This window comes from Ambystoma mexicanum, chromosome 2p, assembly GCF_040938575.1.
Source record: "Ambystoma mexicanum isolate Mex_15411 chromosome 2p, UKY_AmexF1_1, whole genome shotgun sequence".
In the NCBI taxonomy this organism is placed as follows: domain Eukaryota; kingdom Metazoa; phylum Chordata; class Amphibia; order Caudata; family Ambystomatidae; genus Ambystoma; species Ambystoma mexicanum.
Genome location: NC_090923.1, coordinates 7,202,272 through 7,778,987, shown reverse-complemented (window position 1 = coordinate 7,778,987; position 576,716 = coordinate 7,202,272). Strand labels below are relative to the sequence as shown.

Below are 576,716 nucleotides of genomic sequence, written 5' to 3'. Positions count from 1 at the left end.
TCCTGAGGAGAAGAGTGTTCCACTAGAGAGAGGCAATAGTGTAATACACTAGAGGGGGTCCTGAGGAGAAGAGTGTTCCACTAGAGAGAGGCAATAGTGTAATACACTAGAGGGGGTCCTGAGGAGAAGAGTGTTCCACTAGAGACAGGCAATAGTGTAATACACTAGAGGGGGTCCTGAGGAGAAGAGTGTTCCACTAGAGACAGGCAATAGTGTAATACACTAGAGGGGGTTCTGAGGGGAAGTGTGTTCCACTAGAGACAGGCAATAGTGTAATACACTAGAGGGGATCCTGAGGAGAAGACTGTTCCACTAGAGAGAGGCAATAGTGTAATACACTAGAGGGGGTCCTGAGGAGAAAAGTGTTCCACTAGAGAGAGGCAATAGTGTAATACACTAGAGGGGGTCCTGAGGAGAAGAGTGTTCCACTAGAGAGAGGCAACAGTGTAATACACTAGAGGGGGTCCTGAGGAGAAGAGTGTTCCACTAGAGACAGGCAATAGTGTAATACACTAGAGGGGGTGCTGAGGGGAAGTGTGTTCCACTAGAGACAGGCAATAGAGTAATACGCTAGAGGGGATCCTGAGGAGAAGAGTGTTCCACTAGAGACAGGCAATAGTGTAATACACCAGAGGGGATCCTGAGGAGAAGAGTGTTCCACTAGAGACGGGCAACAGTGTAATACACTAGAGGGGATCCTGAGAAGAAGAGTGTTCCACTAGAGAGAGGCAACAGTGTAATACACTAGAGGGGATCCTGAGAAGAAGAGTGTTCTACCAGAGATGGGCAACAGTGTAATACACCAGAGGGGATCCTGAGAAGAAGAGTGTTCCACTGAAGATAGGCAACAGTGTAATACACTAGAGGGGATCCTGAGGAGAAGAGTGTTCCACTAGAGATCGGCAATAGTGTAATACACCAGAGGGGATCCTGAGGGGAAGAATGTTCCACTAGAGATAGGCAATAGTGTAATACACTAGAGGGGGTCCTGAGGAGAAAAGTGTTCCACTAGAGATAGGCAATAGTGTAATACACTAGAGGGGATCCTGAGGAGAAGAGTGTTCAGAGATAGGCAATAGTGTAATACACTAGAGGGGATCCTGAGGAGAAGAGTGTTCCACTGAAGATAGGCAATAGTGTAATACACTAGAGGGGATCCTGAGGAGAAGAGTGTTCCACTAGAGATAGGCAATAGTGTAATACACTAGAGGGGATCCTGAGGGGAAGAGTGTTCCACTAGAGATAGGCAATAGTGTAATACACTAGAGGGGATCCTGAGGAGAACAGTGTTCCACTAGAGATAGGCAATAGTGTAATACACTAGAGGGGATCCTGAGGAGAAGAGTGTTCCATTGAAGATAGGCAATAGTGTAATACACTAGAGGGGATCCTGAGGAGAAGAGTGTTCCACTAGAGGGGATCCTGAGGAGAAGAGTGTTCCACTGAAGATAGGCAATAGTGTAATACACTAGAGGGGGTCCTGAGGAGAAGAGTGTTCCACTAGAGAGAGGCAACAGTGTAATACACTAGAGGGGGTCCTGAGGAGAAGAGTGTTCCACTAGAGACAGGCAATAGTGTAATACACTAGAGGGGGTGCTGAGGGGAAGTGTGTTCCACTAGAGACAGGCAATAGAGTAATACGCTAGAGGGGATCCTGAGGAGAAGAGTGTTCCACTAGAGACAGGCAATAGTGTAATACACCAGAGGGGATCCTGAGGAGAAGAGTGTTCCACTAGAGACGGGCAACAGTGTAATACACTAGAGGGGATCCTGAGAAGAAGAGTGTTCCACTAGAGAGAGGCAACAGTGTCATACACTAGAGGGGATCCTGAGAAGAAGAGTGTTCTACCAGAGATGGGCAACAGTGTAATACACCAGAGGGGATCCTGAGAAGAAGAGTGTTCCACTGAAGATAGGCAACAGTGTAATACACTAGAGGGGATCCTGAGGAGAAGAGTGTTCCACTAGAGATCGGCAATAGTGTAATACACCAGAGGGGATCCTGAGGGGAAGAATGTTCCACTAGAGATAGGCAATAGTGTAATACACTAGAGGGGGTCCTGAGGAGAAAAGTGTTCCACTAGAGATAGGCAATAGTGTAATACACTAGAGGGGATCCTGAGGAGAAGAGTGTTCAGAGATAGGCAATAGTGTAATACACTAGAGGGGATCCTGAGGAGAAGAGTGTTCCACTGAAGATAGGCAATAGTGTAATACACTAGAGGGGATCCTGAGGAGAAGAGTGTTCCACTAGAGATAGGCAATAGTGTAATACACTAGAGGGGATCCTGAGGGGAAGAGTGTTCCACTAGAGATAGGCAATAGTGTAATACACTAGAGGGGATCCTGAGGAGAACAGTGTTCCACTAGAGATAGGCAATAGTGTAATACACTAGAGGGGATCCTGAGGAGAAGAGTGTTCCATTGAAGATAGGCAATAGTGTAATACACTAGAGGGGATCCTGAGGAGAAGAGTGTTCCACTAGAGATAGGCTCTAGTGTAATACACTAGAGGGGATCCTGAGGAGAAGAGTGTTCCACTGAAGATAGGCAATAGTGTAATACACTAGAGGGGATCCTGAGGAGAAGAGTGTTCCACTAGAGATAGGCAATAGTGTAATACACTAGAGGGGATCCTGAGGAGAAGAGTGTTCCACTAGAGATAGGCAATAGTGTAATACACTAGAGGGGATCCTGAGGAGAAGAGTGTTCCACTAGAGATAGGCAATAGTGTAATACACTATAGGGGATCCTGAGGAGAAGAGTGTTCCACTAGAGATAGGCAATAGTGTAATACACTAGAGGGGGTCCTGAGGAGAAGAGTGTTCCACTAGAGATGGGCAACAGTGTATCACACTAGAGAGAGTCCTGAGGAGAAGAGTGTTCCACTAGAGATGGGCAACAGTGTAATACACTAGAGGGGATCCTGAGGGGAAGAGTGTTCCACTAGAGATAGGCAACAGTGTAATGCACTAGAGAGGATCCTGAGGAGAAGAGTGTTCCACTAGAGAGAGGCAACAGTGTAATACACTAGAGGGGGTCCTGAGGAGAAGAGTGTTCCACTAGAGAGAGGCAACAGTGTAATACACTAGAGGGGGTCCTGAGGAGAAGAGTGTTCCACTAGAGAGAGGCAACAGTGTAATACACTAGAGGGGGTCCTGAGGAGAAGAGTGTTCCACTAGAGAGAGGCAACAGTGTAATACACTAGAGGGGGTCCTGAGGAGAAGAGTGTTCCACTAGAGAGAGGCAATAGTGTAATACACTAGAGGGGGTCCTGAGGAGAAGAGTGTTCCACTAGAGAGAGGCAATAGTGTAATACACTAGAGGGGGTCCTGAGGAGAAGAGTGTTCCACTAGAGACAGGCAATAGTGTAATACACTAGAGGGGGTCCTGAGGGGAAGTGTGTTCCACTAGAGACAGGCAATAGTGTAATACACTAGAGGGGATCCTGAGGAGAAGAGTGTTCCACTAGAGAGAGGCAATAGTGTAATACACTAGAGGGGGTCCTGAGGAGAAAAGTGTTCCACTAGAGAGAGGCAATAGTGTAATACACTAGAGGGGGTCCTGAGGAGAAGAATGTTCCACTAGAGAGAGGCAATAGTGTAATACACTAGAGGGGGTCCTGAGGAGAAGAGTGTTCCACTAGAGACGGGCAATAGTGTAATACACTAGAGGGGGTGCTGAGGGGAAATGTGTTCCACTAGAGACGGGCAATAGTGTAATACACTAGAGGGGATCCTGAGGAGAAGAGTGTTCCACTAGAGACGGGCAATAGTGTAATACACTAGAGGGGATCCTGAGGAGAAGAGTGTTCCACTAGAGACGGGCAATAGTGTAATACACTAGAGGGGATCCTGAGGAGAAGAGTGTTCCACTAGAGACGGGCAATAGTGTAATACACTAGAGGGGGTCCTGAGGAGACGAGTGTTCCACTAAAGACGGGCAATAGTGTAATACACCAGAGGGGTTCCTGAGGAGAAGAGTGTTCCACTAGAGAGAGGCAACAGTGTAATACACCAGAGGGGATCCTGAGAAGAAAATTGATCTACTAGAGATGGGCAACAGTGTAATACACTAGAGGGGATCCTGAGGAGAAGAGTGTTCCACTAGAGACGGGCAATAGTGTAATACACTAGAGGGGGTCCTGAGGAGAAGAGTGTTCCACTAGAGACGGGCAATAGTGTAATACACTAGAGGGGGTCCTGAGGAGAAGAGTGTTCCACTAGAGACGGGCAATAGTGTAATACACCAGAGGGGTTCCTGAGGAGAAGAGTGTTCCACTAGAGAGAGGCAACAGTGTAATACACTAGAGGGGATCCTGAGAAGAAAATTGATCTACTAGAGATGGGCAATAGTGTAATACACCAGAGGGGATCCTGAGGAGAAGAGTGTTCCACTAGAGATGGGCAACAGTGTAATACACTAGAGGGGATCCTGAGGGGAAGAGTGTTCCACTAGAGATAGGCAACAGTGTAATGCACTAGAGGGGATCCTGAGGAGAAGAGTGTTCCACTAGAGAGAGGCAATAGTGTAATACACTAGAGGGGGTCCTGAGGAGAAGAGTGTTCCACTAGAGAGAGGCAATAGTGTAATACACTAGAGGGGGTCCTGAGGAGAAGAGTGTTCCACTAGAGACAGGCAATAGTGTAATACACTAGAGGGGGTCCTGAGGGGAAGGGTGTTCCACTAGAGACAGGCAATAGTGTAATACACTAGAGGGGGTCCTGAGGAGAAGAGTGTTCCACTAGAGAGAGGCCATAGTGTAATACACTAGAGGGGGTCCTGAGGAGAAAAGTGTTCCACTAGAGAGAGGCCATAGTGTAATACACTAGAGGGGGTCCTGAGGAGAAGAATGTTCCACTAGAGACGGGCAATAGTGTAATACACTAGAGGGGGTCCTGAGGAGAAGAGTGTTCCACTAGAGACAGGCAATAGTGTAATACACTAGAGGGGGTGCTGAGGGGAAATGTGTTCCACTAGAGACGGGCAATAGTGTAATACACTAGAGGGGATCCTGAGGAGAAGAGTGTTCCACTAGAGACGGGCAATAGTGTAATACACTAGAGGGGGTCCTGAGGAGAAGAGTGTTCCACTAGAGACGGGCAATAGTGTAATACACTAGAGGGGGTCCTGAGGAGAAGAGTGTTCCACTAGAGACGGGCAATAGTGTAATACACCAGAGGGGTTCCTGAGGAGAAGAGTGTTCCACTAGAGAGAGGCAACAGTGTAATACACTAGAGGGGATCCTGAGAAGAAAATTGATCTACTAGAGATGGGCAATAGTGTAATACACCAGAGGGGATCCTGAGGAGAAGAGTGTTCCACTAGAGATGGGCAATAGTGTAATACACCAGAGGGGGTCCTGAGGAGAAGAGTGTTTCACTAGAGATGGGCAATAGTGTAATACACCAGAGGGGTTCCTGAGGAGAAGAGTGTTCCACTAGAGAGAGGCAACAGTGTAATACACCAGAGGGGATCCTGAGAAGAAGAGTGTTCTACTAGAGATGGGCAATAGTGTAATACACTAGAGGGGTTCCTGAGGAGAAGAGTGTTCCACTAGAGAGAGGCAACAGTGTAATACACTAGAGGGGATCCTGAGAAGAAGAGTGTTCACTAGAGATGGGCAATAGTGTAATACACCAGAGGGGATCCTGAGAAGAAGAGTGTTCCACTGAAGATAGGCAATAGTGTAATACACCAGAGGGGATCCTGAGGAGAAGAGTGTTCCACTAGAGATCGGCAATAGTGTAATACACCAGAGGGGATCCTGAGGGGAAGAGTGTTCCACTAGAGATAGGCAATAGTGTAATACACCAGAGGGGGTCCTGAGGAGAAAAGTGTTCCACTAGAGATAGGCATTAGTGTAATACACTAGAGGGGATCCTGAGGAGAAGAGTGTTCCACTAGAGATAGGCAATAGTGTAATACACTAGAGGGGATCCTGAGGAGAAGAGTGTTCCACTGAAGATAGGCAATAGAGGGGATCCTGAGGGGAAGAGTGTTCCACTAGAGATAGGCAATAGTGTAATACACTAGAGGGGATCCTGAGGAGAAGAGTGTTCCACTAGAGATAGGCAATAGAGTAATACACTAGAGGGGATCCTGAGGAGAAGAGTGTTCCACTAGAGATAGGCAATAGTGTAATACACTAGAGGGGATCCTGAGGGGAAGAGTGTTCCACTAGAGATAGGCAATAGTGTAATACACTAGAGGGGATCCTGAGGAGAAGAGTGTTCCACTAGAGATAGGCAATAGTGTAATACACTAGAGGGGATCCTGAGGAGAAGAGTGTTCCACTAGAGATAGGCAATAGTGTAATACACTAGAGGGGATCCTGAGGAGAAGAGTGTTCCACTAGAGATAGGCAATAGTGTAATACACTAGAGGGGGTCCTGAGGAGAAGAGTGTTCCACTAGAGATAGGCAACAGTGTATCACACTAGAGGGGGTCCTGAGGCGAAGAGTGTTCCACTAGAGATGGGCAACAGTGTAATACACTAGAGGGGATCCTGAGGGGAAGAGTGTTCCACTAGAGATAGGCAACAGTGTAATACACTAGAGGGGATCCTGAGGAGAAGAGTGTTCCACTAGAGAGAGGCAACAGTGTAATACACTAGAGGGGGTCCTGAGGAGAAGAGTGTTCCACTAGAGACAGGCAATAGTGTAATACACTAGAGGGGGTCCTGAGGAGAAGAGGGTTCCACTAGAGACAGGCAATAGTGTAATACACTAGAGGGGGTGCTGAGGGGAAGTGTGTTCCACTAGAGACAGGCAACAGAGTATCACACTAGAGATTTATATACGTATGAATAGTATGCATAATTAATCATCCCAGGATGCGCGCGCCACCGTCTGTCCGTCAGATAGTCAGTCCTAGGTTATTTATTATGCGACAGAATATACGAAAAACTATGAGCATTCCAGTATGGGGGACAAACACCAGTGTGGGGGAGAGTGGGGATAAGGGGGTTATCGACTTCCCGGGGGGTTGGTGGGGTAGTGAAACCCACACCAGAAGTTTGACAATTCCAGACTTTGAAGGCACACAAAATCGGCTGAAAGAAATCTGTCTTTTTGCATTCGACCTTCAAAATGCAGTAATATCACATAAAACCCACTTTTCTGAATGACAAGATGGACAAACCAGCCCTTTTGTGTGAGCGCTGCCACATCCTGAGTGGATAATCCCTAGAAGACATCCTCCTTTGATCTGTTCTCAGGTGTTGGGAGGAAGGGGGGTCGGTGCAGGTTCACTTGAGATCTCCATTTTGGCAAGAATATAATCGGGTCTAAGCATCTAAATGTATGAAGCTTTTAAGAGATGGTATATATGAAGTCCAAATCATAGTATACAATAAGCGGCGAGCAGTCTAGATGAACCCCTCAATGCTCACACCAGAGAGAATTTGCTGCTCTAGGGAAAAAGGCCCAACACACCTTTTGCGAGCGAAGCAATAATTTTTTTTCGCCAGAAATGAAGATGCGCCAGCAAAAAGCTCTGCTGTAAGCTGAACATTCTGCAAAGATAGACAGAAGAAACTCATTAAAAAGGCATACACCTTCATCAATGATGTAATCATATATAGTACAAATCCAAGTGGCCAGTTGGTGCGACCCTACACATAGGCTCCCTGCTCCATAGGGGATACCAGGCCATTGGTCCAAACCTCTTCTGTTCATCTTCTTCCAGGTGGGCTCTTCATCAGACGTCATTAAACATGAAGTTGCAATCAATTACTTTTATAAACAAAGAAACACTACATTCCATTTGTGCACCAGGTATTACAGACATGAGCTAAATGAAGAGTTCAAGTTCACTACATTTTACAAACCCCAGTTTGATTCCAGATGCCTCAGGGATTAACTGGTACATTGGAATTTAGGGGGCCTGGGACGATGAACATCTGAGGGGCCATAACCTTTGACTGGGACTGGTGAAGGCCGGAGGCTCGTGCCCTCCCCTCTCTTGGGACAACAGCTCACGAGAGGCTTGCGGCGGTAATGTAAAACAATTAGAGGATCATAACTAGTCCAGCCCTACATTCACACGTTTAAATCTATATTTGCAAGGTTGGGCTTACTTGCAACAGCTGCATACCACTGCGCCTAGCTTCTAAATGGCTGCCATATCTAAGATGGCACTCAGCCTCCTTCCCACCAGCAGTCTGTACCTGTACAGCCACCCCCTACCCGCTACAGTCTCCTTTGATACCTACATAACACTTCTAGGCCTTTGCTGCATCCAAAATGTTGTGGTAGTCTGGGACGATTGCCCTGGTCTCCCAACAGTCCCCCCTATCATTAATCCTAAATTAACAAACTCCCCTGCTCCTTACATACAGATCTTAAACCTTCCCCTGCTTGCACATACTGCTCTGGTGTACGTGTCATATATGTGTACCTCCTATCAGCTGGAAGATCCACCCAGTATTCTGTATAATTTGCAGGATCAGAGGGAGGGGAAGTAGTAGTGCCTGGGGGTTGGAGGTAATCTAACCATGCATGGTTGAATGGGGTCATCAGTCTGTACTCCACTTTCTTTTGTACTAAGAGGTGCCCAATTGAAACCATCATCATGGCGGTGCTAGGCATTGCTTTTTCACAACATCAGAGTCCCAACTGGCACGTGCAGAACATCACTAATACAACCCCGATCACTGGAACCAGCAGTTTTACTGTAACTCCCATCCACGATGGCGCCCCAGAGAAAAGTTTGTCAAACCAGTGTTGTGTCTGTATTAGGGCTTCAGTTTGCATGTGGGTGCCAAGAGTGTGCAGGGCCTGTATTATGTTTGAAAGGAATCCATTGTCAGCATCGCTAGGACATACGTACGTGCAACAGGACTCCCCTATTTGTTTGCAGACTCCTCTTTCCATGACAGTAAGTAGATCCAGTAGAACATAGCAGTTCTGTAATGGAGCCGGATCGCCCGCATTTCCATTTTTATAGTGTTAAGTCCTTGCTCTGTATCATTCGCCAACTGTATCATCTCCGAACAGATGGTTTGAAGCCACTTTGCATTAGCAGCTACTTGTACACTGGGCAAGAGGAAGGAAGCGAAAACTGTTTCGTCCTTGTTGAACAGTCTATATTGATCAGGTATCTCCTTGAGCAATTGTGATGAATCTTGTGAAAGATAGACCTTTTCCAGCATCTCTCTTCCTTCTTCTGCCCTGGCAGGTTACGAATTATGGGTGGGTGATACTGGGATTACAGTGGGGGCTTTTGCACCAGGCACTATTGTTGGGCCCAACATGCCCTGGCATCCCACTATTAAGTGTGCTTCAGGGATCATGAGGAGAACTGAGTGAAGTGTGGTCAGCAAGCAAATGCCCCTTCATGACGGTGGGAGGTGAAAAAACACCTGCTGGCCACGCATCCAGTAATTGGCCATCACTGCTGTCGTGCCCTTTTTAAGATCTGGAACATGCACTTGCAGTTGGCCCCCACTGAAACACGTCCTTCATTATTGCGAAAACAAAGTTCATATTCTTCCTTTTTATGCACGTTCAATGGCTTTTCCAATCGGCTTCATTCACGTCAATTTTGCCATGTTGTTATTCCAATGTTGTCTAAACACTTCATTCACATTAGCAAGGTTCTATTCATCCAACCCCATGAGAGACCCTGCCATGCAGCTCATTGTAGTCTCCTGAAACCTGAGTGTCGTACATTTCACACCACTTTCAGCTAAGGTCTTTGCGAACACTGGATGCTTGTAGGATTAGGACATTGCAACTCATCAGGGCCCATAGTCTCTACCGGTATGCTTCGTGCTTCACAACCTGCACAATGCCAAATGAACTAAACACTGTGCCTACAAAATCGGAGTTTTGAGCGGCATTAATACCTTAGGGGCACCCGATGCATGGGGTATCAGAGAACATACATAAGACCCCCCTTACCCTTCTCCCTCCCTACTGAAATCATGCCTATACGCCAACTGTAACTCAATTCTGGATGGTGCACATCCTGCATTACATCGAACCCCAGCCCTTGATACTGAGCATATTTCATTCTTTTGATTTGTCTTTTAATGCGTTTCAATCCATGCTCGTGTGACATAACATTCATATTTGATGACATATTAGGAATTAAAGATAATGGGCCTCATTCCGAGTATGGCGGTAAGGGATACCGGTCACCGTTAACGAGACCGGTGCCGGTAATCCCTTACCGCCACATTCTGAGTTCCCTTTGCGCCCTCGTCCTTAACGCCTGCTTTTAGCAGGCGTTAGGGACAAGGGCGCAAAGGGGCTTTTAAGCCAATAACGGTGACCGTAAAGTACGGTCACCGTTATTTGCAATTTCCACATTCCCATTGAGCCCTATGGGGGCTCATTTGGGAATGGGGAAGAGCCGTGGGGAATGGGAAATTACCGCCCTGGTCAACTCGGAATAGTGCGGTAATTTCTCATTCCACCAGGGCGGTGCCGGTACGGGTCCGGCGCCGACCAAGGCGCTAATAGCGCCATTGGTTAGCGCCAGACTCGGAATGAGGCCCAATGTGAGTAATTTAACAACCGTTGTCATATTTTGAAAAGTAACAGGTGTACGATTAGAGGTTACATTACTCTTTACATTGTAAAAGCAAAAGGAAATATCGATGCTGAGTACCCAAAAGAAAATACACCAAACGCGGGCTTACAAAGATACACAGATCTTTATTCAATAACTGAACAGTTTTCAAAGGACAAAGTATCAGATAGCTATCTGTCCCTCAGTACATCGCAGCGAATACCAGCCTGTTCGGTGTGAGAAGTGAGTGGGACTGTACATCAGAACATTCGCTCTTTTATACAATTCTTAACATGATGTCCAGCCCATTTACAGGCTAACCATTCCTCGGGCTAGGGGGTTGTGCCGAGTTCACTTCTAATCTATTCATCTATAGGCATATGGATTACTCCTAGTATATTCATAAATAGGTCACAACGGCAACAGTGTATTCTTTGGATTTAACATTTAAGCCTTCGTACATGTTTTATACAATGTAGTTCAACAAGTTTTCACATTCAGTATTTAAACAACATTGTGCTTAATATATGCTCGCAGATCAGTTTTGTTGGCATAGGTAATCCTTGATCTACAGGTCAACGAAGGACAAGGTCTCATTACATGACGCTAACATTTGGATTAACGGCAGTTTACACATTAACTTGCATGTAGGGGTCAAGACGGCCAAGTTACAAGCAGAAGAACACTGTCCACCATTTTAGAACACAGGGTGACTTTGGAGTGAGAATCAAAATGACAGACAAACCTAAAATGGCGGCTAAATCGATCTAAGGTCAGAACCTTGCAACACGGATTTCTTAGCAGAGCGACTGGGCTTAGGCCAATATATACAATAAAGGAGGCACAATATGATATCCCGTCTAAAAAACCCTCCTTTTGGCCTAAGCCAAGCGCTAAACTACTTCTAGTCACTTTACGAGTAACTCCACGTCTCAATGTCCATACATCCTGAATTACTGTTGGAGATATCAATTGGCATGAGATCAGATACTAAGATTTTTTTCAGCACATATTCATTGGAGCTCTTCTCTGGGGCGTATACTTTGTGTCCTAATGTACCCATCGCTTGTGCACAACATCCCCCTAGCATCGAACACATACCAGGAAAACATTGTATACAACAGCAAAGAAACAACAGAATACCTAAAATAATCAGCAAGACCGAAAGTAGTTTCCATCCCCAAGATTGCAAGAAGTCCCAGAACCAAGCGCTAAGATCCCAGTTTCCCTTGGGAATATGCACTTCTGAACTAAGGACGTGCAGATTCTGTATTGCCTTGAAGATAGTTGGGGAGGAATCTGGCACGAAAACACAGCAAGTGGACCCCACTAATTTACATACCCCACCACGTTCAGCCAGGATGACATCTAATGGCATCCGGTTCTGAAGTGCTACTAACCTTATTGCTTTCTGTTCTAGAGTGATATTATAGAGTATGTCAGTGGTCCGGTTGATGGTCCTCTCCAGTACTCTCGCTAGTCTCCTGATATCTTTAGAGTTAATTATTTGCCCCCAAAATTGCACAAAGGATTTAGGGATTGTTGTTTATCTGAGTTAGGATACTCAGAATTTGGAAAAGTGTTAAAGCCATTTGTGTGTTTTTGTGCTGTTCTTTTACTATTGTATGTGGTTATATGTATGTGAATTTTGTGATTTGAATTGCCTTTACACCATGCTGTGTTGTATTGGGTCATACTCATACAGAACATTTTTATGAGCATTTTATCATTGTGTAAAACTTTATTAAAACCATTTTTGATACTGTGCATAAGTAACACGTACTTGGTCTATTTATTTAAGGCTAGAGGTACTGGAGGCTTTTTTGTTCATCAGACAATCTGCATAAGATCAGTAAAATTCATACTTTGTGTAACTGTCTCCTTGATATATAAACAGTTGTGGTCACTGACTGTGTGAGAGAGGGAGTATTCTAAAGGGGTACTTTGGCCTTTTATAAGGTTGACAAAGGATTTAGCTACATCGCCTAGAATTTGTGCTGAAGTGTCACCATTCTCGTCTCGCCGTGGACGAGCCTTTAAAATTTCTACAGTACTGGATATGAATTCCCCCGGGTAACAGTATCCCTAAATAACAAGTTCCCTGCCAATCCCTGGGTAACCATGGACATGCTACATTACCGTAAACAAAGTAGACAGGTTCGCCTACATACAAAGGTCTGTCCTCGCCAGTCAAATTCGCAACGTTGACGCAACCTTTAAAATCACCCATTGACTGAGTACCATTCCTTTGTATGCAGAAAGAAACTGAATCGGGGCTATGATTAGCAGTGTAGGAAGGAGGCGTGTTGTCCTTATTGCCTATAGGAGCCATCTTGAAAGAGATCAGAGATTGAAAAGGATGGGACAGTCTATCAGAAGGCCTAATAGAAACAACATTAAGCTTACTCTTATTTGCAAAGAGCGCGCATCCCAGGGGCGTCAGAACACGTTTTTCGAACTCGTTCAGGTTAGCCCCATCGAAGTTCCCCGAGATGCTATCGTTCCATGTGCCAAAGAATAGTGCTCTAAGAGAAGCATAGCATGCAGTTGTCAAAGGTAGAGGATGAATATACCAGCCTAGCTCCTTATCTCCGTGTTACAGTAAATGTGAACAGATCCAAAAATTAGATTTATTAAAAATGGCATGTGTAGCATTCATGATAAGTAAAAGTGTGTTGATGTGCTGAGAGTCTCTAGGAGATAGAGGGTGCAGATGCACGGAAGGAGTAGAAACAGTAGGTATATTTTCAGTAGGTAACAGATTCTCAAGCGGGTGTACTTCTTCTAGATACCAGAAACCTAAGACAATGACTATTGTGAAACCAATTAACATTATCACAAGACAGCAATACGTTTTCGGGGCCCACATATCAGATTGTCCATTTTCGCAGCTGGTCACACGTTCTCTTATCAGTTCTGTATGAGAAGAAGCGGTTGCAGGCATTGTAGTCTTCAAACGACGAGCGTTTTCTTAGTCCTTCCACAAACCCTAGCCAACAGAATTCCCTTATGTACAAATGATCAGGCCAAAAAGACAAGCCCTTCGATGATTTTTCCTCGATGGCACAGCCGAACCGTGCAGTAAGTCTATTTCCTCGGACGCAGATCGTACCTTGTGGTCCCTGGTACTGAGTGATCTGTGAACAAGGTGTCGCCACTTCCCACTGGAAGTGGCGAATGATCAGAAGCAAGATCAGAGACACGATTAGGGACAACTGGTTTCCCCAGACCTCATGGGCTCAGGGAGAGTCTCCGATGCACTCTCCATGCTGGTTGCTGCTTCGTGATCGTTGGTGTTAGGGAGAATTCTCTGTTAAGGCTAATTTCCCAAACCTAGTGAGTCCCCCACCAGCTTTGCTGGATTTTTGGGGTTTATTGTTTTCTCCTGCTAAGAGTGAGACTCTTTTTCTCCCACTCTTAGACATGATTTGAGATATCCTTTGCCTTGGTGATGTGTTTTATGGGCTATGGGGTATTTTACTCCATAGGGTTTCATGTGGTTTTTGGTAAGTGTGTTACACAGCACCCTCAGTGCAGTAACACAGGGGTGTCATAGTGACCCCCAAACATAGACTCCATACCCTGGGACTGACTACTGTCTCCCAGGGCATGTAAAGTCACCATTGACTTTACTAGTCTTAAATTGGGAACAGAACCAGTACAAACCATCATATTGTGGAAGTACTGGTAGGGGTAATTGGATTGCCCGTGGGTCTGTTTTTCGAGGGGGCACTGTGCAGTCCCCCCTCGTCGAGTTTCTGGCTGGTGGCAGTGGTTACCACGCAAAATATTACTTAAGAATATTTACTATGGGATTTTCCCATTCATTTTAAACACACCACTTTTTGGTGCAATGTTAAAGATACTGCTGGGTTATTTATTTGATATTAATTCCCCGGTTGGGTCTCTTCGCCAGGACTCGGTTTTAAAATGGCGTTTGTGTTCGCCTCTGTAACTCCAACCCACGTCGAGCCCTTTGTTCCACTTTTTGGCAGGCTTCTACACAGAAGCCTCCAAAAGTGGTCCACTCTGTCTGGGTATACCGGATGTGTGGGAGGGGGGTTTGGGCACACTGGACTGAGTTGCCTCGGCAACTCAAGTCACACTCTTATGTGATTGGCCCGGTGGTGAGCCGCCCGGCTCACCACTTAGCATGTTTGAGTGACAGCTAGGACTGATGAATGGGGGTTTTCTGCATAAAAGCAGGGCTTTGCGGACTGGGACTTCAGACGTCGCCACAGGACCAAAGAATCCGAAGAGGGAGAAGCTGAGCCGACCTGCAACGACAGCACCACCGGTGGAGCCCTGCTGAACCGACTCACCACTTCTTCCAACGACAGAGGAGATCTTCATTCCGAAGAGTCTTCTTCCTTTGACTGGTGGGGATAACCAGTTTGCCTGCCTTTTCGCCTTCCCGGATCATCTCGTGGCCGCCTTGCCTGTGCCAAGCACCTCGGCAACCGGGATACCACGTTTTTCCACTACCGCGAATAAAAGGGTACTACCTTTTAACCGGAGAACTCTGCGGCTGGTTTCTTCCCTGGCAGTGCAACGACCTTCAGCTTTCCTCCACGTCGAGATTATCTCTTCCTCTGGACGATGCCGCGACTTGCATCCACTGCCAGGAACAACTGCCCCCGCTGGAGGATTCTCTCCACTTTCAAGGTACTGTGACCGCCTGACCTCCCTCGCAACGGTCTGTGTGGGGTGTCTCGTAAATCCTCATCTTACCACTTGGGTTGGCCCTAGGCTGGCTAACTGAACTTTTCTGAGCTGAACTGATTCCTTTTTAAACTCTCTGCAAGACTTTCCAAGCCTTCCAAGTGCTTCTAAAGTATTGTGTTATGTGCTGTTCCTAATTTCTATCTTTTCCCTCCATTTTTCTTACCTTATTGGAGTGCCCTCTTTAGTTAAGCGCTCACCTCTGTCTGGAAATAAGTGGTGTTAACTAAGACTTGTCTAATAAGGAATAAGGGATGTATATATATTAATAGTGACTGTGTTTTTGAACTTGCTTACAATAATAGTGCTAGGGTGTTTCTAAGTGTGTCTTTAAATAAATAATTATATACTTGATACCAAAGCTCCGGTCAGTGTTTGCTTGTGCTACTGTATTTTGGTACCTATCTTGTATACTCTATATACTGTATAACTCTTCTTGAGAGAAGTCTGGCTGCTCAGCCACAGCTACCAGGTAAATCTGGGTGGTGCAGACTGCTACCAATTGGGTTTACTGCCAACACCTGTAGTCTTAAGCCTTTTGCAGTGGTCCCTAAGGGAACTGCACAGGTTTCTGCTAATAGTTGGTTACAGCATTGGTGAGGGGTTCTGCTTCTTCTGTATCGTGTGGCACTGGGTGTGGAATCCTCTTGGTATGCGACGTATGTATCCAATTCTTCCGGCCTGCTACCCGCACAGTAGTCTGTGTGACCAGCAAAACTTGGAAGGGGCCCCTGCCAACGAGGTGCGAGGTAGGAAGATCGCTCAAATGATTTGGTGAGGATCCACTCCCCCGGTCATATGCTGTGACCAGGACCCTTGTACCATACAGGTAAAGCCTCTCGCACCTGGTGATAAATCAAATACAAGTTTTTAGTTAACTGGCCACAGTAATCAGAGAGAATTACATTTTCGACGTCTCATAACGAACGAGACTTCGGAACATTCCAAATATTAGCAGGCCTCCCCATAACCACCTCAAAGGGAGAGAGCCCAGTCTTAGTTTGAGGGGTTGTTCGCATAGATAACAACACGATCGGTAAGGCGTCCGGCCATTTTAGTTTGGTGCCGGCACACGTTTTAGGGAGCTTGTTCCTGATGATGCTTTTGTGTCTTTCCACTAGTCCAGCACTCTGAGCGTGTCTAGCCGAATGGAACCATTTATCGAACTGTAATCCCGCACATATCTGCAGAATTACAGCAGCGATAAAGTGTGGACCATTGTCCGACCAGATGACTCTTGGTAACCCAAATCTTGGAAAATATTCCTTTAACATAGCCTTTGCCGTGGTCATAGCTGTGGCATCTTTGACGGGAAAAGCCGCAACCCATTTGCTAAAAGCACAGATGACGACTAATACATACTTGAAATTGTTGCAATGCTCCATCTCAATAAAATCAAAATGAATAACATCAAAAGGGACAGAAGGTGGACCAAAACTACCCCTAGGAGTTGATGTGCCCTTTCCCACATTATGCTGCAAACAAATCATGCATCCCTGAACAAAGCATTCAGCCACTTTAGGAATTTTGTCATTTACCCACACATTTTGCAACATTTTAGTAATTTTACGAGCACATACATGGGTGGGACCATGAGCGATAACAACCATCATCATAATATATGCGTCAGGCAGTAACCATTTCCCTTCAACTTTGTCCACCCAACACCCATCTTCATCCAGTTTCCTCAAGCCCTCAGCCCATTTCTTAGACTCTTCTAACGTGGCATCGGCTTGGATATCCCTTACAGAATCAATACCCTCATCCAAAGTAGAGACATTTGTGGCTTCCCTTGAAGTATACATTTCTGAAGAGAGATCAGTGGCAGTCTGTTTGGCTATCTGGTCAGCAAAAGCGTTCCCTTTTCCTACATTATCTACAATATTCTGATGCGCTGCGCATTTTATGATAGCTAACTGAGTAGGGAGTGCAAGTGCTGAGAGTAACCGTACTATCAAGGAGCCATGTTGAATTTGTGTACCATGTGAAGTCAAGAAACCTCTTTCTGACCAAAGCCTACCAAAGTTGTTAAGCACCCCTAAAGCATACTGACTTTCAGTATATATGTTCACTGTAAACCCTCTGGAAAGTTCACTAGCTCGGGTCAATGCTATAATCTCTGCGGCCTGTGCGGAGTTATGCGCGATTCGCTTGGTTTCCACGACGGTGCTCAATGTAGTGATTGCATAAGCAGCTGTGGATGTACCATCCGGGAGTTTAAAGCAGGAGCCATCGCAAAACAGCTCCCCTTGTGGATTGTTCAAAGGAGTATCCTTCAGATCGATTCTACCCTTTGTCTCTTGTTCGGTAGTGTAAAGGCAGTCATGTGACTCTTCGTCACTGGAAGAAGTACCTTGCGGGAAAGGTAAAAGTTCAGCCGGATTAAGAACACAACACCTCTTAATTTGTATGTGCGGCGCAAACAAGATCAATTCATATCTTGTTAATCGTGCGGAGGTGAGGTGCTGCATTTGTGTTTTGTTCAGTAGAACATCTACAGAGTGAGGTACCATCAGGGTTAAACTTAGGTTACAACGATCCTCATGACTCGCCAGCATCCTCCATTGCCAATGCCCTTTGCGAGCAGAACTACATTCAATTCAACTCCCTACCCACACATCAGAAAGGCAGAACCCTGGACTGGCTTGCTGCCCACAACTGCAACATTACCTGCAAAGACCCCCCCCCAAACACTCATTTGGTCCGATCACCTCCTACTGTCATTCGACATCAGCACCAATAACCCACTCCACATACAGTGCCCACCTGCACCAGCATGTCTGACGAGAAATAAGCAGAATATCACCGCTGAAGCCCTTATCCCACTGGTTCTACCCACCCTAAACATGATACCGAATTCATTGGACCCTAACTTGTCAGTAGACATCTACAATAACGCCATGACCAAAGCTATCGACCTTGTTGCCCCTCTCAAACTACGCAAAGGTAAACCCAAAGCTCACCTCAACGCCTGGTACACACCTGAACTTAAAATATTAAGAAATATAAAGTCCAAATTGGAAGCCCTCTGGAAAATGAACCCTACAGAGGAACACAAAACCAATCTTACCAATGCATCCTCCCATTACAAAAAGGAAATAATTTGCACAAAAAAGGAAACCTACAACACAAGAATAAGTAATGCTAGTTCCAGTACCAAAGAATTATTATCCATCCTGAAAGAGTTAGAAAATCCTAATCCACCCACGGACACATCCGTGAAGGACCAACGCTGGTGCACTAGCATCCAAGATGCCCTGGCGAATAAAATCACTGGACTTCAAACTAAAATTGAAAATAAAAGACTACAATTGTCCAACAGTAGCCCCACACCTAGCCCCCCTAACCTTAGCCTACCCACTACACCTAATGCTAACCATGGCTTCACCTTCAAAAAAGTAACCGTATTAGAAGTGCAAAAAATCATAACCTCCCTCAAACCATCAAACTGTAAAGGGGATAGTTGCCCTGCACATATTATAAAGGATGCAGCCAGAGACCTCGCCCCCTTCATTTCCAAGCTCATAAACGTGTCATTCTCTACTAACTCGGTACCCGACAATCTGAAACAGTAATGGGTCCTCCCGCTTCTAAAAAAGCAAACCCTGGACCCAGCCATCCCTACAAATTACAGGCCCATCACAACTGTCCCCTTCTTGTTAAAAATCCTTGACAGAGTGGCCTATTTGCAAATTCAGCATAACCTAGAGGGCAACCAACTACTTGGATTACGCCAGTCTGGCTTCCGGCCACAGCATGGAACAGAAACGGCCCTTGTTGATCTTAAAAGTCAGATTGACGAAATCAAAGATAAGGGCAAGGCTGCTATCTTACTCCTTCTAGATCTCTCAGCAGCCTTCGACCTGGTTGACCACAAGATACTCTGCAACCACCTCTCGTCTGCCGCCCACTTCTCTTCATCGGCTGTCTCGTGGATCCAGTCCTTCCTGGCCAACAGAACCATGAGGGTCTTTTCCTCCATGGCAGCAGCAGACCCCATCCCTATCACCTGTGGTGTCCCACAAGGCTCATGTGTCCCCCCGCCCCTATACAACATCTTTACAAAGCCTCTCTTTGACAAACTGGACTGTCTGGGTGTCACCTAGACAAACTACGCGGATGACACCCAGATACTCCTCACTATCTCGGGCAACTACATCACCGATGTAGCTAGGATCAACGAAATCTTCTCTGTCATTCAGGCATGGATGACCACACATGGCCTCTTCCTGAATGACGAGAAGACTGAACTGCTCATTGTTGGTGCACCAAATAACCTACAAAAACTCAGTCCCAACTATTCCAATATCATAATTGATGGCAATACTATCCCGATCGCCAAAAGTGTGAAAACACTCGGTTTCTACCTTGACGCTAACACAAACCTTACTAAACAAGTCAATTTGATCGCCTCAGCCACTGCCTACACAGGAAAACTAATCAGAGCCTGCAGACCATTTCTTTCCCCTAACAGCTGCCTCACGCTAGCTAGAGCTCTTATACAATCCAAGTTAGACTACTGCAACAGCCTCTACTTAGGTGCCAACCAAGCGATAATCAGCAAACTCCAAGTCCTTCAAAATAATGCGCTACGAGCAGCGCTAAACATCCCTAGGCGTGAGCACATCTCAGCTACCAGAACCACATGCAAATGGCTTACTATCCAACATAAAATCGATCTAAAATCCCTCTGCCTCACCTACAAAGCTCTTAACCACTTAGCCCCCCCTACCTTACTAACAAACTCACCATGAGAACCTCCATTAGAACCACGAGATCGTCCAATACCCTATGTCTCACAGTACCCAGATTTACTTCCAAAAGAGCCGGTGGCTCAAGCTTCACTGTCCTCGCCTCCCAACTCTGGAACTCCTTGCCACTGAATATCAAGGAATCCAAATCCTTCCAGTCGTTCAGGAAACAAGCCATTGGGTGGCTCCTGTCAAAAAGCAAACCTTAAGTCTGAATCAGTTCAAACTGCATATAAACTGCACATGTCTCTTTTATTATTTCTGCTTGCTATTACTCCCATTTCTGTATACTCTGTATATACTTGCTACCTTACGATTATTGTTTCCATTGTACTGTACCAGTAACCTGTACCTGTAACCTGTACCAAGCGCCCACATACTCCTGGGTCCGGAGCGCTATAGAAATAAATTAACATAACATAACATAACATGGCCTAGGATCATTCCCTCGCTCTGTTTTACAGATGCAGCAGCAGCGGCAACCGCTCGCAAACATCTTGGCAAAGCGCATGCTACAGGATCAAGGGTGGAAGAAAAGTAGCCGCACGGCCTATTCTTCCCTCCATGTTCCTGCGTTAATACAACCAAAGCACATCCATCACATTCATGCACATACAACACAAAGGGCCTCATTACGAACCAGGCGGAGGACCATGGTGCTACTAGCACCATGGTCCATGCCGGTGTCCGCCATGGCGGAATGGGGAATTACCACCCCATTCCGAGGTTGGCGGGGCGGTAATTCCTCATGCCGCCATGGCCCTTCCCCATTCCCATTTTTGCCCCATAGGGCTCAATGGGAATGGGGAAGGCGCTAATAACGGTACCGCAAATTGTGGTACCGTTATTAGCACCAAAGTCCCTTTGCGGGTCCCTACTTTAACGGCTGGAAAAAACGGCCGTTAAGGTCGGGTTCCGCAAAGGGACCTCGTAATCAGGCGTTAAGGGTTTAACGGCACCAACACCTTTTACGGCGCCGTTAAACCCTTAACGCAAGGGTCGTAATGAGGTCCAAAGGCCTTTTTGTAGTGCCCAAAACCTGTGCCGAGCACAATGCAGTCTTGAGCAAATCAAATGCTTGCTGGTGTTCCAAGTTCCATGGCAATGGCGAAGAAATGCCCTTCTTCGTCAAAGCCAACATTGGTTTAATCACTAGTGAGAAATTAGGTATCCACTGCCTACAGTAAGAAGCCATTCCTATCAAGGCTCTAACTTCTTTCTGCGTAATTTGGGACAGACATGCTAGAAATGAGTTTTATCCGTTCAGGTGTCAACCTTCTTCCCTCCTTTGACAGGAGATAGCCTAAATAGGCGACCTCCTGACAACAGTATTGACATTTTGTAAGCAAAGCTTTGTGCCCATGTTTAGCCAAATGAATAAGCAACAACACATTGCCCTCCTTACAAGCGCTCTCTGAGTCAGCAGCTAAAAGCAAGTCATCAACATATTGAAGCAGTGTACAAGTAGAGGGCAACTCAAGGGTATCAAGCTGCTCTTTCAAAGCCCTACTATATATGCTCGGACTTTCCGTGTAACCTTGCGGTGCACGGGTGAAGGTAAACGAACGTCCCCCTAAGGTGAACGCGAACAGGTATCCACTATCTTTGTGTATAGGAATACTAAAGAAAGCAATATTTAGATCCACAACACTAAAATGAGTAGCTGAAGCCGGGATCATAGTTAATATTGTCGTCACATCAGGCACAATCAGAAATTGTGGAGCAACAATATTATTGATGGCACGTAGATCAATTATGAAACGAAAAGGAATTGCATTATTGCCTTTTTTGTACACGGGCAAAATCGGACATTGAACAAACTACCTGCAATTTCCTCAATAACCCCTCGATGCACAAAATCGGAGACTATGCATTTCAAAGCTTGCTCACCATCGACCGAAATTTTATACTGTGGAATACGTGGCAGCTTTACTCCATGTTTCAAGACAATTTTAAAAAAAGCTCAATTTGCAAAACACCGACATCGTTATCATCGATAGCCCACAAACACTCCAGAACATCACTAAATTCCAGCAGCAAAGGTTTGGTCAAGAATTGAGAGACAGAAAGTTGATGTGGTGAAATCGTCAAACACACTCCGTGAGGAGACCAATGAATTACCTCATTTAATTCCTTCAACAGATTCAACCCCAACAAATTCTCTCCACAATTCGTAGTCAAAAGGAATGGACAGTGGTCCGTAAAGGGACCCAAAGAAATAGGTACCGGCGAAGAAACCGGACAGACAACCGGTGTAACAGAAAACCCTACAGAAACATTGGTTTGCCCTGACAGTGGAATGTTTGGAACCTGTGAATGATCAATGGATCACTTCTGTGCCCCTGCATCTGTCAAGAATAGATGTTTCCTATTTCCCATTAACATTTCAACGTAGGAGCCTTTCTGATTAACGGGAATAGGCATTGGTTCCAGACCCTGCTTCGGGCAATCCTAGCGAAACAGAATGTCGTCAAAAGGAAGTTCTTCAGATAGGTAAGCAGCAGAAGGATGATCCAAAATGTTTCTACTATCCACACTCGATGCCTGTTTGTCCTGCGAAAAAGGTTGCTGTGAATCCTGTGAAAACTGACCTCTACCAGGACCCCCTACATCTGGGCGACCTCTGTATCGTCTACCCATATTCCCAAATGCGTTATTCGACCTTTGTTGGAGGATCGGCCATTGCGCACGCCAATGACCCTCTTGTCTGCAATAAGCACACTGGTTAATGTTTACGGGACCCAAGGGCACGTTACCCTGTGGCACATACTGATCTCTAAATTGCGTACTACCCCCTCTAGGGCCTCTAACAATTTGTTGCAATAGTACTTTGGTCTTCAAGTCACCTTTTCTCTTTTCGACTCTTTCCTTTTCGTTATTGAAACGATGCTCATAGTACTGAGCCATGTGCAGTACTTCTGACTGAGATTTCGCTCTCGTGGACATAATTTGCGACTGGATGTCAGGTAGCAAGCCACGCACAAATTTTTCCACGAACAATCTTTTCCCAGACTCTATGCCTAAGTCTTGTCCACTGAAATCTGAAATACCTGTTCGAACCGATTAAAGAACTCGGTAGCACCCTCAGATTTCCCTTGGACAGAGGCAGGTAAGCTTGTCCCAAATAATTCTCTTTTCAGGAATTAAAGTTTTCAATTTCGTGACTATTCTGTCAGGTAAAGTTAGCATCACCTGAGGCAGTCTTTCGCCAGCTGGCCTTTCTCCATCAAGTCTAACCATATTAGTCCATGTATCTCCTAGCCCTGGTATATCATCTATAGTTCTAATCTGCTTCCACAGATCAACAGGCAGGAGTACAGGAAATAACAAATCAATATCACTTAGAGTGAATACCGATGATTGCAAAACAGACTCTATTTCTTTGAAGAACCCCGTCGGATTCTTCCTAATGTCGGGAATAGATTGTGTGATGGTGTTCACTTCCTGTCTCGAGAACGGGACGTTAATGAACTGCGACACACAATGTGCAGGAATTTCATAGGCTTGTCTACCTGCTACAGCATTAGCTGGAACCTTGACTTTTGGGACAAATGTCAGAGGGCCCTCTCTCATAGGCAACTGAGAAGTAGGCAACTCTGAGCGCTTACTAAGCAACAGAGCCAGATCGAGCGCTAAATCAGCTGAAGAAGTGTCAAACGAAAAAGCTCTCTTATAAATACAATAACTCTGCGGGCCAACAAATCTTCTTTTTTAGACACTCATCCTGTAGGTACTCTACCAATACCTGTATCACTTTCCTCTGCATTTCTGGCTTATACTGACTATACGTGTCATATACTTCAACAGGAGTTATCGACGTGTCTGAGATCCATCTAATCACATCTTTCAGGCAAATCGGCGTTTCCTCAGTTATCGATTTACAACAAGAAAGGAACCGTTTCTGTATGTACATATCATCCAAACTATCACCATCTTCATCTTCATTCCGTAACCTTTCCAGCTCCCTTCTATACTCAAGAACCCTCTCAACATGCTCTTGCACTTTCTCCGCAGTCTCTCTAGAAAATGCTAAAGTATTCAAATCCCTCAACCCTTGTGTGAGATCTATATCATTTAGCCTGTTCCACATTACACATAAATGAATTCCTAATCCTTCAATAAAAACGTTTTTCTCAGGAAAATTGTCTATATTAGAAAGTGTGGCTAAAACATTAGCTTGTTCATCCCTCTCCATGCAATGCTTAACCCACGCAGTTAACTCACGCTTTTTCTCTGAATATACAGTATTACGAGTTACAACCCTCGATCCTGCTCCCTGATCTACTACAAGCGGTATAGAACCACTTGGAAGAGAGAGAGTAGGCAAGTTTTGAACATCAGGGAACAGAGATCCTATTACTGGTACAGCAGGCAAAGGTGGAGGAACGGGTGGAGAAGCAATGACAAGAGGAGGAACAATGACTGCAGGAAGAGGAACAGCAGGAGGAACGACAGGAGGAGGAGGAACTATAGGAGGAGGAATAACAGCAGGGAGAGGCAAAGCAGCAGGAAGAGGAACATACAGAGGTGTCGCAGTGGCACCAGGCCTTCGTTCATTTAACAGTTTATCGATAAGTTCATCAGAAACATGAAAGTCTTTAGAAGGATAGATCTTCTGGATACCAAGTGAGAAAGTCCTATCCATATTCCTAGCTGACTCAGACTGTCTGTTCTGGTCATACAACAACGCTTTTTCGGCGTTCGTCAAATGACGGCACGCATGCTTTTCTCTACTCTTGAGCTGCTGCAAAGCTTCTTTCTTCCAATTCTCTAATACATCAAATGCTGCAGTTCTAGCCTTTTTATTCAATAATATAGATTCTAAGTATTCAATATGAGGGATTTCAAAACTACCATTGATTGGCCACTGAAATTCGGAAGCATGTCTAGTTTGTCTGTGCCAAATATCATTAAATACAATACTACCAAAGCCGTGTTTAAAGAACATAGTAAATGCCGGCGACCCCTCCATTGGCGCTGGACGGCCAAATTCCAAAGATTGTCTGTCCTTGCGGAATAATGCCCTGAAGCAGACAGACAATTTCCCAGGCATATCACAATACTGGTGTTACCTGGTCAATAATTGAACTCGCTAGTGCAAAACGCCAAAACAAATTATCAGGATACTTAAGAATCGGGTCACGACTCACCTGATCAAATCCTAAGGAGGTCCGATCGGATACAAAGTTTTCTAACAAAGATTTCCTCGTGTTTGGTGATTTCGGCAAATTTGCCCGCCTCGATATATGGACCCTGGTCAAGAAGCCGTCTCGGACCGCGTGCTCACTGTCCAGGGATCGGGTCATGCAGCGCTGCTGAGTTGTCGCGTCTCATCCAAGAAAGGGGCCCCTTTAAACTGTCCGATCCCGGTCTGATAGCCGCGTCAACCTTCAACAAGCTGGCATCAATCTTGAGGGTCCCTATTCGGGCGCCATCTGTAACAGCAAAAGGAAATTTCGAGGCTGAGTACCCAAAAGGAAATACACCAAACGCGGGCTTACAAAGATACACAGATCTTTATTCAATAACTGAACAGTTTTCAAAGGACAAAGTATCAGATAGCTATCAGGCCCTCAGTACATCACAGCGAATACCAGCCCGTTCGGTGTGAGAAGTGAGTGCGACTGTACATCAGTACATTCGCTCTTTTATACAATTCTTAACATGATGTCCAGCCCATTTACAGGTTAACCATTCCTCGGGTTAGGGGTTTGTGCGAGTTCACTTCTAATCTATTCATCTATAGGCATATAGATTATTCCTAGTATATTCAGATATAGGTTCCAATGGCAACAATGTATTCTTTGGATTTAACATTTAAGCCTTCGTACATGTTTTATACAATGTAGTTCAACAAGTGTTCACATTCAGTGTGCTTAATATATGCTCGCGGATCAGTTTTGTTGGCACAGGTAATCCTTGATCTACAGGTCAACGGAGGACAAGGTCTAATTACATGACCCTAACATTTGGCCTACGGGCAGTTTACACATTAACTTGCATGTAGGGGTCAAGACTGTCGAGTTACAAGCAGAAGAACACTGTCCACCATTTTAGAACAAAGGGTGACTTTGGAGTGAGAATCAAAATGGCGGACAAACCTAAAATGGCGGCTAAATCGATCTAAGGTCAGAACCTTGCAAGGCGGATTTCTTCGCAGAGCGACTGGGCTTAGGCCAATGTATACAATAAAGGAGGCACAATATGATATCCCGTCTAAAAACATTAGGGATAGTAGCCGCTGTATCATTAACTCCAGATACTGTTCCTGTATTTGATAGTGAAACATTTATAGTGTTGTCCACTTTGCCATATATGAAAAAAAATATGAATGCTATTTGTGTGTATACTTCCCCCCCTTGTATATGTCCACCTCATATAAAACTGTAGATTAGATTACCCCCAAACAAAAACACTGCAAACAATAAGCAAGTTATACAATACAAAACACAAAAGCACAATGAAAAACATTCTGATACATGAGAAAATTGCTGCACCCGAAAATTGTTATATTTGTGACTGGCCCCATAAAGGGGCCAATTCATAGAATCTGGTGCAGGAGCAGCGCAAGCGCCTCACGCAGAGAGGGAACCTGCGGCAAGCATGCGCCAGCCGTGGCGAAAAACAGCATTTCCGCGCACCGCTTATTCATGTATTTCCCGAGCCATTACCACCCGTGGCGCAGTGAACATCCAGCAGCGCCAGTTACGCCCTCAAAACCGCCCCTTGCGCAGGAAAAAGCCATCGAAATCCCCAATACGGCGCAAGGCCCCGCGCTATCCTTGGGCCAGCACACAGCCCCCCTCCATTGTTATTGCGTGAAAAATCAGAGCGTACCCCGCTTGCGACAGCCAAACCGCGTGAAAATGGCCTCACGTACACTTGCGAAATCCCATACCCCGCTCGCGCCAGTCAAATCGCTTGAAAAGGGCCTTGCATAACCCCACAAATTCACGTACCCCGGACTTGGGGGGTCCCCTGTAATGTGGGCTGCCTGCGGGGTATGGTAATGTGTGCTGGGGGTACCCTGTGGTGTGGGCTGCCTGCGGGGCATGGTCATAGGTGTTGGGGTCCCCTGTGGTGTCGGCTGCCTGTGAGGTATGGTCACAAGTGATGGGCTGCCTGCAGGGCATGGTCACGGGTGTTGGGGGCTCCTCTGTGGTGTGGGCTCCCTGCAGGGCATGGTCATGTGTGTTGGGGGCTCCCTTGTGATGTGGGCTGCCTGTGGGGAATGGCCATGGGTGATGGGGGGTCCCATGTGGTGTGGTATGCCTAGAGGGTGTGCTCACGGGTGTTGGGGTGTCCCCCGTGGTGTGGGCTGCCTGCGGGGTATGGTCACGGGTGTTGGAGGTCCCTTGTGATGTGCCCACTCGACTCCAGACGGAGCAGCAACTCCAAGACCTGGGCATGCAGCACTGGGTCGATGCGCTCCAGGACCCTCATCTGATGGTTGGACAACCAGCCTCTGTGCCCCACTCCATCACAAAATGCGACGAGGCACTGGGCCTTGTGGAGGGTCCTGGACCTGAAATCTTTCCAGCGCTTCAGGACATGTTTGTAGTCGTGGGGTGCCACCCCCTCTGCGTAGATGGCACCCACAATGTCCACCCAGATCTTACGCCGTCCTTCCTTGTCGAGTCGCGATGGTCCAGGGAAGAGTGCATCATAATGCCCCAGGACTTGCTCCCCAGGATGCCAACTTCTTTGCAGGAGAAGCTGGCAGCCCTCTGTCTCTCTGCTGGGGGGTTGCCACTTGGCCCAGGTGTTGCTTGGTCTGACATGGCAACCCCAAAGTTAGGTGTGGGTGGGCAACTGGGTTCTGGGACTGGGCTGTGGAGCGATGGAATGGCAGTCGGGAGTCTTCTGTGTCAGCAGAGGTGGTCTCAGCAACAGGATCTCTGGAAATGGCTTCGGTGCAGGCACCAAATTGAAGTGCACGTAGGCAGCAAGCACACAGAGTGGGCTGGCAGCAACAGATGGCTCGTAGGAGGAAGCTTGGGGCGTCTGGTGCAAGTAACTGGTCTTGTGGGCAGGAGCGTGGGTCTCCCGTTTGCTTTCACGTGGCCAGCCAAATGCAGAGTGACTCTGCACGTGCAAAAACAGCACGTTAGCGTGGAAACAGAGGAAAGGCCACAAAGACACAGACCATTGAAGATCTGAGTGCCAGCCATGGTCGAGTCCTGATTGCCGACGCCAGCACTGACACCCGCTGCCGGGCGACGTTCTTCATCAAATCTGCTTTGCAGCAGTGAACTCTTGTTATCGAGGTGCACCACATGCCTCGCCTTCGCAGACGTCCACGATTGATCGTCGACGAGCATTGCAAGGACCGAAACTGCTGTCTCAACGACAGGGTTCCCATTTTCTTCAAGGAATCTCAAAGCCCCGTGGCTCCTTTATCAAAGGGAGTCCACCCTTGAGCGATCTGTCGACAAACCATTTGAGAAACTCTGCTAAACTCAGGTACATTGGGGTAGTAGAATATTTTTAGCAGGAAACAAGACTATTTTAAACATATATGGACTGGGCTTGTTGATACACTTTATTACAGGTTGCCCAGGTGGGGGATCCTCAACCAGAACTGTGTCTTCGTAGCTAAAGAAACATTCTGCCATTGTTTAACTTAACTTGTCTTCCTTCCCATGTCTTATGCTGTTACACTTTACTGTTGGATGTGTATGCCATTAGAACTGTCAGCAGTTGGTGCATTTTAAAGGAGTCAAAAGTTAAGAGTGGTATCACATAGACAGTGTTATTAATTGATGTATATATATAGAACCTTATTTTTATATAAAGAACGGTGTTAGCACATAACATAGTGTATGGACATTCCTTTGTGGGGGGGCTTGATGACTACACTGTACTTAAGAACCAGCCTGCATCACCTCCTGAGAGCTTAAGCCTTGGTTGCTCATCCATTGCTACCGCATAGAGAACTTTGTATGGGGTGCTCTGTGCTTCTACTCTGCCATATTGAGGCCAGGAGTACAGATAAACCCCCTACAGTCTTTACAGTCAGATGAAGCAAAAGCCGACATTATGAAAATCACAAATGACCATATTAAGAATCCAATGGATTTGTAATGTAAACACAATATAAAAGTGCACATTAGGCCACAGGACATACAAAACAATTAACACTAATGGACAACGTGTAAAGAAAAAACAAAGAGAATAAATAATAAAACATGAGCAAAACCTCAGCACAGCGTATTCTGAACAGTGGTTCAATACAAGCAAATGATCATTTCTAATACCTTACTTTCGTTCCGTTATAGAAAATGTGCAGCCTATTTGCAAGCATGCCAAGGATAGAGTGAGCCTATCTTTTGCTATGGTCTGAGTTACAAAGACCTTATAATAAATATGTCTATATTTTTGATATAACACCTGTCTGGGAGTATTTTTTAAGTGCCCTTTCTTTGTGTGCTCATTGAGGTCTTTCAGTCACCCTCACCCCTCCTGAGACTTAGGGCCTCTTTACGACCCTGGCGTTATGGGGTTAACGGTGCTGGTAGAGCTGCCAGCACCGTTAACCCCATAACGCCTCATTACAAGGTCCGCTCGTGGGACCCGCTCAGGACGACTGGTTTTACCAGACATCCTTAGCGGGTCCCACGAGCGGCCCAGCATGCTAACAATGAGCCTGTCATTAACGGGCCGTTGTTAGCATGCTCCCCACTCCCATTGAGCCCTAGGGGGCTCAAATGGGAATGGGGATGTACCAGGTCCGGGTTCCCTGGATGGGGAAATACCGGGCCCTCCTATGTCGGAATGGCCCAATATTTCTCCATTCAGGGAATCCAGACCCAAATTTGGGGGCATGGCTACCTCCAAACTCATAATGAGGCCCCAAGTCTTGACGGCCTGCCATAGCTATCTTGATGGGTCTGGCTTGTCCAGAGGTTAGCCTGTTCCAAGAAAATAGGCTGGCCTTCTGAACCTCTGCCAATCAGGTCAGAGTTCAGAACTCCATCTTAACAAAGTACCCTCGAAGCCAGTCCCGAAAACGCTTGACGACCGGAGAAGGGATCCACCAAGAATCTTGAAGTGAAGCACCAGGACATAGAGGCTATTGAAGTCCATTGCCGTCGACCGGGGTTCGGAAGATTTCCGTAACGGCTGAAAAGCCAGTCAAGTCGTGTTTCCCAGAAGCGAGGACAGCTTGACACTGTACTGCTTGACGAATGGAGCTGCAACGCTCCACGTTGCTTTAGTACATTCAACAAAGGGCTCCCTTTCCATCACCGTCGACTGCTTTGTCCCGCCGGAGAAAGTTGAGGTCGTCGGCTACTGAGGAAAGTCTACCGGTGGGTTTACAGCCACCAGAAGCTGACAAAGATGCCCCGAGGACATTGACGATGTGAAGATCCAAAGTGCAGCTCGTGGTCGACTCCCGATAGGTATGTGCTGCTGCTGTACCGACATGCCAGAGGACCGCCAAAGCATCGCCCGGCACCCGACACCTGACACCCGACACCCGCTACCGGGCCTACATCCATCACTCTTTTCATCGATGTGGACCATACGCCTCAACTTCACAGGACTTCCACGATCGATCGTCGAAGAGTACCACGAAGGTCAAAGCTGATGTCTCAACACAAGTGTTCATCTTTCTTCGAGGAATCTCAACACCCTGTGGCTCCTGCTTTAAAGGGAGTCCACTCTCGAGGTATCCGTTGATGGACCATTGAAGAAACCCATCTATCTAAGGTACATCAGGGTGGTTGAACATTTTAAGCAGGAAACAAGACTATTTAAACATTAATGGACTGGGCTTGTTAATACTCTCTATTACAGGTTGCCCAGGTGGGGGATCCTCACTCAGAACGGCATTTTAGTAGCTAAAGAAGGCATTCTGCCATTGTTTAACCTAACTTGCCTGCCTTCCTATATCTATGCTGTTACCCAGTACTGTATGCCATAGGCATTGAACATCATCATAAGTTCATCGTAAGCTACCGGCACCGTTGCAACCGGACCGGCAAACTACGAGATCTGCGGGCGGGTGCCCTCCCGCCCACCAGGTCTGACCTGGCGCGCACACCGGCACCCGCCCGCAGACACTGATGGTAGCACGGGCACCATTCTGAATGGTGCCAGTGCTACTGTCCTCCCCATTCCCATTGAGCCCTATAGGGCTCAAAGGGAATGGGGACTAATAATTACCGGCACCCGGAAATGGGCAATTACCGAGTCCGGCAAGGCCGGAATGCATTGGTAATTTTCCATTGCAGGTAAATTCATGACTCCGGTATTTACCGGCACGGCTGCCGCCAGGGTCTGAATGTGGCCCATTGTATTTATTTGCCATATTAGAATTGCCAGAGTACAAAGTGTATTATTAATTGATGTATATATATATTGAACCCTTTTTATATAAAGAACTGTGTTAGCACATAACATAGTGTGCGTACATTCCTTTGTGGGGGGATTTGGGACTCACTGTACTTAAGAACCAGCCTGCATCCCCTCCTGAGAGCTTAAGCCTTGGTTGCTCGTCCAAGCTACCAAATAGAGACCCTTGGCTGGGGTGCTCTGTGCTTCTACTCTGCCATATAGAGAGTTGGAGTACAGATATCCCCCCTCCCGTCTTTACAATCATAATGTTGGCTTTTGCTTGATCTGACCCATCTGAATGAATTTCGTGCTGATTGCGTCTCTTGGACTTGATATACATGTTGTTGCAATGATAACTTAACTTGATTTCACTATTGTGATTTTGATATATTGACCGTTGCTTAATTTGTATGACCTGATGACTTGTTTATGCTCTGAAGGACTTATATTAGTCCAAAATGCATCAGTGATTGGTGCATCTGAATTTAACGTTTAGTTAATAAAATGTAAGCTAAATTTTAGCAAACATGTGCGAAGAAAACCTTTTTTTATGATGTTTATTGAGCTCCTATTTAAGATATGATAACAGAAACACATGATCCCTAACCACATAGTCTATGTTAGGGTGTCCAGCCCACACCGAAGGCTAGAGAACCTTGGTCCTTCTTCATCACAATTATTTTGTATGCCCGACACAGAGGCATGTATCATTGGTTTGCACCACACTCACATATTTGAGCAAAAATTACTTCATATGAACTCATGCTCAAATGAAGCAAGCAGAGCTGTGCCCCTTTTGAGACTTAAATCCTTCTCTGCACTTGGACCACTACCCTGTAACTCAATCAAGTATGCAATCTGCAATGAATTATATGACGTTGGTAGCTGTTCCTACTCAGTGCTGGTACTGGATATTCTGAAACCTGTGGTACTGGAAGATATGCTGCTTGTTTGGCTGCTGCTTCTGCGGGAGCATTACCAAGTGAGACCCTGTCTGTATCATTAATATGGGCAGTGCATTTCACCACCACCACAATAGATGGTTGGGATAAAGCTTCAATAGGTTTATCCAACAATAATGCATGCTGTGCCGGAGATCCATCAGTCCTCCTGAACCCCCTTCTTTTCCAACGTGCCAGTCCTGAATGTACTGTGGTGGTAACATAGGCCGAGTCAGAGTAAATCATCACCTCGCCCACTTGGGACACTTGTAATGCCCCAATGAGTGCTACGAGCTCCACTGCTTTGGCCAGAAAATGCATGGGCTGTCTCTTCTGCACTATTACCTCGTACACACCATTTACTAGATGGACAACCCTCAGGTCAGTCCCTTGGTCTATTGTTTTTGACCCATAAACAAACAGAATCCTCCTACCCTTGAGGGTGCTGTCTTTTGTCTTTGGAATTTCGTCCTCCTCTCCTTCAAATATCAAACAGTCATGCCCTGCCATTTCTTTAACAGAGCATATCTCAATCAAAAACGTTGCCGGGTTCACTGTTTTACACCGCAGTCCAAACATATCCATGTTTGGACTGGACAAAATAACCTAACATGCTGACGTCCGTTGCGTAGTTAGGGTACTTTTGAGTGCTCCAAAATAGCAAAAACGTCATGTTCCACATATAGCATTACTGAACAACCCATGATGATCTGGGAACTCTTTTCTATTGCAAAAGCAGCAGCAGCCAGTGCCTGTTCACACGGAAACCGGCATTGCATCACTGAGTCCAATACCCCGCTGTAATAGGCCAATGGCTTGTGGCTCATCCCCTCGGACCCCACAGCAAACGGCGAAGCCCCAATTGTGATAAAAATTGACACAAAAAAACATGTGACTGGCTAGCCGAGACCCTAGTCCCTAAAAAAAAGTCACTAGACCGAATGCCCAGATGTCATAAAAAACCAGCGGATAGCTTCATGGAACACACAAGGTTTTCAAGACCTGTTTGAACAAATACATGTCGAGCTATTGACAACAGATATCATATGCATTCAAGAATGCTGGCTTTTAGAGACTCCAACTATGAATGGGGCCACATGCTTTTTGAACCAAGCATACAAAGGACAGAAAGGAAAACCATCAGCAGGCCTGTTAACCATCGTAAAGATTGATTATAAAGGCAACATCATTCGGGTTGTGACTCCCTCACCTCTCATACAAATAATAATAACTCAAGAGGAAAAAGGTGGTACAACACAATATGAAAAGAAGACGCAAATAATAACTAATCTTTACTGGAAGACCAAAGCTAAAGACGGAGACCAATTTCTGGACACATTGACGATTTAAAAACAGAATATCGAAACTCCTCAATAATTATTTGCGGCGATCTAAACATAGACTGCAGAAAGAGGAAACATCATGACGGACAAATAAGTCAAAAACAACAGAAAAATGGCTGACAGAGATGAAATATCGGGATCTCCTACAGGTGAACGGAAATGTAACAGGTGACCTACAAGGAAAACCGACTTGGATCTCACATACTCTGAGCACAACCTTGGACTACTTTTTTTGTCAATCGCGAAACATTGAACTCAATTTCTTCTTTGAACATAATATCGACAACAAAAAGCAATCACAAAATACTTCTTCTCACATGCTCACATCCACATAATAAACATGAAAATGGTCTGGAACGACAAGAAACCTGGACTCATAAGATTGAGGTGAACAATGTCCTAAACAGACTGAGATTGGCAGCAAATATGGTTCCGACTCTTAAACAAGCAATAGAGAGTTGGCAATCAGCGTCCAATACAGGTGTAGAATATGAAGCCTGCCTTACCATCTTCAAAGAAATAAAAGGCCAAAATACAAAATACAAAATAGTCAGATGACATAAATATAATCCTGAACTAGCTGAAAAAATATCTCAACTCACAGTGAAGCCCAGTGCACTTAAATAGCAGAACACCGAGTGAGCAATTAAGGAAATAACATTAAAAAAAGCGTATCAAAACTGGATCAAATCTCATAGAGCCCAATTGTTTAAAAAGACTCTGAACAAATGCTGATAGCATCTAACAACAAAAATGCCAAATTCATGTGGGCACTTTTGAACCAGAATATCGAATTACAGGGAGCGGAACAGATTAATCCCACCCATGAGGGAAAATGGACACAACATTTCCAAGACATCTACAGCGAGCCCTCAAATGAAGACGACTGCAAAGGAAACTCCAACAAGGCCACGTGGAACATACCATTTGAGAAGTCTGAAATGATGCTCCTAATTAATAAAGCCAGCAATGCTCGGGCCACCGGACCCGATGGTGTGTCTAACGACATACTAAAACAAGCCCAGGAAGTGTGGGCGAACATGTGTCATGTACTCTTTACCAGAATCTTCAAAAACAAACAAATTCCAGAAACATGGAACAAGGCAATATTCATTCCAATACATAAAAAGGGGGACAGAGCCAGGCCTGAAAACTACCGTCCTATATCACTACTTGATGTGATAGGCAAAATCTTTGCCGGCATCATCCTAAAAAATTTGAAAGAATGGATTGAACTGTCAGGAAATTATGATATCAGGCATGCAGGGTTCATCGAGAAAGTCGACTGTGGCCTAAATCTACTCCTACTTAATCTGTTGAAGGCAAAAACCATCTGTGAAAATGAGAAGCTATACCTTGCGTGTACAGTCATGGCTGCCGCTTTTGATAGAGTGGACAGACTAATACTGTAGGCCAAGATGGAGCAGAAAGGATGCCCAACAGACGTAGTGGCAGCAATTAAAGCCCTTCATACCGATACATCTATACAAGTGCAGTTAAATCAAAAGAGCAACTTAACTAAGGCTATTCCAACAAAACGAGGCCTGAAACAAGGGTGCCCCTTGGCGGCCATCCTCTAATTTCTACATCTTGGAAATAAAAGATCGGTTTGAACCAACAAGAGCTTGTTTGCCAAAGATAGGCACCACTGCAATAGGCCACTTATTGCATGCAGATGACTTGATCATATTGGACAAGACCCCCATTGGTCTGCAGAAGAAGCTTGAAGCCCTGGACGTTTACGTCAAAGAAAATAAACAAAAAATAAATCCTGACAAATCAGAAATCCTAATAATCAAAAAACCGAGAGCAAGAGACCAAAAACCCTTTAAATGGTGGGTTGACAATAAGCCCATACCGACAACAACGAGCTCGAAATATCTGGGAGCAATGATAAGTGCTGATTGGAACGACCAGCCATGGATAGAACATCTCTACCACAAAATGGACCAGTTTATGGCACAAGCACTAGTCCTGAAAAGAAGATATGGCAAGTTTTTGATCAACCTAACAGTGGACTTTTACAACGTAAAGGTAATCCCATCAATAATTTACGCTGGTGACACAGCGCTCAGAATTCCGTGGGATACCTGGGACAAGATCGAAGCCAGGTTCTGGAAAAAAATCCTGAGACTTCCGTCATGCATTCCAATGAGTATAATACGGCATGAACTAGGCCTTCACTCCATGCAGGTCTCGTGGTATGGAAAGCATTGTCAACATTTAGAAAGACACTTGTAAAAGATTGCCCTCCACAATATGCAATCTTAAAAGTGGAAAACGAAAAAGCTCCATTCTGGCCTTTGAGCATCTGGAAAAGAAATGTAATGAGATTTTACTAAATTTGCACGTAACAAAAGATACTCTATGCAACAACCCCAAGAGAGTAAAGACCCTGCTCCTGTCCATTGACTGGACCCAAACAGAAAGTGCCTGTGCAACCTCCAAATTCCATACACTTTCAGTAAGATCTACCACAGTACCAAAAAGCCTGCCTGGCTACTTGAAAAAAAGTGCAAACCCTACTCATCGAGATCTAATCTTACGATTTAGACTAAATATCCTAAGAACAAAAATAAATCTTAAGAAATATGGAATAGTAAGGGATACCACATGTCGCCTCTGCAATCAGGATGAAGAATCATTACAACACTTGATACTGTACTGTACTGAGTTAAGATCAGCAGGAGGAAAATTGTTACAGCCAACGTTAATGCCGGCATGTGATCTAGATCTGGACTTGTGGTGGTCAGCTCTGTACGACAACCCAAATCAAAAATCTACAAGAGGTATTGGAATGTTCCTTCAGACAATGTTAACCAGACTAGAAAAGAACCAACTGATTCCACAATAAAAGCAAAAGGACTCTTTTTCGGTGGAGACTGCTTGATGTGATGTTTGTGTCAAAGACCAAGCCAAACCATGGAGACAAAAATTTAAACACACGTACCAGAATGACTTAGGAATAAAAGGAATGATTGTGTCGATGGTTTGACTACAGCAAGCGAGACACACATTTTATTTTTTCATTTAAACTAAAAGTTTGTATTTATTTACGCTAAATACATAATACATTTTTTAAAATTGTGCTGTTCTGTGTGAGCACTGCAGTCATCAGTTGACCATTAAAATGGGAAAATATGTACAATTCTTGCATGTAATCAGGGGTTTCTAGCAATGGGGCAGTAGAAATCACTGCCTAAGATCATTAACATTGGTCCTCATGTCCTCTGTCCATGTACATTTACCGTTATTCTTTTGCGCCCAGTATATGCTGTGTAATCCAGAATCCATGCTCGGCAGTAATTACACAATCCTAGAAACATCTGCATTTCCTTGACAGTCTTAGGTTTAGGGACACTGCACACAGATGTGGCATGGTGGGGCATAATTTTCTTCCCATGTACTAATATGAACTGTCTTAAGTACAATACCTCTGGAAGATAGTACTGCAATTTTGCCTAATCTACCTTGTACCCTTGTATGGGAGCGAGGGGCCCCCAGGCCCCCTCGCGCCATACACTCATCAGTACGGGACTTGGACCACGTGCCTCTGGTAGTGGGGTTGCCCCTTGCCCTTATGTAAAGTTAACCACGGTTGACCGCTACATAGATGGGACTACTGAGCAGGACACGGGGCATCCATCTTTTGTGCCCGCTTTCGACTCCATCTTGGGTAAACAGGCCTCACTGCGATAGTACAGCAATGCTCAGCTCCCCTTCCACTGCAATAGCCAAGGACAGAAACACACACACAAGGCGAGCAGGCAGCTGGCTGGCCCCCACCCTTGCACTCCCCCTGCGAAGGAAAGCTCCACGCTCCCATTCTCACGCTGAAGCTGGAGAAAGTTGCAATAACCAATATGATACAGTTTTCTTCCTCTGAGATCACTGTTAGCATAAGAACCAGCATGTGAACCAGGATGAGCTAAGCACTTTCTGCTCATTCGTCCCCATAAACGTGCAAAAGCCATCCACCCCCATTTAGAGCAATTTATTGCCATCCTGACCCTGCGCTCCCTGTAAGGTATTTCTTTCAAGTGCCAGACCCTCGCCTGCGCTGCGAAACCCACCCAACACATCCGTTACCAACCTTAAGCACTTTGCCACAATATATGTTTTTACTTATACCAATAGGTCTAAAGCTTAGGAGATATGACTCTTTTTACATGCACAATAGAGGTCAAGGCCTCCAATTAAAGCCACAAATGACCCAATTGTACTGACAATAAATACTATGTGTGATTTGTGTAGAAATATGAAAAGTAGCATAAAATGTTTAGATCATTTGTTATTTAGTGTTTTACGAATGCAACATATTAGCTTAGGTAGTGACCACAGTGACCGGACCCTGACCTGCATGGAGCACAAGATATTTGACGTCCATCATCTCGTCAGCCACTCAGCCAATCAGGAGGAAGAGATGCCACCCACACCTACAGCACCACAACGCCAATCAGGTCCATTTAGCATTTTTTGTTAGAGTTACTTTAATTGATATATATATGGCTCATGATGTAAATGGGAGTGGGCATTTTTTTGGGTTATTTCCTAGCTGGAGAAATAAATCATCCTTTGAACTCTTGCAGCCGGGTCTCAGTGCCTTCTTCCCCGAAAGGGGATGTGTTGGTTATTTTATTTTCTCTTACACGTAGTAAGCCGGCGAAAGGCACCTACATTTTTGGTGACCACCGCAACATGATTTGGAGAGGTGCCTCGAGGCCTGCACCGCCTGGCAGCGAGATCCAGGACGCCCCCAGCAAGACCATTGCCTCTGCGGTTGACCAGACTGTGCACATCAAGAAGAAAGGGTCAAGGGTTCCCGGTTGACGAATACCCGATCGAAAAGGCTGCTCGCCAAGGCAGGCCACGGCTTGGTTGGGGGACGGACCTGAGCGAGGTCCGGCCGTGAGCGGCGACCCTCGGAGTACCTGACTGAACACGTGGTGTCCCGGTTGCAAAGACCCCAAAGGAAGGTAAGGGGAAATACGGGAAGAAGGGAATTAGCAACAAAGGGAAGGTAGTTAAGAATAGGGTCTGTGTGAGTGACGGCAAGGCTTTTCTGATCTATCCTTTATATGGCCATTAGGTGTTCTAAGAAGTGAGAAGAAGAGAAGTGGTATCCTAGCCCGTACGGGGTAGAAGGCGGCGCCGTGTAGAATTTGTCCCGACCAAGTGCAGAATAGAGATAAAGAGAAAATAGTAGGGGTCTCGTATATTGAGTAGACTCAGAGTAGTTTTAGAATATTCTTTTTCCGTGGAGGTAAGAAATCTTGAGACATAATAAGGTGAAAGAGGTGGGGAGTGAATGCGAAATAGTAGGTAGAATAGGGAAGAAGAAAAACCAGGGACAGTAACGGGAATAGGGAAAGAACAAACGCGCACAGGCAGTGCATGTGTATGTTGCATGATTATATGTTTGTTGGTCTGCTTTGTGTATATGTCCTGTTGAACACGCCAAAGTATTTCAGTACAAGTAACTTATTGATTAATGAATAATAGGCAAAGAAATAAATTGTGAGAGGTGACCAGGTAGCACCTCTCAGAAAGAACAGCTAATGTGATCTACCATAATTGCGAGCATTGATAAAGAACGTATTTTCACATATTGTAACTGACATACCAAGTGAGAGGTGGGAAGGGACTCAAGGGTACCAGAACACACAAGAAAGGAAAACAAGCATTGCCATGGGGGGAGTAACGCCACTAGCACATATTTGCCAGCACCTTCCACTATATAGCGACAGGATACAGAAGTATCACGATCAGTGGATCACTGAGATAAAAGGAGATGGGGTTATACCAATTTGGCCAAAAGGAGGGTCATTCGACAAAAGAGTGTTGGACCTAGTATCAACACATTTGCTAGCATGATACAAAGGGAAACAATTACAGAACCAGAGAGAAGTTTTAGATTTATGGGGAATGTTCGAGATAGTTACCCCCACGGCAGAGGTAGGTACAAGCCGAATGATAGAAAAGCAGAAAATACCTGACAAATTAAGCAGGACACCAAAAGGGGAGTGCTCAACAACTACAACAGAGAATGAAGTAACAAAAATCTATCCCTTAATGACCAGGCCAGCAGTAGGGTTTAGTGAGCCCCTGTATATACCACCCACCCCCACTGCTCAGTGTGGGGCAACAGCCCCTGAACCCCCACCATATGACAAAGGAGGCCTGTACGGCCCCACAAGTGTGCCTCCTGTGAACATAGCACGTTTAACAGGCAATTTAAATCGCCAGCTAGCACACGCACAAATGGAAATAACACGGTTAAGAGCTCTATGCGACAAGGGGCAAATGCTGCCAGGGGGAGGGGAGGTACCCCCGCTGTCACTGGTAGATCTCACACCTCCGGTAGGGGCAGCAAGCAATGCAACCCCAGCAGTCTCAGTATCAGGACAATCTATAGCATCACAAGGGACGTCATCACAGCAAAGACAAGAACAAGAGTGGCAGTCAGGACAGTTCCTGTTCCAATTGAATAACAAGCCAGTGAGAATTATACGCCCAGATACACCAGAGAGTCAACAAAGTGGAGATCAGGGTGAAAGACAAGGAGGTGAACCCAAGGAAAACTGGGAGGATAATAACGAACCAGAGTCAGAGATAGAAGAAGTATGGGATGATTTAGATGAATACGAAGAGGCAGGTGCCGCAGAGGGTTCCCCACTGCCAAACTGCCGTTACCCAGAAACACTATCACCACCATTATGGCAGGGTAGATTAAGACAACGAACAGGGAGGACAGGGAACATACTGGTAAGTAAAACAAAAAAAGGGAGAACGAGCAAAACAGGAAAGAAACATAAACTACAAATGCCACTAATACATAAAGGAGCAGGTAGGCCAAACTTTATCCCGTGGGCCCAAATGGACAAAAACAACCTGTTAAAACTCCTCCCCCCGCTGACGGGAGGAGCAGGTAAGTGGATACATGTATTTGAGAAGAACACAGCATTATTCATTAATCAAGTGCCGTTAGCTATAGGTGATGTGAAAAGTTTATTAGTATCAGCAATCGGGACCAAGCAGACACAATCTGGGAAAGGGCAGGGTTCCCGGGAGTAACAATGAGCTGTGATCGCCACGATGGATCACCATTCAACAATGTTCGAGCACAAGTGTGGGATGCATTGCGGCGTGCATTTCCAGATGTTCCAGATTTACATGCAGTGATGCAGTGCACGATGGAGGAGAACGAGGATCCTGCGCAATTCATTTTGCGAGTGCAAGACTTATGGAGAAGCGAAACTGGTACGGCATGGAATCAATCAACAGCCTTATTCTATTTTATCATTAAAAAGGGGTTGCCGAAAGAAGTGCAGAAGGCCTTGGACAAAATAGCTGGGATCGAAGCCAAAGGGTGGCCTGAAATTCAGAGCATAATTGTACACCATTGGAGGAGGATCAAAGAGAAGGAAAAGGAGGCCACACAAAAGAGGCTGGCTGACGAAGCGAAATTAGTACAGACGAAATTAGTGAAGGTCGCCGCCATTACTGCCAGTGCAACAGCAGACAGAGGAAACGAAGGAGAGGAAAACGCGGGAGGAAGGCCCGCTGGGATAGCAGCGCAGTGGGTTGGAGAGGACCAAGGACAGTGGAACGGAGAGGAACAGCCATGCCAAGGATCACAGTGGCAGAACAGGCCGGCCCAAGGAAGAGGTGGGTACCGTGGGCAGAGGGGAGGATACGGAGGAATGGGAAACAGAGGGTATGGTGGGCAAGGACCAAGAGGAGGACAACAGTGGTCATGTTGGAATTGTGGAAGGTGGGGACATTATTGACAAGATTGTAGAATGCGACCATCAGGTTATTTTCAGGGGCAGCAGCAGCCCATGAACAATGAACAGGGGTGGGGCTGCCCACACCCAGGTAGCCCTTTTGGAGCTCCAATGGGGAGGGGGGGCAACAAGATCAGTACTGCTATGACCCCCAAATGCAACAAAGACAGCCAGCCCCACAACAGCAGCAGCCACAACAGCAAAACGCACTACAGCCTATGGCAAGACAAAACTCAGTAGGGAACATAAACAATAACCCTTTTGCAGCTGCTGCAAACGGTGCCCTTGCACCATTCCGTGGCGTAACGGTCGGAGGTGACAACGTTTTTTCAGTGCCAGGTCAGCAAAGATACCAAGACTAGAACAGCCCACAGGGAGTACTTGCGTGTCCAGTCCTATCCACCACACAAAGTGCAAATGACGAACCACTAGTGGCGGCAGAGATAGGAAACAAGCAGTTTATCTTTATGGTAGACTCTGGAGCAGAGAAATCATGTCTCACAGAAGGGCAGTTTCATCTCTCGGGAAGAAATTTGGAAACGCAGGGGTTCTCTGGGGCTATTTTAAAAGTTCCTTACACAAAAGATCTTGATGTAACAGTAGGGGGAAAAACAGTGCGCACACAATTATTGTATTACGAAGACGTGCCAATCAATTTGATGGGACGAGACTTGCTCAGTAAGTTAAACATGACCATAGCTTTTACTGAAAGAGGGATAGTGTGCTCGACGCCAGGGGTATGCCCAGTACGAGCACTCCTGATAATAAGCACGATTACAAAGGAAGTTGCAGTAAGAGGGATCCCCATTGACATGGACATGTTCGTCTATGGAATACAGGCATTAGCCCGAGTAGTGCCTGAAATAACATAAAAATAGTGGACAATACCATCAGACTTCATATTCTGCCCAATCACACCAACAGATGTAGTGCCAGGCACAATTATATCTATAGACATTGAGGCAGTTCAAGTTTCCAACAGACGCATTGTAGTCATAGGCCTGGACGCACAGGGACGCGAGTGGAGAAGTGTACTATGCATAGAGCCGAACATAATGCTAAAAGATATAGCTGATGAAGAATTGTTTACCGATTACGAGGGGGATGGAGAAATAATAATGGAAATAAGCATACCATGTGACATTAAGATCCAATACAGAGAAATACACAACCCACTCATGGCTAACATAAAGGCCCCACTGACAATATTTGAGGAAGACATGGCCAGGGTAGCACCTGAAATTTGGACAACAGGGCCGCACGATGTGGGATTGTTGCATGAGGTGACTCCCATAAAGATAAAACTGAAACCAGGTGCCCTCCAACCCAGAGTGAAACAATACCCAATATCCAAAGAAGCAGAGGAAGGTATTAGAGAAACAGAGAATGCATTCCTAAGCCAAGGTATCTTAGTGCCATCAACTTCCCCATGCAACACAGTGATTTTTCCGATTAAAAAAGAGAAAGGAGGGGCATGGAGAATGGTCCAGGATCTCCGCCCACTCAATGACGTCATCCAAAAAGAGTTCCCATTAGTGCCTAACCCGGCATCAATATTGTGCAGTATACCAAAAGAGGCAACTTGCTTCACTGTCATTGATTTGAAAAATGTTTTTTTCTCTGTGCCACTCGCACCAGAGTCGCAGTACCTTACAGCCTTTACATTAGGAAACAGCAGATATGAACACCGCAGACTCCCACAGGGGTATTGCGAGGGCCCAAGCATTTTCAACAGAGTACTAAGAGAAGACATCGACAACATAGATGTAGGGAGCACCATTATACAGTACGTAGACGATTTACTCATCTGCAGCAAAACAGAAGAAGAGTGTAGAGAAGACTCGATAATACTGCTTAATGTATTGGCTGCCAAGGGATACAAAGTGGACAAAGGAAAGTTACAATACTGCCTTGCAGACGTTGTATATCTCGGCCAGCAAATATCTAAAGATGGAAAAAGAATACTACCAGACAGAGCAGCTGCCATTCGACACATTATCATACCAAAAACAGTAAAGGACATGCAGAAATTTCTTGGCATATGTAACTATTGCCGAGCATGGATCCTCGATTATGCAGCATACACACGGCCCATGCTACAAGCACTGAAAGAAGCACAGAAGAACAGGGCCCCAATAAAATGGACACATGAGACAATTGCCCAATACTCCCGATTAAAAGACCTTATTGCAGACGCCCCAGTCCTTGCAAATCCAGATTATGAAAGGGAATTATTCCTGTTTTCACACAGCAATGGAACATTGATGACAGCAGTATTGACACAAAAGACATAGCTAGGCCACAAACCATTAGCGTACTAGAGTGGAATATTAGACCCAGTAATGCAGGGACATTTCACTTGCGAACAGGCACTCGCTGCAGCGGCCTTCGCCATTGAGAAAAGTGCCACGATCGTAATGGGATGTTCAGTGACGCTATATGACGAACACTCATTATTTGCTATCTTGGAGAGATCAAAATCTACTGTCACAACACAGAGAGCCTCTGCTTATGAAATAATAATATCCAGTCCAAATGTACACATGGTCAGATGCAAGACAGTGAACCCAGCCACATTCATTACAGAGCCATGCACAACTGAAGATTTACAGGAACACGATTGTAGCATGTATGAGGGAGAGGGCGATGACATTCCCAAAGCAAGAGAAAATTCCCTTACAGAAGGAGAAATCTATTTCATAGACGGGTCAGCATCCATAAACTCAGAGACAGGAGAGAAACATGTGGGGATGGCAGTAGTGCGCATGGAAGAAGACACATACGAAGTGATTGTTCAAAAGCACCTCCCCTCACACTACTCTGCACAAGCAGCCAAACTGACTGCACTAATCAGTGCATTACACACAGCCAAAGATTGTGCAGTAACAATATATTCAGACTCAGCTTACGCCACCACCACAGTTCACTCAGGGCTATCACGTTGGCGAAGGAGAGGGTTCAGAAGAGCAGACGGGTCCCCCGTACAACATGCCACGTTGCTAAATTAACTAATAGAAGCTTTAGCAGAGCCATCGGTAGTGGCAGTGGTTAAATGCCAAGATCATACCAATAACACAGACGATGTCTCATTGGGGAACGCAGCAGCCGACACAGCAGCGAAGGAGGCCTCGTACTTCAATACTATGCATATGGTCTTTCCCCTTCTGTAATGGCTTGGCAGGCGAAGAACGATGGTCTGGAGGGTTGCCCCGAGCAATGCCAGTGTTTAAGATTCAGTCTAAACCTTCCAGCCATCACCTCTTTGTTTTGCTTTGTCACCCCGAGTGGGACGGGTATGCCCAGACATGGGTCCCGTGCCTGCTGGGCATAGAGACCCAAGCTACTCCTCACTGATGAGCCCCAACAAGGGTGAAACATGTTTGGGGATGCTTGTGGTCTCGTGCAGAAGGGATGCGACCTAGCAGTTCGGGCTGGACTTCCCCTTTTGGGGTGGGGCAAAGCCTGATTTGCATATGGTCTTTCCCCTTCTGCAATGGCTTGGCAGGCAAAGAACGATGGTCTGGAGAGTTGCCCCGAGCAATGCCAGTGGTTAAGATTCAGTCTAAACCTTCCAGCCATCACCTCTTTGTTTTTGCTTTGTCACCCCGAGTGGGACGGGTATGCCCAGACGTGGGTCCCGTGCCTGCTGGGCCTAGAGACCCAAGCTACTCCTCACTGATGAGCCCCAACAAGGGTGAAACATGTTTGGGGATGCTTGTGGTCTCGTGCAGAAGGGATGTGACCTAGCAGTTCGGGCTGGACTTCCCCTTTTGGGGTGGGGCCAAGCCTGATTTGCATATGGTCTTTCCCCTTCTGTAATGGCTTGGCAGGTGAAGAACGATGGTCTGGAGGGTTGCTCCGAGCAATGCCAGTGGTTAAGATTCAATCTAAACCTTCCAGCCATCACCTCTTTGTTTTTGCTCATACTTCAATAAGACACCAACATCAGAGTACGTTGTAAAAACAGACACAGCAGAACAACCAGCAGAAGCATACAGTAACAACCCCATAGCACAATTGATAGAACTCCAGAGAAGGGCCCCACCGGAAGAGCAGGAGTTGTGGGGCAAACAAGGGTGTAAACAATCAGCCACAGATCTCATTTGGAGACAGGAAACGACAGGCAAGGTAGTGATGCCTGTAGAATTATTAGAAGTAGCGTTCCAACAACTGAAATTCCCAGCTCACGTTGCAAAACAACACATCGCCTCAGACATTCAGGAGGATTGGTTTGTTCCCAATCTGCACGAATACATGTCTAAATTTGTGATTGAATGTACTACATGCCAAACTTACAATTCAGGAATGACATTACGAACTCTGCGTGGCACTTTGCCACGCCCTACAGGTCCATTCAGAGAACTACATATCGACTACGCGATATGGGAGAAAGATGTAATGGAGCGAGTTACTTGATTGTGGTGGTATGCCCTTTTTCACGGTGGGTGGAAGCGGGCCCCTGTCCCCATCCTGATGCAAAATGCGCTGCCAAGTTCCCTGTGCGAGAAGTATTCTCGCGGTGGGGAATCTGTGACGTGATCCGTTCAGACAACAGCACACACTTTGTGAATGATCTTTTCAAAGAAGTAACCTCCCTTCTGGGGGTGAAACATAAACTATGTTCGATTTATCATCCAATGGCCAATGGAGTTGTGGAGAGGATCAACGGGCTGCTCAAAAGCAATTTATCGAAAATATGCAGCACGTTGAAAAAAAATGGGATATATGGTCTGCCCCTAGCACTGTTCCAACTCAGAAATCAACCATGCAAGGATCACCATTTGAGCCCCCACAAAATCGTGACGGGAGAAGAATGCACACTCCACTCTCTCCTGTTAGGAGGGCATCTGATGCACACAGGGCTGCCACAGTGCTGGGGGAAGAGTTTAAGGAATACCTAGCACAGCTAACGCGCGCAGTACGCAGCATAGCAAAACAAATTGCTCCACCATTTACTGAAGATGTAGCAACAGACACTTCCATGCCAGCAGCAGATAGCCCGGAGGGGCCATTAATGCCAGGGGAACACATCTATGTTAGAAGTATTGTAAGAAGGTGGAATTCACCAAAATTTCATGGTCCATACACAGTGGTGTACAGTACCCCAACTGCAGTTAAAGTGAATGGACTGAAATACTGGGTGCACCTCTCGGACGTGATAAGGGCGCACAGTGTCGCACTCCCCCAAAATGAAACAGACTGTGTGGATGGCAGCTAACACAGTCTGACATGATGAAAACTGCAACTAAGACAGGGAAAGTATTGTGAAAAAGCAAAATGTTTTTTTTTACATATTCAGTCTTTTTCTCTCTCTCTCTCTTTCTTTTTTCTCTCTTATTCCCATATGAATCGTGTTATTTCTCCTATTTTTCATCATTGTTTTTATGATAAATGGAAAGAAATTGTTAAATGCCTAAACTAAGCAAAAGATGAAAAAGAATGAACAATTGCAAATAGGTTTCTTTTTATAATGACTTAACGAATTTGTCTCGCCCGCATAGGTTCAACATGAGCCAATGCGATGAAACGGCTGAGCAGGCTGAGATGTTAGATAGAAATAGGGATGCCACTAGGGCCAGTAGATTGAGCAATGTGGAATGCGTTATAAAATATGCTGCCATATTATTTGCAATAATGATGTTTTATTTTATTTGGTATAACGTTGTCTTATTTGTGGCAAATGAAATGAACAAAGGGGGGACTGGGGCTAACATGACAAAACCAGGGTCTAAACTAATATGGACTGGAGCAACAACCATTTGGAAGGACACTTATAACGTTGAATCGAATAGTATAAATGCAACGCCACCCTATAACCAATTGCATGTGAACAAAACTGCTATTCCATGCCTTCCTCAAGGAGACGTCGACCTGCTGGGAACTGCCTGACACGGGGCGCCTTGCAACTTGTGCGCCGTGCCAGACTGGTAGTCACAACCTACCCACCTCTGAAGGAAGTAGAGGGGCCACAACACCCTCATTATCTGCCTGCACCCTCGGAGATCCCAACAGAAATACAGCCATAGAACCACGGCTGCCAGGCCGGGCTGAGACCATGGGCAAAGAAAAGACGAGGAAGTCCACTATGCAGAACAGGATTGAGCAATACACTGTTCCTTCGTCACAGATTGTGGATCCTCCACCGCAACACTTCGAGGACACGGACACTGAACACACACTTTCCCTCAAGGATGTTATGGCCGCCATTGCGGACTCCCGCTCATCCATGGAGCAAAAGATAGACCGGATAAGCCTAGATGTCTCCCTCCTCAGACACGATCTGCAGAAATTGTCCGCACGCACTGGGGAAGCGCAGCAGCGCATTTCAACAATGGAGGACGGCCTCTGCAATGTGCAACACCAACTCCACGGCGGCTCGGCTACACTCAAGACCCTGGAAGCCAGGGTAGAGGAGAGCGAAGGAAGGTCCAGGCGGAACAACGTCCGCATTCTTGGTATCCCTGAGAAAGAAGAGGGACCCTCCATGGAACTCTTCCTTGAACAATTACTGACAGACCTGTTCGACCTACAGTCTTTTTCGAAACGCCCGGCGCCCTCCACGCACTGTAATAGCGAGATTTCTGAACTATCGGGATCGAGATGCCCTGGTACAGCTCGCCAGAACCAAAGGCACGATCACCTTTAATGGGTCCAGACTGGCCTTCTTTCCCAACTATACGAAGGAGGTACAGAAGGCGAGACAATCCATTGGGAAGCTTAAAAAGCAACTGCAGTCGCTTGGAGTCAAATATGGGCTGCTCTTTCCCGCCCAACTGAAAATTTACCATAAAGGGACAACGGTCCACTTTGATGACCCCAGTGAGGCATGGCGCTGGGCGGAGCAGCACATCGAGGGGGACTGGTCCACACCCCGGAGCAGCAGGAATGGAAATCCCAGGCCACCGTCGGACCGTCGCCGCAGGCCGGACCAACCACCGCTAGCGGACCCACCAATAAATGGACTCGATCTACTCCCCGCCTGGACTGGGGCAGGAACTACTTGATGACCTGACCAGCCTTATGGACAAACATCAGCCTGATAAGTAGTTCTTAGGTGGGGACTTTAACAATGTCATGTGTAACACCTTAGACCGCTCCCACCTTAGACAACGCAACCCGCACCTCCCCACAAAACTGTCCAATTTTGTGTCTGCCCTGGGTCTCTGTGATGTATGGCGGGAACTGCACCCCGGGACCAGGGGTTATTCGTTTCACTCCGGGGCACACGCCTCCCTCTCCAGGCTTGATTACCTATTCGTACCTCACACGGATCTCTATAAGATCCTCTTGGCGGACCTTCTCCCCCCAGGAATCTCGGATCACTCACCCCTGTTGGTGGAGTCTTGATTGCAGGGACTGAACCCCCTAGTACGTGGCGGCTGAACACCTATTATCTGGGCCTCCCGGAACTCGTTGAGCACCTCACGGAAGTCTCGACCGAATACTTTGAGATGAATAATACCAGCGATAACGACCCAATAGTGTTGTGGGAGGCCTATAAGACCGTGCTGCGGGGGGAAATAATCTCCTGGACGGCGGGTAGGAGGAGGGAGAGGCTCCGGAAGATAACTGAGGCGGAGACAGAGGTAACTCGCCGAGAAAACGAACACACTCTTAATCCTACCCCACAGACCCACATGTCCCTTAAACGTGCCACTGAATGCCTCCGAAACCTAATGCTAGATAACGCCAAACAGGCCCACTGGGAAACCAAAGCTAGGGTATACAAGCTGGGGGAGAAAGCGGGGAAAATGCTGGCGTGGCTAGAGAAGAGAGATGAGGGGCAGCGCTGTGTCCGGGAGATTATCACCCCTTTGGGTGAGACATGCCGGTCGGATGCTAAGATAGCGGAGGCCTTTGCCCAATTTTATGCTACACTATACCAAGCCCCTACTTTACCCCTGGATCCATCCTTCCTGGACGGCGTGGAAACCCCCACTCTGTCGATTCAACAAAGGGAGATGCTGGACTCTGAGCTTTCGGAGGCTGAAATATTAGAAGCCCTTGGACAACTGCAGCCCGGAAAACCCCGGGCCCGAACGGGTTCCCGGTTGAAACCTGGCAGAAGCTTGGGGGTAAGAGCACAGCACCTCCCCTGCATCAGATATTGTTGGCCGCCCAAGACATAGGTTCCCTCCCAGATGATCTGTGTAGAGCGACCATAGTGGTCATCCCCAAACCTGACAAGCCCCAGGAGCAAAGCGCCTCCTATAGGCCAATTTCGCTCATCAACGGAGAAGCCAAAGTCCTGGCCAAACTCTTAGCCAATCGGCTCCAACTGGTAGCGGACACGCTGATACACCCCGATCAGTGTGGCTTTATGCCCCACAAATCCACCCAAAATGAACTTGCACCAACTCCATCAGGCGCTCGAGCGGGCCCCTATTCTCGATGCCCCGCTCGCCCTGCTGGCTATAGATTTTGAAAAGGCATTTGATTCAATCCGATGGGACAGCCTCTGGGAAATCATGACCCGTATAAGGTTCAGAGAGAGCTTTCTAGGGTGGGTTAAACTGTTATATACTAACATTCCAGCAGAAGTTAAGGTGAATGGGTGGACCTCCCTTTCCTTCCCTCTGGGCAGAGGCACGCGACAAGGGTGCCCCCTCTCCCCCCTCCTCTTCGCCCTTGCGATTGAACCGCTAACATTGTGGCTTCACCAAAGCGGGGCATGGACGGGATTCAGATGGCCCGAGGGACATGAGGACCGTGTCTCTCTCTATGCTGATGACCTCTTTCTATACCTGGCTGAGCCGGCCCGGAGCTGCCCCACAGTAACCCAGATGCTCATCACCTACGGGGAATTTAGCAGGTTAAGAATTAACTGGAGGAAATCGGTACTTTTCCCGGTGAAAGGGGGTGAGCGGGTTGACTCCACGAGATGTCCGTACCGGTTTGATACACAGGGCTTTAAATAACTGGGGTTATGGATAACATCTGATCTAACCAAATATGTAACGCACAACCTCCATCCGATTGTGGACAGGTTCGCTAGGGACGTCACCACTGGAAACTCCTCCCTCTGACCCTTATGGGGCGTGCCGCACTCTTCAAAATTATGTCACTACCAAGATTCTTATATGTTCTGCAGAACGCCCCACTCATGATCCCCACCCCCGAATTCACCTGCACCGAAACCCTTCTTAGAGAACTCATATGGGGGGGTGGTCAGTCACACGTGGCATTAACCACTCTGCAGAGGTCGGTCTAGGAGGGAGGGATTGGTGTTCCCCGCCTCCAAACCTACTACTGGGCCTCACTACTAGCGATAGTTAATGACCTGCTTCATGGGGATAGAGCACTGCCTCACATCCGGGCTGACGTGGAACCTATGCAGGGCACAGACCCGTTTCAGATACTATACCAGCCCCCGAGGAGACCGCCCCTGCCCACAATCGAGACTCACATCACCACTTTCTGGAGAAAGGCACATATGTTCGTTGGGTGGGGAAATAAAATAACTGCAGTGCAACCTCTATGGCGAAACAGTAATCTCCAAGAAATTGAGAAACTTGAACCATGGCCGCGATGGGTGAGGGCAGGGATCCTGAAGGTTGGAGATATCCTCAAGGACGGGAAATTGACATCGTTTGAGGACATGCAATGCAAATTCCAACTGCCCACAATGGAACAATATCATTTTATGCGGCTGACCCATGCCCTGCGGACCTGTGTACCTTCGGATGGCACGGTCCCTGACTATACACCAATAGAACACAATATTATCCCTGCGCACATCCCTAGTAAATACACATCCATTCTATACAACGCCATCACATCATTCGCTACCCCCAAGCTATCGAGACTAAAAACTAGGTGGGAAAGAGATGTGGGGGTGATAGATCCAGAGGATTGGATCCAGGTCCTAATGCATCCGCGAGAGGTGGCCATCTCCTCTAGGCTCAGACTTGTACAGCTCAAAATCCTCCATAGAGTATACTACCCTCGAACAGCACTATATGGTTGGCGTCAAATCCAAAACTGTCTCCGCTGTGGGGAAGAGGAGGGCACCTTCTATCATATCCTGTGGTCATGCCCCCGGATCCGCACCTACTGGATGGCCTGTTGCGCGGAACTGTCTAGGGCACTCACCTGCACCATTGAACTTGATCCGAAAGTTCTAATCTTGGGCGTACCTGACACATCTGACTTTAATAAATGGGAAAAACTTATTGAACAATGCAGCGGCCCTGATGAAGCGCAACATTGCACAAAAATGGGGTGTGCCCGACCCCCCGACACTTGAACAATGGATACTTGACATGGACTCATGTGCCATGATGGAGCACCGGGTTTACGGCGCACGAGGATGCCCGGCCAAGGCATCCAAGATATGGGGGAAATGGGAAGAGACTGGACCTTGACAACCTGACTCAATGGTGATCATAATGGAAGTGGTTGGTTGGGGGAACCAAGGGCGAACGGACCATGGTGGATTGTGTTACTGAAAACATTATGTGTACTTGCAGTTGATGGTGCTGGCTTGGAGTGCTTCTAAAACATCTAATTTTGTGTACTTTACCTTACGGGTGTTTTGTTACCACCCCCTTGTCTTGTGGTTGTTTTGTTCATGTCAGAAACAATAAAATGTTTTATCAAAACTGCTTTTCCATTGTTGAGTAATACCATGGCCAAAGAAATAGAGCCTGGATGGGATGTAAATGACGATTATTATTGGTTGACTAACTCCAGAAATACAAGCACGAACACACACGCGGCACCAGAAACCACTACTGAATACACACGTCACCATGAACAACATTGATGATGCATGGTCCAGAATATTCCTGCTGCAATATCAACGAGTTGGTACCCAATTAAAAAACAAAATAAGGAGGAGAAAAAGGGGGGCGGGAAAAAACAGATATGATATTTATCATAACCTGGGGTTAGATGAAATAGAGGACCCCCGACACCCTGACCAACCAAATAAATGGTATTCAGACATGAGCACCGCAGCAAAGCAGGCAAGTAATGAAAGTTGCTACGTGTGCTCACTTATTCCTCATGCAACTGGAACCCCAAAAATGTTAATCCCACAGGAAGTACCATTGTCTGAGGCCCAATGTTTGATTAATCTGATGCTGTGTAGAATAAAAAAGACATTTCAGGCACACACAGTCACCATGGAAAAATTGGAAAACGAACAAACATGCACCAAGAGACGACAAGGAGTAATTTGCCTCCAAGAGCCATTTTTCATCATAAAAGGGACAAGGTATGCAGAGGACAAGTGGCATGATGAAACGATTGAATGCAAAGCTGAGGGGCTTCGAGGGCTACCAGACGAAACATACGAGTGGGCAAAAGAAACGTGCATCCCCATCTGGTCACAGCATATCACCAAGCTGACATGGGTCACACCACTGCAGAGACCCATAAAGATTCAAAGGGAAATACCGCACGAACTTTGCTTCCATGGAGAAGGGAAGGTGAATATGGGAACCGCACAGCAGTGCAATAAGACTTTAATAATACCAGATATGAAAAAAGGCACTACCGCATTAATGGACATATACTGTATCTGTGGCAAACGAGTTTACCTGCATCTCCCAGCATCCCGGAGGGGCCCTTGTGCCCTAGCCACACTTCACTCAGCACTAATGGTGATACCAGAGAGCCACGTTCAGTTTACAGCAAGACCTTCGGCTGACAATTCGACAGCAGGCCAATCGCCTGACATATCGGCAGCAGGGCAATCGGCTGAACCATCGACAGCGCCCGATGAGACAATCACGGAGCCCCCAGCATACGAACTATTGTCAGAAGAAACATTGAGAACCAAGTTGTCACGCATCAAAAGATCCAATTATATTTTGTTCAAATCGTCAGAACTCCTTGCTGAAATCCCGCAGCAGTACAAGCTTTTCTCATATGCAGAGACATTTTTTGCATCATTTCTAGCACCAGGCTTAACAATCACTAAAATTTATTTTTAAAAAGTCAAGTATGGAAAGCTATAGCCAGGAGACCCTTTTTGTAAATACTGCTGATTATTTAAGGGATCTGTGCAGAGAGAAAAGTCTTCCTGTCAAAGGCAAGAAATCAGAGATACTAGAAAGATTGTTAGAAAACCAAAGTCCTGAGAGTGGAGCTGTAGTGCCTACTTCTCCAGCAAATGTAGCAAACATTGAGGATGATAATGTTTGATGAGGAAGAGGAGGCTGATAATGTAACCCCCTCTGGACTTCTGTCATGACCTACAGAACGCGCCTTTTTTGGACTTCGTGGTCCTTGTCTCAACAGGGCTTGCACTCCCTGGTACTCCCAACATGGCCGTCCAGCGTGAAACACCTTCCTCGCTCTACACGTTGGATGTAGCGTATTCTATTAATAGACCACGCCCTCCACGGCTCAGCGCGTCTTAATGCTATTGCGAAGTAGCAACCAGACGTGTGCTCCGTAGCTCGCGGTATTGCTTCCCTAATTCTGTCCCTACTAACTCCATTCCTAGTCCCTCTCCTTTCTTTCTTACTTCCTGGACTAATTTCCCGGATTCCTGGATCGTTGCATCCCGGAACTTTGAACGCACGCTGGAGTCGGAAGAGACTCGTGCAGCCTTATTTAAGAACCGATCCGTCCGCAAGAAGGCATCGACCAAGAAATCCAGCAAAGATCGGACTCAGGTGAGAAGGGGGGGTACTCCTTGACAGTTTGAGATGCCACCCGACCAAACTCGATATGGACATGGAAGCGGCCGTTCAGGACCTGATGCGTGGCATGCAAGAACTAACAACCGAGGTACAGAATCTAAAGGCGGAAAACGCCGCTCTCAAACAATTAGTTCTATCCCGTGATTCTGTCACAAAAGAAAGTGTGTTGCTGGGCGGCATAGTTGACAAATACGATGGGTCGGCAAAAACCCTTCGTGGATTCCTGGATTCATGTTTGGTCCACTTTACTTTTAAGCCCTACTACTTTTCGACTCCCAGGGCTAAGGTGGGTTTCATAATTTCTCACCTTTCAGGAAATGCCTTAACCTGGGCTACGCCGCTCGTTAATTCCGGCGATGCTCTCCTAGATGACTATGATGGGTTCATAAAGGCCCTTAAAACCATGTTTGACCACCCAGAGCAGGTCTATAGTGCCCAGGAACGCCTGTTAGACTTTCAGCAGGGATCCCAGGATATGCTCAACTTTATAACCCGATTCAAGCAATTAGCCAAGGAAGCTGATTGGTCTCCTGAGGCAAGTTTTACCCTTTTCAGGAGAGGACTGAATGAGGAGATTAAGGATGAGTTGGCCAGAGTGGCTCGCTCAAACTCATTCCAGGCACTAATGGACCTTGCCATGCAAATAGACTTCCGTATCCAGGAAAGGAAGGCAGAAAAGAAGAAATCCAGAGGAAATCCTCCGAAAGTGTCCTTTGAGAGCACCACCAAGACGGACACAAGCCCAGGCTCAGTCACTGAACCAGAACCCATGCAGATAGGAGCCTTCCGTGGACCTATATCCCCGCAAGAAAGGATGAGAAGGATCCATACGGGGTTGTGCATGTATTGTGCCTCAGATAAACATTTGGTTAGGGAATGTCCTCTAGCCCCCCCTCGGTGTTCGGGAAATGCCAGCTCCCAAACCTAGATGGAGCAAGGCTTCGGGAGAGAGATGTTTGCTCCACATCAATTCCATCCTTAAACTCTCCTGGACAAAATAATTTGGTGATACTGCAGGCCTTCCTATCGCCCTCCAAGAATAAGACCTATTCCATTTTGGCCTTGGTAGACTGCGGAGCTATGGGAATATTCATTGATCAAGATTGGGTTGTTAGTCATCACATTCCATACGAGATACGAAGCACCATGCAGCCGGTGGAAGCAATCGACGGAAGACCCCTCACTTCAGGGCCCATAAGCCTGCAGACTAAAGAGATCCAGCTTTCTATAAACCATCATCAAGAGCGGATTAGATTCGACATCATTAAGTCAGCTCATTACCCCATGGTATTGGGTATGCCCTGGTTACAGAAGCACAATCCGTACATCAATTGGACAGCAGGATCACTATTCCTAGGCCCAGAGTTTTGTATGTCTCACTGTCTATTCCTGGATCCCTCCTTGACACCCCCTAAAGAACCACCAAGAGACCAGCAAACACCACTCATGGTTTCCAATATTATACAAGTCCCTGAAGCCTATCAGGGATATGCTGATGTATTTTCAACTGCCATAGTCCAGGTCTTACCCCCTCACAGACCTGAAGACTGCGCCATAGATACAGATCCCTCAGCAGTGATTCCCTTCGGCAGGATGTTCATCCTTTCCGAACCTGAGAAAAAGGCCCTCCGTGTCATGATGCCTACCCCCGGGGACCCAGACCAAGTCCAGCAACCCCGGAAGCAGGCATCAAGTTACCCCAAGCAAGTCCAACAACGCCCGCTAGGGGCTATTTGCGTGCAGTCCTGGCGCCTATGGCGCCATGCTCATATGGAGAGTCAGTACTGGCGCCATATGCACCAGGCTCATAGATTAAAACTTACCTGATGCAGACCATGCTGCAAATTTACCTGATGCAGACCATGCTGCAAGAGCTCCAAGCCAAACGAGGCTTGGAAGGGACTATTTTACCTAGGGACTATTTTTTTACTTGGGTGGGGGGCTGGGGAGGTATACTTACCTGGGACTACTTTGGAGGCTATTTAAACCACGCCCGAAGAGCAGCACACGCTTTGCGTTATACTGCATCCAGCAGCGTAAAGCTCACCGTGCCTGCAAGTCTGCATCCAGTCTTCTGCCACGCCCGCCTCGAGTTTGGAGCTCCTAGAAACAAGAAGAAAGAAGGATAAAAGGTTAGAATAAGAGCAATACCTTTGATCCTTACCTGAATTCCTGATCCATCGCGCCTTTGAGCTGGAAGAAAGAAGTTATTTTATGCGCGTCGCCTCGCCTGCTGCAGCGCCGCGCTGAACTCACCGGCCTTCGCAGCATCTTCACATTTCACTGCATCCTCCTGCATGTTACCGCCGCACTCCAGCACCTAAGGAGAAGACAAGAACAGCAAGGTGAGCCAAGGGAATACACAGAGGAATACCCCCCATAGACTTACCTGATTTTACCACCGGAGGTACTATTCTTCTTCACGGGTTGGCGCAGCTTCCACTGAATCCTAGCCGAACCCCGGCCCCTAAGGGGAAACAAAAGGACAGCAAGGTGAAACAAGGTACTAACCAGGGGACCCCTCCTCACCACAAAAGACTTACTTGATTTTACCGCCGGAGGCATTATTCCCCGAGTCTTCATACTTTCTCTCAGCGCCTGAATAAGGGAGAAAGCAACAGGTTACATATGGACATTATTTTATCGAACTGTGTTGGATAATACAAACCCTTACCAGAACATTACCGGTTGTCACGAGGAACTCTTCAGTAGGGTCAAGCTGCAACCTGCAAGGAATCGGACAAGAGTGAAAGTCAGGCATTTGAACTCTTACGAACTACATACTTACGGCGTCTTACTGGGAATAGCGGAGCAAAAACAGTGATTAAGATTCATTCTAAACCTTCCAGCCATCACCTCTTTGTTTTTGCTTTGTCACCCCGAGTGGGATGGGTATGCCCAGACATGGGTCCTGTGACTGCTGGGCCTAGAGACCCAAGCTACTCCTCACTGATGAGCTCCAACAAGGGAGAAACATGTTTGGGGATGCTTGTGGTCTCGTGCAGAAGGGATGTAACCTAGCAGTTTGGGCTGGACTGCCGCTTTTGGGGTGGGGCCAAGCCCGATTTGCATATGGTCTTTCCCCTTCTGTAATGGCTTGGCAGGCAAAGAACGGTGGTCTGGAGGGTTGCCCAGAGCAATGCCAGTGGTTAAGATTAATTCTAAACCTTCCAGCCATCACCTCTTTGTTTTTGCTTTGTCACCCCGAGTGGGACGGGTATGCCCAGACGTGGGTCCCGTGCCTGCTGGGCCTAGAGACCCAAGCTACTCCTCACTGATGAGCTCCAACAAGGGCGAAACATGTTTGGGGATGCTCGTGCAGAAGGGATGTAACCTAGCAGTTCGGGCTGGACTGCCCCTTTTGGGGTGGGGCCAAGCCTGATTTTCATATGGTCTTTCCCCTTCTGTAATGGCTTGGCAGGCAAAGAACGGTGGTCTGGACGGTTGCCCAGAGCATTGCCAGTGGTTAAGATTCATTCTAAACCTTCCCGCCATCACCTCTTTGTTTTTGCTTTGTCACCCCGAGTGGGACGGGTATGCCCAGACGTGGGTCCCGTGCCTGCTGGGCCTAGAGACCCAAGCTACTCCTCACTGATGAGCCCCAACAAGGGCGAAACATGTTTGGGGATGCTTGTGGTCTCGTGCAGAAGGGATGTAACCTAGCAGTTTGGGCTGGACTGCCGCTTTTGGGGTGGGGCCAAGCCTGATTTGCATATGGTCTTTCCCCTTCTGTAATGGCTTGGCAGGCAAAGAACGGTGGTCTGGAGGGTTGCCCAGAGCATTGCCAGTGGTTAAGATTCATTCTAAACCTTCCAGCCATCACCTCTTTGTTTTTGCTGAGACTCCAAGGTGATCAGTGGGGAGAACAGCGGGGTGGGGGGATTTACGCTCAACTCCACGGGTGGTTAATTCCCTTTCTCCACTTGCAGAAGAATATTCCTACGTGCCAAGCAAACAAAGCTAGGTGGGCCAGTCCAGTCCGTCATCTCGGCCCTACGCGTCACATTGGTGGAGACCGCAGCAGTCCAGATCGACACCTCTGTGGGAGCCAGGTGAGCGTAACACTCCGAGAATACCTGGATACCAACCTTGAAAATGACACCATAAAACCTTCAAAATTTCCAGCGGGTGCTACGTTGTTCTTTGTTCCCAAGAAGGACACCAAGGAACTCAGACCTTACCTCGACTATCGTGGCTTAAATCAATGCACCCTCAAAGACCGGTACCCATTGCCCTTGATCTCGGATATCCTGGAAGCTGTGAGAGGCGCCGTAATATTCACGAAGTTGGATCTCCGGGGTGCCTACCATTTGATCCGTGTCCGGGAAGGAGACAAATGGAAAACAGCCTTTAGAACACCCTTTGGTCACTACGAATATCTAGTCATGCCCTTTGGACTAGCTAATGCCCCCGCAGTTTTTCAACGTTTCATGGATAGGGTGTTCTCTGACATGTTATTCCTCTTCGTCATTGTCTATCTGGACGACATATTGATCTTTTCCAAGGACCTTCTAAAGCATGAAGAACATGTAAAGGCAGTATTACAACGACTCTGTGAACACAAACTTTTAGCCAAACCCGAAAAATGCTTGTTTCACGTTACTTCTGTTCACTACCTAGGATTCATCCTTAGCCCAGAAGCAATTGGTATGGACTCTTCAAAGGTAAAGGCCATACTGGCATGGCCCGCTCCCACATCCGTGAAACAAGTTCAATCCTTCCTGGGGCTTGCCAACTTCTACCGGAAGTTCATGTCCACCTTTTCCGAGATCGTTCAGCCGATCTTTGCTCTCTTGAAGAAAGACACCCCCTTTATCTGGTCTACACCGCAAGATAAGGCATTCCAATGTTTAAAGGCAGAGTTCACGCAAGCCCCCACCTTAGCCCAACCCAACATAAATCGACCATTCCTAGTGGAAACGGATGCCTCTAACTACGCCATAGGAGCGGTGTTGAAGCAGAAATTTGAGCATAAACTGGAACACCCCATTGCTTACCTTTCACGAACCCTGACTCCCAGTGAGACACACTACTCCATCCTGGAAAAGGAACTGTTAGCCATCTGCCAAGCCTTCACTGAATGGCGACATCTGAATGGCCGCACGGACCATCGGAACCTTCAAATTCTACAGTCATTGGAGTGTAGAACAGTGGTCAGTCGCGTTGGGCCTACTTCTTTGCACAGTACCAGTTCCACATCACTCATGTTCCTGGATCACAAAACCTGATTGCTGACACCTTATCTCAACGTCCTGACTATGTCACTACTGAAGATAGGGCCTACCCTAAGATGTTTCCCCACACGATCTTTGTAACTCAAGCAGTCAATCTCCTGGAAGAAATTCGAGTGCAAACCCAATCCTCTGATCTGTGAAAGGATATTTCAAGGAAGAATCAATGGAATCTAAGAGTCAAGGAAGGATATTTATTCAAGGACAATGCACTGGTCATTCCCCCACAGAAATTACAACAAAGAATAATAAACCTCTGTCATGATACCCTTCACTCCGGACATTGTGGCGTAACCAACACCATCCGCCTCATACAAAGACAGTTTTGATGGCCTAGAATGAAGACCGACGTACAGCAGTACATCCAAGCTTGTGCTATCTGTAGTCAAAATAAACATGATAACAAGAGACCGGCGGGTCTTCTACTGCAACCTACACTGCCAACAAGGCCATGGGAATTCATGGTTACCATTGACTTGTTCACTCGTATGGCTCATTTTACACCCCTCTGTAATCTACCATCCTCGTCCGAACTTGCTGGAATCTTTCTGGAACACATATTACGTGTGCATGGACTTCCTTCCAAGATCATATCTGATTGAGGACCTCAATACGTATCACAATTCTGGAAACATCTCTGTCACATTTTGGGAATCCAACGCGCCCTTTCATCAGGTTACCATCCCCAAACCAACGAGGCCACAGAACGTGCTAATCAGACGCTGGAACAGTATCTTTAATGTTTCGCCACCAAGGTTCAGTATGACTGGTCGCTCCTAATACCCGTGGCTGAATTCACCTACAACAATTCCGATCATTCAGCACTTAAGACCAATCCCTTTTATTGTAGCCAAGGTTTCCATCCATCGGTTCTACCCGCTGTTCTCCCTCATCCCACACCGGTACCTACTGTCGACTCCTGGATCAAAACCCTCATCAACGTACACCAGCAGGCCAAAGAAAACTTAGAGAAGGTCAAAACACAGACTAAGAGGTATGCGGATTCCAAAAGAAGACCAGGGCCTTCATATGCAATTGGTGATCAAGTCTGGTTGTCCTCGAAATGACTACCCCGACATCTAATGCCAAACAAATTGGCCCCTCGGTACTATGGTCCATTTCCCATCAAGGAAATTATAAATCCAGTCTCATACCGAATCAAACTACCAGACTCCTGGAAGAAAATTCACCCAGTTTTTCACACATCCTTATTAAAACCCTACATCCAATCCTCCCAGAAATCCTGCAGACCCCCTCCTCTGCTGGTCGACAACCAACTGGAATATGAAGTGTCCCGAATATGCGACTCCATGTATGAACGAGGTCAGCTTCAATACCTGGTTGAATGGAAGGGATATCCTCCTAGTGAAAGAACAAGGGAACCACTTTCTAATCTCAAGGCCCCTCGACTGCTCAGAATATTTCACCTCATACACCCGGGCAAACCTGGAGGAACGGGTCTTCGGAGGAGGCATGCTGTCATGACCTACAGAACGCGCCCCTTTTGGACTTCCTGGTCCTTGTCTCAACGGGGCTTGCACTCCCTGGTACTCCCAACATGGCCATACAGCGTGAAACACCTTCCTCGCTCTACACGTTGGACGTAGCGTGTTCTATTAATAGACCACACACCCCCGCGGCTCAGCGCGTCTCAATGCTATTGCAAAGTAGCGACCAGACGTGTGCTCCGTAGCTCGTGGTATTGCTTCCCTGATTCTGTCCCTACTAACTCCATTCCTAGTCCCTCTCCTTTCTTTCTTACTTCCTGGACTCATGTGCTGAGTAGTGCACTTTCTTAATTTCCCGGATTCTTGGATCGTTGCATCCCGGACCTTTGAACGCACGCTGGAGTCGGAAGAGACTCGTGCAGCCTTATTCAAGATCCGATCTGTCCGCAAGAGGGCATTGACCAAGAAATCTAGCAAAGATCGGACTCAGGTGAGAAGGGGGGAACTCCTTGACAGCTTCTACCTGCTCAAAGGCCTCCACCTGTGGCTACTGGACCTTTGTCAGGTCCCACATTAAGTCCTTAATTTATCACTCTAGAAAAAATGAGACTTGAACTTGAATTCAAAAGAATTAGTGCCCAAACTGAACAGAAACATCAAGATATAAGGCTCAAAGAAATTGAGCTCAATCATGAGCTAGAGATGAAGAAATTGGCTTTGGAAAATGCTTCTCTCCCCGAATCCTCTAGATCCTCCAGTCCAAAAAGACCCCGGATGCCTAAAGAGATTGTGGGTATGTATGAACCTAAGTTGGATGTATTAGATTGGCTTGCTATGTTTGAATATAATCATGGGCTCCAGGATATCACAGGGAATCAGTTGATCCCCTGGTTATTCTCTAGGCTCCCCCTTGTTGCATATGATGAGGTAATGGAGTTGGGGGAGGTGAATAGGATGGATTATGAATGTGTGAAGCTAGCTTTAATAACTAGATTTGGGAAGACTCCTTCCCAGTACCTTAAGAGGTTTAGGACCCTCAGAAAGCATGATAATACCCCTTGGGCTACTTGGGTGAATGAGTGTTTGAAAAACTTAGAGGGATGGATTAAGGGTTACAGAGTGAACACTTATGAAGGAATGAGAAATCTTGTCATGTTGGAGTCTATCTATGATGCCTGCTCTCCTGAGCTCAGACAGCACTTGGCTGATTCAAAAGAACTAGATTCCAAGGAGCTAGCTAAGGCTGCTGACTTGTGGGTTGCCAGCAGGGCTACTCACAAGGATTCAGGGGTCACTCAGAAAAAGGATGAGGGAAAGCAGCCTAATAAAGAAAACAAAGAAAATTCAAATAATTCCAATTCCAAAGAGAGCCACAAACAAAATTCTAAGGGTAAGCACCATGTGAAAAAGAATCAGGCTAGTGTACCTTCTGGTCCCAGACCAGAAGGGGGTCAGATCAAACCACCATTCATAAAGAAATTTGGAAAATGTTATGATTGTGGTTCAACTGACCATGTGAAAGGGTATCCCAGGTTAAAGGGTAAACCTTCAGGGATCCACACGGTCTCCTTAGCCTTCACTCTAGATGAGGAAGTACCAATGACCAGTGGAAACTTTCAACTACTAGCTGAAGACCCCATCCGAGTCTCAGCTAGTGTATCTTTAGTATCCTTGGGGTTGTGGGAACAACAGAATTTAGATGTGTATAATTCTATCCCAAATAATACTAAAGAGTATTATAAGGACAGTGTCCTAGTGAATGGTCAGGAAACCCCTGCCATTAGAGACACTAGGTCCAACATAACTGTGGTGGATGAATCTTTTTCCAAGGTAGAGGATGTTGCTAAGGCACCCAAATGCCTCACCAAGTTAGCTGGAGGGCCTGTGCAGATGCTTCCCCAGTTACCAGCTCTCATCCAGTGCAATGACATGACTGTCAGAATACCTGTTAGTATCCAATCTGAAGTACCTGGAAGGGTGTTGTTGGGTGTTGTTGGGCAATGATCTGAAAGATCCTGGAGTAGTGTCAAGTACTCCCAGACCTCCTAGTAAGAGATTACCGGAGCTCACTAGACATGCAAGGTAGAGGACCTTGAGAGGCTTTCCTGAGGAGATGATGGAAAAGGAAATCACTCCTACTCCACTGGAGTTACTAACTGCAATTTCTAACCAACCAGAAGCAAAGGGGAAACTCAAGACTTCCAAGAAGAAACCAGCAGGAAGCACTCCAGTGCTGCTAACCAAAAAATCTCCTAGGTTAGCAAAAATCACACCTGTGATTCCACCTCCAGCTGAGACTGAGAGGGAGGTACCACCCTGTGTGGTTGAACTAGAGCCTGAGGATTCGGATCTAGTAGGAGGCCAGGATCTTATTGGAGATCTGGGTGGCCCCAACAGGGCAGACTTCAGTAGGGGACAAAGAGAATGTCCAACTCTGGAAGGGCTTCGCCACCAGGCAGCTTCACAGCTTGAAGGGCAAGAGCCTGGGAAGTATAGGTTACACTGGGAAGATGGCCTCTTCTATAGTGAACCAACTGAGTCAACACCTGGAGACTACAAGAGACTTGTAGTGCCCCTAGAGAACAGACTCCAATTCTTGCAATTAGCCCATGAGATACCTTTGGCTGGTCACTTGAGTTTCAAGAAGACCAAGGAAAGGCTCTCTCTCTACTTTTATTGGCCTAAAATGGGGGCTGAGGTAGATAAGTATTGCAAGAGTTGCCACACCTGCCAAACTTCTGGTAAGAGTGACTCCAAGAATGTGGCACCTTTAATGCCTCTCCCTGTGGTGGCAGTACCATTTGAGAGGGTGGGAATCGACATTGTCGGTCCTCTTGACCCTCCAACCTCTTCAGGCAACAGGTTCATCCTTGTTGTAGTAGACCATGCTACTAGGTACCGTGAAGCAATTCCTATGAGGACTGTTACAGCTCAGGCTGTGGCTAAGGCCCTCCTTGGTATTTTTACCAGGGTTGGGTTTCCTAAGGAGGTAATATCGACAGGGGGTCAAATTTTATGTCCCACTACATGAAGGCCATGTGGAAAAACTGTGGAGCTACCTACAAGTTCTCAACAGCATACCACCCTCAGACAAATGGGTTGGTAGAAAGGTTTAACAGAACCATGAAGAGCGCGATAGGGGCTTTAGAAGACCCCCTTAAGAAAAAGTGCAATCTTCTACTGTCATGCCTTCTCTTTGCATATAGAGAAGTCCCTCAGGAGGGAGTGGGTTACAGTCCCTTTGAACTTCTCTATGGCCATCCGGTCAGAGGTCCATTGGCCCTGATCAAGGAGGGGTTGGCGAGTGCTCCATCACCCAAGCCAGCCAGAGTGACTGACTATGTGATAGGACTCCGGAGGAGAATGTCACACATGATGGCTGAGGCAAGTGTTAACTTGAAAGCAGGTCAGGCTCTGGTTAAGCATTGGCATGACCAGAAGGCCAACATGGATGAGTTCACTCAAGACCAGCTAGTTCTTGTTATGGTGCCAACAAGGTAGAGGGCCTTGCAGGACAAGTGGATAGGAACCTTCAAGATTGTGGGAAAACCTGGAGAGGTGAACTATCTGGTGGACTTTGGCAATCCTAAGGAGGCTCCCAGAGTCTTTCACACCAACCGTCTAAAAGCTTATGTCTCGAGACCAGAACTGGGAGCTTTGCTTCTAGCTTCAGCTCAAGAGGTGGAGGAGAGTGAACCTCTGCCTGACCTTCTCAGAGGCAAACCTTTAGATGAACAAATAGAAGGAGTCAAACTCTCTTCTAATCTGACTTCTGAACAACAGGAGGAGTGCAAAGTTTTGTTAAATCAATTTGCCCCCTTGTTTTCACTTTCACCAGGCTTAACCCCTTGAGGCAAGCATGACATAAACACTGGTGACTGTTTACCTGTCAAATGCAGGGGCTACAGAATTTCAGAGAATGTCAGAACCCACATCAAAGGAGAGGTCAACAAGATGCTTGATCTCGGAGTAAAAGAACCCTCTACTAGTCCATGGTCTAGCCCAGTTGTGTTAGTACCAAAGGCAGGATCCAAAGAGTTGAGATTCTGTGTGGACTATAGAGCTCTAAATGCAGTCACCAAGACTGGTGCCCATCCTTTGCCAAGGACAGATGAGCTGGTGGATAGACTTGGTGCAGCCAAGTACCTCAGTACATTTGATCTGACGTCAGGCTATTGGCAAATAGCCCTGACAGACATTGCCATGGAGAAAACTGTATTCTCCACCCCAGTTGGCTTATACCAGTTTAAGGCTATGCCTTTTGGCATAAAGAATGCACCTGCTACATTCCAAAGGATGGTTAATCAGGTTCTGAATGGGATGGAGCACTTCTGCATGGCATACTTGGATGACATTGCAGTGTTCAGCCCTACTTGGAAAGAACATGTTGACCACCTAGGATATGTTTTGCAGGCTCTTGTGCAGGCCCAACTGACCATAAAGGCAAGCAAATGTCAAATTAGTCAGAGTAAAGTGGTCTACCTTGGACATGAGGTAGAAGGTGGTGAAATAAGGCCTTTGCTCAGCAAGATAGAAGCTGTGCAAAATTGGACAACACCTACTACTCAAACCCAGGTGAGAGTCTTCTTAGGTCTCACTGGGTATTACAGGAATTTCATTGAGAACTATGGGACCATAGCTTCTCCACTGAATGTAATCTCATCTTCTAAGTTCCCTAAAAAGGTCAAATGGAATGAAGAGTGCAATCGGGCCTTTGAAAGCCTAAAAAGAGCCCTTTGTCAAGCTCCAGTTCTAAGAGCTCCTAACTACCACTAACCCTTGTTAGGCAGAAACTTGTGCAGTTCCCTCTGGGACCACTGCAAAAGATTTAAGACTACAGGTGTTTGGCAATAAACCCACTTGGTAACAGTCCGCACCACACAGATTCACCTGGTAGCTGTGGCTGAGCAGTCCGACTTCCCTCAAGAAGAGTTAGGCAGTATACAGAGTATTCACAATAGGTCAAGAGAACACAATAGAACAAGTAAACACTGACCAGGGCTTGGTGTAAAAGAGATATAATTATGTATTTGAAACCACATCTAGAAAAACACACAGGCACTAATATCAAGCAGTTCAAAAACACGGTCACTAAAAGATATACACTCCCTTCAATGATTAGTTAGATAAGTCTTAAGTAAAGCAACACTTATTTTCAGACAGCGGTGAGCGCTTAACAAAGATGGCACTCTAATCAATCGATTTAAAAGGGAGAGAAAGCAGAGCAAAGATAGAAACAGATCCCAACACTTTCGGAAGAACACAGTAGGATAAGAAGGCAGGTTAAAACCGCAAAGTCAAAGTTAACAAGGCCGGACCCACTTTAAGAGGCTCCGGTTGAAATGTGTCCAAGGTCACACGGTTCAAAGTGCCAAAAAGTCTCGCAATCAGTTTGGAAAGAGTTGGACCAAAAGAAAGAGACCAGTTAGATGGTCAAGGCGGCCAGCCCAGTCCAGAAGGTTAAGGGATTATTATGACCTTGTAGCAATCTTTAGAAAGGGAGGCCTGACGGACATGGTACCTTAAAGTGGTGAGAACACTCCAGCGGTGGCAGTTGTTCCTGGCAGCGGATGCAAGTCTGTGCTTCGTCTGGGGGAAGAGAGGATCTCGTCGTGGAGGAAGACAGGAGTCCGTTGCATTGCCAGGGAAGTAACCAGCCGCGGAGTTTCTCAGGTACAAGGAGCGGTCCGTTGATTCGCGGTTCAGTTGTGAGTGGCTATCTGGCCGCCGGGGTGCTTGGCACGGGCAGTTCGACCACAAACCGGTCTGGGGTGCGAAGAAAGAAGGTAAAACTGGTTGTGCCCACCAGTCAGGGGAAGAAGCCTCTCCAGCCGGGAGATCTTCTCTGTCGTCGGGAAGTGGTGAGTCGGTTCTGCAGGGCTCCACCGGTGGTGTCGTCGTGGAGGTCGGCTCAGCTTCTCCCTCGTCGGATTCTCAGGTCCTGTGGCGACTTCTGAAGTTCCAGTCTCAGTCACCCGCAGCATACCCCCATTCACTAAGCCTAGCTGTCAATCAAACATGCTAAGTGGTGAGCCGGCCGGCTCACCACTTGGGCCAATCACACAAGAGTGCGACTTGAGTTACCAAGGTAACTCAGTCCAGGGTGCCTAAACCCCCTCCCACACCTCCTGTGGTACCCAGACAGAGTGGCACCACTTTTGGAGGCTTCTGTGGAGAAGCCCGCCAAAAAGTGGAACAAAGGGCTCGACTTGGGTTGGTGTCACAGAAGAGAACACAAACGCCATTTTAGAATCGAGTCTTGGCAAAAAATACCAACCGGCGAATTAATATTAATAAATTAAACCGGCGGTATGTTCGAGGCTATGAGAATTAAATAATTAAAGTTGGTAGCCTCGAACAATAGGAAAATCCCATAGGAAAATATTTGCGGTCGAATATTAAAAGTAGTTTCCACTGCCACCAGCTAAAACTCGATCAGGGGGGATGGAGACGTGCCCCCTCGACTAACAGACCCCGGGGCAATCGAATTGCCCTGACCAGTACGTCCACAATATGATGGTTTCTACTGGTTTCTGTTAATAATTTGGGACTAGTAAAGCCAATGGTGACTTTACATGCCCTGGGAGACAGTAGTCTGTCCCAGGGTATGGAGTCTATGGTGGGGTGTGACTATGACAGCCCTGTGTTACTGCAAGGAGGGTGCTGAGTTACACACATAGTAAAAACACATGAAACCCTATGGAGTAAAGGACCCCATAGCCCATAAAACACATTAACAGTCAAAGGAACACCATAAATCATGTCCAAGAGTGGGAGAAAAAGAGTCTCACTCTTGGCAGGAGAAAAAAACAAACTCCAGAAATCCAGCAAAGCTGCTGGGGGACTCACTAGGTTAGGAAATTCAGCCTAAACAGAGAATTCTCCCTAACACTTGCCCCCCCCCAGACTAAGGGACAGGAGGATTTAATCCACTCCTGGATGAATCTAATACCTCTAGTCGATGACATACATCCTAGAGAGACCATCAGCATTTTGGTGGTGACACCCTGACCTGTGCTCAATGGTGAAATCAAACCCTTGCAGGCAGATTGACCATCTCAATAGTTTTGGGTTTTCCCCTTTCATTTGCATTAACCATAGCAAGGGTTGGTGGTCAGTCTGAATGACAAAAGTAGAACCATACAAGTATGGCCTAAACTTCTTCAGAGCCCACACAATAGCAAAACACTCTCGTTCAATGGTTGCCCACCTTGTTTCAGGATCCTTCAGTTTTCTACTGATGAAGCAAATGGGGTGCTCCCTCCCTTTCCCATCCAGTTGACTGAGGACTGCACCTATCCCTACATTTGAAGCATCTGTCTGCACAATTAAAGTTTGGTGATAGTCAGGAGCTCTGAGGACTGGGGCTTGGCAAAGAGCATTTTTCAGGGTTTCAAAGCCTGATTGCATTCCTAATTCCACCTAACCTTTTTAGGGAATTTAGGAGAGGAAATGACATTCAGTGGAGAAGCTATGGACCCATAGTTCTCAATGAAATTCCTGTAATACCCAGTGAGACCTAAGAAGGCTCTCACCTGGGTGTGAGTAGTAGGTGTTGTCCAATTTTGCACAGCTTCAATCTTACTGGGCAAAGGCCTTATTTCTCCACCTCCTACCTCATGTCCAAGGTAGACCACTTTACTCTGTCCAATCTGGCATTTACTTGCCTTTATGGTCAGATTGGCCTTTCCAAGAGCCTGCAAAACATCTCTTAGGTGGTCCACATGCTCTTCCCAGGAATTGCTGAACACTGCTATGTCATCCAAGTATGCCATGCAGAAGTCCTCCATCCCATTCAAAACCTGGTTTACCATCCTTTGAAACGTAGCAGGTGCATTTTTCAATCCAAAAGGCATAACCTTAAACTGGTATAAGCCAACTGGGGTAGAAAATGCAGTTTCCTCCTTGGCATGGTCTGTCAGGGCTATTTGCCAATAGCCTGACGTCAAGTCAAATGTGCTGAGGAACTTGGCTGCACCAAGTCTATCCACCAACTCATCTGTCCTTGACAAAGGGTGGGCATCAGTCTTAGTGACTGCATTAAGGGCTCTGTAATCCACACACAATCTAAGTTCTTTAGATCCTGCCTTTGGTACTAACACAACTGGGCTAGACCATGGACTAGTAGAGGGCTCTATTACCCCCGAGATCAAGCATCTTGTTGACCTCACCTTTGATGTGGGTTCTTACATTTTCTGACATTCGATATCCTCTGCTTTTGACTGGCAGACAGTCACCAGTGAGTATGTCATGCTGTCCCTAAGGGGTCAAGCCTGGTGAAAGTGAGAACAGAGAGGCAAACTGATTTAACATAGATTTGTACTCTTCCTGTTGCTCAGGTGTCAGATATGAAGAGAGATTTACTCCTTCAATCTTTTCGTCTAAAGGTAAGCCTCTGAGGAGATCAGGAAGAGCTTCACTCTCTTCTTCTTCCTCTGATGATGCTAGAAGCAAAGCTCCTACATCAGGTCTGGAGACATACACTTTCAGCCTGTTGGTGTGGAAGACTTTCGGAGCCTCCTTGGGGTTGCCCAAGTCCACCAGATAGTTGACCTCTCCAATTTTACCCACAACTTTGAAGGGTCCCATCCATTTGTCTTGCAAGGCCCTCTGCCTTGTTGGAATCATAACGAGAACTAGCTGGTCCTGAGTAAACTCGACCATGTTAGCCTTTTGGTCATGCCAGTGCTTGACCAATGCTTGTCCAGCTTTCAAGTTATCACTTGATTCTGCCATCATTTGTGACATTCTCCTCCAGAGACCTATCACATAGTCAGTCACTCTGACTGGTTTGGGGGAAGGAGCACTCTCCAAACCCTCCTTGATCAGGGCCAATGGACCTCTGACCGGATGACCATAAAGAAGTTCAAAGGGAGAATAACCTACTCCCTCCTGAGGGACTTCTCTATAAGCAAAGAGAAGGCATGGCAGTAGAAGGTCCCCCTTTCTTTTAAGGGGATCCTCTAAAGCACCTATCATGCTCTTCATGGTTCTGTTGAACCTTTCAACCAACCCATTTGTCTGAGGGTGGTATGCGGTTGAGAACTTGTAAGTAACTCTGCAGGTTTTCCACATGGCCTTCATGTAATGGGACATAAAATTTGACCCCCTGTCAGAGATTACTTCCTTAGGAAACCCAACCCTGCTAAAAATACCAAGGAGGGCCTTAGCCACAGCCGGAGCTGTAACAGTCCTCATAGGAATTGCCTCAGGGTATCTAGTAGCATGGTCTACTACAACAAGTATAAACCTGTTGCCTGAGGAAGTTGGAGGATCAAGGGGACCAACAATTTCAATCCCTACTCTCTCAAATGGCACTCCCACTACAGGGAGAGGCACTAAAGGTGCCACATTCTTGGAGCCAACCTTACCAGAAGTCTGGCAGATGTAGCAGCTCCTGCAGTATTTATCTACTTCAGCCCCCATCTTTGGCCAGTAAAAGTAGAGTGAGAGCCTTTCCTTAGTCTTCTTGAAACTCAAGTGACCAGCCAAAGGAATCTCATGGGCTAACTGCAAGAACTGTGGTCTGTTCTCTTGGGGTACTACAAGTCGTTTGTTGTCCACAGGTGCAGACTCGGTTGGTTCACTGTAGACGAGGCCATCTTCCCAGTGTAACCTATATTTCCCAGGCTCTTGCCCTTCAGCCTGAGCATCTGCCTGGTGGCGAAGACCTTCCAGAGTTGGACATTCTCTCTGTCCCTTACTGAAGTCTGCCCTGTTGGGTCCACCTTCTGCCAGTAAAGACTGCAGCTCAGGATGGTCAACAGGATCCAGATCTCCAATGAGTTCCTGGCCTTCCACTAGCTCTTCTTCAGATTCTAGTTCAAACACACAGGGTTGTACCTCCCTCTCAGCCTCGCTGGAGGGGGAGTTACTGGTGTAACTTTGGAAAACCTAGGGGAAGTCCTTGTTGGCTGCACTGGAGTGCTGGCTGTGAGGTTCTTTTTAGAAGTTTTAGGTTTCCCTTTTTCTTCGATTTTCTTAGAGACAGCAGCTGACATCTCCAGTGGAGCAGGAGTGATCTCTTTCTTCATCATCTCCTTGGGAGTACCTCTCATGGTTCTCTCCCTTGCAGGTCTGGTGAGCTCCTGTAACCTTTTACTAGGAGGTCTGGGGGTGTGTGCCACTACTCCAAGAGTTTTCAAGTCATTACCGAGCAGAACCCTTCCTGGCACCTCACTTTGTATGCTGACAGGTATCTTCACAGTCATGTCATTAAACTGGATGAGAACTGGTAATTGGGAAGCATCTGCACAGGCCCTGCAGCTAACTTGGTGAGGCGTTTGGGTGCCTTAGCAACATCCTCAGCCTGAAAAAACGATTTGTCCACCACAGTTATGCTGGCCCCAGTGTCCCAAATGGCAGGAGTCTCCTGACCATTCACCTGGACACTGTCCTTATAATACTCTTTAGTATTATCTGGGATAGAATTATAGACATCTAAGTTCTGTTGTTCCCACAAACCCAGAGACACTAAAGAAACACTGGCTGAGACTCCCATGGGTTCATCAGCCAGTAATAGAAAGTTTCCACTTGCCATTTGTACTTCCTCCTCTGGAGCGAAGGCTAAGGAGACAAGCTGGACCCCTGAAGGTTTACCCTTACATCTGGGATCTCCTTTCACATGGTCAGTAGAGCCACAAACAAAGCATTTACCAAATGCTTTCTGGAATGGTGGCTTGTTCTGACCTCCTTCTGGTTTGGCACCAGGAGGTACACTAGCCTGATTTGGTTTCCCTGGTTGCTTACCCTTTTGGTTCTGTTTGGGGCCCTCTTTGCAATTGGAATTATTAGAATTCTCTTTGGAGTCCTTTTTTGGCTGTTTTCCCTCATCCTTTTTCTGAGTACCCCCAGAATCCTTGTGAGTGGCCCTGTTGGCAACCCACAAGTCAGCAGCCTTAGCTAACTTCCTGGGATCTTATTTCTTTGAATCGGCCAAGTGCTGTCTGAGCTCAGGAGAGCAGGCATCATAAATTGACTCCAACATTACAAGATTCTTCATTCCTTCATAAGTGTTAACTCTGTAACCCTTAATCCATCCCTCTACGTTTTTCAAACTGTCACTCACCCAGGTAGCCCAAGGGGTACCATCATGCTTTTTGAGGGTCCTAAACCTCTTAAGGTACTGGGAAGGGGTCTTCCCAAATCTAGCTATCAAAGCTAGTTTCACACATTCATAATCCTTCTTATCCACCTCCCCCAACTCCATTACCACATCAGTTGCAACAGGGGGAAGCCTATAGAACAACCAGGGAAGTAACTAATTCCCCGTGATGTCTTGGAGCCCATGATTATATTCAAACATTTTCAACCAATCCAACACATCCAATCTAGGTTCATACATACCCACTAATTCCTTAGGCATCCGGGGTCTTTTGGGACTGGAACTCCTAGAAGAACCATAGGAGAGAGAAGCATTTTCCACAGACAACTTTTTCATTTCTAATTCATGATTAAGCTCTATTTCTCTGAGTCTTAACTCAGCTTGCTTCTGCTCAGCCTGGGCATTCATTCTTCTGAACTCTAGCTCTTGGTTTCTTCCAGATTGAGCAATAAAACATTTGTACTCTAATTCAAGCTTCATTTCTTCAAGTTCAAAATAAGCAGGGTTACATGTAGGACCTGGTATAGGCCCAGCAGGTACAGTAGGTAAGGCAGACAGAGGCTCAAAGTGGCTAACTTCATTAGGTTCACTTCTCTCTTCTGACTCATTATCAAGACTTTGATTCAGATCAATACCATCACTGTTTTCTACATTTGCTGGGGGGGGGTAGATTCCTCTGTACCACCCAGACTTTGGTTTTCTAACAATCTTTCTATAAGTTCCACTTTCTTGCCCTTCTCCGAGAGATTCTTATGTCTACACAATACTTTTAAGCAATCAGCAGTTTTGGCAGACAATGATTCTATGGTATAACTCTCCATAGCAGACATAGTTAGAAAATCAGCTTTTTAGTGCTAAGCTCTGTGGTTAGTTGTCCTAAAGTGTCCAACAAGCACTCTAAAGTGTATACTCAATACAAATCCCATCGCTGTACACCAATGTTAGCCAGAAACCTGTGCAGTTCCCTCTGGGACCACTGCAAAAGATTTAAGACTACAGGTGTTTGGCAGTAAACCCACTTGGTAGCAGTCTGCACCACACAGATTCACTTGGTAGCTGTGGCTGAGCAGTCAGACTTCCCTCAAGAAGAGTTAGGCTGTATACAGAGTATTCCCAATAGGTCAAGAGAACACAATAGAACAAGTAAACACTGACCAGGGCTTGGTGTAAAAGAGATATCATTATTTATTTGAAACCACATCTAGAAAAACACACAGGCACTTATATCAAGCAGTTCAAAAACACGGTCGCTAAAAGATATACACTCCCTTCAACGATTAGTTAGACAAGTCTTAAGTAAAGCAACACTTATTTTCAGACAGCGGTGAGCGCTTAACGAAGATGGCACTCTAATCAATCGGTTTAAAAGGGAGAGAAAGGCAGAGCAAAGATAGAAACAGATCCCAACACTTTCGGAAGAACACAGTAGGAGAAGAAGGCAGGTTAAAACCGTAAAGTCAAAGTTAACAAGGCCGGACCCACTTTAAGAGGCTCCGGTCGAAATGTGTCCAAGGTCACACGGTTCAAAGTGCTAAAAAGTCTCGCAATCAGTTCGAAAAGAGTTGGACCAAAAGAAAGGGACCAGTTAGATGGTCAAGGCGGCCAGCCCAGTCCAGAAGGTTAAGGGATTATTATTACCTTGTAGCAATCTTTAGAAAGGGAGGCCTGGCGGACACGGTACCTTAAAGTGGTGAGAACACTCCAGCGGGGGCAGTTGTTCCTGGCAGCGGATGCAAGTCGGTGCTTCGTCTGGGGGAAGAGAGGATCTCATTGTGAGGAAGACAGGAGTCCGTTGCACTGCCAGGGAAGAAACCAGCCGCAGAGTTTCTCAGGTACAATGAGCGGTCCCTTGATCTGCGGTTCAGTGGCGAGTGGCTATCCGGCCGCCAGGGTGCTTGGCATGGGCAGTTCGACCACAAACCGGGCTTGGGTTGCGAAGAAAGAAGGTAAAACAGGTTGTGCCCACCAGTTAGGGGAAGAAGCCTCTCCAGCTGGGAGATCTTCTCTGTCGTCGGGAAGTGGTGAGTCGGTTCTGCAGGGCTCCACCGGTGGTGTCGTCATGGTAGGTCGGCTCAGCTTCTCCCTCGTCGGATTCTCAAGTCCTGTGGCGACTTCTGAAGTTCCAGTCCCCAAAGCCCTGCTTTTATGCAGCATACCCCCATTCACTCAGCCTAGCTGTCAATCAAACATGCTAAGTGGTGAGCCAGACGGCTTGCCACTTGGGCCAATCACACAAGAGTGCGACTTGAGTTACCAAGGTAACTCAGTCCAGGGTGCCTAAATCCCCTCCCACACCCCCTGTGGTACCCAGACAGAGTGGCACCTCTTTTGGAGGCTTCTGTGGAGAAGCCCGCCAAAAAGTGGAACAAAGGGCTCGACTTGGGTTGGAGTCACAGAAGAGAACACAAACGCCATTTTAGAATCGAGTCTTGGCAAAAAAAATACCAACCGGCAAATTAATATCAATTAAATAAACCAGCGGTATGTTCGAGGCTATGAGAATTAAATAATTAAAGTTGGTAGCCTTGAACAATGGGAAAATCCCATAGGAAAATATTCGGGGTCGAATATTAAAAGTAGTTTCCACTGCCACCAGCCAAAACTCGAACAGGGGGGACGGAGACGTGCCCCCTCGACTAACAGACCCCGGGGCAATCCAATTGCCCCGACCAGTACATCCACAATATGATGATTTTTACTGGTTTCTGTTAATAATATGGGAATAGTAAAGCCAATGGTGACTTTACATGCCCTTGGAGACAGTAGTCTGTCCCAGGGTATGGAGTCTATGGTGGGGTGTCACTATGACATCCCTGTGTTACTGCACGGAGGGTGCTGTGTAACACACATAGTAAAAAAAGAGTCTGATTCTTGGCAGGATGGAAAAAAACAAACTCCAGAAATCCAGCAAAGCTGCTGGGGGACTCACTAGGTTAGGAAATTCAACCTAAAGAGATAATTCTCCCTAACAATCCTTCATTGTGCAAACAGATGCTTCCAATACAGGTATAGGTGCAGTCCTTAGTCAACTGGATGAGAAAGGTAGGGAGCACCCTATTTGCTTCATCAGTAGGAAACTGAAGGAACCTGAGACAAGGTGGGCAACTAATTAGAGAGAATGTTTTTCCATTGTGTGGGCTTTGAAGAGGTTTAGACCATACTTGTATGGTTCTACTTTCACCATTCAAACAGACCACCAACCCTTGAGATGGTTGATACAAATGAAAGGGGAAAACCCAAAACTGTTAAAATGGTTAATCTGCCTCCCAGGGTTTGATTTTACCATTGAGCACAGGTCAGGATGTCACCACCAAAATGCTGATGGTCTCTCTAGGATGTTTTTAACTGACTAGAGGTAAGAGACGCATCCAGGAGTGGATTAGATCCTCCTGTCCCTTAGTCTGGGTGGGGGGCGAGTGTTAGGGAGAATTCTCTTCAAAGGCTAATTTCCCTTACCTATAGAGTCCCCCAGCAGCTTTGCTGGATTTGAAGGGTTTATTTTTTTCTCCTGCTAAGAGTGAGGCCCTTTTTTCCCACTCTTAGACAGATTGCTAGTGTGTGTTTTAGGCTATCTTGTGTGCTTCTGTTCTATGGGGTTTTCTCACCCTCATAGGAATCATCTTTTTAACATGTGTGGTACACAGCACCCTCCGTGCCCTACAACAGGGGTGTCATAGTGACCCCCAAACATAGACTCCATACCCTGGGGCTGACTACTGTCTCCCAGGGCATGTAAAGTCCCCATTGACTTTACTAGTCAATTATTATGAACAAAACCAGTACAACCCATCTTACTATGAAGGTACTAGGAAGGGTTAATAGTTTTCCCTAGTGTTCATTTTCGAGGGGGTACCGTACAGTCCCTCTCTCAAAAGTTTCTGGCTGGTGGCAGTGGTTACTACCATAAATATTCGACCGCAAATATTTCTCTATGGGATTTTCCCATTGTTCGAGGCTACCACTTTTACTGACAGCCTCTAACATACCGCCGGTTTATTTTTATATTAACTTTACTCCGGTAGGTTTTTATTGCCAGAACTTTAATAATATTTCTTTCTCGTGTCTTCCTCTGTAATCCTAACCCAGGTCGGGGATCCTTTGTTCGTCCTTTTGGGGGCTTCTGCACAGAAGCCCTCCTCGCGGCGCCACTGAGTTTGGGGTAGACAGGATGGGTGGGAGGGGAATAGGCACCCTGGACCGGGTTGCCTACGCAAGCCAAGTCGCACTCTGCTCTGATAGGCTGGGGGGGGTTCTCCCGCCAGGAGAGCCACCCCACTGTGTGAGTGACAGCTAGGCTGTATGAATTGGGGTCTTGCTGCATAAAAGCAGGGTCCTGAGGACTGGAGGACAAGACATCACCACTGGAACTAAGAAACCGAAGAGGAGAGAAGCTAAAGACATCTGCAACGACTGAACCACCGGTGAAGCCCTGCTGCAGTTCCTAACCACTTTTCTCCAACGACTTGAGAAGATCTTCCTCTGCAAGAGTCTTCTTCCCTTGGGCTGGTGGAGCCAACCAGTTCGCCAATCGCCTTCTAGGACCTGCCTTGGTCGAATCGACAGTGCCAAGCACCACGAGACCGGATAGCCAGGCACCCGTCCACCAGGACCGCGCTTTAAAGGAGCGCACCTTTTATTTGTTTTGGCAGCACCGCGGTTGGTTTCATCCCTGGGCAGTGCAGTAACTCGAACCTTCCTCCACGACGAGAGTCTCTCTTCCTCTGCTGGATCTCCCGAACTGCAGGAACTGCCAGGAACTACTGCCACCGCAGGAGCCTCTTCCACTTTTAAGGTACATTGTTCCGCCAGGCCTCCCGTTTCATTGGGTACTGCTAAAGGTGTTTTAAATCCTTTACTTACCTACTTGGTTGGCCGCCCCTATCATCTAACATTGTCTTTCACCTTCTGCAACTGCCTTTTCGAATTGTTAAACAAAGACTTGACTACAGCTACTAGAAAATTTTGCACCCAAGGCGCTTCGCCTTGTACTATTGACACTGGCACAGGCCTATTGACTCTGGTTAAATCTGTTACAACTGCCTTCTCTAGATTGCTTCTCACCTAGAAATGTGTTGGTTCACCTAACTCTTATAACCACCCTTTCCTTCCCTCTTTATGAAGTGCCATTTTGCTCGGTGTTCACCTCAGTATTGTACCTGCTAAAGTACTGTCTTGCCTAACTTGTTCACAATCTACTTGGGAAGTGTTGCTGGTGTGTTAAAGAGTCTAACCCTGTATAACTTGTCCTTTCCCTCACTTTTGAGAAATTGATAGAGTGCCATGTTTGCTTGGTTTTCACTGTGCCGTTTTGCTCAGTTTTCACTCTTGCTCAAACTTGTCTACAATTTAAATAGGGAGTTGTGTATACTTTTCAAGACTGTTTTAACTTAATTTATGAATAGTGATTTGTGTGTGAACATCAGAGTGTGTAAAATAAATATATGTATTCTTTTTGATACAAAGTTTTGGTCAGTGTTTCATTGTTCCATAGTATTGTAGTCCTATTGTGTAAACCCTGAATACTGCTCATCTCCCTCTTGAGATAAGTCTGACTGCTCAGCCACAGCTACCAACTAAATCTTTGTGGTACAGACTGATACCAAAGGGGATCTATTGCATATACCTGTAGTCCTTATCTTCTGTAGTGCTCCCTAAGGGAACTGCACAGGATTCTGCCTAACAGCAACCTCCACTAAGTGACGCTGGGGTGGCCGGTTCTAACTAAGTGCAAATAGGAATGGCATCATGGGCTTGCAGGTACAGTCCATAGTGTGTGGTGGGCCCAGAGACAGTGCATGGAGCTACTGGTCATAAGGCAACCTGGTCCCCATAAGGTTCACCGGGTGGACAGGTAACCAGTTAGTGCAGCAGAACGATAACATCAGCAGAGGAGAGAGAGAAAGCAGAAGCATAAAGGAAAGTCTGAAATTACTTCCAGACCCTGAGCTGTTCCAGAGGGACTCACCAGCCGAGGAGAGAAATCTAACCCCCCACACTCTGTACCTTCAGAGAGATGAGGTGGATGAGCGAAGGGCACAAGAAGAAAAATACTTAGCTAGATAGAGTTGCATGCAGTGAAGGCCCTGGCCCCTGAAAGCCTTGTGAATAATGCAGAGGGTCCTGACGTGATCCTTGCCGCTACCAATTGGAGCCAGTGTAGAGATATCAGGACTGGAGATATATCATCCCTTGGCTTAAGGCCGAGGACAAGTCTTGCAGTCCTGCTCTGAATACAGTGGGCTTCAGGGGGGAAAAATGACAAAGGCAAGAATAACTCTCAGTAGGTGCAGCTGGAAGTGGGACTTATTAAAGACGTCCGCATGTAAGGACAGAAGGAGAGGGTGGAGTCAAAGATGACACCATGGTTTTTTCCTCACCGGAAGGCACAGGCATACGACCCAAGGAGGACAGCCAGAGTGAACGCGGGAAAGCAGTAGCAGGGATCCAATAAGAATGATCTCAGTCTTACAGGCATTAAGGCAGACATTGGTGGAGACTTTGAGAAACCTGAAGGTGTCTCCCTGGTTAGTCCCCGGGTATCTGTCATCCAGGGGCCAGGACACGGCCATCGCTATTGGATCCAGTTCCTGCGGGTGGACCAGTGAGGGAGAATCACCTGGATGGCGATGACAGGTCCTTGGGGATTGGGAATGGCATGCTGATGGGCGAAACGCAGCCTTCCCCTTCTTTCAACACCCTTTCCCCATCCTACTACGGAGGATATACCAAAACACTGCCTTCCCCCCTTTTCCGACACAAACACTTTCACACAACACGGAAGACAAGGGACTAAAACCAGAGACGTTTACCTGACATGTCCCAATACAAGGGTCAGGCAAAGTCAGGCAATTGACCAGAATCACACACACCTGATGGCCCTTTCCCTTCCCCACAAGGATAAAAGGTGGAGCACAAGACGAGCAAGGCAGACAGCACGATGTGAGAGCTAACTCAGCACGGCAGTGCAAGAGAAGGCGACAGACGGCGAATACCGAGAGGGTGCCAAGGAGAGAAGTAACTTTTCCCTTTCCATTCAAGGCCCGTGAAGCCTCTGCAGATGGAAACATAAGACAGCGGATGTTAGTCAGCGTGTGTTGCAGCAGATGTCAACGGTACACAAGATCCTCCTCTGCTGATAACCAAGCTGGCGAAGGACGCTGGTCTCAGTGGTACCAACCTTGACTCCAACGATAAAGAAAGGCAAGTGGTTCATCACAGCCGGTGAGTCGAGGGGAGATTCGGTAATAAAACAAACAGTGTCGAGCAAAAAGTAGCCAACAGTTAATTTTAACTTTGAAAGGCTTAAAGATATGATTGAGGAACGAGGGGTAAAACCAGCAACAGAGGAGGCCGGCACCATGTGGGTGTGCAGGCAGAAACTTCTGGGCAATTACCTGATAGTAGAAACTACTGGAACCAGGAGCCCTTGGGAAGAGGTGAAAAGAGGTCAAAGTGGTCATACAGGGGTCTTGTAAAATCCTCTGTACCGTCGAAAGTCTTTCACATACAGATGATTGCGAAACTAAGGGAAATGAATTCCACTTGGTGAAATGAACATATGCACAGTGTGGTAAAGTTGGCAAGAAGTCACCCCGGCAGACGGATGCTAACGAGATGGGACGAAGACTAAAGTCCCATAGTAAACTGTATGGAAAAAGGTTGGCAAGAGTGAACCCGGCGGAAGGATGCTAATGAAAAGGGGCGAAGTCCAAAGTCCTGAAGTACAGTGAACTGTTTGTAGAAAGCTGGCGAGGGTGAACCCGGAAGAGGGAAGCCGACAATCAGAGTCTAAGCCTGAAGTACTGTTTAAAAAGACATTAAGACTTGTGATAGTAAGAGGTATTGAAAGCCCAAGGGAAGTGAATTGTCTCCCTTGTCAAGTGGATTCGAGCTCGGTCGAGGGAGATCCAGAAGTGAAAAGTCATCACCCAAAGTTCATTGAGAAAAGAACTGTTCAATTGATTGGTTGAATACGGTACAAGAGGGTCGGCACCCGGAAGAGGGGGACCCAGGGGTGAAGCCATCACCCAATGTGGAAAGAACTTTCTGTTTGTGTTTGTTTGTTGAATACATCAGGCCTCAAAGGCAAGAGACTTTTAATGCAAAGAAACTTTACCATCGAAGAACCTGCTAGCTGGAACGGAACTGTCGGCTCGTGCTGAGAAAGCTTGAGCGTGTTCTGTGCTAGCTGGAACGGAACTGTCGGCTCATGCTGAGAAAGCTTGAGCGTGTTCTGTGCTAGCTGGAACGGAACTGCCAGCTTGTGGTGAGAAAGCTTGAGCGTGTTCTGTGCTAGCTGGAACGGAACTGCCAGCTTGTGCTGAGAAAGCTTGAGCGTGTTCTGTGCTAGCTGGAACGGAACTGCCAGCTTGTGCTGAGAAAGCTTGAGCGTGTTCTGTGCTAGCTGGAACGGAACTGCCGGCTTGTGATGAGAAAGCTTGAGCGTGTTCTGTGCTAGCTGGAACGGAACTGCCGGCTTGTGCTGAGAAAGCTTGAGCGTGTTCTGTGCTAGCTGGAACGGAACTGTCGGCTCGTGCTGAGAAAGCTTGAGCGTGTTCTGTGCTAGCTGGAACGGAACTGTCGGCTCGTGCTGAGAAAGCTTGAGCGTGTTCTGTGCTAGCTGGAACGGAACTGCCAGCTTGTGCTGAGAAAGCTTGAGCGTGTTCTGTGCTAGCTGGAACGGAACTGCCAGCTTGTGCTGAGAAAGCTTGAGCGTGTTCTGTGCTAGCTGGAACGGAACTGCCAGCTTGTGATGAGAAAGCTTGAGCGTGTTCTGTGCTAGCTGGAACGGAACTGCCAGCTTGTGCTGAGAAAGCTTGAGCGTGTTCTGTGCTTGCTGGAACGGAACTGCCAGATTGTGCTGAGAAAGCTTGAGCGTGTTCTGTGGTAGCTGGAACGGAACTGCCAGCTTGTGCTGAGAAAGCTTGAGCATGTTCTGTGCAAGCTGGAACGGAACTGTCGGCTCGTGCTGAGAAAACTCAAGTGTGTGCTGTGCTCCAAGGTATAACCTTGTCCTGTGCTGAAAACGTGAGGAAGGGAGACCCCTGGCAATCACATTCTGACTTATTATACAATTCTTTTCTTTATTTGAAACCATATCCCACACTCTTTCTGTAATTAGTTGTAAGGAATTGGCAATAGGTTGTTTTCTTAGTATAGGCCCCTTTTATTTTGACACAATGCCACTAGGACTGCCTTGTTTTTCATTTGATGGTCGACGCTTGCTCCCATCTTAGAATTAGGTCTAGGTTAGGTGTTTTCCACCCTGCATTCATTGTTCAATAAACAACCTTGAACTGTGATCACTTGTATCTGTCTTTACTGTTGCCACCAACTGTTCTTTACAAGGCACAACATTCCTGAATCGCACATACAGTCAGCTATAACCGAGAGAGAAGAGGGTGCTGCACACAGGTTGAAGGAGAGCTGAGTGTTATCCGCATAATACTAAAGGTTAGAAGAAATGTAGAGATTATGTGCGCTAGAGGTGCCAAATAAAGGATGAAGAGACACAGTGAGATATGCGGTCCCTGGTCTTCAGACCAATGTCAAGTCTTGCTCCTTATTTCAGATTATCTGGAGGGGGCCGAGAGAGAAAGCGGGTAGATTAAAGAAGAGGCTGTTGCAATAGGACAGCCTAGAAAGTACCAGATCTCTGCAGACGTTGAGTTTCTAGATAAAAGTGAGAGGGGGAGGATACGGATTGGTAAAGCGCGATATGCCCAGGACAATGTTCAAGGGACACATACATATGTTCATTGCAGGAACAGGATTTTGTAAGGGGAGTCTGGAGACACCGGGACTGTCGTGGCCATTTGAACAGTAGTCACAGTGCACAAGATGCCGTTGAGGTGCACATTGTGTACTGCACCTTGAGCGTCCCCATCCACCCAGCCCTGTGCGAGCGCACGATCACAGGTGCCATGGATACTGGAGGGGGTATATAAAGATGAGGCGAGCGCAATGGCCAATGCTCACCAATATATAATGATACACTTATATGTTGGAATGTGTAGTGCACTTACAAAACTTTCACACAACTGTTTACCTTGAATTATATTTAATGTATTTATTTTGGTAAGGTGAATTCCAATGACAGTACAGGCACCATCCCGACGTCTGCCCAGATGCACCTCAAACCACCACCACCACCACCACCCTGCAAATGGCCCGGCAGGATACTCCAAGGCGGAGGACCGGACCCACTCCACCCCACCACACCACACCAGTGCCTCACCATCTCAGCACCCACATTCCAGCAGGGGCACCCCACCTCGGCCTCCACAATCCATCAGGCGCTCCCCACCTTGGTGCCCACAAGCCATGAGGGCTGCCTCACCAAGCCCATCCCAAGCCACCGTAGGCTCACAGGATGTAAAAGTAGCCACAATAGCAACCACCCCAGACGAGGGTGCCTCTTCCGGTGGAGAGCAGCATGCTTCACCTCTGATCGCGGCAATACATAGTCCAGTGCAGCAAATGGACTCACCCGAAGGGACCCCTGAGCATGTGGAGACTCCCAGCCACAGGCCACATGTCCGTGCACGCCGCCACTACTGACACACACACACCAGTGGCAGATGAGGACACTCCGTCATATGGGTCATCTGCTGAAAGCCCCTCCATCCACGGCAGCCTCACCAGACAGCCCAGAACCACAAGCAACAGCAGCCCGAACACCCCGCTGAGACCTGCCAGGCACAGAAGCACCACCACCCTGCGGAGGTCTGCCAGGCACAGCAGCCCTGCACAATATACATGCAGTCATGGCACGCCTAGATGTGATGGAGGCACGCCAGATGAAGATAGAAGGCATGGCCAGTGAACACAACCACCACATCAAGGCCATTAGCAATGCCATTAGGTGGGCTGCAAAAAACATGGTGTGCGACAATGCCCGCACACGGACGGTTGTAGAGGGATGCACTGCGGCCAGCGAGTACGCGAATGATGTGAGGTGCAATCAGCGCATGCCCACCAGATGCATGAGGCAAATCGCCAGCAGCTGCAGTTGGACGCATCAGTGCCATATCCCTACAGCGGTCTCCCTGGCGTAGGTCTCTGCGTCATTCACAGTGGCACTCACCTGAAGGCGGAGCACGTGGGAAGCGACAACGTCCCTGTTAGATGGACAATGGACTGTTGGCTTGAGCGCCGGCACATGGACCTATATGGACTGTTTTGGGGGAGGGTGGTATGTGTGCTGGGAAGTTGGTGGGGGAGAGGGGAACGTGACAGAAAGCAAGGACATTCATGAATGTGTACAAGTGCAATTTATTCGTGACATGTGCCCTTCCACCAAATCAGAAGAAATCCTCAATCAGCGCCTGTCTGGCCAACCTCCTCTCCCTCACCTCATGCCTGTGTGCATTAGCCCCGGACACGGGCACGTGGTCATCGCCACTCCCATCCCCTGGGTGTTGCCCGTCTGCATCAGGGGGTAGTGCATATTCCTGCGGCATGGCACAGGTGAGTCCAATGTTTCCATCTTTATCTGGCGCGTACATCTGTGCCCCTCCGGTACGGCCCAGGCACCAGAACCGTGCCTTCAACAAAACAAATGTCCTTTCTACACATATGCAGGTCCTACTGTGGGCATTGTTGTATGCCAGCTCTGCAGAGTTTATGGGTTCCGCACAGGGGTGAACAGCCATGTGAGCTGCGGGTGTCCTGAATCGCCTGCATGGGTGAAATGTGTACATGAGGCCTTAGGTCGCTTCACTGTGTGTGCAAGGGCTAAGCATCAATGCACTATGCACTATGGTCATCGTTGTGTGCAACAGGGACATGCACTGTGATTGGCTGGTTGGTATACATCCATCATCTTTCAGGACATGCATCATCGGACCCGTACATGCACCCTGTGTGATTGAGTGGCCTGCCCTGTGGAAGATTACATTTCCCTGCACTTGGGATTACTGGACTCGCAGCAGTGGATGATGACCTATGTGTATGGGATTGTGTGGGACACTCATGCTCAACAAATACCGTCATGTAAACACTTGCCGTTTGAATATAGTGTATTCATATTCCACGGGTTTGCTCTGCAATGTGCGCCATGTCCCTTGTAGTCCACTTTCAACATGCACCACTCCCTTGGTGTGGTTGGCACAGTGGTGCATCCATGACGTCAGGATCAGGATCCCGTCATAACTACCTGTTCAGTGTTCATTTGCATCTGGTTGTGGCTGTCTCAGTGGATGGTGGGACTTTAGCTACATGGCACAAATGTTCTTCTTTTTTTAAACATGCATCCACAGCACTCTGAAGAAAATTCGACCGGTATAGGGACGGTGTCCAGGTGTCTTGCAAGTTGGTTGTTCCCCCCAAACTCAAGGGAAGAAGTTAACCTTGAAGGGCTTCTCTGTCGATGGAGTTTCAGGCCATTCGGACCTGCAGCAGGGCTTCACCGGAGTCCAGGAGTTGCAGCAGTCCTCTTCCTTCAGCTCGTCTTCGGTTCTTTCGTTCCAGTGGTCGACTCTGATTTCCAAGTCCCAGAGACCTGCTTTTAAACAGTTTTCCCCCATTAATTCCAGCCTGGCTGTCACTCACACAGCAGGGTGGCAGTCCTTGCAGGACAGCCAGCCAGCCACTCACGCCAGAGTACATTCAGGTCTCCTAGGAGACTAAGCAGAGGGAGTTTCCGGCACCTCCCTCACATCCTCTCCACCCCAGACACTCAGGCGCCAGAGGAGGGCTTCAGCACTGAAGCTCGCCATAGGCCAACAAACAAAGGGACCAAACCTGGTTTGGCGCGCAGAGACAAACACAAGATGGACCTTTCCTAAAAGAAATGGCAAAAAAAGTCAACCGGGGTCTGTTTTTACAGATAGGTCTTGGGCGCCATAGTGGAAAACATGGATTACCCGATTTTTAGCTACCGGTGTTCGCGGTCGGGTAAAATCATGGTAGTTTGTTTAAAGCCACTGCCACCAGCCATTTGAAGTGGGACAGGGTAATATTTAACTGTTACATGAGTGTTTAGACTCAGGGGAAGCTAGGCAACCCCTCCAGCACTCTATAGGAAGATAGTGTGTGCTGGGCCTATAAATTTAAAAAGACTAGTAAAGTCAATTTACCTTTACATGCTCTGGGAGAAGGCAGTTAGTCCCAGAGAAGGTATTTAAACCTTGGGGAGTCTGAAAGACACCCCTGTGGCACTGCACTGAGGTGCTGTGTGACACACAGAAAAAGATGATGCCTATGGAGTTGTTTTAGAACACAAAGTGAAACGATCAAAGTCCCAAAATATAACAAAAGAGATGGAGGGCTCTAAAATAGAGGGAATTTAGCACTTGGATGAGAAATCTCCCTAACAACAAGAAAGGAATGCACCCAGCCGGTGAGTTGGCGAGCAAGATGAAAGACCGGTGTGTGTTAAGGAAAGACAGAAGTGGCACCAATATATTTTACAATTGAAGGCTGCATGCGTGTGGAAGAGACACAAAGAAAGGCAGATCTGTGGTGAACCTTAAATAACCGATGACTGTGAAGCCAGTGATACAGAGTAGCAGAGTGGTCCGGCGAAAGCCAGGAAGTGAATGAACTTTAAAAAGCATGATGATCAAGATTGACCCCGGCAAAAGGGGAAGTAGAAAGTGAACAATGAACTTGTGTGCTTATGATATGGAACTACATAGGCCGAGAAACACTGGGGCAAATAACACAAGAGTGTGAGTTGAAGGGAAAATCAACGTGGTCCTGCGGAGGTCTATAGTAAAAGCCTTTGCCATTCGAAAGTCTTCGACAACAAGAAAAGGTCTGAGCCTGAGTGAGATAAACCAGAAGTATGATAAGTTAGGGGAAGGGAACCCCTAACAAATGTGAATAAAGCTTGGGGAAGGTAGCCCCTACAAGTGCTGTGATTGAGAGGTCCGAGCCCGACATAGGGAGACCTACGTGAACTTTTACTTTGAGAAGGTCCGAGCCCTATAGAGGGAGACCTACTTGAACGTTTGGTTGAACTGTGAACCCATTTGTTGAACTATGAAGAAACTTTTGGAACGCTGGAAAAGTGACCTTAACGTGGAAGGCCAGGCAGGTGTCGATCCATGTTTTGAACTGCTTTGTTTTGAGAACCTGACCAGATTGTGTCATCTTGTCTACTGGGACTTACTCCATGCTGTCTAATGTGACTCAGCCCCTTTGATTCTTTATATTCTAACACTGATTTTCCTTTGCATGCTTATTACCTTTTGCACACTTTTTGTATAAGAGATAGGGCAGGCATTAGGTTTTTGTTAGTACAGGCCATTTTGATTTGACACAGATTGACTAGGAATGCGTTTTCTTTATTATTTGATGGTAGAGACTACCAAAACAATGCCAAACAAAATGCCACATTGCATCACACAACATCAATGCTGCCAGTACCACAGCCAAGTACCCCTGTAAACTCAGGCCGCAATGCCGACCCAATGCCCCCAGAAGTCTAGTGATGGCCACATGCACGAGAGCAATACACTGCCACAAGACATCCACCATGGCATCATTGACATGGAACCGACAGACACAAGACGTAACATCTGGTGCAAGGGATCTGGGTGCATGTGCAGTAAATACAATGCATGATGCGAGGGACACAACATGCACAATCATAGAAAAGACACATACCACGCAATGAAGGCTCGTTTGCATGCACATGATGACCATTGCCCTGATGCCGTGAAAGCCCCGCCCCAGACAATACACTGCAACTCATGGCTTTGCCTCTCTCCATGCAGGTGACACCAAATGCACCCTCACCCTAGCGGAAACGGTACAACCTGTTAAAATGTTACTCTTATGCGCTTAACCCTTGTTATTTTATATGCATTGTATCAACTACTGTAAGTGACCACTGTTTTTCTGTGTTAGCCTGTGTCAGGCATTGTAACTAAGTTTCGAGTCCTCTTGTACTGCTGCGCCCAGATGCCCACGGGCTCGGAGCGCATTACCAAATAAATAAACAAACAAACAAACAAACAAATACTCGCAGCTGCCCTGGCTCATGAAACTGGTGCGTGAGCCACAAACACCGCAGGATATTGCCTACAATGATGCTACAAGCAGGACCCATGCGCGCACCTTTGGCCCGCTGAAGGGCGGTTTTCGGTGCATCGACCGTACAGGGTGGGCCCTGATGTACACCAGAAAAAGTGGGGAAACTAGTGCTTGTGTGTGCCATGCTGCACAACATCTGCCTCAAGCGGAATGTTCCTCTAACCCCAGATGTAGACATGCCGCCCCCAGAGGATGATGGTAAGTGCTGATGCCAGTGGCGTCTGCACGTTTTGCCAGAGAAGACCTCAGGGATGGGCGACTGGATCGCCAGGAACTAATTGACCATTTGTTTCTGAGACAGTCACATGGCACATGTCATGCACCACTGTGTGACACCACTTCAAAAAAACACAACCATGACACAATGAGGAATGTGCTTGCACTGATGAAGCTCAACTATTATATTGTATTTGGTGCACTAACATCCCCCTCAACCCTCCCGCCACCAACACCCCCACACACTAACCCCCTCCCACCACCAACACCCCCACACACTATCCCCCTCCCACCAACATCAACACCCCCACACACTATCCCCCTCCCCCTCTTACCACCACACAATATCCTAGTCAAACCAGTCTGATTGGATCTAGAGAAACATTGGAGCACAGTAATCAGCGCAGGATAATTAAACTGGTTAACAACACAATATTAAGACAAGAAATTAGAGAGAATACGTTGGGGTCAGATCCAGCAACTAAAGGTCAGAGAAAAAGAAGTTTCATAGCAGAAGGGAGGCACTGTCCCATTCCTGAGACTACCCCACCACTGCTAAACCTCCCCCAAAGACATGCTGGTGACTCTGGCACACTGAGTCATAGCCAGGGTGCAGGGGGCTCTAGACACACTACTTCCCATGATCAGAAAAACAGACTCTAAAAATGTTAAATATCCTTCTCAGGGAATGTGGTACCCAAGGAAAAACCAGAAGAACCCACATAAATGCTACAGATAAGAAGAGTTAATCAGTGATCATCAACGCTCGGGGTCTCCTTGGTGGACTTTTCACAAAAATACTATTTTCTAATCCTACACTTGCCTGTGGCTGGAGGATTATGTCTGGGAGCCTCAAATAGTTCAACAAACACAGTATCTCACAAAAAAGGCTACACAGGGACCTAAGGGAACCAGACCTAGACTACTAGTGTATTGCTGTTTCTGTAAGGTGGTGGTGCTGGAAAGAATGTCCTGTGTATTAGTAGTAAATTGCCAGATCAGCATTCTGCTCAGCATGTACACATGATCTGTTAATTTTGAGTAGCTCTGTAAGGAGGCCCCTCTGCATATCAGTCATTCTATCATCCACTGATCCATCCTTCAGTCTCGGGCCTTCCATTTTGCTGCCATATCCTCTACGTATGCTATGGCATGTGCATCCTCCATTTTGGCGCCATGTCCTCTGCTTATGCTATGGTATGTGCATCTTCCATGTTGCTGCCATATCCTCTTCTTATGCTATGGCATGTGCATCTTACATGTTGCTGCCATATCCTCTACTTATGCTATGGTATATACATCTTCCATGTTGCTGCCATATCCTCTACTTATGCTATGGCATGTGCATCTTCCATGTTGCTGCCATATCCTCTACTAATGCTACGGTATGTGCATCTTCCATGTTGCTGCCATATCCTCTACTTATGCTATGGCATGTGCATCTTACATGTTGCTGCCATATCCTCTACTTATGCTATAGTATATACATCTTCCATGTTGCTGCCATATCCTCTACCTATGCTATGGTATATGCATTTTCCATGTTGCTTCCATATCCTCTAATTATGCTATTGTATATGCATTTTCCATGTTGCTGCCATATCCTCTACTTATGCTATGGCATATGCATCTTCCATGTTGCGCCATATCCGCTACTTATGCTATGGCACGTGCATCTTCCATGTTGCTGCCATATCCTCTACTCATGCTACTGTATGTGCATCATCCATGTTGCTGCCATATCCTCTACTTATGCTGGTATGTGGATATTCCATGTTGCTGTCATGTCCTATGTTTATGCTATTGTATGTGCATCCTCCATGTTGCTGCCATATCCTCTACTTATGCTGGTATGTGGATATTCCATGTTGCTGTCATGTCCTATGTTTATGCTATTGTATGTGCATCGTCTATGTTGCTGCCATATCCTCTACTTATGCTATGGCATGTGCATCTTCCATGTTGCTGCCATATCCTCTACTAATGCTACGGTATATGCATCTTCCATGTTGCTGCCATATCCTCTACTTATGCTATGGTATATGCATCTTCCATGTTGCTGCCATATCCTCTACTTATGCTATGGCACGTGCATCTTCCATGTTGCTGCCATATCCTCTACTCATGCTACTGTATGTGCATCATCCATGTTGCTGCCATATCCTCTACTTATGCTGGTATGTGGATATTCCATGTTGCTGTCATGTCCTATGTTTATGCTATTGTATGTGCATCCTCCATGTTGCTGCCATATCCTCTACTTATGCTACGTTATGTGCATCTTCCATGTTGCTGCCATATCCTCTACTTATGCTATGGCATGTGCATCGTCCATGTTACTGCCATATCCTCTACTTATGCTATGGTATATGCATCTTCCATGTTGCTGCCATATCCTCTACTTATGCTATGGTATGTGCTATCTTCCATGTTGCTGCCATATCCTCTGCTTATGCTATGGCATGTGCATCCTCCATGTTGCTGCCATATCCTCTGCATATGCTATGGCACGTGCATCTTACATGTTGCTGCCATATCCTCTACTTATGCTATGGCACGTGCATCTTCCATGTTGCTGCCATATCCTCTACTTATGCTATGGCACGTGCATCTTCCATGTTGCTGCCATATCCTCTACTTATGCTATGGCACGTGCATCTTCCATGTTGCTGCCATATCCTCTACTTATGCTATGGTATGTGCATCTTCCATGTTGCTGCCATACCCTCTACTTATGCTATGGCATGTGCATCTTCCATGTTGCTGCCGTGTCCTCTACTTATGCTATGGCATGTGCATCTTCCATGTTGCTGCCATATCCTCTACTTATGCTATGGCATGTGCATCTTCCATGTTGCTGCCATATCCTCTACTTATGCTATGGCACGTGCATCTTCCATGTTGCTGCCATATCCTCTACTTATGCTATGGCATGTGCATCTTCCATGTTGCTGCCATATCCTCTACTTATGCTATGGCACATGCATGTTCCATGTTGCTGCCATATCCTCTACTTATGCTATGGCATGTGCATCTTCCATGTTGCTGCCATATCCTCTACTTATGCTATGGTACATGCATCTTCCATGTTGCTGCCATATCCTCTACTTATGCTATGGCAAGTGCATCGTCCATGTTGCTGCCATATCCTCTGCGTATGCTATGGCATGTGCATCTTCCATGTTGCTGCCATATGTTCTACTTATGCTATGGCATGTGCATCTTCCATGTTGCTGCCATATCCTCTACTTATGCTATGGTATGTGTTTCTTCCATGTTGCTGCCATATCCTCTACTTATGCTATGTCATGTGCATCCTCCATGTTGCTGCCATATCCTCTACTTATGCTATGGCATGTGCATCCTCCATGTCGATGCCATATCCTCTACTTATGCTATGGCACGTGCATCTTCCATGTTGATGCCATATCCTCTACTTATGCTATGGCATGTGCATCTTCCATGTTGCTGCCATATCCTCTACTTATGCTATGCATGTGCATCTTCCATGTTGCTGCCATATCCTCTACATATGCTATGGCACGTGCATCTTCCATGTTGCTGCCATATCCTCTACTTATGCTATGGTATGTGCATCTTCCATGTTGCTGCCATAGCCTCTACTTATGCTATGGCATGTGTATCCTCCATGTTGCTGCCATATCCTCTACATATGCTATTATATGTGCATCGTCCATGTTGCTGCCATATCCTCTACTTATGCTATGACATGTGCATCTTCCATGTTGCTGCCATATCCTCTACATATGCTATTATATGTGCATCGTCCATGTTGCTGCCATATCTTCTACTTATGCTATGGCACGTGCATCTTCCATGTTGATGCCATATCATCTACTTATGCTATGGCACGTGCATCTTCCATGTTGATGCCATATCCTCCACTTATGCTATGGCATGTGCATCTTCCATGTTGCTGTCATATCCTCTACTTATGCTATGGCACGTGCATCTTCCATGTTGCTGCCATATCCTCTACTTATGCTATGGGACGTGCATCTTCCATGTTGCTGCCATAGCCTCTACCTATGCTATGGCATGTGCATCCTCCATGTTGCTGCCATATCCTCTACATATGCTATTATATGTGCATTGTCCATGTTGCTGCCATATCCTCTACTTATGCTATGGCATGTGCATCTTCCATGTTGCTGCCATATCCTCTACTTATGCTATGGTATATGCATCTTCCATGTTGCTGCCATATCCTCTACTTATGCTATTGTATGTGCATCTTCCATGTTGCTGCCATATCCTCTACTTATGCTATGGCACGTGCATCTTACATGTTGCTGCCATATCCTCTACTTATGCTATGGTATGTGCTATCTTCCATGTTGCTGCCATATCCTCTACTTATGCTATGGCACGTGCATCTTCCATGTTGATGCCATATCCTCTACTTATGCTATGGCATGTGCATCCTCCATGTTGCTGCCATATCCTCTACATATGCTATGGCATGTGTTCTCTTTCATGTTGCTGCCATATCCTCTACTTATGCTACGGTATGTGCATCTTCCATGTTGCTGCCATATCCTCTACATATGCTATTATATGTGCATCGTCCATGTTGCTGCCATATCCTCGACTTATGCTATGGCATGTGCATCGTCCATGTTGCTGCCATATCCTCTACGTATGCTATGGCATGTGCATCCTCCATGTCGCTGCCATATCCTCTACATATTCTATTGTATGTGCATCATCTATGTTGCTGCCATAGCCTCTACTTATGCTATGGCACGTGCATCTTCCATGTTGCTGCCATATCCTCTACTTATGCTATGGTATGTGCTATCTTGCATGTTGCTGCCATAGCCTCTACTTATGCTATGGCATGTGTATCTTCCATGTTGCTGCCATATCCTCTACGTATCCTATGGCATGTGCATCCTCCATGTTGCTGCCATATCCTCTACGTATGCTATGGCATGTGCATCTTCCATGTTGCTGCCATATCCTCTACGTATCCTATGGCATGTGCATCCTCCATGTTGCTGCCATATCCTCTACGTATCCTATGGCATGTGCATCCTCCATGTTGCTGCCATATCCTCTACGTATGCTATGGCATGTGCATCTTCCATGTTCTGCCATATCCTCTACGTATGCTATGGCATGTGCATCCTCCATGTTGCTGCCATATCCTCTACATATGCTATTATATGTGCATCTTCCATGTTGCTGCCATATCCTCTACTTATGCTATGGCACGTGCATCTTCCATGTTGCTGCCATATCCTCTACCTATGCTATGGTATGTGCTATCTTCCATGTTACTGCCATATCCTCTACTTATGCATTGGCATGTGCATCTTCCATGTTGCTGCCATATCCTCTACATTTGCTATTGTATGTGCATCTTCCATGTTGCTGCCATATCCTCTGCTTATGCTATGGCATGTGCATCCTCCATGTTGCTGCCATATCCTCTGCATATGCTATGGCACGTGCATCTTCTATGTCGCTGCCATATCCTCTACTTATGCTATTGTATGTGCTATCTTCCATGTTGCTGCCATATCCTCTCCTTATGCTATGGTATGTGCTATCTTCCATGTTGCTGCCATATCCTCTACTTATGCTGTGGCATGTGCATCCTCCATGTTGCTGCCATATCCTCTACTTATGCTATGGGATGTGCATCTTCCATGCTGCTGCCATATCCTCTACTTATGCTATGGTATGTGTTTCTTCCATGTTGCTGCCATATCCTTTACTTATGCTATGGCATGTGCATCCTCCATGTCGCTGCCATATCCTCTACTTATGCTATGGCATGTGCATCTTCCATGCTGCTGCCATATCCTCTACTTATGCTATGGTATGTGTTTCTTCCATGTTGCTGCCATATCCTCTACTTATGCTATGGCACGTGCATCTTCCATGTTGCTGTCATATCCTCTACTTATGCTATGGCATGTGCATCACCCATGTTGCTGCCACTTTGTCTCCTTTGTCCACGCTTGGGAACTTAACCATTCCATGAGGCCGGGTCCTGTGCCTGTGCTGGGGTAGATGTACCTGCTCTGTGCCCTACAGCCATTCTACAGCCCATACACGTGCCTCACACCTGCTATTATTAGACCGGGTCCGGTGCCTATGCTGGGGTAGGTGTACCTGCTCTGTGCCCTGCAGCTGGGGTAGATGTACCTGCTCTGGGCCCTACAGCTGGGGTAGATGTACCTGCTCTGGGCCCTGCAGCTGGGGTAGATGTACCTGCTCTGTGCCCTGCAGCTGGGGTAGATGTACCTGCTCTGTGCCCTACAGCTGGGGGAGATGTACCCGCTCTGTGCCCTACAGCTGGGGTAGATGTACCCGCTCTGTGCCCTACAGCTGGGGTAGATGTACCTGCTCTGTGCCCTGCAGCTGGGGTAGATGTACCCGCTCTGTGCCCTGCAGCTGGGGTGGATGTACCTGCTCTGTGCCCTGCAGCTGGGGTAGATGTACCCGCTCTGTGCCCTGCAGCTGGGGTAGATGTACCTGCTCTGGGCCCTGCAGCTGGGGTAGATGTACCTGCCCTGTGCCCTGCAGCTGGGGTAGATGTACCTGCTCTGTGCCCTGCAGCTGGGGTAGATGTACCTGCTCTGTGCCCTGCAGCTGGGGTAGATGTACCTGCTCTGTGCCCTGCAGCTGGGGTAGATGTACCTGCTCTGTGCCCTGCAGCTGGGGTAGATGTACCTGCCCTGTGCCCTGCAGCTGGGGTAGATGTACCTGCTCTGTGCCCTGCAGCTGGGGTAGATGTACCTGCTCTGTGCCCTGCAGCTGGGGTAGATGTACCTGCTCTGTGCCCTGCAGCTGGGGTAGATGTACCTGCTCTGTGCTCTGCAGCTGGGGTAGATGTTCCTGCTCTGTGCCCTGCAGCTGGGGTAGATGTATCTGCTCTGTGCCCTGCAGCTGGGGTAGATGTACCTGCTCTGTGCCTATGCTGGGGTAGATGTACCTGCCCTGTGCCCTGCAGCTGGGGTAGATGTACCTGCTCTGTGCCCTGCAGCTGGGGTAGATGTACCTGCTCTGTGCCCTGCAGCTGGGGTAGATGTACCTGCTCGGTGCCCTGCAGCTGGGGTAGATGTACCTGCTCTGTGCCCTGCAGCTGGGGTAGATGTACCTGCTCTGTGCCCTGCAGCTGGGGTAGATGTACCTGCTCTGTGCTCTGCAGCTGGGGTAGATGTTCCTGCTCTGTGCCCTACAGCTGGGGTAGATGTATCTGCTCTGTGCCCTGCAGCTGGGGTAGATGTACCTGCTCTGTGCCCTGCAGCTGGGGTAGATGTACCTGCTCTGTGCCCTACAGCTGGGGGAGATGTACCTGCTCTGTGCCTATGCTGGGGTAGATGTACCTGCCCTGTGCCCTGCAGCTGGGGTAGATGTACCTGCTCTGTGCCCTGCAGCTGGGGTAGATGTACCTGCCCTGTGCCCTGCAGCTGGGGGAGATGTACCTGCTCTGTGCCCTACAGCTGGGGTAGATGTACCTGCTCTGTGCCCTGCAGCTGGGGTAGATGTACCTGCTCTGTGCCTATGCTGGGGTAGAAGTACCTGCCCTGTGCCCTACAGCTGGGGTAGATGTACCTGCTCTGTGCCCTACAGCTGGGGGAGATGTACCTGCTCTGTGCCTATGCTGGGGTAGATGTACCTGCCCTGTGCCCTGCAGCTGGGGTAGATGTACCTGCTCTGTGCCCTGCAGCTGGGGTAGATGTACCTGCCCTGTGCCCTGCAGCTGGGGGAGATGTACCTGCTCTGTGCCCTACAGCTGGGGTAGATGTACCTGCTCTGTGCCCTGCAGCTGGGGTAGATGTACCTGCTCTGTGCCTATGCTGGGGTAGAAGTACCTGCCCTGTGCCCTACAGCTGGGGTAGATGTACCTGCTCTGTGCCCTGTAGCTGGGGTAGATGTACCTGCTCTGTGCCCTGCAGCTGGGGCAGATGTACCTGCTCTGTGCCCAACAGCTGGGGTAGATGTACCTGCTCTGTGCCCTAAAGCTATACTACAGCCTATACACGTGCCTCACACCTGCTATTATTAGACCGAGTGCTGCCCCTATGGTGGGGCAGATGTACCTGCTCTGTGCCCTGCAGCTGGGGTAGATGTACCTGCTATGTGCCCTGCAGCTGGGGTAGATGTACCTGCTCTGTGCCCTACAGCTGGGGTAGATGTACCTGCTCTGTGCCCTACAGCTGGGGTAGATGTACCTGCTCTGTGCCCTGCAGCTGGGGTAGATGTACCTGCTCTGGGCCCTACAGCTGGGGTAGATGTACCTGCTCTGTGCCCTACAGCTGGGGTAGATGTACCTGCTCTGGGCCCTGCAGCTGGGGTAGATGTACCTGCCCTGTGCCCTGCAGCTGGGGTAGATGTACCTGCTCTGTGCCCTGCAGCTGGGGTAGATGTACCTGCTCTGTGCCCTGCAGCTGGGGTAGATGTACCTGCTCTGTGCCCTGCAGCTGGGGTAGATGTACCCGCTCTGTGCCCTACAGCTGAGGTAGATGTACCCGCTCTGTGCCCTGCAGCTGGGGTAGATGTACCTGCTCTGTGCCCTGCAGCTGGGGTAGATGTACCCGCTCTGTGCCCTGCAGCTGGGGTAGATGTACCTGCTCTGTGCCCTGCAGCTGGGGTAGATGTACCCGCTCTGTGCCCTGCAGCTGGGGTAGATGTACCCGCTCTGTGCCCTGCAGCTGGGGTAGATGTACCCGCTCTGTGCCCTGCAGCTGGGGTAGATGTACCCGCTCTGGGCCCTACAGCTGGGGTAGATGTACCTGCCCTGTGCCCTACAGCTGGGGTAGATGTACCCGCTCTGTGCCCTGCAGCTGGGGTAGATGTACCTGCTCTGTGCCCTGCAGCTGGGGTAGATGTACCTGCTCTGTGCCTATGCTGGGGTAGAAGTACCTGCCCTGTGCCCTACAGCTGGGGTAGATGTACCTGCTCTGTGCCCTGTAGCTGGGGTAGATGTACCTGCTCTGTGCCCTGCAGCTGGGGCAGATGTACCTGCTCTGTGCCCAACAGCTGGGGTAGATGTACCTGCTCTGTGCCCTAAAGCTATACTACAGCCTATACACGTGCCTCACACCTGCTATTATTAGACCGAGTGCTGCCCCTATGGTGGGGCAGATGTACCTGCTCTGTGCCCTGCAGCTGGGGTAGATGTACCTGCTATGTGCCCTGCAGCTGGGGTAGATGTACCTGCTCTGGGCCCTACAGCTGGGGTAGATGTACCTGCTCTGTGCCCTACAGCTGGGGTAGATGTACCTGCTCTGGGCCCTGCAGCTGGGGTAGATGTACCTGCCCTGTGCCCTGCAGCTGGGGTAGATGTACCTGCTCTGTGCCCTGCAGCTGGGGTAGATGTACCTGCTCTGTGCCCTGCAGCTGGGGTAGATGTACCTGCTCTGTGCCCTGCAGCTGGGGTAGATGTACCTGCTCTGTGCCCTGCAGCTGGGGTAGATGTACCTGCTCTGTGCCCTGCAGCTGGGGTAGATGTACCCGCTCTGTGCCCTACAGCTGAGGTAGATGTACCCGCTCTGTGCCCTGCAGCTGGGGTAGATGTACCTGCTCTGTGCCCTGCAGCTGGGGTAGATGTACCCGCTCTGTGCCCTGCAGCTGGGGTAGATGTACCTGCTCTGTGCCCTGCAGCTGGGGTAGATGTACCCGCTCTGTGCCCTGCAGCTGGGGTAGATGTACCTGCTCTGTGCCCTGCAGCTGGGGTAGATGTACACGCTCTGTGCCCTGCAGCTGGGGTAGATGTACCCGCTCTGTGCCCTGCAGCTGGGGTAGATGTACCCGCTCTGGGCCCTACAGCTGGGGTAGATGTACCTGCCCTGTGCCCTACAGCTGGGGTAGATGTACCCGCTCTGTGCCCTGCAGCTGGGGTAGATGTACCTGCTCTGGGCCCTACAGCTGGGGTAGATGTACCTGCCCTGTGCCCTGCAGCTGGGGTAGATGTACCTGCTCTGTGCCCTGCAGCTGGGGTAGATGTACCTGCTCTGTGCCCTGCAGCTGGGGTAGATGTACCTGCTCTGGGCCCTACAGCTGGGGTAGATGTACCTGCCCTGTGCCCTACAGCTGGGGTAGATGTACCCGCTCTGTGCCCTGCAGCTGGGGTAGATGTACCCGCTCTGTGCCCTGCAGCTGGGGTAGATGTACCTGCTCTGAGCCCTACAGCTGGGGTAGATGTACCTGCTCTGTGCCTATGCTGGGGTAGAAGTACCTGCCCTGTGCCCTACAGCTGGGGTAGATGTACCTGCTCTGTGCCCTGCAGCTGGGGTAGATGTACCTGCTCTGTGCCCTGCAGCTGGGGCAGATGTACCTGCTCTGTGCCCAACAGCTGGGGTAGATGTACCTGCTCTGTGCCCTACAGCTATACTACAGCCTATACACGTGCCTCACACCCGCTATGATTAGCCCGAGTGCTGCCCCTATGCTGGGGTAGATGTACCTGCTCTGTGCCCTGCAGCTGGGGTAGATGTACCTGCTCTGTGCCCTGCAGCTGGGGTAGATGTACCTGCTCTGTGCCCTGCAGAAGGGGTAGATGTACCTGCTCTGTGCCCTGCAGCTGGGGTAGATGTACCTGCTCTGTGCCCTGCAGCTGGGGTAGATGTACCTGCTCTGTGCCCTGCAGCTAGGGTAGATGTACCTGCTCTGTTCCCTACAGCTGGGGTAGATGCACCTGCTCAGTGCCCTGCAGCTGGGGTAGATGTACCTGCTCTGTACCTGCAGCTGGGGTAGATGTACCGGCCCTGTGCCCTGCAGCTGGGGGAGATGTACCTGCTCTGTGCCCTACAGCTGGGGTAGATGTACCTGCTCTGTGCCCTGCAGCTGGGGTAGATGTACCTGCTCTGTGCCTATGCTGGGGTAGAAGTACCTGCCCTGTGCCCTACTGCTGGGGTAGATGTACCTGCTCTGTGCCCTGCAGCTGGGGTAGATGTACCTGCTCTGTGCCCTGCAGCTGGGGCAGATGTACCTGCTCTGTGCCCAACAGCTGGGGTAGATGTACCTGCTCTGTGCCCTACAGCTATACTACAGCCTATACACGTGCCTCACACCTGCTATTATTAGACCGAGTGCTGCCCCTATGGTGGGGCAGATGTACCTGCTCTGTGCCCTACAGCTGGGGTAGATGTACCTGCTCTGTGCCCTGCAGCTGGGGTAGATGTACCTGCTATGTGCCCTGCAGCTGGGGTAGATGTACCTGCTCTGTGCCCTACAGCTGGGGTAGATGTACCTGCTCTGTGCCCTACAGCTGGGGTAGATGTACCTGCTCTGTGCCCTGCAGCTGGGGTAGATGTACCTGCCCTGTGCCCTACAGCTGGGGTAGATGTACCTGCTCTGGGCCCTACAGCTGGGGTAGATGTACCTGCTCTGTGCCCTGCAGCTGGGGTAGATGTACCCGCTCTGTGCCCTGCAGCTGGGGTAGATGTACCTGCTCTGTGCCCTGCAGCTGGGGTAGATGTACCCGCTCTGTGCCCTGCAGCTGGGGTAGATGTACCTGCTCTGTGCCCTGCAACTGGGGTAGATGTACCCGCTCTGTTCCCTGCAGCTGGGGTAGATGTACCTGCTCTGTGCCCTGCAGCTGGGGTAGATGTACCCGCTCTGGGCCCTACAGCTGGGGTAGATGTACCTGCCCTGTGCCCTACAGCTGGGGTAGATGTACCTGCTCTGTGCCCTACAGCTGGGGTAGATGTACCTGCTCTGTGCCCTGCAGCTGGGGTAGATGTACCTGCTCTGGGCCCTACAGCTGGGGTAGATGTACCTGCCCTGTGCCCTGCAGCTGGGGTAGATGTACCTGCTCTGTGCCCTGCAGCTGGGGTAGATGTACCTGCTCTGTGCCCTGCAGCTGGGGTAGATGTACCTGCTCTGGGCCCTACAGCTGGGGTAGATGTACCTGCCCTGTGCCCTACAGCTGGGGTAGATGTACCCGCTCAGTGCCCTGCAGCTGGGGTAGATGTACCCGCTCTGTGCCCTGCAGCTGGGGTAGATGTACCCGCTCTGGGCCCTACAGCTGGGGTAGATGTACCTTCTCTGTGCCTATGCTGGGGTAGAAGTACCTACCCTGTGCCCTACAGCTGGGGTAGATGTACCTGCTCTGTGCCCTGCAGCTGGGGTAGATGTACCTGCTCTTTGCCCTGCAGCTGGGGCAGATGTACCTGCTCTGTGCCCAACAGCTGGGGTAGATGTACCTGCTCTGTGCCCCACAGCTATACTACAGCCTATACACGTGCCTCACACCCGCTATGATTAGCCCGAGTGCTGCCCCTATGGTGGGGCAGATGTACCTGCTCTGTGCCCTAGAGCTGGGGTAGATGTACCTGCTCTGTGCCCTGCAGCTGGGGTAGATGTACCTGCTCTGTGCCCTGCAGCTGGGGTAGATGTACCTGCTCTGTGCCCTGCAGCTGGGGTAGATGTACCTGCTCTGTGCCCTACAACTGGGGTAGATGCACCTGCTCAGTGCCCTGCAGCTGGGGTAGATGTACCTGCTCTGTGCCCTGCAGCTGGGGTAGATGTACCTGCTCTGTGCCCTGCAGCTGGGGTAGATGTACCTGCTCTGGGCCCTGCAGCTGGGGTAGATGTACCTGCCCTGTGCCCTGCAGCTGGGGTAGATGTACCTGCTCTGTGCCCTGCTCTGGGCCCTACAGCTGGGGTAGATGTACCTGCCCTGTGCCCTACAGCTGGGGTAAATGTACCTGCTCTGTGCCCTACAGCTGGGGTAGATGTACCTGCTCTGTGCCCTGCAGCTGGGGTAGATGTACCTGCTCTGTGCCCTGCAGCTGGGGTAGATGTACCTGCTCTGGGCCCTACAGCTGGGGTAGATGTACCTGCTCTGGGCCCTACAGCTGGGGTAGATGTACCTGCCCTGTGCCCTACAGCTGGGGTAAATGTACCTGCTCTGTGCCCTACAGCTGGGGTAGATGTACCTGCTCTGGGCCCTACAGCTGGGGTAGATTTACCTGCCCTGTGCCCTGCAGCTGGGGTAGATGTACCTGCTCTGTGCCCTGCAGCTGGGGTAGATGTACCTGCTCTGTGCCCTGCAGCTGGGGTAGATGTACCTGCTCTGTGCCCTGCAGCTGGGGTAGATGTACCTGCTCTGGGCCCTACAGCTGGGGGAGATGTACCTGCTCTGTGCCTATGCTGGGGTAGAAGTACCTGCCCTGTGCCCTACAGCTGGGGTAGATGTACCTGCTCTGTGCCCTGCAGCTGGGGTAGATGTACCTGCTCTGTGCCCTGCAGCTGGGGCAGATGTACCTGCTCTGTGCCCAACAGCTGGGGTAGATGTACCTGCTCTGTGCCCTACAGCTATACTACAGCCTATACACGTGCCTCACACCCGCTATGATTAGCCCGAGTTCTGCCCCTATGGTGGGGCAGATGTACCTGCTCTGTGCCCTACAGCTGGGGTAGATGTACCTGCTCTGTGCCCTGCAGCTGGGGTAGATGTACCTGCTCTGTGCCCTGCAGCTGGGGTAGATGTACCTGCTCTGTGCCCTGCAGCTGGGGTAGATGTACCTGCTCTGTGCCCTGCAGCTGGGGTAGATGTACCTGCTCTGTGCCCTGCAGCTGGGGTAGATGCACCTGCTCAGGGCCCTGCAGCTGGGGTAGATGCACCTGCTCTGTGCCCTGCAGCTGGGGTAGATGCACCTGCTCTGGGCCCTGCAGCTGGGGTAGATGTACCTGCTCTGTGCCCTGCAGCTGGGGTAGATGCACCTGCTCTGTGCCCTGCAGCTGGGGTAGATGTACCTGCTCTGTGCCCTGCAGCTGGGGTAGATGTACCTGCCCTGTGCCCTGCAGCTGGGGTAAATGTACCTGCTCTGTGCCCTACAGCTGGGGTAGATGTACCTGCCCTGTGCCCTGCAGCTGGGGTAGATGTACCTGCCCTGTGCCCTGCAGCTGGGGTAGATGTACCTGCTCTGTGCCCTGCAGCTGGGGTAGATGTACCTGCTCTGTACCTGCTCTGGGCCCTGCAGCTGGGGTAGGGGGGTAGATGTACCTGCTCTGGGCCCTACAGCTGGGGTAGATGTACCTGCCCTGTGCCCTGCAGCTGGGGTAGATGTACCTGCTCTGTGCCCTGCAGCTGGGGCAGATGTACCTGCTCTGTGCCCTGCAGCTGGGGCAGATGTACCTGCTCTGTGCCCTGCAGCTGGGGTAGATGTACCTGCTCTGTGCCCTGCAGCTGGGGCAGATGTACCTGCTCTGTGCCCTGCAGCTGGGGTAGATGTACCTGCTCTGTGCCCTGCAGCTGCGGTAGATGTACCTGCTCTGTGCCCTACAGCTGGGGTAGATGTACCTGCTCTGGGCCCTACAGCTGGGGTAGATGTACCTGCCCTGTGCCCTGCAGCTGGGGTAGATGTACCTGCTCTGTGCCCTACAGCTGGGGCAGATGTACCTGCCCTGTGCCCTGCAGCTGGGGTAGATGTACCTGCTCTGGGCCCTACAGCTGGGGTAGATGTACCTGCTCTGTGCCCTGCAGCTGGGGTAGATGTACCTGCTCTGTGCCCTGCAGCTGGGGTAGATGTACCTGTTCTGTGCCCTGCAGCTGGGGTAGATGTACCTGCTCTGTGCCCTACAGCTGGGGTAGAAGTACCTGCTCTGTGCCCTACACCTATACTACAGCCCATACACATGCCTCATACCTGCTATTGTTAGACCGGGTCCTGTGCCCTACAGCTGGGGTAGATGTACCCGCTCTGTGCCCTGCAGCTGGGGTAGATGTACCTGCTCTGTGCCCTACAGCTGGGGTAGATGTACCTGCTCTGTGCCCTACAACCATACTACTGCCCGTACACGTGTGGAAAGCTAACCGTGCTCTTGAAAAGTCACCTGTTCTTTATTCTTTGCCCAGCATGGATGAGGGTTTTCAGGGGACTTCCATGGAGTTGGTTGTGATTGCTGCCACGTCAGCTTATCAAGCAAAGGGTTGTGACAGGTGCGAAGGAGATGGGGAGCAGAAATGTCTACATTGCCTTTGATTGGATAAAAAGACAAATTTTTCTGCACAGGGGCCCCTAAAATCTGTTGAAAAAGTTAAAAACATTATTTTTTAACCACTATAAAATGCAAACTTCTACCCTCATCCAAACGCTCTGTGGGGGTGCTGGGATGGCTCGCTATCCTTCTTTGCTCCGCGCAACATAGGGGCCATTTACACAACTTATTACAGGGCCACTTGGGTTCCTACTCCACCCCTGGGCACGAAGGGAGGAATACACTCAATTTAAATCCAGAAAGGGGAGAGGGGACAGGGAGGGCACGGGTACGCACGTCAAGAGATAGAAGCAAAGAACAGGGTGTGCAGAGAGTCATCTATATATCACAGCAGTCATTTACCTTGTGTAGCCTTTTCTCCTTACTCTTTGCTGAACACGACCAAACACCAATAATGTATTCAGGTCTGGAGAAAGGAAACATTATCGTATGATTAAATAATCTACAATAAGAGCTATCTAAATTAAATACTACAAGTATTTATACAGCATCCAGAGATGTTATGTCTAAAGAAGGAGCTGCCAATCTACCCCAACGCCATGCCCACCCACCCTGGACCTCACGGCCCACTGTCAAACAAGCTTTGGCCAGGCCAACAGTTTGGGCTTTTGTGTAGGCATGAGAAAGGCACTTTCCAGGCACAGCCATAGTGACATGATATGATATGGCATTTATAACGCGCCTAAACACCAGTGTTCCAAGTGCATTAACTGGCCACTGATTGTACCGGGTGTAAAATGGTGTGAGTACCCGGGCATCTAATAGCAGTTCCTGTCAAATTACAAATACTACACACAAGCCAAAACTGTTGGCTTTTCCAATGCTTGTTTTTAATAGGACTTCAGTGAAGGACAGGCATAGTGCTTTCAAAGTCGAGTGGCTGAAGGCAGATCTGGGTAAGACATTTTTATTACACCAGTAGCAGGTTCACAGCTCCAATTAAGTAATTAACTCTCAAAGACTGGCAGGCACTTCAAGAACAGAGTTTGATGGTAAGGCTTGATTAAAGCGAGCTCATAGAGAAACGTGGAGGTGATGTTTTGGGTTGGAAGGGGTAGCAAAAAGCCATAGGAATGATATGATATGGCATTTATAACGCGCCTATACACAAGTGTTTCAAGGTGCGACGAGGCAAGGAATGAAGAACCGAGAGAAGATAGAGACAACGATGTTACTATATGCCGAGTGACATTGAGATCGCGCAAGTGCAGGGGCAGGGGGAATGGGACATGGCCATGGACAGTCAATGGGTGGGTAAATAACCAACACCTACAAGCTGCGTGCCCCTCCTCATTTGCCATTTCTCCCACATACACAGGAGAAAGGCTTAATGGAAGGTTAGGCAGCCCTCTCCCCGCCCCCAACATCATTACCCCCCTCCATCCCATACACAGGAGAAAGGCTTAATGGAAGGTTAGGCAGCCCCCTCCCCCCACCAGCATAACCCCCCCCCATCCCATACATAGGAGAAAGGCTTAATGGGAGGTTAGGCAGCCCCCCCCACCAGCACCACCCGCCCTCCATCCCATACACAGGAGAAAGGCTTAATGGAAGGTTAGGCAGCCCCCTCCCCTGCCCCACCAGCATCACCCACCCTCCATCCCATACACAGGAGAAAGGCTTAATGGAAGGTTAGGCAGCCCTCTCCCCGCCCCCAACATCATTACCCCCCTCTATCCCATACACAGGAGAAAGGCTTAATGGAAGGTTAGGCAGCCCCCTTCCCCCCCCACCAGCATCACCACCCCATCCCATACACAGGAGAAAGGCTTAATGGGAGGTTAGGCAGCCCCCCCCCCCCACCAGCATCACCCGCCCTCCATCCCATACACAGGAGAAAGGCTTAATGGAAGGTTAGGCAGCCCCCTCCCCTGCCCCACCAGCATCACCCACCCTCCATCCCATACACAGGAGAAAGGCTTAATGGAAGGTTAGGCTGCCCCCTCCCCGCCCCCACCCCATACACAGGAGAAAGGCTTAATGGAAGGTTAGGCAGCCCTCTCCCCGCCCCCAACATCATTACCCCCCTCTATCCCATACACAGAAGAAAGGCTTAATGGAAGGTTAGTGAAAGAAAAGCAGAGACAAGTCAACATTTCCCCTAAGAAGACTCTTCTCACTGCAAGAGAGTGGAGCAGCTGCAGGTCACTCACCTGCAGGAAATTATGCCATTATTACTGCTACATCCTTTGGGGGGCGTCTTCCATTCCAAAATATAGGACTTGAGATGTAAAGGAGCAGGAGACAGGGAGGGGGTCCCAGGAACGCGACCCCCACCGCTCAAAGCCTCCCACAGTGACTGAGGATGGCTGAGCTGTCAGTCCTTATCAGTGGAGCCGGCTGCAGAGCCTCCCAGAGTGACTGAGGATGGCTGAGTTGTCAGTCCTCATCAGTGGAGCCGGCTGTAGAGCCTCCCAGAGTGACTGAGGATGGCTGGGCTGTCAGTCCTCATCAGTGGAGCCGGCTGCAGAGCCTCCCAGAGTGACTGAGGCTGGCTGAGCTGTCAGTCCTCATCAGTGGAGCCGGCTGTAGATCCTCCCAGAGTGACTGAGGCTGGCTGAGCTGTCAGTCCTCATCAGTGGAGCCTCCCAGAGTGACTGAGGATGCCTGAGCTGTCAGTCCTCATCAGTGGAGCCTGCTGTGCTGCAGAGCCTCCCAGAGTGACTGAGGATGGCTGGGCTGTCAGTCCTCATCAGTGGAGCCGGCTGCAGAGCCTCCCAGAGTGACTGAGGCTGGCTGAGCTGTCAGTCCTCATCAGTGGAGCCGGCTGTAGATCCTCCCAGAGTGACTGAGGATGGCTGAGCTGTCAGTACTCATCAGTGGAGCCTCCCAGAGTGACTGAGGATGCCTGAGCTGTCAGTCCTCATCAGTGGAGCCTGCTGTAGAGCCTCCCAGAGTGACTGAGGATGACTGAGCTGTCAGTCCTTATCAGTGGAGCCGGCTGCAGAGCCTCCCAGAGTGACTGAGGAGGGCTGAGTTGTCAGTCCTCATCAGTGGAGCCGGCTGCAGAGCCTCCCAGAGTGACTGAGGATGGCTGGGCTGTCAGTCCTCGTCAGTGGAGCCGCTGCAGAGCTTCCCAGAGTGACTGAGGATGGCTGAGCTGTCAGTCCTCATCAGTGGAGCCGCTGCAGAGCTTCCCAGAGTGACTGAGGATGGCTGAGTTGTCAGTCCTCATCAGTGGAGCCGCTGCAGAGCTTCCCAGAGTGACTGAGGATGGCTGAGCTGTCAGTCCTCATCAGTGGAGCTGGGCTGCAGAGCCTCACAGAGTGACTGAGGATGGCTGGGCTGTCAGTCCTCATCAGTGGAGCCGGCTGCAGAGCCTCCCAGAGTGACTGAGGCTGGCTGAGCTGTCAGTCCTCATCAGTGGAGCCGGCTGTAGATCCTCCCAGAGTGACTGAGGCTGGCTGAGCTGTCAGTCCTCATCAGTGGAGCCTCCCAGAGTGACTGAGGATGCCTGAGCTGTCAGTCCTCATCAGTGGAGCCTGCTGTAGAGCCTCCCAGAGTGACTGAGGATGACTGAGCTGTCAGTCCTTATCAGTGGAGCCGGCTGCAGAGCCTCCCAGAGTGACTGAGGAGGGCTGAGTTGTCAGTCCTCATCAGTGGAGCCGGCTGCAGAGCCTCCCAGAGTGACTGAGGATGGCTGGGCTGTCAGTCCTCATCAGTGGAGCCGGCTGCAGAGCCTCCCAGAGTGACTGAGGCTGGCTGAGCTGTCAGTCCTCATCAGTGGAGCCGGCTGTAGATCCTCCCAGAGTGACTGAGGCTGGCTGAGCTGTCAGTCCTCATCAGTGGAGCCTCCCAGAGTGACTGAGGATGCCTGAGCTGTCAGTCCTCATCAGTGGAGCCTGCTGTAGAGCCTCCCAGAGTGACTGAGGATGACTGAGCTGTCAGTCCTTATCAGTGGAGCCGGCTGCAGAGCCTCCCAGAGTGACTGAGGATGGCTGAGCTGTCAGTTCTCATCAGTGGAGCCGCTGCAGAGCTTCCCAGAGTGACTGAGGATGGCTGGGCTGTCAGTCCTCGTCAGTGGAGCCGCTGCAGAGCTTCCCAGAGTGACTGAGGATGGCTGAGTTGTCAGTCCTCATCAGTGGAGCCGGCTGCAGAGCCTCCCAGAGTGACTGAGGATGGCTGGGCTGTCAGTCCTCATCAGTGGAGCCGGCTGCAGAGCCTCCCAGAGTGACTGAGGCTGGCTGGGCTGTCAGTCCTCATCAGTGGAGCCGGCTGTAGATCCTCCCAGAGTGACTGGGGATGGCTGAGCTGTCAGTCCTCATCAGTGGAGCCTCCCAGAGTGACTGCGGATGGCTGAGCTGTCAGTCCTCATCAGTGGAGGGGCTGCAGAGCCTCCCAGAGTGACTGAGGATGGCTGAGCTGTCAGTCCTCATCAGTGGAGGGGCTGCAGAGCCTCCCAGAGTGACTGGGGATGGCTGAGCTGTCAGTCCTCATCAGTGGAGCCGGCTGCAGAGCCTCCCAGAGTGACTGAGGCTGGCTGGGCTGTCAGTCCTCATCAGTGGAGCCGGCTGTAGATCCTCCCAGAGTGACTGGGGATGGCTGAGCTGTCAGTCCTCATCAGTGGAGCCTCCCAGAGTGACTGAGGATGCCTGAGCTGTCAGTCCTCATCAGTGGAGCGGCTGCAGAGCCTCCCAGAGTGACTGAGGCTGGCTGAGCTGTCAGTCCTCATCAGTGGAGCCGGCTGTAGATCCTCCCAGAGTGACTGAGGCTGGCAGAGCTGTCAGTCCTCATCAGTGGAGCCTCCCAGAGTGACTGAGGATGCCTGAGCTGTCAGTCCTCATCAGTGGAGCCTGCTGTAGAGCCTCCCAGAGTGACTGAGGATGACTGAGCTGTCAGTCCTTATCAGTGGAGCCGGCTGCAGAGCCTCCCAGAGTGACTGAGGATGGCTGAGCTGTCAGTTCTCATCAGTGGAGCCGCTGCAGAGCTTCCCAGAGTGACTGAGGATGGCTGGGCTGTCAGTCCTCGTCAGTGGAGCCGCTGCAGAGCTTCCCAGAGTGACTGAGGATGGCTGAGTTGTCAGTCCTCATCAGTGGAGCCGGCTGCAGAGCCTCCCAGAGTGACTGAGGATGGCTGGGCTGTCAGTCCTCATCAGTGGAGCCGGCTGCAGAGCCTCCCAGAGTGACTGAGGCTGGCTGGGCTGTCAGTCCTCATCAGTGGAGCCGGCTGTAGATCCTCCCAGAGTGACTGGGGATGGCTGAGCTGTCAGTCCTCATCAGTGGAGCCTCCCAGAGTGACTGCGGATGGCTGAGCTGTCAGTCCTCATCAGTGGAGGGGCTGCAGAGCCTCCCAGAGTGACTGAGGATGGCTGAGCTGTCAGTCCTCATCAGTGGAGGGGCTGCAGAGCCTCCCAGAGTGACTGGGGATGGCTGAGCTGTCAGTCCTCATCAGTGGAGCCGGCTGCAGAGCCTCCCAGAGTGACTGAGGCTGGCTGGGCTGTCAGTCCTCATCAGTGGAGCCGGCTGTAGATCCTCCCAGAGTGACTGGGGATGGCTGAGCTGTCAGTCCTCATCAGTGGAGCCTCCCAGAGTGACTGAGGATGCCTGAGCTGTCAGTCCTCATCAGTGGAGCCGCTGCAGAGCTTCCCAGAGTGACTGAGGATGCCTGAGCTGTCAGTCCTCATCAGTGGAGCCGCTGCAGAGCCTCCCAGAGTGACTGAGGATGCCTGAGCTGTCAATCCTCATCAGTGGAGCCTGCTGTAGAGCCTCCCAGAGTGACTGAGGATGGCTGAGCTGTCAGTCCTCATCAGTGGAGTCGGATGCAGAGCTGGTAGGCACGCTCAGTGCTGAGACGCTGATCACTGAGCATGCGCAGAAAGGAGATACAGAAAGGAACATGCCCTAAAGGGAATTCTGTGAGGACCTACTCCCTAGATAGACCCGGAAATCTGTAAATAAAGAGACACAAATTCAGTACAAGAATGCTCAGATTATTTACCAGTAATCTGTATTACTCTTAGTCCTACTCTTCCTCGTTTCAGTACTCAACATTTATCTCCTCCCGCCTGTTGTGGGGGGCCAGCCCCTTGTGGGTTCTATTGGACACCAGCATCACAGAGGCCCAGTGCCTCAGGGGGGTTGCCGGGGACCACCCAGTTTTAGTCTGATGGCCAGGAGGACACCACCCAGCGCATGCAGACACTTGCCACCTGGCTTGTGAGAGAGCCTCATGGCAACACATAGCTCCCAACCTTTTCTGTCACCAAGGCGGGTGTACACACGCGATTTTCTTTTTGCCGGGTGACAGCCCTTAGAAGTGAATGGGCGTATGAGCATAGCTCTCAACTAACACGCTTTTGGCGGGTGTCACCCGCCTTGTAAAGGGCTGACTCACCCGCCAAGCCTCCTGCACACCCATTCATTCCAATGGGCGTCTCACCTGCCAAAAACAAAGTCAGGTGATTTCACCCGCCTTGGCAACACAAATGGTTGAGAGCTATGCATGAGGATCTTGGCGGGTGATACAGCTGTTTGCAAGGCGGGTGACACCCGCCAAAAGCGGGTATGTTGAAAGCTATGGCAACATGACCTGCAGGCCCGTGCTCACATGGTGTGGGCCTGCAGGCCTAAATGAGAGGCGGACTCAGGCATTCCTCTTTGGGAGTCTGCAGCTGTTCTCTTGCACGTGATTGCAGGGGCTCCTTTTATTAGTTTGGGCCATGACACAGTCATGGACCATCTTAAAAGCATACATGCCAACATTCAGATGCACCTGGGAGGGAGATTTCCACAGGGAAATCGGGAGACACATATTTCCCCATAGGAATAGCAATATTTTTCACCTAAAAACCGGGAGTCTCCCGCCTAAATCGGGAGGGTTGGCATGTATGTAAAAGGGCTATACACATCGGGGGGATAGATCACATAGAAAATGCAACACACGTGGGAGGGCCACAACACAAGACTCCTCATTTTTCATAACAAACAAATAAATGTTTCTGAACCATACATGACCCTCCTCCCGCGTTACAGAACGACAATACGTACATCACTTGAAATTGAGGGGTAAACAACAAGTAGGATGTGCCACTGCTACACACCTGGGGACTCGCATACACAAGACCATGTCAACACACTCTAAATATGATCAGCAGGTTACGGTTGACGCTGGCGAACCGCCGGTGGAAATGTTGGCAGTTCTACCACCTCTCTCAAGACCTTTTATTGATCCGGGGTAAGTGGGCTTTCCCCACTGAATGACGCATTGCTAGCTGCTGGCACCATTTAGTGCATGCCTACAAACAACGGGAGCACAGCTTCACATCCATTGAACTGGGACAACTTTAAGCACATAACTTACACGCAGGCTCACACCATCTAAACATATATTTCATGTGTCTTCTCTGACCACTTGCAGCCTTGCAGGAGACCAGTTCACTTGGCTTCAGCGTCCATTCAGGATCGTCCTTACCACGGGTCTCGGTCCATTGATGGTACAGGTCACAAACCGGCAAAGCCACACCTGGGGATCCGAGGGGCCACACCGGGTTAGACCCATGTGCCGGCCTGTAGCGCTGCATATTTTCCCACCGCTCCGCAGCCCGAGTGATTAACGAGGGCACAGTTTCTGAAACTATGATGTCAGGATCACTTTTTGTTTCCGTCCCAGGTCAAGCAGTTCACTGCCGGGAGCCAGGGATATGCAGAGGGCCACCTGCAGCTTCCTTCCACAGTAGGCAGTCTCTGCCAGGGCAAGATCTTTCCTTGTACCTGCGCTGGTGTGCAGCGTTACTCTTTCCTCACCGACTGACGGTTAGGGCTAGGGTTAGGGTCTGACGGCCCGGGATCTATAATTGGATGCCGCCTTTTCTATGCTCCGGCGTGGAGCGCATTCTATTCCTTTCACCGGCAGTGGCCCGCTATTACTGCAGATGGGGAAGCCGGCTAGCAGAGTGCTGCCCCATAGTCGGGGTGGGCGCTGGCAGCCTCTTTACGCCAGCATGGAGCGCTACCCTTTTTCCTTGTTCCAGAACAGAGAATACATTGTTCACTGGCAGAGCCCCGAGACCTTCAGGGGGCCACTTGCCTGTGTTTGTACTGGGCCAGTAGTCCCTTTCACCAAGCGAACTTGCATGGCCGCTCCCTGTTCCGACCTTGTAAATCACTGAGTTAGCACCTGCTGTCTGAACTTGCCGGATCTCCTTTTACCTCCCGGAAAGGTCTTCTTTTGTTTTCAGGTGGCAGTACTGCGCCTAATATGATTAGGGCAGCTGTTGCAGCATCCAAGGTCACATGATTTTGGAGAGGCAACACACACCCCGGGCACATTCCTTCCTTCTTTGGTTCCAGCCACCTCACCCCTGATGGGCCCAGAATCAACCACTTTCTGTCCCAGGCTGATGCCACTGGGAGAGGGGGCGCTGTGGGCACACCCCACCCTGGACGCGGCCAGCGGGGATCTGCTGGCAGGGTGCCAGGCGCTGCGTTATATGATATGGTATGATCTGGCATTTTTAACGTGCCACTACACAAGTCTTTCAAGGTGAGGGAGGGAAAACAGAGGGAGGACAAAAGCGAACGATCTTACTAGGCCTAGTGACTATGAGATTGCGCAAGTGCAGGAGAGCGGGGACGGGGAGAAGTGCAACGGGGGGTGGATAAGTGCAGGACAAGAAATCAACACAGGCAGTGCAGCCAGCAGGTGGCAAGTGTGAGTGTTAACATTGTAGACAACAGGTGTCTAATAAGTACAGGAACGGGGGCTGTAGTTTTACAGATACAGACCACAAGTACCGGGAGTGCCAGGAGGCAGTGCAGGTGTGCAGCTGGTCGGGCAGGGACCTGGGCCCGAATTCAGAGAGTAGCCAGGTGACCAGTGCAAGTATAAGACAGGAGATTAGCAGAGGAGAGAAAAAGAGAAGCCAGAAGCAAAGAGGAAGGTCTTGAGGTACTACAGGAACTGGAGATGGTTCTGCTCAAGTTTCAGAGAGGCAGGGAGGCTGTTCCAGAGAGAGGCACCAGCCGATGAAAGAGATCTACCCCAACATGTTGCTTGGAGAAGCGACTGACCCTCCATGAGTTGGAGGTGGAGGAGCAAACAGTTCAAGTAGGAAGATATTTCCGTAGAGAGAGTTGGAGGTATTGTGGTTCCAGGCCCCAGAAGGCCTTGTGAACAATGCAGAGGGTCTTGAACTTGATCCTCACAGCCACTGGGAGCCAATGGAGAGATTTCAGAGCTTGATGAGAAACGAACCCTGGGCTTGAGGCCAAGGACAAGTCTTGCAGTCCTGTTCTGGATGAGTTGTAGAGGACGGAGAGTAGAGGCAGGCAGATTTAGAAACTGGCTGTTGCAATAGTCCAGCCTAGAGAGAACCAGAGCTCTGGAGACAGTGAGCTTCTGGGGAAAGTGAGGAAAGGAAGAATACCTCTGAGCAGGTGCAGCTGGTAATTTGACTTCTTAGAGATGACAGAGATGTGAGGAGAGAAGGAGAGTGTGCAGGTGAAGATTGTTAGGGAAACTTCTCATTTATGGCTAATTTCCCTTACCTAGTGAGTGCCTCAGCAGCTTTGCTGGATTTCTGGGGTTTATTTCTTTCCACCTAGTAAGAGTGTGAACCTTTTTCCCAATCTTACATATGTTCTGCCATGTGTATTTCTACTGTTTGTGTGATCTTGGGCTCTGGAGCCACACCACTCCATGAGCCCAACTCTTTGTGTGTGTTACACACAACCTTCAGTGCAGTGACACAGGGATGTCTCTAAGACTTCCCCCTGACTCCATTATTCTGGGGCTGACTACTGTCCCCCAGAAACAGGTAAGGTTGCCATTTACTTTATGTAGTCATTTAAACTGCAGACCCAATACACCCCATCTTACATGGAGGATTGGAAAGGGTTAATTCCTACTCCTTTTTGTCTGCGCCTCTTGGAGCTTTGTTTCGCTCCCTTAAACACTAAGACTTGGCTGATGGCAGTGGTACCTACATACATGCCAACCCTAACGATTTAGCCGGGAGACTCCCGACTTTTTGTGAAAATATATTGCTATTTTTCACGTTCTCCCGCCTAAAATACTTCTAGCCCCAATGCATCCCTATGGGAAAATGTGTGACTGCCGATTTCTCGGATGAAATCTCCCGCCCAGCTGAGTCAGAATGTTGCCATGTCTGTACCTACCCTATCTTTTCTACCGCGATCATAGTGTATAAACGTGGTACTGTTTTAGGCTATTGTATTAGCCTCGAACTTAAACCTGCTTGACCAAATACTTTTTACTTTGGCTCCGGTCAGGTTTTATCGCCATTTCTTTTTGTTAAAATCCTTCTTGTGTTTTACTTTGCACGACAAACCAGGTTTGCCTTCTTTTTTTGCCGGCCTTTGGCGGGCTTCTGTCCAGAAGCCCTCCTTTGGCATCTGGGTGTTTAGGTGGGCTGAATGTGAGGGAGGGGTTTAGTCACCCCCTGCACAGGGTCTCCTTGGAGACCCAAGTCACACTTTGTGTCGTTTGGCTGAGGTGGTTGTCCGGGCCGGACAACGCCCCCAGCTGAGTGATTGATAGCCAGGCTGTGTGAATGGGGGATTTTGGCATAAAAGGCAGGACTCTTGGGCTGGAAGTGAGAATCACCACTGGAACGGCAAAGAACCGAAGAGAAGCGGAGAAGAAGGCGGCTGCTGCAACTCCCGAGTCCTGGTGAAGCCCTGCTGCAGTCCTGAGCTATCTACCCTTAAACGACAAGAGAAGATCCAGTCCGGAGTGTTCTTCCCTTGAGCCTGGTGGGATCAACCAGCTCACCTTCCACAGCCAGAGGATTCTCTTCTTGGTAGGAATCGCTGCACACAGCTGTAGTGGTCCGGATAGCCATCTGAAGAGCCTCTCCTGTTTTAAAGGAGCGCACCTTTTATTCACTGTTGCTTCGCTGCTGCTGGCCTCATCCCTGGGTAGTGCAGATCGCTCCAGACGTCCTCCTTCTCGTCCCCACGACTGAAGCTCCAGGAAACGTGAGTCTGCAGGAACTACCAGGAACAACTACTGTAGCACCAGCTTTTCTTCAAACGAATAAGGTACTGTGTCCAGCTTCGAGGAATTGAGGTGAACCCTTTCTCCTCACCCAAGGCTTATCCTTGTCTTCCTTCCCTCTTAAAACTTTTGCTTCCCTTTTGACAATATACAAGTACTCCTGGCAATCTCGAATTGTGAACTGTTCTAACCTTGTGATCCTCGACAACAGGGCCCTGTCCCATTTGCCACTGGCGCAGGTCTGTTGACTTTACGTTTTAGAAAGTGTCCTCTGATTCTAGCTGCCTTGACAAAAGTATTGCCTGTGATTTTTATCCCCTATTCTCTTGTGTTAATTCATGTGCTAAGTGTGTTTGACTTCGGTAACATGTCTTCTCACGGGTACGTCTCTCTTTCGTAAGTCCGAACTGTCATTACTGTCAAAAAGTGATCGCGTAATAACCCACGGTAACGTCTATGTTTCACAACACCAGTCTGTCAAATCCTAATGTACTTACCTTGAATTGATCTGCACAAGGGGAATTGGTTGTGTGCAGTATATTTGAAGTGTGGTTTTAATTTAGTAGAAGTGAAGTGTTTTGTGAACAGATGGTCTAGAAATAAATGTACTTTTACTTTTTAACCAGAAACCTTGAGTCAGTGTTTGCTTGAGTCACAGTAATTTTAGTCCTGACTACTGCTCATATACTCTTGAGATAAGCCTGGCTGCTCCGCTACTGCTACCACTCTAACTGTGTAGTGCAGGCTTGTACCAAAGGTGAAATTATACTACCATTTGTATTCTTAATTGTGTGTAGTGGTCCCTACGGGCACTGCACATGATTCTGCCTAACTCAGATGACCCCAAGGTTCTTAGCCTCACAGATGTGTGGCCAGAGAGTGACAGGAAAGAAAGGTTCTGGTGAGCCAATGAGGAGGATCTCTGTTTTACTGGCATTAAGGCAGAGATTGTTGGTGGCAGACAACTCCAGGATTGCAGAAAGACATTCCAGGATGAGAGAGGGAGAAGAGGCGGCTGAGGGGAGCCTGAAAGCGAGCTGAGTGTCATCCGCATAGCACTGAAAGTTGGAGCAGAGAGCAGCAATGCGGTGGGCAAGAGGTGCCAGCTATTTTGGTTGAACAGCTAGTGAGAGAGGTGACCCCAGGGGAACACCACAGGTAGAGAGTGAGATAGAGGAAAGGAAAGACACAAGTTGGACTTGGGAGGGCCGGTCAGAGTGAAAGGAGGTCGGCCAGGGCCTGATCAGTGATACCCAGGTTATTGCGGAGCCGGCTGAGCAGGATGGCATGGTTGACAGTATCCAAAGCAGAAGAGAGATTGAGTAGGATTAGGACAGAGGGGTGGTTAGTATCTAGGCAAGTCTTCATGGATGTTCAGGAGAGCAGTTTCTGTGCTTCTGGCCGCTCTGAAGCCAGCCTGATGGTCATGGAGACAATCAACAGATTTGGTGTTAAGGTGAAGCTGGTAGATGGCCAGCATTTCCAGGAGTTTGCCCAGAAAAAGAGTAATGGAGATCCCGCAATAGTTAGCTTGACAGGAGGGGTCGGCTGAGAAGAGGCTGCACAAGAGAGTGCTTCAGGGGGGATGGGAAGATTCCAGGGGCGAAAGAGTGGTTACAAAAGTTGGCCAAAGCTGGAGCAAGGTTGTCAATGTGGTCCTTGATGGTTTGGGATGAACAGGGAAGAACCTATTTTGACGAGACTTTCATAGATCAGACTTGTCTAGAAACCTCGTCAGCAGAAAAAAGGAAAGGAAGAGAAGGGTGTAGGAGAGGCGGCTGCAGGAAGGCCAGACTTAGCGGAAAGAGTAGAGGAGAGCAAGAGAGGGTAGACAGGATGTCCTGGGTTTTCGAGATAAAATGTGAAGCCAAGGACAGGAGAGGTAGAGACTGCAGCAGGATTGGCCAGCTCCTTGTAGATTTTAAAGAGTTCGGCCGAGTTGTTAGATGCTGCAGAGACGCGGCCTTGGATGTGAGCTCTATTCTTAGTGTGGACAGAGAGTTGGTACTGCCTTTAGAGCAGGGGGCAGGCCGTTTGTCAGAGGGTGCACAAGATGCCCGCCATTTCCTCTCAGCCACCCTGCACTTGGGTTTAAGGGCGACGCGGTCTGAGTCATACCAATTGTTGCACTGGCTTTGGGCTTCAAGTGAATCCTCATGACAGGGGCAGGTACATCAAGAGTGTCAGAGATAGAAGAATGGGGTCTGGAAAGGGCTGTGTCAGGATGTGAGTCAGCCAAAGGTGCAAGAAGGGGAGAGAAAGTGGTAGCAAAAGCCTCTGCTGATACACGCTTCATGGGTCGGATGACTGAGAAGGTGGGTGGCAGTGCAGGGGTTGGCTCAGTCTGAGGGGTAGAGAGAGAGAGAGATTAGAGGAGAGGAGAAAGTGGTCACTCCAGGAGAGAGGAGTGGTGAGAGGGTTAGAGAGGGGGAGGTCCGAGGCGATCAGAACCTCCAGGGCGTGCCCTGCAGAGTGAATCGGACCAGAGGGAAGAAAAGAGAGAGAAGAAGAATCACAGAGTTTGAGAAAGAGTACAGAGGAGGGACAGGAAGCATCCAGGTGTATGTTGAGGTCTACGAGGAGGAGGAGTTGATTTGTCGAGGCCAGGAGGGAGGAGGAGAGAACTGCCCACTCAGAGAGGAAGGAGGTAACCTGACCAGGTGGCCGGTAGATAGTGGCCAGGAGAGAGAGAGAGCCTGCAGACCAGGCATTCGAAAGAGGATTAGGCCTGCGTAAGAATGGCTCCTTCACGGACGATGTCACTTCCACCTTGTCTGCCAACACAAAACCTAATTCCCAGGTACTGATATTAGGTGACCTCAATCTCGGCCTTTCTGATCCCAAGGATCACATGGCTACCGAAGTTGCCGCTCCCATCACCACCCTAGGGTTCCAGCAGCGTATTCATGATCCTACCCATAACAAGGGTAGAACGCTAGACTGGATAGCAGACTTCAACTGTAATACCACTGTCAGCTCTGATACTGCCTGCGCTTGGTCTGACCATCACGTCATTACCTTCCTCATGCCAGCCACCAACCCTCAGCCCACACCTACTATAGCCCCGGCTATACCCACTAGAAATAAAAAGGATATTACCAGGGAGAAACTGCTTCCTCTCATCCTCCCTATTCTGAACACATGTGCCCTGTTGCACAGGGACCCCACTGTCCTAGTAGATACTTTCAACAGTACTCTGCTCAAAGCTATTGAGACCAAACAACAAGCTCACCTGAACTCCTGGTTCACACCGAAGCTTAACAACCTACGCAAAGAAAAGCGTAAGGCCGAAGCACTCTGGAAAAGTCATCCCAGTGCGACCAATAAAGCCTCCCTCCTGATCACCTCACTGAACTACAAGGAAGCCATCCTTCAAGCCAAGAAAGAGACTTACAACCTCCGCATATCCCAAACAGAATCCAGCACAAGAGAACTCTTCAAAATGCTCAAAGAACTAGAATCCCCATCACCTACCCCCGACATATGCACCAAAGACAGCACCTGGTGCAACAATATACAAAATGCACTTCTCAACAAAATAACCACTCTGCAACGTAAAATCAATGATAAACAAAATTCTCTCCACACGCCCCTCTCAAGCAAAACCATGCCACCCATGACTACCACCCTAGACCCTCCCTTCCCTACGGGCCTGGTTTGCGCTATACAAATATAATAAATACAAATACAAATACAAATACAGAGGCAGGGATCCACTCTGGGAAGATCAAGGCTACACCCCCAAAAGGATGGTTAGATCTGGGTGCAGAGAGGATCTTGTAGCCATCAGGGAGGAGAGTGTCAAAACTCGTGATCGATCTGGCCGTGTATCATGTTCCGGGAAGACAGAGAACATCAGGGTTGAGTTCTTGCAGGAGACAGCAGATGTCAGAGGAGTGTTTGACAGCTGAGCCAGAGTTGAGAGTGGCAATGTGGAGAAGGTTGTCACTATTGAAAGACTTCTGTGGAGTGGTACAGGTCACAGGTATGCCCTGCAGAAGTGTATAAGTAGCCCGAGGGTGGGCAGAGGAGGGCGGAGGAGAGGGCAAGGTAGCCAAGGAGGAGGATGAAGACAGACACCATAGAGGGGAAAGAAAGGAAGTTGATGATGTAAAGAAAGCATCTATCAAAGAGGAGGAGGCTCGCCTGAGGGTCTTGGACTAAGACGGTGCCATTTAGGTAAACATTAATGATGGTCTTAGAGGAGTGTTAGGGAGAATTCTCATAAATGGTTGATTTCCCTCACCTAATGAGTCCCTCAGCAGCTTTGCTGGATTTCTAGGATTTTTCTTTTTTTTACCTGGTAAGTGTGTGAGTCTTTTTTCCCACTATTACATGTGTTTTGCTATGTGTGTTTCTACTTTTTGTGTGATCTTGGGCACTAGAGCCTCACCTACTTCAGGGCACCACATTTTTCATGTGTGTTACACATCACCTTCAGTGCAGTGACACAGGGTTGTCTTTTAGACTTCCCACCGACTCCATTTTCTAGGGCTGACTACAGTCCCCCAGAAAAGGGTAAAGTTGCCATTAACTTTACCTTAGTCACTTTAAACCACAGACCAGTACACCCCATCTTCCATGGAGTATTGGAAAGGGTTAATTCTTATCCCATTTTGTCTGTGCCTCTTGGGGCATTGTTTCGCTCCCTTTACATTAAGACTTGGCTGGTGGCAGTGGTATCTACCCTAACTTTTCTACCGCGATTATCTTATATACACGTGGTAATGTTTTAGGCTATTATATTAGCCTCAAACATAAACCCGCTTGACCAAATACATTATATTTTGGCTCCGGCCATGTTTATTTGCCATTTCTTTTTGTTAAAGTCTTTCTCGTGTTTTACTCTGCACACCAAACCAGGTTTGGTCCCTTTGTTCATCGCTTTTTCACGGGCTTCCACACAGAAGCCCTCCTTTAGGCGCCTGAGAGTCTGGGTAGGCAGGATGAGAGGGAGGGGTTTTAGGAACCCTGCCATGGGTTCCCTTGGTAACCCAAGTCGCACTCCTATCTGATTGGCTAAGGGGATGTGGTCTTGCCAGGCCAGACACCCTGCTGTGTGATTGACAGCCAGGCTGTATGAATGTTAGAAAACTGCATAAAAAGCAGGTCTCTGGGATTGGAAGAGCAGAGTCGCCATTGGAACAAAAGAACCAATGAGGAACTGGAAGAAGAGGACCCCTACAACGACTGAACTGCCCGGTGAAGCCCTGCTGCAGGTCCGAATCTCCGGAATACAACGACAGAGAAGATCCTCCAGGAAACTTCTTCCCTTGAGCTGGTGGGACCAAACAGTTTACCCAAACTGCAAGCCAGGATCCCTCCTCTGGTCAAATTCGCTGTATAGAGCTACAGTGGGCCGATAGCCAGGAAGGTCGGACCCTGCTTGGGTTTTAAAGAGCACACCTTTTATTCATTGTTTGGCGCTGCTGCTGGTTTCTTCCCTGGGTAGTGCAGGACCCTCCAGTCCTCCTACTTTTGATCAGTCCGACAGTCGCTTCGGGAACCGTGAGCCTGCAGGAACTACCAGGAACTTCTGCCTCAGCTACAGTTCCCTCTCCGTTTTAAGGTACTGTGCAAATCCGGTTGTGCGTTTCGTTCAGCCGCGGTGAAAGTGTTAGATATATTTCTCCAATCCGAGGGCTTGTTCTTCTCTTCTCTTTCAACTAACTTTTCGACCAACCAACCTCGTCCGGAAACCGGGCCACCAACTTTACAGCGAACTACCCTGAACTGTATTATCTTGAGCAAAAGACTTTTGAACCATTGACTTTGGCCCTAAGCCTTTTCTATCTGATTTTATCATTGTAGTCTCTCTTGTTCGCTTGTCCTGAGTACTTACCTGTTGGTGTGGATCCATTTCTGTTAACTTTGTCTTTCCCTCCCTTTTAAATTGCTGGAGTGCCATTTTGCTCCCACTTCATTTTGTGAGCTTAACTTGTCTGGAATTTAAGGGAAGTGGTGTGGTGTATTAAGAGTGGGATTTTTAGACTGCTTATAATAGTGTAATGTTATACAACTGAAGAGTGAAATAAATGATATTCTTTTACTTGAAAACCTTGAGTCAGTGTTTGCCTGAATCATAGTAATTGCTGTCCTTTGTGTAACTATTTGTACTGCTCACTTACTCTTGAGATAAGTCTGGCTCCTCTGCTACTGCTACCACTTTAACTGTGTAGTACAGCCTTGTACCAAAGGTGAACTTGTATTACCAATTGTAGTCTTAATTGTGTGTGGTGTTCCCAAAGGGTAGTGCATATAATTCTGCCTAACAAGGAGTGCCACCATTAATGGGAGAGGAGGAAAAAGGAGCGAGCACAGAGACCATATGAAGAGTCTATAGGCAAGGCGAAGGAACGACAAAGAGGATGTTGGTGAGGGTCTGTCTGGAGGAAGCTCTGGTGTAGGGAGGCCAGGGTTGGAGACCAGGATATCCCTTTGAACTTCTTCCTTCCAGACTTAATAAGAAGAACAGGATAATCAATAGAGCAGCAGTCAGAGAAGATAGGACAAACAGAGAGCACCAGCGAGAATGCAGAGGGAGGGGAGCGGGGAGAAAGTGGGGTCCATGCTCTTCCATCGGGCGACACAGCGGCTGCGGCCGGCCCCAACCCTCCCTCCTTTCCTTCACCATTCTCACTGATCTGTAAACATGACGGGAGAGCAGGGGATGGGGCGCATTGCAGTGTTCTTCTCCTTCATCGCCATTATTGTGGGGGCCGGCCATTGCCATTAGGCTGGTCCCCTGGGGGTGCTATGGGGCACTAGCACCACGGAGGCCTAGTGCCTCAGAGGGTTGTGGGGAACACCCGGTCTTAGTCGGCAGGGCGGACCCCACTAGGCACATGCGGACCCTTGCCACCTGGCTGGTGAGAGGACCCCATGGCAATATGTCCTACAGGCCATGCTCAGGCCTAAATGAGAGACGCACTCAGGCATTCCTCTTTGGGAGTCTGCAGACGTTCTCCTGCACGTGCCTGCGGGGGATCCTTTTATTAGCTTGGGCCATGACAGAGTCATGTTCCATCTTAAAAGGGCAATACACATGGGAGGGAAACGTCACATTAAAAGAGCAACACACGTAGGAGGGCAACAACACAACAACGCCCTCATAGGAACTCTATTTCCAAGCTTTCTTCCTCTGGCTCCTCCCATCGCAGGCGATATAACCTCCCACTTACCCACAACCATACATGCCAACCCTCCTGATTATCACATTCTCCCACCTAATGCATTCCTATGGGAAAATACATTTCTTCCGATTTCCCTTACAGAATTACACTCCTAGGTGTTTTAGAATGTTGGCATGTACATACTTGTCAACATGACCCATTCCAATCTGTAGGTGCTGTTAGGGAGAATTCTCTGGTTAGGCTGAATTTCCCTACCTAGTGAGTCCCCCAGCAGCTTTGCTGGATTTCTGGGGTTATTTTTTTTCTCCTGCCAAGAGTGAGACTCTTTTACCCTCACTCTTGGACATGTTGAAGTGTGTTTTCTTGGTTAAACCTTGTGTTGAATGGGCTATGGGGTCTTTTACTCCATAGGGCCTCATGTATTTTTGTGATGTGGGTCACACAGCACCCTCTGTGCCGTGACCCAGGGGTGTCCTAGGGACTCCCCAACATAGACTCCATACCCTGGGACTGACTACTGTCTCCCAGGGCATGTAAAGTCACCAAAGACTTTGCTAGTCTTGAATCCTGAACAGAACCAGTACAAACCATCATATTGTGGACGTACTGGCTGGGGCAATTCGATTGCCCCAGGGTCTGTTAGTCGAGGGGGCACGTCTCCGTCCCCCCTGATCGAGTTTTGGCTGGTGGCAGTGGAAACTACTTTTTATATTCGACCGCGAATATTTCCCTATGGGATTTCCCATTGTTTTAGGCTAACACATTTAATTATTTATTTACGGTAGCCTTAAACATACCGCCGGTTTATATATTTATTTTTATAACTCCGGTTGGGACTTTTTGCCAAAACTTGATTCTAAAATGGCGTTGGTGTTCGCCTCTGTAACTCTGACCCAAAGTGGAGCCCTTTGTTCCACTTTTGGCGGGCTTCTCCACAGAAGCCCTCCAAAGTGGTGCCACTCTGTCTGGGGTACTTAGGAGGGGTGGAGGGGGATTTAGGCACCCTGGACTGAGTTACCTTGGTAACTCAAGTCGCACTCCGTCCTGATTGGCCCAAGTGGTGAGCCGCCCGGCTCACCACTTAGCATGTTTGAGTGACAGCTAGGCTGGGTGAATGGGGGTTTGCTGCATAAAAGCAGGGCTTTGGGGACTGGGACTTCAGAAGTCGCCACAGGACCAAGAATCCGACGAGGGAAGAGCTGAGCCGACCTGCTTCGACGACACCACCCGGTGGAGCCCTGCTGAACCGTCTCACCACTTTTTCCCGACGACCGAGGAGAACTCTTAACGGAGTGGCTCCTTCCCTTGACTGGTGGGGACAACCAGTTTTCGCCTTCTTTCCGTCCTTTTGAGGTATCTCGTGGCCGCCTTGCCTGTGCCAAGCACCCCGGCATCCGGAATACCACACTTTACCCCCATACCGCGAAAGTCGGTACCAACCCTTTAACCGGAGGACTCCGCGGCTGGTTTCTTCCCGGGCAGTGCTACGACCTTTCTCTTCTGCTCTTCAGCGAGATATTCTTCTCCCCTGACCGACGTCGAGCCTTGCTGTCGCTGCCTGGAACAACTGCCCCCGCTGGAGGATCCTTTCCGCTTAAGGTACTGTGTTCCGCCTGGCTTCCCTTGCTACCGACTGTACGGGGTAGATTTAGTCCCCGGCTTTCGAACCTGGGAGTGCCTGGGACACTTTGGCTAAACTTTCTGAGCCACTCTAAACTCTTTTTGACTCTTTGCAAGACTTTGAATCTCTAACTAACAGTGTGATCTTGGGCACATTTTCGCTCCGGCTACTCTAAGAGTGGGCCCTGCCTAGTGACTTTTGCTCACCTGTGACTTGATTCTTCTTTAAGCCTATTGCAAGTGTTCTGGACCTTAGAGTGGTGTGTCTAACCTATTTCTGCTTTTTCTCTCCCTTTCTTGGAAACTACTAGAGTGTCATCTAACGTTAAGCACTCACCTCTGTTTTAATTAAGTGGTGTTAACCTAGAGTTGTCTAGATAGGAGAAAGGATTGAATTTACTTTCAGTATAACTGTGTTGAAGTGCTTTTACTATATTTTTGCTAGAGTGTTTTTAACTTATGTGTATTTTAAATAAATAACTATATACTTTTGAAACCAAGCTCTGGTCAGTGTTTGCTTGTGCTATTGTGTTTTGGTACATATTGTGTATACTTTACATACTGCCTAACTCTTCTTGAGAGAAGTCTGACTGCTCAGCCACAGCTACCAGGTAAATCTGGGTGGTACAGACTGCTACCAAAGGGGTTTACTGCTCTACCTGTAGTCTTAAATCTTTTGCAGTGTTCCCCAAGGGAACTGCACAGGTTTCTGCCTAACACTGGTGTACAGCGGTGGGATTTGTATTGAGTATACATTTTATTGTGCTTTAGATACCTTAGTGCAACTAACCACAAAGCTTAGCACTGAAAAAGTAAAACCTCTAACATGTCAGTTATAGAAAGCTATAGTCAAGAGTCCCTTGCAGCCAAAACTGCTGATTGTTTAAGAGTACTCTGTAAACATAAGGATCTCCTGACTAAGGGCAAGAAAATGGAGCTGATTGAAAGATTGTTAGCTAACCAAAGTCTGGGTGATGGTTCAGAGGAACCTACCACTCCAGCAACTGTAGATGACAGTGTTGAAGTTAACATGGAGCAAAATGTTGATGATTCTGAGGAAGAGTCAGAAGAGGAGGGTGAGGCTGTTGTAACTGTCCCCCCTAGGCCTCTGCCTGCTCTACCTGCTGTGCCTACTGGACCTTTACCAGGTCCCACATTTAGTCCTCAGTACTTTGAACTAGAGAAAATGAAGCTAGAATTGGAGTATAAGAAACTTAATGCTCAAACTGACAAAGAACTAAGGCTAAGGGAAATGGAGCTCAAGTATGACTTAGAAATGAAGAAATTATCTGTTGAGAATGTTTCTCTCTCTGGCTCCTCTAGAAGTTCCAGTCCTAAAAGACCCCGGATGCCTAAAAAATTGGTTGGTATGTATGAGCCTAAGTTGGATGTGTTGGATTGGTTGTCTCTGTTTGAATATAATCATGGGCTCCAGAACATCACAGGAAATGACTTACTCACCTGGTTGTTCTCTAGGCTTCCCCCTGTTGCAACTGATGTGGTAATGGAGATGGGGGAGGAGGATAGGAAGGACTATGAATGTGTGAAACTAGCTTTGATAGCTAGGTTTGGGAAGACCCCTTCCCAGTATCTTAAGAGGTTTAGGAGCCTCAAAAAGCATGATGGTACCCCTTGGGCTACCTGGGTGAGTGAATGTTTGAAAAACTTAGAGGGATGGATTAAGGGTTACAAGGTGAACACTTATGAAGGTATGAAGAATTTGTTTATGTTGGAGACTATTTATGATGCCTGCTCTCCTGAGCTCAGACAACACTTGGCTGATTCCAAGGAATTAGATTCCCGGAAACTAGCTAAGGCTGCTGACTTGTGGGTTGCCAACAGGGCCACTCACAAGGATTCTGGGGTAACTCAGAAGAAGGATGGGGAGAAACAGCCTAAAAAAGACTCCAAAGAGAATTCTAATAATTCCTATCCCAAAGAGGGCCCCAAACCACAAAATAACCAGGGTAAGCCACATGGGAAACCTAGTCAGGCTACTGTACCTTCTGGCCACAAGCCAGAAGGAGGTCAGAACAAGCCACCCTTCCAGAGAGCATTTGGACAATGCTATGTCTGTCAGGGTACTGACCATATCAAAGGAGATCCCAAGTGCAAGGGTAAACCTGCAGGGATCAGCACAGTCTCCTTAGCCTTCACTCCTGAGGATGAAGTACAGATGGCTAGTGCCCACTTTGAACTCTTTGCTGAAGAACCCTTGGGTCTTCAAGCAACTGTAAACTTAGAGCCTATGGGTCTGGTTAGTCCCCAGAATAGGGTTGTGTATAACTCCCTACCTGTTAACTCTAAGGTGTATTATGTGGACAGTGTTCTTGTCAATGGCCAGGATACTCCTGCCAGGAGAGACACTGGGGCCAGCAGAACAGTAGTGGATGAAAGCTTCTTTCAACCTGAGGATGTGGCCAAAGCACCCAAAGGTCCCACTAAGATGTCTGGAGGCCCTGTCCAAATGGTTCCTATCCTACCAGCCCTCATTCAGTGTAACAACATGACAGTGAGGATCCCTGTCAGTGTTCAGACTGAGGTACCTGGGAAGGTCCTGTTGGGGAATGACCTAAGAACTCTAGGAGTAGTGTCACATACCCCCAGGCCTCCCAGTATGGAGAAGCAGAACTTAACCAAATTGGCTAGACAGGCTACCTTGAAGGACCCTTCTAAGCCTGTGGGACCCTCTACTGAGAACCCCACTACAAGCCCTGGTGTTAGTAAGTTGACCTCTAACCCAGGCACATTTCAGGATAGTATGCTAGGAACATGGGAGCCCCAACCAAGCTCCATCATTGTTCCCCTAGTCTCAGAGTCTCTGACTCCCCCTGCTTCTGAGGAAGAGGTGGATAGACCAACTAGGCCCCTATCTGGACCTGAGAGAACTGGTAATTCTCAGTGCTGGTGGAAAACCAGAAAAGAAAAGTCTAAGGCCAAAAACCTTCAGACTGTTGGACCTTCTACTGAAGACCCCAACTCAAATCCTAATATTAGGGGGGAAACTCCTAAAATAGGTAAGGGTAGATCTAAGAGGAAGGGGAAGCAGGTACATTGCCTAACCCCAACCCCTCCAACCAAGAGGCCTAAGACCCAACCTGCTCCCACAAGAGAGGTGGTGAGGAACCTTGGAGGCCCCTCTAGATCTAAGGGAATCCTTTATAAGGACCCCTTGAAAAAGCCTAACATAGGTTCAGAAGTTGTACCAACTTCTGAGGGACTGGTCAACCAGATCCCCGATAACAAAAAGACTGATGTTCCTCAAAGGGTCTGTAGGTCCGTTAGCTTGCAAAAGAAAACCTTTGAGTTCTCCATTGAACATAGGTCAAGGTGTCACCATCAAAATGCTGATGGACTCTCTAGGATGTATATCATCGACTAGAGGTATGAGGTTCATCCAGGAGTGGATTAAATCCTCCTGTCCCTTAGTCTGGGGGGGGCGAGTGTTAGGGAGAATTCTCTGGTTAGGCTGAATTTCCCTACCTAGTGAGTCCCCCAGCAGCTTTGCTGGATTTCTGGGGTTATTTTTTTTCTCCTGCCAAGAGTGAGACTCTTTTACCCTCACTCTTGGACATGTTGAAGTGTGTTTTCTTGGTTAAACCTTGTGTTGAATGGGCTATGGGGTCTTTTACTCCATAGGGCCTCATGTATTTTTGTGATGTGGGTCACACAGCACCCTCTGTGCCGTGACCCAGGGGTGTCCTAGGGACTCCCCAACATAGACTCCATACCCTGGGACTGACTACTGTCTCCCAGGGCATGTAAAGTCACCAAAGACTTTGCTAGTCTTGAATCCTGAACAGAACCAGTACAAACCATCATATTGTGGACGTACTGGCTGGGGCAATTCGATTGCCCCAGGGTCTGTTAGTCGAGGGGGCACGTCTCCGTCCCCCCTGATCGAGTTTTGGCTGGTGGCAGTGGAAACTACTTTTTATATTCGACCGCGAATATTTCCCTATGGGATTTCCCATTGTTTTAGGCTAACACATTTAATTATTTATTTACGGTAGCCTTAAACATACCGCCGGTTTATATATTTATTTTTATAACTCCGGTTGGGACTTTTTGCCAAAACTTGATTCTAAAATGGCGTTGGTGTTCGCCTCTGTAACTCTGACCCAAAGTGGAGCCCTTTGTTCCACTTTTGGCGGGCTTCTCCACAGAAGCCCTCCAAAGTGGTGCCACTCTGTCTGGGGTACTTAGGAGGGGTGGAGGGGGATTTAGGCACCCTGGACTGAGTTACCTTGGTAACTCAAGTCGCACTCCGTCCTGATTGGCCCAAGTGGTGAGCCGCCCGGCTCACCACTTAGCATGTTTGAGTGACAGCTAGGCTGGGTGAATGGGGGTTTGCTGCATAAAAGCAGGGCTTTGGGGACTGGGACTTCAGAAGTCGCCACAGGACCAAGAATCCGACGAGGGAAGAGCTGAGCCGACCTGCTTCGACGACACCACCCGGTGGAGCCCTGCTGAACCGTCTCACCACTTTTTCCCGACGACCGAGGAGAACTCTTAACGGAGTGGCTCCTTCCCTTGACTGGTGGGGACAACCAGTTTTCGCCTTCTTTCCGTCCTTTTGAGGTATCTCGTGGCCGCCTTGCCTGTGCCAAGCACCCCGGCATCCGGAATACCACACTTTACCCCCATACCGCGAAAGTCGGTACCAACCCTTTAACCGGAGGACTCCGCGGCTGGTTTCTTCCCGGGCAGTGCTACGACCTTTCTCTTCTGCTCTTCAGCGAGATATTCTTCTCCCCTGACCGACGTCGAGCCTTGCTGTCGCTGCCTGGAACAACTGCCCCCGCTGGAGGATCCTTTCCGCTTAAGGTACTGTGTTCCGCCTGGCTTCCCTTGCTACCGACTGTACGGGGTAGATTTAGTCCCCGGCTTTCGAACCTGGGAGTGCCTGGGACACTTTGGCTAAACTTTCTGAGCCACTCTAAACTCTTTTTGACTCTTTGCAAGACTTTGAATCTCTAACTAACAGTGTGATCTTGGGCACATTTTCGCTCCGGCTACTCTAAGAGTGGGCCCTGCCTAGTGACTTTTGCTCACCTGTGACTTGATTCTTCTTTAAGCCTATTGCAAGTGTTCTGGACCTTAGAGTGGTGTGTCTAACCTATTTCTGCTTTTTCTCTCCCTTTCTTGGAAACTACTAGAGTGTCATCTAACGTTAAGCACTCACCTCTGTTTTAATTAAGTGGTGTTAACCTAGAGTTGTCTAGATAGGAGAAAGGATTGAATTTACTTTCAGTATAACTGTGTTGAAGTGCTTTTACTATATTTTTGCTAGAGTGTTTTTAACTTATGTGTATTTTAAATAAATAACTATATACTTTTGAAACCAAGCTCTGGTCAGTGTTTGCTTGTGCTATTGTGTTTTGGTACATATTGTGTATACTTTACATACTGCCTAACTCTTCTTGAGAGAAGTCTGACTGCTCAGCCACAGCTACCAGGTAAATCTGGGTGGTACAGACTGCTACCAAAGGGGTTTACTGCTCTACCTGTAGTCTTAAATCTTTTGCAGTGTTCCCCAAGGGAACTGCACAGGTTTCTGCCTAACAGGTGCTTATCCAACCCTGTTTTTTTCATCTGCATTCTGGGACTTGTAGACCGAGTTTCATAATGGGAAAAGTGGAACTACAAGTTCCAGAATGCAAGAAAAAAACAGGACTGGATAAGCACCTACAGATTGGAATGGGTCATGTTGGCAAGTAAGCATGTATGCCACAACTCCTCAGTAAATCCAAAGCAGAGACGCACTTTCACCACCAGAGCAGGAGAGGAAGGACGTCCGTACTGGGACGAGGAACACTAGCGCTAAGAGTAATGAAAATTACCGGTCAGTAATCCAAGCATTACCTCCACGTACCTCTTCCTCATCCCAGTACTTACCTTTGAGATGGACCAAAGCTAAAGCAAAGGAAGGTACCCCATGCCCTCCGCAAAAGCCACAGACACCAAGGGTAATGCTCCACCAACACCCACGCCCTCGCACTCCAAAATAGACTTAATGCCTAAAACGCTGTGGTCCATGCGCTTGTAGTATAATCTGTTCATTTGATCCTCTGTTGCACCTCTTGATCGCATAAGTGTCACCAACTAGTAGAAAACCGCCCTATGACTGATGTGTATGCTCCACTCCTTTCATATGACCTCCTTTGAACTAGCACCCTGCAGACCAGCAAACCAAACTCTGGCCAATGATAGTGCTTTAACCATCTGTACTGCTAACTACACCTATCCCATGCATATTACTTGCCACTTATGGCACATGACACCGTGATAGACCAGTCCTACATGCAAGTAAACAATATGTGGTTTTAAGAAGTGTCATTCTAGCATGTTTCAGCCTACTATCTTGCATTAGTGACTCTGCACCTAGCATCTTCTTTGTCCCTTCCGACCTTTGCTGATAGGAAACACCCCTGCTAGCCCGTTCTTGCTCCCACCACTCCTGTCATTGTACGTACTGCCTCGATGTGTTCCATGTACCCGCCTACACCCGCCTAGCATATAACCCCAGCTGCTACCGCACGGCATTTATTTGTATTCAAATCTAGGCACTACCTCATTGTAACCTAGCCCAAGTGTGCACCAGATTTGCATTGCGCAGCTGCGCGTCCAGACCATGATCTCCTGGCTCACTCTCACTCTCACCATGTTCCCTTTCTGCATCATACCAGACAATGTACACTGTACCAGCAATATCTTCATAACCGTCAACAACGGCTTAGCCAATCTAGGTTGCCCTAGGCACTACCCGATCCCCTGCCCCACGCCCTTCCTACCCTCCCAGCCGCCTTTTCCACCTAATCACCACTCTCACCGCACCTCCTCCGTAGACAACCGCTCCCCTGCAAATACTACCCCTAACAAAACTCCCAATCACAGTACACTTAGTGCTCCATGTCTCTCGGTGGCACCCGCACGAAAATCTCCAGAACCCCTACGTTCTATCAACCCTGAACTCTCTGCCCGCAACAACAGACTAGGCACTAGGCTGCCCCTTACAATTAGCATCCACCCAGCCAAACTCAAAACCAAAGCCAAAAAGAAATTAAAGACCCCTAATGAGCCCGTCCCACTCCCCCTAAAAGGAGCTTTACTCAATACCAGATCCCTGCCCGCTCACCCCACAGAAATTGCCGACACCATTCTAACATATGATCTTGACTTCCTTGCCCTAACGGAAACATGGCTACACGAGGTCTCAGGACCGCACTTGTCGTTAGCCATTCCTGACAACTACTCCATCCTCAGAGCCGACAGACCCAATGGTAAAGGAGGAGGCGTAGCGTTCATCTCAAAATCGCCGCTAGGCTGTAGATTAGTATCCACCATTTCACTTAAATCCTGCGAGTTACTCACAATCAAGTTACAAACTTCCCCCACAAGTACGATCACACTACACCTTATATACAGACCCCCAGGCCCTCCAGGAACTTTTGAAGAAGACATTGCAGCGCTCATCACTGAAAATTCCAAGCCACTAGCACAAACCATCATCCTCGGCGACTTCAATCTGGGGTATGACGTCCCCAAGGACGCACCAGCCGCATCCTTAGCAAACGCCCTCACTGAGCACGGTTTCGCACAACTTAGTATCTCACCGACCCACCAGAAAGGCAGGATTCTCGACTGGGTAGCAACTCTCAACTGCAACACCACCTGCAAGGCCCCCCAACCACTTACATGGACAGATCACTACCTTATCCCACTCGAAATTCACACCAACCGGGCCACGCCTAAGAAACGCCCCCTGGCTCCAGCCTGCCCAACCAGAAACAAGCGCAACATTACCCCCGAAGCCTTACTACCTCTGGTCCTACCCACCCTTAACGCTCTACCGGACAAGGCTGACCTTAACCTACTAGTTGACACCTTCAACAATTCCATGGCTACCGCCATTGATACCATTGCCCCTTTGAAACTACGCAAAAGCAAACCAATGAACCACCTGAACTCGTGGTACACTCCCGAACTCAAACTACTCAGGAAAAAGAAAGCTAAACTAGAGCTACTATGGAAAACCAACCCATCACCTGAAAACAAATCCAATCTCAAAAACATCTCCACGCTATACAAAAGCGAGATAATTTGTACCAAAAAAGATGCCTATAACGTCAGGATTGACCAGGCAAGCTCCTCCACCAAAGAACTATTTAAAATTCTAAAGGAGCTAGAAAACCCCAATCCCCCTCCAGAAAACTGCTCAAAAGATAAACCCTGGTGCAGCAGCATCCAGAATGCCCTCAACAATAAAATCACAGGGCTCCAGACCAAAATTGAGAACAAACTTCAACAACTCCTCAGCAACAAAACCACCAACCCCAGTTTAAGCCCACCGACACCCAACAAAGCCAACATAGACTTCACCTTTAAGAAAGTGACTAGCCTAGAAGTCCAAAAAATCATTACTTCCCTAAAACCTTCTAATTGCAAAGGGGACAGTTGCCCTGCCCAAATAATAAAAGACGCGGCCAGAGACCTCTCCCCTTTTATCACCAAGCTAATCAACCTCTCATTCGATAACAATTCTGTCCCCAACAACCTAAAACAATCCTGGGTACTCCCTCTCCTAAAAAAACAATCCCTAGACCCAGCCATACCAACTAATTATAGACCAATCACCACTGTCCCTTTTCTGCTAAAAATCTTGGACAGAGTCGCCTACATCCAGATTCAGGAGTACCTGGAATCTAACCAACTGCTAGGTATGCGTCAATCTGGCTTCAGACCTCAACATGGTACTGAAACCGCTCTGGTTGACCTCAAAAGTCAGATTGATGAAATCAAAGACAAAGGCAATGCAGCAATCCTACTTCTTTTAGATCTCTCAGCGGCCTTCGATTTAGTCGACCACGAAATACTATGCAACCACCTATCTATCGCAGCCCACTTCTCCTCCTCTGCCTCTGCATGGATACAATCCTTCCTAGCAAATAGAACCATGCGAGTTTTCTCCACCACAGCTGCTGCTGACCCGATCCCCATCACCTGCGGAGTCCCACAAGGCTCCTGTGTCTCCCCCACCCTGTATAATATATTTACGAAGCCTCTATTTGACATATTGGACCGTCTGGGTGTCACCTACACCAACTATGCAGATGACACCCAGATTCTCCTCACCATCTCAGGCAACTACAATGCGGACGTCATCCGGATCAACGAAATCTTCTCCATCATTCAGGCATGGATGGCCACCCACGGCCTCTGCCTGAATGATGAGAAGACGGAGCTTCTATTGGTCGGCTCTCCCAATAACCTGTCCAAACTCAGTCCCAGCTACAAGAACATTATCATAGACGGTAACACCATCCCTAGTGCTAAAAGTGTGAAAACCTTAGGCTTCCACCTTGATGCCAACTCCAACCTCTCCAAACAAATCAACTCAACTGCCTCGGCCACTGCCTATACGGGTAAGCTAATCAGGGCTAGCAGACCCTTCCTATCCCCCGACAGCTGCCTCACTCTGGCCAGAGCTCTCATTCAATCCAAACTAGACTATTGCAACAGCTTGTACCTTGGAGCCAACCAAGCCGTAACCAACAAACTCCAGGTTCTCCAAAACAATGCTCTACGCGCAGCACTCAACATCCCAAGGCGTGAGCACATCTCCACAACCAGGAAAGCGTGCAAATGGCTCTCCATACAGCAAAAAATTGACCTCAAAACTATCTGCCTCACTTACAAGGCATTAAACAATCTAGCCCCACCGTACATCTCCAACAAATTCACCTTAAAACCTACATCTAGAACCACTAGATCGTCCAACTCCTTATGCCTGCTAGTGCCCAGATTTGCCTTAAAAAGAGCAGGAGGCACGAGCTTCACTGTGCTAGCCTCCCAACTCTGGAACACCATACCACTCATAATTAAAACCAATGAATCCTTCCCGATCTTTAGGAAACTTGTTATTGGCTGGTTACTGAACAATGAGTAGCATTTACCCCCACCTCTAATAAGCTAACAGCCGCAACCATACTTGTATTATATGTAAATTGTTGTATGTAAACCCTTGCTTTGTAAATTATTGTACTTTGTAAATGTAATGTATATGTTATGCCTGTAACCGCCTTCTTAAGCGCCCTTCTACCCACGGGTCCGGAGCGCTCTACAAATAAATAAAACAAACAAACAAACAAACCCACGTTATTGTGCAACAGCAGGAAGCAGGCAGAAAACAAATGACCCACAACGATGGTACTGGGAGGAGACCTTCGGAACAAAGGAAGGGTCGCATTTCAGAACCAGACCCTCCTCCCTGACCACCAGAAATGGGGGCCTGTACAAAAGGGCCACAATTCACCCAAGCACTCAGCCAAAGTCGTCTTCAGAGTCGACCACTTCTGTTCGATACTCTCAAGGGATTCAAAGGGAGGCTTATGCAACATAGACAGGACCAGAGGGAGGTCCCACGGAGGATCCCCACAGGACCCAAAGGACGAGACCCTGACACCCCTTCAAAAGCCTTGAGACCAGCGCCCCACCCCTCACCACCACTGGAGGAGACCAGGCAACCCAAAATGGAAATCTCACCCAACACTGGAAACACCCTGCTGAGTCTGTGGTAGTACTGCCCACCCCCGTACATGGACCACCTGCAGGGAGACCAAGTGTGACTCGGTCCAGGTGCCAATGGACAATACCAGGTCCTCCAGGGACTGGGATCCTGTTCCCCCCATGATAATTCACACAGGACAGGGCAGTGGAATGTCAGTCTGAACCAGAACAGGCCTACCCTGGATCGATTTCCAGAAGAACAACAATGCCCTCTGGAAGGCGCTAGTTCATTCCAATTGGAGGACTGTCTTTTGTCCTACAGAGTCCACTGAACCCAATAACACAGGGCCCAGAGAGTGGCACTTCCAGGGATAAGACCCCCTATTTCAGGAGATGAGACCTGAAGGACCACCAGTGGAGAGCCATCCACAGGGCAGCCGTGATTGGGAGCAAGGAGCCAAACACACGGGACACAGGGCTCCAAAGGGTTAATATCTGGCAAAGCAACGGTCTCAAATGCAGCCATGCACAAGGGACCACAATGACGCAGGAAGCCATATTGCCCTGGAGACACAACAGTTCCCTGACCGTGGTCCAGTTCTTGTGCAAAATGCCACACAACAGTTTCTGAAGCCAGTTTCCTGAGAGACGAAATCTTCCCCTCCCGAGTGCAGAACTGGGCGCCGATGAACTGCAACGTCTGAGAAGGAGACAGGTGGGACTTTGAGAGATGGATCAGGAATACCCACCTTGTCAGAGCCCAACACACCTTCTGAAGATGGACGAGCGCCAGGTTCCAGGAACAGACCTTAACTGACCAATTGTCCAAGAAGGGGTAACCCGGAATTCTGGCCAAAGCAGATTTGTGAACACCCTGGGAACATATTTGAGTCTGAAGGGGAGAACCAGGAACTGACAATGTCCCTTCCCATGGCGAACTGCAGGAATCATTGATGGCGCTGGTAGATGGTTATATGGTATTTGGCATCCTGCAGGATGATCAACACCATCCAGTCCCCCAGGAGTACAGCCGGGTTGATGTTCTGCAGGGTTTCCACCCTGAATCGTCATGCTCAGAGAATGGCATCCAAACCCCTCAGATTGAGTATGAACCGGAGGAAAGACCCCTGGGTTTGGGAACCAGAAACAGCCTGGAGTAGAACCCCTTCCCCTTCTACACCGTGGGTACCAGGATGATAGCCCTCTTTTGAAGAAAGTATTGAAGGGACATGTGCATTGCTGAATGCTGACAGATGTCCCTTGGCAGAGGTGTCACCCGGAGCCCAGACTCCGGAGGAGGTGAAGCATAGTCCAGCCTGTACCCCAGGCGAACTGTACAACAGGCCCCAGTGTGGAGGCTAAGCAGTCACAGACCCGACAAAAGTGAACCATGCTTCCCCCCACCAGCCAGCTATGATTGCCAGGACTTCTGAGGTTTGGGTGGAGATCTAGGGCATCAGACGGGCCCCGGGAGCCTGTTTTCTTGCGACCAGCCCGAGACCACGGGGTGTGCAGGAATTATGGAGAGGCCGAAAGCCCCAGCAGAAGTAGGCACTGGCTTTTTCCTCAATTTGCCTGCATGTTTATCTGCCTTAAACACTCTGCACTTTGGACTCCAGTGCTTTTCTGAACAACTTCTGGCCTTCAAAGGGAAGCTTCAGAGCTGCCGGCTTCTGTGACCCCTCCGCCTTCCAGTTTCTGAGACACAAATGACACCTACCAGAGATCCTTGAACCAATGACCATGTCTGTGCCATGGGCTCCATCATAAAAAAAGGTCTGATATTAACTTGGTCTGCTGCTCCATGTCCACAAGGAGCTGGGAGCAATCTGTGCCATCATCCAGGGACTGCTTCAGTTTCCTAAACCCATCCAACACTGTGTTCACTGCAAAGGACCAATAGGTGATGGACCGTAAAGCCAAATGAGACCCCATGCAGGATTTCTTGAGAGCCGAATCCACAAATTTGCCAACTGGGTGCCTGACCACCACCTCTTCAGCTGACATGGATGAACGTCCAACCAGGCTTGCCAGAATATCACCCACACCTCTCCCTTGGAAGGGTACAATTTCACCATAAAGCAGGGCATGGAAATATGCTCCAGGTTAGTCATCTCCCGCATAATCTTACTTCGAATGTCAGAGATCAGAGGGAGGCCCAACTTTGGGGTATGCTTATATTGGCAAAACTTGGGATTGAAAGCCTGCTCCACCTCCATCTGTTCCTTGAATCTCATGGATAAATATGTTATCCACCGCCATCTGTTCCAGGACCAGTTGGACATCTTCCCTGTCCAGGTACCTCCCTGTGGCACTCTCATCATCAGAAGAGCAGTCTGCATCAGAAGAAGAAGTGGAAGAGGAAGGCACTGTGGCTGCCCATGACTTGGCGTCCCTGCCTTTGGAGCTTGGCTGTCCAGGAATTCCTTAAAAAGAACCTTGAAGTCCTTTTTAGAAACCCCAACATAAGCAGCAGCAGCAGACTGATTCCTCTTAGCTGGTCTTGAGAAAGAGCCTGCGTCCATATCCAAGGCCGGGTCAGTAAGGGGGAGGGAGCCCACACTGGAAGGATCCCACCCTACCCAAACTTGTGTCTGTGTGTAGGCATGTCCCATCCCAACCCTCCTTACCGGCAGCAACGGTGGCCTCGGGGCCACAACAGCAGAATACTGGTAATCACGAGGCAGCGGCGGCATCCCGTTCACAGAGGCTGCCAAGCTTCACAGCACTGGCAAGGGAATGGGAAAAGGGAAGCGCAGTACCAAAGGGGTTCCATGCTAATTCACAACACCGGCCAGCAAAGGAGCGCGGTTCCAGCTGACAGAAACATGCAGAAACGCTGCCACTAACCCACAAGGGATTTATTATTAAAAATTAAAGGCCACATGAGGACTTGACCCACTAAACCACCAGGGATTCTAATTAAGGGCCTGGTGAGTTCCAGCATCCCGGGACTCCAGCAGGGCCCATGTTGGAAAAGGGGTAGGGCTCACTAGCCCTTTCAAGCCGTGCCTTGGCCATCCCCTGTCACAGCACCTGCAGCCAGGTAAGCTATTGGTTAAGGTAAGCGATAATTCCTAGCCTGTGTGACTGTGCAAGTGTGGGTTAGTTGGGGGAGGACAGGAGAAGATGGACGATGTCCGAGAGACCTGTGAAGGTGATAGCGTTTTGGAGTGCACAGGATATTGTTAAGAAGGGGGTCTGTGGAGTGTTTTTGTGAGAGAGGACTGCGAGCAGTAGTGGTAGAGTGGGAGTTCATAGGAGAATGGTGAACAGGGCACCACATCCCTGGGCGAGCAAGGCACCATATCCCTGGGAGTCCCTGAGGGTTAAACAGGGGCTAGTACAGAAGGTGAGCAGGTCACCATATCCCTGGGTGTCCCTGAGGGTTAAACAGGGGCTATTACAGAAGGTGAGCAAGGCACCATATCCCTGGGAGTCCCTGAGGGTTAAACAGGGGCTAGTACAGAAGGTGAGCAGGGCACCATATCTCTGGGAGTCCCTGAGTGTCAAACAGGGGCTAGTACAGAAGGTGAGCAGGGCACCATATCCCTGGGAGTCCCTGAGGGTCAAACGAGGGCTAGTACAGAAGGTGAGCAAGGCACTATATCCCTGGGAGTCCCTGAGGGTCAAACAGGGGCTAGTACAGAAGGTGAGCAGGGCACCATATCCCTGGGAGTCCCTGAGGGTCAAACGAGGGCTAGTACAGAAGGTGAGCAGGGCACCATATCCCTGGGAGTCCCTGAGGGTCAAACGAGGGCTAGTACAGAAGGTGAGCAAGGCACTATATCCCTGGGCGAGCAAGGCACCATATCTCTGGGAGTCCCTGAGGGTCAAACAGGGGCTAGTACAGAAGGTGAGCAGGGCACCATATCCCTGGGAGTCCCTGAGGGTCAAACGAGGGCTAGTACAGAAGGTGAGCCAGGCACCATATCCCTGGGAGTCCCTGAGGGTCAAACAGGGGCTAGTACAGAAGGTGAGCAGGGCATCACATCCCTGGGAGTCCCTGAGGGTCAAACAGGGGCTAGTACAGAAGGTGAGCCAGGCACCATATCCCTGGAAGTCCCCGAGGGTCAAACAGGGGCTAGTACAGTAGGTGAGCAGGGCACAGTATCACTGGGAGTCCCTGAGGGTCAAACAGTGGCTAGTACAGAAGGTGAGCAGGGCATCACATCCCTAGGAGTCCCTGAGGGTCAAGCAGGGGCTAGTACAGAAGGTGAGCAGGGCATCACATCCCTAGGAGTCCCTGAGGGTCAAACAGGGGCTAGTACAGAAGGTGAGCAGGGCACCGTATCACTGGGAGTCCATGAGGGTCAAACAGTGGCTAGTACAGAAGGTGAGCAGGGCATCACATCCCTAGGAGTCCCTGAGGGTCAAACAGGGGCTAGTACAGAAGGTGAGCAGGGCACCATATCCCTGGGAGTCCCTGAGGGTCAAACAGAGGCTAGTACAGAAGGTGAACAGGGCACCATATCACTGGGAGTCCCTGAGTGTCAAACAGTGGCTAGTACAGAAGGTGAGCAGGACATCACATCCCTAGGAGTCCCTGAGGGTCAAACAGGGGCTAGTACAGAAGGTGAGCAAGACATCACATCCCTAGGAGTCCCTGAGGGTCAAACAGGGGCTAGTACAGAAGGTGAGCAGGGCACCATATCCCTGGGAGTCCCTGAGGGTCAAACAGGGGCTAGTACAGAAGGAGAGCCGGGCACCATATCCGTGGGAGTCCCTGAGGGTCAAACAGGGGCTAGTACAGAAGGTGAGCTGGGGACCATATCCCTGGGAGTCCCTGGGGGTCAAACAGGGGCTAGTACAGAAGGTGAGCAGGGCACCATATCCCTGGGAGTCCCTGAGGGTCAAACAGGGGCTAGTACAGAAGGAGAGCCGGGCACCATATCCCTGGGAGTCCTTGAGGGTGAAACAGGGGCTAGTACAGAAGGTGAGCAGGGCACCATATCCCTGGGAGTCCCTGAGGGTTAAATGGGGGCTAGTACAGAAGGTGAGCCGGTAAACAATATTCCTAGGAGTCCCTGAGGGTCAAACACGGACTAGTACAGGAGGTGAGCAGGTCACCATATCCCTGGGAGTCCCTGAGGGTCAAACAGGGGCTAGTACAGGAGGTGAGCAGGTCACCATATCCCTGGGAGTCCCTGAGGGTCAAACAGGGGCTAGTACAGAAGGAGAGCCGGGCACCATATCCCTGGGAGTCCTTGAGGGTGAAACAGGGGCTAGTACAGAAGGTGAGCAGGGCACCATATCCCTGGGAGTCCCTGAGGGTTAAATGGGGGCTAGTACAGAAGGTGAGCCGGTAAACAATATTCCTAGGAGTCCCTGAGGGTCAAACACGGACTAGTACAGGAGGTGAGCAGGTCACCATATCCCTGGGAGTCCCTGAGGGTCAAACAGGGGCTAGTACAGAAGGTGAGCAGGGCACCATATTCCTGGTAGTGCCTGAGGGTCAAACAGGGGCTATTACAGAAGGTGAGCAGGGCACCATATCCCTGGATGAGCAGGGCACTATATCTCTGGGAGTCCCTGAGGGTTAAACATGGGCTAGTACAGAAGGTGAGCAGGGCACCATATCCCTGGGAGTCCCTGAGGGTTAAATGGGGGCTAGTACAGAAGGTGAGCAGGGCACCATATCCCTGGGAGTCCCTGAGGGTTAAATGGGGGCTAGTACAGAAGGTGAGCAGGGCACCATATCCCTGGGATTCCCTGAGGGTCAAACACGGGCTAGTACAGAAGGTGAGCAGGGCACCATATCCCTGGGAGTCCCTGAGGGTTAAATGGGGGCTAGTACAGAAGGTGAGCAGGGCACCATATCCCTGGGTGTCCCTGAGGGTTAAACAGGGGCTAGTACAGAAGGTGAGCAGGGCACCATATCGCTGGGTGAGCAGGGCACCATATCCCTGGGAGTCCCTGAGGGTTAAACAGGGGCTAGTACAGAAGGTGAGCAGGGCACCATATCCCTGGGTGAGCAGGGCACCATATCCCTGGGAGTCCCTGAGGGTTAAACAGGGGCTAGTACAGAAGGGGAGCAGTCCCTTAAAACCCCAAGAGAAGAGAAAAGCAGCTATCCTGTCAAACTATTTTAAATAAACACCCTTGAACTGATGTTCGAGAGTCAGCGTGGTTCTTTGAAGCGTGCCGCCCGTCACAATATACTATAATCTTCCTGCGTCTTTCTCCATAGTAACAGCAGACAAGACCTGCAGCGAGTCCCCTACAAGAACTCCTGCAGCCATTTATGCTGCACAGTCTGGTAAAGACCACAGAAGGAATCCCGGTTGCCTGGCAACTGGGACACATAACCGATGAGTCCCAAAAGCCCAAGAGAGCGGGAGAAGCCACACCCCAGGCCGTGACACTCCTGCCCTCTCGTCCATGTTTAGAGCCAACGTGACCGAAGCAGGCTAAACCCCTGGGAGCAGGCCGAGCGCCACAGCCCCATCAAAGCCTCAGGGAAGGGCGCGGAGGCCCCTTAACCAGGCCTCCCCAAAACATGCAGCTGCGACGCAGGACCTCACCATACACCCGGGGCGGGATACAGATCCCCTGCTCTTGGAAGCAGCTCATTCCCACTGTTCTACAACCTCACCAGCAGCACACCCCATGTCCATTGGCCAACCTCCGCCTGACCCCGCAGCAACACAATAATTAGTCTGTCTATACAGTGGACTGGTAGGTGATTACCTTGATTGCACTCAGACCAATCCACTGAACCCTTAGGCAAACCAGCAGTGAAAGCAAGTGGCAGAGTGTAACACCATCACCCAGCATCTGCTGACAATTTGGTGTTAGCATTCCGAATTATACATTTTTAACATTTCAACATCTTTTCATGTTGTGCTGTTTGTATGTTTTGTATTTTCCTGTGATGTCATTGTTATGGGAATTATTATTTTTCAAACTTGAAAAATCCTACATCTTTTTGGTCACAGAATGTTGGCAAGTATGTGATGATTGCCCTGGAGGCCTTTGCAGCTTCTTATATTCTAAGTGTCGGGGTCCCAGACCCATGATTCTTGTTTCTTTCGAGGTTCCCAGCTTCTATACCATTATCTTGGGCCCTTTTCACCTTCCGTCACACCCGGGTACCTGTCTATTTGGTCCACGGTAGTAAGGTTTCTGTGATGTTTCTGGCCCACCTCTGTGCTTGATTACCAGTCAGCGTTCACCTGTTTCTTGTGGCAGCTCCACAAGGAAAACTTTCTTTCAAAAGGTTGTGCTTCTCTCTCTGCATGTCTGCAGTCTCTGCAGGACACCAGGAGCTTCGTTCTCGTTATTCAAGGAGCAGTCCTTCCACACCAGAACCTCCTTGTGGCAGCTTGCTCACTTTGTGGCATCCCAGTCTGCCTTCTCTCCACTGCCTTCTTCTCTGAACTCTTGGTTCCTCCAGGGAGGGCTCGACTTGGGTTTGAGTCCTTCCTCAGTTTTCATACACACATAAGGTTCATATTGACTATACTGCTCTTGCACCATCTGTGCAGTGCTCTTCATCATTCCTCGCCTCTTCCTCGTCACAGTATACTTGCTGCTCTTTCCTTTTAGGTTGTTCTTACTCTTCTTCGTCTCAGTTTTAGAATGTGGTTCACATGGACAGTCCCTACTTTTGTTATTAGGTAGTGTGTGTTGTAACATTCTTCCTCAAAGGCATACATATAAAGGGTAATATAGTCCCCCATAGCTCTATGTATGTCTTCAAGGTAAAGAGGGTGAGGGAGGTTAGTAAAGGGGGTTTGTTGGATACCCTATTTTCCCTGGATGATCATCCCTCATCCCATAAGGCCTTCCCGTCCCCATGTGACCCCCCCCACAGTGCACCACCCCAAGGGGGATTATTGGACTGTGGCCACACCGCCCCAGGCCCATGGGAAGGGTCCTCCCCTATGGGAGAAGGTTTGACATCCAAGCATTCATCACAGTAAGTAGGAGGTAATACCTCCTGGGAGGGGAGGAGGCAGAGGAAGAAAGCTTGGAAAAAGAGCTGCTGAGAGGGTGGCACGCACTCAAAGGTAAGTACTGGGACGAGGAAGAGGGACGTGGAGGTACTGCAGTATTTGCATTACTAAAAAGACAAGCATTAGCAATGCCTACAGCATGGGCCTTTGTGCAGAATCGAGTATACAGAGTCCACCTAAAATCCCAATCTGATCATTACCACACTTTGCTTTTGCTGAATGTATAGCACAGACCTGTCTGGCAACATCCCAGTACACGTCCAGGATGTGCAATCTGAGTGTACTCTCAGATGGACAGTCAGAGTACACTCCCAGTACAAGTCCTGGATGGGCAATCCTGGTGTACTCTCAGATGGACAGTCAGAGTACACTCCCAGTACAAGTCCTGGATGGGCAATCCTGGTGTACTCTCAGATGGACAGAGTACACTCCCAGTACACGTCCAGAACGGACAATCTCAGTGTACTCTCAGATGGACAGTCAGAGTACACTCCCAGTACACGTCCAGAACGGGCAATCTCAGTGTACTCTCAGATGGACAGTCAGAGTACACTCCCAGTACACGTCCAGAACGGGCAATCTCAGTGTACTCGCAGATGGACAGTCAAAGTACACTCCCAGTACACGTCAAGGATGTGCAATCTGAGTGTACTCTCAGATGGACAGTCAGAGTACACTCCCAGTACACGTCCAGAGCGGGCAATCTCAGTGTACTCTCAGATGGGCAGTCAAAGTTCAATCCCAGTAAATTTCCAGGATACATAGGAATTCAACCGCCCCCCCCCTTTTCCAACACAAACACTATCTCATGGACAGTTCACCATGAGCGACAACGGACTAACACCAGAGCTGTATACCTGACATGTCCCAACACCATGGACCGGCAAGGTCAGGCAATTACGAATTATTACTCACACCTAACTTCATTCATGCTTCCCCACACAGATTAAAGGCAGTGCACAAAGCACACTCTGAGCGAGGCAAACCACACCAGGAAACAGCAGTTCCAAGATGGCGGTTTAATACAAGGAGAAAGATGGCAAGACCAGAGAGAGTCACAAGGAGGGAAGTACCCATAACCTCTAAAGACCGTTATTTTCATGAGCCTTAGAAAGTAAGAAACTGAAGACCAGGAACCACGGCTGATCAAACCTGTGCGGTATGTCAGAGGTACCCGGGGCTCTCCCTCGTCGATAACCAAGGCAGGGAGGAGCAATTGCCGTGGTGGTACTGTCCTTGCCTCCTACAGCAAATCAGCATCAGAAAAGACAGCACAGCCGGTGAGTCAGGGAGACTGATATCAAACCAGCTTGTGTATTGAACCAAGGTTGTAAGCGGCAACATTGTACAAAGAGAACAATGTGTGAGGCGTTTGCAAAGAGCAAGGTGACCAAAGGCGTAATTGAACTTTACATTTTGAACTTTGTGATGCCAACAAAAGATACCATACACAGAGTGGTCCGGCACCTTGTGGGCGCTTATTTGAAAGTCTCTGTCAGCTATCCAACTGATGCTGAGTGTGAGAAAAAGGAATAACTTGGAGACTTGAAGGACACAGAAGCAACAGTAAGATCCTTCCCACCTAAATTAGGACAGATGAAAATCAGTTGTTTAATGTATGCCGATGATTTAATCTTGTTTGATCATACACCTATTGCCTCCAGCGGCAACTGAACAGTTTACAACAGTACATGTCTGAAAACAACTTAGAAATTAACAAAGAGAAAAATAAAATCATGACAATAGAATCATCCAGCAGGAAGCTGGAAAAACTTAAATTGCGATTGGAAGACCAAGTGATTGGAAAAGTTAGGGCCTTTAAGTACTTAGGAGTGACACTCGACAGTTCAAAACAAGATACAGCTATGCAATGGCTACTGCAAGAAAACATTAAAAAACTTGTCGGCACAAGGCAAAGCAATTGATAGGAAATGTGGTTGCTTTTCTATGATCCCAGTGATCAACTTCTACAATAGGAAGGTCATTCCAACTGTGACCTATGGTGTTGAAGCAATGCCTAACATACCGCAGTCAATATGGCCGAGAATTGAGGCTTACTTCTGGAGGTCGCTTCTGGGACTACCAATCTCCACCCCCGTAGCGTCAATCAGATGTGAACTAGGTTTAAAGAGGGATCTGAGACCAGAAGAGGGGGATCTTACTTGGAACTTATGAAAAGGATCTGAGCCCGGCTGAGGGGAATCCAGGGAGAACATCCAACTTTGAATACATTTGAAAGGAAAATAATGTTTACTTATTGTTTTTGCACAGCAGGTCCTTTTGAGTCTAGACACATACATGTAGTAAAGGAGCTTCTATGCAGAAGGTCCTGAACTGTGAAGATTTATCTGAAACCATGTGCCAGAGAAGCCAGAGTGTGCGCTTTGCTCGAGTGAACTGCCTTGCCCTGTGCTGAAAACACGGGGAAGGGAGGCCAACGGCCCTATTATTCGGATTCATCATTTTGTGAACACTTCTTTCTTTTTCATGAACTTCACCCCACACCATTTGTATTTAGAAGTAAGGATTGGCAATAGGTTTTTTAGTATAGGCCCTTTTATTTTGACAAGACTCCACTAGGACTGCATTATTATTATTTGATGGTTGTAGCTTGCTCCCATCCTTAGATTTAGGTTTAGATAGACATTTATCATACCCTTGTTGAAGTTTAATAAACACCCTGGAACTGTGTTCAGTTGTTTCTGTCATACTGTTGATACCATGCCTTCCTTACACAGTCCAAGTGCACCCCCAGTACACGTCCAGGATGGGCAATCTCAGTGTACTCTCAGATGGACAGTCAAAGTACAATCCCAGTACATGTCCAGGACGGGCAATCTCGGTGTCCTCTCAAATGGACAGTCAAAGTGCAATCCCAGTACACTCCCAGTATGTGCAATCCTAGTCTACTCACTGGTTAACAGTGTACTCGCCAACTACTCCTGACCATATAAAAAGAGACAGGTACTCTCACATGCTCTTCAGTACCTCTGTAGGTGTATCCAGCCGCCATTACAGCATAATCCTAGTTCACTAGGACACAAGTCCACCACACGGCTAGTGTCACAAATGTCACTATGCTTTCTTTCCAAAGTTCTGCAATTCCAGCATACTCCTAGTTTACAAAAGGCCACAATATTTAGAATCTACTGACACCCAGTGTGCTCTCAGTCTGAGAAGAAAAGACAGTTAATGCTACATTACAAACTCCCTGCGGCATTTCTCCAGTTGGGCAGCCCCAAGGGAATCCCCCATTTTGCTGAATGCCAATGAACTCTCAGATTGACTAAATGGTTAATAATTACTGGGGTCTGACAGTCTAGGTATAGTCCCATAAGAAATGTACATACTGAGCTTTATATCCAAGGCTACTCACAGTTTTATAATGTTGGTAGGCTTTTAGTATGGCAATCACAGTACACATCCAGACTGACAACCCCACATATATCCCGCGTACACAATGCCAGTATATAGGATTAGCATGTTTCATTCCAGGCGTGTCTTGCTTTTCGGCGCTGTAAATATAGCTATTATCCAATGTAATGTTCTGAATTTATCTGGCACTGCCATGATTCGAACCTGGCACACGCAGGCTGGGCACATGTCAGAGGCTAGTGCTTGACAATGGAGCTATCCGGCTGGAAATACTGTGCAGCGCAGAACGGAAGACATCTCTTCTCACTATACTCCACAGAATGCACTGCAGGTAGCTTTACTTATCACACTGAAACATGCTTTTCCACCAACTCAATCACAAGAGAACATATCATTTTCTAATGTTTCAACTGGCCTAAAAATCGGAAGACCTTTGTAACCAGTAAATATCAACACTCTTCCATTGAAAGAAAATACAATATTAAAAAACAAGGGTGAACCTGGGGTCTGGTTAGGAATAGGCGGCATGTTACAGGCAGGCAGGTAGGAGGACAGCTCAATGAGTAAGAGCACTTTCTGCATCGATCTTACTGATCGTCAACCGCAGACCATGAACACCACCCAGCTCTCCCCCACCTCAATGCTTCCGGATATTTTATTGGCTTAATGAAAGTATATCTATTTGTATAGTCCTTGATTGGACATTCCTGTGTTTTGGACTGATGTACTATTGCTGTTTGGGCTAATAGTGATATCATAATCACGCCCCTCTTAAGAGTAAAGCCTGCCCTCAACCCACGTTGGTACGAAATTCAAAGGAGGTATATGCAATCAGCCACTCTTTAGCACTTGGTAAGAGCAGAATATTCCATACGAGTCCACTGTAAATTGTGCTCCTTAGCACTTGGTAAGAACAGAGGATTCCATATGAATCAATTGTAAATCCAGCTCCTTTGCACATGTTAAGAGCAGAATATTCCACATGAAACCATTGTATATGCTGCTCTTTAGCAGTTGTTAAGGGCAGAAAATTCCATATGAATCCATTGTAAATGCTGCTCTTTAGCACTTGGTAAGAGGAGAAGATTCCATTTGAGTCCATTGTAAATTCTGGTCCTTAGCACTTGGTAAGAGCAGAGGATTCCATATGAATCCATTATAAATGCTGGTCTTTAGCAATTGGTAAGAGCAGAAGATTCCATATGAATCCATTATAAATGCAGCTCCTTTGCACATGGTAAGAAGAGAAGATTCCATATGAAACCATTATAAATGCTGCTCTTTAGCAGTTGGTAAGGGCAGACAATTCCATATGAATCCATTGTAAATGCTGCTCTTTAGCACTTGTTAAGAGGAGAAGATTCCATTTGAGTCCATTGTAAATTGTGGTCCTTAGCACTTGGTAAGAGCAGAGGATTCCATATGAATCCATTATAATTTGTGCTCCTTAACACTTGGTAAGAGCAGAAGATTCCGAATTAATCAATTGTAAATGCTGCTCTTTAGCACATGGTATGAGCAGAAGATTCCATATGAACCCATTGTAAATTGTGCTCCTTAGTACTTGGTAAGAGCAGAGGATTCCATGTGAATCCATTGTAAATGGTGCTCTTTAGCACTTGGTAAGAGCAGAAGGATTCCATATTAATACATTGTAAATAAGGTAAGTAATGGGGGCTCGGGGAAGCGGGTGGTCCGAAATGGCCATGGGAGAGAACACCGAAAGTTATTTTAAAAAAAATAATGTTTTTTTTTCTCCCTCAGTGTTACGTTAACCTGGTCTCTGGGGAGACGTTGAGGCACGGTTGGAGCCCTCCCTGGACTTGGCTACCCTGGATCGGTTTTCTCCTCCAGCTGCTGTAATGTGGACTGATCCGGTTGCTGGTACTGCCTCTGATTTCTTGTAAGGATGAGCTCTCCGTCCTGCTTCTCATTAGCAGGGGCGCCTTGGATGGACCTAGTTGCTTTACTGGTCTGTGGATGTGGCGGCCCAGACCGGCTGCAACCGACCACTTGGAAGGTAAGAGTCTTTTAACAATGATTATTGTCCGTGTTCTAATGCAATGTTGTTTTTGCCATGATTATAGTTCGTAAATTCTTGCAATGTCTTTTCTATCCCCTATAGGTGTGAAGATGACTGCACAGAGTCGCGGTGTTTAGAGCGAGCTCCAATGAAGCCCAAGAGAATGGCGAAGCTCCCAAGTAGGTGGTAGGTTGGCTTTCAGGGAAGAACGCAAGACTCAGGTGTTGTGCGGACAAGCGTAAGTTATTTATGCAGTTTCTAACCTTGTGTGTTCTTTTCTCTTGCAGGGATGGCCTGGCGACGTAAAGCGGGATGCGGCTGTCCAAAGGTCTGTCTGCGTTTGTAGGATTGAAGACTCAGTGAAGAGGGTGGATGGAAGAAGCTCCCGCGTAGCTGGATGTCCGGAACAGGTAAGGAATGCGCTCCAACTCTGATGACTATGGAACCAGGTAAGATGCGATGCGCTTCAGGCGATGGTGTAGCTGGAGACATGTAATGCGCTTTCATCGATGGTGTAGCCGGACCAAAGTAAGATGCGCTTTCAGCGATGGTGTAGCTGGAGCCAGGTAAGATGCGCTTTCAGGGATGTTGTAGCTGGAGCCAGGTAATGCGCTTTCATCGATGGTGTAGCCGGACCCAAGTAAGATGCGCTTTCAGCGATGGTGTAGCTGGAGCCAGGTAGGATGCGCTTTCAGCGATGGTGTAGCTGGAGCCGGGTAAGACACACTTCGGGGTGATGAGCTGGAAAACAGGTAAGGACTCTGCAGGCAGCGGTAAGCGTTATGCTGCAGAAAGCAAACTAACGCGAAGCGCAAGGATGCGGGCGGGTTGGCCTTAAATAGGCTGCCCCGGCCCCTCCCTTTGGCCCTGGTTTGTGGCTCCACCTTGCCACACACAGAGGTTCTTGCACGTGCTCCCCAATGTTCTCCTATTGCCACGCCCGGCCTGGATGCATGTGCCTTAGGAATAAAGTGTGCCAAGCACACTTTTGCATGAGCCTGCTGCCAGAGGCGCCAGGACTGGATCCATTTGGACCCTGTAGTTGGCAGAAACATGGGCCCTTGTCCAGTGGCCATGACACTCAGTCATTTTGTATTCGTACAGATCTCGGTAAACCAACCCACCGAGGCTGAACCTGGTGCAGTCAAGAGGTTGGTGGTACCCAAGGTTTACAGGCCCTTCCTGTTACAGGTGGCACATGAGGTGCCCTTAGCTGGTCATCTTGGCACTAAGAAGACCAAGCAAAGGCTCTCAGCCCACTTTTATTGGCCTCGGATGGGAGTCAAAGTGGAAGCCCACTGCAAAACCTGTCCCACTTGTCACTTGTCTGACAAGACTGGATGCAGTGTCATTGCCCCACTGCAACCTATGCCAGTGGTTGGCACAATATTTTAGAGGGTGGGCATTGACATTGTTGGTCCCCTTGACCCTATAACATCAGGTAGACACAGGTTCATTGTGGTGCTGGTTGATCATGCCACCAGGTACCCTGAGGCTATACCCCCTTTGGACCATAACTGCCAAGGTGGTTAGCAGGGTTCTCCTGGGCATTTTCACCAAAGTTGGCTTTCCTAAGGAAGTGATTTCTGACAGACAAACCAACTTCATGTCTAGTACAGGCAAACACTGTGGAAGGAATGTGTTGTAGCTTATACGTTCTGAACTTTCTACCATCCTCAGACCAATGGTCTGGTTGAGATATTTAACAAAAGTCTCAAAGGCATTTTGGGTGCTTTGGAAGAGCCCCTAAGCAGTAAATGAGATCTCCTCCTGCCATGCCTGCTGTTTGCCTATAGAGAGGTGCCTCAGGAGGGTGTTGGTTTAAGCATCTTTGAGCTGCTCTTTGGACATCCCATGAGGGGGCCCCTTGCCTCAGGCAGAATAGATTTGGAAACCACACCTGGTTGTATAAGACTGAGCTGCTCTTCGTTGGCTCACCCAACAACCTGTTGAAACTAAGTCCTAACTACAGTTGCATCCTCATTGATTGGAATAATATTCCCATAGGCAATAATGTAAAAACTCTCGGTTTTTACTTCAATGCTAATACTAATCTAACCAAACAGATCAATATGACTGCCTCAGCTACCGCCTACACTGGCAAGCTGATCCGGGCTTGCAGACCACTACTGTCTTCCAATAGATTAAAACTTGAAAAACTGGGCTTCTTGTTACAGCTGTTCAGTTAGGCGACTCCTTACGTATTTAATTCAAACGCGGTCGTTTGTATCCAAGTGTAAATTGGGGACAAGAATAACCGCTTATTTCCAAAACATATAGAAAAAATCTTGTCACAGGTCACTGGATAGACGGTAAGCCAAGGTAAACCTGTCATAAACTATGATAGAAATATGCCAAAGCATAGAAAAAGATCCAGGACAATGTTGTGAAACGTTGTTTGTATTTTATTAATTTCCAGACTTGAAAAATCCAAAATAAACATTCGCCCTTGATAACACGTGTTTCGGCCCTATGTGGCCTTTCTCAAATCAGGGCTAGTGTGATCATACCACACCAGTAGCCTCTTAAGATACAAGTGTATTGGGCCAAATCCCATTTATTTGTAATCATCCGAAAAGAACAGAAATCCTTCACGTCGGCTTCGTACTAGGCTTCCAATAGATGCTTCACACTGGCCCGAGCACTTATGCAGTCCAAACTGGACTACTGCTATGGCCTATAACTAGGAGCTAACAAATCCATAAATCACAAACTACAGGTCATGCAAAATAATGCGCTCAGAGCCGCATTAAATATACCAAGAAGAAAGCATATTTCGGCTAAAAGAAAGCTTTGGAAATGGCTCTCCATACAAGAATAAATTGACCTAAAAAACTTCTGCCTCACCTAAAAAGCTCTGAACCACCACGTCCCACCATATCTCACGGACAAATTCACTCTGAAACGGTAAGCCAGAATCACAAGATCTACCAACACTTCCAGCCTGGTGGTGCCCCGGTACAACCTAAAAAGAGCTGGCGGAACTAGTTTCCCAGTTCTAGCCTGTTAGGCAGAATTACCTACGGTACCCTTTGGGAACACTACATGCAATTAGGACTACAAGTGTAAGCACAATTTCACCTTTGGTACAAGCCTGTACTACACAGAAAAGTGGTAGCAATGGCTGAGCAGCCAAACTTATCTCAAGAGTTTAAGTGAGCAGTAGAGCAAGTTACACAAAGGACCAACACATACAGTGATTCAAGTAAACGCTTACTCAAGGTTTCTGGGTAAAAGAATATACATTTATTTACTCAGTCAGTTCGAAAACATTACACTAGCAAGAGCAGCTCAATATCACACACTAATACACCACAAAAATCCAACTGGTAAGTAACTGAACAGGTTTAGCTCCAAAATGAAGTGAGAGCAAAATGGCACTTCAGATACTTAATAAGGGAGGGAAAAGACAAGGTTGTAAGAATAGACAGCCCAAATACATTCATAGGCAGGGCAAAGGGTGTCAGTTAAATACAACCAGCAATTCTTCTCAATAGGCCTGGGCCAAAGTCAATTGTTCAGAGTATTTTGTATAGAATAGCACAGTTCTGGTAGATAACGGTTAAGCCTTTGCCACAGAGATTAGAAGAATTTTGCTAGGCGAAAAGTTTGACGAATGTTTAGGGAAGGACACGCCTTCGTAGTTGAGGAAAGTTTCACGCACTTTCTCGATGGACAAAAAGATTTCCGGACTGCGTTTGCACAGTACCTTTGTATGGAAGAAGAGCTGTAGCTGAGGCAGTTGTTCCTGGCAGTACAAGCATATCTTGTTGTTCCTGAGCTTCAGTCGTAGGGACAAGGAGGAGGATGTCAGGAGGTTCCTGCACTGCCCAGGGATGAGGCCAAAAGCTTTAGCAAGACGTCGGTTTAAGGTGTGAGTGCCTTAAAGTCCACAAGCTGGTTTCCTTCCCTCTGGCTATCCAGTTTTCAACAGCACTCTTATGAGAATTCGACCAGATAGGGACAGTGTCCAGGTGGCTTGCGAGTTGATTGTTCCCACCAAACTCAAGGGAAGAAGTTAAGCTTGAAGGGCTTCTCTGTCGTCGGAGTTTCAGGCAATTCAGACCTGCAGCAGGGCTTCACCGGTCATCAAGGAGTTGCAGGAGTCCTCTTCCTTCCTCTTCTCTTCGGTTTGTTCATTCCAGTGGTCGACTCTGCTTTCCAAGTCCCAGAGACCTGCTTTTAAACACTTTTCCCCCATTCATTCCAGCCTGGCTGTCAATCACACAGCGAGGGAGGCTGTCCTTGCCGGACAGCCAGCCGGACAATCACGCCAGAGTGCATTCAGGTTTCCTAGGAGACTAAGCACAGGGAGTTTCAGACACCTCCCTCACATCCTATCCACCCCAGACACTCAGGCGCCAGAGGAGGGCTTCAGCACTGACGCCCGCCAAAGGCCAACAAACAAAGGGGCCAAACCTGCTTTGGTGCACAGAGACAAACACAAGAAGGACCTTTCCTAAAGGAAATGGGGAAAAAAGATGGCCAGAGTCTGTTTTTACAGATAGTTCTTGGGCGCCATATTGAAAAACATGGCTGTCCCGATTTTTATCTACCAATGTTAGCGGTCGGGAAAAATCAAGGTAGTTGATATAAACCACTGCCATCCGCCATTTAAAGTAGATTAGGGTAACATTTTACTGTTACGTGAGAGTTTTGACTCAGGGGAAGCTAAGCAACCCCTCCAGCACTCTATAGGAAGATAGTGTGTGCTGGGTCAGTAAATCTATAGAGACTAGTAAAGTCAATTTAACTTTACATGCTCTGGTAGACAGTAGTCAGTCCCAGAGAAGGTGTTTAAACCTTGGGGAGTCTGAAAGACACCCCTGTGCCACTGCACAGAAGGTGCTGTGTGACACACACAGAAAACGATGATGCCACTGGAGTTTGTTTAAAACTCCATTACCAAAGAACACAAAAGTAAAACACACATCAAAATATGTGAAAGAGTGGGAAAAGAAAAGGCTAACACTCTTTCCAGGTAAAAAAATAAAATCCTAGAAATCCAGAAAGTTACTGGGGGTCTCAAAAGGTAAGGGAGATTAGCACATATTGAGAATCCTCCCTAACACTCGCCTCCCCAAACTAAGGGACAGGAGGATTTAATCCACTCCTGGATTAATCTCCTTACTCCAGTCAGTCAAACATCCTGGAGAGCCCATCAGCATTTTGGTGGTGACACCCTGACCTGTGTTCAATTATGAAATCGAACCCTTGCAAGCTGATTGACCATCAAAAGTAGATCTATACAAGTATGGCCTAAACTTCTTCAGTGACCACACAATAGCAAAGCACTCACGCTCTACGGTTGCCCACCTTGTTTCTGGTTCCTTCAGCTTCCTGCTGATGAAGCAAATGGGGTGCTCCATACCTTTCTCTTCCAGTTGACTAAGGACTGCACCTATACCTGTATTTAAAGCATCTGTCTGCACAATGAAGGGTTGGTGGTAGTCAGGAGCTTGACAAACGGCTTTTTTTAGGCCTTCAAATGCTTGCGTGCACTCCTCATTTCACCTGACCTTTTTAGGGAATTTGGGAGAGGAGATCACATTCAAGGGAGAAGCTATGGTCCCATAGTTCTCAATGAAGTTCCGATATTACCCAGTGAGGCCTAGGAAGGCTCTCACTTGGGTTTGAGTAGTAGGGGTGGCCCAGTTCTGTACAGTGTGTACCTTGCTAGGCAATAACCTGATTTTACCTCCTCCTACCTCATGACCAAGGTAGACCACTTTACTCTGACCAATTTGACACTTACTCGTCTTTATAGACAGATGGGCCTGCTCAAGAGCCTGCAAAACATATCCTAAGTGGTCAACATGTTCTTTCCAAGTAGGGCTGAACACTGCAATGTCATCCAAGTATGCCATGCAGAAGTCCTCCATCCCATTCAGAACTTCAGATTAACCATCCTTTGGAATGTAGCAGGTGCATTCTTTAATCCAAAAGGCATCACCTTAAACTGGCAGGGGTTCAGAATGCAGTTTTCTCCTTGGCATGGTCTGTCAGGGCTATTTGCCAACAGCCTGACGTTAGGTCAAATGTGCTGAGGTACTTGGCTGCACCAAGTTTGTCCACCAGCTCATATCTGTCCTTGGCAAAGGATGGGCATCAGTCTTTGTGACTGCATTTAGAGCGCTATAGTCCACACAGAATCTCAACTCCTTGGATCCTGCCTTTGCTACTAGAACAACTGGACTAGACCATGTACTAGTAGAGGGCTCAATTACCCCGAGATAAAGCATCATGTTGACCTCTTCCTTTATATGTGATCTTACATGATCTGACATCCTGTAACCTCTGTTTTTAACAGGTAAACAGTCACCAGTTTGAATATCATGCTGGTCCTAAGGGGTCAAGCCTGGTGATAGTGAAAACAGTGAGGCAAACTGATTTAACAGAAGCTTGCACTCCTCCTGTTGTTCAGGTGTCAAATTAGAAGAGAGGTTAACTCCTTCTATTTTCTCATCCAAAGGTTGGCCTCTGAGGAGGTCAGGTAGAGGTTCACTCTCCTCCTCCTGAGCTGAAGCTAGAAGCAAAGCTCCCACTTCTGGTCTTGAGACATGAGCTTTTAGACGGTTGGTGTGAAAGGCTCTGGGAGCCTCCTTAGGGTTGCCTAAATCCACCATATAGTTGTCAAGACACGAAGATCGCGTGAAGTATGAATACCTCCATCCCTAAGCAACCAACAGCAAGATAGTAACAACTCGCTGTTCGAGGATTAGGGCCACAGGTGGCAGGAACAGGAACACCAGGCCCTCCGGGTGGCTGCTGTGGAGAAATGGGCAGGTTAAGTTAATCCCAAAACAATCTAAGTGCAGTGAGCTAATGAGTTAAAAACAGAAGAAACACCTACCAACAGATGGTATGCAGGTTGCTGTGTTGGGAGGTGCCTGAAAAGTGTCAGGAAGTTCAGGGATGTCTATCCTGTTCCCTCAGTGGTTAAGCAGCAGAACACGGAGAATGCCTGTAAGGGCAGATTGTAGTTACCTCACTGGAAGCACCTGTGGATGCAGAACTTGAGAACTTGAGGCAAGAACTGAGAGTAACCTCAGCGGAATGCATGGATTCCAAACAGGAATAAACATTGAAGTCCGAGTGCAATATGCCAGAGGGAAAAAACAGGAGCAGTCCGTAAGAAGTATCCGAGGTCGATTTTAGGAATAGTCCATAGATGTAGCCGAGTAGCAGGTAAGGGCAAGGCAAAAGGAAGTCCAAATAACGTGATCCGAGGTCAGTATTCAAGGTAGACAAGATTCGAAACACAAAACACCATACGCTGATTGTCACAGCTGAGAAGCAATGCTCAGCGTTAGCACAGCTGTTTTAAAGCCTAACGGCCCCCAAGTCACGTGATCTTGAAACGAATGTCACGTTCCGGTGTCTGGAAGAGTGATGATGGGCCTGGCGTGCCGAATACCGTGAGGCTGTGTCACGTGCCTGCAACAAAAGATTCTTCAACATGCGTTGTGTTGTCATGGCAACACATGAATGTTTTCTACGTTCCGAAAGGCGCCATGGGAACTGCCATCTCCTCCAGTGACCCAGCCGTATTGTGTACCTCTGTGCATCAGCCCGTGAACCAGACCTCTGTAGCTGCTAGTGGGTGACATGATGTCCATCCCTGAATGAAGTCAGTGGCCTAGGGAATGTGCCTAAACGTGCGTGCATGACAACCAGTCAACAAGATAATACAATTGACCCCATGAAACACGGGAACCGAGGATGGTATTAACCTCATATTCCCCGGACCCATCCTGCACGACGGGAGATGGGGGCAGTTTTAATCTCATGAAAGTGGGGCATGGCTTAAGGAGGGAAGAGTGGAAGACAGGGTGTATGTGCCAAGTAGACGGAAGGGACAAACGGAAAGCCACCGGATAAACAATTCTGGTAATCTTGTACGGCCCAACAAATCGGGGGAGGAGTTTACGGGAACCGGGCAAATGGAGATGACTAGTGGACAACCACACTTTGTCTCCTGGCACGTAAGGCAGAACTGGAGAGCGCTTCTGGTTAGCGACGTTCAGCATTCCCTCTTGAGCTTCACGAAGGTGGGTAAGTGTTTGTGAATGGACCAGGGATAGATCCCAAACACAAGCCGAGGAAACAGGGGTTTGGGATATTGAGAGGTCAGGGATAGAAAGGGTGCGGGGGTGCTGCCCATACAAAGAGTAGAATGGGGAAAAGCCAGTATAGGAATGGGGAGCATTATTGTAGGCAAATTCGGCCAGGTGTAGCAGCTGATACCAAGACTGTTGATTCTGAAGGGACAGACAATGTAAGTATTGTTCAATAACCTGGTTTAAGCGTTCGGTTTGCCCATCCGTCTCAGGGTGATATGAGGAAGAAAACCTGGCATCTATGCCTTACAACTTGGTGAGAGCCCTTCAGAATTTTGACGTGAATTGGGATCCCCGATCGGATATGAGAACTGTGGGAAGTCCAAACAAACAAAAGACCTCCAGGAAGAACAACCCTGCCAGTTTAGGGGCAGTGGGAATACCCGCACAAGGAATGAAACGGGCAATTTTTTGTAAAAGAATCAACAATCACCCATACTGTGTCAAACCCCTTTGCCCTTGATAAGTCTGTAACAAAATCCATGGTAAGAGTGTGCCATGGTCTTGGTGGTGGGGGCAAGCGCTGGAGTAAGCAAGAGGGCGTCCTTTCCTGTTCTTACACTGAGCACATATTGAGCATGTATTGACATTGGCGATGACATCCTTCTGCATCGAAGGCCTCCAACACCAACGATGAAGTAAGCCTAATGTGCGTTTTTGGCCCAGATGGCTGTTGACTGGAGCATCATGGGACCACTCTAGAGCCTGACTATGAGTGTCTGGGGTGGGAAGGAACAAGCTCTCTTGAAAGTAAGGCAGTTCTTCTCGCAAGACTAAATCCCAGTTTGACAGCAGCTCAGGATGGGTAGTAGTCCAGAATCGGATGGACTTCAGTAAGTCAGGTGAGGGTGTGCATAAACAGACCAGGTGTGATTTATTTAGTATTGTTTCAGGATATGTTGGCAGCGAACCACCACCCCCCCCGGGGAATGGGATAGGGCGTCGGATTTCCCGTGTGTGACTCCAGGCCTGTGCCTAATGACAAAGTCATAAGCAGAGAAAAACAGATGCCGCTGCATTTGCCTACTATTGACACATTTCATGGATGGCAGGTCTTGCAGGTTACGGTGGTAAATGTAAACTGTGGTCTGGTGATTTGTTCCCAAGAGATGATGCCTCCAGATCTGAAAGGCCTCTTTTATAGCTACTAGTTCATTTTCCGTAACTGTGTAATGTGTCTCTGCCGTAGTGAATTTGCGTGAGTGAAAAGCCACAGGGTGCAAGCGACCAGTTGTCTGGCAGGTGTTTGACAGAACCGCGCCCATAGCATAAGAGGATGCGTCTGCCTCCACAACAAATGGGAGGTTGGGGTGTTGTAACACTGGCGCGGAAGTAAAGGCAGCTTTCATTTTTTCGAAGGTGTCTTGTTGCACCGCCGTACATAGGAAAGGAACCCAAGGGCTGGTGAGAGAAGTAAGTGGGCCTGTGATGGAGGAAAACCTGACATGTATCGTCTGTAAAAATTGGCAAAGCTAAGGAATGACTGTTCCTGAGCTTCAGTTGTGGGGACAAGAAGGAGGACGTCGTGAGGTTCCTGCACTGCCCAGGGAAGAAGCCAAAAGCTTTAGCAAGACGTCAGTTTAAGGTGTGAGTTCCGTAAAGTCCACAATCTGGCTTCCTTCCCTCTGGCTATCTGGTTTTCAACAGCACTCTAATGAAAATTCAGCCAGATGGGGACGGTGTCCAGGTGGTTTATGAGTTGGTTGTTCCCACCAAACTGAAGGGAAGAAGTTAACCTTGAAGGGCTTCTCTGTCGATGGAGTTTCAGGCAATTCGGACCTGCAGCAGGGCTTCAGCAGTCGTCCAGGAGTTGCAGCAGTCCTCTTCCTTCAGCTCATCTTTGGTTCTTTCATTCCAGTGGTCGATTCTGCTTTCCAAGTCCCAGAGACCTGCTTTTAAACAGTTTTCCTCCATTAATTCCAGCCTGGTTGTCACTCACACAGCAGGGTTGCTGTCCTTGCTGGCCAATCACACCAGAGTGCATTCAGGTCTCCTAGGAGACTAAGCACAGGGAGTTTCGGGCACCTCCCTAACATGCTGTCCACCCTAGCGCCAGAGGAGGTCTTCAGCACTGAAGCCCACCAGAGGCCAACAAACAAAGGGACCAAACCTGGTTTGGCGCATAGAGACAAACACAAGAAAGACCTTTCCTAAAAGAAATGGCAAAAAAAGTCGACCAGAGTCTGTTTTTACAGATAGGTCTTGAGAGCCATTTTGAAAAACATGGCTGACCTGATTTTTAGCTGCCGTTGTTAGCGGTCGGGAAAAATCATGGTAGTTTAATCTAAACCACTGCCACCAGCCATTTAAAGTAGGAAAGGGTAACATTTGACGTTACATGAGTGTTTTGATTCAGGGGAAGCTAGAGAACCCCTCCAGCACTCTATAGGAAGATAGTGTGTGCTGGGTCAGCAGTAAATATAAAGAGACTAGTGAAGTCAATTTAACTTTACATGCTCTGGGAGACAGTAGTCAGTCCCAGAGAAGGTATTTAAACATTGGGGAGTGTGAAAGACACCCCTGTGCCACTGCACTGAAGTGTGCTGTGTGACACACAGAAAAAGATGATGCCAGGGAGTTTGTTTAAAACACCATAACCAAAGAACACAAAAGTAAATCACACATCAAAATACATGGAAGAGTGGGAAAAAAGGCTGTCACCCTTCCCAGGTAGAAAAATCAAATCCTAGAAACCCAGCACAGTTGCTGGGGGTCTCAAAAGGTAAGGGAAGTTAGTACATTTTGAGAATTCTCCCACAAAGTTTCTCACAACCAGAAGCAAACAAAGTCATCCCAAGAATCCAGACCTGATGAAGGGTCGTGGTCCACTGAGTCCATGTTCTCAGAAGCCATCCAGAGGTCTGTGCTACAGCTGCAGCACCGAAGAACCAAAAGTCATAAACCATGTAATCTAAAATCCAGCACCAAAAGTGACCTATGCACCCATCGCTGCTAGGGGTCATACAAGGTGGCCAAGGGTCTTGTCTTCATGGTCCAAGCCTTTCAGGATCCCACAGCAAGTTTCACCTTCCCTGGACGTCTACAGCCGGAGTAGCAATTGTCCAAAGCAGAGCACCGTGAAGACTGAAACTGCTGCCTTTACGAACGTACTTGGATCCTTCTTTTCTTCTTGATCACAGCACCTCAGTGACTCCTTCTAAAGGGGGATCCATCCTCGAGGATCCTGTCGAGTAAAGGTGAGACCATTGCCAATTTGCCACTTCGCCTGACAAGACACCCAAAGGACTGTGGCGCGGAAGAGCACATTCCCGCCTCAGGAGTCACCCAGAGGTCCCAGATTCATCTGGGATCCTGTACTCCTGCGGCATCTCCGGTTCTTTGGAGTGGTAGAATCTTTTTAAAAAAGCACATCATTATTTGAACATTTTTGGACTAGGCTGTAAAAGACAAGATAAGGTACTCCCTAACTTTTCCATTACAGGTTGACCAGGTGGGGGGATCCTCACACAGAATTGTCTATCTATTCTAAAGAAAGCATTCTGCCACTGTTCACACCTAACCTGCCTTTCTTCCTTAATCTATGCTGTTACACCTTGCGGAAGAATGCTCCTGTCTATTTAAGACTGCCTGCAGTTGGGACAATTATTACTGAATTTAAGTATTGTGTGGTACCACATACAGTGCATATATTTACCCTTATCTGTGTAGTATTTCAAAAGTACAAAGTGTTATTATGTATGTATATGCGGCAGCAACCTTAATTTGTAAAAAGAAGCTGTTTTATCACCTAACATAGTGTGTGGACATTCATTTGTGTTGGTGTTACGCTCACCTGGTTCCCACAGGGGTGTCGATCTGAACTGGCCAGCTGTTGTTTCCACCAGTGAGATGCGTAGTGCCGAGATGATGGACTGGACTGGCCAGCTGTTGTTTCCACCAGTGAGATGCGTAGTGCCGAGATGATGGACTGGACTGGCCCACCCAGCTTCGTTTGTTTGACTCATAGGAATATCCTTCTGTAATGGAGAAAGGGAATTAATTACCTGTGGAGTTCGAGCGCTAACCCCACCTTCCCCTCTCCCGTAGTTCTTCCCACAGGTCACTTTTGGATTCCCTCTATGCTCTCACCTGATGGTTTGGAAAGATGAGCTCTCCATCCTGCTTCGAGCGCAGGGGCGCGTAGATGACCAGTTTCTTCACTGGCGTGGAGGAGTTGGGGAGTTCCAGAATGGTATTGACTCAAAGAATGCCGGCAAGACGCCGTAAGTCTGTAGTTCGTAAGAGTTCAAAACACGTCTGACCTTCACTCTGTCCAATTCCTTTTAGGTTGCTGTATTGCCCTTATGAAGAGTTCCACGTGGTAACCGGTAAGATGCAGGTAAGGGTTTTTATTATCCGGCTCAGTTCGATACAATGGTGTCAATATATAACATGTTGTTTTTCCCCCATTCAGGCGCTGATGTGGTATGAGATCTTGGGGATTGATGCCTCCAGCGGTAAAACCAGGTAAGTCTATTGGGAAAAAATCAGTTTCCCCTTATTGCGCCTTGCTGTTCTGTTGTTTCCACATTGGGGCCGGGGCACGGCGGAGATGCAGCGGAGGCTGTGCCGACCCGAAATGAGGTAAGTACCCCCTGTGGTAAATCAGGTAAGTCTTGGGGGGTAGCTTGTACAGTCTTAGAGTATCCCCTTGGCTCACCTTGATGTTTTTGTCTCCTTAGGTGATTCGGAGAGCGGCTGCGAGATGGAGAAGAGCGTGATGGAATGCTGAAGTGCTGCAAGGCAGGTGAGTACAGCGCGGCGCTGCAGGATGCAAAGTAAGGCGTTTTTAAAGACTTCTTCTCCAGCTCCGTGGCGTGATGGATCAGGATTCAGATAAGGATTAAAGGTAAAACTCCTGTTCTGACCTTTCCTCCTTCTTTCTTCTTGTTTCCAGGAGCTCCGGACTCGAGGCGGGCGTGGCTGAAGACTGGAAGCTGCTTCAGGCACGGCAAGCGTTACGCTGCTGGATGCAGAATAACGCGAAGCCTGTGCTGCTGTCCGGGCGTGGTTTAAATAGCCTTGGAAGTAGTCCCAGGTAAGTATTCTTCCACAGCCCCACCCGAGTAAAAAGTAGTCCCTTAGGTAAAATAGTCCCTCCTAAGCCTCATTTGGCTTGTGGCTTCTTGCAGCATGGTCTGCATCAGGTAAGTTTGCAGCATGGCCTGCATCAGGTAGGTTTTCTACTATGAGCCTGGCACCCATGGCGCCAGGACTGACTATTCTTATGAGCCTGGCGCCATAGGCGCCAGGACTGCACCCAAACAGCCCCTAGCTGGGGTTTTTGGGCTTGCTCCAAATGGCATGATGCCTGCTTCTCGGGTTGCTGGGCCTGGTCTGGTTTCCCGGGGGCAGGCATCATGACAGCACTCCCCCTCAAGGCCCCTCCTAAAGTCGTTCTTCCCCTTGGCTTTGGTTTGTTTGGGAAATCTCGGTGGAATCTCCTCACCAATTGAGGTGCATGCACGTGGTCACTAGGTTCCAGAGTTTTGATCTCACCCTTTTTGAGTCCAAGATGTTCTTAACTTCAAATTCGGGTTCCCCGTCTATGAGGATGGGATCTGGTGGTTTGGTTAGCCTTGTTCCTGGTTGCACTGGCTTCAAAAGTGACACGTGAAAGACGGGATGAATTTGCATATGAGCAGGTAGGTCCAACTTGACGGCCACTGGGTTGATAATGGCCTTGATAGAGTAAGGTCCCAAATCCCTAGGGTTAAAGGTCCGTGTTCCCTTGAGTGGTATGTGCTTAGTGGCCAACCATACTTGGTCCCCTATCTGGTATTGCGGTGCTTCACTTCTGTGCTGATCAGCATCTTTCTTGTATTTTTCCTTAGCTTTTCGTAAATGTGCAGTTACTTCTTTAAAGGCTTGTGTAATAACATCTCTAAGTGTTGGGGCGAATCAAGGTCCGAGGTTCGAGGATGGTGTCCATATATGGTATAAAAAGGACTTTGTCCAGTTCCCGAGTGTACAGAATTATTGTACGCATACTCGGTGATCCAAAGAATGTCTTTCCAATTACCCTCAGACTGATGTAGCATACAACGCAGGTATTGTTCAAGAGTCTGGTTGGTCCTCTCTGTTTGACCGTCGGTCTGAGGGTGGTGACTGGTCAAAAGCCTAACTTCTATCGGCGCCAGTTGGCCACATTTTCTCCAAAAATGTGAAATGAACTGACTGCCCCGGTCCGAAATCAACATGAATGGAAAGCCGTGTAGGCGAACTATATTTTCCAGGAACTCTTTGGCCAGGGCTGAAGCTGAAGGTATTCCCTTTAAAGGAATAAAGTGGGCCATTTTGGAAAAAAGATCCACAATAACTAAAATGGTGTTAAAACCATTGTACAGGGGTAGATCCGTGATAAAGTCTAAGGACAAGGTGTGCCAAGGAGTAGGTGGAATGTCCAAAGGTTGTAATAGTCCAGCTGGTTTTTTCTTTTGACTTTTGTCTTGGGCGCAAATGCCACAAGACATGACAAATAACTTAATGTCTTTTCGCCAGGTGGGCCACCAGAATTGTTTCTTGATTTTAGCTTCAGTTTTTGCAATACCAGGGTGTCCCTCCATTAAGGTATCATGGTCATGGGAAATGACTAGCTCTTGTAGTTCTTTTCGTGGCAGAAATAGCCGCCCTTGGTAATAAGGCAAATCATTGGTGACAGAGTATTCCGGGCCTTTCCTTGCCCAGTCCTGTAAGGCAATAGGATCAAAGAGTTGTTGGATCTTCCCTTGAATGTCCTCCAGTGTCTGTACAGTTGTCATGCCAAGAATCCTCTGTTTGGGAATTATGGGTACAGGTTCAAGGGTCATTTCTGCTTCTCCCATTCCAATTCGGGACAAGGCGTCTGCTTTACCATTCTTACAACCTAGTCGATAGGTTATCACGAAATCATACTCGGCGAAGAACAATGCCCAACGGAGTTGGCGCGAAGATTGGGCCTTGGCTGTCTTTAGATATTGCAAGTTTCGGTGATCGGTGAGGACTGTAATGGTATGCCTGGCACCAAGTAGATAGTGCCGCCAAGCCTTGAAGGCGGACTTGATGGCTAACAGCTCCTTGTTGGTAATGGCATAGTTTAATTCGGGAGCTGAAAACTTTCTAGACCAAAATGTCACTGGGTGAAGCTAGTTAGTTTCGGGGTCCTTTTGAGATAGGACAGCTCCCATGGCTAGACTAGATGCATCAGTTTCCACTATGTATGGGAGCTCAGGACGCGGGTGCCTTAATACAGGGGCAGATGTGAATTTCGCTTTTAATTCTTGGAAGGAGTTTTCGGCTTCTTCTGTCCGGACAAAGCATTTATTTTTTTGCAAGAGTGCTGTAATGGGATGTACAATGTGTGAAAAGTCTGGGATAAACCTGCGGTAAAAATTGGCAAAGCCAAGCATGCTTTGTACTCCTTTGACTGAACTTGGCGAAGGCCATTTAAGAATTGCGTCCACCTTAAGCGTATCCATCCTGATCCCTCTCGGGGTCAGAATAAACCCAAGGAATTCCACTTCTGTGGCGTGAAAGACGCACTTTTCCAGTTTAGCATATAGTTTGTGCTGGCGTAACTTCTCTAGGACTGCTCGGACGTGTTTCACATGATCAGATTCTGATAAGGAGTATACTAGGATATCATCGATATAAACGACAACACAAATGTCGATAAGTTCTCGAAGGACATCATTCATGAAGAATTGGAAGGCTGCTGGTGCATTACATAGTCCGAAAGGTATCACTTGGTACTCAAATAACCCGTACTTGGTGCGAAAAGCAGTCTTCCATTCATCGCCCTCTTTGACACGTACCAGATGATATGCCCCCCGAAGGTCCAGTTTAGTGTATATGCAAGCGTCCTTCACCTGGTCTAGTAGTTCAGGGATCAAAGGCAATGGTTATCGATTCTTAATGGTTATCTGGTTCATTGCGCGGTAGTCTATGCACGTTCTGAGGTCAACTTCCTTTTTGGGCACGAAGAACAAAGCTGAAGATGCAGGGGACTTGGACGGGCGAAGGAAGCCATTAGCAAGGTACTGGTCTAAGTATTGGCGCAGGTGAAGGTTTTCAGGCTCCGTAAGGGCATAGATCCTGCTGCAAGGGGGTTGTGCGCCGGGTATGAGATCTATTTGACAATCATACGATCTGTGAGGTGGTAAGGTGTTTGCCTGTTCTTTTTGGAAGACGTCCTGAAAGTCTTGGTATTCTGCAGGTAATTGCACGGAGGCTGGGGTTACTGGGGCCAGGACTGCGTTTAGTGTTTTCTTTGGGTAACAGGTGTGCGCACATTCTGGGAAGGTTATTCTCTTCTCTCGCCAATCGATACAGGGATTATGTTTTTCCAACCAAGGTATCCCCAGTATTATTTGAAACTGTGGGGCCTTGATTAAATCAAACACCATTGCCTCTCGGTGCCCATCCTGACCCAGCAATGTCATCTCTGCCGTGGAATGAGTTACGGGCCCAGAGGCAATTTCCATTCCATCTACTGTGGTGATGACATCTGAGGTGGTCTTTCGGGTGAGAGGTAGATTCATCCTGGAAGCCAATTCATAGTCCACATAGTTTCCTATGGCTCCGCTATCAACGTATGCTTTTACCACGTGCATACATGATGGCTGCGATGGATCTACAAGGACCATTGGTATGATGAAATGCAAGGTCTGAGTGTCCTTCTTCAAGCTCGGCAAGCGGACCTCTACGCTTGTCGGGCGTGGTCGTTTCCCGAGTCAGGTTCCAAATGGTTTTTATCTGCTGCTCCTACAATCTTCTTGGGTGGTTTTACAGGGCAGTTCCGTAGAAAATGACCAGTAGTCCCGCAATATAAACACAATTGCATTTGCCATCTTCTTTCTCTTTCTTTCTGAGTTAAGGGTCCTCTAACCCCTCCGATTTGCATGGGTTCTGAGGCATCTGTTCCCTTGGGACTAACGTGGGTCTTGACCAACACCCTATTCTCAAACTTGGCTCGATCAGCCTTTTCTGTTTTGAAGTCTGTGATCTAACTGGACCACTAAGTCTATGTATTCTGCACAGTCTTGAGGCGGGTTCACGATTTGGGCCAAGACATCTTTGAGTTCTCCCCGAAGCCCTCGATGGAATAATGTGATTTGCTTTACCTCAGGCCATCCGGTTTCCACTATTAATCTGTTAAAGGTTGCAATGTAAGATAGAAGATTCTGATTACCCTGCCGCAAGGACAAAAGTTTGTTACCCAGGGCCTGTCCCTGGGAGTGTCGGGGGAATAGTCTTTCCATGCTTGTTTGAAAACCCTGGAAATCCCGAAGAATTGGGTCATCCTGATTGACTAGTGGAATGGACCAATCCGCTGCACTGCCACTGAGATATGACAGTACAAAGGCTACCTTGGCTTGATCATTTGGGAAAGCTCCAGGTCTGCATAAAAAGTGCAAGCGGCATTGATTCATAAATTCGGCGAACCTTTTAGGGTCTCCGGCAAAAAGTTCGGGAGGAGCCAATGGAACGGTTCCTGGTAGGTTTATGTGCACCGGGTTACTCGATGGTACAGGAATTGGACTTGCCCTGAGTCTTAGTAGGGGTGTTTGCCCACCCTGGCTTTGCAATAGTTGTCTGGCCAGATCATCTGTTCGTTCTTTTGATACAATCAGTTCTCTCCTGAGGGCATTGGTTTCTTGGCAGGCGGAATGCACTTCGGCCCTCAGTTCCCCTAATAATTGGGCCAACTGATCGGTTTCTGAGGTCTCCATAACGCCCAGGTGGGTATTTGTGGGTAGGCTTCGCGTTCTGTTACGCTCACCTGGTTCCCATGGGGGTGTCGATCTGAACTGGCCAGCTGTTGTTTCCACCAGTGAGATGCGTAGTGCCGAGATGATGGACTGGACTGGCCCACCCAGCTTCATTTGTTTGACTCGTAGGAATATCCTTCTGTAATGGAGAAAGGGAATTAACTACCTGTGGAGTTTGAGCGCTAACCCCACCTTCCCCTCTCCCATAGTTCTTCCCACAGGTCACTTTTGGATTCCCTCTATGCTCTCACCTGATGGTTTGGAAAGATGAGCTCTCCATCCTGCTTCGAGCGCAGGGGCGCGTAGATGACCAGTTTCTTCACTGGCGTGGAGGAGTTGGGGAGTTCCAGAACGGTATTGACTCAAAGAATGCCGGCAAGACGGCGTAAATCTGTAGTTCGTAAGAGTTCAAAACACGTCTGACCTTCACTCTGTCCAATTCCTTTTAGGTTGCTGTATTGCCCTTATGAAGAGTTCCACGTGGCAACCGGTAAGATGCAGGTAAGGGTTTATATTATCCGGCTCAGTTCAATAAAATGGTGTCAATGTATAACATGTGGCTTTTCCCCCATTCAGGCGCTGATGTGGTATGAGGTCTTGGGGATTGATGCCTCCAGCGGTAAAACCAGGTAAGTCTATTGGGAAAAAATCAGTTTCCCCTTATTGCGCCTTGCTGTTCTGTTGTTTCCACATTGGGGCCGCGGCACGGCGGTGATCCAGCGGAGGCTGTGCCGACCCGAAATGAAGTAAATACCCCCTGTGGTAAATCAGGTAAGTCTTGGGGGATAGCTTGTACAGTCTTAGAGTATCCCCTTGGCTCACCTTGATGTTTTTGTCTCCTTAGGTGTTTCGGAAGCGGCCGCGAGATGGAGAAGAGCGTGATGGAATGCTGAAGTGCTGCAAGGCAGGTGAGTACAGCGCGGCGCTGCAGGATGCGAAGTAAGGCGTTTTTAAAGACTTCTTCTCCAGCTCCGTGGCGTGATGGATCAGGATTCAGGTAAGGATTAAAGGTAAAACTCCTGTTCTGACCTTTGCTCCTTCTTTCTTCTTGTTTCCAGGAGCTCCGGACTCGAGGCGGGCGTGGCTGAAGACTGGAAGCTGCTGCAGGCACGGTGAGCGTTATGCTGCTGGATGCAGAATAACGCGAAGCGTGTGCTGCTGTCCGGTCGTGGTTTAAATAGCCTTGGAAGTAGTCCCAAGTAAGTATTCTTCCACAGCCCCACCCGAGTAAAAAGTAGTCCCTTAGGTAAAATAGTCCCTCCTAAGCCTCATTTGGCTTGTGGCTTCTTGCAGCATGGTCTGCATCAGGTAAGTTTGCAGCATGGCCTGCATCAGGTAGGTTTTCTACTATGAGCCTGGCGCCCATGGCTCCAGGACGGACTATTCTTATGAGCCTGGCACCATAGGCGCCAGGACTGCACCCAAACAGCCCCTAGCTGGGGTTTTTGGGCTTGCTCCAAATGGCATGATGCCTGCTTCTGGGGTTGCTGGGCCTGGTCTGGTTTCCCGGGGGCAGGCATCGTGACAGTTGGCTCTGCGAAACGCTGTCCTTAAGAACCTTCCTGCTTCCCCTTCTGAGAGCTTAAGCCTTGGTAGCTCAACCATTATCTACCTTGGCTGAGGTGTTCTGCGCCTTTACCTTGCCATATAGGGGATAGAGATGCAGATACCCACCCTCCAGTCATTACAGTGGGGCACTTCAGGCTTCCTAACCAACACTGAAACCTTTGGGCACTACCACTTTTTATGATATCAAGCAAGGGCTATTGCACCGGGTGGGACAAAGGGACATTTTTACTGACAGCATGAATGTAAAACACCATGTCCAGATGGCTGAGGGTAAAGACTCTCCCCGAGGTCAACAAAGCACTGTCCCTTGAACAACTGTCTAATAGCCTTCCCCCTTCATTGCAAAGAGCAGTGTTACACTGAGTAACCCCACTAGGAACACTGCTATTGACACCTCCCAAGCTCATGCTGAAGGGCGGAAAGACATCAGACCAGCTACCCATAATCCTTCTCCCCCTGAAATCCTAGGTAGTTACTGGGAGCATCCCACTGAGAATCCTGTGAAATCCTAGGTAGTTACTGGGAGCATCCCACTGAGAATCCGGTGAAATCCTAGGTAGTTACTGGGAGCATCCCACTGAGAGTCCGGTGAAATCCTAGGTAGTTACTGGGAGCATCCCACTGAGAATCCGGTGAAATCCTAGGTAGTTACTGGGAGCATCCCACTGAGAATCCGGTGAAATCCTAGGTAGTTACTGGGAGCATCCCACTGAGAATCCGGTGAAATCCTAGGTAGTTACTGGGAGCATCCCACTGAGAATCCGGTGAAATCCTAGGTAGTTACTGGGAGCATCCTGGCTAGACAATGCCCAAAAGATTCATAAAGACAAACCTATGGAAGTAGGATGGATGGCAGGAGAAGAATGGGAGAGTCTAGGTCATCAGAAAGATCCAGACATTGGGACCATTAGCAAATGTCTCTGTTTTCCTGTCCCCTTTATAACCCACAAACCCGTCTTAGTGAACGGAGCCCCTGCTTCAGCTTTAGTAGACTCAGTGGTTGGGGCTGACCTAGTATCTGTAGATAAAGTGAAAAGGGGAAGTCCAGTGCAGATCATCTGTTGTACACGTAGACCAAGAGGTATATCATAGAACTCCAATTAACATCAAGATTAAAGGTGGAGAAACGTGTGTACCTTCTACCATAGTGATCAGACTCCCAGAGGAAACAATTATAGATATAGATATTCCCGAATTTGGAAAAATCATTGCAGAAATGAATAAAAATCCCAGTAAGTATTACCCCATAGATACAATGATAGAAGAGGAATTTAAAATCAATACCCCTATTTGGATCTGGCCTGAGAGTTCCAAAAACCCACAGTAATCAGAATGCCATCAGGAGAACATGGACTTCCTGGGTAACTTTCCAAATGAAGATGGAGGCCCCCAGGTGCTATGTGATGAATCCCAGGAAGTCGTCAATGCTTCGTTAGGGGGAGTGCCTTCCCATGAAGCCTGGGCGGTGAGACCACTACCCGATAGTCCCCCTGGGGCTGGTGCTCAGTGGGAGGATCTCATGGGGAGGGATCCCCGCTTGGGTGCATGGAGGAAATCATGGGCACATGCAGTATCCATCCACCCCGTTACAATCTCCCTCATCCTCTTACCCTGGGCATGGTAGCTTGGTCCCCCACACTTCCATGTACTTATGCAAGGTAGATAATCCAACCACCTTAACCATTTATGATACAAGGAAGAAAAGGGACTACCTTTGTAAGTCATGTAGACAAACCAAGATGAAGAAGAAGCGCATGAGCGATAGAGCGCCCCCCGCAGAAACAGAAATAGTACTGTATTCACTATGGACAATCAGTGAGTAACTGGACATAAAATGGGAAGGACTGGAAAGGTTGATCAGCCTTCCCTCTGGGAGCCACAAGCAGGTCGGTGGTGCAGCAAAGGCAAACTTGAAGAACCGAGATGTGAGGCGAGCAGGAAAACCCTCTGACTTCTTCTTCATAGTCAGAGTACCAGGCAGGGGAGTACTGTGCAAGGGAGGTCTGAGAAAGGCCAGGGGAAGGAAGATATTCCCCCACAATAAATGTCGAATGGCATAAAGGGTCTGAGAAAGGCCAGGGGAAGAGAGACAGTCCCCCAACAATTGTTGAACTCTAAAAGGAGCAGAAGAAAGGCCACAGGGAATGGAGACATTCCTAAACCAATTGTGAACCGTCCAAAGAGGACACAACAGCGAGTGAACTGAGAAGGAAACCTGGGGTAGGAAGACATCCCCCTATCAATACATTTCAGAGACCAGAAGGGAGGGAGTCGTTCCCTGCTCAACAACACTAAGGAAAGCCTTACGGATCGCCCTAGTGAGAACTATGGCAAACAAGAAGTAGTGAACGTTCAGTGAACTCTGGAGTTTGATAACCATTGTTGAGCTGTATAGGTTGTCCTGGAAATAAGAAGACAGCCTGGGGAAGGGAGACATTCCCCAAGATATCTCTGAGTAAATAGGGAGCTGGTGCATGGCATGGGGAGTGTTGCGGTCAGAGCCACACACAGGCTAATAAGCCCTGGAGGTGTGGTGTGTTGGCTCCCCGGACTGCATTGAACAACAAATTCCATGATGCTCAGTGTCTGGAGCAGCACGTGGGTTACGCCTAACGTTGATATGTCAGGTTCTGTGTGACTGCTTAGCTGTGCTAATGTTGATATGTCGGGTTCCATGTGACTGCTTAGCTGTGCTAACGTTGATATGTCGGGTTCCATGTGACTGCTTAGCTGAGCTAACGTTGATATGTCGGGTTCCATGTGACTGCTTAGCTGTGGTAACGTTGATATGTCGGGTTCCATGTGACTCCTTAGCTGAGCTAACGTTGATATGTGGGGTTCCGTGTGACTGCTTAGCTGTGGTAACGTTGATATGTCGGGTTCTGTGTGACTGCTTAGCTGTACTAATGTTGATATGTCGGGTTGCATGTGACTGCTTAGCTGTGTTAACGTTGATATTTCGGGTTCCATGTGACTGCTTAGCTGTGCTAACGTTAATATGTCGGGTTCCGTGTGACTGCTTAGCTGTGCTAACGTTGATATGTCGGGTTCCATGTGGCTGCTTAGCTGTGCTAATGTTGATATGTCGGGTTCCATGTGACTGCTTAGCTGTGCTAACGTTGATATGTCGGGTTCCATGTGACTGCTTGTGACTGCTTAGCTGTGCTAACGTTTGTTGCTTCGCAATGTGTATAGGCTGGAATTTCACGAGGGGGTCACACCCCTAATTAAGTAGGAGTGTGAAGGAGGATGATTACAGCTGTGTGGTGTTCCTAATTAAGAAGTGACACGTTGAGTCAATGGCAAAAGGGGTCTCAGCTGGCTTGGTCCCGCAAGGTGTTTGTATCATATGCCTTTTCCCTAAAAACCCAATACCTATCCAACACAAGCTACCCTAACCCTTTATCCGGTCTTCCTAACCACCCCTTCCCTATCCAGGTCTTCTCCCTAATCCTATTCCCTTCATTAACTGCCTCAAAGTTATTGGTTATCGAGAATCAGGAACTCGTGCCAACCAAAGTGGGAGGGTCGACTACCATTCGGCTTCCGTGGTCAGGAAGGAGTTGTGAGATACTCCAAGGGCGTGACAATATCTAACGTTTTGAACATTTGAAGACTTATTATTTTTGTATTTTTGTACATTAGTTCAATGGCAGCAGATAGTGTCATGCGATCCCCCGCATGGAGATTGTGGCGGCGGTTCCGATGGAGTGGACATTAGAGAATACACAGGCTTTTTCTCTTTCTCTGGTAACGGTCTAGTCTTTGCACGTTTCTCTACGTTGTGACGTAGACATTGCCGGAAGACTTACTCCGCGTCTTCCTGGCAAACGGTGAGTTGCAACTGTGTGTTTTCTCACTCTTGGTTGCTGTACACTGTGTTGTGTTTTCTTACTGATCTCCCTGCTCATTACGACCCCTGTCGTTTCCCATTTTCCCTGCCTCCACTATTTTCCTCCATTTTTCCACTTCCACGCTCATTTCCTCTCCGCTTGTTTCCCGGCTACGCCTCTCTGGGTCCCTTCCAGACTCCGCTGCTTTCCACAACCCTCCTTCATTGGACCACAAGCTCCCGGCGCTTCCTGGATTACGACTTCACCTCTGCTGCCTACTACTTGGACCATCAAGAGGGTTTTTTTTTTTACACCTTTGGCTTTTTCCCCTACTTTCACCCGCCTGCGGTGACGGGGCCGCAGAGGCCGCTGTTCAATAGCGACCGGTGTGGCTTCCCACCGCGGTTGGGATACCGCCTCCGCCGGCTACCATTATCGTGAGGCTCAGCAATACTCTACAGACTGAAGCTCATCAGGTGAGGAGTCAGAGGAGGGAAGTGGGACTGATGAGTTTGAAATTCAGATTGTTAATACGGAATCTGACAGCTTGCAACGCCCAATGGCTACCCCCGAACAGATCCAGGAACTAGTTGGGGCCATACAAAAGCTTTCTCAAGATGTCCAAACGTTGAAAACAGAGAATCAAGCTCTACAACTTGTCTCTCAAGAAATTCAGAATCTAAAGGCTGAGAACGTAATGCTCAAACAATTGATGACCACTAGAGAAAATCCACAGATACCCGAATTGCCCACGATGCCTTTATCATCTGGCAAGTTTGACGGGTCCTCAAGGAAGGTCATTGAATTCCTCGATTCCTGTAAACTGTATTTCACATACAGACCCGTTCTCTTTGCCACAAGCAAGGCTAGAGTAGGGTTTATGGTGTCAAACATGGTGGGTAACGCTTAGTCGTGGGTTACTCCACTAGCCATAAGTGATGCACCCGCTCTTTAGGATTATGAAGATTTCTGCACCCTTATCAAACAGACCTTTGAACGTCCAGAAATCTCGTTTACAGCTTGTGAGGAGATTCTTGATGCACACCAGGGTTCTATGGATGTTTTGGCTTATATATCTCATTTCAAGACGTCGGCTGCCTTGGCCGACTGGCCAGAGAAGGCTCAATACGCAATTTTCAGAAGGGGTCTGAAAGAAGAAATCAAAGATGAGCTTGCTCATATGTCAAGGCCCCCAACCCTCTCAGAATTGTTCTCTGCGGTTCTCCAGGTTGAATACCGTTTGTCGGAAAGAAAGAATGAAAGACGAAAATACAAATCTCGGCCATTTATCGAGGGTATCCAACCCAATGTCCTTCTCTCCTCCTCTACTCACCCCAAAGAGGAGCCGATGCAGATCGGAATCACCCGAGGACCTCTCACCAGCGAAGAAAGATGTCGCCGTCGAGAGAGAGGACTATGTGCATATTGCACATCCGACAAACACTTGATTACAAACTGTGAAGAATTAGCAGTACGCAAGTCGGGAAACGAACATCCTTGGAGTTGAGAGGGACCAACTTCCGAGGTTTTCAAACAACCACTCGTCCCTATGTTTCACTTGCAATATCCTCACCTACCCAAGACAAGGCTGAAGATTCTCGTCTCATGGTGATAGGCGTTAAACTGCTCATTCAAGGGAGATGGGAGGAAGTTTTGGCCCTACTCGATTGCGGTACAGCCGGCAATTTTATGGATGTCCATTGGGCCACCGACAAAGGGATCACACGCCTGGAGAAGCCTGAAGGTGGAAGGGGTTGATGGTACTCCTTTATCTTCGGGGCTCATTACACACTCTACTGGGGCATTACACCTCCAGATCTTTCAACATACAGAGACAATTACCTTTGACAATTACCTTTGACATTATCAATTATTCTGGGAATAACCTGGCTTCGCCGTCACAACCCCAGAATAGATTGGACCAACAACCATCTTGCTTTTGAGTCAGAGTATTGCCAAAAGCATTTTGGTTTACCTACGGATACAGTGAATATACAAACTACCAACTCAACCGCATCAATGTCCGTTGGGATTCAAGCCCTACCAACAGAATATCATCGTTATCAGCAGGTGTTTCAAGAACAACCCACATTGGAACTTCCTCTTCATCGACCAGAAGACTGCGCCATTGACCTGGTCCCCGGAGCCCTGGTACCATTTGGGCACATGTTCTCTCTCTCCAACACTGAAAAGAAAGAACTTCAAGTTTATTTGGACAATCATCTACAGAATGGTCTCATCCAACCCTCTAAATCTCCGCAGGGGCACCATTGTTTTTCATTCCCAAAAGGGATTCTACTGATTTAAGACCTTGTATAGACTTTCGTGGTCTCAACAAGGTCACCATACGAGACAGGTATCCAATGCCTCTTATTTCTCACATTTTGGAGGTAGTGCAAGGAGCCAAAATCTTTACCAAACTGGATTTGCGAAGTGCGTATCATCTCCTCAGAGTTCGTGAGGGAGATGAGTGGAAGACCACATTTCGCACTCCATTCGGTTTGTATGAATACCGGGTCATGCCCTTTGGATTAGTCAACGCACCAGCCATCTTCCAAAGGTTCATGGACCGCTTATTCTCGGACATGATGTTTGTATCAGTGGTAATATATTTGGATGATATCCTTATCTTCTCCAAAGATCCTGATCAACACATTACCCATGTCTCTAATGTGTTGAGCCGTTTGCAAGAACATCATCTAAAGGCAAAGCTGGAAAAATGCGTTTTTGGAGTGAACACCATACCCTATTTAGGATATATCCTCTCCAGTGAAGGGGTAGCTATGGATGACTGGAAAGTAACCGCAATCCTGAAATGGCCATCACCGAACTCCGTGAAAGAAGTCCAAAGATTCTTAGGATTGGCAAATTACTACCGTCGCTTTATTCAGAACTTCTCCGAAGTGGTACTTCCCCTTTACTCCTAAAGAAGAGCTCATCTCCATTTCTATGGTCAGCTACGGCAGAAGACAGTTTCACATTTCTAAAGACTCTCTTCTGTTCGGCTCCCATTCTTCATCATCCTCTCCAATCACAACCCTTCATTATCGAAACAGACGCCTCGGCAGCAGCAATTGGAGCAGTTGTTCTTTAAACGTTCGAAGGCGTAGAACATCCCATAGCCTATCTTTCTAAAACCTTAACGACAAGCCAGAGAAACTACTCGGTTTTAGAAAAGGAACTATTGGCAATGAAACAAGCTTGTGAAGTCTGGAGACATCTTCTCCAAGGAGGTAGTCACCCTTTTACTATTCGCACGGACCACAAAAATCTAAAGGTCCTAGAATCAATGGAGTGTGTAAATTCCAGACAAGCTCGGTGGGCACATTACTTTTCTCAGTTTGACTTCCACATTACCTATGTACCGGGTAGTCAGAACATTCTGGCGTATGCTTTGTCTAGAAGGAAGGAAGACACGTCCCCATTTTCACATTCTGAACGTATGTTCCCCGATCATGTCCATATTGCCACGATTAACACTTTCCTACAACAAGTCCGACAAGCTACCGCTATGGAACAAACAGTTATTCCCAAGGGTTTCCAGTTAATGGATGGACTCTGGTTTCGGGGACGCCAACTCTACCTGCCTTCCAACGACCTCCGAAAGAAGATCATCACTCTTTGTCATGATACTCGTATGGCTGGGCACAGAGGAGTGTCAGGAACGTTAGACCTAGTTCAATGGTCCTGTTTCTGGTCTCAAATGCGTAAGGATGTAACAGGGTACGTTCAGAAGTGTCCTATTTGTGCTCAAGCCAAATATCATACCGGCAAACCCATAGGACTTCTGGAACAATCCACAGCACCGGTGCGACCCTGGAGTGTTGTCACTACGGATTTTATAGTTGATCTCCCTCCATCTGACGCATGCACCTGTATCCTGGTGACAGTTGATACTTTCTCCAAGATGGCGCATTTTTCTCCACTATCCAAGATCCCTTCCGCAGAGGGGATGGCCCAGGTATTTCTGCGAGACGTTTTTCGCTTGCATGGGCTGCCTGACTAGATTGTGTCAGACAGGGGGCCCCAGTACGTCTCAAAATTCTGGAAGGCCATATGCCAACACTTGGGTATTGAAAGAGCTCTCTCGTCGGGGTTTCATCCACAGACAAATGGCCAGACTGAGAGGACAAATGCCACCCTAGAACAAAACCTAAGATGTTTCTGTAACCAACAACAAGACAACTGGGTAGAGCTTATACCCACTGCAGAATTCGCTTATAATAATGCCAAACACTCTGCCATTAAGATGTCTCCATTCTATTACAATTATGCTTTACACCCACGAAGTATACTTCCAGTAACTCCCATTCAGTCACATCTTCCAGCCATAGAAACCATTCTTTCTGCCATTCAAGAAGCTCATACCACAGCTTGTTCCAGTCTGCAGGATACGGCCAGAGCTAATAAAAAACAAGCAGATGCTCATCGCAGCAGGGCCCAGATTGGAAGGCCGGAGAAAGAGTTTGGTTATCCACCAAATACCTCCCTCGTTAGGCACATCCCTCTAAGCTTTCTCCCAGATATCTGGGACCATTTACTATTCTTGCCAAAATTAACCATGTCTCCTACAAGCTTCAACTCCACACAATCTTAGACGTATCCACCTGGTTTTTCACTCTTCACTACTCAAACCATTTATTTCATCTCATGGACTCTCGATATCGAACCACGGCCATTTGCAGGATATCTCAGAAGCCACTTCTGAAGACGGAGAATATGAGGTTTCCAACATCTTTGACTCTAGATACCATAGAGGGCGGCTAGAATATTAAATTGGATGGAAAGGTTACCCTAGGTCGGAAGACTCATGGGAACCGGTGGCTCATGTGCATGCCCCTAGACTTCTCCGCAGATTTCACACCTCTCACCCGGGAAAACTAGGGGGAGTCTCTTTCAGACGGGGACATACTGTCATGCGATCCCCGCATGGAGATTGTGGCGGTAGTTCCGATGGAGTGGACATTAGAGAATACATGTGCTTTTTCTCTTTCCCTGGTAACGGTCTAGTCTTTGCACGTTTCTCTACATTGTGACGTAGCCATTGCCGGAAGACTTACTCCGCGTCTTCCTGGCAAACGGCGCGTTGCAACTGTGTGTTTTCTCGCTCTTGGTTGCTGTACGCTGTGTTGTGTTTTCTTACTGATCTCTCTGCTCATTACGACCCCTGTCGTTTCCCATTTTCCCTGCCTCCACTATTTTCCTCCATTTTTACCCTTCCTCGCTCATTTCCTCTCTGCTTATTTCCCAGCTACGGCTCTCTGGGTCCCTTCCGGACTCCGCTGCTTTCCGCAACCCTCCTTCATTGGACCACAAGCTCCCGGCGCTTCCTGGATTACGACTTCACCTCCCCTGCCTACTACTTGGACCATCAAGAGGTTTTTTTTTTTGTACGCCTTTGGCTTTTTCCCCTACTTTCACCCTCCTGTGGTGACGGGGCCGCAGAGGCCGCTGTTCACTAGTGACCGCTGTGGCTTCCCACCGCGGTTGGGATGCCGCCTCCGCCGGCTACCATTATCGTGAGGCTCAGCAATACTCTACAGACTCAAGCTCATCAGGTGAGGAGTCAGAGGAGGGAAGTGGGACTGACGAGTTTGAAATTCAGATTGTTAATACGGAATCTGACAGATAGGTTTTTGACACAAGACGGTGGACTATATCATTTAAACGGACACCCTGACAGAGTCCTCAGTTTTTAGGTGAGGCAGGGAAACCCCTCCTAGTGATAGGGAAAGTTAGTGTTTTTGTCTTCATTTTGTCAGCATTAAAGGTTTATGCCAATCTTCATGCCACCCTTGTGTCAGACTTGTACCTCTGCGTGCTTACAGTACACTTATGAAAAGTATGTTTTTTTTTTCTCCACCCAACCTGTTCTTGAAAGCTAGTTAGATGGCGAATTCACAACTGCACACTTTTTGTTCTTAGCTCTTACAAGAAACAAAATGCGGGCTTCTTTCCTTTTATTGGCATTTTCTGAAAAAACACAAAGGTTTGCAATTTTATGTTATTGTTTACACCCTACTATAGCAGACCACAAATCCTTGGTGGCATTATGACCACCTTCATGGGGGCAAAAAGGGTGCAAATGTGGACAGGATATCACGCGTAACAAAAAAGTTACAAGGAATTGATTACAACATACCGAAATGTCCAAAAAAGGGGCTAGCACTGGGAGGAAAAAACATTAGCAGTTAATGGGTTAAAAGACAGAACAAATAGTTTGTTTACATTTGAACTGAAGTCAATCTTGTCGTTATCTGTCATATGTTTGAACAAGATGTGAGTTACAAAAAGGTATGATTCACGCTGAAAACAACGCAATTCATTGTTTAAAGTCTATTTATTTTAAGCAATCTCGTGCATAGTGTCACGATAGTATAACAAAGACTTAAAAAAGCACTGTTGCATTAAATTGTAAAACTGAAGTAGATGATCATATACGTTTTACTGAGTGTATTCATTTAAGTTTACATGCAGATTTTGAATATGCATCGGTGACTTAAACAATATACACAAAAACAATTGGTGAACAAGTTTGCAAAACAACTTTTACAATATACAAGGTGGGACAAAATACATCTGAGATTAGTTCATCATTTTTCTAAACCTTATTCATGTAGGTATTTGCTTCAAGAAGTATTGATAATACCCCTATTAAGCATGGAACACAAGTATCCATGCACTTAGTCATCCTACGAGTACATCGAAATGTTGATTGAACAGTGCCCTGTTCCTATAATGTGGGCACGTTAGCACGTTTCAGCGCAGCGACTGCTTGGCATCCAATAAGGCCTTCCTCAGGGCAGAGAAAAGAACCTTAGGGGGAAGCAGACAAAAATCTGGTTCAAGAGAGTTAAAAACTGCTTAAGTATGAGATACTATCAATCAATAATGTCCTAATTCCCCAGGTACGCACTTACCCTAAAAGTGAGCCAAGAACGGGGAGAGGGGGTTTCCACATGGAGGGGTCTTCTGGGCAGGGGCACTCTGTGTTGGAGAAACAGCCTGGCAGCCCAACCAGTGGTTTCTGGGGCAATGCAGGGAACACCTTTAGCTTGAAGGCCTACAAGTGAACCTGAAGCACTAGTAAACATGCCCTCCAATAAAATGTAAAGAAAACATGAATCAAATCAAATCAAAGATGAAGATAAATACCTGATTAGTGTGCTCACAGCTTTCATTCCTGAGACAGGGTTGAAAACCGCATTGGGAAATGTATGCACTTGGTGTGATCCGGCACACACGTGAAGTGGTGTGGCGCAGTGAGCTGAACTTATGCAAAATCAAATAACAGCTCCAAAGCAAACATCCTGCTACAAACGATAGCAGTGAGCCAGAATGAAGCACAACTTGTGTAAGTTCATGGAGTGGTTTCGAGCAGTCCTCGTAGTGTTCTTGCGTGTATTACGAGTGCTACATGGTGGCCTTGATGCTGTAGTCCTAAAACAGAGGGGGAATGGCGCACTAAGCCTGGTTTGCGGTCACGCGAGTGAAAAAACGACATGACAAGCACTGTGTGTTCAGATTTAATATGGAAGTACTTCCCATGCAACTGTTGCACACCTCAACAAAATGCAGTCGCCGCCAAGTGGCATGGTGTTCCTTTTCAAAATTCTCCTCAAAAGCGGATGGTAATTACTGCCACAATTTCTGTGTCCTAAGGGACAGTGAAGAGAGAATTAATTTGCTAGTGAGGGTGTGAAGACTAGAGGGGGGGGGGGGTCTGTACGCCTGCCCTCTATATATCAGAGTAGAAGCACAGAGGACCCCAGCCAAGATTCTCTATGTCGTAGCAATGGACGAGCAATCAAGGCTAAAGCTCTAAGGAGGTGATGCAGACTAGTTCTTAAGTAAAGTGTAGTCTCCAAGCACCCAACAAAGGAATGCCCACACACTATGTTATGTGATAACACAGCACTTTATATAAATAAGGTTCAAATATATATAAACCACTGTGTGCTTTGGCAATACTAATATGATAAATATGTACAATGTATAAGTGGTACCACAGTTAACTCTTGACTCCTTTAAAATGCACCAACTGCTGACGGTTTCAATGGCATAAACATCAAATAGTAAAGTGAATCAACAATATACATAGGGAGGAAGACAAGTTGGTTTAAACAATTGCAGAATACTGGGTCCCTACCACCAGACACAGTTCTGTATGAGGATCCCCCACCTGGGCAACCTGTAAATAAAGTGCATCAACAAGCCCAGCCCATATATGTTTAAATTAGTCTGGTTTCCTTCTAAAATGTTCTACTACCCCAATGTACCTGGTTTAGCAAAGTTCCTTGTGGGTGAACTTCCTTTAAAGCAGGAGCCACAAGCATCAATACTCCTCAAAGAAATGGGAACACTGTCGTTGAGGTAGCAGCTTTGATCTCTGCGATGCTCGTCGACGATCGGTCATGGACGTCCTGTGAAGATGAGATGTGCGGTGCATCTCGATGACAAGACTTTGTTGCCGCAAAGATGATCGATGAAGAACATAGGCCCATCAAGGCCGTTCTGTTGTCGGTTTTGGCGTCGACGATCAGGACTTGACCACGGCTGGCTTTCGGATCTCCATTGGTGTCTTTGTGGACTTCAGGTGGAGGGAAACCCACCGGCGGACTCTCCTCGGTTCGTCGGCGACCTTGACTTTTTCCGACGGGACAAAACAGTCGACGGTGATGGCAAGGGATGATGTTACAGCGATCCACCAAACCTCGGTCAACAGTGATGGTCGTTGACGGCCTTCACATCCTGGTGCGTTACTTCATGATTTTCGGCGGATCCCGTCTCCAGTCGACAGCCTCTTGAGGACTGACTTCCAGGGCACCTTGAAGAAGATCAGCTTCTGCACGATGTTCCCTCATAGCTCGGTGAGAGGTTTCGTAGCCAGGTCCTCTCTTGGATCAGTCCTTGACAGACACGGCAGCTTTCAGATTTCAATGACGGCAAGCAGCAGCAATACCTTCTTCTTCCAGCTCGGCTTCAAGGTTAAGCATCAAGTTTCAACTTCAGCATCTGAACAATTCTGGTGAGAGGTACCCAGATATACTGTTCAGTCTGTCATTCACACTGCTGAGCCAGGCTCAGACAGCCAGTCATTCAGAAGGGTATTCATGCAGGCCGGCAGTCAATCAGGCTCACAATTCATTAAGGCCATACACCTCTACCCGGCACCTATAGCAAGGATTGTGGATTAGGACAAGCACCCAGCCTTTCAGCACACCATACTTCATTCATGTCAGTTTCAGGCAGGGCTGTCTCATTCTTTGTGTCACACACACAGATACCAGACACCTATAACATGAAGTGCATATTGGTCACACACTCCATTCACGCAGGTCCCACCCCAAGGGTGTACCCACAACATACAGTTATTGGGAAGGCTTCAGCCAGTCTGGCCTAGACTTCCCCCACAATACCATATATGGTTTTTCCACCCAACAGCCAGTCAGGGGAAGGGACAGAGTCAGGACTTCCCAGGACTTTGGGAAAACAAGGTAACAGGTTATAGCAACCAAGAGCACACAGGGGCCATCTTGTCTCTTATCAGGAATCCACTGATTCCTATGGTAGGGCTTGGGTATCCCATAATGGAGGATACTCAGAGCACCTGTCAAATTCAGCATGGAGCTGCCACCAGCCCATACCCTGCTCTGTGGGCCACACTAAGGTGGCAAAACAAAACATAATCCTGCCACAGACTCTACCTCTCCTGTCTACTCCCAGGCCCTCTGCATGGCCCTGGCTTTGCATTTCATCTCTAAAACTCAGGACATCCTGTCCTCTCTCTCTTCCTCTCCCCTCCTCCCTCTACTTCCTCTTCTTCCTCTGGCCCTTCTTTGGCCACCTCTCCTCCCTCCTTCTCTGCCTTTCCCCTGTTCTCCCCAGACAAGGTTTCTAGACAAGTCCGATCTATGAAAGTCTCGTCAAAACAGGTTTACCCCTGTTCCTCCAACATCATCAAGGACCACATTGACACCCTGGCTCCTGCTCTGGCTGACTTCTGCAACCGCTCCTTCGCCACTGGAGTCTTCCCTTCCCCTCTGAAACACTCCCTTGTGCACCCTCTTCTTAAGAAACCCTCTGCCGACCCCTCCTGTCCGGCTATCTATCGTCCAATCTCCATCACTCCTTTCCTGGGCAAACTCCTTGAAAAGCTGGCCATCTCCTAGCTTAATCTTCACACTGAATCTGTTGGGTTTCTCCATGACCATCAGTCTGGCTTCAGAGCTGCCAGACCACGGAAACTGCTCTTCTGAACATCCGTGAAGACCTGCTCTCCAACCTTGATTCCAACACCCCCATTTTACGGGATCTCTATTCTGCCTTTCAAACAGTCAACCATGCCATCCTGCTCATCCGTCTCTGTGATAACATGGGCATCACCAATCAGGCCCTGGCTTGGCTGACTTTGTTCCTCTCCGAGCGACCATCCCAGGTCCAACTTGGGTACTTCCTGTCCTCAAAGCCGCTGATCTTCACTAGAAATGAGCATACATTCTTTCTTTGCAACATTTTTTGGGGAAGGTCAGGTGAAAGTATAAAGAACCCGAGCAGTTGATTTGAAAGTGAGATTTATTGTTTGTTTTATTATTTGCAATACGCAAGCCTCCCCTCGGTTAACAGTGCCCACCATTTATAAGAGATTGCGAAAATTAGTTACATCAACACAAATATATACATACACAGATAGACAAGGTCAGCAATATGAGGTGAATAGAGAGAGAATTCAAAGATGACACCCAGGTAGTTCGGCACCCAGGATGGTGAAGGTAGGGGTTAGGGTTAGCGTACTTTGTATGCACACTGTACAGTAAAATTTATTTACAAATAATGCATGGGGGAATTTTTGGTGGGAGAATGGAAAGAGTTACTTGGGAAACTACCGCCACAACGATTGTTAGATTTGAACCAATTAGCACGTTGTAGAATAAAAGATGAAGTAAAAGAACATGTGAATGGACTTTTTGATCTTAAAAATGAGTTGGATAATGATTATGCTGAAATGTTTGCTGCACCTGGGCACAGGGGTTGGGATATTAGAAGAGATGGGAGAGGGACGGTAGAACCATACATACAGCGGAGACATTCAATGTCATCTGTACAGAGGGGTGACAAGCTGAAAGTATGTATACGGGAAGCGATAAAGTGGATGTCGAATCCTAGTATCCCAACAATGGTCATAAATGACATATTTGACGAATATTCCATGCCAATGAAAAGAAAGGCACTGCAATCGATGGCTGAACATTTAATAGACAAGGATATAAAAAACAATAAGGCTAGCCCACCCGAGATACTAGCGGTATACAAGAGAGCATTTGAGCGAAGTACAGGAGAAACGGGCCTATCACTGGACTTAGGAATACTATTGAACCTAAGAGAAGGGGGAGGGATCGTGAGTGTCACATTTCCAATGAGAGAGGTTCCGCCCACGTTTGTACCAAAAGTAGAGGTCCCTGCGACGGGTACAGTAGGAGCGCAGGTAATACCAGCCCATTTCACCGCCCAGTATTTGCATGTCCCCTTTTCCAGGCAAGAGGTGAATACTATAAAACAGACGATTCCTGATATAAGAAAGAATCCAGCAGGTTTCTACAAGGAAGTAGAGTCAACCCTGAGATCAGCAGTGCTTCCTATGAGCGATATAGATTTGATTTTCCCAGTCATTTTGCCAGCAGATATATGGAAACAGATAAGGACGGTAGATGACGTGGGGGCTTTTGGCGCCACATGGGCGGAGTTACTATTGGAGGACAAGAATAGAAATGTAGGGGAAAATCCAGGAACCCGCATCGCAGATCTACCAGAACGGATAATGCGGAGATTGAGAGAAATAATTCCAGAAAGAAGGATTCAGTGGGACAAATTAACTACATGTGTACAGGGCAAGGATGAGCAAGTAATGGATTATTTCAATAGATTTGAAGGAGTATTCACAGACTTCAGTGGGCAGGATGTGAGCACAGAGTCGGGGAAAAGGCTATTTGTTGATAAATATGTGAGGGGTCTAATATTACCAATTCAAGATATGTTAATGGCGTTGGAAAGTGCCTGGGCAGCAAAACCGGTGAGTGAGATATTACACATAGCCCAATATTACGAGAACAGGGTAAATGAGGCGAAAGAAAGAGATGAAGGATAGAGTAAATTTAAAAACGAGGGTGTTACTGCAGCAGGTAATTGGATACAATAGAGGTAGAGGAAATGCACAAGGCAGGGGAAATTTAAATAATATGCACGGGGTGTCATTGGGATTAAATCAATGTGCGTACTGTAAAGAAGGACACTGGCGAGCGCAATGCACGCACCTACAGAATAGAGGTGGGTTTGGCCAGAGCTGGCCTCATAGAGGACATCAGGGGTCAAACGGCCCAAGCAGAAATAACATGCAGCAGCAGCAGGGATATACCACTGGAGGTACTCAAACCCAATCCTATGGTCAAAACCAAGCGCAACAGAACCAGACATTGAACTAAAATGTTCCGAACCAAAATCAGGGCGGGCAGGGCCAACAGAGAAATGATCAGAGTGGAGGACACTGAGGGGGAAATGGGAATATTTTTGATACACAGCCAAACACGTATTATAGCAGCAGCGGTGACTACGCATCGGACGATGCATTATTTTCGCAATAGGACAGCCCACGGCAGGGGTCGGAACCAATGTCTATTACCATGAATCAGAGAGGACCCTACGTAGAAATGAGAGTCGGGAATAAGGAGCACCGTTTCCTTGTAGATACATGGGCACAAAAGTGTTCGATAGACCACCACTTGGTTCCGGAGATCCCACTGTCGGGGCAAAAGAATGTTTCTGTAGGTTTCGCAGGTAAACCAGTAATTAACCCCGTGTCCAAAGCTGTCCCAATTACAATAAAACCATTTACGGAACAGTCTGCATTTCTTCTGACAGAAAATTGTGGGGAGAACTTGCTAGGATTAAATTTGTTGAGAAAATTGGGGGCAGTTATACATTGTACGGCAGATGGGGTGTTGCTCACGATTTGGCCTCACGATGCACCGGTGACGGAATTTATGTCAGAAGCGTTACCAGAAGAGCTAAGTAGAGTACCAACCTGTCTGTGGGCAATGCATGATAACGATGTAGGATGCTTGAAAATAGAGCCAGCTAAAATAACTTTGAAAGTAGGTGTTACATTACCACGAATTCCCCAGTATAAAATTTCTGTTGAAGGTGAGAAGGGATTAAAGAGTATTGTTACTGACCTGGTGAGATTGGGGGTGGTTGAAGAAATTGCAGGTAGCACGTGCAACAGCCCGATTCTTCCAGTTTACAAGAAAGGAGGCAATGAAGTACCATATCGTTTCATAATTGATCTGCGCGCATTGAACAAAGTGGTAGACCCACAATTCCCTTTGGTCCCAGATGTCACAACAATACTGACAATGATACCGGCCACTGGAGAATACTTTAGTGTAGTTGATTTGAAGAACGCGTTCTTTAGCATTCCAGTGGATAAAAGCAGTAGATATCAATTCGCGTTCACTCTAGGAGGTCGATCATTCATATTCACACGCATTCCACAAGGATACACAGAAAGCCCGAGCATTTACAGCAGGGCACTAAAGGAACAGCTAGATATGCTAGAACTACCAACAGGTTGCGCACTCTTGCAGTACATAGATGACTTGTTACTAGCTGCTGACACAAAAGAGATCTGCAAAGAAAGTACTATATTACTATTGACACACCTAGCGACCCATGGTCACAAGGCAAGTTTGAAGAAATTCCAGTACAATCAAAAGGAGGTGTCTTATTTGGGTTACCTACTTTCGAAAGAAGGGAGAAGATTAACACCAGAATGCATAGAAAGTATTTCTAGTATGCCTATTCCAAAAACTCAAAAAGGAGTGAGAGCTGTAATAGGCATGGCCTCTTATTGTCGGCAGTGGATCAGTAATTTTGCGTTGATTGTGAAGCCGATGATAAAATTAACTAAAAAGGATGCAGTGATGCCTTTGTAGTGGGATGAGGAATGTCCGAAAGCGTTTGAAGAATTGAAAGTTGCATTATGTTCTGCGCCAGTTTTAGGCACACCAAACTACAAAAAAATATTTAGACTATTTGTGAGCGAGAGTGAAGGATGTGCATTGGCGGGACAGGAACAAGGTGGAAGAAATAGGCTGTGCGGCTATTATTCTTCCGCGCTGGACCCTGTAGCGCGCGCACTACCACGATGTTTGCGATCTGTTGCAGCGGCTGCTGCATCAGTGAAACAAACTAAGGAATGGTATTGGGGCACACTTTAATTCTGATGGTGCCACATGCTACAGACGTTCTATTAAATAGGACCCAGACGCAACACCTCACCTCCGCGAGATTAACAAGATATGAACTCATCCTGTTTGCACCCCACATCCAAATTATGAGGTGTAGCGCATTGAATCCTGCAGAATTAATGCCATTGCCCATAGCAGAAATTGGTGACAACGAATCACCACCCCATGATTGTTTAATGGTCACCGAGGAAGAAACGAAGGGAAGAGTTGATCTGAGTGTCACCCCACAAAAAGAGCCGGATGGGGAGTTGTTTTGTGACGGCTCTTGTTTCAAATTACCAGATGGCAAGTCAACTGCCGTGTATGCTATCACTACTCTAGAAAGGGTTGTGGAAAGTAAAAGAATCCCATATAATTCAGCACAAGCCGCAGAAATTATAGCCTTGACTAGAGCTTGTGAACTCTGAGAATTTGAACGTGAATATTTATACGGACAGCCAGTACGCCTTTGGCGTGGTTCATAACTTTGGCCGACTCTGGGCTGAGAGGGGCTTCTTGACATCACATGGGGCCAGGATTCAGCATGGCCCTTTGATTGTAAGATTGTTGTCTGCACTCACGTTTCCAAAGCGCCAAGCTATAATAAAATGTGAGGCGCATAAAAAAGTAACATGTAAAGTGGGAGAGGGAAACGCATTTGCAGACAGGATTGCGAAACAAACAGCCACTGATTTGGGAAATAAAATGAGGACAGTACAGACTGAGGAAGTACCTTGTATGATAGAGAATGGAGTTGCCACAGTCAAAGAAATGCAGGCTGAGGCCACGAGCGAAGAGATTCAGGGGTGGGCTGAGGGCTCTGCTGAGTTAGATTTGGAAGGATGTTGGGTGGACAAAGACCAAGAACTGGATGTTGCCAAATTGTTACGTAACCGCAATGGTTACAATGGCGCATAGCCCTACCCACATTTGTGTGAAGAAGATGGTACAGCATTTATCCACAGTATAGAAAAATTAGCACACAAAAAAGAATGCAGAAAGGCTAGTGCAGAATTGTATAACGTGCCTGCAACACAATGTAGGGAAGGGAACCGTGACTCCAGTAGGTAGTTTTGGCCCACCCTCTATGCCATTCGAGGTGATCCATTTTGATTTCATAGAAATGGAAAGGTGCCAGAACTACAAATATGTGTTAGTGGTGATTTGTGCATTTAGCAAGTGGGTGGAGGCATATCCTTTAAAAGACTGTACTGCCATATCAACAGCAAAAGTAATGTTGAAGGAGTATTTCTCCTGGTTCGGGCTAAGCCGTGTCCTGTGGTCAGATAACGGCCCACACTTTGAGGGCGCAGTAGTACTACAGATCTGTGCAGGTCTGCAGATTGACAAGCGATTCCACAGCTCCAGGCATCCGAGTTCCGCCGGACTTGTTGAGAGACATAACGGCATCCTAAAAGCTAAGATAGCAAAAATATGTGCCGGAAGCAAGTTGAGTTTTGTAGATGCATTACCTCTAGCACTTTTATGCATGCGCACATCTGTACAGGCTAAAACTGGGCTCTCTCCCTATGAATTTATCATGGGGAGACCGGCAAATGTATGGTGCGCACCGCAGCCCAAAAGATTAAGTGAGGTCGAGCATCCTGTGTTAAGAACGTACTGTGGCCTTTTAATGCAGAAGTTGCTTTGATTCATCAGCAGGTGCATGGGGCGTTACGAGTGCGATACACCGGACCGGGGCACGCGCTGGAGCCTGGAAGCTGGGTCCGGATTAAAAACTTTCAACGGAAGACGTCATTAGCACCCAGGTGGCGCGGCCCCTACCAAGTACTTTTGGTGACAGATGGCCATTCGAGTGGACGGTCGCAACGCATGGATCCATGCGACACATGCCAAAAGATTCCCAGGTCTGCTGACAACTTCCGACGACCAGAGAAAGGAAACGGTCTCGGAAACTAAAGAAACTGTTGCCAATCGAATGACACAGCACCAGCCTGAGCAAGAAGTGAAACTCGAAACAAAGCCTGAGCAAGAAGTGAAACAGAAACCAGAGCCTGGAGAAACTGCCAAAAAGGGGGAAGGGGGAAAAGTGCCCCAACGTTGCTCAGCAGAAACAACATCACTGCCGAGCGACACAAACTCTGCATTGCAAACACGAGCAGAAACAACGCGTGTACCCCTTTGGCGCCCAACAGCTTCTGCAAACGCACCAAGGCCAGAGAAAGAAACTACATCATTGCCACGGCGCTCATCTCTACCCATCGTTTCGCCACAGGCTGACACTGAGGCTGATACTGGAAGTGCAACGGCACTATTCACGGATCATACAATACCAGGAGTGAAACGGTATAATTTGCGGCCTCGACAGGCAAAGTGATCCACAGATCTTTGGTGCTTTTCTTTTGCCTTTGGTTCCACTCACAGACGGAGTAGGAACCAAGGGGCGTAGAGAAGAGAAGTGTGGGAGTTGAGCAAGTCGGACAATTCAAGACTCACGGCTCCTCGGTGCGCTTATAATAAAGTACATGTGTCAGGAACCAGAGCAGGACAAGCTGGATGCACATAGTACTCTGTCAATAAAGAACTGTTCAGAAATCGTCTGAGCAGTGGGAGAAAGAACAACTAATCTTGTTCGGAGTGGATAATTGATCTAGGCTGTGAAAAGGCTGGCAGAATTGAACTGTGACATTTTCATTGAACTTTTGGCATCAAGAACGAGAGAGATCTGCAACGAACTTTGTCAGCAAGAAGAAGGACGATGAAGAGCAAATCAAGACCGATTTCAGCCTCCTCCTGCACCATTGCTGAAGAAATCATAGTTTTAGAGACTGTAAATTCAGGGAAAACGCATGCAAAGAAAAATCATGTACTGACTTGGACACTGGTCCTGTGTTTCTTAAGTATGGCAATACCAACAATAATAGCTATTAAGCTATGGTTTATGGAGTCAGCACACCCATTAGAAACACTCTTGCGAAAAGTGACTACTGAAAGCCCGGTTCATGTAATCACTGGTACATTGTCCCCAATGGAAGAGAGACATAGAGAAGGGTATGGCAAGAACACATTGTTTGCAGTTTTAAAAAGAAGAGATTGTTGGGTTTGTGCCCATTTACCACACAGGGTGGGAAAGGGATAGGCTGGTATGTACAACCATTGCCACTAAATTCTGCATGCAGAGCATCTTTGGGTGCAATGTTTTTCGGGAAATAGAACAGAAGCAGTACAAGTAAATTAGATAAAACAAATATGGATGAATTTGAGGAAATTGTCATGAGACCTGTGGGCTGCTCCATATTCCACAAAACACGTGTAATAATCCCAAAACCCACGCCAAAGATCGCACGAAAGATAACAAACCAATATAGGCAGGATAGATTGTCCCCGTCAAAAAAACATCAGTAATGACATTCCGCATGAGAGCAGAATGGAACAAAGATGCTGTGCCACCTTCCTATGTGGTGAATTACAGCCCAAGAACTGTCCCGTTATGCCTGAAGAAAAAAGGTACCTACTTAATAGGCACCTACTCTGGGTGCATGAATACAGTGGTCTTGAACCAGTATATGTAGGAGACCCTGTTTATTTCATATGTGGGGAAAGAGCATATCCATGGTTACCTAGAAACTGGGGAGGTACGTGTTACTTGGGTCTACTATTCCCAGGAGTGTTCCTCTTGGAAACTGCAGAAGTAGTGAGGCGATTAAAAGGTAGAACCCGAAGGAGTAGTGAAGATGGAATGATAGCAATGGAAGTAGCCAAATCGTTTATACCATTCTTGGCCCAAATAGAACATTCCTATAATATAAGAAAACTGTCTAGAATATTAAAAAATACAATAGATTCAACAACTGATATTTTATTCAATATGACGTTAGAAGAGAAAGATTAAGACTAATGGCACTACAAAACAGAATGGCTCTTGACATAATATTAGTTGATCGTGGGGGAGTTTGCAAACTCGTAAAAACTGCATGCTGTGTGTTCATAGATGACTACTCCCCTACCATATTCAGAGCCATCAGGAAACTACATGTCCTTAGTTCCACACTCTCTACTGAAGAAGGGGGTTGGGGGATAGGATCCTGGTTTTTGGGGACTATTGCGGTCCTGGGGCTGGAAGCTAATTTTGATACTAATGGTGGTACTTGGTATATTCATAACATGTTGCTGTTGCATACAATGCCTACCAATAGTATGCACTGAGATAACTGAGGGATGTACTAAGGGATGTATGCACACGGTGTCGAGAGGAAAACAAACGCATGGCCGGAATAACAGAGACACTGATGAAACAAAAACAGTAAAACAATTCATGGCTATAGACATTAATGATGAAGATGATGCTTATGATAACATGAAAGGTTCAGGCATAGATACCCCAGACTTATCCTCATCAGAGGAGGATACAATGAATGAATAAGACGTTTGGCATACGGCCAAAAGGAGGGTTTGTCAATCTCGAAAAGTGAATACCCTTCATTTGGATGATAAACGTATCTTGATGGCCGAAGGCCAACCGTTTTATGCACAGAATTATAAAAATACAGACTGCTATGCTTGACCAACAAGCGGCCATTTTAAACGTAGCAGGAATCGCCATTTTGCTTGTTAACCATTGCTCATTGCTTTCTGTCTAAACTGCTTTGCAGCTTGCAATTCTTGCGAATTCTGCTTACTCTGCTCAACTGTTAACATTGTTGTCTGAATATGAAAGGGCAAGGCCGCGGGACTGAGGAGTTCGTTGAAACTCCTCATGAGCAGCCCAGAAAGGAATGCTCACGCTCCCTCTCTGTAGCCTTGAGGGAGAGCTGCAGGGCATTTAATCATTTCACAGCTGCCAGCCAGTCTCGTACTGTGATAGAATATGTTAGAATAAAGCAGCTAAAGGCTTGAATTATGCTCCTCTTACGGCCCCCCTTCACAAAACCCTTTAGAGCGTGTCGGCTCCCAGGACACGAATAGCACCTCATAGATGGCAGAGCTTGGAATGTGACTCTTCCCCCGTGTGCGGCTTGCTTCCAAGAACAGAAGCACCGTGTTCTGTTCAACAACTAGAAGATGCCTCCGCACTTTCTAAATTGCACATTGTTACTAGAATAGACATCGAAAGTGTCATAATTGTCATACTTGTCGGAAATGTCCATCATCATCCCGAGTTCAAAGAAACTCAATAAAAGGGGGGTGTTAAACATGTCATAGCTGATTGTATGATATGCATTTTGTATATATGTAACTGATGTACGTAATTCGCTCTCTTGCGTCCCTTGAGTTCTAGAGAATACACGTCGCGGGGCGTGAGACCATAGTTGACCAATTGGGACTATTTTGCTTGCAATAAACCCTAGCATTGGGAATTTTAACCTCGTGTCTGGCGCATTCTTTCGTGTATGGTTATTGCCTTGTTTCCATATCGCGAGGGACCCCTAAGGGCCCCTTTCATTGTGAGTATTCATAACAAGCAAGTGCAGCAAGGAAGAGGGATGGCGGGGGTGTGCTAAAGTGTCCGTGAGTGAGCCACCGATAAATGCAAGCTGGAAGTGCATGTTGAGGAGAAAGCTATACGTCCTGGGGCCGCCATGGGTAAGTGTGAGCCTCCAAGGCAGAAGGAGTGCAAGGGCAAGTGCTGAGGGTAGACAGGAGCTGGGACAATTGGTTGTGGGAGGTCAGGGGTCCCGAGCATGCATGAGGGCCCAGGACACTAATCACAGCAGCTGTGCAAATTAGTAGAGAGAAAAAAAGAAGGAGGTAAAGAGGAACGTCTTGAGTAGCTTCCTGAATTTAAGGAAGTCCTGCTGAAGGCGCAGAGAGAGGGCGAGGCTGTTCCATAGGAGGGAGCCAGCAGAGGAGAGTGATCAACAACCTACTCCCTTTTCTCTGTACGCTTTACACAGAGTTGGTGCCAGAGGAACGTTAAAGGAGAGTATTTAGTGAGATAAAGTTGAAGATAGTGTGGTCCGCAGCCCAGACAGCCTTATGGATGATACAGGAGGGATTTAAATTTAATCCACGCAGTAACCGGGAACCAGTGAAGACTTTTTAGGGCAGGAGAGATGCAGTGCCAGGGCTTAAGGCCAACGATAAGATTTGCTGCCCTATTCTGGATTAACTGGAGGGGTCGCAGAGTGGAAGAAGGGAGATTCAGGGGAAGGCTATCGCAACAGTGAAGCCTAGAGAGAACCAGGGCACGGGTAACTTTGAGCCCCTTACGGAAAGTGAGAAAAGGGAGAATTCCTCTGAGAAGGAAGAGCTGAAAGTGGGACTTCTTGGCAATGTGCTAAGTGTGAGGGAGGAAGGAGAGAGAGGAGTCGAAGATGACTCCAAGGTTTCCGTCTTCAGAGGAATGATCAGGGGGAAGAGCCCATTGTGGAAGGCCAGAGTGAGGATAAGAAGGAGGAACAGGGGTTGTGGCAGAGATCATTGGCAGTGAACCAGGATTAGAAGGCAGATAGGCAGTCAGGGATGATGGAAGGTGCAAAAGGGTCAGCAGGAACTTTGAACAAGAGTTGTGTGTTATCAGCATAACACTGGAGAGAAAGAGGAGATGAGGCGAGCAAGCAGAGCAACGATAGATGTTGGAGCCAGGGGGAGAGGATAGAGTCCTGGGTGACACCACAGGAGGAGAAGGAAGTAGGAGAGAAGAAGCCTGGGATGACCTAGGACGTGCGTCACATAGGAAGGATGTCAGCCATTGCAGTTCCCAGTCCGAGATACCAAGGGTATCGTGGAGCCTTTGTATGAGGATGGAATGGTTGACCGTGTCAAAGGCGGTGGAGAGATAGAGTACGATCTGTACAGCTGGGGAGTTGGAGTCGAGAGATGCGAGCAGTTCTTCACAGGTGTTCAGAAGAGCAGTTTGTGCATCTGGAAGCTCGGAATCCAGATTGATGGTCGTGGAGACCACCAACAGGTTCTGTGTGCGAGCTGAGTTGGGGCAAGGCCAGCTTCTGCAGAAGTTTCCCCAGGAAGGGGGTGATGGAAATAGAGCAGCAGTTGGCTGGACAGATAGGGTCTGCTGAAGGTTTTTTCAGGAGGGGATGCACAAAGGAGTGCTTGAGCGAGGAGGGCAAAGATCCAGTGGAAAATAGTAATGACAGAAATCAACAAGTGTGGGAGCAAGAGAGCCAATGCTGTCCTTAATGGTTCTGGATGAGCAAGGGGAAGCCTGTTCAGAAGAGACCTTCATGGAGCGGACAACTCTGCTACCCTCTTTAGGTTTAACAGGGCAGAGGGAAGAATGTGGAAGGTGCACAGCCAAGGGAGGCAAGGGGGAGTGGCAAGGGCTGGGCCGGTGAGTAGCAAGGGTGTACAGGATGTCATGAGTTTTTGTGGAGAAGTGAGTGGCCAGAGCATTGCAGTGAGCCTGGGAAGGGGAAGGGGAGGAGGAGGAGGAGACTGCTGAAGGGTTGACAAGTTCCCAACAGATCTTGAAAAGTTCAGCCGTGTTGTTGGATTCACTGGAAATTCGTGCCTGTATGTGGGCTCTTTTCTTGGCTCAGATGGAGTCTGTATTGCCTTTGGAGCAGACGACAGGCCATTTTGTCAGAGGATGCACCAGAGGTTTGCCACTTACGTTTGGCCAATGTGCACTTTGTTTTCAGGTGCGCAAGTTCAGAATCATACCAGGTGTTACACTTAGAGGCGGGTTTGAGGCGGATCCTCATGACTAGGGCAAGAATGTCAAGAGTATTGGTAATGGACAAATGGAGGTTGCTGAGGGCAGAGTCAGTGGTAGGGGGTGTGGTGGGATGAACGCAGAAACTGACACTTTTCTTTGGGCAGATGTTAGTGTATGAAGTTGGCAGGGCTTTTGGGGGTGCGGTCACAGTGCCAAAGTACCCAAATGGGAGGAGAGAAGAGAATGGCCTGACAAGGGGGGAGAAGAGAAAAAGAGAGGTCAGAGTGAATGAGGGCGTCAAGAGTGTGTCCAGCAGAGTGGGTTGGACCAGAAGGGAGAATGGAGAGGGACAGAGAGGTGCAGAAGCGTAATGAAGAGTAGATGTTGCGACAGGGGAGTGCAACTGGATGTTGAAATCCCCCAAGAGGAGGAGATTGGGGGTGGAGGAGATTAAGGAAGAACAGAAATCATCCCATTCAGAGTGGAACAGGGTGGTAGTGTCTGGAGGCCTGTAAGGGAGGAGGGAGTCAAAAGCAATGGCTGAGCTGGCATTGAACCAAGTGTAATGCTCACCTGATTCTCGCAGAGGCGCCGGTCTTGACTGGGCGACTACCATATCTTCAAAGGTGATGTGTAGCACCCGGTTGGCTCTTTGGGCTGGACCTCTGTGCACTGTATGCCTGACTTCAAGAGTAAGATGTCTGCAGATAGAATATGGGATTAATGAACTGGGGTTATTGGGGTGTCCCTATCTCTTTCCTTTTTTGCTCTCCTGTAGACCCCCAAAGGTTAACGCTCTCACCTTAGGTAAGTGAATGCCGAGCTCTCCATCTGCCTCGGGGCAGGGTGCTGTAATCAGTTTCTTCACTGGATCGGTAGCGCAGGCCTCTTGACTTCAGAGGACTGCTGTCCGTCGTTTACTGCACGAACGGTAAGTTTCGAGTAATTCTATTGTCTTTAAAGTCTTTAGTAATGATGTCTCTTGTTTTGCAGGTTCCGGCGATGGCGGATGACGGGCTGAAGTGAGTTGAAGATGGAGTCCGTGTGATGAATAGAAGCGCCTGGAAGCACGTAAGTAAGCGCTTGTTGCCTGCTTCACGATGCGCTCTAACTGTCTTTTATTTTGCAGGTACGAGTTCGGAGCGGCTGCAGGGTGCCGGAATACCCACTGGGGTTGATGTGGAAAGGAGTAATGGCACGTGAGTATCAAAGTTCCCCAATGTCTTTAAACGCACCTTGTTTTGTCTTTCAGATGCAGGATGCAGCGCCGAAGGCCTCCGGAGCGTGCGAAGAGTTGGTAAGCTTTTGTCTTTCAGATGCCGGAATGCAGTGTGAAGACCTCCGGAGCGCACGAAGAGTAGGTAAGCCTTTGTCTTTCAGATGCCGGAATGCTAACCTGTTCTTTCTTGTCTTTATAGGTGTTGCTGAAGACTGGATTCAGGATGGTAAGCCTTTTTCCTTAGGCCCAGGATCCGATGCAGAAGACACAATGAGCGTTCTGCTGCAGAGGATGCAGAATAACGCAAAGCAAGATTCATCCACCGGGTGTGGTTTAAATAGCCTCCTTTAGTGCCTAGATGTCTCCTTCCACAGCCACGCCTAGGTAAGAAAAGAGTTCCTGCTTTCCAGAAGAGTTCCAGTGTTCTGAATCTAGGGAGTGGCTCCTGCCCCACCCAACAGGAAAAGTAGTTCCAAACAGAAGAGGATCAGAGGCTCAGCTGGCAGGCAAGTAAGCAGCATGGTCTGCTGCAGGCAAGTCCACCCAAGCATTATGAGCCCGGCGCTTCCAGCGCTGGGACTGGGCATATTTATGAGCCTGGTGCCACTGGCGCCAGGACTGGGTCCAAAAGGTCCCAATTGGGACTGGTTGGCCCTCGGAACCTGGGTTATGGATCTGCTTCCAAGGGAGTTGGGAAAACCCTGACCTTTTGGAAGCAGAGATCATGACACCAAGTCTCAGTAAGAGTGAGAATGTCGAGATCAATGTCTTCAAGGAGGAGGCAGATGTCAGCGGAGTGTTTGTTGGCTGAGCGGGCGTTAAGAGTAGCCAGGTGAAGGAGGTCTTTGCCTTTGAAAGTTTTCTGAGGAGGGGTACGAGGGCGTGGTACACTGGTAGAATCTGGTCAATGAGAAGGAGGTTGGTTTGAGGGCCCCGACCCAAGATAGTGCCTCAGTGGTAGACATTAACGAAGCAACGTGTAGATGTGAAGCCAGCCAAGAGGACTTCCCACTTGGAGCCACCGTTAATGGTAGAGGTTGTGGAAGGAGAAAGAGCGGCGATGAGATGGGAGACAGAGAAAAGGATGTCAGCGAAAACCTCTCTGGAAGAAGCGCTGTCTTAGGTGTCCGCGATGGTAAGGCCAGGGTTTAACTCAAGATGTCTTTTTGTGCTTTTGTCTTCCTGATTTTGAGAGTGGGGGGGATAGGTGATAGTGTAGCAGGTAGAGAAGATGGGAGAGATGTGAGATCCATAGGGGGCGAAAGAGGATAGTAGAGGAATGAGGAAGAGTGGCTGCACTGCACAGTTCTAGCTAAACCCACCATGTGGCCTAGTAGACACAAAAGGCAAAAAGTGAAAATCAAAAGGAAAGCGACTTTTCAAAAATAGGACTTAAATGCAAACCAAAAAAGAGGTGCACAGATGAAAGGGCACAGCTAAAATCGATTTTCAAACATAGGCCTTAAATGCAAATGCAGTGAGAGAAGTGGTAGGATTAGGTGTGGGCAGGGAGGCAGTAAGGCAGAGAACAAAGGCACATGACAAAGTTCAGTTCGTGGAGCAGGCAAAGAGATAGTTCAGCCATCACTCACTAGTAAGTGTGCATGGAGCGTGGTGATCCATAGGTCCGATGTCAATGGAGAAGCAGTCATGACGTCTGGAGGTAGAATCATACTTTGAGAGTGGGCAAAGTGCAGAGAAGGACCACCAGGCCCTCCTTGGCCCGGACAGGCACAGACAGGGCCTTAGGTGAGGGCCATAGTTAGGGGCCGGCTTGCCGGCACCAATTGGGTTTATGAGGCCCCATGGTGGCCAATCACAAAGACTGTAGGGTTTGCAGGAGAGCCACTGCTGGAAGACAGATGGCATCTCTGTTACGCTCATCTGGTATCCTCGGGGACGCCACCCAGCCCTGGTTGGATGATTTGCACCCTCGAACTCTCTCCCGGTCCCTTGGTAAGGCCTCTGGTTAAAGATGGGTCTGCAATATAGGAGAGCTGGATTCAATACCATATTGTCTTTATGTGTTCCCACCTCCCTTGACCTCAACTCCTTCCACCCCCTTGGGCCTTCTCCTCACCTTAATATTGTAAAGGTGGATTCTCCATCCTGCTCCTCATGGCAGGGGCGTGTAGATGTGGGGAGCGAGCATCGACCAAGTGACTTCACTGGTCAAGCCCCCTGTGGGAATCCAGGCCTGCTGCGACTCCGTAGATTTGCTGTTTTACAGTCTTTATATGTAGTTTTTATGTTGCTCTTAGTTTGAATAATAATGTCTTGCTTCTTTCCTTTTAGGTATGGAAAGGCATTTTGGTGTTGTCATGCAGTTTGAAGATGAGCATGGGCCGGTAGATGAAAGCACAGTGTGCGCGATGCTGTCCGGTGAGTAATGCGCGATGCACGGCGCTGTTTCGCCTTTTATATTGCTAACCTGTGTCTTTTCTCTCCTTGCAGGTTGCGATGTTCCTCGCTGAGCACCGTAACATTCCAGCAATGATACTGACCAGGAGAGGACTACCCAGGTAGGAATTGTGTGGCTTTCTTCAATGGGAGGAAACGTGAGTAAACGCTTACTAATGCTGTCTTTCTTTCTCCTCTTTCCAGGTTACGGTATTCCAGGATGCATGGAGTTCGTACCTTAAGGTGAGTGGACCTGAAGTCAGCGATGGATTGAAGACCGGATCCTGTTGCAGGTAAGTTTCGCAGTGTTCTTTCTCTCTCTGCAGGTCCTTGGTTTCACGCAAAGCATGTTCTATTGTTTGGGTGTGGTTTAAATAGTCTCAAGTAAAGTAGTCCAGGTAAAATAGTCCCAGGCCTGCCACAACCAAAGTAGTCCAGGTAAAATAGTCCCAGGCCTGCCACAACCAAAGTAGTCCAGGTAAAATAGTCCCAGGCCTGCCACAACCAAAGTAGTCCAGGTAAAGTAGTCCCAGGCCTGCCACACCCAAAAGACTAGACCGCATAGCTCAGTTCCTTGTAACTGAGCTATGTTTGTGCCTCCATGTTGGCTGACTCCCCCCCCCCAAAAGTTAAATAATCCCAAGTAAATAGTCCCATTCTAATGTTGGTCTTCATGATGGTTATGCGCCAGGACTGACTCCAAGAGAGTCTTGGATGAGGATTTAAGGCCTTTGACCTGGTCCTAACTGGAAGGCTGACTTGCCAGTAAGGGCCAGGGGCAAGGGTCATGACAGTCGGCCATTTTAAAATGGGAGCCCCTGGAAGCAAGGAGAAAGCCAGGGGGACTAGCAGCACCAATAGTTCCAATATGCACCCTTGCATCAAGGATAAAAAGACAAAAATAATCACACTGATCCCACAGTGAATATTAAATGCTAAATGTGTCTAGAGATGAAAAGCGCAAATTGCAGGCGCGCATAGCCCAATGGGCCTTACCCGCAGAATTATGACATTTTCTGAGGTAAAGACTCCTTTGATGATGTCTCGTGTCGGGGAGCCTCTCCGGTGTTGCTGGGAGTCCTCCCTCGATCAGGCTACAATACCTGTTAACACAAATACAAAAACAAGAAAACACAAGATGATACTCCATCTGTTCCTTCATACACCACCTAAAATATAGGACATCACTTCTCACAGCTGTCAGACGGTGGGACGATGAGGTTGTTGGCTGGAGCCCTACGGTAGACATTTTTCTTCTGATACACCGGGGAAGAGCAAGAGAACACACTGCCCTTCCCAGTGAAACAGAATCAGAATACCAAGCATTCACCGACAGTAGCCTCATGAGTGCGCTCCAGAATCCTGAGATGAATTGTGACCCTCCAGCTGAGATATAATAATAATAATAGAATTATAATAATAATGGCTGGTAGACCAAAAAAGACAGAACATGTGTTGAAAATAAATTTTAAATCGTTCATGACCGGGGAGGAAGGCAGTCCCTTGCACGATATGAACCGAGCCATCTTGATGAATACATCCACCACAACCCACGCAGGTTTTATTCCTCGCACATCCGGGAATTCGCAGATGAAGTCTGTGATGATCGTAACCCAAGTCTTTTGGGGTATGAGCATGTTCATTAAAACCCCATGGGTCACCCCAGTTGTTTTTGTCCCTGAAAACAAACGTAGCAGGACGAGACATTTTCCTCAACAGAATTGAGGCACACCCAGCGACCAACACCATTGGTGTAACATTTCTCCTGTCTGCTTGGTTCCTGGGGGGAGCACTGTCCGAATCCTGACACCACTGTAATGCATTCAATCACACCTTATCAGTAGAAAGGAAAAGCCTGTCCTCCACATACGGTAATCCCTCTAATGGTATCACAGGTAGCTTCTCCAGTACTTAGGGATGGGCTTGCACTCGGATCTCTTGCCACACGATGGAGTTTGGGAATTTGGACAGAGGAAACGCTGAGATGGCAGTTACTTCAGGAGAACGCGATAAGGCATCAGCTTTTCTGTTCCGTGAGGCCGGGCGGTATTTGATCACAAAGTCAAACGTAATGCAAAACAGGTGCCATCATGATCAGCAGGCCAGAACACACTGAAGCAGCACAGTTTCTTTTTACTTTGAATATTAGTGAAATTGGATCTGTACAAGGTTCCTGGTGCCCATTTACTGCTGTATAACCAGGCCTGGTTGCATATTTATATATCCCATATAATTCTGGATTATGTACACTTTGAATTGGTTTTACAAACAGTTGACGCACACCAGGGCATTTATTTCTATATTCTTTTTTTCTGTTTACATACATAGACCATGTCATATGACATGCATACAGGCATGTTGTTGAACAATGGTAGTATTATTTCTAAAAGATTATCTCCTGTGGAGGAGACACATCATACGTTTATTTGTTTGTATCATAATGGTTCACAGTGAGAGGCCCTGAAGATGGACTCCCCAGTCCTAATGCATTGGCCAACACAGGATGCCTTGCAAAAACATTGAAATAAACAAAAATCTAATACAAAAATCTACATTATTTTTAAAAAGGGAGAGTTGGATCTAATGAGTCTTGTGTGAATGTTTCTCACCTGCAGTAGTTATACACTACAGGGGTGCAGCCAGAACTGCGAGTGCTTCCCACAGTAGTTTTTGATCATTTGATAGTGGTAAATCTGCCATAAGTAGCCGCTGAACCCTTCTCTGTGTGTTCCATCGTGTGCCATTTTCTCCTCTGCCTCACCTATCGCACTTTCTGTCCTTACTGGAAGTAGTGGTGTGCTTTTAGAGGAGTGCCAACACCTAGGAGTTGTAGTAAAAACAGAACTGAAGCCAACGGACGCTGCGCGCACTATGTGTGCCTTCAGTGACGTCGACATCGAGACAGAGGCCTCCGAGGGACATCAAGATCAGAGCCCTCTGCTGGAAAACTCTTCCGAAGCAGCTAAGCTGGATATTGGAAATATCTTAAGATAAGGAATAGGTGGGCAGAACATGCAGTCGTAAGAACGTTACCAGTGGCAAGTAACTTGTTCATCCAGTGAGTACACACAATGAGCAGATCAAGGTGACCTGCTTTGGGAAGCCTACTACAGCATGGTTTTAGCACACACATACTCTGGGTTCTTGGACTTCAAGATATAGCACCTCTGTGTGGGAAAAGGTTGGTAAACAACTATTCCAGGTAAGCCAGCAGCCTTCGCTGTGGCACACCTACAACAATCCCACTGCACCCGCCACTCATCAGAACCTTCCACAAGAGAGACCACGAACAATGAGATAAATAGCCCATGGAAGCCCACACCCATCACTAAGACAGCGCAATATACCCACCCATGCCCGGCGCATCCTAGGACACTTTTCACCGAGAGACCATGAATGAAAAGACCCCGCCGTCTGCTCTGAACGGGGATCACACCAGCCATACAACTCCGAAGGCCACAGTGTGTATAATCCCTGAAGCCCTTTGGTATGTAGACCTACACCACATATGTGGACACAGGCCGCAGGCACGACCAAACACCATAGAATGCAGCTACAGCTATGCTTTCCGGTCTAGCAGCACATACAACTGTCCACATTGAAACACCAGACGTACCTCAACACCTCTGCCACTAGCATACAGCGACTACAAACAAAAAGAAATTCAGTATAGCCAGCCACACACCGAATCTCTCAACAATAGCTCTCCATTACAACCTCCAACAGCGCCCTCCTACATGCCTAGACCATTCAGGCTGCTTAGTCGAGCCAGGCCAGCCACCCAAGTCCAACAAAAAATATATATAACACACACACACCTCCTAACCTAAACCTCTAACTTTCCTTGACATATGGACTACGGTCACGGAGGGCGTTCCATTCCGGTAAAAGCACATTGAGGTCATACAAATGGGGAAGAGCGCTATAAAAATAACCAAATACAATATAATACATCATCATCATCTTCCCCTGTATTTTCAGAGCACCCAATGTCCAATCAGCACAAATCACACTGTGTACATGTTTACACAAGACTTTCTGGGGCCTGGGGCCAAAATACCTTCAGCTATCCCTCCGCAAATACCTCCCCACTCGAGCTCTTCGCTCCTCTACCTCCAACTCCCTGCAGGTCAATTGTTTTTCAAAGAAACGAGCTGGGGGTAGATCTCTTTCTTCGGCTGGGGCCTCCCTCTGGAACAGCCTCCCTGCCACTCTAAAACATGAGGAGAACCATCTCTGGTTTCGGGAGAACCTCAAGACCTTCCTCTTTGCTTCTGACTTTGCTCCCCCTCTCCCTTGCTGCTCTCTTGGCACTGTGCACCTGGCCACCCTCTGTCCCCTGGGCTCAGGTACCTGCTCACCCTGCTAACATCCTGCACTGCCTCCTGGCCACTCCTTGCACTGGGGACTGTATCTGTACCCATACAGCCCCGCCCCCCACTTTTCCTTATCAGACTTACCCAGTCTGCTGCCTTATACACAGCACTTGCCGGCTGCACTACCACTGTTTATTGCCTCCATGTTCTATTTATTATTTTTTATCTACTCCGCACTTCCAATCTCCCCCTTCCATGCAGTTTTTCCCTGTTCCCTTTCCCATGCACTTGCGTGTACTCGATGACACTGGGCCTAGTAAGATCGTCGTTATGTGTTCTCCCGTTCCCCTCCCTTGCATTGACAAATAAAATATCATATCATACATTGGCTGAATTGATCATTGCATATACCAATATTCCTATTGCAGTCAGAATCGTGTAGCCTCAAGGAAAATTCGGAGAGATACAAACATGATAAGAACGCTTAAAAAGTTGACAATCACATTCATTCTAACATAAAGAAATCAAGACAGTCACCCACTACCTAGAACACATCAATCGCCTCTGTTACAGGAATCAGTTTACTCCAGAGTAAAGACAGAAAATAAACAGATTTACCATACAAATGTAGGTTCTACTAAAGATTTATTTGTAATGTAACACAGCAACATATTGGCTGAAGTGCAATATTCTTTTAATCAGCATTTCATTCAATGTGTGAATACCAGTGGGTAACGTTTAAATTCAGCTTGTCAGTTTTCCAGGATTACTTTAATTTGGTAAACATTTGTGTCCACTATTCCTGCTCAGAATTCAGAGAGCACGGCTATGATATCATTACACCCAAAACACGTTCATTTCAGACAGAAAGGCACCATTTCATTTCCATGTTTTCATGGATTTCATTGTCTCACAATTCTATTCCATGTGTCCTTTCTACTCTATTCATAAAATGTCACTTTTCTAAAACACACGTCCACATAATATAATGGAACTCTTGACTTCTTCCCCAGGCCCTTCACACCAGGCCAGTTTCTTATAAGACAGTGCTTTGACAGAGGGCCTTCACCCTCCCGCTTATGTAACTGCACCTCCATATTGTAGATATAGGAAACCGTGAAATACACCAGAAGGGATCCTGAGAAGAGTCTTGGCAACAGTGTAATACACTAGAGGGGATCCTGAGGAGAAGAGTGTTCCACTAGAGACGGGCAATAGTGTAATACACTAGAGGGGATCCTGAGGAGAAGAGTGTTCCACTAGAGACAGGCAATAGTGTAATACACTAGAGGGGATCCTGAGGAGAAGAGTGTTCCACTAGAGACAGGCAATAGTGTAATACACTAGAGGGGATCCTGAGGGGAAGAGTGTTCCACTAGTGTTCCACTAGAGATGGGCAATAGTGTAACACACTAGAGGGGATCATGAGGGGAAGAGTGTTCCTCTAGAGAGAGGCAACAGTGTAATACACTAGAGGGAATCCTGAGGGGGAAGAGTGTTCCACTAGAGATGGGCAATAGTGTAATACACTAGAGGGGGTCCTGAGGAGAAGAGTGTTCCACTACATATAGGCAATGGTGTAATACACCAGAGGGGGTCCTGAGGAGAAGTGTGTTCCACTACAGATAGGCAATAGTGTAATACACTAGAGGGAGTCCCGAGGAGAAGAGGGTTCCACTAGAGATAGGCAATGGTGTAATACACCAGAGGGGGTCCTGAGGGGAAGAGTGTTCCACTAGACATGGGCAATAGTGTAATACACTAGAGGGGGTCCTGAGGGGAAAAGGAGTGGAGTGTCGCAGAATGTGCTGCCAAAGCCTTTTCACATGTGTGTTGCCAAGCTTAGTCTAATTAGCCATATGAGAATCCAACTTTCTCCCAGTGTATTAAGGAGGGCTCCAATGTGGAAAGTTTTAATCCATATGTTGTGAAGTTGAAAGTAATATTACTTTATGGGGGTGTAAAAGTAGGATTCTCATTTTCAGTAGAATTTTTTTACTTAAGCTGAAAGAAATGTAATTGTTTGTTTTTCACGCATCTCTGTATCTAGCAATTCATGTAAAAGAAAATATGCCTTCTTCCTTTAGAGTTTCTCTACATATCAGTCAGTAACACCTGTAGAACACCTCCGAGTGGTGAAGCGTGGCTGGTATCACCGGGCTGAACATATCCATTGAACTGAGGGGTGAAATCAGGAAAGCCGGCAGCTTTGTGCCCATTGCTTCCGATGTTATAGCTGGGAGCATTGCTACTTTTACATTGAGAGTGTTCGACAATTCTTGGGGAGTAAATGTGATCAATACACCGCTTATCTGTAGGGCTGGGATTAAGAGATGCCTTCTTTAAAAAAACTAAGAAAGCTTTCTCTACGGTACTTATTCATCCAAAGGTCACATGGTCTGTGGTGGCGTGCATTCTTAGAAGGCATTCCAGATAGGAGGAGCTAAAACCCAAAAAGCTACACCACCTGGTTACCTTCTGAAACAAGAAATCCTCGTCTAGAGGGGTAGAACTAAAAATACAGGCAGGACAAGGGTGGAAGGATGGACTGCAGAAAAGGGGGAAAGTGTGCCATACAGTACACAATGGGATAGACACAGCACCTTAAACCCAATGAGCGGTCACATGACCTCTCGCATTAGCCAGTGCAGATTGTAACAGACCAGAGTGATATGGTCACATTTCTGAACACCTGAAAGAAGCAGGTTGGCACGTTCTGTGCCACCTGAAGTTAGTCACATATGCCAGGGTGCACAGAATAAATGGCATCGCCATAGTCACGTCTGGAAATAATGAGGGCTATAGCAAGTGAGTATGAAGGTTAAGAAATGGGAGGTTATTGTGCAGCAACTTAAAGGAATAGTGCGCTCTAAAATTGCCTTAAGAGATGGGCAATAGTCTAAAACATACTTTAAACATATTTTTAATGAAAGTTCCTATGTAAACACTTTTGAGCAAACGAGGCTCAAAGCGTTTACATGGGAGCATCCATTTTGCCATTTCAGGCAGCCTCCTCAGCTCATGTTAAGCTCTGCCCTGGAGGCACTAAACAAGCAGCAAAAGCCCCCTACTGGGAGCTTTTGTTTACGGCAGCCAGAGCAGAGCTGCATGAGCTGAGGAGGCTGCCTTCACTTTCATTTTACGTTTTCGGTGCTCCCCAAGCCCAGGGAAGCACAGAAAACAAAATGAAGGCAAAAAGCAAAGGGACAGCAATTACAAATACAACGTTGTTGTATTTGTGATTGCCTTGGTTGGAAAACCACGGAAATCAAATACAAGAACGTATTTCTGACCGTGGCTCCTGGGCTCCAGGAGACACCAAGCGAAAGCCGCCGCTGTCAGAATAATAATGTTCCTGTATTTGTAAATACAGCGGAATTTGCAAATACAACAATGTTGCATTTCTCACTGCGGCACCTTTCGCTTGGAGTCTCCTGGGCTACCCTGGGGGAGCCCAGGAGACTGAAAGTGAAATCCATGGCAGGCAGAAATAGAATGCGGTTGTATTTAAAAATGCTGCGTTTTTTCTTTCTAAGTTTCTCGGGCTCCCCCGGCTCAGAGGAACGCGAGAAATTTGGAATGAAAATCACAGCGTTTTCAAATAATACAACGTTGTATTTATGTTTGCGGTAGCCTCCGCTTGGAGCCCAGGGGGCTACAAGCAGAAGCCACCGCAAACATAAATACAACATTTTAAAAGCTGCGGTTTTCTTTCTAAGTTTTCCATGCTCCTCCAAACTTGGAAAGAAAACTGCAGCTAGTGCTAAGTTAAAAAAAGAAATTAGCACTTACCCAGATGCAGCTTTCCTGCCTGGAGTCTCTGGTCTCCGGCACCAATGAAGCAAAAGCCACCCAGCGGTAGCTTTTGTTTATTACAGCTGGCTGGCTTTTGCTTCATTAGTGCCGCAAGGGCAAGCACAGGAGGCATCCATTTCACAAAATGGATGCCTCCTAGTGCTTCACACTTTTGAGTTTGAGCTTCATTTGCTCAATACTTTACATAGGGAGTTTGTTTAAAAATATTTTTTAGATATATTTTTGATTATGGGCCATCTTTTTAGCCAATAATATTTTAGAGCACACTATTCTTTTAGTCTGGGAATAAACTGCTGCCAGCCACAGCATCTCAGATACAAGTGAGAGCTCACAGGCAGATGGCCTGAGCACCAAGCTCGGAGGAATGCCAGGGAAGCATGCCAAGTGCCCGGTGCAACCCCAACAACCAATATATACTGGTCAGTCACTGAGAAACCATTCACTCGTTCACAGTTATCAGACAGCTGGTATAGTGATACCTTTGCTGAGCTCCCAAATAAGCAGAAGAGGATCATCCTGTTAATAAGGGACTGATATCAAATGCAGCATCATTACCGCTAATGTTCTATTATCCTGCAAGGATTGTACAAAGGATAAGTCTGAATCCCAGTGCAGGCATCTCATAGATTAAGCAGGAGCTGATGATTAATGGCGTCAAAGCAAACAGAGAGGTCCAAGAGAATTAGAAAGGTTTCCCACAATCACTTCACCAACACGGGCTCTCATCTGCATATGTTCTCTTGCACCATCTACACAAATGACTACTCATTTAGTGCTAGGTGGCCACTAAGAAAATAATTCATAGGACAGTTTCCCAAATAAATCCAAAGAGTGTCTATAGTTATTGATTCAACTACTGAGTCTTTAAACTTTTTCAAAATGCTGTTGCACATTAATCTGCATGAGTTCCTTAGGCAAAGTGTTGTATAGGATGGGTACCTTAGTACAGAAAGTACAGTCTCCTTTTAGAATATTCCAGAAGGTCTGCATTTGAAATAGCAGGAATTCAACCAATCATAATCAGCCACCATTTGTGTGCCAAAGGAAACTGGGAACAGCTGTGGTGATAAGTTCACAGTTTTAGTAAATAGCCATGCCAAAGTCAGGCCCATTGAAGAATCACCACCTCCTCTCTGAAGCTTCAATTGCAGAGGGGACTTCACCACATGTCCTCTCGTCTGGCAGATGAGAACACTGGAGTATTTTCCACATTCACTACACTGCAATCATGCCTCACACATGTTTATCTGGTGCCTAATAAGGTTACTGTTCACAATGCAGCTCTTTCCATGTTCTGCACACAAAATTTCTGGGCTCACATGACGTTTCTCAACTGTATGTGTTCGCTGGTGGTGCTTAAGGTCTTGTTTCCAAGCAAACCCTTTCCCATTCAGTGCACTCATGAGGTTTCTCACTTGTATGTGTTCTCTGGTGACGAGTAAGAGCTTGTTTCCCAGCAAACCCTTTCCCACATTCAGTGCACTCATGAGGTTTCACACCTGTATGTGTTCTCTGGTGACGAGTAAGATCTTGTTTCCCAGCAAACCCTTTCCCACATTCAGTGCACTCATGAGGTTTCACACCTGTATGTGTTCTCTGGTGGCTAGTAAGAGCTCCCTTCAGAGCAAACCCTTTCCCACATTCAATGCAATCATGAGGTTTCTCGCTTGTATGTGTTCTCTGGTGACGAGTAAGATCGTGTTTCGCAGCAAACCCTTTCCCGCATTCAGTGCACACATGAGGTTTCTCTCCTGTATGTATTCTCTGGTGACAAATAAGTTGTCCCTTCTGAGCAAACCCTTTTCCACATTCAGTGCACTCATGAGGTTTCTCACCCGTGTGTGTTCTCTGGTGAAGAGTAAGATCGTGTCTCCGAGCAAACCCTTTCCCACATTCAGTGCATTCATGAGGCTTCTCACCTGTGTGCGTTCTCTGGTGAAGAGTAAGATCTTTCTTCAGAGCAAACCCTTTCCCACATTCAGTGCACACATGAGGTTTATCACCTGTATGTGTTCTCTGGTGGCGAATAAGAGCTCCCTGCTGAGCAAACCTTTTCCCGCATTCAGTACACACATGAGGTTTCTCACCTGTATGTGTTCTCTGGTGACGAGTAAGATCTTGTTTCCCAGCAAACCCTTTCCCACATTCAGTGCATTCATGAGGCGTCTCACCTGTATGTATTCTCTGGTGACGAGCAATATCTTGTTTACCAGCCAACCCTTTCCCACATTCAGTGCACTCATACAGTTTCTCACCTGTATGTGTTCTCTGGTGGCGAATAAGATGTCCCTTCTGAGCAAACCCGTTCCCACATTCAGTGCACACATGAGGTTTCTCACCTGTATGTGTTCTCTGGTGGATAGTAAGATCTCCCTTCAGAGCAAACCCTTTCCCACATTCAGTGCACTCATGAGGTTTCTCACCTGTATGTGTTCTCTGGTGGGTTATAAGACTTCCCTTCTCAGCAAACCCTTTCTCGCATTCAGTACACACATGAGGTTTCTCGCCTGTATGGGTTCTCTGGTGGTGAATAAGACGTCTCTTCAGAGCAAACCCTTTGCCACATTCAGTGCACTCATGAGGTTTCTCATCTGTATGTGTTCTCTGGTGACGAGTAAGATCTTGTTTCCTAGCAAACCCTTTCCCACATTCAGTGCACCCATACAGTTTCTCACCTGTATGTGTTCTCTGGTGGCTAATAAGATGTCCCTTCTGAGCAAACACTTTCCCACATTCAGTGCACACATAAGGTTTCTCACCTGTATGTGCTCTCTGGTGGATAGTAAGAGCTCCCTTCAGAGCAAACCCTTTCCCACATTCAGTGCACACATGAGGTTTCTCACCTGTATGTGTTCTCTGGTGGCTAATAAGACCTTCCTTCCTAGCAAACCCTTTCCCACATTCAGTACACACATGAGGTTTCTCGCCTGTATGTGTTCTCTGGTGGTGAATAAGACCTCCCTTCTGAGCAAACCCTTTCCCACATTCATTGCACACATGATGTTTCCCACCTGTATGTGTTCTCTGGCGACAAGTAAGATCTTGTTTCCCAGCAAACCCTTTCCCACATTCAGTGCACAGGTGATGTGTTTCACCTGTATGCATTGTTTGGGGGCAGACAGGTGTATCATGCAAATGGACACTATTCTCAAATTCAGTGAACGGATAAGGTTGTTCACCCATGTTCGCACGTGGGCAATATCTATGTTCTTGAGATGGCAACTTTTCCCCTATTCTGTGCATGTGCACGGTTTCTTGTCAGTTTATTGTGTCAGGTGCTAAATAAGAGGACACGTCCCACTGAATCTTTTGCCAAATTCAGAGCACAAATGAGCTCTCTCGTGTGAAGAACATTTCTGGTGACAAACACGATTTTTCCTCTGACTGAAAGTTTTAAAACATTCAGCCCAAGGATACATTTTGTCCAGTCACATTAGAAACTACCTTTACATTCAGAATGCATATAAAATAACACTCACATGTGTGTTATCAGGAATACTAGTAAAAAAAAATGTATTTTCTTACTGCACATCAAACATTGTGGCTGTCATGCCCACTATCCCTCAACCCCAGGATTGACAGAAGAAACAAGCTTGGTTACTGGATGTAACCAGGAAGGAGTTGCATGGACAGAAGCCTGACAGCTGGAATCCAAACTTGCACACTTGTCAGGTGCTTGGAAGTTGCATATTCTAATAATGACGCTTTCCACTGCATTAGTCCAGAGAATCTAACAATCACTGCGGTTGTATTTCTGGGGCATCAGTCACCTGTTAAAATAAAAGGATAATGTTTCAACACAATCACAGGCATCACATGTAAAAGGCAGACTGGTTCTCAGTAGTAGTGATGTGCACTAGTTAATTACCCACACAATAGCTTATAAGACTTTGAATACTAGGGTGCCATCTATTGGGGACACAAAGTCTAGACAGCAGATTAGTGGTTCTCTGATAACATAATCTGATGGAGGCAAATGCAGCAGGAACAGAGGAATTGATTTTTACGAAGACCATTTTAGTATCCAAGAATAGGAGAATGAAACACAGGGTGAACACAATTTAAGTGGGAACTTTAATGATCAGGGCCGTGCATATACATTCTAGCATTTTATTTATTCAGACATGACTAAAGTAGTTTGAAAGCGCCACATTTCCATAAACAAACGATAAAGGCAGGTGTTTGACACTAGGTCAGCAGTTTGACACCAATCGGGCACATGTTTGTCTATTTTGTAATCACAGATTACTGTCTTACATTTAGGCAAATGTATATTCACCCAAACACAGACTGATAGAAAGCAATAAGGCAAATTGTACGGTAGACTCCCCTCCTACTTTTTATTTATACATATGCCCCATTGCCATGTACTGAAGATAATTTGCCAAAGGGATACTACTTTTGTTGCCTTTTAAATATACCACTGGATAGCGTTCAGGAGGGGGGAGAAACACGGTTTCATTGTTGAGTTGGTGTAAATGGGCCTGTTACTTGCCAATTTCCCATAACCCGGTCCAGACCCCCCTTTTTTGTGGACTTTGATTATTGCACCCTAGGTTGCATCTCAGCAGCCCCTGTACCCTCTGCACTGTGAACAAGGATTGCTTTCATGACATCTCCAGTAACCAATGGGAATGCAGCCCCAACATTGTAAATATCCAAGAAGAGATCAGCACCATTTACTGATTACACACCAGTTGTTTGTGTCCTATATGGCATTGATCCTGGAATAAGATTGATGTACTTGTGAATAGTATGCATAGTTAGTCACCCCATGATGAGCGGGCCGCCAGTTGTCTGCCTGTCTGTCAGACAGTCCTAGGTTATTCGTTGTGTGACAGACTATATGAGAAACTATGAGCATTCCGGTATGGGACCCAAGCAGTAGTTTTAGGAGAACCGATGCAATCATTTCCCTTTTTGGCTTCCCCTTCTTGCAACTTCAAGAAATACAATGTATGTACTTGCGTGCGTGTATGTGCGTGTGCACGCTGATAGGAAAGATTTCCATTTACATGTAATTTTCCCTCCAGTTGGGCCCCCCCCCAACTTTTTGCTGTTGTCGGACCATCTTAGCCTGATTTTTGCCAGTGGAGCCCAGGCTTCTGCTGCACTGCGCTGAATTTTCGATCACTTTGTTATGTGGAAACTGACATGCCCTTGAAGACAGTCAGTACTGGGAGACTTTGTTTCCCTTAGCCTTTCACTTTGTTGCAAGTTCTCTGCAACATGTTTACCAGTGTAGAAAGTACCTTACAGTATAGTGCACGGGGGGTCTTCCTTTCATTTCATTTTCTAAGGCCCTAGACACCCTCAAATGATTTATGTTGAACTACAGATGTGCCTTGGACAGAGCTGTTGACAACTGTTAATTTTCACATATGTTTAACCCTTTCTTTCGGTCCATATCGAGTTTACCACGTTTGGCCTTGGACAGTGGCTTGGCCCCAAAATAGCCATTCCACAAGATCCTTTGTTCTTTCCTTTGGCCATCTTGTCCCTTTGCCTTCCACAGGTGGAGCTGACACGGGCCAGTGCTTATTTGGTCATGCATTCTCCCACGAAACTGCAACCTTTCGCAGGCTTCTGCATGCCTTGTGTTTGTGCCTCCAGGATGTGGGCTGGACTGTCTAGTTCCAATACACATCCTGGGTGCCAGAGAGTCTGGTGTGCTGGGAATGACTGGGACCACCGCGGTCCGTGATTGGTCCACGTCTGGCATGGCTGTATGTGAGCAGGTCTCTCATTGGGTCCTCTTCATTTTGGCACGAAGGAGTTTCTGGATAATATAAGGGCCCAAACACCCACACCAGGTCAATCTCTTGAGTTCTCACTGAACCTAGGATAGGACCCATGCATCCTGAAGCTAAGAAGCTGAGTCAAGGAACCGCTGGTGACTCACTGGAAAGTTTGGCACCATGAGCCTGCTGTTGTCCCGCAGGACCCTTCTGACTCTGATCGAACTAGGTCTGCAAAGGCGCTTCAACCCATTTAAATAGTGGGAACAACTATTCACAGCACCTCCACCTTTACCTGCAAGTGAGCCTTTTCGGATGTGTCCCTGGGCCAACCAGTGAACTGACCAGCTTGCGCAGGACCTTTGCCCCGGACCTGCCACCGCCTCGAGTTAACTCTTGAGACTTTGGAGATTGTAAGTACTGGTCCAAGGCACTCTCTAGCCGTGTTTCGTACACCTAGGTGCCCTAGGTCTGGAATTAGGAGAGTATGCCTGAACCCGTGTACACATGGGCACCGTGTCGCCCAACTTTGTGGGTGCCCTGCTGCTGTACCTTCCTCTGCCTTGCGACGAGATGCAGTGACATTGAGTTGATCCCTTCACCAGGAGAGGAGAAATCGCCACTGTCTTCACTAGTGAGAAAAGGACCTTGGTAATGAGCTAGCGACACTCCCAAATGACAAAAAACATACGAATATATTTTTTGACTTCCTTAATCTTGATAAATTACACTGATTTGTGTTGCTTCACACCAGTTGCGATTTATTCTTCAATCAATCTCTTTACTCAATTGTCGTTATTTTCAACTTTGCCTAGACAAGGGCCCATGCATTTCGTACATCACAGTCTTTCATCAGGGCCGGTTCCATCTTTATCAAGAAGCTCGAAATCATGATATTGAAAGAACCAAAGCAAACCTAAACTTAAAATAAATATTTCCATTTCGTCAGAATATTCAGTGTGTTCGCAATTGCCATTCAAATAAATTCACATTATTCAATGCATTTACCCCAAATAACAAATGGATATTGAAACGATATGAAGCATATACATACGTATTGTGGAGTACCCATGTAGCGGTGCACCAAAAAGGAAAGTAAAAAAAAGTCCTGTTAAATGCTGTACATATGGTAACTGACTCATAATTTGTTCTGTAGAGTGAATAATCTACCTATATTGAAAATCTCTCTACTGACCTACATACTTAGTAAGTGTAGCTTACGTTCTGTGAAGGAGTCTCCGTCATCCACGGAGAAAGAATGTCCAGCTATGCTATCTTTGTGTCCGCTCGTCACTGTTAATAAGGGCTAAATGTAAAACTTGTCTGTCACTATCATGTATTTAGATGACAGTATAAAGTGCATCTTACCCAAAGGTTTGGCATTATGTAGACTTCGTGCGGGGCACTGTACGAATTCTTCCTGCTGGCTGTGCCGATAATCGTATGCACGTCCTAGGTGTAAATCAGCACTCGTTTAATACGTGTACATGCCTTATATTGTGAATAGAATAGTGTATAACTAACCAGAGTTCGAAATACTCAAATCGCATTCCTGCAGTGAAACGCCAACACCACAGCAAAAAAGGCTGTAGTTGTGCGTTACTGTAAATGTAAACTCATGGTTACCATGGAGCTGGACCATGTGCTCAGGACAGCCATGTTGGGGTGGGAAAAGTGAAGTGAATATCCAACAAAATAGTGCATGTATGTTGACACATAGTTCGTATAGAACAAACTCATCAGAATATTGTCTAGATGCATAGGACAGTGTAAAAATATAATCATAATTGTGACCCCATATACTAGGTCATGGCTGATCTGTATTATCTAGGGAGTGCAGCCCACACTGCTGGCTCATTAGCCAAGGCCCTTTTCTCACTATTTTGGAGTGCTGTTCACGGAGGCACCTTTTTTACTGGGTTTGCACCCCACGCAGACACAAATTCAACAAATAATTAAGGAATACATTGAAAAAATTGCTGTGCACACCCCCCACTCTTATAAATTACATCTGTGTATTTCTTTGAGTGGACGCACCCCTAACATGTCTTATGAGGAAATTGATCATCTTACATAGAATAGAGCAACCACACTCGGCTTCACAGCTGACAAAGCAGATGCGATCCTAAGACTGATCAAAGAGACGACTATATCAAGCACAGCTACTACTAATCCGCAAAGCAAAATCAAGCACTTACAATACACAATTCACAAAGCAATTAATAGGAAACTTAACTCAGCTACATTAGGAAGATATTACAAAGCTCAAAGGATTCCGAGAGGACTAAGGGTTCCGTTACGACCAACCCTTTGTAAAGAAAGCAAAGATTTTGTGGCCAGATGGGAGCAGATATTGAACAAATGTTCCCTGGACTTAACTCTATTGACTATTCAAGAATTATCTAACAACACAGCACAACTTGACAAAGAAATTGAAACATTGAGTTAAGAAATCACTGATTTGACGGATGCGGCTTCTTTCAGCGAAATATTGTTAGACATTAATACCAAATTAGAGGGATACACAGATCTAGAAGCCTGTAAGGTTAAGAAATTTAAGCGGGATACATATGAATATTTAAATAATCAGGTCTAGACATGGGCCGACAAGTGTCAGTTTCAAGGAGCTAGACCCAGTAAGACATCCACAGATAATAGCAGTTCCAAATCTGATACCACAGAACCAAGAGACCACACAACAACAGATAGTCAAACAGCAAGCACTTCAGGTGCAACAAGAAAAACCACTAATCAAAATGGAAAAGGACGAGGAGGGGGCCAAGGAAAGAAATCAAGGAATGCAAACCAGATTCCAAACACAGCGGAATTAGTGGTTAATTTATCCAAAAGGAGACTGTCTAATCATGAAATTCAAAGACTTAAAAAAGGTCTTAAGTATGTGCCCACGTATAGTACCAGTAGGTTTAATACTCAAGACGAACTACACAAATTAATACGTAAGCTTAAGCTGAAGGTATTTTTTGCTGAACTTCCACCCTCTACAAATCTGAATCTGGCAGAGAATGAATACAACAGGGTCGCATATGGGGACACTTTTTAGAGACATGGGGTCTTCATAATGCCTGAGATCTTTTGAAGAATGACTCAGATCACTTTACTTGGTTCAGAGGTGTGTTTACCACTGTAATTCATGATATTTTTTTCTCTGCACCAATGATGAATTCGGCAATGGACTATAAGCTGCTGAGAACCAGATGTAGTAACCACAAGATTCTACAGCTAAAATGTGTGGGGGTGTGGAGTAATGCGTGTGATACTTTTTGTGAATCCAATTTACAGGTTATATACTGAAAACTTGGTGTTAATTATTCAACAACTTGAAGTTACTCTGCGACCCAATTAGAACTTAATCGTCTATGAATGTGTCGCACTTGCAGGAGGGTTAGAGGCCCAGACCCCACCTCTAAACTTGAATCATAATGAAGAAAAACACCCTCCTGTATAGGAATGCGCCACACAAAGGAATTGCGTGATTCTGGACAAGTGTTTATTGTCACACTCAGTTCAAAATGCATGCTACATTGATAGCCGTGTATCAGTGACACGTGTTTCAGGGCTCTGTTCCAGAAATTAACAGTTTTATTTGTGCAGTCTGTAGATGCACGTAATAACTGGGTTAAATCCCCTGCATGTTTGTGGTTCTTCAGGTCGTCATAGTAATCTTACGTCGTTGTAGTAAGTTTACTACGACGACGTGAAGAACCACAAACATGCAGGGGATTTAACCCAAAACACGATTCATTGATCTAGGGTTATCACTGATGTGCATTTTGAACTGGGCGTGACAAACACTTGTTCAGAACGACGCAATTCCTTTGTGTGACGCATTCATATACAGGAGGGTGTTTTTCTTCATTATGATTCAATTTACAGGTTAATGTAGCAAAAACGAGAATCATTTGGCATAAAGGCAATGCTGTGAAATTGAATGCAGATTTCCCGTCTGATTTTACCACCTTTAGCTATGGGAAAAAAACAGTGTACACTAATGATTCCTTTTGCTATTATGTGGGGAATGTAATTAGGCAGTCTTTGGGTCGATCTGCAAATTCTGGTGTTCGGAAAAAACATTTGCATATCTATGATCATGTGATTAGAACCTTTAAGAACAATAGAGCCAGGGAGCTGCGTACCCAAACAAAAACCAGTTTTCCATTGTCTAAAAGATTGAAATTAAGGAAAAAGATCAACAGCAAATGGAAATACAATATCAAGGCTCAACGTGCTGCACTTTATCAGGCAGACAGTGAAAATATGATTTCCTCTTTGAAAGACAACACAGCTAAAACCTTTTGGGCTCTTATGAACAACCAAATTAGCCAGGAACTGTGAGGCCCTTTCCTGCTCTATTTCTGAACTACAATGGGCTGGACATTTTGGGGATCTGTACAAACCAGCTCAGTGTCATTTGTTACTCCCAGAGGGTGTACGAGATGCCGTGTGGCTAATTAAGATCCAACAGGCGGATGTTGAAGCTCCGATTCAGAAGGTATCAGCATCTAGGGCGGCAGAACCGAATGGTCTTGCAAACGCCGTCTTTAAGCAAAATCATGGTCTCAGGGCAAAAATCGTGTATATACGCTTTAATGACATTGTTAGGACTCGCACAATTCCCCTCTCATGGCACATTTCCTTTGTTGTGCCCATCTAGAAGAAAGGTGATCGGTCTTGTCCTAAAAACTATAGGCCAATCGCCCTTACAGATGCAGACTCCAGCTATTCTCTGGAATTATCTTAAAGTATATCCAAGATTGGATTAGGTCTAACAGCATTTTGTCCAGATTTCAATTTGGCTTCAGGAGAGGTGTGGGAACGGATGCTTGTGGTCTGCTCTTGAATGTTATGCAGGCAAAGGCGTGGAGAAAGGGCTCGGTACCAATCTATATCGCCTCCATCGATTTATCGATGGCGTTTGACAAGGTGGACAGATGTGTGCTTTGGGGAAAACTATTTTATTTTTTTACATTTGTAAAGCGTCACACAGCCCAGAGGCATCGGGGCGCTGTTGCACGAAAATGTCTTAGTTGCAGTGCAGGGAGGGGTAGATCGAGGGTGTTACAGCGAGATCCTGTCTACCAAAAACCAAGAAAAAAGGACGTTTGCATTTACAGAGGTTATACAGTTGACAGGGCCCAGGTGGGGTTTATACAAACAGCATAGTTTTTATCGATTAGGGATGCCTTTGGACCTCCTTTCTATATTAGTTCATTTACATGAGGGGTCAATGCTGCAGGTTAGGCAGAATAATCAGGGCGGTTTATCCCCTTTGATTGATGCCTCCGACAAGGGTGCATATTCGCACACACCATCTTCAACCTCTGTTTCCGATGCCAAAGCTAAACTAGAAGAAGCTGCATTCGCTCCACCAATGGTGGAAGGAGTCAAAATATGTTGGACCGCATATGCAAATGACTGTTTGCTCTTCGACCATACTCCAATTGGTTTACACCGTTTACTGAGTACATTTAGAGACTACACTGTTGCCAACTTTCTCACCATAAATGAATAAAAGACAGTAATCATACGGTTGCACCCTAGGCCCTATGCAGTGGAGTAACTTTGCTGAAAATGTTGGGGGGGGGCCTGTGGGAGGGCGAATGGTGGCTCTTAGGGATTGTTACAGCCAAATTGTTCGTAAAAATGTGGTCGAATGGTAGATTTCACTGAATTCGGTCACCACCATTAGTTCAAAGCCGAAGATACCGAACATGAAGAGCTGGGGTTGCGGGGGCGTCTCCCATTCCCTATGTTTGGTATTTTTGGCTTCAGCAGTTGCTGGGGTGTCCCCTGCGTCCTCAGCATTGGTGGCGTGGGACCCAACAAAAACAAAGAAAACGGGACCCTGCAGCGTCAGATCCAACCCGCGTTGGATGGATCTGACGCTCCAGGGTACAGGAGAGGCAGCCGATGGAGAAAAGGTAAGTTGGGGGGCGGCGGGGGGTTTATGGGTGTACTGGCGGTTTGGGGGATATGGGTTTGGTTTTTTGTATCGAGGTAAAAACGTAGTCACAGCGAAAATGACAACTGTCAATTCCGCTGTGATTTTGTAGATCAGTCAAACAACAAAAACACTGAGGGATAATAGACTACTACACCACAAGAGTCCATTGCTAACGCTCTGTTGTAACTTTCATGATAGGACTGGTGGAGTATCTTTAAAATTCAACTGGGCCCCCACACATCTTCAGCAAGCCTGCCATGCACCCAGTGACACAACATAACATTCACAAACTTACTTCCAATAGAACATACAAACAATGCATTATTTATCATTCATTCAGACACAAAAGACAACACACACATGCTTGCATACACTCTCACTCATACACAAATGCACCCAGCACCTCCATTGACATGTATATGTACATATACAATAACACGTGGAAACAGTGGCGCAACGTCCATTGAGCAGACCAGACTTCATCACCCCTGACCCCTGAAATTTTGGGCTAAGTTGACTTGACCTAGCTGAACTATGAAGCCATGGCCGAAAGGACCAGATTCACTGGAATGTCAGCAATTCCCTTGATATTTCCTTTCATTCAAAGGCAGCAGCCATTCGTTAATGCAGTGCAGTGGGTGACCAAGTATACTGGGTATCAATTTCTAAATGCCATATATCTCCAAACTTGGGCTCTGCACAGCACCTTATACGTGTACATGCTGAAAGATTTTTTTCTACAAGATTCTGACAGATCAAAATTAAGGTATGTTTTCCTGTGTTCAAATGGCTCCAAGCAGTGGACTACCAAGCGGGAGAGGCAGTGGAAGGGCAAGCTGACCCCCATGGCTCTTGTAAGAGCCAGAGTGGGACATTTGTCATTGGGACACCTCTCCCGTACGGCACCTCAAAGAGGGTGCCCAACAGCAAAGGTGTCTCGCTGGTAGGGCAATGTGCGTGCTGAGCAATTCCTGCTCAGCCCGCTCATTGTCCTGGCAGAAGGACACCTTACCCGTTCGGAATGGTAGAGGTGTCCCGCTGCCAGGACAATATCCCAAGGAAGTCCGGGCAGCAGAGGGTCCTCACGTTGGAGGATTACAATGTGAGCCATAAGGCACTGGTGGGAGGGGGGGGTACAATAGCAGGGTCTTTTGTCCCTTTAGAAATGAGAATGGGGGGGGGGGAGTGATCAGAAGTGAGAAGGGTGCATAATGTTGCATACTTTATGAAATAATGACTATGGTTATACAACCCAAGGGGGATTTGTTTTGCTCACTTTAATCTACATGATGCTTTTGAGACTTTGCTTGCAGGATGGGGAGAATAAAACTAAAGCCATACTCCCATTGCTCAACATATTTCTATGTCAATGTATATAGCGTATGGTTAGTTTACTATGAAAGGCAAGTTTATTATGTAATGTGGTTTGCTTCCAAGGCATTGCTATAAATAATGAAAGCACATGAAATGTAAAGCAAAACCTTCTTTTTATTAAGTGTATATGGTTTATTACAAATCTTTCACAATCTACAGCTTAATTTTAAAAGATCATACACAGCAGACAAATCCAGCCGAATCAGATACAAACAGTAGTCAATTTACACTTTAACGCTAATCTAAAATAAACATTAAAGTTTTGTGCAGCAGAGTTTTAGTTGATTTTGCTTAGTTTACCAACTTTTGGTAGTCCTAGTTGTCATCGTTCTCGCTAGGGTGTGCTAACACTTTAAATAATTGTTAGAGGAATTTGGATTTCGCATAATTAAATCTCGTTGTTCCACAATCATATCAAATTCCACCATTTTATTGAGTCTAGGTCACATAGATCTACGAGGTTACACCTGAGATATATATTTCTTACATCTCTCAATTCTGTGCAGAATAATATCAGGTGACTTAGGGTTTCTTTTTGTTTGCGGAATCTGCATTTTTTACATATTGGTTCTTTATTGTATCTCACCATAGTTGTTTTGTTATGTGAGATATTAAGGGGGTAATTCATAGAATTTAGCGCACAAGTGGCGCACGCGGCTGGCGCACAGTGTGCGCGTGCGAGTGTCTGCGCCAGCCGCGTGCACAGCGTATTCGTGGATTTTAGCTACCAAAACCAGCCGTAGCGCAGTGGCGCAGCGACCATGCAGCAGCGCCAGCTACGCCCCCAAGAATGCCCCTAGCGCAGGGAAAAGCCATCAAAATCCCCAATCCAGCGCAAAGGACTGCGCTAACCCTGTACCAGTATACATGGCCGCCACACAGCACACGGCAAGCGGGGAACGCGTATTACTGGGGTGGGCGGGAAGTTCCACACGCGATTGGCCCTGTGCGAGTGGGGTACATGTATTACTGGGGTTCGCGGGACGTTTCACACGCGAAGGGTCCTGTGCGAGTGGTGTATGTGTATTACTGGGGTTCGCGGGAAATTTTACACGCTAAGGGCCATGTGCGAGTGGGGTACGTGTATTACTGGGGTTCGCGGGACGTTTCACACGCGAAGGGTCCTGTGCGAGTGGTGTATGTGTATTACTGGGGTTCGCGGGAAATTTTACACGCTAAGGGCCCTGTGCGAGTGGGGTACATGTATTACTGGGGTTCGTGGGACGTTTACATGCGATTCCGCTGTCAAAGCAGGTACGTGTATCTAGTGGAGTGCACGGGGAGTCCCACACGTGAATTGGCAGTGTAGGTCCTCCCAGGTGTGCCCTCCACCCCATCCACGGCCCCTGCAGGCAACCCACAACACAGGGGACTACCCTGCACCCCTGGCCATGCCCCCCCAGCCAGCACACGTCACCTTCCACTAGTGATCACCAACTCATATCCCCCTGCACCCCCAATCAGTCAGGGGCACCTGCCAGCAGGCCACCACTTATGTCCCCCTGCACCCCCACCCCCCAGCAGTCAGGGGCACCTGCGAGCAGACCCCGCACTCATGTCACCCTGCACCCCCCACCCCCCCATCAGTCAGGGGCACCTGCCAGCAGGCCCCCACTTATGTCCCCCTGCACCCCCACACCCCAAGCAGTGAAGGGCACCTGCCAGCAGGCCCCCACTTATGTCCCCCTGCACCCCCACCCCCCAGCAGTCAGGGGCACCTGCGAGCAGACCCCGCACTCATGTCACCCTGCACCCCCCACCCCCCCATCAGTCAGGGGCACCTGCCAGCAGGCCCCAACTCATGTCCCCCCACCCACTCAGCAGTGACATGCCCATCTCATGACACAAACCAAAAGTCAACTATGTACATCAACACATGTCCGTCACACACAAACACACACACACACACACACACACACACACACACACAGGTTGCCATTTGTATTTATTTATAAAGCGCAGCCAGGCACGGGGGCATGAGGGCGCGTAAGTTAGATCCGGTTACAGTTACAATTAAAACAGTCAACAATGGTTACGTTACAGGTAGGTACAAACATAGTACTGAGTAGCATTGAGTAAACCCACATGTCAACATGCATGAACCCAATGAGTGAATCCCACACATTGAAGTAAAAGATCAAAATGTATTAACATGAAAAACAATTGAAAGTACTAAAAGCATAAAATAATGGCAAACATGAAATTAAATGCATGTCCAAATTAAAAAAAAAATAAAATCCTCAAAAAGATCCAAGTCCAAAAGAAAAATGGCCAAACCTCTCTGTCCACCAAAGCAAATCCAAATGAAACGCAAAAAGGTAAATCCATTGATCCACGGTGAAATGAAATTAAAATGTCCAAATAAATCCAACGTCCAACTATGTACAATACAATTTTCAAGGGTCCATGAGCCCAACGAAACAAATGAAACCTAATAACCTACCTAACAAGAAAAACTATTTACAAAAGTGTGGGGCATAGTCCAAAAGCCCCAAAATAAAAGGAAACCTAACACTATAAACTATTTACAATGGCGACGGGCAAGTCCTGCGGCTCACTCATTGATGTTTTCGGCCAGGGCATCATCGAACTCCATGTCTATTTGCTGGAGGCGGGCCTCTGTCCTGGCCCCAAGGTCTCGCCTCGAGGCACTCTGCCCGCCTCAACGCCCGACGCATGGAGAATTCCGCCCTGACCATGGTGAGCCATGCCTCTTCTGCCCGCCGCCGCCGCTCCGCACCTATACGCTGGCCCAACCGCAGCCACACGGAAGACACACCCATTCCAGGGTCCTCCTGCCCTCTGGCCGATGCCTGCCCCTCAGATGTTGATGGCCCCGAGCCATCATTGCTCCCACCTAGAGCCTGCTCCTGCTGCTGATGTCCATGTGCCCTGTCCGATGGTGCCTGCACATCCTCCATCTGCTGGTGTCCACCCCTGCTGGACCGCCAACTCCCGACTGTGGCAGGGATGGGATCTCCACCAAGCTGGCTGTGTTGTTCAGGCTGGTCCACAGCGGGCCCTGTTGGAATCTGGGCCGGAAGACGGCAGGGAGAACGACTGGCGCATAGTCTCCACAGAGGAGAGGTCCGCCAGAGTGCGCATCACATGTAGGAACCCACCAACCAGGGCCCCTCCCAACAGTTCCACATCGCAACGCTGCTCTTCGTGATGGCGGGCGTTGTCTGCCCAGGAAGAACGCACGTCATCACGAATGTCACGTGGGCGCAACGCGACACCAATCAGGATGGCGCCCATACGTTCATGGGACCCCTCGTCCACAGGTAGTGGAGAGGCAGATGACATGGCACTCTCCCCTTTCTGCGGACGGGCCTGGGACGGGGCCTCCCTGCTGGTGCATGGTGGTGCAGTCACAAGGTCAAGGACAGGGACATGCACAGGCCCCTCCGCGGTGACCTGTGCTGCCTCCTGACCCTGGCCCTAGACTGCAAAACTTGCACCAGTGGTAAAACCCCCACCAGGCCCAATGTGCGGCTCAGTAGCGGGCTCCTCTTCCTCTGTGGAGACCACCAACCTGGATGTCTCGTACCGTCTTCCGCCATTGCAAGCCCCTGTGGGGGCTCACCCGGCCCTTCCGCCACAGCCATAGTGGCAGACGCGGCACCAGCCCCTTCGCTCCCGGATGATGGTAAGTCCTGGGAGGGTGGCTGGGCCATGCGTCGCCGCCCAGTGGGGGCATCCCCGCCGCTTGGCTCCACAGCGCCTTCTCCGCCCTCTTCTTCACTTGACGCTGCGTAGAGGGAGACATAGAACACAAGCATCAGGGTACAGTACAATATTCCCCTAGACAGGAAGCAATAACACATGAGTGGCAGTGTCTAACGTCACTTCCATCCTGTCCCTCCACAACACATGGGTGAATGCCCGCAAAACACATACATAAACAGGCATTGCGCCTGCAATCAGCATCCATGTACAAGGGCCTCTATTAATCAAAATGTTGCCTTCAAACTTACATGCATCCTGGCTCACACTGATCCCATGCACACACATCACCGGAGGGTCATGCATCATGCCTTGTACACCACAGACACAGTGGATAGACACAGTGCATACAACGGTGACCGCACTGCATGAGTGAATCTACACATCATCACGGACATGTGTCATGAATCCATGGCATATCGAAGTCACAGACACTTCTCAGGCACACACACATGTGCACCATGCATGTATATGACATCCGCACCCATCCCTCACACCCCCACCATGTGCAAGAACAGACACTGGAATGCTTTCATGTGTGCATTTGCCATACAGCTTCCCATGTAGCAGTGGAACTCATGCACTAACCATGTGGTTCGCACATTACTGGTCTCACATGCATGACCAGGATGTCCCTGCACACATACATCCATACATGGCCCATGTCACACATACAGGCAAGTATCAGACTACCAGCACACTGCAACATGCCCTGTCTCGCACACCAATGCTTGGCCACTTACCGCTCAACTCCAGACGGGTCTTACTCCGAAGGATCTGGGCGTGGAGCGCTGGGCATACGTGTTCCAGGACCCTCATCTGGATGTCACTCATGCTGACCCGGCCCCCCTCCGCGAGGCTCCGGGCCTTGTGTAGGGTCCTGGACCTGGAGTAGTCCTAGCGCTTCTTGACGTGCTTGATGTCGCGGGTTGCCACCCTCTTGTGTTGATGGCAACCACTACATCATCACAGATCCTCTACCGTCCTTCCTTGTTGGCGCGTGATATTCCGAAGAGGGCATCATAATGCCCCAGGGCATGCTCCACCAGGACACCAACTTCCTTCACACTGAAGCTGGTGGCCCTCTGCCTCTCTGACTGGGGGTCACCAGTGGTCTCAGATGGTGTTTGCCCCGACATGGCGACCCCCGAGGCAGGCGTGGGTGGGCAACTGGGTCCTGGGGCTGGGCTGTGGAGCGATGGTATCCCAGTCGGGAGTCTTCTGTTCCAGCAGGGGTGGACACAGCAACTGGAACCCTGGCTGATGTGCAGGCACCAAATAGAAGGGCACGTGGGCAGCAGGCCGTCAGGCAGCAGCAGAGGGCAGGTGGGAGCATGCTCGGGGCTCTGGGGGCAGTAATTCGGCCTACTGGGCAGGAGCGTGGTCTTCCGTGTGTTTTCGCGTGGCCAGCTTGATACGGAGTGATTTGGCACGTGAAAAAATTGCATGTCAGTGTGTAATTGGAGGAAAGGCCCTTAGCGTGTAAGCGCGTCAGCACACGTACGCATTTTCATTGGACCAAAGGCCCTTAGTGCGTAAGCGCTTCTCTGATGTTACGCGCACAGGCGTTTCCCTCGTGACATGGGCATAGTGGTTCAGCGCATGTGAAAAACCATGTCCGTGGGTGAATGCGTGGAATCCGAGGAAAGGGCCTACGCGTAAGTGACGTGACGCGCGCGGGCATTTCCCTCAGCACGGGTTAAAGGTGAGCAGGGCCAGCAGTTCGCTGTACGTGCCTTTCGATGAGACCGATGTGTGTAGCTGCTTCGTGTTACTAATTTTGCGCGCCATCACATCTTCACAGCGATCGAGGACGTATCTCTTCTTTTGGCGGGGGTATTGGCTACGCGTGTTTTTCATTATCACGCTAGTCAGACGGTGAGTCGCGCACACTATTTTTCCCACTGCGGGTGCCCCTGTGTATCGCACCCGTTTTCAAGGTCATAGTAGCCTGCGTGTCCCACGCGTACGCATTTTTTGTGTTACTGGGTGCCACCGCGTACTGTGGGAGGTTGATTCCACACGCATAGGCTGCAGGGTTGCGTGCACTGTTTTACTGCAGTTTTGGGGTGCCTGAGCGTAGCGTGACCCATCACTACATCTCTGACTGGGGTCACATACAGCCTTGCAGATGCAGGGGGGCTGTTAACATCTTGCATCCCACCCCCTTCACCCCAATTGCCCAGGTCAATTGTGGTGTACACCTCCCATTGGCACTACTCCATCTGTGCCGGCACTACTCCATCTGTGCCGGCACTACTCCATCTGTGCCATGGTTGGGAGGCCACCAAAGGTGAGGGGCGCCCCAGCTGGGCGTACTCCTCGTGGCAGGCGTGGTCAGGGATGTGGCCAGGGTGACCAGGGAGTAGGGGGACTCCAGGGTGGCCGCAGAGGGGTGTTAGGGAGAATTCTCTGTTTAGGCTGAATTTCCTAACCTAGTGAGTCCCCCAGCAGCTTTGCTGGATTTCTGGAGTTTGTCTTTTTTTCATCCTGCCAAGAGTGAGACTCTTTTTCTCCCACTCTTGGACATGATTTGTGGTGTTCCTTTGAATGTTAATGTGTTTTATGGCTATGGGGTCTTTTACTCCATAGGGTCTCATGTGTTCTGCTATGTGTGTTACACCACACCCTCCGTGCCGTAACACTGGGGTGTCCTAGGTGACCCCCACCATAGAATCCATACCCTGGGACTGACTACTGTCTCCCAGGGCATGTAAAGTCAACATTGGCTTTACTAGACCTAAATTTACTAACAGAACCAGTACAAACCATCCTATTGTGGATGTACTGGTAGGGGTAATTCGATTACCCCTGGGTCTGTTGTTCGAGGGGGTATGGTCCCCCCTCGTCAGGTTTTGGCTGGTGGCAGTGGATACTACCTTTTTATATTCGACCGCAAATATATCCCTATGAGATTTTCCCATTGTTCGAGGCTAATACTTGTTCTATGTAGCCTCGGTCATACCGCCGGTTTATTAAATTAATATAAATTCACCGGTTGGTATTTTCTGCCAGAACTCGGTTTTTAAAATGGCGTATGTATTCGCCTCTGTAACTCCAAACCAAAGGTTGAGCCCTTTGTTCCACTTTTGGCGGGCTTCTGCACAGAAGCCCTCCAGAGTGGTGCCATTCTGTCTGGGTGCCACAGGGGGGGTGGGAGGGGATTTAGGCACCCTGGACTGAGTTGCCTTGCCAACTCAAGTCGCACTCTGGTGTGATTCGCCCAAGTGGTGATCCGCCCCGCTCACCACTTAGCATGTTTGATTGACAGCTAGGCAGAATGAATGGGGGTTTTCTGCATAAAAGCAGGGCTTTGGGGACTGGAACTTCAGAAGTCGCCACAGGACCTAAGAATCCGACGAGGGTAAAGCTGAGCCGACCTGCAATGACGACACCTCCGGTGGAGCCCTGCTGAACCGACTCACCACTTCCCAACGACAGAGGAGATCTCCCTGCTGGAGAGTCTTCTTCCCCTGACTGGTGGGAACAACCATTCCCTTGCTTTTTCTTCGCTTCCAGGACGTCTAGTGGTCGAATTGCCCGTGCCGAGCATCCCGGCAACCGGATAGCCACTAACCACTGTACCGCGACCAAAAGGTGGTGCCTTGTGACTCAGCACTCCGCGGCTGGTCTCTTCCCTGGTGGTGCAACGATCTTCAACTTTCCTCTACGACGAGATCATTTCTTCTTCTGGCAAAGCCCCGACTTGCATCCACCACCAGGAACAACTGCCCCCGCTGGAGCTGTCTCTTCACTCTCAAGGTACTGTGTCCGCCTGGCTTCCCTTGAAACGGTTAGCGTGAGGGGTCTTAAATCCTTACCTTTCCACTGGGTCGCCTCCAGACGTTCTTAACTTTCGTTCTAAAACTGGTCCAACCTTGCTGTGACATTTTTGCTACAAAGACGAAGTGCATTTCCACTGTGGTACTTTTGGGACATACCGCCTTGCCTCTCTCCGAGTGGGCCTGGCCTCTGAACTTTGTGATCTACAGTAGACCCCGCCTTGCTTGCCTTGCATTTGTTTCGTAAAAGTGTTGGTACTGAGTTGGTTTCATACCCTGCCTTTTTCTCTCCCTTTCTAACGAATACTAGAGTGCCATCTAGGTTAAGCACTCACCTCTGTCTGCAAATAAGTGGTGCCTTTGAACCTAGACTTGTCGAAATATTGTAATGGGATTGATATATACTTATAGTAACTGTGATTGAAGTTGTTTGCCATATTAGTGCCAGTGTGTTGTTCATAGATGTGTTTTTAAAATAATTATATCTCTTTACACCCAAGCTCTGATCCGTGTCTGCTTGTTCTACTGTGTAAATTGCCCCATCTTGTATACTCCAAATACTGCCTAACTCGTCTTGAGTGAAGTCTGACTGCGCAGCCACAGCTACCAGGTAAATCTGGGTGGTATAGACTGCTACCAATTGGGTTTACTGCTAACTCCTGTAGTCTTAAACTTTTTGCAGTGATCCCAGAGGGAACTGCACAGGTTTCTGCCTAACAAGGGGGAAAAGGCAAGGGTGCGCCACTTTAGCACATTGTTGTGCCGGTGCAGTCATGCCACCACCCCCTGTGGTTCTGGGAGATGCAGCTTCTGCATCTGGCACTGGCGCCCGTGTGACCCGGCAGTCCGTTTCATCGACTGCCACGGGCCCACGGGTAGTGGTAGCTGCAGGTGCAGCTGTGGACAACACCACCCAGGCTCAGGGTCTGCCAGCGCAGGCTGCGTTGGCAATTGAAGAGCCCTTGGAAGATTTCCAACAGGCCCGGAGGGAAACCGTAGGGGCACGCAGGGCTGCCCTGACCAAGACACGTGTCCCTGGGGCAGTAATGTCATCTGCTGCCCCGAACAGCCGGGTGTTGGCAAGTGCAGGGGCAGCCAACAACACCCCGGTTGTGAGTCTGCCAACCAGGACATTCGAGGTCAATGACCCTGCCACAGCGGATGTAGCTGCGCAGGATCCATTAGAGGGCACCGAGCTGCCACTGACACAAGTCAGCCCTTTGGTTGTCCCGCCACCTGCCACTCACTTGTCTCAATCCACCGGTCCCACTGGCCATACTGATCAGGGCGGTATCAGCCAGCCAGGGTCTGCGCCACAATCCAAGAGGAGGAAGGTTGCACCTGCAGCACAGGCTGGGAACACACGCACAGGCTGGCACCCCACACACAGCCACGACCTCCTGCACATCGAGGAAGAAGCCTTTCTGCAACCAGGAACTGGACTACCTCGTGGACTACGTGAGGGACCACAGCCGTGACATGCTAGTGTGTGCTAATTGTCAGACCACGGCTGCCCACCGTGATACCCACTGGAAGCAAGTTGCAGAACATGTGAGTGCATTCGGTCATGAGGTGTGCACGGCGCAAGAGTGCAAAAAGCATTGGAATTACCTCAAACGCAGCGCTAAGGCTAAGTGTGCCTCAAATTACAACTTGACTCTGGTGACTGGCGGTGGGCCTGCACCGGCGGAGGGTGACCACACTCTGCATGAGTCACTCGTTACGGAGCTCATACCATCAGAATCAGTCGAAGGAGTGGGAATGATGCCGGACTTTGATGCACAGTCCAGTGAGTGTTGATGCATGTTTGTCGAGGACGTGTGCGTTTTACTTGTGTGATGTGATGTGCATGACTGCCACTACATGTCATGTGTGCATAGTTATGATGTGTGAGTAATGCAATGCTTCCCTGATGCATGTCTACTCTGCTGGATGGTGGACATGTGGAGCAGACTGGGACTGTCCACATCACCACTTTTGCACCCTACTCACATGCTGGTTACCAGTTTGCCCCTCCAGTCCATGTTCCAGCTCACTGGCACTTCTGCATGTAGCGTGGGGTGAACTTCCTATCAGCCCAGGAACTATGCATAGCATGACTGACTTGCATGTGTACGCTGCCTGCAAGGGGGTACCCAATGTAGGCATGCTCCCTTGCCCTCAACCCCCTGCTCTGCACCCCAATTCCATCTTAGCACTGGTCTGCTACTATATTGCCGTTGGGTAGTTCCCTGGTCATGCCTCCTGTGTACATGCTAACATCCAGCGGCCAATCTGCCAGACATATCCTTTGTGGTACATCCTTAGTACTTGATGCAGGGTGTCTCACTTGGACTGTGCAGAGGTCAGATGCCCCGCAGGGACATGAGTGCCCATTCATGCTCCATGTGCATTCCATGCATGCCCATATGTGTCCATGACTGGATGATCACTGTTACACAAGTCCATGATGACCCAAATTGCAGGGAGTTTCGTCTGCCTTCCCATGTAAACTGTGGCTCAGTTCTGCGCTGCACACATGTTTAGGGTCTGACAATCTGAAGGTCACAGGCCTCAGCCTATTTAATGGCCAATGACTCTGTCCAACTGCTGTAGGGCCTTCTTCACACGTGGGTGGACTCCAGAGGTTTCATCATGTGTCCTGCTTACTGTCCCATCATCATTTGCAGTGTTGTTACTTGACTCACATGAAGCTGTTGATGCCAGTCAACACTGCCTGTCAATACACTGGTCTATGGTCAGCCTTTTGATACCATGCTAGGCATCCCTGCTTTTGCACTTGGGTGGCGGGGTTCTTTGCTTGTAGATATGCTACCCATAGAATGCACATTGCACACAATGCCTGAAGTTGACCTTGCACTGCCTTCACATTTTCTGACACACACCATGGAGTCCTTGTACATGTAGGTAGTGAGTAACATACATATTTGCTGCACTGCATAGACCCACTTCTGTGCAAACTGCCACCTTTCAACAGGTCTAATCACAGAAGCAATTTCAAGTTATGCATGCCAGGTTCTATTTTGTGTGTCACATGTCTGCCTGATGTGTTTGTGGTCGGTGTGTGTGTGTTTTGTGTGCTTCATGTGTAGTGACCTTTTTTCTCTCTATTTTTCAGATGATGACGCAATGGAGCCGGAGGATGGTGTTGTCATGCCAGGCACAGGGTTGTTATCACTACATCAACCCAGCACAAGTGGGGGTAGTGGGGTGGTAGGCCACGAAAACCCCCAAGTGCTACAGTCCATCTTGTCTCTGGCTGCCTATGAGTCCAGCCCTGATGACGACTCTGACGCCCATGTTGAATTGGATGAGCATCAGGTCCATATGTCAGGGGCGAGCGATTCTGATGTGGACACTCCTCTGTCCGCGACACCTGCACTGAGGGGTCAGACAGTCTTGGAACCTCTGCCTGTAGTGGATCGGGATGCAGGGCCATCCTCCACACCAGTCACTGATGTGCCTGGGACATCACATTGACAGGGGCATGTAGTAGTGCAGCCACGGGCAGTGCCAACACAATGAGGACACCCGGTCCTTGGGTCCCGCAGGGATCAAGCCCAGCAACGTGGTCGCCGCGCACAACCACAGCATACTGAGTGGGAGCAAGACATGACTGCCAATTCTGAATGGCAGGGGACAGCAATGGAGCATGGAGCGTGTGGCCCAATCTGTGCTCCCCCCCTGCTAGGCAGGTGCTTCTCCAGCAGCAGGTGGCACGGTCCACGGCCCGCTCTCAGGCTGGGCATGGCGGCCTCAGACGTGGCACGCCAGGCTGAAATGTCTCTGCGTCAAGCAATTGCAGCTCACGCAGAGGCACACATGAAGGCCCTGAGGGAGGCGCATGCTTCCCTCAGATCCACTCTGGGTGTCCTTCTGATGTCCCAGAGGGAGCGGGCAGAGGAGAGGTTCGCACAGCATGAGCGTACCATCTCAGCTGAGCTACATGCTTGCTGGGAGGTGCAGCGGTTGTCAAGCCAGGCCGTGCAGGAGGAACTCTGTGTTACACGTGCTACCTTGCAAGAGGAAGCACGTGTATCACGGGAGGTTCTGCATGCAGACCTACATGTCATCACCACACAGAACCAGGCTCACCAGTCTGGCAGACCTGCTGCCGATGAGGGGCAAGCAGCGGCAAGGCGTGGTCATGCTCCTGTGCCACGTCCTCCTTTCCAGGAAGAGCCAGACTCGGACGACAATCTATCTCACATAGGTCGGGCTGTGCAGGCGTTGAGCCCATGGAGTTTTTTTTTTCCTCAGCATCATCGCATGTGGGTGTTGAGCAGCACCCTGTACCTCCCCCCTCCTGGGTGCCTCCCCCCCTGGGTCGTATGTGGCCATTTTTTATTTGTCTTTTAGTTTAGTTAGTTAAGTTTCTGTTTGATAGTTAGTTTAAATAGGTAAAGTAGGTTTTTCATAGTTAGTGTAATTAGTTAATATAGTTTAAAATTGCTAGTCTATTGTGCTTTCATGTGACTGTGTGGTGCTTTGTGGCTTTTGAAAGCATCCACTGTCTGTTCCAGCTGGGCCCTTCAAGCTTGTCTTGTGTATGTGTTTGCTGCTTGTGGTCCTTGACTCACATGCCACTCCTGCTTCCCATATCAATGGGCTCGCAAGGATGGTTCGGTGTACAGCCTATTACACAAGGGCAATTGACTGTCATATCTGTGGCATGTCTGCTGCTGTGGAACTTGTGCTAACACCCCTAGTGGGGATGATTGGGGTGTAATTGTCCACTGTTCTTCTTTTGCTAGATGGGGTGTTTAATGATTCATGTGTACATTCATTGCTATGCATTGTGTAGTATGTTTCTTATCTTTAATGAACATGTGCTTGTTGCAAATCATGCTATAGATAGTGTGTTCCACACTGTTGCTGTGAAAGACGGACTGATGGTGTGATTTCTGATGTACGTCTCTGACATGGTCCAGTCATGTAATGCCTGAAGAGATACACACAGATGAATATTAAGCATTAATCATGTGTTTCATGCACTTTCTGCAGGGGGATGAGCCTCAAGACCACCTTTGCCAGCAGACATGGGCCATTGGACGTCTGGAATCAGGACACGTTTGGTGCTGCCGACATGCGCATGTGTGCGCAGGCAGAGGCACAGGGATTGCGATCATACATCCGAAAATCAATGACGTGCTTCAAGGGACTCCTGGCAAGGTGAGCAGCACAGGAAGGTCACAACACAGCAAACCTTCCACCTGGCCAGTTGAACATGCATGCTTAGTAGCAGAACTGATGGTGAACTTGGACAAATATTGGTGTAGAAGCGCACAATACAGCTCAGATGTATTAGTGGACTGATGGCTTGTGCAGTGCATTTCATTTCCAAGTACAAATTGATACATGCACTGGCAACTTTATTTTGGTCATGGTGGTACAGGACTTGTTCTGAAGTCAAACCTTGATATATGCGTCCGTCTGCTTACACAGGGAACATTGCATGTTGTGTGAATCGTGACACATCGGTGTTCCATTTGCCACGCACCCACCGGTGCCTGACTTACTGCATTGACTGTGTATGAACCATCAGAGGGGTAATGTTACGTATGGGTATGAAGCATCCACACAAGTTTGTCTGCTTGTAGTGTATTTTGTTACTTTGGGGCATATTTGGTAGTGTGTTTGTGTGTTTTGGCATTGAAATGCTCCTGTTACCGGACCTGAGAGTGCGCAGGCAGGAGGCCAGCACTCACCCCAGAGATAAGTTTCTCTGTCTTACATTTGAGTAATTTGGTGCTATGTGCATGTGAACAAGTTTACTTTCCCGTGTCAATCTTACTCCCCTCTCCTGCCCTTCATTCCGGTTATCCAGTATGCCAATGCCTGTCCCGACTGCATATCCCTGACCCTCCTTCCCCACCAGGGTCTCACCATGCAGGCACCCAGAACACGGTGTGGGTGGTTGTTTGGTGCCACTCCTGCGCCTGTACAATGGAGCTGTGACAGTAGACATCCATTTGTGGTGCATCATTCTATGTTATGTGCCACACATGGTTCAGATCCTGTTGTGACATTGTTTTACTGTGCTACCTTGGTTGTTAACATCATTGAGGTAGTACTTGGCCTTTGTGGCGTACTGCTACTTCAATTCATCTACTGGAGGCTGTTCTGGTTTGTTTTACTGCCTGTAGGCTATTTGCTTGGCTTCTGTGTTGTCCTGATTTGATTTCTGTTGGATTTTGTACTTTTGCAAATTGAGGTGGACTCTGAGGGTGCTGACAACTTTTTACACACAAGGTGGGAGATGGTGACAAAGGGGAAGGGTGATCCTGTGGCCAGGTTGAATTCAAGGATGTCGGATGAATAACCCAGATGCAGCTCAGTGGGTCGTGGTGATTTGTGAGAGAGAGTGGGGGGTGTTTTGTTGTTGATAGTTGCCTTGCCCTGCAGTGTGATGGGCACCCTGAAATTGTAATTGTGCTTTCCTATTTACATGATGTATTCTGCTGATCAATGCCTGTTCATGTGTTGTGTTTACCTTTCAGGTGTGAGGGGATAGTTGTGATTTGACATGCTGGGGTATACACATGGTGAATGTTCACATGTGATGTGTAGAGGACACTGATGGTCACTTGATTTCACATGCATATGTTGAATGCATGTCCCTACTGACCCACACACTCGCACTATGATCCACTACATGTACAACCACCCTTCCATGTCCACGTGTACACTCCGTTTGCCTTCTGGTGCCCACTGTGTCCCTGCAGCACATGTTCGATGACCATTTGTGGATCCTGTACATGCCTATTTTGTTTTTTTTAATGTAGTTTGTCGCTTAGATGTGATGCTCAGGGTGTGCATCACACACAATGGCTGTTCACTGTGCTGTGCGCTGAGCAGTGTGTTGCAGGAGGTGGACACGGCACACAGTAGCTGCAGTGTTGATTTTGCAATGCACATTGTGCATGTGGACAGGCATTCATTGTTATGTTTAAAATACGACTTTTAGAATGCATTTGGTTATGTCTTATTTTGGGGGGAGGTTGTTGGTCAGTCATTTCATCTGATTCCATGTCAGGCATCATTCTCTGATGCCCATTTAAATGTTTCACATGGCAATGTGTACCTTTTTGGTACTGTGTTGGTGTATGGCTATTGCCTGCCATGTCATGGTTTTGGAGGGTTTGAGTGACATACCAGTGATAGTCATGTCCTGTTTTTGCAGGTGTGTGTGATTCACACCTTGCATGTGTGCCTTTTGGTCACACAGGATTGCTTGTGTTTAAGTAGCTAGGGATGTACACAATGTGGCAATTCCATGGCAACAATCTCAGGGTGGTAAGGTTGTGACAGTTGACTGTCTCTTTGCCATCATCGATTGTCACCTGGTATGTGCCAGGCCTGTGTGCACTCCGCAGGGTTGGGAGTTTAGGTGAAGAATCTGGCCACAAGCTGGGTCCGGACTTCCTCGCCACATGCCCTATCCCCTCCCATGGGCAGCGCCTGTGCTTGGGGATGTGGGGGCACCACCATGTCCACCGGTACGCCCTGTCGTGTTGCAACATTGTGCAGGACACATGCTGCCACAATGATCCTGCACACTACTGGGGGTGCATAGAGTAGCTGCCCGCCAGAGCGGTCAAGGGAGCGGAAGCGTGACTTGAGCACTCCGAATGTGCGCTCCACTATGGCCCTGCTTGCAATACAGGCCACGTTGTATCTTACCTGGGGTGGTGTGGTTCGGATTGGTGTCATGTGGTTGCTCAGAGGGTAGGCACTGTCCCTTGGAGAGGTGATAATGGTTGTGATTATTGGGGGGGAGGGGTGTGTGTGTGTGTGTGTGTGTGTGTGTGTGTGTGTGTGTGTGTGTGTGTGTGTGTGTGTGTGTGTGTGTGTGTGTGTGTGTGTGTGTGTGTGTGTGTGTGTGTGTGTGTGTGTGTGTGTGTGTGTGTGTGTGTGTGTGTGTGTGTGTGTGTGTGTGTGTGTGTGTGTGTGTGTGTGTGTGTGTGTGTGTGTGTGTGTGTGTGTGTGTGTGTGTGTGTGTGTGTGTGTGTGTGTGTGTGTGTGTGTGTGTGTGTGTGTGTGTGTGTGTGTGTGTGTGTGTGTGTGTGTGTGTGTGTGTGTGTGTGTTTTCTTGGCTATTATAAACTGAAGACATTACCTCAACTGTGCTATGGCCTTGAGCTGTTTCCAAAATGGATGCTAGCTGAATTTCCTAAATTTGAAGCTTGTCTTTTAAGGGCATCTGTCAAGTGCTTACCCAGTTGGGTACCGGTGGAAGCTATCGGCATGAACTTGGCCTCACGTCTATTGTCAGAACAATTATATGGAGAAGGTTGAGGCTGTTTAGGAAATTAATAACTTCTCCTAAGGACTCTCTGTATGATCTTCTGGGCTCGGGGCTCCGTTTTGATGCCACTGGATCAGAGTATCTGTTAAAACTGAAATTCGATTGCTTTGAATATCTGAATCATTTGGATATTCTAATATTTAACCCACTAAAAGTGAAAAAAATATTTGAATGGTGGGATTGGAGTGTCACTTCTAAAAATGTAGTTGCAACACGTCTTTACAAACGTGCCACTCTAAACAAATGGGCACTCTTGAATCATATTTAATTCTGTTCCCAAATAAGCATGCTCGTCAGAAATGTATGCGTTTCAAATTGAATGTACTACCAACACGTGAAATTTTACATGCACAAAACGTGGGAGGGGGGGGGGTCGAGTACCCGTTAACATGTAGATATTGTAACACGGTAGACATAATTGAAAATCTAGAACACCTAATGGTGGACTGTGTTACACTTAGGAATGTACGCATTCAGCATTTTGGGAAATGTGTTACTACTACTGGTTTTGTTAACCTGGATCAATTGTGGTGGAAAATGTTGCACGGTAAAGGTAAACTGTTACAGCTTGCTGTAGTCAGGTTTTTAGAAAGCATATGTAAATTGACAAATGAATACGAAAATTCAATCATTATGTTGATTGAAATTTCTTTTAACTGTCTGTATTGGATGCTCTGTTCAGTTTTGTGTGTCATCTGTAAATATTCAATGTTGTTTTAAATCTGGTTCTTATTTTGTTTTATACTTTTGTAAAGGTTATGTTTATAACCATCAACAAATACATAAATAATAACATCACTGATGACATCACATGTGAAATAAATTTTGATGAAAAGTCCCTACAAGGAGTTGTGTTTATATTGTTGGTAACAAGATGTCAGGAGTGATCGGGAGACCTATCATAAACTACTTAAACTATTGTGGCGATGTGAGGGTGGACGGAGAGGGAGAGCGGGACGCACGGCCAGAAGAGCCCGCTGTGCCGCGGGCGTCTGCGGCGCCGTACGCGGGCGCCGGGAAGGCGTCCCTCTTAAAGGGAGAGCCTTGTCGGCGTCCCGCGACGGTGCCGACGTTGCAGCCGCAGCGCCGCGGGTGCTCACAGCCGCAGCGCCGCGTGTACCCACGAGGAACGGGTTCACTGGCGCTGCGGCTGGGAGACCCGCGAGCACAACGCACCTCGGCGGCCTCCGGCGGCGAGGCTCGGGAACTAGAGAGCCCGACTTGTGCCGACCGCTCGGCGTCGGAGGTGCGCCAGACAGCTGGGCCAGGACCCATAGGGGGCAGCCAACCAGACCCCCTCCTTACCTCATGCAGGGCACACCCAGAGCGGCAGCGTGGGGCCTCAGGCAGGATGGGCCTCCGGGAGACATGCCTCGAGAGAGACACAGTGTTGGGGGGCGGGGCCAATGGAGAGGGTGTGGTTGACAGCAGGGAGGGGAAGCTAGAACCAGGCAGCCAGAATAAGGGAGGAGGTGGGGAGGAGGCAGCCCTATTCATAGAGGGTGGGTGCCTAGGGTCCCCACCAATCAGACAGGGGGGGAGGGAAGTTGTCCCCGATTGGCCCTTTTTCCCACCAAACCCCAGGTATAAAAGGCACTGGCCTAATGGCGTTTTTGTTGCTTTTTGCAGGGGGAAGGAGAGGAGAGTGAGAGCAACTGGTGGGCCTATCCGGGTCCGTGAGAGTAGGAGACACTCAAAGAGAAGAGGAACTCCTGGTGCCTTTTACTCACAGTGAAGTAACTGTGGGATCAACCTGGAGTCCAACTACCTTGGTTAAGACATTGTGTAATAAAGGTCTACAAAACTCCACTTCGCCTACTGTCCTGATTTCTACATCTATTAAAGAATGTACTCATCTAAAATCATTGTATTAAATCGTACATATAAAATCATATATGAACATAGGCAATGACTGCAGCATGCACCATAGAAGTACACTATTTATAATCTTGTCATTTTGGATAGTACAATAACGAATGCTACCTTATCAGAGTTTTGAGTAATGTTAACCATGTAATAACTAGCTAACAATTCAAGACTTACTACACACTTGTGCTAGTACAAACAATACATATGAAGAACCCCAATGCATATAAATGAGAGGCACATACAGGGAAACTAAAGTAACGAAGAAAGAAACAGTGTCATCAGAAAATGTTAAATGACATTAAAAGTTTATCTTCATGTATACAAATGAATTGTGCGTTTGAGGCCTGCTCATTTCCCCATGTATGTGCACCATGAGCTGAGACCAAACCCTAAGGAAAGAACTAAATATATGACAAGGTTAACGTCTAGATATATAGCTTCTTTTTCAATTTTAATATTCTGACTGTCAGTGAACAACACCACCTGGCCTATATATGTCAGTGAACAAAAACAAGTGGCCCATATATGAGAGGTCATCTGTGATGTCATCAATGACATTTGTGATGTCATCTTTCATGTCCTAAGTGTTCGTCTAAGCAGTGCACAGTGGTGGCGCGATTGGTTAGCTTACCATAATTGGCGAATTTCTGGGGGGAGGAGGGTTGTTTCGATTTTACTGGTAACCAGAACGTCCCTTTAACAAAGGTTTTTCATTGAATTTCATAGATTTTTAACAGTGCAACTTAACCATAACGTCCCTTTAACAACGTTTTTTTTCATTGAATCATATATATATATATATATATATATATATATATATATATATATATATATATATATATATATATATATATATATAGATATATATATATTCATTATTTGTTTTAGATGTTTTTAATTGTTACCAGGAAGGTGTCTCCCACCACAGCAACATTTTCACCCTCCCAACACACCATTAACTTCAAGGAAATCAACGTGCCAGCAAAACCTTAAAGAGTCAAAGATAATTTATCACCTGTAGGAGTGAACGGAACAAACTGCCAGACACACCCTATTTGGTTCCATGTGATTTCATCGCGGGATCTTTTTTCCTGCAGATTTTAAAAAAAATAATTACAGAATAATTTTTTTTTTGGGGGGGGGGTTACCCCCTAACCCCCGACCCCCTTTAATTTTTTTTATATCCCCGTACACCCTCACCCAATTTATATAATTTTTTTAACCCCCCAAAAATGCGATGATATTTTTAAAAAAAATATCTGCACCAAAAAACCCAGTGAAAAAACATCCAGCGATGAAACGCCGTCATACCCCCTATTTCACCTGCCTTAGGTCGTCAATCCCATTCTAAGGGCAGAACTAGCGGAAGGCTTCTTAAATGATGTGTGTGAACATTTCCATAGGCCTTCATACTGCAGCCTCCCCCCACCCCCAAACACCTGTCCCCGCAAGGTGTTTCCACAGCCTTACAAGTGTTTCTATTATTATTTTGTTAAGCTGGCATGAAGCTGTGATGTTGTGCTCCCTTCAATTCAATGCACTTTATAGGAGAGGTGAATGAAGGGACGGGTGGAAATCAGATGAAAATCAATTATGAGTTACTTATTGGACATTTGTATGGCGCCTATACACAAGTGTTTCCAGGCGCCACAGGACAAATTGGGGGGTGGGAGGCATAGGAAAGAAAATTACAAAAACAATAACAGTAGTTATATTGGCCTTGTGACAATCCTACTGTCCAAGTCCAAGACAAAAGGTGGTAAGTGTGGGGGAGGGGGAGAAGTGCAGGAGGGGATGCCCAAAAAAGGGGGAAGGATATGAGCAAGTGCTGGGGGAGGGCCAGGATGGCAAGTGCCTGGGGAAAGAGAAGGGAAAGGGGGGGTTTGTGCGATGCACAGGGTGGGCCAGTCCAGGGAGAGGGTGCAAGTGCTGGGAGGACTTGTGTGGTGGTGCGGGGGTGGTCTGGCGCCCGTATGATTCAGAAGGGACCAGGCCCCAATCATAACGGCAAAGGGACATTAGCTGGGGTGGGGGAGAGGGAAGGAAGAGGAGAAAAGGAAAGTCTTGAGAGGTGTATGGAACTAAAAAAGATCCGGCTCAAGTCTGAGGTGGGACACAGAGGCGGTTCTAAACAGAGGAACCTGCTGAGGAAAGATCTACGGCCCACACTCTGCTTGGAGAAACGTTTGACCAGCAGAGAGTTTAAGCCTGATGACCAAAGAATTCTGTCAGCGAGGTATTTAGAGAGGGAAAGGTGGATGTTGAGAGGTCCCAGGCCCCAGACAGCCTTGTGGATGATGCAAAGGGTCTTCTTTTTGATCATTGTGGTCACTGTGAGCCAGTGGAGAGACGCAGTCCCTGGGTTTGAGGCCAAGGATAACTCTTGCAGTCCTAGTTTGGATTAGCTGAAGGGGCAGAGGGAGGAGAGAGGCAGATTGAGGAAGAGGTTGTTACAGTAGTCCAGCCTGGAGAGACCCATGGTTCTGGAGACGGTGAGCTTCTGGGGGGAAGGTGAGAAAGGGTAGAATGCATCTCAGGAGGTGGAGCTGAAAGTTGGACTTCTTGGCTAGGTCCGCGATGTGTGGAAAGAAAGAGAGGAGTCATAGAACCCCAAGGAGATTGGGGGGGAGGGTGCCCAAGGAGGGTGGCCAGAGAGCGGAGGGGGGGGAACAAGGAGCAGGCATCCCATTGAGAAGGATTTCTGTCTTACTGGCATTAAGTCAGAGATCGTTGGCAGGGCACCATGCCTAACTGGCAGTCAGGCATGAGAGGAAGGCGAGGAGGGCGAGGACGGCAACTTAAAGGAGAGCTGTGTGTCATCTGCATAACAGAATGGAATTCTGCAGGAAGAACACATTTTCCAGAGAAAATAATTAAATGAATCATGCAGACTCATGAAGATTGGGGGATGGGTTGCATAAGAAAGGTATCCTCGCAAAAAGGGACCATACTTTTTGGAGCAGGAAAAAGAAATTGCGAGAAGATCTTTGTGTTTTATTAAGCAAGGAAGACTGCTGCAAGCCTATCCAAACTGGGGTGTAAGAGATTGTTACATTCTGCCAGAAACAGCGAATTCCGACAATGACATAACATGGAGGGAGTCAAAGAGTCACTGATGAAATAAAATGGGTACAGCTTTATGAAGGACATAGGCATGAGCAAAGATTTCTTCGTGCACATAGGTCTTTGGAATTTCATTAGTCTAAAGAAGAAACAGGTGAAGCTAGAGGAACATTAAATTCCACCGGGCAAGCAGGTCCAGGATTCTGACCTGGGTTTAATAAAATCAAACTCTAAACCCTGGACTGTCATTTGTGAAGCGTCATTTAAAACTGTGCCAAAAAATCTTTTGTTCCGGATTCATAGAAAGAAAGGGGTTCTTGCAAACTCCTTGTCTATTGGAGAAATTACAGGAGTGTTCTAAACAGAAAGCTGCTTTAGACGCCTTGCAAACGGGATTCAGGAAGGGGCTCGCTCGGCAGCTCTTGAATAATGTGATATATGAGCAATGTAGTGCCACGAAGACCCCTTTATATGTTGCCTTCCTAGAATGTAAATCAGCCTTCGATAATATTGAAAGACATGTTATGAAGAAAATAAAATAGGGAAAAAGATCCGAGCCGGTCTGCTGAAATCGATCATTAATTTGCATGAAAATAATAGATACAAATTCAAACACACAGGGTGCTCTCTCAAGTAAAATGTCTATACAGAGGGGCGTGAAACGGGTGCATTTTGGCACCCGTTCTTTTTAGTCATTATTTAGCAGAATGAAGGCAGCGATTGAGCTTTGCGATACATTTTCCTCCTAAAAATGGGATATCTTTGTACATCTTGGCTGGTGTACGCGGATGACATCAGTGGGGGTCCAGAAATGTTTAGAAGTGATATACATGCACGTACAATAGAAAACTCACTTGAAGTACATCCTGAAAAAAACAAAAGTGATGATTATAGAGCCGCCGGCAAAGTATAAATGTGGATCATTGGCATCTAAGCTTTTGCATTCTCAATTAGAACTGGTGGATGAATTTACCCATGTGGGATTTCAAATCAAATCTAGAATGCTTAAGATAAGGAATGCATTTATTTATTTGAATTTGTATAGTGCACAGGGGCCCTGAGACATCATGGCGCGGTTACAGAGAGTTTGCTTAGTACATACATGAATGAGTCAAAACATAATACAAAAAAAGAAAAGGATACATTATATACAGAGAGAGAAGATGTGTGTGATATTTGTCAGGAGGTACAGCTTCCTGTGGCAGTGTCAAAATCTTTTCAAATGCATAGTGGGGACATGGTTAGTTGAACAATTTGGTTTTTAGCAATGTGCACAAGACATTGTAGGATTCTTCATTTCTGAGTGCAGTGGGGAGGGCATTCCAGTTCATGGGGGCTCGGTGTTGGAAGCTGGAGCCTTCTGCTTTTACCCTTTTGAAGGGGAAGGGTGGGGGGACATGGATCTGGTTGTCGAGATGTGTTCTGATGGGTCTGGATGACGGGTTGCGGGTGATCCTTTCTGAGAGGTAAGGAGGGGCGTTGAGTGACAGGCACTTGCGTGTGATGGCCATTGTTTTAAAGAGGATGCTTTCTCTGATAGGTAACCAGTGCACGTCTTTCCTGGCCTGGGAGATATGATTCATTTTGGGAATGCTCAATGCTGGTTTGAAGGCATTGTTTTGTGTTACCTGGAGCTTATTGATGTTTATAGCTGATGTGCCAAGGAAGATTGCATTGCAGTAGTAGAGCTTGGTGCCTACTGTGGCTCTGGCAATTGATAGGCGGTTTTTGACAGACAGGAAGAGCTTGTCGGTGTTGATTTTAATAGTGAGGGCAGCGGAGGAGGCTATTGCGCTGACCTGACGTGTCATGGTCAGGGAGGAGTCGAGGTGTACCCCTAGGGGTTTGACTGATGACGCAGTAATGGTGGTATTGTCAATGTTAAAAGGTGCTGTATTGGGGGGAGAGTTTCTTAAGTGTTTTAGTGCCTACCACGAGGATCTCCATTGAGACAGAGGCCATTGGCTGCCGTCCATGTTTGGATAGCTGTGTAGATGTTGGTTAGCGCAGTAGCGTCTTGTTCGTAGATGCCAGTTAGGGGGAGAAGGACTTGGATATCGTCGGCATAGTTTGTGTAGGCTATGTCACGTCGATCCAGGTCATTGAAAAGGGGAGGGAGAAGATGTTATAGAGGGTGGGTTCCGTGCATGAACCTTGTGGAACTCCACAGTGTATGGTGGTAGGAGAGGCAGAGTCTGAGAATATTGTCATGAGTCTCCCTTTGAGGAATGACTCAATCCAGACAGTGGCTTGTGGAGAGAAGTGGGGCGCATTTATTAATTGCTTGCCGAGAATATCATGGTTTACAAGATCAAAGGCAGCCGAGAGATCTAGCAGAAGGGGAAGTGTTGGTTTGCCTTTGTCCATGATGTCGTCCAATTGGAGTATAAGACCGAGAAGGGCAGATTCCGTTCCATGGCCTAGGCGGAAACCAGATTGCCTTTTTCCTAGGATCTTGTTTTCTTCCAGGAATTGCTGGATTTGAGTGTATGCCACCTTGTCTAAAATGTTGAGCAAGAATGGGACGGTGGTGATGGGCCTGTAGTTGTTGGCTATTTCAGGGTCCAGAGAAGGTTTTGATAGGAGTGGGTGTACCCACGCCACTTTAAAGTGGACAGGAACGGAGTTGGTTTTGAAGGATCCATTGATGAATGTTTTCAGAAAGGGGGCGAGGGTTTCTGCGCAGTTTTTGATTAGTTTGGCTGGGCAGGCATCACCTTTGCAGTTTGATGGCTTGTTTTTGTTGGCGATCTCTAAGGGCCTCATTACGAGGAGGGCGGTAAGGGGTTAACGGCGCCGGTAAAGGTGCCGGAGCCGTTAACCCCTTACCGCCTATCGCGGGACCCGCTCAGGACGCCTGGTTTTACCGTCACTAACGGGCCCGTTGTTAGCATGCTCCCCATTCCCATTGAGCCCTATGGGGGCTCAATTGGGAATGGGGATGGAGCAGCTCCGGGTTCCCTGAATTGGGAAATACCGGGCCCTCCAAGGTCGGAATGGCCCGGTATTTAACCATTCAGGGAACCCGGATACGAGTTTGGGGGTATTATGGGCATGGCTACCCCCAAACTCGTAATGAGGCCCCAAGACTTCAGATTCAGTGACCTCCCTTAATGAGAAAGGTTTTATGTTGTTGAGAGTGCTTTTAGTATCTGGGCAGGGAGTTGGGTTGGTCTGTTTAGAGAGGTTACTATGATGCTCTTCTATTTTCTTTTGCATCTGATGAGATTTAGTAGCTGGGCTGGATAGCTCTTTGAAGATGGCAAAGAGTTTCTTAGACTCGGAGGTGGTGTTGATGAAGCGTTCGTTGTAGCAGGATGATTTGGCTGTCATTATTGCTTTCTTGTATTGAGTGGCTAAGGTCTTGTAGGAGGATAATGTGGATTACCTTGGGAAACATAACCACTTCCTTAGGGCTTTATATTTTGGGTATGCAGTGCTTTCAGTTCTGTGGAGAACCAGGTATTGCAGCGTTTCATTTCTTTGTTTTTTTTACTTTGTAGGGGTGCAATGGTATTGACCACTGTGGTCAGAGTGGCGTTGAAGATGTCCGCCAGTACCGAAAGGTCTGGGGAGGTTAAGTGCTAGTGGGTCAAGGTGAGGGAGGATCCTTTCTTTGGTAAGGTTCCATGCACTTCTTGCTAATGCAGGTGGGATAGGGCTGAGATTTTTAGGTCACCTAGCACCGGTCGGTAAGAAGAGGTCTATAAGGTGGTGGTCAGACCAAGGAGTAGGGGTGTTGGAACGGACGTGTATACCACCGTTAAGATCTACCAGACAATCAAGGGTGCCTCCTATACAGTGGGTGGGAGGGAGGATTTTTGGTAGGAAGCCGAGTTCCTGCAACGCCTGGGCCAAGGCTTTAGATGGTTTATCTTTCTGGTTGTTAGGTCCCAGGTTGAAGTCACCTAGAAGAATGAGGTTTTCACCTAGGAGGTAGGGTACCCGCTGTAGTGAGTGTTGCTCTCTGTGGGAAGTGCATTGTAGCTCAGGAAGGCAGGGCCGGTGTAAAAGAGATATCTGTGTGGTAGGTTGTGGTGTTGGGCTAAGGGCTGGCTAGGGCAGCTATGAGTCAGTGTGCGCAAGGAGTTAGTAGTAGGGTAGGCTAGCGCAGAGCGCTCCAGGCAAGGAACTAGTATATCAAGGCAGTGGGGAGCAGTGCAGAGCGATTAGAACCTATACAGTACATTTTGCAACCTGTGACAAGCAGAATATTATCTACATAATTAAATGTCCATGTGGACTTTATTACTCAACTCAAATAGAGGACTTAAAAGATAATGGCAAACTAGCCCTACTACTACTCTTGGACCTCTCTGCAGCCTTCGATCTGGTCAATCACCAGATCCTATGCCAACACCTGAAATCGGCTGCCCATTTTTCAGAAAACGCCACTAACTGGATCAGATCCTTCCTGGACAATAGACTAATGAGAGTATTCTCACCCACTGCATCTGCGAGCCCATCGCCGGTCCCATGCGGAGTCCCTCAAGGGTCGTGCGTATCTCCTACGCTCTACAATGTTTTCACCAAACCATTGTTTGATGTGCTTGACTATCTGGGTGTCACCTATACCAACTATGCGGACGACACCCAGATACTCATCCCCATCACTGGTGACTACATTGCAGATGCCAAAGCTCTGAACGACGTATACCAAGTTGTACAAGCTTGGATGGCTCACCACGAGCTCTGTCTTAATGACGACAAGACAGAGCTCCTCATCCTTGGCACCCAACAAAAACTTAGCAAACTGGACCCATCCTTCAGCACCTTCAACATTGATGGTAACTCCATCAAAGTGGCGAAAGAGACCAAAACTTTAGGTATCTACCGTGATGCCACCCTATCCCTAAATCGACAAACTAATGCAGTCGCCGCAGCCTCGGCTTACACTTGTAAGTTGATTACAGCCCGTCGCCCATTCCTCTCTACCCAGAACTGCATCACTCTTGCCAGAACGCTGGTGATGTCAAAACTCGACTGTTGTAACACACTTTATCAAGGCACCAACCAACGTAACCTTAACAAATTGCAGATCTCCCAAAACAATGGTATCAGAGCAGCCCTCAATATTCCTAGGTCAGCGCACATATCCGACACTAGGAAGAGCTTACATTGGCTCTCGGTAGCCCAAAGAATATCGCTCAAATCACTGACTCTCACCCACAAATGTGTCAACCATCAGGCCCCCCATCTACTTAACTTCCCGCTTTTCTCAGTACATTCCTGCACGGACTGTAAGATCTGCCCAAGCACAATCGCTCACCATTCCTAAATACAACTTACAGACTGCTGGAGGCGTTAGCTTCCCAGTCCTCGCTTCCAAACTTTGGAACTCCGTGCCACTGTCCATCAGAACTATCCCGTCCGCCACGCTCTTCAAACGCAAAGCCAAGCTCTGGCTAGCCTCTACTTCTCACCCACTACCAGCCTAGCCACATGTTTCACTACCCTTGAACTACTGGTATTGTTTGCATGAATAGTTAACTCTGCCTGCACCTGCTTTTATGCTCTTATGCCTAATGTGTACCTCGCGACCTAAGTTATTCTCCTGTGAATTTAATCTGTAACTGTATCAATGCCAGTATTGTACCCTGTGCCTCTAAGATATGCGCCTGGTTGCCCTCGGGCCTAGCGCGCTATACAAATAAACAAAATACAAATACAAAATACGTAGGACAATCAAAGAGAACTGCGAAGATCAGGTGGAACGAACACAGATCATGTATCCGAGATCACATCAACTAGGCAGTGGCGAGGCACTGGTGGGAAAAAAACATTATCTTGCTCAGATCCGATTCCTGATCTTGGAAGTGGTAAGAAGAATGAATGCCCATGAGAACATCCAGAAAAGACTTGATCAAAGAGATGATCTTGGAACATTGACACCAAAAGGTCTCAATGAGGAGATAAACTAGATGTGTTTTTTTGAACTGGTTGTAAATGAGAACAATATAGGCTGCATATGAAAGAATGATTTGGGAATGCTTGAAAAACCATGTGGTGTGGGATCATGCCTATTAGAGATATACAAAATCGCTCCCAAGAGAATGAATAGGGTCCTCTCTGCTAAACAGCTCTTTGGGCTTATAGTGGGGGAGAATATGCATTGGGTTCTGAAGCAATATGAAGGAAAGAAGACTAGAGTAGTGGAAATAGGCACACAACATCATGGAGATCGGACATTGATTGAATCTCCATTGACACACAGAACCGAACCACAGGGAAGCATGTTAATAGTGTACACCCCGGAGAGCTTAAAAGGTAACAGTTAAACTGAGTGTGTTATGTTTATTTTGTTAGATTCACGCATAACGGTAAGATTACCTTGAATACACAATGCGTAGCCATGGAAACTATCCCACCCTCCCGTTGCCATGGGAGGGTGAGATGCGAGGCATACGGGCACTGGCTCCGAGGAGCCGGAGCACGAACCCTCGTTTGGTCGCCAGGGCTACACATAAAAACCGAGAAGAGTAGCGTGTCCACGCAGCTCTCCCTCGGTTCATGTAATGACAACAGAACTACGAGGGTAAGTGAAATGATCCTCGAAACTGTAATGCATGAACCAATTGCTGTTAATTCGCCGAATTGCTAAATATACACGTCTCTAGGTTACTACATTTTACGTATGTATCAGAATATGGGTTACACGTGTTTAAGAATACACAGCGGCACAGACTGGGGAATGAGGTACGATGTCTCTGTTAATGTGAGTTCATTAAGATTGTGTAACAATGGATGACCAGTGGATAATTGCTGACCTAGTTTCTTTTGTCTATGGGCCTCATTACACGGTAGGTGGTGGACCAGGTGCTAATAGCACCTTGGTCCATGCCGGTAAAATACCGGCACCGCCTTTGTGGAAAGGGGAATTACCGCCCTATTCCAAAGTTGGCGGGGCGGTAATTCCCCCTTCCACCATTGCCCTTCCCCATTTTTGCCTCATAGGGCATAATGGGAATGAGGAAGGTGCTAATTACGGTACCGCAAATTTGCGGTGCCGTAATTAGCACCAAGGTCCCTTAGCGGGTTGGTTTTTAACGCCTGCCACCCATGTCCTGCACTTCTCCCCCCCCTTACCTCGGCACTTCCCCTTCCCCTGGAACTTTTCCCCCTTCCCTCTCCCATGCACTTGCGCAATCTCAATGTCACTGGGCCTAGTAAGATCGTTGCCTTGTCTCCCCCCAACCCCCCCATTGCCTTGTTGCGCTTTGAAACATTTGTGTATGGGCGCGCTATAAATAAAATATCATAAAACTGCTATTGCATGGGGGCCACCCCTTATGTAGTGGCAACATTCCATTATTGATGGATTATGGTGGCTTTTAAACGACTTGAGTCCATATTCGATAGACAATATGCCTTACAGTCACTACGCAATGAGTTTATGGGCATCAGTCAGGGAACCGCAGATCGCCTATTGTATATAGCTCATTTACGAGGATTTGTGGTGCAAACTAAGTGGCCTGAAGACGCCCAGCTATCCCTATTCAATTAGAGGCTAAGAGAAGACTTAAAGAATGCACATAGTACCGTTGTAGCCCCTCCTGATAATATGAATGACCTTGTCTCTCTCATGATCAGAATAGACCAGAGAACTAAATTATATAGGAAGGGCAAAAAAAAAAGATGGGAAGATAAAAAACCAAACCCCCGATGGGAGAAAGGAAATCCTTCCTCAGCCGACCCCATGCAGCAAGGGAGTATTCAAGGTCTGATTACCATGGAAGAGAGCGAGGGAAAGGAAAAGAGAAAACAGAACATGTGTTATATTGCAGGGTCATTCCGTGTGAGTGTGCCCTAAAAAGCCCTCTTCAGCGGGAAACACCCTGACTCGTTCTTGAAGGGGAATGCCAGTATGCGTTGATGTGAAAGATATTCCCCACATTATCTTTGCCCTGTTACACCTAGTCAATCAGAACATGTGTTTATACACATGTCACTCTCATGGGAAAATCAAAGAAGGCATATGGTCACTGCTTTAATAGCTAGTGGGGCCACAGGGAATTTCATGGATATCATGATCCCCTTGATTCCCAAACCTCATACTGATATCCATGGGCGGCTCGCCCCTCATTTCCGGACCCATTACTCTCCAGACCCCTAGCTTACTTGTGACTGGTGCCACTTACCACGATGAATATATGGCGTTTGAAGCCGAGCCGCTCCACACTACCAGATAATTCTTGAATACCCTGGCTAAAGCATCACAACCCCCATATAGATTTGAAGAAACAAAATGCCTTAAATTCCAAGGCGATCAATGCCCCTTATCTTGATCACAGACTCAGCCTCCTTTCTTCTATACTGATAAGATGACTGTTAGGAGGAGCTTAGTGTCATCCATGTACATCTCCTCTCATGTATTGTTGATACCATGCTACCTGCATCATGTATCCTAGTTACCGTGGAACCTACTTGTTATCCTTCAGGAAAGGTTCCGGATTCTAGACAGTGAGAGTTGGAGGAGGAGGGAGAGAGGTGGACAAGGCAGTCCATGGCTGGGGCCTGTTTCTCCTGGATGAACCTATCTTTTGAATAAACCCTTCAACCCAAGTCATGTCTTTGGAGTGTACCCTTACAATTTAACATTGCCGACGAGGACTGGCCCAGGGAGTCACGGCCCCTGGCAAACAGCAGGAATTTATTAGCAGTTTGGAGTTCACCAGACGTGCGGGTGAACAGGAACAGTGTCACCGGCGATTGGAAATCGCATACCAGTGAGGAGAGCCTGGAGAACCAAGCATTTGCCCCAGAGCGGAATGCTGGTACCGAAGAGACACCGCTCCTCGACATTGGAAAGAGAGTGCCCGAGAATTCCAAGGACAGCTTCGTGGACGAAGGTCTGGATATATCAAGTTTAATGTGTACAGAGATTTTAACTGCTTGGTTGACAAAACGGTACTGTTACCTGATTGTGACCTGATACAGTCCCTGGATGCTATAATTGCACCCGCCGCCCATTTTTTACTTTTGAGGAGGCGAACGGAACTGTGCGTTGCCATTCTCCTGTTCCACATCTGCACGTCACTGCAGTCCCGAGGAAGGAACCCTGGAGCGTGACAGCCGCCGTCTTTGTCGATGCTCTCGCTGCGGCCGCACATCAACACGCTCTTAGAATAAGGGACCCTAAAACATGGCTTCCATCTTTGGCCTGTTTCAATTTCCTGCTTCTCGGAGCGATGCAACAGTTTCTTAATGTTGAAGGGCACTTGTGATTAACAGAGCGATAGTTTGCGGCTGCGAACTCATGTGTGTGATGACATTGGTGGATGCATGTATGGAAATTCTGATAATTTTTCTTTGCAGATTGGGGATGCGTCTCTAAGTACTTATAACTTTAAGGTGCTCTACTCTTGAACAGAGTAATTGCTTGTATCTGAAGGTGATATTATACAGTCTTGAGCATGGCTAATGTACCAGCTCCGATATTCTTTCTTCCAACACCAGGCGAACCTAGAGTGCGTTGGTTGGACTGGAAGGAGGGATTTCATAAGTATGTGTTGGCAGTGTTTGGGCCTAACTTCTCCAATGAGCACAAAGAGGTGTTGCTCTTTCATTGTTTGGGTGCTTCAGGGCAGGAGGTATTGAAAAAAACTCACAGAACCTTCAGATATTCCTGAGGGGGACCTTATGAAAAAACATTAGCAAAATTGGATAAGCATTATTGTGTTCAAGAGAACATAATACTGGAACGATACAAGTTTGCTACAAGGAACCAGAAGAGTGGAGAGAGCATTTAGGATTTTGTTACTGCCCTGAGGGGTTTGGCCGTTAAATGTAGATTTGACCATTGTCAAGACGAGCACTTAAGGGATCAGTTGATGATCAAGTGTTCTAATAACAATATCAGAAAGGAATTGTGGAAGGAAAGAAACCCTTCTCTAGACAGAGCAATTTAGATTGTGAAAACAGTAGAGCATACAGATAAATGCATAAGAGCACTTCAAGTTGACAAACCATCTCTTAATAAGCCCAAGTCAGATGACAATGAAGGAGCAATACAGAAGGTTTCCAAAGTGGTGCAGAGACATGGTGCAGGGCCTTCACCACACTCTACACAAATGGGCAGAAGGCCAGAGAGTCGTCAAGGTCCTACCCCCAGAGCGAGGGGCCCAACAATGGTCATCCATGAGGGTGACCAAAGGACCACCCAGCGAGACTAATGTTTTTAGGAGTGTTAGAGACTCTGGTTGCTCCATGGTTCCTCCAGGGAGGAGGTGTTTCAAGTGTGGGAGCCTGTCACATCTGGCATCTGATAAAGAGTGTTATGCAATTCACATTATATGTAATGACTGTGGGGTGAGAGGACACATTGCCAGGTTTGGTAGGAATTTCAATGCAAATACGTGTCAAGTACATGAAGTTAGTGTAGAATATGAAGATGACCCAGACGGTGATACTGGTAGAGAGGTTGTGTTTCAGTTAATGCCAATGGTGGTAAGGTAAAGAAAAAGAAACCTTATGCCACTGTGATAATTGGAGGGGTACCAGTCTCGATGCTCATGGATAGTGGAGCGGATTACACTTTGATAAGTGTGCAGGTGTGGAGAGAAAAGTTTGGATGCTGTAATTTGTGGGAGAACATTGTGAGAGCGAATGCTTATGGAAACGTCCCCATAGAAATCATAGGATGTTTTGAGGCGGAGTTGCAGTTTAAAGACAGATGGTCGACAGGGACTGTCCATGTGGCCAATAGAGGTGGAGAACTTCTGTCTTGGAGTGATCAAGCAGAACTTAGAATACGACTTGAAGCAAGCCACCCTGATCAGGTGTTGGGGGTGGGGAGTGAGAGCACCACCACCACCACCATCATCATCACTGTGGGTGACACAAGAGTACAGACCAATTCCACATCTGATAAGTTAGGATGTTTGAAGGGGTTTGTGCATAAAATTCATTTAAGGAGAGATGCCATTCCAAAAATTGCCAAGCTGCGTACAATTCCTCTAGCTCTCAGAGAAGGTGTAGAGAAAGAATTGAAGAGGATGGAAAGAGAAGGAGTGATAGAGAAGATTGATTCTTCAGAGTGGGTTAGTCCTATAGTAGTAGTGTAAAAAAGTAATGGGCCTTTACGACTATGCATTGACCTCAGACATTTGAACAGATAGGTTTTCCCTTGCCCAGGATAGATGACCTTTTAGTGGGTGTGTCTGGTTCTAGGGTCTTCCCCATTCTTGACTTAAAATCTGCCTACCATCAGATGGAGTTGCATCCCGACTCCAGGGAACTCACAGCATTCATTACACCAATTGGTCTTTTCAGATGTGTGCGTATGCCATTCGGATTGGTTTCGGCAGCAAAGTGTTTTTCAAAGCATAATGTACAAGTTACTAGGAAGCGAGAGAGGCGTCATGTGTTACCAAAACGATGTGCTTGTGTGTGGGAAAGATGAAATGGAACATGATAAGCGACTAGAGAGAGTTTTAAATATACTTAAAGAAGCAGGTCTCACGGTGTCTTTGGAGAAATGCACTTTCAAAGCTGACAAAGTAGTGTATCTTGGCCACAAAATCACAGGGGAAGGGGTCAAACCCAAAGAGCAAGCCATAGAAGCCATTTGTAGGATGGAAGCACCCAAATCTTTTCTTGGCCTAGTTGAATTTTATGGCAAGTTTATTAGAGGCCTGTCTGATATGTCAAGAAATATGAGAATGTTGACTCGCAAGGGTATTCCACTCCAGAATCTAAACAAGAGTTTCTGCAACAAGACAGGTCCAGTACCGAAGAACAAGGGTTACTTTATCATGAGCAATGGTTAACCACCCGATGTATTTTGATGTGTGTTTTACTTTTGTGTTCTTTGGATATGGCGGGGTCAGTGTTGAAGCCCTCCTCTGGCACCCGAGTGTCTGGGGTGGACAGGATGTGAGGGAGGTGCCCGAAACTCCCTGTGCTTAGTCTCCTAGGAGACCTGAATGCACTCTGGTGTGATTGGCTGGCTGACAGTCCGGTAAGGACAGCCCTCCTACTGGGTGAGTGACAGCCAGGCTGAATGAATGGGAGAAAACTGTTTAAAAGGCGAGTCTCCAGGACTGGAAGGCAGAGTCGACCACTGGAACGAAAGAATTGAAGACGAGCTGAAGGAAGACAACTGCTGCAACTCCTGGACCTTTGGTTTGCCCGGTGAAGCCCTGCTGCAGGTCCGAATTGCCTGAAACTCCCTCGACAGAGAAGCTCCTTCAAGGACAATTTCTTCCTTTGAGCTGGTGGGAACAACCAACTCGTAAGCCACCTGGACACCGTCTCCATACTGGCTGAATTTTCATCAGAGTGCTGTTGAAAACCGGATAGCCAGTGAGAAGGATACCAGTTTAGTGGCTTTAAAGGCACTCGCACCTTAAAACCGACACTTAGCCAAGCCTGTGGCCTCTTCCCTGGGCAGTGCAGGAACCTCGCAACGTCATCCTTGTCCCCACGACTGAAGCTCAGGAACAGCGAGATCTGCAGGAACAACTGCCTTAGCTACAGCTTTTCTTCATATTAAGGTACTGTGCAAACGCGGTGTGGAAATCCTTTCTGCCGCAGTGAAAGTTTGAGAAACTTTCCTAACTTTGGGGCCTTGTTTGCTCCTAAACCCACATAACTCTTTTTCTGGCAAACTACTTCCTCGAACATTGGCAAAGACTTAACTGTTTACTACCAGAACCGTGCTATCCTATCCAATATTCTGAACCATTGGGGTTATTACAAGGTTGGAAGTAGCCATGCTGCTATTAGCGGCATGGCTACCCCCTTACCGGGTACCGGGTCCCTCGAATGAGGAATTACCAGCCCATTCCAACCTTGGAGGACCCGTTAATTCCTCTTTTTAGGAATCCGGACCCGGTACCTCCCCATTCCCATTCAAGCCCCCATAGGGGTCAATGGGAATGGGGAGGGTGCCAACAACGGGCCGGTTGTTAGCACCCTGTTCTGCTCGCGGGACCCGCTAAGGGTGCCTGGTCACCCTTACCGGGTCTCGTGAGCTCTACCGGCCCCGTTAAACCCCTACCGCCAACCTTGTAATGACCCCCATTGACTTTGGCCCAGGCCTATTGAATTGCTGGTTGTAGTGAAGTGAAACTATTCGCCCAGCCTATGGAAGTCATTGTGCTTTAAATTCTTTTAACCCTATCTTTCTACACCTTTTGAAAGTAACTGAAGTGCCATTTTGCTCCCACTTACAAGGGAGCTTAACTTGTTCAGAGATGTAGTGGTTGTGTACAGTAGTGTATAAGATTGCGATATTGAGCTGCTTCCCTACTAGTGGAATGTTTTCCAAATGACTGTGTAAATAAATGTATATTCTTTTACCAAGAAACCCTGAATAGTGTTTGTTTGAACTACTATGATTGCAAGTCCTTTGTGCAACATCTTGTACTGCTCACATTACTCTTGAGATAAGTCTGGCTGCTCAGCCACTGCTACCACATAACTGTGTAGTACAGGCTTGTACCAAAGGGTACTGCATGTAATTCTGCCTAACAACCATTAAGAAAGATACCATAGATTGCGTTCAAGGGTGTGGGTATGTGCCCATTCCAAAACAGTTTGAAACAAACCTATGGGGTTACTTCATCCCTTACAGATTCCTGAAGACCCTTGGCAGACCTGCACTATGGATTTTATAACAGATCTAATGAAATAAAACAGATGCACCGTCATCATGACCATGTTAAGATTCCTTCACCAAGACGGCTCACTTTGTCGCATTAAAAAACATACCGTCAGCTCCTACGTTGGCTCTGTTTTTTTCTAAAAAGCCATATATACGAGTACCTCACAACATCATAACTGATAGAGGAACTCCATTTGTATCGTATTCTGGAAGGCTCTAGGTAAAAAGAGTTGGTTATCCAACTTCATTACTCTGCTGCCTACCATCCCCAGAGCGAAGGTAAAAGCAAAAGAGCAAATCAAACTGTGGCTCAATACCTCTGGTGTTTCGTGACGGATTATGAAAAAGAATGGACCTGGTTATTGGCCCTTGCTGAATTCACCTATGATTCGTTTCATACTTCCATTCAGTACACCACTTTTCATGTAAACTCGGGCAACCATCCCATGTCCATTCCGATATCTCTTCCAACAAACAGTTTAGTACCAGCAGTTCAGGATCATGCTTCTCTTATGCATCAGAGAGCGACTCTCTTGCTCAGTTCACTTCAAAGACTGTTCCCTTCCTCAGCATCATGCTCTTGCAATGGTCTTACTTCCCTGGGAGAACAACACCTCCAACCTGCTAATCCTGACTCATAGGTATAAACTTGCTAGGTATTTAGGATCCTATTAATTTGGTCTTAGTACGGTTTCTACTTCTCAATGGTGTATTTCAAGCAATCTTAGATTTACTTGCGAGGTTGCACAGATAGCAGGTACCTACTTTTCTGTTACTTAAGGGGATACCTGTTGTCATACAATTTTCACTCTATTAATCCCTGTTTTTGTTCTCATCCGCTTTAATTTCCTATTCCACATTGAATTCAAGGGAATGGAGCGTGTCACATAGCAACTCCTGTCTACAGGGAGGGAGGGTCCACTGGGGGTGACCTTAAGGGTCCTGGAAGATTCTTCCCTGTGCATTGGGGCTGTGCTGTCTCCAGAACTCCTGAGAATATTCTCACCTGCCTCGATCGTCCAGGTACCTGACATTAGGCCTGTAAACCAGCCTCATACCTGCTATTATTGGAATAGGTCCGATGCCTGTACCTGGGTAGATGTCCTACAGCTATACTACAGTCCGTACACATGCCTTGCACCTGCTATTATTAGGCTGGGTCCTGTGCCTATGCTAGAACACAAATACCTGCACTGCGAAATGCTAATGGTGTCCAGCACAGATGAGGGAGTCAGGGGACTTCCATGCAGCTGGTTGTGATTGCTGCAGGTCAGCTTATTAAGGAGCAGGTATTAACAGGTGTGAAGAGGTCCGGGGAAAAGAGATTCTTGGATTTCTACATTTCCTTTGATTGGATCGAAAGACAAATGTGGCTGCATAGGCCCCCAAAATAGGTCGAAGAGGGTTACAACATGACTTTTTAAAAACTGTTCATGGATAGCCTCATCCAAACGCTCTGTGGCTATTCATCTTTGCTCCACGCAACATGTGGCCATTTGCAAAAGATTTTCCAGGGCCAATTTTGGTTCCTAGTCTACCCCTGGGAACGAGCGGAGGGAAAAAAAAGTAACGAGAGGGAACGGGTACACAGGTCAGTAGACGGAAGCAGAGAGGCATACATAGATTACATTAGTTATTTATGTTTGGTAGCCTTTTCTCCTTACCTTTTGCTGAACATGACCAAACACCTAATGTATTCCTGTCTGGAGAAAGAAAAGATTTTATGATTAATAAGAGTTACATAAATGAAACTCTCCACACATTCATCACATTTAATTGAAAAGAGGTCGCTGCCGATTGACCCCGTCACTTGCTCCGAAACTCCCGCCAAGACCGGCTTCCATTTCAGAATAAACCCTGAGATTCCTGCAGCCCGCGATGTGCGCACACGTTGCAGCACCTGTGGGTACCATAAACTCTGCCCTCATCACTACCCTAGCTAGAAAGGGTGAGGTTATATATAAATAATTACATACACACAATGAAATAATGCAGCAACAGTAATTTAAACACACTGTTGTAGCTTTTTCCTCCTAGCTCTTGAATGCAGGAATCTAAGTTCCAGAATGCAAAGCAATGCCAGTTAAAAAATGACCCTTATATTTTGCAGATGTGCTCTCAACACGTAGAGCTCCATTACAAAGGATATAGTGATGCCCATGTCTGCTTCGCTATCCCAGGCATCCTGATTGCTTACAGGTAGTGTGAAGAAAAAGTTACATTCTGCATAAATGCAAACCCTCCTTTGTGGGGTTCAAAACAGGAACGAATAAAAGGTATTGAAGGACAGTTTAAATGCTTTTGCCTTGAAATAAGGCACAGACTTGGGCATACATCAATTATGATGCAAAATAGCCAATGGCGCCCCAAGTTCTTATCTATGGCCATAAACAACGCTGTTAAATGTTTAAAGGTCCCCGTGGGAGACCTGTGAACTTTGCTGCCCTTCCACAGACATCTTCTAATCACTGTCAAAGGAAGACAGCCAAGCATTGCATTACAGCCTTGAAAACCCTGAAGCTTTCATGCTCTTTCCCAGAGACCTGGAGGGGGCATGAAAACCCAGAGGCTCCGGGCAAAGCCGAAAGCTAGGCAGCGCCCCCACACCAGCATCACCGGCCCCCATCCCATGCACAGGTGAAAGGCTTAATGTAAGGCTAGGCAGCCCCCTCCCCGCCGCACCAGCATCACCCCCCCACCATCCCATGTACAGGTGAAAGGCTTAATGTAAGGCTAGGCAGCTCCCCCCGCCCCACCAGCATCACCCCCCTCCATCCCATGCACAGGTGAAAGGCTTAATGTAAGGCTAGGCATCACCCCCCCTCCATCCCATGCACAGGTGAAAGGCTTAATGGAAGGGTAGGCAGACCACCCCCCTCCATCCCATGCACAGGAGAAAGGCTTAATGTAAGGCTAGGCAGCCCCCTCCCCGCCGCACCAGCATCACCCCCCCTCCATCCCATGCACAGGTGAAAGGCTTAATGTAAGGCTAGGCAGCCCCCTCCCCCCGCCCCACCAGCATCACCCCCCCTCCATCCCATACACAGGTGAAAGGCTTAATGTAAGGCTAGGCAGCGCCCCCCCACCAGCATCACTGGCCCCCCATCCCATGCACAGGTGAAAGGCTTAATGGAAGGCTAGGCAGCCCCCCCGCCCAACCAGCATCACCCCCCATCCATCCCATGCACAGGAGAAAGGCTTAATGGAAGGGTAGGCAGCCACCCCCCCCCCATTCTATCCACAGACTGTGCCCCGTCTCTGGAGTGCTTCCTCCTTGCCCTTCTTTGGTGAGGATCCACTTCAGGCTCCTGTCGCCAAAGAGGCCTTCTTGCTCTGGGTCCATTCGGCGTGTGCCTCCTCCACTTGCAGCCCTTCCATGCCCACTTCCATCTGGCGGGTGTAGAAGGCACCCGAGCAGCCCGTCGGAGCTGGAATGGGTCATAGACGTTTCTACAGATAACGATTTAATTGGTTCCTCAATGCCCGAGTTTTCATCGAGGTGAATGTTCACCCTCCCAGTGAGGCCCACCACTGGTGGAGGGCATACTGGGAGTGTCCAGGCCATTACTTTAACTAATCCACCCGAGGACGTGCTGCTTTCATCATTTTGGGCATGGATGATGATGAACTACCACTTGTGTGGGTCAGCACAGCGCAGGGTGTGGAGATCCTCGAGAGCAACCGATTGCAAAACGACCCAAAGGTGAGGGAAGCACCAAGGCTACACAATGTACGCGAAGTGGCTTCAAGTTTGCCACTCTACCCCTGGAACTTACAGCACTGGCACCGCCTTGGGCCCCAAAGAGCCCCACAGCAGTAATAGAAAACGTGGACATAGATGATCAGGCTAACTTGTGTGTTGGTAAAGTTGCAAGCCCCACCTCCATGGACAGACTCAAATAGGAATGGGGCGGCTGAATATGCACCCACTATACCCACCCACCTGGTTTGGCCGATGTGCATATTTTGCAAGCGGGGGGCACCTGTGGCGAGTAGGTGCAGATGTACAGCTGCAAGGGGGGGGCACCTGTGGCGAGTAGGTGCAGATGTAGAGCAGCAAGGTGGGGGGGCACCTGTGGCGAGTGGGTGCAGATGTACAGCTGCAAGGTGGGGGGCACCTGTGGCGAGTGGGTGCAGATGTACAGCTGCAAGGGGGGGCACCTGTGGCGAGTGGGTGCAGATGTACAGCTGCAAGGGGGGGGCACCTGGGGCGAGTGGGTGCAGATGTAGAGCTGCAAGGGGGTGCACCTGGGGCGAGTGGGTGCAGATGTACAGCTGCAAGGGGGGGGCGCCTGGGGCAAGTGGGTGCAGATGTACAGCTGCAAGGGGGGGGCACCTGTGGCGAGTGGGTGCAGATGTACAGCTGCAAGGGGGGGCGACCTATGGCGAGTGGGTGCAGATGTACAGCTGCAAGCGGGGGGGCACCTGTGGCGAGTGGGTGCAGATGTAGAGCTGCAAGGGGGGGGCACCTGGGGCGAGTGGGTGCAGATGTAGAGCTGCAAGGGGGGGCACCTGTGGCGAGTGGGTGCAGATGTAGAGCTGCAAGGGGGGGGGCACCTGTGGCGAGTGGGTGCAGATGTAGAGCTGCAAGGGGGGGGCACCTGTGGCGAGTGGGTGCAGATGTAGAGCTGCAAGGGGGGGGCACCTGTGGAGAGTGGTTGCAGATGTAGAGCTGCAGGGGGGGGCACCTGTGGCGAGTGGGTGCAGATGTAGAGCTGCAAGTGGGGGGGCACCTGTGGCGAGTGGGTGCAGACGTACAGCTGCAGGGGGGGCACCTGTGGCGAGTGGATGCAGATGTAGAGCTGCAAGGGGGGGGCACCTGGGTGCAGATGTAGAGCTGCAAGGGGGGGCACCTGTGGCGAGTGGGTGCAGATGTAGAGCTGCAAGGGGGGGCACCTGTGGAGAGTGGGTGCAGATGTAGAGCTGCAAGGGGGGGGGCACCTGTGGAGAGTGGGTGTAGTTTAGTCTTGGCCTAGCTTAAGAGGTCCTGCTCGATGCTCATGGAACGGGGGGGCATCCATTGGGGGCTCCCCCATGACCCTCTGTGAGTGTAGCCCCCCCTTCCCATGACCCTCTGCGAGTGTAGCCCCCCCCCGCCCCCAATCTTGTTCTGACTCACGCCCCTGTGGCATTGGCCACGGGCCTGGAGACCAGGAGCCCCCCCCCCTCTGAGGCCATGAGTTGGGCTCTGGATTCAGGCGCGCGGGGGGGGTGAGGAGTTTGGGGGGCTGGCTACGTGTACTGACCTCGGTCCCCGGAAGTGCTGCCTTCTCCTCCTCCGCAGACTCGGGGCACCTCCTCGCCGCTGCTGCTGCTGCTTCCCGCCTTCCCAGATCCAGGGGGTTCAGGCTCGCAGAGGCGCTGCACATCCGCCCGCTCTCCTCCAGCCCTGAGAACGCTCCGGTGCACCACAACCCGGAAGTCTCTCTCCTGCGCATGCTCAGTACTCAGCAAGCGTCTGCGCATGCTCTAACTTGATGACTCTCATGCGCATGCTCAGTACTCAGCAAGCGTCTGCGCTTGCTCCATGCACCTAACCCGAAGCCTCTCTCCTGCACATGCTCAGTACTCAGCAAGCGTCTGCGCATGCTCTATGCACCTAATCCGGAGAGACTCCTACGCATGCTCAGTACTCGGCAAGCGTCTGCGCATGCGCCATGCACCTAACCCGGAAGTCTTTCTCCTGCGCGTAACTGAAGGCACGTGATCAGAAAGTGGCTGCGCATGCTCAGTGCTCAGATATTTCTGCGCGTGCTCAGGATACTACTGAGTGGCGCCTCAGGGGCAATTCAAGAAACACAACAATAATCCACAGGGAAATGTTCACTTCCCCATTGCTGCCAAGTTTCAGTGATTGAATGAATGAATGAATAAACAAATGAATGTGCTCTCAGAATCACTTAAAGGAATGGGCCTTTGCCATAGCTCTCAACCATTTGTGTCGCCAAGGCGGGTGAAAGCACCCGATTTTATTTTTGGCGGGTGAGAGGCCCATTGAAACGAATGGGCGTGCAGGAGGCTTGGCGGTGAGTCCGCTGGTTACAAGGTCTTATACCTGGAGGGGGCATACGAAATTAAGGACAGACACACCGCGTTGGATTGCACGTCTTACTTTATTGGCGTACATACAAATCTGATTCTATGGCAAGACAGGAGGCTCATATTATGCATTACAATCTTTACTCTGAACCACAGCAGCAAAAAATAAAAAACTTTGTAAAACGAAATTTTTTCCAATAAACATAACGTTATAACAATGCAATGGGAAACATCCCAGTCCAACATGGTGGGCAGGTCATGCCCTGGGGGTAGCCAATAGGGAGCGAGCCAGTACCAATATAGGTCCATTCCTTTAATAACTTCCCCTCTTTCTTTGCTGCTGACCCACAGCTAAGTCACACCTCCGGTTTTCTCTTAGACTGTGTGTTCAAAGTGTTACTTGTATCACTTGGTTTCAGGAAGCAGCGTTTGGGAGAACACGTTTCTTTTTTCTTGTTACATTGTATATGCTGCGACTTTCCTCAAGCAGGCAAGCGGAGCGTTTGTTTATATCGCCCGCGTTCACCTGAGGTGATTTATTCGAGCGTGGCGTTCGCTCGCATTGTGTGGCACTCTTCGTGACCTTTCCTTGGGGAACGCTGCAGCGTTCTATTTACTCGTGCGCCTGTTGTGAGGCCGCGAGCATTTGCTTTGTTTGTTGCGCGCGTCGACCGGCTCAGAACAGTTACATTCTGACGGACGACGCGCGTTGCCTAAGGAGCTCTGTGGCACACGCGGTAAGCGTGCTGCTAGTGAAAGGCAGGTTTAGCAGATCCGCCACAAAAAATTTATATATATTTATTTTTTCCGTAATATGTTCCATTTTCTGTTATAAATTGGTAATAGTTTTACAGTTGTTTTGTATGGTAAAATTTTGCTTCTTTGCCCTCACACGCTGCTCGCGTGTTTGTCTGTGGGAATTCAGACACTGCCCATGTTCTGCCTTGGTGGCCCTTACCTGAGGTTTGTGGCACACTATTAACTTGAGTCCTTACAGCCTGCTCGGCTTGTGTGAGTGCAGCTTTGACCCGGCTGTGTTTAATTAACGGTATATATATATATATTTATATCTATTTTACCAAAGAAATTGGTGCTGTCATGGACAAAGGAGTGCTTCCCTCCTCTGCAGATGCCAGCACTCAAGTGCGCACTGCCAAAAAAAGTGAGAAGGTTCTTGAAAACATTGGGGATCAAGCCTGTCATTCCCAGCCTTTAGTGGCACAAGCTATTCAGTCCTCTTTGGACTCCGCTTTAACTGATTTGAATAATACTTTGGCGTCAGCCTTTGACAGATTGATTACCCGCATTGCGGATTTTCATCCCTCCCAGGACGCTGTCCCATCTGTGGCGTCCCAGGCACCCAGAAAATGTAAAGTTAAAACTAAACATACCCAGGGACAACTCAGTCCCCTAGTGGCCATATCTCCTATTGCTTCCCCTAAGGGTAATTTAAAGCGTGGGTGGGAAGAATCTCGACCTATCTCTTCCACCCCCTGACCGGCCCCGCGCCTTTCGCGCCGGTGGAGCCCCCTATTGATGTCTCATCCTCTGACAGTGCAGATGATTCTGATTCGCCCCCTAAGAGGCAAAAAAGGAAGGTGACCTCGGTAGCCCCTCAAGGGGGTCCCCTGCTGGATGGTAGTGGTGTACCTTTCTTTGATCCTGCCCTGATTCAACACCCCAGGTCTGCTGAGTGGCAACCCTCTGAGGAGGTTTCCTCTTTCCTCAAGTTCTGGATCCGGCGCCCTATGGCCAAAGAGGATCGTAATAAATTACGGGCGAAATGTCCTAGACCGTTGCTCGCCGACAAGGTAGCTCTAGCGCCAGAAATAGACCAGTCTATGGCGGCTTTTCTTTCCCAGAAAGGGAAGGACCCCAAGAAGGGGGTCGATAAAGCGTGGCGTAGTTGTCAAGACAGACTATTGGACATCCTGGGTCCAGTCACGCAGATTTTTGAAATGGCAGAAGAGGCGGCATCCTCTAATACCCCGATTGACGCATTAAGGGGTTGGATCCAACATACGGTATGCCTGCTCGGCAATGCTAATGCCTCCATATGTAGGAGAGGAGAAAATCATTATTAATGAGGTTGGATTCCAAACTGGCAGATATGTCGGAGAGGGAAGGTGGCCCTGCAGCTCAGGGTAATTTGTTTGGGGATTCTTTCCTGAAAGATTTGTCAGCTTATGTTCACACATTTACAGCGCTGGACAAAGCGCAGGTTAATATAAAAAAGGTTTTTGCCCCAAAGGTTTTTAACAAGGCTGGGCGAGGTAGAGCCCGCTCCTCCGGCCGTTTTTCCCAGGGCTCCTCCCGCCCCTGCCAGTTTGCGCCCCGTGGCGCATACCATACCTCCTCTGCTCGAGGAGCACATAATCAGTTCTATCTGCAACAAAACTCCAGTTGGAGAGGACGTGCCGGCAGGGGAGCCGGAAGATCAAGAGGGCCATCAGGTAATTTCCGAGGTGCTAAAAGTTTTTTCCCTCAAAAGTTTAGGTGGAAGACTAGCCAGGTTCCTTCCACAGTGGGAGGCTCTCACTTCGGATCCTTGGGTGCTACAAACGATTCAGGGTTATCAGATAGAGTTCTATGCCCCTCCTTGCCAGTTGTCCTTTCCCCTTCCTTTGGTGTTCGACGAAGTCAAACAATCCCTTATAGATGGGGAGGCACGGGATCTCATCTCCAAAGGGGCGGTAGTCCCGGCCTCTTACAGGGCCTCTCAGTTCCTGAGTACCATTTTTCTAGTTCCGAAACCGGACCAGGGGTTTCGCCCAGTAATCAACCTGAAAGCTCTCAACTCTTTTGTGGTTTATCACCACTTCAAGATGGAGGGAATTCATTTACTCAGGGATACTCTTCTCCCTGCAGACTGGATGGTCAAATTGGACCTCAAAGACGCTTACCTAGTGGTTCCCGTCTTTCCCCCACATCAGGAGTATCTTCAGTTTCAGTGGGGGGGTCGGGTGTGGCAGTTTGCATCCCTTCCGTTTGGCCTGTCCTCGGCCCCATGGTGTTTCACCAAGCTCATGCGCCCTGTGATGGCTCTTCTCAGATCCAGGGGGATTCGGATTATAGTTTATCTGGACGACATGTTGCTCCTAGCCCAGAATTATCAAACTCTGTGTTCTCATCTGAAATTTACTGTGACCCTCTTACAGGATCTAGGTTTTTTGATAAATGTAAAAAAATCCATATTGAAGCCTACGCAATGTATCCAATTTCTGGGCTTCAATATAGATTCAAAGCTTTGCATCCTTCTTCTCCCAGACAGCAGACTGTCCAAGATAAAGAAGGAAATTCGTCTACTCCTCAGGAGAGGGAGGATCTCCCTCAGGCAGTTGGCCAGAGTTGTAGGGATGTTGTCGGCATCCATTCAGGCTATCTTCCCTGCTCCCCTACATTACAGAGCACTGCAACGCTTAAAGGCCAAGCATTTGCGCAAGTGTCTCTCTTACTCCCAAATGGTGGAATTGCCGCCAGAGGCCAGGTTGGAACTTCTGTGGTGGCTCAGGCACATGGAGGCCTGGAATGGCAAGGCAATTTTTGGCCCATCGCCGGATGTCGTTCTGGAGTCAGATGCGAGCAGATCGGGTTGGGGAGCCAGATTGGGTCAGGTCTCCACGGGAGGGAAATGGTCAGAGTCAGAGAAACTACTCCATATCAATTGCCTAGAGTTGTTAGCGGGGTCTTTTGCTGTTCGGAGTCTCCTCAAGGATCAGGGAAATTGTTGTGTTCTCCTCCGCATGGACAACATATCTGCGGTGAGGTACATCAATCACCTGGGGGGTACCAGGTCCAAAGTCTTGGTGGATTTGGCGAGAGAGTTTTGGCATTTTTGCCTCGACAGGGATATTCTCTTGAAAGCGGAATACCTTCCAGGAGTCAGCAACGTAGGAGGAAAGGAGCGATTGGATGCTGAACAGGTCTCTTTTCGCCCGCATAGAGTCCCTCTGGGGTCCTCTGATGATAGACTTGTTTGCCTCCAGACTGAATTGTCAAGTTCCCAGGTTTTACAGTTGGAGACCAGATCCGTTAGCTCTAGCCACCGACGCTTTCCTCCAGGATTGGTCGGGTCAGTTGGGGTATGCCTTTCCTCCCTTTGCAATGATAGCCCGGGTTCTGGTCCAGGTTCGCACTCAGGCGGTGTCTCTGGTTCTGGTTACCCCCTTTTGGCCTTCTCAAGTGTGGTTCCCGGCCCTTCTAGAATTGGCAATAGATATTCCCCGTCTTCTCCCTCGCGATCCCCTGTTGCTAGTGGATCCGGAGGGTCTCCCTCACGAGTTGGTCTCGCAGGGACACCTTGCCCTTATGGCTTGGAAGATTTCAGCTCTTCCTGGTGCTTCAGAGGCCTGTCGCAAGACTCTATGGCGGTCATCCGGGACTCCTGGACGGTGAATGTAATGCAAGGGCTTTGAACTTGCATAATATGAGCCTCCTGTCTTGCCATAGAATGTCTAATCCCCCACACTAGCGTGAGATGGGGGTTTAGATTCTATAAAAGACACAGCGCCGAGCTGTGTGTTTATTTTACTTTCTTTCTGAGATAATGCGAGCAGTCGCATGGGCCCTTGTGGACGCTAAAGCTTTAGCTTCAGGCCTGTCCAGCGTGATTTATGTACAGAATGTCAGCTGTGCTGGGTCTTTGAAGCCTGGGCTTCAGACCTCCCGTCCACACCCTTTGTTTATCTTGTTTATTTTTCGCGTGAGGCCCATTTAGAAGCTGTTGCTTACAGGCCTGTCACGCGTGGGTTGGTGTGCCTAGTGCGCCCAGTTATGTTTTCTTTTATTTTGAGAGTCTTTGTCAGCACAGGTCTTTGAAGCCTTTGCTTCGGACTTCGCACGCACAGCCAAGGGGTAGGGCTGAGCAGCGCTTTTTTCTCCTGTAGCTAGTACAGCCACCAGTGGCTCAAATGGTAAGTGCTTGGTCTTGGATTGCTGGAGACCTGAGTTCTAATCCAAGGTCTGGTACATCCTTGGCATTATTTAAAAACAAATTTAAATCTTTTTATGCTGAATTATGCATGTCAAATTTTTGAATTTATCCATAGGGGAATTTTCCTTTCTTATACGCTGCCCTGACCCAGGGGTAGGGTTGAGCAGCGCTCGGATACCTGTGGGTTTGTAGCGCTATATATATATAATTGCTGACTTATGAATGCTAAATTGTTCACTTTATACCAAATGAGATAAAAGGGTTTTTTCCCTTTAAAGTAATCCTTATGGGAAAGTTGCAGGCTTCCACATATGGGCCACCCACTTCAATCCCCACGCGCGCCCTGGCAACAGCTTTGCTTACTGAAGCGCAGGTGAGGGGAGCGCCATGCACCACCTTTGCATTTTAGAAATGAAATACAAAATACTACAAGGTGTCTCACTATTTTTGGGTATCTTGCGTCAGAATTTCAGCACCTTTATTTTGAGTGCCGCTGCCTGCTCGGCTTCAGGTTTCACCTGAGTTTGGATGCAAGGGTTGTTCCCTGGCGTGCTGCTGACTTCCATACCCTGCTCGGGTAAGCAGCTTGTGGTGCGCTTGCTTGGCGTATTCCTTTGACACAGCAATGGTTAAGCTGTGTGTGAAGCATTGCCGCTTCTCTTTGTTTAAACAACTATTTTGTTTGTTTTATTTGTTTTCTCACTTTATCCTTCAAAGAAAAGACAGGGGTTGGTGGAGGAGGTTGTTAAATGACCTAAAGGGGGCTTGGGCCTTCCTATCCAGCCATCATTCAGGCACAATCCTGTACTAGAATGATATTTCATGTGCCTTTACGGGGGAAAAGAAATGTCTGCTTAATTACCCCTCTCTCTCTCTTTTTCCGTTAGGTAAGTTCAGGACAACTCAGTCCGTTTTCCTTTAGGTTTCTCCTCCCCTGAAGGGGTTAAGTTCGCAGGTTAGGGGGTGTACCCACAGTTCTGGTCTGTTCCTCATATCCTGTTTTCTTAATATATATCTCCCCTAATGCATGGTCCTTGGTTTCTGTGTCAGTTAATTTGGCGGACCCTACTTGCCTTCATGAGGCGTTAAGAACCTTAGCCTTCTTCCCTCATCAGGGGGGCGGTCTTGGGAGACAGTGCCATCCTCTCGTTTTGTGAGCTAACCCTGTCGACATTGATTGCACAGTCCTGGGTATCCTTCTTTGCCCTAGGGGACATAAGGGGTAGGACCCTACGAAGGAAGAGGGTATCTGGGTTTTTTAGGACATGTATAACCCAGTTTGCTCACTGGCTAAAGAGGGATGTAACCTCTATGTTCACTATTTGATGTGCAAGTACTGGGCTACTTGATCGAGATCTGTTTGCCTGCTCGGCAACGACGGCGCCTCTGCTCTTACGGAGCGGCGTAGTTACCCCTCTTGTGAGAAGGGATGGCTCAAGGGCAACGCACTCCTCTGAGAGGTTAAACTATACAATCCAGGTTCGGATTATAATACTAGCACTTGAAAATGTGCGGATCATGAAGGACTGGATTATAAGAGCAATTGCCTGCTCGGCTTCGATGGAAAACCTTCACGGCCACAGAATGACCTAAGCCCTTACCCGTGCAATTTCATCTCAAATTATTATTGAACATGTGGCTTTATTAAGATCTTGCCCCTCAGGAGAAGGAAGCAGCTCCTTTGGAGGTTTTCCTGAGTCTACCTATCCGGTAGAAGGTGCATCAAGAAGTGCGCACAGTTACTCCTCTGCTCGAGGGGCTTGAGCACGGTGTTTTTTGTTCCTTTGGAAGGATTGTGCCGACAGCAGTCCTGCTAGTCATAGGATATCTCCTGTAATGCCTTTGGTGTTCACTAGGTTTTTCGTAGATGATGTTCATCTCAAACCCCTGGGGGTTGCTGTGGGTTAACAAGGATCCTATTTGTGCTCTTCCTCTGTCAGTTTTTCCCTTGCCCTCATTTTAGAAGGGGCGGTGATAACAACCTCCCTCGCGGTTTCTCAATTATGAATGAGATAAATATGCTCTCACTAATTGGGAGTGGACATATAGGATACTTCTAATAATAAGTATTTTACACGTTTTAACATATATTCGTGGCACTCTTGAAATGGAAGTATTGTTATGCTCATTGTTTCCTGTCTCCTGGCAGATGGTATGGTCGTATTAGACCCCGAGGGTTAGTGTTGGGGGGTTTCCTCCATTATTCCTCCCCTCAGGAGTTTCCGCGTCAGTTCTACTGATGGGTTCACTCTTATCATTGTCCCTCCCTTTCGGTTTGGCCTTTCCCTTCAGCCCCTGGTGTCACCAAGTTAATGAAGAAGGTGATAACTCACCGAGGTTCCAAAGGTTCTGGCGTGTGTGTGTGTGTGTATATATATATATATATATATATATATATATATATATATTTGTTTCTTGGATACAGTTAGAGATGTCCCTTCCGCAATCACAGAGTTTGTTCTTGGTTTTAGGCACGTCATTATAACTCTGCATCTTATCCTTTGGGATGATAGACTGTACTTAAGTAAGGAGTTAGCAGTTTTCTCCCCTGGAAAGGGTGATTTTTTCCCTTAGCTAGTTAACCTAGATGGGCAGAGGGCCAGCTCCTTCCGTGTCATTGTTCCAAGCACCCCGCGAGAATCTATTGCTCTCGCATTTAGATCAGCCTTTGGAACAGTTACCTAACCCTGTTACACACAAGAGCCTTTCTCTAAGATCAATTCCAGTTAGCGCCGTGACTGGAGCAACATATTGTCAATCAGGATGTCGGTCCGATAACTCAGCAAGTGCATCACTCGCTTTAACATCTGTGCAAAGCCTGCTGATGCAGGATCCAATGGGCAGAGCCACACTCAGCCTTTCATACTTGCGAGATCGATAAATGAGCTCCACACACCGTGTGTTATAACAAGCAGGGCTCAGATGACTGATGGTTTGTAGCGCTTTATGAAAGCTACATTATTAGCTCTCTTTGGCCTCAATCTGGTACGGTTGGAGTTCCAATTGGGTAATCTCTTTTCCTTGTGAGAAGGTGGATGCCAGTCCACTGTCTTCGGACGGTTCCTCCGGGATTGCTCGGTTCCTTTTGGGGCCTTCTCGGGAGGGGGATGGTTCCCATCCCTATAGCATTTTACGGTGCATGTTGTCTAGTGTCATCCCTATCCACCTTTCTCTATCCCTGCCCTTCACTTCTCTCTTATGGTTCCTCTGTTATTCATTAGAATATATTTTCATCTCTTCCTGGGGCTTCAGAAGTTCTTTGCGCAGTGCACTATCTGGGTCGTCAAGGACTTTTGGAAAGCCTTTAATAAGCCTGTTTTCTTTAGATGGCGGCTATTCAGTGAATGGGTATGTGATAAGATTTTGCTTCTGTTTCTCCCTTAACGGAAATAGGTTGTTCTGGTAGAACGGTCTACGAAGGCTACTTTACATGGCAACGATTGCACTTTATCGCAGCGAAACATGGTCGCTAAGGGTAAAAACGGTGGTTGGCAGTACTTGGTGCGCGGGACCTTCAGGTCCATTGGTTTTGGGGTTCCACCTTGACTAGGTGTTTCTTATCGGCTTCGATTATATCATCTGGTATTACCACATCTTTGTTTTTTCAAGTAAGGCTTGTCTGTGCTACAACGGTTTTCAAAGTTATCCATGTGGAGTTTCTTTCCTGTTAAAGTACATCTCCTGTTTCAGCCCTTTAGATATGGACAGTGGAATGTTCTCCCGGGGGTCAGGATTTAGTGCCCGATTGGGTACCCATAGGGTTTCCTCCATTTATTATCCAGGTCTGGGTCATTTTCTAATGTATACGTTTTTAAGTGTTTATAAATGCTTAAGTTGGACTTAACCCCTAAATACCTCTCAGCTGCTTTCCTGTGGGAACATTATTGCGGGGTCTCTTACCCTTGGGCCATATGGATAAAGTAGATTTGCAGAGAAAGGGAGTTAATTGCTCCTTGGTCCTTCAATGGAAGATGCTATAGTGTTTAAGATGCTCTCCTGGGGGAGGGAATTGTCAAAGCAGCTGTTTGGTCATGGGAATAATAATTTTATTTTATCACTAGTGTATTGCTCAGGGTGGGATTTGGATTGGGATGCAAGGGCTTTGAACTTGCATAATATGAAGCCTCCTGTCATGCCATAGAATGGGAAATCCCCCTCACTAACGTGACAGGGGGTTTAGATTCTATTAAAGACAGGAGGCGAGTATTATCCCACCCACCCTCCCTTTGTATTGGCTGTTCTGCTTCCACCCACCCACCCTGTTATATTTCATATTGTTTCAGATTTGGGTGAGAAGTCCTATCCAGAAGAACTTCGTCATAGATTCAGGCTGTGGGAAGGCTGAGATCTCCAGTTTCTCTAGATCCTTTCTCCGCGCTACGCAGTTCAACCGTTTCATTGGACGTCTGGTGCAAGACAGCTGCAGAAAGAGGGGTTGGGGTTAGAGTAATGTGTATATATATATATATATATATATATATATATATATATATATAGAGGAGGGTCCCTGCTCATTGGTTCCCTGCAGGGCATGACCTGTCCTCCATGATGGTTTGGGGAGGTCCCTATGCATGGACATTGAACTCTTATCTAGTTCTGTTGTTGAAACATTTTGTTTGTAAAGCTTTTTCTTTGCTGCTGTGGTTTCAGAGTAAAGATGGAAATGCATAATACTCGCCTCCTGTCTTTAATAGAATCTAAACCCCCTGTCACGTTAGTGAGGGGGATTTCCCATTCTCCTTTGCACCCCCTCCCCCTTACGTGCTACGTCTCACGTGACATGGTGTCGTTCTCTTAAGGAGACACAAACACTCTAACATCACCCCGGACGAAATGTCCTTACAACGTTCTCAGCACTCTTCAACCAGGCGTGCTGGCTTCTTCACGGCTCGTTGGGCACGACTACTGCCTTCTCCTGGATCCTCATCAGGCTTCTCTGTTCTCTTCATTCCTGGACGAGGGGAGAATCTTGGAGGTGTCCACAGTGTGTCTCGAGAATCTATTGACATTGGTTCAGGATCTGGAGGCTGACGTCTCTCATTTTCCGTGGTTGTTGCAAGCTTGAATTTTGAGCTGTTCCGTGTTATTTGTCGTTCTTCATTTTCAGCAGTCACCATTGTTCCTTTGATGGCCGTGACTTGTAGTGTCTGTGGGGCGAATCTTGACTTAGTCTTCTTAACTGTTGACTGTTGCACCAATACCTCGTCTCCTAATTGAAAGTCCTTTGGACGCGCTCCTCGTCTTTCATCTGTTTGGATGCAGGCTCGTTCCTTCTTCTCTGCATCTCTCCATAGGATTTGTGGATCTGTTTCTGGTTTGTTTATCGGATAGTGTATGATTCGTGTGCGAACTTGGTACTTTACCATGAGTTCGGCCGGGGTCTTGTTTGTGGCTTCATGAGGCGTATTTTGATAATATCCTCCTACATAAGGCTTGGTGTGGATCAACATTTTCCAGTCTGGCTCTTTGCAACATCTTTTTATTCGATGACATGAATCTCTCGGCTATCCCGTTCGTCTGGTGCTTGAACCCTAAGTACTTGGCGAATGTCGTGAAATCGTGGCCGCAGAAGGGCGGGCCATTGTCTGACTTGATAACGTCCGGTATGCCCCATTCTCTACACAACTTCATCGAAGATTACTGCGACTTGTGCAAAGGCTGTGGATGATCTTTTTACAATTGGGAACCTTGAATGTTCATCCATGAATAAAAGTAGGTATTCCCCTGATTCTAGGGGACCATAAAAGTCTACCACCACTGTTTCCCATGGATGTTCTGGTATCTGTGTCAGCAGTAGGGGTACTGGTGTTTCGGCTCTGGTCGTGCACTGGCACGCCATGCAATGCCTATCCCACCGTTCGACTAGGGCGTCAAGGAAGGGGAACCACATATGGCAGCGTAGTTGACATTTGTTGTTGTCTGCTCCTCAGTGTCCCTCATGGGCTGTCTTAATTATTTCTGATCGCAGGGCCGCTGGGATTACTATTCTGCACCCTCTGAGGAGTATGGGTTTGTCCTTTACAGCCAGCTCGGATTGGATTCTTGCGAGCCTCTCCAGTTCGTCTCGGTTTGCCCCTGGATGCATCGACAGCGATCTCTTGTAGTCTTTCCACTTGTGTTCCGTGAGTTCAATCGCCAGGGCCATGGATGGATCAGCAGCTGTCGCAAGTGCGACGGTTTCTAATGATAACCCTGGGGGTAGTGTGCTTTTGGTAACATAGCTTATATATTCCATGTCACCCTTTATAGCTTATATATTCCATTTCACGACATACAAACCTGTGTCTGCACTCCTCCCTTGAACCTTATGGATACTTGTGCCACCCCGCCTTTTCCTAGGGTGGCAACACCACATACAATGCTGTCACCAAAGCCATCCTAAACTCACAGGCATGAGTCATACCTCACTCCCCCACATCGTGCTTGTCCGCATTTTTATTTTGCTGACCTATAGTCCTAATGCAATACCCAAAGTTAGCTGCCACTACCACTGCATTGTGCCTCTACTTATTATTACTTGTTAACAGTGCACATTGCCTAACTGTGTTAACAAATCACGCTTACAGCCCTTATCTATGTTTAATATGTTATGCATTCTTCTTCCTGCCTGATTATATACGTAATGGTCCTCAGAGTACCCCTACAATTGTACCTAGACTGACTATTTGCTCGCCTTCTGGCCACTCGACCAATTTATAATAGTAGCATAATCCAACTGTATGTCACCAAATGCCCTGACTACTAACCCTGCCAAACTTAGATGCCCTATCGCTGTGTGCATGTTAGTCACCTCTAGGTTTGCCAAATTTGGAGGCCTTTCTCTTCGCTGTCTGCATTTTAGCCACTGTCAGGAATGCCAAATCTAGACGTCTCTGTGTTATTCGCATGTTAGTCACCATTAGGATTGCAAAATCTAGATGCCTTCTTTTCACTGCTTGCATTTTAGCCACTGTTAAGAATGCCATATCTAGCTGTCTTTTTGCTGCATGTATTTTAAATCACTGCTAGGTCTGCCAAAGTTAAATGCTTCCTATTGCGTATATCCTAGGCACAGATAAGACGGCCAAATCCAGATGCGCCTGCTGTGTACTTCTCAGTCAATGTTAGGATTGCCAAACTTTGAAGCCCTGTGCAGCGCACACCCTAGGCATTACTGGACTGCGAAACCCAGTAGCCCCTTCGCTTAATGCCACTGTCCACTTTGTGCACCTCTAAGACCTACCTCTTATACGCACTTTACTCCCTCCTCTGGACCATACTAACTATTATCTTAACAATGGACCAGTTCAATACCACTCCATGTAACCTGCTAGAGAGAAACATCCGGCTCAGAGCTAGACTGCCCCGTCTATATGACCTTAAAAATAAAAGAACTATTCCTCTAGGGGCCAGTCCTATCATGACTGCTCCCAACTGCAACTTGCCTACCCGATCTGCAGATAGACGACCCAAGATACAAATAGACCAACCGCAGGTCCAGAAGAAGCCTAACCTTCCCCCGCCTAGAATCACACAAGGGAAAACTATATCCTCCACCCTGCCAGGTGCCCTCATCAACGCTAGATCCCTCGTAGCACATAATACTGAAATTGCCGACATACTTGCCTCAGCTGACTTAGATCTTTTTGCGATCACTGAGACATGGCTCCATGATGCCACAAGTCCCGCACTCATGATTGCCATACCCGACAATTACAATATACTAAGAGTCGATCGCCCCAACTCCAGGGGAGGTGGCCTTGCTATAATTTCCAAAACTAAATTAGCTGCTAGACTCTGCCCTCACCCTGAAATCACATCCTGCGAACTTCTCTCGGCTAAAATTCCTATTTCAAACAACAGTATCCTAACGGTCCTCCAGTATACAGACCACCAGGCCGATTTGGGTAATTTTGAAGAAGACCTATCCAGCCTCCTCAGTAACATCATCAAAGACCCCACCCAGCTCCTTCTGCTAGGCGACTTTAATCATGTTGAGGATAAACAGACCCATTCTATCCAATCTATCCTAACCGATCATGGCCTTACCCAAAAAGTCTTAGCCCCTACATACATGAAAAGTCGCACATTAGACTGGATAGCTAACAGAAACTGCACTACCACCATTTCTAATATACTACCTCAGACATGGACTGACCACCACCTCATCTGCTTCTCATCCACCATAGAGCCTCCTAAACCAGCCAACCTGGAAACAGCTCCACCTGTGCATACAAGAAGCAAAAGAGACATTACGGTTGAAAAAATAATTCCGCTTCTCCTACCAGATCTTAGAGCTAGTACTATTGACACTAATCCAAATACGCTAGTGGAGACATTTAACAATACTATGTCCAAAGCATTGGATGCCATTGCCCCTATCAAAGAACGCAAAAGTAAACGAAAGGCCCACCTTAACTCATGGTTTACCCCCTATCTTAAAAAATTACGAACCCAAAAACGTAAACTACAAGCCATTCGGAGGCACACACCCTCAATTGAGAATAAAACTCTACTTGACAATCTTGCCAAACATTACAAGAAGGAAATAATTCAAACTAAAAAAGATACATTCAACGAGAGAATCAGCAAAGCTAACTCCAACTCGAAAGAACTCTTTTCCATCCTTCGGGAAATGGAAAATCCGATTGCTCCCATTGACAACGTTCCCAAGGACAAACAATGGTGCACAAGTATCCAAAATGCCTTAGCGAACAAAATTACAACTCTCCAATCTAAAATTGCTAAATAAAAACCCTACCTGAGTGCCACTGCAACCCAGACTACCCAATTGCCTGATACACCTAGAACAGACACCCAATTCAACTGTGAACCATTCAGATTCACCAATATATCCATAACGGAAACTGAAAAGGTGATATCTTCCCTGAAACCTTCCAATTGTCAAGGCGACAGCTGCCCTGCACAAGTCATTAAGGACGCAGCCAGAGACTTAGCACCCTTCATAGCTAAGCTAATTAACGCATCCTTTAGAACTAGCACTGTACCCACTAACCTCAAAGAATCTTGGGAACTGCCCCTCCTCAAAAAACAGGCCCATGGCCCAGCCATCCCTACTAATTACAGGCCCATCATTACGGTACCATTTCTCCTTAAAATCATCGACAGAGTAGCCTACCTCCAGATACAAAACTAGAGACAAACCAATTACTAGGATCACGCCAATCTGCTTTCAGACCACTACACAGCACTGAAACGGCCCTAATTGCCCTTAAGACTCAAATCGACGAATTGAAGGATAAAGGCAACACAGCTATGCTCCTCCTCCTTGACTTATCGGCGGCCTTTGACCTGGTGGACCATGCAGTGTTATGCAACCACCTAGCGTCTGCCGCCTACTTCTCAAGTGAAGCGATAGCTTGGGTACAATCCTTCTTGGCCAACCGAACGATGAGTGTTCTCCCCTTCAGCCTCGGCAGACCCAATACATATCACCTGTGGTGTCCCACAAGGTTCATGTGTCTCCCCCACAATGTATAATATCTTCACTAAGCCACTCTTCGACAAACTTGACAGACTGGGGATAACATACACCAACTATGCGAACGATACTCAGATCCTCATACCACTTTCTGGCAACTTTGTCGAAGATACAGCTCTAGTAAATAAGATTTATCTCCTCATTCAGGCATGGATGGCCTCACACGCCTCTGCCTGAACGATGACAAAACAGAGATACTGATCTTGGGCTCCGACTCCAACCTCAAAAAACTCAGTCCCAATTACCTTGCCTTCAATATTGATGGCAATTTAATCAAAGTGGCAACTGAGGTAAAAACTCTAGGTTTCTACCTTGACGCTACACTTTCTCTCAAAAAACAAACCAATGCCCTTGCATCGTCGACGGCCTACACTTGCAAATTAATCAGGGCTTGCAGACCTTAACTCTCCAAATCCAACTGCATAACATTAGCCAACGCCCTAGTAATGCCGAAATTAGACTACTGCAACGCCCTCTACTCGGGGGCCCGCAAGTCTATCATAAACAAAATGCAAACACTACAAAATAATGCTCTTAGAGCAGCTCTGGACATACCTCGCAGAGCACACATATCCAAAACTAGGAAAGAGCATCACTGGCTGAAAATTAGCGACAGAGTCCTCCTTAAAACACTATCCCTAACAAAGGACTGAACAACAATGCACCTCCATACATTTCGGATAAACTAAATAGAAAATCGTTCACATACCACACAAGAGCAGCTAACCACCTCTTGCTTGTGATTCCGAAATTTAGATAAAAAAACAGGCGGAGCCAGTTTCCCTGTAAAAGCTGCTTGCGCATGAAACGCCCTCCCCGCTGCACTGAGAGCTAATCTACCATACTCGAGCTTTAGACGCCACGTAAAAAAGTGGCTCTGGTCTAACGCCAACTAACTAACTAACTCTCTTGGCCTGGACTCACCATTGGCTACCCACGGTGAATAACTACTTTGTCATTCCTGTTCCCTGACCTGACTTCCTCGTGGTATAGGAACCCCCCTCCTCCTGTACCCTTATACATGCCTGCTAAATTGTTAATAACATTTGTTCTGTATGCACTATTGTATGTAACTAAGCTCAAATATTCTTGTAACTGCTGCGCCCGGCTACCCCTGGGTTTTGGTGTGCATTATCAAATAATAAACTAAACTAAACCCTGTCTTGGTGTCGGCTTTCCTGTAGGGTGTCTCGACAGATAATCGGCTGGGTTGTGCTCACCCCCCGGACGATGTATTATGTGGTAGTCATATTCTTGTAGGCAGATGCCCCACCGTTCAATTCTGGGGGGCATCTTTGTTCGTGGGTTTCCAAACAATGACAATAGGGCTTGATGGTCCGTAATAAGGGTGAATCTTTTTCCTATAATGAAGTTGTGAAAATGTTCACATGCCCAGACTGCCACCAGACTCACTTTTTCCGCCTGGGAGTACGCAGATTCGGGGGGTGCCAGAGCCCTGCTGGTGTAGGCCACAACGTGCCTCGTGTGAGTGTCGATTCCGTTGGTCTAGGCGAGTATGGCGAGTATGGCTGCTAGCCCCACCGGGCTTGCATCGACCACAATTTTAGTGTGCTAGTCTGGGTTGAAGTAGGCCAGTTTCCTGGCTTCTGCTAGGGACTGCTTGATGGTGTCGAATGTCCATTTGGTATTCTGCCGTCCAGGCGAAGAGCATGTCCTTCTGGAGAAGTTTTCGGAGAGGTTCAGTCTAGAATTATTGATTGATTAATTGGAAAAGCTGCCAGGAAAAGATCCTGGACATGGCGGGTCCATTGGTGAAAATTGGCGAAAATTATGGACCTGGCAGAACGGGCTAAGGACACCGGAGAAGAGGTGGACCCAGGTGTCCTAGCAAACTGGGCGCAAAGAGCCGTATGCCTTCTAGGCAACGCGAACTGCGCAATTTCTTCGGAGCAAAGAAGAGGCCTCCTGCTGAAAATAGACAAGAAACTAGGAGATCTGTCGTTTTATGAAGCAGGCGAGGCAGCGCAAGGCCTTTTATTCGGTGACATTCGGCAAAGAAATGGGGAGGTTCGTGGGAACTTACGCCTCCCTAGAAAAGGCGCAAGCCTCGATGAAGAAAATCTTTCCTGAAACAGTTTTCAGTGGGACCGGTCGGTTCAGAGGCCGAGCGGCCGGTCGTTTCCAATCGTACAGAAGGCCTCAAGGAAATAGAAACAACTACTGGGAGAGCCGACAACCAGACTCATTCTTCCCACCATGAGGACGCTTCTCGAGAGGGAGGAGAGGCAGAGGACAGGGAAGAGGACACAACTTCCCCACAGGTGAGAGTTTCTGCATACCCACCAGTGGGAGGGAGAACAGCGATGTTCTGGGAAAGCTGGCGCTCGCTTTCCAGCGATGTCTGGGTCCTTCAGACAGTACAAGGCATGCACATAGAGTTCATAGGGACCCCCTACCAAAGCCAAACACCCCACCCTCTCGTCGCAACGCAGATAGAGAAAAAGCTATTATACGCAGAATTGCAGAAGCTAGCAGAGAAGCGAGCGATAGAGCGATGCGTCACACACCCAAAATTTGTGAGCAATATGTTCTTAGTCCATCGAAAGGACAAAGTAAGACCGGTAATAAATCTAAAGAGCATGAACAGATGGGTAGTTTACAACCATTTCAAGATGGAAGGGACCCATCAGCTCAGGGATACACTCGGGCAAGACGACTGGCTAGTAAGGATAGACTTAAAAGATGCATACCTGACAGTACCAGTCCACAAGGAGTTTCGTCCCTTTCTGGCATTCGACTGGGAGGGCAATTATGGCAATTCGCCACAATGCCTTTTGGGCTGGCATCAGCGCCATGGGTGTTTACAAAGATCATGAATCCAGTAGCAGCAGCGATCAGTTAGAAGGGGATTTGTATGATCATATATCTGGACGATATCCTACTGATGGCCGGCTGCAAAGAAACACTCCTCTACCAAGCCGACTGGGTGGCGAAACTCCTGACGTCTCTAGGTTTCCTAGTGAACAAGGAGAAGTCGGAGATGATACCAACCAAGAGGATAGAATTCCTAGGATTCATGTTAGATACCTGAACGGCAACTCTAGAGATTCCGGGTAGGAAGATAAGAGACATAAAGAAAGAATTGAGAGCATGCCTCAACGAAATAGTTATATGCCTCCGCACAGTGGCACGAGTGGTAGGCTTGTTAGCAGCCTCGATACAAGCAATCTTTCCGGGTCCACTTCACTATCGAGCTCTGCAAAGGTTAAAAATAAGACATTTGCAGCAGGGCCTCCAGTATCACCACTTAGTACACATCGATCAACAGTTCAGGATGGAGTTACAGTGGTGGCTGGCGAACATGGAAGCATGGAACGGAAGAGCCATTTTCGGCGACCGCCCCAATCAGATAATAGAGTCGGATGAAAGCCGAGCAGGCTGGGGAGCCCGATGCAGGGATCTCCAGACAGGGGGGAGGTGGAGCGCGGAAGAACTCCAGCTGCACATCAACTGTCTGGAACTATTAGCCGGATCTTTTGCGATCAAGGCTTTGACCAAAGGGAGAGTGAACTCCTGTATTCTGCTGAAGATGGACAACATTTCAGCAGTCAAATACATAAATCATTTAGGTGGAACGAGATCCAGATTACTGGCAGAAATAGCCAAGGATTTTTGGCACACCTGCCTGGAATCGGGGATTTCAGTGGTAGCCGAGTACCTCCCGGGATCGCTGAATGTTATAGCGCATTGGAACTCCAGATACCTATCAGACTCCAGCGATTGGATGCTGGAGAAGAGCATATACTGACAGCTGGAAGAACTGTGGGTACCGATTCACACAGATCTGTTTGCGTCCAGACTGAACGCACAGAAAGAGAGATTCTTCAGCTGGAGATTAGACCCAGCGGCAGTGGGAGCGGATGCTTTCCTGCAGGACTGGAGAGAACAAGTACTCTACGCTTTCCCGCCATTTATAATGATTAGCAGGGTACTGGCGAAAGTACGCAGAGAGGCAGCGAGCCTCATAGTAGTAGCCCAGATCTGGAAATCGCAAGTGTGGTTTCCGATGCTCATGGAGCTGTTAATAGACTGCCCGAGATTACTACCTCAAGAAGCGAGCCTGCTCACGGACCCGGCTAGGTCATATGACCCTCTGAGGGTGAAGGGGACACTGCCGCTGATGGCTTGCAGGATAGCAGGAGACGCTGGAATCTCCCAGGAATTTCGGCACAGGCTGCGAGCCTCATCGCCGAGTCTTGGGCACCCTCTACCAGAAGGAGCTATGATGCAGCTTTGAATAGGTGGGCGTCGTGGTGCAGAAGGAGAAATATTCATCCCGTTTCTGCCCCTCTAGTCGAAATAATAAATTTCCTAGCAGAGCGGCTCCAAGACGGTAAAGCTTAAAGGACTATAGGAGTGTATAGGTCTGCAATCTCAGCAGGACATCTGCCTATAGAAGGGGTTCCAGTGGGGGAAAACATAGCTGTGATAAGGCTCTTGAAAGGGATAAGATTTAGGAAACCCCCGCAACCAAAGTACGACACACTATGGGACGTGTCGATAGCGTTAAGATTTCTGGCAGGCTGGCCGAACAATAGGTATCTGTCCCTGGCGCAGTTGTCCGGTAAGCTTGCTATGCTCCTGTGCATGATATCATGTAGGAGAGTAGCAGACGTTAAAGCATTAGAGATCAATCGGAAGACTTATGGCCCCGAGGGAGTGACATTCAACATAAGCCAGGAGGACAAAGACAGATTCTGCTACCATCACTTACCCGTATATGCAAGAACATCCTAAGTGGCGCGTGGCATCATGTATTAAGGAATACGAGAACAGGACGGCGGAAGTGAGGCCAGCGGGAATAACCCAACTATTAATAGCGCGTAGGAAACCACATAGAGGAGTAGCAACAGCCACTATAGCGAGATGGGTCAGAGACATCATGAATCTGGCAGGCATTGACAATTCAAATTCGGTGCACATTCAGTCAGAGGAGCTATGGCCTCGAAAGCAGTAGGGCAAGGCGCAGCATTACAAGACATCATGAAAGCAGCTGACTGGGCTAGCGATTCAACGTTCAGGACGTTTTATTTTAGACCAATAAATGCGATAGCAGAGACAGTGGCGCGAAGCTTTGAACAAGCTTAATGCTCGCCTCCGTCTTGACATAGAATGAAGATTCCCCCTGCTAATAGCGCAGGAAGCTCTTGATTCTATTAAAGACAAGGAGGCGAGCATTAAATTCCCGTCCCGAATACACAAATTAATGAAGTAAATGATGTAATGCATTGTTGATAATTAACATGACTATTTCTTCCAGAATAGGGTGTGTATTCCCCGCCCTAACATACACAATTTTGTTTCTTCCTGGCATTAGGAGATGAGCAAAAGAACAGCTGAAGATCCTGATTAGATCAGTTATCTGGAACAAGCTCGCAAGTTCGAATGTGAGAGTCCAATCCAGCACAAAGCAGGAAGTTCAGAGCAAGTTGGACAGTTTTTACACAGTTAAGAAGGATTGCAGTTCAAGCAGTCAAAGAAGAGGAAGGACAGAGGAACAGGAAGGACTAGGTCACATGGCCAGAGACTGTGGGACTACAGGAATGATGGGACTTGAAGTTTCTTTGTAAAACAAAAAAAAAAAATGTTAAATTTTAATGGAAAGTTTTACAAAGTTTATGTTTGTTGAGACTGCTGGAGAGTGAAAAATAAAGAAGATGAAAGCTTAATGCTCGCCTCCTTGTCTTTAATAGAATCAAGAGCTCCCTGCGCTATTAGCAGGGGGAATCTTCACTGTATGCACAGTGTTGACCATGTTAAATGAAAATGTGCACATTTGTATAAATAACACTAAAGTCATTCAGTAAAGTCACCCTGACGTGACTCCAGCAGCAGTGGCAGACTAGCAGTGGCACCTGATCACTTGCCAGTTGCCAGCCAGCCTGCCTGCATCTTGCTTGCTTCCAGCGATTGCCTTCAGAAAGGTAAGACAAAAGGTAGGACCCGGGTCGGCTCATAAAAAAACAAGCATTGGCAATGCCAACAGTTTGGGTCTGTGTTACCTGCCAAATGCCTTATATTTCTACAATAGCCAAAACTATTGGCTTTGCCAATGTTTGTAACAGGACTCCAGAGAAGGACACACAGTGCGCATACATTGATTCGGTTTTATTACACCAATAGCGGGTTTATAGCTCGAAATGAAGCCATTAACTCTGGCATGACTGCTTTGAAAAAACACTGGCAGGCACTTCCAGCACCAAGTTTAATGTTAAGGCTGGATTAAAGTGAGCAAAAAAAATTCCCACGAGGAGGTGTTTTGGATGGGCAGGGGTAGGAACTGGGTGGGAATGGCCATAGGGATTAGCATGACCAGTCAATGGATGAGCAAATAAACAAACCATGTCTCCCTCCTCATGTAGCATGTTTCCCTATCTGTACTCTAATGCTTTATTTTAAAGAAATAGCCAGTTTCTAACAGGTATAATAGTGGCCCCAGTTCATAATTCTGAATGGCCCCCATTTCTGCATGGCTTAGTTGTAGCGCTACAATGCCTCACAGGCTTAAGTTTTCAGTTTTAACACGTGATTTAACACGTGCATGCTATCGTCATACCCATGCCCCTCCCTGTTTATGAGTAAACTGCAAAGTAATGGCATTTGTGTCGGAGAACTTTGCCAAACCTGCCAACACTAGCCTACCGCATAGGCAATTGCATGGGAAGTACAATGAACTATGGTGGTTGCATAACCTATAACAGGTGGACTGTATAGTGGGAGACATGTGCCAAGATCACTGGCAGTAATAGCCCACGAAGTCAAGCAGGCCGAAGGAAAGTGGAAGCAGAAAGTGAACGAACAAACCCGCAATCCCGAGTGATGCGTCCCCCCAGAAGGTAACAGGAACAGTAATAAGTCCAGGAGGCAGCCGGGAAAACTTGAGCAGGTGATAACATAAGACGAGAGAGAAGTAGACCATTTTGTGAGGCAACTTCCTGGTCAGTTTCATAAGATCATGCAAGTGGCGCATCGAGAAAGACTGGGGAAACGTCTTCCTTGTCATCGTTTGTGGGTGCACTGAAGGACATCTGTGAAATCTTGAGGAAGCAAAGAGTGCTTGAGGAGCATCTCCTTAGTCCCGATAGGGGCAAGTCGAAGGACAGTGTGCAAGTAAAGTCAGGAGTGTGGGGGAATGCAGTTTTAGTCAGTGTGGCCGTAACCATCAGTGGTGGGCTAATAAGCCCTGATGTTGTATCTTAATGGCCCCCAGAACTATATTATCCAGGAGAACGAGGGGCCAGCATGCATTGCTAGATGCTTACCATCTGCAACGAGTAAAAGAGGGAGATGAGTGGAAAATGGCATTTAGGACAAAGTTCGGGTTGCTCAAATATTTGCTAATGCCATTTGGGCTGTGTAACCTCCCTGCTACATTTCAACATTTTATACAGGAAGTGTTAAGGGACTATATTGATGTGTTGGTCATTGTATACGTTGAAAATATTTTGATGCACTCTGAGTCAAGGGAACAACACGTCTTATAAGTTAAGGCAGTGCTTAAATGGTTGCAATTATATCAAGTGTATGCTAAATTGAAGAAGTGTGTGTGTGTTGCAGAAAAGGTGTAGTTCTTGGGATGTGTTTTGGGAGTGGTCATGCACAAGGAAAAGGTGCAGTCTACAGTAACTGAGTGGCCCTCACTACAGTGCTTGAAGGATATGCAGTCGCTTTTGGGTTTTGCACATTTTAATCTGAGATTCATTACCATTTTCCCCCAATGATGACACCTATTAGACAGTAACTTAGGAAGAACAAGCATTTTCCATGGAATAAGGAGGCAGATGGAGCATTTCATGAGCTAAAGACAGCTTTCACGAGAGCACTAGTATTAGGACACCCAGTGGTAGAGAGACCTTTTCAGGTTGAGACAGATGCGCCGAATTAGTCATTGGGGCGGTATTGTCTCAGTGGCATTTTATTGCAGGAAATTTACGGGTTGAGAGCAAACTATTCAATTACTGACACAGAGTTATTGTCCATTAGAGCAGCTTTTCAGGACTGGAGGCATTACCTCATGGGGGCATGTCACCAAGTCACAGTGGTGACGGACCATAAGAATATGCAGTATTTGGAGTCAGCTAGAACATTGAGTCAGGCTTTTGAGGTGATCCCAATACTTTAATGAATTCGATTTTGTGGTGACCTATCGGCCTGGAAAGAAGAATGGGAAGACAGATGCATTGACTAGCAACATCAGTAGGTTCCTATTACAGAAAGCAATGCAATAGTTCCCCCACAGAGTGACAGAAGGCTTACTAAAACAAGTATGGACGAGTACTCTCCTGGGTGGCAGGTCATCCTTTAAGAACCCTTCGGGATGGGCTTTCTTACCATGCCCAGCATCTGTATTTGCCTATGTAGGCATTACGAGAGAAAGCCTTGTATTGGTGCCAAAACTCACGATTGGCAGTTCATTCTGGGGAATGAAATACCCAATGCATGCTGGGAAAATATTTCTGGTGCCCTGATATGAATAGGCATGTACATAAATATGTGGAGGGTTGTGATGTATGCATGTGGAGCAAGTCGGATCATTCTAGCTTGGACTATTGTAACAGCCTCTTTCTAAATCTACCTGCCTCTACTCTCCACCCTCTGCAACTAATCCAGAGCAGGACTGCTAGCCTTGTCCTTGGCCTCAAGCCCTGGGATCGTATCTTTCCAGCTCTGAAATCTCTCCACTGGCTCCCAGTGGATGCAAGGATTAAATTCAAAACCCTCTGCATTGTCCACAAGGCTTTCTGGGGCATGGGTCCAAAATACCTTCAGCTGTCCCTCCGCAAATACCTCCCCTCTCGAGCTCTTCGCTCCTCTACCTCCAACTCCCACGGGGTCAGTCGTTTCTCAAAGAAACGAGCTGGGGGTAGATCTCTGTCTTTGGCTGGGGCCTCCCTCTGGAACAGCCTCCCTGCCATTCTAAAACTTGAGGAGAACCATCTCTGGTTCCGGAAGCACCTCAAGACCTTCCTCTTTTCTTCTGCCTTCGCCCCCCCTCTCCCCTGCTGATCTGTTCTCTCTTGGCACTGTGCACCTGGCCACCCTCTGTCCTTCGGGCCCAGGTACCCGCTCACCCTGCCACCCTCCCGCACTGCCTCCGGGCCACCCCTTGCACTGGGGTCTGTATCTGTACCCATACAGCCCCCCCTTTTTCTTCCTGCACTTATCAGACATACACTGTCTGCTGCCTTAAACCTAGCACTTGCAAATTGCTGGCTGCATTACCACTGTTTGTTGCCTTTATTATTTATTGTTATTTATCTCTTTCTCCTCTGCTTCACACTTCCCACTTCTCCCTCCTTCCATGCACTTTTCCTCTCCCCCTCTCCCATGCACTTGCTCGTTCTCAATGTCATTGGGCCTAGTAAGATTGCTGTTTTGTTCTCCCCTGTTCCCCTCCCTTGCCTTGTCGTGCTCTGAAACACTTGTGTACGAGCGCGATAGAAATAAAATATCAATCAATCAAAATTCTAAGAAGATGGATTTGATGCAACCACTGCCGACTCCTGATGTTCCTTGGACACACATTTCTATAGACTGTGACGGATTTATCGAAGGATCATAGAAATGACATAATTATGGTGGTTGTTGACTATTTCTCTAAACAGGCCCATTTTGTTCCATGTAGAGGAATACCTAGTGCTAGTCAATTGGCAGAATTAGTCTTACAACACATGTCACAAGGCCTAGTAGGACCATTACTGTTATCCTCTCCCTTGCCCCCCCTTTTTTTTGTCTTGTGGTACCTTGAAACAACTTTTGTTGTACAGGCGCCTTACATTGATCCAATAAATAAAATAAGATATAGCGCAATTACATGGTTTGCCTAAGACTATAGTGTCGGATCAGGGTTTGCAATTTACCTCTCGGTTTTGGCAGGCCTTCTGCAGAATGTTGGGAATCAACTGTGCGCTTTCAAGTAGTTACCATCCGCAAACGGATGGACAAACGGAAAGGGTGAACCAGACCATGGAGCAATACATAGTGTTTTTTGGTTCATGGAATGACCTCTTGGGTACAGGCGTTGTGGTTAGCAGAATTTACATATAACAAGACTGAGTAAGTCTCATTAGGAACAGCGCCAAATGAATGTCTATATGGATTGGCACAAAATATGCTTCCTGAAACGAACCTGATGTGTTAATAGAGCACAAACAGGTACTTCTTGATATCAGGCAGAGGGCACGACAAAACTTGGACAAAAAGCTAAAGAGGTATAGAAGAAACAAGCAGATAAGAAACCCTGATTGGTTCCCACATATGGGGTAGGAAACAAGGGGCCTCGTTATGAGTCAGGCAGTAACCCTGTCGGTGCTAGCGGCGGGTTGCTGCCAGACTCGTAACATTTTACTGATGCCCGACTTCCTGGTACCACCGGGACATTACAAGTCTGGCGGTCCGGGAAGTCAAGCGCTGGGTAAAATGTTAGTCCCCATTCCAATAGGACTCTATGGGAGTGGGGACTCGGAAGGAAGGGCACCGTTGCTACCGGTGCAGACGCTTCTGTGAAGTCTACCCATCGTGGCCGATGCGCCTGGCATGGTCAGACCTCTTGAGCGCAGCAGGCCCGACAGGCAAACTTGTAGTTTGCCGGTCTGGAAACAAGGGTGCCGGTGAGCTTACCAGTACCCTGGTTTCCGGACCGGCAAACTTGTAATGAGGCCTAAGGTGTTGTTATCGACTCAATATTTAGGGCTACTGGGGCCATGGAAATTCATGCCTAGGTTCATTGGGCCTTATGTGATCAATAAATGTGTGTCGCAATCAGCAATGAGATTGTAATTGTCTAGTCATTTAAAAAACCATCTAGTCTTTCACGTGTCTCTGCTTAAACCTGCAGCTCCTGATGTCCGCGCTGAAAGAGCACTGGTCATCATGAAGGATGGAAAAGAGTAATGTGAAGTCTAAAGTATTTTGCATTCAAGATGGCAAAGACAATTGTGGTACCTTGTGGAGTGGTTGGGGTATGGACACGAGGACTGCTCATGGGAACCAGCCGATACGGTACATGACCACGTCTGGTGAGACAATTCCATACTTGCTTTCCAGGAAAGCCAGGGCCGGATCGGCCCCCTGAGATGGCGGGTACTGTCAGATGTGTGGTGGCATGTAGTATTAGTCACTGTGTCTGCAGCCATCTGCAGCCGTGTTCTGTTGAATGTCACATGTAAAGAATTGTGTATCATTGATTGGTGGGGGGCTAAAAAGCACTAGTGTAACTTACTAGACCCCCAAACTACATTTCCCAGGAGTCTGGGGGCCAGCGTGCATTGCTTCGTGTTTAGTCCGTATGGGCTTTTAAGGCCCTCCTCCGCCTGTGCAAGGTGCTGATGATTGATGTTTGGAGGCACGGGCGGAGGTCATCATGGACAAACGCTTATACTCACTGGCAGGCTGCCTTCCACGGGCTTTAGCGATGAGCATATTCATCCCGGGTGCTGTAGTCAACAGTGTAAGCGCACTGTCAGTGGTGGGACCGCCTCGTGGGGCTACCGGCGACACGAAGTAACTCTAGGTCCTCGGCAAAATATCACGAGTCCCTCGCTATTCGGCTGAGCAGACTGAGAATCTTCCCGTGGACAATGATAGTGTAAGTCCATAAAAAACTGCAGTGGGTCTGAAGGAACCCGTCTTTCAAAGCATAACCCTTCTCATTCCTATGGGCAGCCGATCAGAAGAAAAGACCGAAGGAGGCGGTAAAGGAGGGGTGGTGATCCCGAAGATCGAGAGGAACCATGCGAGCGGTGAGTGAACCAAGAAATTCAATACTGGCAAATGTCTTATAGGCATTAGAACAAGTAAGGGAAAAGGTAACGGAGGGAGGCGGAAAATAAAAATAGTCAGAAGTAGAGAAGAATATATATATATATATATATATATATATATATATATATATATATCTATAGGGATAATGACTCAAGCATAAGAGAGAAAACAGTGGTTACCGGGAGGACACCCGAGAGAAAAAAGTGAGAGGAATCGCCTTGTTCCTGCACTTTAATATAGCGGTCAGAAGAAACGTGAACTCATAGTCCCATATAATAGGGAAAAATTAGGCTACTATGACAATTAAAGACCTCATAAAAGGAGTTTGTTTAAACTCCATGGGCCTCATTACACGGAAGGCGGTAAAGGTTAACGGTCACCGGTAATGGTACCGGTGACTGTTAACCCTTACTACCTTACTACGAGGTCCCTTTGCGGGTTGGCACTTTAACGCCTGCTTTTTAGCAGGTGTTAAAAACCAACCCGCAAAGGAACCAGGGTGCTAATTACGGTACCGCAATTTGCGGTACCGTAATTAGCACCTTCCCCATTCCCATTATGCCCTATGGGGCAAAAATGGGAATGGGGAAGGGCAATGGGCGAAGGGGGAATTACCGCCCCGTCAACCTCGGAATAGGGCGGTAATTCCCCTTTCCTCCAAGGCGGTGCCGGTATTTTACCGGCATGGACCAAGGTGCTAATAGCACCTTGGTCCACCGCCTACCGTGTAATGAGGCCCTATGTCGGGTAATTGATTAGAAGGCAGAGATATAGGTGTCCAGCTGGTGTCTGTCTAGTCTGTCAAGTGTCTATTGTACGTGTTCTGTTGAATGTCACATGTAAAGAATTGTGTATCATTGATTGGTTGAAGCGAAGTTTTTGGGTTTGAAGCGATTCTGTAACTGAGTGGGAATCGCACACAGATTGATGTTCTTGAAGTAAATTGATGACATAAAATTTTGACGAGGAAAGATTGGATTGGAGCTTGCGGTATTTGGTGCTCGCTCATATTGTGGAAGTGGTGAAGTTGCATGAAAGTATTGCTAGAACCAGAGTACAAGCATGGAAGAGATAACCCCACTTGCTCACTTATATAAGCAATTGCCTAAACATGCACCCAAGCTTAAGAAATACAGCACCGAGTGGGTTAAGGGCACCGCCCACAAGATGTTTATGCCGTGGCCACAGAACGGGTCCTTATCTAAAGCCGTTTTACAGCATATGACGACTTATCTACATGCCACATATACAGGGAAAAACCTAGAGAAATGCCTCGCTGTTCTAGAACTTTGGAAAATGTACAACCGCAGACTGGATATTAAATGTATGCACGGAGGAGGGTGAGTCGCCTACCGCGCCACCAGCCCCGCCTGAGCCAGAAATCGAGGGAAGTCAGAGGGACTCTACCCGCTAAGAGAGCTGAAGGCAGCTACTGGGTATAGTAACCCCGCATATGAGTCACCCACGTACAGTAGTGACGAAATTAAGGGGAAGGATCAGGAAATTAATCTTACCTCCGCAGTCCTGAGGGACAAGGAGAGATGCGATGAGGGAAGGGAGGATAAGGCACAGTTTAGTGCACCTCTCGATAAAGAGAGAGAAGGGAAGAAATGGAAAGGAAGTGAAGACAGAACTGATGAGATAGGATTCGCAAAAGATGAATGGATGGGAGGACAGATATTGTTGAAACTCCATGGTAAAGGAAGTTATGACGTGAGACCGAGAGAGAGGTCTGATGAGGCACAGAGAAGGGAAAAGGAGAAGGAAAAGGAAATAAGGGATGAGAGAATAAGAAAGAAAGATAGGCTGAGGCGAGAACAGCTATATCGCAAAGAGCAAGAAAAACAGCTTGTTCGCAAACAGAAGGCAGCCTATGACCAGTACAGACAGAATCAGCAAACTTTGGAAGAAGAGCAAAGAGTATGTGAAAAAAGGATAAAGAGGCGAAAGGATGAGGAAGTTAGAAGGGCAAATGAACGTAGAGATGAAAGGAGAAGGGAAGAAAATGAGACCAGAGAAGAACCGAGGAAGCGCACGGAAGTTGATGATGAAATAGAACGTAAGCGTAGACAGAGGGCACGCGATCTTCAATATTTGGAGCGATAAGTTAAAAAACCCAATCCCGTTGTAGAATGGGAAGATATTGAAGAATTCTTTCCTGCATATGACTCAGTACCAGGCACGAGTGGGGCAAATATTGAAGATGACTTCAATCATCAGAAGCATCGGGGAAACGATCGATAAAATATACGATGAAATGGGGCTAGAATCAAATTCCCACGGGGGAAGAGAAGACAAGCACTTGGAAAGCACTCAGCTGTATGACACTCAGGATGTCACCCGAAGTAGTGGAAGCAGGGGACTGTCCCTGGACAGGCTAGAAATTAGTAAGAACGACGAAGATGCAAGGAGTTGCGTGAATTGGGAACAATCAATGTCCGACTCCAGAGGAGAAATGGAGGACGAGACAAATGAAGAAGAGAGACGGTGCGAAAGCGACTCCCAAGGGACAAAGGGGTAAGATGGTCAGGCGCTAGCAAGTCTTCACCTAGGGCATCAGAGTCTGCCGCGCAGCCTAGCCAGCATGAAGGAACACCCCATGGTCAGAGGGGGATGTCAGCACCCGCCTATGTAGACAGATTGAGGACATTGCCAGGTAGACGGCAATGTGGGAATATTACCCAGGCAATAGACAGGAGGGCCATGGGGAAAGAAGGAAGACTGCGCTTTCCAATTCCCGCTGAAAAAGGGGGAGTAAGACCACAATATATTCCATGGCCACACATGGATTGAGAGAACCTGAAAAACAAGCTTCCAATGCGGACAACGGGAGCTGGGAAGTGGATACATGAGTTAGAAAAAATGACAGGGGGTGTTACGTTAGCTATAGGGGACATTGAATGTCTCCTAATCGCCATACTTGGTGAAAGAGAAGACGATGTGTGGAAGCGGGCAGGATACCCTGGGGTAACCATAATGAACACTACCCATGACGGAGAACCATTCAATAACTGTAGAGCTGCAGTGTGGAAAGCGCTACGAGTGCTGTATCCAGACACTTCCGATATGGGAGCTATAATGACTCGGAAAATGAAAGCGTCAGAAGAACCGTTGATTTACATCCAGAATTTTCAAGACGCGTGGGTGCTCAAAAAGCATGAATGTTGGACGAAATCTATCCCTGTATTCTACCACATATTGTGCCAAGGGTTACCAGAACCGGTGCAGAAACAGCTCAAGAAATTGGTAGGAGTACAAGCTAAACCGTGGGCCGAAATACAGTTGACTATTCCACATTACTGTAGATTGTTGCAGGAAAAGAATCGGAAAAAGGAGACAACTCGTAAGGGTGAGGAAGCGAAGCTGGTGCAAAAGAAATTATCAAAGTATGCTCTCGAAGGAGCCATGCTAACTAACCCAGCTGAACAGAACGTACAACAGGCGACTAACCCGCCGCAGAACAACCAGGGTAACGCAGGATTTTACCCCAGGGGAAGGGGATTTAGAGGAAGAGGATGGCAGAGTAACCAGGAAGGGTTTCAAAGTAATCAAGGAGGCTTTCAAAACGTGCAGATGGGCAGTCCAGATATGTCAAATGGGCAGATAGCCCGACCACCACCAGTGTGTTGGCTGTGTGGAATGACAGAACATGTGGCGCGCTCGTGCAGAAACCAAGGGGCGTTGCAAAATGGTCAAGGAATGGGAGCAGGCACGGTGAATCCACCTGCTATTCCACAACAGGGCGGTGCACAGAATCACACAGTGCAGCAGCAAGCACCGGGCTTGCAGCAAGGTGTCCAACCCTCGAACATGGGGAACCTGCCACAGGGGCAATCTCAACAGGCACCACCGCAAATGTCTTAGGGCAAAAACTCCGGAAGGGGAGGCAACCCTGGGAATGGAGAAAATCCACAAGCATACAGTGGACCGAACTTATATATGAACTAGGACAGCTCACTGGGAACTCTGATGTGCTCTATCCTATCAGTGACACCAGACCCTAACAGGGAACCAAGGGTGAATGTCGTCATAGGGGGGAAAGAATATTCCTTCCTAGTTGACACGGGTGCAACACGCTCGTGCATACGAGAAGGCAAGTTTTCCTTGTCCGGCCAGGCCATAGATACTCAGAGTTTTACAGGAGCTCATAGTCGAGTTCCCTTCACGGACAATCTCCCAGTCTCCATAGGAGAGTGTGAAATGAATGTACCTTTATTGTATTCACGTCAGACCCCAGTAAACATTTTGGGTCGAGACTTAATGACAAAGTCGAATATGACAATCTCGTTCACAGAGGAGGGCATAGTATGCTCCACTCCTGGAATGCATTATTGAAACGTGTGCGAAATGATCAGAGCATACTCCGGACGCATAGCCATGAGAGCTATACCATTAGAACCAGAAGTCTTCGCATACGGCATGCGTGTGCTCATGGCGGGATTGCCAGGCCAGGGCCATGAGAACCCCCGACGAGTTTCTATTCAGACCAAGAATACCTATGCATGAAGAAGGGGGACAGGTATTTCCCTTGACGATACATATTGCACCAGTACGAGAGAAAGTAGCGTTGGTCGAAGGGTATGATGACGAAGGCAGGCAATGGTGTGCGATTATCGCCATTGAAGAAGGGTTTCAAGTCACTGACGTCTCCGATGAGGATCTGTTCGAAGAACACCCTAACTTGGATGAGACAAGGGTGGAAGTAAGTCTAATATTCTGGGTCAAAATGATCGAACGAGAAGTGCCACAAAGAATGATGTTGGCACTGACCCGTCCCGCATATTTTGATGACAACATAGCCCAGGTGCCTGTCTCAGTATGGACTACGGGACTCTATGACGTAGGCCTCCTAAAGGGGGTGGGAGAAGTGAAAATCAAACTGAAACCAGGAGCAATTTTACCAAGAGCGTGACAATATCCCATGTCTAGAGAAGCGGATGAAGGGATCGCGAAGACAATTTCCGCCATGATGGACCAGGGCGTTTTAGTGACGTCAGAGTCACCATGTAACACAGCGGTTTATCCTGTCAAAAAATCAAAGGGGGGGGGGTCTTGGCGTTTAATCCAAGATCTAAGAGCATTAAACGATATTGTCAAAGCCGAATTCCCTCTGGTCCCTAATCCATCTATGATCCTGTGTAATATACCGATCAAGATGCAATATTTCACGGTGATTGACTTGAAAAATGCTTTTTTCTCAATCCCGTTGCACCGTGACTCACAAGATCTGACGTCATTTACTTTCAGACAAATGCGTCCGAAAAGCACGAGGTTGCCACAGGCTATTGTGAGTCCCCATCCATTTTCAACAGAGTCTGACAAATGGACCTAAGCAATATTGCTGTAGACAGTGTTGTGTTGCAGTATGTGGATGACATTCTGATCTGCAGCACCACTGAAGAGCAATGCAGGCGCGATTCTATCCGGCTATTGACTATACTGGCTGAGAAAGGATATAAGGTTGACAAGGAAAAACTACAATACTGTCAACAAGAGGTGCTGTACATAGGCCAGTTAATCTCACATGAGAGGAAAATAGTCACCCCACAAAGGGCTGAAGCTATCATGAACACGGCTAAGCCACTCACGATAAAGCAAATGCAGAGCTTCCTAGGCTTGTGCAATTATGTTAGAGCATGGATCTTCAATTACAGCACGTATACCAAGCCTTTGCTCCAGGCCCTAAAGAAGGCCCAGGCAACAAAGGAAAAAAATTGAATTGACTGAGGCAATGGAAAAAGGGTTTGCAGAACTCAAGAGAGCAATTTGCTCGCCTCCGGTTCTCGGGATTCCTAATTATGCAGAGGAATTCTACCTGTTCTCACACACGAATGGCAGCGTTATGACAGCAGTGCTCGCCCAAAGAATCTCGTTGGGGTACAAGCACCTAGCGTATTACAGTGGGAATCTGGACCCAGTAATGAGAGGCCAGTTGCCATGCGAACAATGCTTAGCTGCCGCAGCGTTCGCCATAGAGAAGGCGGCAACCATAGTAATGGGATGCTCCATGACGTTATACGTCGAGCACTCATTATTTGCCATTTTAGAGAAACCAAAAGGCACATTGACATCTCAGAGAGCTTCTGTATATGAAGTGATCATATCTAATCCATCGATCAAAATAGTTCGATGTAAAACAGTAAACCCAACTACGTTCATAGCTGAGCCAGTCACTGAAGGAGAGCCTATACATGACTGTGCGAACTACGAAGAATTCTATGATGAAATCCCCAGGGTGAAAGAAAATGCCCTGGCGGGAGGGGAAATCATCTTTATTGATGGGTCTTTGAGAATCGACCAAGAAGACGGACAAAGATATACAGGCGTGGCCGTAATAAAACACATAGCACACAGAGAATTTCAAGTACTTGTCAGTGCATGAATACCATCTCACTATTCAGCACAGGCTGCAGAACTTTTGGCGTTGATACTCGCCATTGAGAATCACGCAGATCAGGAAGTAACGGTGTACAGTGACTCGGCCTATGTGACGTCAACACTGCAAGCTGGTTTAGCGTGCTGGAAAAGGAGGGGCTACCTCCGAGCGGACAGCACGCCCGTGCAACACGCAGCCTTATTGGACAGGCTGATTAAGGCACTACAGCTCCCAGTAGGCATAGCGGTCATGAAATGCGCCGCCCACACCTAAGGGACAGATTTCGTGTCACGCGGAAACCATGCAGCAGACACGGAGGCCAAGCGTATGGCGTCTAAAAGTGAGACGATCATGGAAGTAGAAGTGGCACACACCCATGAACGAATGATGGTAGCTCGAGCCACACCAGAGTCCTACAGTAATATGGGGCAGACTCAACTAATGGAGCTTCAAGGGGAGGCACCACAGGATGAAAAGAACCTGTGGAAGCGTCAAGGGTGTTCATTAAACCTCTCAAACGTATTGTGGCGGCAAGACAGCACTGGTAAACCAGTAATGCCTGTAGCCCTATTAAAAATAGCATTGGAACAGTTCTATTACCCATTTCATTTGTCAAAAGAAAATCTTGCTGCAACACTCACAGAAGACTAGTTTATACCAAATTTAGCGGAGCATGTTGCATTCTTTATGGTGAACTGCATAATCTGCCAGCAATTCACTGCTTGGCACACATTAAAAGTAGTGAGAGGAATCCTCCCCCGGCCTAATGGGCCTTTTCAGCACTTACATATCAATTATGTCGACATGATTCAAGTGTGTAACAGGTACTTAATTGTAGTGGTGTGTCCATTCTCTAGATGGATAGAAGCAGGTCCCTGTACACACCCAGACTCAACCTGTGTTGTTAAATTCCTGGTGAGGGAGGTGTTCCCTAGATGGGGGGTACGTGAGGTGATGAGGTCAGAGAACAGGGCTCATTTTGTCAATGCAGTCTTTGAACAGATCAGCTTGCTGCTTGGTATAAAGCGCAAGTTCTCGTCGGCGTAGCATCTGGAAGGTAACGGTCTTTGTGAGAGGCTCAACGGCTTGTTAAAGGAAAGGATAGCCAAGTTGAAGCTTACTCTAAAGAGGGGATGGCTGCACTGTCTACCACTGGCATTGTGTGCTCTTCAGAACCAACCAGGCTCCGACCATCATCTTATGCCGCAGGAGATAGTCACAGGGTGGAGAATGAACACCCCCTACCCCTCGAAGTAGAGCTAGATGTGATGCCCAGGCTACCAGAAAGGTCTTGGGAACCAAGCTGCAGGAATACCTGAAATCCATGACATCAAGCCTTCATATCATTTCAGACCAACTACAGCGATGACGAAAAGGGTGCAGTGCAGCACAAAACACAGCAGGAGATGCTGAAACAGACGCAGTTCAAGGTCTATGTGAGATTCTCATCTTCCCTGGAGATGCCGTGTTGGTAAAGAACAACATGAGAAAAAGGTGGGACGAGCCAAGATTCAACCGCCCTTTCATCGTAGAGAACTGCACTCCGTCAGCCGTTAAATTGCAAGGCAGGCGAGCATGGATCTTCCTTAATGACATGAAACCCTATATCGGTGAGATCCCTCTAGCTGCAGCCCACTGCGAAGAAATCACAGACAACGGGGAAGAACCACAGCACGTGCAGACGAGATCCATGATGAGGAAGAAGGACGCATGAGCCGCAAAGCCAAGACAAAAGAACTCTGTTTGAAAGTTGTGGCTTTAAACCGGACATTTCCTCGAAGCATAAAAAGGGGCTAAGGACAATAAAACGGACACTCTGTGCAGCCTAGTTGCAGGGTGAAGAAGAGAATTGTACACCCAAAGCTACAACACACTGATATTACGAACGTTTGAATCAAGCCACACTTAAGCATTTTTGAAAAACAAGACTCCGATAGGCAGTGAGCAAAGACTTTTCGTTTAAGAGTGTAAAACAGTCACCTGAAGCAACCAACACCAAGACTTTGCTTTGCAGAACTTATGGTATCCCCCAGCAGGAATATCACAAGGGATGTGCTGTCCTGTTTCCACTTAGTACTAGAGACATACCCGTTACTTGTAGGGAGAATAACCAGTGTCACAGACTTTGTTCAAGATCCTGCTAACAAGAAAGTAATACAGCAACTGCTTACTGTCCTCGCGGAAGCCTTCGCCGAGCTGCCCAAATACAGTGATAAGGACACAAATGCTTCCACCACAGGTGATCATAGATGAATTCACTTATACATTTTTCTTTCGTATCATAGAGGAGTGCCCAGGACTCGTCGGGAGAACCACGGACACACTTGCGTACATTAGTGATCCAAGAAACACTGAGCATTTGAACCAACTGTGAATCAAGCACAACTACATGGTCGCAATCCATGCAGCCGGAAAGTGTAGAGACTGTTCACATCAAAAGAAAGACCTATGATCTAGAGACCAGCAAAGCAGAACAATGTCCCTTTCACCCGAGGACAGCCGGCTGGCTCACAACGTCCTATTCCGGCTAGTCACTGACTTTCCCGAAATGGTTGGGTGACCTACCGAGGTTGACGTCATCACCTTCATCAGAGATCCAGCTAATGTTGCACACATGGGAACACTCCTCCATGGATTCATGCTCCAAGTGGAGCTGTCCAACTTTCAACAAGGATATCTACGGAGATTCCAGTGAAACCTTCCGTCGAGGGACAGATCGAAACGAAGGCAGTTCTTCATCTTTCTGCTGAGGGACAGATCCAGGAGATGGAGAGACAGTTCTTCACCTTTCCACCGAGGGACAGTTGAGAGCCGAAACGTGGACGCCACCATTTATTTTTATTTTTTATTTTTATGACTGATTTGAATTGATTGCTATTTTTCTATTTATTTATTTTAACAGAACCCAGCATGTCTTCTGGACTGAAGCAAATTCGGGGGGTGGACTGGGAATGGACCTATTTTGAATATGCTCAATGAATGTGACTCACCAAAGGGGATAGTCTAATCTTTTTCCATAGTCTAGCAAGGGAACTGCATCCCGTAACCAGAGACAATTGACACCCTTGAGAGGGATGACACTTACGAAGCACAAGACACTTTATGTTACAAACTTTGAGAGACAATAATGGAGTAAGCGAAAAGTACAGAACTTTATAAAGCTACTATGATTGAAATGGGGGCCCAAAACAGTAACTTATTCCTCCCACAAACATAGGGGCGCAGCCGCTTCCCTGAAAGGAAATGCTGCAAATTGTCATACCGCACAATTATGTGCATATGTATAGTGATTGTCATTGTCTTTGTCATTAACAATCAGACCTGCATTCTTTATTGGTGCACAAAACAATCCAATTTCGGTGCACCCACCAGATAATGTACGCATAATTCCCACGAAAGCACCCAGGCCCTATATAGTTATTCCAGTTCCAAGAAAATCTGATGGTAACGCGAACTAACTAAAATTGAATGTAATTAGCAGTGATTCATACACACTTGAGGTAACGAATGAAGAGAAAAGCTGGAGACAGGGTCAGCACGGAATTAATTAAAACGTAGCACTGACCACTACACGCACACACACACTGAATGCACATGAACAATGGCAAGTGTCAATGGCTGCAGAACCTCGAACAAAGGCAGCATAGAGCACAAGGCTGCCTACCGAACAATCAGTTCCAGAAAACGATAAAGGAGACCGAAAAAAGCTGAGCGAAGGGCTGACCAAAGTAGATATAGCAAAAGGCCTCGAAAGGACAGAAGTGGCTACAAGAGAATTCACTGCAAGGACACAAGTGCTAATAGATCATCTATTCCCGTTCATAGCTAGAGCAAAGAAACTACATGATGAACTGAAAACTAAATCTGCAAGGATGGGATTGACAAGCACACAAGTTCCAACCCAAGGAACAAGCTTCAGACCGACCATACAGCCACATGCAGGACCAGTGTCAGGCTGGATAACATGGACACTTGCACACCGAAAAGAAAAGATGCATGAGGACCAGGAAGGAGCCAACACATGAAGGAGGTCGGAAGAAGAAAATCAGAAGGAGAATGCTTCGTCTGTGCACTTCTACCGTACAGCATGGGAAAATCCAAGATCTTTGTGGCTGTAGAAATTGATGTCCAGACAGCACACTGCATGTCGCGCGTAGCAATGTGCAAGACCAGAGGCCAGTTCATGGCGATTGATGCCTCCCTGAAATGGACAACTGAAGCAGCTGATCCTGACGAGGATGATTATGTTCAAGACATAAGACAAGAAACAGAGCTCCTACTAAGAATCATGTAATCAGGTACGAGAACCCTGGAGTAAAAGGGGCTGGAATTAGATGGGAAGTGAATCAGAAGCTAAATGTCCGAGGAAAAACTCCAGAGGAGGCTTGAAGTTGGAAGAACAGAAGCCAAAGGCATATTTGGGGGACAGTGCTTTCACCAGACGGATGGGAGAAAGGAGTGGTGATCTGCAGAGCTTGGATGGTCATTGGACAGTACAAACCTACCATCAACATTGTTCGGAACGGATGCAAGCCATTATGGCCGAAACTTGCAAAACTACTCACATGGGTCGAAGACAGAGGAGGACCAATGCAGATAGTGCCACTAGAAAACCCAAAACTCTGTTTCAGAAACAATTGCACAAGGAAGAAGGGAGAGAATGAGAACTGCGGACGAGTCTTCGACACTCCAGGAATGGTACATGGAACCGCAGTAATTAAGGATCATTACTGGGCGTGTGGATCTAAGGCATACATAAGACTGCCGAAAAACTGGGGAGGCATATGCATAATAGTGAACGTCCACGTTCATGCACTAGTGAGCACAAAAAGAGATCCGAGTATTGACAGTTTCCCGAAAGCAAATGATCACCTAAGGAAGGGGAGGTCTGTGGAACTGGTATCCCGAATCAAGAGAGAGAATTACTTTTCTGCTAAATCAGAAGTAGCATTTTATGCTATCCCATATGACCACAGGCTGTTTAGCCTCACCTAATCAGTATTCACAACAATACTCTTGCCACACATCCAAGTAGGAGCAAATACTAAATGGTTGCAGATAACCAGATGGGAGTTATTGCAGGCCATTAACACCACCATAAAAGGATTCAACGCGATCAAAGAAGAACTAAGAGCAATCCGATTGATGACCCTCCAGAACAGATATGTACTTGACATGATCACAGCGATGGATGGAGGTGTTTGCACAAAAATCGGAGAATCATGTTGCACGTTTATACCTTCGCATGATGAAGAAAATGGAACCCTAACAGAAGCCATAAGTATGCTGACAACCCTGCAGAACCAGATGATTGATGAAACTGACAAATTAGATGATGACAGCTGGTTTGGAAGAATATTCTCATGGGTCCCACAATGGATGGCGGATATAGTCAAGTTTCTGGGAGCCTTCCTAGTATTGATACTGCTAGGATCCTGTGTTATCAAGATAATCATCACACAGTGCCAGAAAACTGTGAAGAAAGCCATTGGAATGAAAAGCATGGTCGATGTCGAACCAGGATGGAAGCCCAGAGACCTGACTGATGAAGAAATAAGAGACTTTGTGAAGGCCAGCGAATTTGCGCCAGTAAGAACAAAGTTTGTATATCCCAGAAATCGAAGATAATATGAAGGAAAATTGATCTATTGTAGCCCAAACAGACAGTGTCAGCTTATGACCTGGAACAAAGACGAACACAAAAAAACAGCAGGAAGCCTGAAAGGAGTGATAAAGATATGGACCCCTAAGAAACGCACGTTCACGCCCTCGTGTACAAACCCAGAAGACGAAGAAGTGGATACAGAAGAACAAAGTAACAAGAATTCAAAGGGGGAAGCAGAAGTGGTCGATGAACCGACCAGAGGGGGGTGTGTAGATGAGGTCCGGGATACGGCCTGCCCTCCAGTCCCCCATTTTGAGGTACCTGAAGCATACTCGCCAAGGTATGTGACGTATAAGGAGCAAATAAACCAACAGAGAGCCACAGTGGGGCTCTGTCCAGTACCCATCAGAAGGACTTGTATACCTATTGAAGCACCAATCACCAGACAACCATGGGCTGCACAGTATCCCTTGAAACAACCATACCAGCAGTTGACATGAAATGAAGATTACGTACAACCTGTCCCCGAAGAGACCCAAAGGGCCTTAATCGAAGGCAAATGGTGAACAACACAAGGGCCCGGAGAGACGCACGGACGAACAAGACACGGATTAAAGAAGTCACACAAGGATGAAATGCTATGAATAATGATGTAATGAACAGTGAAGAAGAGACGCATTGAAATGTAAGGAGACGTAACCATGATCAAATTATGCAACTGGCTAAATGTCTGTAAATAGGCTCGGAACGCAAGAAGCTAAGCAAACTGTACTCCTTGCAATGCTTAGTAGAATAATAGAGTGGCAAGCGCCAAGTATATAACTACCTCAATGAAGCACAATATACAAGTGCGACTCCATTTTGTAAAAGCAGAATTAAGCCCAGGCTGCAAGGGACTAACAAGGCCAAGATTCATATTCCAGCCAGAGCAAAAGGAAAGAGCAGAATCGAAACTCAGTAAGAAGTAGCTCATGCCTGGGAATTCGAGGTCAACTCCAAGAGGGGAGGAGAGAGGCAGCTTCGAAGAATCGAAACTTCAGAGCATACCAGCCAGCCAGTGAAGGTCGAGATAAAGAGGCCCCAGGCAAGAGGCGAGGATATGGAAGAATCAAATACACGAATAACAGGAAAATGAAGCAGATTCACGGTGAACAGACACGTGACCAGCCATGGGCAAAGAGGTAGCAACTTCTGATGTCACCCAGAACCCGAGGATGCCCTATCTTTTCTTGATATGAAGCTACAGTTTGAGGCCATCCCTAGCCAACTAATTGACACATAGCCCTAAAAATGCTGATTGATGGAAGAGAGGCAGGGTGAATCCTGGGGCACAAGGCATCTGGATGTCCATTCTGCATGCTGCTAATTAAAGTGGAGATTTATGTCTAGGGGTGTAACCTACCCATTCACAATGGACCAAATAATCTGGGGTCCTATAGTTTGTAGAACCAATTAGACGTTGTACTTGTAGTGACGTCTATCACGAGTGATGTAGAGGGATGGGCATAGACACCCACCCGATAAGAGTTATCCAATCCTCACGCTCTGTTACAATATACAGATATAGCACCTATACTCAAGTTACCTTTCCCGACCAATAGAAGTGCATGATAAACTTTGAGTGTTACATGTCAATGATGACGAGAATTCGGTATAACTATTGCTGTCTGAATGAAGAAGTTGGAAGTTGAAGCGAGACAGGTGATCGCATCACTGATGATTTCATTTGTTTCCCCGTTTTTTGTACTGGTCATTAAACAGACTTCCCTTTGCCAAACTACTGAGTTGTCCTTATTGATTTGTGTTGGAGTAAGATAATCCTGCACCCTCATCCACCTCAAGGTGCAGCTATCTCATCTTAAAAGTACTCGAGGGTGAGCTCTGATCCCATGGGCCCGTCAGAGGTCACTCCGCCCTCTTGTACAAAGTTTTAAGTGTCAAGAAAGGGAGGTAATTTTCTGGGGTGGTATGAGCAATGTGAAATGGGCTTAATTATTGATCACAAAATCCCTCAACATATTGCCACAGTTCAACAGAGTCAAAAAAACCTGACTATGGCTTTGAGGAAGTTTTCAGTGACGTCATTTGTTGTTTGAAGGGTTTCTGTCATAAGATGCAAATACACAAAGAGGCAGTTCTTGCAGCAGCTGGGAGCAGATGTGTACCTATAGAGATCAGGAATGATGTTTTTAAAGAAATAAAAAGACTTTCTGAGAAAGTGATTATTGAGGCAGTGGAAGCTTCAGAATGGATTTTCCAGTTGTAATTGTCAGAAGGAGCTATGGTAGTGTCAGACTTTGTGTGGACCTTCGTGACCCTAACAAATGTGTGGTGGTAAACACGTTTTTTCGTTACCCAATTTAGGGGAACTTGTGAGTATGACAGCCGTGCCACTGTGTTCAGCACCTTAGACTCACCCCCCCCCCACCATCAGGTAGTACTACAACCGGAGAGCAGAAACTATATCACTTTCATCACACGTTTGTTTGTTTTACTTATTTCTATAGCACATGTTAACCCGGAGGTATCTGGGCGCATTGGACGGCTGCAGAAATTACAAAAGTTACAGACATGCATATTGTATATAGAACGTATTTACAGAGGTAAAACACATAGAATTACAGACAAACAATACTAGTGATACTAACTTATTCGGAATGTGCAGTCATTGATTCGGATTGGGGGTTCGGAAGTGGAAAGGTAGAGAGGAATGTTAAGGTTAATACTACTCGGTTAGCCATTTGATGGAGTTGCTTCTGAAGTTTGCAAATTACCAATTTCTTTAAGGATAGAGGGAGCGAGTTCCACAGCTGAGCGGCCATGACTGGGAAGCTAGTCCCACCAGATTTTAGTAATTTATATCTGGGGATTATCAAGCCGAGTGTATTAGTTGACCTAGTGGTTCGGGTAGATGAATTTAACTTGAACTTTTCTGTTAAGTACAGGGGGCTGCATGGTTTAGAGCTTTATAGGCGAGGGACATAGTTTTGAGTTGTAGCTTGTCCTTGATCGACATTCATTTATATTGTCTACTTGTTTCAGATTTATGAGCTCTTCTTGAGATGCTCAGAGCTGATCTAAGAGCATTATTTTGCAATGTTTGTAGTTTATTGAGCACATATTTTCTGGTTCCCAAATAGAGTCCATTGCAATAGTTCAGCTTGGACAGTATTAATGCTCTGGCAAGTGGGATGCAACTTTCCTTAGAGAGCAGGGGTCTGCATGCCCGGATTAGTTTCCCGGTATAATCCATGGCTGAGGCTGTAGCGTTCACCTGTTTATGTAGATTTAAGGTGGCGTCGAAATAAAAGCCTAGCGTTTTTACCTCTTTGGCCACTGGGATCTTGTTTCCATCGATGTTGAATGATGCGTAATCGGAGTTCCGTATTTTTAGGTTAGCTGTGGAGCCTACGATCAGCAATTCCGTTTTGTCATCATTCAGGCAGGGACTGTGTGTGGCCATCCATGCCTGAATAATGAGGTAGATTTTGTTCACCAATGCTACATCATCTTCATAAATACCCGACAACGGGAGGAGGATCTGGGTGTCATCTGCATAGTTGGTGTAGGTGACACCCAGGTGATCCAGTTTATCGAATAAGGGCTTTGTGAAGCTGTTGTACATAGTAAGTGATACACAGGAGCCTTGGGGAACTCTGCATGTGATGGGAATAGGGTTGGCTGCTGCTGAGGGGGAGAAGACTCTCATAGTCCTATCATTTAGAAAATATGGTATCCAGGTAATGGCGTTCTGGGAGAAGTGGCCTGCAGAAGCGAGGTGGTTGCATAGTACCTTGTGGTCAACCAAGTCGAACGCAGCCCATAGGTCCAATAATAGTAGTAGGGCCATTTTCCCATTGTCCTTCAGTTCATCAATCTGAGCTTTTAGGTCAATGAGTGTTACACTCACCTGGTCTCTGCGGGGACGTTGGGGCACAGTCGCAGCCCTCCCTGGAAGTGAATTCCCCTCGTCAGGCTCCCTCCCCTGCTCGTGTGCGGTGGACTGCGCTGGTTGTCGGCACTGCCCCTGTTTGATGATGGCGAGCTCTCTGTCCTGCTTCTCACAGCAAGGGCACGTTGACGGGACCGAGTTCCTTCACTGATCCATGTGATGTGCGCGGCAGCCCAGACCGGCTGTGGCTGATCCACTCCTAAAGGTAAGTGTCTTTTGGCTTTTAAAATATTGTAGTTTTGATTCTTGATTATTGTCCGTATCCTTGTAATAATGTCTTTCCTTCGCTTTCTCCCAATAGGTGATATGCAGCCCAGCGGTAGTTGCGGTGCATTTGGCGAGGCCAAATGGGAAGAGAATTGAGTTCACGATGTTCCAACAGATGGTGAGTGTTGGTTTTAGGTCAAGCATGAGGATTGGGCTAAGCGCGACCTTAAACGTATTGTCTTATAGGTTTCTCACCTTGTCTTTGTCTTTTTCCCTTGCAGGCACTGTCTGTCACAAAGTCGAGTTGGAGCGCCGCTACCCGGAGGTCTGGAGATGGAAGATGGATGCCTGACTCCACGAGGAGGCGTACCGAAGGAAGCGGATGGCAGGTAAGGTGGAAGATGAATGCCTGACTCCACAAGGATGCGTGCCGAAGGAAGCAGATGGAAAGGTAAGTGTTGCGGCTGGTAGCTGACGGCAGGTAAGATGCACTCTGGAGAGTAGCTGAATGTAGGTAAGGTGTGCTCTGGCCAGTAGCTGAAGACAGGTAAGGTGCGCTCTGGCTGGTAGCTGCGCTTAGGCGGCGGTGAGCGTTAGCAATAGCAGAATAACGCGAAGCGCATGCTGGGAGGCAGAACTGGCTTATATAGCCTGCTCTGGCCACGCCCATAGTCATGACTCATCGGCCCCACCCTGGCACTCCTGAAAGGATGCTACCACGTGCATTCAGCCTCTCCAGCAGCCACGCCGGACCCAAAGCACATGGGGCCCCCTGTAGGGGAAACCAAGTACCTGCAGCAAATAAAATGTGCTAGTGCACATTTATTTATGAGCCTGGCGCCAAAGGTGCCAGGACTGAGTCCAGTTGGGCTCTCCAAGTTGTATTGTCCCCAAAGGACAATAAAAGGTCATGTTGCCCCTTGATCTCGTGCCCTGATGGTGCAGGGTCTGGGGTTCTGGGGCCATGGCTATGACAATGAGTGCCGTTTTTCGGTCCCATGTTGGGGTCTAAATCCCGATTGGCGAGTCGCAAGAAGGTGGTTAATCTCTAGGTATTCTTGGATCTGTAGATAAACTACGCTGTCCAGAATCATTAATAAAAATGGGACTCTCGCAATTGGTCTATAATTTGTAGGGATGGTCGGGTCCAGAGATTGTTTTTTAATTAGGGGTAAAAACCCAGGATTCCTTTAGCTTATTACTTACTGTACCCGATGTGAATGAGCCGTTGATTAGTTTGGAAATGAAGGGTGCTAGATCTCTAGCAGCATCTTTAATTATTTGCGCCGGGCAACTATCGCCCTGGCATCGTATAGGTTTGAGGGAGGCAATGATTTTTTGAACCTCCAAGGCGGAGACTTTAGAAAATGTAAAGTCTGGGAACTTTCAGGTTCACACGCATGCCGTTTGGCCCAGTATCGGCAGCGGCTTTCTTTGAACGAGTTATTCATGTGGTACTAGGACATATAAAGGGGGTGCTGTATTTCCAGATTGACTTCCTAGTGACGGGAAAGACTGGAAGAGCATGGCTATAGGTAGAGTGAGGTACTCAATGAACAGAGCAGGCTTGGACTAACATTACAGAAGAGTAAATGTCACTTCAGGAGTCAGGAGATTGATTATTTGGATCTACGTGATCCGACCGCGGCCGATTTTCCTGCAGCCGAAAAGTTTGCATGTGAAATGTAGGAACCACCAAAGGTTTGTACATTTCCCATGCGAACACACGCTCAAAACCCCTACATACCCACACCCCCACCCACAACACACCCAAGACACACCCCCACCTACACCCCCCAATATAAACAAACCCTACTTACCTTTTCTTCAGGCTGTGTCCCTGCAGCACCAGTTCCCTTTCACTTCTGTGATCGGGAACTGGCGCCGCAGGGTCCTTTTCTTTTTTTCGGGAGCTGTAGGGGTTTCCTCGCAACCCCTGCTCACTATACTGGGTGGTATAGTGAGCGAGGGACAGCCTGCAGCCTTGTTTTTTATACTTACCGACATTGCTACCACCAAAGGTTTGAACTTTTGGTGTTTGAACCTTTGGTGGTAGCATTTATCGGACATTTTGTACGGTCGGACCTTTATTTTTGGTCTGATCGTACAATTCCAATTATTTTGACACAGGCTAAGTGCAATTGATGCGTCTCCAAAGAAGAGCTTGGTCTCTGCAATTTTAGCTATTGTGTCGACTACAGGGTCGGACTGGCCCCTCGCCCTTTCGGCCCGTGGCCGGGCCGAAGTCGGCCCTGGGGGATTGGGGGCCGGTTTGGCAAAAATAAAATGAGGAAAAAAAATGTTTTTTTTTTTTTTTTTCAAAAAGCCTTTCATCCTTCTTAGGTCGATAAATGAGTACCAACACATGTGCTATACACTAACATATCATTTGGCCTTGTACGTCTGCTTGGATTCACAGTAATTTGACAATATGGATCTATACACAAAGATATTAATGATGCATATGGTGATCCATTCTTGTATGAAATCTATATCACATTAGTGAAATCCTAACAATTTTTTTCGTAGTGTGCTTAGGAACAATGCCATTTGATGCCACTTCCTGTTTTGTCAAGGGGTGAAAGGTCGTGTTTCATCACTTCCCAGGATGTCACTTTGGGATGGGGTCAAATGACATCACTTCTGGTGATATCATCAGAGGTCAAGGGTCATGAGGCAAGGGGTGGGCCACTTTTCTGAGGCGAGGGGTGGGCCTATTTCTTGTCCCAGTCTGACCCTGGTCGCCTACAGACAAGCAGGGTGCGATATCCTTTCTAGGTGTTGAAGAACACTATTCAAAGTTTGTCAGGAATTGTGTTGATCGTTGCAAAAACATAAGATGGATGTGGCTTTTGTTTGGTCCCAGCAGTGTGACATGGAATTCGAGGAGATAAAAATAGCTACATCAAATGCTCCCACTTTGGGGAGTTTTGATTCAGAGTGTGACACTTATAGTATGGCGGATGCCAGTAGCACCGGGGTTAGGGGCAGCTATAATGCAAAAGCAAAATGGTTGTGACAGGGTGATTGCCATCACATCTAGGGTCCTCGAGGGGGCGGAGACTCAGTATTCTGTAATAGAAAAAGAAGCCTTGTGTGTGATGTGGGCAATAACGAAGTTCAAGGCATTGCTGTGGGTAAGGAGGTTTAAAGGGTTCAGTGATCATAAACCCCTGGGTCAGTATTTTTGGCAGTAAGGGCCTGGATGGAGGGTCCCGCAGGATTGTGAGGCGGGTCACAGGGCTTCAAGGACATGAGTTTGTAGTTGAGCATATCCCGGGGAGAGAACATATCTTGGCAGATTTTCTTTCTAGGGCACTGAGCAAGTCTGCTGCATTAGGGGAGGTTGAGGAAGATGGAGGAGTGGAAGATCAAGAGGTATTTGTTATTTGCAGTGGTGCGATACGAGAACAAGACTGGAAAGATGCAGAGAAGGTGGACGAGGTGCTGGAAACATGAAGAGGTGTGTGTTGGACAATTGGTGGAATTGGACCAGTGAAGATGGTTTAGGCCCCTTCATTGGGTGAGAGATGAGCTGAGTGTGCAAGGGAACAAAGTGCTGAGATCTGGGCCGGTGATACCGCCACTTGGGGTGAGGAAGCGATTGTTGGAATTAGGCAACAACATTCACATTGGAAAGAACAAGACCAAGGGGCGTCTAAGAGCGGACAACTAATGGCTGAGCCGAAATGGAAAGGTGGAGGACTTGGTGAAGAATTGCAGTGTGTGCTGTGATGCAGACAAAGTATTAAAGAATCATGTTCAACCACTCAGGCCTTTAGAGTTTCCAGAAATGCCATCAGAGTTCGTGGCTATGGACATATTCGGTCTGATTGTAGGTAGGGGAGGTGTCAAGAAATATGTTAAAAGTGTTAGTTGACTTCTATTCCAAGAGGTTTGAGGTGGAGATTGTGCAGGAGGCGGATTCAAGGACTGTGGTGGTGTTTTTTCTGGAAAACTGCTCACTGATAATGGTGTTCAGTTCACTTCCAGGATAATGAAAGAGTTTCTGTTAGGCATTGGGGTGGCACATCACAACACGGCAGTGTTCCACCATGAAATCAATGGGGCCGTGGAACAATTAATCGTACAGTGATGTAGGGTACGCACCCGTTTATAGAAGGATATATGCAGTGTAAGGGTGCAGAAGGAGGAGGCTGACACACAGGTGGCATGATTGTTGCTAAAGACTTTAATTGCAATGTAAATTAAGAGAAAACCTACCTTCCCTGTTACTAAGAGGGGGTTCTCTACCTTAAGCAAAAACTAAGTGTGATGTCGGAATGTCCGTCTAAACTAAATAGTCCACCGTCTTGGCTCAAAACCTATTTTTGCTGAGTACCTGAGAGGAATCATTTGGAAAAACGAACGTTGTGGAGCAGGGAAACCGGCATTGCGAGCTGGCCAGAGGCTCTTGCCGGCATCCGTTCGCTTCCAGGAGGAGGAGGCGGAGCCACCCTTCCCACGTGACCTATCACGTGGTATCACCCGACCTTAAAGCACTGAGGCTACCACCCTTGCGGCGGTAAGCCCGTCGGAGGCAAGCCCACCGGCTGTTGTGCGGCGCTTTGGCGCTGGTGTGCGCTACCGCAATTTGGGGAGACTGCGGAGAAATTATCTCTTTGATCCCCATTCTGAATACCAACTCACGTCAGTCCAGCATCAAAACCCGCCGGAGAGGATCTGTATTTATAGAACCCCGTATTGACTTACCCCTCGGACTCAGGGCCGTGTTCGAACTCTACTAGAAAAGCACAACGGGAGTCCACAGGAGCTAAGGCTGCATGGTCCGGACCTTGACGAGTGCAAGCAACGGTCCACGTAACACTGCATAGATGGCTCATCTGGAATGCCTCAATGAAGGAGAAATAGAAGAAATCCCAGAAAAAGCTAGAGAAACCGGCGATCCTGACACAGACCATGAACAATCCCGGCGCTGGCTGAGGAGCGACAAAGCAGAAAAATCCCCCCCAAAAAAGCCAAAAGTAAAATCTGTCGGGAGCGAAGAAGGAACCCAGGCAATGAACAGAGTAACACAAGCCCAAAAAGCTCGCCGGAAGGCTCTTGCAAAAGAGGCAGGAAAGTTAGCCTTATCGGGGGCGAAATTATTCAATGAAATAAACCCTCCCTCTGCGTTGCACGAAGTAAATGAACAGTACAAATCACATGAAAAGTTGTCTACAGAAAAAAACCATTTACCAGGGCAAGAGGTATCCAACATTCCGAGTTCCGCCGGCAGGGCGAGTGGGTTTCCAGCACTGGCGGCCGTAGGGCCGACAGTGACGGACCCTCAACGGATTTCCAGCGACACTGACGCCAGGGGAAAGTCGCACGCACAGACGCTCACGAGGTGCAGCGAGGAGGACCAGCAACACGTGTTAGAAACAGGAGAAACGACAGGGACCACCGCGGAGAGGGAAGAGGGGTCTGTCCAATTCTCAAATGAAGAGAACCTTGACAACCAGAAAATCCAGGAAAGATCACATGAGACAATTAGGGCGAATTTAGCCCAGGCTCTGATTCACAGTGCACTGAATCCAATAGAAATTACCGAGATACCAGCAACAAAGAAAAATAATGTGACTCTAAATGAAGAGGACAAAGAAAAAATAGTAAGCGAAAAAAACAACATCGTTGACCAGGCAAATATCACCAATACAGAAACAAATAAAAAAGGAGGAACAGACACAAGTTCGCAAGAAAGCGAATCTGCGTATTCAGACTCGGACATGGAGCTGGGGAGAAAAGAGCAAAAGGCGAAACAGAAAAAAGGAAAACATTTAAACAAAACAGAGTGGCTAAGAAAAAATAAAGAAAATAGCAATGTAACAAAAACAACTAAATGCAACCACGAGAAAGTAGCTAAAGTAAACCTGACAGGAGAAAGCAGTCTTTTAAAGCAGCACAAAGGACACCCACCACCCTTGATTTCAGGAACTTTAAAAGCTTTTTTCTTCAACCAACAGAAACGGAAACGGGACTCAGAAATTGAGGTATCTGATGCGGAAATCTTAGAGGCGGCGATGGACCCAGTACCAGGAAATAGACAACATCTACTAGAACCAGAAATAGCCCAGGAAGGCACACTGAATTCGGACTTAACGAAAGCCTTGATGGAGAAAAGAAAAGCAGCCTTAGAAATTAGACGTCAAATAGTAGAAAGAGATGAACTTCGAAGACAGAGTATGTTGAAAGAACAACAAGAAAAAACGCTAGGAAATGAAGAACACAGCCAAAAAAGCCAACAGACTGATAAGATGGTCGATATCTTACAAGAAAGTAACAATGGAACACAAGGAAAGTCACTAACAAACACGCAGGCATCTATCAGAGAAGAAGTTTTAACCCTCCCTAAACAAACACAACAAGAAAAAGACTCGTGGCTAATCGATCTGCGGCCAAACGGGTCGAAAGGGCAACTAAAAACAAGCCAACAAGAACAGATACCTGTCAAAGCAAGAGCAACAAACGATAAGAGCCAATTAAGAGATAGTGGGGCAGACATAACAAAACAAATGTCCCCAGAGACAGAAGTACACAAAATCAGACTGAGTGAAAGCCTATTCATGGAAGCAATGGAAACCCCGAGAAAAATACCCAACATGCTAAAATCAACAAACAATGAAAGGCTGAGTGAAATAACTACTCCAATGCAGAAAGAAACACCAAATAAAAAGACAGATCTTATGACCATCATGTCAGCCATAACAATTGCAAATTATACGAGGCAATTAAAGAAGGAATTCAAGACAACACTTCGATATTAGCATCGATGTCTGCAACAATTACACACATAGAAAACTGCATGACATCAACAGAAAGCAAGACCATGGATCACCAAAAAGACTGGGAAAAAGAAGTGGAGGAGTTAAAAAAGCAAATCAGGCACCTAAATATGACGAGAAATCAAGAAGAAGAAAAAAATCAGAAAATCCCATCTGGATAGACAAAAGAGGGATTCAGTGGGAAGGAAGGAGGAAAGTCACAGAGATAAGGAGGAGAAGGATCCATGTTCAAGTGGTCAACAGCCATACCCAATCAAATCGGGACTTTGTACTAAGGATAAGAAAAAACCTCCACTCCTACTAAAACTAACCAACAACGAAAAAGCGCAGAAACAAGCGATGGCAGAAAAGGTAAACCAGCAAGACTCAAACAAACAAAAAGAAAATAAAGAAAAGAGTCGAAAGGATAGCCTAAGAGATACGCAAGAACGGGTAATAAAGGAGAAAAAGATGAGCTCCCCACGATCGACAGAAGACTTCATGTGTGATACAAATATGATGAATATATCCCAACATTGGGAGACGGCTTCGGAAAATTCAGTCATTGAGGTCAGCCAGGATAACCAAGAACTAGAACAACAAGAAAGAGCACAAGAAAAACCAACTTTAGAAGTCATGAAAAAACAAAAAAATATTGAAAGAGAACAAAAGCCTGAAAAGGAAATACAAGAAGAAAAAAAGGAAGACACCGACAATTATTCAAGAGATCATAAACAAAGGTGACAATCACCGATACACCGAAAAGAAAACAAAAAATCAAATGACAATAATGACAAATCAAGAACAAATAAAACAGAAAAACAAGTACGGATATTCAAAGTCACCCAAGTAGATCCGAACAGAGGACACATGATCCTGAACAGGAGGACATTTCTGAAAATAATGAGCACAATGCAGTCCTTAAAAAAAATAAGGACAGAAGACATCACATTAGTGGAACCCTATCACAGAGGAAAAACCGCAAAGGCATATATCCATTTGAAAGAAGAATGTGTACAAAATATGGACAAGATAGTAGGCAGAGAGATGGAAGAAAAGGGGCTTGAATTAACTGAAATAACTACAGATAAACAAACAGGGAAATTACACTCTTATCTCAATCGACAAGGCGAAAGGAAAAACCGTTATACATCACGCACAGACGAGTGCTACCGAGGCAATAGAATCGGAAAAAACCAGGAAGTTGACGACTACAGCAGGGAAAGAGCTTACGTACACGATAAATATCGAAAAGAATACCATAAAAGAACCAGTGATGAGAATAACAAACTTTACGGACAAAGAAGAAATGAGCAACAGGGAACAGAGACAAGTAACCTTAGACACCGATTAAGAAGGGACACCAGATGCGATAAACAACAAGCAAGTCCGAGAAATAGATGTCCCTCGGGTGGAAAGGAGAAGTGGGGAAAGCCTGTTCTGGTGAAAACAAAAACCAAGGCACCAGGAACTGGACCGGTGGCCTGGATAAAAACGGTACTCAATTTGAATTCTGAAAATTAGCAACGAAAACAAACTTCGACATCCACAACAACGAGTTTACGGTATGAAGAGCCAGAAGAAGAAATGACAAGCTTCATACTTGGTTCATGGAATACAAGGGGGCATGTTCATCTAACTAGACCTGGAACCATTGATCTAGGTCAACTAGACATTATATGCCTCCAAGAGACGTGGCTTCAAGTGAAACCTAGCTTAGATGGTTTCGCAGTGGAAATTTCACCAGCAATCAGAGGAACCTTTGGACGTCCGTCGTCTGGTCTTCTAACAGCGATAAAAATGGGAGCAAGGTTGTCAACACCGATAAAATTGCATGAATCCTACGAAACGCTTGTCCTGATGACCGCATGGACGGAACAACGGGAAGAACATAAGAAAAGGCTCACTAACCAAATAATTATAATAAACACTTATTGGAACCCCTTAAAAATGACAACTAAATCCTACTGCACAAAAATGGAAGACCTTATAGATTATCTACACACAGAATACGAGAGTGCCTATTACATAGTGTGTGGAGATCTAAACACGGACTGCAGAGAGTGGACCAAAGCGATAAAAAGAGGAAAATCCAGAGAAGCCACGCGAGAGAGAGGAAAAGCTTGGAGAGCCATGATCAAATCTAGAAACCTTCACAACGTCGCCGAATTGTTCCCAAAACAAAAGAACATTCCAACCTGGGAAAATTCGAACTTGAATGCTTCCTTGGATTACATATACGTGGCAATTGAGCCGACAACACGGATCCAGGAGTATAAAGTCATTAAAACAACACAGAGCGACCATAATATGTTAACATGCAAATGGATAGGCAACCATTCACAAAACCCAAGATACAAATATAACTTGGACGTAAATAAACAACAATCAAGAGTTTCTTTGAACGAAGAAGAGATTAAAAGAATAACAGAAAAATACGCACTGCCGGACTTAACTAAAACGCAAGAGACAAATCGACCGAACTATTTACCTTTATTGATCCCATTTAGAAAACCTGTGGGAAGTCAATTGAAAAAGAAATCGACCAACCCGCATGCATACGATAGATTGGTGGTGGAAAAAAGAAAAATTGTCAGGAGACTGAGAAAAAACGCAAAAAAAACAGACTCCAAAGAAGATTGGGAAAAATGGAAGAGGGAGTTGAACTATAAACAGTGGGTAAAACATCATAGGTTACAACTCTACCAGCAAGATGCAGAAAATATGCTAAAATGTCTCAGTTCAATGAAATCAAGTGACTTTTGGTCAATAATCAAAACATCTAACCCTGCAAAAGAAACAGATTTAACGAACGCGGTCGAGGAAAAAAGATGGAAAACATATCTAACGACTCAATTCCAACAACCAGAGACGCAAGAACCACCCCAAAAAATTAATCACATAATACCATGGGTAGACGTAGCAGATCCCGAAGAAATCGAAAAAATCATAATCAACTTGAAAACATCAAACTTAGTTAAAGGCAATAATAGTGGCGATTTATAAAAAGGGCGGAAGAGAAGATCCGGAAAGCTACAGACCCATAGCCCTATTAGACATTGTGGGAAAAATATACGCATCACAGCTACTAACCCACTTTAGAACCTGGGCAAGGCAGGCGCTGTGCTTTGACATCTTACAGACTGGTTTTCAAAAAAATGGAAGTACAAGCATTAATATTCTAATACTTCAAATTTTGAAAGCAAAAGTGAGAGAAGGGGCTCCCTGCGTCTATTTGGCCTTTGTAGAAAGCCTTCGATAAAATCGACCGGGAAAAGCTATGGTCTAAACTAGAGAAATGGAAATGTCCAAAATCTATCACGGGACCCATAATAGCACTGCACAAAGATACAAAGATCAGAGTGAAACTAAGCAAACAAGGCGCCCTGAGCGACGAGATAATGGTCCAGCGCGGCGTTAAACAAGGCTGTCTGTTAGCTCCGGCCTTGTTTATAACCTTCTTGGGAGATTACCAACAAGAGGAAGAAACGGTAAGAAGCTTCCCTCCCAAAATTGGCAAAAGAAGTATTTCGAGGTTGTTATATGCAGATGATGCCATTATCATCGATCAGACGCCCATCGGCCTACAGAGAAAATTGGAAAACCTGGCTAGATACATGAAATCTAATAATCTCGAAATCAATACAACAAAAACTAAAGTGCTGGTTATGGGAAAAAATACGACGAAGCGAAGAAATCTACCAACATGGAGACTTGATGAGTACAAACTAGAAGTAGTGGAAAAGTTTAATTACCTAGGGGTGTCCATAGACGGATCAGCAGTTGAAAAAACAATGCAAGACCACCTATGGGACAAAGTGAAAAGGCTTACGGTTCAAATAAAATTGATCGACAAAAAATTTGGCAAATTCTCCATCATGCCAGCAATAAAATTCTATAACGCAAAGGTGGTGCCGGCGATCATTTATGGTATGGAGGCCTACCTCAACGTGCCCCAACCATTATGGCAAAAACTGGAGGGCTACGTGTGGAAATCTGTCTTGGGTTTACCCAAGTCGACGTCTATGCCAGCAATAAGAAGGGAATTGGGTCTGGTTTCTCTTGCGGCTTTGGTGGAACAGAGCAAGCTAAGGCTTTATAGAAAAATCATAATGGCAGACTCACTCCCAATATTCACAGTGATCGCGGAAGAAGTGAAAGACGGAACCTGCAAAGCTCTCAACAGATGGGTGGCAACAATCCAAGAGTCTTTGAGAGAAATTGCATGTACAGAAGAAGACTTAATAACCAACCCTAATCGAGTAAAAACAAAAATAGAACTCATGGATTGGATTCGATCGATAGAAGCGGCAACCTCGAACAAGCTACTCACTCATCTCCCACCGACATACAACAAAGTAAAAACGCCGCTAAATTATTGCAGGAAATTTCCTAACAAAAAAATGCGAGAAACATTTCTAAAGGCCAGACTTAACTTACTAAGGACACAGCAAATCCTAACAATTAGGTCAACAAAGACAGACAAAAGCTGTCGCCTATGTGGAGTAAGAGAGGAAGTGGAAACACTGAAACATCTGGTCCTAAAATGCTCAAAGACACGTCAGAACAGAGACACATACCTGCTGCCCTGTGTGAAAGAGGTGACCACGCTAGATACGGAAGAGGTATGGTGCAGATTGATTTCGGGAGACATGACAAGATGGACAATCGTAATGGTAAAGTTGATAGAACTGGCTTTCGAAATGATCTCAAAAGCACCATTAATTGATCCCGCCTGAGAAGAGATGGATAATTTTAACCCATCCATTAGTAACATTACGTCAACGAGAACTTGAAGACACTGGAAAATTTTAACCCCACAATAGAGCCCTGAGGCGCATCGGAAGAAGCAAGAAAAACTTTTTCTTCTTTTTGTAAAAATCGTTTAAATCTTTTCGATTAAATCAAAAAAATAAAAATAAAAATAAAACTATTTCCGTCCCTTACACTCTTATCTGAAGTAAGGAAAATGCTGGTCTTCTTGGTCCAGAAGAACGGCTCCCTTTCTGTGGCCTGTTATTTGTAAGACCAAAACTGAAAGTTCCACAAACTTCCCTGGATTGGTACTCTACAGGTGCACACAGAAAAGACAGTCTCTCAAGTTTGCTTCTCAGTCCACACCGTTATTGATATTGATATTGTATTTCTATCGCGCTCGTACACAAGTGTTTCAGAGCGAGACAAGGCAAGGGAGGGGAACAGGGGAGAACAAAACAGCGATCTTACTAGGGCCAGTGACATTGAGAAAGCGCAAGTGCATGGGAGAGGGGGAGGGGGAAAAGTGCATGGAAGGTAGGAGAAGTGGAAAGTGCGAAGCAGAGGAGAAACAGATAAATAACAATAAATAAATAATAAAGGAAACAAACAATTTTAGTGCAGCCAGCAATTTGCAAGTGCTAGGTTTAAGGCTGCAGACAGGGTAGGTCTGATAAAAGCAGGAAGAAAAAAGGGGGGGCTGTATGGGTACAGATACAGACCCCAGTGCAAGGGGTGGCCCGGAGGCAGTGCGGGAGGGTGAGCAGGTACCTGGGCCCGGAGGACAGAGGGTGGCCAGGTGCACGGTGCCAAGAGAGAACAGATCAGCAGGGGACAGGGGGAGCGAAGGCAGAAGAAAAGAGGAAGGACTTGAGGTGCTTCCGGAACCCGAAATGGTTCTCCTCAGGTTTTAGAGTGGCAGGGAGGCGGTTTCAGAGGGAGGCCCCAGCCAAAGACAGAGATCTACCCCCAGCTCGTTTCTTTGAAAAACGACTGACCCTGAGGAAGTTAGAGGTAGAGGAGCGAAGCGCTCGAGAGGGGAGGTATTTGCGGAGGGATAGCTGAAGGTATTTTGGACCCAGGCCCCAGAAAGCTTTGTGGACAATGCAGAGGGTTTTGAATTTAATCCTTCATCCACTGGGAGCCAATGGGGAGATTTCAGAGCTGGAGAGATACGATCCCAGGGCTTGAGGCCAAGGACAAGTCTCGCAGTCCTTTTCTGGATTAGTTGCATAGGGCGGAGAGTAGAGGCAGATAGATTTAGAAAGAGGCTGTTACAATAGTCCAAGCTAGAGAGAACCAGGGCTTGGGATACCATGAGCTTCTGGGGGAAGGAGAGGAAAGGCAAAGTACCTCTGAGGAGGTGCAGTCGTAAATGTGACTTTTTAGAGACCTCAGAGATGTGGGCGGAGAAGGAAAGGGTGGAGTCAAAGATGACCCCGAGGTTCTTAGCATCGCAGGTGGGGGTAGGAGGAGGGCCAAGGGACGCCGGCCAGAGAGTGAGGGGAAAGGATGGTGAAGGTGTGCCGATGAGGAGGCTCTCCATCTTTCTGCCGTTCAGAACAAGATCATTGGCGGCACACCAATCTTGAATGGCAGTTAGGCAATCAGAGATGGGAGAGGAGGTGGCAGAGGGCAGCCTGAAAATGAGTTGAGTGTTGTCAGTGTAGCACTGGAAATTTGAGCAGAAAATGGCAATGCAGTCGGCGAGAGTTACCAGGTATTGGTTGAAAAGCCAGTGCGAGAGGTTAGACCCCTGGGGAACACCACAGGTAGAGAGGAAGATAGATGATGGGAAGGACCCAAGTTGGACCTGGGAGGGTCGATCTGAGAGGAAAGAGGTCAGCCAGGCCAGAGCCTGATCACTGATACCCAGGTTTTCACGGAGACGGTTGAGCAGGATGGTATGGTTGACCGTGTCGAAGGCAGAAGAGAGATCAAGGAGGATGAGGACAGAGGGAATGTTAGAGTCAAGGTTGGAGAGCAGATTTTCACGGATGTTCAGGAGAGCAGTTTCCATGCTTCTGGCAGCTCTGAAGCCAGACTGGTGGTCATGGAGAAAACCAACAGAACTAGAATGAAGGTTAAGCTGAGAGATGGCCAACTTTTCCAGGAGTTTGCCAAGAAAGATAGAAATGTAAATTGGGCAATAGTTAGCTGGACAAGAAGGATCAGCTGTGGGTTTCTTGAGAAGAGGATGCACAAAGGAGCGCTTCAGAGGGGAGGGGAAGGATCCCAAGGCAAAGGAGTGGTTGCAAAAATCAGCAAGGGCCGGAGCGAGGGTGTCAATGTGGTCCTTGATGGTTTTAGAGGAACAGGGATGAACCTGTTTTGACGAGGCTTTCATAGATCGGACTTGTCTAGCGACCTCGTCAGGATTTGTATTTTTATTTGTTTTATTTGTAACACGCACCATCCGGCCCGGAGGCATCAGGGCGCAATTTAGACATGGTTACATAAGCATACAATTAAATATATTCAAAGCATTAAACAGTACATAGTATACAAGGCATACAGCAATAAACATATTTACAGAAGGTAAATTAGCGCAGGAGTTTCCCAGGGCTGGTCCGGACATCATGGCTGGTTGGAGAGCCAGGATTTGGTTTTAGCTTTGAAGGCACTAAAGCGTTCTTCGGATCGGATGGTGAGAGGGAGGGCATTCCAAAGCTTAAAGGCTAGGCTAGGACGGGGAAGCTAGATCCACCCGCCTTTTGTAGTTTGAACCTAGGGATGGTTAGGCAGTGGGTCTGAGCTGTTCTTTGTGGACGGGTGGGCGCGTGGCGGGATAGCCGAGCTGCAGAGGTACGGGGGGGCTTTGGTTGGCTAGGCATTTGTGGGTGAGGCCTAAGGCTTTCAGTGAAATTCTCTGTTTGACCGGTAGCCAGTGTAAGTTAGATATAGATTCCGAGATGTGGTGGTTTCGTGGGATGTTTAGGGCTGCTCTGATAGCGTTATTCTGGGTAATTTGCAGTTTGTTCATATTCTCTTGGCTCGTTCTAAGGTAGAGGGCGCTCGCATTGTCAATTTTGGCCATGATAAGAGTTCTGGCCAGAGTGACTGCGTTGGGGGTGGTCAGGAATGGCCTGCAAGCTGCAATGAGTTTGCAGGTGTATGCTGAAGAGGATCTGACTGCATTTGTTTGTCTGGATAGGGATAGGGTGGCGTCAAGATAGACACCCAGGGTTTTGGTGTCTTTCGAGACTTGGATGGTGTTGCCATCGATGACAAATGATTGGTAGGATGGCTCAAGTTTACTAAGGCGTTGCGTAGTGCCCAAGATGAGGAGCTCAGTCTTGTCATCATTGAGGCATAACTGGTGTTGTGCCATCCAAGCTTGGATAACCAAGTAGACCTCGTTCAAGGCCTTAGTGTCAGCCAAGTAGTCACCAGTGATGGGAATGAGTATCTGGGTGTCGTCAGCGTAGTTCGTATAGGAGACACCCAGATAGTCTAGTACATCAAAAAGTGGTTTTGTAAAGACGTTATAGAGCGTTGGCGACACACAAGAGCCCTGGGGGATGCCGCAATGAATCGGGGAAGGATCTGCAGCTGCAGATTGAGAGAAGACCTGCATAGATCTATTACTCAAGAATGATTTGATCCAGGCCGTGGCTGATGGTGAGAAATGGGCGGCCGAGTGAAGATGCTTGCATAGGATTTGGTGACTGACCAAGTCAAAGGCCGCAGAGAGGTCAAGTAGGAGTAATAAGGCAAGTTTGCCATTGTCCTTTAATACTTCGATTTGGGTTTTTAAGTCAAGTAGAGCTGTCTCTGTTCTGTGTTTGGGTCGGAAACCAGATTGTCTAAGGCCTAGAAGATTGTTGGCTTCCAAGTGCTCTTGGATTTGCAGGTATGCTGCACGGTCTAGGATTTTTAGCAGGAACGGGACAGTGGTGATGGGTCGGTAGTTGGTGGGTATGCTAGGGTCGAGGGAAGGTTTTTTGAGCAAGGGGATCACCCAAGCATCCTTAAGGTTGTCGAGGACAGTTCCTGTTTTAAAGGATGCGTTGATGAAGGATGTGATAAATGGGGCCAGGTCGTGGGCGGACTCCTTAATAATTGGGGAAGGGCAGGGGTCGCCCTGGCAGTTGGACGGTTTGATCGTCAGGATAATAAGGATGGAGAAAAGAGGAAAGGACGAGAAGGATGGTGGGGGGGTGGCTAAAGGAGGGTCAGCAAGCACATATGGGGAGGGGAGAGAAGGGGTGTGGGTGGACAGGATGTCCTGGATTTTTTAAATGAAGTGAGAGGCATGGGCATTGCAAAGAGCCTGGGAGGCAACAGGAGGGGTAGAGACCGCAGCAGGGTTGGCCAGCTCCTTGGAGATTCTAAAGATTTCGGCCGAGTTGTTAGATGCCGCAGAGACACGAGCTTGAATGTGGACTCTCTTCTTGGTGAGGACAGAGAGTCGGTATTGCCTTTGTAGCAGGCTGTTAGGGAGAATTCTCTTCTATGGCTAATTTCCCTTACCTATAGAGTCCCCCAGCAGCTTTGCTGGATTTGAAGGGTTTATTTTTTTCTCCTAAGAGTGAGACCCTTTTTTCCCACTCTTAGGCAGATTGCTAGTGTGTGTTTTAGGCTATCTTGTGTGCTTATGGTCTATGGGGTTTTTCTCACCCTCATAGGAATCATCTTTTTACATGTCTGGTACACAGCACCCTCCGTGCTGTACCACAGGGGTGTCATAGTGACCCCCGAACATAGACCCCATACCCTGGGACTGACTACTGTCTCCCAGGGCATGTAAAGTCCCCATTGACTTTACCAGTCATATCTTATGTTAATGTTAAAGGATATTTGTACCGCGCACTATCACCACCGGAGCGGTCCCCTGGCGCTCTGGCGGCTCTGAAAAAGAAAGGGGGAACAGGGGGGTGTTAGTGGGAATGAGCTGGAAAAGTGCAAGAGATCAGTGATGTGCTGTTGGCAGCCTCAGCCCGGTGGTTCTTGGCTGGGCTTGTGGTGTTTTTCGGTCGGTAGTCATCGTGTGCTATTGTGCAAGTCTATGTGCAGTTTGTTTTGTTGTTGCGGTGTAGTGAAGTTTGTCCAGTTTGCTGCGTTTCGGGGTTGTGGTTGTGTTTGGTTCGTGTTTGAGAGGTGTATGCAGAGGAGTGACATTGTTAATGGGTTAGTTATTGTTTCATGATTGCACGCTTAGTCTAGGCAGGAGAGTCATATCAATCATTGAATAACATTTCTATCTAGATGCGACGCCGGCTACGTTGAGGATTCCATCTAAGTGTGGCATATGCTAACATTTACAATTCTATCTAGATGCGACGCCGGCTATGTTGAGGATTCCATCTAAGTGTGGCACATGCTAACATTTATAATTCTATCTAGATGCGACGCAGGCTACGTTGAGGACTCCATCTAAGTGTGGCACATGCTAACATTTACAATTCTATCTAGATGCGATGCCGGCTATGTTAAGGATTCCATCTAAGTGTGGCACATGCTAACATTTACAATTCTATCTAGATGCGACGCAGGCTACGTTGAGGATTCCATCTAAGTGTGGCATATGCTAACATTTACAATTCTATCTAGATGCGACGCAGGCTACGTTGAGGATTCCATCTAAGTGCGGCATATGCTAACAATTATAATTCTATCTAGATGTGGCGCATGCTAAGCTTAGGAGTTCTTTCTATGTGTGCACATGCTAACATTTACGATTCTATCCGGATGCGATGCAGGTTATGTTGAGGATTCCATCTAAGTGTGGCATATGCGAACATTTACAATTCTATCCGGATGCGATGCAGGTTATGTTGAGGATTCCATCCAAGTGTGGTATATGCTAACATTTACAATTCTATCTAGATGCGATGCAGGCTACGTTGAGGATTCCATCTAAGTGTGGCATATGCTAACATTTACGATTCTATCCGGATGCGATGCAGGTTATGTTGAGGATTCCATCTAAGTGTGGCATATGCTAACATTTACAATTCTATCTAGATGCGACGCAGGCTACGTTGAGGATTCCATCTAAGTGTGGCACATGCTAACATTTACAATTCTATCTAGATGCGACGCCGGCTACGTTGAGGATTCCATCTAAGTGCATGTTATGAACAAAACCAGTACAACCCATCTTACTATGGAGGTACTATGAAGGGTTAATAGTTTTTCCCTAGTGTTCATTTTCGAAAGGGTACCGTACAGTCCCTCTCTCAAAAGTTTCTGGCTGGTGGCAGTGGTTACTACCGTAAATATTCGACCGCAAAAATTTCCCTATGGGATTTTCCGATTGTTCCAGGCTACCACTTTTACTGACAGCCTCTAACATACCGCCGGTTTATTTTAATATTAACTTTACTCCGGTAGGATTTTATTGCCAGAACTTTGATTTCATTTCTTTCTCGTGTCTTTCTCTGTAGTCCTAACCCATATCGGGGATCCTTTGTTCGTCCTTTTGGCGGGCTTCTGCACAGAAGCCCTCCTCTAGGTGCCACTGAGTCTGGGGTACACAGGATGTGTGGGAAGGGGAATAGGCATCCTGGACAGGGTTGCATACGCAAACCAAGTCGCACTCTGCCCTGATAGACTGGAGGGGGTTCTCCCACCAGGAGAGGCACCCCATTGTGTGGGTGACAGCTAGGCTGTATGAATGGGGGTATTGCTGCATAAAAGCAGGGTCCTGAGGACTGGAGGACAAGATGTCGCCACTGGAACTAAGAAGCCGAAGAGGAGAGAAGCCAGAGACATCTGCAATGACAACCACCGGTGAAGCCCTGCTGCAGATCCTCACCACTTTTCTCCAACGACTCAAGAAGATCTTCAACTGCAAGAGTCTTCTACCCTTGAGCTGGTGGGGCCAACCAGTTCGCCAATCACCTTCCAGGACCTGCCTTGGTCGAATCACCAGTGCCAAGCACTAGGAGACCGGATAGCCAGGCACCCGTCCACCGGACTGCGATTTAAAGGAGCGTACCTTTTATTCGTTTGGCAGCACCGCGGCTGGTTTCATCCCTGGTCAGTGCACTAACTTGAACCTTCCTCCATGAGAAGAGCTTCTCTTCCTCTGCTGATCTCCAGAACTGCAGGAACTACCGCCACCGCAGGAGCCACTTCCACTTTTAAGGTACATTGTTCCGCCAGGCCGCCCTTTTCGTTGGGTACTGCTAAAGGTGTTTTAAATCCTTTACTTACCTACTGGAATGGCCGCCCCTTTCATCTTTCACCTTCTGCAACCGCCTTTTCAAATCCTTTAACAAAGACTTGACTGCAGCTACAAGAACATTTTTGCTCCTGGGCAATTTGCGCTGTACCGCTGACACTTGGACAGGCCTTTTGACTCTGGGTATATCTGTATCATCTGCCTTCTCTAGATTGCTTCTCACCTAGAAATGTGTTGGTGCACCTAACTCTTATGAACACCTTTTTCTTCCCTCTTTTTAAAGTTGTGAAGTGCCATTTTGCTCGGTTTTCACCTCAGTATTATACATGCTAAAGTTCTGCCTTGCCTAACTTGTTCACAATCTTATTGGGAAGTGTTGCTGGTGTGTTTAAGAGTATATTCCTGTATAACTTGGCGTTTCCCTCCCTTTTGAGAAATTGTTAGTGCCATTTCTGCTTGGATTTCACTGTGCCGTTTTGCTCAGTTTTCACTCTTGCTCAAACTTGTCTACAATTTAATAGGGAGTTGTGTATACTTTTTTTGACTGGTTTAACTTGCTTTTATAATAGTGATTTGTGTGTGAACATCAGAGTGTGTAAAATAAATATATATATATTCTTTTTGATACAAATCTTTGGTCAGTGTTTCCTTGTTCCATAGTATTGTAGTCCTATTGTGTAAACCCTGAATACTGCTCATATCTCCCTCTTGAGATAAGTGACTGCTTAGCCACAGCTACCAACTAAATCTTTGTGGTACAGACTGATACCAAAGGGGATTTATTGCATATACCTGTAGTCCTAATCTTCTGTAGTGCTCCCTAAGGGAACTGCACAGGATTCTGCCCAACAAAGATGACAGGCCAGTTTGTCAGAAGATGAACAGGAAGTCCTCCATTTCCTCTCAGCCGCCCTACACTTATGTTTATGTTTAGCTAGGTGACTCCCTCCCCCTAACCTTCTTCAGCTGTCTCTAGGTATTTTGCAATGCCAGGAAGAATGACTCCCGCCCCCTGGACTTTCTCAGGCTTTACAATACATTTCTTAATGCCAGGAGGAATAACTCTCTTCCCCTGGCATTTGACAAGCTTTCCAATGCAGTTCGCAATGCCAGGGAAAGTGACTTGCTTCCCATGGCCTTTTTCAGAAATGTAGTTCCTTGCGGGTCCTTGTCCCAGGTTTCTTCCGTGGCTCATCTGGGCAGACTCGCTTCTCTACCCTGCCAGGCATGACCACGAGTAGGATCCAAAAGGAGGCTCTCCTGCTGTTCCTGCTGTGGGTGCCAGACCCCTTTCTCTCTATTATTTCTTCTTTCTGTTCTACCTGGGTAACGGATCTGCCTGGTATTATATTTTGTATCAGGGTCCCAGACCCTAGTTATGCAGCGTCTATAATTTCCCTTTCCGACTTAAGCAGCCCCTGTACCTTCTGGGTGGTTGTCGGACCCCTGCTGCAGGCCTCTGGGTCTTCAGATGCCTTTCTGGACTTTCCTGCTCTCTTCCACTGGCTCATGCTGCATGCCACGGCTCTGCAGCACTCCTTCGGGGACCGTCTGCGTGTCTCCCAATGACCGCGTGGTCTTATGGCGTCTCTTGCCGTGACTTACACCTTCTGCTGTGTCCAGTCTGCCTCTGCACAGAGAACCAGATGGGGATGCCTGGGCTTCTCTGCTCGCGTTCCGGTCAGGGATTCTCCTCCCTTTACCAAGGGATGTCCCCCTCGTAGGCAGTGACTCAAGGGAGGGTCTGACTACTGCGTCAGTCCTGCCTCTCTTTTTAACCACTGTCCAGAGTGGCTAGGTAGGGGACATTTTGTGGAGTGGGATGAGGAGGCATTAGGAGAGCAGGTCAGTGCAAGGAACAAGATGATGGCGAGGTTGGACTACAGAAATGGTGCTAGACTGACAAGGGTGACTGAAGGTGTGGGGGTGTTGGTGCGCAGACCAGGGTTTGTATGCAAGGGGCAGGGCAGGTTTGAAGGGCCGGTGAGAGTGTTGAGTGATGCAATGGTGTTGGAAGATGGTAGGGTATGGAACAAAGGGAGAGTTGCTGTGAAGTAAGGCAGGACGTTGTTTTATTCTTGTCTGGGGGGGTGAATATATATATTCACTGAAAAAACATTGTTAAAGGGACGGTATGGTTACAAGTAAAACCGAAAACCCACAGAAATTCACCAGTTATGGCAAGCTAAGAAACCATAACTTGCGCCACCACAGTGCACTGCTAAGACTAACACCCAGGACATCAAAGATGTCATTACAAATGTCATTGATGACATCACATATCTGGGCCACTTCTCTTTGTTCACTGACTTATCTAGGCCACATGGTTTGTTAAAAAATCGAAAGGCATTACATATGTAGACATTGGGCCTCATTACAACCTTTCCGGTCGGGAAACAACGGTGCCGTTAGCACCGTACCGGCACCCATTCAGACCCACAATGGCGTTAACACCGTCACTGCAAAGCGACCACTGCGGTGCTACCGCACCCAGTAGCCCCGTGACTGCAAACAGCAGGACGATTTGCCGGACGTCCCTCAATTACCGGCACAGCGGTATACCGGGTACATTACGAGTACCACCTAAACAGAAACACCGCCATGAAAATGGTGGTAGCACTGTGACCACCGTGCCTGTAATACTGTCCCTGCGGACCAGGCCTTATGCAGTGCCAGCTGAGCAGCAACAGGCCCCAGGTGGGCCAAATTAGCCCAGCTGCACACCTTTGGCCACTGGGAATATACAAAAGGACCACACCCACACCCAACCCACCTCCCAACACAACCATGCTGGCAGTCAGTCTAGCAGCAATTAGGATGTAGAACCAGCAAGCAGCAATGGAGTTAGAAGCAGCACTGAGGCAGAGGAGGAGGCGTAGGTGCAGGAGGCAATTGAGGAACCTGTGGCCATCCCAAACATCATTGTACAGCAGGTACCACCCCGCAGGCAACCACCAATAACCCGCATCAGGGCCTCGCCCTGGGACCTGACCCCAAGTCAAATCCACACATTATACCGGCTTGACAGGGACACAATAATATCAATCGTCTCCCTCATCAATGATGACATCTGCAGCATAATTAACATCCGGACTGCAATTCCACCCTTGCTGAAGGTAGTGTCGGTACTGCACTTCCTTGCAACTGGCACCTATCTGTACACCGTTGGTGAGCTGCACGGGCTATCACAACCCTGTTTTTCAAGGATACTCTTCAAGTTACTGGATAGGCTGCTGCGCCATGTGTCAGACCACATCGCCCTACCCCGAACCCCTGCACAGGTCAATGCCACCAAAGTGGCCTTCCATTCCCTGGTACGCATGCCCAATTGCATCGGTGCCTTAGATTGCACCCATTTGGAGTTGACTACAAGACATGTCATTGTGGCTGTCTATCGAAATCGGAAACAATTCCACTCCCTGAAGGTGCAGATGGTCTGTGATGCACAACAACTCATCACACATTGCTGCGCTCTCCCGACTCCATGGTATTGCGGAACTCCACGTTGCCAGGGTACATGGCATGCTACGGGGAGAGCGCACTGGCTGTTGGGTGAGTAGAATGAGCATGTGTTCTCTAGCTCACTCAGAGTTCTCTACTATAGTGCCATTTAGTGATATTTGTCCAACCGTTTCCATTGAGATTGGTACCTCTTACAACCATAGTCCTCCAACTTGCAGCACTCCTTTGCCCACTATTAGCCCTTATGTGCATTTAACAGTATTGCCCACCATGGTTGCATTTCTAGCAATGCTCTTTGCTTGACTCAGTTATGATATGCCTAGCAATGCCTACCCTGTTTGCATTAACCCACTATTGCTCACTGCCTGACTCAGTTATGATATGCATTTAGCCTAGCAATGCCTACCCTGTTTGCATTAACCCACTATTGCTCACTGCCTGACTCAGTTATGATATGCATTTAGCCTAGCAGTGCCCTTCCTGATGCATTAACCTATTACCATCACTACTGCTTTGTACTGCATCTAGTGGTTTACCATTGCTCCACCCGCCCACAAGTGCTGATTTTACGCAGCACTACCCATAACTGGTCGCCACTGCACTCAAGCTGATTCACTTAATTGGCTGTACCCCACAAGCTACCACCATATACAAGTACTCTCAACACAAACCATCTATGGCATGTCTTCAATTTACTATCATCACACTCTCCATATACCTCTACCACATCCATTCCACCACCATACAGCCCCTCCACCCCCCCAAGAGCCAATATGCAACTCCCACCCATCAGTCCACCTTTCCACTATACAACTCACAGCACCATTGGCCCATCCCACCCCCCTGAATTCCACTTCACTCCAGCGCCTTACAATCTCATACGCAGAAACTCCTTCTTAGGATACCACACTTCCCAAGTCCCTGCTAATAAATTCAGCCACAACTCCCAAACAACGCCACATACTAACAATCACAAAATCCTAAGCACCACATTGATTGACAAGCCTAAACGTCCTCTAGACACTCCGCCACCAGCCACCATCAAACTCAATTGTGCCCTCATAAAGGCCAGATCCCTTGTCGCACATGCTCTCGAGATATCAGATCTCATTCTAGCCAACAACCTGGATCTACTACCAATAACTGAAACCTGGTAACATCCAGCAGCAGGACCTGCCCTTATGCTTGCAGTTCCAAAAGATTACACCATCATCAAAGCTGATAGAACTTCCAGCAAAGGGGGAGGAATTGCCTTCATTTCCAAAACCCAGCTATGCCTAAGAGAATTCCCCTCTCTTCCGTTCCCATCTGGGGAACTTATATCCGCAAAACTGCCACTCTCTGCCCAAAGTACACTTCTGATTCACCTGATCTATAGACCACCAGACCCCACCTCCACATTTGAAGAAGACATTTCTAACCTACTTCTCCACAACACCAAACCCACTTCATAAATCCTACTACTAGGAGACCTGAACCTAGGGTACAAAGACCCCCTAGACTCCCACGCCCTAACTGTAGAACAATCCCTACTTGAACTAGGCTTCAAACAACACATGTCGGGACCCACCCAAAGCCATGGCAGAACCCTCGACTGGGTTGCCAACTTAAACTGCAATCTGAACCTAATCTCTAATAGCCCATGTGCCTGGTCTGACCATCACTTTATCCGCTTCGAGCTAGATGCTTCAACCAGCATCCCTCCCATGACCACCCATTCTCCTCCAGCTTCCACTAGGAACAATAAGGCCATCACCATGGATTCTATCCACCCACTCATCCAACCCATAATCAATCCATCACATGCCCTTGAACTTGATCCAGAAGCTCTAGTGAACATGTTCAATAAAAACCTACAACTAGCCCTAGACCAAACCGCCCCTATCAAACCCAGAAAAGCCAAACAACCCAACCACCTCAACAAATGGTTCACACCTGAACTACAAGCATTGAGGAAAGCCAAAGGATCTGCAGAATCTACCTGGCAAAAAAAAAACATAACCCCACAACAAAGATCTCTTCAAGACAGCAGCCGCCACCTATAAAAAAAAAGCTATGATCAACACCAAAAGCGACATTTTTAACAACAGGATACAAAATGCAAAATCCAATGTGAAAGAACTTTTCACCATCCTCAGAACTGGAAGCGCCCATACCCCCTCAATCCACTTGTATCAAAGACGCCACATGGTGCGCCAAAATCCAAAAGGCACTATTAGACAAAATAGCCCCACTCCAAACTAAAATAGAAGCCAAAAGACTCCTCCTAGCCACTAAAGGTACAAACAACACCAACCAAACCCACCAACCGCAACCCAACAACTCTGATCTCTTCAAATTTGCCCGGTCACCATCGCTCAGGTTGAAGCAATAATTACCAGTCTCAAACCATCAAAATGTCAAGGGGACATCTGTCCCACATCCTTCATCAAAGAAGGATTTAAAGACGTTGCCCCATTCATCACCATGCTCATAAATACTTCCTTTGCATCATGCACTGTACCCAAGAATCTCAAAGATGCCTGGGTCAAACCACTGATAAAAAAAACCACCCTAGATCCAATCATTCCCACTAATTACTGTCCCATCACCACCGTCCCATTCCTGCTAAAAATCCTTGATAAAGCAGCCTATATCCAAATCCAGAACCACCTCGAAACGCTTAATCTTCTTGGCCTCCGCCAATCTGGTATCAGACCTAGACACAGCACAGAGACAGCCCATCTAGATCTGAAAATCCAAATGGACGAGGCCAAAGGTAAAGGCCATCCTTCCCTCCTCCTACTTCTTGACCTCTCGGCGGCCTTCAACCTGGTCGACCACAACATCCTAACTGCACATCTAACCACCTCCGCTTCCTTCTCGCCAAATGCAGCCAAATGGATCCAATCCGTCCTAGCCGAAAGATCCATGAAGGTTTTCTCAGACAACGCATCTGCAGAACCCGCACCCATCACGTGCAGAGTTCCCCAGGGTTCCTGCATCTCCCCCACCCTCTATAACATCTTTACCAAGATGTTATTTGACCTCCTTGATGACATGAAAGTCCTATAAACCAACTACGCTGATGATACACAGATCCTCATGACGCTCACAGGCTCACATGAAAACGACTCAGCCCTTCTCAATGAAATTTACAGCAAGATACAAAACTGGATGGCCAAGCACGGGCTTTGTCTAAACGATAACAAAACCGAGCTCTTACTCATTGGCTGTAAACAACGCCTCAATAAACTTGACCCAAAACACAACTCATTCAAGCTCGATGGAAACTTTATTAAGGTCTCCAATAATGCCAAAACACTCGGTGTCTACCTAGACTCCACCCTGATACTATCAAGACAGGTCAACGCCACTGCCTCCGCCTCCGCCTCGGCCTACACCACTAAACTTATAACGGCCTGCAGACCTTTTCTATCCACCCACTGTTGTATCATATTGGCAAGAGCCCTAATACTTTCCAAACTTGACTATTGCAACACCCTAGATCTAGGCACTAGCAAGCAAAATATCCACAAACTTCAGATTTTGCAAAATAACACTCTTAGGGCAGCCCTCAACATATCACGCACGGACCACATCTCTCACGCAAGACAGACTGCCAACTGGCTCCCTATAAAAGACAGAATCACCTTCAGGACCCTCATGATCACTCACAAATGCCTGAGCAACACTGCTCCAAAATACCTTGTCGACAAATTCTGCACCAGGACATCTTCCAGACCCACCAGAACCAACTACGCGCATTGCCTCAACATTTCCCAAATACAGACTCCAGAAATCAGGCGGCACCAGTTTCCCAGTCTTAGCGGCAAAAACATGGAGCTCTATGCCCACATCACTGAGAGATGAACACTCCTTCCTTGCCTTCCGCTTCAAAGTCAAAGCATGGCTTTTCTCCTCAATCCCTTGCTCATCACCTATACTCATTTCTTCAACCCTCACCTTGTATATAGTTCAAACTCCAGCCTGCACCCTCAGTGTTCCTACTATTTAATTTTGTAAATGACGTTAACACTGCATCTTATTCCTGTCTGTAACCAGCATCCCCATTCATACGTGTACACTTCTGTATACTGTATTTTATGTAACTGTATTCTTCTGTATTTATGTAACTGTACATGTATGTAACCTTCACACAAGACCAAGCGCCTAGCTACACCTGGGTTCAGCGCGCTATATAAGCAAATAAAACAAAACAAACAAACAATGCAGGAGCTGTGTGTAGTGGGGGAGTGGGGCAAATAGACACTCACCAGGGTTCACCCAGCTTACCGCTGCAATAAGCAAATGGCAGTTTGCTGTGTCACAGTAAAACATACTGGCAAATGGAAATACCCTAAGAGAAACGGCACCTCAAGCTTTCCCATTATGAGAACTCATCTCACTGAAACTCTCCCCATCTCCAACGAACACCCTTACTCTCCACCTAATTTACAGACCCCCAGATCCTCTGACATCATTTGAGGAAGACCTAGGCCACCTCCTCACCGCCAACACCAAGCCCCTATCAAAAATCATCCTCTTGGGGGACTTCAACCTAGGCCTCAACGACCCCTCAGTCCCTCAGGCACTCACTCTTGCAAACACCATCGAAGCTCAAGGCTTCACCCAACGAATCTCCAATCCTACACACGACAAAGGAGGCATACTGGACTGGCTAGCAGACCAACATACTAACTAATAACCCATGCCCGTGGTCACATCAAAGTATTAACCATCAGTCATCTTACCCAATCTAACATGCCACTGCAACTCTCCAAAGCAATACCTTCTAGAAACTCTCAAATCACCACCCCAGCCAACATGCTCCCCAGGCTACTACCGCTCACTGCCCACCACCTTAAGACCAGCTCCGATCCCATCTGCATGGTGACACTATACAACCAAACCCTCCTGGGCACTCGCAAAACCAAACCTACAGATCAGCAAAATTCCTGGTACACCACTAGCCTCAAAGACTTCAACGCTCTAGCTACAGAGTACAAACAAGCCACCATCCAATCGAAAGGCAACTTCTACAATGCAAGAATCGACGATGCCAAATGAGGCACAAAAGAGCTCTCCTACATACTCTGAATTAGAATCACCAGCCCCACCCCTAACCACTGCATCAAAGATCAACCTTGGTGCCTAAGCATTCAAAACGCCCTCATCGGCAAAATTGCCCGACTCCAAAATAAAATCAACAATTAAAAAAAAAAAACTCTCCATAGCTGCCAAAAGCATTGACCATTGATGCCCCCAGATTCTAATTCACCCCTGTCACCACCACCGAAACCTCAAAAATCATCAAAGGCCTGAAACCCACAAAATGCCAAGGAGACGTGTGCCCAGCCTCTCTTATTAGAGACTGCGCTGACAAACTCTCTCCATTCATCACAGCCCTGATTACCAGCTCTTTCTCCTCCAGCAGAGTCCCAGAAGACCTGAAAGAAGCTTGGGTAATCCCGCTACTCAAAAAACCTACACTGGACCCAAATGTCCCGACCGACTACAGCCCCATCACAACAGTTCCCTTCCTTCTGAAAATACTTGATAGAGTTGCTTACTTGCGAATACAAAAGTACCTGGAAACCCACAACCTCCTCCGTCTATGTCAGATCAGGCTTCCGCCCCAGTCATGGAACATAAACTGCCCTTTTGGACCTCAAAATCCAAATGGACCAGATTAAAGACAAAGGCAACATGGCCATCCTCCTCCTACTTGACCTATCCGCAGTCTTTGACCTGGTAAACCACAATATACTCTGCCAACACCCGACTATAGCCGCCAACTTCTCAACCAACGCCATAAATTGTTTCGAATCCTTTCCATCCAACCGAACCATGAGAGTCTTCTCCACACCTGCTGTCCCCCCCCCCATAACCCCAGTCTCCTGTGGAGTGCCACAGATGTCCCGTGTCTCGCCAACACTATATAACGTGTGCACCAAGCCCCTCTTTGAGCTGTTAGACAAACTGGTTGTCACGTACACCAACTATGCAGACGACACCCAAATACTCCTCCCCATTACAGGAGACCATGACACAGACACAAACTTACCTGACCATCCAAGCCTGGATGACACAACACGAACTCTGTCTCAACGACGAGAATACAGAACTACTCATCATTGGCAATCAATCCAAGCTCAATAATCTACCACACTCCTATAATTCTTTCCTTATTGACAAGAGCATCATCAAGGTAGCAAAAGAGGTAAAAACATTAGGCTTATACCTAGATTCCTCACTCTCCCTAACAAAACAAACCACTGCTATTGCAACGGCAGCTGCCTACACTGCCAAACTAATCAATGCCAACAGACCCTTCTTATCCACTGACAATTGCATCACCCTTGCCAGAGTCCTCATTCTTCTCAGCATCGATTACTACAATTCCCTCTTTGCAGGCTCCAGCGCCGGAAACATAAAAAAACTACAAATAGTCCAGAATAATGCAGTAAGAGCTGCACTCAACATCCCTAACTAAGAACATATATCCTCAGCCAGACGTAATATCCACTGGCTACCAGTGCGGGTCCGCATCACCTTTAAAACCCTATCACACATGCCTCTCTAACAGTGCACCGATCTATCTAGCCAGACAAATCTCCAAAACACACTCAAAAAGACCCACCTGATCAGCCTACTCCTGCCACCTTGTCCTCCCAAGATTTAGACAGCAAAGAGCCGGAGGGTCCAGCTTCCCTGCGATTGCGGCAAGGCAATGGAACGCCATGCCAATATCCCTGAGATCAGACTCCTCCATCTGGTCCTTCTGCAAAAACCTCAAACCTCGCTCTTCGCTCAAGACAGGTAAGAGTACCTCAGCCCCCCCATTATACCCGCCTCCCCCAACCTCCCATAGCAGTAACTAATATGTCCCAACCTACCTGTATTGAAATAGTGCCCCTCCCGCAAATTTTAATCTGATGTAACCCAACTGTATAATGCAACCACTGTAACCAAGACTGCATCCTAGGTCTGTATTGTTCAGCAACATGTAACCACTGCAACTAAGGTATGTATCCTATGATGTAACCAACCAACCTAAGCAAAAAGTGCCGAGATGCCCATGGGTTTGGTGTGCCATACAAATGTCAAAATAAATAAATAAAATAAACATCCAATGTTTGAGAGATTCAGGCTCCTCACCCTAAGACGGCATCAACCAGTACCCAGATCTCTCTCTAGTGTGGAATTTATTTAGCTTAAAGCGTGGGAAAACCTGTCAGGTCCTACGACAAGGAAAACACTTCAAATATACAGGTAGATTCCCCCCCACCCCTTTTTCTGGGGAACTTGGCATATTTGCTACCTAGTGAATATTTAGACAAGGCCTGGATAGTCGGCCTCCAGTCATCTGGAAGAATTTGAATTTCCCTTTATCTGGATTCAACTTAAGTTCTATGTCAGATGAACTGATTGGTTCCAATAATTCCCTCATGCAAGTCCTGAACACATTCACGGAGGGAACTATACCACATCCTGCCATAAGATGAAAGTCCACAAATAAGGAGTTTGCTGGAGGCCTCAAGAACTTGGAGTAGAACGAGAGTTGTTTCAATTGCAGTTGTGCCTGAAGTGTTACAAGGTTGAGTTCATGGTGAATTATCGCATTAGGGATCGAGGAAGCCATGTATATTTCCAACCCCTGTGTAGCTTTTACTTTCAGCAATAGACGTTTCAGCAGCGTAGCATTTAGAGATGTACCAATTTCTAACCGAAAAACCCTACTGAAAACACAAGTGAGTGTTGTTTTGGTTCAGGGAGATGTTGAGATCCATTAAGAGCAGTAAATGTGGAATCAGTCAGAGCGATGGGCCTTTAGTTCCGAGGGTCCATAACACTACTTTTTTTGAATATGGGAATAACTATAGACTCATTTCATGACAAAGGAACCTCATTAGTGACATATTTCCTCAAAATAAGGTTTAAGGAAACGCGCCCGAAATTCTGGTTCCCGTTTTAAAAAAAGTGGCGGCAAACCATCAGGACCGGGAGCCCTAGATGGCTTAAGTCTATTTATAGCCCAGACTATATCCTCCATAGTCCATGGGCAGGGTTCATCAGTGATAGGTCGTTAAAGACACTAGGAAAGCGGGCAGCCAATAGAGGAAGCGTACCACATTTATTAGCATAATAGGAAACCCATATGCTTTCTTGTATAGAATCCACCCTGGAATCATAGGCAGAATCTTGTATTTTTAAACATTCTTAATTTTTATTTTAAAATGACTTAGTTTACACATGTTAAACTTTTAATTTATGCAAAAACAAAGAGGTGATGGCTGGAAGGTTTAGACTGAATCTTAACCACTGGCAATGCTCGGGGCAACCCTCCAGACCATCGTTCTTCGCCTGCCAAGCCATTACAGAAGGGGAAAGACCATATGCAAATCAGACTTGGCCCCACCCCAAAAGGGGAAGTCCAGCCCGAACTGCTAGGTCACATCCCTTCTGCACGAGACCACAAGCATCCCCAAACATGTTTCACCCTTGTTGGGGCTCATCAGTGAGGAGTAGCTTGGGTCTCTAGGCCCAGCAGGCACGGGACCCACGTCTGGGCATACCCGTCCCACTCGGGGTGCCAAAGCAAAAACAAAGAGGTGATGGCTGGAAGGTTTAGACTGAATCTTAACCACTGGCAATGCTCGGGGCAACCCTCCAGACCATCGTTCTTCGCCTGCCAAGCCATTACAGAAGGGGAAAGACCATATGCAAATCAGACTTGGCCCCACCCCAAAAGGGGAAGTCCAGCCCGAACTGCTAGGTCACATCCCTTCTGCACGAGACCACAAGCATCCCCAAACATGTTTCACCCTTGTTGGGGCTCATCAGTGAGGAGTAGCTTGGGTCTCTAGGCCCAGCAGGCACGGGACCCACGTCTGGGCATACCCGTCCCACTCGGGGTGACAAAGCAAAAACAAAGAGGTGATGGCTGGAAGGTTTAGACTGAATCTTAACCACTGGCAATGCTCGGGGCAACCCTCCAGACCATCGTTCTTCGCCTGCCAAGCCATTACAGAAGGGGAAAGACCATATGCAAATCAGACTTGGCCCCACCCCAAAAGGGGAAGTCCAGCCCGAACTGCTAGGTCACATCCCTTCTGCACGAGACCACAAGCATCCCCAAACATGTTTCACCCTTGTTGGGGCTCATCAGTGAGGAGTAGCTTGGGTCTCTAGGCCCAGCAGGCACGGGACCCACGTCTGGGCATACCCGTCCCACTCGGGGTGACAAAGCAAAAACAAAGAGGTGATGGCTGGAAGGTTTAGACTGAATCTTAACCACTGGCAATGCTCGGGGCAACCCTCCAGACCATCGTTCTTCGCCTGCCAAGCCATTACAGAAGGGGAAAGACCATATGCAAATCAGACTTGGCCCCACCCCAAAAGGGGAAGTCCAGCCCGAACTGCTAGGTCACATCCCTTCTGCACGAGACCACAAGCATCCCCAAACATGTTTCACCCTTGTTGGGGCTCATCAGTGAGGAGTAGCTTGGGTCTCTAGGCCCAGCAGGCACGGGACCCACGTCTGGGCATACCCGTCCCACTCGGGGTGACAAAGCAAAAACAAAGAGGTGATGGCTGGAAGGTTTAGACTGAATCTTAACCACTGGCAATGCTCGGGGCAACCCTCCAGACCATCGTTCTTCGCCTGCCAAGCCATTACAGAAGGGGAAAGACCATATGCAAATCAGACTTGGCCCCACCCCAAAAGGGGAAGTCCAGCCCGAACTGCTAGGTCACATCCCTTCTGCACGAGACCACAAGCATCCCCAAACATGTTTCACCCTTGTTGGGGCTCATCAGTGAGGAGTAGCTTGGGTCTCTAGGCTCAGCAGGCACGGGACCCACGTCTGGGCATACCCGTCCCACTCGGGGTGACAAAGCAAAAACAAAGAGGTGATGGCTGGAAGGTTTAGACTGAATCTTAACCACTGGCAATGCTCGGGGCAACCCTCCAGACCATCGTTCTTCGCCTGCCAAGCCATTACAGAAGGGGAAAGACCATATGCAAATCAGACTTGGCCCCACCCCAAAAGGGGAAGTCCAGCCCGAACTGCTAGGTCACATCCCTTCTGCACGAGACCACAAGCATCCCCAAACATGTTTCACCCTTGTTGGGGCTCATCAGTGAGGAGTAGCTTGGGTCTCTAGGCCCAGCAGGCACGGGACCCACGTCTGGGCATACCCGTCCCACTCGGGGTGACAAAGCAAAAACAAAGAGGTGATGGCTGGAAGGTTTAGACTGAATCTTAACCACTGGCAATGCTCGGGGCAACCCTCCAGACCATCATTCTTCGCCTGCCAAGCCATTACAGAAGGGGAAAGACCATATGCAAATCAGACTTGGCCCCACCCCAAAAGGGGAAGTCCAGCCCGAACTGCTAGGTCACATCCCTTCTGCACGAGACCACAAGCATCCCCAAACATGTTTCACCCTTGTTGGGGCTCATCAGTGAGGAGTAGCTTGGGTCTCTAGGCCCAGCAGGCACGGGACCCACGTCTGGGCATACCCGTCCCACTCGGGGTGACAAAGCAAAAACAAAGAGGTGATGGCTGGAAGGTTTAGACTGAATCTTAACCACTGGCAATGCTCGGGGCAACCCTCCAGACCATCGTTCTTCGCCTGCCAAGCCATTACAGAAGGGGAAAGACCATATGCAAATCAGACTTGGCCCCACCCCAAAAGGGGAAGTCCAGCCCGAACTGCTAGGTCACATCCCTTCTGCACGAGACCACAAGCATCCCCAAACATGTTTCACCCTTGTTGGGGCTCATCAGTGAGGAGTAGCTTGGGTCTCTAGGCCCAGCAGGCACGGGACCCACGTCTGGGCATACCCGTCCCACTCGGGGTGACAAAGCAAAAACAAAGAGGTGATGGCTGGAAGGTTTAGACTGAATCTTAACCACTGGCAATGCTCGGGGCAACCCTCCAGACCATCGTTCTTCGCCTGCCAAGCCATTACAGAAGGGGAAAGACCATATGCAAATCAGACTTGGCCCCACCCCAAAAGGGGAAGTCCAGCCCGAACTGCTAGGTCACATCCCTTCTGCACGAGACCACAAGCATCCCCAAACATGTTTCACCCTTGTTGGGGCTCATCAGTGAGGAGTAGCTTGGGTCTCTAGGCCCAGCAGGCACGGGACCCACGTCTGGGCATACCCGTCCCACTCGGGGTGACAAAGCAAAAACAAAGAGGTGATGGCTGGAAGGTTTAGACTGAATCTTAACCACTGGCAATGCTCGGGGCAACCCTCCAGACCATCGTTCTTCGCCTGCCAAGCCATTACAGAAGGGGAAAGACCATATGCAAATCAGGCAAATTGGGCCTAGAGACCCAAGCTACTCCTCACTGATGAGCCCCAACAAGGGCGAAACATGTTTGGGGATGCTTGTGGTCTCGTGCAGAAGGGATGTGGCCTAGCAGTTCGGGCTGGACTGCCCCTTTTGGGGTGGGGCCAAGCCAGATTTGCATATGGTCTTTCCCCTTCTGTAATGGCTTGGCAGGCGAAGAACGGTGGTCTGGACGGTTGCCCAGAGCATTGCCAGTGGTTAAGATTCATTCTAAACCTTCCCGCCATCACCTCTTTGTTTTTGCTTTGTCACCCCGAGTGGGACGGGTATGCCCAGACGTGGGTCCCGTGCCTGGTGGGCCTAGAGACCCAAGCTACTCCTCACTGATGAGCCCCAACAAGGGCGAAACATGTTTGGGGATGCTTGTGGTCTCGTGCAGAAGGGATGTGGCCTAGCAGTTCGGGCTGGACTGCCCCTTTTGGGGTGGGGCCAAGCCTGATTTGCATATGGTCTTTCCCCTTCTGTAATGGCTTGGCAGGCAAAGAACGGTGGTCTGGACGGTTGCCCAGAGCATTGCCAGTGGTTAAGATTCATTCTAAACCTTCCCGCCATCACCTCTTTGTTTTTGCTTTGTCACCCCGAGTGGGACGGGTATGCCCAGACGTGGGTCCCGTGCCTGGTGGGCCTAGAGACCCAAGCTACTCCTCACTGATGAGCCCCAACAAGGGCGAAACATGTTTGGGGATGCTTGTGGTCTCGTGCAGAAGGGATGTGGCCTAGCAGTTCGGGCTGGACTGCCCCTTTTGGGGTGGGGCCAAGCCCGATTTGCATATGGTCTTTCCCCTTCTGTAATGGCTTGGCAGGCGAAGAACGGTGGTCTGGACGGTTGCCCAGAGCATTGCCAGTGGTTAAGATTCATTCTAAACCTTCCCGCCATCACCTCTTTGTTTTTGCTTTGTCACCCCGAGTGGGACGGGTATGCCCAGACGTGGGTCCCGTGCCTGGTGGGCCTAGAGACCCAAGCTACTCCTCACTGATGAGCCCCAACAAGGGCGAAACATGTTTGGGGATGCTTGTGGTCTCGTGCAGAAGGGATGTGGCCTAGCAGTTCGGGCTGGACTGCCCCTTTTGGGGTGGGGCCAAGCCTGATTTGCATATGGTCTTTTCCCTTCTGTAATGGCTTGGCAGGCGAAGAACGGTGGTCTGGACGGTTGCCCAGAGCATTGCCAGTGGTTAAGATTCATTCTAAACCTTCCCGCCATCACCTCTTTGTTTTTGCTTTGTCACCCCGAGTGGGACGGGTATGCCCAGACGTGGGTCCCGTGCCTGGTGGGCCTAGAGACCCAAGCTACTCCTCACTGATGAGCCCCAACAAGGGTGAAACATGTTTGGGGATGCTTGTGGTCTCGTGCAGAAGGGATGTGGCCTAGCAGTTCGGGCCAAGCCTGATTTGCATATGGTCTTTCCCCTTCTGTAATGGCTTGGCAGGCGAAGAACGGTGGTCTGGACGGTTGCCCAGAGCATTGCCAGTGGTTAAGATTCATTCTAAACCTTCCCGCCATCACCTCTTTGTTTTTGCTTTTTAAACTTTTAATTTATAAAATTTCATTTAAAGTGATGTGATCGAACTTCAAGGTAAACAAAACCTAAGGATAGATAATTGAATACTGTTCAGCCGTTTGATCCTCGCCGAACTTGGGAGAGTTCCATGATATTTAGAAACTGAATGATAGTGTAAATCGGTGTTTTATCCTTTCGCAGAAGAATTTGTGCCCATCTCGTTTCTGAGTCCATCTGTATGGTTGAGATCTTAAAGTAATCTCTATGTAGGTTTCTGTTTTCTGCTTGGGTGGTACATTCCATTATGATGTGTCGAATTCTCTCTTGTGATTCTTTGTTGAGGTAGAATCTACAATATTGATCCGTGGTAGGAATTGTTTTCATTTTTGCAAGTCTATGTATGGTAGGAAGAAGATTAAGTCTTAGTTTCAAGTATGTGTCTCGCAATGCTTGGTTTGGATATAGGATTAGATAACTTGGGAGCTCGTTGATGGCTCTTATTTCAATCTCGCAGTGTAAATTCATGTGGTACGTTGATTTTTCCTAAATTGTTTTGTTCCAGTCATTTCACTTGATCTTTGTGTTTTTGCATTCTGCGGCTGTGCTAAGAGCATTTCAAGTGATATTTCTTCTCTTGCAAAATTAATTTCCATGTCACGTTTCCAGGCATTCAAGACGGTGTTGTTCATACCGGTCAGGTTTGTCTTAAGAATTTCGATTGCCGGAATTTTGTCATTGTTCATCGTTTTTCGAAATAGGTCTAGCTGTTTCCACAATACCATTGATGCAAGTGACAGTTGCAATTTCGAATCTGATTCTTGGCATGGGAAAGGCAGGAGGGAGTGCTAGAATTTTCCTCCAGAATATTCCTTTGTATTTCTGCCACATGGTTTGAGAAAAGTTGATCAAGGTTTCGCTCCCATAATTCAGAACTGGTACGACCCTTTGTCTATAGAAGGCGATGATAGGTTTAAATGAAAACTTTGCAAATTTGCAGTGCAGGAATCGGCCTTGTCTGGAATCCTGTATTTTATTTATACAAGATCAAAATTGTCTATTGTCCGAATGAAGAAGAATCTTTATCATAAACTGATTGTTTTGCCGATAAGGGGCATATTTGAGCACTTTAACCAGATTCCTGTGTTTAGTAGCCTCTGAATGTCATACGTCGATGAAATTCACAATCAGAAAGTTCCAAGCCCCTCAAATGCTTAATAGCCTGTCTCTTTTATCATCCCTAATTCTAGGGTGATATTGTTGAGTGTGGGTGACCGAGGGGAGGAGAAACCTACCACTAGAGGCCACTCTAATGCCCTCAACAATGCATCTGTCCAGGGGTCTGTCACCAATAGTCAGCAAGGAATCAAAACAAATGGAGTTTACAACCCCTATATTGCAAGCCTGCTTCAAGTAGCCTATGGACGGCCATAGGTCCTATTATGGCATCTACAAGATAAGCCATTCCTAGAAGGTTTTACAGGAGTCGAAAAGGGCAGAGTATCACATCTATATGTAGATGCCAGCATGATAAAGTGAATAATAAAATGATCACTAATTCCCGGGTCCATCAAACACATAGGAGTACGCCTAGATTTCATGGAAGAAGACACAAAAAAAGTAATCGACTGATGAAGTGCAAGGACCCCTATGCCAAGTATAGACAGGAGCGCCAGGTGAGGAGGCGGCCTCAATTTGCAAAAGATCCCAGAAGGTCATGAAAGAATCCCAATCCATACCCGTCCTGAGATTAGGGGAGCATTCACAAGGTATGATAGATTTGCCATTATGGATTTACCCTTCTGCACAATAAGCACTGAAGTCTCCTCCAACAACCATAGTGTGCTGGTATCCATCGGCCAGCCAACGATCAAATAGACTAGTAAATAGTTCCAGAAATTCCTGGATAGGATGTTTAGCACCTGGATAGGATGTTTAGCAGGATTCCAATGAACCTGTGTGATTTTTCCGTTGCGGAAACGTCTGCGACGGAAAAGTTTGCATGAGAAATGTACGCACCACAAAAAGGTTTGTACATTTCCCATGCCAACATACATTTAATACCCCTACCAACCCACAACCCCCCACACCCACCCCCACCCAAACCCCCATGCACACCCTACTCTTTCAAGATGCGCTGTGTCCCTGCGGCGGCGGTTCCTTTCACTTCCGTGATCGGGAACCGGCGCCGCAGGGTCCTTTTCATTTTTTGTTTGTTTTTTCAGGCAGCGCCAGTTTTTTCCTCAGGTGTCCCCCCCACAACGCCTGCTCACTATACTGTACAGTGTAGTGAGTGGGGTGTTGAGAGGGACACGCAGCCCCCATTTTTTTTTTTTCCTCGGGTGTGTGCCCCGCAACCCCCACTCACTATACTGTATAGTATGGTGAGCAGGGTGTTGCGGGGGACAGCCCCCGCAGTCTTTTTATTTTTAACGTACCTAAAATGCATGCCACCAAAGGTTCGAACTTTTGGTGTTCGAACCTTTGGTGGCATGCATTTACAACCTTTTTGTATAGGTCGGAACTTTCGGTGTGGTCATTTTGGCCTATACCGATTCCACTAGACATTGACCAGTAGTACATTACCTATACAACCCGACAAGCAAGCATGTATGCCAGGGTGCCTTCAGATATATACCACACTGAGGCTAATATTTAAATACAAATCCTTAAAGGGACAGCGTCCCACGCAAGGAGCACTATGGAGCGCCGGTCCTCTCTACTTCAAACACAAAGAGCAAATGCAGTAAAACTCTGTTCGCACCGGAAGACTTTGCCACACTTCCAAGACTTGAAATTGTTTACTTGTCTTGAGGACGGAGCCTCAAGATATTTTGTGTTTTCAACTGTGCTTTGGAATTTGGGAAAGGGAACCCAGAGTATTGCTCAAACATATAATCTTTTTGGAACGCAAGGCAATCTTAAGACTGGTTATGAGAACTGCTTTATACTTGGGGAAGGGAGCTGAAAGAACATTACAAGCTTAACCAAGCACTGTTGGTTTAGTTGTGAGGGCAAGCATAGGTTTTCAACACAGATTGAAAAGTTGAACTTATTGACTTTGATTTTCCTTAGTTTTTATTTAGTAGGGAAATCCCACCTTAGCATAGGGCAAGAGGCGTTTCTCCATACTGAAATTTCATTTAATAAAAGAGATTGTTCTGAACGTTTGAATCTGTTGTCTGTGTCTTACTCCATCACATCGATCACCTATTCTCCTTTCCTCAGACCTGCTCACCCTTTTCATATCTATTTCCCCTTCAGTGGCACTGACTCCCCTCTATCCCTGTGATGTCAGTTTCCTTCCACTTACGTGGGTCGGAGCTGGTGCTGCAGGGTCCTTTTCTTTTTTTACTTTCTTGTCTCCCTGCTTATCATGTAATGGAAGCAGTGGACACCCCCGCAACCGCTGCTCCCCTTAGTCAGTGTAATGGGAGTCATTTGTTTGCTAGCAGCCGAATGTGCCGTAAATGCGCATTCAGCATTTTATTGTCGACAATTTAGTACAATACCCTAATGCTCTACCTTCGGAGTCAAGAAGAAGCCCCCTCAAAATCCCTTCAAAATCAACCCCTTATCCCGGAAAACACTGCACCTGGCCTCACCGTTTACAGATTGTGCACATTTCTAATGCCCATGAACTAATGTATGCTGTGTGTCTTGTCCCATCTGTGACCCACATACCATCTATTCCCTAAAATCAATTACTCATTAATGCTTCCTCTCATGTATGGAGGAGCTTCAGGAAAAGCCTGTTTATTGCTGTTCCTGTTGTAAATATTTGTGGTTGAGATCTTTTAATTTTATTTATTGTTCACTTGTCAGGCACCTATACAGCAAGTAAATCCAATTTTAAAGTGCCCACATGGCAAAGGGAGGAAACAGGGTGCAAAACACATTAGTAAACACAAAATATAAGGGAAAAAAGGATGAACCTACTATGCCTTGTTGTCAATCTGGAAAAGTGAATACCCTTCATTTGGATGATAGACGTACCTTGATGGCCGAAGGGCAACCGTCTTATGCACAGAATTATAGAAATACAGACTGCTATGCTTGACCAACAAGTGGCCATTTTAAACGTAGCAGGAATCGCCATTTTGCTTGTTAACCATTGCTCATTGTTTTCTGTCTAAACTGCTTTGCAGCTTGCAATTCTTGCAAATTCTGCTTACTCTGCTCAACTGTTAACATTGTTGTCTGAATATGAAAGGGCAAGGCCGCAGGACTGAGGAGTTCGTTGAAACTCCTCATGAGCAGCCCAGAAAGGAATGCCCACGCTCCCTCTCTGTAGCCTTGAGGGAGAGCTGCAGGGCATTTAATCATTTCACAGCTGCCAGCCAGTCTCGTACTGTGGTTGAATATGTTAGAATAAAGCAGCTAAAGGCTTGAATTATGCTCCTCTTACGGCCCCCCTTCACAAAACCCTTTAGAGCGTGTCGGCTCCCAGGACACGAATAGCACCTCATAGATGGCAAAGCTTGGAATGTGACTCTTCCCCCGTGTGCAGCTTGCTTCCAAGAACAGAAGCACCGTGTTCTGTTCAACAACTAGAAGATGCCTCTGCACTTTCTAAATTGCACATTGTCACTACAATAGACATCGAAAGTGTCATAATTGTCATACTGCAGAGAGAGAAAGAACACTGCAACTTACCTGTAACAGGATCCGGTCTTCAATCCATCGCTGACTTCAGGTCCACTCACCTGAAGGTACGAACTCCATCATCCGGCACTGCATGCATCCTGGAATACCATAACCTGGAAAGAGGAGAAAGAAACGCAGCATTTGTAAGCGTTTACTCATGCTTCCTCTCGAATGAAGAAAGCCACACAATTCTTACCTGGGTACTCATCTCCTGGTCAGTATCATTGCTGGAATGTTACGGTGCTCAGCGAGGAACATTGCAACCTGCAAGGAGAGAAAAGACACAGGTTAGCAATATAAAATGCGAAACAGCGCTGTGCATCGCGCATTACTCACCGGACAGCATCGCGCACACTGTGTCGCACATCGTCTACCGGCCCATGCTCATCTTCAAACTGCATGACAACACCAAAATGCCTTTCCATACCTAAAAGGAAAGAAGCAAGACATTATTATTCGAACTAAGAGCAACATAAGAACCACATATAAAGACTGTAAAACAGCAAATCTACGGAGTCGCATCAGGCCTGGATTCCCACAGGGGGCTTGCACCAGTGAAGTCACTTGGTCGATGCTCGCTCCCCACATCTGCGCGCCCCTGCCATGAGGAGCAGGATGGAGAATCCACCTTTTACAATATTAAGGTGAGGAGAAGGGCCAAGGGGGTGGAAGAAGTTAAGGTCAAGGGAGGTGGGAAAACATGGAGACAATCTGGTATTGAATCCAGCTCTCCTATATTGCAGACCCATCTTTAACCAGAGGCCTTACCAAGGGACCGGGAGAGGGTTCGAGGGTGCAAATCATCCAACCAGGGCTGGGTGGCGTCCCCGTGGATACCAGATGAGCGTAACTATGGATCACCACGCTCCATGCACACTTATTAGTGAGTGATGGCTGAACTATCTCTTTGCCTGCTCCACGAACTGAACTTTGTCATGTGCCTTTGTTCTCTGCCTTGCTGCCTCCCTGCCCACACCTAATCGTACCACTTCTCTCACTGCATTTGCACTATGTTTGAAAATCGATTTTAGCTGTGCCCTTTCATCTGTGCACCTCTTTTTTGGTTTGCATTTAAGTCTTATTTTTGAAAAGTCACTTTCCTTTTGATTTTCACTTTTTGCCTTTTGTGTCTACTAGGCCACATGGTGGGTTTAGCTAGAACTGTGCAGTGCAGCCACTCTTCCTCATTCCTCTACTATCCTCTTTCGCCCCCTATGGATCTCACCATCTCTCCCATCTTCTCTACCTGCTACACTATCACCTATCCCCCCCATTCTCAAAATCAGGAAGACAAAAGCACAAAAAGGACATCTTGAGTTAAACCCTGGCCGTACCATCCTGGACACCTAAGACAGCGCTTCTTCCAGAGAGGTTTTCGCTGACCTCCTCTTCTCTGTCTCCCATCTCATCGCCGCTCTTTCTCCTTCCACAACCTCTACCATTAACGGTGGCTCCAAGTGGGAAGTCCTCTTGGCTGGCTTCACATCTACACGTTGCTTCGTTAATGTCTACCACACAGGCACTATCTTGGGTCAGGGCCCTCAACCCAACCTCCTTCTCATTGACCAGATCCTACCAGTGTACCACGCCCTCGTACCCCTACTCAGAAAACTTTCAAAGGCAAAGACCTCCTTCACCTGGCAACTCTTAACGCCCGCTCAGCCAACAAACACTCCGCTGACATCTGCCTCCTCCTTCAAGACATTGATCTCGACATTCTCACTCTTACCGAGACTTGGTTCAATGCCAGCTCAGCCATTGCTGTTGACTCCCTCCTCCCTTACAGGCCTCCAGACACTACCACCCAGTTCCTCTCTGAATGGGATGATTTCTGTTCTTCCTTACTCTCCTCCCCCTCCAATCTCCTCCTCTTGGGGGATTTCAACATCCAGTTGCACTCCCCTGTCGCAACATCTACTCTTCATTACGCTTCTGCACCTCTGTCCCTCTCCATTCTCCCTTCTGGTCCAACCCACTCTGCTGGACACACTCTTGACGCCCTCATTCACTCTGACCTCTCTTTTTCTCTTCTCCCCCCTTGTCAGACTATTCTCTTCCCTCCTCCCATTTGGGTACTTTGGCACTGTGACCGCACCCCCAAAAGCCCTGCCAACTTCATACACGAACATCTGCCCAAAGAAAAGTGTCAGTTTCTGCGTTCATCCCACCACACCCCCTACCACTGACTCTGCCCTCAGCAACCTCCATTTGTCCATTACCAATGCTCTTGACATTCTTGCCCTAGTCATGAGGATCCGCCTCAAACCCGCCTCTAAGTGTAACACCTGGTATGATTCTGAACTTGCGCACCTGAAAACAAAGTGCACATTGGCCAAACGTAAGTGGCAAACCTCTGGTGCATCCTCTGACAAAATGGCCTGTCGTCTGCTCCAAAGGCAATACAGACTCCATCTGAGCGAAGAACAGAGCCCACATACATGCACGAATTTCCAGTGAATCCAACAACACGGCTGAACTTTTCAAGATCTGTTGGGAACTTGTCAACCCTTCCGCAGTCTCCTCCCCTTCCCAGGCTCTCTGCAATGCTCTGGCCACTCACTTCTCCACAAAAACTCATGACATCCTGTAGACCCTTGCTACTCACCGGCCCAGCCCTTGCCACTCCCCCTTGCCTCCCTTGGCTGCGCACCTTCCACATTCTTCCCTCTGCCCTGTTACACCTAAAGAGGGTAGCAGAGTTGTCCGCTCCATGAAGGTCTCTTCTAAACAGGTTTCCCCTTGCTCATCCAGAACCATTAAGGACAACATTGGCTCTCTTGCTCCCACACCTGTTGATTTCTGTCATTATTATTTTGCCACTGGATCTTTGCCCTCCTCGCTCAAGCACTCCTTTGTGCATCCCCTCCTGAAAAAACCTTCAGCAGACCCTATCTGTCCAGCCAACTGCTGCTCTATTTCCACCACCCCCTTCCTGGGGAAACTTCTGCAGAAGCTGGCTTTGCCCCAACTCAGCTCGCACACAGAACCTGTTGGTGGTCTCCACGACCATCAATCTGGATTCCGAGCTTCCAGATGCACAAACTGCTCTTCTGAACACCTGTGAAGAACTGCTCGCATCTCTTGACTCCAACTCCCCAGCTGTACAGATCGTACTCGATCTCTCCTCCGCCTTTGACACGGTCAACCATTCCATCCTCATACAAAGGCTCCACGATACCCTTGGTATCTCGGACTGGGAACTGCAATGGCTGACATCCTTCCTATGTGACTCACGTCCTAGGTCATCCCAGGCTTCTTCTCTCCTACTTCCTTCTCCACCTGTGGTGTCCCCCAGGGCTCTATCCTCTCCCCCTGGCTCCAACATCTATCGTTGCTCTGCTTGCTCGCCTCATCTCCTCTTTCTCTCCAGTGTTATGCTGATAACACACAACTCTTGTTCAAAGTTCCTGCTGACCCTTTTGCACCTTCCATCATCCCTGACTGCCTATCTGCCTTCTAATCCTGGTTCACTGCCAATGATCTCTGCCACAACCCCTGTTCCTCCTTCTTATCCTCACTCTGGCCTTCCACAATGGGCTCTTCCCCCTGATCATTCCTCTGAAGACGGAAACCTTGGAGTCATCTTCGACTCCTCTCTCTCCTCCCTCCCTCATATTTAGCACATTGCCAAGAAGTCCCACTTTCAGCTCTTCCTTCTCAGAGGAATTCTCCCTTTTCTCACTTTCCGTAAGGGGCTCAAAGTTACCCGTGCCCTGGTTCTCTCTAGGCTTCACTGTTGCGATAGCCTTCCCCTGAATCTCCTTTCTTCCTCTCTGCGACCCCTCCAGTTAATCCATAATAGGGCAGCAAAACTTATCGTTGGCCTTAAGCCCTGGCACTGCATCTCTCCTGCCCTAAAAAGTCTTCACTGGTTCCCGGTTACTGCGTGTATTAAATTTAAATCCCTCCTGTATCATCCATAAGGCTGTCTGGGCTGCGGACCACACTATCTTCAACTTTATCTCACTAAATACTCTCCTTTAACGTTCCTCTGGCACCAACTCTGTGTGTAAAGCGTACAGAGAAAAGGGAGTAGGTTGTTGATCACTCTCCTCTGCTGGCTCCCTCCTATGGAACAGCCTCGCCCTCTCTCTGCGCCTTGAGCAGGACTTCCTTAAATTCAGGAAGCTACTCAAGACATTCCTCTTTACCTCCTTCTCTTTTTCTCTCTACTAATTTGCACAGCTGCTGTGATTAGTGTCCTGGGCCCTCATGCATGCTCGGGACCCCTGACCTCCCACAACCAATCGTCCCAGCTCCTGTCTACTCAGCAAGCGTCTGCGCATGCGCCTTGCACCTAACCCGAACCGTCTCTCCTGCGCATGCGCAGTACTCAGCAAGCGTCTGCGCATGCTCCATGCACCTAACCCGGAAGTCTCCCGCGCGTAACTGAAGGCACGTGATCAGAAAGTGGCTGCGCATGCTCAGTGCTCAGACATTTCTGCGCGTGCTCAGGATACTCCCGAGTGTCGCCTCAGGGGCAATTCAAGAAACACAACAATAATCCACAGGGAAATGTTCACTTCCCCATTGCTGCCAAGTTTCAGTGATTGAATGAATGAATGAATAAACAAATGAATGTGCTCTCAGAATCACTTAAAGGAATGGGCCTTTGCCATAGCTCTCAACCATTTGTGTCGCAAAGGCGGGTGAAAGCACCCGATTTTATTTTTGGCGGGTGAGAGGCCCATTGATACAAATGCCCACTACAAGCCGAAAGCATTCAGTGCCCACTCTCCCGGGTAGCGACTAGTTCCCATCCGAGAAAAGGACCTTAGCAACGGCCCGCCCCCTCTTCGTCACGTGGTCTGTGATGTCACCCTGCGAGTTCCGTCGGAGCCATGAAGCGGTTCCGGGGCACTTTCTGGCTCGGGAAGCAGCGGGGAAGCAGCGGGAAGCAGCGGGGAAGCTGCGGCTGCCGGTGCAAGGGCACTGAATGCTTTCGGCTTGGCGTGGGAGCGTTTCTATGAGATCCTGGAGCGTCGGACTTGGCCTTGTCTGGGCAAGGCTCAGGCTGCAGGAGCAGCTGCAATCCGTGAGCTGGTGGCTGGCTGCAAATACAATGCACAGGGGAGCGGGAAATTGCATTTATTTTAAAAATCACGGTCAGCTCTTCACCATGGAAGGTATGGAGGGCTAAGAAAAGGAACAGGGAGACGGTGGATTGTGGTGTTTAACTGATCAAAGGGGACTCATAGAGTCATTTACTCTTTCATGAGGGTGTCTTTAGGATGGGTGGTTTTAGAGGGGTCGACTGCGGCTGAGCATCTGTTGCCAGGGGAAGGGGCATCTTGCTATGGAGGGAGGATGGGGCATTATGGTATTGGTCTAGACCAGAGAGAGGGAAGGGGCATCTTGCTATGGAGGGAGGATGGGGCATTATGGTACTGGTCTAGACCAGAGAGAGGGAAGGGGCATCTTGCTATGGAGGAAGGATGGGGCATTATGGTATTGGTCTAGACCAGAGAGAGGGAAGGGGCATCTTCTTATGGAGGGAGGATGGGGCATTATGGTATTGGTCTAGACCAGAGAGAGGGAAGGGGCATCTTGCTATGGAGGGAGGATGGGGCATTATGGTATTGGTCTAGACCAGAGAGAGGGAAGGGGCATCTTGCTATGGAGGGAGGATGGGGCATTATGGTACTGGTCTAGACCAGAGAGAGGGAAGGGGCATCTTGCTATGGAGGGAGGATGGGGCATTATGGTATTGGTCTAGACCAGAGAGAGGGAAGGGGCATCTTGCTATGGAGGGAGGATGGGGCATTATGGTATTGGTCTAGACCAGAGAGAGGGAAGGGGCATCTTGCTATGGAGGGAGGATGGGGCATTATGGTATTGGTCTAGACCAGAGAGAGGGAAGGGGCATCTTGCTATGGAGGGAGGATGGGGCATTATGGTACTGGTCTAGACCAGAGAGAGGGAAGGGGCATCTTGCTATGGAGGGAGGATGGGGCATTATGGTATTGGTCTAGACCAGAGAGAGGGAAGGGGCATCTTGCTATGGAGGGAGGATGGGGCATTATGGTATTGGTCTAGACCAGAGAGAGGGAAGGGGCATCTTGCTATGGAGGGAGGATGGGGCATTATGGTATTGGTCTAGACCAGAGAGAGGGAAGGGGCATCTTGCTATGGAGGGAGGATGGGGCATTATGGTATTGGTCTAGACTAGAGAGAGGGAAGGGGCATCTTGGTGGAGCCTGAATGGTTGGATAGGGCACGCTGGTGTAGGTCTGGTGGGATGGGGCACATTGGTGTGGCTCTGGAGGGAGGTGGTGGGGGGGGCACATTGGTGTGTTTCTGGAGGGAGGTGGTGGGGCACATTGGTATGGCTCTGGAGGGAGGTGGATGGGGCACATTGGTGCGGGTTTGATGGGAGGGATGGGGACATTGGTCTGGGGAGTGATGACCGCATATTGGTGTGGGTCTGGAAGGAGGGGACGGGGCACATTGGTGTGGGTCTGGGGGGATGGATGGGGCACAGTGGGTGTGGATGTGGCATGGGTAATCTAGGTGAGGGTGGGATGGTGCATCTTGGTGTGGCTCTGGAGGGGGTGGGGGCACATTGGTGTGGCTCTGGTGGGAGGGGGTGGGGGCACATTGGTGTGGCTCTGAAGGAGGGGGTGGGGGCACATTGGTGTGGATCTTGGCGGAAGGATGGTGCACATGGTTGTGTTTCTGGAGGGAGAGATGGGGCACAGTGGGCCTGGTGGGTAGCATGGGTCATCTAGGTGTAGGTTAGGATGTTGGGCGGGGCATCTTGGTGTGGCTCTGGAGGGAGGTGGTGGGGCACATGGGTTTGTTTCTGGAGGGAGAGATGGGGCACAGTGTGTCTGGAGGGTGGCATGGGTCATCTAGGTGTGGGTTGGGAAGTGGGACGGGGTATTTTGGTGTGGCTCTGGAGGGAGGTGGTGGGGGCACATTGGTGTGGCTCTCGAGGGAGGTGGTCGGGCACATTGGTGTGGATCTTGGCGGAGGGATGGTGCACATGGGTGTGTTTCTGGAGGGAGAGATGGGGCACAGTGGGTCTGGTGGGTAGCATGGGTCATCTAGGTGTGGGTTAGGAAGTTGGACGGGGCACATTGGTGTGGCTCTGGAGGGAGGTGGTGGGGCACATTGGTGTGGCTCTGGAGGGAGGTGGATGGGGCACATGGGCGTGTTTCTGGAGGGAGAGATGGGGCACAGTGGATCTGGAGGGTGGCATGGGTCATCTAGGTGTGGGTTGGGAAGTGGAACGGGGCATTTTGGTGTGGCTCTGGAGGGAGGTGGTGGGGCACATCGGTGTGGCTCTGGAGGGAGGTGATGGGGCACATTGGTGTGGATCTTGGCAGAGGGATGGTGCACATGGGTGTGTTTCTGGAGAAGAGATGGGGGAACAGTGTGTCTGGAGGGTGGCATGGGTCATCTAGGTGTGGGTTGGGAAGTGGAACGGGGCATTTTGGTGTGGCTCTGGAGGGAGGTGGTGGGGGCACATTGGTGTGGCTCTGGGGGGAGGTGATGGGGCACATTGGTGTGGATCTTGGCGGAGGGATGGTGCACATGGGTGTGTTTCTGGAGGGAGAGATGGGGGAACAGTGTGTCTGGTGGGTAGCATGGGTCATCTAGGTGTGGGTTAGGAAGTTGGACGGGGCATCTTGGTGTGGCTCTGGAGGGAGGTGGTGGGGACACATGGGTGTGTTTCTGGAGGGAGAGATGGGGCACAGCGGGTCTGGAGGGTGGCATGGGTCATCTAGGTGTGGGTTGCGAAGTTGGATGGGGCATCTTGGTGTGGCTCTGGGGGGAGGTGGTGGGGGCACATTGGCGTGGATCTGGGCGGAGAGGGATGGTGCACATGCGTGTTTCTGGAGGGAGAGATGGGGCACAGTGGGTCTGGACGGTGGCATGGGTCATCTAGGTGTGGGTTGGGAAGTGGGACGGGCATCTTGGTGTGGCTCTGGAGGGAGGTGGTGGGGCACATTGGTGTGGATCTGGGTGGAGGGATGGTACACATGGGTGTGTTTCTGGAGGGAGAGATGGGGCACAGTGGGTCTGGACGGTGGCATGGGTCATCTAGGTGTGGGTTGGGAAGTGGGACGGGCATCTTGGTGTGGTTCTTGAGGGAGGTGGGCGAGTCCCATTGGTGTGGCTCTGGAGGGAGGTGGTGGGGGCACATTGGTGTGTTTCTGGAGGGAGGTGGTGGGGCACATTGGTATGGCTCTGGAGGGAGGTGGATGGGGCACATGGGCGTTTTTCTGGAGGGAGAGATGGGGCACAGTGGGTCTGGAGGGTGGCATGGGTCATCTAGGTGTGGGTTGGGAAGTTGGACTGGGCATCTTGGTGTGGCTCTGTAGGGAGGTGTTGGGGGCACATTGGTGCGGGTTTGATGGGAGGGATGGGGACATTGGTCTGGGGAGGGATGACCGCATATTGGTGTGGGTCTGGAAGGAGGGGACGGGGCACATTAGTGTGGGTCTGGGCGGATGGGGGCATACTAGGATGGGTGGTTTCAGAGGGGGTTGGCTGGGGCTATCTGCATGTGATTCAGGATCGGCACATGGGCATCTGATGCAAGGGGCATCTTGCTATGTGGAGGGAGGATGGGCCATCATGGTATGGGTCTTGAGGAAGGGATTGTGCATCTTGGTGTGGTTCTGAGAGGAAGGGATGGTGCACATGGGTGTGGGTCTGTAGGGAGGGATGGGGACATTGCTTTGGGTATGAAGGGAGGCACAGGACACATTGATGTGCATCTGGAGGGAGGGATGGGGCACATTGGTGTGGGTCTGGAGGGAAGGATTGGGGCTCATTGGTCGGAGGACGGATAGGGGCATCTTTCTGTGTGGAGGGAGCATGGGCCATCATGGTATGGGTCTTGAGGAAGGGATTGTGCATCGTGGAGTCTGGATCGGAGGGGGCATTGTTGATATGGAATGGGCATATGATGGGGGCATGTGAGGGAATGGTGGAGCATGTGGGTCAGGGCTGGAGCGCTCTGGTGGGAAGCAAGTAGGCATCTGGGTGTGAATGGAGGGATGGGGTATGTTTGTCTGGAGAGAAGGATGTTGGTTTATTGGAGTGGTGGGAGCATGTGTGTGTCGAAGGGATGGGGTAATCGGGTGTGGGTATAGAGAGAAGGCGAATGGCGCCATCTGAGTGTGGAGGTAGAGATGAAGCATATGGGTGTGGCTCTGAGGGGTGGAGCATCTTGGTGTAGGTATGGAGGGACGGATGTTGGTGTCTTTGTGGGGGTTCGGATGGAGGGATGGTGGCATGTTGGTCAGGAGGGAGGTGGCATTTGAATCTGGAACGTGTTTGGAAGGAGAAATGGGGCATTTGAGTGTGAATGGTTTCTGCTTGTGGGTGGGGGCATAAAGGATCATTAACAGCGGAGCAGCGGGAGGGAGAGCCGTGGGCCTGACCTCGGTTGCATCCCAGACGTGCACACCCACAGCCCGGGGCACCTCTCGCAGAGCGGTCCGGTGCGCGTGGTCAACCAGCCCCCTCTCCTCACTGAGCCCGCATCTGCGCTGGCCGGGGGGCGCACACTCCTCTCTCTGACCTGCCAGCGGCTGGGCATTGGTGGGCACACCCCGGTCACCAGGGAAGCCCTGACTGGGGGCAGCCGGGAGCCGAGGGAACCCTGACTGCTCTCGAGGGGTGCCTCCCCAGGCAGACAGGCACCCGGGCAAGCCAGGCATGAGCCATGGTGCAGCTGGCTCACTTGACGGTGGGCGCCAAGGTTCCAACCGCCCACATCTGTGTGTGAGCAATGGCCAGGCCCGCTGGCACAGTGGGTGACCTTCCCTCTTGCCCAGGTACCTGGAGCTGGGTCCTATGCGGCCGGGCTGGGGTTTGAAGACTCTAGTGGTCCCACCCGACCCCCTGTCTGTGCTGTCTCTGGCCTGCCTCGTTGTCCATCTCCCAGCCCCCCCCTCCCAAAAGGGAAGCGGAAGGGGTCGGGGAAGGATGAGTGGATCGGGCCGTGTGGGCAGGTGGCGGAGCGGCCTACCTCCATCCCCCTGGGAAGCGCTGTGCTGCTGCAGCTGGCGGTCAGGCTGAGCACCTGGATTATTATTTTTTATTTTTTTGAAACCACAATGGTTTCGGCCGAGCTAGACAGGGAGCTGGGCTGTCCTGCCACAGCCAGCGCTGCCTCCCCCAACCTCTCCTGCACCGGCAGGGTCAGGCCGACGTCTAGGACAAAAAAAGTTGCCTGTGGCTCTTGGCGGTGGATCACTCGACTTGTGCATCGATGAAGAACGCAGCTAGCTGCGAGAATTCGTGTGAATTGCAGGACACATTGATCAACACTTCGAACGCACCATGTGGCCCTGGGTTTTTCCCGGGACTACGCCTGTCTGAGGGTCGCTTGTACATCAATCGCCCTGGGGTTCACTCCCAGGGGCGTGACTGGGGCTGTCGCAGGGACCCCATTCCATTCATCCCCCTAAGGTCAGACCCCGATCAGCACCGTCGCTGGATCCTTGGATCTGGCGCGCAAGCTCATTGCCAACGCGTCCTGGTTTCCCCAGTTTCCCCACCTCATGCTGGTTTCGGGAGGGCAGGGTGGCCGACGCGCCCTGGATGTGGTGGCGGCGGCAGCAGGCTTTAAAAAAGCCTGGTGCACCTTCACCCTACCCTGGGGCACCTGGCCGTGCTGTGTGTGGCTGTCTTTGGTGTCCCACGGCTGCCGGCGCAGGATGACCATGGAGCACGGACCTCGTGACCATGTGGGCTTCGGTCACAGATTGGGACAGAATACACTTGCCTGCGCCAAGGGCTGGGGCAACCCCCCATGCGGGCCCGAGGCCAGCTGCCCTGAGCTTTGTGCTCCCCGACCACGGCCTCAGATCAGACATGGTGACCTGCTGAATTTAAGCATATTACTAAGCAGAGGAAAGGAACTAACCAAGATTCCCTCAGTAACGGCCAGTGAAAAGGGAAGAGCCCAGTGCTGAATCCCCATTCAGCAGCAGGCGTGGGAAATGTGGCTTACAGAAGACCGACTCCCCGGCAACACTCAGGGGGCTCAAGTCCTTCTGATCGTCTCCCCACGCGGATGGTGTTAGGCCGATAGCGGTGTGATGCTGGAAATGCATCTGAGGGACAGGGCCTCTGAATCCTTGTCCTTTTTCTGTTTTTACCGTGTGTTCTGTTATGTTTTCTGCCCCGGAGTCCGTGTGGGACTCCTGGCAGTGCAGCTCTCTTTTGGTTTGGTGAACAGACCCATGGGATACCCTTATGGCACCCATGGGTAGGGGTACAACCCTGTGCCCCTAGTGTATGTTTTTGGGCACCTGTGGGTGGCCCACAGAGCAGGGTATGGGCTGGTGGCAGCTCCATGCTGAATCTGACAGGTGCTCTAGGTATCCTCCATTTTGGGATGCCCAGGCCCTGCCATTGGGATCAGTTGATTCCTGATAGAAACAAGATGGCCCCTGTGGCCTCTTGCTTTCTATTGCCTGTTGTCTTGTTTTTCCCAAAGTCCTGGGAAGCCCTGACTCTGTCCCTTCCCCCTGACTGGCTGTTGGGTGGAAGTTCCATGTATGGTATGGTGGTGAAGGCCCAGCTAGACTACAGTGTCTGTATGTTGTGGGTGCCTCCTGTGGGTGGGACCTGGGTGAATGGAGTGTGTGACCAATATACACTCCTTGTTGTGGTTGTCTGGTTTCTGGCATGTGAGACAAAGACCGAGACAGCCCTGCCCGAAACTGGCCTGAATGCAGTGTGTAGTGTTGAATGGCTGGGTACTTGTTCCAATTCACATTCCTTGTTGTGAGTGTCTGGAAGGGAGGAGTGTGGCCTGGATGCACCGTGTGCCTGATTGGCTGACTGACTGCATGAATGCCCTGCAGTGTGATTGGCTGCTGTGTGTGTGCCAGCAGTGTGGATGAGAGAGAGGATAGTATATCTGGGGACCTCTCACCACTGGAAGTTGTTCAGTTCAGTTCTGAAGGAACCATTGGTTGAGAAGCAACCATTGGGTTCAGAAGTTCAGAAGTGTCCAGAAGCTGAGTCTCCACTCAAGAGTAACTGGAACTGCTGATCCTCGACGTCCAGCTGGAAGAAGAAGACTTGCTGTGGCATTTGCTTCGACCGATCCGAAGGCTGTCTAAATTCGTCGAGGGCTGACCCGAGAGAGGACCTGGTAAGGCGCCCTCTTCCCGTGCTCCGAGGGACCATCGAGCACCGCTCCATCTTCGCCGAAGCGCCCTGGAAGACAGGTCCTCGAAAGGCTGTCGACCCGAGACGGGACCGCCGAGGAGATCGAAGTGAAGCACCCGGACATCGACGCCGTCGAAGTCCATTGCCGTCGACCAGGGTTCGCAGGTTTGCGGAACCGCTGGAGGCCCGTCGAAGTTGTGTTGCCCAGCCGGGGGAACCGCTTGACGCCGTGCCGCCGACGACCGGAGCCGTCCGCTCCATTGCCTAAGAACATTCAATTGAAGGACTCTCTCGACCGCATCGTCGACCGCTTATCCTGCCGGAGAAAGTCGAGGACGACCAACGCGCTGAGGAGAAACCTGCCGGTGGGTTTCCCGCCACCCGACGACCTCAAAGACTCGGACGACTCGACGCCCTTGCTGGGCTCCCGTCTCTACAATCTTTGCGGTCCAGAACTATTGTCATCGAGGTGCCCCGCACACCTCCGCCTTGCAGGACGCCGACGCCCCGACGCCGACGAGCACCGCTTGGACGAAGCTGCCGCCTCTTCGACATCATTCTGCCTCGTTTGTCGACGGACGTTCGACGCCCCGTGCCTCCCGCTTGAAAAGGAAGGCATTCAAGAAGGGCCGTCGATTCCCCGTCACCGAACAGCGAGTCCCTCGACGTTAGTCGACTCCACCAGGTACATTGGGGGGGTAAAAACATTAGAGGGGAAAATCAGACTTGCAGAGCAATATATGGACTGGGCTGGTGCTATATCTTTCTTTACAGGTTGCCCAGGTGGGGGGATCTCCACACAGAACTGTGCCTAGTGGTAAGGGTCAGTATTCTGCCTATTGCTCAACTATCTTATTTTCTCTCTTCTCTCTATTGCTGGTTTCACTCTATGGGTCTATGTGACATTGTACAGTATTGTCCATGCACTTCAATGAGATCTAGGGTGGTACCACTTTAGGATTGTAAATATTTGTCATTGTAGATTTTGCCAGAGTACAAAGTGAGTTGTCGTGATGAATGTACATAACCGTAACTATTGATTATATAAAGACTGTGTTCTAACCGATACAGAGTGTGGATATTCCTTTGTGGGGGCTTGGGGATACACTGTACTTAAGAACCAGCCTGCATCACCTCCTGAGAAGCTAGGCCTTGATTGCTCGACCATTGCTACCGAATAGAGAATCTTGGCTGGGGTCTCCTGTGCCTCTCCTCCACCATATAGGGAGTGGGAGTACAGACACCCCCCACCGGTCGTTGAGATCCGTTCTCTCACAAGCGGCCTCTTGCACACCGGGATCAGGTCTTCTTGGAGTCAGGTTACTTGGGAATGCAGCCCAAGGCGTGTGGTAAACTCTGTCTAAGGCTAAATACGGGCGCGAGACTGGTGACCAGCAAGTACCGTAAGGGAAAGTTGAAGAGAGTTCAAGAGGGTGTGAACCGGTTGAGCGGTAAACTGGTGGGGTCTGTGCAGTCCACCCACAGGATTCAACACAGCAGGCAGGTTGGTCATCTGGAACAGTGGAGGCCCTTGTGGGTCTGCGGCGCGGGCACATCCAGCCCCAGCAGGGTGCATTTGGGAAGGCCCCAGGGGGCAGGTGGCTCTCTGCTCCAGCAGAGAGTGTTACAGCCCCCTGACAGCAGTTTTGCTGTGTCCACCGAGCTGAGGGAGATAGACCACCACCGGGCCCTTATCCAGCAACTGTCCTGGCCCCTCTTGGGGGTTGCTAGAGTGGCCACGGGAGACGGGGCTCCCGATGTGACTGTGGTGGACTGCCCTCAATACACCCCAACCACGTCGTGCTGCCGGGCGGGGAGGCCCACAAAGGGCGCCAGGGGTCGGTTAACCACCCGACCTGTCTGGAAAGACTGACTAAGAATATAATGCCTGCCCGAGTCAGAGGGATGAATGAAACCCTGTGATGTAATGATGTTGAGGGCCGGTGCCCGGCGATTGCAGTGGCATCCTGTTGCGGTGGGCTCTCCACCGACCCGTCTCCCCCGCTCTGTCAGAGATGATGCATGAGCGTGTGTGATAGGACCCGAAAGATGGTGAACTCGGCCTGGTGGAGGTCCGTAGCGGTCCTGATGTGTAAATCGGTCATCCGACCTCGGTATAGGGGCAAAAGACTAATCGAATGATATAGTAGCTGGTTCTCTCCGAAGTTTCACTCAAGATAGCTGGCGCACGGAAACCCCAGTTTTATCTAGCAAAGCGAATGATTAGAGGTCTTGGGGCCAAAATTATCTCAACCTGCTCTCAAGCTTTAAATGGGTATGAAGCCCGGCTTGCTGGCGTGGAGCCGGGTATTGTATGAAAGTGCTCAGTGGGCAACTTTTGGTAAGCAGAACAGGCGCTGCGGGATGAACCGCACCCGGGGTTAAGGCGCATGATGCAGATGCTCATCAGTCCCCAGAAACGGTGTTGGTTGATATAGACAGCAGGACGGTGGCCATGGTAGTCGGAATCCGCTAAGGAGTGTGTAACAACTCACCTGTCGAATCAACTAGCCCTGAAAATGGATGGCCCTGGAGCATCAGGCCCATACCAGGCCAGCGTTGAGAGCTGCGGGGGCTAAGTCAGGCGAGTAGGAGGGATGCTGCAGTATGCACAGAAGCCCGAGGGCGAGGGCCCGAGTGGAGCCGCCGCAGGTGCAGATCTTGGTTCTAGTAGCAAATATTAAAACAGGAACTTGGAGAAGGGTTACATGTGAGCAGAAGTCAGTCCTAAGGGATGGGCGAGGGCCGTTCGGAAGGGATGGGCTATGGCCTCCATTGCCCTCAGCCGATCGACAGGAAGTCGGGTTCAGATCCCCAAATCCAGAGTGGCAGGGACGGGCGCCCTTGCGGCGTCCAGTGCGGCAATGCAAATGATTCCAGAGAAGCCGGCGGGAGACGCAGTTTTTTTTTTTGTGTGGAAAAAACAATGTTTATTTTATATAACACACAATTCTTGGGACTTCCATCATCAGATTCAGCGTCAGAGTGTTACAATCAGCATTGTCCAGTCCCATGAAACTTCCTCCCCCCTAACTTGAGCCAATATGTCCATGTCATCATCCTGTGATTTTTCAGGCGGGTTTATCGTCGTCTCTTTATCCGTTTTATCATCGCTCTGATCAGACTGGGGGGCCACTCATGGTAGCCACCAGCTGCCTCCATTCAATTAGGGGTCCTACCTCCTCCCCTCCCCTACAAACCGTGTCCCACCAAACAGCCGTTTCTGCCTCTGCCCATTTGAAGAGGTCAGCCCATCACAACTCTATCCTCGGCCTCTGGGCTGCCTTCCAGCACATTGCTATCCTTCGTTTGGCCAGGACATATGCTAGATCTTTCATTCTGCTTATGTGCTTTAAGTTACGTGGCCTAGGGAATCCACCCAGCATGCATGCCCAGGCCGACTCCACCTCCAGTGTAGTACCGGTTCCTGCTAAGCGTGCCTTCACTTCTTGCCAAAACCACCCCACCTCAGGGCAGGCCCAAAACATGTGGAGTAGCCCAGCCTCCTCCACCCCACACCTAGGGCATTTCTGAGTCGTATGGCCACCAAACCTAGCGATCTTACTGGGGGTGAGCTATGCTCTGTGTGACATATAGTTGGATCTGCTGGAGCATTGCGTTGCAGGACACTTTTTTATGATATCTTTGGGCTCTTTTCCAGAGCCCATCCGACATGGGCTCTCCCACCTCATCCTCCCAAAGTTGTCTGTTGGGTCAAGTCCTTCCCCACCTTGGATCCCAACAGCTCGTATATGCAGGAAATTCATGCCCACCCTCTGAAATATCATATATAGCCTCTATGGTGGCATCCGGTTGTCCGGTGAGCACCTCTGTTGGCCACTTCACTCGTACTCTCTTGACAATTCTGGTGTAAGTTATGTACTGCCCTTTATGCACCCCAGTATCTTCGATCAGGTTCGGGAACTCGAATGCCTCCCCTTCCAGCCATATGTTTCCCAGGGTGGCCAGGCCCACTGGTTCCCAGTACTTGCGGACCCCTTGTATCAGCTGGGGATCCTCTCCACATAGTGCTGCAAGCGGCACCTGCATAGAGTACGGAACCAGGTGTCCCGCAATCTGCCACGTTCTGTGCCATATCTCCCATCCCAGTACCAGCAGCCCCGCCATCCCCCGGACCCTCGACTTGGACAGCCACACCACTTCTTTGTGAAAGAAGGGGAGCAGTTCCCTGCACAGCAGCCTGGTTTCTGCCGTCTCCTCGCCAGACAGCCATCTTGCTACATACTGCAGCTGCTCTGCCAGATAGTATAGCTTAAAATTTGGCAGGTTGATCCCTCCCCTATCACACGAGTTCTGTAGTTTCCAGAGGGCCACCCTGTTCCTGGAGTTGCCCCAGATGAAGCTCCTACACAGGCTATGGAGGCTAGCGAAAAAGCGCCTCGGGATCCCATGCGGGATGTTAACAAAGAAAAGCAACAGTCTGGGCAAAACTACCATTTCTAGCAGAGCAGCCCTCCCCACCATAGCCAGGGGTATCCTGGACCAGAATCCCATGCTGTTCTTAATTCCTTCTACTGCTTTAACCGTGTTGCGTGCATGTTCTTCTGCCATATGGTATATGTCAATTCCGAGATATCGGAACGACTTTGTGTGCCAGGGTAATCAGCAACACTGGCAGACTCCTAGGCAAGACAAGCTTGTATCTCCCCCGAGGGAACACGCTAGACTTTTTGGGGTTAACCGCTATGCCAGAGAGAACGGCAAATTGCTCCGTCATGTCTAGAATATATTGCATGTTCTCTTCTGGGTAGCGTAAATATAACAGTATGTCGTCCGCATATAAAGGTGCATGCCATCCGCAGTGCGAATACCTATCTCCTCATATTGCTGTCTCAGGCAGGTGGCCAATGGCTCCAGTGCCCATATGTATAACATGGGCGACCACGGGCAGCCCTGTCTAGTGCCTCTGCTTAGTTACCATTTGTCCGAAATGATAGCACCCGTTTTGACCCTGGCGATCGGGGAGCTGTATAACATTTTCACCCACCTGAGGTACCCCGGTCCCATTCCATAGCCCTTAAAGGTCGTGATCAACTAGGGCCTTTTCACTGGCTCGAAGGCCTTGACCGCGTCTAGTGAAACTATTGCCAGTTCACCTGGGTCATTTTTTGTCTGGTCAAGGATGTGATGCAGTCTTCTGAGATTATCAGTTATGTTCCTGACATAGCCCGTTTGGTTGGCGTGTATCAGTTTACCAACGACAGCCTTAAGCCTATTTGCCAGTACAGCAGTGAGGATTTTACTAACCTGATTGAGCATCGATAAGGGCCTGTATGACCCACAATCAGTGATAGGCTTGCCCGGCTTCAGAAGTGGGATAATCACCGCCTCTCGCAGGGTCTCTGGTAGCCTGCCTTGCTCATACGACTGGTTAAGCATGGCCAGCAGCGGGGGAAGCAACTCTTGTTCATAGGTTTTATAAAATTCACTTGGAAGCCCATGGGACCCGGGGGCCTTACAGGTGGGCAAGTAGCGAACCACTAGTTCGAGTTCTTCCATCGTAATAGGGGCATCTACGTCTGCGCGTTCTGCCTCATCTAAGGTGGGTAGGCCCATGTCCTCCAATCCTACCCGAATTTCGTGGTCTCTAGGGCCACCTGGGTCCTCATAAAGATGTTTATAGAATCTCAGGAACTCCTCATTCACCCCCTCCTGGGTATTTTGAGTCCACCCTCCCTTGCCTTTAATTTCCCTGATCACCGTTCGCGGTGTCTCACTCTTGTATAGCCAGGCCAGCAACCTGCCCGGCTTATCTCCCCCTGCGTGCTGTCTCTCCACGTATTTCTTATAGCTTAGTTTACATAACCTGTCCCAGCAGTCCCCACTGGCCTGTTGTAATTGCCTTATCCTGTCTCTGTCCTCATCAGCGGTGCCTTCCGTACGCATCCTGCCCTCCAACTCCTCCCTCAATTCCCTTCCACTCTGCTCTATGCCCCCCTGGAGCCCCCTAGACTTCGAAATGGCAACCCCCTGCAAAACCACCTTAAACGCCTCCCAAACAGTTCCCATAGAGCTTACACTACCAGTATTTATCTCAAAGTACTCAGTGATCGCCTCTCTTAAATCCTCCCTGAATCCCGGGTCCTGCAGAGCCTCGGCTCTGAGTTTCCAAGTGGGAATCCGTGCCCTGGGAGGTTGATGCCGCCACTCCAGGACCTGGGGGGAGTGGTCCAAAAGCACCCTAGCTTTGTATTCCGCACCTTCCATCTCTCCTGCCAACTCTGTGGAGGCGAACACATAGTCTAATCTTGTGTGAAGGGCGTGTGGTGCCGTATAGTGCGAGTATTGTCTGTCAACTGGATGCAACTGCCTCCAGACATCCACTAGGTCGAAGTCCCTCGGGAGGGCCTGCAGCACCTTTGCTGCTGGGGTTGGTTTGTCTATCTTACTATCCGATCTTTCAACATTAGGGTTAAGTACACAGTTAAAATCACCTCCCCAAATAATCCCACCACCCAGCAGAGGGCCGACTCTACCGTACAGGGTCCTAAAGTAAGCCGCTGTGTCCTGGTTAGGGGCATATAAATTTACAATACACACTTCTCGGTTTTTCAATATACCCTTCACAACAGTCAATCTGCCATCTGGGTCACCCGTGATCTGAAGCAGCTGAAATGGCACCTGCGGCGCCACCCAGATGATAACTCCTCTAGCGTAGGCCGAGTATGTGGATCCCACCAGGCACCGCCTCCACTTCTTCTTAACCACCTCCAATTTCTCCCTAGTAAGGTGGGTCTCTTGCAATAATGCTATGTCGGTCCTCATCCTTTTCAGATACATCATCACCTTGTTACGTTTCAGATAGCCGTTGAGGCCCCTGACATTCCAGGTAACCACTGTAAGGCACCCTGGCACCATCACCATGATATCCCGCCTCTTAAGGGTCACATTTTGGCTCAATACCCTTTCCCTCCCCTCAAACTTCCCTCCAACCCCCTTCCCAACTCCCCATCCCCCAACTTCAAACCACTCCACACCCCTCTCACCCTCCCACCTCCCCCCCTTCGTCTACCCCAACCCCAACAAGTGCCCAGCTCCATCCCTGGATTTCGGGCCCCCCTGCGTTTGGTTCTGCCCTAAAAGGCCCCAGCCCAGAACCCAGCAGGGTGTCACCGAACTACCAGTGACCTAACTAAACTATTTGCTATGGGGGTGTGAGGTCATGCTCCGTATAGCTCCTATATCTATATCAAGGTTTCCAGTGCCACTGTCTCATATTTATAATTGTAGCTCTGAACACACTCCTCTGCCGGTATATGCAATGCTATATTCAAGTCCCATTGTCATGAGCTGCAGCACCTAGGGTGCTTTTCCGACGCATGTTACTTATCTCCACCTTCTGCTCCCTGGATGTCCGGTTCCTGGGGACAGCTCTGCGCATCTAACCATCCCATGCCTCTGATGTTGCTGAATGGTATGGGCATGGGCCTTTGCTGGGGTCCGGGTATGCTGCGGGTCTCCTGCCATAGGGGGGGTCTCCTTCCAAGTGTAGGTTATGGTGCGCTGGGGCAGATGCTTTCATAAACCTCCATGTCCGTTGTTTGGGAGAGGAGCGTCTTGTGTGCGCCTGCTTCATGGCTGCCAACTCCCTTAATTATGCCTACTTACCCTGCGCCAGCTGGGGCGCATCACAGCTCATGGGGGCCCTGTGCTGCGTGGTTCGTGGAGGCCCTGCGCTGCGTGGAGCCGGGCTTGCTGTATGGGGCAGAGGCAGGCGCAGGATTTCAGGGGAATACTACCCGCTCCCTCTCATTTGTAGCTGGGTGTCCTGGCTGCGCCGGCTCTGCTGTATTGCCAGTGGATCCGCGGTGGTCTGCTCACACTCCCCAGTCTCGCCTATGTTGCCTTGGCTGAATGGGCACCCTGCGTCTTCTGCACCACCTGCATCGCTGCTGGCGGTCTCAGGTCTACTAACTCTGCCCCCAAACGCTGCAGTTGAAGTTTTCTTGGGGACCGCTCGCTTCACGGGTCGTCCCCTTTGCTGCCCTGGGGTCTTGTAACGCCGCTTATTGCTCCTTTTTCGGATGGCCGGGGAGGAGCGCGCTCCTCACGGTGGGGTGGTCGCGGGGGCCCTTTTGGAATGTTCTTATGAAGCTTTTTGAACCTTTGTCTGCCCTTTCTTGAGTAATCTTTCTTCCACACTTCTCAATCAATTTTTCGTCCAGGATGTGGCACAGAGGGGGTGCTGGTCTCCAACGCCGATGATGCGGCTTGGATGCACAACTCTGGCAGCGTCGGTGCTTATTACTAGACTTATCTGCCGCCTTTGATACTGTTGACCATGCCGCCTTGCTCGTCTGGGCCGGCCTTTCTGGTGCCGTACTTTCCTGGTTTTCTTTGCTTTCCTCTAACCGAACAGTCAATTTCCACCCGCCCCCCTTTTCACTCTGTACCGTCTGCCTTGAGATGTGGATTCCCTCAGGTTTCCTCCATCTTCCAGGTTTTGTTTAACATGTACATGTAACCTCTTACCAAGCGTATCTGCTCTCACGGCTTCCACTGTTATTCTTAACAGATCACACAGATCCTGGTCCGTTTAGATCTCTCTCTTGTCGAGACAGCGACCAGATTTAGGTCCTGTCTCGAAGCTGTGGGTGCATGGATGTGTAATAGCTGCTTCAAGGGGAAAAAATGAGGTGTTGGTGGTGGGCCCTCCTTCCTCTACTGCCTTTTGGACCCCCTCTTTTTGGCCATCTTTAGGGGGTAAATATGACATCTGAGATTCTGCAGACAGAAAAGCTAAGTCTAGTATGTCAAAGGGGCCATCTTCAACTGAAAACCCCATAGCAAGGTTCTTTGTTTACTCCTTTCTCAGTTACGTGCCTCTGTGGTGTCCTTACTTGTTATGTCCTCCATGGAACACTGCAACGCCCCATTTCTGGCACAAACTGGCTACTTCTTATGGCACCTTCAGGTCCTGCAGAACTCTGCAGCCAGAGTAGCCACTTTCACACCTAGTTGTGCTCACATTACTCCATGTGTGCACCATCTTCATTGGCTACCCATGGCCAAGCCCATTCAGGTCAAGGGCTAATGTCTAGTACATCATGCCTTTTATGGAACTGGGGCAGAATGTCTACAGGCTAAATTCTGTTTGTACATTCGTGCTCGGCCACTCCGCTTGGAATGCCTGATATTAAATACTGACAAACTGCCTTGTACATATAAATCTATTATACATCCATATAAAAGTGCTGTGTGCAAATGCGTCATAAAGTCAAAGCAGAACCATATTACTTCAAGGCAAATCGTAACTATTGCAAATGCCTGACTAAAGTGCCAAGAGTATAACGGATTCAAAAAGTGCCAGGTGCGCTTGAGAAACTTGTCAAGTGTTTCTGAGTTCCTTCCACTCTAATCGCATTTTTAATTTTAGGCAGTGTGAGTTGCTTTTCATGTTATTTTAACTCACTGGGCCGCATTACGAGTTTGGAGGTAGCCATGGTGCTATTAGCGCCATGGCTGCCTCCAAACTCTGGTCCGGGTTCCTTGAATGAGGAATTACCAGACACAAGAGAAAGGAAGAAATTACTTGGAGAACAGTTTAAAAAGGTACAGACAAAATCGGTGTAGGAAGAAGGCCACCGATGGAGGAACATTTTTGGAAAGGTACTGAGGAAGAAAAGGAAGGTGGAGGAAGGAAGAAGTGCAGAAGGTGGACCCTGAAAATAATTTAAATGCTGTGGACGAAAGCCTGTGTCCATTAATTATTATTCCTGCTGGTGCCTGGTTGTACATCTTAACCTAATACCTAGCCCATCAAAAGTAGAGAGGGGTATTGGAAAGATGAGGAGGAGTGCAGTACCCTGGGTAAACCAACTTGACCGTGGTTTAACTCTCAACACCAAGCTGAGTGGGCCTGTCTTCGGTTTCTGGCCCTGCCGATGCATCACATCATCAGTTTCTGGCCCCTGGAAGGGCCTATCTTTGTCTTCAAGCCCAGGAGTGCCAGCGCATCTTCAAGCCTGGGACAAACAAATGGTCTTTCTGGCCAGGAGAGCAAACAAATCTTCATGCCCAATAGGGCCAATGCGTCGTCAATCCGAGGCGGATCAACCCATGCTCATATAGAGCACTAGAGGGGGACTAACTGAAGCATTCCCACTTGGCAATACAACTCTAGTTGAGTAATATTAGAATACGGAAAGTGGCCATGGGATTAAAGTCCTCTAGAAGAAAGGGGGACTCCTTACAGTGTTAGGAATGTCAGCAGACGGAATCTTATGGGTGTGGAATGTGAACAGAGAACACTAGAAGACAAGGCAAGTTGTATGGTGGTTGGTGTAAGGGGGAGGACAGGGAGAGTTGTTACAGCATAAAAATGAACTTAAAAGAAATTAACTCACACATACTGGCTGTGTTCTGGTTCACTTCCTTAACAGGTGATGAGTTGCAGCAATGACAAAGAGCCTGCACTTGCCATTGAGTGTGGTTGCCCTGGCTGAACAGGTACAGGGTTAGTTGCACAGTCAAAATGGTAGCTCAGTGGGACTCTCCAGGCATGTATTGGGGATTATCTGGGCTGTGCGTGAGCCTATGAGGACACAGGAAGCACCCTAGCAGCATAGCCGTGCATGCAGACGACAGAACACGTGATCCAAGGACGCATTGTCCGGTGTTGCAAGTTGTTACCTGGCAATTTTACACATGATAAGGAGTTGACATGTCTGTTGCTTAGCTATGTAACAAGCTGAAGGCCTTCACTGCGGACACTGCGCTCCGTGCTGTGCCTGTCCCACGTGCACTGTAGCGACCGAAAGAAACACTTGCACACATAAAGAAGGGAGCATGCCGTAGCACAATTGGCTGTTACTCTTGAGAGGTGTTTTTTCATTGCACTTTAAAAGGGAGATTACAAACATTTGTCCCTGTGAACAAGGTGACAAATACCAAGAGCACAAAAATAGGGAAGCATCAGAAATGAATTCAAAGATTATGGGAAATATACCAGGCACTGGGTTGTTCCTAGGTTATTAAATCGAAAGAAAGATTCCAGAAGCATATGTTAGCAGTATATGGTCCTAATTATTTGAGTAAAAAGAAAGAGGCACTGTTTCTTTGTCGAGGTCGGGCTGGACAACAATTTCTTAAAACTAGCTGAATGCATCAAGATGGGCAACCAGCTTGATGTATGCATAGCCAAGATGGACAAGCATTACGAGGTGAAGGGGAATAACATTTTGGCTTGTTATCAATTTTCCATCAGACAACAGAAATGTTGTGAGACCATTGAGGAGTTTGTTACAGCACTGTGAGGGTTGGCTATAAAGTGTTGTTTTGAACATTATCAGAAAGAGGATATTCGGGACAAGTTGATGATCAACAGGAGATCAATTGGTCCCCTCGTCTAATGGGAACTAGCCCACTCACACTGAAGTAGCTATTTCCCATTAGAGAAACGGCCCTCTGACCTGGAGAGGCAGAAAAGTCGGAGGGCCGTTTCTCTAATGGGAAATAGCTGCTTCAGTGTGAGTGGCTTAGTTCCCATTAGACAAGAGGACCTTTCTGCCTCTGCAGGTCGGAGGGCCGCTTCTCTAATGGGAAATAGCTGCTTCAGTGTGAATGGGCTAGTTCCCATTAGCCGAGAGGACCTTTCTGCCTTTCCAGGTCAGAGGGCCGTTTCTCTAATGGGAAATAGCTGCTTCAGTGTGAGTGGGCTAGTTCCCATTAGAAGAGAAGACCTTTCTGCCTCTGCAGGTCGGAGGGCCGCTTCTCTAATGGGAAATAGCTGCTTCAGTGTGAGTGGGCTAGTTCCCATTAGACGAGAGGACCTGTCTGCCTCTGCAGGTCGGAGGGCCGCTTCTCTAATGGGAAATAGCTGCTTCAGTGTGAATGGGCTAGTTCCCATTAGACGAGAGGACCTTTTTGCCTTTCCAGGTCGGAGGGCCGTTACTCTAATGGGAAATGGCTGCTTCAGTGTGAATGGGCTAGTTCCCATTAGCCGAGAGGACCTTTCTGCCTTTCCAGGTCAGAGGGCCGTTTCTCTAATGGGAAATAGCTGCTTCAGTGTGAGTGGGCTAGTTCCCATTAGAAGAGAAGACCTTTCTGCCTCTGCAGGTCGGAGGGCCGCTTCTCTAATGGGAAATAGCTGCTTCAGTGTGAGTGGGCTAATTCCCATTAGACGAGAGGACCTTTTTGCCTTTCCAGGTCGGAGGGCCGTTTCTCTAATGGGAAATAGCTGCTTCAGTGTGAGTGGGCTAGTTCCCATTAGCCAAGAGGACCTTTCTGCCTTTGAGAGGACCTTTCTGCCTTTCCAGGTCGGAGGGCCCTTTCTCTAATGGGAAATAGCTGCTTCAGTCTGAGTGGGCTAGTTCCCATTAGACGAGAGGACCTTTCTGCCTCTGCAGGTCGGAGGGCCGCTTCTCTAATGGGAAATAGCTGCTTCAGTGTGAATGGGCTAGTTCCCATTAGACGAGAGGACCTTTTTGCCTTTCCAGGTCGGAGGGCCGTTTCTCTAATGGAAAATAGCTGCTTCAGTGTGAGTGGGCTAGTTCCCATTAGCCGAGAGGACCTTTCTGCCTTTCCAGGTCAGAGGGCCGTTTCTCTAATGGGAAATAGCTGCTTCAGTGTGAGTGGGCTAGTTCCCATTAGCCGAGAGGACCTTTCTTTCTGCCTTTCCAGGCCGGAGGGCCGTTTCTCTAATGGGAAATAGCTGCTTCAGTGTGAGTGGGCTAGTTCCCATTAGCCGAGAGGACCTTTCTGCCTTTCCAGGTCGGAGGGCCCTTTCTCTAATGGGAAATAGCTGCTTCAGTCCGAGTGGGCTAGTTCCCATTAGACGAGAGGACCTTTCTGCCTCTGCAGGTCGGAGGGCCGCTTCTCTAATGGGAAATAGCTGCTTCAGTGTGAATGGGCTAGTTCCCATTAGACGAGAGGACCTTTTTGCCTTTCCAGGTCGGAGGGCCGTTTCTCTAATGGGAAATAGCTGCTTCAGTATGAGTGGGCTAGTTCCCATTAGCCGAGAGGACCTTTCTGCCTTTCCAGGTCGGAGGGCCGTTTCTCTAATGGGAAATAGCTGCTTCAGTGTGAGTGGGCTAGTTCCCATTAGCCGAGAGGACCTTTCTGCCTTTCCAGGTCGGAGGGCCCTTTCTCTAATGGGAAATAGCTGCTTCAGTGTGAGTGGGCTAGTTCCCATTAGACGAGAGGACCTTTCTGCCTTTCCAGGTCGGAGGGCACTTTCTCTAATGGGAAATAGCTGCTTCAGTGTGAGTGGGCTAGTTCCCACTATTATGCAGGACTTGGCCACTAGGGGCAAAAAGGGCCATTTTTCTAATGGGAACTAGCCTTCTCAGTGTGAGTAGGCTAGTTCCCATTATTATGCAGGACTTGGCCACTAGGGGAGCAAAAAGGGCCATTTCTCTAATGGGAACTAGCCTTCTTTGTGTGAGTGGGCTAGTTTCCATTATTATGCAGGACTTGGCCACTAGGGCCAAAAAGGGCCACTTCTCTAATGGGAAATAGCAGGACTTGGCCACTAGGGGCAAACAGGGCCATTTCTCTAATGGGAACTAGCCTTCTCTGTGTGAGTGGGCTAGTTCCCATTATTATGCAGGACTTGGCCACTAGGGGAGCAAAAAGGGCCATTTGTCTAATGGGAACTAGCTTTCTCTGTGTGAGTGGGCTAGTTCCCATTATTATGCAGAACTTGGCCACTAGGGGCAAAAAGGGCCATTTCTCTAATGGGAACTAGCCTCCTTCTTTGTGTGAGTGGGCTAGTTCCCATTATTATGCAGGACTTGGCCACTAGGGCCAAAAAGGGCCACTTCTCTAATGGGAAATAGCAGGACTTGGCCACTAGGGGAGCAAAAAGGGCCATTTGTCTAATGGGAACTAGCTTTCTGTGTGTGAGTGGGCTAGTTCCCATTATTATGCAGAACTTGGCCACTAGGGGCAAAAAGGGCCATTTCTCTAATGGGAACTAGCCTTCTCAGTGTGAGTAGGCTAGTTCGCATTAGTATGCAGGACTTGGCCACTAGGGGAGCAAAAAGGGCAATTTCTCTAATGGGAACTAGCCTTCTCAGTTTGAGTAGGCTAGTTCCCATTATTATGCAGGACTTGGCCACTAGGGGCAAAAGGGCCATTTCTCTAATGGGAACTAGCCTTCTCTGTGTGAGTGGGCTAGTTCCCATTATTATGCAGGACTTGGCCACTAGGGGAGCAAAAAGGGCCATTTCTCTAATGGGAACTAGCCTTCTCTGTGTGAGTGGGCTAGTTCCCATTATTATGCAGGACTTAGGCACTAGGGGGCAAAAAAGGCCATTTCTCTAATGGGAACTAGCTCACTCACACTGAAGCAGCTATTTCCCATCTGAGAAATGGCCCTAACAACCGATGGCCCGTTTCTCGGATGGGAACTAGTATCAACCGCCCTGAGAACGCTCCCGTGCACCACAACCCGCAAGTCTCTCTCCTGCGCATGCTCAGTACTCAGCAAGCGTCTGCGCATGCTCCATGCACCTAACCCGGAAGTCTTTCTCCTGCGCGTAACTGAAGGCACGTGATCAGAAAGTGGCTGCGCATGCTCAGTGCTCAGACATTTCTGCGCGTGCTCAGGATACTCCTGAGTGGCGCCTCAGGGGCAATTCAAGAAACACAACAATAATCCACAGGGAAATGTTCACTTCCCCATTGCTGCCAAGTTTCAGTGATTGAATGAATGAATGAATGTGCTCTCAGAATCACTAAAAGGAATGGGCCTTTGCCATAGCTCTCAACCATTTGTGTCGCAAAGGCGGGTGAAAGCACCAGATTTTATTTTTGGCAGGTGAGAGGCCCATTGAAACGAATGGGCATGCAGGAGGCTTGGCGGTGAGTCCGCTGGTTACAAGGTCTTATACCTGGAGGGGGCATACGAAATTAAGGACAGACACACCGAGTTGGATTGCACGTCTTACTTTATTGGCGTACATACAAATCTGATTCTCCTTTGCATCCCCTCCCCCTTACGTGCTACGTCTCACGTGACATGGTGTCGTTCTCTTAAGGAGACACAAACACTCTAACATCACCCTGGACGAAATGTCCTTACAACGTTCTCAGCACTCTTCAACCAGGCGTGCTGGCTTCTTCACGGCTCGTTGGGCACGACTACTAGTGCCTTCTCCTGGATCCTCATCAGGCTTCTCTGTTCTCTTCATTCCTGGATGAGGGGAGAATCTTGGAGGTGTCCACAGTGTGTCTCGAGAATCTATTGACATTGGTTCAGGATCTGGAGGCTGAAGTCTCTCATTTTCCGTGGTTGTTGCAAGCTTGAATTTTGAGCTGTTCCGTGTTATTTGTCGTTCTTCATTTTCAGCAGTCACCATTGTTCCTTTGATGGCCGTGACTTGTAGTGTCTGTGGGGCGAATCTTGACTTAGTCTTCTTAACTGTTGACTGTTGCACCAGTACCTCGTCTCCTAATTGAAAGTCCTTTGGACGCGCTCCTCGTCTTTCATCTGTTTGGATGCAGGCTCGTTCCTTCTTCTCTGCATCTCTCCATAGGATTTGTGGATCTGTTTCTGGTTTGTTTATCGGATAGTGTATGATTCGTGTGCGAACTTGGTACTTTACCATGAGTTCGGCCGGGGTCTTGTTTGTGGCTTCATGAGGCGTATTTCGATAATCTCGAAGCATCCTACATAAGGCTTGGTGTGGATCAACATTTTCCAGTCTGGCTCTTTGCAACATCTTTTTAATCGATGACATGAATCTCTCGGCTATCCCGTTCGCCTGGGGCCACAGGGGTGTTATCTTCTGGTGCTTGAACCCTAAGTACTTGGCGAATGTTGTGAAATCGTGGCCGCAGAAGGGCGGGCCATTGTCTGACTTGATAACGTCCGGTATGCCCCATTCGCTACACAACTTCATCGAAGATTGCTGCGACTTGTGCAAAGGCTGTGGATGATGATCTTTTTACAATTGGGAACCTTGAATATTCATCCATGAATAAAAGTAGGTATTCCCCTGATTCTAGGGGACCATAAAAGTCTACCACCACTGTTTCCCATGGATGTTCTGGTATCTGTGTCGGCAGTAGGGGTACTGGTGTTTCGCTCTGGCCGTGCACTGGCACGCCATGCAATGCCTTACCCACCGGTCGACTAGGGCGTCAAGGAAGGGGAACCACATATGGCAGCGTAGTTGACATTTGGTGTTGTCTGCTCCTCAGTGTCCCTCATGGGCTGTCTTAATTATTTCTGATCGCAGGGCCGCTGGGATGACTATTCTGCACCCTCTGAGGAGTATGGGTTTGTCTTTTACAGCCAGCTCGGAGTGGATTCTTGCGAGCCTCTCCAGTTCGTCTCGGTTTGCCCCTGGATGCGTTGACAGCGATCTCTTGTAGTCTTTCCACTTGTTGTGTTCCGTGAGTTCAATCGCCAGGGCCATGGATGGATCAGCAGCTGTCGCAAGTGCGACGGTTTCTAAGGATAACCCTGGTGGTAGTGTGCTTTTGGTAACATAGCTTATATATTCCATGTCACCCTTTATAGCTTATATATTCCATTTCACGACCTACAAACCTGTGTCTGCACTCCTCCCTTGAACCTTATGGATACTTGTGCCACCCCGCCTTTTCCTAGGGTGGCAACACCACATACAATGCCGTCACCAAAGCCATCCTAAACTCACAGGCATGAGTCATACCTCACTCCCCCACATCGTGCTTGTCCGCATTTTTATTTTGCTGACCTATAGTCCTAATGCAATACCCAAAGTTAGCTGCCACTACCACTGCATTGTGCCTCTACTTATTATTACTTGTTAACAGTGCACATTGCCTAACTGTGTTAACAAATCACGCTTACAGCCCTTATCTATGTTTAATATGTTATGCATTCTTCTTCCTGCCTGATTATATACGTAATGGTCCTCAGAGTACCCCTACAATTGTACCTAGACTGACTATTTGCTCGCCTTCTGGCCACACAACCAATTTATAATAGCAGCATAATCCAACTGTATGTCGCCAAATGCCCCGACTACTAACCCTGCCAAACCTAGATGCCCTATCGCTGTGTGCATGTTAGTCACCTCTAGGTTTGCCAAATTTGGAGGCCTTTCTCTTCGCTGTCTGCATTTTAGCCACTGTCAGGAATGCCAAATCTAGACTTCTCTGTGTTATACGCATGTTAGTCACCATTAGGATTGCAAAATCTAGATGCCTTCTTTTCACTGCTTGCATTTTAGCCACTATTAAGAATGCCATATCTAGCTGTCTTTTTGCTGCATGTATTTTAAATCAATGCTAGGTCTGCCAAAGTTAAATGCTTCCTATTGCGTATATCCTAGGCACAGATAAGACAGCCAAATCCAGATGCGCCTGCTGTGTACTTCTCAGTCAATGTTAGGATTGCCAATCTTTGAAGCCCTGTGCAGCGCACACCCTAGGCATTACTGGACTGCGAAACCCAGTAGCCCCTTCGCTTAATGCCACTGTCCACTATGTGCACCTCTAAGACCTACCTCTTATACGCACTTTACTCCCTCCTCTGGATCATACTAACTATTATCTTAACAATGGACAAGTTCAATACCACTCCATGTAACCTGCTAGAGAGAAACCTCCGGCTCAGAGCTAGACTGCCCCGTCTATATGACCTTAAAAATAAAAGAACTATTCCTCTAGGGGCCAATCCTATCATGACTGCTCCCAACTGCAACTTGCCTACCCGATCTGCAGATAGACGACCCAAGATACAAATAGACCAACCGCAGGTCCAGAAGAAGCCTAACCTTCCCCCGCCTAGAATCACACAAGGGAAAACTATATCCTCCACCCTGCCAGGTGCCCTCATCAACGCTAGATCCCTCGTAGCACATAATACTGAAATTGCCGACATACTTGCCTCAGCTGACTTATATCTTTTTGCGATCACTGAGACATGGCTCCATGATGCCGCAAGTCCCGCACTCATGATTGCCATACCCGACAATTACAATATACTAAGAGTCGATCGCCCCAACTCCAGGGGAGGTGGCCTTGCTATAATTTCCAAAACTAAATTAGCTGCTAGACTCTGCCCTCACCCTGAAATCACATCCTGCGAACTTCTCTCGGCTAAAATTCCTATTTCAAACAACAGTATCCTAACGGTCCTCCAGTATACAGACCACCAGGCCCTTTGGGTAATTTTGAAGAAGACCTATCCAGCCTCCTCAGTAACATCATCAAAGACCCCACCCAGCTCCTTCTGCTAGGCGACTTTAATCTGGGCTTTAATGATGTTGAGGATAAACAGACCCATTCTATCCAATCTATCCTAACCGATCATGGCCTTACCCAAAAAGTCTTAGCCCCTACACACATGAAAGGTCTCACATTAGACTGGATAGCTAACAGAAACTGCACTACCACCATTTCTAATATACTACCTCAGACATGGACTGACCACCACCTCATCTGCTTCTCATCCACCATAGAGCCTCCTAAACCAGCCAACCTGGAAACAGCTCCACCTGTGCATACAAGAAGCAAAAGAGACATTACGGTTGAAAAAATAATTCCGCTTCTCCTACCAGATCTTAGAGCTAGTACTATTGACACTAATCCAAATACGCTAGTTGAGACATTTAACAATACTATGTCCAAAGCATTGGATGCCATTGCCCCTATCACAGAACGCAAAAGTAAACGAAAGGCCCAGCTTAACTCATGGTTTACCCCCTATCTTAAAAAATTACGAACCCAAAAACGTAAACTACAAGCCATTCGGAGGCACACACCCTCAATTGAGAATAAAACTCTACTTGACAATCTTGCCAAACATTACAAGAAGGAAATAATTCAAACTAAAAAAGATACATTCAACGAGAGAATCAGCAAAGCTAACTCCAACTCGAAAGAACTCTTTTCCATCCTTCGGGAAATGGAAAATCCGATTGCTCCCATTGACAACGTTCCCAAGGACAAACAATGGTGCACGAGTATCCAAAATGCCTTAGCGAACAAAATTACAACTCTCCAATCTAAAATTGCTAAATAAAAACCCTACCTGAGTGCCACTGCAACCCAGACTACCCAATTGCCTGATACACCTAGAACAGTCACCCAATTCAACTGTGAACCATTCAGATTCACCAATATATCCATAGTGGAAACTGAAAAGGTGATATCTTCCCTGAAACCTTCCAATTGTCAAGGCGACAGCTGCCCTGCACAAGTCATTAAGGACGCAGCCAGAGACTTAGCACCCTTCATAGCTAAGCTAATTAACGCATCCTTTAGAACTAGCACTGTACCCACTAACCTCAAAGAATCTTAGGAACTGCCCCTCCTCAAAAAACAGGCCCATGACCCAGCCATCCCTACTAATTGCAGGCCCATCACTACGGTACCATTTCTCCTTAAAATCATCGACAGAGTAGCCTACCTCCAGATATAAAACTAGAGACGAACCAATTACTAGGATCGCGCCAATCTAGTTTCAGACCACTACACAGCACTGAAACGGCCCTAATTGCCCTTAAGACTCAAATCGCCGAATTGAAGGATAAAGGCAACACAGCTATGCTCCTCCTCCTTGACTTATCGGCGGCCTTTGACCTGGTGGACCATGCAGTGTTATGCAACCACCTAGTGTCTGCCGCCTACTTCTCAAGTGAAGCGATAGCTTGGGTACAAATCCTTCCTGGCCAACCGAACGATGAGAGTGTTCTCCCATTCAGCCTCGGCGGACCCAATACATATCACCTGTGGTGTCCCACAAGGTTCATGTGTCTCCCTCACAATGTATAATATCTTCACTAAGCCACTCTTCGACAAACTTGACAGACTGGGGATAACATACACCAACTATGCGAACAATACTCAGATCCTCATACCACTTTCTGGCAACTTTGTCGAAGATACAGCTCTAGTAAATAAGATTTATCTCCTCATTCAGGCATGGATGGCCTCACACGCCTCTGCCTGAACGATGACAAAACAGAGATACTGATCTTGGGCTCCGACTCCAACCTCAAAAAACTCAGTCCCAATTACCTTGCCTTCAATATTGATGGCAATTTAATCAAAGTGGCAACTGAGGTAAAAACTCTAGGTTTCTACCTCGACGCTACACTTTCTCTCAAAAAACAAACCAATGCCCTCGCATCGTCGACGGCCTACACTTGCAAATTAATCAGGGCTTGCAGACCTTAACTCTCCAAATCCAACTGCATAGCATTAGCCAACGCCCTAGTAATGTCAAAATTAGACTACTGCAACGCCCTCTACCCGGGGGCCCGCAAGTCTATCATAAACAAAATGCAAACACTACAAAATAATGCCCTTCGAGCAGCTCTGGACATACCTCGCAGAGCACACATATCCAATACTAGGAAAGAGCATCACTGGCTGAAAATTAGCGACAGAGTCCTCCTTAAAACACTATCCCTCACTCACAAAGGACTGAACAACAATGCCCCGCCATACATTTTGGATAAACTAAATAGAAAATGGTTCACATACCACACAAGAGCAGCTAACCACCTCTTGCTTGTAATTCCAAAATTTAGATTTAAAAAACAGGCGGAGCCAGTTTCCCTGTAAAAGCTGCTTGCGCATGAAACGCCCTCCCCGCTGCACTGAGAGCTAATCTACCATACTCGAGCTTTAGACGCCACGTAAAAAAGTGGCTCTGGTCTAACGCCAACTAACTAACTCTCTTGGCCTGGACTTACCATTGGCTACCCACGGTGAATAACTACTTTGTCATTCCTGTTCCCTGACCTGACTTCCTCGTGGTATAGGAACCCCCCTCCTCCTGTACCCTTATACATGCCTGCTAAATTGTTAATAACATTTGTTCTGTATGCACTATTGTATGTAACTAAGCTCATGTATTCTTGTAACTGCTGCGCCCGGCTACCCCTGGGTTTTGGTGCGCATTATCAAATAATAAACTAAACTAAACTAAATTAAACCCTGTCTTGGTGTCGGCTTTCCTGTAGGGTGTCTCGACAGATAGTCGGCTGGGTTGTGCTCACCCCCCGGACGATGTATTATGTGGTAGTCATATTCTTGTAGGCAGATGCCCCACCGTTCAATTCTGGGGGGCATCTTTGTTCGTGGGTTTCCAAACAATGACAATAGGGCTTGATGGACCGGCAAACTTGTAATGAGTAATGAGGCCTAAGGTGTTGTTATCGACTCAATATTTAGGGCTACTGGGGCCATGGAAATTCATGCCTAGGTTAATTGGGTCTTACGTGATCAATAAATGTGTGTCGCAATCAGCAATGAGATTGTAATTGTCTAGTCATTTAAAAAACCATCTAGTCTTTCATGTGTCTCTGCTTAAACCTGCAGCTCCTGATGTCCGCGCTGAAAGAGCACTGGTCATCATGAAGGATGAAAAAGAGTAATGTGAAGTCTAAAGTATTTTGCATTCAAGATGGCAAAGACAATTGTGGTACCTTGTGGAGTGGTTGGGGTATGGACACGAGGACTGCTCATGGGAACCAGCTGATACGGTACATGACCACGTCTGGTGAGACAATTCCATACTTGCTTTCCAGGAAAGCCAGGGCCGGATCGGCCCCCTGAGATGGCGGGTACTGTCAGATGTGTGGTGGCATGTAGTATTAGTCACTGTGTCTGTAGCCATCAGTGGTGGGCTAAAAAGCACTAGTGTAACTTACTAGAACCCCAAACCACATTTCCCAGGAGTCTGGGGGCCAGCGTGCATTGCTTCGTGTTTAGTCCGTATGGGCTTTTAAGGCCCACCTCCGCCTGTGCAAGGTGCTGATGATTGATGTTTGGAGGCACGGGCGGAGGTCATCATGGACAAACTCTTATACTCACTGGCAGGCTGCCTTCCCCGGGCTTTAGCGATGAGCATATTCATCCCGGGCGCTGTAGTCAACAGTGTAAGCGCACTGTCAGTGGTGGGACAGCCTCATGGGGCTACCGGCGACACGAAGTAACTCTAGGTCCTCGGCAAAATATCACGAGTCCCTCGCTATTCGGCTGAGTAGACTGAGAATCTTCCCGTGGACAATGATAGTGTAAGTCCATAAAAAACTGCAGTGGGTCTGAAGGAACCCGTCTTTCAAAGCATAACCCTTCTCATTCCTATGGGCAGCCGATCGGAAGAAAAGACCGAAGGAGGCGGTAAAGGAGGGGTGGTGATCCCGAAGATCGAGAGGAACCATGCGAGCGGTGAGTGAACCAAGAAATTCAATACTTTGGCAAATGTCTTATAGGCATTAGAACAAGTAAGGGAAAAGGTAACGGAGGGAGGCGGAAAATAAAAATAGTCAGAAGTAGAGAAGAATATATATATATATATATATATATATATAGGGATAATGACTCAAGCATAAGAGAGAAAACAGTGGTTACCGGGAGGACACCCGAGAGAAAAACAGAGGATACCAGGAAGGACACCTGAGATAAAAAAGTGAGAGGAATCGCCTTGTTCCTGCGCTTTAATATAGCAGTCAGAAGAAACGTGAACTCATAGTCCCATATAATAGGGAAAAATTAGGCTACTATGATGATTAAAGACGTCATAAAAGGAGTTTGTTTAAACTCCATGGGCCTCATTACACGGAAGGCGGTAAAAGGTTAACGGTCACCGGTAATGGTACCGGTGACCGTTAACCCTTACCGCCTTACTACGAGGTCCCTTTGCGGGTTGGCACTTTAACGCCTGCTTTTTAGCAGGCGTTAAAAACCAACCCGCAAAGGGACCAGGGTGCTAATTACGGTACCGCAATTTGCGGTACCGTAATTAGCACCTTCCCTATTCCCATTATGCCCTATGGGGCAAAAATGGGAAAGGGGAAGGGCAATGGGCGATGGGGAATTACTGCCCCGCCAACCTCGGAATAGGGCGGTAATTCCCCTTTCCTCCAAGGCGGTGCCAGTATTTTACCGGCATGGACCAAGGTGCTAATAGCACCTTGGTCCACCGCCTACGTGTAATGAGGCCCTATGTCGGGTAATTGATTAGAAGGCAGAGATATAGGTGTCCAGCCGGTGTCTGTCTAGTCTGTCAAGTGTCTATTGTACGTGTTCTGTTGAATGTCACATGTAAAGAATTGTGTATCATTGATTGGTTGAAGCGAAGTTTTTGGGTTTGAAGCGATTCTGTAACTGAGTGGGAATCGCACACAGATTGATGTTCTTGAAGTAAATTGATGACATAAAATTTTGACGAGGAAAGATTGGATTGGAGCTTGCGGTATTTGGTGCTCGCTCATATTGTGGAAGTGGTGAAGTTGCATGAAAGTATTGCTAGAACCAGAGTACAAGCATGGAAGAGATAACCCCACTTGCTCACTTATGTAAGCAATTGCCTAAACATGCACCCAAGCTTAAGAAATACAGCACCGAGTGGGTTAAGGGCACCGCCCACAAGATGTTTATGCCGTGGCCACAGAACGGGTCCTTATCTAAAGCCGTTTTACAGCATATGACGACTTATCTACATGCCACATATACAGGGAAAAACCTAGAGAAACGCCTCACTGTTCTAGAACTTTGGAAAATGTACAACCGCAGACTGGATATTAAATTTATGCACGGAGGGGGGTGAGACGCCTACCGCGCCACCAGCCCCGCCTGAGCCAGAAATCGAGGGAAGTCAGAGGGACTCTACCCGCTAAGAGAGCTGAAGGCAGCTACTGGGTATAGTAACCCCACATATGAGTCACCCACGTACAGTAGTGACGAAATTAAGGGGAAGGATCAGGAAATTAATCTTACCTCCGCAGTCCTAAGGGACAAGGAGAGATGCGATGAGGGAAAGGAGGATAAGGCACAGTTTAGTGCACCTCTCGATAAAGAGAGAGAAGGGAAGAAATGGAAAGGAAGTGAAGACAGAACTGATGAGATAGCATTCGCAAAAGATGAATGGATGGGAGGACAGATATTGTTGAAACTCCATGGTAAAGGAAGTTATGACGCGAGACCGAGAGAGAGGTCTGATGAGGCACAGAGAAGGGAAAAGGAGAAGGAAAAGGAAATAAGGGATGAGAGAATCAGAAAGAAAGATAGGCTGAGGCGAGAACAGCTATATCGCAAAGAGCAAGAAAAACAGCTTGTTCGCAAACAGAAGGCAGCCTATGACCAGTACAGACAGAATCAGCAAACTTTGGAAGAAGAGCAAAGAGTATGTGAAAAAAGGATAAAGAGGCGAAAGGATGAGGAAGTTAGAAGGGCAAATGAACGTAGAGATGAAAGGAGAAGGGAAGAAAATGAGACCAGAGAAGAACCGAGGAAGCGCACGGAAGTTGATGATGAAATAGAACGTAAGCGTAGACAGAGGGCACGCGATCTTCAATATATGGAGCGATAAGTTAAACCCAATCCCGTTGTAGAATGGGAAGATATTGAAGAATTCTTTCCTGCATACGACTCAGTACCAGGCACGAGTGGGGCAAATATTGAAGATGACTTCGACACCAGAAGCATCGGGGAAACGATTGATAAAATATACGATGAAATGGGGCTAGAATCAAATTCCCACGGTGGAAGAGAAGACAAGCGCTTGGAAAGCACTCAGCTGTATGACACTCAGGATGTCACCCGAAGTAGTGGAAGCAGGGGACTGTCCCTGGACAGGCTAGAAATTAGTAAGAACGACAAAGATGCAAAGAGTTGCGTGAATTGGGAACAATCAATGTCCGACTCCAGAGGAGAAATGGAGGACGAGACAAATGAAGAAGAGAGACGGCGCGAAAGCGACTCCCAAGGGACAAAGGGGTACGATGGTCAGGCGCTAGCAAGTCTTCACCTAGGGCATCAGAGTCTGCCGCGCAGCCTAGCCAGCATGAAGGAACACCCCATGGTCAGAGGGGGATGTCAGCACCCGCCTATGTAGACAGATTGAGGACATTGCCAGGTAGACGGCAATGTGGGAATATTACCCAGGCAATAGACAGGAGGGCCATGGGGAAAGAAGGAAGACTGCTTTCCAATTCCTGCTGAAAAAGGGGGAGTAAGACCACAATATATTCCATGGCCACACATGGATTGAGAGAACCTGAAAAACAAGCTTCCAATGCGGACAACGGGAGCTGGGAAGTGGATACATGAGTTAGAAAAAATGACAGGGGGTATCACGTTAGCTATAGGGGACATTGAGTGTCTCCTAATCGCCATACTTGGTGAAAGAGCAGACGATGTGTGGAAGCAGGCAGGATACCCTGGGGTAACCATAATGAACACTACCCATGACGGAGAACCATTCAATAACTGTAGAGCTGCAGTGTGGAAAGCGCTACGAGTGCTGTATCCAGACACTTCCGATATGGGAGCTATAATGACTCGGAAAATGAAAGCATCCAGAATTTTCAAGACGCGTGGGTGCTCAAAACGCATGAATCTTGGACGAAATCTATCCCTGTATTCTACCACATATTGTGCCAAGGGTTACCAGAACCGGTGCAGAAACAGCTCAAGAAATTGGTAGGAGTACAAGCTAAACCGTGGGCCGAAATACAGTTGACTATTCCACATTACTGTAGATTGTTGCAGGAAAAGAATCGGAAAAAGGAGACAACTCGTAAGGGTGAGGAAGCGAAGCTGGTGCAAAAGAAATTATCAAAGTATGCTCTCGAAGGAGCCATGCTAACTAACCCAGCTGAACAGAACGTACAACAGGCGACTAACCCGCCGCAGAACAACCAGGGTAACGCAGGATTTTACCCCAGGGGAAGGGGATTTAGAGGAAGAGGATGGCAGAGTAACCAGGAAGGGTTTCAAAGTAATCAAGGAGGCTTTCAAAACGTGCAGATGGGCAGTCCAGATATGCCAAATGGGCAGATAGCCCGACCACCACCAGTGTGTTGGCTGTGTGGAATGACAGAACATGTGGCGCGCTCGTGCAGAAACCAAGGGGCGTTGCAAAATGGTCAAGGAATGGGAGCAGGCACGGTGAATCCACCTGCTATCCCACAACAGGGCAGTGCACAGAATCACACAGTGCAGCAGCAAGCACCGGGCTTGCAGCAAGGTGCACAGCAAGGTGTCCAACCCTCGAACATGGGGAACCTGCCACAGGGGCAATCTCAACAGGCACCACCACAAATGTCTTAGGGCACAAACTCCGGAAGGGGAGGCAACCCTGGGAATGGAGAAAATCCACAAGCATACAGTGGACCGAACGTATATATGAACTAGGACAGCTCACTGGGAACTCTGATGTGCTCTATCCTATCAGTGACACCAGACCCTAACAGGGAACCAAGGGTGAATGTCGTCATAGGGGGGAAAGAATATTCCTTCCTAGTTGACATGGGTGCAACACGCTCGTGCATACGAGAAGGCAAGTTTTCCTTGTCCGGCCAGGCCATAGATACTCAGAGTTTTACAGGAGCTCATAGTCGAGTTCCCTTCACGGACAATCTCCCAGTCTCCATAGGAGAGTGTGAAATGAATGTACCTTCATTGTATTCACGTCAGACCCCAGTAAACATTTTGGGTCGAGACTTAATGACAAAGTCGAATATGACAATCTCGTTCACGGAGGAGGGCATAGTATGCTCCACTCCTGGAATGCATTATTCAAACGTGTGCGAAATGATCAGAGCATACTCCGGACGCATAGCCATGAGAGCTATACCATTAGAACCAGAAGTCTTCGCATACGGCATGCGTGTGCTCATGGCGGGATTGCCAGGCCTTGCAGATAGGGCCATGAGAACCTCCGACGAGTTTCTATTCAGACCAAGAATACCTATGCATGAAGAAGGGGGACAGGTATTTCCCTTGACGATACATATTGCAGCAGTACGAGAGAAAGTAGCGTTGGTCGAAGGGTATGATGACGAAGGCAGGCAATGGTGTGCGATTATCGCCATTGAAGAAGGGTTTCAAGTCACTGACGTCTCTGATGAGGATCTGTTCGAAGAACACCCTAACTTGGATGAGACAAGGGTGGAAGTAAGTCTAATATTCTGGGTCAAAATGATCGAACGAGAAGTGCCACAAAGAATGATGTTGGAACTGACCCGTCCCGCATATTTTGATGACAACATGGCCCAGGTGCCTGTCTCAGTATGGACTACGGGACCCTATGACGTAGGCCTCCTAAAGGGGGTGGGAGAAGTGAAAATCAAACTGAAACCAGGAGCAATTTTACCAAGAGCGTGACAATATCCCCATGTCCAGAGAAGCGGATGAAGGGATCGCGAAGACAATTTCCGCCATGATGGACCAGGGCGTTTTAGTGACGTCAGAGTCACCATGTAACACAGCGGTTTATCCTGTCAAAAAATCAAAGGGGGGGGTCTTGGCGTTTAATCCAAGATTTAAGAGCATTAAACGATATTGTCAAAGCCGAATTCCCTCTGGTGCCTAATCCATCTATGATCCTGTGTAATATACTGATCAAGACGCAATATTTCACGGTGATTGACTTGAAAAATGCTTTTTTCTCAATCCCGTTGCACCGTGACTCACAAGATATGACGTCATTTACTTTCAGACAAATGCGTCCGAAAAGCACGAGGTTGTCACAGGCTATTGTGAGTCCCCATACATTTTCAACAGAGTCTGACAAATGGACCTAAGCAATATTGCTGTAGACAGTGTTGTGTTGCAGTATGTGGATGACATTCTGATCTGCAGCACCACTGAAGAGCAATGCAGGCGCGATTCTATCCGGCTACTGACTATACTGGCTGAGAAAGGATATAAGGTTGACAAGGAAAAACTACAATACTGTCAACAAGAGGTGCTGTACCTAGGCCAGTTAATCTCACATGAGAGGAAAATAGTCACCCCAGAAAGGGCTGAAGCTATCATGAACACGGCTAAGCCACTCACGATAAAGCAAATGCAGAGCTTCCTAGGCTTGTGCAATTATGTTAGAGCATGGATCTTCAATTACAGCACGTATACCAAGCCTTTGCTCCAGGCCCTAAAGAAGGCCCAGGCGACAAAGGAAAAAAATTGGTTTGCAGAACTCAAGAGAGCAATTTGCTCAAGAGAGCAATTTGCTCGCCTCCGGTTCTCGGGATTCCTAATTATGCAGAGGAATTCTACCTGTTCTCACACACGAATGGCAGCGTTATGACAGCAGTGCTCGCCCAAAGAATCTCGTTGGGGTACAAGCCCCTAGCGTATTACAGTGGGAATCTGGACCCAGTAATGAGAGGCCAGTTGCCATGCGAACAAAGCTTAGCTGCCGCAGCGTTCGCCATAGAGAAGGCGGCAACCATAGTAATGGGATGCTCCATGACGTTATACGTCAAGCACTCATTATTTGCCATCTTAGAGAAACCAAAAGGCACATTGACATCTCAGAGAGCTTCTGCATATGAAGTGATCATATCTAATCCATCGATCAAAATAGTTCGATGTAAAACAGTAAACCCAGCTACGTTCATAGCTGAGCCAGTCACTGAAGGAGAGCCTATACATGACTGTGCGAACTACGAAGAATTCTATGATGAAATCCCCAGGGTGAAAGAAAATGCCCTGGCGGGAGGGGAAATCATCTTTATTGATGGGTCTTTGAGAATCGACCAAGAAGACGGACAAAGATATACAGGCGTGGCCGTAATAAAACACATAGCACACAGAGAATTTCAAGTACTTGTCAGTGCATGAATACCATCTCACTATTCAGCACAGGCTGCAGAACTTTTGGCGTTGATACTCGCCATTGAGAATCACGCAGATCAGGAAGTAACGGTGTACAGTGACTCGGCCTATGTGACGTCAACACTGCACGCTGGTTTAGCGTGCTGGAAAAGGAGGGGCTACCTCCGAGCGGACAGCACGCCAGTGCAACACGCAGCCTTATTGGACAGGCTGATTAAGGCACTACAGCTCCCAGTGGGCATAGCGGTCATGAAATGCGCCACCCACACCTAAGAGACAGATTTCGTGTCATGCGGAAACCATGCAGCAGACACAGAGGCCAAGCGTATGGCGTCTAAAAGTGAGACGATCATGGAAGTAGAAGTGGCACACACCCATGAACGAATGATGGTAGCTCCAGCCACACCAGAGTCCTACAGTAATATGGGGCAGACTCAACTAATGGAGCTTCAAGGGGAGGCACCACAGGATGAAAAGAACCTGTGGAAGCATCGAGGGTGTTCTTTAAACCTCTCAAACGTATTGTGGCGGCAAGACAGCACTGGTAAACCAGTAATGCCTGTAGCCCTATTAAAAATAGCATTGGAACAGTTCTATTACCCATTTCATTTGTCAAAAGAAAATCTTGCTGCAACACTCACAGAAGACTAGTTTATACCGAATTTAGCGGAGCATGTTGAATTCTTTATGGTGAACTGCATAATCTGCCAGCAATTCACTGCTTGGCACACATTAAAAGTAGTGAGAGGAATCCTCCCCCGGCCTAATGGGCCTTTTCAGCACTTACATATCAATTATGTCGACATGATTCAAGTGTGTAACAGGTACTTAATTGTAGTGGTGTGTCCATTCTCTAGATGGATAGAAGCAGGTCCCTGTACACACCCAGACTCAACCTGTGTTGTCAAATTCCTGGTGAGGGAGGTGTTCCCTAGATGGGGGTACGTGAGGTGATGAGGTCAGAGAACAGGGCTCATTTTGTCAATGCAGTCTTTGAACAGATCAGCTTGCTGCTTGGTATAAAGCACAAGTTCTCGTCGGCGTAGCATCTGGAAGGTAATGGTCTTTGTGAGAGGCTCAACGGCTTGTTAAAGGAAAGGATAGCCAAGTTGAAGCTTACTCTAAAGAGGGGATGGCTGCACTGTCTACCACTGGCATTGTGTGCTCTTCGGAACCAACCAGGCTCCGACCATCAACTTATGCAGCACGAGATAGTCACAGGGTGGAGAATGAACACCCCCTACCCCTCGAAGTAGAGCTAGATGTGATGCCCAGGCTACCAGAAAGGTCTTGGGAACCAAGCTGCAGGAATACCTGAAATGCATGACATCAAGCCTTCATATCATTTCAGACCAACTACAGCAATGACAAAAAGGGTGCAGTGCAGCACAAAACACAGCAGGAGATGCTGAAACAGACGCAGTTCAAGGTCTATGTGAGATTCTCATCTTCCCTGGAGATGCAGTGTTGGTAAAGAACAACACGAGAAAAAGGTGGGACGAGCCAAGATTCAACGGCCCTTTCATCGTAGAGGATTGCACTCTGTCAGCCGTTAAATTGCAAGGCAGGCGAGCATGGATCTTCTTTAATGACATTAAACCCTATATCGGTGAGATCCCTCTAGCTGCAGCCCACTGCGAAGAAATCACAGACAACGGGGAAGAACCACAGCACGTGCAGACGAGATCCATGATGAGGAAGAAGGACGCATGAGCCGCAAAGCCAATACAAAAGAACTCTGTTTGAAAGTTGTGGCTTTAAACTGGACATTTCCTCTAAGCATAAAAAGGGGCTAAGGACAATAAAACGGACACTCTGTGCAGCCTAGTTGCAGGGTGAAGAAGAGAATTGTACACCCAAAGCTACAACACACTGATATTACGAACGTTTGAATCAAGCCACACTTAAGCATTGTTGAAAAACAAGACTCCGATAGGCAGTGAGCAAAGACTTTTCGTTTAAGAGTGTAAAACAGTCACCTGAAGCAACCAACAACAAGACTTTGCTTTGCAGAATTTATGGTATCCCCCAGCAGGAATATCACAAGGGATGTGCTGTCCTGTTTCCACTTAGTACTAGAGACATACCCGTTACTTGTAGGGAGAATAACCAGTGTCACAGACTTTGTTCAAGATCCTGCTAACAAGAAAGTAATACAGCAACTGCTGACTGTCCTCGCGGAAGCCTTCGCCGAGCTGCCCAAATACAGTGATAAGGACACAAATGCTTCCACCACAGGTTATCATAGATGAACTTTTTCTTTCGTATCATAGAGGAGTGCCCAGGACTCGTCGGGAGAACCACAGACACACTTGCGTACATTAGTGATCCAAGAAACACTGAGCATTTGAACCAACTGTGAATCAAGCACAACTACATGGTCGCAATCCACGCAGCCGGAAAGTGTGGAGACTGTTCACATCAAAAGAAAGACCTATGATCTAGAGACCAGCAAAGCAGAACAATGTCCCTTTCACCCGAGGACAGCCGGCTGGCTCACAACGTCCTATTCCGGCTAGTCACTGACTTTCCCGAAATGGTTGGGTGACCTACCGAGGTTGACGTCATCACCTTCTTCAGAGATCCAGCTAATGTTGCACACATGGGAACACTCCTCCATGGATTCATGCTCCAAGTGGAGCGGTCCAACTTTCAACGAGAATATCTACGGAGATTCCAGTGAAACCTTCCGTCGAGGGACAGATCGAAACAAAGGCAGTTCTTCATCTTTCTGCCGAGGGACAGATCCAGGAGATGGAGACACAGTTCTTCACCTTTCCACCGAGGGACAGATTGAGAGCAGAGACGTGGACGCCACCATTTATTTTTATTTTTTATTTTTATGACTTTGATTTGAATTGATTGCTATTTTTCTATTTATTTATTTTAACAGGACCCAGCATGTCTTCTGAACTGAAGCAAATTCGGGGGGTGGACTGGGAATGGACCTATTTTGAATATGCTCAATGAATGTGACTCACCAAAGGGGATAGTCTAATCTTTTTCCATAGTCTAGCAAGGGAACTGCATCCCGTAACCAGAGACAATTGACACCCTCGAGAGGGAGGACACTTACGAAGCACAAGACACTTTATGTTACAAACTTTGAGAGACAATAATGGAGTAAGCGAAAAGTACAGAACTTTATAAAGCTACTATGATTGAAATGGGGGCCCAAAACAGTAACTTATTCCTCCCACAAACAGAGGGGCGCAGCCGCTTCCCTGAAAGGAAATGCTGCAAATTGTCATACCGCACGATTATGTGCATATGTATAGTGATTGTCATTGTCTGTCGTCATTAACAATCAGACCTGCATTCTTTATTGGTGCACAAAACAATCCAATTTCGGTGCACCCACCAGATAATGTATGCATAATTCCCACGAAAGCACCCAGGCCCTATATAGTTATTCCAGTGCCAAGAAAATATGATGGTAAAGCGAACTAACTAAAATTGAATGTAATTAGCAGTGATTCATACACACTTGAGGTAACGAATGAAGAGAAAAGCTGGAGACAGGGTCAGCACGGAATTAATTAAAACATAGCACTGACCACTACACGCACACACACACTGAATGCACATGAACAATGGCAAGTGTCAATGGCTGCAGAACCTCGAACAAAGGCAGCATAGAGCACAAGGCTGCCTACCGAACAATCAGTTCCAGAAAACGATAAAGGAGACCGAGAAAAGCTGAGCGAAGGGCTGACAAAAGTAGATATAGCAAAAGTCCTCGAAAGGACAGAAGTGGCTACAAGAGAATTCACTGCAAGGACACAAGTGCTAATAGATCATCTATTCCCGTTCATAGCTAGAGCAAAGAAACTACATGATGAACTGAAAACTAAATCTGCAAGGATGGGATTGACAAGCACACAAGTTCCAACCCAAGGAACAAGCTTCAGACCGACCATACAGCCACATGCAGGACCAGTGTCAGGCTGGATAACATGGACACTTGCACACCGAAAAGAAAAGATGCACGAGGACCAGGAAGGAGCCAACACATGAAGGAGGTCGGAAGAAGAATTCAGAAGTAGAATGCTTCGTCTGTGCACTTCTACCGTACAGCATGGGAAAATCCAAGGTCTTTGTGGCTGTAGAAATTGATGTCCAGACAGCACACTGCATGTCGCACGTAGCAATGTGCAAGACCAGAGGCCAGTTCATGGCGATTGATGCCTCCCTGAAATGGGCAACTGAAGCAACTGATCCTGACGAGGATGATTATGTTCAAGACATAAGACAAGAAACAGAGCTCCTACTAAGAATCATGTAATCAGGTACGAGAACCCTGGAGTAAAAGGGGCTGGAATTAGATGGGAAGTGAATCAGAAGCTAAATGTCCAAGGAAAAACTCCAGAGGAGGCTTGAAGTTGGAAGAACAGAAGCCAAAGGCATATTTGGGGGACAGTGCTTTCACCAGACTGATGGGAGAAAGGAGTGGTGATCTGCAGAGCTTGGATGGTCATTGGACAGTACAAACCTACCATCAACATTGTGCGGAACGGATGCAAGCCATTATGGCCGAAACTTGCAAAACTACTCACATGGGTCGAAGACAGAGGAGGACCAATGCAGATAGTGCCACTAGAAAACCCAAAACTCTATTTCAGAAACAATGGCACAAGGAAGATGGGAGAGAATCAGAAATGCGGACGAGTCTTCGACACTCCAGGAATGGTACATGGAACCGCAGTAATTATGGATCATTACTGGGCGTGTGAATCTAAGGCATACATAAGACTGCCGAAAAACTGGGGAGGCATATGCACAATAGTGAACGTCCACGTTCCTGCACTAGTGAGCACAAAAAGAGACCCGAGTATTGACAGTTTCCCGAAAGCAAATGATCACCTAAGGAAGGGGAGGTCTGTGGAACTGGTATCCCGAATGAAGAGAGAGCATTACTTTTCTGCCAAATCAGAAGTAGCATTTTATGCTATCCCATATGACCACAGGCTGTTTAGCCTCACCTAATCAGTTTTCACAACAATACTCTTGCCACACTTCCAAGTAGGAGCAAATACTAAATGGTTACAGATAACCAGATGGGAGTTATTGCAGGCCATCAACACCACCATAAAAGGATTCAACGCGATCAAAGAAGAACTAAGAGCAATCCGATTGATGACCCTCCAGAACAGATATATACTTGACATGATCACAGCGATGGATGGAGGTGTTTGCACAAAAATCGGAGAATCATGTTGCACATTTATACCTTCGCATGATGAAGAAAATGGAACCCTAACAGAAGCCATAAGTATGCTGACAACCCTGCAGAACCAGATGATTGATGAAACTGACAATTTAGATGATGACAGCTGGTTTGGAAGAATATTCTCATGGGTCCCACAATGGATGGCGGATATAGTCAAGTTTCTGGGAGCCTTACTAGTATTGATACTGCTAGGATCCTGTTTTATCAAGATAATCATCACACAGTGCCAGAAAACTGTGAAGAAAGCCATTGGAATGAAAAGCATGGTTGATGTCGAACCAGGATGGAAGCCCAGAGACCTGACTGATGAAGAAATAAGAGACTTTGTGAAGGCCAGCGAATTTGCGCCAGTAGGAACAAAGTTTGTATATCCCAGAAATCGAAGATAATATAAAGGAAAATTGATCTATTGTAGCCCAAACAGACAGTGTCAGCTTATGACCTGGAACAAAGATGAACACATAAAAACAGCAGGAAGCCTGAAAGGAGTGATAAAGATATGGACCCCTAAGAAACGCACGTTCACGCCCTCGTGTACAAACCCAGAAGACGAAGAAGTGGATACAGAAGAACAAAGTAACAAGAATTCAAAGGGGGAAGCAGAAGTGGTCGATGAACCGACCAGAGGGGGGGGTGTAGATGAGGTCCCGGATACGGCCTGCACTCCAGTCCCCCATTTTGAGGTACCTGAAGCATACTCGCCAAGGTATGTGATGTATAAGGAGCAAATAAACCAACAGAGAGCCACAGTGGGGCTCTGTCCAGTACCCATCAGAAGGACTTGTATACCTATTGAAGCACCAATCACCAGACAACCATGGGCTGCACAGTATCCCTTGAAACAACCATACCAGCAGTTGACATGAAATGAAGATTACGTACAACCTGTCCCCGAAAAGACCCAAAGGGCCTTAATCGAAGGCAAATGGTGAACACCACAAGGGCCCGGAGAGACGCACGGACGAACAAGACACGGATTAAAGAAGTCACACAAGGATGAAATGCTATGAATAATGACGTAATGAACAGTGAAGAAGAGACGACATTGAAATGTAAGGAGACGTGACCATGATCCAATTATGCAACTGGCTAAATGTCTGTAAATAGGCTCGGAACGCAAGAAGCTAAGCAAACTGTACTGCTTGCAATGCTTAGTAGAATAATAGAGTGGCAAGCGCCAAGTATATAACTACCTCAATGAAGCACAATATACAAGTGCGACTCCATTTTGTAAAAGTAGAATTAAGCCCAGGCTGCAAGGGACTAACAAGGCCAAGATTCATATTCCAGCCAGAGCAAAAGGAAAGAGCGGAATCGAAACTCAGTAAGAAGTAGCTCATGCCTGGGAATTCGAGGTCAACTCCAAGAGGGGAGGAGAGAGGCAGCTTCGAAGAATCGAAACTTCAGAGCATACCAGCCAGCCAGTGAAGGTCGAGATAAAGAGGCCCCAGGCAAGTTGCGAGGCTATGGAAGAATCAAATACACGAATAACAGGAAAATGAAGCAGATTCACGGTGAACAGACACGTGACCAGCCATGGGCGAAGAGGTACCAACTTCTGATGTCACCCAGAACCCTATCTTTTCTTGATAAGAAGCTACAGTTTGAGGCCATCCCTAGCCAACTAATTGACACATAGCCCTAAAAATGCTGATTGATGGAAGAGGGGCAGGGTGAATCCTGGGGCACAAGGCATCTGGATGTCCATTCTGCATGCTGCTAATTAAAGTGGAGATTTATGTCTAGGGATGTAACCTACCCAATCACAATGGACCAAATAATCTGGGGTCCTATAGTTTGTAGAACCAATTAGACGTTGTACTTGTAGTGACGTCTATCACGAGTGATGTAGAGGGATGGGCATAGACACCCACCCGATAAGAGTTATCCAATCCTCATGCTCTGTTACAATATACAGATATAGCACCTATACTCAAGTTAGCTTTCCCGACCAATAGAAGTGCATGATAAACTGAGTGTTACATGTCAATGATGACGAGAATTCGGTATAACTATTGCTGTCTGAATGAAGAAGTTGGAAGTTGAAGCGAGACAGGTGATCGCATCACTGATGATTTCATTTGTTTCCCCGTTTTTTGTACTGGTCATTAAACGGACTTCCCTTTGCCAAACTACTGGGTTGTCCTTATTGATTTGTGTTGGAGTAAGATAATCCTGCACCCTCATCCACCTCAAGGTGCAGCTATCTCATCTTAAAAGTACTCGAGGGTGAGCTCTGATCCCATGGGCCCGTCAGAGGTCACTCCGCCCTCTTGTACAAAGTTTTAAGTGGCAAGAAAGGGAGGTAATTCTCTGGGGTGGTATGAGCAATGTGAAATGGGCTGAATTATTGATCACAAAATCCCTCAACATATTGCCACAGTTCAACAGAGTCAAAAAACCTGACTATGGCTTTGAGGAAGTTTTCAGTGACGTCATTTGTTGTTTGAAGTGTTTCTGTCATAAGATGCAAATACACAAAGAGGCAGTTCTTGTAGCAGCTGGGAGCAGATGTGTACCTATAGAGATCAGGAATGATGTTTCTAAAGAAATAAAAAGACTTTCTGAGAAAGTGATTATTGAAGCAGTGGAAGCTTCAGAATGGATTTTCCAGTTGTAATTGTCAGAAGGAGCTATGGTAGTGTCAGACTTTGTGTGGACCTTCGTGACCCTAACAAATGTGTGGTGGTAAACACGTTTTTTCGTTACCCAATTTAGGGGAACTTGTGAGTATGACAGCCGTGCCACTGTGTTCAGCACCTTAGACTCACCCCCCCCCACCATCAGGTAGTACTACAACCAGAGAGCAGAAACTATATCACTTTCATCACACATTTGTTTGTTTTTCTTATTTCTATAGCACATGTTAACCCGGAGGTATCTGGGCGCATTGGACGGCTGCAGAAATTACAAAAGTTACAGAAATGCATATTATATATAGAACGGATTTACAGAGGTAAAACACATAGAATTACAGACAAACAATACTAGTGATACTAACTTATTCGGAATGTGCAGTCATTGATTCGGATTGGGGGTTCGGAAGTGGAAAGGTAGGGAGGAATGTTAAGGTTAATACTACTCAGTTAGCCATTTGATGGAGTTGCTTCTGAAGTTTGCAAATGACTTCAATTTCTTTTAAGGATAGAGGGAGCGAGTTCCACAGCTGAGCAGCCATGACTGGGAAGCTAGTCCCACCAGATTTTAGTAATTTATATCTGGGGACTATCAAGTCGAGTGTATTAGTTGACCTAGTGGTTCGGGTAGATGAATTTAACTTGAACCTTTCTGTTAAGTACAGGGGGCTGCATGGTTTAGAGCTTTATAGGCGAGGGACATAGTTTTGAGTTGTATCTTGTCCTTGATCGACATTCATTTATATTGTCTACTTGTTTCAGATATATGAGCTCTTCTTGAGATGCTCAGAGCTGATCTAAGAGCATTATTTTGCAATGTTTGTAGTTTATTGAGCACATATTTTCTGGTTCCCAAATAGAGTCCATTGCAATAGTTCAGCTTGGACAGTATTAATGCTCTGGCAAGTGGGATGCAACTTTCCTTAGAGAGCAGGGGTCTGCATGCCCGGATTAGTTTCCCGGTATAAGCCATGGCTGAGGCCGTAGCGTTCACCTGTTTATGTAGATTTAATGTGGCGTCGAAATAAAAGCCTAGCGTTTTTACCTCTTTGGCCACTGGGATCTTGTTTCCATCGATGTTGAATGATGCGTAATCGGAGTTCCGTATTTTTAGGTTAGCTGTGGAGCCTACGATCAGCAATTCCGTTTTGTCATCATTCAGGCAGGGACTGTGTGTGGCCATCCATGCCTGAATAATGAGGTAGATTTTGTTCACCAATGCTACATCATCTTCATAAATACCCGACAACGGGAGGAGGATCTGGGTGTCATCTGCATAGTTGGTGTAGGTGACACCCAGGTGATCCAGTTTATCGAATAAGGGCTTTGTGAAGCTGTTGTACATAGTAAGTGATACACAGGAGCCTTGGGGAACTCTGCATGTGATGGGAATAGGGTTGGCTGCTGCTGAGGGGGAGAAGACTCTCATAGTCCTATCATTTAGAAAATATGGTATCCAGGTAATGGCATTCTGGGAGAAGTGGCCTGCAGAAGCAAGGTGGTTGCATAGTACCTTGTGGTCAAACAAGTCGAACGCAGCACATAGGTCCAATAATAGTAGTAGGGCCATTTTCCCATTGTCCTTCAGTTCATCAATCTGAGCTTTTAGGTCAATGAGTGTTACACTCCCCTGGTCTCTGCGGGGACGTTGGGGCACAGTCGCAGCCCTCCCTGGAAGTGAATTCCCCTCGTCAGGCTCCCTCCCCTGCTCGTGTGCGGTGGACTGCGCTGGTTGTCGGCACTGCCCCTGTTTGATGATGGCGAGCTCTCTGTCCTGCTTCTCACAGCAAGGGCACGTTGACGGGACCGAGTTCCTTCACTGATCCATGTGATGTGCGCGGCAGCCCAGACCGGCTGTGGCTGATTCACTCCTAAAGGTAAGTGTCTTTTGGCTTTCACGTTGACGGGACCGAGTTCCGTCACTGATCCATGTGAGGTGCGCGGCAGCCCAGACCGGCTGTGGCTGATCCACTCCTAAAGGTAAGTGTCTTTTGGCTTTTAAAATATTGTAGTTTTGATTATTGATTGATTATTGTCCGTATCCTTGTAATAATGTCTTTCCTCCGCTTTCTCCCAATAGGTGATATGCAGCCCAGCGGTAGTTGCGGTGCATTTGGCGAGGCCAAATGGGAAGAGAATGGAGTTCACGATGTTCCAACAGTTGGTTTTAGGTCAAGCATGAGGATTGGGCTAAGCGCGACCTTAAACGTATTGTCTTATAGGTTTCTCACCTTGTCTTTGTCTTTTTCCCTTGCAGGCACTGTCTGTGTCAAAGTCGAGTTGGAGCGCCGCTACCCGGAGGTCTGGAGATGGAAGATGGATGCCTGACTCCATGAGGAGGCGTACCGAAGGAAGCGGATGGCAGGTAAGATGGAAGATGAATGCCTGACTCCACAAGGATGCGTGCCGAAGGAAGCAGATGGCAAGGTAAGTGTTGCGGCTGATAGCTGACGGCAGGTAAGATGCACTCTGGAGAGTAGCTGAATGTAGGTAAGGTGTGCTCTGGCCAGTAGCTGAAGACAGGTAAGGTGCGCTCTGGCTGGTAGCTGCGCTTAGGCGGCGGTGAGCGTTAGCAATAGCAGAATAACGCGAAGCGCATGCTGGGAGGCAGAACTGGCTTATATAGCCTGCTCTGGCCACGCCCATAGTCATGACTCATCGGCCCCACCCTGGCACTCCTGAAAGGATGCTACCACGTGCATTCAGCCTCTCCAGCAGCCACGCCGGACCCAAAGCACATGGGGCCCCCTGTAGGGGAAACCAAGTACCTGCAGCAAATAAAATGTGCTAGTGCACATTTATTTATGAGCCTGGCGCCAAAGGTGCCAGGACTGAGTCCAGTTGGGCTCTCCAAGTTGTATTGTCCCCAAAGGACAATAAAAGGTCATGTTGCCCCTTGATCTCGTACCCTGATGGTGCAGGGTCTGGGGTTCTGGGGCCATGGCCATGACAATGAGTGCCGTTTTTCGGTCCCATATTGGGGTCTAAATCCCGATTGGCGAGTCCCAAGAAGGTGGTTAATCTCTAGGTATTCTTGGATCTGTAGATAAACTACGCTGTCCAGAATCATTAAGAAAAACGGGACTCTCGCAATTGGTCTATAATTTGTAGGGATGGTCGGGTCCAGAGATTGTTTTTTAATTAGGGGTAAAATCCCAGGATTCCTTTAGCTTATTACTTACTGTACCCGATGTGAATGAGCCGTTGATTAGTTTGGAAATGAAGGGTTCTAGATCTCTAGCAGCATCTTTAATTATTTGCGCCGGGCAGCTATCGCCCTGGCATCGTATAGGTTTGAGGGAGGCCATGATTTTTTGAACCTCCAAGGCGGAGACTTTAGAAAATGTAAAGTCTGGGAACTTTCAGGTTCACACGCATGCCGTTTGGCCCAGTATCGGCAGCGGCTTTCTTTGAACGAGTTATTCATGTGGTACTAGGACATATAAAGGGGTTGCTGTATTTCCAGATTGACTTCCTAGTGACGGGAAAGACTCGAAGAGCATGGCTATAGGTAGAGTGAGGTACTCAATGAACAGAGCAGGCTTGGACTAACATTACAAAAGAGTAAATGTCACTTCAGGAGTCAGGAGATTGATTATTTGGATCTACGTGATCCGACCGCGGCCGATTTTCCTGCAGCCGAAAAGTTTGCATGTGAAATGTACGAACCACCAAAGGTTTGTACATTTCCCATGCGAACACACGCCTAAAACCCCTACATACCCACACCCCCACCCACAACACACCCAAGACACACCCTCAACACACCCCCAGCTACACCCCCCAATATAAACAAACCCTACTCACCTTTTCTTCAGGCTGTGTCCCTGCAGCGCCAGCTCCCTTTCACTTCTGTGATCGGGAACCGGCGCCGCAGGGTCCTTTTATTTTTTTCGGGAGCTGTAGGGGTTTCCCCGCAACCCCTGCTCACTATACTGGGTGGTATAGTGAGCGAGGGACAGCCTACAGCCTTTTTTTTTATACTTACCGACATTGCTACCACCAAAGGTTTGAACTTTTGGTGTTTGAACCTTTGGTGGTAGCATTTTTCGGACATTTTGTACGGTCGGACCTTTATTTTTGGTCTGATCGTACAATTCCAATTATTTTGACACAGGCTAAGTGCAATTGATGTGTCTCCAAAGAAGAGCTTGGTCTCTGCCATTTTAGATATTGTGTCAACTACAGGGTCGGACTGGCCCCTCGCCCTTTCGGCCCGTGGCCGGGCCGAAATCGGCCCTGGGGATTGGGGGCCGGTTTGGCAAAAATAAAATGAGGAGAAAAAAAATGTTTTTTTCTTTTTTCAAAAAGCCTTTCATCCTTCTTAGGTCGATAAATGAGTACCAACACATGTTGGGCGATATTGTAGGTATATTTGTATAAGTGTAAGTGCTATGCAATAACATATCATTTGGCCTTGTACGTCTGCTTGGATTCACAGTAATTTGACAATATGGATCTATACACAAAGATATTAATGATGCATATGGTGATCCATTCTTGTATGAAATCTATATCACATTAGTGAAATCCTAACAATTTTTTTTCGTAGTGTGCTGAGGAACAATGCCATTTGATGCCACTTCCTGTTTTGTCAAGGGGTGAAAGGTTGTGTTTCATCACTTCCCAGGATGTCACTTTGGGGTGGGGTCAAATGACATCACTTCTGGTGATATCATCAGAGGTCAAGGGTCATGAGGCAAGGGGTGGGCCACTTTTCTGAGGCGAGGGGTGGGCCTATTTCTTGTCCCAGTCCGTCCCTGGTCACCTACAGACAAGCAGGGTGCGATATCCTTTCTAGGTGTTGAAGAACACTATTCAAAGTTTGTCAGGAATTGTGTTGATCGTTGCAAAAACATAAAATGGATGTGGCTTTTGTCTGGTCCAAGGAGTGTGACATGGAATTCGAGGAGATAAAAAGAGCTACATCAAATGCTCCCACTTTGGGGAGTTTTGATTCAGAGTGTGACACTTATAGTATGGCGGATGCCAGTAGCACTGGGGTTAGGGGCAGCTATAATGCAAAAGCAAAATGGTTGTGACAGGGTGATTGCCATCACATCTATGGTCCTCGAGGGGGTGGAGACTTAGTATTCTGTAATAGAAAAAGAAGCCTTGTGTGTGATGTGGGCAATAACGAAGTTCAAGGCATTGCTGTGGGTAAGGAGGTTTAAAGGGTTCAGTGATCATAAACGCCTGGGTCAGTATTTTTGGCAGTAAGGGCCTGGATGGAGGGTCCCGCAGGATTGTGAGGCTGGTCACAGGGCTTCAAGGACATGAATTTGTAGTTGAGCATATCCCGGGGAGAGAACATATCTTGGCAGATTTTCTTTCTAGGGCACTGAGCAAGTCTGCTGCATTAGAGGAGGTTGGGGAAGATGGAGAAGTGTAAGATCAAGAGGTATTTGTTATTTGCAGTGGTGCGATACGAGAACAAGACTGGAAAGATGCAGAGAAGGTGGACGAGGTGCTGGAAACATGAAGAGTTGTGTGTTGGACAATTGGTGGAGTTGGACCAGTGAAGATGGTTTAGGCCCCTTCATTGGGTGAGAGATGAGCTGAGTGTGCAAGGGAACAAAGTGCTGAGATCTGGGCCGGTGATACCGCCGCTTGGGGTGAGGAAGCGATTGTTGGAATTAGGCAACAAAATTCACATTGGAAAGAACAAGACCAAGGGGCGTCTAAGAGCGGACAACTAATGGCTGAGCCGAAATGGAAAGGTGGAGGACTTGGTGAAGAATTGCAGTGTGTGTGAATCATGTTCAACCACTGAGGCCTTTAGAGTTTCCAGAAATGCCATCAGAGTTCGTGGCTATGGACATATTAGGTCTGATTGTAGGTAGGGGAGGTGTCAAGAAATATGTTAAAAGTGTTAGTTGACTTCTATTCCAAGGGGTTTGAGGTGGAGATTGTGCAGGAGGCGGATTCAAGGACTGTGGTGGTGTTTTTAGATCAAAATAAAGGATTTTCTGGAAAACTGCTCACTGATAATGGTGTTCAGTTCACTTCCAGGATAATGAAAGAGTTTCTGTTAGGCATTGGGGTGGCACATCACAACACGGCAGTGTTCCACCATGAAATCAATGGGGCCGTGGAACAATTAATCGTACAGTGATGTAGGGTACGCACCCGTTTATAGAAGGATATATGCAGTGTAAGGGTGCAGAGGAGGAGGCTGACACACATGTGGCATGATTGTTGCTAAAGACTTTACTTGCAATGTAAATTAAGAGAAAACCTACCTTCCCTATTACTAAGAGGGGGTTCTCTACCTTAAGCAAAAACTAAGTGCGATGTCGGAATGTCCTTCTAAACTAAATAGTCCACCGTCTTGGCTCAAAACCTATTTCCGTCCCTTACACTCTTAGCTGAAGTAAGGAAAATGCTGGTCTTCTTGGTCCAGAAGAACGGCTCCCTTTGTGTGGCCTGTTATTTGTAAGACCAAAACTGAAAGTTCCACAAACTTCCCTGGATTGGTACTCTACAGGTGCACACAGAAAAGACAGTCTCTCAAGTTTGCTTCTCAGTCCACACCGTTATTGATATTGATATTGTATTTCTATCGCGCTCGTACACAAGAGAGATTTCAGAGCTGGAGAGATGCGATCCCAGGGCTTGAGGCCAAGGACAAGTCTCGCAGTCCTGTTCTGGATTAGTTGCAGAGGGCGGAGAGTAGAGGCAGGTGGATTTAGAAAGAGGCTGTTACAATAGTCCAAGCTAGAGAGAACCAGGGCTTGGGATACCATGAGCTTCTGGGGTAAGGAGAGGAAAGGCAAAGTACCTCTGATGAGGTGCAGTCGGAAATTTGACTTTTTAGAGACCTCAGAGATGTGGGCGGAGAAGGAAAGGGTGGAGTCAAAGATGACCCCGAGGTTCTTAGCCTCGCAGGTGGGGGTAGGAGGAGGGCCAAGGGACGCCGGCCAGAGAGTGAGGGGAAAGGATGGTGAAGGTGTGCCGATGAGGAGGATCTCCATCTTTCTGCCGTTCAGAACAAGATCATTGGCGGCACACCAATCTTGAATGGCAGTTAGGCAATCAGAGATGGGAGAGGAGGTGGCAGAGGGCAGCCTGAAGTTGAGTGTTGTCAGTGTAGCACTGGAAATTGGAGCAGAAAATGGCAATGCAGTGGGCGAGAGTTACCAGGTATTGGTTGAAAAGCCAGTGCGAGAGGTTAGACCCCTGGGGAACACCACAGGTAGAGAGGAAGATAGATGATGGGAAGGACCCAAGTTGGACCTGGGAGGGTCGATCTGAGAGGAAAGAGGTCAGCCAGGCCAGAGCCTGATCAGTGATACCCAGGTTTTCACGGAGACGGTTGAGCAGGATGGTATGGTTCACCGTGTCGAAGGCAGAAGAGAGATCAAGGAGGATGAGGACAGAGGGAATGTTAGAGTCAAGTTTGGAGAGCAGATTTTCACGGATGTTCAGGAGAGCAGTTTCCATGCTTCTGGCAGCTCTGAAGCCAGACTGGTGGTCATGGAGAAAACCAACAGAACTAGAATGAAGGTTAAGCTGAGAGATGGCCAACTTTTCCAGGAGTTTGCCAAGAAAGGTAGAAATTTAAATTGGGCTAAAGTTAGCTGGACAAGAAGGATCAGCTGAGGGTTTCTTGAGAAGAGGATGCACAAAGGAGTGCTTCAGAGGGGAGGGGAAGGATCCCGAGGCAAAGGAGTGGTTGCAAAAATCAGCAAGGGCCGGAGCAAGGGTGTCAATGTGGTCCTTGATGGTTTTAGAGGAACAGGGATGAACCTGTTTTGATGAGGCTTTCATAGATCGGACTTGTCTAGCGACCTCGTTAGGGGAGAAAAGAGGAAAGGACGAGAAGGATGGTGGGGGGGTGGCTAAAGGAGGGTCAGCAAACACATATGGGGAGGGGAGAGGAGGGGTGTGGGTGGACAGGATGTCCTGGATTTTTTAAATGAAGTGAGAGGCAAGGGCATTGCAAAGAGCCTGGGAGGCAACAGGAGGGGTAGAGACTGCAGCAGGGTTGGCCAGCTCCTTGGAGATTCTAAAGATTTCGGCCGAGTTGTTAGATGCCGCAGAGACACGAGTTTGAATGTGGACTCTCTTCTTGGTGAGGACAGAGAGTCGGTATTGCCTTTGTAGCAGGCTGTTAGGGAGAATTCTCTTCTATGGCTAATTTCCCTTACCTATAGAGTCCCCCAGCAGCTTTTCTGGATTTGAAGGGTTTATTTTTTTTCTCCTAAGAGTGAGACCCTTATTTCCCACTGTTAGGCAGATTGCTAGTGTGTGTTTTAGGCTATCTTGTGTGCTTATGGTCTATGGGGTTTTTCTCACCCTCATAGGAATCATCTTTTTACATGTCTGGTACACAGCACCCTCCGTGCCGTACCACAGGGGTGTCGTAGTGACCCCCAAACAGACTCCATACCCTGGGACTGACTACTGTCTCCCAGGGCATGTAAAGTCCCCATTGACTTTACCAGTCAAATCTTATGTTAATGTTAAAGGATATTTGTACCGCGCACTATCACCACCGGAGTGGTCCCCTGGCGCTCTGGCGGCTCTGAAAAAGAAAGGGGGAAGAGGGGGGTGTTACTGGGAATGAGCTGGAAAAGTGCAAGAGAGCAGTGATGTGCTGTTGGCAGCCTCAGCCCGGTGGTTCTTGGCTGGGCTTGTGGTGTTTTTCGGTCGGTAGTCATCGTGTGCTATTGTGCAAGTCTATGTGCAGTTTGTTTTGTTGTTGCAGTGTAGTGAAGTTTGTCCAGTTTGCTGCGTTTCGGGCTTGTGTTTGGTTCGTGTTTGAGAGGTGTATGCAGAGGAGTGACATTGTTAATGGGTTGGTTATTGTTTCATGATTGCACGCTTAGTCTAGGCTTGGCAGGAGAGTTGTATATCAATCATTGGATAATATTTCTATCTAGATGTGACGACGGCTACGTTGAGGATTCCATCTAAGTGGGGCATATGCTAACATTTACAATTCTATCTAGATGCGACGCCGGCTACATTGAGGATTCCATCTAAGTGCGGCACATGCTAACATTTATAATTCTATCTAGATGTGGCGCATGCTAAGCTTAGGAGTTCTTTCTATGGGTGCGCATGCTAACATTTACGATTCTATCCAGATGCAATGCAGGTTATGTTGAGGATTCCATCTAAGTGTGGCATATGCTAACATTTACAATTCTATCTAGATGCGACGCAGGCTACGTTGAGGATTCCATCTAAGTGTGGCACATGCTAACATTTACAATTCTATCTAGATGCGACGCAGGCTACGTTGAGGATTCCATCTAAGTGCGGCATATGCTAACATTTATAATTCTATCTAGATGCGACGCCGGCTATGTTGAGGATTCCATCTAAGTGTGGCACATGCTAACATTTACAATTCTATCTAGATGCGACGCCGACTACGTTGAGGATTCCATCTAAGTGCATCTTATGAACAAAACCAGTACAACCCATCTTACTATGGAGGTACTAGGAAGGGTTAATAGTTTTCCCTAGTGTTCATTTTCGAGGGGGTACCGTACAGTCCCTCTCTCAAAAGTTTCTGGCTGGTGGCAGTGGTTACTACCGTAAATATTCGACCGCAAAAATTTCCCTATGGGATTTTCCTATTGTTCGAGGCTACCACTTTTACTGACAGCCTCTAACATACCGCCGGTTTATTTTCATATTAACTTTACTCCGGTAGGATTTTATTGCCAGAACTTTGATTTCATTTCTTTCTCGTGTCTTTCTCTATAGTCCTAACCCAGATCCTTTGTTCGTCCTTTTGGCGGGCTTCTGCACAGAAGCCCTCCTCTAGGTGCCACTGAGTCTGGGATAGACAGGATGTGTGGGAAGGGGAATAGGCATCCTGGACAGGGTTGCATACGCAAACCAAGTCGCACTCTGCCCTGATAGACTGGGGGGGGGGTTCTCCCGCCAGGAGAGCCACCCCATGGTGTGGGTGACAGCTAGTCTGTATGAATGGGGGTATTGCTGCATAAAAGCAGGGTCCTGAGGACTGGAGGACAAGATGTCGCCACTGGAACTAAGAAGCCGAAGAGGAGAGAAGCCGGAGACATCTGCAATGACAACCACCGGTGAAGCCCTGCTGCAGATCCTCACCACTTTTCTCCAACGACTCGAGAAGATCTTCAACTGCAAGCGTCTTCTTCCCTTGAGCTGGTGGGGCCAACCAGTTCGCCAATCGCCTTCCAGGACCTGCCTTGGTCGAATCACCAGTGCCAAGCACTAGGAGACCGGATAGCCAGGCACCAGTCCACCGGACTGCGATTTAAAGGAGCATACCTTTTATTCGTTTGGCAGCACCGCGGTTGGTTTCATCCCTGGTCAGTGCACTAACTTGAACCTTCCTCCATGACAAGAGCCTCTCTTCCTCTGCTGGATCTCCAGAACTGCAGGAACTACCGCCACCGCAGGAGCCACTTCCACTTTTAAGGTACATTGTTCCGCCAGGCTGCCCTTTTCATTGGGTACTGCTAAAGGTGTTTTAAATCCTTTACTTACCTACTGGGTTGGCCGCCCCTTTCATCTTTCACCTTCTGCAACCGCCTTTTCAAATCGTTTAACAAAGACTTGACTGCAGCTACAAGAACATTTTTGCTCCTGGGCAATTTGCCCTCTACCACTGACTCTTGGACAGGCCTTTTGACTCTGGCTAAATCTGTTTCAACTGCCTTCTCTAGATTGCTTCTCACCTAGAAATGTGTTGGTGCACCTAACTCTTATGAACACCTTTTTCTTCCCTCTTTTTAAAGTTGTGAAGTGCCATTTTGCTCGGTTTTCACCTCAGTATTATACATGCTAAAGTACTGCCTTGCCTAACTTGTTCACAATCTTATTGGGAAGTGTTGCTGGTGTGTTTAAGAGTATATTCCTGTATAACTTGGCGTTTCCCTCCCTTTTGAGAAATTGTTAGTGCCATTTCTGCTTGGATTTCACTGTGCCGTTTTGCTCAGTTTTCACTCTTGCTCAAACTTGTCTACAATTTAATAGGGAGTTGTGTATACTTTTCTTGACTGGTTTAACTTGCTTTTATAATAGTGATTTGTGTGTGAACATCAGAGTGTGTAAAATAAATATATATATTCTTTTTGATACAAAGCTTTGGTCAGTGTTTCCTTGTTCCATAGTATTGTAGTCCTATTGTGTAAACCCTGAATACTGCTCATATCTCCCTCTTGAGATAAGTGACTGCTTAGCCACAGAACCAACTAAATCTTTGTGGTACAGACTGATACCAAAGGGGATTTATTGCATATACCTGTAGTCCTAATCTTCTGTAGTGCTCCCTAAGGGAACTGCACAGGATTCTGCCCAACAAAGGCGACAGGCCAGTTTGTCAGAGGATGAACAGGAAGTCCTCCATTTCCTCTCAGCTGCCCTACACTTACGTTTATGTTTAGCTAGGTGACTCCCTCCCCCTAACCTTCTTCAGGTGTCTCTAGGTATTTTGCAATGCCAGGAAGAATGACTCCCGCCCCCTGGACTTTCTCAGGCTTTACAATACATTTCTTAATGCCAGGAGGAATAACTCTCTTCCCCTGGCATTTGACAAGCGACTTCCTTCCCCTGGCCTTTTTCAGAAATGTAGTTCCTTGCGGGTCCTTGTCCCAGGTTTCTTCCGTGGCTCATCTGGGCAGACTCGCTTCTCTACCCTGCCAGGCACGACCACGAGTAGGATCCAAAAGGAGGCTCTCCTCCTGTTCCTGCTGCGGGTGCCAGACCCCTTTCTCTCTATTATTTCTTCTTTCTGTTCTACCTGGGTAACGGATCTGCCTGGTATTATATTTTGTATCAGGGTCCCAGACCTTAGTTATGCAGAGTCTATAATTTACCTTTCTGACTTAAGCAGCCCCTGTACCTTCTGGGTGGTTGTCGGACCCCTGCTGCAGGTCTCTGGGTCTTCAGATGCCTTTATGGACTTTCCTGCTCTCTTCCACTGGCTCATGCTGCATGCCACGGCTCTGCAGCACTCCTTCGGGGACCGTCTGCGTGTCTCCCAATGACCGCGTGGTCTTATGGCGTCTCTTGCCGTGACTTACACCTTCTGCTGTGTCCAGTCTGCCTCTGCACAGAGAACCAGATGGGGATGCCTGGGCTTCTCTGCTCGCGTTCCGGTCAGGGATTCTCCTCCCTTTACCAAGGGATGTCCCCCTCATAGGCAGTGACTCAAGGGAGGGTCTGACTGCTGCGTCAGTCCTGCCTCTCTTTTTAACCACTATTAGCCCTTATGTGCATTTAACAGTATTGCCCACCATGGTTGCATTTCTAGAAATGCTCTTTGCTTGACTCAGTTATGATATGCCTAGCAATGCCTACCCTGTTTGCATTAACCCACTATTGCTCACTGCCTGACTCAGTTATGATAAGCATTTAGCCTAGCAGTGCCCTTCCTGATGCATTAACCTATTACCATCACTACTGCTTTGTACTGCATCTAGTTGTTTACCATTGCTCCACCCGCCCACAAGTGCTGATTTTACGCAGCACTACCCATAACTGGTCGCCACTGCACTCAAGCTGATTCACTTAATTGGCTGTACCCCACAAGCTACCACCATATACAAGTACTCTCAACACAAACCATCTATGGCATGTCTTCAATTTACTATCATCACACTCTCCATATACCTCTACCACATCCATTCCACCACCATACAGCCCCTTCACTCCAGCGCCTTACAATCTCATACGCAGAAACTCCTTCTTAGGATACCACACTTCCCAAGTCCCTGCTAATAAATTCAGCCACAACTCCCAAACAACGCCACATACTAACAATCACAAAAACCTAAGCACCACATTGCTTGACAAGCCTAAACGTCCTCTAGACACTCCGCCACCAGCCACCATCAAACTCAATTGTGCCCTCATAAAGGCCAGATCCCTTGTCGCACATGCTCTCAAGATATCAGATCTCATCCTAGCCAACAACCTGGATCTACTACCAATAACTGAAACCTGGTAACATCCAGCAGCAGGACCTGCCCTTATGCTTGCAGTTCCAAAAGATTACACCATCACCAAAGCTGATAGAACTTACAGCAAAGGGGGAGGAATTGCCTTAATTTCCAAAACTCAGCTATGCCTAAGAATTCCCCTCTCTTCCGTTCCCATCTGGGGAACTTATATCCGCAAAACTGCCACTCTCTGCCCAAAGTACACTTCTGATTCACCTGATCTATAGACTACCAGACCCCACCTCCACATTTGAAGAAGACATTTCTAACCTACTTTTCCACAACACCAAACCCACTTCATAAATCCTACTACTAGGAGACCTGAACCTAGGGTACAAAGACCCCCTAGACTCCCACGCCCTAACTGTAGAACAATCCCTACTTGAACTAGGCTTCAAACAACACATGTAGGGACCCACCCAAAGCCATGGCAGAACCCTCGACTGGGTTGCCAACTTAAACTGCAATCTGAACCTAATCTCTAATAGCCCATGTGCCTGGTCCGACCATCACTTTATCCGCTTCGAGCTAGATGCTTCAACCAGCATCCCTCCCATGACCACCCATTCTCCTCCAGCTTCCACTAGGAACAATAAGGCCATCACCATGGATTCTATCCACCCACTCATCCAACCCATAATCAATCCATCACACGCCCTTGAACTTGATCCAGAAGCTCTAGTGAACATGTTCAATAAAAACCTACAACTAGCCCTAGACCAAATCGCCCCTATCAAACCCAGAAAAGCCAAACAACCCAACCACCTCAACAACTGGTTCACACCTGAACTACAAGCATTGAGGAAAGCCAAAGGATCTGCAGAATCTACCTGGCAAAAAAATCAACATAACCCCACAACAAAGATCTCTTCAAGACAGCAGCCGCCACCTATAAAAAAAAAAGCTATCAACACCAAAAGCGACATTTTTAACAACAGGATACGAAATGCAAAATCCAATGTGAAAGAACTTTTCACCATCCTCCGAGAACTGGAAGCGCCCATACCCCCTCAATCCACTTGTATCAAAGACGCCACATGGTGCGCCAAAATCCAAAAGGCACTATTAGACAAAATCGCCCTACTCCAAACTAAAATGGAAGCCAAAAGACTCCTCCTAGCCACTAAAGGTACAAACAACACCAACCAAACCCACCAACCGCAACCCAACAACTCTGATCTCTTCGAATTTGCCCGGTCACCATCGCTCAGGTTGAAGCAATAATTACCAGTCTCAAACCATCAAAATGTCAAGGGGACATCTGTCCCACATACTTCATCAAAGAAGGAGTTAAAGACTTTGCCCCATTCATCACCATGCTCATAAACACTTCCTTTGCATCATGCACTGTACCCAAGAATCTCAAAGATGCCTGGGTCAAACCACGGATAAAAAAAAACCCTAGATCCAATCATTCCCACTAATTACTGTCCCATCACCACCGTCCCATTCCTGCTAAAAATCCTTGATAAAGCAGCCTATATCCAAATCCAGAACCACCTCGAAACGCATAATCTTCTTGGCCTCTGCCAATCTGGTATCAGACCTAGACACGGCACAGAGAGAGCCCTTCTAGATCTGAAAATCCAAATGGACGAGGCCAAAGGTAAAGGCCATCCTTCCCTCCTCCTACTTCTTGACCTCTCGGCGGTCTTCAACCTGGTCGACCACAACATCCTAACTGCACATCTAACCACCTCCGCTTCCTTCTCGCCAAATGCAGCCAAATGGATCCAATCCTTCCTAGCCGAAAGATCCATGAAGGTTTTCTCAGACAACGCATCTGCAGAACCCGCACCCATCACGTGCAGAGTTCCCCAGGGTTCCTGCATCTCCCCCACCCTCTATAACATCTTTACCAAGATGTTATTTGACCTCCTTGATGACATGAAAGTCCTATAAACCAACTACGCTGATAATACACAGATACTCATCATGCTAACAGGCTCACATGAAAACGACTCAGCCCTTCTCAATGAAATTTACAGCAAGATACAAAACTGGATGGCCAAGCACGGGCTTTGTCTAAACGATGACAAAACCGAGCTCTTACTCATTGGCTGTAAACAACGCCTCAATAAACTTGACCCAAAACACAACTCATTCAAGCTCGATGGAAACTTTATTAAGGTCTCCAATAATGCCAAAACACTCGGTGTCTACCTAGACTCCACCCTGATACTATCAAGACAGGTCAACGCCACTGCCTCCGCCTCCGCCTCGGCCTACACCACTAAACTTATAACGGCCTGCAGACCTTTTCTATCCACCCACTGTTGTATCATATTGGCAAGAGCCCTAATACTTTCCAAACTTGACTATTGCAACACCCTAGATCTAGGCACTAGCAAGCAAAATATCCACAAACTTCAGATTTTGCAAAATAACACTCTTAGGGCAGCCCTCAATATATCACGCACGGACCACATCTCTCACGCAAGACAGACTGCCAACTGGCTCCCTATAAAAGACAGAATCACCTTCAGGACCCTCATGATCACTCACAAATGCCTCAACAACACTGCTCCAAAATACCTTGTCGACAAATTCTGCACCAGGACATCTTCCAGACCCACCAGAACCAACTACGCGCATTGCCTCAACATTCCCAAATACAGACTCCAGAAATCAGGCGGCACCAGTTTCCCAGTCTTAGCGGCAAAAACATGGAGCTCTATGCCCACATCACTGAGAGATGAACACTCCTTCCTTGCCTTCCGCTTCAAAGTCAATGCATGGCTTTTCTCCTCAATCCCTTGCTCATAACCTATACTCATTTCTTCAACCCTCACCTTGTATATAGTTCAAACTCCAGCCTGCACCCTCAGTGTTCCTACTATTTAATTTTGTAAATGACGTTAACACTGCATCTTATTCCTGTCTGTAACCAGCATCCCCATTCATACGTGTACACTTCTGTATACTGTATTTTATGTAACTGTATTCTTCTGTATTTATGCAACTGTACATGTATGTAACCTTCACACAAGACCAAGCGCCTAGCTACACCTGGGTTCAGCGCACTATACAAGCAAATAAAACAAACAAACAATGCAGGAGCTGTGTGTAGTGGGGGAGTGGGGCAAATAGACACTCACCAGGGTTCACCCAGCTTACCGCTGCAATAAGCAAATGGCAGTTTGCTGTGTCACAGTAAAACATACTGGCAAATGGAAATACCCTAAGAGAAACGGCACCTCAAGCTTTCCCATTATGAGAACTCATCTCACAAACTCTCCCCATCTCCAACGCACACCCTTACTCTCCACCTAATTTACAGACCCCCAGATCCTCCGACATCATTTGAGGAAGACCTAGGCCACCTCCTCACCACCAACACCAAGCCCCTATCAAAAATCATCCTCTTGGGGGACTTCAACCTAGGCCACAACGACCCCTCAGTCCCTCAGGCACTCACTCTTGCAAACACCATCGAAGCTCAAGGCTTCACCCAACGAATCTCCAATCCTACACACGACAAAGGAGGCATACTGGACTGGCTAGAAGACCAACATACTAACTAATAACCCATGCCCGTGGTCACATCAAAGTATTAACCATCAGTCATCTTACCCAATCTAACATGCCACTGCAACTCTCCAAAGCAATACCTTCTAGAAACTCTCAAATCACTACCCCAGCCAACATGCTCCCCAGGCTACTACCGCTCACTGCCCAACACCTTAAGACCAGCTCCGATCCCATCTGCATGGTGACACTATACAACAAAACCCTCCTAGGCACTCGCAAAGCCAAACATACAGATCACCAAAATTCCTGGTACACCACTAGCCTCAAAGACTTCAACACTCTAGCTACAGAGTACAAACAAGCCACCATCCAATCGAAAGGCAACTTCTACAATGCAAGAATCGACGATGCCAAATGAGGCACAAAAGAGCTCTCCTACATACTCTGAACTAGAATCACCAGCCCCACCCCTAACCACTGCATCAAAGATCAACCTTGGTGCCTAAGCATTCAAAACGCCCTCATCGGCAAAATTGCCCGACTCCAAAATAAAATCAACAATAAAAAAAAAAAACTCTCCATAGCTGCCGAAAGCATTGACCATTGATGCCCCCAGATTCTAATTCACCCCTGTCACCACTACCGAAACCTCAAAAATCATCAAAGGCCTGAAACCCACAAAATGCCAAGGAGACGTGTGCCCAGCCTCTCTTATTAGAGACTGCGCTGACAAACTCTCTCCATTCATCACAGCCCTGATTACCAACTCCTTCTCATCCAGCAGAGTCCCAGAAGACCTGAAAGAAGCTTGGGTAATCCCGCTACTCAAAAAACCTACACTGGACCCAAATGTCCCGACCGACTACAGCCCCATCACAACAGTTCCCTTCCTTCTGAAAATACTTGATAGAGTTGCTTACTTGCAAATACAAAAGTACCTGGAAACCCACAACCTCCTCCGTCTATGTCAAATCAGGCTTCCGCCCCAGTCATGGAACATAAACTGCCCTTTTGGACCTCAAAATCCAAATGGACCAGATTAAAGACAAAGGCAACATGGCCATCCTCCTCCTACTTGACCTATCCGCAGTCTTTGACCTGGTAAACCACAATATACTCTGCCAACACCCGACTATAGCCGCCAACTTCTCAACCAACGCCATAAATTGTTTTGAATCCTTTCCATCCAACCGAACCATGAGAGTCTTCTCCACACCTGCTGTCCCCCCCCCATAACCCCAGTCTCCTGTGGAGTGCCACAGATGTCCCGTGTCTCGCCAACACTATATAACGTGTGCACCAAGCCCCTCTTTGAGCTGTTAGACAAACTGGTTGTCACGTACACCAACTATACAGACGACACCCAAATACTCCTCCCCATTACAGGAGACCATGATACGGACACAAACTTACCTGACCATCCAAGCCTGGATGACACAACACGAACTCTGTCTCAACGACGAGAATACAGAACTACTCATCATTGGCAATCAATCCAAGCTCAATAATCTACCACATTCCTATAATTCTTTCCTTATTGACAAGAGCATCATCAAGGTAGCAAAAGAGGTAAAAACATTAGGCTTATACCTAGATTCCTCACTCTCCCTAACAAAACAAACCACTGCTATTGCAACGGCAGCTGCCTACACTGCCAAACTAATCAATGCCAACAGACCCTTCTTATCCACTGACAATTGCATCACCCTTGCCAGAGTCCTCATTCTTCTCAGCATCGATTACTACAATTCCCTCTTTGCAGGCTCCAGCGCCGGAAACATCAAAAAACGACAAATAGTCCAGAATAATGCAGTCAGAGCTGCACTCAACATCCCTAACTAAGAACATATATCCTCAGCCAGACGTAATATCCACTGGCTACCAGTGCGGGTCCGCATCACCTTTAAAACCCTATCACACATGCCTCTCTAACAGTGAACCGATCTATCTAGCCAGACAAATCTCCAAAACACACTCAAAAAGACCCACCTGATCAGCCTACTCCTGCCACCTTGTCCTCCCAAGATTTAGACAGCAAAGAGCTGGAGGGTCCAGCTTCCCTGCGATTGCGGCAAGGCAATGGAACGCCATGCCAATATCCCTGAGATCAGACTCCTCCATCTGGTCCTTCTGCAAAAACCTCAAACCTCGCTCCTCGCTCAAGACAGGTAAGAGTACCTCAGCCCCCCCATTATACCCGCCTCCCCCAACCTCCCATAGCAGTAACTAATATGTCCCAACCTACCTGTATTGAAATAGTGCCCCACCGGCAAATTTTAATCTGATGTAACCCAACTGTATAATGCAACCACTGTAACCAAGACTGCATCTTAGGTCTGTATTGTTCAGCAACATGTAACCACTGCAACTAAAGTATGTATCCTATGATGTAACCAACCAACCTAAGCAAAAAGTGCCGAGATGCCCATGGGTTTGGGGTGCCATACAAATGTCAAAATAAATAAAATAAACATCCAATGTTTGAGAGATTCAGGCTCCTCACCCTGAGACGGCATCAACCAGTACCCAGATCTCTCTCTAGTGTGGAATTGATTTAGCTTAAAGCGTGGGAAACCCTGTCAGGTCCTACGACAAGGAAAACACTTCAAATATACAGGTAGATTCCCCCCGCCCCTTTTTCTGGGGAACTTGGCATATTTGCTACTGAGTGAATATTTAGACAAGGCCTGGATAGTCTGCCTCCAGTCATCTGGAAGAGTTTGAATTTCACTTTATCTGGATTCAACTTAAGTTCTATGTCAGATGAACTGATTGGTTCCAATAATTCCCTCATGCAAGTCCTGAACACATTCACGGAGGGAACTATACCACATCCTGCAAGTCTATGTATGGTAGGAAGAAGATTAAGTCTTAGTTTCAAGTATGTGTCTCGCAATGCTTGGTTTGGATATAGGATTAGATAACTTGGGAGCTCGTTGATGGCTCTTATTTCAATCTCGCAGTGTAAATTCATGTGGTACGTTGATTTTTCCTAAATTGTTTTGTTCCAGTCATTTCACTTGATCTTTGTGTTTTTGCATTCTGCGGCCGTGCTAAGAGCATTTCAAGTGATATTTCTTCTCTTGCAAAATTCATTTCCATGTCACGTTTCCAGGCATTCAAGACGGTGTTGTTCATACCGGTCAGGTTTGTCTTAAGAATTTCGATTGCCGGAATTTTGTCATTGTTCATCGTTTTTCGAAATAGGTCTAGCTGTTTCCACAATACCATTGATGCAAGTGACAGTTGCAATTTCGAATCTGATTCTTGGCATGGGAAAGGCAGGAGGGAGTGCTAGAATTTTCCTCCAGAATATTCCTTTGTATTTCTGCCACATGGTTTGAGAAAAGTTGATCAAGGTTTCGCTCCCATAATTCAGAACTGGTACGACCCTTTGTCTATAGAAGGCGATGATAGGTTTAAATGAAAACTTTGCAAATTTGCAGTGCAGGAATCGGCCTTGTCTGGAATCCTGTATTTTATTTATACAAGATCAAAATTGTCTATTGTCCGAATGAAGAAGAATCTTTATCATAAACTGATTGTTTTGCCGATAAGGGGCATATTTGAGCACTTTAACCAGATTCCTGTGTTTAGTAGCCTCTGAATGTCATACGTCGATGAAATTCACAATCAGAAAGTTCCAAGCCCCTCAAATGCTTAATAGCGTGTCTCTTTTATCATCCCTAATTCTAGGGTGATATTGTTGAGTGTGGGTAACCGAGGGGAGGAGAAACCTACCACTAGAGGCCACTCTAATGCCCTCAAAAATGCATCTGTCCAGGGGTCTGTCACCAATAGTCAGCAAGGAATCAAAACAAATGGAGTTTACAACCCCTATATTGCAAGCCTGCTTCAAGTAGCCTATGGACGGCCATAGGTCCTATTATGGCATCTACAAGATAAGCCATTCCTAGAAGGTTTTACAGGAATCGAAAAGGGCAGAGTATCACATCTATATGTAGATGCCAGCATGATAAAGTGAATAATAAAATGATCACTAATTCCCGGGTCCATCAAACACATAGGAGTACGCCTAGATTTCATGTAAGAAGACACAAAAAAAGTAATCGATTGATGAAGTGCAAGGACCCGTATGCCAAGTATAGACAGGAGCGCCAGGTGAGGAGGCGGCCTCAATTTGCAAAAGATCCCAGAAGGTCATGAAAGAATCCCAATCCATACCCGTCCTGAGATTAGGGGAGCATTCACAAGGTATGATAGATTTGCCATTATGGATTTACCCTTCTGCACAATAAGCACTGAAGTCTCCTCCAACAACCATAGTGTGCTGGTATCCATCGGCCAGCCAACGATCAAATAGACTAGTAAATAGTTCCAGAAATTCCTGGATAGGATGTTTAGCACCTGGATAGGATGTTTAGCAGGATTCCAATGAACCTGTGTGATTTTTCCGTTGCGGAAACATCTGCGACGGAAAAGTTTGCATGAGAAATGTACGCACCACAAAAAGGTTCGTACATTTCCCATGCCAACATACATTTAATACCCCTACCAACCCACACCCACCCCCACCCAAACCCCCATGCACACCCTACTCTTTCAAGATGCGCTGTGTCCCTGCGGCGCCGGTTCCTTTCACTTCCATGATCGGGAATCGGCGCCGCAGGGTCCTTTTCATTTTTTTTTTTGTTTTTTCAGGCAGCCCCAGTTTTTTCCTCAGGTGTCCCCCCCACAACGCCTGCTCACTATACTGTACAGTGTAGTGAGTGGGGTGTTGAGAGGGACACGCAGCCCCCATTATTTTTTTTTTTCTCGGGTGTGTGCCCCGCAACCCCCACTCACTATACTGTATAGTATGGTATGGTGAGCAGGGTGTTGCGGGGGACAGCCCCCGCAGTCTTTTTATTTTTAACGTACCTAAAATGCATGCCACCAAAGGTTCGAACTTTTGGTGTTCGAACCTTTGGTGGCATGCATTTACAACCCTTTTGTATAGGTCGGAACTTTCGGTGTGGTCATTTTGGCCTATACCGATTCCACTAGACATTGACCAGTAGTACATTACCTATACAACCCGACAAGCAAGCATGTATGCCAGGGTGCCTTCAGATATATACCACACTGAGGCTAATATTTAAATACAAATCCTTAAAGGGACAGCGTCCCACGCAAGGAGCACTATGGAGCGCCGGTCCTCTCTACTTCAAACACAAAGAGCAAATGCAGTAAAACTCTGTTCGCACCGGAAGACTTTGCCACACTTCCAAGACTTGAAATTGTTTACTTGTCTTGAGGACGGAGCCTCAGGATATTTTGTGTTTTCAACTGTGCTTTGGAATTTGGGAAAGGGAACCTAGAGTATTGCTCAAACATTTAATCTTTTTGGAACGCAAGGCAATCTTAAGACTGGTTATGAGAACTGCTTTATACTTGGGGAAGGGAGCTGAAAGAACATTACAAGCTTAACCAAGCACTGTTGGTTTAGTTGTGAGGGCAAGCATAGGTTTTCGACACAGATTCCAAAGTTGAACTTATTGACTTTGATTTTCCTTAGTTTTTATTTAGTAGGGAAATCCCACCTTAGCATAGGGCAAGAGGCGTTTCTCCATACTGACATTTCATTTAATAAAAGAGATTGTTCTGAACGTTTGAATCTGTTGTCTGTGTCTTACTCCATCACATCGATCACCTATTCTCCTTTCCTCAGACCTGCTCACCCTTTTCATATCTATTTCCCCTTCAGTGGCACTGACTCCCCTCTATCCCTGTGATGTCAGTTTCCTTCCACTTACGTGGGTCGGAGCTGGTGCTGCAGGGTCCTTTTCTTTTTTTACTTTCTTGTCTCCCTGCTTATCATGTAATGGAAGCGGTGGACACCCCCGCAACCGCGGCTCCCCTTAGTCAGTGTAATGGGAGTCATTTGTTTGCTAGCAGCCGAATGTGCCGTAAATGCGCATTCAGCATTTTATTGTCGACAATTTAGTACAATACCCTAATGCTCTACCTTCGGAGTCAAGAAGAAGCCCCCTCAAAATCCCTTCAAAATCAACCCCTTATCCCGGAAAACACTGCACCTGGCCTCACCGTTTACAGATTGTGCACATTTCTAATGCCCATGAACTAATGTATGCTGTGTGTCTTGTCCCATCTGTGACCCACATACCATCTATTCCCTAAAATCAATTACTCATTAATGCTTCCTCTCATGTATGGAGGAGCTTCAGGAAAAGCCTGTTTATTGCTGTTCCTGTTGTAAATATTTGTGGTTGAGATCTTTTAATTTTATTTATTGTTCACTTGTCAGGCACCTATACAGCAAGTAAATCCAATTTTAAAGTGCCCACAGGGCAAAGGGAGGAAACCGGGTGGAAAACACATTAGTAAACACAAAATATAAGGGAAAAAAGGATGAACCTACTATGCCTTGTTGTCAATCTGGAAAAGTGAATACCCTTCATTTGGATGATAGACGTATCTTGATGGCCGAAGGCCAACCATCTTATGCACAGAATTATAGAAATACAGACTGCTATGCTTGACCAACAAGCGGCCATTTTAAACGTAGCAAGAATCGCCATTTTGCTCGTTAACCATTGTTCATTGCTTTCTGTCTAAACTGCTTTGCAGCTTGCAATTCTTGCGAATTCTGCTTACTCTGCTCAACTGTTAACATTGTTGTCTGAATATGAAAGGGCAAGGCCGCGGGACTGAGGAGTTCGTTGAAACTCCTCATGAGCAGCCCAGAAAGGAATGCCCACGCTCCCTCTCTGTAGCCTTGAGGGAGAGCTGCAGGGCATTTAATCATTTCACAGCTGCCAGCCAGTCTCGTACTGTGGTAGAATATGTTAGAATAAAGCAGCTAAAGGCTTGAATTATGCTCCTCTTACGGCCCCCCCCCCTCACAAAACCCTTTAGAGCGTGTCGGCTCCCAGGACATGAATAGCACCTCATAGATGGCAAAGCTTGGAATGTGACGCTTCCCCCGTGTGCAGCTTGCTTCCAAGAACAGAAGCACCGTGTTCTGTTCAACAACTAGAAGATGCCTCTGCACTTTCTAAATTGCACATTGTTACTAGAATAGACATCGAAAGTGTCATAATTGTCATACTTGTCGGAAATGTCCATCATCCCGAGTTCAAAGAAACTCAATAAAAGGGGGGTGTTAAACATGTCATAGCTGATTGTATGATATGCATTTTGTATATATGTAACTGATGTACGTAATTCGTTCTCTTGCGTCCCTCGAGGTCTAGAGAATACACGTCGCGGGGCGTGAGACCATAGTTGACCAATTGGGACTATTTTGCTTCCAATAAACCCTAGCATTGGGAATTTTAACCTCGTGTCTGGCGCATCCTTTCGTGTATGGTTATTGCCTTGTTTCCATATCGCGAGGGACCCCTAAGGGCCCCTTTCAAGATGGTGCCCAAATAGGGACCCTCCCCCACTTGCCCCTTCATAGACGTAATGGAGTAGAGGCGGAAGAACGGCGAGGACGGGACGATCGAGCCGGGATCAAGAGGTGTACGGGGCACCCTGTAGAAGTGAAGAGAGATTCCTTCGCAGATCTGCACACATCTGATCCCTGATCAACGTACCGGGCCAGAGGGCAAAGCAGGCGAGGGTCCCGAAACGAGGCAGAAGCCAGGGAAGCGCAGACACGACGTTGGGAGGGGTTGCGTCAGGACACAGGTGACTTGTTTTAGCAGGTGAGTCATTCCCCGATTCAAACGAAACCTTGATTATTGGTAGAGTGTTGATTTTGCAAATTCAAACATCCAGAGTAAGGTTGGTTAACCAAGGGGAAGGTTAAAAACATGCCTGGAGTACTGTCCACTTTAGCGGGGCTTTTCCGCTGCGGTAGACAGTCCTTGGAAAATGGCCAAAGTGCACCGCATGGGGGTCTGCTGGCTTATGACATGTATGCAAAATATGGTGTTGGTGCGATAATATTTTGTGAAATTTGGCATAGGCAAATTAGAAAGCAACAGGACCATCAGTGGCCGGTTAATGGTAGCTTTGAGATTGTGAGGATAGATAACTTAGAAAGGGTGTTGATAAGGGAAAAAGCGCAACCTGCAGCTTTTGAGACTATCAAAGATTGGAGGAGGGAAGCAATGCTCCGACTTAGGAGTAGAGAGAAGCATGCGCGTAGGCACAAATCGAAGCTTGAGGTAGCAGAAGAAAAGGAGGAGGAGGAGGAGGAGGAGTGGACGGCAAGTCTAAGATGGGAAGGGAGACGTGAGCAAATGAACATAGAAGGAATATACCTGCAGCGGGAACTACACATACCAGACGAATTAATGGAACATTTGTTAACCCATACGGGTCGAGGCCCAAAACCAGGATCGAAACCAAACACGCCAGTAGTGACTGCGCAGGCCCAACCTGTAGCTCTCATACCCCCTCTCGCAGCCCAAGCACTTCCCCTCACGCAAGCATTATCCCATGCCCCACCCACAGCTCGAGCCCTCCCACAAGCGCAGACCGCACATGCGCAATTTCCCAGCACCCAGCAAGGCCCTTCACAGATGCCACCTGTGTCTTGACCCATCCGCACCTCCCGCTCCAGAGACAGATTCAGCACCATCCGGCCCTCCCGAAGTCGAAATTGAGAACGGGGAGGCGAGAGGTGGGGCTGAAGGAACAGGATTTGGACGGGTAACTCGCAGAGCGATCAGCAAAGAAAGAAAGGTTGAATTACAGCAAGAGGCAGAAAGCTACATAGAAGGAAATGATGGACGGCAGCATTGGCCTCATTATATGGGTACCGAAGAAGCAACGAGAGACAGGTAGTGTTGGAATACATGGGGGAATTTTTGGTGGGAGAATGGAAAGAGTTACTTGGGAAACGACCGCCACAACGATTGTTAGATTTGAACCAATTAGCACGTTGTAGAATAAAAGATGAAGTAAAAGAACATGTGAATGGACTTTTTGATCTTAAAAATGAGTTGGATAATGATTATGCTGAAATGTTTGCTGCACCTGGGCACAGGGGTTGGGATATTAGAAGAGATGGGAGAGGGATGGTAGAACCATACATACAGCGGAGACATTCAATGTCATCTGTACCGAGGGGTGACAAGCTGAAAGTATGTATACGGGAAGCGATAAAGTGGATGTCGAATCCTAGTATCCCAACAATGGTCATAAATGACATATTTGACGAATATTCCATGCCAATGAAAAGAAAGGCACTGCAATCGATGGCTGAACATTTAATAGACAAGGATATAAAAAACAATAAGGCTAGCCCACCCGAGATACTAGCGGTATACAAGAGAGCATTTGAGCTGAGTACAGGAGAAACGGGCCTATGACTGGACTTAGGAATACTATTGAACCTAAGAGAAGGGGGAGGGATCGTGAGTGGGGCATTTCCAATGAGAGAGGTTCCGCCCACGTTTGTACCAAAAGTAGAGGTCCCTGCGACGGGTACAGTAGGAGCGCAGGTAATACCAGCCCATTTCACCGCCCAGTATGTGCATGTCCCCTTTTCCAGGCAAGAGGTGAATACTATAAAACAGACGATTCCTGATATAAGAAATAATCCAGCAGGTTTCTACAAGGAAGTAGAGTCAACCCTGAGATCAGCAGTGCTTCCTATGAGCGATATAGATTTGATTTTCCCAGTCATTTTGCCAGCAGATATATGGAAACAGATAAGGACGGTAGATGACGTGGGGGCTTTTGGCGCCACATGGGCGGAGTTACTATTGGAGGACAAGAATAGAAATGTTGGGGAAAATCCAGGAACCCGCATGGCAGACCTACCAGAACGGATAATGCAGAGATTGAGAGAAATAATTCCAAAAAGAAGGATTCAGTGGGACAAATTAACTACATGTGTACAGGGCAAGGATGAGCAAGTAATGGATTATTTCAATAGATTTGAAGGAGTATTCACAGACTTCAGTGGGCAGGATGTGAGCACAGAGTCGGGGAAAAGGCTATTTGTTGATAAATGTGAGGGGACTAATATTACCAATTCAAGATATGTTAATGGCGTCGGAAAGTTCCTGGGCAGCAAAACCGTGAGTGAGATATTACGCGTAGCCCAATATTACGAGAACAGGGTAAATGTGGCGAAAGAAAGAGAGATGAAGGATAGAGTAAATTTAAAAACGAGGGTGTTACTGCAGCAGGTCATTGGATACAATAGAGGTAGAGGAAATGCACAAGGCAGCGGAAATTCAAATAATATGCAGGGGGTGTCATTGGGAGTAAATCAATGTGCGTACTGTAAAGAAGGACACTGGCGAGCGCAATGCCCGCACCTACAGAATAGAGGTGGGTTTGGCCAGAGAAGGCCTCATAGAGGACATCAGGGGTCAAACGGCCCAAGCAGAAATAACATGCAGCAGCAACAGGGATATACCAATGGAGGTAATCAAAACCAATCCCATGGTCAAAACCAAGCTCAACAGAACCAGGCATTGAACCAAAGTGTTCCGAACCAAAATCAGGGCGGGCAGGGCCAACAGAGAAATGATCAGAGTGGAGGACACCGAGGGGGAAATGGGAATATTTTTGATACACAGCCAAACACGTATTATAGCAGCAGCGGTGACTACACATCGGACGATGTATTATTTTTGCAATAGGACAGCCCACGGCAGGGGTCGGAACCAATGTCTATTACCGTGAATCAGAGAGGACCCTACGTAGAAATTAGAGTGGGGAATAAGGAGCACCGTTTCCTTGTAGATACATGGGCACAAAAGTGTTCGATAGACCACCACTTGGTTCCGGAGATCCCACTGTCGGGGCAAAAGAATGTTTCTGTAGGGTTCGCAGGTAAACCAGTAATTAACCCTGTGTCCGAAGCTGTCCCAATTACAATAAAACCATTTACGGAACAGTCTGCATTTCTTCTGACAGAAAATTGTGGGGAGAACTTGCTAGGATTAAATTTGTTGAGAAAATTGGGGGCAGTTATACATTGTATGGCAGATGGGGTGTTGCTCACGATTTGGCCTCACGATGCACCGGTGACGGAATTTATGTCAGAAGCGTTACCAGAAGAGCTAAGTAGAGTACCAACCTGTCTGTGGGCAATGCATGATAACGATGTAGGATGCTTGAAAATAGAGCCAGCTAAAATAACTTTGAAAGAAGGTGTTACATTACCACGAATTCCCCAGTATAAAATTTCTGTTGAAGGTGAGAAGGGATTAAAGAGTATTGTTACTGACCTGGTGAGATTGGGGGTGGTTGAAGAAATTGCAGGTAGCACGTGCAACAGCCCGATTCTTCCAGTTTACAAGAAAGGAGGCAATGAAGTACCATATCGTTTCATAATTGATCTGCGCGCATTGAACAAAGTGGTAGACCCACAATTCCCTTTGGTCCCAGATGTCACAACAATACTGACAATGATACCGGCCACTGCAGAATACTTTAGTGTAGTTGATTTGAAGAACGCGTTCTTTAGCATTCCAGTGGATAAAAGCAGTCAATATCTGTTCGCGTTCACTCTAGGAGGTCGATCATTCACACGCATTCCACAAGGATACACAGAAAGCCCGAGCATTTACAGCAGGGCACTAAAGGAACAGCTAGATATGCTAGAACTACCAACAGGTTGCGCACTCTTGCAGTACATAGATGACTTGTTACTAGCTGCTGACACAAAAGAGATCTGCAAAGAAAGTACTATATTACTATTGACACACCTAGCGACCCATGGTCACAAGGCAAGTTTGAAGAAATTCCAGTATAATCAAAAGGAGGTGTCTTATTTGGGTTACCTACTTTCGAAAGAAGGGAGAAGATTAACACCAGAATGCATAGAAAGTATTTCTAGTATGCCTATTCCAAAAACTCAAAAAGGAGTGAGAGCTGTAATAGGCATGGCCTCTTATTGTCGGCAGTGGATCAGTAATTTTGCGTTGATTGTGAAGCCACAAATAAATATAAACAAAAAAGGATGCAGTGATGCCTTTGCAGTGGGATGAGGAATGTCAGAAAGCGTTTGAAGAATTGAAAGTTGCGTTATGTTCCGCGCCAGTTTTAGGCACACCAAACTACAAGAAAATATTTAGACTATTTGTGAGCGAGAGTGAAGGATGTGCATTGGCGGTTTTGACACAGGAACAAGGTGGAAGAAATAGGCCATGCGGCTATTATTCTTCCGCGCTGGACCCTGTAGCGCGCGCACTACCACGATGTTTGCGATCTGTTGCAGCGGCTGCTGCATCAGTGAAACAAACGAAGGAATGGTATTGGGGCACACTTTAATTCTGATGGTGCCACATGCTACAGATGTTCTATTAAATAGGACCCAGACGCAACACCTCACCTCCGCGAGATTAACAAGATATGAACTCGTCCTGTTTGCACCCCACATCCAAATTATGAGGTGTAGCGCATTGAATCCTGCAGAATTAATACCATTGCCCATAGCAGAAATTGGTGACAACGAATCACCACCCCATGATTGTTTAATGGTCACCGAGGAAGAAACGAAGGGAAGAGTTGATCTGAGTGTCACCCCACAAAAAGAGCCGGATGGGGAGTTGTTTTGTGACGGCTCTTGTTTCAAATTACCAGATGGCACGTCAACTGCCGTGTATGCTATCACTACTCTAGAAAGGGTTGTGGAAAGTAAAAGAATCCCATATAATTCAGCACAAGCCGCAGAAATTATAGCCTTGACTAGAGCTTGTGAACTCTGAGAATTTGAACGTGAATATTTATACGGACAGCCAGTATGCCTTTGGCGTGGTTCATAACTTTGGCCGACTCTGGGCTGAGAGGGGCTTCTTGACATCACATGGGGCCAGGATTCAGCATGGCCCTTTGATTATACGATTGTTGTCTGCACTCACGTTTCCAAAGCGCCTAGCTATAGTAAAATGTGAGGCGCATAAAAAAGTAACATGTAAAGTGGGAGAGGGAAACGCATTTGCAGACAGGATTGCGAAACAAACAGCCACTGATTTGGGAAATAAAATGAGGACAGTACAGACTGAGGAAGTACCTTGTATGATAGTGAATGGAGTTACCACAGTCAAAGAAATGCAGGCTGAGGCCACGAGCGAAGAGATTCAGGGGTGGGCTGAGGGCTCTGCTGAGTTAGATTTGGAAGGATGTTGGGTGGACAAAGAGACCAAGAACTGGATGCTGCCAAATTGTTACGTAACCGCAATGGTTACAATGGCGCATAGCCCTACCCACATTTGTGTGAAGAAGATGGTACAGCATTTATCCACAGTATGGAAAAATGAGCACACAAAAAAGAATGGAGAAAGGCTAGTGCAGAATTGTATTACGTGCCTGCAACACAATGTAGGGAAGGGAACCGTGACTCCAGTAGGTAGTTTTGGCCCACCCTCTATGCCATTCGAGGTGATCCATTTTGATTTCATAGAAATGGAAAGGTGCCAGAACTACAAATATGTGTTAGTGGTGATTTGTGCATTTAGCAAGTGGGTGGAGGCATATCGTTTAAAAGACTGCACTGCCATGTCAACAGCAAAAGTAATGTTGAAGGAGTATTTCTCCCGGTTCAGGCTAAGCCGTGTCCTGTGGTCAGATAACGGCCCACACTTTGAGGGCGCAGTAGTACTACAGATCTGTGCAGGTCTGCAGATTGACAAGCGGTTCCACAGCTCCAGGCATCCGAGTTCCGCCGGACTTGTTGAGAGACATAACGGCATCCTAAAAGCGAAGATGGCAAAAATATGTGCCAGAAGCAAGTTGAGTTTTGTAGATGCATTACCTCTAGCACTTTTATGCATGCGCACATCTGTACAGGCTAAAACTGGGCTCTCTCCCATTGAATTTATCATGGGAAGACCGGCAAATGTATGGTGCGCACCGCAGCCCAAAAGATTAAGTGAGGTCGAGCATCCTGTGTTAAGAACGTACTGTGGCCTTTTAATGCAGAAGTTGCGTTTGATTCATCAGCAGGTGCAGGAGGCGTTACCAGTGCGATACACCGGACCGGGGCACGCGCTGGAGCCTGGAAGCTGGGTCCGGATTAAAAACTTTCAACGGAAGACATCATTAGCACCCAGGTGGCGCGGCCCCTACCAAGTACTTTTGGTGACACAGACGGCCATTCGAGTGGACGGTCGCAAGGCATGGATCCATGCGACACATGCCGAAAGATTCCCAGGACTGCTGACAACTTCTGACGACCAGAGAAAGGAAACGGTCTCGGAAACTAAAGAAACTGTTGCCAATCGAATGACATAGCACCAGCCTGAGCGAGAAGAGAAACTCGAAACAAAGCCTGAGCAAGAAGTGAAACAGAAACCAGAGCCTGGAGAAACTGCCAAAAAGGGGGAAGGGCGAAAAGTGCCCCAACGTTGCTCAGCAGAAACAACATCACTGCCGAGCGACACAAACTCTGCATTGCAAACACAAGCAGAAACAACGCGTGTACCCCTTTGGCTCCCCCACCAGCTTCTGCAAACGCACCAAGGCCAGAGAAAGAAACTACATCATTGCCACGGCGCTCATCGCTACCCATCATTGAGCCACAGGCTGACACTGAGGCTGATACTGGAAGTGCCTAGCCTTGAGGGAGAGCTGCAGGGCATTTAATCATTTCACAGCTGCCAGCCAGTCTCGTACTGTGGTAGAATATGTTAGAATAAAGCAGCTAAAGGCTTGAATTATGCTCCTCTTACGGCCCCCCCTCACAAAACCCTTTAGAGCGTGTCGGCTCCCAGGACACGAATAGCACCTCATAGATGGCAAAGCTTGGAATGTGACTCTTCCCCCGTGTGCAGCTTGCTACCAAGAACAGAAGCACCGTGTTCTGTTCAACAACTAGAAGATGCCTCCGCACTTTCTAAATTGCACATTGTCACTAGAATAGACATCGAAAGTGTCACAATTGTCATATTTGTCGGAAATGTCCATCATCATCCCGAGTTCAAAGAAACTCAATAAAAGGGGGGTGTTAAACATGTCATAGCTGATTGTATGATATGCATTTTGTATATATGTAACTGATGTACGTAATTCGCTCTCTTGCATCCCTCGAGGTCTAGAGAATACACGTCGCGGGGCGTGAGACCATAGTTGACCAATTGGGACTATTTTGCTTGCAATAAACCCTAGCATTGGGAATTTTAACCTCGTGTCTGGCGCATTCTTTTGTGTATGGTTATTGCCTTGTTTCCATATCGCGAGGGACCCCTAAGGACCCCTTTCATTGTGAGTATTCAGAACAAGCAAGTGCAGCAAGGAAGAGGGATGGCGGGGGTGTGCTAAAGTGTCCGTGAGTGAGCCACCGATAAATGCAAGCTGGAAGTGCATGCTGAGGAGAGAGCTACACGTCCTGGGGCCGCCATGGGTAAGTGTGAGCCTCCAAGGCAGAAGGAGTGCAAGGGCAAGTGCTGAGGGTAGACAGGAACTGGGACGATTGGTTGTGGGAGGTCAGGGGTCCCGAGCATGCATGAGGGCCCAGGACACTAATCACAGCAGCTGTGCAAATTAGTAGAGAGAAAAAGAGAAGGAGGTAAAGAGGAACGTCTTGAGTAGCTTCCTGAATTTAAGGAAGTCCTGCTCAAGGCGCAGAGAGGGCGAGGCTGTTCCATAGGAGGGAGCCAGCAGAGGAGAGTGATCAACAACCTACTCCCTTTTCTCTGTACGCTTTACACACAGAGTTGGTGCCAGAGGAACGTTAAAGGAGAGTATTTAGTGAGATAAAGTTGAAGATAGTGTGGTCCGCAGCCCAGACAGCCTTATGGATGATACAGGAGGGATTTAAATTTAATACACGCAGTAACCGGGAACCAGTGAAGTATTTTAGGGCAGGAGAGATGCAGTGCCAGGGCTTAAGGCCAACGATAAGTTTTGCTGCCCTATTCTGGATTAACTGGAGGGGTCGCAGAGTGGAAGAAAGGAGATTCAGGGGAAGGCTATCGCAACAGTGAAGCCTAGAGAGAACCAGGGCACGGGTAACTTTGAGCCCCTTACGGAAAGTGAGAAAAGGGAGAATTCCTCTGAGAAGGAAGAGCTGAAAGTGGGACTTCTTGGCAATGTGCTAAGTGTGAGGGAGGAAGAAGAGAGAGAGGAGTCGAAGATGACGCCAAGGTTTCCGTCTTCAGAGGAATGATCAGGGGGAAGAGCCCATTGTGGAAGGCCAGAGCGAGGATAAGAAGGAGGAACAGGGGTTGTGGCAGAGATCATTGGCAGTGAACCAGGATTAGAAGGCAGATAGGCAGTCAGGGATGATGGAAGGTGCAAAAGGGTCAGCAGGAACTTTGAACAAGAGTTGTGTGTTATCAGCATAACACTGGAGAGAAAGAGGAGATGAGGCGAGCAAGCAGAGCAACGATAGATGTTGGAGCCAGGGGGAGAGGATAGAGCCCCGGGGGACACCACAGGTGGAGAAGGAAGGAGGAGAGAAGAAGCCTGGGATGACCTAGGACGTGCGTCACATAGGAAGGATGTCAGCCATTGCAGTTCCCAGTCCGAGATACCAAGGGTATCGTGGAGCCTTTGTATGAGGATGGAATGGTTGACCGTGTCAAAGGTGGAGGAGAGATCGAGTACGATCTGTACAGCTGGGGAGTTGGAGTCAAGAGATGCAAGCAGTTCTTCACAGGAGTTCAGAAGAGCAGTTTGTGCATCTGGAAGCTCGGAATCCAGATTGATGGTCGTGGAGACCACCAACAGGTTCTGTGTGCGAGCTGAGTTGGGGCAAGGCCAGCTTCTGCAGAAGTTTCCCCAGGAAGGGGGTGATGGAAATAGAGCAGCAGTTGGCTGGACAGATAGGGTCTGCTGAAGGTTTTTTCAGGAGGGGATGCACAAAGGAGTGCTTGAGCGAGGAGGGCAAAGATCCAGTGGCAAAATAATAATGACAGAAATCAACAAGTGTGGGAGCAAGAGAGCCAATGTTGTCCTTAATGGTTCTGGATGAGCAAGGGGAAACCTGTTTAGAAGAGACCTTCATGGAGCGGACAAATCTGCTACCCTCTTTAGGTGTAACAGGGCAGGGGGAAGAATGTGGAAGGTGCACAGCCAAGGGAGGCAAGGGGGAGTGGCAAGGGCTGGGCCGGTGAGTAGCAAGAGTGTACAGGATGTCATGAGTTTTTGTGGAGAAGTGAGTGGCCAGAGCATTACAGAGAGCCTGGGAAGGGGAGGAGGAGGAAGAGGAGGAGACTGCGGAAGGGTTGACAAGTTCCCAACAGATCTTGAAAAGTTCAGCCGTGTTGTTGGATTCACTGGAAATTCGTGCCTGTATGTGGGCTCTTTTCTTGGCTCAGATGGAGTCTGTATTGCCTTTGGAGCAGACGACAGGCCATTTTGTCAGAGGATGCACCAGAGGTTTGCCACTTACGTTTGGCCAATGTGCACTTTGTTTTCAGGTGCGCAAGTTCAGAATCATACCAGGTGTTACGTTTAGAGGCGGGTTTAAGGCGGATCCCTATGACTAGGGCAAGAATGTCAAGAGCATTGGTAATGGACAAATGGAGGTTGCTGAGGGCAGAGTCAGTGGTAGGGGGTGTGGTGGGATGAACGCAGAAACTGACACTTTTCTTTGGGCAGATGTTCGTGTATGAAGTTGGCAGGGCTTTTGGGGGTGCGGTCACAGTGCCAAAGTACCCAAATGGGAGGAGAGAAGAGAATAGTCTGACAAGGGGGGAGAAGAGAAAAAGAGAGGTCAGAGTGAATGAGGGCGTCAAGAGTGTGTCCAGCAGAGTGGGTTGGACCAGAAGGGAGAATGGAGAGGGACAGAGGTGCAGAAGCGTAATGAAGAGTAGATGTTGCGACAGGGGAGTGCAACTGGATGTTGAAAGCCCCCAAGAGGAGGAGATTGGAGGGGGAGGAGAGTAAGGAAGAACAGAAATCATCCCATTCAGAGAGGAACTGGGTGGTAGTGTCTGGAGGCCTGTAAGGGAGGAGGGAGTCAAAAGCAATGGCTGAGCTGGCATTGAACCAAGTCTCGGTAAGAGTGCGAATGTCGAGATCAATGTCTTGAAGGAGGAGGCAGATGTCAGCGGAGTGTTTGTTGGCTGAGCGGGCGTTAAGAGTTGCCAGGTGAAGGAGGTCTTTGCCTTTGAAAGTTTTCTGAGTAGGGGTACGAGGGCGTGGTACACTGGTAGGATCTGGTCAATGAGAAGGAGGTTGGGTTGAGGGCCCTGACCCAAGATAGTGCCTGTGTGGTAGACATTAACGAAGCAACGTGTAGATGTGAAGCCAGCCAAGAGGACTTCCCACTTGGAGCCACTGTTAATGGTAGAGGTTGTGGAAGGAGAAAGAGCGGCGATGAGATGGGAGACAGAGAAGAGGAGGTAAGCGAAAACCTCTCTGGAAGAAGCGCTGTCTTAGGTGTCCAGGATGGTAAGGCCAGGGTTTAACTCAAGATGTCCTTTTTGTGCTTTTGTCTTCCTGATTTTGAGAGTGGGGGGGAAAGGTGATAGTGTAGCAGGTAGAGAAGATGGGAGAGATGGTGAGATCCATAGGGGGCGAAAGAGGATAGTAGAGGAATGAGGAAGAGTGGCTGCACTGCACAGTTCTAGCTAAACCCACCATGTGGCCTAGTAGACACAAAAGGCAAAAAGTGAAAATCAAAAGGAAAGCGACTTTTCAAAAATAGGACTTAAATGCAAACCAAAAAAGAGGTGCACAGATGAAAGGGCAGAGCTAAAATCGATTTTCAAACATAGTGCAAATGCAGTGAGAGAAGTGGTAGGATTAGGTGTGGGCAGGGAGGCAGCAAGGCAGAGAACAAAGGCACATGACAAAGTTCAGTTCGTGGAGCAGGCAAAGAGATAGTTCAGCCATCACTCACTAGTAAGTGTGCATGGAGCGTGGTGATCCATAGGTCCGATGTCAATGGAGAAGCAGTCATGACGTCTGGAGGTAGAATCATACTTTGAGAGGGGGCAAAGTGCAGAGAAGGACCACCAGGCCCTCCTTGGCCCGGACAGGCACAGACAGGGCCTTAGGTGAGGGCCATAGTTAGGGGCCAGCTTGCCGGCACCAAATGGGTTTATGAGGCCCCAGGGTGCCCAATCACAAAGACTGTAGGGTTTGCAGGAGAGCTACTGCTGGAAGACAGATGGCATATCTGTTACGCTTATCTGGTATCCACGGGGACGCCACCCAGCCCTGGTTGGATGATTTGCACCCTCGAACCCTCTCCCGGTCCCTTGGTAAGGCCTCTGGTTAAAGATGGGTCTGCAATATAGGAGAGCTGGATTCAATACCAGATTGTCTCTATGTTTTCCCACCTCCCTTGACCTCAACTCCTTCCACCCCCTTGGGCCTTCTCCTCACCTTAATATTGTAAAAGGTGGATTCTCCATCCTGTTCCTCATTGCAGGGGCGCGTAGATGTGGGGAGCGAGCATCGACCAAGTGACTTCACTGGTGCAAGCCCCCTGTGGGAATCCAGGCCTGATGCGACTCCGTAGATTTGCTGTTTTACAGTCTTTATATGTAGTTCTTATGTTGCTCTTAGTTCGAATAATAATGTCTTGCTTCTTTCCTTTTAGGTATGGAAAGGCATTTTGGTGTTGTCATGCAGTTTGAAGATGAGCATGGGCCGGTAGACGAAAGCACAGTGTGCGCGATGCTGTCCGGTGAGTAATGCGCGATGCACGGCGCTGTTTCGCATTTTATATTGCTAACCTGTGTCTTTTCTCTCCTTGCAGGTTGCAATGTTCCTCGCTGAGCACCGTAACATTCCAGCAATGATACTGACCAGGAGATGAGTACCCAGGTAAGAATTGTGTGGCTTTCTTCATTTGGGAGGAAGCATGAGTAAACGCTTACGAATGCTGTGTTTCTTTCTCCTCTTTCCAGGTTATGGTATTCCAGGATGCATGCAGTGCCGGATGATGGAGTTCGTACCTTCAGGTGAGTGGACCTAAAGTCAGCGATGGATTGAAGACCGGATCCTGTTGCAGGTAAGTTTCACAGTGTTCTTTCTCTCTCTGCAGGTCCTTGGTTTCACGCAAAGCATGTTCTGCTGTTTGGGTGTGGTTTAAATAGTCTCAGGTAAAGTAGTCCAGGTAAAATAGTCCCAGGCCTGCCACAACCAAAGTAGTCCAGGTAAAGTAGTCCCAGGCCTGCCACACCCAAAAGACTAGACCGCATAGCTCAGTTCCTTGTAACTGAGCTATGTTTGTGCCTCCATGTTGGCTGTCTCCCCCCCCCAAAAGTTAAATAATCCCTAGTAAATAGTCCCATTCTAATGTTGGTCTTCATGATGGTTATGCGCCAGGACTGACTCCAAGAGAGTCTTGGATGAGGATTTAAGGCCTTTGACCTGGTCCTAACTGGAAGGCTGACTTGCCAGTAAGGGCCAGGGGCAAGGGTCATGACAGTCGGCCATTTTAAAATGGGAGCCCCTGGAAGCAAGGAGAAAGCCAGGGGGACTAGCAGCACCAATAGTTCCAATTTGCACCCTTGCATCACAGATAAAAAGACAAAAATAATCACGCTGATCCCACAGTGAATATTAAATGCTAAATGTGTCTAGAGATGAAAAGCACATATTGCAGGCGCGCAAAGCCCAATGGGCCTTACCCGCAGAATTATGACATTTTCCTCAACAGAATTGAGGCACACCCAGCGACCAACACCATTGCTGTAACATTTCTCCTGTCTGCTTGGTTCCTGGGGGAGCACTGACCGAATCCTGACACCACTGTAATGCATTCAATCACACCTTATCAGTAGAAAGGAAAAGCCTGTCCTCTACATACGGTAATCCCTCTAATGGTATCACAGGCAGCTTCTCCAGTACTTAGGGATGGGCTTGCACTCGGATCTCTTGCCACACCATGGAGTTTGGGAATTTGGACAGAGGAAACGCTGAGATGGCAGTTACTTCAGGAGAACGCGATAAGGCATCAGCTTTTCTGTTCCGTGAGGCCGGGCGGTATTTGATCACAAAGTCAAACGTAATGCAAAACAGGTGCCATCATGATCAGCAGGCCAGAACACACTGAAGCAGCACAGTTTCTTTTTACTTTGAATATTAGTGAAATTGGATCTGTATAAGGTTCCTTGTGCCCATTTACTGCTTCATAACCAGGCCTGGTTGCATATTTATATATCCCATATAATTCTGGATTATGTACACTTTGAATTGGTTTTAGAAACAGTTGACGCACACCAGGGCATTTATTTCTATATTCTTTTTGTCTGTTTACCAACATAGACCATGTCATATGACATGTATACAGGCATGTTGTTGAACAATTGTAGTATTATTTCTAAAAGATTATCTCCTGTGGAGGAGACACTTCATACGTTCATTTGTTTGTATCATAATGGTTCACAGTGAGAGGCCCTGAAGATGGACTCCCCAGTCCTAATGCATTGGCCAACACAGGATGCCTTGCAAAAACATTGAAATAAACAAAAATCTATATTATTTTTAAAAAGGAAGAGTTGGATCTAATGAGTCTTGTGTGAATGTTTCTCACCTGCAGTAGTTATACACTACAGGGGTGCAGCCAGAACTGCGAGTGCTTCCCACAGTAGTTTTTGATCATTTGATAGTGGTAAATCTGCCATAAGTAGCCGCTGAACCCTTTTCTGTGTGTTCCATCGTGTGCCATTTTCTCCTCTGCGTCACCTATCACACTTTCTGTCCTTCCTGGAAGTAGTGGTGTGCTTTTAGAGGTGTGCCAACACCTAGGAGTTGTAGTAAAAACAGAACTGAAGCCAACGGATGCTGCGCGCACTATGTGTGCCTTCAGTGACGTCGACATCGAGACAGAGGCCTCCGAGGGACATCAAGATCAGAGCCCTCTGCTGGAAAACTCTTCCGAAGCAGCTAAGCTGGATATTGGAAATATCTTAAGATAAGGAATACGTGGGCAGAACATGCAGTCGTAAGAACGTTACCAGTGGCAAGTAACTTGTTCATCCAGTGAGTACACACAATGAGCAGATCAAGGTGACCTGCTATGGGAAGCCTACTACAGCATGGGTTTAGCACACACAGACTCTGGGTTATTGGACTTCAAGATATAGCACCTCTGTGTGGGAAAAGGTTGGTAAACAACTATTCCAGAGAGACCACGAACAATGAGATAAATAGCCCATGGCAGCCCACACCCATCACTAAGACAGCACAATATACCCACCCATGCCCGGCGCATCCTAGGACACTTTTCACTGAGAGACCATGAATGACAAGACCCTGCCGTCTGCTCTGAACGGGGATCACACCAGCCATACAACTCCGAAGGCCACAGTGTGTATAATCCCTGACGCCCTTCGGTATGTAGACCTACACCACATATGTGGACACAGGCCGCAGGCACGACCAAGCACCCATGCACCATAGAATGCAGCTACAGCTATGCTTTCCGGTCTAGCAGCACATACAACTGTCCACATTGAAACACCAGACGTACCTCAACACCTCTGCCACTAGCATACAGCGACTACAAACGAAAAGAAATTCAGTATAGCCAGCCACACACCGAATCTCTCAACAATAGCTCTCCATTACAACCTCCAACAGCGCCCTCCCACATGCCTAGACCATTCAGGCTGCTTAGTCGAGCCAGGCCAGCCACCCAAGTCCGACAAAAAATATATATAACACACACACACCTCCTAACCTAAACCTCTATAACTTTCCTTGACATATGGACTACGGTCACGGAGGGCGTTCCATTCTGGTAAAAGCACATTGAGGTCATACAAATGGGGAAGAGCGCTATAAAAATAGCCAAATACAATATAATACATCATCATCATCTTCCCCTGTATTTTCAGAGCACCCAATGTCCAATCAGCACAAATCACACTGTGTACATGTTTACACAAGACTTTCTGGGGCCTGGGGCCAAAATACCTTCAGCTATCCCTCCGCAAATACCTCCCCTCTCGAGCTCTTCGCTCCTGTACCACTAACTCCCTGCGGGTCAATTGTTTTTCAAAGAAACGAGCTGGGGGTAGATCTCATTCTTCGGCTGGGGCCTCCCTCTGGAACAGCCTCCCTGCCACTCTAAAACATGAGGAGAACCATCTCCGGTTTCGGGAGAACCTCAAGACCTTCCTCTTTGCGTCTGACTTTGCTCCCCCTCTCCCTTGCTGCTCTCTCTTGGCACTGTGCACCTGGCCACCCTCTGTCCCCTGGGCTCAGGTACCTGTTCACCCTGCTAACATCCTGCACTGCCTCCTGGCCACTCCTTGCACTGGGGACTGTATCTGTACCCATACAGCCCCGCCCCCCACTTTTCCTTATCAGACTTACCCAGTCTGCTGCCTTATACACAGCACTTGCCGGCTGCACTACCACTGTTTATTGCCTCCATGTTCTATTTATTATTTTTTAATCTACTCCGCACTTCCAATCTCCCCCTTCCAGGCAGTTTTTCCCTGTTCCCTTTCCCATGCACTTGCGTGTACTCGATGACACTGGGCCTAGTAAGATCGTCGTTATGTGTTCTCCCGTTCCCCTCCCTTGCATTGACAAATAAAATATCATATCATACATTGGCTGAATTGATCATTGCATATACCAATATTCCTATTGCAGTCAGAATCGTGTAGCCTCAAGGAAAATTCGGAGAGATACAAACATGATAAGAACGCTTAAAAAGTTGACAATCACATTCATTCTAACATAAAGAAATAAAGACAGCCACCCACTACCTAGAACACATCAATCGCCTCTGTTACAGGAATCAGTTTACTCCAGAGTAAAGACAGAAAATAAACAGATTTACCATACAAATGTAGGTTCTACTAAAGATTTATGTGTAATGTAACACCACGACATATTGGCTGAAGTGCAATATTCTTTTAAATCAGCATTTCATTCAATGTGTGAACACCGGTGGGTAACGTCTAAATTCAGCTTGTCAGTTTTCCAGGATTACTTTAATTTGGTAAACATTTGTTTCGACTATTCCTGCTCAGAATTCAGAGAGCACGGCTAGGATATCATTACACCCATAACACGTTCATTTCAGACAGAAACGCACCATTTCATTTCCATGTTTTCATGGATTTCATTGTCTCACAATTCTATTCCAAGTGTCCTTTTTACTCTATTCATAAAATGTCACTTTTCTAAAACACACGTCCACATAATATAATGGAACTCTTGCCATCTTCTCCAGGCCCTTCACACCAGGCCAGTTTCTTATAAGACAGTGCTTTGACAGAGGGCCTTCACCCTCCCGCTTATGTAACTGCACCTCCATATTGTAGATATAGGAAACCGTGAAATACACCAGAGGGGATTCTGAGAAGAGTCTTGGCAACAGTGCAATACACTAGAGGGGATCCTGAGGAGAAGAGTGTTCCACTAGAGACAGGCAATAGTGTAATACACTAGAGGGGATCCTGAGGGGAAGTGTGTTCCACTAGAGACAGGCAATCGTGTAATACTCTAAAGGGGATCCTGAGGAGAAGAGTGTTCCTCTAGAGAGAGGCAACAGTGTAATACACTAGAGGGAATCCTGAGGGGGAAGAGTGTTCCACTAGAGATAGGCAATAGTGTAATACACTAGAGGGAATCCTGAGGGGGAAGAGTGTTCCACTAGAGACGGGCAATAGTGTAATACACTAGAGGGGGTCCTGAGGGGAAGAGTGTTCCACTAGTGATAGGCAATAGTGTAATACACTAGAGGGGGTCCTGAGGGGAAAAGGAGTGGAGTGTCGCAGAATGTGCTGCCAAAGCCTTTTAACATGTGTGTTGCCAAGCTTAGTCTAATTAGCCATATGAGAATGCAACTTTCTCCCAGTGTATTAAGGAGGGCTCCAATGTGGAATGTTTTAATCCATATGTTGTGAAGTTGAAAGTAATATTACTTTATGGGGGTGTAAAAGTAGGATTCTCATTTTCAGTAGAATTTTTTTACTTAAGCTGAAAGAAATGTAATTGTCTGTTTTTCACGCATCTCTGTATCTAGCAATTCATGTAAAAGAAAATATGCCTTCTTCCTTTACAGTTTCTCTACATATCAGTCAGTAACACCTGTAGAACACCTCCGAGTGGTGAAGCGTGGCTGGTATCACCGGGCTGAACATATCCATTGAACTGAGGGGTGAAATCAGGAAAGCCGGCAGCTATGTGCCCATTGCTTCCGATGTTATAGCTGGGAGCATTGCTACTTTTACATTGAGAGTGTTCGACAATTCTTGGGGAGTAAATGTGATCAATACACCGCTTATCTGTAGGGCTGGGATTAAGAGATGCCTTCTTTAAAAAAACTAAGAAAGCTTTCTCTGTGGTACTTATTCATCCAAAGGTCACATGGTCTGTGGTGGCGTGCATTCTTAGAAGGCATTCCAGATAGGAGGAGCTAAAACCCAAAAAGCTACACCACCTGGTTACCTTCTAAAACAGGAAATCCTCGTCTAGAGGGGTAGAACTAAAAATACAGGCAGGACAAGGGTGGAAGGATGGACTGTAGAAAAGGGGGAAAGTGTGCCATACAGTACACAATCGGATAGACACAGCACCTTAAACCCAATGAGCGGTCACATGACCTCTCGCATTAGCCAGTGCAGATTGTAACAGACCAGAGTGATATGGTCACATTTCTGAACACCTGAAAGAAGCAGGTTGGCACGTTCTGTGCCACCTGAAGTCAGTCACATATGCCAGGGTGCACAGAATAAATGGCATCGCCATAGTCACATCTGGAAATAATGAGGGCTATAGCAAGTGAGTATGAAGGTTAAGAAATGGGAGGTTATTGTGCAGCAACTTAAAGGAATAGTGCTCTCTAAAATTGCCTTAAGAGATGGGCAATAGTCTAAAACATACTTTAAACGTATATTAATGAAAGTTCCTATGTAAACCATTGAGCAAACAAGGCTCAAAGCGTTTACATGGGAGCATCCATTTTGCCATTTCAGGCAGCCTCCTCAGCTCATGTTAAGCTCTGCCCTGGCGGCACTAAACAAGCAGCAAAAGTCCCCTAATGGGAGCTTTTGTTTACGGCAGCCAGAGCAGAGCTGCATGATCTGGGGAGGCTGCCTTCACTTTCATTTTACGTTTTCGGTGCTCCCCAAGCCCAGGGAAGCACAGAAAACAAAATGAAGGCAAAAAGCAAAGGGACAGCAATTACAAATACAATTTGTTGTATTTGTGATTGCCTTGGTTGGAAAACCACGGAAATCAAATACAAGAACGTATTTCTGACCGTGGCGGCTTTCGCGTGGAGTCTCCTGGGCTCCAGGAGACACCAGGCGAAAGCCGCCGCTGTCAGAATAATAACGTTCCTGTATTTGTAAATACAGCGGAATTAGCAAATACAACAATGTTGCATTTCTCACTGCGGCACCTTTCGCTTGGAGTCTTCTGGGCTACCCTGGGGGAGCCCAGGAGACTGAAAGTGAAATCCATGGGAGGCAGAAATAGAACGCGGTTGTATTTAAAAATGCTGCGTTTTTTCTTTCTAAGTTTCTCGGGCTCCCCCGGCTCAGAGGAACGCGAGAAATTTGGAATGAAAATCACAGCGTTTTCAAATAATACAACGTTGTATTTATGTTTGCGGTAGCCTCCGCTTGGAGCCCAGGGGGCTACAAGCAGAAGCCACCACAAACATAAATACAACATTTTAAAAGCTGCGGTTTTCTTTCTAAGTTTTCCAGGCTCCTCCAAACTTGGAAAGAAAACTGCAGCTAGTGCTAAGTTAAAAAAAGAAATAAGCCCTTACCCAGATGCAGCTTTCCTGCCTGCAGTCTCTGGTCTCCAGCACCATTGAAGCAAAAGCCACCCAGTGGTAGCTTTTGTTTTTTACAGCTGGCTGGCTTTTGCTTCATTAGTGCCGCAAGGGCAAGCACAGGAGGCATCCATTTCACAAAATGGATGCCTCCTAGTGCTTCACATTTTTGAGTTTGAGCTTCATTTGCTCAATACTTTACATAGGGACTTTGTTTAAAAATATATTTTAGATATATTTTTGATTATGGGCCATCTTTTTAGCCAATAATATTTTAGAGCACACTATTCTTTTAATCTGGGAATAAACTGCTGCCAGCCACAGCATCTCAGATACAAGTGAGAGCTCACAGGCAGATGGCGTGAGCACCAAGCTCGGAGGAATGTCAGGGAAGCATGCCAAGTGCCCGGTGCAACCCCAACAACCAATATATACTGGTCAGTCACTGAGAAACCATTCACTCGTTCACAGTTATCAGACAGCTGGTATAGTGATACCTTTGCTGAGCTCCCAAATAAGCAGAAGAGGATCATCCTGTTAATAAGGGACTCTGATATCAAATGCAGCATCGTAACCGCTAATGTTCTATTATCCTGCAAGGATTTTACAAAGGATAAGTCTGAATCCCAGTGCAGGCATCTCATAGATTAAGCAGGAGCTGATGATCAATGGCGTCAAAGGCAACATAGAGGTCCAAGAGAATTAGAAAGGTTTCCCACAATAACTTCACCAACACGGGCTCTCATCTGCATATGTTCTCTTGCACCATCTACACAAATGACTATTCATTTAGTGCTAGGTGGCCACTTAGAAAATAATTCATAGGACAGTTTCCCAAATAAATCCAAAGAGTGTCTATAGTTATTGATTCAACTACTGAGTCTTTAAACGTTTTCAAAATGCTGTTGCACATTAATCTGCATGAGTTCCTTAGGCAAAGTGTTGTATAGGATGGGTATCTTAGTACAGAAAGTACAGTCTCCTTTTAGAATATTCCATAAGGTCTGCATTTGAAATAGCAGGAATTCAACCAATCATAATCAGCCACCATTTGTGTGCCAAAGGAAACTGGGAACAGCTGTGGTGATAAGTTCACAGTTTTAGTAAATAGCCATGCCAAAGTCAGGCCCATTGAAGAATCACCACCTCCTCTCTGAAGCTTCAATTGCAGAGGGGACTTCACCACGTGTCCTCTCGTCTGGCAGATGAGAACACTGGAGTATTTTCCACATTCACTACACTGCAATCATGCCTCACACATGTTTATCTGGTGCCTAATAAGGTTACTGTTCACAATGCAGCTCTTTCCATGTTCTGCACACACAATTTCTGGGCACACATGACGTTTCTCAACTGTATGTGTTCGCTGGTGGTGCTTAAGGTCTTGTTTCCAAGCAAACCCTTTCCCCATTCAGTGCACTCATGAGGTTTCTCACCTGTATGTGTTCTCTGATGACGAGTAAGAGCTTGTTTCCCAGCAAACCCTTTCCCACATTCAGTGCACTCATGAGGTTTCACACCTGTATGTGTTCTCTGGTGACGAGTAAGATCTTGTTTCCCAGCAAACCCTTTCCCACATTCAGCGCACTCATGAGGTTTCACACCTGTATGTGTTCTCTGGTGGATGGTAAGGGCTCCCTTCAGAGCAAACCCTTTCCCACATTCAGCGCACTCATGAGGTTTCACACCTGTATGTGTTCTCTGGTGGATGGTAAGGGCTCCCTTCAGAGCAAACCCTTTCCCGCATTCAGTGCACACATGCGGTTTCTCACCTGTATGTATTCTCTGGTGACAAATAAGTTGTCCCTTCTTGTTTCCCAGCAAACCCTTTCCCACATTCAGTGCATTCATGAGGCGTCTCACCTGTATGTATTCTCTGGTGACGAGCAATATCTTGTTTACCAGCCAACCCTTTCCCACATTCAGTGCACTCATACAGTTTCTCACCTGTATGTGTTCTCTGGTGGTGAATAAGAGCTCCCTTCTGAGCAAACCCTTTCCCACATTCAGTGCACACATGAGGTTTCTCACCTGTATGTGTTCTCTGGTGGATAGTAAGATCTCCCTTCAGAGCAAACCCTTTCCCACATTCAGTGCACTCATGAGGTTTCTCACCTGTATGTGTTCTCTGGTGGTTAATAAGACTTCCCTTCTCAGCAAACCCTTTCCCGCATTCAGTACACACATGAGGTTTCTCGCCTGTATGGGTTCTCTGGTGGTGAATAAGACCTCTCTTCAGAGCAAACCCTTTCCCACATTCAGTGCACTCATGAGGTTTCTCATCTGTATGTGTTCTCTGGTGACGAGTAAGATCTTGTTTCCTAGCAAACCCTTTCCCACATTCAGTGCACTCATACAGTTTCTCACCTGTATGTGTTCTCTGGTGGCTAATAAGATGTCCCTTCTGAGCAAACACTTTCCCACATTCAGTGCACACATGAGGTTTCTCACCTGTATGTGCTCTCTGGTGGATTTTAAGAGCTCCCTTCAGAGCAAACCCTTTCCCACATTCAGTGCACACATGAGGTTTCTCACCTGTATGTGTTCTCTGGTGGCAAATAAGAACTTCCTTCCTAGCAAACCCTTTCCCACATTCAGTACACACATGAGGTTTCTCGCCTGTATGTGTTCTCTGGTGGCAAATAAGACCTTCCTTCCTAGCAAACCCTTTCCCACATTCAGTACACACATGAGGTTTCCCACCTGCATGTGTTCTCTGGCGACGAGTAAGATCTTGTTTCCCAGCGAACCCTTTCCCACATTCAGTGCACTCATGAGGTTTCTCACCTATGTGTGTTCTCTGGTGGATAGTAAGATGTTCCTTCTGAGCAAACCCTTTCCCACATTCAGTGCACAGGTGTTGTGTTTCACCTGTATGCATTGTTTGGAGGCAGACAGGTGTATCATGCAAATGGACACTATTCTCAAATTCAGTGAACTGATAAGGTTTTTCACCCATTTTCTCACGTGAGCAATATCTATCTTCTTGAGATGGCAACTTTTCCCATATTCTGTGCATGTGCACGGTTTCTTGTCAGTTCATTGTGTCAGGTGCTAAATAAGAGGACACGTCCCACTGAATCTTTGCCAAATTCAGAGCACAAATGAGCTCTCTCGTGTGAAGAACATTTCTGGTGACAAACACGATTTTTCCTCTGACTGAAAGTTTTAAAACATTCAGCCCAAGGATACATTTTGTCCAGTCACATTAGAAACTACCTTTACATTCAGAATGCATATAAAATTAACACTCACATGTGTGTTATCAGGAATACTAGTAAAAAAAAATGTCTTTTCTTACTGCACATCAAACATTGTGGTTGTCATGCCCACTATCCCTCAACCCCAGGATTGACGGAAGAAACAAGCTTGGTTACTGGATGTAGCCAGGAAGGAGTTGCATGGACAGAAGCCTGACAGCTGGAAGCCAAACTTGCACACTTGTCAGGTGCTTGGAAGTTGCATATTCTAATAATGACGCTTTTCACTGCATTAGTCCAGAGAATCTAACAGTCACTGCGGTTGCATTTCTGGGGCATCAGTCACCTGTTAAAATAAAAGGAGAATGTTTCAACACAATCACAGGCATCACATGTACCAGGCAGACTGGTTCTCAGTAGCTGTGATGTGCACTAGTTAATTACTCACACAGTAGCTTATAAGACTTTGAATACTAGGGTGCCATCTATTGGGGACACAAAGTCTAGACGGCAGAGTAGTGGTTCTCTGATGATAACATAATCTGATGGAGGCAAATGCAGCAGGAACAGAGGAATTGATTTTTACGAAGACTATTTTAGTATCCAAGAATAGGAGAATGAAACACAGGGTGAACACAATTTAAGTGGGAACTTTAATGATCAGGGCCGTGCATATACATTCTACCATTTTATTTATTCAGAAATGACTAAAGTAGTTTGAAAGCGCCACATTTCCATAAACAAACGATAAAGGCAGGTGCTTGACACTAGGTCAGCAGTTTGACACCAATCGGGCACATGTTTGTCTATTTTGTAATCACAGATTACTGCCTTACATTTAGGCAAATGTATATTCACCCAAACACAAACTGATAGAAAGCAATAAGGCAAATTGTACGGTAGACTCCCCTCCTACTTTTTTTTTATACATATGCCCCATTGCCATGTACTGAAGATAATTTGCCAAAGGGATACCACTTTTGTTGCCTTTTATATATACCACTGGGTAGCGTTCAGGAGGGGGAAGACACACGGTTTCATTGTTGAGTGGGTGTAAATGGGCCTGTTACTTGCCAGTGTCCCATAACCCGGTCCAGACCCCCCTTTTTTGTGGACTCTGATTATTGCACCCTAGGTTGCATCTCAGCAGCCCCTGTACCCGCTGCACTGTGAGCAAGGATTGCTTTCATGACATCTCCAGTAACCAATGGGAATGCAGCCCCAACATTGTAAATATCCAAGAAGAGATCAGCACCATTTACGGATTACACACCAGTTGATTGTGTCCTATATGGCATTGATCCTGGAATAAGATTTATGTACTTGTGAATAGTATGCATAGTTAGTCACCCCATGATGAGGTCAGACAGTCCTAGATTATTCGTTGTGTGACAGACTATATGAGAAACTATGAGCATTCCGGTATGGGACCCAAGCAGTAGTTTTAGGAGAACCGATGCAATCAATTCCCTTTTTGGCTTCCCCTTCTTGCAACTTCAAGAAATACAATGTATGTACTTGCGTGCGTGTATGTGCGTGTGCACGCTGATAGGAAAGATTTCCATTTACATGTAATTTTCCCTCCAGTTGGGCCCCCCTCCCCCAACTTGTTGCTGTTGTCGGACCATCTTAGCCTGATTTTTGCCAGTGGAGCCCAGGCTTCTGCTGCACTCCGCTGAATTTTCGATCACTTTGTTATGTGGAAACTGACATGCCCTTGAAGACAGTCAGTACTGGGAGACTTGGTTTCCCTTAGTCTTTCACTTTGTTGCAAGTTCTCTGCAACATGTTTACCAGTGCAGAAAGTTCCTTACAGTATAGTGCGCGGGGGTCTTCCTTTCATTTCATTTTCTAAGGCCCTAGACACCCTCAAATGATTTATGTAGAACTACAGATGTGCCTTGGACAGAGCTGTTGACAACTGTTAATTTCACATATGTTTAACCCTTTCTTTCGGTCCATATCGCGTTTACCACGTTTGGCCTTGGACAGTGGCTTGGCCCCAAAATAGCCATTCCACAAGATCCTTTGTTCTTACCTTTGGCCATCTTGTCCCTTTGCCTTCCCCAGGTGGAGCTGACACGGGCCAGTGCTTATTTGGTCATGCATTCTCCCACGAACCTGCAACCTTTCGCAGGCTTCTGCATACCTTGTGTTTGTGCCTCCAGGATGTGGGCTGGACTGTCTAGTTCCAATACACATCCTGGGTGCCAGAGAGTCTGGTGTGCTGGGAATGACTGGGACCACCGCAGTCTGTGATTGGTCCACGTCTGGCATGGCTGTATGTGAGCAGGTCTCTCATTGGGTCCTCTTCATTTTGGTACGAAGGAGATTCTGGATAATATAAGGGCCCAAACACCCACACCAGGTCAATCTCTTGAGTTCTCACTGAACCTAGGATAGGACCCATGCATCCTGAAGCTAAGAAGCTGAGTCAAGGAACCGCTGGTGACTCACTGGAAAGTTTGGCACCATGAGCCCGCTGTTGTCCCGCAGGACCCTTCTGCCTCTGATCGAACTAGGTCTGCAAAGGCGCTTCAACCCATTTAAATAGTGGGAACAACTATTCACAGCACCTCCACCTTTACCTGCAAGTGAGCCTTTTCGGATGTGTCCCTGGGCCAACCAGTGAACTGACCAGCTTGCGCAGGACCTTTGCCCCGGACCTGCCACCGCCTCGAGTTAACTCTTGAGACTTTGGAGATTGTAAGTACTGGTCCAAGGCACTCTCTAGCCGTGTTTCATACACCTAGGTGCCCTAGGTCTGGAATTAGAAGAGTATGCCTGAACCCGTGTACACATGGGCACCGTGTCGCCCAACTTCGTGGGTGCACTGCTGCTGTGCCTTCCTCTGCCTTGCGACGAGATGCAGTGAAATTGAGTTGATCCCTTCACCAGGAGAGGAGAAATCGCCACTGTCTTCACTAGTGAGAAAAGGACCTTGGTAATGAGCTAGCGACACTCCCAAATGACAAAAAACATGAATATATTTTTTGACTTCCTTAATCTTGATAAATTACACTGATTTGTGTTTCTTCACACCAGTTGTGATTTATTCTTCAATCAATCTCTTTACTCAATTGTCGTTATTTTCAACTTTGCCTAGACAAGGGCCCATGCATTTCGTACATCACAGTCTTTCATCAGGGCCGGTTCCATCTTTATCAAGAAGCTCGAAATCATGATATTGAAAGAACCAAAGTAAAACTAAAATTAAAATAAATATTTCCATTTCGTCAGAATATTCAGTGTGTTCGCAACTCGCTATTCAAATAAATTCACATTATTCAATGCATTTACCCCAAATAACAAATGGATATTGAAACGATATGAAGCATATACATACGTATTGTGGAGTACCCATGTAGCGGTGCACCAAAAAGGAAAGTAAAAAAAGTCCTGTTAAATGCTGTACATATGGTAACTGACTCATAATTTGTTCTGTAGAGTGAATAATCTACCTATATTGAAAATCTCTCTACTGACCTACATACTTAGTAAGTGTAGCTTACGTTCTGTGAAGGAGTCTCCGTCATCCATGGAGAAAGAATGTTCAGCTATGCTATCTTTGTGTCCGCTCGTCACTGTTAATAAGGGCTAAATGTAAAACTTGTCTGACACTATCATGTATTTAGATGACAGTATAAAGTGCATCTTACCCAAAGGTTTGGTATTATGTAGACTTCGTGCGGGGCACTGTACGAATTCTTCATGCTGGCTGTGCCGATAATCGTGTGCACGTCCTAGGTGTAAATCAGCACTCGTTTAATACGTGTACATGCCTTATATTGTGAATAGAATAGTGTATAACTAACCAGAGTTCGAAATACTCAAATCGCATTCCTGCAGTGAAACGCCAACACCCAGCAAAAAAGTCTGTAGTTGTGCGTTACTGTAAATGTAAACTCATGGTTACTGTGATGCTGGAAATGCATCAGAGGGACAGGGCCTCTGAATCCTTGTCCTTTACTGCTTTTTATCGAGTGTTCTGTCGTGTTTTCTGCCCAGGAGTCCATGTGGGACTCCTGGCAGTGCAGCTCTCTCTTTTGGTTTGGTGAACAGACCCATGGGATACCCTTATGGCACCCATGGGTAGGGGTACAACCCTGTGCCCCTACTGTATGTTTTTGGGCACCTGTGGGTGGCCCACAGAGCAGGGTATGGGCTGGTGGCAGCTCCATGCTGAATTTGACAGGTGCTCTGGGTGTCCTCCATTTTGGGATACCCAGGCCCTGCCATTGGGATCAGTTGATTCCTGATAGGCCCCTGTGGCCTCTTGCTTTCTATTGCCTGTTACCTTGTTTTCCCAAAGTCCTGGGAAGCCCTGACTCTGTCCCTTCCCCCTGACTGGCTGTTGGGTGGAAGTTCCATATATGGTGTTGTTGTGAAGGCCCAGCTAGACTGACTGGAGCCTTCCCAGTGACTGTATGTTGTGGGTACCTCCTGTGGGTGGGACCTGGGTGAATGGAGTGTGTGACCAATATACAATCCTTGTTGTGGTTGCCTGGTTTCTGGCATGTGAGACAAAGACTGAGACAGCCCTGCCCGAAACTGGCCTGAATGCAGTGTGTAGTGTTGAATGGCTGGGTACTTGTCCCAATCCACATTCCTTGTTGTGAGTGTCTGAAAGGGAGGAGTGTGGCCTGAATGCACTGTGTGCCTGATTGGCTGACTGACTGCATGAATGCCCTTCTGTGTGATTGGCTGCTGTGTGTGTGCCAGCAGTGTGGATGAGAGACAGAATAGTATACCTGGGGACCTCTCACTACTGGAAATTGTTCAGAAGCGTTCAGAAGCTGAGTCTCCACTCAAGAGTAACTGGAATTGCTGATCCTCGACGTCCAGCTGGAAGAAGAAGACTTGCTGTGGCATTTGCTTCGACAGATCTGAAGGTTGCCGAATTCGTCGAAGACTGACCCGAGAGAGGACCTGGTAAGGCGCCCTCTTCCCGTGCTCCGAGGGATCATCGAGCACCGCTACATCTTCGCCGAAGCGCCCTGGATGTCAGACCCTCGAAAGGCTGCCGACCCGAGACGGGACCGCCGAGGAGATCGAAGTGTAGCACCCGGACATCGCCGCCATCGAAGTCCATTGCCGTCGACCAGGGTTCGCAGGTCTGTGTAACCGCGGGAGGCCCGTCGAAGTTGTGTTGCCCAGCCGTGGGAACCACTTGACGCCGTGCCGCCGACGACCAGAGTCGTCCGCTCCTTGCCTAAGAACATTTGAATCGAAGGATTCCCTCGTCCGCATCGTCGACCGCTCTATCCTGCCGGAGAAAGTCGAGGACGACCAACGCGCCGAGGAGAAACCTGCCGGTGGGTTTCCCGCCACCCGAAGACCACAAAGACTCGAACGACTCGACGCCCTTGCTGGGCCTCCGTCTCCACAATCTTTGCGGTCCAGAACAATTGTCATCGAGGTGCCCCGCACGCCTCCGCCTTGCAGGACGCCAACGCTCCGTCGTCGACGAGCACCGCTTGGATCGAAGCTGCCGCCTCATCGACGCCGTTCTACCCTGTTTGTTGTCGGACGTTCGACGCCCCGTGTCTCCCGCTTGAAAGGGAAGACATTCAAGAAGGGCCGTCGATTCCCCGACACCGAACGCCGAGTTCCTCGACGCCTCTCGACGATCCGTGACTCCCGCTTGAAAGGGGGTCGCTCAAGAAGGATCTATCGAGGCCTCTTCGAAGAACTCGACTCCACCAGGTACATTGGGGGGGTAAAAACATTATAGGAGGGAATAAGACTTGCAGAACAATATATGGACTGGGCTTGTGCTATATCTATATTTTACAGGTTGCCCAGGTGGGGGGGGATCTCAACACAGAACTGTGTCTAGTGTTAAGGGCCAGTATTCTGCCTATTGCTCAGCCTCTTATTTTCTCTCCTCTCTCTATTGCTGGTTTCACTCTATTGATCTGTGTGACATGATTACAGTATTGTTGATGCACTTTTCATGAGATCTAATACAAAGGGTGGTACCACTTTAGAACTGTATATATTTGCCATTGTTGATTTTCCTAAGTACAAAGTGAGTTATTATGATAAGTGTACATAACCTTGAATATTAATTATATAAAGACTGTGTTCTAACCAATACAGTGTGTGGACATTCCTTTGTGGGGGCTTAGGGACTACACTGTACTTAAGAACCAGCCTGCATCACCTCCCGAGAAGCTAGGCCTTGATTGCTCGTCCATTGCTACCGTATTAGAGAATCTTGGCTGGGGTCTTCTGTGCCTCTCTTCCACCATATAGGGAGCAGGAGTACAGACACCCCCTACCAGTCTTTACAGTTACCATGGAGCTGGACCATATGTTCAGGACAGCCATGTTGGGGTGGGAAAAGTGAAGTGAATATCCAACAAAATAGTGCATGTATGTTGACACATAGTTCGTATAGAACAAACTCATCAGAATATTGTCTAGATGCATAGGACAGTGTAAAAATATAATCATAATTGTGACCCCTTATACTAGGTCATGGCTGATCTGTATTATCTAGGGAGTGTAGCCCACCCTGCTGGCTCATTAGCCAAGGCCCTTTTCTCACTATTTTGGAGTGCTGTTCACGGAGGCACCTTTTTTACTGGGTTTGCACCCCACGCAGACACAAATTCAACAAATAATTAAGGAATACATTGAAAAAATTGCTGTGCACACCCCCCACTCTTATAAATTACATCTGTGTATTTCTATGAGTGGACGCACCCCTAACATGTCTTATGAGGAAATTGATCATCTTACAGAGAATAGAGCAACCACACTCGGCTTCACAGCTGACAAAGCAGATGCGATCCTAAGACTGATCAAGGAGACGACTATATCAAGCACAGCTACTACTAATCCGCAAAGCAAAATCAAGCACTTACAATACGCAATTCACAAAGCAATTAATAGGAAACTTAACTCAGCTACATTAGGAAGATATTACAAAGCTCAAAGGATTCCGAGAGGACTAAGGGTTCCGTTATGACCAACCCTTTGTAAAGAAAGCAAAGATTTTGTGGCCAGATGGGAGCAGATATTGAACAAATGTTCCCTGGACTTAACTCTATTGACTATTCAAGAATTATCTCACAACATAGCACAACTTGACAAAGAAATTGAAACATTGAGTTAAGAAATCACTGATTTGACGGATGCAGCTTCTTTCAGCGAAATATTGTTAGACATTAATACCAAATTAGAAGGATACACAGATCTAGAAGCCTGTAAGGTTAAGAAATTTAAGCGGGATACATATGAATATTTAAATAATCAGGTCTAGACATGGGCCGCCAAGTGTCAGTTTCAAGGAGCTAGACCCAGTAAGACATCCACAGATAATAGCAGTTCCAAATCTGATACCACAGAACCAAGAGACAACACAACAACAGATAGTCAAACAGCAAGCACTTCAGGTGCAACAAGAAAAACCACTAATCAAAAAGGAAAAGGACGAGGAGGGGGCCAAGGAAAGAAATCAAGGAATGCAAACCAGATTCCAAACATAGCGGAATTAGTGGTTAACTTATCCAAAAGGAGACTGTCTAATCATGAAATTCAAAGACTTAAAAAAGGTCTGAAGGATGTGCCCACGTATAGTACCAGTAGGTTTAATACTCAAGACGAACTACACAAATTAATACGTAAGCTTAAGCTGAAGGTATTTTTTTCTGAACTTCCACCCTCTACAAATCTGAATCTGGCAGAGAATGAATACAACAGGGTCGCATATGGGGACACTTTTTAGAGACATGGGGTCTTCATAATGGTTGAGATCTTTTGAAGAATGACTCAGATCACTTTACTTGGTTCAGGTGTGTTTACCACTGTAATTCATGATATTTTTTTCTCTGCACCAATGATGAATTCGGCAATGGACTATAAGCTGCTGAGAACCAGATGTAGTAACCACAAGATTCTACAGCTAAAATGTGTGGGGGTGTGGAGTAATGCGTGTGATACTTTTTGTGAATCCAATTTACAGGTTATATACTGAAAACTTGGTGTTAATTATTCAACAACTTGAAGTTACTCTGCAACCCAATTATAACTTAATCGTCTATGAATGTGTCACACTTCCAGGAGGGTTAGAGGCCCAGACCCCACCTCTAAACTTGAATCATAATGAAGAAAAACACCTTCCTGTATAGGAATGCGCCACACAAAGGAATTGCATGATTCTGAACAAGTGTTTATTGTCACACTCAGTTCAAAATGCATGCTACATTGATAGCCCTGTATTGGTGACACGTGTTTCAGGGCTCTGTTCCAGAAATGAACAGTTTTATTTGCACAGTCTGTAGATGCACGTAATAACTGGGTTAAATCCCCTGCATGTTTGTGGTTCTTCACGTCGTCATAGTAAGCTTACGTCGTTGTAGTAAGCTTACTACGACGACGTGAAGAACCACAAACATGCAGGGGATTTAACCCGAAACACGATTCATTGATCTAGGGTTATCACTGATGTGCATTTTGAACTGGGCGTGACAAACACTTGTTCAGAACGACGCAATTCCTTTGTGTGGCGCATCCATATACAGGAGGGTGTTTTTCTTCATTATGATTCAATTTACAGGTTAATGTAGCAAAAACGAGAATCATTTGGCATAAAGGCAATGTTGTGAAATTGAATGCAGATTTCCCGTCGGATTTTACCACCTTTAGCTATGGGAAAAAAACAGTGTACACTAATGATTCCTTTTGCTATTATGTGGGGAATGTAATTAGGCAGTCTTTGGGTCGATCTGCAAATTCTGGTGTTTGGAAAAAACATTTGCATATCTATGATCATGTGATTAGAACCTTTAAGAACAATAGAGCCAGGGAGCTGCGTACCCAAACAAAAACCAGTTTTCCATTGTCTAAAACATTGAAATTAAGGAAAAAGATCAACAGCAAATGGAAATACAATATCAAGGCTCAACGTGCTGCACTTTATCAGGCAGACAGTGAAAATATGATTTCCTCTTTGAAAGACAACACAGCTAAAACCTTTTGGGCTCTTATGAACAACCAAATTAGCCAGGAACTGTGAGGCCCTTTCCTGCTCTATTTCTGAACTACAATGGGCTGGACATTTTGGGGATCTGTACAAACCAGCTCAGTGTCATTTGTTACTCCCAGAGGGTGTACGAGATGCCGTGTGGCTAATTAAGATCCAACAGGCGGATGTTGAAGCTACGATTCAGAAGGTATCAGCATCTAGGGCGGCAGAACCGAATGGTCTTGCAAACGCCGTCTTTAAGCAAAATCGTGGTCTCAGGGCAAAAATCATGTATATACGCTTTAATGACATTGTTAGGACTCGCACAATTCCCCTCTCATGGCACATTTCCTTTGTTGTGCCCATCTAGAAGAAAGGTGATCGGTCTTGTCCTAAAAACTATAGGCCAATCGCCCTTACAGATGCAGACTCCAGCTATTCTCTGGAATTATCTTAAAGTATATCCAAGATTGGATTAGGTCTAACAGCATTTTGTCCAGATTTCAATTTGGCTTCAGGAGAGGTGTGGGAACGGATGCTTGTGGTCTGCTCTTGAATGTTATGCAGGCAAAGGCGTGGAGAAAGGGCTCGGTACCAATCTATATCGCCTCCATCGATTTATCGATGGCGTTTGACAAGGTGGACAGATGTGTGCTGGGGAAAACTATTTTATTTAATTTTTTTACATTTGTAAAGCGCCACACAGCCCAGAGGCATCGGGGCGCTGTTGCACGAAAATGACTTAGTTGCAGTGCAGGGAGGGGTAGATCGAGGGTGTTACAGCGAGATCCTGTCTACCAAAAGCCTAGAAAAAAGGATGTTTGCCTTTACAGAGGTTATACAGTTGACAGGGCCCAGGTGGGGTTTATACAAACAGCATAGTTTTTATCGATTAGGGATGCCTTTGGACCTCCTTTCTATATTAGTTAATTTACATGAGGGGTCAATGCTGCAGGTTAGGCAGAATAATCAGGGCGGTTTATCCCCTTTGATTGATGCCTCGAACGGCCTCCGACAAGGGTGCATATTCGCACACACCATCTTCAACCTCTGTTTCCGATGCCAAAGCTAAACTAGAAGAAGCTGCATTCGCTCCACCAATGGTGGAAGGAGTCAAAATATGTTGGACCGCATATGCAAATGACTTTTTGCTCTTCGACCATACTCCAATTGGTTTACAGCGTTTACTGAGTACATTTAGAGACTACACTGTTGCCAACTTTCTCACCATACATGAAAAAAAGACAGTAATCATACGGTTGCACCCTAGGCCCTATGCAGTGGAGTAACTTTGCTGAAAATGTTGGGGAGTGGGGGGCTGTGGGAGGGCGAATGGTGGCTCTTAGGGATTGTTTCAGCCAAATTGTTCGTAAAAATGTGGTCGAATGGTAGATTTCACTGAATTCGGTCACCACCATTAGTTCAAAGCCGAAGATACCGAACATGAAGAGCTGGGGTTGCGGGGGCGTCTCCCGTTCCCTATGTTTGGTATTTTTGGCTTCAGCAGTTGCTGGGGTGTCCCCTGCGTACTCAGCATTGGTGGCGTGGGACCCAACAAAAACAAAGAAAACGGGACCCTGCAGCGTCAGATCCAACCCGCGTTGGATGGATCTGACGCTCCAGGGTACAGGAGAGGCAGCCGATGGAGAAAAGGTCATTTGGGGGGGTAGGAGGGGGTTTATGGGTGTACTGGCGGTTTGGGGTATATGGGTTTGTTTTTTTGTATCGAGGTAAAAAGGTAGTCGCAGTGAAAATGACAACTGCCAATTGCGCTGGGATTTTGTAGATCAGTCAAACAACAAAAACACAGAGGGATAATAGACTACTACACCACAAGAGTCCATTGCTAACGCTCTGTTGTAACTTTCATGATAGGACTGGTGGTGTATCTTTAAAATTCAACTGGGCCCCCACACATCTTCAGCAAGCCTGCCATGCACCCAGTGACACAACATAACATTCACAAATTTACTTCCAATAGAACATACAAACAATGCATTATTTATCATTCATTCAGACACAAAAGACAACACACACATGCTTGCACTTATACACAAATGCACCCAGCACCTCCATTGACATGTATACGTACATATACAATAACACATGGAAACAGTGGCGCAACGTCCATTGAGCAGACCAGACTTCATCACCCCTGACCCCTGAAATTTTGGGCTAAGTTGACTTGACCTAGCTGAACTATGAAGCCATGGCCGAAAGGACCAGATTCACTGGAATGTCAGCAATTCCCTTGATATTTCCTTTCATTCAAAGGCAGCAGCCATTGGTTAATGCAGTGCAGTTGGTGACCAAGTATACTTGGTATCCATTTCTAAATGCCATATAGCTCCAACCATGGGCTCTGCACAGCACCTTATACGTGTACATGCTGAAAGATTTTTATCTACAAGATTCTGACAGATCAAAATTAAGGTATGTTTTCCTGTGTTCAAATGGCTCCAAGCAGTGGACTACCAAGCGGGAGAGGCAGTGGAAGGGCAAGCTGACCCCCATGGCTCTTTTAAGAGCCAGAGTGGGACATTTGTCATTGGGACACCTCTCCCGTACGGCACCTCAAAGAGGGTGCCCAACAGCAAAGGTGTCTCGCTGGTAGGACAATGTGCGTTCTGAGCAATTCCTGCTCAGCACGCTCATTGTCCTGGCAGCAGGACACCTTACCCGTTCGCAATGGTAGAGGTGTCCCGCTGCCAGGACAATATCCCAAGGAAGTCCGGGCAGCAGAGGGTCCTCACGTTGGAGGATTAGAATGTGAGCCAAAAGGCACTGGTGGGAAGGGGGTACTATAGCAGGGTCTTTTGTCCCTTTAGAAATGTGAATGGGAGGGAGTGATCAGAAGTGAGAAGGGTGCATAATGTTGCATACTTTATGAAATAATGACTATGGTTATACAACCCAAGGGGGATTTGTTTTGCTCACTTTAATCTACATGATGCTTTTGAGACTTTGCTTGCAGGATGGGGAGAATAAAACTAAAGCCATACTCCCATTGCTCAACATATTTATGACAATGTATATAGTGTATGGTTAGTTTACTATGAAAGGCTAGTTTATTATGTAATGTGGTTTGCTTCCAAGGCATTGCTATAAATAATGAAAGCACATGAAATGTAAAGCAAAACCTTTTTATTAAGTGTTTATGGTTTATTACAAATCTTTCACAATCTACAGCAAAAAAAAGCAGACAAAGCCAGCCGAATCAGATACAAATAGTAGTCAATTTACACTTTAACGCTAATCTAAAATAAACATTAAAGTTTTGTGCAGCAGAGTTTTAGTTGATTTTGCTTAGTTTACCAACTTTTGGTAGTCCTAGTTGTCATTGTTCTCGGTAGGGTGTGCTAACACTTTAAATAATTGTTAGAGGAATTTGGATTTCGTTGTTCCACAATCATATCAAATTCCACCATTTTATTGAGTCTGGGTCGCATAGATTTACGATGTTACACCTGAGATATATATTTCTTACATCTCTCAATTCTGTGCAGAATAATATCAGGTGACTTAGGGATTCTTTTTGTTTGCGGAATCTGCATTTTTTACATATTGGCTCTTTACTGTATCTCACCATAGTTGTTTTGTTATGTGAGATATTAAGGGGGTAATTTATAGAATTTAGCACACAAGTGGCGCACGCGGCTGGCGCACAGTGTGCGCGTGAGAGTGTCTGCGCCAGGCGCGTGCACTAAAATCAATTTCCGCGCACAGCGTATACGTGGATTTTCGCTACCAAAACCAGCCGTAGCGCAGTGGCGCAGAGACCCTGCAGCAGCGCCAGCTATGCCCCCAAGAATGCCCCTAGCGCAGGGAAAAGCCATCAAAATCCCCAATCCAGCGCAAAGGACTGCGCTAACCCTGTACCAGTATACATGGCCGCCACACAGCACACGGCAAGCGGGGAACGCGTATTACTGGGGTTCGCGGGACGTTTTACACGCGACTGGCCCTGTGCGAGTGGGGTATGTGTATTACTGGGGTTCGCGGGAAATTTTATACGCTAAGGGCCCTGTGCGAGTGGGGTACGTGTATTACTGGGGTGTGCGGGAAGTTTCACACGCGACTGGCCCTGTGCAAGTGGGGTACGTGTATTACTGGGGTTTGCAGGAAGTTTTACACGCGAGTCCGCTGTCAGAGCAGGTACGTGTATCTAGTGGAGTGCACGGGGAGTCCCTCACGTGAATTGGCAGTGTGGGTCCTCCCAGGTGTGCCCTCCACCCCATCCATGGCCCCTGAAGGCAACCCACAACACAGGGGACTACCCTGCACCTCTGGCCATGCCCCCCAGCCAGCACACATGTCACCTTCCACTAGTGATCACCAACTCATATCCCCCTGCACCCCCAATCAGTCAGGGGCACCTGCCAGCAGGCCCCCACTCATGTCCCCCTGCACCCCCCAGCAGTGAAGGGCACCTGCCAGCAGGCCCCCACTCATGTCCCCCTGCACCCCCACCCCCCAGCAGTCAGGGGCACCTGCCAGCAGGCCCCCACTCATGTCCCACTCATGATCCCCTGCACCACCCCCCCCCCATCAGTGAGGGGCACCTGCCAGCAGGCCCCAACTCATGTCCCCCTGCACCCCCAGCAGTCAGGGGCACCTGCCAGCAGGCCCCCACTCATGTCCCACTCATGTCCCCCTGCACACCCACCCCCCAGCAGTGAGGCGCACCTGCCAGCAGACCGCCCACTCATGTCCCCCTGTACCCCCCTTCCCCCCATCAGTGAGGGGCACCTGCGAGCAGACCCCCCCACTCATGTCCCCCACCCACTCAGCAGTGACATGCCCATCTCATGACACAAACCAAAAGTCAACTATGTACATCAACACATGTCCGTCACACACACACACACACACACACACACACACACACACACACACACACACACACACACACACACACACACACACACACACACGTTGCCATTTTTACAGGTAGGTACAAACATAGTATTGAGTAGCATTGAGTAAACCCACATGTCAACATGCATGAACCCAATGAGTGAATCCCACACATTGAAGTAAAAGATCAAAATGTATTAACGTGAAAAACAATTGAAAGTACTAAAAGCATAACATAATGGCAAACATGAAATTAAATGCATGTCCAAATTAAAAAAAAAACAATCCTCAAAAAGATCCAAGTCCAAAAGAAAAATGGCCAAACCTCTCTGTCCACCAAACCAAATCCAAATGAAACGCAAAAAGGTAAATCCATTGATCCATGGTGAAATGAAATTAAAATGTCCAAATAAATCCAACGTCCAACTATGTACAATACAATTTTCAAGGGTCCATGAGCCCAACGAAACAAATGAAACCTATCTAATAACCTACCTAACAAGAACAACTATTTACAAAAGTGTGGGGCATAGTCCAAAAGCCCCAAAATAAAAAAAATAAAAGGAAACCTAACACTATAAACTATTTACAATGGCGACGGGCAAGTCCTGCGGCTCACTCATTGATGTTTTCGGCCAGGGCATCATCGAACTCCATGTCTATTTGCTGGAGGCGGGCCTCTGTCCTGGCCCCAAGGTCTCGCCTCGAGGCACTCTGCCCGCCTCAACGCCCGACGCGTGGAGAATTCCGCCCTGACCATGGTGAGCCATGCCTCTTCAGCCCGCCGCCGCTCCGCACCTATACGCTGGCCCAACCGCAGCCACACGGAAGACACACCCATTCCAGGGTCCTCCTGCCCTCTGGCCGATGCCTGCCCCTCAGATGTTGATGGCCCCGAGCCATCATTGCTCCCACCTAGAGCCTGCTCCTGCTGCTGCTGTCCATGTGCCCTGTCCGATGGTGCCTGCACATCCTCCATCTGCTGGTGTCCACCCCTGCTGGACCGCCAACTCCCGACTATGGCAGGGATGGGATCTCCACAAAGCTGGCTGTGTTGTTCAGGCCAGGTTCACAGCGGGCCCTGTTGGAATCTGGGCCGGAAGACGGCAGGGAGAACGACTGGCGCATAGTCTCCACAGAGGAGAGGTCCGCCAGAGTGCGCATCACATGTAGGAACCCACCAACCAGGGCCCCTCCCAACAGTTCCACGTCGCAACGCTGCTCTTCGTGATGGCGGGCATTCTCTGCCCAGGAAGAACGCACGTCATCACGAATGTCACATGGGCGCAACGAGACACCAATCAGGACGGCGCCCATACATTCATAGGACCCCTCGTCCGCAGGTAGTGGAGAGGCAGATGACATGGCACTCTCCCCTTTCTGCGGACGGGCCTGGGACGGGGCCTCCCTGCTGGTGCATGGTGGTGCAGTCACAGGGTCTAGGACAGGGACATGCACAGGCCCCTCCGCGGTGACCTGTGCTGCCTCCTGACCCTGGCCCTGGACTGCAACACTTGCACCAGTGGTACTACCCCCACCAGCCCCAATGTGCGGCTCAGTAGCGGGCTCCTCTTCCTCTGGAGACCACCAACCTGGATGTCTCGTACCGTCTTCCGCCATTGCAAGCCCCTTTGGGGGCTCACCCGGCCCTTCCGCCACAGCCATAGTGGCAGACGCGGCACCAGCCCCCTCGCTCCCGGATGATGGCAAGTCCTGGGAGGGTGGCTGGGCCTTGCGTCGCCGCCCAGTGGGGGCATCCCCGCCGCTTGGCTCCACATCGCCTTCTCCGCCCTCTTCTTCACTTGACGCTGCGTAGAGGGAGACATAGAACACAAGCATCAGGGTACAGTACAATATTCCCCTAAACAGGAAGCAATAACACATGAGTGGCAGTGTCTAACGTCACTTCCATCCTGTCCCTCCACAACACATGGGTGAATGCCCGCAAAACACATACATAAACAGGCATCGCGCCTGCAATCAGCATCCATGTACAAGGGCCTCTATTAATCAAAATGTTGCCTTCAAACTTACATGCATCCTGGCTCACACTGATCCCATGCACACACATCACTGGAGGGTCATGCATCATGGATAGACACAGTGCATACAACGGTGACCACACTGCATGAGTGAATCTACACATCATCACGGACATGTGTCATGAATCCATGGCGTATCGAAGTCACAGACACTTCTCAGACACACACGTGCACCATACATGTACATGACATCAGCACCCATCCCTCACACCCCCACCATGTGCAAGAACAGACACTGGAATGCTTTCATGTGTGCATTTGCCATACAGCTTCCCATGTAGCAGTGGAACTCATGCACCAACCATGTGGTTCGCACATTACTGGTCTCACATGCATGACCATGATGTCCCTGCACACATACATCCATACATGGCCCATGTCACACATACAGGCAAGTATCAGACTACCAGCACACTGCAACATGCCCTGTCTCGCACACCAATGCTTGGCCACTTACCGCTCAACTCCAGATGGGTCTTACTCCGAAGGATCTGGGCGTGGAACGCTGGGCATACGTGTTCCAGGACCCTCATCTGGATGTCACTCATGCTGACCCGGCCCCCCCTCCGCAAGGCGCCGGGCCTTGTGTAGGGTCCTGGACCTGAAGTAGTCCTAGCGCTTCTTGACGTGCTTGATGTCGCGGGTTGCCACCCCCTCGTGTTGATGGCAACCACTACATCATCACAGATCCTCTACCGTCCTTCCTTGTTGGCGCATGATATTCCGAAGAGGGCATCATAATGCCCCAGGGCATGCTCCACCAGGACACCAACTTCCTTCACACTGAAGCTGGTGGCCCTCTGCCTCTCTGACTGGGGGTCACCAGTGGTCTCAGATGGTGTTTGCCCCGACATGGCGACCCCCGAGGCAGGCGTGGGTGGGGGGGCAACTGGGTCCTGGGGCTGTGGAGCGATGGTATCCCAGTCGGGAGTCTTCTGTTCCAGCAGGGGTGGACACAGCAACTGGAACCGTGGCTGACGTGCAGGCACCAAATAGAAGGGCACGTGGGCAGCAGGCAGTCAGGCAGCAGCAGCAGCAGAGGGCAGGTGGGAGCATGCTCGGGGCTCTGGGGGGGCAGTAATTCGGCCTTCTGGGCAGGAGCGTGGTCTTCCGTGTGTTTTCGCGTGGCCAGCTTGATACGGAGTGATTTGGCACGTGAAAAAATTGCATGTCAGTGTGTAATTGGAGGAAAGGCCCTTAGCGTGTAAGCGCGTCAGCACACGTACGCATTTTCATTGGACCAAAGGCCCTTAGTGCGTAAGCGCTTCTCTGATGTTACGCGCACAGGCGTTCCCCTCGTGATGTGGGCATAGTAGTTCAGCGCACGTGAAAAACTGCATGCCCGTGGGTGAATGCGTGGAATCCGAGGAAAGGGCCTACGTGTAAGTGACGTGACGCGCGCGGGCATTTCCCTCAGCACGGGTTAAAGGTGAGCGGGGCCAGCAGTTCGCTGTACGTGCCTTTCATTGAGACCGACGTGTGTAGCTGCTTCGTGTTGTTTCGCGCGCCATCACATCTTCACAGCGATCGAGGACGTATCTCTTCTTTTGGCGGGGGTATTGGCTACGCGTGTTTTTCATTATCACGCTAGTCAGACGGTGAGTCGCGCACACTATTTTTCCCACTGCGGGTGCCCCTGTGTATCGCACCCGTTTTCAAGGTCATAGTAGCCTGCGTGTCCCACACGTACGCATTTTTTATGTTACTGGGTGCCACCGCGTACTGTGGGAGGTTGATTCCACACGCATAGGCTGCAGGGTTGCGTGTACTGTTTTACTGCAGTTTTGGGGTGCCTGAGCGTAGCGTGACCCATCACTACATCTCTGACTGGGGTCACATACAGCCTTGCAGGTGCAGGGGGGGCTGTTAACATCTTGCATCCCACCCCCTTCACCCCAATTGCCCAGGTCAATTGTGGTGTACACCTCCCATTGGCACTACTCCATCTGTGCCATGGTTGGGAGGCCACCAAAGGTGAGGGGCGCCCCAGCTGGGCGTACTCCTCGTGGCAGGCGTGGTCAGGGATGTGGCCAGGGTGACCAGGGAGTAGGGGGACTCCAGGCTGGCCGCAGAGGGGTGTTAGGGAGAATTCTCTGTTTAGGCTGAATTTCCTAACCTAGTGAGTCCCCCAGCAGCTTTGCTGGATTTCTGGAGTTTGCCTTTTTTTCATCCTGCCAAGAGTGAGACTCTTTTCCTCCCACTCTTGAACATGATTGTGGTATTTCTTTGAATGTTAATGTGTTCTATGAGCTATGGGGTCTTTTACTCCATAGGGTCTCATGTGTTCTGCTATGTGTGTTACACCACACCCTCCGTGCCGTAACACTGGGGTGTCCTAGGTGACCCCCACCATAGACTCCATACCCTGGGACTGACTACTGTCTCCCAGGGCATGTAAAGTCAACATTGGCTTTACTAGACCTAAATTTACTAACAGAACCAGTACAAACCATCCTATTGTGGATGCACTGGTAGGGGTAATTCGATTACCCCTGGGTCTGTTGTTCGAGGGGGTACTGGTCCCCCCTCGTCGGGTTTTGGCTGGTGGCAGTGGATACTACTTTTTATATTCGACCGCGAATATATCCCTATGGGATTTTCCCATTGTTCGGGGCTAATATTTGTTCTATGTAGCCTCGGTCATACCGCCGGTTTATTAAATTAATATAAATTCACTGGTTGGTATTGTCGGCCAGAACTCGGTTTTTAAAATGCCGTATGTGTTTGCCTCTGTAACTCCAAACCAAAGGTTGAGCCCTTTGTTCCACTTTTGGTAGGCTTCGGCACAGAAGCCCTCCAGAGTGGTGCCATTCTGGCTGGGTGCCACGGGGGGGTGGGAGGGGATTTAGGCACCCTGGACTGAGTTGCCTTGCCAACTCAAGTCGCACTCTGGTGTGATTGGCCCAAGTGGTGATCCGCCGCGCTCACCACTTAGCATGTTTGATTGACAGCTAGGCTGAATGAATGGGGGTGTTTTGCATAAAAGCAGGGCTTTGGGGACTGGAACTTCAGAAGTCGCCACAGAACCGAAGAATCCGACGAGGGTAAAGCTGAGCCGACCTGCAACGACGACACCTCCGGTGGAGCCCTGCTGAACCGACTCACCACTTCCCAACGACAGAGGAGATCTCCCTGCTGGAGAGTCTTCTTCCCCTGACTGGTGGGAACAACCAGTCCCTTGCTTTTTCTTCGCTTCCAGGACGTCAAGTGGTCGAATTGCCCGTGCCGAGCACCCCGGCAACCGGATAGCCACTAACCACTGTACTGCCACCAAAAGGTGGTGCCTTGTGACTCAGCACTCCGCGGCTGGTCTCTTCCCTGGTGGTGCAACGATCTTCAACTTTCCTCTACGACGAGATCATTTCTTCTTCTGGCAAAGCCCCGACTTGCATCCACCACCAGGAACAACTGCCCCCGCCGGAGCGGTCTCTTCACTCTGAAGGTACTGTGTCCGCCTGGCTTCCCTTGAAACGGTTAGCGTGAGGGGTCTTAAATCCTTACCTTTCCACTGGGTCGCCTACAGACGTTCTTAACTTTCGTTCTAAAACTGGTCCAACCTTGCTGTGACATTTTTGCTACAAAGACGAAGTGCATTTCCACTGTGGTACTTTTGGGACATACCGCCTTGCCTCTCTCCGAGTGGGCCTGGCCTCTGAACTTTGTGATCTACAGTAGACCCCGCCTTGCTTGCCTTGCATTTGTTTTGTAAAAGTGTTGGTACTGAGTTGGTTTCATACCCTGCCTTTTTCTCTCCCTTTCTAACGAATACTAGAGTGCCATCTAGGTTAAGCACTCACCTCTGTCTGCAAATAAGTGGAGCCTTTGAACCTAGACTTGTCGAAATATTGTTATGGGATTGATATATACTTATAGTAACTGTTATTGAAGTTGTTTGCAATATTAGTGCCAGTGTGTTTTTCATAGATGTGTTTTTAAATAAATAATTATATATCTTTACACCCAAGATCTGATCCGTGTCTGCTTGTTCTACTGTGTAAATTGCTCCATCTTGTATACTCCAAATACTGCCTAACTCGTCTTGAGTGAAGTCTGACTGCTCAGCCACAGCTACCAGGTAAATCTGGGTGGTATAGACTGCTACCAATTGGGTTTACTGCTAACTCCTGTAGTCTTAAACTTTTTGCAGTGATCCCAGAGGGAACTGCACAGGTTTCTGCCTAACAAGGGGGAAAAGGCAAGGGTGCGCCACTTTAGCACATTGTTATGCCGGTGCAGTCATGTCACCACCCCCTGTGGTTCTGGGAGATGCAGCTTCTGCATCTGGCACTGGCGCCCGTGTGACCCGGCAGTCCGTTTCATCGACTGCCATGGGCCCAAGGGTAGTGGTAGCTGCATGTGCAGCTGTGGACACCACCACCCAGGCTCAGGGTCTGCCAGCGCAGGCTGCGTTGACAATTGAAGAGCCCTTGGAAGATTTCCAACAGGCCCGGAGGGAAACCGTAGGGGCACGCAGGGCTGCCCTGACCAAGACACGTGTCCCTGGGGCAGTAATGTCATCTGCTGCCCCGAACAGCCGGGTGTTGGCAAGTGCAGGGGCAGCCAACAACACCCCGGTTGTGAGTCTTCCAACCAGGACAGTCGAGGTCAATGAACCTGCCACAGCGGATGTAGCTGCGCAGGATCCATTAGAGGGCACCGAGCTGCCACTGACACAAGTCAGCCCTTTGGTCGTCCCGCCACCTGCAACTCACTTGTCTCAATCCACCGGTCCCACTGGCCATACTGATCAGGGCGGTATCAGCCAGCCAGGGTCTGCGCCACAATCCAAGAGGAGGAAGGTTGCACCTGCAGCACAGGCTGGGACCCCACGCACAGGCTGGCACCCCACACACAGCCACGACCTCCTGCACATCGAGGAAGAAGCCTTTCTGCAACCAGGAACTGACTACCTCGTGGACTACGTGAGGGACCACAGCCGTGACATGCTAGTGTGTTCTAATTGTCAGACCACGGCTGCCCACCGTGATACCCACTGGAAGCAAGTTGCAGAACATGCGAGTGCATTCGGTCATGAGGTGTGCACGGCGCAAGAGTGCAAAAAGCGTTGGAATTACCTCAAACGCAGCGCTAAGGCTAAGTGTGCCTCAAATTACAACTTGACTCTGGTGACTGGCGGTGGGCCTGCACCGGAGGAGGGTGACCACACTCTGCATGAGTCACTCGTTACGGAGTTCATACCATCAGAATCAGTCGAAGGAGTGGGAAAGATGCCGGACTTTGATGCACAGTCCAGTGAGTGTTGATGCATGTTTGTCGAGGACGTGTGCGTTTTACTTGTGTGATGTGATGTGCATGACTGCCACTACATGTCATGTGTACATAGTTATGATGTGCAAGTAATGCAATGCTTCCCTGATGCATGTCTACTCTGCTGGATGGTGGACATGTGGAGCTGACTGGGACTGTCCACATCACCACTTTTGCACCCTACTCACATGCTGGTTACCAGTTTGCTGCTCCAGTCCATGTTCCAGCTGACTGGCACTTCTGCATGTAGCGTGGGGTGAACTTCCCATCAGCCCAGGAACTATGCATAGCATGACTGACGTGCATGTGTACGCTGCCTGCAAGGGGGTACCCAATGTAGGCATGCTCCCTTGCCCCTCAACCCCCTGCTCTGCACCCCAATTCCACCTTAGCACTGGTCTGCTACAATATTGCTGTTGGGTACTTCCCTGTTCATGCCTCCTGTGTACATGCTAACATCCAGCGGCCAATCTGCCAGACATATCCTTTGTGGTACATCCTTAGTACTTGATGCAGGGTGTCTCACTTGGACTGTGCAGAGGTCAGATGCCCCGCAGGGACATGAGTGCCCATTCATGCTCCATGTGGATTCCACGCATGCCCATATGTTTCCATGACTGGATGATTACTGTAATACAAGTCCAGGATGACCTAAATTGCACGGCATTTCATCTGCATTCCCATGTCAACTGTGGCTCAGTACTGCGTTGCACACATGTTTAGGGTCTGACAATCTGAAGGTCACAGGCCTCAGCCTATTTAATGGCCAATGACTCTGTCCAACTGGTGTAGTGTCTTCTTCACACGTGGGTGGACTCCAGAGGTTTCATCATGTGTCCTGCTTACTGTCCCATCATCATTTGCAGTGTTGTTACTTGACTCACATGAAGCTGTTGATGCCAGTCAACACTGCCTGTCAATACACTGGTCTATGGTCAGCCTTTTGATACCATGCTAGGCATCCCTGCTTTTGCACTTGGGTGGAGGGGTGCTTTGCTTGTAGATATGCTACCCATAGAATGCACATTGCACACGATGCCTGAAGTTGACCTTGCACTGCCTTCACATTTTCTGACACACACCATGGAGTCCTTGTACATGTAGGTAGTGAGTAACATACATATTTGCTGCACTGCATAGACCCACTTCAGTGCAAACTGCCACCTTTCAACAGGTCTAATCACAGAAGCAATTTCAAGTTGACCCAGCATGCATGCCAGGTTCTATTTTGTGTGTCACATGTCTGCCTGATGTGTTTGTTGTCGGTGTGTGTGTTTTGTGTGCTTCATGTGTAGTGACCTTTTTTCTCTCTATTTTTCAGATGATGACGCAATGGAGCCGGAGGATGGTGTTGTCATGCCAGGCACAGGGTTGTTATCACTACATCAACCCAGCACAAGTGGGGGTCGTGGGGTGGTAGGCCACGAAAACCCCCAAGTGCTACAGTCCATCTGGTCTCTGGCTGCCTACGAGTCCAGCCCTGATGACGACTGACGTCCATGTTGAATTGGATGAGCATCAGGTCCATATGTCACGGGCAAGCGATTCTGATGTGGACACTCCTCTGTCCGCGACACCTGCACTGAGGGGTCAGACAGTCTTGGAACCTCCGCACGTGGTGGATCGGGACGCAGGGCCATCCTCCACACCAGTCACTGATGTGCCTGGGACATCACATTGACAGGGGCATGTAGTAGTGCAGCCGCGGGCGGTGCCAACACAATGAGGACACCTGGTCCTTGGGTCCCGCAGGGATCAAGCCCAGCAACGTGGTCGCCGCGCACAACCACAGCATACTGAGTGGGAGCAAGACATGACTGCCAATTCTGAATGGCAGGGGGCAGCAATGGAGCATGGAGCGTGTGGCCCAATCTGTGCTCCCCCTGCTAGGCAGGTGCTTCTCCAGCAGCAGGCGGCACGGTCCACGGCCCGCTCTCAGGCTGGGCATGGCGGCCTCAGACGTGGCACGCCAGGCTGAAATGTCTCTGCATCAAGCAATTGCAGCTCACGCAGAGGCACACATGAAGGCCCTGAGGGAGGCGCATGCTTCCCTCAGATCCACTCTGGGTGTTCTTCTGATGTCCCAGAGGGAGCGGGCAGAGGAGAGGTTTGCACAGCATGAGCGTACCATCTCGGCTGGGCTACATGCTTGCTGGGAGGTGCAGCGGTTGTGAAGCCAGGCCGTGCAGGAGGAACTCTGTGTTACACGTGCTACCTTGCAAGAGGAAGCACGTGTATCACGGGAGGTTCTGCATGCAGACCTACATGTCATCACCACACAGAACCAGGCTCACCCGTCTGGCAGACCTGCTGCCGACGAGGGGCAAGCAGCGGCTAGGCGTGGTCATGCTCCTGTGCCACGACCTCCTTTCCAGGAAGAGCCAGACTCGGACGACAATCTATCTCACATAGGTCGGGCTGTGCAGGCGTTGAGCCCATGGAGTTTTTTTATTCCCTCAGCATCATCGCATGTGGGTGTTGAGCAGCACCCTGTACCCCCCCCCCTCCTGGGTGCCTCCCTCCCCCCGGGTCGTATGTGGTCATTTTTGATTTTTCTTTTAGTTTAGTTAGTTAAGTTTCTGTTTGATAGTTAGTTTAAATAGGTAGAGTAGGTTTTTCATAGTTAGTGTAATTAGTTAATATAGTTTAAAATTGCTAGTCTGTTGTGCTTTCATGTGACTGTGTGGTGCTTTGTGGCTTTTGAAAGCATCCACTGTCTGTTCCAGCAGGGCCCTTCAATCTTGTCTTGTGTATGTGTTTGCTGCTTGTGGTCCTTGACTCACATATGCCACTCCTGCTTCCCATATCAATGGGCTCGCAAGGATGGTTCGGTGTAACAGCCTATTACACAAGGGCAATTGGCTGTCATATCTGTGGCATGTCTGCTGCGGTGGAACTTGTGCTAACACCCCTAGTGGGGTTGATTGGGGTGTAATTGTCCACTGTTCTTCTTTTGCTAGATGGGGTGTTTAATGATTCATGTGTACATTCACTGCTATGCATTGTGTAGTATGTTTCTTATCTTTAATGAACATGTGCTTGTTGCAAATCATGCCATAGATAGTGTGTTCCACACTGTTGCTGTGAAAGACGGACTGATGGTGTGATTTCTGATGTACGTCTCTGACATGGTCCAGTCATGTAATGCTTGAAAAGACACACACACAGATGAATATTAAGCATTAATGTGTTTCATGCACTTTCTGCAGGGGGATGAGCCTCAAGACCACCTTTGCCAGCAGACATGGGCCATTGGACGTCTGGAATCAGGACACGTTTGGTGCTGCCGACATGCGCATGTGTGCGCAGGCAGAGGCACAGGGATTGCGATCATACATCCGAAAATCAATTACGTGTTTCAAGGGACTCCTGGCAAGGTGAGCAGCACAGGGGGGGGGTCACAACACAGCAAACCTTCCACCTGGCCAGTTGAACACACAAGCTTAGTAGCAGAACTGACGGTGAACTTGGACAAATATTGGTGTAGAAGCGCACAATACAGCTCAGATGTATTAGTGGACTGATGGCTTGTGCAGTGCATTTCATTTCCAAGTAGAAATTGATACATGCACTGGCTACTTTATTTTGGTCATGGTGGTACAGGACTTGTTCTGAAGTCAGACCTTGCTATATGCGTCCGTCTGCTTACACAGGGAACATTGCATGTTGTGTGAATCGTGACACATCAGTGTTCCATTTGCCACGCACCCACTGGTGCCTGACTTACTGCATCGACTGTGTATGAACCATCAGAGGGGTAATGTTACGTATGGGTATGAAGCATCCACACAAGTTTGTCTGTTTGTAGTGTATTTTATTACTTTGGGGCATATTTGGTAGTGTGTTTGTGTGTTTTGGCATTGAAATGCTCCTGTTACCGGACCTGAGAGTGCGCAGGCAGGAGGCCAGCACTCACCCCAGAGATAAGTTTCTCTTTGTCTTACATTTGAGTAATTTGGTGCTATGTGCATGTGAACAAGTTTACTTTCCCGTGTCAATCTTACTCCCCTCTCATGCCCTTCATTCCGGTTATCCAGTATGCCAATGCCTGTCCCGACTGCATATCCCTGACCCTCCTTCCCCACCAGGGTCTCTCCATGCAGGCACCCAGACCACGGTGGGGGTGGTTGTTTGGTGCTTCTCCTGCGCCTGTACATTGGAGCTGTGACAGTAGACATCCATTTGTGGTGCATCATTCTATGTTATGTGCCACACATGGTTCAGATCCTGTTGCGACATTGTTTTACTGTGCTACCTTGGTTGTTAACATCATTGTGGTAGTACTTGGTCTTTGTGGTGTACTGCTACTTCAAGTCATCTACTGGAGGCTGTTCTGGTTTGTTTTACTGCCTGTAGGCTATTTGCTTGGCTTCTGTGTTGTCCTGCTTTGATTTCTGTTGGATTTTGTACTTTTGCAAATTGAGGTGGACTCTGAGGGTGCTGGCAACTTTTTACACACAAGGTGGGAGATGGTGACAAAGGGGAAGGGTGATCCTGTGGCCAGGTGGAATTCAAGGATGTCGGATGAATAACCCAGATGCAGCTCAGTGGGTCGTGGTGATTTGTGAGAGAGAGAGGGAGGGGGGTGTTTTGTTGATAGTTGCCTTGCCCTGCAGTGTGATGGGCACCCTGAAATTGTAATTGTGCTTTCCTATTTACATGATGTATTCTGCTGATCAATGCCTGTTCATGTGTTGTGTTTACCTTTCAGGTGTGAGGGGATAGTTGCGATTTGACATGCTGGGGTATACACATGGTGAATGTTCACATGTGATGTGTAGAGGACACTGATGGTCACTTGATTTCACATGCATATGTTGAATGCATGTCCCTACTGACCGACACACTCGCACTATGATCCACTACATGTACAACCACCCTTCCATGTCCACATGTACTCTGTTTGCCTTCTGGTGCCCAGGGTGTCCCTGCAGCACATGTTCGATGACCATTTGTGGATCCTGTACATGCCTATTTTGTTTTTTTTTAATGTAGTTTGTCGCTTAGATGTGATGCTCAGGGTGTGCATCACACACAATGGCTGTTCACTGTGCTGTGCGCTGAGCAGTGTGTTGCAGGAGGTGGACACGGCACACAGTAGCTGCAGTGTTGATTTTGCAATGCACATTGTGCATGTGGACAGGCATTCATTGTTATGTTTAAAATACGACTTTTAGAATGCATTTGGTTATGACTTATTTTGGGGGGAGGTTGTTGGTCAGTCATTTCATCTGATTCCATGTCAGGCATCATTCTCTGATTCCCATTTAAATGTTTCACATGACAATGTGTACCTTTTTGGTACTGTGTTGGTGTATGGCTATTGCATGTCATGTTGTGGTTTTGGAGGGTTTGAGTGACATACCAGTGATAGTCATGTCCTGTTTTTGCAGGTCTGTGTGATTCACACCTTGCATGTGTGCCTTTTGGTCACACAGGATTGCTTGTGTTTAAGTAGCTAGGGATGTACACAATGTGGCAATTCCATGGCAACAATCTCAGGGTGGTAAGGTTGTGACAGTTGACTGTCTCTTTGCCATCATCGATTGTCACCTGGTATGTGCCAGGCCTGTGTGCACTCCGCAGGGTTGGGAGTTTAGGTGAAAAATCTGGCCACAAGCTGGGTCCGGGCTTCCTCGCCACATGCCCTATCCCCTCCCATGGGCAGCGCCTGTGCCTGTGGTTGGGGATGTGGGGGCACCACCATGTCCACCCTGTCGTGTTGCAACATTGTGCAGGACACATGCTGCCACAATGATCCTGCACACTACTGGGGGTGCATAGACTAGCTGCCCGCCAGAGCGGTCAAGGGAGCGGAAGCGTGACTTGAGCACTCCGAATGTGCGCTCCACTATGGCCCCGCTTGCAATACAGGCCACGTTGTATCTTACCTGGGGTGGTGGGGTGGGGTTCGGATTGGTGTCATCATGTGGTTGCTCAGAGGGTAGGCACTGTCCCTTGGAGAGAGAGAGAGAGAGAGGGGAGGGGGGGTGGGTGTGTGTGTGTGTGTGTGGGTGTGCGCGCGCCCACAGGCATTTGTATTCACCTAGGAGCCATGTGTCGCCATGCTGCCCAGCTTCCAGGGCCCGGCTCAGGGTGGACATTCTGTATATGAAACTGTCATGGGTAGACCCAGGGTAGTTTGCATACATGGGCATCGCATGCAACCTGTACATTGATGGAATGCCAATGCTTGCGGTTTTGTTAGATGTGCTCAGTGGCCCTAGGTGGACATAGGGCCACATGGGTGCAATCTACGGCACTGAGCACTTTGGGGAAGTGTGCCACCCTGTAAAAGTCCTGGACAATGGCCTGCCTTTCTGCGGGTGTTCTGGGCATCTATATGTGCCTGCGGACTGAGGGGCGCGCTGTCATGATTGCCAGTGCCTGGTGTAGGCAGCTTGACTGTGTGGCCTGTGAGACCCCCCACTATGGCAGTAGTCCGCTGAAAAGACCCAGTCGCCAAAAAATGCAGGACATTGAGCACCTTCTCCAAGGTGCTCAATGCTTGGGAGCAGAGGGTGGGGGATGTTAGGTCATCTTCCCACTCCCTGACCAGGTCTAGGATGATATGGGGTGGAAACCTATACCTGCCATAGACCTGGTCGTCTGGCATCCCAATAAGGCTCGTCCGTGGTGAAAAAATGCACGCCCTGGATATTCTCCTCCTCCTGCGGTGTCCCACGGAAATGTGTGTCTACTACTGGTTTTGTTAACCAGGACCAATTGTGGTGGAAAATGTTGCATGGTAAAGGTAAACCCTTACAGCTTGCTGTAGTCAGGTTTTTAGGAAAGCATATGTAAATTGACAAATGAATACGACAATTCAATCATTATGTTGATTGAAATTTCTTTTAACTGTCTGTATTGGATGCTCTGTTCAGTTTTGTGTGTCATCTGTAAATATTCAATGTTGTTTTAAATCTGGTTCTTATTTTGTTTTATACTTTTGTAAAGGTTATGTTTAGAACCATCAACAAATACATAAATAATAAATAAAAAAAAATAATAATAACATCACTGATGACATCACATGTGAAATATATTTTGATGAAAAATCCCTACAAGGAGTTGTGTTTATATTGTTGGTAACAAGATGTCAGGAGTGATCGGGAGACCTATCATAAACTACTTAATCTATTAAAGAATGTACTCATCTAAAATCATTGTATTAAATCGTACATATAAAATCATATATGAACATAGGCAATGACTGCAGCATGCACCATAGAAGTACACTATTTATAATCTTGTAATTTTGGATAGTACAATAACGAATGCTACCTTATCAGAGTTTTGAGTAATGTTAACCATGTAATAACTAGCTAACAATTCAAGACTTACTACACACTTGTGCTAGTACAAACAATACACATGAAGAACCACAATGCATATAAATGAGAGGCACATACAGGGAAACTAAAGTAACGAAGAAAGAAACAGTGTCATCAGAAAATGTTAAATGACATTAAAAGTTTATCTTCATGTATACAAATGAAATTGTGTGTTTGAGGCCGGCTCATTTCCCCATGTATGTGCACCATGAGCTGAGACCAAACCCTAAGGAAAGAACTAAATATATGACAAGGTTAACGTCTAGATATATAGCTTCTTTTTCAATTTTAATATTCTGACTGTCAGTGAACAACACCACCTGGCCTATATATGTCAGTGAACAAAAACAAGTGGCCCATATATGAGAGGTCATCTGTGATGTCATCAATGACATTTGTGATGTCATCTTTCATGTCCTAAGTGTTAGTCTAAGCAGTGCACAGTGGTGACGCGATTGGTTAGCTTACCATAATTGGCGAATTTCTGGAGGGAGGGGGGTTGTTTCGATTTTACTGGTAACCAGAACGTCCCTTTAACAAAGGTTTTTCATTGAATTTCATAGATTTTTAACAGTGCAACTTAACCATAACGTCCCTTTAACAACGTTTTTTTTCATTGAATCCTATATATATTCATTATTTGTTTTAGATGTTTTTAATTGTTACCAGGAAGGCGTCTCCCACTACAGCAACATTTTCACCCTCCCAACACACCATTAACTTCAAGGAAAAAAATGTGCCAGCAAAACCTTAGAGAGTCAAAGATAATTTATCACCTGTAGGAGTGAACGGAACAAACTGCCAGACACACACTATTTGGTTCCATGTGATTTCATCACGGGATGTTTTTTCCTGCAGGTTTTTTAAAAAATAATTACAGAATAATTTTTTGGGGGGGGTTATCCCCTAACCCCCGATCCCCTTTAATTTTTTTTATATCCCCGTACACCCTCACCCAATTTATATAATTTTTTTAACCCCCCAAAAATGCGATGATATTTTTTAAAAAAATATCTGCACCAAAAAACCCTGTGAAAAAACATCCGGCGATGAAACGCAGTCGTACCCCCTATTTCACCTGCCTTAGGTCGTCAATCCCATTCTAAGGGCAGAACTAGTGGAAGGCTTCTGAAATGATGTGTGTGAACATTTCCATAGGCCTTCATATGGCAGCCTTCCACCACCCCCCAAACACCTGTCCCGCAAGGTGTTTCCACAGCCTTACAAGTGTTTTTATTATTATTTTGTTAAGCTGGCATGAAGCTGTGATGTTGTGCTCCCTTCAATTCAATGCACTTTATAGGAGAGGTGAATGAAGGGACGGGTGGAAATGAGATGAAAATCAATTATGAGTTACTTATTGGACATTTGTATGGCGCCTATACACAAGTGTTTCCAGGCGCCACAGGACAAATTGGGGGGTGGGAGGCATAGGAAAGAAAATTACAAAAACAATAAACAGTAGTTATATTGGCCTTGTGACAATCCTACTGTGCAAGTCCAAGACAAAAGGTGGTAAGTGTGGGTGAGGGGGAGAAGTGCAGGAGGGGATGCCCAAAAAAGGGGGAAGGATATGAGCAAGTGCTGGGGGGAGGGCCAGGATGGCAAGTGCCTGGGGAAAGAGAAGGGAAAGGGGGGGGGGGGGGGTATGTGCGATGCACAAGGTGGGCCAGGGTGGGCTAGTCCAGAGAGAGGGCCAGGATGGCAAGTGCCAGGGGAAAGAGAAGGGAAAGGGGGGTTTGTGCGATGCACAGGGTGGGCTAGTCCAGAGAGAGGGCCAGGATCAGGGGAAAGAGAAGGGAAAGGGGGGTTTGTGCGATGCACAGGGTGGGCTAGTCCAGAGAGAGGGCCAGGATGGCAAGTGCCAGGGGAAAGAGAAGGGAAAGGGGGGTTTGTGCGATGCACAGGGTGGGCTAGTCCAGAGAGAGGGCCAGGATGGCAAGTGCCAGGGGAAAGAGAAGGGAAAGGGGGGTTTGTGCGATGCACAGGGTGGGCTAGTCCAGAGAGAGGGCCAGGATGGCAAGTGCCTGGGGAAAGAGAAGGGAAAGGGGGGGTATGTGCGATGCACAGGGTGGGCCAGGGTGGCAAGTGCCAGGGGAAAGAGAAGGGAAAGGGGGGTTTGTGCGATGCACAGGGTGGGCCAGGGTGGGCTAGTCCAGGGAGAGGGTGCAAGTGCTGGGAGGACTTGTGGGGGGGGGGGGGGGTCTGGCGCCCGTATGATTCAGAAGGGACCAGGCCCCAGTCATAACGGCAAAGGGACATTAGCTGGGGTGGGGGAGAGGGAAGGAAGAGGAGAAAAGGAAAGTCTTGAGAGGTTTACGGAACTAAAAAAGATCCGGCTCAAGTCTGAGGTGGGACACGGAGGCGGTTCTAGACAGAGGAACCTGGTGAGGAAAGATCTACGGCCCACACTCTGCTTGGAGAAACGTTTGACCAGCAGAGAGTTTAAGCCTGATGACCAAAGAATTCTGTCAGCGAGGTATTTAGAGAGGGAAAGGTGGATGTTGAGAGGTTCCAGGCCCCAGACAGCCTTGTGGATGATGCAAAGGGTCTTCTTTTTGATCATTGTGGTCACTGTGAGCCAGTGGAGAGACTTAAGGGCTGGAGAGATGCAGTCCCTGGGCTTGAGGCCAAGGATAACTCTTGCAGTCCTAGTTTGGATTAGCTGAAGGGGCAGAGGGAGGAGAGAGGCAGATTGAGGAAGAGATTGTTACAGTAGTCCAGCCTGGAGAGACCCATGGCTCTGGAGACGTTGAGCTTCTGGGGGAAGGCGAGAAAGGGTAGAATGCATCTCAGGAGGTGGAGCTGAAAGTTGGACTTCTTGGCTAGGTCCGCGATGTGTGGAAAGAAAGAGAGGAGTCATAGAACCCCAAGGAGATTTGGGGGGGGGGTGCCTAAGGAGGGTGGCCAGAGAGCGGAGGGGGGAACAAGGAGCAGGCGTCCCATTGAGAAGGATTTCTGTCTTACTGGCATTAAGTCAGAGATCGTTGGCAGGGCACCATGCCTAACTGGCAGTCAGGCATGAGAGGAAGGAGAGGAGGGCGAGGACGGCAACTTAAAGGAGAGCTGTGTGTCATCTGCATAACAGAATGGAATTCTGCAGGAAGAACACATTTTCCAGAGAAAATAATTAAATGAATCATGCAGACTCATGAAGATTGAGGGATAGGTGGCATAAGAAAGGTATCCTCGCAAAAAGGGACCATACTTTTTGGAGCAGGAAAAAGAAATTGCGAGAAGATCTTTGTGTTTTATTAAGCAAGGAAGACTGCTGCAAGCCTATCCAAACTGGGGTGTAAGAGATTGTTACATTCTGCCAGAAACAGCGAGTTCCGACAATGACATAACATGGAGGGAGTCAAAGAGTCACTGATGAAATAGAATGGGTACAGCTTTATGAAGGACATAGGCATAGGCATGAGCGAAGATTTCTTCATGCACATAGGTCTTTGGAATTTCATTAGTCTAAAGAAGAAACAGGTGAAGCTAGAGGAACATTAAATTCCACCGGGCAAGCAGGTCCAGGATTCTGACCTGGGTGTAATAAAATCAAACTCTAAACCCTGGACTGTCATTTGTGAAGCGTCATTTAAAACTGTGCCAAAAAATCTTTTGTTCCGGATTCATAGAAAGAAAGGGGTTCTTGCAAACTCCTTGTCTATTGGAGAAATTACAGGAGTGTTCTAAACAGAAAGCTGCTTTAGACGCCTTGCAAACGGGATTCAGGAAGGAGCTCGGCAGCTCTTGAATAATGTGATACATGAGCAATGTAGCGCCGCGAATACCCCTTTATATGTTGCCTTCCTAGAATGTAAAGCAGCCTTCGATAATATTGAAAGACATGTTATGAAGGAAATAAAATAGGGAAAAAGATTCGAGCCGGTCTGCTGAAATCGATCATTAATTTGCATGAAAATAATAGATACAAATTCAAACACACAGGGTGCTCTCTCAAGTAAAATGTCTATACAGAGGGGCGTGAAACGGGTGCATTTTGGCACCCTTTCTTTTTAGTCATTATTTAGCAGAATGAAGGCAGCGATTGAGCTTTGCGATACATTTTCCTCCTAAAAATGGGATATCTTTGTACATCTTGGCTGGTGTACGCGGATGACATCAGTGGGGGTCCAGAAATGTTTAGAAGTGATATACATGCACGTACAATAGAAAACTCACTTGAAGTACATCCTGAAAAAAAAAAAAGTGATGATTATAGAGCCGCCGGCAAAGTATAAATGTGGGTCATTGGCATCTAAGCTTTTGCATTCTCAATTAGAACTGGGGGATGAATTTACCCATGTGGGATTTCAAATCAAATCTAGAATGCTTAAGATAAGGAATGCATTTATTTATTTGAATTTGTATAGTGCACAGGGGCCCTGAGACATCATGGCGCGGTTACAGAGAGTTTGCTTAGTACATACATGAATGAGTCAAAACATAATACAAAAAAGGAAAAGGATACATTATATACAGAGAGAGAAGATGTGTGTGATATTTGCCAGGAGGTACAGCTTCCTGTGGCAGTGCCAAAATCTTTTCAAATGCATAGTGGGGACATGGTTAGTTGAACAATTTGGTTTTTAGCAATGTGCACAAGACATTGTAGGATTCTTCATTTCTGAGTGCAGTGGGGAGGGCATTCCAGTTCATGGGGGCTCGGTGTTGGAAGCTGGAGCCTTCTGCTTTTACCCTTTTGAAGGGGGGAAGGGTGGGATGGGGGGTGACATGGATCTGGTTGTCGAGATGTGTTCTGATGGGTCTGGATGACGGGTTGTGGGTGATCCTTTCTGAGAGGTAAGGAGGGGCGTTAAGTGACAGGCACTTGCGTGTGATGGCCATTGTTTTAAAGAGGATGCTTTCTCTGATAGGTAACCAGTGCACGTCTTTCCTGGCCTGGGAGATATGAATCATTTTGGGAATGCTCAATGCTGGTCTGAAGGCATTGTTTTGTGTTACTTGGAGATTATTGATGTTTATAGATGACGTGCCAAGGAAGATTGCATTGCAGTAGTAGAGCTTGGTGCCTACTGTGGCTCTGGCAATTGATAGGCGGTTTTTGACAGACAGGAAGAGCTTGTCTGTGTTGATTTTAATGGTGAGGGCAGCAGAGGAGGCTATTGCGCTGACCTGACGTGTCATGGTCAGGGAGGAGTCGAGGTGTACCCCTAGGGGTTTGACTGATGACGCAGTAATGGTGGTATTGTCAATGTTAAAAGGTGCTGTATTGGGGGGAGAGTTTCTTAAGTGTTTTAGTGCCTACCACGAGGATCTCCATTGAGACAGAGGCCATTGGCTGCCGTCCATGTTTGGATAGCTGTGTAGATGTTGGTTAGCGCAGTAGCGTCTTGTTCGTAGATGCCAGTTAGGGGGAGAAGGACTTGGATATCGTCGGCATAGTTTGTGTAGGCTATGTCACGTCGATCCAGGTCATTGAAAAGGGGAGGGAGAAGATGTTATAGAGCAGTGGTATTCAAACTGTGGGTGGCGACCCCCTAGGGGTCCGCGGGTGCATCCCAGGGGGGCCCTGAGAGCTCAGCATGAAAAAAGATTTTTTTTTTAGATTGGAAGAAATGGGCAGGGGTGGCCCACATGGGCGGGCTGAAGCATGAAACTGTCTCAGGCAACAATGAAAAAGTGGCCCACAGTTGTAAATGGATATTCATTCCTTTAGTCACAGACTGGGCCTCATTACTACTATGGCGGACCAGTAACAACGGTGATGGTAAGCTACCGGCACCGTTGCTACCGTTCCGCCATAGTAAGAGTTGTGCTCGTGGGTGCTTGACAGCCCCCGCCAGGTCTGACCTCAGCTCGTCGGATGCACCGGCACCGTTATTAACGGTGCCGGTGCATCCGAGCTCCCCATTCCCATTTGAGCCATATGGGGCTCAAATGGGAATGGGGATCTACCGGCACCTTCGAAAGGGCAATTATCATGTCCGCCTAACTCGGCATGACCTAGTAATTGCCCATTCGCGGGTGCCAGACCCGGATGCAACTCCAGTGGCAGCCGTGCCGGTTTTACCGGCACAGCTACCGCCAGAGTAGTTATGAAGCCCACTGTTTCAATAGTACCCAAAGGGGTGCTTTGTGTTAAAATGTAAGTAAATTGTGATATATTCAGCAACAATGGTCAACATTACTAACTGCATAGTTAAGTAACTCATCAAAATGGTCCACATTGGCCAAAATGGTGGCCCATTTTGATTGGCCCAAACTAGCATTTTACATTTTTGGTACAGGCATTGCCCTATAGGCCTGTCCGAGCCTGGCGGCTCATCCATAATGGCAAGAGGCGCCCACCCAGTGGCCCCTCACCCATTATGGAGGAGCTAAGGAGCCAGCCCAGTGAAACAGTGAGCACTCCCTCAGCTGCTTTATCCAGCTAATGGAGTGCTCCTGGGCTGGCTGAACTGTCAAAGGGAAACACTGTTTCCCTTTGACAGTTCAGTTTAGTTCCCCAGCCGCACATGCTCACTGAGCCATGCAAGTGCTGGGGCGTTTTGCTTCGCCAGCATTGCATAGCTCATTGGAAATGCTGGCTGGGGCACTGCATGTCTGTATGTCCGAGGGGGAGCTCCTGCGCCTCCTCGCACATACGGACAGAGCAGCTGGAGCAGGCCGTTTCAGCATCCACACACAGGCCAATGCAGAAGGTACGTTTATGTTCATTGTTTTTATTTAAACATGTGTATGGATGCGTTATGAGTGAGTGTATGGTGATGGATGCTCATGTGAATGATAGAGTGATTGCTGTATGAATGTGCAGCGCCTTGCATATACACATAATCATGTTCATTGTGTTAGGACCACCAGGGGACAGGGATGGTATCTTTTTACCGGACATCTATCATTCAAAACCCTCTGCCTTGTCCACAAGGCTTTCTGGGGCCTGGGTCCAAAATACCTTCAGCTATTCCTCCGCAAATACCTCCCCTCTCGAGCTCTTCACTCCTCTACCTCCAACTCCCTCAGGGTCAGTCGTTTATCAAAGAAACGAGCTGGGGGTAGATCTCCGTCTTCGGCTGGGGCCTCCCTCTGGAACAGCGCCCTGCCACTCTAAAACTTGAGGAGAACCATCTTTCTTCCTGCACTTATCAGACCTACCCTGTCTGCTGCCTTAAACGTAGCACTTGCAAATTGCTGGCTGCACTACCACTGTTTGTTGCCTTTATTATTTATTTATTGTTATTTATCTGTTTCTCCTCTGCTTCGCACTTTCCACTTCTCCCTCCTTCCATGCACTTTTCCCCTCACACTTGCGCGTTCTCAATGTCACTGGGCCTAGTAAGATCGCTGTTTTATTCTCCTCTGTTCCCCCCCTTGCCTTGTCACGCTCTGAAACACTTGTGTACGAGCGCGATAGAAATAAAATATCAATGCCTGCCCCCTCGACTCCCAGCAACAATTGCAAACTGTTTGGCTATTTACCCATTTTTTGTTAAAAGTATGCTCTACAATGCAACATTTTAACCTATTATTTAAAAAAAAATTCACAGGGGGAAACCCCCCAGAACCTCCCCTTAATGCCCCTCCACTTAAAAAAGATTCACCAGCCGCCACTGGCCCTCAGACTGTGTTGGGAACGGGATGGGGGAACCGAGGGACTATGGTGGGAGCACAATGGGCGGGAACCATGGGATAGTGATGGGAGCAGAGTGGGGAGAGCCCTGGGTGTGTGATGGGGTGGGGAGAGACCAGCGACTGGGTAGGAGTGGGATGAGGGAGCCCAGCGACTTTGATGGGAGCAGGTGACGGCGCGCAACATATACTGTCCATTTGGCATTTCTGGGGGGTCCCGACCTGCCCAAATTTTGCTCAGGGGGGCCCTGGCCAAAAAAGTTTGAAGACCACTGTTATAGAGGGTGGGTTCAGTGCATGAACCTTGTGGAACTCCACAGTGTATGGTGGTAGGAGAGGCAGAGTCTGAGAATACTGTCATGAGTCTCCCTTTGAGGAATGACTCAATCCAGACAGTGGCTTGTGGAGAGAAGTGGGGCGCATTTACTAATTGCTTGCCGAGAATATCATGGTTTACAAGATCAAAGGCAGCCGAGGGATCTAGCAGAAGGGGAAGTGTTGGTTTGCCTCTGTCCATGATGTCGTCCAATTGGAGTATAAGACCGAGAAGGGCAGATTCCGTTCCATGGCCTGGGCGGAAACCAGATTGCCTTTTTCCTAGGATCTTGTTTTCTTCCAGGAATTGCTGGATTTGAGTGTATGCCACCTTGTCTAAAATGTTGAGCAAGAATGGGACGGTGGTGATGGGCCTGTAGTTGTTGGCTATTTCAGGGTCCAGAGAAGGTTTTGTTATGAGTGGGCGTACCAACGCCACTTTAAAGTGGACAGGAACGGAGTTGGTTTTGAAAGATCCATTGATGAATGTTTTTAGAAAGGGGACGAGGGTTTCTGCGCAGTCTTTGATTAGTTTGGCTGGGCAGGCATCACCTTTGCAGTTTGATGGCTTGTTTTTGTTGACGATCTCTAAGGGCCTCATTACGAGGAGGGCGGTAAGGGGTTAACGGTGCTGGTAAAGGTGCCGGAACAGTTAACCCCTTACCGCCCTATTACGAGATCCGCTCGCGGGACCCGCTCAGGACGCCTGGTTTTACCATACGTCCTTAGCGGGTCCCGCGAGCGGCCCAGCATGCTAACAACAGGCCCGTCACTAACGGGCCCGTTGTTAGCATGCTCCCCATTCCCATTGAGCCCTATGGGGGCTCAATTGGGAATGGCGGTGGAGCAGGTCCGGGTTCCCTGAATTGGGAAATACCGGGCCCTCCAAGGTCGGAATGGCCTGGCATTTAACCATTTAGGGAACCCGGATCCGAGTTTGGGGGTATTATGGGCATGGCTACCCCCAAACATGGCTACCCCCAAACTCGTAATGAGGCCCCAAGACTTCAGATTCAGTGACCTCCCTTAATGAGAAAGGTTTTATGTTGTTGAGAGTGCTTTTAGTATCTGGGCAGGGAGTTGGGTTGGTCTGTTTAGAGAGGTTATTATGATGCTCTTCTATTTTCTTTTGCATCTGATGAGATTTAGTAGCTGGGGTGAGTAGCTCTTTGAAGATGGCAAAGAGTTTCTTAGACTCGGAGGTGGTGTTGATGAAGCGTTCGTTGTAGCAGGATGATTTGGCTGTCATTATTGCTTTCTTGTATTGAGTGGCTAAGGTCTTGTAGGAGGATAATGTGGATTACCTTGGGAAACATAACCACTTCCTTAGGGCTTTATATTTTGGGTATGCAGTGCTTTCAGTTCTGCGGAGAACCAGGTATTGCAGCCTTTCATTTCTTTGCTTTTTTTTTACTTTGTAGGGGTGCAATGGTGTTGACCGCTGTGGTCAGAGTGGTGTTGAAGATGTCCGCCAGTACCGAAAGGTCTGGGGAGGTTAAGTGCTAGTGGATCAAGGTGAGGGAGGATCCTTTCTTTGGTAAGGTTCCATGCACTTCTTGATGCAGGTGGGATAGGGCTGAGATTTTTAGGTCAGCTAGCACCGGTCGGTAAGAAGAAGTGTATAAGGTGGCGGTACTGACGTGTATACCACCGTTAAGATCTACCAGACAATCAAGGGTGCCTCCTATACAGTGGGTGGGAGTGAGGATTTTTGGTAGGAAGCCAAGTTCCTGCAACGCCTGGGCCAAGGCTTTGGATGGTTCATCTTTCTGGTTGTTAGGTCCCAGGTTGAAGTCACCTAGAAGAATGAGGTTTTCACCTAGGAGGTAGGGTACCCGCTGTAGTGAGTGTTGCTCTCTGTGGGAAGTGCATTGTAGCTCGGGAAGGCAGGGCCGGTGTAAAAGAGATATCTGTGTGGTAGGTTGTGGTGTTGGGCTAAGGGCTGGCTAGGGCAGCTATGAGTCAGTGTGCGCAATGAGTTGGTAGTAGGGCAGGCTAGCGCAGAGTGCTCCAGGCAAGGAACTAGTATATCAAGGCAGTGGGGAGCAGTGCAGAGCGATTAGAACCTATACAGTAGATTTTGCAACTTGTGACAAGCAGAATATTATCTACATAATTAAATGTCCATGTGGACTTTATTACGTAGGACAATCAAAGAGAACTGTGAAGATCAGGTGGAACGAACACAGATCATGTATCCGAGATCACATCAACTAGGCAGTGGCGAGACACTGGTGGGAAAAAAACATTATCTTGCTCAGATCCACTTCCTGATCTTGGAAGTGGTAAGAAGAATGAATGCCCATGAGAACATCAAGAAAAGACCTGATCAAAGAGAATCCTTTTGGATCGATGATCTTGGAACATTGACACCAAAAGGTCTCAATGAGGAGATAAACTAGATGTGTTTTTTATGAACTGGTTGTAAATGAGAACAATATAGGCTGCATATGAAAGAATGATTTGGGAATGCTTGAAAAACCATGTGGTGTGGGATCATGCCTATTAGAGATATACAAAATCGCTCACAAGAGAATGAATAGGGTCCTCTCTGCTAAACAGCTCTTTGGGCTTATAGTGGGGGAGAATATGCATTGGTTTCTGAAGCAATATGAAGGAAAGAAGACTAGAGTAGTGCAAATAGGCACTCAACTGTGCATCTTGACACCTGTGAAAGAGATATGGTTAAGCGCCTGTACAACAGTAAAATGTACCATACACACTACACTCAGTTAAAAGTGAATGCTTGTGTAATAAAATGCACCATATAATGCCCTGTAAAGCAAGTACCAAGTTGCATATTCAATATAATGTTTAATATTTTGCATTTTCAGAAAGAGTACGGATAGGTAAATACATAGTGGCCACGACATCATGGAGATCGGACATTGATTGAATCTCCATTGACACACACAGAACAGAACCACAGGGAAGCATGTTAGAGCTTAAAAGGTAACAGTTAAACTGAGTGTGTTATGTTTATTTTGTTAGATTCACGCATAACGGTAAGATTACATTGAATACACAACGCGTAGCCATGGAAACTATCCCGCCCTCCCGTTGCCATGGGAGGGTGAGACGCGAGGCATACGGGCACTGGCTCCGAGGAGCCGGAGCACGAACCCTCGTTTGGTCGCCATGGCTGCACATAAAAACTGCTAGTCTGTACTGCTTGCTAGTCTATGCACAGCATGTGATTCTAAGCAGATTAACAAACATCAGAAGACAATGCATTACTTACCGTAAAAGCATTTCTGATGGTTGTATGTGCTTAGATTCACATGCGCCCACCCTTCCTCCCCGCTCGGATGGAAGGAACATAGACATCCTTTTCTATATCTCTCTTTTCTGTACTCACTCACGTCTAGAAGGCTCCCTCAGGGCAGAAAAATACAAACAGAGGGACCTCGACACGTGAGGGATTATGGGCACAACACACGTCACTATAGGGATAGTGTTACAGACAAGCCTTGTCGACGTCCCCTTTTCGACTACGAAAAACAAAATGCAATACTCTGCAGTGACCACTGGATGTCGGACCTATGCACAGCATGTGATTCTAAGCAGATCAACAAACATCAGAAATGTGTTATATTGCAGGGTCATTCCGTGTGAGTGTGCCCTAAAAAGCCCTCTTCAGCGGGAAACACCCTGACTCGTTCTTGAAGGGGAATGCCAGTATGTGTTGATGTGAAAGATATTCCCCACATTATCTTTGCCCTGTTACACCTAGTCAATCAGAACATGTGTTTATACACATGTCACTCTCATGGGAAAATCAAAGGCGGCATACGGTCACTGCTTTAATAGCTAGTGGGGCCACAGGGAATTTCATGGATATCATGATCCCCTTGATTCCCAAACCTCATACTGATATCCATGGGCGGCTCGCCCCTCATTTCAGGACCCATTACTCTCCAGACCCCTAGCTTACTTGTGACTGGTGCCACTTACCACGATGAATATATGGCGTTTGAAGCCGAGCCGCTCCACACTACCAGATAATTCTTGAATACCCTGGCTAAAGCATCACAACTCCCATATATATTTGAAGAAACAAAATGCCTTAAATTCCAAGGCGATCAATGCCCCTTATCTTGATCACAGACTCAGCCTCCTTTCTTCTATACTGATAAGATGACTGTTAGGAGGAGCTTAGTGTCATCCATGTACATCTCCTCTCATGTATTGTTGATACCATGCTACCTGCATCATGTATCCTAGTTACCGTGGAACCTACTTGTTATCCTTCAGGAAAGGTTCCGGATTCTAGACAGTGAGAGTTGGAGGAGGAGGAGGGAGAGAGGTGGACAAGGCAGTCCATGGCTGGGGGCTGTTTCTCCTGGATGAACCTATCTTTTGAATAAACCCTTCAACCCAAGTCATGTCTTTGGAGTGTATCCTTACAATTTAACATTGACGACGAGGACAGGCCCATGGAGTCACGACCCCTGGCAAACAGCAGTAATTTATTAGCAGTTTGGAGTTCACCAGACGTGCGGGTGAACAGGAAAAGTGTCACTGGCGATTGGAAATCGCTTACAAGTGAGGAGAGCCTGGAGAACCAAGCATTTGCCCCAGAGCGGAATGCTGGTACCGAAGAGACACCGCTCCTCGACATTGGAAAGAGAGTGCCCGAGAATTCCAAGGACAGTGTCGTGGACGAAGGTCTGGATATATCAAGTTGAATGTGTACAGAGATTTTAACTGCTTGGTTGACAAAACGGTACTGTTACCTAATTGTGACCTGATACAGTCGCTGGACGCTATAATTGCACCCGCCGCCCACTGTTTACTTTTGAGGAGGCGAACGGAACTGTGCTTTGCCATTCTCCTGTTCCACATCTGCACGTCACTGCAGTCCCGAGGAAGGGACCCTGGAGCGTGACAGCCGCCGTCTTTGTCGATGCTCTCGCTGCAGCCACACATCAACACGCTCTTAGAATAAGGGACCCTAAGACATGGCTTCCATCTTTGGCCTGTTTCAATTTCCTGCTTCTCGGAGCGATGCAACAGTTTCTTAATGTTGAAGGGCACTTGTGATTAACAGAGCGATAGTTTGCGGCTGCAAACTCATGTGTGTGATGACATTGGTGGGTGCATGTATGGAAATTCTGATTTTCTTTGCAGATTGGGGATGCGTCTTTAAGTACTTATAACTTTAAGGTGCTCTACTCTTGAACAGAGTAATTGCTTGTATCTGAAGGTGATATTATACAGTCTTGAGCATGGCTAATGTACCAACTCCGATATTCTTTCTTCCAACACCAGGCGAACCTAGAGTGCGTTGGTTGGACTGGAAGGAGGGATTTCATAAGTATGTGTTGGCAGTGTTTGGGCCTAACTTCTCCAATGAGCACAAAGAGGTGTTGCTCTTTCATTGTTTGGGTGCTTCAGAAGAGTGGAGAGAGCATTTAGGATTTTGTTACTGCCCTGAGGGGTTTGGCCGTTAAATGTAGATTTGACCATTGTCAAGACGAGCACTTAAGGGATCAGTTGATGATCAAGTGTTCTAATGACAATATCAGGAAGGAATTGTGGAAGGAAAGAAACCCTTCTCTAGACAGAGCAATTTAGATTGTGAAAACAGTAGAGCATACAGATAAATGCATAAGAGCACTTCAAGTTGACAATCCATCTCTTGATAAGCCCAAGTCAGATGACAATGAAGGAGCAATACAGAAGGTTTCCAAAGTGGTGCAGAGACATGGTGCAGGGCCTTCACCACACTCTACACAAATGGGCAGAAGGCCAGAGAGTCGTCAAGGTCCTACCCCCAGAGCGAGGGGCCCAACAATGGTCATCCATGAGGGTGACCAAAGGACCACCAGCGAGACTAATGTTTTTAGGAGTGTTAGAGACTCTGGTTGCTCCATGGTTCCTCCAGGGAGGAGGTGTTTCAAGTGTGGGAGCCTGTCACATCTGGCATCTGATAAAGAGTGTTATGCAATTCACATTATATGTAATGACTGTGGGGTGAGAGGACACATTGCCAGGTTTTGTAGGAATTTCAATGCAAATACGGGTCAAGTACATGAAGTTAGTGTAGAATATGAAGATGACCCAGACGGTGATACTGGTAGAGAGGTTGTGTTTCAGTTAATGCCAATGGTGGTAAGGTAAAGAAAAAGAAACCTTATGCCACTGTGATAATTGGAGGGGTACCAGTCTCGATGCTCATGGATAGTGGAGCGGATTACACTTTGATAAGTGTGCAAGTGTGGAGAGAAAAGTTTGGATGCTGTAATTTGTGGGAGAACATTGTGAGAGTGAATGCTTATGGAGACGTCCCCATAGAAATCATAGGATGTTTTGAGGCGGAGTTGCAGTTTAAAGACAGATGGTCGACAGGGACTGTCCATGTGGCCAATAGAGGTGGAGAACTTCTGTCTTGGAGTGATCAAGCAGAATTTAGAATACGACTTGAAGCAAGCCACCCTGATCAGGTGTTGGGGGTGGGGAGTGAGAGCACCACCACCACCAGCATCACTGTGGGTGACACAAGAGTACAGACCAATTCCACATCTGATAAGTTAGGATGTTTGAAGGGGTTTGTGCATAAAATTCATTTAAGGAGAGATGCCATTCCAAAAATTGCCAAGCTGCGTACAATTCCTCTAGCTCTCAGAGAAGGTGTAGAGAAAGAATTGAAGAGGATGGAAAGAGAAGGAGTGATAGAGAAGATTGATTCTTCAGAGTGGGTTAGTCCTATAGTAGTAGTGTAAAAAAGTAATGGGCCTTTACGACTATGCATTGATCTCAGACATTTGAACAGATAGGTTTTCCCTTGCCCAGGATAGATGATCTTTTAGTGGGTGTGTCTGGTTCTAGGGTCTTCCCCATTCTTGACTTAAAATCTGCCTACCATCAGGTGGAGTTGCATCCCGACTCCAGGGAACTCACAGCATTCATTACACTAATTGGTCTTTTCAGATGTGTGCGTATGCCATTCGGATTGGTTTCGGCAGCAAGTGTTTTTCAAAGCATAATGTACAAGTTACTAGGAAGCGAGAGAGGTGTCATGTGTTACCAAGACGATGTGCTTGTGTGTGGGAAAGATGAAATGGAACATGATAAGCGACTAGAGAGAGTTTTAAATATACTTAAAGAAGCAGGTCTCACAGTGTCTTTGGAGAAATGCACTTTCAAAGCTGACAAAGTAGTATATCTTGGCCACGAAATCACAGGGGAAGGGGTCAAACCCAAAGAGCAAGCCATAGAAGCCATTTGTAGGATGGAAGCACCCAAATCTAAAGGAGATGTTTTGTCTTTTCTTGGCCTAGTTGAATTTTATGGCAAGTTTATTAGAGGCCTGTCTGATATGTCAAGAAATATGAGAATGTTGACTCGCAAGGGTATTACCTTTAAGTGGAATGAGTTATCCAAGTAGGAATTTGACAGAATTAAGGATTCCATTGCCAATGCCCCTATTTTGAGAACCTTTGAAGAAGATAAACGTACTCTGCCGTTTGTTGATGCCAGTGACTATGGTATAGGTGCAGTCTTAATGCAGGAGGATCAAGTGGGTCTGCACACAATTGCGTTTGCATCTAGGTCTCTCAAAGGACCTGAGAACAGATACTCAGTGGTAGAAAAAGAAGCGTTGGCTTGTGTCTGGAGAGTGGAGAAATTCAAAAGATTTCTGTGGGGCAGGGAATTCTCGGTCTGTACTGACCATAAGCCTTTAATTGGGATATACACCAATGGTGGTCCGGAAGGAGTCTCGAGGCGCATTATGAAGTGGGTGACTTCATTACAAGGTTTGCAATACAGTATGTGGTACTCGGTTGCCAGATCGCGAACTACCATACATTTTGGAAACTAACGTTTCTAACCATGCCCTGGGAGCCCTACTGCTATCACAACAAAAACATGTCCCAACAAGTACATCCTATCGCTCATTACTCCCCTACATTGAATTCTGATGTTAAAAAAAAACAACAAAAAAAAACAGTATCTTTGCAGGCAGTTATTGGCTAAGCTGGGTTAATTCTTAAACTGGATATAATATCTCCTTGAAGGAGCCAATCATGTCTTCACGGTGTACACAAATCACTGAAACATAGATTTCCTAAAGACGTTGAAGCTCTTTAACGTGCATACAAAGATTCTGAAGATAAAGCCCCTGGGATACCTTTTGTTTCACCTGATAAAACTATCTCAAAGACCTGCTCTTCAATGCAGACACTCCAGAATCTAAACAAGAGTTTCTCCAACAAGACAGGTCCAGTACCAAACCAGGTTTGGTCCCTTTGTTTGATGACCTTTGGCGGGGTCAGTGTTGAAGCCCTCCTCTGGCACCCGAGTGTCTGGGGTGGACAGGATGTGAGGGAGGTGCCCGAAACTCCCTGTGCTTAGTCTCCTAGGAGACCTGAATGCACTCTGGTGTGATTGGCTGGCTGACTGTCCGGCAAGGACAGCCTTCCGACTGGGTGAGTGACAGCCAGGCTGAATATGTGGGAGAAAACTGTTTAAAAGGCGAGTCTCCAGGACTGGAAGGCAGAGTCGACCACTGGAACATAAGAATCGAAGACCAGTTGAAGAAAGACAACTGCTGCAACTCCTGGACCTTTGGTTTGCCCGGTGAAGCCCTGCTGCAGGTCCGAATTGCCTGAAACTCCATCGACAGAGAAGCTCCTTCAAGGACAATTTCTTCCTTTGAGCTGGTGGGAACAACCAACTCGTAAGCCACCTGGACACCGTCTCCATACTGGTCGAATTTTCATCAGAGTGCTGTTGAAAACCGGATAGCCAGTGAGAAGGATACCAGTTTAGTGACTTTAAAGGCACTCGCACCTTAAAACCGACGCTTAGCCAAGCCTGTGGCCTCTTCCCTGGGCAGTGCAGGAACCTCGCGACGTCATCCTTGTCCCCACGACTGAAGCTCAGGAACAGCGAGATCTGCAGGAACAACTGCCTTAGCTACAGCTTTTCTTCATATTAAGGTACTGTGCAAACGCGGTGTGGAAATCCTTTCTGCCGCAGTGAAAGTTTGAGAAACTTTCCTAACTTTGGGGCCTTGTTTGCTCCTAAACCGACATAACTCTTTTTCTGGCAAACTACTTCCTCGAACATTGGCAAAGACTTAACCGTTTACTACCAGAACCGTGCTATCCTATCCAATATTCTGAACCATTGGGGTCATTACAAGGTTGGAAGTAGCCATGCTGCTGTTAGCAGCATGGCTACCCCCTTACCGGGTCCGGGTCCCTCGAATGAGGAATTACCAGGCCATTCCAACCTTGGAGGACCCGTTAATTCCTCTTTTAAGGAATCCGGACCCGGTACCTCCCCATTCCCATTCAAGCCCCCATAGGGCTCAATGGGAATGGGGATGCTGCCAATTAGCACCCTGGTCTGCTCGCGGGACCCCCTAAGGGTGCCTGGTCACCCTTACCGGGTCTTGTGAGCTCTACCGGCCCCGTTAAACCCCTACCGCCAACCTTGTAATGACCCCCATTGACTTTGGCCCAGGCCTATTGAATTGCTGGTTGTAGTGAAGTGAAACTATTTGCCCAGCCTATGGAAGTCATTGTGCTTTAAATTCTTTTAACCCTATCTTTCTACACCTTTTGAAAGTAACTGAAGTGCCATTTTGCTCCCACTTCAAGGGAGCTTAACTTGTTCAGAGATGTAGTGGTTGTGTACAGTAGTGTATTCGATTGTGATATTGAGCTGCTTCCCTATTAGTGGAATGTTTTCCAAATGACTGTGTAAATAAATGCATATTCTTTTACCAAGAAACCCTGAATAGTGTTTGTTTGAACTACTATGATTGCAAGTCCTTTGTGCAACATCTTGTACTGCTCACATTACTCTTGAGATAAGTCTGGCTGCTCAGCCACTGCTACCACATAACTGTGTAGTACAGGCTTGTACCAAAGGGTACTGCATGTAATTCTGCCTAACAACCATTAAGAAAGATACCATAGATTGCGTTCAAAGGTGTGGGGTATGTGCCCATTCCAAAACAGTTTGAAACAAACCTATGGGGTTACTTCATCCCTTACAAATTCCTGAAGACCCTTGGCAGACCTGCACTATGGATTTTATAACAGATCTAATGAAATAAAACAGATGCACCGTCATCATGACCATGTTAAGATTCCTTCACCAAGACGGCTCACTGTCGCATTAAAAAACATACCGTCAGATCCTACGTTGGCGCTGTTTTTTTCCAAATAGCCATATACACGAGTACCTCACAACATCATAACTGATAGAGGAACTCCATTTGTATCGTATTCTGGAAGGCTCTAGGTAAAAAGAGTTGGTTATCCAACTTCATAACTCTGCTGCCTACCATCCCCAGAGCGAAGGTCAAAGCAAAAGAGCAAATCAAACGGTGGCTCAATACCTCTGGTGTTTCGTGACTATGTGATTATGAAAAAGAATGGCCCTGGTTATTGGCCCTTGCTGAATTCATCTATGATTCGTTTCATACTTCCATGAAGTACACCACTTTTCATGTAAACTCGGGCAACCATCCCATGTCCATTCCGATATCTCTTCCAACAAACAGTTTAGTACCAGCAGTTCAGGATCATGTTTCTCTTATTCAGATTGGTTTCAAGGCCGCCATAGACCACCCGCTTGAAGCCCAAAGACAGGTAAACCTAGGCCTGCTCCGACTTATAGGTTTCATGATGAAGTATGGTTGTCCACACAGAACATTGGAATACCATTTTGTAACCGGAAATTCAATCCCAAGTATATTGGCCCATTTAAAAATCAAACATATCATTAATCCAGTAGCCATGGAACTTCAGCTCCCATCCTGTATTCCATGTGTCCCCCCCTGAAGCCTGTTCTCCCGTCCTCTGTCTACCCCCACCCCATTGTCACTAATCTTCCTGCAGTTGATACCCAAGAAGAATATGAGGTTCATCATATAGTTGATTCCGGGTTATATTGATGACAACTACAGCATTTAATACTCTGGAAGGGCTATAATAACAGTCAGTACACATGCTATGGGGTGGAAGATAGATCCTGGATCCCTGTTAAGGACGTGACCGCACCAAGCCTTGTGGCCACGTACCATTGTGGCCAGTCGTCCTTTCTGGACACGTACCAGCTTTGCTGGAGACTGGGAGGCCGTTGCAGTGATTCCCGACAATAGCATCAGGAGTTAAAAAAGGGGGGACGCTGCGTGATGCAGTAGGGTCCTTTTTTTCTAACCCGCTGTTCAGCGCATCACCGGTATGCATCAGAGAGCGACTCTCTTGCTCAGTTCACTATAAAGACTGTTCCCTTCCTCAGCATCATGCTCTTGCAATGGTCTTACTTCCCTGGGAGAACAACACCTCCAACCTGCGAATCCTGACTCATAGGTATAAACTTGCTAGGTATTTAGGATCCTATTAATTTGGTCTTAGTACGGTTTCTACTTCTCAATGGTGTATTTCAAGCAATCTTAGATTTACTGGCGAGGTTGCACAGATAGCAGGTACCTACTTTTCTGTTACTTAAGGGGATACCTGTTGTCATACAATTTTCACTCTATTAATCCCTGTTTTTGTTCTCATCCGCTTTAGTTTCCTATTCCACATTGAATTCAAGGGAATGGGGCGTGTCACATAGCAACTCCTGTCTACGGGGAGGGAGGGAGGGTCCACTGGGGGTGACCTTAAGGGTCCTGGAAGATTCTTCCCTGTGCATTGGGGCTGTGCTGTCTCCAGAACTCCTGAGAATATTCTCACCTGCCTCGATCGTCCAGGTACCTGACATTAGGCCTGTAAACCAGCCTCATACCTGCTATTATTGGAATAGGTCCTATGCCTGTACCTGGGTAGATGTCCTACAGCTATACTACAGTCCGTACACATGCCTTGCACCTGCTATTATTAGGCTGGGTCCTGTGCCTATGCTAGAACACAAATACCTGCACTGCGGAATGCCAATGGTGTCCAGCACAGATGAGGGAGTCAGGGGACTTCCATGCAGCTGGTTGTGATTGCTGCAGGTCAGCTTATTAAGGAGCAGGTATTAACAGGTGTGAAGAGGTCCGGGGAAAAGAGATTCTTGGATTTCTACATTTCCTTTGATTGGATCGAAAGACAAATGTGGCTGCATAGGCCCCCAAAATAGGTCGAAGAGGGTTACAACATGACTTTTTAAAAACTGTTCATGGATAGCCTCATCCAAACGCTCTGTGGCGGTGCTGGGAATGCTCGCTATCCATCTTTGCTCCACGCAACATGTGGCCATTTGCAAAAGATTTTCGAGGGCCAATTTTGGTTCCTAGTCTACCCCGAACGAGCGGAGGGAAAAAAAAAGTAACGAGAGGGAACGGGTACACAGGTCAGTAGACGGAAGCAGAGAGACATACATATATTACATTAGTTATTTATGTTTTGTAGCCTTTTCTCCTTACCTTTTGCTGAACATGACCAAACACCTAATGTATTCCTGTCTGGAGAAAGAAAAGATTTTATGATTAATAAGAGTTACATAAATGAAACTCTCCACACATTCATCACATTTAATTGAAAAGAGGTCGCTGCCGATTCACCCCGTCACTTGCTCCGAACCTCCCGCCAAGACCGGCCTACATTTCAGAATAAACCCTGAGATTCCTGCAGCCCGCGATGTGCGCACACGTTGCAGCACCTGTGGGTACCATAAACTCTGCCCTCATCACTACCCTAGCTAGAAAGTGGGAGATTATATATAAATAATTACATACACACAATGAAATAATGCAGCAACAGTAATTTAACACACTGTTGTAGCTTTTTCCTCCTAGCTCTTGAATGCAGGAATCTAAGTTCCAGAATGCAAAGCAATGCCAGTTAAAAAATGACCCTTATATTTTGCAGATGTGCTCTCAACACGTAGAGCTCCATTACAAAGGATATAGTGATGCCCATGTCTGCTTCGCTATCCCAGGCAGCCTGATTGCTTACAGGTAGTGTGAAGAAAAAGTTACATTCTGCATAAATGCAAACCCTCCTTTGTGGGGTTTAAAATAGGAACGAATAAAGGTATTGAAGGACAGTTTAAATGCTTTTGCCTTGAAATAAGGCACAGACTTGGGCATACATCAATTATGATGCAAAATAGCTAATGTCGCCCCAAGTTCTTATCTATGGCCATAAACAAAGCTGTTAAAATGTTTAAAGGTCCCCGTGGAAGACCTGTGAACTTAGCTGCCCCTCCACAGACATCTTCTAATCACTGTCAAAGGAAGACATCCACACATTGCATTACAGCCTTGAAAACCCTGAGGCTCCGGGCAAAGCTGAAAGCTAGGCAGCGCCCCCCCCCCCACCCCACCAGCATCACCCCCCCCTCCATCCCATGCACAGGTGAAAGGCTTAATGTAAGGCTAGTCAGCCCCCTCCCCACCCCACCAGCATCACCCCCCCTCCATCCCATGCACAGGTGAAAGGCTTAATGTAAGGCTAGTCAGCCCCCTCCACACCCCACCAGCAATACCCCCCCTCCATCCCATGCACAGGTGAAAGGCTTAATGTAAGGCTAGGCAGCCCCCCCCCCCCGCCCCACCAGCAACACCCAACCTGCATCCCATGCACAGGTGAAAGGCTTAATGTAAGGCTAGACAGACCCTCCCCGCCCCACCAGCATCACCCCCCCTCCATCCCATGCACAGGTGAAAGGCTTAATGTAAGGCTAGGCAGCCCCCTCCCCACCCGCATCACCCCACCCCCCCTCCATGCCATGCACAGGAGAAAGGCTTAATGGAAAGGTAGGCAGCCCCCTCCCCGCCCCCACCAGCATCACCCACCCTCCATCCCATGCACAGGAGAAAGGCTTAATGGGGGGCACCTGGGGCGAGATGTACAGCTGCAAGGGTGGGCACCTGTGGCGAGTGGGTGCAGATGTACAGCTGAAAGGGGGGGGCAACTGTGGCGAGTGGGTGCAGATGTACAGCTGCAAGGGGGGGCACCTGTGGCGAGTGGGTGCAGATGTAGAGCTGCAAGGGGGGGGCCTGTGGCGAATGGGTGCAGATGTACAGCTGCAAGGGGGGCACCTGTGACGAGTGGGTGCAGATGTACAGCTGCAAGGGGGGGGGCACCTGTGGCGAGTGGGTGCAGATGTACAGCTGCAAGGGGGGGGCACCTGTGGCGAGTGGGTGCAGATGTAGAGCTGCAAGGGGGGGGCACCTGTGGCGGGTGGGGCAGATGTACAGCTGCAAGGGGGAGGCACCTGGGGCGAGTGGGTGCAGATGTAGAGCTGCAAGGGGGGGGCACCTGTGGCGAGTGGGTGCAGATGTAGAGCTGCAAGGGGGGGGAACCTGTGGCAAGTGGGTGCAGATGTACAGCTGCAATGGGGGGGGCACCTGTGGAGAGTGGGTGCAGATGTAGAGCTGCAAGGGGGGGGCACCTGTGGCGAGTGGGTGCAGATGTAGAGCTTCAAGGGGGGGGGCACCTGTGGCGAGTGGGTGCAGATGTAGAGCTGCAAGGGGGGTGCACCTGTGGCGAGTGGGTGCAGATGTAGAGCTGCAAGGGGGGGGCCTGTGGCGAGTGGGTGCAGATGTAGAGCTGCAAGGGGGGGGGGGGGGCCTGTGGCGAGTGGGTGCAGATGTAGAGCTGCAAGGGGGGCGGGGCACCTGTGGCGAGTGGGTGCAGATGTACAGCTGCAAGGAGGGGGGCACCTGTGGAGAGTGGGTGCAGATGTAGAGCTGCAAGGGGGGGCACCTGTGGAGATTGGGTGCAGATGTAGAGCTGGAGGGGGGGGCACCTGTGGAGAGTGGGTGCAGATGTAGAGCTGCAAGGGGGGCACCTGTGGAGAGTGGGTGCAGATGTAGAGTTGTAAGGGGGGGGCACCTGTGGCGAGTGGGTGCAGATGTAGAGCTGCAAGGGGGGGGGCACCTGTGGAGAGTGGGTGCAGATGTAGAGCTGGAAGGGGGGGCACCTGTGGGGAGTGGGTGCAGATGTAGAGCTGCAAGGGGGGGGCACCTGTGGAGAGTGGGTGCAGATGTAGAGCTGCAAGGGGGGGGCACCTGTGGAGAGTGGGTGCAGATGTAGAGCTGCAAGGGGGGGGCACCTGTGGTGAGTGGGTGCAGATGTAGAGCTGCAAGGGGGGGGCACCTGTGGCGAGTGGGTGCAGATGTAGAGCTGCAAGGGGGGGCACCTGTGGCGAGTGGGTGCAGATGTAGAGCTGCAAGGGGGGGGGCACCTGTGGCGAGTGGGTGCAGATGTAGAGCTGCAAGGGGGGGGCACCTGTGGGGAGTGGGTGCAGATGTAGAGCTGCAAGGGGGGGCACCTGTGGGGAGTGGGTGCAGATGTAGAGCTGCAAGGGGGGGCACCTGGGGCGAGTGGGTGCAGATGTAGAGCTGCAGGGGGGGGCACCTGGGGCGATTACATCTGCAAGGGGGGGGGCACCTGTGGCGAGTAGGTGCAGATGTAGAGCTGCAAGGGGGGGGCACCTGTGGAGAGTGGGTGCAGATGTAGAGCTGGAAGGGGGGGCACCTGTGGGGAGTGGGTGCAGATGTAGAGCTGCAAGGGGGGGCACCTGTGGCGAGTGGGTGCAGATGTAGAGCTGCAAGGGGGGGGGCACCTGTGGCGAGTGGGTGCAGATGTAGAGCTGCAAGGGGGGGCACCTGTGGGGAGTGGGTGCAGATGTAGAGCTGCAAGGGGGGGGGCACCTGTGGGGAGTGGGTGCAGATGTAGAGCTGCAAGGGGGGGCACCTGGGGCGAGTGGGTGCAGATGTAGAGCTGCAGGGGGGGGCACCTGGGGCGATTACATCTGCAAGGGGGGGGGCACCTGTGGCGAGTAGGTGCAGCTGTAGAGCTGCAAGGGGGGGCACCTGTGGCGAGTGGGTGCAGATGTACAGCTGCAAGGGGGGGGGCACCTGTGGAGAGTGGGTGCAGATGTAGAGCTGCAAGGGGGGGGCACCTGTGGAGAGTGGGTGCAGATGTAGAGCTGCAAGGGGGGGGGCACCTGGGGCGAGTGGGTGCAGATGTAGAGCTGCAAGGGGGGGGGGCACCTGTGGCGAGTGGGGGCAGATGTAGAGCTGCAAGGGGGGGGGCACCTGGGGCGAGTGGGTGCAGATGTAGAGCTGCAGGGGGGGGCACCTGTGGAGAGTGGGTGCAGATGTAGAGCTGCAAGGGGGGGGCACCTGGGGCGAGTGGGTGCAGATGTAGAGCTGCGGGGGGGGGCACCTGTGGAGAGTGGGTGCAGATGTACAGCTGCAAGGGGGGGCACCTGGGGCGAGTGGGTGCAGATGTAGAGCAGCAAGGGGCGGGGGGCACCTGTGGAGAGTGGGTGCAGATGTACAGCTGCAAGGGGGGGGGGCACCTGTGGCGAGTGGGTGCAGATGTAGAGCTGCAAGGGGGGGGCACCTGTGGCGAGTGGGTGTAGTTTAGTCTTGGCCTAGCTTAAGAAGTCCTGCTCGATGCTCATGGAACGGAGGGGCGGGGGGGCATCCATTGGGGGCTCCCCCATGACCCTCTGCGAGTGTAGCCCCCCCCATCATGTTCTGACTCACGCCCCTGTGGCATTGGCTCACGGGCCTGGAGACCAGGGAGAGGGGCCCCCCACAAGGCCCCCCCCTCTGAGGCCTGGGACTGGGGCCATGAGTTGGGCTCTGGATTCAGGCGCGCGGGGGGGGTGAGGAGTTTGGGGGGCTGGCTGCGTGTACTGACCTCGGTCCCCGGAAGTGCTGCCTTCTCCGCCTCCGCAGACTCGGGGCTCCTCCTCGCCGCTGCTGCTGCTTCCCGCCTTCCCAGATCCAGGGGGTTCAGGGGGTTCAGGCTCGCAGAGGCGCTGCACATCCGCTCACTCTCCTCCAGCCCTGAGAACGCTCCCGTGCACCACAACCCGGAAGTCTCTCTCCTGCGCATGCTCAGTACTCGGCAAGCGTCTGCGCATGCTCCATGCACATAACCTGAAGTCTCTCTCCTGCGCATGCTCAGTACTCGGCAAGCGTCTGCGCATGCTCCATGCACATAACCTGAAGTCTCTATCCTGCGCATGCTCAGTACTCGGCAAGCGTCTGCGCATGCTCCATGCACATAATTCGCAGTTTCTCTCCTGCGCACGCTCAGTACCAGTGTTGCCAGGTAGAAGGAAAAAATAAGCTGAATGCCTTTCCAAAACAAGTCCAAATAAGCGCGCACCTAAAAAAGTAAGAAACATAACACAACAAGAAAAACATACATAGAACACTACATAGTGTGTTAGAACAACAATATTTTATTGCATGGTGACTAGAAGTCCCAAATTACAAAACAATACGGCCCTGAAATACATTGTATTTGTATTTATTGTTTTATATAGCGCCTTAATCCAAGGCGCTATATGAAATTGTAACATGGCCAATTGGAAGCTGAAAAGAAACATGGCCTTCCTAAATACATCTCTCTGAGAAAATGTTGCGTATATAGATTCCAATAATCCTCTAACCCAGTCTTGCAAAAAAAGTTTTCAAAAAATAAATAAATAAAGGATTTTAGTGGATAATGCGTCAGCACTAGGGTTATCACCAAGATAATATTGCTATAGAGTGACACTTGCTAAACTAAACCAATCCCCTTCTTTACATCTTTACATGGCAGTGTGTCAGCCTGCATGACAAAACTTTTAAAGTGCGCTTTTTTTGCATATGTTTAGGCATTTGGCATTGATGGGCCACCTGGTGGGCAAGCAACGATCCCATCAGTGCCAAACACTTAAGCATATTCAAAATACAGGGCGCACCCGAGAGCAAGACACAAGTGCTGCCAGCAGCCCAGTGCAGGACGCTCTGTGCCACGTGTAATGGGCTTAACAGCAATATAAACAAGCCCAATTACACGCACACAGACGGTCCAACAAGCGGACAAAAACAGCGACAAGCGACCTCCAAATATTATAAGCGACTTTGGGCAAAAACAAGCCCAAAGTCGCTTATATTAAGCGGACCTGGCAACACTGCTCCCGTGCACCACAACCCGGAAGTCTCTCTCCTGCGCATGCTCAGTACTCAGCAAGCGTCTGCGCATGCACCTAACCCGGAAGTCTCTCTCCTGCGCGTAACTGAAGGCACGTGATCAGAAAGTGGCTGCTCATGCTCAGTGCTCAGACATTTCTGCGCGTGCTCAGGATACTCCCGAGTGGCGCCTCAGGGGCAATTCAAGAAACACAACAATAATCCACAGGGAAATGTTCACTTCCCCATTGCTGCCAAGTTTCAGTGATTGAATGAATGAATGTGCTCTCAGAATCACTTAAAGGAATGGGCCTTTGCCATAGCTCTCAACCATTTGTGTCGCAAAGGCGGGTGAAAGCACCCGATTTTATTTTTGGCGGGTGAGAGGCCCATTGAAACGAATGGGCGTGCAGGAGGCTTGGCGGTGAGTCCGCTGGTTACAAGGTCTTATACCTGGAGGGGGCATACGAAATTAAGGACAGACACACCGAGTTGGATTGCACGTCTTACTTTATTGGCGTACATACAAATCTGATTCTCCTTTGCACCCCCTCCCCCTTACGTGCTACGTCTCACGTGACATGGTGTTGTTCTCTTAAGGAGACACAAACACTCTAACATTACCCTGGACGAAATGTCCTTACAACGTTCTCAGCACTCTTCAACCAGGCGTGCTGGCTTCTTCACGGCTCGTTGGGCACGACTACTAGTGCCTTCTCCTGGATCCTCATCAGGCTTCTCTGTTCTCTTCATTCCTGGACGAGGGGAGAATCTTGGAGGTGTCCACAGTGTGTCTCGAGAATCTATTGACATTGGTTCAGGATCTGGAGGCTGAAGTCTCTCATTTTCCGTGGTTGTTGCAAGCTTGAATTTTGAGCTGTTCCGTGTTATTTGTCGTTCTTCATTTTCAGCAGTCACCATTGTTCCTTTGATGGCCGTGACTTGTAGTGTCTGTGGGGCGAATCTTGACTTAGTCTTCTTAACTGTTGACTGTTGCACCAGTACCTCGTCTCCTAATTGAAAGTCCTTTGGACGCGCTCCTCGTCTTTCATCTGTTTGGATGCAGGCTCGTTCCTTCTTCTCTGCATCTCTCCATAGGATTTGTGGATCTGTTCCTGGTTTGTTTATCGGATAGTGTAAGATTCGTGTGCGAACCTGGTACTTTACCATGAGTTCGGCCGGGGTCTTGTTTGTGGCTTCATGAGGCGTATTTCGATAATCTCGAAGCATCCTACATAAGGCTTGGTGTGGATCAACATTTTCCAGTCTGGCTCTTTGCAACATCTTTTTAATCGATGTCATGAATCTCTCGGCTATCCCGTTCGCCTGGGGCCACAGGGGTGTTATCTTCTGGTGCTTGAACCCTAAGTACTTGGCGAATGTCGTGAAATCGTGGCCGCAGAAGGGCGGGCCATTGTCTGACTCGATAACGTCCGGTATGCCCCATTCGCTACACAACTTCATCGAAGATTGCTGCGACTTGTGCAAAGGCTGTGGATGATGATCTTTTTACAATTGGGAACCTTGAATATTCATCCATGAATAAAAGTAGGTATTCCCCTGATTCTAGGGGACCATAAAAGTCTACCACCACTCTTTCCCATGGATGTTCTGGTATCTGTGTCGGCAGTAGGGGTGTACTGGTGTTTCGGCTCTGGTCGTGCACTGGCACGCCATGCAATGCCTTACCCACCGGTCGACTAGGGCGTCAAGGAAGGGGAACCACATATGGCAGCGTAGTTGACATTTGGTGTTGTCTGCTCCTCAGTGTCCCTCATGGGCTGTCTTAATTATTTCTGATCGCAGGGCCGCTGGGATGACTATTCTGCACCCTCTGAGGAGTATGGGTTTGTCTTTTACAGCCAGCTCGGAGTGGATTCTTGCGAGCCTCTCCAGTTCGTCTCGGTTTGCCCCTGGATGCGTTGACAGCGATCTCTTGTAGTCTTTCCACTTGTTGTGTTCCGTGAGTTCAATCGCCAGGGCCATGGATGGATCAGCAGCTGTCGCAAGTGCGACGGTTTCTAAGGATAACCCTGGTGGTAGTGTGCTTTTGGTAACATAGCTTATATATTCCATGTCACCCTTTATAGCTTATATATTCCATTTCACGACCTACAAACCTGTGTCTGCACTCCTCCCTTGAACCTTATGGATACTTGTGCCACCCCGCCTTTTCCTAGGGTGGCAACACCACGTACAATGCCGTCACCAAAGCCATCCTAAACTCACAGGCATGAGTCATACCTCACTCCCCCACATCGTGCTTGTCCGCATTTTTATTTTGCTGACCTATAGTCCTAATGCAATACCCAAAGTTAGCTGCCACTACCACTGCATTGTGCCTCTACTTATTATTACTTGTTAACAGTGCACATTGCCTAACTGTGTTAACAAATCACGCTTACAGCCCTTACCTATGTTAAATATGTTATGCATTCTTCTTCCTGCCTGATTATATACGTAATGGTCCTCAGAGTACCCCTACAATTGTACCTAGACTGACTATTTGCTCGCCTTCTGGCCACACAACCAATTTATAATAGCAGCATAATCCAACTGTATGTCGCCAAATGCCCCGACTACTAACCCTGCCAAACCTAGATGCCCTATCGCTGTGTGCATGTTAGTCACCTCTAGGTTTGCCAAATTTGGAGGCCTTTCTCTTCGCTGTCTGCATTTTAGCCACTGTCAGGAATAACAAATCTAGACGTCTCTGTGTTATACGCATGTTAGTCACCACTAGGATTGCAAAATATAGATGCCTTCTTTTCACTGCTTGCATTTTAGCCACTGTTAAGAATGCCATATCTCGCTGTCTTTTTGCTGCATGTATTTTAAATCACTGCTAGGTCTTCCAAAGTTAAATGCTTCCTATTGCGTATATCCTAGGCACAGATAAGACGGCCAAATCCAGATGCGCCTGCTGTGTACTTCTCAGTCAATGTTAGGATTGCCAAACTTTGAAGCCCTGTGCAGCATTACTGGACTGCGAAACCCAGTAGCCCCTTCGCTTAATGCCACTGTCCACTATGTGCACCTCTAAGACCTACCTCTTATACGCACTTTACTCCCTCCTCTGGACCATACTAACTATTATCTTAACAATGGACCAGTTCAATACCACTCCATGTAACCTGCTAAAGAGAAACATCCGGCTCAGAGCTAGACTGCCCCGTCTATATGACCTTAAAAATAAAAGAACTATTCCTCTAGGGCCAGTCCTATCATGACTGCTCCCAACTGCAACTTGCCTACCCGATCTGCAGATAGACGACCCAAGATACAAATACACCAACCGCAGGTCCAGAAGAAGCCTAACCTTCCCCCGCCTAGAATCACACAAGGGAAAACTATATCCTCCACCCTGCCAGGTGCCCTCATCAACGCTAGATCCCTCGTAGCACATAATACTGAAATTGCCGACATACTTGCCTCAGCTGACTTAGATCTTTTTGCGATCACTGAGACATGGCTCCATGATGCCGCAAGTCCCGCACTCATGATTGCCATACCCGACAATTACAATATACTAAGAGTCGATCGCCCCAACTCCAGGGGAGGTGGCCTTGCTATAATTTCCAAAACTAAATTAGCGGATAGACTCTACCCTCACCCTGAAATCACATCCTTCGAACTTCTCTCGGCTAAAATTCCTATTTCAAACAACAGTATCCTAACGGTCCTCCAGTATACAGACCACCAGGCCCTTTGGGTAATTTTGAAGAAGACCTATCCAGCCTCCTCAGTAACATCATCAAAGACCCCACCCAGCTCCTTCTGCTAGGCGACTTTAATCTGGGCTTTAATGATGTTGAGGATAAACAGACCCATTCTATCCAATCTATCCTAACCGATCATGGCCTTACGCAAAAAGTCTTAGCCCCTACATACATGAAAGGTCGCACATTAGACTGGATAGCTAACAGAAACTGCACTACCACCATTTCTAATATACTACCTCAGACATGGACTGACCACCACCTCATCTGCTTCTCATCCACCATAGAGCCTCCTAAACCAGCCAACCTGGAAACAGCTCCACCTGTGCATACAAGAAGCAAAAGAGACATTATGGTTGAAAAAATAATTCCGCTTCTCCTACCAGATCTTAGATCTAGTACTATTGACACTAATCCAAATACGCTAGTGAAGACATTTAACAATACTATGGCCAAAGCATTGGATGCCATTGCCCCTATCAAAGAACGCAAAAGTAAACAAAAGGCCCACCTTAACTCATGGTATACCCCCTATCTTAAAAAATTACGAACCCAAAAACGTAAACTACAAGCCATTCGGAGGCACACACCCTCAATTGAGAATAAAACTTGACAATCTTGCCAAACATTACAAGAAGGAAATAATTCAAACTAAAAAAAGATACATTCAACGAGAGAATCAGCAAAGCTAACTCCAACTCGAAAGAACTCTTTTCCATCCTTCGGGAAATGGAAAATCCGATCGCTCCCATTGACAACGTTCCCAAGGACAAACAATGGTGCACGAGTATCCAAAATGCCTTAGCGAATAAAAATTACAACTCTCCAATCTAGAATTGCTAAATAAAAACCCTACCCGAGTGCCACTGCAACCCAGACTACCCAATTGCCTGATACACCTAGAACAGTCACCCAATTCAACTGTGAACCATTCAGATTCACCAATATATCCATAGTGGAAACTGAAAAGGTGATATCTTCCCTGAAACCTTCCAATTGTCAAGGCGACAGCTGCCCTGCACAAGTCATTAAGGACGCAGCCAGAGACTTAGCACCCTTCATAGCTAAGCTAATTAACGCATCCTTTAGAACTAGCACTGTACCCACTAACCTCAAAGAATCTTGGGAACTGCCCCTCCTCAAAAAACAGGCCCATGACCCAGACATCCCTACTAATTACAGGCCCATCATTACGGTACCATTTCTCCTTAAAATCATCGACAGAGTAGCCTACCTCCAGATACAAAACTAGAGACGAACCAATTACTAGGATCGCTCCACTCTAGTTTCAGACCACTACACAGCACTGAAACGGCCCTAATTGCCCTTAAGACTCAAATCGCCGAATTGAAGGATAAAGGCAACACAGCTATGCTCCTCCTCCTTGACTTATCGGCGGCCTTTGACCTGGTGGACCATGCAGTGTTATGCAACCACCTAGCATCTGCCGCCTACTTCTCAAGTGAAGCGATAGCTTGGGTACAATCCTTCCTGGCCAACCGAACGATGAGAGTGTTCTCCCCTTCAGCCTCGGCGGACCCAATACATATCACCTGTGGTGTCCCACAAGGTTCATGTGTCTCCCCCACAATGTATAATATCTTCACTAAGCCACTCTTCGACAAACTTGACAGACTGGGGATAACATACACCAACTATGCGAACGATACTCAGATCCTCATACCACTTTCTGGCAACTTTGTCGAAGATACAGCTCTAGTAAATAAGATTTATCTCCTCATTCAGGCATGGATGGCCTCACACGCCTCTGCCTGAACGATGACAAAACAGAGATAATGATCTTGGGCTCCGACTCCAACCTCAAAAAACTCAGTCCCAATTACCTTGCCTTCAATATTGATGGCAATTTAATCAAAGTGGCAACTGAGGTAAAAACTCTAGGTTTCTACCTCGACGCTACACTTTCTCTCAAAAAACAAACCAATGCCCTTGCATCGTCGACGGCCTACACTTGCAAATTAATCAGGGCTTGCAGACCTTAACTCTCCAAATCCAACTGCATAACATTAGTCAACGCCCTAGTAATGTCGAAATTAGACTACTGCAACGCCCTCTACCCGGGGGCCCGCAAGTCTATCATAAACAAAATGCAAACACTACAAAATAATGCCCTTAGAGCAGCTCTGGACATACCTCGCAGAGCACACATATCCAATACTAGGAAAGAGCATCACTGGCTGAAAATTAGCGACAGAGTCCTCCTTAAAACACTATCCCTCACTCACAAAGGACTGAACAACAATGCACCTCCATACATTTCGGATAAACTAAATAGAAAATCGTTCACATACCACACAAGAGCAGCTAACCACCTCTTGCTTGTTATTCCGAAATTTAGATTAAAAAAAGCAGGCGGAACCAGTTTCCCTGTAAAAGCTGCTTGCGCATGAAACGCCCTCCCCGCTGCACTGAGAGCTAATCTACCATACTCGAGCTTTAGACGCCACGTAAAATAGTGGCTCTGGTCTAACACCAACTAACTAACTCTCTTGGCCTGGACTCACCATTGGCTACCCACGGTGAATAACTACTTTGTCATTCCTGTTCCCTGACCTGACTTCCTCGTGGTATAGGAACCCCCTGTAACGCTCACCTGATTCCCACGGAGGCGCGGGTCTTGGCAGGAAGCTGTCTGTGACTCGAAAAGTGATGTGCAGGACTCGCTTGGCTTCTGGGGGTCGAACCTCTTCTCACTGTGTGTCGGACTCGAGGAGTGAGGTTTCTGCAGGTGAAAGAATATGGGGGTTAATGGTCTGGGTTATTGAATGTCCCTCTCTCTCACTCTCTTTCCAGCTTTTTCGTAGAGCCCCCAGGTCAACGTGCTCACCTTATATAGGTGAATTCTGGGCTCTCCATCTGCGTCTGGTGCAGGGTGCCGTTGCCAGTTCCTTCACTGATGAAACATAGGCCTCTTGACTTCAGAGGAAGGTTCCCGTCGTTATCTGCACGAGCGGTGAGTTTCTGGACACCTTTTGTCTTTATAGTCTTTAAATGCGTGGCACGTTACTATTGAAGACTCTGTATAATGCTTTTCCCTTATGTATTGCAGGGTTCTTGAGATCGAAGATGAAGGGAAGCGCCTGGAAGTTTGTAAGTATGGCAAGCGCTCTAACTGTCTCTTTCCTTGCAGCTTAGTTCGAGTAAAAGAGACGCCGGAATATTCGCAGGCGTTTTGTAGCTACGAGCGTGATGGACGTAAGTAAATACCTGCTTAATGTCTTTTCTTTTGTTTTGCAGATGTTGGTTTGCAGCGCCGGAGTCCGCGGAATGCCAGTAAGTTCTTAATGATTCTTTGTCTTCACAGGCGGCGATGCTGAACGAAGAAATACGGAATTCAAAGCGTGCCGGTAAGTATGGCAATGCTTTTGTCTTTGCAGGTGAAGATTCGGCGTGAAGAAACGGCCGCAGCCGATGGATCAGGTCAGTAAGCACTGCGTGTAAAGTTCGCCTTGCTAACCTGTTGTTTCTGTTCTTTGCAGGTGCTGATGTTGTCTGGATACAGAAATGTTAAGTAGGATTCTTGCAGGTTCAGGATCAGAAGAAGAAAGGCCGGAGCAGACTCGGTGAGCGTTCTGCTGCAGATGCAGAATAACGCGAAGCACGCTTCATCTATCGGGTGTGGTTTAAATAGCCTTGGAGTGATGAGGGGTCTTCTTCCACGGCCCCGCCTAAGTAAGAAAAGAGTTCCAGTGCTGTATCCAGGGAGTGGAGCTGCCCCACCCAGGTAAGAAAGTAGTTCCTGTTCCCAGATGGCTTCTAAGTGGCTGGTAAGTAAGCAGCATGGTCTGCTGCAGGTAAGTCCACCCAAGCATCTTCACACCTATTATGAGCCCGGCGCTTCCAGTGCCGGGGCCGATGGTTTTGATGAGCCTGGTGCCACCGGCGCCAGGACAAGGTCCAAAAGGTCCCAGTGGGGACCGGCTGGTGCCTAGGATTAGGGTTAGGGGCCTGCTTCCAAGGACGTTGGGCTGGTCCTGGCTCCTTGGAAGCAGTGATCATGACACTCCCCCCTCCTGTACCCTTATACATGCCTGCTAAATTGTTAATAACATTTGTACTGTATCTTCTGTATGCACTATTGTATGTAACTAAGCTTAAGTATTCTTGTAACTGCTGCGCCCGGCTACCCCTGGGTTTTGGTGCGCATTATCAAATAATAAACTAAACTAAACTAAACCCTGTCTTGGTGTCGGCTTTCCTGTAGGGTGTCTCGACAGATAGTCGGCTGGGTTGTGCTCACCCCCCGGACGATGTATTATTTGGTAGTCATATTCTTGTAGGCAGATGCCCCACCGTTCAATTCTGGGGGGCATCTTTGTTCGTGGGTTTCCAAACAATGACAATAGGGCTTGATGGTCCGTAATAAGGGTGAATCTTTTTCCTATAATGAAGTTGTGAAAATGTTCACATGCCCAGACTGCCACCAGACTCACTTTTTCCGCCTGGGAGTACGCAGATTCGGGGGGTGCCAGCGCCCTGCTGGTGTAGGCCACAACGTGCCTCGGGTGAGTGTCGATTCCGTTGGTCTAGGCGAGTATGGCTCCTAGCCCCACTGGGCTTGCATCGACCACAATTTCAGTGTGCTAGTCCGGGTTGAAGTAGGCCAGTTTCCTGGCTTCTGCTAGGGACTGCTTGATGGTGTTGAATGTCCATTTGGCATTCTGCCGTCCAGGCGAAGAGCATGTCCTTCTGGAGAAGTTTTCAGAGAGGTTCAGTCTAGAATTATTGATTGATTGATTGGAAAAGCTGCCAGGAAAAGATCCTGGACATGGCGGGTCCATTGGTGAAAATTGGCGAAAATTATGGACCTGGCAGAATGGGCTAAGGACACCGGAGAAGAGGTGGACCCAGGTGTCCTAGCAAACTGGGCGCAAAGAGCCGTATGCCTTCTAGGCAACGCGAACTGTGCAATTTCTTCGGAGCGCAGAAGAGGCCTCCTGCTGAAAATAGACAAGAAACTAGGAGATCTGTCATTTTATGAAGCAGGCGAGGCAGCGCAAGGCCTTTTATTCGGTGACATTCGGCAAAGAAATGGGGAGGTTCGCGGGAACTTACGCCTCCCTAGAAAAGGCGCAAGCCTCGAAGAAAATCTTTCCTGAAACAGTTTTCAGTGGGACCGGTCGGTTCAGAGGCCGAGCGGCCGGTCGTTTCCAATCGTACAGAAGGCCTCAAGGAAATAGAAACAACTACTGGGAGAGCCGACAACCAGACTCATTCTTCCCACCATGAGGACGCTTCCCGAGAGGGAGGAGAGGCAGAGGACAGGGAAGAGGGCACAACTTCCCCACAGGTGAGAGTTTCTGCATACCCACCAGTGGGAGGGAGAACAGCGATGTTCTGGGAAAGCTGGCGCTTGCTTTCCAGCGACGTCTGGGTCCTTCAGACAGTACAAGGCATGCACATTGAGTTCATAGGGACCCCCTACCAAAGCCAAACACCCCACCCTCTCGTCGCAATGCAGATAGAGAAAAAGCTATTATACGCAGAATTGCAGAAGCTAGCAGAGAAGCGAGCGATAGAGCGATGCGTCACACACCCAAAATTCATGAACAATATGTTCTTAGTCCATCGAAAGGACAAAGTAAGACCGGTAATAAATCTAAAGAGCGTGAACAGATGGGTAGTTTACAACCATTTCAAGATGGAAGGGACCCATCAGCTCAGGGATACACTCAGGCAAGAGGACTGGCTAGTAAGGATAGATTTAAAAGATGCATACCTGACAGTACCAGTCCACAAGGAGTTTCGTCCCTTTCTGGCATTCGACTGGGACGGGCAATTATGGCAATTCACCACAATGCCTTTTGGGCTGGCATCAGCGCCATGGGCGTTTACGAAGATCATGAATCCAGTAGCAGCAGCGATCAGGGAGAAGGGGATTCGTATGATCATATATCTGGACGATATCCTACTGATGGCCGGCTGCAAAGAAACACTCCTCTACCAAGCCGACTGGGTGGCGAAACTCCTGACGTCTCTAGGTTTCCTAGTGAACAAGGAGAAGTCGGAGATGATACCAACCAAGAGGATAGAATTCCTAGGATTCATGTTAGATACCTGAACGGCAACTGTAGAGATTCCGGGTAGGAAGATAAGAGACATAAAGAGAGAATTGAGAGCATGTCTCAACGAAATAGTTATATGCCTCCGCACAGTGGCACGAGTGGTAGGCTTGTTAGCAGCCTCGATACAAGCACTCTTTCCGGGTCCGCTTCACTATCGAGCTCTGCAAAGGTTAAAAATAAGACATTTGCAGCAGGGCCTCCAGTATCATCACTTAGTACACATCGATCAAGAGTCCAGGACGGAGTTACAGTGGTGGCTGGCGAACATGGAAGCATGGAACGGAAGAGCCATTTTCGGCGACCGCCCCGTTCAGATAATAGAGTCGGATGAAAGCCGAGCAGGCTGGGGAGCCCGATGCAGGATCTCCAGACAGGGGGGAGGTGGAGCGCGGAAGAACTCCAGCTGCACATCAACTGTCTGGAACTATTAGCCGGATCTTTTGCGATCAAGGCTTTTACCAAAGGGAGAGTGAACTCCTGTATTCTGCTGAAGATGGACAACATTTCAGCAGTCAAATACATAAATCATTTAGGTGGAACGAGATCCAGATTACTGGCAGAAATAGCCAAGGATTTTTGGCACACCTGCCTGGAATCGGGATTTCAGTGGTAGCCGAGTACTTCCTGGGATCACTGAATGTTATAGCGGACTGGAACTCCAGATACCTATCAGACTCCAGCGATTGGATGCTGGAGAAGAGCATATTTCGACAGCTGGAAGAACTGTGGGGACCGATTCACACAGATCTGTTTGCGTCCAGACTGAACGCACAGAAAGAGATTCTTCAGCTGGAGATTAGACCCGCGTCAGTTGGAGCGGATGCTTTCCTGCAGGACTGGAGAGAACAAGTACTCTACGCTTTCCCGCCATTTATAATGATTAGCAGGGTACTGGCGAAAGTACGCAGAGAGGCAGCGAGCCTCATAGTAGTAGCCCCGATCTGGAAATCGCAAGTGTGGTTTCCGATGCTCATGGAGCTGTTAATAGACTGCCCGAGATTACTACCTCAAGAAGCGAGCCTGCTCACGGACCCAGCTGGGTCATATGACCCTCTGAGGGTGAAGGGGACACTGCCGCTGATGGCTTCCAGGATAGCAGGAGACGCTGGAATCTCCCAGGAATTTCGGCACAGGCTGCGAGCCTCATCGCCGAGTCTTGGGCACCCTCTACCAGAAGGAGCTACGATGCAGCTTTGAATAGGTGGGCGTCGTGGTGCAGAAGGAGAAATATTCATCCCGTTTCTGCCCCTCTAGTCGAAATAATAAATTTCCTAGCAGAGCGGCTCCAAGACGGTAAAGCTTACAGGACTATAGGAGTGCATAGGTCCGCAATCTCAGCAGGACATCTGCCTATAGAAGGGGTCCCAGTGGGAGAAAACATAGCTTTGATAAGGCTCTTGAAAGGGATAAGATTTAGGAAACCCCCGCAACCAAAGTACGACACACTATGGGACGTGTCGATAGTGTTAAGATTTCTGGCAGGCTGGCCGAACAATAGTATCTGTCCCTGGCGCAGTTGTCTGGTAAGCTTGCTATGCTCCTGTGCATGATATCATGTAGGAGAGTAGCAGACGTTAAAGCATTAGAGATCAATCGGAAGACTTATGGCCCGAGGGAGTGACATTCAACATAGCCAGGAGAACAAAGACAGATTCTGCTACTATCACTTACCCGTATATGCAAGAACATCCCAAGTGGTGCGGGGCATCATGTATTAAGGAATACGAGAACAGGACGGCGGAAGTGAGGCCAGCGGGAATAACCCAACTATTAATAGCGCGTAGGAAACCACATAGAGGAGTAGCAACAGCTACTATAGCGAGATGGGTCAGAGACATCATGAATCTGGCAGGCATTGACAATTCAAATTCGGTGCACATTCAGTCAGAGGAGCTATGGCCTCGAAAGCAGTAGGGCAAGGCGCAGCATTACAAGACATCATGAAAGCAGCTGACTGGGCTAACGGTTCAACGTTCAGGACGTTTTATTTTAGACCAATAAATGCGATAGCAGAGACAGTGGCGCGAAGCTTTGAACAAGCTTAATGCTCGCCTCCGTCTTGACATAGAATGAAGATTCCCCCTGCTAATAGCGCAGGAAGCTCTTGATTCTATTAAAGACAAGGAGGCGAGCATTAAATTCCCGTCCCGAATACACCAATTAATGAAGTAAATGATGTAATGCATTGTTGATAATTAACATGACTATTTCTTCCAGAATAGGGTGTGTATTCCCCGCCCTAACATACACAATTTTGTTTCTTCCTGGCATTAGGAGATGAGCAAAAGAACAGCTGAAGATCCTGATTAGATCAGTTATCTGGAACAAGCTCGCAAGTTCGAATGTGAGAGTCCAATCCAGCACAAAGCAGGAAGTTCAGAGCAAGTTGGACAGTTTTTTACGCAGTTAAGGATTGCAGTTCAAGCAGTCAAAGAAGAGGAAGGACAGAGGAACAGGAAGGACTAGGTCACATGGCCAGAGACTGTGGGACTACAGGAATGATGGGACTTGAAGTTTCTTTGTAAAACAAAAAAAAATGTTAAATTTTAAAGGAAAGTTTTACAAAGTTTATATTTGTTGAGACTGCTGGAGAGTGAAAAATAAAGAAGATGAAAGCTTAATGCTCGCCTCCTTGTCTTTAATAGAATCAAGAGCTCTCTGCGCTATTAGCAGGGGGAATCTTCACTGTATGCACAGTGTTGACCATGTTAAATGAAAATGTGCACATTTGTATAAATAACACTAAAGTCATTCAGTAAAGTCACCCTGACGTTACTCTAGCAGCAGTGGCAGACTGGCAGTGGCACCTGATCACTTGCCAGTTGCCAGCCAGCCTGCCTGCATCTTGCTTGCTTCCAGCGATTGCCTTCAGAAAGGTAAGACAAAAGGTAGGACCCGGGTCGACTCATAAAAAAACAAGCATTGGCAATGCCAACAGTTTGGGTCTGTGTTACCTGCCAAATGCCTTATATTTCTACAATAGCCAAAACTATTGGCTTTGCCAATGTTTGTAACAGGACTCCAGAGAAGGACACACAGTGCGCATACATTGAGTGGCTGAAGCAGATTCGGTTTTATTACACCAATAGCGGGTTTATAGCTCGAAATGAAGCCATTAACTCTGGCATGACTGCTTTGAAAAAACACTGGCAGGCACTTCCAGCACCAAGTTTAATGTTAAGGCTGGATTAAAGTGAGCAAAAAAAATTCCCACGAGGAGGTGTTTTGGATGGGCAGGGGTAGGAACTGGGTGGGAATGGCCATAGGGATTAGCATGACCAGTCAATGGATGAGCAAATAAACAAACCATGTCTCCCTCCTCATGTAGCATGTTTCCCTATCTGTACTCTAATGCTTTATTTTAAAGAAATAGCCAGTTTCTAACAGGTATAATAGTGGCCCCAGTTCATAATTCTGAATGGCCCCCATTTCTGCATGGCTTAGTTGTAGCGCTACAATGCCTCACAGGCTTAAGTTTTCAGTTTTGACACGTGATTTAACACGTGCATGCTATCGTCATACCCATGCCCCTCCCTTTTTATGAGTAAACTGCAAAGTAATGGCATTTGTGTCGGAGAACTTTGCCAAACCTGCCAACACTAGCCTACCGCATAGGCAATTGCATGGGAAGTACAATGAACTATGGTGGTTGCATAACCTATAACAGGTGGACTGTATAGTGGGAGACATGTGCCAAGATCACTGGCAGTAATAGCCCACGAAGTCAAGCAGGCCGAAGGAAAGTGGAAGCAGAAAGTGAACGAACAAACCCGCAATCCCGAGTGATGCGCCCCCCCAGAAGGTAACAGGAACAGTAATAAGTCCAGGAGGCAGCCGGGAAAACTTGAGCAGGTGATAACATAAGACGAGAGAGAAGTAGACCATTTTGTGAGGCAACTTCCTGGTCAGTTTCATAAGATCATGCAAGTGGAGCATCGAGAAAGACTGGGGAAACGTCTTCCTTGTCATCGTGTGTGGGTGCACTGAAGGACATCTGTGAAATCTTGAGGAAGCAAAGAGAGCTTGAGGAGCATCTCCTTAGTCCCGATAGGGGCAAGTCGAAGTTCAGTGTGCAAGTAAAGTCAGGAGTGTGGGGGAATGCGGTTTTAGTCAGTGTGGCCGTAACCATCCGTGGTGGGCTAATAAGCCCTGATGTTGTATCTTAATGGCCCCCAGAACTATATTATCCAGGAGAACGAGGGGCCAGAATGCATTGCTAGATGCTTACCATCTGAAACGAGTAAAAGAGGGAGATGAGTGGAAAAGGGCATTTAGGACAAAGTTCGGGTTGCTCAAATATTTGCTAATGCCATTTGGGCTGTGTAACCTCCCTGCTACATTTCAACATTTTATACAGGAGGTGTTAAGGGACTATATTGATGTGTTGGTCATTGTATACGTTGAAAATATTTTGATGCACTCTGAGACAAGGGAACAACACGTCTTATAAGTTAAGGCAGTGCTTAAACGGTTGCAATTATATCAAGTGTATGCTAAATTGAAGAAGTGTGTGTGTGTTGCAGAAAAGGTGTAGTTCTTGGGATGTGTTTTGGGAGTGGTCATGCACAAGGAAAAGGTGCAGTCTACAGTAACTGAGTGGCCCTCACTACAGTGCTTGAAGGATATGCAGTCGCTTTTGGGTTTTGCACATTTAAATCTGAGATTCATTACCATTTTCCCCCAATGATGACACCTATTAGACAGTAACTTAGGAAGAACAAGCCTTTTCCATGGAATAAGGAGGCAGATGGAGCATTTCATGAGCTAAAGACAGCTTTCACAAGAGCACTAGTATTAGGACACCCAGTGGTAGAGAGACCTTTTCAGGTTGAGACAGATGGGCCGAATTAGTCATTGGGGGCGGTATTGTCTCAGAGAGATCATGACAGAGTTTTGCAAACAGTGGCATTTTATTGCAGGAAACTTACGGGTTGAGAGCAAACTATTAAATTACTGACACAGAGTTATTGTCCATTAGAGCAGCTTTTCAGGACTGGAGGCATTACCTCATGGGGGCATGTCACCAAGTCACAGTGGTGACGGACCATAAGAATATGCAGTATTTGGAGTCAGCTAGAACATTGAGTCAGGCTGTTGAGGTGATCCCAATACTTTAATGAATTCGATTTTGTGGTGACCTATCAGCCTGGAAAGAAGAATGGGAAGACAGATGCATTGACTAGCAACATCAGTAGGTTCCTATTACAGAAAGCAATGCAATAGTTCCCCCACAGAGTGACAGAAGGCTTACTAAAACAAGTATGGACAAGTACTCTCCTGGGTGGCAGGTCATCCTTTAAGAACCCTTCGGGATGAGCTTTCTTACCATGCCCAGCATCTGTATTTGCCTATGTAGGCATTACGAGAGAAAGCCTTGTATTGGTGCCAAAACTCACGATTGGCAGTTCATTCTGGGGAATGAAATACCCAATGCATGCTGGGAAAATATTTCTGGTGCCCTGGTATGAATAGGCATGTACATAAATATGTGGAGGGTTGTGATGTATGCATGTGGAGCAAGTCGGATCATTCTAGCTTGGACTATTGTAACAGCCTCTTTCTAAATCTACCTGCCTCTACTCTCCACCCTCTGCAACTAATCCAGAGCAGGACTGTTAGCCTTGTCCTTGGCCTCAAGCCCTGGGATCGTATCTTTCCAGCTCTGAAATCTCTCCACTGGCTCCCAGTGGATGCAAGGATTAAATTCAAAGCCCTCTGCATTGTCCACAAGGCTTTCTGGGGCATGGGTCCAAAATACCTTCAGCTGTCCCTCCGCAAATACCTCCCCTCTCGAGCTCTTCGCTCCTCTACCTCCAACTCCCACGGGGTCAGTCGTTTTTCAAAGAAACGAGCTGGGGGTAGATCTCGGTCTTTGGCTGGGGCCTCCCTCTGGACCAGCCTCCCTGCCATTCTAAAACTTGAGGAGAACCATCTCTGGTTCCGGAAGCACCTCAAGACCTTCCTCTTTTCTTCTGCCTTCGCTCCCCCTCTCCCCTGCTGATCTGTTCTCTCTTGGCACTGTGCACATGGCCACCCTCTGTCCTTCGGGCCCAGGTACCCGCTCACCCTGCCACCCTCCCGCACTGCCTCCGGGCCACCCCTTGCACTGGGGTCTGTATCTGTACCAATACAGCCCCCCTTTTTCTTCCTGCACTTATCAGACCTACACTGTCTGCTGCCTTAAACCTAGCACTTGCAAATTGCTGGCTGCATTACCACTGTTTGTTGCCTTTATTATTTATTGTTATTTATCTCTTTCTCCTCTGCTTCACACTTCCCACTTCTCCCTCCTTCCATGCACTTTTCCCCTCCCCCTCTCCCATGCACTTGCTCGTTCTCAATGTCATTGGGCCTAGTAAGATTGCTGTTTTGTTCTCCCCTGTTCCCCTCCCTTGCCTTGTCGCGCTCTGAAACACTTGTGTACGAGCGCGATAGAAATAAAATATCAATCAATCAAAATTCTAAGAAGATGGATTTGATGCAACCACTGCCGACTCCTGATGTTCCTTGGACACACATTTCTATTGACTGTGACGGATTTACCGAAGGATCATAGAAATGACATAATTATGGTGGTTGTTGACTATTTCTCTAAACAGGCCCATTTTGTTCCATGTAGAGGAATACCTAGTGCTAGTCCATTGGCAGAATTAGTCTTACAACACATGTCACAAGGCCTAGTAGGACCATTACTGTTATCCTCTCCCTTGCCCCCCCCCTTTTTTTTGTCTTGTGGTACCTTGAAACAACTTTTGTTGTACAGGCGCCTTACATTGATCCAATAAATAAAATAAGATATAGTGCAATTACATGGTTTGCCTAAGACTATAGTGTCGGATCAGGGTTTGCAATTTACCTCTCGGTTTTGGCAGGCCTTCTGCAGAATGTTGGGAATCAACTGTGCGCTTTCAAGTAGTTACCATCCGCAAACGGATGGACAAACGGAAAGGGTGAACCAGACCATGGAGCAATACATAGTGTTTTTTGGTTCATGGAATGACCTCTTGGGTACAGGCGTTGTGGTTAGCAGAATTTACATATAACAATACTGAGTAAGTCTCATTTGGAACAGCGCCAAATGAAGGTCTATATGGATTGGCACAAAATATGCTTCCTGAAACGAACCTGATGTGGACACAGTTACTGTGTTAATAGAGCACAAACAGGTACTTCTTGATATCAGACAGAGGGCACGACAAAACTTGGACAAAAAGCTAAAGAGGTATATAAGAAACAAGCAGATAAGAAACCCTGATTGGTTCCCACATATGGGGTAGGAAACAAGGGGCCTCGTTATGAGTCAGGCAGTAACCCTGTCGGTGCTAGCGGCGGGTTGCTGCCAGACTCGTAACATTTTACTGATGCCCGACTTCCTGGTACCACCGGGACATTACAAGTCTGGCGGTCCGGGAAGTCAAGCGCTGGGTAAAATGTTAGTCCCCATTCCCATAGGACTCTATGGGAGTGGGGACTCGGAAGGAAGGGCACCGTTGCTACCGGTGCAGGCGCTTCTGTGAAGTCTACCTATCGTGGCCGATGCGCCTGGCATGGTCAGACCTCTTGAGCGCAGCAGGCCCGACAGGCAAACTTGTAGTTTGCCGGTCTAGAAACAAGGGTGCCGGTGAGCTTACCAGTACCCTGGTTTCCGGACCGGCAAACTTGTAATGAGGCCTAAGGTGTTGTTATCGACTCAATATTTAGGGCTACTGGGGCCATGGAAATTCATGCCTAGGTTCATTGGGCCTTATGTGATCAATAAATGTGTGTCGCAATCAGCAATGAGATTGTAATTGTCTAGTCATTTAAAAAACCATCTAGTCTTTCATGTGTCTCTGCTTAAACCTGCAGCTCCTGATGTCCGCGCTGAAAGAGCACTGGTCATCATGAAGGATGAAAAAGAGTAATGTGAAGTCTAAAGTATTTTGCATTCAAGATGGCAAAGACAATTGTGGTACCTTGTGGAGTGGTTGGGGTATGGACACGAGGACTGCTCATGGGAACCAGCTGGTATGGTACATGACCACGTCTGGTGAGACAATTCCATACTTGCTTTCCAGGAAAGCCAGGGCCGGATCGGCCCCCTCAGATGTGTGGTGGCATGTAGTATTAGTCACTGTGTCTGTAGCCATCAGTGGTGGGCTAAAAAGCACTAGTGTAACTTACTAGACCCCCGAACTACATTTCCCAGGAGTCTGGGGGCCAGCGTGCATTGCTTCGTGTTTAGTCCGTATGGGCTTTTAAGGCCCACCTCCGCCTGTGCAAGGTGCTGATGATTGATGTTTGGAGGCACGGGCGGAGGTCATCATGGACAAACGCTTATACTCACTGGCAGGCTGCCTTCCCCGGGCTTTAGCGGTGATCATATTCATCCCGGGTGCTGTAGTCAACAGTGTAAGCGCACTGTCAGTGGTGGGACAGCCTCGTGGGGCTACCGGCGACACGAAGTAACTCTAGGTCCTCGCCAAAATATCACGAGTCCCTCGCTATTCGGCTGAGTAGACTGAGAATCTTCCTGTGGACAATGATAGTGTAAGTCCATAAAAAACTGCAGTGGGTCTGAAGGAACCCGTCTTTCAAAGCATAACCCTTCTCATTCCTATGGGCAGCCGATCGGAAGAAAAGACCGAAGGAGGCGGTAAAGGAGGGGTGGTGATCCCGAAGATCGAGAGGAACCACACCTGCTGTCCCCCCACCTAACACCAGTCTCCTGTGGAGTGCCACCGATGTCCCGTGTCTCGCCAACACTATATAACGTGTGCACCAAGCCCCTCTTTGAGCTGTTAGACAAACTGGTTGTCAAGTACACCAACTATGCAGACGACACCCAAATACTCCTCCCCATTACAGGAGACCATGACACGGACACAAACTTACCTGACCATCCAAGCCTGATTGACACAACACGAACTCTGTCTCAACGACGAGAATACAGAACTACTCATCATTGGCAATCAATCCAAGCTCAATAATCTACCACATTCCTATAATTCTTTCCTTATTGACAAGAGCATCATCAAGGTAGCAAAAGAGGTCAAAACATTAGGCTTATACCTAGATTCCTCACTCTCCCTAACAAAACAAACCACTGCTATTGCAACGGCAGCTGCCTACACTGCCAAACTAATCAACGCCAACAGACCCTTCTTATCCACTGACAATTGCATCACCCTTGCCAGAGTCCTCATTCTTCTCAGCATCGATTACTACAATTCCCTCTTTGCAGGCTCCAGCGCCGGAAACATAAAAAAACTACAAATAGTCCAGAATAATGCAGTAAGAGCTGCACTCAACATCCCTAACTAAGAACATATATCCTCAGCCAGACGTAATATCCACTGGCTACCAGTGCGGGTCCGCATCACCTTTAAAACCCTATCACACATGCCTCTCTAACAGTGCACCGATCTATCTAGCCAGACAAATCTCCAAAACACACTCAAAAAGACCCACCTGATCAGCCTACTCCTGCCACCTTGTCCTCCCAAGATTTAGACAGCAAAGAGCTGGAGGGTCCAGCTTCCCTGTGATTGCGGCAAGGCAATGGAACGCCATGCCAATATCCCGGAGATCAGACTCCTCCATCTGGTCCTTCTGCAAAAACCGCAAACCTCGCTCTTCGCTCAAGACAGGTAAGAGTACCTCAGCCCCCCATTATACCCGCCTCCCCCAACCTCCCATAGCAGTAACTAATATGTCCCAACCTACCTGTATTGAAATAGTGCCCCTCCGGCAAATTTTAATCTGATGTAACCCAACTGTATAATGCAACCACTGTAACCAAGACTGCATCCTAGGTCTTTATTGTTCAGCAACATGTAACCACTGCAACTAAGGTATGTATCCTATGATGTAACCAACCAACCTAAGCAAAAAGTGCCGAGAAGCCCATGGGTTTGGTGTGCCATACAAATGTCAAAATAAATAAAATAAACATCCAATGTTTGAGAGATTCAGGCTCCTCACCCTGAGACGGCATCAACCAGTACCCAGATCTCTCTCTAGTGTGGAATTGATTTAGCTTAAAGCGTGGGAAAACCTGTCGGGTCCTACGACAAGGAAAACACTTCAAATATACAGGTAGATTCCCCCCCGCCCCTTTTTCTGGGGAACTTGGCATATTTGCTACTGAGTGAATATTTAGACAAGGCCTGGATAGTCGGCCTCCAGTCATCTGGAAGAGTTTGAATTTCACTTTATCTGGATTCAACTTAAGTTCTATGTCAGATGAACTGATTGGTTCCAATAATTCCCTCATGCAAGTCCTGAACACATTCACGGAGGGAACTATACCACATCCTGCCATAAGATGAAAGTCCACAAATAAGGAGTTTGCTGGAGGCCTCAAGAACTTGGAGTAGAGCGAGAGTTGTTTCAATTGCAGTTGAGCCTGAAGTGTTACAAGGTTGAGTTCATGGTGAATTATCGCATTAGGGATCGAGGATGCCACCCCAGTACATTCTTCCACAAAATTCCTTGCAAGGTATCAAGAACAGGCCACACATCGACAGCCGCCATATCAAGCCCATACAACAGTACAGGTTCTACCGTACCCAGGTAGTATTTGAGTGCTTGTAGAAGAGAGAAACCACATACTCTCCTAACTATACGTTTCATATGGGACCTCAGAGGGATTAGATTGGCCTTTAACAGATCATTCTACATCTTAATAGAGGATACATATGTCAAATTATACTCCAAATAGCGGATGGAAGCCACCCTCTCCACTTGATCAGTGCCCAGTGACCACTGTTGAACCACCGACTTCTTGCCACTAGAGAAAACCACCACCATGGACTGATCACCATTTACCACCAGATTATTACACAGAGCATACTCATGAAAAATATGAAGCGGACAATATCACCAGCAAAAGCCAACCAGTGACTGTCAAGATGGCCAAGCCTGCCAGTAATCAAACCCTGAGCGTGCCAAATCGCCTCAATATCACTTAGATAGGCATTGAAGAGAGTTGGAGCCAAGGTACAATCCTGCTTGAGTCCCACCTTAACCAATATATGTCTCGTAACAGCACCATCCTTTCTAAGGTGAACCTGAAGGTTAGAATCATGATGGAGTTAAGAAATTAGCTGAACAATCTTCATGGGAACCTTATATCTGAGTAGTTCAGCCCACAGACATTCACGTACTAAGCAGTCAAAAGTCACAGATAAGTCCAACGAAGCCATGTATATTTCCAACAACTGTGTAGCTTTTACTTTCAGCAATAGACGTTTCAGCAGCGTAGCATTTAGAGATGTACCAATTTCTAACCGAAAAACCCACCTGAAAACACGAGTGAGTGTTATTTTGGTTCAGGGAGATGTTGAGATCCATTAAGAGCAGTATATGTGGAATCAGTCAGAGCGATGGGCCTATAGTTCCGAGGGTCCATAACACTACTTTTTTTGAATATGGGAATAACTATAGACTCATTTCACGACAAAGGAACCTCATTAGTGACATATTTCCTCAAAATAATGTTTAAGGAAACGCGCCAGAAATTCTGGTTCCCGTTTTAAAAGAAGTGGCGGCAAACCATCAGGACCGGGAGCCCTAGATGGCTTAAGTCTATTTATAGCCCAGACTATATCCTCCATAGTCCATGGGCAGGGTTCATCAGTGATAGGTCGTTAAAGACACTAGGAAAGCGGGCAGCCAATAGAGGAAGCGTACCACATTTATTAGCATAATAGGAAACCCATATGCTTTCTTGTATAGAATCCACCCTGGAATCATAGGCAGAATCTTGTATTTTTAAACATTCTTAATTTTTATTTTAAAATGACTTAGTTTACACATGTTAAACTTTTAATTTATAAAATGTCATTTAAAGTGATGTGATCGAACTTCAAGGTAAACAAAACCTAAGGATAGATAATTAAATACTGTTCAGCCGTTTGATCCTCGCCGAACTTGGGAGAGTTCCGTGATGTTTAGAAACTGAATGATAGTGTAAATCAGTGTTTTATCCTTTCGCAGAAGAATCTGTGCCCATCTCATTTCTGAGTCCATCTGTATGGTTGAGATCTTAAAGTAATCTCTATGTAGGTTTCTCTTTTCTGCTTGGGTGGTACATTCCATTATGATGTGTCGAATTCTCTCTTGTGATTCTTTGTTGAGGCAGAATCTACAATATTGATCCGTGGTAGGAATTGTTCTCATTTTTGCAAGTCTTTGTATGGTAGGAAGAAGATTAAGTCTTAGTTTCAAGTATGTGTCTCGCAATGCTTGGTTTGGAAAAGGGATTAGATAACTTGGGAGCTCGTTGATAGCTCTTATTTCAATCTCGCAGTGTAAATTCATGTGGTACGTTGATTTTTCCTAAATTGTTTTGTTCCAGTCATTTCACTTGATCTTTGTGTTTTTGCATTCTGCGGCCGTGCTAAGAGCATTTCAAGTGATATTTCTTCTCTTGCAAAATTAATTTCCATGTCACGTTTCCAGTCATTCAAGACGGTGTTGTTCATACCGGTCAGGTTTGTCTTAAGAATTTCGATTGCCGGAATTTTGTCATTGTTCATCGTTTTTCGAAATAGGTCTAGCTGTTTCCACAATACCATTGATGCAAGTGACAGTTGCAATTTCGAATCTGATTCTTGGCATGGGAAAGGCAGGAGGGAGTGCTAGAATTTTCCTCCAGAATATTCCTTTGTATTTCTGCCACATGGTTTGAGAAAAGTTGATCAAGGTTTCGCTCCCATAATTCAGAACTGGTACGACCCTTTGTCTATAGAAGGCGATGATAGGTTTAAATGAAAACTTTGCAAATTTGCAGTGGAGGAATCGGCCTTGTCTGGAATCCTGTATTTTATTTATACAAGATCAAAATTGTCTATTGTTTGAATGAAGAAGAATCTTTATCATAAACTGATTGTTTTGCCGATAAGGGGCATATTTGAGCACTTTAACCAGATTTCTGTGTTTAGTAGCCTCTGAATGTCAAACGTCGATGAAATTCACATTCAGAAAGTTCCAAGCCCCTCAAATGCTTAATAGCCTGTCTCTTTTATCATCCCTAATTCTAGGATGATATTGTTGAGTGTGGGTGACCAAGGGGAGGAGAAACCTACCACTAGAGGCCACTCTAATGCCCTCAACAATGCATCTGTCCAGGGGTCTGTCACCAATAGTCAGCAAGGAATCAAAACAAATGGAGTTTACAACCCCTATATTGCAAGCCTGCTTCAAGTAGCCTGTGGACGGCCATAGGTCCTATTATGGCATCTACAAGATAAGCCATTCCTAGAAGGTTTTACAGGAATCGAAAAGGGCAGAGTATCACATCTATATGTAGATGCCAGCATGATAAAGTGAATAATAAAATGATCACTAATTCCCGGGTCCATCAAACACATAGGAGTACGCCTAGATTTCATGGAAGAAGACACAAAAAAAGTAATCGATTGATGAAGTGCAAGGACCCATATGCCAAGTATAGACAGGAGCGCCAGGTGAGGAGGCGGCCTCAATTTGCAAACGATCCCAGAAAGTCATGAAAGAATCCCAATCCATACCCGTCCTGAGATTAGGGGAGCATTCACATGGTATGATAGATTTGCCATTATGGATTTACCCTTCTGCACAATAAGCACTGAAGTCTCCTCCAACAACCATAGTGTGCTGGTATCCATCGGTCAGCCAACGATCAAATAGACTAGTAAATAGTTCCAGAAATTCCTGGATAGGATGTTTAGCAGGATTCCAAAGAACCTGTGTGATTTTTCCGTTGCGGAAACGTCTGCGACGGAAAAGTTTGCATGAGAAATGTACGCACCACAAAAAGGTTTGTACATTTCCCATGCCAACATACATTTAATACCCCTACCAACCCACACCCCCCCACACCCACCCCCACGCACACCCTACTCTTTCAAGATGCGCTGTGTCCCTGCGGCGCCGGTTCCTTTCACTTCCATGATCGGGAACCGGCGCCGCAGGGTCCTTTTCATTTTTTTTTTTTTTTTCAGGCAGCCCCAGTTTTTTCCTCAGGTGTCCCCCCCCACAACGCCTGCTCACTATACTGTACAGTGTAGTGAGTGGGGTGTTGAGAGGGACACGCAGCCCCCATTTTTTGGGTTTTTTTTTCTAGGGTGTGTGCCCCGCAACCCCCACTCACTATACTGTATAGTATGGTATGGTGAGCAGGGTGTTGCGGGGGACAGCCCCCGCAGTCTTTTTATTTTTAACGTACCTAAAATGCATGCCACCAAAGGTTCGAACTTTTGGTGTTCGAACCTTTGGTGGCATGCATTTACAACCTTTTTGTATAGGTCGGAACTTTCGGTGTGGTCATTTTGGCCTATACCGATTCCACTAGACATTGACCAGTAGTACATTACCTATACAACCCGACAAGCAAGCATGTATGCCAGGGTGCCTTCAGATATATACCACACTGAGGCTAATATTTAAATACAAATCCTTAAAGGGACAGCGTCCCACGCAAGGAGCACTATGGAGCGCCGGTCCTCTCTACTTCAAACACAAAGAGCAAATGCAGTAAAACTCTGTTCGCACCGGAAGACTTTGCCACACTTCCAAGACTTGAAATTGTTTACTTGTCTTGAGGACGGAGCCTCAGGATATTTTGTGTTTTCAACTGTGCTTTGGAATTTGGGAAAGGGAACCCAGTGTATTGCTCAAACATATACAGGCCGATTCATGGAATAAATGTGCGCCGAAAATCCCGGCGCAGAGGGGCCAATACGTGCGCTGCGCCGAAAATTAGCGCAAAGCGCAGGGAAACCAGCGCACGTCGATTCATGGAAGTCCGTGCGCAAGAAAAGCAGAAGACGTGCGCGGAAAAAGCGCGCGGCGCAGGCCGGCGCACAGGACAACCAACGTCGTGCGCCACGGCCACTGCGCCATCACTCCGAGCGCAGCGCACAGCTCTAAAGTAGGCGGGACACAGGGCGGGACACTCGGAATGGGGAATAAAATGGGGCACAACACTCGGAATGGGGAAGAATGTGGGCGGCACGGGGAAAGTTTAGGAGGCAAGTGCGCGGAACGCCCACACGCTCGCATACAACACGTATTCATGGAATAGAATAGGGCAAAAAAGCGCACGCTCAAAGCAGCGCACAGGCACAAACAGGCACAAACACGACCGCCACAAGAAAGCAGGCGGTAGCGTCTCTGCGCCTGCAAGAAATGTGCGCTAAAAGGTGCGCCAACAAATAGCACCTATATACAGACATGATCAATGTCCAATACTGTGGCCCTCCAGGACAAATGACGTACAAAGGGGTACCCACAAACACAGACACGCGCAGAGAGAAAAAATAAACGTGTGCGTGCATACCGGGGTGCGCGGTAAGTTGCACACGCGATATGGCCGGGTACGTGGATTTCAGGGGTGCGCGGGAAGTTCCACACGCGATATGGCCGGCTACGTGGATTTCAGGGGTGCGCGGGAAGTTCCACACGCGATATGGCAGGGTACGTGGATTTCAGGGGTGCGCGGGAAGTTCCACACGCGATATGGCAGGGTACGTGGATTCCAGGGGTGCGCGGTAAGTTGCACACGCGATATGGCCGGCTACGTGGATTTCAGGGGTGCGCGGGAAGTTCCACACGCGATATGGCCGGCTACGTGGATTTCAGGGGTGCGCGGGAAGTTCCACACGCGATATGGCAGGGTACGTGGATTCCAGGGGTGCGCGGGAAGTTCCACACGCGATATGGCAGGGTACGTGGATTCCAGGGGTGCGCGGGAAGTTCCACACGCGATATGGCCGGCTACGTGGATTTCAGGGGTGCGCGGGAAGTTCCACACGCGATATAGCAGGGTACGTGGATTGCAGGGGTGCGCGGGAAGTTCCACACGCGATATGGCCGGCTACGTGGATTTCAGGGGTGCGCGGGAAGTTCCACACGCGATATGGCAGGGTACGTGGATTGCAGGGGTGCGCAGGAAGTTCCACACGCGATATGGCCGGTTACGTGGATTTCAGGGGTGCGCGGGAAGTTCCACACGCGATATGGCAGGGTACGTGGATTGCAGGGGTGCGCGGGAAGTTCCACACGCGAAATGGCCGGCTACGTGGATTTCAGGGGTGCGCGGGAAGTTCCACACGCGATATGGCAGGGTACGTGGATTCCAGGGGTGCGCGGGAAGTTGCACACGCGATATGGCAGGGTACGTGGATTCCAGGGGTGCGCGGGAAGTTCCACACGCGATATGGCCGGGTACGTGGATTCCAGGGGTGCGCGGGAAGTTCCACACGCGATATGGCCGGGTACGTGGATTTCAGGGGTGCGCGGGAAGTTCCACACGCGATATGGCCCGCTACGTGGATTCCAGGGGTGCGCGGGAAGTTGCACACGCGATATGGCAGGGTACGTGGATTCCAGGGGTGCGCGGGAAGTTCCACACGCGATATGGCCGGGTACGTGGATTCCAGGGGTGCGCGGGAAGTTCCACACGCGATATGGCCGGGTACGTGGATTCCAGGGGTGCGCGGGAAGTTCCACACGCGATATGGCCGGGTACGTGGATTCCAGGGGTGCGCGGGAAGTTGCACACGCGATATGGCAGGGTACGTGGATTCCAGGGGTGCGCGGGAAGTTCCACACGCGATATGGCCGGCTACGTGGATTCCAGGGGTGCGCGGGAAGTTCCACACGCGATATGGCCGGGTACATGGATTCCAGGGGTGCGCGGGAAGTTGCACACGCGATATGGCAGGGTACGTGGATTGCAGGAGTGCGCGGGAAGTTCCACACGCGAATTGGCTGTGTGCTCCCAGGCATTACCTGTACACCCTCCACGGCCCCTGCAGGCAGCACACACCACAGGGAACTACCCTGCACACCTGCTCATGTCTCCGACCACCCCCACCCCCCATCCACCAGGGACACCCTCCACCAGGCCCCCACCCATGTCTCCCACCACCCCCACCCCCAGCACTGTGGGGAACCTGCCAGCAGGCCCCCACCCATGTCCAACCCATGTCTCCCACCACCCCCACCCCCAGCACTGTGGGGAACCTGCCAGCAGGCCCCCACCCATGTCCAACCCATGTCTCCCACCACCCCCACCCCCCATCCACCAGGGGCACCCTCCACCATGCCCCCACCCATGTCTCCCACCACCCCCACCCCCCATCCACCAGGGACACCCTCCACCAGGCCCCCACCCATGTCCAACCCATGTCTCCCACCACCCCCACCCCCAGCACTGTGGGGAACCTGCCAGCAGGCCCCCACCCATGTCCAACCCATGTCTCCCACCACCCCCAACCCCCCATCCACCAGGGACACCCTCCACCAGGCCCCCACCCATGTCCAACCCATGTCTCCCACCACCCCCACCCCCAGCACTGTGGGGAACCTGCCAGCAGGCCCCCACCCATGTCCAACCCATGTCTCCCACCACCCCCAACCCCCCATCCACCAGGGACACCCTCCACCAGGCCCCCACCCATGTCCAACCCATGTCTCCCACCACCCCCACCCCCCATCCACCAGGGGCACCCTCCACCAGGCCCCCACCCATGTCCCCCTGGCCCCAGGTCCTGACGATACACAATCATGGCAGTAATGGCCAGCATACCCAGCACAAACACCCAGGCAAGGATTGCATGCACCCACATAGTGAATGCAATCACATGACACAACCCCAAAGGCAAGTATGCAAAAGAACACATGTCCGTCACACACACATACACAATGGGTGCAAGTGAATGTCAAAACCCATATCATGACATGTAAGAAACCAAAGAGAAAATGACACAAGTGTAAGATAATATAAAAATGTATTAAAAACATAAAATAAGTAAACTAATAAAACATACAACTATGTGGCAAAGCAAATAAAAGGTCCATGTCCGAGAACAAAAATGATAAACCAAAAAACAAAGGATAGAAAAATCAATAGATTTTGTCCAAAGCAAACACATGTAGTAGGAAATCAAAGAAAAACCATTAAGACATGGTGTAAACAATAAGAAAATAAAAAAATGTTTCTCCCAAAAAATAACAATATATACAGGAATGTTCCAGGGTCCATGAGCCCAACACCACTAATGAAACCTAATACTAACTAATTAAAAAAATATGTACAAAAAAGTGGCCATTGTCCGAGCGGTCCAAAATAATAAAAATAAATAAAGGAAACCTAGCACTAACTAACTAAAAAACTATATACAAAGGCAGCGGGCTAGTCCTGCGGCTCACTTGGTGATGCTGGCCAGGGCATCCTCGAACTCCATGTCAATGTCCTGGAGGCGGGACTCAGTCCTGGCCCCGAGGTCTCGCAGGGACAACCCCATGTGCTCACCAAATTCCCTGCGAGCCTCCTCGAGGCACTCAGCCCGCCTCAATGCCCGACGCATGGAGATCTCCGCCCTGGCCATGGCGAGCCGCTCCTCTTCCGCCCGCTGCCGCTCCGCACCTATCCGCTGGCCAAACTCCTCCCACACGGAACACACCACCATGCCAGGGTTGCCCTGCCCTCCGGCCGATGCCTGCCCCTCTGATCTTGATGGCCCTGAGCCATGATGCCTCCCACGTCGAGCCCGCTGCTGCCTCCGACGCCACTGCCTCTGCCAGCACGACGGCATCCAGGCTGATGGTAACCACCGACGCCGTCGTGCACGTGCCCTGCCCGATGATGCCGGCACATCTTCCATCTGCTGGGGTCCACTTGCTGTGTTGTCCACCCCTGCTGGACCTCCGACTTCCAACTGTGGCAGGGATGGGATCCCCACCGAGCTGGCTGCATTGGTCGGGGCAGGTCCACAGGGGGCCATGGTGGCATCTGGGCCGGAAGACGGCAAGGAGAACGACCGGTGGATAGCCTGCACAGAGGAGGAGAGGGCCGTCAGATTGGCCAACACATGCAGGAACCCCCCGAACATGGCCGATCCCAATTGGGCCACGTCGGCACGGTGCACTTCGTGATGACGTGCGTGCTCCTCCCGGGAAGCACGCACGGCATCACGAATCACAGCCGTGCGCATCGCGACCCCAATCAGGACCTGCTCCACGCGGCCAGGGGTTCCCACGGCCGCAGGTGGAGGGGAGTCAGTTGACATGGACATCCCCTCTACCTGCGGACGGGCCTGGGACGGGGCATCCCTGCTGGTGGTGCACTCACAGGGTCAGGGACAGCGACATGCACAGGCACCTCCACGGTGACCTGTGCTGCCTCCTGCCCCTGGCCCAGGAGTGCACCACTTGCACCAGCAGGGATGCTCCCACCAGGCCCCATGTGTGCACCAGTGTCGGCCTCCTCCTCCTCTGTGCAAACCACCAACCTGGATGGCTCCTCACCGTCTCCCGCCGTAGCAGGCCCCTGTGGGGGCTCACCCACCCCTTCCGCTGCAGCCGTGGGGGCATCCCCGCCGCCTTGCTCCACAGCGCCGTCTCCGCCCTCTTCTTCACTAGCCGCTGCGTAGAGGGAGACAAAGGACACAAGCATCAGGCTACTGTACAATGGTCCCCTAGACAGGAAGCAATAGCAGATGAGCACCCCTGTCAAAGTACACTTCCATCATGTCCCTCCACAACACATGGGTCAGTCCAGGCAAAACACACACAGTAACAGGCATGGTGCATGCCATGCACATTTCCATGCATGTCCAATTGACTCTTGAAACATTCAATGATATGTAACTCACATGCATCATGGCTCATGCATATCACATGCACACACTTCACCTCAGTCACATCCATCTGGCCCCAAACACACCGAACACAGGCGAAACAAGGGTAAGTTGGGTGCGTCACTGAATCTGTGCATTGTCACACACATGTGTCATGCATCCATGGCATGCACAAGTCACAGACACGCAGGTCAGGCACACAGACATGGCTACCATATATGTACCTGGCATCAGCACCCATCCTTCACCCCCATCCATGTCCAGGTACAGAGACTGGCATGCTCTCATGTCCTAAATCTGCATAGGGCTCCCCATGCCGCATTTCAACACATGCAACAACCATGTGGGTCACACATCACTGGTCGCACATGCATTACCATGATGTCCCTGCACACATACATGCATACATGGCCCATGGCACACATACAGGCAAGTATCATAGAACCAGCACACCGCAACATGCCCTGTCTCACACAGTAATGCTTGGCCACTTACCGCTCAACTCCAGACGGGTCTCCCTCTCAAGGATCTGGGCGTGGAGCGCTGGGCGTACGCGTTCCAGGACCCTCTTCTGGATGGAACTCATGCGGCCCCGGCCCCCCTCCACGAGGCGCCGGGCCTTCACAAGGGTCCTGGACCTCAAGTCCTCCCAGCGCTTCTTGATCTTCTGGACGTTGCGGGTTGCCACCCCCTCCGCGTTGATGGCAACCACACAGTCGGCCCAGATCCTCTCCCGTCCTTCCTTGCTGGCGCGGGACGATCCAAAGAGGGCATCATACTGCCCCAGGACATGCTCCACCAGGACACCAACTTCGGTGGCAGTGAAGCTGGTGCCCCTCTGCCCCTCTGGCCTGGGATTGCCACTGGTGCCAGATGTGGAAGTGCCCGACATGGCAACCCCAGAGGCAGGTGTGGGTGGGCAACTGGGTCCTGGGGCTGGGCTGTGGAGCGATGTAATCCCAGTTGGGAGTCTTCAGTTCCAGCAGGGGTGGACACAGCAACTGGACCCCTGCAGATGGCTGATGTGCAGGCACCAAATGGCAGGGCACGGTGGCAGCAGGCAGGCAGGCAGGCAGGCAGCAGCAGATAGCACGTGGGAGGCTGCTCAGGGCACTGGGGGGGCAGTAACACGGCCTTCTGGGCAGGAGCGTGGTGTTCCGTGTGTTTTCGGGTGGCCAGCTTGATACGGAGTGATTTGGCACGTGAAATTCCTGCACGTCAGCGAGAAATCCGAGGAAAGGCCCTTAGCGCGTAAGTGCGTCAGCACGCATACGCGATTCTATTGGACCAGAGTCCCTCATCGCGTAAGCGCGTCTGACGTGATCCGCACGGGCGTTCCCCACTCAGCACGTGATGACGGAGCACACGTGGAAATACTGCACGTCAGAGTGTCATCGCGTGTAATTGGCCAAAAGTGCGCGTCCACGCCATTGGCCTATGTACATGTATTTCATCGCGTGTAATTGGCCAAAAGTGCGCGTCCACGCCATTGGCCTAAGTACGTGTATTTCAGGGGTGCGCGGCCACTTACACACGCAAGTACGTCAGCGCACCTGTATGCCTGCTGCGTGGGAATTTCCACACGCTATTGGAGTGGGAACTCGATTCCAGGGGTGCGAGGGTCACACGCTCGCCTAGAACACGCGCAAGGCATTAATTTGCGCACTTTTCAATAAACAAGCCAGATGCCAGGATGAAAATACCGTTCCTAGCAGCAGTGGCAGTGGGCTACCAAAGGAGGAGGAGGAGGAGAGTCAGGGCCAGAATATTCACACCCAGAACCAGCCTATTCGGGATGCCTGATGACCAGGTGTATGGGAGGTACAGGTTTCCAGCACACATCATACTGGACCTGGTCAGTGAGTGGGAGGATGACCTCACATCACCCACCCTGTGCTCCCAAGCACTCAGCCCCCTGCAGAAGGTCCTGAATGTACTGCACTTCTTGGCCACTGGATCCTTTCAGCGGACAAGTGCCATAGTGGGTGGTGTGTCACAGGCCACGCAGTCACGCTGCCTACACCAGGTCTTGAACATCATCACTGCACGGCCATCAGTCCGCAGGCACATATATCTCCCCAGGACTCATGCAGAAAGGCGGACGTGCATCCAGGAGTTCTATGGTGTGGCTCAATTCCCCAAAGTGCTTGGTGCAATTGACTGCACACATGTGGCTCTACGTCCACCCAGGGCAACAGAGCACATCTATAGAAACCGCAAGCACTGGCATTCCATCAACGTGCAAGTTGTATGCAATGCCAAGGGAATAATCACATCAGTATATGCCAACTATCCAGGGTCCACCCACGACAGCTTCATCTACAGAATGTCTACCCTATGCCGGGACCTAGAGGCTGGCCAGCATGGAGATACATGGCTGCTTGGTGAGCATGAATGCCACTGCACATGCATGCATGTCAGATACTGGGTCATGACACAACACCACTAATGATACCCATCACCACCTCCGCAGGGGACAGTGCCTACCCTATCAGCCCCCACATGATGACCCCAATCCGGAACCCCACCACGCCACCCCAGGTAAGGTACAACACAGCCCACATTGCAACACGGGGCATAGTGGAGCGCACATTCGGAGTGCTCAAGTCACGCTTTCGCTCCCTTGACCGTTCTGGCGGGCAGCTGTTATATGCTCCCCGAATAGTGTGCAGGATCATAGTGGCAGCATGTGTCCTGCACAACGTTGCAACACGCCGGGGCCTGCCCGTGGACATGGTGGTGCCCCCACATCCACAACCACATGCACGCCCGCTGCGCATGGGAGGGGAAAGGGCACGGGGGGAGGCAGCCCGTACGCAACTGGTGGCCAACTTCTTCACCTAGGAATCACAGTGCTGGCTAGTGCACACTGCTCTGGCACATACCATCTGACAATCAATGATGACACTACCTGACAATGTCTGAAAATTACTTGACAATAAACTGTCAGATACACATCAGCCTGAGATTGTTAAAATGGAAGTGTCAATATGTGTGCACCCCTACCTACACATACACCAGCAATGCATCACAACGAAAAGACACAACTCCATCAATCAAATATGCATTGCCACAGGCGATTCACTACATGACAACATTGCTATGTCACCCATTCCCTTCACAGTCCCGCCACTGAGGACACCATGTCATGGTATGTGACAGCAAACAAACTGGCCATCACAACATGACACCAGTGTCACAAATATCAGTGCCCCAAATGGAACATAGCCGCACTTGAACAGCTAACCGCGCTGGAGCCACTACTACACACCTGTGTAAGAGTAATTTCAATCAAATTACACACCAACCCACCCTGAAGCCCACCCAAACAAGACACAATGCATGTAATCAATGGTAGTCTCATTACCTGATTCTGCTGGTATGTCCTCACCGTCCAGATGTACAGTGATGGCGCCACGCAAAAGTGTCAGTGCACATCTACCGACATGTAGTCTGACTCCAGAGAGTATGCCCGTGTGAATATCTGTGTGAAATACCTGCAAAACATGAGCAACATATGTAAGTAGAGGCACATATCAAACCATCATGCATAGTTAGGTGCAACAACAATGTACACTATGAATGTCTACACAGTATTGACTATGGACTGGCCAACAGCTCATGGGAGTCCAATGTCACCGTGTAATTTGCTGTCACTTGGGCACACCCTTTGCAAGCCCATGGAAACGGAAGCAGGAGGGGTGTGGATGTCTGGTACCCAAGCATCGAAACCAAACTCAGGACAAGCCTGCATGTGCCCAGCCACAATACAGTGTATGCCCAGGTACCCACACAAGGCAACACTCTTGCAAAATAAAAATAAAATTGAGAAAAAATGGCCATGAAAGGGCCGGCGGGGGGGGGGGGGGGGCACCTATGAGGTCCGAGGACAGGATGCACGCCACAATCCACCTGTGTGGATCATGGGAAACTAAAACACCCCATAGGCTCGTGGCCCACACGGCTACTCTGTTGTGGGAGATGAGTCGCTATCGCTCTGGCCAGACCCTGCAGCTGACTCTGGAGGTGGGGGAGCTGCCTCAGAAGATGGTGTGACAATGGGAGGCAGCCCACGCAAAGCACGAGTTTGCTCCTCCATGGCTGCAAGCAGGCGGGTCTGGTAGTTCTGGTTCTGGGTTATAATCATGCGGAGGTCCCCATGCAGTAACTCCCGGGATGACCTGACCTCCGCACGAGTTGCCTGCATCTCGGCCGAGAGCGTCCGTGTCAGACGCTCCAGCTGCTCCTCTGTCCTTCTATGGGATGAAGCCTCAAGCTCTAACAGGGTCGACCAGAGGTGACGGAATTCTTCCCTCAGGCCTTCCCTGTGGCGCTGGGACTCCATGGAAAGTGATTCCCGCAGAGTCGCCAGTGCCGCCCGCCTGTCCATGTTGGACGCCAACATATCCTCCCTGTGTGCCTGGCAGATGGACTCTGTAGCCTGCTCCAGTCGCTCCATCAGCCTTTCTGGGGGGACAATGGAAGTGGCCACCCTATCCATGGCCTGTGCAATCATCTCGGATGATGCTGCCTGTTGGGTGGCCATACCGTAGATGGATTGCTCCCAAACGGTATTGCCAGGTGGCATACGGCCACCACGTTGACGGGCACCACACCTGCCTGGGGCAAGGCAGACTGCGCCTTGCTGTGCCGGCAAGGCCTCAGGCTGCAGGACTGCATTCCCTCTCTGATCTGCAGCCCCAGGAACAGGATCAGAGATTGGGTGGTGTGGCCCTGCATCCGTAACCACCGGAGGCTGATCTGCCGACACTGACATCCCCATTGAGGGCAATGGCCCGGCTGCAGGTGGGTCGGACAGAGGAGATTCTCTCCCAAGAGACTGCACATAGGTGTCATCCTCCGAGTCTACACCTGAATACTGCTCGGGGGAGGAACCCCCAGAGACACCCCTCGACAGCACGACCTGCAGCACTTGTGGGTTTTCACCCACAAACACACCACGTCCCTCACTTGTGGAAGGTCGGCCCGGGTTGCCCTCCTGGGACGGCTCAACCACCACATCCCCAGCATCAACAAGTGCTTCGTCCCCTGCAAAGACATGAAAGAGAAAAATGGAAACAGGCATTAGCACCATGGCATGCAACAAGGGCTGATGAACAACAGAGGCAGTAGTTCTACGACACATGTCCCACATGACTGGGAGACCTCCTATGCATTCACCATCACTGGGTCTGTAGGGGAGGCTCAGGGCATACAATGTACAGATTGGAGAGCAACGCCTGCTCACCATGCTGCCTAGCACTGCCATCACACATTGGCCGGTGATTGCCATGTCAAAGGCACATGCCATCACACACATGGCATGTGACATAGCCACCAAGTGAAGAGGGAGAGGAGGGCTACTTTTTTGGATTTCAACCACTCTGGTCCTGACATTGCATCGTCACATCAATAAGTATACATGTTGTACATGGATCTGCTAGTCCAAATTGGCCACGATGCACAGTGTCTTGTCTACATCAACAAAATGCAGTAAACAATGTGATTCCACCTCCCCATCACCTGTAAAGGAATCATATTGCATTCGTGAAGCACCGGTCCAGAAATGTATGAAGGTACAGCGGAGCACTGAGGGGTGGTGGGGCAGAAGGGGATGCCAGTCAACAATCCTACTGGTGCTGGTGTCATTCATGTCACGCAAGTGCAGGGGTGGGTGGCACAATGAAGTGCAAGGGGAAGTGGCGGCTGGAAGTGCTGTACAAGGTAAGTAGGACTTGACGTCAAGGGCAGATGGTGTTAGGCGCAGACAGGTGCTGGGGGGGTGGCCTATAGGGGTACAGAGACAATCATGCAGTGCTGTGGGCTCGGAGGGGACAAGGGAGGTACACACTGCATCTGGCTCGGCAAGGTCCTTGCAGATTTCTATGTGTCCTGCAGAGTTGTCACATGCCGCAGATATGTGCCCTTGGATTGGGGATCTCATCTTGGTGAAAAGGGTGAGGCGCTATTGCCTTTGGAGCATGTGGCAGGCCAGTTTGCCAGAGGATGGGCATGAAGCAGGACATTCCCTCTCTGCCACCCGGCACCTGTGGTTTGGGTTCACAAGATCCGAGTCATGCCAGGACTCTGCATTGGCATGGGGCTTCAGACAGGTGGTCATGACCGTGGCAAAGACATCCAGTGTACCTGACATAGAGTGGAGCATGGAGTGGGCCCTGTCAGGATGGGAGTGAGCCTAAGGGGGAGCTGGATGGGGGGGAGATTTTGGCAGCATGAGCCTCGACTGACACACACTTCATGGGTTGGAATACCAAGAAGGTGTGTGACAGTGGTGAGGGTGGCTTTGCCTGTGGGGTGGTGAGGGTGAGCTGGGAGGAGAGGAGAATGTGATCACTCCAGGAGAGAGGAGTGCAGAGATGGACGGAGAGGGGAAAGTCAGATGAGATCAGAGCATCAAGAGTGTGCCCTGCAGAATGAGTAGGGACAGACGGGAGTCTAGAGGGTGAGAGGGAGTTGCTGAGGTCACAGAAAGGTCACGTGGGGGCGTCAACAAGCATGCAGGTGGATGCGTACAGCACCAAGGAAGAGGATTTCTGTGTCTGGGGACATGAGTGAGGAGGAGAGGTGAGGACACTCAGAAAGGAAGTAGTACATTTGACCAGTTTTCCCAGACACAGTACGCACAGTTTGTGAATGTCAAGGTGTGGTGGAGAGAGACGTCACACAAGCCATTCCAGAGTGGAGTAGGTCTAAGTAGGAGTGACAGTGGCAGGAATACCCTCAGGGAAGCCAAGGGCACACCCCCCCTGCACAGTAGTGGCGGGCCAAGGAGAGGGTCTCCTGAACATCAGGTAGGAGTGTGTGAAGGATGCAGACAGAGCTGGCCGTCAGACATGTTTCCATGAGACCAAGGATGTCAAGGTGCATAACCTCATGTAAGTGACAGATATCGGAGGAATGCCTGATGCAGCCGCAGTGAAAGGAGTGTAATTGTGGAGGAGGTTGACAGCCTTGTAGGACTTACGGGGAGTGCTAGAGATCAGAGGTGCAGCATGTGTAGGAGTTGGAGTGGGAGGCGGAGAAGGATCATGGGAGGGTGCAGGGAGGCAGTGCAGGATTGATGAGGAGAGAGGAGGGGGGACAGCAGGAGAGGAAAGGAAGTTGATGAGATGTGGGTAGCATTTCTCAAGGAGATTGAGGTTGGCCTAAGGGCCTTGGACTGAGACGCTCCCATTACCATGCACATCAATAGTGGCCTCTGAGGATTGGAAGGAGGCCAGGAGTACACCCCAACGGGTCCCACCATTGATGGTGGAAGAGGAGCAAGGAGAGAGGACAGGGACCATGTGAAGGGTCTATGGGACAGGCAAAGGCATGTATGAGCAGATGTCAGTGAGAGTTAGCTTTGAGTAGGCTCAGATGCACTGGGTCGCATTGGAGGGCAGGGTGCCCTCATTTGACTTTTGGCAAGCAGGTGTCGTGAGTAGGGCACGATGGTCTGAACTGTAGAAGTCATGGAAGATAGACCATGAAGAGCAGCATGGAGTGTGAGGGAATGGGGCTCAAAACCAGACGGTACCAAAGCCCACAGGTAGGAGGTGGATGTCAAGGCAACATCCACAGTATGACAGCATGTTGGTTGGCATTTATATACAGAGGACGCATTAGCATGTGGTATCATTGCATGTCAGGCATGTGAAGATGAAACTTGAATGGCTGGGGGAAAGTATAGGAATGGTATGTAAGACATCAGATGAATAGACAGGGGAGTATGAGCAACAATGTAGTGACAAAATGACAATTCAAGGGCAACTTCCATGGTGTCGGGCCATATGTGCACTGTTGCCAGTAGGGATAGTGCTGTGGGCAGATGGTGTTGCACTGAACATACTGGATGAGGCACATGGGTGCCACTATCAACTCTGCCACACACCCCCTTGACAGGCACCCAACATGAATGCTTCACACACACACCATGCACATGGATAATACACACATGCATGTGCACTCACCGGATGATGCCTCGTAATCAGGGAGATCTCCCACACCTTGGAGTTGTCCCTCGGTGACGTAGGATCCAGCTACGGACTCGTGTGGTGTGAGTTCTATTTCCTGTGCTGGGGACCCACCTCCAGTCACCAAGGTTGCGGCATGACTTGAGGCCAGCTTATCCTTTGCCCTGCGCTTAAGGTCATTCCAGCGCTTCTGGCAATCACTAGCTGTGCGCCTCACTACTCCAAGGGCACTTATTCTGTCAGCAATGGTCTGCCAGTGTGCCTGGCGTCTGGCATGTGTGGTCTTGGACCCTGCAATGATGACCATTTCCCTATCATGATCTGACACATACTGAACAAGTGCATTCAGTTCGGCGTCTGTGAAGCTTGGCTTCCTTGATGGGCCGGACTGTGCAGCCGTGCCTGGGGCATCAGCCTGTGCCGGACGTGCACTCTTCCTCTTGCGCTTGGAAGGGGGTGGGGATCCAGAGTGTCCTACGCCGCTGTGGACACTAGGGGCAGGAGCCGTGGTGGACTCAGTACTGGGTGTGTGGGATTGCACACTCAGCATGGGAGTAGGTGCAGGCATTGGGGGTAGTGGGATGGGGTCAGGCCTGATCTGAGGTGCATGAACTAGGACCGACACAGTCTTGGCAGGGTGTATGAGAGGTGGGGTGGATGGAGCCACACCCTGGCTACGGGGGCCAGCAGATGACCTATCTGGCATAGATGCGCGTGCCCTGATGACACCAATGTGCACCGGTGCACGTGCAGTGGACCTGCTGACCTGGATGTCAGCGATGGGATCACCCTCGGACAGGTCTGGTGCCACAATGGGCTGGTCCGACAAGGGCTGATCAGGGTTGGTATCAGCCACATGACTCTCAACTGGGGGGGGGGCATGGGTGTCCCTGACTGGTCCTCCAGACTGGGGGGGACAGGGGCACCCTGCAAGTCACAACCACGTCCCCTAGTGGATCCTCCACGGCCACCACGTGTGGCTCGGCCACCTTTGCCACCCTTACGGCTTGCACACCTCCCAACCATGGCACTGATGTTATTGTGCGTATGGGAGTCGGTGTGCACAATTGTCCTGGGCAATTGGGTGTCAAAGGGGTTGGGTACCAGATGGTATTCGTACCCTAGTGCAGTGGCAAGGCTATATGACACCCCTGGGGAAAGATGACGGGTCACGCAATGCACAGGCACCCCAAAAAAGTTAAGGAACGTGCACAATACCCCTCCTAGACCACGTGTGCTGATGGAAAACCCTGCACTACGCTGTGGCATCCAGTAACACAATGAACGTATGCGTGTCACACGCAGCCTAGAATGACCTCTGAAGGGGTAGGCTACACACGGGGCAAGCACAGAAGTTAGATACGTGCGTGACTCACCGTCTGCCAGGTAAAAGAGCGTGAAAAATGAGCGCGTTTGGTTGGCAACACCCCCGCCAAAAGAAGATGTGTACGCTGTCTGAGGAGACAGGACAACAGTAGAAGGGGACACTGTTTGAGGGAACAGGCCCAGGTAAACCAGTACAAGAGGGAAAAGAGAAAAAGCTGTCAGAGGTAACAGGGAGTACGAACTGGAAACGCCGTGAAGTAAATCGCGTGTGAAACGACAAGAAGTACAGAATTCACCCACTCGCTCTCCACGAAAAGCACGTACAAGGAAATGGTGTTCTACACTACCTTATATACAGGCCCACACGTACAGCGTCACTTACGGCGTGTACGTGCTTGGCCCATGTTCACCAATCACACGCTTTGTCACTTCTGCGTGTGGATCCTTTTTCACCAATCACACGCTTTGCCACTCCTGCGTGTAGCTCACTTTTCGCCAATCACACGCTTTGTCACTCCTGCGTGTAGCTCACTTTTCACCAATCACACGCTTTGTCACTCCTGCGTGTAGATCCATTTTCACCAATCACACGCTTTGTCACTCCTGCGTGAAGATCCATTTTCACCAATCACACGCTTTGACACTGCACGTGCAGAGACGCACATATGCTGGTGACGGGTTTTCGCCCGATTCGCTGAGTGTGGTATTTTAACGTGCAAAATCACTCCCTATCAGGCTGTCCACGCGTTCAAACACGAATGACCACGCTCCTGGCCAGGAGGCCAAATTACAGTCCCCCAGAGCCCTGAGCACGCTCCCACCTGCCATCTGCTGCTGCCTGACTGCCTGCTGGCCACGTGCCCCACAGTGCTGGTGGGTGGGGGTGGTGGGAGACATGGGTGGGGGCCTGGTGGAGGGTGCCCCTGGTGGATGGGGGGTGGGGGTGGTGGGAGACATGGGTGGGGGCCTGCTGGCAGGTGCCTCTGCACTGCTGGGGGGTGGGGGTGGTGGGAGACATGGGTGGGGGCCTGGTGGAGGGTGCCCCTGGTGGATGGGGGTGCAGGGGGACATGATCAGGTGTGCAGGGTAGTCCCCTGTTTTGTGGGCTGCCTGCAGGGGCCGTGGAGGGTGTACAGGGTACACCTGTGAGGGCCCACCCAGCCTATTCGCGTGTGATAATTCCCACGCACCCCTGTAATACACGTACCCTGGCCATTCGCGTGTTGAACTTCCCGCTACCCCTGTAATACACGTTCCCTGGCCTATCGCGTGTTCTACTTCACGCGTACCCCTGTAATACACGTTCCATGGCCTATCGCGTGTTCTACTTCACGCGTACCCCTGTAATACGCGTTCCCTGGCTGTTCGCGTGTGATGATTCCCGCGTACCCCTGTAATACACGTTCCCGGGCCTATCGCGTGTTCTACTTCACGCGTACCCCTGTAATACACGTTCCATGGCCTATCGCGTGTTCTACTTCACGCGTACCCCTGTAATACGCGTTCCCTGGCTGTTCGCGTGTGATGATTCCCGCGTACCCCTGTAATACACGTTCCCGGGCCTATCGCGTGTTCTACTTCACGCGTACCCCTGTGATACTCGTTCACTGGCCTATCGCGTGTTCTACTTCACGCGTACCCCTGTAATACACGTTCCCTGGCCTATCGCGTGTTCTACTTCACGCGTACCCCTGTAATACGCGTTCCCTGGCTGTTCGCGTGTGATAATTCCCGCGTACCCCTGTAATTCACGTTCCCTGCCTAGTCGCGTGTAGGACTTCCCGCATACTCCTGATTTGAAGATTGCCCGCTTTGCTTTCCTTGTTTGCCAGCCCTGTGAAGTGGTCCAGGGTTTGCGCAGCCCTTAGCGATGATTTAGCGATTTTGATGGCTTTTCCTTGCGCGAGGGCGTTCTTGGGGGCGTTACTGGCGCTGCTGCAGGCTCGCTGCGATTCTCTGCGCCACGGCTGGTTTGGGAGCATGAAATCCATGAATACGCTGTGCGCGGAAATCAGTTTTAGCGCACGTGCCTGGCGCAGACTATCGCAGCCGCACGCTGTGCGCCAGCCGCGTGCGCTACTTGTGCGCTGGATTCTATGAATTACCCTGATAATCTTTTTGGAACGCAAGGCAATCTTAAGACTGGTTATGAGAACTGCTTTATACTTGGGGAAGGGAGCTGAAAGAACATTACAAGCTTAATCAAGCACTGTTGGTTTAGTTGTGAGGGCAAGCATAGGTTTTCAACACAGATTCCAAAGTTGAACTTATTCTCAGCGCTAGACGACATGGGTGTCATCTACACCAACTTTGCAGATGACACCCAGATCCTCATCCCTTTATCGGGAGACTACACTCAAGACACCGACACTATCAACAAAATATATGCCATAATCCAAAATTGGATGGCACTAAATAGCCTCTGTCTCAATGATGAGAAGACTGAGATTCTCATTGTGGGCTCCCAATCCAAAATAGAAGCATCCATCAACATTGATGGCACAAACATATCAGTACTCAAACAAGTGAAAACACTAGGTGTCTACCTTGATGCCAACCTCACCATGACCAAGCACATCAACGCCCTCTCTTCCTCTACATCCTACACCGCAAAACTTATTGCTCTCAGTCGCCAATTCTTGACACCAACCAATTGTATCACGCTGGAAAGAGCTTTAATCTTATCCAGGCTCGACTACTGCAACGTACTCTAACTGGGTACCTCAAAAGCCAATTTAAACAAACTACAGCTCATCCAAAATAAAGCCCTTCGGGCGGCCCTTGGAATAAGGAAGTCAGATCATATCTCAAATATTAGAAGAAACCATCACTGGCTCCCCATCAAAGCCAGGGTCACATTCAAAGCTCTGTGCGTCACATTCAAATGCATCCACTCATGTGTCCCCATCTACCTCAACCACGCCATCACCAAAAAAGTATCTAAGAGGCCCCTCAGATCTAACAGTCAATTACTCCTAGCCATCCCCCGCTACAAGACAACCAAGGCAGGAGGCAGTAGTTTCCAATACCTCGCACCCACATATTGGAACACTCTTCCCCTCCCCATCAAAAATGAGCAAACGTTCGCAGGCTTCAAGAAATCCCTGAAAACGTGACTATTTAACCAAGACTAAAAGCCCCTTCCATGCTTCAGGAAATATCACTGTACTTAAGCCCTGCATTTAATGTCTTCGTGTATGATTATTTTTGTATTCTCATGCACTGCGCCCGATTGGCAATTTCCAAGAAATGTTTTAACTAAGCTGTCTGTAACGTCGCCGTGGTACCTAAGGGTTTGGGCGAGTAACAAATGCAATAAATAAAATAAATAAAATAAATTGACTTTGATACATTTAATACCCCTACCAACCCACACCCCCCCACACCCACCCCCATGCACACCCTACTCTTTCAAGATGCGCTGTGTCCCTGTGGCGGCGGTTCCTTTCACTTCCGTGATCGGGAACTGGCGCCGCAGGGTCCTTTTCATTTATTTTTTTTTCTTTCAGGCAGCCCCAGTTTTTTCCTCAGGTGTCCCCCCCACAACGCCTGCTCACTATACTGTACAGTGTAGTGAGTGGGGTGTTGAGAGGGACACGCAGCCCCCATTTTTTGTTTTTTTTTTTCTCGGGTGTGTGCCCCGCAACCCCCACTCACTATACTGTATAGTATGGTGAGCAGGGTGTTGCGGGGGACAGCCCCCGCAGTCTTTTTATTTTTAACGTACCTAAAATGCATGCCACCAAAGGTTCGAACTTTTGGTGTTCGAACCTTTGGTGGCATGCATTTACAACCCTTTTGTATAGGTCGGAACTTTCGGTGTGGTCATTTTGGCCTATACCGATTCCACTAGACATTGACCAGTAGTACATTACCTATACAACCCGACAAGCAAGCATGTATGCCAGGGTGCCTTCAGATATATACCACACTGAGGCTAATATTTAAATACAAATCCTTAAAGGGACAGCGTCCCACGCAAGGAGCACTATGGAGCGCAGGTCCTCTCTACTTCAAACACAAAGAGCAAATGCAGTAAAACTCTGTTCGCACCGAAGACTTTGCCACACTTCCAAGACTTGAAATTGTTTACTTGTCTTGAGGACGGAGCCTCAAGATATTTTGTGTTTTCAACTGTGCTTTGGAATTTGGGAAAGGGAACCCAGAGTATTGCTCAAACATATAATCTTTTTGGAACGCAAGGCAATCTTAAGACTGGTTATGAGAACTGCTTTATACTTGGGGAAGGGAGCTGAAAGAACATTACAAGCTTAACCAAGCACTGTTGGTTTAGTTGTGAGGGCAAGCATAGGTTTTCAACACAGATTCCAAAGTTGAACTTATTGACTTTGATTTTCCTTAGTTTTTATTTAGTAGGGAAATCCCACCTTAGCATAGGGCAAGAGGCGTTTCTCCATACTGACATTTCATTTAATAAAAGAGATTGTTCTGAACGTTTGAATCTGTTGTCTGTGTCTTACTCCATCACATCGATCACCTATTCTCCTTTCCTCAGACCTGCTCACCCTTTTCATATCTATTTCCCCTTCAGTGGCACTGACTCCCCTCTATCCCTGTGATGTCAGTTTCCTTCCACTTACGTGGGTCGGAGCTGGTGCTGCAGGGTCCTTTTCTTTTTTTACTTTCTTGTCTCCCTGCTTATCATGTAATGGAAGCGGTGGACACCCCCGCAACCGCTGCTCCCCTTAGTCAGTGTAATGGGAGTCATTTGTTTGCTAGCAGCCGAATGTGCCGTAAATGCGCATTCAGCATTTTATTGTCGACAATTTAGTACAATACCCTAATGCTCTACCTTCGGAGTCAAGAAGAAGCCCCCTCAAAATCAACCCCTTCTCCCGGAAAACACTGCACCTGGCCTCACCGTTTACAGATTGTGCACATTTCTAATGCCCATGAACTAATGTATGCTGTGTGTCTTGTCCCATCTGTGACCCACATGCCATCTATTCCCTAAAATCAATTACTCATTAATGCTTCCTCTCATGTATGGAGGAGCCTCAGGAAAAGCCTGTTTATTGCTGTTCCTGTTGTAAATATTTGTGGTTGAGATCTTTTAATTTTATTTATTGTTCACTTGTCAGGCACCTATACAGCAAGTAAATCCAATTTTAAAGTGCCCCCAGGGCAAAGGGAGGAAACAGGGTGCAAAACACATTAGTAAACACAAAATATAAGGGAAAAAAGGATGAACCTACTATGTCTTGTTGTCAATCTGGAAAAGTGAATACCCTTCATTTGGATGATAGACGTATCTTGATGGCCGAAGGCCAACCGTCTTATGCACAGAATTATAGAAATACAGACTGCTATGCGTGACCAACAAGCGGCCATTTTAAACGTAGCAAGAATCGCCATTTTGCTTGTTAACCATTGCTCATTGCTTTCTGTCTAAACTGCTTTGCAGCTTGCAATTCTTGCAAATTCTGCTTACTCTGCTCAACTGTTAACATTGTTGTCTGAATATGAAAGGGCAAGGCCGCGGGACTGAGGAGTTCGTTGAAACTCCTCATGAGCAGCCCAGGAAGGAATGCCCACGCTCCCTCTCTGTAGCCTTGAGGGAGAGCTGCAGGGCATTTAATCATTTCACAGCTGCCAGCCAGTCTCGTACTGTGGTAGAATATGTTAGAATAAAGCAGCTAAAGGCTTGAATTATGCTCCTCTTAGGGCCCCCCCTCACAAAACCCTTTAGAGCGTGTCGGCTCCCAGGACACGAATAGCACCTCATAGATGGAAAAGCTTGGAATGTGAGGCTTCCCCCGTGTGCAGCTTGCTTCCAAGAACAGAAGCACCGTGTTCTGTTCAACAACTAGAAGATGCCTCTGCACTTTCTAAATTGCACATTGTTACTAGAATAGACATCGAAAGTGTCATAATTGTCATACTTGTCGGAAATGTCCATCATCCCGAGTTCAAAGAAACTCAATAAAAGGTGGGTGTTAAACATGTTATAGCTGATTGTATGATATGCATTTTGTATATATGTAACTGATGTACGTAAATTCGTTCTCTTGCGTCCCTCGAGGTCTAGAGAATACACGTCGCGGGGCGTGAGACCATAGTTGACCAATTGGGACTATTTTGCTTCCAATAAACCCTAGCATTGGAAATTTTAACCTCGTGTCTGGCGCATCCTTTCGTGTATGGTTATTGCCTTGTTTCCATATCGCGAGGGACCCCTAAGGGCCCCTTTCAAGATGGCACCCAAATAGGGACCCTCCCCCACTTGCCCCTTCGTAGACGTAATGGAGTAGAGGCGGAAGAACGGCGAGGACGGGACGATCGAGCCGGGATCAAGAGGTGTACGGGGCGCCCTGTAGAAGTGAAGAGAGATTCCTTCGCAGATCTGCACACATCTGATCCCTGATCAACGTACCGGGCCAGAGGGCAAAGCAGGAGAGGGTCCCGAAACGAGGCAGAAGCCAGGGAAGCGCAGACACGACGTTGGGAGGGGTTGCGTCAGGACACAGGTGACTTGTTTTAGAAGGTGAGTCATTCCCCGATTCAAACGAAACCCTGATTATTGGTAGTGTTGATTTTGCAAATTCAAACATCCAGAGTAAGGTTGGTTAACCAAGGGGAAGGTTAAAAACATGCCTGGAGTACTGTCCACTTTAACGGGGCTTTTCCGCTGCGGTAGACAGTCCTTGGAAAATGGCCAAAGTGCACCGCATGGGGGTCTGCCGGCTTATGACGTGTATGCAAAATATGGTGTGGGTGCGATAATATTTTGTGAAATTTGGCATAGGCAAACTAGAAAGCAACAGGACCATCAGTGGCTGGTTAATGGTAGCTTTGAGATTGTGAGGATAGATAACTTAGAAAGGGTGTTGATAAGGGAAAAAGCGCGACCTGCAGCTTTTGAGACTATCAAAGATTGGAGGAGGGAAGCAATGCTCCGACTTAGGAGTAGAGAGAAGCATGCGCGTAGGCACAAATCGAAGCTTGAGGTAGCAGAAGAAAAGGAGGAGGAGTGGACGGCAAGTCTAAGATGGGAAGGGAGACGTGAGCAAATGAACATAGAAGGAATATACCTGCAGCGGGAACTACACATACCAGACGAATTAATGGAACATTTGTTAACCCATACGGGTCGAGGCCCAAAACCAGGATCGAAACCAAACACGCCAGTAGTGACTGCGCAGGCCCAACCTGTAGCTCTCATACCCCCTCCCGCAGCCCAAGCACTTCCCCTCACGCAAGCATTAACCCACGCCCCACCCACAGCTCGAGCCCTCCCACAAGCGCAGACCGCACACGCGCAATTTCCCAGCACCCAGCAAGGCCCTTTACAGATGCCACCTGTGTCTTGACCCATCCGCACCTCCCGCTCCAGAGACAGATTCAGCACCATCCGCCCCTCCCGAAGTCGAAATTGAGACCGGGGAGGCGAGAGGTGGGGCTGAAGGAACAGGATTTGGACGGGTAACTCGCAGAGCGATCAGCAAAGAAAGAAAGGTTGAATTACAGCAAGAGGCAGAAAGCTACATAGAAGGAAATGATGGGACGGCAGCATTGGCCTCATTATATGGGTACCGAAGAAGCAACGAGAGACAGGTAGTGTTGGAATACATGGGGGAATTTTTGGTGGGAGAATGGAAAGAGTTACTTGGGAAACTACCGCCACAACGATTGTTAGATTTGAACCAATTAGCACGTTGTAGAATAAAAGATGAAGTAAAAGAACATGTGAATGGACTTTTTGATCTTAAAAATGAGTTGGATAATGATTATGCTGAAATGTTTGCTGCACCTGGGCACAGGGGTTGGGATATTAGAAGAGATGGGAGAGGGACGGTAGAACCATACATACAGCGGAGACATTCAATGTCATCTGTACAGAGGGGCGACAAGCTGAAAGTATGTATACGGGAATCGATAAAGTGGATGTCGAATCCTAGTATCCCAACAATGGTCATAAATGACATATTTGACGAATATTCCATGCCAATGAAAAGAAAGGCACTGCAATCGATGGCTGAACATTTAATAGACAAAGATATAAAAAACAATAAGGCTAGCCCACCCGAGATACTAGCAGTATACAAGAGAGCATTTGAGCGAAGTACAGGAGAAACGGGCCTATCACTGGACTTAGGAATACTATTGAACCTAAGAGAAGGGAGAGGGATCGTGAGTGGGGCATTTCCAATGAGAGAGGTTCCGCCCACGTTTGTACCAAAAGTAGAGGTCCCTGCGACGGGTACAGTAGAAGCGCAGGTAATACCAGCCCATTTCACCGCCCAGTATTTGCATGTCCCCTTTTCCAGGCAAGAGGTGAATACTATAAAACAGACGATTCCTGATATAAGAAAGAATCCAGCAGGTTTCTACAAGGAAGTAGAGTCAACCCTGAGATCAGCAGTGCTTCCTATGAGCGATATAGATTTGATTTTCCCAGTCATTTTGCCAGCAGATATATGGAAACAGATAAGGACGGTAGATGACGTGGGGGCTTTTGGCGCCACATGGGCGGAGTTACTATTGGAGGACAAGAATAGAAATGTAGGGGAAAATCCAGGAACCCGCATGGCAGATCTACCAGAACGGATAATGCGGAGATTGAGAGAAATAATTCCAGAAAGAAGGATTCAGTGGGACAAATTAACTACATGTGTACAGGGCAAGGATGAGCAAGTAATGGATTATTTCAATAGATTTGAAGGAGTATTCACAGACTTCAGTGGGCAGGATGTGAGCACAGAGTCGGGGAAAAGGCTATTTGTTGATAAATATGTGAGGGGACTAATATTAGCAATTCAAGATATGTTAATGGCGTCGGAAAGTTCCTGGGCAGCAAAACCGTGAGTGAGATATTACGCATAGCCCAATATTACGAGAACAGGGTAAATGTGGTGAAAGAAAGAGATGAAGGATAGAGTAAATTTAAAAACGAGGGTGTTACTGCAGCAGGTGATTGGATACAATAGAGGTAGAGGAAATGCACAAGGCAGGGGATATTCAAATAATATGCAGGGGGTGTCATTGGGAGTAAATCAATGTGCGTACTGTAAAGAAGGACACTGGCGAGCGCAATGCACGCACCTACAGAATAGAGGTGGGTTTGGCCAGAGAAGGCCTCATAGAGGACATCAGGGGTCAAACGGCCCAAGCAGAAATAACATGCAGCAGCAACAGGGATATACCAATGGAGGTAATCAAAACCAATCCCATGGTCAAAACCAAGCTCAACAGAACCAGGCATTGAACCAAAGTGTTCCGAACCAAAATCAGGGCGGGCAGGGACAACAGAGAAATGATCAGAGTGGAGGACACCGAGGGGGAAATGGGAATATTTTTGATACACAGCCAAACACGTATTATAGCAGCAGCGGTGACTACACATCGGACGATGTATTATTTTCGCAATAGGACAGCCCACGGCAGGGGTCGGAACCAATGTCTATTACCGTGAATCAGAGAGGACCCTACGTAGAAATGAGAGTCGGGAATAAGGAGCACCGTTTCCTTGTAGATACATGGGCACAAAAGTGTTCGATAGACCACCACTTGGTTCCGGAGATCCCACTGTTGGGGCAAAAGAATGTTTCTGTAGGGTTCGCAGGTAAACCAGTAATTAACCCCGTGTCCGAAGCTGTCCCAATTACAATAAAACCATTAACGGAACAGTCTGCATTTCTTCTGACAGAAAATTGTGGGGAGAACTTGCTAGGATTAAATTTGTTGAGAAAATTGGGGGCAGTTATACATTGTACGGCAGATGAGGTGTTGCTCACGATTTGGCCTCACGATGCACCGGTGACGGAATTTATGTCAGAAGCGTTACCAGAAGAGCTAAGTAGAGTACCAACCTGTCTGTGGGCAATGCATGATAACGATGTAGGATGCTTGAAAATAGAGCCAGCTAAAATAACTTTGAAAGAAGGTGTTACATTACCACGAATTCCCCAGTATAAAATTTCTGTTGAAGGTGAGAAGGGATTAAAGAGTATTGTTACTGACCTGGTGAGATTGGGGGTGGTTGAAGAAATTGCAGGTAGCCCGATTCTTCCAGTTTACAAGAAAGGAGGCAATGAAGTACCATATCGTTTCATAATTGATCTGCGCGCATTGAACAAAGTGGTAGACCCACAATTCATGCCTATAGACATTAATGATGAAGATGATGCATGAAAGGTTCAGGCATAGATACCCAGACCTATCCTCATCAGAGGAGGATACAATGAATGAATAAGACGTTTGGCATACGGCCAAAAGGAGGGTTTGTCAATCTCGAAAAGTGAATACCCTTCATTTGGATGATAAATGTATCTTGATGGCCGAAGGCCAACCGTCTTATGCACAGAATTATAGAAATACAGACTGCTATGCTTGACCAACAAGTGGTCATTTTAAACGTAGCAGGAATCGCCATTTTGCTTGTTAACCATTGCTCATTGCTTTCTGTCTAAACTGCTTTGCAGCTTGCAATTCTTGCGAATTCTGCTTACTCTGCTCAACTGTTAACATTGTTGTCTGAATATGAAAGGGCAAGGCCGCGGGACTGAGGAGTTTGTTGAAACTCCTCATGAGCAGCCCAGAAAGGAATGCCCACGCTCCCTCTCTGTAGCCTTGAGGGAGAGCTGCAGGGCATTTAATCATTTCACAGCTGCCAGCCAGTCTCGTACTGTGGTAGAATATGTTAGAATAAAGCAGCTAAAGGCTTGAATTATGCTCCTCTTACGGCCCTTCACAAAACCCTTTAGAGCGTGTCGGCTCCCAGGACACGAATAGCACCTCATAGATGGCAAAGCTTGGAATGTGACTCTTCCCCCGTGTGCAGCTTGCTTCCAAGAACAGAAGCACCGTGTGCTGTTCAACAACTAGAAGATGCCTCCGCACTTCCTAAATTGCACATTGTTACTAGAATAGACATCGAAAGTGTCATAATTGTCATACTTGTCGGAAATGTCCATCATCATCCCGAGTTCAAAGAAACTCAATAAAAGGGGGGTGTTAAACATATCATAGCTGATTGTATGATATGCATTTTGTATATATGTAACTGATGTACGTAATTCGCTCTCTTGCGTCCCTCTAGGTCTAGAGAATACACGTTGCGGGGCGTGAGACCATAGTTGACCAATTGGGACTATTTTGCTTGCAATAAACCCTAGCATTGGGAATTTTAACCTCGTGTCTGGCGCATTCTTTCGTGTATGGTTATTGCCTTGTTTCCATATCGCGAGGGACCCTTAAGGGCCCCTTTCATTGTGAGTATTCAGAACAAGCAAGTACAGCAAGGAAGAGGGATGGCGGGGGTGTGCTAAAGTGTCCGTGAGTGAGCCACCGATAAATGCAAGCTGGAAGTGCATGTTGAGGAGAGAGCTACACGTCCTGGGGCCGCCATGGGTAAGTGTGAGCCTCCAAGGCAGAAGGAGTGCAAGGGCAAGTGCTGAGGGTAGACAGGAGCTTGGACGATTGGTTGAGGGAGGTCAGGGGTCCCGAGCATGCATGAGGGCCCAGGACACTAATCACAGCAGCTGTGCAAATTAGTAGAGAGAAAAAGAGAAGGAGGTAAAGAGGAACGTCTTGAGTAGCTTCCTGAATTTAAGGAAGTCCTGCTCAAGGCGCAGAGAGAGGGCGAGGCTGTTCCATAGGAGGGAGCCAGCAGAGGCGAGTGATCAACAACCTACTCCCTTTTCTCTGTACGCTTTACGCACAGAGTTGGTTCCAGAGGAACGTTAAATGAGAGTATTTAGTGAGATAAAGTTGAAGATAGTGTGGTCCGCAGCCCAGACAGCCTTATGGATGATACAGGAGGGATTTAAATTTAATCCACGCAGTAACCGGGAACCAGTGAAGACTTTTTGGGCAGGAGAGATCCAGTGCCAGGGCTTAAGGCCAACGATAAGTTTTGCTGCCCTATTCTGGATTAACTGGAGGGGTCGCAGAGTGGAAGAAGGGAGATTCAGGGGAAGGCTATCGCAACAGTGAAGCCTAGAGAGAACCAGGGCACGGGTAACTTTGAGCCCCTTACGGAAAGTGAGAAAAGGGAGAATTCCTCTGAGAAGGAAGAGCTGAAAGTGGGACTTCTTGGCAATGTGCTAAGTGTGAGGGAGGAAGGAGAGAGAGGAGTCGAAGATGACTCCAAGGTTTCCGTCTTCAGAGGAATGATCAGGGGGAAGAGCCCATTGTGGAAGGCCAGAGTGAGGATAAGAAGGAGGAACAGGGGTTGTGGCAGAGATCATTGACAGTGAACCAGGATTAGAAGGCAGATAGGCAGTCAGGGATGATGGAAGGTGCAAAAGGGTCAGCAGGAACTTTGAACAAGAGTTGCGTGTTATCAGCATAACACTGGAGAGAAAGAGGAGATGAGGCGAGCAAGCAGAGCAACTATAGATGTTGGAGCCAGGGGAGAGGATAGAGCCCTGGGGGACACCACAGGTGGAGAAGGAAGTAGGAGAGAAGAAGCCTGGGATGACCTAGGACGTGCGTCACATAGGAAGGATGTCAGCCATTGCAGTTCCCAGTCCGAGATACCAAGGGTATCGTGGAGCCTTTGTATGAGGATGGAATGGTTGACCGTGCCAAAGGCGGAGGAGAGATCGAGTACGATCTGCACAGCTGGGGAGTTGGAGTCAAGAGATGCGAGCAGTTCTTCACAGGTGTTCAGAAGAGCAGTTTGTGCATCTGGAAGCTCAGAATCCAGATTGATGGTCGTGGAGACCACCAACAGGTTCTGTGTGCAAGCTGAGTTGGGGCAAGGCCAGCTTCTGCAGAAGTTTCCCCAGGAAGGGGGTGATGGAAATAGAGCAGCAGTTGGCTGGACAGATAGGGTCTGCTGAAGGTTTTTTCAGGAGGGGATGCACAAAGGAGTGCTTGAGCGAGGAGGGCAAAGATCCAGTGGCAAAATAATAATGACAGAAATCAACAAGTGTGGGAGCAAGAGAGCCAATGTTGTCCTTAATGGTTCTGGATGAGCAAGGGGAAACCTGTTTAGAAGAGACCTTCATGGAGCGGACAACTCTGCTACCCTCTTTAGGTGTAACAGGGCAGAGGGAAGAATGTGGAAGGTGCACAGCCAAGGGAGGCAAGGGGGAGTGGCAAGGGCTGGGCCGGTGAGTAGCAAAGGTGTACAGGATGTCATGAGTTTTTGTGGAGAAGTGAGTGGCCAGAGCATTGCAGAGAGCCTGGGAAGGGGAGTAGACTGCGGAAGGGTTGACAAGTTCCCAACAGATCTTGAAAAGTTCAGCCGTGTTGTTGGATTCACTGGAAATTCGTGTCTGTATGTGGGCTCTTTTCTTGGCTCAGATGGAGTCTGTATTGCCTTTGGAGCAGACGACAGGCCATTTTGTCAGAGGATGCACCAGAGGTTTGCCACTTACGTTTGGCCAATGTGCACTTTGTTTTCAGGTGCGCAAGTTCAGAATCATACCAGGTGTTACGCTTAGAGGCGGGTTTGAGGCGGATCCTCATGACTAGGGCAAGAATGTCAAGAGTATTGGTAATGGACAAATGGAGGTTACTGAGGGCAGAGTCAGTGGTAGGGGGTGTGGTGGGGATGAACGCAGAAACTGACACTTTTCTTTGGGCAGATGTTCATGTATGAAGTTGGCAGGGCTTTTGGGGGTGCGGTCACAGTGCCAAAGTACCCAAATGGGAGGAGAGAAGAGAATAGTCTGACAAGGGGGGAGAAGAGAAAAAGAGAGGTCAGAGTGAATGAGGGCGTCAAGAGTGTGTCCAGCAGAGTGGGTTGGACCAGAAGGGAGAATGGAGAGGGACAGAGAGGTGCAGAAGCGTAATGAAGAGTAGATGTTGCGACAGGGGAGTGCAACTGGATGTTGAAATCCCCCAAGAGGAGGAGATTGGAGGTGGAGGAGAGTAAGGAAGAACAGAAATCATCCCATTCAGAGAGGAACAGGGTGCTAGTGTCTGGAGGCCTGTAAGGGAGGAGGGATTCAAAAGCAATGGCTGAGCTGGCATTGAACCAAGTCTCGGTAAGAGTGAGAATGTCGAGATCAATGTCTTGAAGGAGGAGGCAGATGTCAGCGGAGTGTTTGTTGGCTGCGCGGGCGTTAAGAGTTGCCAGGTGAAGGAGGTCTTTGCCTTTGAAAGTTTTCTGAGGAGGGGTACGAGGGCGTGGTACACTGGTAGCATCTGGTCAATGAGAAGGAGGTTGGGTTGAGGGCCCCGACCCAAGATAGTGCCTGTGTGGTAGACATTAACGAAGCAACGTGTAGATGTGAAGCCAGCCAGGAGGACTTCCCACTTGGAGCCACCGTTAATGGTAGAGGTTGTGGAAGGAGAAAGAGCAGCGATGAGATGGGAGACAGAGAAGAGGATGTCAGCGAAAACCTCTCTGGAAGAAGCGCTGTCTTAGGTGTCCGGGATGGTAAGGCCAGGGTTTAACTCAAGATGTCCTTTTTGTGCTTTTGTCTTCCTGATTTTGAGAGTGGGGGGGATAGGTGATAGTGTAGCAGGTAGAGAAGATGGGAGAGATAGTGAGATCCATAGGGGGCGAAAGAGGATAGTAGAGGAATGAGGAAGAGTGGCTGCACTGCATAGTTCTAGCTAAACCCACCATGTGGCCTAGTAGACACAAAAGGCAAAAAGTGAAAATCAAAAGGAAAGCGACTTTTCAAAAATAGGACTTAAATGCAAACCAAAAAAGAGGTGCACAGATGAAAGGGCACAGCTAAAATCGATTTTCAAACATAGGCCTTAAATGCAAATGCAGTGAGAGAAGTGGTAGGATTAGGTGTGGGCAGGGAGGCAGCAAGGCAGAAAACAAAGGCACATGACAAAGTTCAGTTCGTGGAGCAGGCAAAGAGATAGTTCAGCCATCACTCACTAGTAAGTGTGCATGGAGCGTGGTGATCCATAGGTCCGATGTCAATGGAGAAGCAGTCATGACGTCTGGAGGTAGAATCATACTTTGAGAGGGGGCAAAGTGCAGAGAAGGACCACCAGGCCCTCCTTGGCCCGGACAGGCACAGACAGGGCCTTAGGTGAGGGCCATAGTTAGGGGCCGGCTTGCCGGCACCAATTGGGTTTATGAGGCCCCAGGGTGGCCAATCACAAAGACTGTAGGGTTTGCAGGAGAGCCACTGCTGGAAGACAGATGGCATCTCTGTTACGCTCATCTGGTATCCACGGGGACGCCACCCAGCCCTGGTTGGATGATTTGCACCCTCAAACCCTCTCCCGGTCCCTTGGTAAGGCCTCTGGTTAAAGATGGGTCTGCAATATAGGAGAGCTGGATTCAATACCAGATTGTCTTTATGTTTTCCCACCTCCCTTGACCTCAACTCCTTCCACCTCCTTGGGCCTTCTCCTCACCGTAATATTGTAAAAGGTGGATTCTCCATCCTGCTCCTCATGGCAGGGGCGCGTAGATGTGGGGAGCGAGCATCGACCAAGTGACTTCACTGGTGCAAGCCCCCTGTGGGAATCCAGGCCTGCTGCGACTCCGTAGATTTGCTGTTTTACAGTCTTTATATGTAGTTTTTATGTTGCTCTTAGTTCGAATAATAATGTCTTGGTTCTTTCCTTTTAGGTATGGAAAGGCATTTTGGTGTTGTCGTGCAGTTTGAAGATGAGCATTGGCCGGTAGACGAAAGCACAGTGTGCGCAATGCTGTCCGGTGAGTAATGCGCGATGCACGGCGCTGTTTCGCCTTTTATATTGCTAACCTGTGTCTTTTCTCTCCTTGCAGGTTGCAATGTTCCTCGCTGAGCACCGTAACATTCCAGCAATGATACTGACCAGGAGATGAGTACCCAGGTAAGAATTGTGTGGCTTTCTTCATTCGGGAGGAAACAGGAGTAAACGCTTACGAATGCTGTGTTTCTTTCTCCTCTTTCCAGGTTATGGTATTCCAGGATGCATGCAGTGCCGGATGATGGAGTTCGTACCTTCAGGTGAGTGGACCTGAAGTCAGCGATGGATTGAAGACCGGATCCTGTTGCAGGGAAGTTTCGCAGTGTTCTTTCTCTCTCTGCAGGTCCTTGGTTTCACGCAAAGCATGTTCTGCTGTTTGGGTGTGGTTTAAATAGTCTCAGGTAAAAGTAGTCCAGGTAAAATAGTCCCAGGCCTGCCACAACCAAAGTAGTCCAGGTAAATTAGTACCAGGCCTGCCACACCCAAAAGACTAGACCGCATAGCTCAGTTCCTTGTAACTGAGCTATGTTTGTGCCTCCATGTTGGCTGACTCCCCCCCGCCAAAAGTTAAATAATCCCAAGTAAATAGTCCCATTCTAATGTTGGTCTTCATGATGGTTATGCGCCAGGACTGACTCCAAGAGAGTCTTGGATGAGGATTTAAGGCCTTTGACCTGGTCCTAACTGGAAGGCTGACTTGCCAGTAAGGGCCAGGGGCAAGGGTCATGACAGTCGGCCATTTTAAAATGGGAGCCCCTGGTTGCAAGGAGAAAGCCAGGGGGACTAGCAGCACCAATAGTTCCAATATGCACCCTTGCATCACAGATAAAAAGACAAAAATAATCACGCTGATCCCACAGTGAATATTAAATGCTAAATGTGTCTAGAGATGAAAAGCACATATTGCAGGCGCGCAAAGCCCAATGGGCCTTACCCGCAGAATTATGACATTTTCCGAGGTAAAGACTCCTTTGATGATGTCTCGTGTCGGGGAGCCTCTCCGGTGTTGCTGGGAGTCCTCCCTCGATCAGGCTACAATACCTGTTAACACAAATACAAAAACAAGAAAACACAAGATGATACTCCATCTGTTCCTTCATACACCACCTAAAATATAGGACATCCCTTCTCACAGCTGTCAGACGGTGGGACGATGAGGTTGTTGGCTGGAGCCCTGCGGTAGACATTTTTCTTCTGATACACCAGGGAAGAGCAAGAGAACACACTGCCCTTCCCAGTGAAACAGAATCAGAATACCAGGCATTCACCGACAGTAGCCTCATGAGTGCGCTCCAGAATCCTGAGATGAATTGTGACCCTCCAGCTGAGATATAATAATAATAATAGAATTATAATAATAATGGCTGGTAGACCAAAAAAGACAGAACATGTGTTGAAAATAAATAAATTTTAAATCGTTCATGACCGGGGAGGAAGGCAGTCCCTTGCACGGTATGAACCGAGCCATCTTGATGAATACATCCACCACAACCCACGCAGGTTTTATTCCTCGCACATCCGGGAATTGGCAGATGAAGTCTGTGATGATCGTAACCCAAGTCTTTTGGGGTATGAGCATGTTCATTAAAACCCCATGGGTCTCCCCAGTTGTTTTTGTCCCTGAAAACAAACGTAGCAGGACGAGACATTTTCCTCAACAGAATTGAGGCACACCCAGCGACCAACACCATTGCTGTAACATTTCTCCTGTCTGCTTGGTTCCTGGGGGAGCACTGACCGAATCCTGACACCACTGTAATGCATTCAATCACACCTTATCAATAGAAAGGAAGCGCCTGTCCTCTACATACGGTAATCCCTCTAATGGTATCACAGGCAGCTTCTCCAGTACTTAGGGATGGGCTTGCACTCGGATCTCTTGCCACACGATGGAGTTTGGGAATTTGGACAGAGGAAACGCTGAGATGGCAGTTACTTCAGGAGAACGCGATAAGGCATCAGCTTTTCTGTTCCGTGAGGCCGGGCGGTATTTGATCACAAAGTCAAACGTAATGCAAAACAGGTGCCATCATGATCAGCAGGCCAGAACACACTGAAGCAGCACAGTTTCTTTTTACTTTGAATATTAGTGAAATTGGATCTGTACAAGGTTCCTGGTGCCCATTTTTCTGCTGCATAACCAGGCCTGGTTGCATATTTATATATCCCATATAATTCTGGATTATGTACACTTTGAATTGGTTTTACAAACAGTTGACGCACACCAGGGCATTTATTTCTATATTCTTTTTGTCTGTTTACCAACATAGACCATGTCATATGACATGCATACAGGCATGTTGTTGAACAATGGTAGTATTATTTCTAAAAGATTATCTCCTGTGGAGGAGACACATCATACGTTTATTTGTTTGTATCATAATGGTTCACAGTGAGAGGCCCTGAAGATGGACTCCCCAGTCCTAATGCATTGGCCAACACAGGATGCCTTGCAAAAACATTGAAATAAACAAAAATCTAATACAAAAATCTATATTATTTTTAAAAAGGGAGAGTTGGATCTAATGAGTCTTGTGTGAATGTTTCTCACCTGCAGTAGTTATACACTACAGGGGTGCAGCCAGAACTGCGAGTGCTTCCCACAGTAGTTTTTGATCATTTGATAGTGGTAAATCTGCCATAAGTAGCCGCTAAACCCTTCTCTGTGTGTTCCATCGTGTGCCATTTTCTCATCTGCCTCACCTATCACACTTTCTGTCCTTCCTGGAAGTAGTGGTGTGCTTTTAGAGGTGTGCCAACACCTAGGAGTTGTAGTAAAAACAGAACTGAAGCCAACGGACGCTGCGCGCACTATGTGTGCCTTCAGTGACGTCGACATCGAGACAGAGGCCTCCGAGGGACATCAAGATCAGAGCCCTCTGCTGGAAAACTCTTCAGAAGCAGCTAAACTGGATCTTGGAAATATCTTAAGATAAGGAATACGTGGGCAGAACATGCAGTCATAAGAACGTTACCAGTGGCAAGTAACTTGTTCATCCAGTGAGTACACACAATGAGCAGATCAAGGTGACCTGCTTTGGGAAGCCTACTACAGCATGGGTTTGGCACACACAGACTCTGGGTTCTTGGACTTCAAGATATAGCACCTCTGTGTGGGAAAAGGTTGGTAAACAACTATTCCAGGTAAGCCAGCAGTCTTCGCTGTGGCACACCTACAACAATCCCACTGCACCCGCCACTCATCAGAACCTTCCACAAGAGAGACCACGAACAATGAGATAAATAGCCCATGGCAGCCCACACCCATCACTAAGACAGCGCAATATACCCACCCATGCCCGGCGCATCCTAGGACACTTTTCACCGAGAGACCATGAATGACAAGACCCCGCCGTCCGCTTTGAACGGGGATCACACCAGCCATACAACTCCGAAGGCCACAGTGTGTATAATCCCTGAAGCCCTTTGGTATGTAGACCTACACCACATATGTGGACACAGGCCGCAGGCACGACCAATCACCCATGCACCATAGAATGCAGCTACAGCTATGCTTTCCGGTCTAGCAGCACATACAACTGTCCACATTGAAACACCAGACGTACCTCAACACCTCTGCACTAGCATACAGTGACTACAAACGAAAAGAAATTCAGTATAGCCAGCCACACACCGAAGCTCTCAAAAATAGCTCTCCATCACAACCTCCAACAGCGCCCTCCCACATGCCTAGACCATTCAGGCAGCTTAGTCGAGCCAGGCCAGCCACCCAAGTCCAACAAAAAATATATATAAAACACACACACACACACACACACACCCCCCCAACCTAAACCTCTATAACTTTCCTTGACATATGGACTACGGTCACGGAGGGCGTTCCATTCCGGTAAAAGCACATTGAGGTCATACAAATGGGGAAGAGCGCTATAAAAATAGCCAAATACAATATAATACATCATCATCATCTTCCCCTGTATTTTCAGAGCACCCAATGTCCAATCAGCACAAATCACACTGTGTACATGTTTACACAAGACTTTCTGGGGCCTGGGGCCAAAATACCTTCAGCTATCCCTCCGCAAATACCTCCCCTCTCGAGCTCTTCGCTCCTCTACCTCCAAATCCCTACGGGTCAATTGTTTTTCAAAGAAACGAGCTGGGGTAGATCTCTTTCTTCGGCTGGGGCCTCCCTCTGGAAAAGCCTCCCTGCCACTCTAAAACATGAGGAGAACCATCTCCGGTTTCGGGAGAACCTCAAGACCTTCCTCTTTGCTTCTGACTTTGCTCCCCCTCTCCCTTGCTGCTCTCTTGGCACTGTGCACCTGGCCACCCTCTGTCCCCTGGGCTCAGGTACCTGTTCACCCTGCTAACATCCTGCACTGCCTCCCGGCCACTCTTTGCACTGGGGACTGTATCTGTACCCATACAGCCCCGCCGCCCACTTTTCCTTATCAGACTTACCCAGTCTGCTGCCTTAAACACAGCACTTGCCGGCTGCACTACCACTGTTTATTGCCTCCATTTTCTATTTATTATTTTTTATCTACTCCGCACTTCCAATCTCCCCCTTCCATGCAGTTTTTCCCTGTTCCCTTTCCCATGCACTTGCGTGTACTCGATGACACTGGGCCTAGTAAGATCGTCGTTATGTGTTCTCCCGTTCCCCTCCCCTGCATTGACAAATAAAATATCATATCATACATTGGCTGAATTGATCATTGCATATACCAATATTCCTATTGCAGTCAGAATCGTGTAGCCTCAAGGAAAATTCGGAGAGATACAAACATGATAAGAACGCTTAAAAAGTTGACAATCACATTCATTCTAACATAAAGAAATCAAGACAGTCACCCACTACCTAGAACACATCAATCGCCTCTGTTACAGGAATCAGTTTACTCCAGAGTAAAGACAGAAAATAAACAGATTTACCATACAAATGTAGGTTCTACTAAAGATTTATTTGTAATGTAACACCGCGACATATTGGCTGAAGTGCAATATTCTTTTAATCAGCATTTCATTCAATGTGTGAATACCAGTGGGTAACGTTTAAATTCAGCTTGTCAGTTTTCCAGGATTACTTTAATTTGGTAAACATTTGTGTCCACTATTCCTGCTCAGAATTCAGAGAGCACAGCTAGGATATCATTACACCCAAAACACGTTCATTTCAGACAGAAAGGCACCATTTCATTTCCATGTTTTCATGGATTTCATTGTCTCACAATTCTATTCCATGTGTCCTTTTTACTCTATTCATAAAATGTCACTTTTCTAAAACACACGTCCACATAATATAAAGGAACTCTTGCCATCTTCTCCAGGCCCTTCACACCAGGCCAGTTTCTTATAAGACAGTGCTTTGACAGAGGGCCTTCACCCTCCCACTTATATAACTGCACCTCCATATTGTAGATAAAGGAAACCGTGAAATACACCAGAGGGGATCCTGAGAAGAGTCTTGGCAATAATACACTAGAGGGAGTCCTGAGGAGAAGAGCGTTCCACTAGAGATAGGCAAAGGTGTAATACACAAGAGCGGGTCCTCAGGGGAAGAGCGTTCCACTAGAGATAGGCAATAGTGTAATACACTAGAGGGGGTCCTGAGGAGAAGAGTGTTCCACTACAGATGGGCAATAGTGTAATACACTAGAGGGGGTCCTGAGGGGAAAAGGAGTGGAGTGTCGCAGAATGTGCTGCCAAAGCCTTTTAACATGTGTGTTGCCAAGCTTAGTCTAATTAGCCATATGAGAATGCAACTTTCTCCCAGTGTATTAAGGAGGGCTCCAATGTGGAATGTTTTAATCCATATGTTGTGAAGTTGAAAGTAATATTACTTTATGGGGGTGTAAAAGTAGGATTCTCATTTTCAGTAGAATTTTTTTACTTAAGCTGAAAGAAATGTAATTGTTTGTTTTTCACGCATCTCTGTATCTAGCAATTCATGTAAAAGAAAATATGCCTTCTTCCTTTACAGTTTCTCTACATATCAGTCAGTAACACCTGTAGAACACCTCCGAGTGGTGAAGCGTGGCTGGTATCACCGGGCTGAACATATCCATTGAACTGAGGGGTGAAATCAGGAAAGCCGGCAGCTTTGTGCCCATTGCTTCCGATGTTATAGCTGGGAGCATTGCTACTTTTACATTGAGAGTGTTCGACAATTCTTGGGGAGTAAATGTGATCAATACACCGCTTATCTGTAGGGCTGGGATTAAGAGATGCCTTCTTTAAAAAAACTAAGAAAGCTTTCTCTACGGTACTTATTCATCCAAAGGTCACATGGTCTGTGGTGGCGTGCATTCTTAGAAGGCATTCCAGATAGGAGGAGCTAAAACCCAAAAAGCTACACCACCTGGTTACCTTCTGAAACAAGAAATCCTCGTCTAGAGGGGTAGAACTAAAAATACAGGCAGGACAAGGGTGGAAGGATGGACTGCAGAAAAGGGGGAAAGTGTGCCATACAGTACACAATGGGATAGACACAGCACCTTAAACCCAATGAGCGGTCACATGACCTCTCGCATTAGCCAGTGCAGATTGTAACAGACCAGAGTGATATGGTCACATTTCTGAACACCTGAAAGAAGCAGGTTGGCACGTTCTGTGCCACCTGAAGTTAGTCACATATGCCAGGGTGCACAGAATAAATGGCATCGCCATAGTCACGTCTGGAAATAATGAGGGCTATAGCAAGTGAGTATGAAGGTTAAGAAATGGGAGGTTATTGTGCAGCAACTTAAAGGAATAGTGCGCTCTAAAATTGCCTTAAGAGATGGGCAATAGTCTAAAACATACTTTAAACATATTTTTAATGAAAGTTCCTATGTAAACACTTTTGAGCAAACGAGGCTCAAAGCGTTTACATGGGAGCATCCATTTTGCCATTTCAGGCAGCCTCCTCAGCTCATGTTAAGCTCTGCCCTGGAGGCACTAAACAAGCAGCAAAAGCCCCCTACTGGGAGCTTTTGTTTACGGCAGCCAGAGCAGAGCTGCATGAGCTGAGGAGGCTGCCTTCACTTTCATTTTACGTTTTCGGTGCTCCCCAAGCCCAGGGAAGCACAGAAAACAAAATGAAGGCAAAAAGCAAAGGGACAGCAATTACAAATACAACGTTGTTGTATTTGTGATTGCCTTGGTTGGAAAACCATGGAAATCAAATACAAGAACGTATTTCTGACCGTGGCGGCTTTCGCGTGGAGTCTCCTGGGCTCCGGGAGACACCAAGCGAAAGCCGCCGCTGTCAGAATAATAATGTTCCTGTATTTGTACATACAGCGGAATTTGCAAATACAACAATGTTGCATTTCTCACTGCGGCACCTTTCGCTTGGAGTCTCCTGGGCTACCCTGGGGGAGCCCAGGAGACTCAAAGTGAAATCCACGGCAGGCAGAAATAGAACGCGGTTGTATTTAAAAATGCTGCAGTTTTTCTTTCTAAGTTTCTCGGGCTCCCCCGGCTCAGAGGAACGCGAGAAATTTGGAATGAAAATCACAGCGTTTTCAAATAATACAACGTTGTATTTATGTTTGCGGTAGCCTCCGCTTGGAGCGCAGGGGGCTACAAGCAGAAGCCACCGCAAACATAAATACAACATTTTAAAAGCTGCGGTTTTCTTTCTAAGTTTTCCAGGCTCCTCCAAACTTGGAAAGAAAACTGCAGCTAGTGCTAAGTTAAAAAAAGAAATAAGCCCTTACCCAGATGCAGCTTTCCTGCCTGCAGTCTCTGGTCTCCGGCACCAATGAAGCAAAAGCCACCCAGTGGTAGCTTTTGTTTATTACAGCTGGCTGGCTTTTGCTTCATTAGTGCCGCATGGGCAAGCACAGGAGGCATCCATTTCACAAAATGGATGCCTCCTAGTGCTTCACATTTTTGAGTTTGAGCTTCATTTGCTCAATACTTTACATAGGACTTTGTTTAAAAATATTTTTTAGATATATTTTTGATTATGGGCCATCTTTTTAGCCAATAATATTTTAGAGCACACTATTCTTTTAATCTGGGAATAAACTGCTGCCAGCCACAGCATCTCAGATACAAGTGAGAGCTCACAGGCAGATGGCGTGAGCACCAAGCTCGGAGGAATGCCAGGGAAGCATGCCAAGTGCCCGGTGCAACCCCAACAACCAATATATACTGGTCAGTCACTGAGAAACCATTCACTCGTTCACAGTTATCAGACAGCTGGTATAGTGATACCTTTGCTGAGCTCCCAAATAAGCAGAAGAGGATCAGGCTGTTAATAAGGGACTCTGATATCAAATGCAGCATCATTACCGCTAATGTTCTATTATCCTGCAAGGATTGTACAAAGGAGAAGTCTGAATCCCAGTGCAGGCATCTCATAGATTAAGCAGGAGCTGATGATTAATGGCGTCAAAGCAAACAGAGAGGTCCAAGAGAATTAGAAAGGTTTCCCACAATCACTTCACCAACGCGGGCTCTCATCTGCATATGTTCTCTTGCACCATCTACACAAATGACTACTCATTTAGTGCTAGGTGGCCACTTAGAAAATAATTCATAGGACAGTTTCCCAAATAAATCCAAAGAGTGTCTATAGTTATTGATTCAACTACTGAGTCTTTAAACTTTTTCAAAATGCTGTTGCACATTAATCTGCATGAGTTCCTTAGGCAAAGTGTTGTATAGGATGGGTACCTTAGTACAGAAAGTACAGTCTCCTTTTAGAATATTCCAGAAGGTCTGCATTTGAAATAGCAGGAATTCAACCAATCATAATCAGCCACTATTTGTGTGCCAAAGGAAACTGGGAACAGCTGTGGTGATAAGTTCACAGTTTTAGTAAATAGCCATGCCAAAGTCAGACCCATTGAAGAATCACCACCTCCTCTCTGAAGCTTCAATTGCAGAGGGGACTTCACCACATGTCCTCTCGTAGGGCAGATGAGAACACTGGAGTATTTTCCACATTCACTACACTGCAATCATGCCTCACACATGTTTATCTGGTGCCTAATAAGGTTACTGTTCACAATGCAGCTCTTTCCATGTTCTGCACACACAATTTCTGGGCACACATGACGTTTCTCAACTGTATGTGTTCGCTGGTGGTGCTTAAGGTCTTGTTTCCAAGCAAACCCTTTCCCGCATTCAGTGCACACATGAGGTTTCTCTCCTGTATGTATTCTCTGGTGGTAAATTAGAGCTCTCTGCTGAGCAAACCCTTTCCCGCATTCAGTACACACATGAGGTTTCTCACCTGTATGTGTTCTCTGGTGACGAGTAAGATCTTGTTTCCCAGCAAACCCTTTCCCACATTCAGTGCATTCATGAGGCGTCTCACCTGTATGTGTTCTCTGGTGGCGAATAAGATGTTCCTTCTGAGCAAACCCGTTCCCACATTCAGTGCACACATGAGGTTTCTCACCTGTATGTGTTCTCTGGTGGATAGTAAGATCTCCCTTCAGAGCAAACCCTTTCCCACATTCAGTGCACTCATGAGGTTTCCCACCTGTATGTGTTCTCTGGTGGATCGTAAGATCTCCCTTCAGAACAAACCCTTTCCTACATTCAGTGCACTCATACAGTTTCTCACCTGTATGTGTTCTCTGGTGGCTAATAAGATGTCCCTTCTGAGCAAACACTTTCCCACATTCAGTGCACATATAAGGTTTCTCACCTGTATGTGTTCTCTGGTGGCTAATAAGATGTCCCTTCTGAGCAAACACTTTCCCACATTCAGTGCACATATAAGGTTTCTCACCTGTATGTGCTCTATGGTGGATAGTAAGAGCTCCCTTCCGAGCAAACCCTTTCCCACATTCAGTGCACACATGAGGTTTCTCACCTGTATGTGCTCTCTGGTGGATAGTAAGAGCTCCCTTCAGAGCAAACCCTTTCCCACATTCAGTGCACACATGAGGTTTCACACCTGTATGTGTTCTCTGGTGGTGAATAAGACCTCCCTTCTGAGCAAACCCTTTCCCACATTCATTGCACACATGATGTTTACCACCTGTATGTGTTCTCTGGTGGATAGTAAGATGTTCCTTCTGAGCAAACCCTTTCCCACATTCAGTGCACAGGTGATGTGTTTCACCTGTATGCATTGTTTGGGGGCAGACAGGTGTATCATGCAAATGGACACTATTCTCAAATTCAGTGAACGGATAAGGTTGTTCACCCATGTTCTCACGTGGGCAATATCTATCTTCTTGAGATGGCAACTTTTCCCATATTCTGTGCATGTGTAAGGTTTCTCGTCAATTTACTGCATCAGGTGCTTAATAAGAGGACACTTCCCACTGAATCTTTTGCCAAATTCAGAGCACAAATGAGCTCTCTCGTGTGAAGAACATTTCTGGTGACAAACACGATTTTTCCTCTGACTGAAAGTTTTAAAACATTCAGCCCAAGGATACATTTTGTCCAGTCACATTAGAAACTACCTTTACATTCAGAATGCATATAAAATAACACTCACGTGTGTTATCAGGAATACTAGTAAAAAAAAATGTCTTTTCTTACTGCACATCAAACATTGTGGTTGTCATGCCCACTATCCCTCAAACCCAGAATTGACAGAAGAAACAAGCTTGGTTACTGGATGTAACCAGGAAGGAGTTGCATGACAGAAGCCTGACAGCTGGAACCCAAACTTGCACACTTCTCAGGTGCTTGGAAGTTGCATATTCTAATAATGACGCTTTTCACTGCATTATAAAAGGAGAATGTTTCAACACAATCACAGGCATCACGTGTAAAAGGCAGACTGGTTCTCAGTAATAGTGATGTGCACTAGTTAATTACTCACACAGTAGCTTATAAGACTTTGAATACTAGGGTGCCATCTATTGGGGACACAAAGTCTAGACGGCAGATTAGTGGTTCTCTGATGATAACACAATCTGATGGAGGCAAATGCAGCAGGAACAGAGGAATTGATTTTTACGAAGACCATTTTAGTATCAAAGAATAGGAGAATGAATCAGGGCCGTGCATATACATTCTACCATTTTATTTATTCAGAAATGACTAAAGTAGTTTGAAAGCGCCACATTTCCATAAACGATAAAGGTAGGTGTTTGACACTAGGTCAGCAGTTTGACACCAATCGGGCACATGTTTGTCTATTGTGTAATCACAGATTACTGCCTTACATTTAGGCAAATGTATATTCACCCAAACAAAGACTGATAGAAAGCAATAAGGCAAATTGTACGGTAGACTCCCCTCCTACTTTTTTTTTATACATATGCCCCATTGCCATGTACTGAAGATAATTTGCCAAAGGGATACCACTTTTGTTGCCTTTTAAATATACCACTGGGTAGCGTTCAGGAGGGGGAAGACACACGGTTTCATTGTTGAGTGGGTGTAAATGGGCCTGTTACTTGCCAGTTTCCCATAACCCGGTCCAGACCCCCCTTTTTTGTGGACTCCGATTATTGCACCCTAGGTTGCATCTCAGCAGCCCCTGTACCCTCTGCACTGTGAGCAAGGATTGCTTTCATGACATCTCCAGTAACCAATGGGAATGCAGCCCCAACATTGTAAATATCCAAGAAGAGATCAGCACCATTTACTGATTACACACCAGTTGTTTGTGTCCTATATGGCATTGATCCTGGAATAAGATTTATGTACTTGTGAATAGTATGCATAGTTAGTCACCCCATGATGAGCGGGCCGCCATTTGTCTGCCTGTCTGTCAGACAGTCCTAGATTATTCGTTGTGTGACAGACTATATGAGAAACTATGAGCATTCCGGTATGGGACCCAAGCAGTAGTTTTAGGAGAACCGATGCAATCAATTCCCTTTTTGGCTTCCCCTTCTTGCAACTTCAAGAAATACAATGTATGTACTTGCGTGCGTGTATGTGCGTGTGCACGCTGATAGGAAAGATTTCCATTTACATGTAATTTTCCCTCCAGTTGGCCCCCCCCCAACTTTTTGCTGTTGTCGGACCATCTTAGCCTGATTTTTGCCAGTGGAGCCCAGGCTTCTGCTGCACTCCGCTGAATTTTCGCTCACTTTGTTATGTGGAAACTGACATGCCCTTGAAGACAGTCAGTACTGGGAGACTTTGTTTCCCTTAGTCTTTCACTTTGTTGCAAGTTCTCTGCAACATGTTTACCAGTGCAGAAAGTACCTTACAGTATAGTGCGCGGGGGTCTTCCTTTCATTTCATTTTCTAAGGCCCTAGACACCCTCAAATGATTTATGTTGAACTACAGATGTGCCTTGGACAGAGCTGTTGACAACTGTTAATTTCACATATGTTTAACCCTTTCTTTCGGTCCATATCGCGTTTACCACGTTTGGCCTTGGACAGTGGCTTGGCCCCAAAATAGCCATTCCACAAGATCCTTTGTTCTTTCCTTTGGCCATCTTGTCCCTTTGCCTTCCCCAGGTGGAGCTGACACGGGCCAGTGCTTATTTGGTCATGCATTCTCCCACGAAACTGCAACCTTTCGCAGGCTTCTGCATGCCTTGTGTTTGTGCCTCCAGGATGTGGGCTGGACTGTCTAGTTCCAATACACATCCTGGGTGCCAGAGAGTCTGGTGTGCTGGGAATGACTGGGACCACCGCGGTCCGTGATTGGTCCACGTCTGGCATGGCTGTATGTGAGCAGGTCTCTCATTGGGTCCTCTTCATTTTGGCACGAAGGAGTTTCTGGATAATATAAGGGCCCAAACACCCACACCAGGTCAATCTCTTGAGTTCTCACTGAACCTAGGATAGGACCCATGCATCCTGAAGCTAAGAAGCTGAGTCAAGGAACCGCTGGTGACTCACTGGAAAGTTTGGCACCATGAGCCTGCTGTTGTCCCGCAGGACCCTTCTGACTCTGATCGAACTAGGTCTGCAAAGGCGCTTCAACCCATTTAAATAGTGGGAACAACTATTCACAGCACCTCCACCTTTACCTGCAAGTGAGCCTTTTCGGATGTGTCCCTGGGCCAACCAGTGAACTGACCAGCTTGCGCAGGACCTTTGCCCCGGACCTGCCACCGCCTCGAGTTAACTCTTGAGACTTTGGAGATTGTAAGTACTGGTCCAAGGCACTCTCTAGCCGTGTTTCGTACACCTAGGTGCCCTAGGTCTGGAATTAGGAGAGTATGCCTGAACCCGTGTACACATGGGCACCGTGTCGCCCAACTTTGTGGGTGCCCTGCTGCTGTACCTTCCTCTGCCTTGCGACGAGATGCAGTGACATTGAGTTGATCCCTTCACCAGGAGAGGAGAAATCGCCACTGTCTTCACTAGTGAGAAAAGGACCTTGGTAATGAGCTAGCGACACTCCCAAATGACAAAAAACATACGAATATATTTTTTGACTTCCTTAATCTTGATAAATTACACTGATTTGTGTTGCTTCACACCAGTTGCGATTTATTCTTCAATCAATCTCTTTACTCAATTGTCGTTATTTTCAACTTTGCCTAGACAAGGGCCCATGCATTTCGTACATCACAGTCTTTCATCAGGGCCGGTTCCATCTTTATCAAGAAGCTCGAAATCATGATATTGAAAGAACCAAAGTAAAACTAAAATTAAAATAAATATTTCCATTTCGTCAGAATATTCAGTGTGTTCGCAATTGCCATTCAAATAAATTCACATTATTCAATGCATTTACCCAAATAACAAATGGATACTGAAACTATATGAAACATATACATACGTATTGTGGCGTACCCATGTAGCGGTGCACCAAAAAGGAAAGTAAAAAAAAGTCCTGTTAAATGCTGTACATATGGTAACTGACTCATAATTTGTTCTGTAGAGTGAATAATCTACCTATATTGAAAATCTCTCTACTGACCTACATACTTAGTAAGTGTAGCTTACGTTCTGTAAAGGAGTCTCCGTCATCCACGGAGAAAGAATGTCCAGCTATGCTATCTTTGTGTTCGCTCGTCACTGTTAATAAGGGCTAAATGTAAAACTTGTCTGTCACTGTCATGTATTTAGATGACAGTATAAAGTTCATCTTACCCAAAGGTTTGGCATTATGTAGACTTCGTGCGGGGCACTGTACGAATTCTTCCTGCTGGCTGTGCCGATAATCGTGTGCACGTCCTAGGTGTAAATCAGCACTCGTTTAATACGTGTACATGCCTTATATTGTGAATAGAATAGTGTATAACTAACCAGAGTTCGAAATACTCAAATCGCATTCCTGCAGTGAAACGCCAACACCACAGCAAAAAAGTCTGTAGTTGTGCGTTACTGTAAATGTAAACTCATGGTTACCATGGAGCTGGACCATGTGTTCAGGACAGCCATGTTGGGGTGGGAAAAGTGAAGTGAATATCCAACAAAATAGTGCATGTATGTTGACACATAGTTCGTATAGAACAAACTCATCAGAATATTGTCTAGATGCATAGGACAGTGTAAAAATATAATCATAATTGTGACCCCTTATAGTAGGTCATGGCTGATCTGTATTATCTAGGGAGTGCAGCCCACACTGCTGGCTCATTAGCCAAGGCCCTTTTCTCACTATTTTGGAGTGGAGGCACCTTTTTTACTGGGTTTGCACCCCACGCAGACACAAATTCAACAAATAATTAAGGAATACATTGAAAAAATTGCTGTGCACACCCCCCACTCTTATAAATTACATCTGTGTATTTCTTTGAGTGGACGCACCCCTAACATGTTTTATGAGGAAATTGATCATCTTACAGAGAATAGAGCAACCACACTCGGCTTCACAGCTGACAAAGCAGATGCGATCCTAAGACTGATCAAGGAGACGACTATATCAAGCACAGCTACTACTAATCCGCAAAGCAAAATCAAGCACTTAACAATACGCAATTCACAAAGCAATTAATAGGAAACTTAACTCAGCTACATTAGGAAGATATTACAAAGCTCAAAGGATTCCGAGAGGACTAAGGGTTCCGTTACGACCAACCCTTTGTAAAGAAAGCAAAGATTTTGTGGCCAGATGGGAGCAGATATTGAACAAATGTTCCCTGGACTTAACTCTATTGACTATTCAAGAATTATCTAACAACATAGCACAACTTGACAAAGAAATTGAAACATTGAGTTAAGAAATCACTGATTTGACGGATGCGGCTTCTTTCAGCGAAATATTGTTAGACATTAATACCAAATTAGAGGGATACACAGATCTAGAAGCCTGTAAGGTTAAGAAATTTAAGCGGGATACATAGGAATATTTAAATAATCAGGTCTAGACATGGGCCGACAAGTGTCAGTTTCAAGGAGCTAGACCCAGTAAGACATCCACAGATAATAGCAGTTCCAAATCTGATACCACAGAACCAAGAGACAACACAACAACAGATAGTCAAACAGCAAGCACTTCAGGTGCAACAAGAAAAACCACTAATCAAAAAGGAAAAGGACGAGGAGGGGGCCAAGGAAAGAAATCAAGGAATGCAAACCAGATTCCAAACACAGCGGAATTAGTGGTTAACTTATCCAAAAGGAGACTGTCTAATCATGAAATTCAAAGACTTTAAAAAGGTCCGAAGTATGTGCCCACGTATAGTAGCAGTAGGTTTAATACTCGAGACGAACTACACAAATTAATACGTAAGCTTAAGCTGAAGGTATTTTTTGCTGAACTTCCACCCTCCACAAATCTGAATCTGGCAGAGAATGAATACAACTGGGTCGCATATGGGGACACTTTTTAGAGACATGGGGTCTTCATAATGCCTGAGATCTTTTGAAGAATGACTCAGATCACTTTACTTGGTTCAGGTGTGTTTACCACTGTAATTCATGATATTTTTTTCTCTGCACCAATGATGAATTCGGCAATGGACTATAAGCTGCTGAGAACCAGATGCAGTAACCACAAGATTCTACAGCAAAAATGTGTGGGGGTGTGGAGTAATGCGCGTGATACTTTTTGTGAATCCAATTTACAGGTTACATACTGAAAACTTGGTGTTAATTATTCAACAACTTGAAGTTACTCTGCGACCCAATTATAACTTAATCGTCTATGAATGTGTCGCACTTCCAGGAGGATTAGAGGCCCAGACCCCACCTCTAAACTTGAATCATAATGAAGAAAAACACCCTCCTGTATAGGAATGCGCCACACAAAGGAATTGCGTGATTCTGAACAAGTGTTTATTGTCACACTCAGTTCAAAATGCATGCTACATTGATAGCCCTGTATCGGTGACACGTGTTTCAGGGCTCTGTTCCAGAAATGAACAGTTTTATTTGCGCAGTCTGTAGATGCACGTAATAACTGGGTTAAATCCCCTGCATGTTTGTGGTTCTTCACGTCGTCGTAGTAAGCTTACGTCGTTGTAGTAAGCTTACTATGACGACGTGAAGAACCACAAACATGCAGGGGATTTAACCCGAAACACGATTCATTGATCTAGGGTTATCACTGATGTGCATTTTGAACTGGGTGTGACAAACACTTGTTCAGAACGACGCAATTCCTTTGTGTGGCGCATTCATATACAGGAGGGTGTTTTTCTTCATTATGATTCAATTTACAGGTTAATGTAGCAAAAACGAGAATCATTTGGCATAAAGGCAATGTTGTGAAATTGAATGCAGATTTCCCGTCTGATTTTACCACCTTTAGCTATGGGAAAAAAACAGTGTACACTAATGATTCCTTTTGCTATTATGTGGGGAATGTAATTAGGCAGTCTTTGGGTCGATCTGCAAATTCTGGTGCTCGGAAAAAACACTTGCATATCTATGATCATGTGATTAGAACCTTTAAGAACAATAGAGCCAGGGAGCTGCGTACCCAAACAAAAACCAGTTTTCCATTGTCTAAAAAATTGAAATTAAGGAAAAAGATTAACAGCAAATGGAAATACAATATCAAGGCTCAACGTGCTGCACTTTATCAGGCAGACAGTGAAAATATGATTTCCAACACAGCTAAAACCTTTTGGGCTCTTATGAACAACCAAATTAGCCAGGAACTGTGAGGCCCTTTCCTGCTCTATTTCTGAACTACAATGGGCTGGACATTTTGGGGATCTGTACAAACCAGCTCAGTGTCATTTGTTACTCCCAGAGGGTGTACGAGATGCCGTGTGGCTAATTAAGATCCAACAGGCGGATGTTGAAGCTCCGATTCAGAAGGTATCAGCATCTAGGGCGGCAGAACCGAATGGTCTTGCAAACGCCGTCTTTAAGCAAAATCATGGTCTCAGGGCAAAAATCGTGTATATACGCTTTAATGACATTGTTAGGACTCGCACAATTCCCCTCTCATGGCACATTTCCTTTGTTGTGCCCATCTAGAAGAAAGATGATCGGTCTTGTCCTAAAAACTATAGGCCAATCGCCCTTACAGATGCAGACTCCAAGCTATTCTCTGGAATTATCTTAAAGTATATCCAAGATTGGATTAAGTCTAACAGCATTTTGTCCAGATTTCAATTTGGCTTCAGGAGAGGTGTGGGAACGGATGCTTGTGGTCTGCTCTTGAATGTTATGCAGGCAAAGGCGTGGAGAAAGGGCTCGGTACCAATCTATATCGCCTCCATCGATTTATCGATGGCGTTTGACAAGGTGGACAGATGTGGCTTTGGGGAAAATATTTTATTTTTTTACATTTGTAAAGCGTCACACAGCCCAGAGGCATCGGGGCGCTGTTGCACGAAAATGACTTAGCTGCAGTGCAGGGAGGGGTAGATCGAGGGTGTTACAGCGAGATCCTGTCTACCAAAAGCCTAGAAAAAAGGACGTTTGCCTTTACAGAGGTTATACAGTTGACAGGGCCCAGGTGGGGTTTATACAAACAGCATAGTTTTTATCGATTAGGGATGCCTTTGGACCTCCTTTCTATATTAGTTCATTTACATGAGGGGTCAATGCTGCAGGTTAGGCAGAATAATTAGGGCGGTTTATCCCCTTTGATTGATGCCTCGAACGGCCTCCGACAAGGGTGCATATTCGCACACACCATCTTCAACCTCTGTTTCTGATGACAAAGCTAAACTAGAAGAAGCTGCATTCGCTCCACCAATGGTGGAAGGAGTCAAAATATGTTGGACCGCATATGCAAATGACTGTTTGCTCTTCGACCATACTCCAATTGGTTTACAGCGTTTACTGAGTACATTTAGAGACTACACTGTTGCCAACTTTCTCACCATAAATGAAAAAAAGACAGTAATCATACGGTTGCACCCTATGCAGTGGAGTAACTTTGCTGAAAATGTTTGGGGGCGGGGGGCTGTGGGAGGGCGAATGGTGGCTCTTAGGGATTGTTACAGCCAAATTGTTCGTAAAAATGGGGTCGAATGGTAGATTTGACTGAATTCGGTCACCACCTTTAGTTCAAAGCCGAAGATACCGAACATGAAGAGCTGGGGTTGCGGGGGCATCTCCCATTCCCTATGTTTGGTATTTTTGGCTTCAGCAGTTGCGGGGGTGTCCCCTGCGTCCTCAGCATTGGTGGCAGGGGACCCAACAAAAACAAAGAAAACGGGACCCTGCAGCGTCAGATCCAACCCGCGTTGGATGGATCTGACGGTGCAGGGTACAGGAGAGGCAGCCGATGGAGAAAAGGGAAGTTGGGGGGCGGGGGGTTTTTGGGTGTACTGGCGGTTTGGGGGAAATGGGTTTGTTTTTTTGTATCGAGGTAAAAAGGTAGTCGCAGCGAAAATGACAACTGTCAATTCCGCTGTGATTTTGTAGATCAGTCAAACAACAAAAACACCGAGGGATAATAGACTACTACACCACAAGAGTCCATTGCTAACGCTCTGTTGTAACTTTCATGATAGGACTGGTGGCGTATCTTTAAAATTCAACTGGGCCCCCACACATCTTCAGCAAGCCTGCCATGCATCCAGTGACACAACATAACATTCACAAACTTACTTCCAATAGAACATACAAACAATGCATTATTTATCATTCATTCAGACACAAAAGACAACACACACATGCTTGCATACACTCTCACTCATACACAAATGCACCCAGCACCTCCATTGACATGTATATGTACATATACAATAACACATGGAAACAGTGGCGCAACGTCCATTGAGCAGACCAGACTTCATCACCCCTGAAATTTTGGGCTAAGTTGACTTGACCTAGCTGAACTATGAAGCCATGGCCGAAAGGACCAGATTCACTGGAATGTCAGCAATTCCCTTGATATTTCCTTTCATTCAAAGGCAGCAGCCATTCGTTAATGCAGTGCAGTGGATGACCAAGTATACTTGCTATCCATTTCTAAATGCCATATATCTCCAAACTTGGGCTCTGCACAGCACCTTATACGTGTACATGCTGAAAGATTTTTATCTACAAGATTTTGACAGATCAAAATTAAGGTATGTTTTCCTGTGTTCAAATGGCTCCAAGCAGTGGACTACCAAGCGGGAGAGGCAGTGGAACGGCAAGCTGACCCCCATGGCTCTTTTAAGAGCCAGAGTGGGACATTGGTCATTGGGACACCTCTCCCGTACGGCACCTCAAAGAGGGTGCCCAACAGCAAAGGTGTCTCGCTGGTAAGACAATGAGTGCTGATCAATTCCTGCTCAGCACGCTCATTGTCCTGGCAGCAGGACACCTTACCCGTTTGCAATGGTAGAGGTGTCCCGCTGCCAGGACAATATCCCAAGGAAGTCCGGGCAGCAGAGGGTCCTCACGTTGGAGGATTAGAATGTGAGCCATAAGGCACTGGTGGGAGGGGGGGGTACTATAACAGGGTCTTTTGTCCCTTTAGAAATGGGAATGGGAGGGAGTGATCAGAAGTGAGAAGGGTGCATAATGTTGCATACTTTATGAAATAATGACTATGGTTATACAACCCAAGGGGGATTTGTTTTGCTCACTTTAATCTACATGATGCTTTTGAGACTTTGCTTGCAGGATGGGGAGAATAAAACTAAAGCCATACTCCCATTGCTCAACATATTTATGACAATGTATATAGCGTATGGTTAGTTTACTATGAAAGGCTAGTTTATTATGTAATGTGGTTTTCTTCCAAGGCATTGCCATAAATAATGAAAGCACATGAAATGTAAAGCAAAACCTTCTTTTTATTAAGTGTATATGGTTTATTACAAATCTTTCACAATCTACAGTTTAATTTTAAAAGACCATACACAGCAGACAAAGCCAGCCGAATCAGATACAAACAGTAGTCAATTTACACTTTAATGCTAATCTAAAATAAACATTAAAGTTTTGTGCAGCAGAGTTTTAGTTGATTTTGCTTAGTTTACCAACTTTTGGTAGTCCTAGTTGTCATCGTTCTCGCTAGGGTGTGCTAACACTTTAAATAATTGTTAGAGGAATTTGGATTTCGTTGTTCCACAATCATATCAAATTCCACCATTTTATTGAGTCTAGGTCGCATAGATCTACGATGTTACACCTGAGATATATATTTCTTACATCTCTCAATTCTGTGCAGAATAATATCAGGTGACTTAGGGATTCTTTTTGTTTGCGGAATCTGCATTTTTTACATATTGGTTCTTTACTGTATCTCCTCACCATAGTTGTTTTGTTATGTGAGATATTAAGGGGGTAATTCATAGAATTTAGCACACAAGTGGCGCACGCGGCTGGCGCACAGTGTGCGCGTGCGAGTGTCTGCGCCAGCCGCGTGCACTAAAATCAATTTCCGCGCACAGCGTATTCGTGGATTTTAGCTACCAAAACCAGCCGTAGCGCAGCGACCCTGCAGCAGCGCCAGCTACGCCCCCAAGAATGCCCCTAGCGCAGGGAAAAGCCATCAAAATCACCAATCCAGCGCAAAGGACTGCGCTAACCCTGTACCAGTATACATGGCCGCCACACAGCACACGGCAAGCGGGGAACGCGTATTACTGGGGTTCACGGGAAGTTTCACATGCGATTGGCCCTGTGCGAGTGGGGTACATGTATTACTGGGGTTCGCGGGAAATTTTACACGCTAAGGGCCCTGTGCGAGTGGGGTACGTGTATTACTGGGGTGTGAGGGAAGTTTTACACGCGATTCCGCTGTCAGAGCAGGTACGTGTATCTAGTGGAGTGCACGGGGAGTCCCACACGTGAATTGGCAGTGTGGGTCCTCCCAGGTGTGCCCTCCACCCCATCCACGGTCCCTGCAGGCAACCCACAACACAGGGGACTACCCTGCACCCCTGGCCATGCCCCCCAGCCAGCACACATGTCACCTTCCACTAGTGATCACCAACTCATATCCCCCTGCAACCCCAATCAGTCAGGGGCACCTGCCAGCAGGCCCCACTCATGATCCCCTGCACCCCCAGCCCCCCCATCAGTGAGGGGCACCTGCCAGCAGGCACCAACTCATGTCCCCCTGCACCTCCACCCCCCAGCAGTGAAGGGCACCTGCCAGCAGGCTCCCACTCATGTCCCCCTGCACCCCCACCCCCCAGCAGTCAGGGGCACCTGGCAGCAGGCCCCCACTCATGTCCCACTCATGATCCCCTGCACCGCCCCCCCCCCCCATCAATGAGGGGCACCTGCCAGCAGGTCCCAACTCATGTCCCCCTGCACCCCCAGCAGTCAGGGGCACCTGCCAGCAGGCCCCCACTCATGTCCCCCTGCACCTCCACCCCCCCCAGCAGTCAGGGGCACCTGCCAGCAGGCCCCCACTCATGTCCCACTGCAACCCCACCCCCCAGCAGTGAGGCGCACCTGCCAGCAGACCGCCCACTCATGTCCCCCTGCACCCCCCTCCCCCCCCCATCAGTGAGGGGAACCTGCGAGCAGACCCCCCACTCATGTCCCCCTGCACCCCCACCACCCCCCCCCCATCAGTCAGGGGCACCTGCCAGTAGGCCCCCACTCATGTCCCCCCACCCACTCAGTAGTGACATGCCCATCTCATGACACAAACCAAAAGTCAACTATGTACATCAACACATGTCCGTCACACACACACACACACACACACACACACACACAACACACAACACACACAACACACAACACACACAACACACACACGTTGCCATTTGTATTTATATATAAAGCACAGCCAAGCACGGGGGCATAAGGGCGCGTAAATTAGATCCGGTTACAGTTACAATTAAAACAGTCAACAATGGTTACGTTGCAGGTAGGTACAAACATAGTATTGAGTAGCATTGAGTAAACCCACATGTCAACATGCATGAACCCAATGAGTGAATCCCACAGATCAAAATGTATTAACATGAAAAACAATTGAAAGTACTAAAAGCATAAAATAATGGCAAACATGAAATTAAATGCATGTCCAAATTAAAAAAAAAAAAAAATCCTCAAAAGGATCCAAGTCCAAAAGAGAAATGGCCAAACCTCTCTGTCCACCAAACCAAATCCAAATGAAACGCAAAAAGGTAAATCCATTGATCCACGGTGAAATGAAATTAAAATGTCCAAATAAATCCAACGTCCAACTATGTACAATACAATTTTCAAGGGTCCATGAGCCCAACGAAACAAATGAAACCTATCCAATAACCTACCTAACAAGAAAAACTATTTACAAAAGTGTGGGGCATAGTCCAAAAGCCCCAAAATAAAAAAAATAAAAGGAAACCTAACACTATAAACTATTTACAATGGCGACGGGCAAGTCCTGCGGCTCACTCATTGATGTTTTCGGCCAGGGCATCATCGAACTCCATGTCTATTTGCTGGAGGCGGGCCTCTGTCCTGGCCCCAAGGTCTCGCCTCGAGGCACTCCGCTCGCCTCAACGCCCGACGCATGGAGAATTCCGCCCGCTCCGCACCTATACGCTGGCCCAACCGCAGCCACACGGAAGACACACCCATTCCAGGGTCCTCCTGCCTTCTGGCCGATGCCTGCCCCTCAGATGTTGATGTCCCCGAGCCATCATTGCTCCCACCTAGAGCCTGCTCCTGCTGCTGCTGTCCATGTGCCCTGTCCGATGGTGCCTGCACATCCTCCATCTGCTGGTGTCCACCCCTGCTGACCGCCAACTCCCGACTGTGGCAGGGATGGGATCTCCACCAAGTTGGCTGTGTTGTTCAGGCCAGGTCCACAGTGGGCCCTGTTGGAATCTGGGCCGGAAGAACGACTAGCACATAGTCTCCACAGAGGAGAGGTCCGCCAGAGTGCGCATCACATGTAGGAACCCACCAACCAGGGCCCCTCCCAACAGTTCCACGTCGCAACGCTGCTCTTCGTGATGGCAGGCGTTCTCTGCCCAGGAAGAACGAATGTCACGTGGGCGCAACGTGACACCAATAAGCCGGCGCCCATACGTTCATGGGACCCCTCGTCCGCAGGTAGTGGAGAGGCAGATGACATGGCACTCCCCTTTCTGCGGACGGGCCTGGGACGGGGCCTCCCTGCTGGTGCATGGTGGTGCAGTCACAGGGTCAAGGACAGGGACATGCACAGGCCCCTCCGCGGTGACCTGTGCTGCCTCCTGACCCTGGACTGCAACACTTGCACCAGTGGTACTACCCCCACCAGCCCCAATGTGCGGCTCAGTTGCGGGCTCCTCTTCCTCTGTGGAGACCACCAACCTGGATGTCTCGTACCGTCTTCCGCCATTGCAAGCCCCTGTGGGGGCTCACCCGGCCCTTCCGCCACAGCCATAGTGGCAGACGCGGCACCAGCCCCCTCGCTCCCGGATGATGGCAAGTCCTGGGAGGGTGGCTGGGCCTTGCGTCGCCGCCCAGTGGGGGCATCCCCGCCGCTTGGCTCCACAGCGCCTTCTCCGCCCTCTTCTTCACTTGACGCTGCGTAGAGGGAGACATAGAACACAAGCATCAGGGTACAGTACAATATTCCCCTAGACAGGAAGCAATAACACATGAGTGGCAGTGTCTAACGTCACTTCCATCCTGTCCCTCCACAACACATGGGTGAATGCCCGCAAAACACATACATAAACAGGCATTGCGCCTGCAATCAGCATCCATGTACAAGGGCCTCTATTAATCAAAATGTTGCCTTCAAACTTACATGCATCCTGGCTCACACTGATCCCATGCACACACATCACCGGAGGGTCATGCATCATGCCTTGTACACCACAGACACAGTGGATAGACACAGTGCATACAACGGTGACCGCACTGCATGAGTGAATCTACACATCATCACGGACATGTGTCATGAATCCATGGCGTATAGAAGTCACAGACACTTCTCAGACACAGACACACACACACACGTGCACCATACATGTACATGACATCAGCACCCATCCCTCACACCCCCACCATGTTCAAGAACAGACACTGGAATGCTTTCATGTGTGCATTTGCCATACAGCTTCCCATGTAGCAGTGGAACTCATGCACCAACCATGTGGTTCGCACATTACTGGTCTCACATGCATGACCATGATGTCCCTGCACACATACATCCATACATGGCCCATGTCACACATGCAGGCAAGTATCAGACTACATGCACACTGCAACATGCCCTGTCTCGCACACCAATGCTTGGCCACTTACCGCTCAACTCCAGACGGGTCTTACTCCGAAGGATCTGGGCGTGGAGCGCTGGGCATACGTGTTCCTGGACCCTCGTCTGGATGTCACTCATGCTGACCCGGCCCCCCTCCGCGAGGCGCCGGGCCTTGTGTAGGGTCCTGGACCTGAAGTAGTTCTAGCGCTTCTTGACGTGCTTGATGTCACGGGTTGCCACCCCCTCGTGTTGATGGCAACCACTACATCATCACAGATCCTCTACCGTCCTTCCTTGTTGGCGCGTGATATTCCGAAGAGGGCATCATAATGCCCCAGGGCATGCTCCACCAGGACACCAACTTCCTTCACACTGAAGCTGGTGGCCCTCTGCCTCTCTGACTGGGGGTCACCAGTGGTCTCAGATGGTGTTTGCCCCGACATGGCGACCCCCGAGGCAGGCGTGGGTGGGCAACTGGGTCCTGGGACTGTGGAGCGATGGTATCCCAGTCGGGAGTCTTCTGTTCCAGCAGGGGTGGACACAGCAACTGGAACCCTGGTTGATGTGCAGGCACCAAATAGAAGGGCACGTGGGCAGCAGGCAGTCAGGCAGCAGCAGCAGCAGCAGAGGGCAGGTGGGAGCATGCTCGGGGCTCTGGGGGGCAGTAATTCGGCTCCACACTACCAGATAATTCTTGAATACCCTGGCTAAAGCATCACAACCCCCATATAGATTTGAAGAAACAAAATGTCTTAAATTCCAAGGCGATCAATGCCCCTTATCTTGATCACAGACTCAGCCTCCTTTCTTCTAAACTGATAAAATGACTGTTAGGAGGAGCTTAGTGTCATCCATGTACATCTCTCATGTATTGTTGATACCATGCTACCTGCATCATGTATCCTAGTTACCGTGGAACCTACTTGTTATCCTTCAGGAAAGGTTCCGGATCCTAGACAGTGAGAGTTGGAGGAGGAGGGAGAGAGGTGGACAAGGCAGTCCATGGCTGGGGGCTGTTTCTCCTGGATGAACCTATCTTTTGAATAAACCCCCCTTCAACCCAAGTCATGTCTTTGGGGTGTATCCTTACAATTTAACATTGGCGACGAGGACTGGCCCAGGGAGTCACGGCCCCTGGCAAACAGCAGTAATTTATTAGCAGTTTGGAGTTCACCAGACGTGCGGGTGAACAGGAACAGTGTCACCGGCGAAAGGAAATCGCATACAAGTGAGGAGAGCCTGGAGAACCAAGCATTTGCCCCAGAGCGGAATGCTGGTACCGAAGAGACACCGCTCCTCGACATTGGAAAGAGAGTGCCCGAGAATTCCAAGGACAGTTTCGTGGACGAAGGTCTGGATATATCAAGTTGAATGTGTACAGAGATTTTAACTGCTTGGTTGACAAAACGGTACTGTTACCTGATTGTGACCTGATACAGTCCCTGGACGCTATAATTGCACCCGCCGCCCACTGTTTACTTTTGAGGAGGCGAACGGAACTGTGCTTTGCCATTCTCCTGTTCCACATCTGCACGTCACTGCAGTCCCGAGGAAGGGACCCTGGAGTGTGACAGCCGCCGTCTTTGTCGATGCTCTCGCTGCAGCCGCACATCAACACGCTCTTAGAATAAGGGACCCTAAAACATGGCTTCCATCTTTGGCCTGTTTCAATTTCCTGCTTCTCGGAGCGATGCAACAGTTTCTTAATGTTGAAGGGCACTTGTGATTAACAGAGCAATAGTTTGCGGCTGCGAACTCATGTGTGTGATGACATTGGTGGGTGCATGTATGGAAATTCTGATAATTTTTCTTTGCAGATTGGGGATGCGTCTCTAAGTACTTATAACTTTAAGGTGCTCTACTCTTGAACAGAGTAATTGCTTGTATCTGAAGGTGATATTATACAGTCTTGAGCATGGCTAATGTAAAAGCTCCGATATTCTTTCTTCCAACACCAGGCAAACCTAGAGTGCGTTGGTTGGACTGGAAGGAGGGATTTCATAAGTATGTGTTGGCAGTGTTTGGGCCTAACTTCTCCAATGAGCACAAAGAGGCGTTGCTCTTTCATTGTTTGGGTGCTTCAGGGCAGGAGGTATTGAAAAAAACTCACAGAACCTTCAGATATTCCTGAGGGGGACCTTTTGAAAAAACATTAGCAAAATTGGATAAGCATTATTGTGTTCAAGAGAACACAATACTGGAACGATACAAGTTTGCTACAAGGAGCCAGAAGAGTGGAGAGAGCATTTAGGATTTTGTTACTGCCCTGAGGGGTTTGGCCATTAAATGTAGATTTGACCATTGTCAAGACGAGCACTTAAGGGATCAGTTGATGATCAAGTGTTCTAATGACAATATCAGAAAGGAATTGTGGAAGGAAAGAAACCCTTCTCTAGACAGAGCAATTTAGATTGTGAAAACAGTAGAGCATACAGATAAATGCATAAGAGCACTTCAAGTTGACAATCCATCTCTTGATAAGCCCAAGTCAGATGACAATGAAGGAGCAATACAGAAGGTTTCCAAAGTGGTGCAGAGACATGGTGCAGGGCCTTCACCACACTCTACACAAATGGGCAGAAGGCCAGAGAGTCGTCAAGGTGCTACCCCCAGAGCGAGGGGCCCAACAATGGTCATCCATGAGGGTGACCAAAGGACCACCCAGCGAGACTAATGATTTTAGGAGTGTTAGAGACTCTGGTTGCTCCATGGTTCCTCCAGGGAGGAGGTGTTTCAAGTGTGGGAGCCTGTCACATCTGGCATCTGATAAAGAGTGTTATGCAATTCACATTATATGTAATGACTGTGGGGTGAGAGGACACATTGCCAGGTTTTGTAGGAATTTCAATGCAAATACGGGTCAAGTACATGAAGTTAGTGTAGAACATGAAGATGACCCAGACGGTGATACTGGTAGAGAGGTTGTGTTTCAGTTAATGCCAATGGTGGTAAGGTAAAGAAAAAGAAACCTTATGCCACTGTGATAATTGGAGGGGTACCAGTCTCGATGCTCATGGATAGTGGAGCGGATTACACTTTGATAAGTGTGCAGGTGTGGAGAGAAAAGTTTGGATGCTGTAATTTGTGGGAGAACATTGTGAGAGCGAATGCTTATGGAAATGTCCCCACAGAAATCATAGGATGTTTTGAGGCGGAGTTGCAGTTTAAAGACAGATGGTCGACAGGGACTGTCCATGTGGCCAATAGAGGTGGAGAACTTCTGTCTTGGAGTGATCAAGCAGAACTTAGAATACGACTTGAAGCAAGCCACCCTGATCAGGTGTTGGCGGTGGGGAGTGAGAGCACCACCACCACCATCATCATCATCACTGTGGGTGACACAAGAGTACAGACCAATTCCACATCTGATAAATTAGGATGTTTGAAGGGGTTTGTGCATAAAATTCATTTAAGGAGAGATGCCATTCCAAAAATTGCCAAGCTGCGTACAATTCCTCTAGCTCTCAGAGAAGGTGTAGAGAAAGAATTGAAGAGGATGGAAAGAGAAGGAGTGATAGAGAAGATTGATTCTTCAGAGTGGGTTAGTCCTATAGTAGTAGTGTAAAAAAGTAATGGGCCTTTACGACTATGCATTGACCTCACACATTTGAACAGATAGGTTTTCCCTTGCCCAGGATAGATGACCTTTTAGTGGGTGTGTCTGGTTCTAGGGTCTTCCCCATTCTTGACTTAAAATCTGCCTACCATCAGGTGGCGTTGCATCCCGACTCCAGGGAACTCACAGCATTCATTACACCAATTGGTCTTTTCAGATGTGTGCGTATGCCATTCGGATTGGTTTCGGCAGCAAGTGTTTTTCAAAGCATAATGTACAAGTTACTAGGAAGCGAGAGAGGCGTCATGTGTTACCAAGACGATGTGCTTGTGTGTGGGAAAGATGAAATGGAACATGATAAGCGACTAGAGAGAGTTTTAAATATACTTAAAGAAGCAGGTCTCACGGTGTCTTTGGAGAAATGCACTTTCAAAGCTGACAAAGTAGTGCATCTTGGCCACAAAATCACAGGGGAAGGGGTCAAACCCAAAGAGCAAGCCATAGAAGCCATTTGTAGGATGGAAGCACCCAAATCTAAAGGAGATGTTTTGTCTTTTCTTGGCCTAGTTGAATTTTATGGCAAGTTTATTAGAGGCCTGTCTGATATGTCAAGAAATATGAGAATGTTGACTCGCAAGGGTATTACCTTTAAGTGGAATGAGTTATGCAAGGAGGACTTTGACAGAATTAAGGATTCCATTGCCAATGCCCCTATTTTGAGAACCTTTGAAGAAGATAAACGTACTCTGCTGATAGTTGATGCCAGTGACTATGGTATAGGTGCAGTCTTAATGCAGGAGGATCAAGTGGGTCTGCACACAATTGCGTTTGCATCTAGGTCTCTCAAAGGACCTGAGAACAGATACTCAGTGGTAGAAAAAGAAGCGTTGGCTTGTGTCTGGAGAGTGGAGAAATTCATAAGATTTCTGTGGGGCAGGGAATTCTCGGTCTGTACTGACCATAAGCCTTTAATTGGGATATACACCAAAGGTGGTCTGGAAGGAGTCTCGAGGCGCATTATGAAGTGGGTGACTTCATTACAAGGTTTGCAATATAGTATGTGGTACTCGGTTGCCAGATCGCGAACTACCATACATTTTGGAAACTAACGTTTCTAACCATGCCCTGGGAGCCCTACTGCTACCACAACAAAAACATGTCCCAACAAGTACATCCTATCGCTCATTACTCCCCTACATTGAATTCTGATGTGTAAAAAACAAAACAAAAAAAAACCACCAGTATCTTTGAAAGTCAGTTATTGGCTAAGCAGGGTTAATTCTTAAACTGGATATTATATCTCCTTGAAGGAGCCAATCATGTCTTCACGGTGTACACAAATCACTGAAACATAGGTTTCCTAAAGACGGTGAAGCTCTTTAACGTGCATACAAAGATTCTGAAGATAAAGCCCCAGGGATACCTTTTGTTTCCCCTGATAAAACTATCTCAAAGACCTGCTCTTCAATGCAGACACTCCAGAATCTAAACAAGAGTTTCTCCAACAAGACAGGACCAGTACCGAAGAACAAGGGTTACTTTATCATGAACAATGGTTATGGTTAACCACCCGATGTATTTTGATGTGCGTTTTACTTTTGTGTTCTTTGGATATGGAGTTATAAACAACTCCATAGGCATCACCTTTTTCTTGTGTGTCACACAGCACCTTCAGTGCGGTGGCACAGGGGTGTCTTTCAGACTCCCCATGGTTTAAATACCTCTGGGACCGACTACTTTGCTAGTCCTTTTAAATTCATAGACCCAGCACACACCATCTTCCTATAGAGCGCTGGAGGGGTTGCTTAGCATTCCCTGTGTCTAAATACTCATGTAACAGTCAAATGTTACCCTTTCATCTTGAAATGGCTGGGGAAGAGGATTTAGAGCAAACTACCATGATTTTTCCTGACCGCGAACACTAGTATCCAAAAATCGGGTCAGCCATGTTTTTCACTATGGCGCCCATGACCTATCAGTAAAAACAGATTGGTCATCTTTTTTCGCCGTTTCATTTAGGAAAGGTCCTTCTTGTGTTTAACTTTGCGCGCCAAACCAGGTTTGGTCCCTTTGTTCGATGACCTTTGGCGGGGTCAGTGTTGAAGCCCCCCTCTGGCACCCGAGTGTCTGGGGTGGACAGGATGTGAGGGAGGTGCCCGAAACTCCCTGTGCTTAGTCTCCTAGGAGACCTGAATGCACTCTGGTGTGATTGGCTGGCTGACAGTCCGGCAAGGACAGCCCTCCTACTGGGTGAGTGACAGCCAGGCTGAATGAATGGGAGAAAGGCGAGTCTCCAGGACTGGAAGGCAGAGTCGACCACTGCAACAAAAGAATCGAAGACCAGCTGAAGGAAGACAACTGCTGCAACTCCTGGACCTTTGGTTTGCCCAGTGAAGCCCTGCTGCAGGTCCGAATTGCCTGAAACTCCATCGACAGAGAAGCTCCTTCAAGGACAATTTCTTCCTTTGAGCTGGTGGGAACAACCAACTCGTAAGCCGCCTGGACACCGTCTCCATACTGGCCGAATTTTCATCAGAGTGCTGTTGAAAACCGGATAGCCAGTGAGAAGGATACCAGTTTAGTGACTTTAAAGGCACTCGCACCTTAAAACCGACGCTTAGCCAAGCCTGTGGCCTCTTCCCTGGGCAGTGTGGAAATCCTTTCTGCCGCAGTGAAAGTTTGAGAAACTTTCCTAACTTTTGGGGCCTTGTTTGCTCCTAAACCGACATAACTTTTTCTGGCAAACTACTTCCTCGAACATTGGCAAAGACTTAACCGTTTACTACCAGAACCGTGCTATCCTATCCAATATTCTGAACCATTGGGGTCATTACAAGGTTGGAAGTAGCCATGCTGCTATTAGCGGCATGGCTACCCCCTTACCGGGTACCGGGTCCGGGTTCCTCGAATGAGGAATTACCAGGCCATTCCAACCTTGGAGGACCCGTTAATTCCTCTTTTAAGGAATCCGGACCCGGTACCTCCCCATTCCCATTCAAGCCCCCATAGGGCTCAATGGGAATGGGGAGGGTGCCAACAACTGGCCAGTTGTTAGCACCCTGGTCTGCTCGCGGGACCCGCCTGGTCACCCTTACCGGGTCTCGTGAGCTCTACCGGCCCCATTAAACCCCTACCGCCAACCTTGTAATGACCCCCATTGACTTTGGCCCAGGCCTATTGAATTGCTGGTTGTAGTGAAGTGAAACTATTTGCCCAGCCTATGGAAGTCATTGTGCTTTAAATTCTTTTAACCCTATCTTTCTACACCTTTTGAAAGTAACTGAAGTGTCATTTTGCTCCCACTTCAAGGGAGCTTAACTTGTTCAGAGATGTAGTGGTTGTGTACAGTAGTGTATTAGATTGTGAAATTGAGCTTCTTCCCTACTAGTGGAATGTTTTCCAAATGACTGTGTAAATAAATGTATATTCTTGTACCAAGAAACCCTGAATAGTGTTTGTTTGAACTACTATGATTGCAAGTCCTTTGTGCAACATCTTGTACTGCTCACATTACTCTGAGATAAGTCTGGCTGCTCAGCCACTGCTACCACATAACTGTGTAGTACAGGCTTGTACCAAAGGGTACTGCATGTAATTCTGCCTAACAACCATTAAGAAAGATACCATAGATTGCGTTCAAGGGTGTGGGGTATGTGCCCATTCCAAAACAGTTTGAAACAAACCTATGGGGTTACTTCATCCCTTACAGATTCCTGAAGACCCTTTGCAGACCTGCACTATGGATTTTATAACAGATCTAATGAAATAAAACAGATGCACCGTCATCATGACCATGTTAAGATTCCTTCACCAAGACGGCTCACTCTGTCGCATTAAAAAACATACCGTCAGCTCCTACGTTGGCTCTGTTTTTTTCTAAATAGCCATATACACGAGTACCTCACAACATCATAACTGATAGAGGAACTCCATTTGTATCGTATTCTGGAAGGCTCTAGGTAAAAAGAGTAGGTTATCCAACTTCATTACTCTGCTGCCTACCATCCCCAGAGCGAAGGTCAAAGCAAAAGAGCAAATCAAACGGTGGCTCAACACCTCTGGTGTTTCGTGACGGATTATGAAAAAGAATGGACCTGGTTATTGGCCCTTGCTGAATTCACCTATGATTCGTTTCATACTTCCATTCAGTACACCACTTTTCATGTAAACTCGGGCAACCATCCCATGTCCATTCCGATATCTCTTCCAACAAACAGTTTAGTACCAGCAGTTCAGGATCATGTTTCTCTTATGCATCAGAGAGCGACTCTCTTGCTCAGTTCACTATAAAGACTGTTCCCTTCCTCAGCATCATGCTCTTGCAATGGTCTTACTTCCCTGGGAGAACAACACCTCCAACCTGCTAATCCTGACTCATAGGTATAAACTTGCTAGGTATTTAGGATCCTATTAATTTGGTCTTAGTACGGTTTCTACTTCTCGATGGTGTATTTCAAGCAATCTTAGATTTACTGGCGAGGTTGCACAGATAGCAGGTACCTACTTTTCTGTTACTTAAGGGGATACCTGTTGTCATACAATTTTCACTCTATTAATCCCTGTTTTTGTTCTCATCCGCTTTAGTTTCCTATTCCACATTGAATTCAAGGGAATGGGGCGTGTCACATAGCAACTCCTGTCTACGGGGAGGGAGGGTCCACTGGGGGTGACCTTAAGGGTCCTGGAAGATTCTTCCCTGTGCATTGGGGCTGTGCTGTCTCCAGAACTCCTGAGAATATTCTCACCTGCCTCGATCGTCCAGGTACCTGACATTAGGCCTGTAAACCAGCCTCATACCTGCTATTATTGGAATAGGTCCTATGCCTGTACCTGGGTAGATGTCCTACAGCTATACTACAGTCCGTACACATGCCTTGCACCTGCTATTATTAGGCTGGGTCCTGTGCCTATGCTAGAACACAAATACCTGCACTGCGGAATGCCAATGGTGTCCAGCACAGATGAGGGAGTCAGGGGACTTCCATGCAGCTGGTTGTGATTGCTGCAGGTCAGCTTATTAAGGAGCAGGTATTAACAGGTGTGAAGAGGTCCGGGGAAAAGAGATTCTTGGATTTCTACATTTCCTTTGATTGGATTGAAAGACAAATGTGGCTGTATAGGCCCCCAAAATAGGTCGAAGAGGGTTACAACAAAACTGTTCATGGATAGCCTCATCCAAGCGCTGTGTGGCGGTGCTGCGATGGCTCGCTATCCATCTTTGCTCCACGCAACATGTGGCCATTTGCAAAAGATTTTCCAGGGCCAATTTTGGTTCCTAGTCTACCCCTGGGAACGAGCGGAGGGAAAAAAAAGGAACGAGAGGGAACGGGTACACAGGTCAGTAGACGGAAGCAGAGAGGCCTACATAGATTACATTAGTTATTTATGTTTTGTAGCCTTTTCTCCTTACCTTTTGCTGAACATGACCAAACACCTAATGTATTCCTGTCTGGAGAAAGAAAAGATTATAAGAGTTACATAAATGAAACTCTCCACACATTCATCACATTTAATTGAAAAGAGGTCGCTGCCGAGTCACCCCGTCACTTGCTCCGAACCTCCCGCCAAGACCGGCCTCCATTTCAGAATAAACCCTGAGATTCCTGCAGCCCGCGATGTGCGCACACGTTGCAGCACCTGTGGGTACCATAAACTCTGCCTTCATCACTACCCTAGCTAGAAAGGGGGAGATTATATATAAATAATTACATACACACAATGAAATAATGCAGCAACAGTAATTTAACACACTGTTGTAGCTTTTTCCTCCTAGCTCTTGAATGCAGGAATCTAAGTTCCAGAATGCAAAGCAATGCCAGTTAAAAAAATGACCCTTATATTTTGCAGATGTGCTCTCAACAGGTAGAGCTCCGTTACAAAGGATATAGTGGTGCCCATGTCTGCTTCGCTATCCCAGGCATCCTGATTGCTTACAGGTAGTGTGAAGAAAAAGTTACATTCTGCATAAATGCAAACCCTCCTTTGTGGGGTTCAAAATAGGAACGAATAAAGGTATTGAAAGACAGTTTAAATGCTTTTGCCTTGAAATAAGGCACAGACTTGGGCATACATCAATTATGATGCAAAATAGCTAATGGCGCCCCAAGTTCTTATCTATGGCCATAAACAACGTTGTTAAATGTTTAAAGGTCCCCGTGGGAGACCTGTGAACTTTGCTGCCCCTCCACAGACATCTTCTAATCACTGTCAAAGGAAGACATCCACACATTGCATTACAGCCTTGAAAACCCTGAGGCTCCGGGCAAAGCCGAAAGCTAGGCAGCGCCCCCCCCCCACCAGCATCACCGGCCCCCCCATCCCATGCACAGGTGAAAGGCTTAATGTAAGGCTAGGCAGACCCCTCCCCGCCGCACCAGCATCACCCCCCCTCCATCCCATGCACAGGTGAAAGGCTTAATGTAAGGCTAGTCAGTCCCCTCCCCACCCCACCAGCATCACCCCCCCTCCATCCCATGCACAGGTGAAAGGCTTAATGTAAGGCTAGGCAGACCACCCCCCTCCATCCCATGCACAGGGGAAAGGCTTAATGTAAGGCTAGTCAGCCCCCTCCCCACCCCACCAGCATCACCCCCCCTCCATCCCATGCACAGGTGAAAGGCTTAATGTAAGGCTAGGCAGCCCCCCCCCGCCCCACCAGCATCACCCCACCTCCATCCCATGCACAGGTGAAAGGCTTAATGTAAGGCTAGGCAGACCACCCCCCTCCATCCCATGCACAGGAGAAAGGCTTAATGTAAGGCTAGTCACCCCCCTCCATCCCATGCACAGGTGAAAGGCTTAATGTAAGGCTAGGCAGCCCCCTCCCCACCCCACCAGCATCACCCCACCCCCCTCCATGCCATGCACAGGAGAAAGGCTTAATGGAAGGTTAGGCAGCCCCCACCCGACCCCCACTAGCATAATCCGCCCTCCATCCCATGCACAGGAGAAAGGCTTAATGGAAGGTTAGGCAGCCCCCACCCGACCCCCACTACCATAACCCGCCCTCCATCCCATGCACAGGAAAAAGGCTTAATGGAAGGGTTGGCAGCCGCCCCCCCACCCCCCTGCATCACCTCCCACCCCCCCATTCTATACACAGCAGACAGGGAGGGTGTCCCGGGAACGCGACCCCCGCCGCTCAGAGCCTCCCAGAGTGACTGAGGATGTCTGAGCTGTCAGTCCTGCTTTGTGGCACCTACCACACTACCACCCTCTTACCACACACAGCCCCATATGTGGCAATCCCCCTCCACAGAATGCGCCCCGTCTCCTTGCCCTTCTTTGGTGAGGCTCCACTTCAGGCTCCTGTCGCCAAAGAGGCCTTCTTGCTCTGGGTCCATTCGGCGTGTGCCTCCTCCACTTGCAGCCCTTCCATGCCCACTTCCATCTGGCGGGTGTAGAAGGCACCCGAGCAGCCCGTCGGAGCTGGAATGGGTCATAGACGTTTCTACAGATAACGATTTAATTGGTTCCTCAATGCCTGAGTTTTCATCGAGGTGAATGTTCACCCTCCCAGTGAGGCCCACCACTGGTGGAGGGCA

The 576,716-nt window shown here is 47.9% G+C and overlaps 2 protein-coding genes and 1 non-coding gene across 3 annotated transcripts; 1 reads left to right on the top strand and 2 right to left on the bottom strand.

Annotated features, from left to right (window-relative positions):
- Window positions 1–199,350: 199,350 nt before the first annotated feature.
- Window positions 199,351–485,861, bottom strand: LOC138566129 (zinc finger protein 850-like). The gene is made up of 4 exons (XM_069643133.1): window positions 485,677–485,861; window positions 481,440–481,478; window positions 431,353–433,035; window positions 199,351–205,465 (listed from the first exon to the last, which is right to left on the bottom strand). The coding sequence occupies exons 3-4, from the start codon at window positions 432,506–432,508 to the stop codon at window positions 203,895–203,897; spliced, it is 2,727 nt and encodes a 908-aa protein (XP_069499234.1). The 5' UTR covers window positions 432,509–433,035; window positions 481,440–481,478; window positions 485,677–485,861; the 3' UTR covers window positions 199,351–203,894.
- LOC138568400 (5.8S ribosomal RNA) lies at window positions 348,141–348,291 on the top strand. The gene has a single exon (XR_011302737.1). It is a non-coding gene; the product is annotated as a 5.8S ribosomal RNA (ribosomal RNA).
- Window positions 485,862–546,127: 60,266 nt separating the features above from the next.
- On the bottom strand, window positions 546,128–551,924 carry LOC138566127 (gastrula zinc finger protein XlCGF57.1-like). The gene is made up of 2 exons (XM_069643131.1): window positions 550,473–551,924; window positions 546,128–550,304 (listed from the first exon to the last, which is right to left on the bottom strand). Exons 1-2 carry the CDS (start codon window positions 551,458–551,460, stop codon window positions 550,198–550,200), a joined length of 1,095 nt encoding a protein of 364 aa, XP_069499232.1. The 5' UTR covers window positions 551,461–551,924; the 3' UTR covers window positions 546,128–550,197.
- Between the last annotated feature and the right edge of the window lie 24,792 nt (window positions 551,925–576,716).

Bases quoted from the DNA above. Each gene is read 5' to 3' on its own strand.
- LOC138566129 (XM_069643133.1), bottom strand. From the start codon at position 432,508: ATGCACAGAATATGGGAAAAGTTGCCATCTCAAGAAGATAGATATTGC. The intron at 205,466-431,352 runs GTGAGACGCCTC...GAACACATACAG, and splicing joins TCACCAGAGAATACATACAG to GCGAGAAACCTCATGTGTGT.
- LOC138566127 (XM_069643131.1), bottom strand. From the start codon at position 551,460: ATGCACAGAATATGGGAAAAGTTGCCATCTCAAGAAGATAGATATTGC. The intron at 550,305-550,472 runs GTGAGAAACCTC...GAACACATACAG, and splicing joins TCACCAGAGAACACATACAG to TTGAGAAACGTCATGTGTGC.